Here is a 495079-nt window from a genome sequence, read left to right on the forward strand (position 1 = left end):
TCCTTACGTTAGTTTCCAGGATAAATGGCGAGGATTCCAGCAAGACAAGTTTATCCACCATCTCAGGGAAGATACAGGAAAACTATAATGTGACACAAAAGGGGAAAGATGAAGGGGAGAGTAGGCAGGGAAAGGGACTCACTTTCCTGTGGGGACACCGGTGTTTTAGGCTGGGGAAAGGGTGCTGCCCAAGAGGCCAGCAAGAATCTCCTATCCCTTCAGGGCACCCTTCTCTCCCCTACTCGCAGTCTGCATTCAGCATCAAGCTCCCGACCCTGGGGCTGGACTCCAGGGTTCTCTGTGACGGAGGAGATGGGCACTGTTGGAACACTTAACTCCATCAGGAATGCCCTCACGACAGGGATTATCACGGGGCCTACAAAGGAAGCTGGCACGGTCACTAAAACGCTGCCTGGAACTCCCGATGTGAGGAGGCACTCCCCTCTCCGGGCAAGTTCCCCTTCGTCGTCCTGCTCTCCCCACCCCACCTGGAGCACGAGCAGGGACGGTCACTGTAATCTACTCACCATTCCACCCACAGTGCCACCTGGGGGGACAAAAGAGTAGTTAGCTGATATTCCCCAGCTCTCAAAGTCCTTCTAAAACTCCTTCCCAGGGGTCGAGCCAGCCCCGAGCCAGGGGCCAGGCTCCTGTCCCCCACCAGCAGGCCGGGCTCTGCATTCACTATCAAACTTGAGGCTCCCTCTCTGGGGCCACGGGCTCCCTGCATCAGACATGACCCTGTTTCCCTCGTCAGATCCGGAGACTGCTATCTACGGGGCCACGTGTCCTTGGGGAGCTACCTGAGGCCGGAGGGCATGGTGCCCAAGGGTCAATGTCTGATGAACCCCCTCCATCTCCCCTTGCGGTTCCAGAAATGCAAGGGAAAGATACCTGTGTACCAACTCCCCTCCCTTCCTCACAGCCCCACAGCCCAAGACCAGTCAGGTCTTGGCCAAAGCGTACTCACCAAAACTGTGGCCCAGGAGGGAAAAACGGTTCCATTTCAGGGCTGAAAACACACGGAGCCAGGTCTGGATGGGCCCAGCCTCCCCGCACCCTCTGTCCTGCAGTCGCTGTGCTCTGGAAATCCCTCCCCAGCATCTGGGATGCCCCACTCAGGAAACCCACTTAAAGGAGTCCCAGTTCCACAGCAGGGGTGGAACTCACAGGGAGAAGTGTGCTCTTCTTGCCAGCTCTCTCCAGCTTTCCCAAAGTCACCCATGAATTCCTGGCAGAACTGGGGCCAGACCTCAAGTCACGCCCAAGCCAGCGTTGCTTCCTGGCCACCACAACCAACTCCAAGGATGAGGGCATGTCCCAGAGCACCCCCACACACACAAACACCCACAACACACAGAGATGAACATACATGCTCTGTCTCTTACTCACCTGCTGCGACCCTTCGGACCTCACTCACAAAGTTTTGGTGGTCATACGGGAAACCTGGGCTATAATGGGATGACAGCCCATGACCCCCGAAATCCATGGCAACGTAATAAAAGTCTGAGACAGAGGGAAAGCGTAGGGGAAGGCGTCTAGGTCAGCCACCTCCCCTTCCTGATTCTCCTGCAGTCCCACTGCCTCACCCCTTGGCTTCCATTCAGCCTCACGCCCACCTTTTGGGAGAAGAGGGATGAGTCTGTCAAAGGAGTTGGCATTGTCCAGCCACCCGTGAAGGCAGAGAACTGGGGGGCTCTTATGGGAGCCCCAGGCTTTGGCAGCAATGTGGCCCCAGGGCATAGCGAGCTTCAGCTCTGAGATTAGACCTGAAACACAGAGCGACCATTCATGGAGCCTGCACTTCCGGAGCCCCTCATCCACACCCAGTGTGTCCAGAGCATTGGCACTACCCAGGGGGCTCAGCTGCCTGCGCTGCCCCCGGGGGTTATGGGGAGAGAGCCAGATGAGGAAAGCTAAGCTGGGTCCACTGGGTGAGGAAAACCTTGGGAGGGCTTCACAGCAGAACTTTCTAGAATAGGTTGGGGGGTTAGCTAGGCCTGGGCTCTGCCACTTGCTGGCTGTGTGACCTTGAGCAAGTTAGTAAAACCTCTCAACCCTCAGTTTCCTTTTCTGTCCCTTCGCAAACCCAGAAACTGAGGCACAGGGAGGTGCAGGCCATTCTCCAGGTCACACAGAGAGAATGGGGCGGAGCGAGGATTTAGCGCGGGCGGCACGACCCCAGGCCCCAGTCCCGACCACCGGGCACTACACTGTCTCCGGCCTGCTCAAGTCAGGGCTGCTTCCTCCGTCGCCCAGGGCTAACATTTTCACCCTTCAGGCTCTCCCGGCCGGGCCTGAGACCTGCCTACCCCCAGACGCCCGCGAATTTGCCTCTCTGACCTGGGGCTCCCGGAACCCTGGGAGGTCAAGTGAGGCCAGGTCCCCGCCCCCCCAGTCCCCCCGCGCCCCCCACCGCCGGTGTGGCTCGGCCTGCTCCAGAGGCTGCGGACGCAGGACTTGCTACCGCCAGGAGGGCGGCGAGCCCCTCCCCCCCGCGGTCCCAAGTAAGTGGGTGGGCGGATGGAAGCGCCCACGTGGCCTCCCCCATCACACTCCGGTCTCGGGGGCCCCTTCACCCATCGCTCGCGTCCCGCGGTCTCAAGGCGGCTGTCTCTCCATCCAGCTAAGACGCGCCGGAGCCTAGGGACGCCAGAGTTCCGGGTTCCGCCCTTCAGCGGCCAGACCCCCGCCCCGCCCCGCCCGCAGGACTTCCGGCGGGCTGGCTGGATCCCGAAGGTGGTCGGATTTGACCTTCAGCTCCCGCCGCCGCCGCGCGGGGAAAGCCGTCCCCGCCCGCCCGGCGCAGGCTGTGAGCCGAGTGGCTGGGGAACCCGGGGGCTGTGGCCAAACGACCTTCAAAATCTCGGGCTACACCCGGGGCCGCGTCGCAGGGAGCGGAGCCGGCCCTGCTTGACACGTGGGTGGTGGAACCGCGACCCTTGGACAGTCCACATGGCCACCCCTGCCCCTGCGCGGGACCAGGAGCTGGCGAAGGCCCAGGAGCTGCCCCAGCGAGCGGGGCACCCCGTGGGTCCTCACTGACCAGTACCGTAGGCCTAAAGGTGGGGTGACTCTTTATTTAGTGGTTTAATGTCCTCCTGGAAGGAGGGGTTGCGTCCACCGTGTTCTCACTGTGTCCTGGGGTCCTCACCCTGCCTGGCATGAGCCAGCCTTAATAGTTGTTGTATGGGTGAAGGAATGAATGTATAAATTGGGAACATGAGGAACCCCCCAGGTGAGGAAGGATTATAGACGATGACATTGAGCCTGGAGAGGATCAAGTACCCCAAGGGGATGTTTGGGGTGCTAAATCCTATAATAAAGGCACTGTAGTGTGCATCCTTTGAGTCTCTGAAAGTGGCTAGTCTAGGACAAGTAAGGGAAAATATTTCCTATTCACTCAGCACCATTTGCTAGTTGGAAGGCCTAGGAGAGAATCCATGTGGTCCCTGAGGGGTCACAGTCCAGCAGAGCTCCTAACTGGAACCAGAATCCAGCCGGCTGAGGGCTGAAGAGAGAGCTGTACAGTAAATTCTCCCTGGGGTGTGTGTGTGCCGGGGGGGTGGGGGAGGTGATCAGAGACCCTGGTCCTGAAGACGGCTGGTGGACATGCTGGGAGGCGGGTCACAATGCAGGGAAAGTTGGTGGCTGGAAAATGTGGATAAGGGTGGGGATGGGTCTGAGTGTGGAGCTAAGGAGTTTGGACCTTACTGAGTGGTGGGGGTCTGGGGAGGCTGGGAGCTGGGGTTGACGAGACCATCTCTAGGTGGTTACATGCACAGTGGTGTCCATGAGTTCCAGAAATGCTTTGGCTTCCTTGACAAGTTATGCAGGGGGTCACAGATCCTGAGGTGACAGAAGTGATCAATGGAATATTGACCGCCGTATCAGTGAACAAAGGATGTCACAGTTCATCAGCAGTTGCAGCCACAGCCAGTGGTGAGCTGGCGAGTCCTAAGCGGACTTAGGAAGGAAAGAACACCTGCCATCTAGCAGCCATCAGACTGCAGCCACTCCCTACGGTGAGCCCTGAGGAAACTCAGGATGTGAAAACACGGGATACTGGCCCCAGATAGCTGAGGTTGTGTATCAAAGGAATAATTTCAGTGAGCCCAGACTCTTGCATCTTCCCATACACAGAAAAGTACTGAATTCCTTAACTTGAGATATCTGGTTTTATTTTTTATTTTATTTTTTTTTAATATTTATGTATTTATTTGGCTGCACTGCGTCTTAGTTGCAGCACGAGGGATCTTCGTTGCCACATGCAGGATCTTCCTTGCAGCATGCGGGATCTAGTTCCCCGACCTGGGATCAAACCCGGGCCCCCTGCATTGGGAGCGTGGAGCCCTAGCCACTGGAACACCAGGGAAGTCCCTGGTTTTCTTTAATTAACAATAATCTTTTGATGTTCAGACTACCTGCCCTTTGTTGCAAAACTCCCATCTATCCTGGGTCCCCCCACCCCTCACCTCCTCGGAGCAGTTCTCTCAGGGTTACTTGAGATGCTGCCTCCCAGGCTTGAAGTCCTAAAAATTCCCACCGAATAAAACATAACTCTCATCTTTTAGGTTGTGAATATATTTTTTTAGCTGACGGAAGTAATGGGGACATGGCCCCTGTGAAGAGGCTCCTTCCTCCTCTGCCCTGGGGACACACTGCCACCTCTTCATGGACGATGCCACATTTACACCTGGCACCAGGCTCCAGCCTGACCTCTGAGTGGGGACTTCTAGCACATTTGACCTCAAATTCCCTCAGCCCAACCGGCCCCTTCAGCACAGACCATATCCGCTGCCTCAGCTCTGTCCCTCAGGCTCGCCTCAGTCACCCACCTCCGCCTCCTTCCTCATCCTCACATTCACATCCTGACCGTGATCCCACCGCGGCCTTTCCCTGCCTGCCTCTGCCCCCTTCCATTCCAGTGACCCCCCTGGGCTGGGTGCCCATCACCCCAGGAAGACAAGAGAAATCCCTTCCCCCAGGCCCCCTGCTCCACCCCACGTATCCCATTGCCACCAGCTCACCCTACAGCATGGGTGCAGCTCTGACCTTTGGCATCACTACCCTCTGGAGGGAGGTGGATCTCCCGCCCAGCACTGGAGGCCCTCCCTGAAGTCAGTCTCCCTCCTTTTAACACACATATCCAGCACCAGGAATCCCGGGCTACTGGTTCTCTGCATGTGCCCACATTTTCACGCTGCTGCACCTTTGCTTACACCATTTCTTCGGTCCAGAATTCCGTTCCCCTTTGCCAACCCTTGAAACCCTACCCTTCTTTCAAGGCATGGTTCGAAAGTCACCTGCTCCAGGAAGCCCTCTTCAGTCCTCTCAGGTGGGATGCATCTCCCCATCTCTTGTTTTTGCTGCTGGTATGCTGCCTCTGACCCCCTGTCTGGTGTTGTATTCAACTGGGTCCACTTCCTGGGTGGGTCAGCTCCTAAAATTAGGAAAAGGTCTTACTCAACTCTGTTTTCCCCCTTAGCATCTACCAGAGTACCTTGCACACAGCTGAGGCTCAATCAACTTCTGCCGATTGAATTGGCTGAGAATTACAAAGAACATTCCCTCCCAGCCTGTCCCTCTGGGCTCACCGAAGCAGCAGCACACAGTGCGGGAAGTCAGGGAGTAAGTCTTAAGGTCTTACGTCCTTACTACCTTGCTATGTTCCTCAGGTTAAAATAGTGACCACATCCAGAGAGGTGGGAAGGGATTAATAAGTGAGAGCCAGAAATGTGCCCAGGAGTTCCTCCTTCATCAGCAAGAGGAAAGTCCCTCGGCTAAGTTTATGAAATAAAAGCAATCCTTGATACTAAATGCAGTGTGGTATCCTGGATTGGATCCTGGAACAGGAAAGGGACATTCTTGGAAAAATCTAAAATCTAGAGTTTAGTTCACAGTAATGTACCAATGTTAATTTCTAGCTTTGTATCATGGTTATGCAAGGCATTAACATCACAGGAAACTAGGTGAAGGGCATAGAGGAAATTCTGTAGTACCTCTGCAACTTTTTCTGTGAGTTAAAATTATACCAAAACTTAAGAGTTTCATTAAAAAAAAAACAACCCTGACAAGAAACTTGACTTATAGTTTAATTTGATTAAATATAATATAGCCTGTGTGTTGCACTGTGAAATGTACAGCCATTATTAACAAGCCTGTTTTGCTCTGTTCCAACTTTCTTTAACTAAAAAAAAAAAGTTTCCCCCTTGTATCCTATTCAATGTATTTAAAGCTTTAAACTTCTAAAGACGATTTTAGCTGTGTCCCATATAACTCGACATGGTATATTTCCTTCTCATTGAGTTATGCATATTTAATTTTTTAAAGAGATAACACACTCATGTAGTTCAAAGAAGAAACACACAAGAAGGTGTGCAGTGGGGTATCTTGTTTTCACCCCATCCCTGGCCAACCCACTCACTTCAGGAAACTTCTATTAATTTCTTAGTATTCTTCGTGGGGTTTTTTTGTTTTGTTTTTTTGCGGTACGCGGGCCTCTCACTGTTGTGGCCTCTCCTGTTGCGGAGCACAGGCTCCGGACGCGCAGGCTCCGCAGCATGTGGGATCTTCCCGGACCGGGGCACGAACCCATGTCCCCTGCATCGGCAGGCGGACTCTCAACCACTGTGCCACCAGGGAAGCCCCGTGGGGTTGTTTTTTGTTTATAATGTACGTGTGGGCAAATTTTCCCACTTTTCTGGCACTAGGAATAGCTTGCTATACTCACTATTCTGTGCCTTAGCAGTATATCCTTGAGCTTTGTCCACATTCATTAAAAAAAAAACGTGTTTCCTCATGCTATTTTTATACTTATGTAGTCTTCAACTGTGTGAATAAGCCACAGTTTTATTTATCTGTCCCTTACGGAGAGAAAATTGACTCTCAAAAGAAATGTTTCCCATTTTTTTGCTTCACAGCAATGCTGCATAGTATACCACGGTCAGGGATCACTGTAAGTTAATTTCCCAGAGGAGGGAGAGCTAGAGCAAAGGCTAACACAACCGTGATGTTGCTGGATGCTTCCACATCGCCAGACTGTCTCATTCTGCCCTCTACCTGTGCTGGACAAGCCTGCCTACTCCCCTGTGGCCTTGACAGAGGGGGGCCAGTATCCAGCTTTTGAATTTATGTCAGTCTGATAGATGAGAAATTGTATCACAGGGTACTTATAATTAGAAGTTCTCTTTTTGGGTTAATGGGCTTGATCTCTTTATGAACTTAAGGGCCAATTTTGTTTTTAGAATGTGCTGTCTCTATTTTTGCTATTCCCACCCCCCCATTTCTTAGAACTCTTAATTATTTGAGAGATTAGTTCTTTTTTTGTGATATGAGCTGCATATTTTTTTCCTAAATGCTTGTCATTTGAATCTATTGCCACACAGAAGTTTTTAAATTTTTATGTAGTCAAATCAGCCATCTTTTCTTATTTCACTTGTAGATTTGAGTCATCCGCAGAAAGGCCTTTGTCATTAAGTCTTGGGTGGATGGTTACACAGCAGTAGGTTTACTGGAACAGCTATGGCACATGAAAGGAGCTTGGAAGTTTGTTTGTTAAATGAATTAATAAATGAAAGAATAAGGAATGATACATAACCTTGGAAAACCAGTGCACCTCAAAAATTGTATTTTTCTTTTTAGTTCCTTAGAGTGCCCGGAGAGTGGGCCTCTGGTCTCCAGTTTTGTGGGTCAGTCTCTGTGCGGGACGTTGCGCATATCTCATTTTCAGTCCCCTGTGGGTCAGGTAGTTTCACACCGTTAGAAAAAAACGTTAGGGAGTTCCCTACTCTACACAAATACACACCCTGTCACGGGGGCCCTGACAGAGGGTGACCCTCATGGGCTCAGGGCAGTTCCCCCCTCCACCCCCTGAAGACGGGGCTCTGCGTGGAGGGAGCGCCCGCACACTCCTGAGGCTTCAGGACAGCAGATCCTCTTTGGTTTGGGCACGGATTCAGGGATGCTGGTTGTAACTTAGGGGACATAGGGTATAGCCAGAGCCAACTGAAACAGTGACGGGTGGTGGCCCAACCTGGTCGGACTGAGGGGCTGGTGTGCCCGGGGTCTCGGCGAGGGGTACTTGAATGCCTGAAGGTGGGCATGGACAGAAATGCTGGGTCCCTGTGGTGTGCCTGGCCCTGGGCAAGTAGCTTCAAAGTAAGTGACATAGTCCAGGGCAGCTTGGCAAACCCTCCGGAGCTATTAAAAGCCTTTGCTGAAACCTGAGCTCAGGGCTGGTAATACACTCTGTCACTCCACTACGTGTAGTCACAAGAGCTGCGAAGAGCTGCGTCTGCCCTGCTGTCCTTAGGCTGAGTTGGCTGCCAGCCTGCCCTGTCCTACGGGCCTAAAGCACAGAGGCCTAAGCACCGTCTGCCAAGCCAGCTGTTCCCTCCTCCCCTCCCCTTCCTGCCCTGAGGCAGGGCCTGACCTGTTTCCTTAGAGCCCCAAGGTGATTGATGAGATGGAGGGAATTGACTCTGCTCTGTTTCCTTGCCACAAACAAGGCAAGGAAACTTTTTTTTTTTTTTTGCAGTACGCAGGCCTCTCACTGTTGTGGCCTCTCCCGTTGCGGAGCACAGGCTCCAGACGCGCAGGCTGAGCAGCCATGGCTCACGGGCCCAGCCGCTCCGCGGGATGCGGGACCCTCCCGGACCGGGGCACGAACCCGTGTCCCCTGCATCGGCAGGCGGACTCTCAACCGCTGCGCCACCAGGGAAGCCCTGGTCCGGGACGATCCCACATGCTACGGAGCAACTAAGCCCAAGTCCCTTCTTTGAGGGGCTAAATAGCAAGCCCCTTCTGAGAATACCCACAGCTTCCCTTTTGCCCAGGGAGTCTGGGTTTTCACCTCATTTCATTTAGACTTTAAAAGTCACAAAATGACATATATCCACTACCAAATGTAAAATAGATAGCTAGTGGGAAGCAGCTGCATAGCACAGGGAGATCAGCTCGGTGCTTTGTGACCACCTAGAGGGGTGGGATAGGGAGGGTGGGAGGGAAATGCAAGAGGGAGGAGATATGGGGATATATGTATAGCTGATTCACTTTGTTATACAGCAGAAACTAACACAACATTGTAAAGCAATTATACTCCAATAAAGATGTTAATAAAATAAAATTACAGGGATACAATGTACAGCATGGGGAATATAGTCAGTAATATTGTATTAACTTTGTAAGGTGACACATGGTAACTAAGCTTATTGTAGTGACCACTTCACAGTGTGTACACACGTTGAATCACTATGTTATACACCTGAAACTAAAAATATTATTGAATGTCAGTTATGCCTCTATTAAAACAAAACAAAACAAAAAGTCACAAAAGACACACTGCTGTATTTAAAATAGATAACCAAGGACCTACTGTATAATTAATTAATCAATCAATTAATTAATTTTAAAAGTCACAGAATAGAGTTCACCCAAACCAACAGATCTTGACTCAGTGAAACTAACTCTCCTCCCAGACTCACCCTTCCGGAGTGATGTTCAAATGTTTAAGCACTCGCCAGGCTGGGGTCCACCTTAACCCCTCAGTGCTGGGGAGGTCTGCAGGGCGTCCCTGGAGGGGCTCGCGGAGGCTCCTCACTAGCAGGTGTGAGAACATCTCAGTAGCTCAACAACTGGTCCAGCTGCACCATCAGTGTGGCCACCACTGTCCTCCTGTTGACTCAGGTTAGAAAGGGAAGCCGCTTTCTCTCTTTATCCCAGAATGTCTAACTGGAGGGGATCTTATGGTTCATCTGCCCCCAACCCTTCTGTTTTCAGATCATCAAAGAAACATTTTGTGGGCAGGCAGTTTTCGCCAGACCCAGTGCTGGGAGCTGGAGTAGAGAGATGTGTCAGGAGTCCCTGCAGTCCGCGATGACAGGAGGGAGGAGACAGCCCAGGTTAGAGAGATTTGGAAGGTAGAACAGACAGGGTTTGGGGTGGCTGAGGAGTGGGGAAGAGACTGGAAGAGGAGGGCATCAGGATGGCTCCAAGGATTCTGACCAGGGTGAACGGGGGGATACTGGGATTGAGCCATCGGCTACAAAGAGGTGCTCTCACAAGCTACAGTGAATGTACCAGAAATAGTGAATGTCCTTGCAGAACTGCAGGAACAGCATCATAGGAGGAGCCCCTTCTGTGTTCCCAGAGAATGTCAAGTGCGCCTCTATCAGTTCTGAGCAGCCAGTGTTGGAGGATGTGTCAACCTTCCTCCTGTTGCATCAGCCCTAGGAGCTGTGTCAGCTTCTTGCAATTACTAATCTTGCAATCTTTCTTAGTTTGCCCTTCCTTCTGTATCAACATTTTTGTAAACAATTTCCCTCATTAAATTCCCTCTGTTGAAATACCTAGTTTTCCTGTTGACTTAACTAGACACTGGTTGCTGTGATTACATACCCACCAGATCAGCAAAAAAAAATTTTTTTAATTTTATCAATTTATTTATTTATTTTTGGCTGCGTTGGGTCTTTGTTGCTGCGCGCGGGCTTTCTCTAGTTGCGGCGAGTGGGGGCTACTCTTCGTTGCGGTGTGCGTGCTTCTCAGTGAGGTGGCTTCACTTATTGCAGAGCATGGGCTCTAGGTGCGTGGGCTTTAGTAATTGTGGTGTGAGGGCTCAGTAGCTGTGGCTCGTGGGCTCTAGAGCACAGCCTCAGTAGTTGTGGCACATGGGCTTATTTGCTCCGTGGCATGTGGGATCTTCCCGGGCCAGGGCTCGAACACGTGTCCCCTGCATTGGCAGGCATATTCTTAGCCACTGCACCACCAGGGAAGTCTGGGAACATTTTTAAAGTTTGATAATACCAAGTATTGGGTAGGATGTGGAGCAACTGAAGCTGCTGGTGGCAGGGGTGGGGTGTGTGTGTGTGTGTATAAATTGAGGCACTTTGAAAAACAGTTTGACATCAGCTATTAAAGTTGAAGATTGATACTCTATGACCCAACAGTTTATCTTTTAGGTATAAAACGTACAGAAAATGGTATACATATGCATTAAGATATATGTACAAGTAGTATTGCTTGTGAAAGCCAAAAGATGAATGATCTAAATGTCCATCAACAAAGATGAATAAATTGTGGTATATGAAATTTGATGGACTACAATATAGCAATGACAAAAAAATGAATGAGCGCTACACACATTACCAGACATGGAAGTTACAAACATCATGGTGAGTGAAAGCAGCAGTACACAAAAGAGAATGACAGGGACTTCTCTGGTGGAGCAGTGGTTAAGAATCCGCCTGCCAATGCAGAGGACACGGGTTCGAGCCCTGGTCCAGGAAGATCCCACATGCCGCAGAGCAACTGAGCCTGTACGCCACAACTACTGAGTCCACATGCTGCAACTACTGAAGCCTGCGTGCCTACAGTCCGTGCCCCGCAACGAGAAGCCACCGCAATGAGAAGCCCGCGCACCACAACGAAGAGTAGCACATGCTCGACACAACTAGAGAAAGCCTGCACAGCAACGAAGACCCAACGCAGCCAAAAATAAACTTATTTTTTTAAAAAAAGAGAGAGAATGACAGTGTAATACACTTTACAAGGAGTTCAAGAAGGAGAAAAACTATAAAGTACATTGTAGTAGGCAGAAAAAAGCCTCCCAAAGACGCTCGTGTCCTAATACCTGGAACCTGTGAATGTGTTACTTCACGTGGCAAAAGAGACCTTGCAGATGCAATAATAAGGACCTTGAGATGGGGAGATTAATGTGGATTATCTAAGTGGGCTCAAAGAAATCACAAAGGTCCTTGAAAGCAGAAAAGGGGGCAAAATAGAAAAGTCAGAGCGGAACATGTGATTACAGAAGAAAGGCACAACGATGTGAAATGTTGCTGGCTTAGAAGAAGAAGGAAGCGGTCATGAGCCGAGCAATGTGGGTGGCCTCGAGACGCTGGAAAGGGCCAGCAATGGATTCTCTAGAGCCTCAGAAAGAAACACAGCTCTGTGGACACATCGATTTTCAGCTCAGTGAGACCTGTGTCAGGCTTCTGACCTACAGAACTGTGAGATAATACATTTGTGTTGTTTTTAAGCCACTAAGTTTGTTACAGCAGTGATAGGAAACTAATACATATATATTGTTCAATCTTTTTTCAGATTGGATAATTTTTATTGATCTGTCTTCAGGTTCTTTATTTCTTCTGTCATCTTCAATCTGTAGCTAAGCCCATTCAATGAATTTTAAATTTCAGATATTGTACTTTTCAGTTCTAGAATTTCCATTTGGGTCTTCTTTCTAGCTTCTATTACTCTGCTCAAATTTACTGTCTTTCCAATAGTCATTAGTGTATTTTCTTTTATGTCCTTAAGCACACTTATAACAACTACTTTAAATATCTTTGCTAATTCCAACATCTGGGTTCTCTTGGGGTCAGTTTCCATTGCTTTTTTTTTTTTTTCTCTTGGTCATATTTTCCTGTTTATATGTTGAGTAATTTGGATTCTGTTCTGGTTATTGTGAATAATACATGATATGGAGTCTGGATACAGCTCTTCCACAGAATATTGATTTATCTATTTTAGCAATTAACTTGGCTGAACTCCTTCTGCAAACTTGGTCTCCCTTTTAGCAAAAAGCAGCTCAAATTTCAGTGTTGCTCTTTTAGCCTCAGCTGGGCTTCTTGCAGTCTACCCCATGCCTACATAACTCGGTGGCCAATCAGAGGTCTGGACAGGATATATATGCAGATTTTGGGGCTCCTCAACTCTCCTTCTCTCCTTTGGAACTCCCCTACTTAACTTGCCAGCTTTTGCCACAATCTGTTTTTCAGTTTTCAAACTAGGAAGACTGTGGGGCTCTATTCAGGTTTTAGCTGTCTGTCTACCTCTTTTAGCTGTGAGGATTGGGGCCTGCTTTTAGCCTAAATCTATTTTAAGAAGTGGGAAACTCACTCGGTTCCTTTCTTTTCCAAGTGTCAACCCCCATCCAGTATCTGCTTGTTTCGGTTGCTTTCTGGTGCCTTCAGGTCATTGTTTTTTATCTTTTTCCCCAGAATTTACAATTGTTACCTGTGGAAGCTTGGTTCAATAGAAGTGGAATATCTAAAAATATAGCTTACGGATTAATACATAGTGGTAAACTATAAGGTATAACAAGGGGAGGAATGTTAGTCTTGGGAATGTGATCAGGGAGAGACACATAGGGACCATCTAAAATGATGGCAATGTTCTAGCTCCAAAACTGTTTGGTGGTTATATAAGTGTTTGCCTTATTTTCATAAATCTTCGAAGTGTTACAGATATCTTACATACTCTTCTATATATGACATACAATTTAAAATACAATGTTTAGTGTCTTTAACGACGGAGATATAGAATTGGAACCATGGGCCTACAGCTGGCAGGTGATGCCATGGAGATGAATGAGGTCTACTTGGAGGGCGTGCAGTGCAGGAAGGGGAAAGGTCTGGGAGATCCTGAGGAGCCCTGGCATTTCCTGGACAGGCAAGGGGAGGGGGGCCCACAAAGGGAGTCTTACGCAGTGCAGTCAGACCCTTGGGAGGAGAAGTGGTCTGCCACCCATGGAAGTGTGTGATCTCCGGGAAGCCAAAGGAGGAGACTGTCAAGAAGGGAGTGGTCTAATGTACAGAGCCAAAAAAAAAAAAAAAAAGAAGGGAGTAGTCAACAGAATCAAGCACTGCAGAGAGAACAGCACAAGCTGAAGCTGGAGCTGTGCTAATGGGAGTGTAAGGTTAGGGGATGGTTATCACTCGGTTCACTGGTGAGATGGGGTCAGTATCCTGATACAGTGCATTGAGGAGTGAACAGAAGGTGAGGTGGGAAGGCAACAAGGCCAGGCTCCATCTCAAGGGCAGGACAAGGTACATAGGCACCTGGGAGTATTTGAAAGAAAAGTGTAGTAAAGCTCAAATCAAAACAGTAGAAGAGGAAAGACAAGAGTCACAAAAAAGGGTGAAGTGACATCCCTGCCAACTGAAACTGATTAGGGTTTGTCTAGAGATTGGAATGGAGAAGGAAGAGGAAGCATCTTTGTTGAATTTGTAGACTTGTGTTATAATTATGTATTCATACATCCCGGCCACCTGTCTGGAGTGAGTGCAAAGGCTCAGGGAAAAGTTAGTAAGGCTCGGCCTGGCCTCTGCAGTGGAGAGGACCGCACTCCACAAGGAAAGGCCCGTCCAAGCCTGTCTCCCCATCACTGAAACAACTGAATGCTTCCAGTTCCTCTGCATGTTCCTTCCAGAGGGCTCCTGGGACCACCATGGCACCCATCCCCACCCCAGCATAGGCCCTGGCCCAGGATGGCCTTCCATTTGGGATGCCTCCTCCCCCTTACTGTTGCCTTTAAAGCATCTGAGAAGGAGAAGTGGGTATGGGTGGAGAGGAAATTTGGTGATGGGTTGTACCCAACCCACCTGGGTACAAAAGTACCACCGGGACAAAGTACCACAAACTGGGGGACTTAAACAACAGACATTTATTGTCTCACAGTTCTAGAGGCTAGAAGTCCAAGATCAAGGTGTCAGCAAGGCTGGTCCTGAGGGAGAATCTCTTCAGGCCTCTCTCTCAGCTTTGGGGGTTGCTGGAGATCTCTGGTGTTCCTGGGCTTGTAGATACATCACTCCGATCTCTGCCTCCATCTTCACATGGTGATTTCTGTGTGTGCCTGTCTCTGTGTCCAGATTTCCCCTTTTGATGAGGACACCTGTCATATTGGATTAGGACCCACACTTAGGACTTCATTTTAGCTTGATTATCTCTGTAAAGGCCTTATTTCCAAATAAGGTCACATTCACAGGTGCTGAGGATTAGAATGCCAACATATTTTTTGGGGGGGACACATTTCAACCCATAACATGGGTATATGGGGGTTTGTTATACTCTGTTTATATAGGGGGTGTATGCTCTCTACTTTTGTATACGTTTGAAATTTTCCATAATAAAATGTTAAATAAGCAAAACAAAACAAAACAACCCCCCCAATCCCCTTTCAACTTTGGCCCCATTTCTCGATTCAGCTTCATATCAAAATTCCTTCAGAGATGTCTCCTCCCGCTGACTTGCCCCCTCTCTGCCCAGCTGTCTTGAACCTACTTCAAACAGGCTTTTTTTTTTAAAAAAATTTTATTTTATATTAGAGTATAGCTGATTAGCAATGTTGTGATAGTTTCAGGCGTATAGCAAAAGGACTCGGCCATACATATACATGTATCCATTCTCCCCCAAACTCTCCTCCCATCCAGGCTGCCACATAACATGGAGCAGAGTTCCCTGTGCTATACAGTAGGTCCTTGTTGGTTAACCGTTTTAAATATAGCAATGTAGGGACTTCCCTGGTGGCACAGTGGTTAAGAATCCACCTGCTAATGCAGGGGACACGGGTTCGAGCCCTGGTCCAGGAAGATCCCACGTGCCGTGGAGCAACTAAGCCCATGCGCCACAACTACTGAGCCTGAGCGCTAGAGCCCGCGAGCCACAACTACTGAAGCCCGCATGCCACAACTACTGACGCCTGCGTGCCACAACTACTGAAGCCCATGCGCCTAGAGCCCGTGCTGAGCAACAAGAGAAGCCACCGCAATAAGAAGCCCGCACACCGCAACGAAGAGTAGCCCCCGCTCACCACAACTAGAGAAAGCCCATGCACAGTAACGAAGACCCAACGCAGCCAAAAATAAATAAATAAAGCAGTGTATACACGTCAATCCCAAACTCCCTGACTATCCCTTCCCCTCTGGTAACCATAAGTTTGTTCTCTAAGTCTGTGAGTCAAACAGGGAATTTCTACCAGTATCTATCTGACAGGGTCCAGGCAGGGGGCAAAAATCATACAAGTGATTTGAACAGGGAAAATTTCAATACAAAGAATTATTAACGAGGTAAAAGATGGTTAACTACTGGGTGGAATAAAAGAGAAGGCGTAACTGAGGTAGCAACCCAGCAGAGGCGAGCACCTCTGGGGCTGAGGTAAACGTGAATGAGGAAGGATTGGGAAGCTTAGGGCACGAGGCTCCACAAGGCTGAGGTTCAGATTTCTGACGTGAGGCCCCGGCTGGCACAAGAACACGGTACCCCCGTAAATGAAACAGAGGCGGAAGAATGCTGGGATGAGATTTACTGAATGTTTAAAAGTAAATTAATGACCAAAAATTATACACAACACGATGCATAGGCATCTCTGGTTTTGGAGCCTGGTCACGGACACTTTGGGACAGGATGATAGCCGCGTGGGCCTCTACGGTGAAGTCCACGTGGTGTGAGCCTCCAGAAGGGCTTCCCGTTACCCATCCTGACAATGAACAAGTGCAGAGTGGGTGAGGGTCTGACCCAAACAGAGTCCTTCCACGAGGAAGAGGGGGTGTAGCCAAATGCACCAGAAACATGTTCTGGGTGTTTAAGTAAAACCATGTCATTCACGTCACATACCAGCGACAGACTGCATTACCTATAGACACTGGCTGTTACCCAGAAACACACGCCCCAAAGACCCTTGCGCTTTCCAGGACTAAATGACACAGAGACCCTTGCTGCCTCCCGAACATTACCCATAGACCCTTGCTGCCGCCCGGGCATTACCCAGAGACCCTTGCTGCCTCCCGGGCATTACCCAGAGACCCTTGCTGCCGCCTGGGCATTACCCAGAGACCCTTGCTGCCTCCCGGACATTACCCAGAGACCCTTGCTGCCACCTGGGCATTAGCCATAGACCCTTGAGTTGCCTAGGACTGCATAACCCACAGACCTTTGCTGTTGCCCAGGAAGTACGATCCTGACAGGCAGTCAGAGATTCTCTCACTTTGGGCTTCTCTTTTTTTTCAAAGGTTACAATACAATTAAGGGAACTGCATTCTAGGTTGTCCTTCCTTCCTTAAAATGTCATTACAGCTTGGGCTCACGTATGGTCACACATATGGATAACTGCTTTACCTTTTTAATCACACAATGAATAAATTCTTGTTATAAAAATTCACATAGTATGGATTATCTTTTATTAAATCGATTGTCTTATAAGAGGCAGGGGAAGAGAAGATAAGCAGTCCAGTAGATCCCTAACACCTGATTCATAGGGTAGCCTAGAAAACGCAGAGAAAGCTCCTAGCCCAATGCATGGCACTCGGTCAGCATTCAGTAATAATAGGCAATATCATTATCCTCAAGCCACAGGGGGGAGCTCGGGGAGAGGGACAGGAGTGAGCAGGGCTGACAGATTGTCAATGTAGTTATTGCCAGAGTCAGACAAAGGAGCCCAGGACCCAAATCTTCCCTGAGTTATGAAAGGAGCACAGAACAGGGAGCCCAACTGCATTTAGTTCTTCTGACTCCAAGTCATGTATGCAACACGTTTTCTTGCTGTAAAATGAAGCAGTGTATGGTCTCCGTGTCTCCTAGTTCTAACGTGTTAGCACCCCCCAGTCAGCTTCAGGGAACGTCCTTGCCCTGAATCCTGCATCCTGCCCGCCATGGTCTCTACAGTAAAAGGGGGTGGGTTCTTCCTGGTTTATTAAGCAACCAGAGCAACACAGCCTAGAATTCTTCAACTCCTACCATATAACAGAATAAGTGGGGTTTTCTTTCTTTCTTTTTGCTCAATAACTGTGACAAGGGTCAACTCTGCCTACACTACATTATTTTATTTTTTAAAAGATATTTATTTATTTGGCTGCATCAGGTCTTAGTTGCGGCACACGGGATCTTTCGTTGCAGCGCACAGGCTTCTCTCTAGTTGTGGCGTGAGGGCTCCAGAGTGCACAGGCTCAGTAGTCACGGCACGCGGGCTCAGTTGCCCCGCGGCATGTGGGATCTTAGTTCCCTGACCAGGGATCGAACCCGGGTCCCTAACCAGTTACTGGGGTGGGCAACCTGATCCAAGTTGGGCCAAGTTGTCCCGCAAATCTGGAATTGGGTTTGATATTCCAGCCTTACTCTAGGCCTGTCTTCAGAATGGAACACATTTTTTAAAAAAATTAGGAGCTGTAGTATGACCATCATCTATCCCTGCAACCTAAGCGGTGGGGAAAAAAAAAAAAATCAGATGTGCATAGAGCAGCAGAGAATGAAACAGGATGCCCTCAAGGCGTGGAGGGGGTGCTGTGGTGTGCCAGCCAGATCCTCCGAGGGCCGGGGTGCCATTCCGCCAGCCATCGGCTGTGACAGCTCACAGCTGAGTTCTTCCCTGAGACTTGCCCTTTACTGAAGGGACCAGCCATGACCAAGGATATGACCTCCCTAGCGCAGTCCACCACCAACGACTGGTCCATGCAGGGGTACAAAGGGCTGGCCCCCTACCTTGATTCAGGACAACTCTGAAGGACCATCCCAGCTCCTGAGCTCCCTATGGAATTGGGTCAGGCTCCCAGCTGCATCGAAGTTCAACTTTTGTCCAGTGCAGCTTCCCTGATTTACTCAGAGGCTGCCCAATAAGCTGTCTGCATGCACGAATAAGAGACTCCAGCTTTGTTTCCCAGGGCACCCAACCTAAGATAAGAGGCTTATAGTTGAAAGGGACTGGTGGTATAACTGATGGTTGCTATGACGATGCCGTAGTTCCTCCCAATAAGCATCTCTGCTTCCTTGCTGGCTCTAGTGTTGGGTCTTCCTAGATTAATGTTTACTAAATGGAACATAGTTTGAGGGAGGTCAGGGTGGTAATCATTTCAGCCTGCAGCATAGCAGAGTAGGCCGGGGGAAAACTTTGCAAGGGAGGTAAAGTCTGGCCTTGGCACTTCATCCTTTTTCTGAACCTCCCTCACACAGCCCATCAGGTCCCCCCACCGTCCTAGGGCGGAGATGTGAGGTGCTTCACCCAGCCCAGCCGGCTTCTCTCTTTCAACAAGAACTGAGGGCCCACAAGGTGCGGGGCTCCTTCCTTTACCCATCTCGCCATCACAGTGCCCTGGACCAGGTCCCATCTCTGATCCCTGCAGTAGGCGACACACACGTGCATTAATTCCCACCAGCTGCATTTTTACCACGGTGCTTTCCCTTGGGTTCCTGTTCCTGGTCTCAAGGAATTTCCTCCTCTGGTGAGACAGCAGCTCAGTCCCCATTTAAAATCTGGAAAAGTCTCCAGGCTGAAGGCGGTATAGACGCTCAGAGGCCCTCAGATGGGCTCCAGAAAAAAATTTCATCCAAACCTCTCGTATTGCCACTGAGGAAACAGAAGTATTTTAACCAATCCTGCAGGTCGGGACAGGCGGGTGGGGAAATGTTTTTCCAACGACTGAGAGGTTCGTTTCAATTTGATTCTCTCACCACCCAGCACCAGCCGCCTCCCGCCCTTTGGATGGTTTCCAGGCGTGAATTTGCTTCCAGGTGCGCAAAGGGCGCGGGGAAGGCGGGGCGCGGGCGGGTACCGTGGGGGAGGGGAGCGGGGGCGGGTGGGGGCCAGAGGAGCCGTTTTGGGGCCGGGGGCTGCCTGCGTGGCTGGGAGGTGGGGTGAAGGGGTGCAGGAGGGAGGGAGAGAGCCAGTGTGTGTTTGTGGTCCTCACCGCCCCCCCCCACCCCCGTTCTCCTTCCTTCTAGAACCCCTTCGGGGGCGGGGCGAGTCTCCATCCCGGCCGCGACTTACGCGACACTTTTTTGGAGAAAGAGAGCTTCCTTAATTGAGGGCAGTGGGGTGACAGGCCGAATGGAAGGGGAGAGAGGCGTTTCATCCTTACCGGGACATAGAGTTCGAAGAAGACCCGCCTCCTGCAGACCCGGAATTCGACCTCTCGAGAGCGGCTCGGGCCGCACCGGCACCCGGCCGGTGCGAGGACGCAGGTGGGCGCTGCGGGGTTTAGGGTGAGCGCGAGCAGAAAGGGGGAGGCGCATGAGGGGGCGCTGAACGGTCCACGGAGGCCCCGGCCGCCGCGGGACGCCAAACACGCAGCGCCGCGCGGACCTCGGGCGGTGAGGACCTCGTGCGCGGGTCAACCCCCAGGAAGCCGTGCGGCGCTTCCCGGGCGGGACTGGAGCTCCCCCTGGCGGCCTCCCTCCTTATTGCAGCCCTTGCCCGCGTCCTCCCTGGGCGGACGCGGGGACCCGGGCAGGCGCCGCGAGAGCGTCCAGCAGCTTCCTACCAAGGCCTGTAGTCCCTTCGCGCTTAGGCTGCTACTGATCTGGCCTTAATTTAAAGGGAAAAGGGAGGAAGGGTCTTCCTTCCGACCCCTGTGTGAGAAAATGGAGAGGAATACACATCAACTCCGGTGGGGTTCTCTAGACGTTTTTGGTTCAAGGACCACTTCGGGGTCAAAGATTCTAAAGCACATCTCCTGCTGCCGCCGTACAGAGTCTTAGGGCGCTTTTAATTGGACAGTCACTGAAAAGTTAGATTTGGCACTTGGGAATGGGGTTTCAGATATGTACAGAAAACAGAATAATGTTTTTACAAATTGTTGATTCGTTTGTGATTTGATTCTTTGAACGTTGCTTCTTAAACTGCCGGGAGGACCTTCGGGGTCAACTCAGAACCAGTATTGGAGAATACTTCTGATTCACCAGGCAGGAATTGTAAGGATCGTCAGTTTGTTTTAGGTTGAATCGATGGTACCAGGGACATTCTGGGACCTCGGAGTATTCTAGAACTGTGCCCACGTTGGGCTAGCGGTTGATAGAGTACGGTTTATCAAAGTAGTGTAAGACAGAAAGGGCTTCCGAATGTAACCGATTTAGTGATAAGACCCACCGTACCTGCATCATTTAGAAGAACATACTTATTGGTCCATCGATACAGGGCTAGAAAGAAATAGATTTCACCTTCTTCCTTGGTCTCATAACATTTATTTTTCCGAAGTTCTAACTTAAACACTTTCTGTTACACTTTTAGCACACCATCTCTTGTTGCTTTTGGAAATGGAGGGCAATTTATCATTAACTTCTACATGATAAATTTCCAAATAATTGAAGACAATTATTAATTGTATGCGTTTCAAACTTCTTTCCTCCAGGTTAAATAATGAAAGTCTTTAACCTATCTTCACACCATGTATTTTCTGTCTCTTCTCTCTCTAGCTTTTTTCATCCATCTTCAAACATGAAACTGTACAATGATATATAATAATTATAATAATAATGCTCACAAAGAATATGTAAATTAAGCACCCCAAATGCCATCTTTATACATTGCATATATGTCTTCATATCCTTGGAGACAGTGGGAGACCAGCTCATACTGGAAGAATTCATAGTCCTAAGTTTTAGACCAAGTATATGTGGAAATAGCCACCCAACCACTCCCAGCACCCACTATGCTACCCCCTGCCTTCAACTTGGAAATAGATTGGATATTGTTTATATAGCTGTTTCTCAAAACTGTTTTCAGGTCAAATAATATCTTCAGTTGAAATAAAACTCTGCTTTCCTAACTTGGGATTTTACTAAGACAATGAGGCAAATGCTGTGGGCTTTACCCAAGGGAGCTTTATGCTTTTTTTTTGTTTTTTTGGAGCCTTATGCTTTAGATACATAGTTGGAGAGTAACTGAAGTTTATAACACCAAAAAAAAAAAAAAAAAAAAGCCCTCATCTGTTTGGTTCATCCTGGGAGGTTTGTAGTTCATTACTAATTCATGGGGCAGCACACACCTACTCAGTGTCTAAATCTGCCTTGAGGTCTTTGTGTTTTCCTTTGCCTCTTATCAATCGCTGTCTGTGGAGACAGCTCCAAAGAAGAATGTCTGGGCATCTACCCTTTGCCCCAGAAACTCCCAGTTGGAGGATCCTGAAAGCAAACATGAAAAAAAAAAAAAAGGTATTTAACCTAGCAAATGCCACGCCGCCACCGCCGCCTCCCCCCACTCCCTGCCCCGTTCTAGACGTTTCGCGTTGTCAAGGCACATACAAAACTTTCTTGATACTCTGGCACTTGTCACCCAAGAGTAGAATTTTGTCCTATGAAGTCAAAAAAAAAAGAAAAGAAAATGTATTCATTCAGTTTACCATTATGGAAAGTGCCAGGTGGATAGGGAAGAAGGAGAGTATATAGCTTCCCTTGTCCATAGCATTTGATTATAAAACATTTGGTAGGAAAAGTATAAGAAACTGCTACCTGAACATCTAAAGTTGTAACTCTGGTCCCCAGCTCAGCACCCTGTTTGCTTTCGTCATCCATCCCCGTTTGCAGCTATTTTCTCTTTGTCTTTGGGCTGTTTTGCTGCTCGTCAGTTAGCTCCCCCGGGCAGTCAGCACCTCAGCATCAGTCCTCTGCCTGGCATAGCAGCAGAGCCCTCTCAGAAGCTGTGTTCAGGGTAGGACCAGGTCTCATTTGTTCTTCTGGCAGTCTCTGCACCCTGTCTTCCCTCTTCCACGGATCTCCTCCAATTCCCACAGGGAATGAGTCAGTAGTCTCCAGTCCACATGTAATCTACGTTATGCCATGTGTCCGAAATGGACTATATTTTTTGACAAGCCACCAAATCCTTTCCAAGAATGTTCTGAAATCAAGTACGAAGTGAGAAGTGGCAGTGCAAAAGGGACAAACCTGACCTCGGCTGGGCTCTGCCACGTACTAGATGGGTCACTCTGGACTGAACACAGTGTCCAGATTTGTGGTGGAGCACAATACTCCTTCCCTCGTTAGGAATGATGCGGCATGTGAAGATTAAGTGAGATCATAATGGCCAACATTTATTGAGCACTAGCTATGCCCAGCATGGGTCTTAGAACTTTGTGCACTGAATCATTTAATCAATGAGATAATGCCAGTAGGGTGCCTGGCTCGGCGTCCTACACAAAATAAATGGTAGATAAAAATAGCATGAAAAATTTATTCAGTGAGAAAAGAGACTATAGATAGAAAACTTCTTAATGCTTCTTTAGCCTATTGGAAATGCAATTTATGTACACAGTCAAAACTCTTCTGTTTTACTGTGTGAAAACTGACATATAATGTTCAAAGGTTGCAATTTTAACTGCTTTTTAAGCTTCTTGGTGTGATGTATTTTAAGTTTAAGAATGTGTCAAGTTATTGTAAGCTGCATACATTTCATTTGAATGTTTATATTTTGGCATCACTGATTTAAAATGCGTTAAGTATTTTAAAAAATTGAGCTACATACTTAAAACTTATTGTAGGATTAAAGAAAATACTTTAATTTAACTTTATTTTTATATAAATAATTTTATAAAATATGTAATACTTAGCACAGTTTTGATATAGTATGTGCTCAGTTGCAGCTTAGCTGTTATTATCACTATTACTAGCTGGACCTCTGAAATCATAGTCAAAATAAAAATGTCCATGAGAGAAATAACTTATTTTGCAATATTCTTGAATATTCTTCAGGTACATTCTTTCGGCCGCCTGAGCTTTCTCAGGCAGACATTTTAAGGGGCTTGGGGTTCCCATCCTAGGGACAGCCTTGAGCTGCTGGAAACATGCTAGTGTTTGTTCAAGTCTCTTAGTGTGGGGAGGTGGCTGAAATTGATTGTGCTAAAAGCTGCAGTTCTTACAGGCCAAGGTTGAGGTCTAGTGGAGAAGAGGACTCAGAGGAACCTGACTAAAGTTTGGTGAAGGACAATCTTTGTCACCTTCCGTAGCAACTGTGCAGAGCTGCCTCTGTCCTTTGACGGATGATGGTCCCTATTGGTGGACATTTGAGTACGGTGTGGTGAAGGTTTCATAAACCCAAGCTATTTTCAAGAAAACAAATATTAAATGGAAATTGGTTTTTCAAAAATGATTAATGCAGCATATAGAGAAATGGTATAATAATCAATCTGAGGTTGGGTTGTTTTTTGTTTTTTTAAGGATCCTGAACTATTATCCCTTTCCTAGGACTAACCTTGTAAAAATGTGTGTGACGAACTGTTTATTACCTAAGATGCCATGGCCTGATGCTTGGGTTTCAATCCTGGTTCTGACACTGATAACCTACATGGTTGTGACATGTAAGTTATCAGTGCCAGATGACTCTGTGTCTCTTTGTCTGCATCTGTAAAATGGGATAATAATCTCATAGGGTTGTTGTGAAATTTAAGCTAATGAGTCCATGCAAAGCCCTTAATAACTGTTAACTAGTTTAATCCAACTTTTTCTCACCTCCCACACCCAGGCCTAGAGAAGTCTTGGGAGGGACCAAGGATGACTATGTGCTTTTGTACCTTTAGTGTGCAATGTCTGTCCTATTTCTGTATCTTAAAAAGTTCTCCAGCATTCACTGATGATTTCACAGGTACCTATTCCCTAAACCCCTTGCTGATCCCACTGACTTGCCCTTAGCATCCTATGTGTATTTTCCATTATAGAATTAACTTTAGCTCTCCATTCATTACAGTTTTGGGTTCTTGTCTAATCTTGGCTACTCATCTTTTGACCCCCACCAACTCAGTAAACCTTTAAGCATTTGCTGAGGGTCTCACCTCATGTGGGATACACAAGCGGGGTGAGATGAAGTTTTCTTTCACAGAGAATATACAGTTCCATTATGGCTGCTAGCTTTCCAAGCTCTATCAAGTGCCAAAAGGTCTAGCAGAGGTAATTGCTTTGTTTTTAATACATGTCCTGGAAACCTAGAGGAGTCAGAATCTTCAGGGAAGGAGGAGTGGGCTTGAGGTAAGTCTTCAAGGATGCTTAGAGTTTGATAGGTGGCCTTGGCAGGAGACAGGTGCCTGGGGAGACTGGAGAGCCAGCCTTGCCTATGGGGAGAGAATTCCGATTTGGGGTTGGATGGGTAGGGCGGGACCAAATTATGGTGGACTTTGGAAACTGATCATGTCTTTAGATGTGATAAGAGAGGAAATGGAGAGGCCCTGTGTATCTTTTCTTTTTTAAATTAATTAATTAATTAATTAATTTTTGGCTGCGTTGGGTCTTCGTTGCTGCGCGTGGGCTTTCTCTAGTTGCGGAGAGCGGGGGCTACTCTTCGTTGCGGTGCGCGGGCTTCTCACTGCGGTGGCTTCTCTTGTTGCGGAGTGCGGGCTCTAGGCGTGCGGGCTTCAGTAGTTGTGGTGCGCGGGCTCAGTTGCTCCGTGGCATGTGGGCTCTTCCCCAGCTAGGGCTCCAGCCTGTGTCCCCTGCGTTGGCAGGAGGATTCTTAACCACTGTGCCACCAGGGAAGTCCTAGCCCTGTGTATTTTAAACAAAGTCGTAGGTAAATACGGCCCCTACTAAAAGAGCCTGCGTTAGGATAATAAAATCAGTGGAATCAATACAGCCTGGGAATTTTTCATGAAAAGCAACTTTTAAGTGTTTATTAACATCTCAGTTTTTGTCCTTAATCAGTAGGAATTGTAAGTGGAATTGAACTTGTGACACGTTGTATTCTCTCTCCACCTCATGAAAAAAAATGCTAACCTCCAATCCCAGTGGCACCTGGCATTGATCTTTCTTTCATGGTGACATTCCCTCTGTGAATTAGGAACCCAGTACATTCTCCCTTTCAAGAACACAGCAATGCATTTGTTCACTAAATATTGATATTCTGCTACATGCTGGATACAGTATTAAGGCCTACAAATAAACAGAGAAGTACAATAAATTCTTGTTTTTGTGGGTTTACTGTCTTGTTGAAAATTGACATCTATATAAATACAAAAATAGAGTAGCCCAGGGACTTCCCTGGTGGTCCAGTGGTAAAGAATCTGCCTTCCAATGCAGGGGATGTGGGTTCAATCCCTCGTCGGGGAACTAAGATCCCACATGCCGTGGGGCAACTAAGCCCACACGCCACAACTACTGAGCCCACACACCTCAATGAGAGAGAAGTCCGCGAGCGGCAACAAGAGCCTGCGCGCGGCAACAAGAGCCTGCGCGCTGCAACAAAAGATCCTGCATGCCGCAACTAAGACCTGAGGCAGCCAAAAATTAAAACAAAAAAAAAAAGAGTAGCCCAGGGGTTGGCAAACTTTTTCTATAAAAAGCCAGATAGTAAATATTTTAGACTTTGTGGTCATACAGTCTATTCAACTCTGTCACTGTAGCGTGAAAAGCACCCTTGGACCCTAGCTAACTAAGTACACGAGTGTTGCTGTGTTCCAATCAAATTTACTTATGGACTGAAATTTAAATGTCATATAATTTTCATGTGTCATGAAGTATTCTCCTTTTGATTTTTGCTCACTGCTTAACAATGTAAAAGATACACCTAGTTTGCAGGCCATACAAAAATCAGTGGCGGGCTAGATTTGGCCCACGGGCCCCGTTTCGTTGACTCCTGGAGTCAGCTCCTGGAGCGGGCTATGACAGACCTCGTACGTACAAACTGCTACAGAATACAGAGCAGGCAGGGGTTAACTATTTCTGCAGGACGGAGGTAGGATTGAGAATGCTTCCAGGAGGAGGGGAATTTGACAGAGGCTTTGACAGTTAAGTATTTGCTTGCCTGGGGTCAGTTGAAGGGGGTGGAGGAGAAGGACCAGCGGGGAGCTGATTCCAGGCTCCTTGAGCAAAGGCATAAGGACAACAAGGCCTACAGGGCCTGGCGTATTCGGAACCTTGACCGGTTTGCTGTGGCCTGAGCTTGGGTAACAGGAAGCAGGAGACTGGCCCGAAGCGGGCAGAGAAATTGGGCCAAGTTTTGTGAAGGGCCTTTATTGCCATGCCAGAGCATTTGGGTTTTATTTCATAGGCAGTGGAAACCTTGGAAGTTTCCCAGCAGAGAAGTGATTCAAAGCGTATCAGTGTTTTAGACATTCCAGGGCAGGGGCATGGGGACCAGGTTAGAGAAGGGGGCCCAGGAGCATTTAGTGGTCGGGTTATAGGCAGGCCGGATAGGATCCGGGAGTGTGGGCCATCCCCAGATGGTGGGTTGTGGGCACTGCCAGATGGAAAAGAGGCTTTAATGGAGTCCAGGGAGCGAAGCCAAACGCTGAGAGCCAGAAACAGCCTGGAAGGCACTGCCTGGCAGGACTAGGGGGGCAAGGTATTGGGAGAGATGAGACCGAGAGATGGAGGGGGTGGGAACGGGCAGAGATGGTCCACTAGTTCCTGCAAGAGCCGGACAGGGCCTTTGGGGAAAAGATCTCATTTTTTCTTATAAAAACAACACTTAATAACTGTAAAAAAGTAAAACAGCGCAGAGATCCATACGGTCCTCCCTCTGGACCTCTCTCCTCCCACACCTGGGGGGAGTAACCGTTCACAATGGGGTACGTGTCCGCCCTAGCTCTCTGTTCTGCGCTCAAGCAAACATATAGATCATGTCTTCTTAAATAAAAAGGGAAAGCGTACATATTTTTATGCAATTTACTTTTACTGAAAATATCTATGTTGCAGACATCTCTGCTGTCAGCACGTATATATCTACCACGTTTTTTAACAATTTTGTCAGTTTCTGGAGCATGGATGTACCATAATTTATCTGTGGACGGGCGTTCACGTTGTTGCCGTCCATCTAGGCTTTTAGATAAGGCCACAGCACACACACGGTGAACGCGCGTGAACCCTTGCAGTGGGATCTCGGGCTCGGGTTTGCCTGTACAGTTTGCTCGGCGCTGCTGGGTTAGGGCAGGAGGCCAGTGCGGCCAACAGGGGCTGCCCTGACCACTTACATTTGGGCAGAAAGATGGGCCTTGACTGGAGTGAGGCATATGCAGTAGAACCAGTAGGACCTGGCACGGCAGATAAGGTAGTAGCAGGAAGTTTAAAAATGGGTAAAAGTGTTCTAGTTCATCAGCAAATCCCACTGGCTTTATCTTCAGAATTAATCCAGAGCCGGTCCGTTTCTTCCTCCCCCCACCCCAAAGCCCATCCTGATCTCGACCCCCTCCCGCCCCTGCACTAGGGAAACAGTCCCCAGAGCAAATGGAATGATCCCTTTAAAATGTAAGTGAGACCAGGCTACGCCTCACCTCAGAATCCTTCACCGGTTTCCCAGCCACTCAGAATTAAGTCCAGCTCCCCACCGAGACCTCCAGGGCCGCGAGGGCGCTTGCCCTTATTGCTCCTGCACCATCCCATCTAAACAGCCCCCCAAGGCTTCCCCGGTGGCGCAGTGGTTAAGAATCCGCCTGCCAGTTCAGGGGACACCGGTTTGAGCCCTGGTACCGGAAGATACCACATGCCATGGAACAACTAAGCCCGTGAGCCACGACTACAGAGCCTGCGCTCTAGAGCCCGTGAGCCACAGCTACTGAGCCCGCGAGCCACAACTACTGAAGCTCGCGTGCCTAGAGGCTGTGTTCCGCAACAAGAGAAGCCGCCGCAATGAGAAGCCCGTGCAATGAAGAGAAGCCCCCGCTCGCTGCAACTAGAGAAAGCCCGTGGGCAGCAACAAAGACCCAACGCAGCCAAAAATAAATAAAAATAAAAATAAATTTATATAAAAAAGTAGGCATGGGCTTCCCTGGTGGTGCAGTGGTTGAGAATCTGCCTGCCAATGCAGAGGACACGGGTTCGAGCCCTGGTCTGGGAAGATCCCACATGCCGTGGAGCAACTGGGCCCGTGAGCCACAGCTACTGAGCCTGCGCGTCTGGAGCCTGTGCTCTGTAACAAGAGAGGCCGCGACAGTGAGAGCCCCGCGCACTGCGATGAAGAGTGGCCCCCGCTCGCCGCAACTAGAGAAAGCCCTCGCACAGAAATGAAGACCCAACACAGCCTAAATAAATAAATTAATTAATTAAAAAAAAAGTAGGCATGCATTAAATACTAATAGAAAAAACAAAACAAAAAGACTGGCGAGTATGCACCTAAAGTCACGAGTAGGATTTTGTTCATAACTGTTCCCTCCTCCACTGACAACTCAGAGGGTTGCCATGGGCATTTGGGATCTTGTATACCAATAGAATACGATGTTCATTGCCTTCTGTTGAAAAGTAACAATATCTGTCATTGGTTAGCATTTTACAATTTACACCACATTTCTTCATGCATGGTTTACCAAATATTTACTGAGTGAGTGAATTTTCTCATTGGATCACAGCATCCTTTTGAGACAGGCCAGCAAAACCACATCACCATCTGATGGGGATGAAGGGCTTTTCCAAGGTCACCCTGCTAATGAAGGGCAGATCCGGGACCATAACCCAGGTCTTCTGACTTTTGTGAGGACACATCCCAAATCCAGCTCCTGTGACGCGCCTCCGTGTCTACCAAGTAACCACGTAAGAAATTATAGCCTTTCTTCCCCTTCTAGTTGGGGATCCATTCTAAGATAGCATCCAGCTTTGAGGTGAGTAGGAGAATAGTTCAAAGGTGGAGGCTGCTCTCTCTGGAGTCTTAAAATAGGTCATAGAGGCTTCTTGGCTATTTATATATTCATAAACTAGTATTCCTCAGAGGTAAAAATGGAGGCTAATTTTTAAGGAGAGGGAAATGGGGTCAAGGACACCAATACGAAGGCTTCCTGGAAGCTGAAGGCGTGGCCAGGTCCCAAGTGATTCCTCGCACTTGAAGAAACTCGACAGCAGCTGGTCTCATCTGGTAAAGGGCTCTGGATTACTGCGCAGTAGGACAGGGGATGAATTTTACCCTTTAAAATGTAGAATCTTTTTAGTATGTGCCAAACTGCAATACTGATGGTTGAATTTGGGGTCTTAAGTGAATAGTGGGAGTTTAAGAGCTACTGTCTTGCCCTTGTTTTGTTGCTGCCTTCATGCTTACTTATCTGGGAATGTTTTCTCTTTTCTCTTTATGCTTCCCTTTGCTCCATGTTTTCTGACTCTCCTCAGGTTGATGGGTTTCTCCTTTTTTAATCAAGAAGAGCCATGAGAAGTAGAGTGAGAACTGGGCCTGGAGCCAGAGGGTCTGACTGGAGCCTGGGCAGGTCCTGGAATCCACAGGCTTCACATTCAGAGCCTGGAAGATTGTCAGGCATTCCGTGATCCTCAGCCATCGGGGAGGGTGCTTTCCTAACGCACCTCATGGCTGTTTCCAGCATCAGATCAGATCATGGGTGAAAACTATTAAATGATGCAGCAGTGGCAGTTCTGAAATAAGATACTAGTCACATATTCAGAACCTAATTTTTATCTTAAAATAGATTATATGCACCTTCCCTGATTTGACGTCAAAAAGTTTACAAGCTTTTTAGCCATTTGGAAAGGCCAGCATAATCCTGAGCTGAATAAAATAGACACATAACCCCGACAGTTGACACAACCTAAGATGTCATGTAATGTTTTACGCTTTTAAAAAACCGACAGGAATAGCATCAAGGGAAAGAGGCCCAACAAAGAGCTGCAAGTGTCATCTACTCCACTGTAGCTTGTACTAAATTTATATGTGATAACTTGATTTTCTGTAAAAATCCGAATTAATATACTTAGGATCTTCTGTTTCTTTGAGTGAACATTTATAAATGAACCAGAAATTAATTTTTAAATTTTACCTTTTCTCTCCTTTGGCAGTAATTTCTCATGGCTTTGGTGATGGCTGACAGCTCCCACCTTTCTATCTCTGGCTGGAACCTCTCCTCTCGGGCACCCCGCTGCCTTCTCAGCATCCCTGTGTCCACATCTGTCTCGGGCCATCCCAATCCGCATGTCTCATCTTGCCTTTCAGTCCTGCTCTCTCTGTTGAGTGCAACTCCAGCCTCTGTCACTCAGGCCCAAACCCTTACAATCATCCTTTCTTTCTCTTCTTCTTTCACCCCAGAACCCATCTATCACGAGATGCCGTTGGCTCTGCGTTAAAATAAATGCAGAATCCGTCTCTCCTCACCACCTCTATTGCTGCCAGACAGTTGGAGCCACCCTCATCTCGCATCTGAAATACTGCCAGAGTGCCTCACCCTATATAACCTTTTGTTTCCTAAAATCTGTTCTCAACACAGCAGCCGGAGTGATGCCCTGTCCCTACCTTGCAATGGCTCCTCCTTTCCCTCCGTTAAAGCCAGCATCCTTACAATGGATTCTAAAGTCGCAAGTGGGGACTCCCTTTGTGCCACAGTGGATAAGACTCAGTGCTCCCACTGCAGGGGGCCTGGGTTCGATCCCAGTTCAGGGAACTAGATCCCATATGCATGCCACAACTAACCGGTGGGCTTTAGACAGATTTATTGGCAGGGGAGATAGAGGGGGGAAATAGAAGGAGGCAAGGATGTGTGGGACATTTGGTCTTTTTTTAAAAATAAATTTATTTATTTATTTTTGGCTGCGTTGGGTTTTCGCTGCTGCATGCGGGCTTTCTCTAGTTGCGGCGAGCGGGGGCCACTCTTCGTTGCGGTGCGCGGGCTTCTCATTGCGGTGGCTTCTCTTCGTTGCAGAACACGGGCTCTAGGCACGTGGGCTTCAGTAGTTGTGGCTCGAGGGCTCTAGAGCGCAGGCTCAGCAGTTGTGGCACCGCAGGGGCTTAGCTGTGTCACCAGGGAAGTCTGTGTCAGCAGGCAAGTCCCGACATTTGGTCTTGAAGAAAAAAAGTGATTTATTTTTCCCGACATTTCAGTTATTGGAATTAGTAAATCAAAAAGTCTAAAACTTCAGATAAACAGAAATTCCTTTAGGATCGGGGAGGGGAGCAAGGCGTCTTCCTAATTGGGATCCCATGCACTTTAGATGACCCCACGGACTATGTGAAGTTTTGTGTGTGTGCATCTCGTGCATGTTTGTGGAGAGTGTGCCAGAGCCCTCACCGAAGTCTTGGACACAAAAAGTTAGGGGCCCCTGGCTCAGGGCAGCCCCAAGTGTGTCTGCTGAATGCTACTGACTTCCTGCCACCTGGATGCCTGTGAGAGTTGCTGTTGGCTCTTTCTGCCTCCGGTCCCCCACTTTAAAATGGTGCATGGGACTTCCCTCGTGGTGCAGTGGTTAAGAATCCGCCTGCCAATGCAGGGGACACAGGTTCGAGTCCTGGTCCGGGAAGATCCCACATGCCGCAGAGCAGCTAAGCCCGTGCGCCACAACTACTGAGCCTGTGCTCTAGAGGACGCGAGCCACAACTACTGAGCCCGTGCGCCACAACTACTGAAGCCTGTGCACCCTAGAGCCTGTGCTCCGCAACAGGAGAAGCCACTGCAGTGAGAGGCCCGCGCGCCGCAACGAAGAATGGCCCCTGCTCGCCGCCAACTAGAGAAAGCCCGCGCACAGCAACAAAGACCCAATGCAGCCAAAAATAAATAAATAAATTTATAAAAATAAAAACAAAAAATGGTGCAGTAACTTTCTCAAGACTAATTTTGTGAGGAGGTGCAGCAAAGGGTATGCGCTCAGGCTCAGGAAGCTGATGGCCTGGGTTTGAATACTGGTCCAGGCAGTCCCTGCTGTGTGACTCTGGACTGTTACTTCACCTCTCTGAGCCTCAGTTCCTCATCGCAGAGCGGGGATAAGTCATTGCTGAACAAGGTAATTCACACAAAGGCGCACACTGTTCTATGGCTCATGGTAAGCTTGAATATACAATAGGGCTGTCATCACTAATAATGTGATACTGGGGCAAAATATCCTGTAGAAAGGATTTGTATTTCAACGTGGAAGATAACTGAATATTGCATTGTAGCATGAGGGGTGAAGGGCCTCCTCAGCAGGGTGCGCCTCAGTTCTGGAAACTTTACAATTAATCCTGTTCGTGTCACAGAGGACTGTACTGTGCCAATGTTGTGACTCTGGGAGTTCAGACTTCAGTCAAAATCTGAGTCAGAAGATTTGGTTCCTGAAAGCCTTTTAAAAATTAGGTAGAAATATGTGTAAAATAGGAAGTACAACAAACTTTCCCCCAATGATATAGACAATGTACTTTATACCCTGTTCAGTGATTTTTAGAATGTTTACATTGATCATATCATTGATCAAGAAATACTTTTGGGGACTTCCCTGGTGGTCCAGTGGTTAAGAATCTGCCTTCCAATGCAAGGGATGCGGGTTCGATCCCTGGTTGGGTAACTAAGATCCCACGTGCCGCACCACAACTACTGAGCCTGCACGCCACAACTACTGAGCCTGTGTGCAGCAACTAAGACCCAACGCAGCCAAATAAATAAATAAATATTTTTTAAAAAAACAAATACTTTTGGAATTTTTCTTAAAAAGAACGCTCGGGCTTCCCTGGTGGCACAGTGGTTAAGAATCCACCTGCCAATGCCGGGGACACGGGTTCGAGCCCTGGTCTGGGAAGATCCCACATGCCGTAGAGCAACTAAGCCTGTGCACAACTACTGAGCCTGTGCTCTAGAGCCTGTGAGCCACAACTACTGAAGCCCAAGTGCCCTAGAGCCCGTGCTCCACAAGAGAAGCCACCGCAATGAGAAGCCCACACACCGCAACAAAGAGTAGCTCCCGCTCGACACAACTAGAGAAAGCCCGCGCACAGCAACGAAGACCCAACTCAGCCAAAAAAAAAAAAAGACTCAGTCAGTAGGTATACCTCGTTTTCCTACTACAGACAGCTCCTCGTGTGCCTTTCTTAGACAACCAGAGCAGGTATATACTCGACAGTCTTTGTGGCAAGCGAGATTGGGCTCAGAGTGTCAGTTTCACGATAAACCTTTGGTGTCAGTAGAAGCACACAGAAAGCAGTATGGGTTTTTCACCTCCCACTATTCCTCTCTGTTTCTCCTGGCAAACTCTGCAAGTGAGCCCCAAATAGGATATTACAAAAATATATTAATGCGTAGATAAAAGATGGGAAAGCCGAATTAATTTAAAAGCCCGATAAATGTCCTCTTTAATGACAGTGCTTTATAGGGAGATGGCTGTTCAATTTTCCTCACAACACCGCCATACCGTCGTAATTTGTATGTGTTTTTATAGGGTCATTGATTCATTTAGCAAAAATATGCTGAGCCCTTGTGGAGCAGCCTTGTATTGATAGCTGCGTAGGAGGCCCATGGCATGAGGTGTAGGGCCAGGTCAGAGTCTGGTGTAAGCTGAACCCTGGACCTTGGGGAACAAGAGATTAAGACCTGGAGAAATGAAATGATTTTCCCAGGACCTCCTGACTTCAGCCTGTAGGTTTTTCTTCTAGACTAGGCCCATTGTATTCTTCTTTTTTAAATTAATTAATTTTTTATTTTTGGCTGCATTGGGTCTTCATTGCTGCGTGCGGGCTTTCTCTAATTGCGGCGAGTGGGGGCTACTCTTCGTTGCGGTGCGCAGGCTTCTCATTGCGGTGGCTTCTCTTGTTGCGGAGCACGGGTTCTAGGGCACGCATGCTTCAGTAGTTGTAGCATGTGGGCTCTAGAGCACAGGCTCAGTAGTTGTGGTGCACGGGCTCAGTTGCTCCACGGCATGTGGGATCTTCCTGGCCCAGGGATCGAACCCGTGTCCCCTGCACTGGCAGGTGGATTACTTAACCACTGCACCACCAGGGAAGCCCAGCCATTGTATTCTTGATTTGATTTTTTAAAATTTTGGAGGTAAAGGAAAAAATTTTCATCCTCAAAAAAAATTTTTTTCATCCTCTTAAAACTGGTTGGATTTATATGAAAACACCATTTCCCAAACTATTTCATGGAATAGTAGTTCTATGAGATATTATTATGTATTCCCGATTTAAAAAATTGTTAGCAGTACTTTTTCTAAAATTATAGGTTTAGGGTCCAAACCCTAAAATGCAAGGAAATAGAAACAGCACAAAAGATCACCTGATAAATGAATTGCATGCTGGATCTTGTAGTATGGATCTCACGCATGGGCATCATTTATCATCTCAACACTTTGTATGTCATTTAGGCACCTGTAAACCTGACTTCTGGTTTCTGGATTATATTTTTCATTAAAACCTCAATATATGGTTGATATTCAATATTTATTTTATATTAAACATCAAATCAGATTTTAAAAACTTATTGGAACTGTAGGCAGCCTTTTAAAACAAGTTTGCACTTCAATACTGAATTGTTCAACTCTATGCATCTCTAAAATACTCAGTCCTACAGATAGACAAGTGGGTGGGTGTGGAGCCCTCGAGGACCGTGGCTTCTGGTGGAAGAGGACAGCTCATGTGTCTGTGATCAATTCTGTCACTGGTTCAGTGTGTGGCCTCTGTGCTCCAGTTCTTTTGTCTATAAAGTGGGTGTTGACCAAAGAAGCTTGCAAATAGAAAATAAAAGGGACAAAAAACACACCATGGGGAAGTTAGGTATTGAGGGATGAATTATTCCATAATCTTTATCCAAAATGTCTTAAAAAATTTTTTTTGTTTGTTTGTTTATTTTGACTCCTCTGGGTCTTAGTTGCGGCATGAGGGATCTTTACTTGCAGCATATGGACTTCTTGGTTGTGGCATGTGGACTCTTAGTTGTGGCATGCATGTGGGATCTAGTTCCCTGACTAGGGATGGAACCCAGGCCCCCTGCATTGGGAGTGCGGAGTCTTACCCACTGGACCACCAGGGAAGTCCCCCGAAATGTCTCTTGAAGGTAATAATTTTAAGCCATTTGGCCCACATTTTCTGTAAGCACACAATTATTAGGCACAAGGATTCTGGAAAATGTTTTTTGTGTGTATGAATATGTTTTAAATTAAAAAAACAGAAACATATGCCCCACAGAGGTTGTCTGTGATGCATAGTTTAGTGGACTTAATGATTTTCCCTTATGGGAATTCCCTGCTGGTCTAGTGGTTAGGACTCCGTGCTCTCACTGCCAAGGACCCGGGTTCAGTCCCTCGTGGGGGAAATAAGATTCCACAAGCTGAACAGTGCAGCCAAAAAAATATATTTTTTTCCCTTAAAGGTATTTAATAAATATTTTGCAACTCGAGGGGGGAGTCCAAGCTCAGTCTTGGTCTTAATTCAGGATTTAAATTTTTTTTGAAATTTTTTTGGCCGCCTGGCATGCGGGATCTTAATTCCCCAACTAGGGATCAAACTCGCGCCCCCTGCAGTGGAAGAGCAGAGTCTTAACCACTGGACCGCCAGGGACTTCCCATTAACTCAGAGTTGATTTTTGCCTAGTGAACCTTCCTACAGAACTCTGAATAACACAAGTTAGGTCCAGATCTAAACATTCTTAAAGTCCTAGCTGCAAAGATGGTCAAAGATCATGGTTAAAATGATTTTTCTGGTATTAGGAACCTTATATTCTGGGTAAGGATATGTTGGCTCCTAAATAGCAAATATTGATTTTTTTAAAAAATGATCATTTGGTCATGTTTTTCACAGATATTTTATTATACTTTTATTTAAGTATTGTTGATTTTATTATACTGTTTTATAAGTTTAGTTAACGAAAGAAAAACTTTCTTTACTTGGGTGTCTTGTTTGGTGATAAATACTGAATCTTCATTCCTCCTGGGTAGTGACAAAAGTTGAAATGATTTACTTTGGTCCTCAATTGTATTTACAGCAAGAGTCAAAACATTATTTCATTCAAGTATGACTGATAGGGGCCTGCCCCAAATTTACCTTAATAAACCCTTTCTTTATAGTATGCATGAATAATTTATAAATAAGATTGTAAATCAGTCATTTAAAATGCTTAAATTTTATTACACTTTGTCTAATTCAGAACTTCCACTGATTCGGATTGGCCTTTCCCTCAAGTGGGCCAAATTGGCCACATTGTCACACACCATTGTCACCAGCACCAGGACCAGCATTGATTCCTGACCCAGCAGGTTTGCAGATCAATGGTCAGAAGGACTCTGCTGGTTCAGCAAGACGTTCGGAGCAAGTAATTTGAAGCTCTCCATCTTTGAAGTTCCTGCTGGCTAGAATCTTTGGTGACTTTAAATTTTTTTTTCAAGAGGAATTTTTTAAAGCCTGAGAAATGGGTGTTCCTTTGGGATCGCACGTTGGCGACAGGGTAGGTAGGGATCCATCCCTCAAGCATTAGCGGGGGTCGACGCGCGCCAGGTCCTCTGTTGGGCACCAAACGTACGCGGAGCCTTAAGGGTCTGTCCAGTGGGGACAGAAAAAGAGGAAAACAGCGCTTGGGGACTTTGCAATCGGGGTCGCCCTCTGCAGAAGGCGGTTCAATGGGAATGAACAGAGGCGCCTTCAAAACAGAAAGGGCCGTGAGCCATTGCAGAGAACGACTGCGTTTAGCGAGCGCGTCCCAACTACACGACGGCTGGGAGCCCGCGCTGGCGACCCCGCCCCTGCGACCTCGGGCGGCGGCCACCGACCTTGGGCGGGGGCTGAGCGGAGGGCGCGCAAGTGGCGCCAACCGCGGGGCCTCATTTTCTTTCCTGGGCCGGTGAATTCCCAGAAGGGTTCCGATGCTTTTGCTTGACAGAGCAAGGGGAAAAGACATTTAAAACGTATTCCGTTGTCTTTCCTGGTGACAGAGCGGCCCCCAGCAGCATGTTTCCAAGTGTCTCTTTGTAACCGTGCGAGAGCGGTTACTCCTTTCTCCTCTTAAAGCGCAGCGATAGTGAGTAGGAAGAAAAAGTGCTTGTTGCAAAGCGTCGATTATTCTAGGTCATTGAGCGTTCCGCATCCACCTGCTGAGGAAATCATGGCTTTGCCTGTGGGGGGATTTATTGCGCAGTTCATTTGCATGTTCAGAAAACCTGAAAGATGGGAACCAACTAACGGGGGGTCACTGAACCAGAGCCACCAGAGTGTTTGAAGGGTGAATGCAACAGGGTTTAAATAGCTGGTAAGTTCTTCCTCTTAGTTTCCACTACCCACCCCAGAGGCAGTAATATCCCACGTCCCTTCGGCTGTGGCCCCGTGTGGCACAGTGTAGCTCGCACATTTTCTAGGACCTGAGCTAGCTGGAGGTGGGACCCTTGGCTATTACAAGCACCAAGTGTAGCTGCTGTCATCTTACAAGACCAGTTGGTGGCAAGTCCTTCCAAGGCTTGGATGCCAACAGGTGGGGGATTGGGTAGAGAAGTGGAGGCATGATTCCAGAGCCTTCCTTTTTTTTTTTTTTTAATCTAGACATATTATATTAAAACTTCTGAAAACCAAAGGTAAAGTGAGAATCTTGAAGGCAGCCAGAGAAAAAGATACATTACATTCAGAGGAACAAAGATAAGAATTGCATCTTTAAAGAGCTGAAAGAAAATATTGTCAACTCAAAAGGCTATACCCAGGGACTTCCCTGGTGGTCCAGTGGTTAAGAATCCGCCTTCCAATGCAGGTGACGCGGGTTCGATCCCTGGTTGGGGAACTAAGATCCCGCGTGGTGCAGGGCAACTAAGCCCGCACTGCAGCTACTGAGCCTGTGCGCTGCAACTACAGAGAAGCCCGAGTACTGCAACGAAAGATCCCGCATTCCTCAAGGAAGATCCAGCATGCCACAACTGAGACCTGACGCAGCCAAATAAATAAATAAATAATTTTAAAATATATATTTTTAAAAAGGCTATACCCAGTGAAAATATCTTTCAAAAATTAAGGCAAAAATACAGATGTTTTTAGAAAAACAAAAGCCAAGAGAATGAATTCCCAGCAGGCTTGTGCTAGAAGAAACATCAAGGGAGGTTTTTCAGGTAGAAGGTGTATGATACCAGATAAAAACCTGGATTTACACCAAGAAATGAACAACTCCAGAAATGTAACAATGAAGACAAATACAAAATACTTTTAGAGCTTTCCAGGTACACAGTCATATCACCTGCAAGTGATAGATTTACTCCTTTTCTCCCCAATTCTTGTACCTCTTATTGATTTCTCTTTTCTCACAAGTAGTGAGATGCCTGATGCCTCCAGTACAGTGTTGAATAGTAGAGGGCCTCTTTGGTTTATTGCTGATCTTATGGAAATGCCCTTAGTATTTACCCATTAAGTTAGATTCTAGCTTTAGGAACAAAGTATATATATTTTATCATATTAAGAAACCACTTATCAATTTCACTCCAGAGCCTTTCTTTTATCACATACTTGCTGTGGCTTTGAGGAAGTCCTGTAAACCTCCAAAACCCCAGTTTCCTCCTTTACCAAATGGAGGATGGCTAGTGGCCTCCTTGGGTTCTACGACCATCTGAGTAACAGGATGCAGCAGTGAGTGTCCACTGGGAGATGATGGAGAACAGCATTCTGACTACAGTGTCACTCAGCTCTTCCTTCCCTGAGCCTCTTTGGCACAAGTCTCCTTTGTACTGTGGCCTGAAGTCAGTCAGCAGCTCAGGATAGCTGTAACCATATAGGAGGGTGAGCCTGTATATACTAATTAGTTGATATAAAGAGCAAACTCAGATTCTTCCCAGATTTTCTAAGACAAGCACTTTACAGAGAGAAATGGACCTGAAAGGAGGTATCTGGAGGATTTAAACTGCATTCAGTCTGCTAGGCAACTGCATTGTAAAAAGACTTACTGATAAAAAAAAAAAATAGTTGCGGCTGCAGTCAAAATTGGGGGCAGGGTGATAGGGTATGGAGAGGAGAGGCAACATGTATACAAACCCACAAACAGGAAAAGTCAGTCTGGGGCTTCCCTGGTGGCGCAGTGGTTGAGAGTCCGCCTGCCGATGCCCGGGACACGGGTTCGTGCCCCGGTCTGGGAAGATCCCACATGCCGCGGAGCGGCTGGGCCCGTGAGCCATGGCCGCTGAGCCTGCGCGTCCGGAGCCTGTGCTCCGCAGCGGGAGAGGCCACTATAGTGAGAGGCCCGCGTACCGCAAAAAAAAAAAAAAAAAAGTCAGTCTGATAAGGTAGCTCTGGGCCAGGGCAGCTCAAGGAGAGTGGGTTGGGGTGGCCTGGGGAGATAGTAACAGAGGGCCATATGGAACTGGAGGTGGCCTGGGTTGGACAGTGTCCCTCAAATATTCATGTCTACCTGGAACCTGTGAATGTGACCTTATTTGGAAATAGCATCTTTGCAGATGTAATCCAGTTAAGTTGGGGTCCCACTAGGGTGGGCCCGAATCCAGTGACTGATGTGCTCATAAGAAGAGGAAAATTTGGACATAAAGGCACTGACACAAAGGGAAGATGGCCACGTGATGATGGAGGCAGAGACTGGAGTGCCGCTGCCACAAGCCAAGGGCCACCATGGACTGCCGGTGTCTGTCAGTCCAGGCTGCTCTAATACAATACCGCAGACTGGGTGGCTGAAACAGACATTTATTTCTCATAGTTCTGGAGGTTGGGAAGTTCAGGATCGAGGTGCTGACAGATGTGATGTCTGCTGAAGGCTCTTCTTTTGGTTTGTAGATGGCTGCCTTCTTCCTGTGTTCACACGTGGCAGAGAGAGGAGGAGAGGGATGAGCGAGAGATCTTGTCTTTCTTCTCATAAAGGCACTAATCCCATTATGGGAGCTCCGGCCCCATGATCTAATCTAAACCCGATTACCTCCCGAAGGACTCGTGTCCTAATACCATCACACTGGGGGGTTAGGGTTCCAACATTTGGATCTGGGGGGACATAGGCATTCAGTTCGTAGCAGCCGGGAACCACCAGAAGCTAGAAGAGGCAAGGAAGGATCCTCCTCTAGAGCCTTCAGAGGGAGCGGGGTCCTACTGAAACCTTGATTTCAGACTTCAGGTGTCCAGAACTGTGAGAGAATAAATTATTTTTCTTCTCTTTGAAGGGTAAATCAGTCAGTTCATCAAGTTTAAAAGGTGGCCTTGTCAATGAATAGCAATTATCTGTTTTATACTGTCAGATTGCAAACAACTTCATAGAGCAAACCCACAAGAATCATATTATTAAAATGCAGCTGCCCATGGGCTTCCCTGGTGGCACAGTGGTTAAGAATCCGCCTGCCAATGCAGGGGACATGGGTTCGAGCCCTGGTCCGGGAAGATCCCACATGCCACGGAGCAACTAAGCCCGTGCACCACAACTACTGAGCCTGCTCTCTAGAGCCCATGCTCCACAACAAGAGAAGCCACTGGAATGAGAAACAAACAAGGAGCAGCCCCTGCTCACAAAGAGCAGCCCCCCCTCACTACAACTAGAGAAAGCCCGCATGCAGCAACAAAGACCCAACGCAGCCAAAAATAAATAAATTAAAAAAATTTTTTAAATTTAGAAATATGCAGCTGCCTCACACACAGAACCTACATGACCTAGCCTGGGAGAGAGAAAACCATGGCATCTGCGCTGACTCCTGCCTCCCTCCCCAGCCTCACCTGGGACCACTCTCCTCCTTGCTCGGTATACTGTAGCCTCTCTGGGCGACCTTCTGCTTCTTGATAAGCCAAGCTCTTCTCTGCCCCAGGGTCTTTGCACATGCTACTCCCTCTGCCTGAAAACCTCTTCTGTCTCTTCACACAGGTGGCTCCTCTTTGTCCTTCAGATCTTGCCTTCAATGCCAACTCTTTAGGGAGGCCTTTCCTGACTGCCTTATCCAAAGAAGCATCCCCACTAGGGCAGAATAATGCCCCTCCTGCAAAGGTATCCATGTCCCAATCCCTGGAACCTGTAAATATATTACGTTCCATGCAAAGGGGAATTAAGATTGCAGATGGAATGATGTTTGCTAATCAGCTGATTTAATGAGATTATCCTGGATTATCTGGGTGGGCCCAGTGTAATCCTAAGAGTCCTTAAATTGGGATGAGAAAGGCAGAGGATTCAGAACTGAGAGATGGCATCATGAGAAAGAGCCGACCATCAGGCTTTGAAGATGGAGGCAGGTACCCGGAGCCAAGGAATGTGGGTGACCCCTAGAAGCTAGAAAAGGCAAGGATGCTAATTCTCTCTCGGAGCCTGCAGAAAGGAATGAATCTCTGCCAACACCTTGATTTTAGCTCGTTGAGATGCATCATGGACTTCTAACCCCCAGAACTGTCAGATAATACATCTGTGTTGTTTTGAGCCACTAAGTTTGTAGTACTTTGTTACAGCAGCAACAGGAAACTGATACAGACCTTAACTTCAGGGCCAACCCCTCAGACAAGTCGCCTCTGACCACCGTATCCAAAGTAGCACCCCCACCCTCATCTAGCTACTCTCTCAGGCACCTCTGTGTGCTAAGCAGTGTTTTCGGCACTAGGGATACAGTAGTGAACAAGACATTAAAAATCTCTGCCCTCACAGAGCCTGCACGGGGGGCAGGGAGACACAATAAACAAATAAGAAAAATAAACAGTGTGGTGAGAAGTTCTAGGGAGGAAAAGCACGGTCACGGAATACGACATGTGGGCAAAGACCCGAAGCAGGTGAGGGAAGGCAGCAGCTCTCTGGGGAAGGAGCAGGCCGGGCAGAGGAGAGAAAAAATAGCAAGTGAGCGGCCAGTGCGGCCGTCTAATCCATCATCCAGACCAGGGCCTCTGAGACTGGAAGTGGCACCATTAATAACCGTGTGCGACCAACAGTCATGCACCTGGCCCCTCTCAACGCAGGGTCCCCCGGCAGCAAGGACAGGTGGCTGGATCACAGTGGCTGAAGGAGGGAGCAGGAAGGAGGTCTGAGAGGCAAGGGGCGGGTTTGGGACGGCCTTGCAGGTCACCGTGAGCACGCTGCCTTTCACTCCAGGAGAGGTGGAAAATTATGCGAGAGTTTTGAGCAGAAAACTATGACTGGGTTTATGTTTTAAAAGGATTTTCCTAGCTGACGTGGTGAGAACTGACCCTCAGGGCAAGAGAGCAGAGGCAGGAGGCCAGTAAAGTCTCCTGGAATCCCCAGGGGCCCCTGCAGAGTGGACTTGGGGAGACCAGGTCTGATGATGGAGCTGAGAGGATTGTCTTCAGACGGGAAGTGGGGTGAGGGAAAGGGAAGCCGAGGATGAATGTCCACCTTCAGAGACTTTCCAAGTCTGTGAGCTTCTGATTTGCTATGTGTTTATCATCTTCCTCTGTGTAGATGGACGAGCCGTAAGCTCAGCACCCAGCGTGTACCGTCTGGCACAGAGGAGCCGTTCAACGTGTCGTGAGTGAAATAGTGGAGTGAAATAGCATCTTAATTTTCGTTGCACCAATGTGAAATCTGAAACAAAAGAAATTAAATACATGGTTTGCCCAGATCATTGTTGACTTGGGCAAAACTGTGCATCCGTCCAGGCCGTCCGACTCCACCCCCGCAGCCCGCGTCTGTGGATTCACGGCCTCCTTGCCTCACATCCTTGGTCCATTTCCTTGCCTTTGTGTGAAATTTGGTACCGTAGTGAAGGGAGGGCCTTGGAAGTGCCCAGGCTGGGAAGCGGAGGCACCGATGATCAGGAATTAATTTCACAAGGAAAAGCTCCAAGTGCTCCTGACGTGAGAAAGGGCGCTGACCTGGGCTGGCCCCCAAAGAATCAGGAGAATCACCTCTGTTCCCACCATCAGGACCGACGGGACACCAAGGACGGGTCTCCCGAAGTACCCGCTTCATCCCCACTGCAGAAGGGAGGGTGCTGTTGCCAAGCAGAGTTATTTGTCCTAATAATTCAGGAGGAAAGCATGCATTTTTCTGAATTGCATTACCAAGCTACTTTTTCCTTTCCTTAATTTTCTGTCCTCCATCAGATTTCATCCAGTAGCACTGCCTGGCAAGACGCTGAGGGGGGCCGGGACAGGGAAGGGGGGACGAAGGAGCTGTCTGAAGCTTTCTAAGGAGCTGCCTTGATTTTCTCTCCCAATCTAGGTCATGTACGATTTCCACGCTATTGCCAAACACGAGCTTGGTTCTATGTGTGAGATAGCTGCATTTTGATCACATGTGATTTTTGTGGATTTGTTCAGTGAAGTTGTTTGAGATCTGACAGAATTAAGCGGATTAATTGCTACTCTTTAATAAGGTCACCTTTTAAACTTGCTGAATGGACTGATTTACCCTTCAAAGAGAAGGGATGGACGTATTTGACCCATTCTTACATAATTATCATGAGAGACTGAATATATAAAGACAATGGCTAGACCATATATAAGAATAGAAATTTTACCTACAGCCTGCAGCAACCTGCCTGGGAAACTGACCCCTTCCCAGGAAGCCAGCCCTCTGTAAGTCAGATTTGCAGAGATAGGAAGCCAGATTCCTATCTCTGTGACAATCCAAGAAACTAAGCAACAAATTCTATAACAATTGACCCCAAATGACCAGCTCTAGATTAATAACCAACAGCTTTCTTAATCTATGTCCTCTCTTCCAGTTTAGGACCAATCAGAGAAAGCCAAATCTGTATCCTTAACCAATCACATAGGACATCCGCTTGTAGTCAGCCTGCCTACAGCTTCCCCAGGCCAACAGCCTCCAATCAGGGCACACCTGAGGCCTTCCCTTTTTTCCGCTTTAAAGCTTTCAACTCTGCCTGCCTTTGAGTCTTTGCCAAAACGCAGGCGGCACTGGCCCACTCCTTCACTATAGCAGGTTCAGAGCAAATAGCCTTGTTTTCCTCATTTGCTTAGTCTTCGTTTATTTCCACAGTTAACCAAAGAGACTTAAATACACGTGCACGTATGCATAAAATATGTATGTGTGTATGTACATACAGACTGGCAGCACAGAGTTAAATATCCTTTCAAAAATTAGTTTTAGGGGCTTCCCTGGTGGCGCAGTAGTTAGGAATCCGCCTGCCAATGCAGGGGACACAGGTTCAAGCCCTGGTCCGGGAAGATCCCACATGCCGTGGAGCAACTAAGCCCGTGCACCACAACTACTGAGCCTGCGCTCTAGGGCCCGCGAGCCACAACTACTGAGCCCACGTGCCACAACTACTGAGGCCCACGCGCCTAGAGCCTGTGCTCCACAACAAGAGAAGCCACCGCAATGGGAAGCCTGTGCACCGCAACAAAGAGTAGACCCCGCTTACCGCAACTAGAGAAGAGCCCGCATGCAACAATAAAGACCCAACGGAGCCAAAAATAAAATAAATAAATTTATTAAAAAATAAATTAGTTTTAATTGGCAAATGACTGAATTTTAATTCCAGGATTCTTTGGCAAATATCTAGGTAAAAATGTGTCTAAACAAAATGCAGGCGCTTTCCCAGAAACTACTGTATCCAAAATGTCATGGTTCTAAATTTGCAGAGGGTTACCTTAAAAGTGTAACCTGTGCTGCGTTGGAGAATGGGTGGCCGGCCCTCAGGAGGGGCAGTGTCTGCCTCCTCCAGACCCTCTTTGGCCCTAAGATGGTGAAACTAGGACAGACCCCCCAGCAAACTTCAGGCTGGGGGAAGCCAAAGATTCTGGGCAGGGCAGATCTTTATCTGTTCCTAGAAAGGGACTGTGACAACCAGAAACCACAGGTGGACAGAAACACCAAAGGCTCTGGGTATCACTGGAGGAGAAATGCAGAGAGGGGCCCTGGGGTCAGATGAGGAAGAAGAGAGCTCTGTGGGATCACTGTCACTGTCACAGTGAGGACAGGAGGGACGAATTAATCAGCCTTGCAAATTGAATTGGGCCCCTGTGGACTGAAAGAAATTAAGGTAACCTTCAAATAAATCAGCTATGGCCAAGTATGTAACATTTTTATTAAAAATGTAAATCTAACCCTGGCTTCTAAACCAACCAGACTGAGCATCTTGACTTTCTGTGACTGGCCTTGTGAGACTAGAGTTGGGGTCTGGGGGGGTGTCAGGTGGTGGAGACACAGGCTGCTCCCCTGGTCCTGTCGAGTTGGGGCCTGGGGCAGAGGTGAGGGGTTTGATGCAGGCTGTCAGATGTATCTGTACCACCAGCCGTCTGACCCCATGTCCCTGATCCCAACTGTCCTCCCTGCCCTTCTGCACCACAAAGGGGACGCCCAACCGCACCCAAGCTCTCCAAACTTGGTGCACTGTCACCATCATGCTAATGAGTCAGTGTTTCCTTTTTGCTGGTAAAATCCTTTCTGGCAGCCTAAACACATGTTCAGCTACTGCATTCGAGTTTCCAGCACACCATCTCAGGTGTGACATCTTTTGTTTTATCATTAAATTATCACTTTTTCTGCCTGAGTTCAAATCCTAACTCCATCCCCTGCTCAATCCGTGCCCTCTGTGCCTCTGTTCTCTCATGTGGAAGAAAGCAGTGCTAAGTGCGTACTTGGTTGGGTTGACGAGAGGATTCAATGAGTCAAGTGCTCAGGGGGGTCCCTGGCGCATGGCAGGCACAGCGGACATCCTAGCTCCTCATCACTAATCTGTCAGTGGGGACCGGAATCTAGGCACTCAGTGGCGGGCAGTCGTGGAATGTACTCTCGGGCTTTGAGGGCTGCAGACAGCTCCAAAGGCAGCCATCCCAGGAAGGAGAGAAGGAATGTGGCAGAAATCATGTGCTAGCTGAGAAAATAGTACTTGAAAAGAAGTGAGATATCCCTGGAGACGCTGAGATATTTGGTGGAAAGGGCCTTGGAGATGCTGCTGCCGAGGCCAGAGCCTGGCCTCCGTGTTTCTGAAGCAGTAGCCCTGCTTTGATCGTGTGGTTGGGCGAGCCTACCAAGCAGGGTGATGCCTTTTGAGTTTTGACCATCGAGGTGGTCAAAACTGCTACCTGGTGGGCCAGCTTGGCTGAAGGCCTAAGACCCAGCAGACTTCCTTCTGGTAAAGCTTCCCTGAGGCCAGGACCGGCTGCATGATTTGTGGGACCCAGTGTGCAATGAGAATGCAGGCCTCTTGTCTGAAAAGTAGGAAATGGTGCTGTTAAAGATACTAACAATACACAGCTTTTTCCTTTCTTCTAAGCCTGTCGTGATGCTTTTTATTTGCTACTTAATGTCACGCTCCATCAGGCGTGAGGACAGTGAAGTGAAGGTGCAGACCCTCAGAGGCTGCCAGGATCCCGTTCCCGCCAGCTACTGGACTACAGGGCCCCGGCAGGGGTGGGAAGTCGACCTCCCCTTCCCATGGGCCTGCCACCCAAGCTCATGGTGGAAGGGGAATCCCAAGGGAATGCAGCTTCCGTGCACAGACACACCTGGTGCCTAGATGAGGGGTGGGCCTCCTACAAGTGACCTGCTAAACACGCCACGGCACAGCCAGCCTGGGGCAAGGACGGCTGCCTGCTCTGAGGCTCCTGCTGGGAGCTGAGGGCGCCAGAGACACACTGGCCTCTCGGTCACTCCCCACCACGACCGACATGACCCCGTCACTGGCCTGGGCTGAGGGCAGCAGCAGGCTGGGGTGGGGTGGGCAAGGCCGGGGAGCAGGTCGCTGAGAACCGTCTAGTTCCTGGTCCCAGGAGGCAGTGGGACGCAGGACCCCAAGCCCCCAGCCTTCTATTGCCCCATCAGACTTCTCTTAACAAAACACAAATTCAAAGGTAAAATTATTAAGCATTTCAAGACCACGACCACGGAGCATGAAATCCTTAAGTACGGGGCCCTCCTGAGCCTGGCGCCCTGTGTGACTGCCCTGATGCAAGCCCATGGCCCCCTTGACACCCCCCTCAGCCCTCTGGCTTCTCAGCACCCGGTGCAAGCCTCCCTCATGGGATAAAATCTGCATGCTGTAAGCAAAGGGCCACAGAAATGCAACCGAAAATGGTCTGTAATGGATTCTGTCTCGCTCACAAGTCCCCACTCCTGCTAAGGGCAAAAAAATGAAAAAGAAAAGTTGAACACCGTGAACTTGCTAATCAAAGCTAACTCAGTCTCTTCAGTCTTCAAGAACTCCTTCCGAGTTAACTCAGTCCCATCAAGATAAGAGGAGTTCAAGTACATTCAGGTTGGGGTTTCCCGTCAGGGCTCCTTCTCCCCACGCCTTCCCCGACAGCGTCCTGGCTCCGGCTTCTGCCTCTAAGGCGTGCAGCTAAGGCGGTGCCTGTCCTGGGCCCACTGAGCAGCAGTCGGCCTGGTCCTTGAGCTCTGGCCACAGAACCCTCCGAGACCACCTCCTGGCCTCCCATCTTCTCCAGCCACGCTCACCTTGGGCCTTTCCACTGCTGTTATGACCTGGGGGAGCGAGCCAAGGCCTTTGTATCTGATCTCCTGCCTCTTCCTACCTGATGGGAACTTTCCCAAGTCGTATCCTTTGACCTTGTATCCTGCTTCTGGGTCCAAGTCCACCAGATTCGGTCAGTGTTTCTTAAAGGGGAGCCCTTCGAATTTAGAAAATCCCTTTCTTCTCTGAACCAAGTTCAGTTTCAAGACTATTATCTCATGTGCACTCGAGTTGGTCTTAAGACTCAATGGTTAAAGGGTCTTTTTTTTTCTTCTCTTGTTACATTTCTACTACAAAAATCACAATCCTCCCTGAGACAAACAGGTGCCTCTGGATGAATGAGAGAAGGAAAAGATATTAATATATTAAGATTTTTATTTCTCTTTTACCTCTTAGCATAGCACTTACCACAATTGTGTTGAAATTGTTTCCTTATCTGTCTTTCCAAATAGAGTGTAGTTACTTAAAGGCAGGGGACAAATATCACTCATTTTCTATGTCAAGTACCTAAATATTGTGCCTGGCACTTTAAAGGCCCTCAGAAATGAATGGATGGATGGATGGATGGATGGATGGATGGATGGATAGGTGTGTGGGTGGGTAGGTGAATGGACAGGTGGACAAGTGGATGGGTGAATGAATGAGTGAAAGGATGGGTGGTGGATGAATGGCTGGGTGGATAGATAAAAAAAATCTTCAGGGGCTTCCCTGGTGGCGCAGTGGTTAAGAATCTGCCTGCCAATGCAGGGGACACGGGTTCGAGCCCTGGTCTGGGAACATCCCACATGCCGCGGAGCAACTAAGCCCGTGCGCCACAACTAGTGAACCTGCGCATCTGGAGCCTGTGCTCTGCAACAGGAGAGGCCGCGACAGTGAGAGGCCCGCGCACCGCGATGAAGAGTGGGCCCTGCTCGCCGCAACTGGAGAAAGCCCTCGCACAGAAACGAAGACCCAACACAGCCAAAAAGAAAAAAATCTTCAGGACTTCCCTGGTGGCACAGTGGTTAAGAATCTGCCTGCCAATGCAGGAGACACGGGTTCGAGCCCTGGTCTGGGAAGATCCCACATGCCGTGGAGCAACTAAGCCCGTGCGCCACAACTACTGAGCGGGCGCTCTAGAGCCTTCAAGCCGCAGCTACGGAAGCCCGCGCGCCTAGAGTCTGCTCCGCAACAAGAGAAGCCACTGCACTGAGAAGCCCGTGCACAGCAAGGAAGACCCAATGCAGCCCAAAATCAATCCATCAATAAATAAATAAACTTTAAAAAAAAAATCTTCAAAAAATGTACCTAAAAAAGAAAAATGTACCTAGCAAACTCCTACTTGTGACCAAATGGAGTCCCATTCCACCCTGAGACGTAGAGGAAGCTGGGGCTATAGTATTGTAGTTGTGGTTATTTTAATGGGGCATCTTATTATCCTGAACAAAAATTATCGTTCTATTGGTAAGGAAGAAGGGCAGAGTGGATAATGGGTTTCCAGGAACAGCCAGAGGAGTTGCATTTTAGCCGAACCTTTGCAAGATGTGTGGGAGGGAAAGGGTATTTTGAGCTGAGGAAACAGCCTAACCAAAGGGGTGGAGGCGAGAGAGCCCATGGCAGGTGCAGGGGCTCCTAGTAAGTTCTTTGTAAGTGTTAGCCCATCACTGTTACTATACCCAGGCAGAAGGTTCTGTAGCAAAGATTTGTATTTCAACCTACACTGTAAATAAATATTACGTTATAGAATGGGGTATGAAAGACTGACTTGTAAATGTGGGCTGCCATTATTTTTTGAATCTCTATTCTAGCTGTGCTGTGTCCTTTTTGTTCATTCCTAACATGCCTCGTCCCTTCTCCTTCCTGTTCTCAGCCGCTCCTGCCAGAGAGCTGCCTATCAGTCTTCTCAAAGATCCAGCTGCGGTTTTGTTGATCCTCTTCTTTTTTTCTTTAATTTCTGTTCTTTGTTATTTCCTAATTTCCTTCCTTCTACTTTAATTTTGCTGCTTTATTCTATTCTCTTCCTTCCTTCTAGAGTTGGACACTTATTTGGAGTGTTTCTTCTTCTTCTTTTTTTTCTTTTTGGCTACACCGTGCAGCATGTGGGGTCTTAGTTCCCTGACCAGGGATCGAGCCCACGCCCCTTGCATCGTAAGCGTGGAATCTTAACCACCGGACTGCCAGGGAAACGCTCTTCTTTTCTAATGTGTGGGTTTACGGTTATAACTCTCCCTCTGCATAATCCTGCAGTGGGATTCTTCTAGTTTAGCACATAGTGATCTAATTACCTTTCGGTTCTCAATATTTTCTGATTTCCCTTATGATATCTTCTTTGACCCTTATATTGGGTGATTCGTGAATTTAAATTTTAAAACATATGGGTTAAAAAAAAACAATTTTACCTAAAAATAGAGTTGCCATGTGATCCAGCAATCCCACTCCTGGGCCTATATCCAGAGAAAACTATAATTTGAAAAGATACATGCTCCCCGATGTTCATAGCAGCTCTATTTACAATAGCCAAGACGTAGGAGCAACCTAAGTGTCCATAGACAGATGAATGGACAAAGAAGATGTGGCATATATATATATATATATATATATGTATGTATCCCGCTGTAATTTATTAATGGAGAGACATGTAGTTGCTGTTTATTTATTTTTACTGCTTTATATGACCAAGATATAAGCTATTTATCTTCTCTGCCACCAAAGGATATTTAGCTTATTTCCATCTTTTCTCTATTATACATAATGCTGCTATGAACATTCTTACACATAGCTCTAGTGCTCATACTTTTACGTATGAGAAGCAAAACTAGAAGTGAAACTGTCAGGTCATAGCATCACCAGATAATGTCAAATTGCATGCTAGGTACTTCCCTGGTGGTCCAGTGGTTAAGACTCTGCGCTCCCAATGCAGGGGGCAGGGGTTTGATCCCTGGTCAGGGAATTAGAGCCTGCATGCCGCAGTGAAGATCCTGCATGCCACAACTAAGACCCGGTGCAGACAAATAACTAAATAAATATTTTAAAAATGGCACTCTAAAGTGGTTGTCTATTCTCTGTGTCTCTGTGTCTCTTAATCTCTCTTGAAGTTTTCCCTACATTTTCTGCTCTACTTTGCATTCTGGATTTTTTTTTTTTTGCTGTACGTGGGCCTCTTACCGTTGTGGCCTCTCCCATTGCGGAGCACAGGCTCCAAATGCGCAGCCTCAGCGGCCATGGCTCACGGGCCCAGCCGCTCCGCGGCATGTGGGATGTTCCCGGACCGGGGCACGAACCCGCGTCCCCTGCATCGGCAGGCGGACTCTTAACTACTGCGCCACCAGGAAAGCCCTTGGATATTTTTTAAAAATATCTTCCAGTTCATCAATTCTCTCTTCATCTCTGTCTGATCTGCCATTAACCCTGTCTTGAGCTTTAAATTTCATTTTTTATATTACTCATTTCTAGAAGTTCTATTTGGAGCTTTTAATTTTGTTTGTTTTTAATTTTTATTATGGATATCTCAAATATATAAAATTAGAGTTAATAGAATATGCAACCCCTATGTACTTATGCTTATTCACCTTCCACAAGTGCCAACCCACACAGCTGTCCACTCTGGGATTATTCTGAGGCAATCTCAAATATCATATCATTTCATCTGTAAATATTGTTCAGATCTGCCTATTCTTGTTTTCATGATGTATTGCTATTTTCTTGAGCGTTTGAACCTTTCATTTTGGCCTTGAATCATTATAAGCATTCTTATCGCACAATCTCTTTTGGCCCTGCTGTTGTACTATCTCAGAATCTTAGGGCTCTAATCCTCCTGTTTGTGGCATCTGCTGTGTTCAAGATGACCCCTTTCTTCATGAATACAGGCATACCTTGGAGATGTTGTGGGTTTGCTTCCAGACCACCACAATAAAGCAAATACCAAAATAAAATGCATCACACGAATTCTTTGGTTTCCCAGTGCATATAAATTTATGTTTCCACTATACTATAGTCTGGGAAGTGTGCAATAGCAGTATGTCTATAAAAAACAAGGCACATACCTTAATTAAAAAATACTTTATTGCTAAAAAATGCTAACCATCATCTGAGCCTTCAGCAAGTCATAATAGTAACATCACAGGTCACTGTAACAAATAGAAAAAGAATGAAAAAGTTTGAAATATTGTGAGAATGACCAAAACGTGGCACAGAGACATGAAGTGAGCAAATACTGTTGGAAAATGCTGCTGAAAGACTCGCTTGGCACAGGGTTGCCACAAACCCTCAATCTGTAGAAAATGCGGTATCTGTGAAGCACTTTAAAGCAAGGTGCAATAAAACAAGGGGTGCCGGTACTGGAATTTGATATCGTGAGCTCATCTTTGGAGGAGCTTGTTTTTCCCAGGAGAACTTCTTGCTACCTGCGTTGTAAGAGTGTCCCTCTAAAGCCATTTTGCAGCTGCTCTGCCAGGTGGCCCAGGGTTATCACCAGCCTCGGACCAATTTTTTCCTTTGGCATGAGAATCTCAGACCATGCATACAATACCAATTGGGCCTCAAACCCATTCAAAGCACATAGGTGAGGTTTGGATTTTTCAGAGGATCCTTTTGTAAGTAGCCTGTTCTCGCCTGTGCTGTGATAGACAAACTTCTTGTTATCTCCTCATGCCAGGGGATAGGGTTTTCCTAGCTCTTCACCCCTTCACTGAGAGATCAGCCTTCAGAGGAGCTTGGCTTTTCAGGCAATCAGTTTCACCTGTCCACCTCCTGTCCTCTGAAGATCTTACCTTCCATCTCCACATCTCATCCCAATGTGGAGGCCAAAGCCAAGGCCCCTGGGTTACTGGCTCTGATTGCATCCCTCCCTGAGGCAGCTGTGGGGTCAGATCACATGATTAGTACTCTGGTTTCTCCCTCTTTGTTCTGGCCCCTGGGGCTATCCCTTTCTTGCTTGCTAACTCAGCCTGCGCTTAGGTTTCTTTATGTAGTTATATTTTATCCCGCATTTCTATGTTTTTGTATGGAGAGTTTTTTCACATTACACCGGTCAAGATTTTGTCAGAACTGAGTCCCCTTTATTGTGAAAGCTGGTTTAATTTGTTTCTGCTTTTGTTTCTTACTTGCAATTTAAAAAATAAACCTAGGAACTTCCCTGGTGGCGCAGTGGTTAAGACCCCGTGCTCCCATTGCAGGGGGCCCGGCTTTGACCCCTGGTCAGGGAACTGGATCCCACATGCATGCCGCAACTAAGGAGCCCGCCTGCCGCAACTAAGACCCGGTGCAACCAAATAAATAAATAAATGAACACATATTTAAAAAATAACACACAATTATCATAGCATCATGCTCAGATCAGACCCACCTGCCCCCAAAGCCACTGCAGGGGTGCACCCATTCCCTCTGGTCCTTGCTTTGCTAAGAACTTTGGGTATGAATGGTCTATCTGTACTACACAGAGGCAGTCCTGCTCAAGACTCTGGTTCACGTGACCACACTTCAGTCATCCTACAGAGACTTTGAGGACAGAGTCCCTGCCCTTTTTTTTTTTTTTTTTTTTTTTTGCGGTACGCGGGCCTCTCACTGTTGTGGCCTGTCCCGTTGCGGAGCACAGGCTCCGGACACGCAGGCTCAGTGGCCATGGCTCACGGGCCCAGCCGCTCCACGGCATGTGGGATCCTCCCGGACCAGGGCACGAACCTGTGTCCCCTGCATCGGCAGGCGGACTCTCAACCACTGCGCCACCAGGGAAGCCCTCCCTGCCCGTTTTTGGGGACAGACCAGCTCTGGTTTTTGCTGTATGAAACATACGAATAGTGCTCTGAGCTGCTCCCATTTTGCAGAAACTTCAGAATTCTGGCTTTTGCTGTGATACGGCCTCTGTCTTTTTTCTTTGTAAGTAGGCGACCATCCATCTAAAATACTGATTTGTATCACTACCACTAAATAACCAGCCAGCAAAAACTAGCCTGAGTGTTCATAACCTAGTTCTTTTCCTGTCAAGAAAGAAGAATCTAAGAGATGGAGTAGGTTTTACCTGCCGCTGCCACAAATCTTTAGCCCCTGGGCTCAGTCCCTGCTGTGCTCCTTGCTCATGTTCTGGGTTCGATGAGGGAGGGGCCAGGCTTCCCCCTCCAAACCCCTCTCTGCCCTGCTGCCAACTGATGTGAGGCAGAATTTGGCCAGGCCCGTATCAAAAACCCCACTGAGAAGGTTCCTCTTTGTGATGATGAAAACGTTCCAAAATTAGATTATGGTGATGGGCGTACAACTCTGTAAATATACAGGAATATTACTCTTTAAATATACGAACAAATTTAAAACCATTGAATTGTGCACTTTAAGCAGTAAATTTATGGAATATAAATTAAATCTCAATAAGACTATTTCTTTTAAGGGCATAAAATTACATGGGGAAAAAAACCTGCTTGGGCACCGAAGCCCTGCTGTGACCGTAACCTCCTCCCATGCACCACCCTGTTCCAGGCACCGTGACTCGGCACAGACCGTCTCCTCCACCTGGGATGCCCTTGCTGCTGACCTCCTAGGTATCCTATACAGCTGAGCTGCAGCGTGGCTTCCTCCAGGAAGTTTCTCTGATGCTCTGTGCCTCCCGCAGTATCCCGGCTTACCTCTGCCGCTGCTGTGGTCCCATGGAAACCAGTGTCCCCAGTTTATTTATTGGTTTGCCTCCTGTGACTACATCTTAGTTATCTCGGCACCTCTCGGGTCTGTCTAGGTGCCTGGCCCCTTGAAGATGCTCAGTTGATTTCTTCAACCAGACCCAGCTGGCTTCCCGGGTCTCCCTACTGAGTACTGAGCCCTCTGCAGTGGTAGGTACTGTAGCGGTGAGCCTGCAGGCGGTTAAAACTCCTGTGGAACTACCGAAATGCCTGGTTACCCCCCTCCTTGCACTCCTTTTTAGCTTTTTCTTAACCTCTGATTTAGCAATTACCAATTAGCAGTTTTGCAAGAAACACCTTCCTTGTCTTGCTGGAATGCTTCTCTACTAAGGTGCTTTTCCCTTGGGGAGTGGAAAAAAACTAGGGGACTGCATGTATTAACTGAATGAAAGAGCGGAGAAAGGCCAATTAACATTCAGCTAAGAGAGGAACTGATTTCTCCCATCAGCAATAAAAAGTGACAGCTCTATCAGAAAATGAGCTGGGGGAGCCGCAGAGCCTGGCCGGGCAGGTGGGGCGGGAAGGAGTCTGCGGGCCTCCTCGCGAGGGGTAGGAATGGCTGAGGGCAGAGAGTGCTGGGAGTCAGGGAGTCGCTCAGGTATCCAGAGGAGCCCTCGGGAGGCGGCCCGCCCACGAGGTCTTCCACCTCGTCCCTCCTTTCTGAGCTGCCCCCCCCCTCCCTCCCCGGCAAGAAGACTAGCTCTGTTCAGGTTTTAGAGCCGGAACTCAGAGCTCTGACTCTCCTAGCGGCTTCTCCCTGTGCACTCGTTTCCTCCGACCTTATCATAAAAGGAAGCCACGTGACGTCTATTTATGGTAGCGGCGTGGTCTGGGGAGAGGAGGCTCACAGTACGTGAATTCCAAGGGCTGATGAAATTGTTCTGGCCCTCCGGATCTCTCCCTGCCATGAATGAATAATCGAGCGCGGGGGCAGGGCGGAAAAATCAAACTCCAGGGTTATCTGACAGACGGGTGCCTGCCTGAGCGCCACGTAGGTAATTTGTTCTAGAAATCAGAGCTTATAAACCAGATAGGAGTCAAAAGCTCCTATCAAATTCAACAGCTTTAATGTGAGAGGAAGTGCAGAGAAAAAAGAGGGGGGAAAGCACCCCCATTTGGCCTGGTGAGGAAGACATTTAGCTTTCAAAAATATAACCACGTTCTATTTTAAATGTAAGTACATTTTTCTGAAAAAGAGGAGGCCAATGAGACAGATACAGCAAACAGCAAATGATACAAAGGAGATCTGAGACTAGAGCAGCTGTTCGTTTCAACTGGAAATACATCAAGAAGCAGTTTGGGGTTGTGTTTTGTAGACGGTTCCGGACCACGTCCTGTCTGATTTACAAAAATGAAACATAAATTCAGGAGAGCGGGTTCAGAGCCTAAGAGCATCAGCTCTTCCCAAGGCATCTATGTGCCCATACCATGGGGACATAGGGAGCAGAAACTGTCTGCTGAGACAGTGCAGGGCTTCTCATTTCTCCAGACAGCTGTCTTCAGCAGACATTCGTGGGGGAAAGGCAGAAGTCTGGAGCAGCACTGTCAGAGATGATAGCTCTGGGGCTTTGGTTTTCTGAATGGCTCCCAAATGCTTTTGAACTGGGATTTCTGATCGGGTCTCTTGTCCAAAATGTTCTACTGTTTTATGTTCTCAGTATAGTAGGTATAACAAGGCAATAAACGGTAAGGCCTTTCATACCCAAGAATTGATTCTGGATGAAATCAATAAGTTCAGGTATATTTATGGATGCCATGCCCTTAACAGGTTATTAAAAGATGTCTTTCAAGTTACACTGCTGATTGTTGAGGTTAACAGCAAGGAAATGCTAGCTGTTGCTAAATAAATCCCAACTATTAAGAGTTTAACACAAAAAGACGTGTGTCTCACCCCTATAACAGACCGATATGAGCGTTCACAGTTGGTGGGAGGTGTTTCTCCATTCAGTGATTCAGGGACCATAGCCTTTCCATCTTTCGGCTCCACTACCCCCTAAGGCTTCATCACCTGCCTCCATCATAGAAAGGGAGAGGATGAAGAAAGAATATTTATTTCTTAACTGCATTGGCTTGGAAGCGGCATACAGCACTTCTCACACTCCATTGGCAAGAACTGTTCATACTGCCTCACTCAGTCCCTGGTTGTGTAGCCACTTCCTGGCAACACATCTATGCCGTTGAGGGGAAGAGCGTGCCTTTTGGTAGATAGCTGCCTTTGTCTCCTCCAAACATCTTGGTGCCGCTTTAAAAAACAATCCTCTACATAGAACTGAAAATGAAAATATGTGTGGGATGCAGGTTAAGTGGAGCTGAAAGGGAATATACAGCATGAAGTGCTGACATTTGAAAGGAGGAATGTCTCAAATCAATAACCTAAATTCCTACCTCAAGAAACGAGAAAAAAGACAAACAAGATACACCCAAAGCAAGCAGAAGGAAAGAAATGATAAAGAGTAGAAATCAATGAAATTGAAAACAATACAGAAAGTCAATGAAACAAAAACGGGTTCTTTGAAAAAAATAATAAACCTCTAGAAAGACTGACAAGGTGAAAAGAGAGAATACACAAATCACCAGTATCAGGAATGACACAAGGGTATCACCACAGATCCTACAGCCATTAAAAGGATAATAAAGGAATACTATAAATAACTTTACACTTATAAATTGATAATTTAGATGAAACAGACCAATTCCTTGAAAACCTCAGACTACCAAAACTCAAGCAAGATGAGATACATAATCTGAAAAGACCTATAACCATTAAAGAAATTGAATTCGTCATTTTAAATCTCCCATAAAAAACCCTCTAGGTCCAGGTGGGTTCAATAGAGAATTCTACCGAACATTTAATGAAAAATTAACGCCAATATTATGATGCAATCTCTTCCTGAAATAGTAGAGAAGAGAATACTTCTCAAATCATTTTATGAGGCCAGTATTGCCCTGATATAAAAACCAAAGGCAGCATGAAAAAAAGAAAACTACAGACCAATATATTTCACAGACATAGAGAAATCCTCATCAAAATGTTAACAAATCAAATTTATAACAAATATAGAAAGAATTATATACCACAATCAAGCGGAACACATTCCACGTATGCAAGTCTGTCTCAATATTCAAAAATCAATTAATGTAACCCACCATATCAATAGGCTAGAGAAGAAAAATTATACGATCATATCAATGAATGCAGAAGAAGCATTTGACAAAATCCAACATCCATTCATGATTTTAAAATAACCCAGGACTTCCCTGGTGGTCCAGTGGTTAAGAATCCGCGTTCCAACACAGGGTACTGGGGTTCGATCCCTGGTCGCGGAACTAAGATTCTACACACCACAGGGCAACTAAGCCCGAGCGCCACCACTACTGAGCCTGCACGCTGCAACTAAGACCCGACACAGCCAAAAACAAACAAATAAATAATTTTAAACAATAAAATAAAATAACCGAAAACTCTTAGCAAACTGGGAATAGACGGGAATTTCTTCAACTTGATAAAGAGCATCTGCAAAATATCTATAGCTAATAGTCCCACAAATTTTGGTTTTGTTTTATTTTTTTTGTTTTTGCGGTACGCGGGCCTCTCACTGTTGTGGCCTCTCTCGTTGTGGAGCACAGGCTCCGGACGCGCAGGCTCAGCGGCCATGGCTCATGGGCCCAGCCGCTCCGCGGCATGTGGGATCCTCCCGGACCGGGGCACGAACCCGTGTCCCCTGCATCAGCAGGCGGATTCTTAACCACTGCGCCACCAGGGAAGCCTATCCTTTTGCTTTTTTAGGGGATTTCTTTCATTTCAATTTAATGTATTTATAATTAAATAAGGCAGTTACATGGTTCCAGAGTCAAAACTACAAAACAAGGTATGTTTCGAGAGGTCCCGTTCTACCCCTATCCTCTCTACACTGTTCCCTCTCTCCCACTTCGTGTGATCCTATTTTTTAGGTTTTCTTTCTTTTTTTTTTTTTTTTAAAGAACTAGCATTTTATTTATTTATGGCTGCGTTGGGTCTTCGTTGCTGCACACGGGCTTTCTCTAGTTGTGGCGAGTGGGGGCTACTCTGTTGCAGTGTGCGGGCTTCTCATTGTGGTGGCTTCTCTTGTTGTAGAGCACGGGCTCTAGGCGCGCGGGCTTCAGTAGTTGTGGCATGTGGGCTCAGTAGTTGTGGCTCGCAGGCTGTAGAGTGCAGGCTCAGTAGTTGTGGTGCATGGGCTTAGTTGCTCTGCGCCATGTGGGATCTTCCCATACCAGGGTTCAAACCAATGTCCCCTGCATTGGCAGGTGGATTCTTAACCACTGCACCACCAGGGAAGTCCTTGGTTGTTTTCTTCTTAAGAAGGAGAAAATCCAGTGTATTTGCAAGTTTGTACACTGATGGAAATGACCCAACAGCAAGCGGGGAATGATGCAGGAGCCAGGGAGAATTTCCAAAGCAGTGGGTTGAGTTGGCAAGAAGGACAGGATACGGCCCCAGGAGAGGTCCCGGGTGGGCGCAGGCAGCGCAGGAGAGCAGAAACTTATTGAGTTCCTGCTATGTGCCAGGCATTGCGACAGTGCTGGGAACTCAGCAGTGGGCAAATGACAACGCACTGGTCTCGTGGAGCTCATGTTCCAGTAAAGGGAGATGGACAGCAAACAAGGTAAAAGAAGATAAAAAAGACACTGCAGTAGTGCCAAAGAAGAACACAGGCAGGGAGGAAGACGCAGCTTGGAGAAGGTGCCATTTTGGATGGGGTGGCCCGGAAAGACCTCCCCAGGAGGGGAGCATTTTAGTGAAGCTGGGGAAACGGTGACAGGAGGGACTGTCACGGATATTGTTGGGGGGCAAGGCTCAAGGCAGAGGGATCAGCAAGTACCAAGGCTCAGAGGGGAGCGAGTTTGGCTGGAGAACCAGCAAGGAGGCCAGTGTGGCGAGTGGGTGAGCCTGAGAGAGAAGGGGAGGAGGTTGGACGGAAAGTAACAGGTGGGGTGGCAGCAGGTCCTAGAGAGCCCGTGAGGGCTCAAGGACACTGGCTTTGACCCCGAGTGACACGAAGGGTGTGCAGGTGTGACGTGACCCGGCTTAGCCCTCTGCTGCTGAGCACAAGCTGGGGAGGGACACGTAGGCAGAGGCGGGCGCTTGGTGGGGAGGCTCCACGGTGAACCGGGTGGGAGACAGGGGCTCGGAGGGGGCCGGTGGCGTGGAGGGGACGTGAGGGGCTGTATTGTGGGGATACTTTCAGGTGGAGGGGTGGGGTGTGAGAGGAGGCGGGGACGTGAGGACGACCCCGAGGTTTTAGTCTGAACAAGCAGAAGGATGGAGGCAAGGGATCTTGAGGGATCCTGAGTTCTTTGCTGGCCGGTTCTCCTTTTCCTCAGGGAAGTACAGCAGGTGGGCGAAGCAGAGAGGGGAGGTGGGGTTGTTCCCCGAGGAGCGGGGGCAGGAACTGGACCAGGTGGCAGTGGGGCCCCTTCGGGGTGGGCGGTTTGGATCGTGAGTGAGAGCGGTCCGTGGGGATGTGTGTTGGCCTCCAGCCACCTTGGGGAGAGTGGGCGTCTGCACAGGTGGGTGGAGGGTGGGATCTAACCAGAGCCGGGCTCTCCCCAGGCAAGTAGGATGAGGATGGAGAGGGGCGTTCCAGGTGTCAGAGTGGCTGTGGTGCTGAGTGAGGATGGGGTGAGGGTAAGATCATGGCTCGTAGGTCCTCAGGTAGCCAAGGATTGTTGGAAGCAGGAATCCGGAAGCAGGAAGTGGATGGTAAGAGGTGGTGACGAAGAAGTGCTGGAGATTGAGGGGCTGAAGGATCTGGGCACAGGTGCAAGGTCCAGAGCGTGCCTTGGGTCCTTGGGCTTCGAGGAGGACAAAGCCATTGGAGGAGAGAAAGTGAAGGACTGAGAGGCCTAAGGACTGTCGACACGGATTCTGGAATCACTGAGAAGACAGGAGCAGTTGGTGGATGGGGCAGGAGGCCATGCGCTAGGATCTTCAAGGACCGGGGGCAGCGTGGCCTGGAGGTCTGGGTACCTGCCGCAAGGAGAGGTAACAGGTGACACGTAAGGAGAGCTGAGGATGGGAGGTGCAGAGGGAGGCTTTGTAAGGAAGAGGGAGGAGAATAGTCCAGAAACAGCCGCGAGAGCAAGGATGGCACAGACCCACCTGCAGGCCCAGTAGCACCAGAACTAAACAGAGCTGCTCCCACCTCCCCACCCCGGAGGGCTGCAGCGGAACATACGGATTATACCACAAAGCTCGGTTTAGTCCCAGGGCCCGTCGCTGGCCACCCTCCTCCCCACCCTGGCCTGGTCGTTCCAAGACAAGGGAAGCAGACCTGGAGGAGGCTGAAGTGACAGCAGTGCTCCTCAGTTGGTTGACCTTTGTCATCCCTGAGCTGCGACAGGGACCCAGATCTTCCCAGACTGTGCTCCTCTCTCCACCCCACCTCTGAGCAGGTCTGACTCAGAGGCCATTAGAAACCTGATGGGAACCTGGAACCCCACTCTCAGGTGTTACCCAAGGGAAATGGAAACTCATGTTCACACGAAAACCCAGACGTGAATGCTTAGAGCAATTTTATTCATAGTCACTGAAATCGGGGAAGAGCTCGCATCCTTCACCTGGAGGGGTCAGCCACTGTGGTCATCCACACAGGAGCACACTCGGCGGGAACCCCTCCTCAATACGGGGGAAGCCGCACGACAGCATGGACGGACCTCAGAAGCGTATGTCCAGTGAAAGAATCCAGACGCGATAGGCCACGTGCTTGCGATTCCACTTCTATGAACCTCTTTTTGGAAGAGACAAAAGGAGAACAGGCCAGTGGTTCCTGAAGGCTGCGGCGGGGGTCTGACCACAAAGGGGCTGCAGGAGGGAATTGGGGAGGTGATGGACTGTTTTTTGTTCTTTTTTTTAAATTATCTATTTATTTTGGCTGCGCTGGGTCTTAGCCGTGGCACGCGGTATCTTCGTTGCGGTGTGCGGGATCCTTTTTTTTAGTCGGGCAGGCGGGCTCCTTAGTTGCGGCATGCATGCGGGATCTAGCTCCCTAACCAGGGATCGAAGCCCGGCCCCCTGCATTGGGAATGCGGAGTCTCAGCCACTGGGCCACCAGGGAAGTTCCTGGAATGTTCTTTATATTGACTATGGTAGTGGTTACACGACTCTATGCACTTGTCAAAACCCAGAGAATTATATACCCAAGAGAGTGAATTTTATTGTATGTAAATTTAAAAATAAATCTTTCTAAAAGTTAAAAAAAAAAACAAAACCTTCATTGTTTCCAAATAAAGGAAGAAGAAAGTTGTGATACATCCACATTTAGGGATTTTAAAATGAACTCAGTCTCATCATTTTGGAGCTTTTTATCAGAGAGGGGGAGGAACCAGTATTCAACAAGCACCTTACTAAGATTTGGTGAGTAGCCAGGCACGTGCTAGGACCTAGTGTGTATTTTCTTGTTTAATTCTAATAAATTTGGGGGGGGGGCGGGATTATTATCCCCACTTTACAGATGAATAAACTGAGGCTCAGAGAAGTGAATTACGTTCAAGTCAAAAGGAAGATGGAGCAGGGATTTGAACCCAGGTCTGTAGACTCCAAAGGGTATCATGGGATAACAGGTAAATGTGCTTTTCTATTTTCCAGACTTTTCATAAGGTTATGTGGCTTTACAATACAAGGTTACCGACTTCTCTCTTACTACTCCTTGTTGTAAAAGGGTTGCTCCCAAGTGGATTCAGAGGTGTTTAAAATCCCTTGCCTGCCTCTTCTTCAGGAGAGTCATCATCCTCCCTAATGACCCCTGCTTGGTTTCTTTATTTGGTGGATTCGTTTCCTGAGGCTGCTGTGACAAAGTACCACGAACTGAGTGGCTTCAGACAACAGACACTTGTTCTGGAGGTAAGTGCTCCAAAGTCGAGATGTCGGCAGGGTCATGCTCCTGCTGAAGGTTCTGGGGGAGAATCCTTCCTTTCCTCTCCCAGCTTCTGGTGGCCCCCAGCATCCCTTGGCTTGTAACTACATCACCCCAGTCTCTGTCTCCATCTTCATGTGGACTTGCTTCCTGTGTCTCTGTGTGTCCCCTCCTCTTCTTACAAGGACACCAGCCACTGGATTTAGGGCCGACCCTAAATCCAAGATGACTTCATCTCAAGATGAAAGGAACTAATGATATCTGCAAAGACCCTATTTCCAAATAAAGTCACATTCACAGGGGGTTAGTCTTTGAACATATCTTTTGGGGAACACAGTTCAACCGACTACATTCAGTAAGACTGTCTCAGAGAGGGCGGAGAGAAGCTGGGGCCCTGGTGCTCGCTGGTGGCCCTGTAGCCTTCGCTGCCCCATGCTGTCATGCCCAGACCTCGGGCTGGGGCTGCGCCTCACTCTCCCCTCTCCTCTGTCCGGCAGGCGGGGGGAGGGCAAGCTAGTGTTGCCGCTTAGCAGCAGAAAATCACAAAGTCACCATTCCTAATAAACCCCATTGCTTCTCCCTCCTTCCTTCTCCCAGCAGTTTCCCCAGTGGTGAAACAAGGCGACCGGGAGAAATGGGGGGGAGGGGAGTCTGGATTAGAAAAGAGCCTGACGAGAACATATCCTTTTATGATGGGGGCGGTTCTGCCAGTTTTTGCTGGGCCTCCCCTGTTCCCCCTGCCGCCCCACCCCACCCTAGGAACAGCCTTGACTGTCCTGTGGGGACTCCTGCCCTCTCCAGGTCAGTCAATCGGGCAGGGCTGTCCCCACCACAGCTGGCTTCTTTCAGTTCCCGGCCCTCTGCCTCTTCCCCCAGGGCCAGTCCCCCCAACCCCACCCCGGGCAGAGCAGATCAACAGATCTTTGCTTTTCTGCAGCCTTGCCTGGCCCTCCCTCCCGATTTAGCTGACCGGCCAGGGGCAGGCTGGAGCAGCCCACACCGGCCTGCCCACCGGCCCGAAGCAGGATGCATTCAGGTGAAAAGGGCGAGGATGGCCCTACCGCAGTAAAAACCAACAAACCCAGTTCCCTGGCTGTGTGTGGCTCTGTGCTTTATTTGTTTGCAGGTCAGAAGAGTGAGGAAGGTTGCAGGTGAGCCTGAGGGTGTAGACCCCTTTGGGGGAGAGGGACTGAGGGGTGGGAGGGCGGGTATGATGAGCTTTGTCTTTATAGATCTTTGATTATTACACTTTCTGAGCTCTGATTTCACTCTGTCCCCCAGCATCCTCACTGGGTCCTTGTTTCTGCCCTGCTCTGTTCTTCCTCCTTCCTCACCCTTGGGATTTCAGAGCTTCCATCCTGAGCCCTGGTCCAAGGTCCACTGCCACCACCCACAACCTTGCCTACCAGGCCCCTGGCTCCCTGCCCTGACGCCCGCAGCTCCCAATCAGGGTACCCCTGGCTTTTCTGTTGCTGGATCAACCTATGAGCATCCTTGACAGTAACTCATGAACTTGCCACAGCTTCTCCGATGCCTGGCTCCCTTCTCTGAAAAGTTGGGGAGCTGCTACCTTACAGGGGTCTGTGCACAAGGGGAAAAAAAAATGGTTGAAAAAGTGCTTTGTAAAACTGGGATTTGCTGTCAAATGAGAAAGCTTATTACTAAAGATGTGAGATGCAGATGCAGAACACTTAACCAGCACTGAAACAATCTTTTTTTTTTTTTTTTTTTTTTTTTTTTTACTGTCACGAAGGCTGAGCAGAGGGGCCGTGGAATCCAGGATGTCAGGACGGAGATGCCACCTTGTTGTATGCTACCCCAACGCCCCTCCCGCCCCACCCCTCCCCTCCCAGCTGACCTGGGGGTGGGGCGGGACAGAGGATCCCCACCCGGTGACGACACGTTCACCGCCTCTCTGACCCTCTGCTAAGCGCATTCAGCTGACCCTCTGTTCCTCACGGTGGCCCTGGCAAAGAGGAGAGAGCCAGGGGCTGTGGGGGCCATGGCGGGGGCCGTGAGGGGATGAAGGGGCCGTCAGAGAGCAGGGCATCTCCAGTATCACCTTTGGGGCTTCATCAATATCTTGCCAGGGTGCAACACGTACAGTTCTGCAAGATTCAGAATAGCCTCAAATCACCACATTTTCGGAAAACGGATGAAAAGCTGATCAAACAGACGTTTGGTGCCAGGATGAAGGGGAGCTGGGTCCTGCACGATCGAGTTGGAGGCAAAGTGCGGGCTGGAGTTCTCTACAGCTGGAGGAGGAGCCGTCAGTCATCCGTCAGGTCTGAAAGGGAAAGGAAACGAGGCGGAGCCTGGCTGCCGAGGTGGCCGGGTGGGCTGGTCAGAGCGCCCCCGTGTGGAGGGCAGGCCGAGGCCAGGGCGGGAGGCTGGCGCCCCGCCTGCTGGGAAACCACAGCCTAGTTGGAACTGGTTCAGAATCCTGATCAGAGACATCACCCCCTTCTCCATGCCTGGGGAGACAGAGGAGCTCCCAGAACTGGGCTCCTGGGCCCCCCTGCAGAGCCCCAGACGGCAGCATCCCCGGACAGAAGTGAACAGCCCCGTGTACGTCCACGGGCTCTCACTCACAGGCACTCCCATTCCTTGTGGCTGTTCTTTTCATCAGCCTCATGGAGGAGGAAGGGGAGGCTCAGAGGACCCTCATGACTTGCCCAAGTTCCCGCAGGTAGGAAGAGGCCGGGCTGGGCCTTGAACCCAGAACTCCTGCCTCCAAGTCCAGACTCAGTTTCCTATAAGGCAGAGAGGCCACCCCTACCTGCAAGGGTTATTTCCAAGGCTGCGCCTTTTGAGAGAGACGGAAAACTAGCAGGAGTTTGGCTGCCGCATCCTCTTTGGGGCACTTTTTCTGGAACAGCCAAGGAGTGGCTTGGTTCCACCTGCCTGGATGTACCTGCTCAGTCAGTGCCATTCAGTCAAAATACAGGCTTTATTTCGGCCACTGAATTGCAATATGTAACTGCATTGCGTCCACATGACCATAGGTTTCTGTAAGGTTTGCAGATGTGAGACATTTCAACCTCAGTTAGTTAAACCTCTTTCCCCTCGATTCCCTTCTCTTCTCTCTTCCAGGCGGCTGGCGCTGGACTGGCCCTGGGTTATGTGGCTCCCAGTTACCTCCACGTGGAGGCCAGTTCTTGGGCCATTGAGGGTCCAGATGGCTTCCAGGAATTCTCCCACCGATGAATGAAGAAGAGGACATCCGATGAACACGATGGAATAAGGTTTAAATCTCCTGGTGATTTGACATGAAATATTGACATCAATGAACATAACTCACAATAGGTCCCTGCAGAGAGGACAGCACAGCCACACTGGGTATGGAGGGTCGTCCATCCAAGGAGCAGGGGAGTCCCCGCGTGAGGAACCTGGACATGCCCTGAATTCTTCCTGCTCATCTATGAAGGAAACTTGGTCGAAGTTTATATTCTCTCGATAGAATATGACGTTCCAGAATCCTTGTCCAACAAAGAGGTGATCAGTGTACAAAATCACAGGGAATGCATTGTAGAGGTGGGCGGACAGTCCATACACAATAGTCTATGTTCCTGGGTTGCTTAATGTTATGGTTCTGTCAGCCTTTTAGAACTTGTAACTTGTGGGTTCTGTTCTCACAAGAAGGGGAAGTTAATATTCACAGTCATACCTAAAGTTGGCTTTGCACTTGTAGGGATTTTTTCCAGTGAAAATCCCCTGGAAATTGTAAGCCTCAGGCCCCAGTTTCCTCTGTGCTGAGAGCAGGCGGTTTACAGAGAAGAGAGGGGCTTGTTCCTACCACTGCCTCGCTCTGGGTCCTGGCTGGCCGGGTTCCCCAGCTCGGTTCTTTATCTGTCAACAGGGGGATCGCGTCCCTCCTGGGGGGCTGTGACATCACGTGTGTGAAGTGCCTGCAGGCCTCCTGCGTCCGTAACAGATGCCAGTTCTTAGCCCCTTCCCTCCGTCTTTCCTGGCGCATGTCTCACAAAGATGGTTTCAGTTCCTCCCATGGGCCCCGCTAAGTGGGTGAGTATCATCTTTGCCTTTGCTCTGAACTTCCGCATAGAGAGCGGATCCCAAGAGCCCGAGAAAGCCTTTTTCTAAATCAAAATGACCTGTGAACAATCTCAGCCAATGATGTGAGGGGTTGGGATCAGCCTGTCGGGATAAAGAGGGGGTCTTCTGCGGCAGTGCCTCTCCCTTCGGGCCGCCCTAATGGGCCCCTTCAGGGAAGGGCAGGCTTTGCCACGGGAGAGGCAGACGTTAGTCAACATCATGAGTTACTTCAAAAGAGGACCCACGTGGGGGGTGGCCTCTGGGGCATAGAGGGGGCACAGCAGAGGGTCGACCAGCAGCTCAGGGGAAACAGGGGACCCAGAAGGAGGTAGGGGATTCTCAGGAGGCATCTGTCCAGAATGTGGGCGGGGCCATGGTCCCATTGACCTCAGCCCTGGTCAGACCCCAGCTGGGCACTAGGGAGATGCAGGCTGGAGGAGCCCTCTATGGGGAAGGGTCTGGAAGTTGGGTGGGGGGAATGATCAGGACCAGGGATGTCCTGGCCTGAAGAGGGGGAGGCAGGGGACCACACCCCCCTGTCCTCACCTGTGAGAAGGAAAGAGACCTGCTCGGGAAATGGAAGAAGAAAGACCTGGAGGTGAAAACTCCGAGGGAAAGGGCTTCCCTGGTGGCGCAGTGGTTAAGAATCCGCCTACCAGTGCAGGGGACATGGGTTCAAGCCCTGGTCTGGGAAGATCCCACATGCTGTGGAGCAGCTAAGCCCATGCGCCACAACTACTGAGCCTGTGCTCTAGAGCCCATGAGCCACAGCTACTGAGCCTGCGTGCCGCAACTGCTGAAGCCCGCGCGCCTAGAGCCTGTGCTCTGCAGCAAGAGAAGGCACTGCAATGAGAAGCCCACGCACCGCAACGAAGAGTAGCCCCCGCTCGCCGCAACTAGAGAAAGCCTGCACGCAGCAATGAAGACCCGACGCAGCCAAAATTAAATAAATTAAAAAAAAAAAAAAAAAAGGAGGACTTGTATCCTTCTTAAAAAAAAAAACAACTCCGAGGGAAAGACATTTCATCCAGGGCAGGGGCGGCTCTGTGAGCCTGAGAGCCTCCTGTCAAGGGAACACGAGCAAAGGGAGGGGTGGGGAGGGGAGGGAGCAAAGCCACAGGGACTCCAGGGAGAGGTGGCAGGAGCCCCAGGCCACCTGCAGACCCCAGGAAGCCCACTGAACCCATCCCCCCTCATCTCCTCCTCCCCCAGTGTGTTCCGCAAACAGCCAAGGCCTCCTGCCGTCACCCCTGCTTCCACCCTTCCCACCTGACCCCAAGCACAGCTGTCCCCTCAGCTGCCCGGACCCCAGCACCATTTGCTAGTCTCCTCCCCTCCCCCTCTGGGGGGGGAGGGGGAAGGATGGTGTCAGAGGGGACCCTTGCCTGGGTCCAGGCCCTGGGCCAGGTGACAATGGGCCTCCTGCCTACTCTGAGGTCAGCTGCATCTGGCAAGGAGCCCAGCCCCGGCCCCATGGGCAGCTCAGGGATGGCCATGGCCTGCGCATGGCTCATCTTCCAGAAGGTGGTGACACAAAGATCAGCAGATAGATTCAGGGAGGGAAGAAAGGAAAAGAAGTGGCCAGCAGGGCGCAGGGATGCGGTGACTCAGGCCCGGGCTCCCAGCCAGGCTGGGCCGCTGCTTAGGAATACTTTCACCCAAGTCCAATGGAAGAAGCCTGAAAATACTTTCCTTTGGGCTCTGTGGGGGTGGGGGAATTTCCTGGGGAGGAGGTTTCTGGGTGAGTGAAATCTTTGGGCTCTCAGGCTGCTGCCCATCTGCTGTGACCTGGTGGAAATTTCACAGTCTAGACTCAGCTGACTTTTCCCCTTTCTTTTTCTACCTGGACGAAGGGCAGACTGTGGTCCTTCTCGATCAGCACGCCCCATGAAGATTTCTGGTCCTAAAAAGCCCACCGCCTCTCCTCAGTGTTGCAGGCGGTTTTGTAAAGAACGGGGTTTTCACTCCAGTGAACGCAGGAAATCTCTTTACTTCCAAATGAGCTGTGTCTTCTGGAGAAAGTCTTTCCACTCAGAAACCGTGTCATAAATGATGCCGGGCTTCCAGGAACAGCCAGGAATCTGCTTAACTCAGAGTGTGGCTGAAAATCTGTACTGTGAAGTGAAAACAGTAGGAATCTATACTAGTTGCAATACCAGTAATTTTTTAATAGAAAAATAAATGGTTTCATTCATCTGATTGTTGACACTGGAGAGAGAAGGTAGCTTCGTCAGAGGATGGGGGAGGAGGGAGTCCGTCCCAGTCTGGCTCCCCTGGACCCCTGTCCTGTCTCAGCTTCTTCGCCTGGACCTGACGTCCCAGCCCCTCCTGCCAGCCCTCTCTCCTCTACTCCTGGAGCATCTTACCAAGACTCTGTGAATGTTGTGGCCTTGGTTTCCATGGCAGGCTCAGCCTGATCTGGGCTTGTGTCCCCTTCACACTGGGTTCCCACTGGGTTGTGACTTAGATGTGTGGGTGTCAAGCTCTGTCCTAGATGGAAAGGGCCCAGGACAGGGCCTGGCTCAGAGCAACGCCCTGGAGATGTTTGCTGAATGAATGAATGAGCGAACCAAAGTTCCTTGTGGGCCATTGGAGGGATTTCTGGACTCCTGTAGGAACTAGAGGTGCTGGCTTGGGTTCTTTGCTGTCTGTGGACCTAAGGCCTTCTGACCTTGACCCAGGTCTCCCCAGGCAGAGGGTATGAGGGAGCGGGCCTAGACACAGTTCGATGGGGAGAGAAGTGAGAGGAAAGGTACCTCTGGGCAGGGAGGAGAGGGGAGAGCAGAGCTTTCCTGAGGGGTCAGCTGGTGGGAGAGTCACCGGATGCTGCCCAGCCCCCTGCACCCTGCTCTGGAACCTACCAGGGGTCCAGCTCGAGGACTCCAGGCTGCCTGGAAGGCCTCCCGTCCCGTTCCCACTCCCCAACCTTCCCGCGTGTCTCCCTGCTGCCCCCAGGCCCGCCCCCCAGGCAGAGTTCCTCATCCATAACCGCACACCCTTGGGGGCTACACCTGCCTCATCTCCTGATGCTGGACGCTTGTTCTCTGCAGAACCTGCTCCCCTCTGAGCCGCCAGCCCACCTCTTGTAAAGAGACCTACTCGAGAGAGGCTCAAAGGCTGAGGCAAAACAGCTACTTTCAATCAACATCTCGTTCTTTGCCAAGCACTCTCACCTGTGTTACCACAACTGTTCCTCATCCAATCTGTGCAAGGTGGGTATTTCACCCCCATACTGTAGGTGAGGAAACTGCCCCCACTGGCTTAGGAGGTAAGGCTGGGATGCAAATGGAGGGGGCTTGTTCCAGTTCCACCACACCGGCCTTCCAAGGGGGAGGGAGAAGGGAGGGAGGACAAGTGGAGGAGAAGGGGGGAGAAGGAAGGAAGGAGGGACAACCCAGCCTCTTTGAAGGGTTCCTGCTGGCCAGTGGCCCCTTCAGAGCAGGCCCCCTGGAGAGCTGCCCATCACCCTACCCACAGCCCCTTGGAAATCTGCCTTGGGAAGCACTTCGGGCAGTTTCTCAAGTGTGACAACCAGCATCTGTTAAAACACAGGTCCTCTGGCCTCCGGAAGGCTTGTGGAGCTGGATCGCTGGTGTGGGACCAGGAATCTTTGTAAGGAGTGGCTGCCGCACAGCCCGCTCTGCCCGCAGGGAGCTGAGGCCCTCTGTCCCAAAGAACCATAAAGCTGTGTGAGGTGCCAGTGCATGAATTAGCCTCGGGGGAGGCTAGTTGCTTCCTTAATTGGCTGAACTCTATGGGGAGCCCTGCTGGGGGCCATGGACTGGTTTTCCTGGCGCCCAATAACTGGCTCCTATGAAGCTTTCCAAGAGGAATTTCTAAGGTGTTCCCAGCCAAAGCAGCTGTTAGGACAGAGTGGGGCGGGCTCTGAAGGAGGCTCCTGTGGGTGCCCAAGGAGGCAGGCGGGCTGGGGCCCTGCAGCCGCATGCCCTGCCCTCTGTTCCCACAGGCCCCCAGCGCATGCCTGGTCCCGCCTGCCCTGTCCACCCCCTGCCCCCTGCGACTTTATCACGTGGCTTCTCAAGTCCTGCTCTGACCTTGCTGAGTAGTGGCCTCTGGGCAGCCCAAGACCCCAGAGAGGGAAGAAGTGACCTGGAGAGGAAGACATCACAGGTGAGAGCCACATGTGCCACCAGGTGGCACCATCAGCACAGGACAACCCAGGGGCTGGCCTCGTGGCTGGAGGGGGTGGCGGCTTGAGTACGGGACCTTCAAGCTCTGGTCCCCGCCGCCCAAGGACCTCCAGTGATTAGCCTCCTGGTCGGTGCTTGTCTCTGCTGGGGACACAACGGTACCAAGAGCCTAATCCTAACAAGGCCTTGGCACGTGGTGAACATGGAATAAAGGTTGAAAACTGATGCCACCTTTGTTTTTCAGATCTTCAGGATTATTTTCAGTGTGGCAGGGGCTGGGGAGGGGGCACTAGCTCCTTGCTGCCTCCCCCCAACAGAGTTAGCAAGGAGAGTCTTATCTAACTCTGAGTATGTGTCCAATAGGAAAACCCTGCACTGTGGTCCCCTCTGGGACCCCCAAGCAGGCCACTTTATTTTTCTCCATCACTAAATGAGGGTTGTAATACGAGCCCCCCCCGGAGAATCAAATGAATTGCAGGAGAGCGTAGTGATTAGAAGTGCAGCCGAGGAGCTCAAGTCCTTGTTCCACTGCTTACTAGCTGTGTGGACTTAGGTTAGGTGGCTTACAGTCTCTGAACTTCAGTTTCCTCATCTGTAAAATGGGGGCAATAATAACACCTACCCACATGAGGTTTCTGTGAGGACTGAAGTATTCAATACACGTAAAGCCTTTAGAATGATGTCTGGCATGAAACAAATATTTCATAAACAGGCCAAAATCGGAGCAGCTTGAACGGAGAAGGGACTTTGGAGATGGGCCAGGTCAGCATTCCAGGCCAGGAAGGCATCTTCCAGCAGCGTGCGGGTGGATGGTTTGCACGGCTACAGCAACAGAGAGCTCGTTCCCTCCTGAGAAAGTTCACAATTAGATGGGTCTCGTTCGACTGAGTTATAGCCAGTTCTCAGGCCCCCTGGGCTTGGTGGTCAGGTCCACTCTCAGACTGAGGTCAGCGGTGGGGGGGTCCGTCAGCACCACCCACCTGCAGGCTGCTACATGGTGCAGAAAGGGGGCCTCCAAGGCGAACCTGAGTATTGCTAGGAGAGGAGGGAGGCTGCCCTCCGCACCGCTCTCTCCAGTGTGGGGGTGCTTGAGGGAGAGGATGGAAGGAAACAAGGAGCCGACCCAGCTGCCCCTGGTACCCCGGGCAGTGGGGACGTAGAGGCCCGACAGAGGGGGACATTTTCCATCTCGACCAGCAGGCCAGTTCAGAGGGCGTTCTCGGGGGCCCCTCCAACTGGTGGGCTCCTCTGGTGCTGGCGTCTATACCGAGGAAGGAAGTGACTTCCTGCAGGTGGGAAAGGGAGGGGAATGGAAACGCAGAGAAGACACAGAAGATCCTGAGCGTCGGAGCCAAGCGCGGCTCCAGGGGCCTCACCTCACTCGATCACTCACCCTCACTCACTTGGGGCAGTTGGAAATCCTGTCTGGGCGTTCTGTTTTCCTCCCTAGACAGGGAGCACCTTAAGGGCAAAAGTAAGATTTATGTTTTGTACTCCCACTGCCTGGCATACAGTAGGCACTTAATATGTGTATGGAGGCCAGCAATTGTGGTCCAGTTTGGAAAGCTTTAGTCTTTGTGTGGACAAGGCACCTTAGGACTTTAGGGGATGTGTGTGCTCCCCCATTTCCTCTTCCTTCACAGCTGCCACCTCCTCCATGAAGTCCTCCTGGGTAGCCCCTCCTCCCTCCACCCCGAGTAGTTCACTTCTTCCCCTGCCTCCCTCTTTGCTCTGTACACACTTCTGCCATTGAGGCGGGCTGGAGCAGTGGTTAGGAGCAGAGGCTGGGTCATTTCCCCTGGACACATTTCTTAGCTGTGTGACCTTGAGCAAATTTTATTTTAACCTCCTTGTGCGTCAGTGTCCTTATCTGTAAAATGGTAGTGATTATAGTGCCTGCCTCATAGAATTGCAGTGAGGATTAAATTGATGTGTAGATTAAAATCATTTTGGATGGTGTATGGCATTGAGTAACTGCTCTGAACTGTGATGTGATTGTATAATTGTGTTGATTATATTATATTATCTGGAGGCCTATATATTAGGCGTCTCTCTCTCTCTCTCTCTCTCTCTCTCTCTCTCTCTCTCTCTCTCTCTCTATATATATATATATATATATATATATATATATATATTATAGTTCTCCCCCTGCCCGGAGACATGGGCTCCTCGAAGCTGGGGTCTTTCACTTCTGCATCCTTCTGTTGAGGCCAGTGCCTGGTGAAGAACAGGTGCTCAGCAAAATGTGAAGGGATGGATGGATGGATGGGTGGACAGGCAGACAGATGACTGGACAAGAGCAGGGGCTGCGTACGCCGGCCCCAGGGCCCTCGCCTGCAGACTCAGCTGTGGAGGCCTGGCCCAAAGGCCGCGAAGCTCCTGGCTGCCCACTGGAGATGCCAACAGAGCCTCATGTCCTCCGCTCTTCCTTTCACCCACTTATTCGAAGCTCCTGCCAAGGGCAGGGGAGAGGAGAAGCCAATGGACCGAAGTCCAGCAAGTTCATTGCTTGGTGGCCACTTCAGTGAGAGGAGGTGGAGAGTCTTGAAGAAAATGAGGTTTCTGGATGTGCTGTGGTTTCTCTTCCATCACCCTTGTTCCTGAGGCCCAGACAGTACAACCTGGGCCCTCTGGCTCCCCACCCAAGGCCCATGCCTGCCTCTCCCCAGGAGACTGGGAGGCTTCAGAACATCTACGCAACTCAACAATGACCCGAGACCCCCAGCCACTTCTTTTCAAGTCACATCTGCCCGGGGAGGGCATGGCCCTCCTCCTGCCCCACCCTGGAGTCCAGCCATCCCACGGGGGCCGGAAGGGAGGCTACTATGAGCCAGGCTCGATGTTAGGCACCCACCTTCAGAGCAAGCCTGGGCGGGAGGCACTTTACCCCCGTCTTATGCTCATTCATGCATCATTCATGCACCAGTATTTATCGAGCACATACTAGGTGCCGGCACTGTGCTAGGCTCGGGGGGGTCAGAGGTAAAGAAGACAAACAGAAGGCCACAGGCAGGCAAGAGGCCGTGGGCTGGACTTGGGCTCAGAGGTGGCAAAGCTCCTGGGGCTCTGAGCGTGCAGATCCGGAGGTGGGCTGCACCGTTAGGGGGCCCAGGGCCTTGTGTTGATGGCCGGGGGAAGGTAGAGCAGCCCCAGAGTGGACAGGCAGGTGTGGAGGCAGAGCCCGGGTCCGTGTTCCGAGGCTGCCTGGCGCTCGGCTGCCTTCCGATGCCGAGTCCTAAAGAGACCCCAGAGGCACAGACTGATGCCTTTACAGTGCTCCCTCCGTGCGTGGAGGCATTAACATGACGTCTATCACCATGGCATCGAGGTGCTTAGACAACCTGCTCCCCCCAGGAGCTCGGAAACAGCGTGAAGCAGATTATCTGTGTCTCGCTGTGACATATGCTATCATGTATCACTGTGATAGATCAACAGTCAATACCACTGGGGTCTCTGCCGCCCCCCAGCCAGTAGGAAATGTCTTGTGTTCATACGTCTTCCTCACCTGGTGGGCGGGCCCTGCTGCTTGCCATCCTCCTGGCATTCCTGGAGTTGGTGGGAAAGGGCTTCTGGTTTTCATTGTTTGCGTGCTAAGTGGCTGAGGGGAAAGCACTCAGACGAAGGGCGGAAACTGGACCCCGTCCTGCCATCCCTGGGGGCCGCGTCAGGGGTGGGGAGAGAGGTTCTGGCTTCACACAGCTGGGCACTGAATGCCCACCCCAGGTACCCACCCTGATCTCGGCAAGTTGCTTTGCCTCTCGGGGGCGTAGTTTGTCAAATTGGGATAAAAACCTTTATCTTGAGGGTTGATGGGCACTAATGGGGAAAGGAGGGGAAGCGCTCAGCTTGCGCTGAAACACATCACCTTCCATTCAGCCCGCCTTCCTCCCGTGCCAGCTGGCTCCTCTCACCACCTCCCCAGACCCCTTCCCTCTGCCACTCCGGACACGCGGCAGACCTCTGTCCCCCCACATTCGGCCCTGCCCGGTGCTGGGCTCCAGAAGGCCAGGCCGAGCGGCTCCCAGTCTGCGGGGGAAAGGGGCCCAGGCGGCAAAGAATTACCTGTGCTGGGGCCTGTGGAGGGGGGACAGGGGCTGCTGTTCTGGCTGGATGGGGAAGAAATTCACGTGTCTCCTGGTGGAGAAGCGGTGGCTTAAGTTTAGGGAAGCTGCAGGGAGGGAAGACATCTCACGTGAGGTCGGTCAGAGGGGAGGCGTTGGCTGGGCCTCTGCGGGGCACCCAGGGTGGCCTTCACTGGACTAATGACGGGCTCTTTGGCCCCGTGGAAAGCTGGGAACTTGTGGCTCCTGCCCTCCCCCTGACGGCCTGCCCCGTCCCATCCCCCCGACCACTTCCACCCCCTGCTCCCACACCCAAAACCCTACTCTTGGAGGAGCACCTTAATCCAACAGGCTCCTGGACTATTTCCGAGGGGAACTTTCTGTGAATGGGGTTGGCTTTTTGTTTTTGTTAAGAGTTTCAGGCGTGAGCAGCTAAACCAGCCCTGGAAATCCCATGGAAATCCTGTGCCCACCTCTGTCACCAGTGTCTTCTGGACAGGCCACTAGCTGGAAAGGGACTGAGGAGGGAGAAGCCCACCCCCCGGGGGGATTGGGAGGCCTAGCCCCTCCCAACTCTTCCCCTGGACAAGATCCTCACCTGGAGGCCGGCCACCTGGCCTGGGGCTGTTCCCACTACTTGAGTGGAAATTCTGGGGTTATTTTTTTTATTTTTATTTTTTTTTGGTACGCGGGCCTTTCACTGTTGTGGCCTCTCCCGTTGCGGAGCACAGGCTCCGGACGCACAGGCTCAGCGGCCATGGCTCACGGGCCCAGCCGCTCCGCGGCATGTGGGATCTTCCCAGACCGGGGCACGAACCTGTGTTCCCTGCATCAGCAGGCGGACTCTCAACCACTGCGCCACCAGGGAAGCCCAATTCTGGGGTTATTGAGAGGACAAGGGGGCCAACTGAGGCCTTGAGGAAGCGGAAGGGCGGCCAGGGAGGAGCTTATTGGCTAAGCCAAGGGGAACTGTGGATGCCAGCAGGCTGTCTCCTCTTGTGAGCTAAAGAGGAAGGACGGACACTGACCCGGGGGCCCCGATGGAGAGCCGGCCTCCTTGGTGGCGGGCCCCACCGGGCCCCATCCCAGCCCCCCGGCTCCTGGGCTTGTTCCTGCTCCCCTGGACCCTGCAGCTCGCAGGCACAGGTACGCCATCCTCCTTCCCACGCGCTCCTCTCTGGCTCGTGTTGCCCCGCGGCTAGTTCCCGGGACCTGTCTCGGGGGATTTGCTGGTTGCGTTTGAACATTGCAGACTTCACAGGGGAAGCCTTCAGGGACCAGGAGATGTTTAGCTAAGGCCTTGCCAAGGTGGCTTTGAAGAGGCGGGGGCAGCGTTCCCCACCCTCGCTGCTGAAACAGCCTCCCTCCCAGCACAGCCTGACCTCCTGGCCCTTCAAAGAGGTGGGTGGGCGTTGCTGCGGCCTGGGGGCATCCAGTTGGGTGGGCAATCCCTGTAAACTCCCAAGGCAGCTTACAGTGGAGCCACCGCCTGGAACCTGCCCAGGTGTGGCCCCTCTTAGCTGGGGGAGGAGGGAGGCAGCTGCTGGCCATGGGAGCACAATGCCTGGGGCCCAGAATTGCCACTGTTGCCAGAAAGGGGGGCACCTCCCACTTCCTGAAATACAACCAGAGGCCACATCATTACTTTCCGGGGGCTGACACTGTGCCCCTTTCCTGGTCCCAGGTTCCCTCAGAAGCTGGGTGGACTGGATCCAAGCCAGGCGCTGGGATGAGTGGCTTTGGGGCGAGTTCATCCAGGCCAGGGAACTCCCAGGAGCGTCCCTGGCCAGGGCTGCCCACCCCGGGGTCCCTGAGGCTCGGTCTCACCTGGGCAGTGCCGTCTCACCTGGGCAGTGCCGACCTTCTTGCAGCCCCAGGAGTCCTCCCCCTGCCCCCCGCGGTGCAGGCTGGGTGCTTTCCTTCCCCTTCCCCTTGACTTTTATGAGCTTTCCAGGAGCTGCTCTCCACCCTCTACTTCATCCTCTGCCTTTCGGTTATACCATAAACAATAACAGCTATTCTTATTATCATGAATTAGCCTCTTTGAGCACATAAGCTGGGCTTCACATGCGTACTCAGGCCCCCTCGAGGCTCCCTTGGGGTGCTGTCCCCACTGGCACCATTCAGGAACCGGGAAATTGAGGCCCAGGGAGGCCAGGTAGCTTGCCCATGGCCTGGAGGGTAAGTAGAGGCCAGGTTCAGCCCCGAGCCAGGACTCTTGGCAGTGGGCTCTGGGGGGTCCTCTTACCTTTCTTTGTAAAGAACATTCTTCACAGAAAGATCTACCCCCCTGGGGAGGCAAGACTTGACTGTGTGGCACCTACTGCAGGCCTCGAGGCCCGGCCCCCTGTGAGGTCATCTCCTTTCATCTGGGCACCTCACACACCCCCCCTCACCCACCCATGGACAGATGCAAAGATGGCCTGAGGAAATGTGGCTTGTGGGTGACAATGTGTTGGAACGCCTACTTTTTCATTTTTAACTTAATTTCCCCCCAATTCCCATCATTTCTCTTTGTGTGGTCCCTCCTCCCCAGAAGGGACCTGGCACATCCTAGTACCTGAGTGGAAGAGGCTTTTCGGGGTGCTGCTGTGAGAAGCATTTCTGTAACTCTCTTGACTGGAAAGAAACAACAGATTTCCCCCCCAGTATTGCAGCAAACATGCAGAAGAGAAACTGCTCTTTCGCAAGAGATGGAAACACCTTGTGGTCTCCTAGAAACTCTCTTAGTTTGGGGCAGCGCCTTGCAGCATGCGGGATCTGGGACCTTAGTTCCTCGACCAGGGACAAAACCCATGCTCCCTGCATTGGGAGCGTGGAGTCTTAACCACTGGAGCACCAGGGAGGTCCCTTCTAGAACCTCTTGGAGCAGCAGACAGCACCCCATTATTCCTGGTCCTTCCCCTGTGGGCACCTGGCTCTGTCTCTCTGCTGTGCCACACCCCTTCCCCACCCTCTTGTCTCTGAGCTTTGAGGGTTTGGTGGAGGGAATCCTACCCCTCCTATGTCCCCCAAACCTCCCCTGACCTCACCCATCAGCCTGGTGCAAACAGCTCCACCACTGCCAGCACCAAGACCCAGCCTGTGGCCTCAACTGTGTCCACCGGGGGCCTTGCGGAGCATATTGTCCATGAAGCTTTGGCTCGATGCACCGTTTCCCTGAACTGCCTGATGCAGCGTTGAGTGCAGGCCAGGGGCGTTTGCAGGCCTGAGTTTGGGTCTGAGCTCTGCAACTCATCCTGGGCCCCTGGGCAGGTTCTTAATGTTGCTGTGCCTCAATGGCCTCATCTGTCAAGTGGGTACGACAGGAGTGCTTGCTGGTGGCCCATCCCCAGACTGAGGTTAGGGCATGTGGTTAGGGCTCAGAGAATGTCAGCCACCTGCCAGCCTAGAGGAGCCAATCGAAATGCAAGGTTCAGTTGGCTGGCTCTACATCTTGGGGAGCCCACGGGTTCCTTGGGGTCACTTCGACTTTTCCAGGGGTCTCCAGCACACCCTCGGATGGCACCTCAGGACCTCTGTTGCTCCCAGCCCTCCTCCTCCTGCTCTCCTCTGGGCTCTTGAGCCCTCGGCAAATTCTACTTTTCTCAAAGGGTTTAGAAGCCACCTCTGGTCTTGTGGACACCTGCTCTCCTCAGAGGTGAATCATCTGAGTCTGAGGCTCAGCTTTCCTGGGAGCAGCTGCACACCTGCTCTAGCCCTGCTTCCACCAAGCCTCAAGTCACCTGCAAGGGCTCTGAGGCCAGACAGACCATGTTCAAGTCCTGCCTTCTTATATTGACTGCTGTGTGACCTCAGGCAAGTTACTTAACCTTTCTGAGCCTCAGTGTCCTCAAAAAAGTCAGTCCTCTTTCTCTCCCTGGCCTTTCCAGAGCTCTGGGCTGTATTTATCTCTCAAATATTCATTGAAGAGGACCAGTTCTAGGCACTGGGGGGACCTGGTGGTGAACAAGCCACAGCCCCCACCCCAAGCCTGGTGGAGTCCGTGAGACTCACCCGCAGAACAAGACCCAAGGCCAGAGTACCGATGCAGGCTTGCCTCCCCTCCCCCGTTTGCTCTGGGCTCAGGGTCACCGCTCCCTTTGTTGTCCACAAGATGCTCGGGAGCCTGCTGCCTCCCTTCCCGCAGCTCTGGGCCTCTGTCAGGACTGGCCTCTGCTTTTCATCTTCGTCTAATCCCAATAAAGAGCTTTCAAGTCTTGGCGGACGAGAAGCACCTCTCTGCTGGAGGTGGGGCAGGGGGAGTGTTGGAAGGGGAGACAGGGAGGAGACAGAGCAGGTGGGTGGGTGGCAGGCACAGCATGAATAAAGGCTGGGAGGTCGGAAGGCAGAGCCAGGGCGAGGGAACGGTGAGAGGTTCAGTCTGACTGGGGAGGAGGGTCTCTTAGCAGAGCTGTGGGATACAACTCCCACTGAGATATGATTCCAGGTGGATTATAAATGCTCGTCAGGTAGGGGTTCAGATGCCATTCCAGTTGGTCCTGTTGTCATTGCTTTCTTTTTTAAAATTGTGAAATAGCATAGATACACAGGAAAGTACAATAGATATTATAGAACAAAATCCTGTGTGTCTACCCCCCAGGTCAAGAAAGAGAACATGCTAGTGCCCCAAAGCCTCTGGACACCCCCAAGACAACCCCTCTCCCCTCAGAGGCACCACGATCCTGAATTTGGGGCAATCGCTTCCTGGCATTTCTTTATACTTGTATCCTTTAGTTTGCATCCCCAAGTAATATAGATTGGTCTGGCTTGTTTTTGAACTTTGTATAATCAAAATGATACTGTGGGTGTTCTTTGCGACCTACATCTTTCACTCAACATTATGTTTTTTTGTTTTGTTTTTTAAAATAATTTTATTTATTTATGTTAATTAATTAATTAATTAGGCTGCTCCAGGTCTTAGTTGCGACACGTGGATCTTCATTGCGGCGTGTGGGATCTTTAGTTGTGGCGTGCGGACTTCCTAGTTGCGGCATGCATGCAGGATCTAGTTCCCTGACCAGGGATCGAACCTGGGCCTGCTGCGTTGGGAGCGTGGAGCCTTAGCCACTGGACCGCCAGTGAAGTCCCTCAACATTATGTTTTTTAAGATATATCCAGTTGACGGTCTATGCCATTTTATGAATCCTATGCCATTATATCATGAAAAATAATACAGACACAGAAAAGTACAATACATATTAAATAGCCCTGTGTGTCTACCACCCAGCTCAAGAGAGAGAACATTCTAGTGTCCCAAAGCCCCTGTACCCCTCAACCCGCACAAGATACCCCCTCTCTTGAGCATCTGTGGATTTTAGTATCCATGATGGGTCCTGGAACCAATGCCCCGTGGATACCGAGTGATGACGGTATCCCCTTTTCCGTGTCCACAAGTAAAGTTTTATTGGAACAGAGCCATGCGTAGCCATTCACGGCTCATCTATGACTGCTTTTGCCCCACAGCAGCAGAGTTGAGTAGCTGTGATAGAGACCATATGGCTCGCAAAGTATATTTAGTACTTGGCCCTTTACAGAACATGTTTGTCAACCTCTGCTGAGGAGCATCCCATTGAATGAATATACTGCGATCTATTTAGTTATGATTGACGTCCCAGGTGTTCCCGTCTGTGGCTGTGAATACTCATGTGTGGTCTCCAGGCACACGTGTATTCGGTACCTCCAGGGGGTATATTCCCATTAAGGCTGCTTCTCTCTGTGCTGTCCGCCTCCCTGTATGGACTGTTAGCTTCGAGAGGGCAGAACACGTGCGGACCTACCTGGCTTCGAATCCTTGACTCCCAGCATGGCGCCTGGCACCCAGAGGATGCCCAGGAGATACTAACAGTAACAGGATGAATTCAACTCGCAGCCAGACAACCCCTGGAGTTCTGAGCAGGGTGGAGGTGTGATGCCACCAGGAGAGGAGTGACAGAACCCTCCTGATCCGTGAATGAGGGGGTGGATGTCGGGGTGCTGGGTAAATGTAAGCCGGGAAACAGGATTTGACCCTCCACCTGATTGCTTGCTTGTTAAGGATCTAGGTGGGGCCTCACGGTAGTGGGAGTGAGGGTGTCAGGCACTGGGGTGGGGGCCAAAGCCAGAGGAAGGGAAGGGGGCGATTGAAATGAGCTTGGAGAGGTGGAGGGAGAGGGAGTAGATGGGCCATTGGCAGGTGGAACAGCTACCTGGCTTCCTGACCTACCTGGGTTTGAGTCCTGGAAGACTTTGGCCGAGTCACCTGACCGCTCTGAGCTCCTATGTCCCTGTCATGGCGCTCAGCACCCTCCTATGCAGGCCTCTTGCCAGTGGCAAGAGGAGGGCACATCCAGGACCACCGATGGCCCCAGGGCTGGCACCTGGGACCCCTCAGGGAAGGTTCGTGGGTCTCCATCGTGGGGACAGGCTGCCTGGAGGAGGGGGTGGGCCTGGTATCTGCTCCCCCGTCAGCACACACAGCCACCCCAAGACTGCGTGGGCTGTGGTGGAGGCAGGGTAGGGCCGGAGCTGGCGCCCTCTTGAGGCTCTAGGCCTGGTCCCTGCTTGCTGCTCACGGGCAGGTTGTGGGGTAGGGGTGGGGGCAGGAAGGAGGCACCAAGTGGGTGCAACCCAAGCTCAAGTGCAGGTTTGGCCTCCTCCCCTCAGGCAGCCCATCCTCAGACAGTCAGGCGAGGCACTTGCTACAGCGTTGGCCATAGGGTCCAAGGGCACGTTTCCGAAGGCAAGTTCATACTTGGCAACACGTACCAAAATTTAAAACATGCATACCCTTTAAATCAGAACCTCCCCTTCTCAGACCTGTCCTATGGAGCTAGGGGCCCAAGAGAGAATGTGTATATATAAGGATGATCACCCCTGGGTCCATGGAGCACAGCTGCAGACAGCCTCACTGCCATCAGCTGGTTCTTGCTGTGGAGACTTTCGGTAGAACCCTCCCCCTCCCCCCCCCCGGCCCTGGGCTACCCTTTCCTCCCAGGTTCCTGCCCCCCTTCCCCACACCCCACTTTGAGCCGTGCTGGTGACTGTCTGCCCCTGAGCTTTCGTTCCTGCTGCTCCCTTGGCCTGGAAGATGTCCTCTCACTTGCCTACCTGGTGACTCCAACCTGTTGGCCAAGGTCAAGCTCTGGTACTTTCTTACTTTCTCTGTGGTGCCCTTTCTGGTCAACTCTCCCAGTCCCTGATGAACCAGCCTTGCTCCCGAGGGTGTTCACCTGTGGTTCTGAATGTGCAGGAGCTCAGAGGTGTGGAGCACGACTGAGCTTACCTGGGGCAGGTGAGGGTACAGACAGCCGAGGAACAAGTACCCAACCTTCGGAGGTGGCTGTGTAAGAAAGAGAGAAGGGGAAGGCTGGAGAGGAAGGGGTCTATGGGGCCAGGGTCAAGGCCAGAAAGAACAGGAGCCACAGCTTAGCCACCAGGGTCTTTGCTGACCTCCTGGGCGGAAAGCATCCGATGTTGGGAGGGGAGGGGATGGGACAAGAGGGAAGGACCAGGCTGGCAGACGGGAGGATGCGGAAGGGGTGGGAGAGGAAGATGGAGGGCAGTCGAGTGATGCTGTGCCCGGAGGGTATAGGATCTTTGGGGAGGGGGAGATTTAAGAGAAGTCAGGATAAAAGTGTGATCTGGTGGAGGCATCCACAGGAAGGAGTTAGTGTGTTGTCAGCCAGAAGCATTTATATTTTAAAAGGAGGCTGGAGGTGGGGGCGCCGCATCCCACAGAACGAGTCACTAACGCGAGGGTTTTGGGCAGCTGAGGAAGGCTGTTTGGAGCTCTCTAGTACTTCTCTTGTCATTTCCCTAACATCAAGTGTGAGCGTGTCACTTCCCGATTTTGAGGCCCACAGAGGCTCCCCAGGTTTCCAGGACAACATTCAACCCCCCACCTCCCTCTGGTCCCGACTCCAACCCTTTCTTTCAACTCCACCACGGCTCTGGAGTCCCCCAACTCCTTGGCCTGGTTCAAGCCTTATAGAAGCTTCGCCCAGGAGCTTTCCTGTGCTTAAACCCCCTCGCGTGGACCCTCCCCCCTAAACCTGGCTGCCTCCGATGACTCTTTCTCCAAAGCTCAGCTCGGTAAAGAGATGGGAAAGAAAGACCAGAATGCTCACAGCTGTGATGTCACGGGGGCGGGGGGTGGGGGGAGAGAACTGCACACAAGCCTGACGCCCTTATGATCCTTCGCTGCGGTTTCTAGAATTTATACAGTGAGCATGTTGCGCTTTCATAATGCGGGGGTGGGGGGGAGGGGTGTGCCCTAAAGAGTTATAATTAAAAAAACAAAGCACCAGCTCCAAGGGTCGCCTCTCCAGGAAGCCCCTGCCCCTTCTGTGTGGGCTGGGTCTCCTCCCCTGGGTTTCTGCCATCCCTGAGACTCCCCTTTATCTCACCACTTGCAGCTTTGTCCGGCAGGTGCCTTCCCAGTGGCAGTGGGACTTTGGGGGGGACACACATTCCTTGCTGAAGGATGCGTCCTGGTGGGGTCTATCCCCCTTGCTCCATTTCTCCCCTTTCAGAGACAAGGAGCAAAACCTCACTCCAGCCGTTGGCTCTATGATGCTTCCAACCACATCCTGACCCCCTACTTTAAGGGTAAAGCCGGTTGTAAAGGGAGAAACAGAGTCCCCAGGCCACACCCTCCAACGAGCTCCAAAGTTTGAGCAACTTGCCTTTCAAAACAGGCCAGGAGGGAGGTGACTGCTATAAAAATACCAATTAACACGGTGAAACTTGTACATTTCTGGGACTAAACATTTGACATTCTGCACTCGGTTTGTGTCCCCGTGTGGTCCCTGTGCACCCAGGGTCCAGAGTCTGGAGGCCTGAGAACAGCATGCAGGCAGGCATGGAAATGCCCTCCCCCCCACCCCCAGGCAAGCCACATCCGTGAGCATCTTTGTCAGTCGGAGGTGTTGAAAGATGTGACAGCCAGTCTGATGGCAGTGTTCCGAGGGCATCAGCGCTAAAAGCTCCAGGATACACACGCTCTGTTCAAAGATTGCCTTCCAACGCCTGCTCTGTGCTTCTCCCTAATCAGCTGCTTGGCCACGCACCGTCATGTTTGATGCATGTGTCCTGAAGGACTCACCTGTTTTTCTGTGGCATCCCGGGATTCAGGCTCAGGCAAATGGCCAGAGCTCTGTGATAAAACCAGCAGCCCCGCATCTGTGTCTTCCTAGCAGCCCATCAGAAGGGCCTTGAAAAAAAGGCATGGCTCTGAGAGATGCCAGAATTAAACTGGAGGGCAAAGCTCCATGCCTAAAATAAAGACCGTGGGAACTGCTCTCTTCTGTAGCTGGACAAAGCGTTTTCATTTAAAATCGACCTAAGTTGGAACGGATACCTTTGATCACCACCTCTGGGCTCTCATACCCTTGGCTCGGTGCCCTGGAAGGGATTGAGTTCCAGGCAGAGGGGGAAGCTGGGGCCAGGGCCTGGCTCTGGGGTTGGATGGCGAGAGGAACAGTGAGTGGCCCAGGACAGCTGGAGAGGCTGGGGAGGGAGGGGCGTGTGGGGGAGAGTGCCAGGTTCTAGGGGTGAGAGGATGTCTGTGCCGCGGTGAGGGAGGGACTCTGGCTGGCCCCGCCACAGCACCAGTCTGTACAGGGCTCATGGGGCCACTGGTTTCTGCTCTGGGAGCCACAGGCTCTCTTGAGCTGGGCAATGGTCTCGGTCCCCCTAATGCTGCAGCGTTACTCACCACCCTCAGACCCCCTTCGGGCTGTCAGATGTGTTTCCCTATTAGATGACCCAAATTTAGGGGAAAGGCCTCTGAATTTTTATCTCCCTTTAAAAAAGAGGGCAGTTCTTTCATTTGAAAAGGTTTTTCTTTTGCTTGCTTTGAGATTTTAACATTGTAGCCCAGAGTAGTGGATAAGAGTGTGGGGTTATCTGCTCGAAGAGACACAGCTTAAAATCCCATTTCCTCCACTAGTAACTACTGTGCTGATTGGGCAAACCTCCTCCCTTCTGTGAGCCTCAGTTTTCTCATCTGCAAAAGGGAACACGCCCAGTGGAGGTTAGTCCTTGTCATCGGAGGCTTGACAGCAAAGACTGAGGGTCTGTGCTCTACGGGCAGGGCCATGCACCCAGGAGTGGCTCAGGGAGGAGGTGAGCGAGTCCTGCAGACTGAGAGGGTGACTCCACAGCCTGGGGAGAGGAGGGGAACAGACGGGCATTCTGAGCAGCTGGAATAGTGTGGGCAAAGGCTCAAGAGCCTGGTAGACTTGGCGTCTGTCGGGGAGCGAGTGAGTGAGGACCGAGGGCAGCTGAGTGGGGCTGCACAGGGCCTGAGGGAATTAACTGGATCCGCCAGGACAAGGACTTAAAAGAAATTTTTTTAACAGTGGCCCAAAGTTAAGGGATGCACGTTCTAGCGTGACCCTGTCTGAATCCAGTTGTAGGAATGTAACAAACCGGAAGGTCACAAACAGCGTCCTTACTACAAAGGAGATGCTCCATGTTCTGTGTTTTTTAATTGCATGTCTTGACCCTGTAAATTGATTTCAGACTCCTTCCTGGGCCTCCTCTGGTGAGGGGTCCAGGCAGGGCCAGGCAGGGCAGGATCAGGATGGCTGGTGGATCCCCCTCGAGGGCAGTGCCCGGCAAGCCTGGCTGGGGAGAAGAGGAGGATGGATGCTGGAGCTGCCAAGGTGGAAGAGGGGGCTGCTGTGCTGGGGATGGAAAGGTCTGATGGCGTGGGCACCCGCCCCACACCCCGTCAAGTTCCTTGATTACAGATCCCTGCCCCAGAGACTCAGCATGGAGTCCCTGGGCTGGAGTGGGGAGTGAGGAACCGACTGCCAGCCAGCTCTCAAACCCACAGTTCAAGCGCCCACAGATTCAAAAGAAGAACCGGAAAAGGGAGGAATCAGGTGCCGGCGGGTGGTAGATAAAGTCTTTCCCAACAGGGGCGGCAGACAAGCAGGCAGGATGGGGGAAGAGCAGCTGGAAGCTGCTGGGGCGGGGAGGGCCTCCCGGCTCAGAACCCCTGCACACACACTGCTCTCCCAGGCAGGCGAGCCTCGAGGGCCAGGCCAGGGTCCACGCCCCACGGTGTCGCCTACCCCTGGTATCCGGCCCAGCACAGGGCCTGAGGTGTTAGACAGGCTTGGGGCAGGAGGCAGGGAGTCCCTGGGGGTCCTGTCATGCCCGGAGGCCACCCTGTGCTGCAGTGCCCTGTGCTGTGGGCTTCTCACTTACGTGGGCAGAAGAGTCAGGCTGGCATTTGCCTTTCCACGTTCACGGTGAGGACTTAGGACTGGTCTGGCTTCCCTGCTTCCTTGTCACTGGGGAAAGGCAGCCTGACCCTGTGGCAGGCATGCTGTGTTCTTGGACCCATTTTTTCTCATGACAACCCTGCAAGTTTGGCATTGTTTTTCTCCCCTTGTTGCAGGGAAGATACCGAGGTTCAGAGAAGTAAAGTCACTTGCCTAAGGTTGCACAGTTTTTAATGGCAGAGCCAGGATCCAAACCCAGGCCTGCTACCTCTGGAAACTGGTCTTCTCCCAGGCACTCCTCCCCCGCCCCCCCGCCCCCCGCCATTTCTGTTCAGGCCGCAGGCTTCCTAGCAGTCCCTGGAGCTGCCAATAAGTGAGGGATGGAGGATGTACCATCCCTGAAAGCACCATCTCCTGCAAAGTAGGAGTGGGCAGGGCTTGGGGTGTAGCCGTGCTGCCCAGTGCAAGCTTCTGGGTGCTTGCAGTTGTGTGGGGCTGGGGTGGTGGCCCTGGGGAGTGGAGCCCTCCCAGACGCCCAGCTGCAACTCTTTCCCAATCCTCTCCTCCGACTCGCCATGGACCTCACCCAACAGTGCTGCACCCCCTCCCGGGTCCCGAACCATCCACACTGACACAGGCTCACAGTTCTCCCATCCAGAAAAACTCCCCCTGGACTCGACCTTCAAATTCTCCCTGCGCCTCCCGCCCCCTCTTGTCCTTTCAGACCTGCATTGGGAAGAACAGCCACCTCCAGCCCCTTCTCCCTTGTGCCACCAATCCGTCCCTCCTGCAGAAAACACGCCAGGCTCCTTGAAGTGCTTTCCTCCCGGTGCCTGTCCGGGCCTGTAGGCTGCACCGGGATGCACAGAATTAGCCAAAAGCAGCTTTGTGGAGCTGCTGCAGCCCAGATCTCTTGGTGCGCGGAGGTTCCTCCGCGCCTGGAGCTGCTGCAGCCATCCTGAGCGCGGCAGGGCCCTGCGGTCATTTACCGTCGCAGATGAGTTCTTCAAGTCTCCAAACCCGAGTTACAGCCAAGATTCAGAACTGACTGACGCCGAACTCATTCCTGGTGCCATGGGGTGAGAGTAAGGGGTGAGGGCCCTCTTCCCTCCTTCTCTGCTCAGATCCCCTCTTCGAGCGTCCCCACGTGTCAACCGGGTGGAGCGGGAAGGAGCGAGAAGCCCTGCCCATCAGGTATTGCGGACACGGGGCCTGTCTCTGGGTGCAGGGTGTGGGGTGGACTCTCTTGGGCACTTTCGTGGCCACTCAGGGGCCCCCAACCGGGCTCCTGTGGTTCTCCCTCAGGAATCCAAGGTCCGCCCCAGTCCTCTTCCCTGGGCCGTTTGCCCCTCTTGACAGCCCATGAATCCAAGAGAATCCCCAGGCTGGCCCACTCGGCCCTGGCCCACCTTGTCCCCCGGGAGACACACTCCCTTTGCTGAACTAGGGCCAAAGCGTGATGCAGCTGATACAGGGCTTGAGACAGGCGCCAGCCAGCGTGCCATCCCTGTGGCGCTCAGGGGGCACACCTCAAGCTCTGTGAGCATCCCAAGGAAGCCCCTCTGCATCTAGGGTGAGAAGCAGGCCCCCGCAGGGCAGGTTGGGTGCCCCAGCAGCTCTGTCCAAGCCCTCTCTTCACCCACACTGTCTGGTCCGTGGTTTCCATGTGATCTTGCAGCCGTGCAGCCACCTGTCAGCCTCCAACTGTGGAAAAGTATGCCTCCTACCAGGCGTCTGACAAAGCCCTCTCTTAGCATCTGATGTCTCCTGTGCTTGGTGCTACCGCGAACGCTCACAGTCTGGCACCGGTCACACTTGGCTGGGTCTGACTCCGCTGCCTGGCCCGAGTGCTGGCTTTTCTTCCTTAAGCACAGTCAGACAAACTTGGGTTCAAATCCCAACTCTACCATTTAGGAACTCTGTGGCTTTGGACCTCTAAGACCTTCTGTTTTCTTTTCTTCAAAATGGGGTTGCAATCGTTGCCTCATAGGATTGTCACGGTGTTTATTTTTATTTTATTTATTTATTTACTTACTTACTTATTGCTGCGTTGGGTCTTCGTTGATGTGCGCAGGCTTTCTCTAGTTGCGGCGAGCAAGGGGCTCCTCTTCGCTGTGTTGTCCAGGCTTCTCATTGTGGTGACTTCTCTCGTTGCGGAGCACAGGCTCTAGGTGCACAGGTCTCAGTAGTTGCAGCACACGGGCTCAGTAGTTGTGGCTCATGGGCGGCATGTGGGATCTTTCCGGACCAGGGTTCGAACCCGTGTCTCCTACATTGGCAGGAGGATTTTTTTTTTTTAATAAATAAATTTATTTATTTATTTATTTATGGCTGCGTTGGATCTTCGTTGCTGCACTTGGGCTTTCTCTAGTTGCGGCGAGTGGGGGCTACTCTTCATTGTGGTGCGCAGGCTTCTCATTGCGGTGGCTTCTCTTGTTGCGGAGCACGGACTCTAGGCATGTGGGCTTCAGTAGTTGTGGCACACGGTCTCAGTAGTTGTGGCCCACAGGCTTAGCTGCTCCGCAGCATGTGGGACCTTCCCGGACCAGGGTTCAAACCTGTGTCCCCTGCATTGGCAGGCAGATTCTGAACCGCTGTGCCACCAGGGAAGTCCTGGCAGGAGGACTCTTAACCCCTGCGCCACCAGGGAAGTCCTGGCAGGAGGATTCTTAACCCCTGCACCACCAGGGAAGTCCTGTCACGGTGTTTAGTTGACATAGAGTCTGTGCCACACGGAGCCAGAATACGTTTTCTATACGTTTTCTTTCCCCTCTGTCCTTGGGCCAGTTCTGGCCTCACTGTACATGTGTGTTCCTGCTTCCAGACCCCCAGGGCATCACCACCCCTTCGCCTCCTCCCTAGTCACAGTTAGTGGTTCCCTCTCCACCAGGCTTCCCACTCCAGGCTCCCTCCCGTCCCTGTTAGACTGGGGACATTGCCAGGGCAGGGAGCCCCTCTGGACCTCAAACAGGGCCTGTGATCTAACTGATACTCTTAAATGTTTGTTGGAGCTGCAAACAACTGGTAGCTGAAAAGCATCTGTGGACTCAGAACTTACTCTGAACCTGTCTGTAGCACGGGGCCTTAACTGGTGGATGCTTCTAGGTGGCCGCCGATTGGAGCAGCCTGGACCCCAGAGGGGCTTCTTGGAGGCACAGGTCCAGGAGAGGAGGTGGGAGCTGGGCTGCCATGGTCCAGGCTCTGGGGTGCTGACACCCAGTAAAAAGAAGGGGCCCTGGAAGCAGTTAGCTACATCATCAGGTCAGAACCCAATCGCCTTTGCTGCAAGAGCAGGCCTCCCGTCCTCCTCCTTGTTTGGGCCTGCTGTCTCCTGACTGACGGACCTTACTGGTCCACAGAGATGGCCTCATCCCTTCACTTTTTGGAGACAGCAGTTTCACCTGAGGTCTGAGGTTCTCTCTGTGGCAGACCTGAGCCAAGACCATACACTTCCACAGTCCTGTCCCTCTGACCTTAAAATAACAAATCCCAGAAGAATACAGAACAATGATCATCTATTTTTATAGATTTCCCCAGAAATGTAAAAGATTGGCTTAATTGCACTAGCAGATTCCTTCATTTTCTAGAAAGACACCTCAAATGGGGATAATTTTTTAAGACAGTTGGATGAACGTCTTCCTGCCAGGACAAACAGGAAGGTGGCCTCGCCGTGCTGACAGCACGTCCAGCCTCCCCGGGCCTGGAGGGGCCTCTTAGATACGGGAGAGGAGGAGCAAGCGGCCCTGGGGGAGGGGGAGAGGCCTCGGCATAGCCACTTTCCCGGTGGTTTTGGTTGGGTTCCAACCTGCCGACCCTCATGAGGAAACACCAGCCTGTTGCTGGCGCTTGGCGGGCTGCCTCGCAGGGTCACCAGGAGAACCAGATGAGGGGAGGTACGGAAGAGTTGGCAAGTGGTTCCTGAGCCGAGTTTGGGGCACCCACTAGGCGTTGGCCAGGTGAGGAGGTGGCGGTCCCAGGCAGAGAGGACGGCGGAGGTGGCTGCAGAAGGGGGCGGTGGCCTGTGCGCAGGAAGGACACAGCATGGGCTGGAGAGCACTGCTCATCTCGCCTCCTGTCCTCTCGGCCCACCTGGGACCCTGGGGGGGGTCATGCACAACCCCTCTCCCGCCGGCTCTGCACCCCTACCCTGCCCCTGCCACGCCTCCAACCTCAGGCCTGAATCAAGGCTCCTTGTTTTATGACAAAATGAATATATCGTTCTAGCTAAACAGCAGCCACTAGCAGCCCAGAGGTCCACGGTGCGGTGTGAAGTCCTCTCTCCGCCGCTCACCAGAGGGGCGCCCCCGGGGCTGGCTCAGTGGCGTCTCCACACGTGAGCATCACACAGGACAAAATCAACCCACTGTGACGTCCAGACACACCAGCCGATTCCCTGGAACTGGCTTGAGTTCTTCGGGGGAGGGGGTGTCTCTTTAGTTGCTCCCCAGGAAGCTCAAAATATCTGTTTGGCCCGAGCTTGGAGGGATTAGCGGGTGTGGAGGACCCTCTCCGCCCCTGCCCCCGAGTCTCCCAGGGGGCCTGGCCTCACCTCCCTTGAGGATCCGGCCCAGGGCTGAGCTGAAAGGACCCAAGAAGAAACCAAAGAAACCGGCCTGGCCTCTCGCCAGAGCCACACGGACCGCAGGTGGGAGGCCCACGCCTCACTTCCCCAGCCACCTAAACCCTGCTGCTCCCCGCGAGTGGCTCCAACGCATCTTCTCCCGATTAGCAACCTGGCCAGCATGTTCTAGGCTGCTCGATGCCGACCTCAGTCTAGAACTGTCTGTCGTTCATCTGCAGGAGAGGGAAGGCGCTGGGGGACAGGGCGTACTGAAGGTGGGCGTGGCTTGTGCAGCTGAAGTCCGGGCGGGGGGGGGCAGGGCATACTGAAGGTGGGCGTGGCTTGTGCAGCTGAAGTCCGGGCGGGGGGAGAGGCGGCAGCTGTGCTGACCCTGCACAGGATCTGACCAGCGCCTCAGAGCCTGCGGGAGGGCGGGCCGCCCAGCCGGGCAGGCTGCTGCTTTGGGGGCTTTCAAATTGTTTTCCTAGGTGCCTCTGATGAGAGGGGGGTGGTACACGGGGGTGGGGGAGAAGACGGCTCCCGGAGAACTGCCTTCGTCATGCTCACGGCCAAATGGCTGCATAAGGAGCACCTCTGTGTTGTTGGAAAACTGCTTCTGGGGCATTGCTTATTATAGTCTATAAAAACTTGACAAATGCTCCAAGCTCAGATTCAGGGAAAGGTGTGTCTCTCCTGATTGTTCCCTGGCATGCCTCCCCCTCAGGCTGGGGAGAGCCCTGGGCAGACCTGCCTCCCTCTGTGCGTCTGTCTATGCCAGGAAGTGCTTCTTCCTGCCAGGAAGGGTTTCATTATTTTGTTTCCTGCCCCTTTCCTCTTTACTTCTCATCCTTCACCAGCTTCCGGTTGTCTCAGACCTGTGATTTTATCCAACGTGGCTTCTTGACCTTTGCGAGGGAGAGTGGTTGGAAGCGTGGGGTCTGGGGTCATCCAGCCCGGGGTCGGGGGGGGGGGTGGCAGCTCTGCTCCATACCTGCAGAGAAACTGAAAGCTAGAGGCTTGACCTCCCTGACCCCAGACTCTTCCTCTCTGTAAAATGGAGCCCTTACACACTTGTGCCTTGGGTGTGTTGGGAAGTATAGAGTCATCACGTGTAAAGCACTTGGACACCACCTGCACACACTGAGGGCGTGGGACGTGTGAGTGTGAGGCACGGTCCTCAAGGGGAAGCAGGGGATCGAAGTTACCACTCTCTCCTTTTCCTTCCCCTGCAGGAGGGCAGTCGGTGACCCACACCGGCCTCCCCATTGTGGTATCTCTGGCCAACAAGGCCGTGTCCTTCGGCTGCAGGATTACCTACCCATACACCCCCACCTTCAAGCACTTCACAGTCAGCTACTTTTACGTGGACCTCCTGGGCCGGACGAGCTCTGAGGAGAAGACCAGCTGCAAACCTGGTCCAGGCAGAGAGAACCAGACCCACACCGAAGAGTGTCAGATCACCCCCAAGCTGCCTGACACAGCTGCCACTGGCACCTACTACTGCTCCGTCCGCTGGTCGGGTTCCAGGGTGACAGGCAATGGCACCTTCATCCTGGTCAGAGGTGAGCTTCCTCCGCGTCTCTTCCCAGGGTGAAGGGCCCGGAGGTTTCAGCCGGCAGACTTTGGGGCACAGGAGCCGAAGTGGGGAACGTTTGCCTCATTGTTCAGCTTTGGCAAAACAGAACAGAGCAGCCTCGGGGAGCCCCTGGCCACACAGGTGTGCCGAGACGCCCATCTTTGTGTGGCAGGGGCAGAGGCCTGGGGTGTGGGTCTGACTACCTCTGGCAGGCCCTTTTCTCAGTGTCCCTTTGGCACTATTAGTTCGGTGAGCACAGAATGGGGCATGTGCACGTGTGTTTGCAGAGACCTGTGAACAAAGACACGGCTCGTGTATATCTTTCTGGGGACAGATTCCTAGTTTTCTTCACGTTCTCAAAAGAGTAATGACTCCAAAAGGTTAAGAACAGCCCATCGCTGAAGTCGCGATTCTCTGAGGCACCTCTGCGACTCCCGCTGGTAGGGGCCAGGGTTACAGAATCCCACGGACCTGAGTTCGGCCCTCAGTCCTGCTGCTTGCCAGGATATCACCTTGGACCTACTCTTCATGGCAATACCCTGCCTGTCAGAGGCTTTTCCTGGGATGAGTGAGAGCCTGAAGGCGAGGGCTGGCGCCCGGTAGCAGGATGTACTAGTTAAATAACAGACGCTCGTGAGCCTGGCATGTGGTTGGCACTCTGCAATTTTGGGCCAACCAGCTGGACAGAGGGGTGGACAGAGGCATGGAAGGAGAAAGTGGTGGATGAAAGGCTGGATGGCTCAAGGGAAGGGGCTAGGCTGTGCTCTCACCTACCCCTGGTGCCGGCAGCACCTGCCAGGCCTTGTGCAAGCCCACCCCCTTCACCCTCACCACTCCTGCCCGTATGATCTCTACTTCACGTGTGGAAAGGAGGAGGCCTCAGGAGGCGAAATGGCTCACCCAGGTCCCATAAGCACCTCTCGGTGGACCCAAGTCACCGAGGCAGGGGCACCTAAGAAGCAAAGGATGTAGTTCTGACTCCTAACAGGAATCAAGGCAGCAAACATAGAAACGTAGCCAAGGCGAGTGTGGGAAGGAGGACCTCAGCAGAGGCAGGGTCTGGGGGTCCTGGTGGGGGAGAGTTGTAAGTAGGGTTGGGGGGTGGGGGGTGTCTCTCCCAGGCAACTAACGTCTCTGCTTCCCTGCCCTGCACCCAGACACAGGCTACCGAGAGCCCCCGCAGGGCCCCCAGGACCTCCTGCTTCTTTGCTTCATCGGCCTCCTGGCTGTCCTTGGCATCCTGGCCACGGCCCTGCTGCTCTGGAAGAAGGTAGGGGCTGCGGGCACACGGCGACGCTGCCCCCACCCCACTCACCGTGGCTTAGGGATGCCACCCCATGAGGGGGTGCCTGGAATAGGTGTTCCTCGTGGCCACTTGCACCAGGGCCCCCTCCCTCGTCCTGCGCTGTGGCTGGGCCTGTGCTGCCAACTCACCACCACCAGGTCCTTTGTGATCTTGTTGCAAGAAATCAGGGCTCTTGAGCCTTTTCCGGGCCACGGGTCCCTCTGAGTGTCTGATGGAAGCCATGAGTCCGCGTGTTTACCATTTCTAGCCCTCCAGATTAGGAAACCTTATCTCAGATTTTCTGGATCCCCGGCAGCCCAGAAGGAAGGAAGACACCTTTCCTCAGGGCCGCTGGGTGCCAGGCACCCTCCCAGGCGTGCTCTGGTTCGCGTCCCAGCGTCACCTGGTGAGAGACTTTTCTTCCCATTTTACAGCTCTGAAAAGTGAGGCTCAGAGAGGCGGTGACTGGCCCTTAATATATTTCCTCCCCACCCTGTTGCTCTTCCAAGGATGGGTACAGGCAGGACAGCTCTTGTTTGCCCTCACCGAGCAGCTCCCAGGCTTCAGCCTGGGTGTGGACACAGTAACTGGGCTTCAGGCAGGGGTGCTGAGGGACTCATACTCCGTCTGTGGACCCCCCCGCCACTTGGCTTACTGTATGACCACACAAACGCCTCCCATGAAGTGTGAAGCACAGCCGGTGAGGGCAGAGCAGAGTCAGGGCAAGACCTTGACCCTGAGCCCTCACTTCAGCCCCTGCTCTGCAAAAAGAGGATTTTTTTTCTTTTTTTTTTTTTTGCGGTACGCAGGCCTCTCACTGTTGTGGCCTCTCCCGTTGCGGAGCACAGGCTCTGGACGCGCAGGCTCAGCGGCCATGGCTCACGGGCCCAGCCGCTCCGCAGCAATGTGGGATCTTCCCAGACCGGGGCACGAACCCGTGTCCCCTGCATCAGCAGGCGGACTCTCAACCACTGTGCCACCAGGGAAGCCCCAAAAAGAGGATTTTAATGACTGGATCTCAGTGTCCTGAGAGGCCAGGGAGACAGTGGTGCAGAGTAGGTGCTCAGTAAAGTCTCGAAGGGAGGATGGGAGAGCGTGAACCTCGAAGCCTCAGCTTGACCTCAGATCCCAGCCCCTCCTCCTGCCACACGGCCTCGGAGACCCTGCCTCCTTCGTCCCTCTCCCTCTCGCCTTCCCTCCTCTCCTTCCAGGAATAGCTGTTGAGTGTCTAGTGTGTGCCAGGCACTGGGCTAATCGTCAGACACAGTGGAAAGCAAGACAGATGCAGCCCCTGTCCTCTTGTCAAGTTTCGACCCTCTCCGAGTGTGTTTTCTCCTCCAGAAATGGGGATAAGGATGGATCCCCACCCTTACCCGAAAAGGGTGGAAGAGACCACATTTGCGAGTCATCAGCTGGTGCCCGACCCCTGGTGGGAGCACAGTGCATGGACACTTCCTGCTGTCCCTCCCTGCACTTGAGGGAGGAGGGGCTGCTGTGAGAACCTGGTCCTGAAGGAGAGAGAACTCAGGAGGCCAGAAGCTGCTGCTGGGTTTGTGTTGCCAGAGAAGTTCCCAGAGCTTCCCGGAGCTGGATCCAAATTCGGACGTGGCCCCTGTAGGTGCTGCCCCAGAACTGGATGGCCAGCGTTTGAACCATGAGCTGAGCGCAGGAGCAAAGCATGCAGTGGGAGCCCCGGCCAGAGACAGGCCCGGCAGCCAGCCACGGGGGCCGGGAGGACAGGGCCGAGGAGGAAGAGGCATGGAGGACGCCAGCAGCACATCTGATAAATGAATCGAAGCCGGAGCCACTGACTCAGAAGACGCAGATGATTCCTGTCCTGAGAGCAGGTTCGAGGGCTCAACCTGGGGTCAAGGTTGGCTCCCCGGAGCAGGCAGCCTCTGATGCTGATCCGTCCTCATCCTCGCAGGGCATCAGACACAGTCTCCCTCCTCCACGGCACACTCCTTCCTTGGTCCTAGGATCCCCCGGTGGCCCTGTGCTGGGTCACCCACATTTTCATGGCCTCTGAACATTGGCACCTCCCAGGCCCCTTCCTCAGAGATCTCCTCATCTGTCTACGCTCCTCCGTGACGGCTCTGCTCCCGGGATTACAGTCCCACCCAATGTGGCTGCCCAGAGCCCCCCAGCCCCCCACCCCGAGCCCCAGATCACGTCCACTCCGTGTGGGCACCCCCGGGCGTCTGCACCCACCTGGTCAGGAACAGCACTCCTTAGTCCCCCCAGGTCGGCCCCAGCTCAGCACATGGTACCAGGCCCCCAGATGCTCGGGCCAGAAGGCTTGCTGCGTGCCCACCCCCTCCCGCCCCCTACGGCTGATCCCTCGGCAAGTCCTGCAGACAGTCTGTCCAGGATCCAGCCCCTTCTCTCCTGCCCCAACCCCAGCCCCGGCTTCCATCACCCCTCGCCCAGAATGTGGGTCTCCCTGCTTCTCGCTTGGTTCTTCTTGCTTTGCTCCCCACACCCTTGCTTCTGTGTCATTACCGTCTCCTCCACCAGAGCATAAGTCCCAGAAAGAAGGGACTTGGTGTCCCCAGTGTCTGGGAGACCCTGACACATAGTGCTTATGGAAGGAGTGATGGAGTAAATGAGAGCTGAGACCTGAAAGATGAGTCAGAGGTGGCCAGGCTGTGAGGTGGGCAAGGTGATGGTATCGCTCCCATTTTACAGAGGGGGAAACAGAGGCTTTACAGGTTTCCTGAGCTGCCGATTGGTTTATTCATTTGAAAATCACAATTGGAAGGGTAAATGCTGATGGTCTGGGACAGGGCACCCAGATGGGGCAAGGCTGGCTCCAAGGAGCATCACCACCCCAGTAATAACACTGCACTGTTTCCATGGCCTGGGACACATCCTCAGACTCCTGTCCTATGTTCAGGGCACAAGCAAACCCTGAGAAGTCTGCCCTAGCCCCTGGTAGACATGGACTCCTCACGAACCCACAGTGGCAGTTACCTCCCTGGCGGCCCCACCAGCCTCAATAGGCATGCCACGAGGCCAGGCCTGGGTGCTGCTCCCCATGGGGTCCAGGGGAGCCCCTGCCCATGAGCCCACACCGCCAGCTTTGGCAGTGAAGTAGGTGGTGCAGGGCAGGGGCACTAGATTTGAGAACAGGGCATCTGGGTTTGATCCAAGGGCAGTCAATGACTAGCTGGACAAACCTGTTTCCCCCTCTGGTAAGTGGGAAGTCCATGCCCACCTCCTTAGGCTACTATGAGAATTAAATGACAAGTCCCAGAGTTCTTTGTAAACTGTGAAGTGCTGCACGGATGCCTGCACCGATCTCTCTGTGAGACCTGCACTTTCAAACAAAACAGGGGAGTGAAAACTCCAGGTACTGTCAGACCAGCATCTTGGTGAATCACACAGACCTGGGTTCCAATCCTGCCCCTGCCACTTCTGGCTGTGTGACCTCGGGCAAGTTGTCAGCCCTCTCTGAGCCTTCACAGCCTCATGGGTGGAACAGGGATGATATGAAGACTGGTCTTGCAGGTTTGTTGAGAGGCACAGGAGATAAGGCAAGTGATGCCTTTAGAGCCCCACCTGGCACCCAGTGAGGCTCCAGGTACTCCCGAGCCATTACTATGCTGCGACTGGGGGTGGCGCTGGCTTCTGCCCGAGTGTTAAGCAGCTCTCGAGAGCTAATCCCAAGTAAATGGTCTGGGGATTGGCAGGCGGCTAGGGTTTTTAATTAGGTCCTGCCCCGAGATGAGGCTGTGTTGCTTCACTGTTGGCAGTGTGGTGTGCCTGAGATGAGGGGGGCATCCGGACAGCCTCCCTCTGACTTGGAAGGAGCTGAGCCCTCACCCTCCCGAAGGCCCACTGCCCTGGCCTCCACGACCATTAGCGCTTCACGCAGCACCCAGCGTGAGCTTTCTGAAACCACTTTCTGATCCTGGCGCCTCCTGGTTAAAGCCCTCAGATGTTTTCCACTGTCCACCCTCTTCTCGAAGCCCAGCATGGCCGTCCTGACCCAACCAGGGCAGGTTCGCCTCTCCGGCCACGCCGACCGTCTTTAAATTCTTCCAGACCTGCTCCCTCTGCCTCTCTTCCCAATGAACATCTCGGCCTTAAACAACTTTCCTCTCAGCCTCCCTGCCAGGCGAGGCGTTTTTTCCCTCCTGTGCGCCAGGGGCTCTGTCCCCGTGGGTCAGCGCATGAACCACACGTGGTAAAACTGCTGGTTCGTTGTCCATTTCCCCACCGGGTCTTAAGCCCCGGGAGGGCAGGGATGGTGTCCCCTTCTTCACACCACCTGGCTAACCAGAGTGTGTGTGGTTGGCCAAGGGCCACATAAGTGGCCCACGAGTGTCAAGAGTGCTTGACTCCCTCATCACCTCCCTGAATCTGTGCAGCAATCTCGCAAAGGAGGTTGATGGCTGGAGAAACTGAGGTCCGGAGAGAGTAAGTGCTTGAGTGAGGCCGCAGAGCCAGTGAGGGGCAGAGAGGGACTGGACACCTGGTCTGGCCTGCGCTGGCTCACTCAGCAATACCCACAGTAATGGGCTGCAGCCAGGGACCCTGTCACACTGCGGGCACTGTGCTCTGGTACTGGGTGGTGGGCAGTTGCCTCGCCGGGATGTTTATCATGTCCGGTGTCCCCGGGCAGATGAGTGGTTTGATGTAGGTCTTGCAGGTATTTGCCCTGTTTCCCTAGAGAGGGTGGATGGAAGGTGCTGAGTGATGCACTTCTGAGTGGCCTCATGACAACCTGCCATCCTTTCCTCTGGTGGGGTCTGGTCGGGGGTGGGAAGAAGGAGAGCCTCTGGTCCCCAGCCCTGACTCCTTTCCCCACAGAGACAGACGCAGGCTCCACGGAAGCACACTGCCCAGAAGGGCCCCAGCGCTGCCAGCAGCCGGGAGCAGCCTCCACCCGAATCCGTCTACACAGTGAGTCCTCCGCCCTCTGAGGCCTGGCTCGGGGTCTGGTTCCCTGGCTTGGCCAGTGTACCAGCTGTGTGACCTCTCTGGGAGCCTCTACTTCCTCACCTGTAAACTGGGGACAAGAATTCCTGCCTGGAGGGATTTCTGTGAAGGTGAACCGAGGTTACAAGTGTGTGGCCCTGGGCCCTGGAAGGAGTGCAGTTGCGAGGTGCCGCTGGGGTCCCCTCCTTGGCGTGCCCCTGCACTTCTGGAATGAGGGCCAGTGAGGGCACAGTTGGTGAGGAATGGAGAAAGTCCCTTCATCTGACCAAGTGACGTTGACCCGCTCACCAACTCCTTCCTGTTTTTATTGCACAAACAGCATCGGAGCCACAGCAACAGGAATCACAAAAAGAGGAAAGAGTCAGGCAGTGTCCCACGCCCTTAACACACAACGATTTTCAATTCTTCACACCCCCCTTCCCCACCACACACACACACACACACACACACACACACACACACACGCACTGTTTTATGTCCTTACAGTCAAGCAGAGACACGGCTGAGATGCTGTGTGCTCCCCCAGCCTGGCTTGCCCATCTGGTCAACACGTGGTCACTCTGCCCGGTGGCTGGGATGGTGACAGACATTCTTTTTTCAGTTACATCTATTTTAGTTGAACAAATAACATATGCTCATTGTGGAGAGAGTGAAGAATAAATGCCACCCAGTGTCAGCTGGGGTCTCAACTCCACGGGGCCTCCAGCCGCCAGGTAGGGGTCTTGACTCAGCACCTGGGAGGTGCACAGTCATGCCTGGGTCCTGCAGGTCCTCCAAGGGCATGTTCCGGGACTCTGCCTGTATGGGCTGTAGCTGTTCCTGTCCCCACCACCCTGACTCATACATGACGCTCAGGTCCTTCCTCGATGTCCATAAAACCCCGCGCAGAGGGTGTTCAGAATATGGTCCGGTTTACTGAGGATGAGGCAGATGGGGACGAGGCAAAGGCAGCATTCCTACAGGGCAGCGCCCATAGCCCCAAACAGAACGTAACACGGCCAGCTCTCATGGGGCCTTCAGCCCCTCCACCCCAGGGAATTTCCAGTAGCCACTGCTTCCCACGTGGCCCCAGACTTCCCCATATTCTCTCTTCTCTCCCAGCAGCTCATCGTGGTATTTTCCCTAGGAGGAGTTCTGGTGTCAACTGTTAAATGAAAACATTTCTCTCTCTCCGTACACACACACACACACACACACACACACACACACACACACACACACGAGATCTTTCTATATATATCAAAAAGAGGAAAATAACCATCATTCTAGGCCTATCTTCTTCCAGTATAAACACTAGTAGCGTTGACCTCTGTACCTTCCAGTCTTTTCTGTAAACACATACAAAGAGACCCATACACACACTCACACATACTTTTTTTTAAAAAAATTGGAGTAGTACAGCTAGTTTTGTTCATGTTACAATATCTCATGAACATCTTTTCACATGAATAAATATCCTTCTCCAAGATTACTTTTAATGGAAGAGACTCACGTTTGCATGGAACGTCTTTCTTGCCCGTGTTTAGACTTCTCTGGAGCGTGAGGAAGAGGCCCAAAGGCCCTGCCAGGTTGCAGGGTGGCTTCAAAAGGTTTTAGGGCTGGAAAGGAGATGTGAAGGGAGGCCGCAGACTCTGCTAGCCCTTGAGACCAGTCCCTAGCTGCTGGGGTTGGGCCTGGGCAGATAAGAATACGTTCACAAGAGTGATGATGATGTCACGAAGTCATTTGTTGAGTACCTACTACGTGCCAGGTACTGTTGTAGGATTTTATACCTGTTATGTCATTAATACTCATAATAGGGCTTCAGGGTACAGGTGTTGTCCCCATTTTAATTTTCTTTTTTTTTAAATTTATTCATTTATTTTGGGCTGTGCTGGGTCTTAGTTGCAGCATGCAGGCTTCTTATTTGCAGCATGTGGACTCCTTAGTTGCGTCGTGACGGCTTATTAGTTGCGGCATGCATGAGAGATCTAGTTCCCCGGCTAGGGATCGAACCTGGGCCCCCTGCATTAGGAGTGCGGAATCTTACCCACTGGACCACCAGGGGAGTCCCTAATTTTATTTTCTAATTGTTTATTGCTGGTATGTAGAAATACGATTGATTTTTGTATATTGACTTTATATAGAGAGTAACCTTGATGAATTCACTAATTAATTCTAATAGTTTCTCTGTAAGTTGCTTTGGATTTTCTATGAACCTAGTCATGTCATCTATGAATAGTGGAAGTTTCATTTCTTCCTTTTTAATCTTCATACCTTTTCTTTCTTTTTTTTGTTTGTTTTATCGCACTGCCTCAGACAGTGATGGTGAACAAGAGTGGTGACAGTGGACAACATCCAGGGAAGGATTTTTTTTTTTTTTTTTTTGTGGTACGCGGGCCTCTTACCGTTGTGGCCTCTCCTGTTGCGGAGCACAGGCTCCGGACGCGCAGGCTCAGCGGCCATGGCTCACGGGCCCAGCCGCTCCGCGGCATGTGGGATCCTCCTGGACCGGGGCACGAACCCGTGTCCCCTGCATCGGCAGGCAGACTCTCAACCATTGCGCCACCAGGGAAGCCCAGGGAAGGATTTTTGTATACTTCTCCTCTACTTTCTTTGGATGGATAGATCACTGGTTTTCAATCTTTCTTTTTTCCTAATTTATGCACTTATGGTTATGAACTTCCCTTTAAGTATGGCTTTAGTTGTATCCCACAAGTTTTGATATGTCATAGTTTTGTTGTCTTTCAGTTTAAATTTCCCACTTGCCCCATGAGTTATTTAAAAGTCTTTTGCTTAATTTTCAAACGTTTGTTTTTTAGTTATCATTCTGTTTTTTGTTTCTCACAAATTCCACTGTGATCAGAGAATACATTCGGTAGGATTTTAATCCTTTGAAGTCTTTTGAGACTCGCTTTATTGTTGGCTTATATTTCGTGTGCATTGTGCATGGCTGAGTGAGTGTTCTATATGTGTCAGTGAGGTCAAGTTTATTGATGGTGTTGCTAAAGTATGCCATATCCTTATTGATTATCTTGTCTATCAAATGTTGAGTGAATTGAGTTAAAATCTGCCCATTTGCTTGTAGATTGTATATTTCTCCTTCTGATTATGTCAATTTTTGCTTTTTATTCATGTGGGAAAATGTTCATGATATATTGTGACAGGAAAAAAAAGCTGTACTACTCCAGTTTTTTTGTGTGTGAAAAGTTGACCTTTTTTTTTTTTTTGCGGTACACGGGCCTCTCACTGTTGTGGCCTCTCCCGTTGCAGAGCACAGGCTCCGGACATGCAGGCTCAGCGGCCATGGCTCACAGGCCTAGTCGCTCCGCGGCATGTGGGATCCTCCCGGACCGGGGCACAAACCCGTGTCCCCTGCATCGGCAGGCGGACTCTCAACCACTGCGCCACCAGGGAAGCCCAAGTTGACCTATTAAGGAGCATGGATTTGGAGTAAGCCAGACAGACTGGGGTTCAAGGCCTAGTTCTTTTGCTCACGGGTTCTGCTACTTAAACTTTCTGAGTCTTGGTTTCATAACCTTTAATATAGAGCTAATGATACAGTATTACATTTCCAGTTTGCAAACATGCTATGATTTCTTCCATCTTAAATTCCTTATCTTGAGCTCACAGCCACCTCCAGGGACCCTGTCCTTTCTCGACGACTCCTTATAACAGATCTGTCAAAATTCCCTGTCTTCAGTTTCTGGCTCTCCTTTCCGACCCACTCAGTCAGGCTTTCTGCACACCTCTCCTTTCTGCCCCCCAAAGCCTTCCTTCTCAAGGTACCCGTTGACCTCCACATTGTTAAACCCCGTGGTCAGTTCCCAGCCTTCCTCTTTCCTGATGAGCAATAGCATGTGACACCAGCAAGCTCTCCCTCCGCCTAGACACACTTTCTTTACTTGCTTCCAGAACATTCCACTCTCTCCTAATGCCCCTCTGACTCACTACCATGCCTCCTCAGCCTGCATCCCTGGTTCCTTCTTAGGAACCAGAGAAATCCTGACCTCTAAGCATTAGAGTCCAGGCCTGGGGCCCTTTCTCTTTGATCTTCACTCTCCTCCTTGGGAGTGAAGCAGCTTCAAGGTTTTGAGACCCTCTACACTCTGACAACTCCCAAATTTATACGTCCAGCCCAGGCCCCTCCTCTGAACACCAGAAGCAACTGCATTTGGACCCCGTATCGGCTTCTCTCTCAGACCAATCTCCAATTCTTTACCCATCGAAGTACCTCTTCCCACAGTCCTCCTCATGCAGTGAATGGTTGCTCCATCCTCCCTGATGCTCAGGCTAAACCTTTTGAAATTGCCCTTTCCTTCTCTCCTTCCATCACTGCTCACATCGGATCCATCAGCACATCTCATTGCAAACATATCCAGCATCTGACCTTCTCACCCCTCCAGGGCTGACGCTGGTGGGAGCCACCACCATTTCGTGCCTGGAGTCCTGCAGTTGGTTTCTAATCAGTTGGCCCGTTATTATCCTTGCCCCACAGTCTGTGCTCCACCCAGGAGCAGCAGAGTGATCCCACCCAAACACAGATCACATCCCGCTCTGCTCAGAGCCCTTGGTGAGTCTAGGTCCCCCGAGAAGCAGACACCAAGACGGGGGTAAATGTGTGATAGTTTTATTAGGGAAACCACCTGTGAGAGAAAATGGAGAAGACTGGGAGAGTTGTCAGACTCTTGCAGATCTCATCCTGGGTAAAGGAAAGGGTGAAGGAAGGCAGAGAGGATGCACCGACCACCGCACCATCTAGGGAAGATTCAGCAGGCCATGGGGAGCCCAGTCAGAGGAGTCCCAGATCTCCCAGAGCGGGAGGCTGTGACGGCATCCCTGCTAAGCTCAGCCATTGGCTGGCGGTAGCCCACGGTGGCGGGGGGGGCCCTCTGTGCACATGTAATGATGGGTTTCAGAGCCCAGCAGCTGGGGCCCCGGGTCGATGCTGATCCCTGGAGTTGGAGGTCTGCGGATCATGTTCTCATGACCACCTCGGCCGTCTAGTGAGATAGATTCTGTCCCACTCAGAGTCAACACCGGAGCCCTGACAGTGGTCTCTGAGAGCTCTGCCCACAGGCCCTCCCACTGTCTCTCCCCTCACTCACTCGCTCCAGGCACACTGGCCTCCTTGATGTTCTCCAGATGCACCAGTCTTGCCCCCCATGCCCACCCCGCAGGGGGGCCTTGGTGCTGGCTGCACCCTCCCCTCCACGGTGTCCTTTCTGGAGCCGTCCAGGGGCTGCTGTCTCACTCCCCAGCTCTCTGCTCAGAGGGCACCTTTGCAGGAGGCCTTTCTGACCTCCCCACCCTCTCCGTGAGCCAACATCCCCATCCTCCTTCTCTGGGTCTCTCCGTGGCCCTTACGGCCACCGATTTCTTTCTGATCGTGGTCTGCCTGGCGCCCTCCCCCGCACCAGCCCAGTGCCTGGCACGTAGTAGGTGCTCAGCGATCAGCTGAGTGGAGGCCTGTGCTTAGCTCCCAGCTGGCTGGGGTTCCCTGGGGTTCGGTGCTGGGTACAGAGTAGGTACTCCATGGCGAATGTGGGGCATCAGCATTGTAGTTTCACGCTCCCCAGAAGCATCTGGACACCGCCCCCCCACCCAGCTGTGTTCCAGCCTCTGCCTGGCCCAGCGCCTCATTCTTGCTGTCAGCCTCCAGCCCTCCCACGCCTCACGGCAGCAGGAGGGGCCTTTCCGACACACCACTGATGCTGTCGCTTCCCACTCAGAAACCTCCAGGGGCTCCCCATTGCCAGCTCCTCAGCCTGGCACGAGAGGCCTTCATTGGAGGCCAAACCCAGCCCTGCCTCACCAGACTCCTGTCACTGCCGTGGGCCGTTTACTTCACACACGCCAGGACCTTGACCTAGAGCAGAGGTGCTCCGTCTCTCCTGAGTACCACTCCTTGCTGAACAAGGCCCCCAGGTCTCAGCCGTCTGCCCCGCAGAGGGCACCATGCAAACCTCAACATGCAGGTGTCTGTGAGACCACAGCTCTCATGTTTCCTTGGTGACAGGGGAGGGTATTACAGGGGGACCAATGTCCCAGACCCTCAGACTAGGTCCTGGCCCAGGGCAGCTGACTTCAGCTCTGGCCTCAGCCCACCTGGACAAAAGCCTTGGCACGGACTTCACGCCTCTGCCAGGGCTGGTGACCACTCGGCCCAGCATCACTGCTCATACTGGGCAGCAGGAGGCAAAGGGCTCAGAGGGCCTGGATCCCAGAGCCGTATCCCAGTACAGCCCAGCCCAGCCCGTTCAGAGGCCTGGCCTTCTCCCCGCGGGCATACCCTGTGGGAGGCAGTCCCCATCACCAGCAAGCAAGGCCGAGGAGGTATCCTGTTGATGAGGCTGCCCTGCATTTCACAGCCTAGTGATGCCGGTCACTCCCTGCACGCAAACGCAGCCCAGCAGGTCAGGGCTTGTCAGAGGCTTCACTCAGCAGCTGCTAATTGGCAGCAACCTCTGCGGCCTCCCCTGCCCTCAGCCCTGCAGCTGCTCCCACCCACAGCATGACCCCTGCAGTGTGGGGCCCAGGCCTGTGGGGTCCCAGGTCAGGATGCTCTTCTCTGGCTGGGAGATCACTTAGCTGTGTGCCCAGGCCAGTGGGAGCACATGGAGCGAAGGGCGGGAGGGGCTGTGTGACCTGAGACATCTCTGGGCCTCTCTGGGCTAATGCGTGGTGGGCAGCCCACGTGGACTGGACACGAGGGAGAAGGGAACCATCTGTGGGACCCGAGATCTGCTCTCCTGCTGACATGTCAGCCAGGAGGCCCTTTTTCTCCCTTCACTCTGTGACCAGAAGCATCCAGCTTGGGGGGCTGTCAGATCTGTGGATCCAGGTCCGGGCGGACAGGCGGTGGAGGCCCAGGGCTGCTGAGGAGCAGATTCCCATCCCGTGTGCCAGGCTTGCCAGCAGTGGTTGGTGCTCTGGGCAGACATGAAAGCCCAACAGGCCAGAGCAGGCCTTGGAAAATGCCTTTCACCGGAATTTGGGCTCCTCCCTGGGACAGCCTTGCCCCCTTCCTTACCCAGAGGCAGGTTGGAAGCACCCCTTCCAAGACCCTCCCTCTTTCTTTTTCTTTTTTTTAAATTTTTATTTATTTTTGGCTGCGTTGGGTCTTCATTGCTGCGCGCAGGCTTTTTCTCTAGTTGCGGCGAGCAGGGGCTACTCTTGGTTGTGGTGTGCGGGCTTCTCGTTGCGGTGGCTTCTCTTGTTGCGGAGCACAGGCTCTAGGCACGCGGGCTCAGTAGTTGTGGTTTGCGGGCTCTAGAGCGCAGGCTCAGTAGTTGTGGCACACGGGCTTAGTTGCTCTGCGGTATGTGGGATCTTCCCGGACCAGGGCTCGAACCCGTGTCCCCTGTACTGGCAGGTGGATTCTTAACCACTGTGCCACCACAGAAGTCCTGACCCTCCCTCTTTCTGACGCAGAGATCCCTAGGCAGCCTTGCCATCCCTGTGTGTGATGCCCTTGAAGTGAGGGTCTCCCAAGTGCCAAATGGTTTATTACACAGGTTTTCATGCCCCGCTACCTCTCGGATCCTCCTTCCCCCCACCCCCCCTCCCCTCCCTTCTCTTGCCTCAGAGCACCACCTGTCTCTGCAGCCTGCCTCGGCAACCCCTGCTTGCCTGTTGCCAGGGAAACCACCTCCTTGGCAAGCAGCCGGCATCCATATGACATGTACACGTGGGAAGGAAAGGTTCCTGCCTCTTGCTTAGGCTGTTAGTAGCTCTGTTCCGACATCCCCCAAGGAGCAGCATCTGCCCCTTGCCTGGGACCCTGGTGCCCATCAGGGTCTGAGGAAGGGTCCAGGCTGTGACCGCAGAGAGGGGAGGGAGGCATCAAGCCTCCCTTGATGACCATTCAACAGTTATTAAGCACCTGGGATTCGCCAGACCCTCTGTTGGGCCCTTTATGTACAATATCTCATTTAATCATCCATTGAGCCTTTGAAAGAGAGATACAATTATTCCCATTTTACAGATGAGGAAACTGAGGCACAGGGAGGTTCCGGGGTTGCCTATAGCTGGCAGGTGTCAGAGCTGAGAGTTGAACCTAGGCTTGTCTGATTTCAAAGCTCCATCTCTTTCTACCATCCTGAGGCCTCTGGTCAGGCTGTTCATTGCTGGGCCAAGAGTGAGTGTGGCCCTAAGACACACATCTAGCTGAGCGAGGAGCCCCGTCATCAGAGCTCATTTGGTGTTGTTCTCCAAGTGTGCCAACCACAGCTACAGTGACCCAGCAACAAACCAAGCACAGCTGTGGGAAAGGAGTGTGACTGCAGTGGGTACCTAGGTCATCTGTGAGCACAGGCTGGGGTGAGGGGTGAAGGGAGACCTACAGGGGTGGATGCGTGGGTGGGACCCTCACAGGGACAGGGCTTTGGCCCAGGGGAGTGAGGGGGGGATGCCAGGAGAGCATCCTATTGAAACCTTGGCCATGGGAGTCACATCTGGGGGCTGCTGGCTGCACCAAAGGACCTAAGGACAGGCAGGGACGGTGGGAGGGGGCCTGGGCCCTTCCTCTTGCCAGCTCCCTGGGGGCCTGGAGAGCCCACCGGGCTGAGCACAGGCTCTGCTAGAGCCTTGAGGTGATGTGAGCGGCTGGCAAGGGGCACAGAGAGGAGTGGCACTGTACTAGCGGGGAAGGGGTAAGATGGCTCCGAGAGGGAACGGCAGGTGCACAGGTGCAGCCCTGTGACCGCGAGTGGCGAGGCTGGGGGTGGTGGGTGTCCCCTCACAGGTCTGCCCGGCCCCTAGGCTCCCTCGGGCGCGGGGAGGTATAGCAGGCCGCTGCGGCCGGGGCCCTGCCCCTCTGTTCACCTTTCTGTGACCTTCCCACGTCTCTTGCAGGACCTGCAGCGCCGAGAGACCGAGGTCTACGACTGCATCCAGAGTGAGGCCAGCAGCCCGCCCTCCAACCAGGACCTGCTCTCCCAGGTATGCAGGGGCTGGGCAGCGAGCCTCGTCTTACTCCATTTGTCCTGTTCCTCGTCTGGGAAACGGGTAAATAGGACCAGAGGAGGGAGCCACCTGCTGCTGAATCAGAGCCCTCTCTGCGAGGCAGCTGGCCTAGTGGTTAGGAGGTCTGGTGGATTTGAACCCCTGCTCCACCCCTTACCAGCTGTGCAGCCCTGGCCAAGGGGCTGCTTCTCCTCGGCTGTAAACTGAGGAGCCTGACAGCACTCACCTCCTAGATTTGCCATGAGGATCAAATGTCGTACTGGGACCCCGTAGGCGCCGTGCAAGATGAGCAATCGTAACTGCCACTGGGCACGGTATAGTGTCTACACTGGCCAGTAAAGCAGGGGTGTTTGGCTTCTAGCTCTCCCCAGGCTGAAGGTGGCTAAAACCGGGAGCTGGAGTCTACACTGATGCCAGCCTGGGAGGGTCTGGACAGGGCTTCGTTATTATCACGATGGGGACTAAGGCATATCACTTGATCATGATTCTCTCTTTCTCTCTCTTTTTTTAATACATTTATTTATTTATTTATGGATGCGATGGGTCTTCGTTGCTGCACACGGGCTTTTCTCTAGTTGCAGCGAGCGCGGGCTACTCTTCATTGCGGTGCGCAGGCTTCTCACTGCGGTGGCTTCTCCTGTTGCGGAGCACGGGCTCCAGGAGCACGGGCTTCAGTAGTTGTGGCTCACGGGCTTAGTTACTCTGCAGCATGTAGGATGTTCCCGGACCAGGGCTCACACCCGTGTCCCCTGCACTGGCCGGCGGGTTTTTAACCGCTGAGCCACCAGGGAAGTCCCGATCATGATTCTCTCTTAAACCTCAGTCTGCTCATCTGTAAAGTGGATGAGTGACATTTTACTGCAAAATCAACTGCCCCTGAATTCAAATGAGTTCCAAGTTAAGTAGCAACGACACCAGAGCTTTGGACACCATCAAGTGCAAGGTTGGATTCAGGAGCTCAAGGGCTGTGGGTAGGCACCTTGGAAAAGCCATCAGGAAGTGAGGGGAGCAAATGCTTGGCCCCGCTGGCCCAGGCTGACTCTGTTTGTTGAATCTCCTATTCTCAAAGCCCTTTGTATACTCATCCCTGAACTAGGCTCTGATTGGAGGCAGGGCTTCCCCAAGGATGTCTGGGCCATCCCAGGCAGTGCCCACCATGTGCCAGGCCCTGAAGTCCTGGCAGGATGACTAGAAATATTCCGGCCCTCCAGGATCCTTGGGTCTGCAGGAACAGGGTCACTGATCTTACAAACACACAGAGACATTTGTAGCCTCCTGTGAAGGGTGGGCTCTGGGGAGGGACTAGGCCAGAGCTGGGAAGGGGGCTCTCGGGGGTACAGAGTGAGGAGGAGGTAGCCAGGGAACAGGTAGGGTGGAGGGAGCATGCCAGGCAGAGGGAAGAGCACCTGAGGAGGCCCAAGGCAGGAAAGAAGAGGTCTGTGGAGTTGGAGGGCAGAGAGCAGGCATGGGCTGGAATGATGGGAGAAGAGGCTGGTGCGGTGGGCTTGGGCGCAAGGACGGTCCTCCCTGTCAAAGTTACTTGGGAAGCCATCTGTTTGTCTGCCTCTGCCTAAAACTAAAGTTGTGCAAGTTTGTTCTTTTCCCTCCCTACTGTTTTTTATTTCTTTTTTTCTTTTTATTTTTTTCCAGGAGAAACAACATGGATCTGAGGGTGATGGTGCATTTAACCTGGTCTATGAAAATCTCTAGGACAAGCTCTGCCTGCCCCTGGGTCTTGCCTGGATCAGAGGCCCTGGGGCAGCCTCTCCCTCCAAAGGACTCGATCTGTACCAGAAGCGAGGCCCCAGGGGTGCCCCATCACCTCACTTGCCCTCTTGCCTTGGCTGGCCCCACCCCACCCCCCCATTCTGCAGCCTGGCCACACCCGCCGAGCGTGCCACATCTCCGGACCTTTGCCCGAGCGGCTCCCTCTGCCAGGCGGGCCCTCCCTCCCTCCCCAAGGGCTCTCCTGAACGCCACCCAGAGCCCTTCTTACCCTCTCTAGACACACGGGCTCTCTTGCACCAGCCTGAACCACCGGGAGGTTCCCGCCAGGGACCCTTGTCAGTACTGTGTGCACAGGGGTCCCAGCGTAGGTGAATAAAGGAGCAACTAGGCAAATGGCCCCCGTCTCCCCGCCCCCCGCCCAACTAGGCCAAAGGCACGAGGCGACCACACAAAGTAGATCAGGGGATGGCGTGGGGGGTATGGGGCGTGGGCAAGAATGAACCATGCAGAGGCTGCGCTGGGCTCAGGAACAGAGCTGGAGGCCGGGGAGGCGGCTCAGTGGGGGCCTGGGACTGCGAGGGTCCGGGCACACGCAGGGAGCTCTCTGCCTCCCCCAGCAAGGACCCCAAGGTTGTTTCCCATCAGCCTGGCCGCCTACGCTCTGTGTGCCAACTGCTTCCTCACCACGCCCTGCTCACCACCACCTCAAACCTTCCCCAGCCTCAGGGCCTCGCTGCTCCTGGTCTACCTACAGCCCAGTTCCCCAGAGCCCCTCCACCTGGCCTATCTCGACCCCTCCCACCTCCTCTGTCTTTGTCTGCCTTATGCCCCAGCCCCGGCCCCTGGGGATCGAGGCCAGCCCGGCCCCTTCCCTCCTTGCCCCGGGCTGGTCCCAGCTGCCTGGAGGCCAGCCCTCTCTGTCGTGGTCCAGCTGCATAGCTCTGTTCTTGGGCCTTCCCCTGGGGTGGGCAGAGGGGTCCCTTTGTGCTGCAGAAGCTCAGGCCCCATGGCCCCTCAGTGTCTGACCCTGAGCCATTTCTGCTGCTCGAGTGTTCACGTTACCCCTCATTTCACCTCACGGCAGCCCCGCACTGTAACCTACCTCACAGGCAGACCAGGGCTAAGGGTGGGCTCACCCAGGCTGTCAGACTCTGAGCCCTCCCTCCCCTGCTGTCCCCCATCCCTCCCTTGCTTTCCACTATTTGGTCATTCGTGCAATGGGCAGGCCAGTCCTCTCTCCACACACGCCCAGTGCTGTCCCCAGAGGTCCCTCAGGTGCCCTCTCACACAAACCCCAATGTGCCCAGGAGGGTGGTGGCCCGAGGCGCAGGCCCCGGCCAGACCCCCGGCTGGTTTGTGGGTAGCACCTTCAATCCTGCAGGTCGGCCCCCCCGCAGGGTAAGGGCTGGGGCCGGCAGGGTGGGCCTGGGCTGACGTCAGGAAGAAGCCCCTGCCCCTCCACTAGGGCTGTGTGTGGCCCCCTTGGGCCTGTGGCACGGTTCACAGCATCTCAGCTTGGTTCTGAGCCTGGCCTTGGAGCACACGGCAAGGAGGGCTCTGAGCGGGAACACGGGGCTGTGGGGAGAGGCCCCCGCTCGCCAGAAGGCAGTTTAACAAACTCCTAGCCTGTTTAGGGAGGCGAAGCTGCCTTCCAGGCCCCTGACTCCGTCAGCCTGAGGCAGAGGCCGGGGCTGGGGGCCGGGTGAGGGAGGCAGGCCGCTCAGCGTGCAGTGGAGCCTCTCCAGGGGAGACCAAAGGCAGCAAGACAGGAGGAGGCTGCCTCGCTGGGCCCCAGAGCGTCCTCAGCCCCTGGCCCCGGACCCTCAGGCTGGGAATCATCCTTTTCCAGTTGGCCCCTGGGGTAGTGCGGGGAGCCTGGAGAGACTGCGCCCCCCGCCCTGGCCCAGCCCCCTGCAGTCCCCTCTCCACGAAGCAAAGGATCCTGGTGAGACCTACACAGGACCATGGCCCTCCCCGTGTGCAAAACCCCCCACTGTTCCCATCTCACTTGGAACAAAATCCCAACTCTTCCCTGCGGCCTGTGAGGCCCTCAGGGGCCAACTCATTGCCCCTCTTGTGGACACAGACGTTGTCAAGTGTGGTGACCGAGCTCAGTTCAGGGCAAGGCTGGGCAGGCGCTGAGGTCTTCAGCGAGCAATGAGAGAGGCAGGGAGGAGGGTCAAGGTGGAAGGGGGGACCCCCAGAGGAGAACGTTCTGGGACGCCCAGTACTGAGCCAAGAAGACTAAGCACCCCTCCTTCCCCAGCCCCCCGGGACTGGGAGCCTGCGGAGATGGGCTGGTGCAGGGGTGAGGGGTGGCAGATGACTGCAGGGGGCGCAGGTGGCCACGAGAGAGGAGGAGGGGGCAGAGGGGGCTCAAACTGAGCTCCTGGAGGGCAGGTTTGCGTGGACTCTGAGTGGGCAGAGGAGAGAAGAGAGAGGAACCGCCCTTGGGGGTCATCTGGGGCTGGGTGGCCGCTGGCCTCTCTCGAATCCCAGCTCCACCTCCCAGAAGCCATGTCCACCTGAGCCTTGGCTTCAGTAACAATCAAGTCGCTGAGTGTTACTCAGAGAGGACAGATGGGGAACTCCCTGCCCTGCAGAGGCTCAGCGGGTGTGTATTTCCTTCTCCACTCATCCTTCAGGAAAAACAGGCTGCCACTGGGCAGTGCGGAGGGAATCTGCTAAATGAGGGGCAGGCCTCCCTGGAGGTGGGGACCCCCTTCTTTGGCCCCCTGCAGGCTGAGGAGCAATAGGTGAGACCCAGGTGAAGGGGAGACTTAGACCAGCAGGGTGGATGGCAGCCATCCTGAGGGTGGACCCCTGGCCCAGGAGCTTGTAGCAGAAGCCCCTGGCAGCCCCTGAGGGCCAGGCCTCGGGCACTGCTTCCTCCTGTCCAGACCCCGCCCCAGCCTCACCACAGGGGGGCGGACATGTATGTCACGGTCTCGGCCTATGCTTCTTTCTGCCTGACCCGCCCCAGCTCTGACCTGGGATTCCCTACCATCTCTAGGTCACACCCCTGCCACCCTCTTCCAGGCCTCTGGGCATCTGAAACATCTCACCCACTGCTGACACCCACAGCCTCCACTGGCCTCTCCAGGGTAGCGGCTTAGAAATGGCCATTCTGCCCCTTCGGGCAGGTTTCAGCCTCCAGCCCTCCCTCCTGCTCCCGCCCCTCTCAGCACTTGGAGAAAATCATCCCTGGAAACCAAACCCAGGAATGCAAAGCGGGTGTGGGAAGCGGTTCCCCCTCCTCGGAAACAATTTCCAAAGGATTCTGCAAAGCAGAGTTTCCATGGGAACACGTGCTGGTTACACTGGAAACCTTGGTGGGGCTGGGGTCCCCTTCACAGCGCATGGCAGGACCTTGGCGTGAGGGCCACGGCCAGACGCAGTCGTTGCATTTTGGCCACCGGGCCTCACTCACCTGAAATCAAGTTACAGGCAAATCTGCCTTTTTTTCCCCATTCGAATTGAAAGGCTACGCTCCGTTCTAAGGATGCCTCTCGGATTTCCAGGATGAATTTTTATGTAGTTCAAGAGTTTTCTTGGCAGAACGCCCAGCCAGGAGAGGCGGGCTGGGGCCTTGGCCCAGCCAGGCTAACAGAGTGCGTCCCTCCCGCACGCCAGGGGATGGCATTGGCCCACCTGAGGGGCTTCCCCAGACCTGAATCCAGACTGTAAGAGCTGCGGACAGTGGCAGGAGGCACTGAGACACCTTCCTTCCTAGGTGCCCTCCTTGACCTGCAGTCAGAATTGTGGCCTCTGGGCCTTGATGGTGCGTGGGTCAGGCTAACCGTTACTATTCTCTGCACTTGGTGTTGGCGTGTGTTTTGTATGTGTGTATCTCTGCAGGGGACACAGGCATGTACTGCAGTAAAACACGTAGACACTACAGCAAAGCGAAATTCTCTTTGATGTTCCTGCCACCTCCCAGCCTCCATCCCAATGCCCTCCCCAGAGGCAACCCTGGGTCATTGGGGCATATTTTCTTCCGGGCTGTTCTTATTGCATCTACGTACATATATGCACATAGACAAACATAAAATATCTAGTGTTTGTGTGGGGTTCTGAAAAGCTTAAATGGAATCATCTGTAGGTGTTATTTGCTCTTGCTTTGTTCATGCAGTCCCACGTGGTGGGGATCTGCCGGTGACAGCACACAGGAACTGCCAGACTCTTTAATTACAGCAAAGAATTCCACGGGACTGATGGATCCTAATTTAATCAGGCCCCTGTTAATGCCCCTTTCAGTTGTTTATGATTTTCTAACCTCACAGAAGGTGCTGCAGGGAACACCCTTGGACGCATCTGCAAAACTTTCTCTGCAGGAAATGGCGAGAAGAAATCGCTGGGGCCCAGGGCGTGGACATTTACTATTTTAACGGACACTGCCAAATCGTTGTGCATGGAGGTTGCACTGGTTTCTGTTGTTCAGACTCTTTATCTACAAGATCTCATTTAATCCTGAAAACACACTGCGAAGTGTGTGTGTGGGGGCGGGGGGGGGGCTTGTCTCTGCATTTTACCAAAGCAGAGACTGCGATTCAGGAAAGCTGACCGGCTAAAGGTCATTGTAGCACAGAAGGGGCAGCGCTGGGCTGGTTCCAACTGTGTGCAGGCAAAGGGCAGCGGGGGGGAGGCAGAAAGAGCCATGGAGGGACTCTGTGCCCCCCCGGCTGGAGGCCCATGAAGGGACAAATTTCCTTAAGAATATTGCTCAGAATTGTGGGGACCCGGGGGTGTCCTCTTGCCCGTCAGTGGTCTATTTCCTTGGGGAAATGAAGGCAGGTCAGTAGGAGTGACGGGGCCAGGCCTGCCCAGCTGCCCACAACCGCTGTGGGGCCTGGCCTCAGGCAGCCTGGATGTTTAGATCCCCAGCCTCCCCTGGAAATTTCCAGGCACAGCAGGCCTGGAGGTGTGAGCTGCTTCTTAGAAGCTTTATAATCTGGGGTAACGCTGCTGTAATTGGCATTGTTTTGCATTTACAATCCTCTCGTTACCTGAAAACCTACTCGCATTGGCATATCTAGAGAGGGTTTAATTTTCCCACTCTGGGACATTGAGGGGCTGAGGAGCACAGGCTTTTTCTCTGTCACCCCCTTACCCGCCCCATCCCACTTCCCCAGTGAGTGCCACAGGCCCCTCCGCAGGTCACATTCCGGCACAGCCCTGTACCTGGCTCCCCACCATGCGCCCCTGCTGATCTGGGGACTGCTTTTCTCCCTAGTTCCCCCTTCCTTCCTCCCTCGAGCCCACCCATCTAGTCTCCAACCCCTCCTCTTTCCGCCCTTCCCAGTTTCTGCCACCAAACTGATCTTCCTATAGCACAGATCTGACCATGTTACTCCCCTCTCAAAACCCTGCAGTAGTTTTACATTTATGGTCAATTCGTTTCAATAAACAGGCCAAGATAATTCAATGGGGAAAAACAGTCTTTTCAACTAATAGCGCTGGGAGAAATGGACATCCACATGCAAAAGGATGAAGCAGGACCCCTACCTTACAACCTGTACAAAACCTCATAGTGGCTTCCACTGTCCACAGGTTGGAGGCTTGACCCCTCAGACCTGTATACAGGGCTCTTACAATCCCTTCATTCTTTCAACATTTGTTCAGCTCCGACTATGTGCCAGGCCCCGTGCTGGGGCTGGGATAAGAGACAGACAGTTCTGTCCTCATGGAGTCCATCAGCCTCCTTTCTGACCAGCTCCCACTGGCCCAGAGTCACCCCAAGTCCTGTCCATGCTCCAATCATGGCTGCTGTTCCCCCTGGGGCCAAACTCCCCACCTCTGAACCTGAGCAGGAATTCCTGCTCAAATGCCACCTCCTCCACGAAGCCTTCCCTAAAACTCCCTCCCCCCACCAAGCAGTTTCTTCATCTCTCTGACTGCTCTGACCTCCTTGCATTGAATCGGTTCACACACATCCCCAGGAGGGTCTGAGCTCTCTGAGCATGGCAGATACCTTACTCGCCTCTCTTTCTGTCTGACTCATAGCAGGGACCCAAGAGCCATTTGTTTAAAGAATAAATTCAGCTATTCCTTTGCTGGTGATTTAGTGCTGGTTCTTGCTGAAAAAGGGAGAATGATTTTTCTCCCAGATTTCCAGAAAGCGATCTCTAATTAGTAGGTGACCCATTTTACGTATGTGAAAATTGAGGAAGACGTGTAGCTGCATCCGCACCACCAGGATAGGCAGGGCCATGAAAGTGCACGTGGTGAAAAGGTAGCCCCCTGTCGCCTGATGGGAAGGGGCAAGCTCCGTGCTGGATTGTTGGAGGCCAAGCCCAGGCGCATCAGACAGGCCAGCGGCGGCCCCTCGCTTCACCTCCGGGCCGTGGAGGCTGTTAGGGGCTCCGATCAGTCGATGATGCTGCTGCGTGCCTGTGGAGCACACATCAGGGGCCGTGAGCCCTGTTAGGGTGGTCCTGCTAACTGATCCCAGAAGCCTCTGTCACTGCCAGGGGGGTGTCTCAGCCGACTCAGCAATGTTCTGCCTCAGGGGCTTGTAGGCCAGGCCAGACAGCCCTGACCATGCGGGGCCTGGGACCTTCCAAGCAGCCAGCAGGACTGAGCCCAGTGGGGAGTGCGGGGTGGGAACACTGACAAAGCCCTGTGGGTCCCTAGTGTCCAGGCTAGCTCACAATCACCCTGAGAGCGGCTGGCTTGGTAAGGAAGGCTCAGGGTGCTCAGGCCTTTAGAAGGTCCCCTACTCTGGCTTCCTGGGAACCAGTCAAGACCCAGCTTCAAATGCCCGCCACCTTCCTCCTGCAGCCCCACAGCCTACTGCTTCCTATGGCGGGGGGGTGCCTTTTGGGGGGCGGGGCCAAGATTGCTGGTGGCCCCCTTGGATCTGTTAGAACAAGTCTGTGCAGTGAGTCCCCAGGGGAGGGAGGTTCTGGAGCCGAGTGCCCAGGTCCAGAAAGAAAAATGGTAACTGTAGCGATACAAGGCAAGCCCTGAGCTCCCATGCCTCAGCCTCCCTCAGCCTGTGCCCGCGGGTAAGCCCAGCTTCTCTGGATAAGGGCAGGATGCTGGGAGGGGCCGAGGAGGGAGTTGACCCCAGGTTTAATCTGGCCCCTTGGCCTGCACTCCTACCCCACATCTCAGTGTTTCAGGACGCTGTTGTCTTCTTTCTCTCTCGCTCTCTCTCCCTCCTCCCTGGGACATGGCCCGGCTCCACCCTCATTCCTCCACCCCAGCCTGCCCTGCCTTGTTCCCTTTCCTGTCCTTCGTCCCTTCTTTCTACAGAAGGGCCCTTCCGGGGTCTCTCTTAACCTCCAGGCCCTGGCACATGCAGCTCCCTCAGCCCAACAGATACTTAAATGCCTACTGAATTCTTGTCTGGAGCTAGGCACTGTTCCCATTTTATAGACGAGGAAACAGTATCAGAGATGTAGCAACTTGCCCAAAGCCAGGAAGCTGGCAAATGGTGCCGCTGAGTTCAAGCCCCCAGAAATGGCTTCAGAGTCAGTGATCTGAACCTCTTCGCTTGATTGCCTTCTGTGATAGGCTGAATAATGCCCCCCCACAAGATGTCCACCTCCTAATTCCTGGAACCTGTGAATATTACCTTATATGGCAAAGACTTTGTACTTGTGATTAAGGATTTTAAAATGGGGAGATTATCCTGGATTATTACAATCACAAGTGTCTTTATAAGAGGGATGCAGAGGGAGATTACAGACAGAAGGCGGAAGGCAATGTGATGATGGAAGGAGAGAAAGAGATTTGAAGATGCTACCTTGCAGGCTTTGAAGCTGGACGTAGGGGCCCTGAGCCAAGGAATGCAGCTCTAGAAGCTGGAAAGGGCAACAAAACAGGCTCTCCTCAAAGCCTCTGCAGTGGCATGGCCCTGCAGACGCCCTGAAACTGATTTTGGATTTCTGGCCTCCAGAACTGTAAGAGGAAAAGTGGATATTGTTTTGAGCCACCAAGCTTGTGGCAACTGGTTATAGCAATCTAGGAGTCAGATATACTTTTCCTCCTGGAAGAGCCGATTCAGCCTCCTAGTCACCCCCACCCCCACCCCCGGTCAGTGGCTCACTCCCACTCTGTGCTCCTTGTGATGCCTCCTCACGGCTCTGACCCTGGAGGTTGCTGCAGCCACAGCTCCTTCGCTCACCCCAGCCTTGGCCTGTCCTCTCACTCCCAGCACTGACCTTGCCAGGTTGGCGTCATCCTCCAGTTGTCCAAGGACATGCACCAGCTCTAGGGCATGGCAGAGAAGGAAACTGAGGCTCAGAGAGGGGCAGTGAATGCCTGAGGTCACTTAGCTGGCAAGGGGCAAAGCCGGATTTGAATTTGGGCCTGTCTGATAGCGGGGCTCGTGCTCCCAACAACTCTCCTGGTGGACACTTGGTAAATGTCCCTGAGTGAGTGACAAGACAGGCAGACACAGTAACCCACGGAAAACACATCATGGGAAGGTCTATGGGATCTTCAAGGAGGGTGGTAACCGTGCCTGAGCAAACCAAGGAAGGCTTCCTGGAAGAGGTGCCCTTGAAGGATGAGGGCACTCCAGGTAGAGAATATTATGAGCAAAGGCCTGAAGATGGAAGGAGTGAGATGGCAGGAAAGGGGAAGCACTGGGAGGAGCCTGGAGAGATGACACCAGGCCCAGGTCATGAAGGGCCTTGGATACCAGGCTGAGGAGCCCACAGAGCTTGGGCAACAGGAGAGCGAAATCCCCTACATCATTCTTTAGGAGGCAACTCGACTGAGTGGCTCTGGGGAGGGTGGCCTGTTCCATTTGGAGGCTGCTGCCTCCAAAAGCAAAAGCTTTGGGGCTGGGACTGAGACCGAGGAGGTAGCGGTTGGGGCAGGGAAGCAGACTCTAGAGCCACTTTGGAGAGGGGACAACAAGACCTGGTGACCTACTGGCCTCAAGGCATAAGGGTGAAGGGATGTCCATGCCCCCATCCAGTGGACAGAGGCTGGTCTCAGTAAACAGAACCAGATGTACAGGAGTAGAGAGGCAACGTGGGGGGAAATCCAGGTGGCAACCAGGGGGAGGTGTCCCGAAGGCAGCCGAGAGAATGGGTCAGGACTCAGGAGATAGGTTGAGCCTGCAGACAGAGGATGGGGAGAAACTGGGGAGGCTGTGGTGGCCACAGCGGCAGGAGGAATGAGGTAATCAGGGAAGGTGTGCTGAGAGGCGACCAGGGCACCCGTGGTGAAAGGCTCTTAAGGAAAGGTCTCTTTCCCTCCTCAGCTGCTGCTGCTGCCCCTGGGTGCCAACCCCAGCACTCATCTGGGTCCATATGGAATTGGACCTTTCCTGGTGGGCTCCACTTTAGGGAAACCTGATAGCAAATTCCAAACCAATAAGCGCAAATAAATGAGGGGTGATTACTGACAATAGGAGAGGGTACACCACGGGGTGCCTCCAAATAGCATCTCCTCCAGTATGTTTTAAGTGCTTTATAGGTCATTAACTACTTGACAGAGACAGCCTGACACTTAAAGCAAAGAATTCTGCGCCTCTGCCAGGGAAAATCAATCAGAAATGAAGATAGAGCATCACTTGCGTTAAGATGTACAGGGTGGGCAAACGGGATTTGATTTACACATAATTTTAAGGTCCTCTCCATTGTGTAAACTGAGGCAATGTGTATTTGAGGACATTTATAAATCCCAAACTGGAGTTTAGAAATATTTAACTTCCTCGTGGCCTTTTTTTTTTTTTTTTTTTTTTGGTTGTTGTTAATGAAATATTTCAAAGATGGGAAAGTACGGAGACAGGCTTAAACATCTAAGCCCATCACCTGATTCTGTCAAATAAAACCATAGCTATATAGCTAAGACTGAAGCTTTTAAATGTTACTTGTTTTTTAAAATGTTGTTTGTTTATTCTTCCTGGCTTTTCAAATTCTATCTTCTGTCCCCACCTCTTCAGGGAGACCTGAATGCTGACCACCCACCCCTGCCTAAGACATCACTCCTTCCTCTGAAATCCGGGAGTAATTACTGCCTCTTTAATTAACTTGGCAATTAATCACCACCTGCTGGTGAAACAGCTTTTATTGTCCTTGTCCATCTTGCATGTGGGATGCAGGTGGGGGTGGGGGTGGGGGCCAGGCAGGCAGGGGGAGGAGGGAAGGCAGGCTGGGCTCTCCTCAGGGTCCCAGGCTGAGCAGGGTCTGCTGGAAGGAGAGGCTTGATATCCAGGGGGTCAGCTCCCTCCTGGCTCTGTTTAGGTAGCTGCCAGGTACCAGGAACTGAGATGAGCTGGAGAGAAGTCCCAAAAGAGCAGTGGGCAGCTAGGAGGGTAACCTACCCTGTACAGCTTCAGGGCCCCTGCTCTGCTTCCCTCTGACCAGAATGGTCTTTCCATATTGGGTCTGGTTGTGGGTTGCATTGTGACCCCAAAAAAGATATGTTGGAACCGTAACCACCAGTACCTGTGAATGTAACCTGATTTGGAAATAGGGTCTTTGCTGATGTAATGACTTTAAGATGAGGTCATACTGGATTAGAGTATAAATACTCTAATAAATCCAATGACTGGCATAAATCCAATGACTGGCATCCTGTGAGAAGGGCATGTGAAGACAGAGACACAGGGAGAACTCACTGTGCCACCAAGCTGGCTCCTCTGCACACCTGGATCTGACTGCCCAGGATCTCAGCATTTCTTTAGTCGATTAACCCTCCCCCACCCAACTCCAGGAGCAGCTCCTACATCCTCCTCTGTCAGAGGAAGCTCTCTCCCCTATCCCATATCAGAGACCACCCTGCAATCAAAACGACTCTCTTGGGAGGTGGAGGTTCCCAAGTACTGCCCTCCCCCCAGAACAGCGGGCCTGCTCAAGTCAGTTTGCTTAATGATAACCCCTGTGGCTCCCCCAGGAAAATCCTCCCACATGCCCGCAAACCCCTCAGAAGCGGGCAAGGTACACTGGTTTGAGCAGAGTGCTTTTAACTTCCGCTGTGATTGGGGGGGAGGGGGTGGTCAGAGAGGGAGAGGGCGCTGCAGGCTACCAGGATTTTAACACGAAGGCAGGGCCGTCTCACTCGTACTGCCAAACACAGCGCTCGGTGCAGCCTGTTCATTGAAACGATTCACCTTCTAACCCATCTGATCTAATCCACTCCCTTTTGATAGATGGGAAACTCAGGCCCGGACACTCCACAGGGCATCGCTGTGTAGGGATCTGAGGTCCAGTGATGTAAGCATGTCCCAAGTGACAGCGTTTCTCTGCACCTCAGTCTCCCCATTCTAGAAGGAGAATAGTAATACCACCCTCTAGGGATGTTACCAGCCTTAAAGACAGCTCTAAAAACCTGTATGTACATTTTCCATGAATTCAATCAACATGTTCTGAGCACTTCCTGGGTGCCAGGTCCTGGGGATACAGCGGTGAGCGGCACAAACCCGGTGTCCTGACTTCAAGGTGCTACCTATTTTGTAGAAAAAGACAAAGAAACGCATTGCCCTCGAGGTAGTTAAGTGTTATGATGGGGTGTACAGAAGCAGTGAGGAAAAGGATACAGATCTCAGGAGGACCCAAAAGAGTAGTGGCGGACACAGGGGAAAAGAAAAGGCAAAGAATGGATCCCGCAACCCCACACCCCCACTGTCTGCACCCCTTCTTTGCCTTAGCCAATCAGGCGCCAGCATCGCCGGCCTGCCGACTAATCAGGAGCCGGAACAGGAGCTCGAGTCGCAGACCAAGGCTTCCCCAGGGAGGGCGGCCGGAGCCCGCGTGCCCCGCCCCGCCCGGCCCCGCCCACTCCCCGCCCACTCCCCGCCTAAGGCCCGCCCCGCCGCGGTCAGCCGCGCCTGCCCGGAGTTCCCTGGCCGGCGGCCGGCCGCTGGGGCCCAGTATTGTCTTAAGGGCCGAAAAAAGAGGAAAGGGGGGAGGGTGGGGAACTGCCAAGTGACCGGCAGAGGATATACAACATTTTCTTTCACCATCGACAATCTTGCACCAATGTATGAAAGAGGCGGTATCGCCTGGACAGGAGCGTGAGGCCGCGGGCAAGGTAAGCAGCCCCCCACGGGCGTCTCCGGGCGTGGGGGGCGCCCGGAGAAGATCGGGGCACCACCTCCCACGCTGAGTGGCTGTCGCGGGGTCTGTGTCCCGGTCCGCGCTCTGAAGGGTCTCGTGAGGCTTGAGCAGTGTGGACGCGGCCGCAGAGATGAGGCATCTCCGAGGCGGTGTGGACGCGGCCTCTGAGCTGAGACGTGTTCAGTGACCTGGGGGCTGCCGAGGCGGTGTAGACGAGCGCAGGTGAGCGGGCTGAGGCACCCCCGAAATCCCGAGGTAGTGGAGACTGATCCCGAAGGCTGGGGTTGACGGTCCTCATAACTCGCGGCGGGTGAGCCTGGAGACTCGGACTATGACTGAGGCACCTTCCAGCGACCCGGGGGCAGGTGAGGCTGTGTGGACCCGCGCCGCAGAACCACGAGCATGTGTACACGCGGGCGGGTGGCAGACGCGGAAAGTTTGCAAGAGCGCGCGGTGCGGACGGAGGGTCCGCGTGCCGACGGAGGCGCCGCGCTGGGGCTGGGACCCCGCTCGCCGCCGCCGGCCTCAGCCGCTTCCCCGGGCTAGAGGCGCCCTGGGGGAAGCCCAAACCCCAGCCTCAGCTTCTGCAGCTGAGGTGGCAAAGGGAGTTGGGGAGGCAGTAACTGAACTGAGCCCTAGAGGAAAACCAGAGGTCGATTTCGAGCCTCTCAGGCAGGTCCGCCCAGCACCTGCTCTGTCCCCGCTGAAGCCTGGGGCATCTCCATTTCACCTGTGAGGGGCAGAGCCAGCTTGGTGTCCAGACACGCGCTGGTCATCAACTGAGGGGACTCCAACCCGGTCTGGTCCAAGCCCGGAGCCCTGCTCCTTCTCTCCTTCCACTTCTGCCTCAGGGAGGAGGAAGGGCGCCAGGATGGTGGGGGGGGGCGGAGCGCAGATGAAACCTGGGGGTGGGGTGTCAGGAGGCCCTGGATCGGGACCCCCGGATCTGCCTCCCCCTGCCCCTTTGTGGCTCCCAGTGGCCTCACAGCATCAGGCAAGGGAATGAATGGAGGAGGGAAGGCGGTGGGGGGGGGAGAGTATGGGACAGGTGAATCTAGTGCTCACCTACCTCGACCCAGGGGAGCTGTGTCTGGCGCAGATCAAGTGGGGCAGGGTAGCTATGTGACACTCTTCTGTAGGAGAAGAAAGACACCCAACCCCAGTCTCTGCCACAGGGGAAAGGCAGAAGGGGGCCCAGAGGCTGGAGGGACACCTACAGGTCCAGGGTGCTTCTCAGGGTGGCCCCACCTCTCTGTGCCTTTTGGCCCCGTTCTTACTTTCACACACCCTCCTAGTCTCTGTGATTCCTCACAGGTCCTTTGCACATGTTATTTATGTTTTTGATCAACAAGTAGTCATCAAACAACGACTGTGTCCCAGGCACAGGCAACTCGGTGGTGAACAAGACAAACCCCGTCTCTGCCCTCACAGGACTTCAGACCAGTGCAGGGACATAGCTGGTGAACAACAGTCAGGAAAGGAATGGGGACAGGAGGCAACCTTGAGTGGGCATGAGGAAAGGCTTCTCTGCAGAGGCGACAGTGAGTCAGAAGGGCTAATGCCTCATCATCAGTTCTTCCTCCTCCAGGAAGCCTTCCCTGACCTCCCTGACCTGACACTTTCCCTATGCCAGGCTCTCATAGCCCGGGAACCACTCCCTCCGTGGACATTCTTATGTCATTATTGGGTTGATGTTTGTCTCCTCCCATCAACTGTAAGAGGCATGAGGGCAGGACCTGAATCCCTTCTGGGTAGATGGTAGGCCAAGCGAATAAAGGATGAGTAGAATTTCCCCAGAAAAACAGGAGCTGCTCAGCCAGGTCAGGCATCCTGACGGCAGAAATTTTTCTTTCCCCGTCCCCGGCCTGAGTCCTGGGCTCCACACCCCATTTGCTGTTCAGAGATACAAAGTAAAAGAAACCAGCAGGCCCGGTGAGGAAGAGAGCAGGAAAAGGCTTGGCACAGATGGCCCACTGGAGCGCCGAGCCCGGCCCTCAGGAAGGGAAGAGACCCTTCTGGGGGGAGGCCTGGGGACAGGTGACTGTGCTGTTCTCTGAGTTCAGATCAGTCTACTCCTCATTTTTCTGTCCCAGCTCTGGGAGGCTTGGTTTCCTTCAAATGCTACTCTGGGAGAAGGTGGTGGCCAGCAGGGTCCCCAGGATGGCCAGGGTACAGGGCCACAGTAACTCCCCTCCTCCCCCCACATCTTGGACAGACAGGACCCTGGGCAGTGCCTCTCTGATCCGGAGTCAGGCCTCTGGGCCACAAATAGCAGCCCAGGTGATCTACAGTTCATTTAAACTCCTGGCTGGAAAGTAGGAATCAGGCTTAGAGGGGCAACTCTTATTTTCATTTCTCATCGTTTCTACGCTCAGTGAATTCCTCCCTCCCCTGGCTCTGACAGACCTGTGCGCCTGGCAGCTTTCCTGTGGCAGATTATGCTCTCACAGACGCCTGACAAAGCTTTTAGGGCCCCCCCATCCTCCCCACTTCAGGGGACTGAGCGGCCTCCACGCACAGCTAGAGAGTCTGCATGCTTTATTCAGGCCCTGGCAGCGAAGGAATAAAAACGGGCTCCCCACCCAGCCGCCCAGCCAGCCCTCCTGACTGGAATTGCTTTAAAAAATTAACTCGCAGATATGGAGATATGTGTATATGTATAGCTGATCACTATGTTATAAAGCAGAAACTAACACACCATTGTAAAGCAATTATACTACAATAAAGATGTTAAAAAATTAAAAAAATAATAATTTGCAATGATTTACTCCCTTTTGTTCTATGGGGATCACCAGCATTTTAAAGATGTATTTAGGGGCTTCCCTGGTGGCGCAGTGGTTGAGAGTCCGCCTGCCGATGCAGGGGACGCGGGTTCGTGCCCCGGTCCGGGAACATCCCACATGCCGCGGAGCAGCTGGGCCCGTGAGCCATGGCCACTGAGCCTGTGCGTCCGGAGCCTGTGCTCCGCAACGGGAGAGGCCACAGCAGTGAGAGGCCCGCGTACCGCAAAAAAAAAAACCAAATAAAAAAAAAGATGTATTTAAATCAGATTCACTGCTGCCAGTTAAACCTTAACTGCCTACCCCTGACCCAGCAGAAAGAGCACTGGATTTGGAGTCGGGCAGCGACTCAGCAGTTCACGCCAAGTTCTGCTAATGACGAGCTGTGTGACCTTGGGCAAATTACTTAACCTCTCTGCGCCTCCATTGGCTCCTCTGGTAACTGAGGTTAATGATAATCCTTCCCTCACAGGGTGTTGTGAGGATTAAATTAGATAACGTTCAGGGAAGAGGCATGCAATGCCACGCCTGTGTTTTCTGTTCCCCAGTACTGGCTGTCCCTCTAATTAGCCTGGTGACCTTGGGTGGGCCACTCAGCCACTCTCGGCCCTCAATTTCTGCATCTGAAAAGCACAGGGGTTGTTCTAGGAGATGATGCCACTGAGCCCCCCACCTCCAGCCCTGAGCCCCCACTCACCTCCTCCTGCCCTCTGCCAGACACCTTCCCTTGGCCACCCCTTTCCTCTTTATCCAAGCACTCATCTCTAATTGGAGGTGGTCCCCTCCCCAGCTGCCTCTCCTCCTGGCTCCCTGTGAAGTCTGCAGGGTTGGGCCCCAGGGGCCTGCCGTTCTTGGCTCGTTTTCAGGAGCAATTAGCTACAGGCCTTGGAGGTGGCCTCAGTGGGCGTGTGGCCAGGCCACTGGAAGCCAGGACTCTGCTCCGTCTGTGGCCTGCGGGGCTCCCCCAGGCCCGGGGGTCCCCATTGCCAGTGGTGGGGAGGCAGATTCCCAGGCAAAGCCATTTCCATTTCTGTACTTTATGACTCCTCGAAGCCCCGAGTCTGAGTGTAAATTAGTTCTACCCTGTGCTTTTGTTGGCAACTGTCTGTTCCTTGGAAGCGAGGGGCTTTGTCAGGAAGAACAAAGCTGTTTGGTGTTTTTCTGATTTGGGGGAAGCGTGCTCCTGTGGGAGGGCTCATCGCTTCTCAGTGTCAGTTCCGAGTCCTTGGTTCTCAGACTTGCTGGTTTTGTTTTGGGTTTTTAACTCCTATGGCTTAAGAGTCACATATGTTTGTGTGTGTGTTGGCTGAGGGATTTTTTTTTCCCCTCCTTTTTGGCTTGCATAGTGTATTCCGTGGAAGCTAATTCCAGGGACTGAACTTTTCAAATCACTGCTTCAACAGCTTTTAAAAATCTGGACGTAGTTACTCCTGTCATCCATGTGTAAAGATTTAGAAAAAATTCCCAACCCGAGGGTGGGCAGCCTCAAGGATGCACAGCTCCTGGCAGCCCGCACTCGCTGGAGACCTGAGGTCAAAGCCGAAATGTCGAGCTCCTCTTGGGACGGGAGGGGGCGGGAGGAGTGCGGTCTGCTCGGTGCCAGACATCTGGATATTTAGAAAACATCTGGGTGGCTGGATTTTTCAGGTTTCTGCCTGACATTTAATATCACAAACATTGAGCCTGCCTCCCGTCGTCCCCCGCCTCCCAAACACACCCAGCCCCTTCCCTCCCCTTCCTGACGGGTAAGAAACATCCATTCTTTCCAATTCCCCAGCGTTTCCCCCCTACCGGAAATCTGATGGGCTTATGACATCATGGCTGGCTGCTGAGCGATGAAGTGGATGCCACAAAGAAATCCGACATTATCAGATGGATTCTGAAATCAGTTTCCCTCTGGCTGTAGTAACAGGCGTGGAGTCAGGAGAATATGAGCTTTGTTTAAAAAAACAAAAAATAAAACTAGGACCTGACCTGTATTAAATACAATTTCTTAAAGCAAACAGACCTTTTGGACATCATCCTATTTTAATAGAAAGTGCTGGGTTTTATGAAACGAAAGCGGCTAATAAATCAGTCCTGAAGCTGCCTGTGAACATTCCATTTCTGTTGAGTTTTGTGTGTCCTTATTCACTAATAAAGGAGGAACTGGGAATGGTTTCTCTCCCTTCATTATTCAAATGGGATAGCTTTTTTTTTTTTTTTGAGCCAATAAAATTCATTGGGTAAATCGCTGGTTTATGTTTTTCTAGGAATCCATTTTTATGGAGTGACCTTGGACCTGACCCGGTCTGCAAACATTGTATTTCCCTCTGCTGGTTTTTCTGGCTGTGAAACTGTTAAGAGGATGCAGTTAAGCCTGATTTTCAGTCTCCTCTCTGCAGGGCAGGGCCGGGACCTGGTGAGCCAGGTCGGTTCTTGGGATGAAAAACCACTTTGAAAGGATAAAGGAGGGGAACAGACAGTGAAGGGGCCTGTGACACGAGCCCCAGGGCAGCCTGGGAGGACGGATCCACTGTCTTCCCCATCCTCCCAAAGGGGAGCGAGGACCTCAGAAATAGCTCCAGGCTGAGGGAGCTCACCCCTGATGCAGGCTCAGGTTAGAGGAAGCTCTGGGTTCCAGGTGTTGTGCCTGCCAGGTCCCTAGTGCGGGCATGTGGAGTCTAAGGGACTGGGATTGGAGTCCTAGCTCCTCCATGGACAAGCTGTGGGGCCCTTCACCTTGCAGCCTCTGCCCCTGGGAGTGGGCATAACGACCCCACCTTGCCTGCTGGGAGAAACTTGGTGCTGGGTGCTCCACACGATGCCCGGCCACTTCAAAGGGCTCTGGGGTCTGTCTCAGAGCCGGGAGAGGCTGGGGGAGATTCTGGAGCTGAGTCCACTGCCTCGGTTTGTTCGTGTCCCGGCTCTGCCAGCCACCATCTGCGTGACGACATTGACCTGTGTGACGTTCTCTGTGCCTTGGTTTTCTCATTCGTCAAACCATAATAATAATCGGACAAACCTCGTACCCGGGGCAGTTGAGAGAACTAATGTAGTTAAGAGCTCACCAGGCGTTAGCTCTTACGTGAGACGTGCCCCTGAGCCCAGCAGGTGGGTTGCTGGGTGGGACTGTTGGGCCTGGGATGGGAGTGGGTGCGTCAAGCTGAGCACAGGTAGAGGATAATCGAGGACTAAATAGAGCACCGCTCCTCTCTCTGCACAGAACATTCCGTGGCTCCCCATTACCTAAAGGGAATAAAGTTCCCCTCCTTAACTGGGCCCCAGGTACGTCACACTTGGGCCTCATGCACTGTTCTCTCCCCTCATTTCTCTCTCGTTCTCCCAGCTGGAGCACACCGCCTTCTCTGGACTCAGTACTAATGGGTAGGTCACATTTTCGAGAACCTGCCATCACTTTATTCTGGGAACTTTACATGGATTAACTCATTTGATCCTCACACCAACCCATGCAGGGGATATGGTTATCATTCCTATTTTAGGGGAAAAGACGAGACTTCAGGGGTTAAGTATCTTGCCTCAGGTACCAGAGCGTGGATTGGAGCCAGGGGTTGGGCTCCTGCACCATCCACTTAACCCCAGCCCCACTGGCTCCATTGGGCCTTCCCCCTCCTGTTTCCCACCTCATCCCTAAAGCCAGAGCCCCTGCCTTCTCAGAATGCCCGCCCCATCTCTGTCTGCCAAGATTCTTATGCCACCTTGGCCAAGAGGCCTTCCCAGACCACCCTCCAGCCATGTTATCCGAGGAATGCTGGCGGGGCCCATTGTGCCCCCCTCAGGATGCGGCTCTCCGTGGTTGGCCCGCGGGGCCCTGGTCCACCTTACCTACAGGTCAGGAGCTGTGCTATGGCCAGCTTTGTGTCCCTCACAAGGCACTCACTGACGACCTACTATGTGCAAGACGTGGGGACTCATACGGCAGGTGCCCACACCCAGCCTGGTCTTCTCTCCCAAACTCCAGGCCTGTCCAACTGATGCCTTTTGCCTGCCACAGCTCCATTTGGATGGCCAGGGGGCAGCTTCACCTCAGCAATCACAAACCGAGCTCTTGAAATTCATCTCCACAACCTTCCCCACCTCAGGTAACGGCACCTTCATTTTCCACTCAGTTCCTCCGGCCAAAAAACCTTGGGATCATCTTTGACTCCTGTCTCCCTCTCTTTTCATAATCTCAAGCTCTCTTTCTCTCCACCCCACCCTTACCCCCCATTCACCATCAGCAAATACTGTTGGTTCTACTTTCAAAATATACCAGCAGTTTGACCCCTTTTCCACCTGAACTGCCCACCTGTATGAGTGTATGAGTGCAGCAGCCTCCTCATGGTTCTCCTGCTTCCCCCTCGGCCCCCTGGAATCCATTCTCTATGCAGCAGCCAGAGTGACCCTGCTGGAACTTAGGCCAGATCCTGCACTTCTCTGCCCAAAACCCAGCAATGGCTCCCAGTTCATTCAGGGTCAAAGCAGAGTCCTGCCTGGGGCCCCCGCTTGCTCCCTCTCTGCCCTCAGCTCCTGCCACCCCCCATCTTGCCCACTGACCTCCATCATACCATGTGTATTCCCACCTCAGGACCTTTGCACTTGCTGTTCCTTCTCCCCAGTATCTACTTCCTTCTGGTATTTACATCGATCAAATGTCACCTGCTCAGAGAGACTTTCCCTTACCTCCCCGCCCCATCCTCTCCCCACTGGGTTGTTCTTTCCCTGCTCTGTTGCTCCTCAGCAACTATTCCCACATGACCTTATGTTATACATGTATGTGTCTGTTACTAGAACGTAACCCGCACTAGGGCAGAGCCCCGCCTGTCTTCTCACTGCAGTATCCCTGATGCTCAATAAACATTTGTGGAATGAAAAGCTAGATGGATGGATTCCATGAAGGGACAGCAAATACTAAACACCTGGTCTGTATCAGGTTCTGTGCTGGGTGCTGGCGACACATGTGAACAGGACCTCCTGTGCCACCCACAGTGCCCTAGTCTGAGGAGGGAGACAGACGCCAAGCCAGAAATCACGAAGCAGGTGGAATGGGGTGGTGTCCGGGAATGAGCTCAGAGGAGGAATTGGTCCAGCCGGTCCGAGGGAGCTTCCTGAAGGAGGGGGCATACTCAGGGCCACCTGGGAGGTGAATAGAAATTGGGCAGGGAGGAGGGTCAGGCAGACAGGTAGGCAGTGTGCTCCAGGGGCTGAGGACTGGCCTGGTGGGCAGGTAACCTCATATTAAAGTCAATAGGGGTCAGGTGGCTGGAGAGAAGGGCAAGTTTTCCAGGTTGGGGTCACCATGTGGGGAAAGGCCCCGAGGTGGGAATGAGTGTGGGCGGCGTGGCTGGCGGAGATGGACTGAGGAGGGGCTTAAGTGCTGCCTGGAGACGCGTTAGGCGGAGCGGCAGAGCCTGGGCTGGATCCTGGCTCTTCCCCTCCAGTGGTGTGATGCTGGATGCATCACTTCTCTTTTCAGCAGCTCAGTTTCCCCATCAGTGGACTCCTGACTATGTGCCTTTTCTGCTGCGTGTCCTGCCTCACAGAGAGGGTGAGACTTAAACCTGGAGGGAGGGATCCAGGGAAGAGAGGAGAATGCCAGGAAGAGCATGGTGAGCAGGGGGAACAGAATATGCAAAGACATGGGGCTTTTCTTCTGGATGTGTTTCTCCAGTCGCTCCCTCAGGGAGCAGCGAGGCAGGGAAGACAATGAAAGGGGCAGCCTGGCTGTCCCCAGCGGAGGCCAGCCCTGGAGCATGCCTGGTTCTCCACTTGAGGGGCCACCCAACGTTGGCCTCACACTCAGCTGAGCACCACAGCCCTGAGACAGGCCCGCGAAGCTGGAGAAGCCAAGGCTCAGAGCAGAGAGGTGACTGGCAGCCACATTACCACATGGCTGGTAAGTGGCAGACAAGGGACTTGAATCCAGACCTACCTGTCCCCACTCCCTGCTGTCCTTTCACAAGACTGAGCCACCTGTGGGTGGGCCAGGTCTCGGGGAGCCAGGATCGCACAGGTCCATCGCACAGGTGTGATGAACCTGCTCATGCCAGGCTCTGAGACTGAGTCCCATGCCCCCACCGCAGGGCTGCCGTGATCAAGGCCACTTCCTCCTTTGGGGGAGGTGAGTCAGTCCTCTGGAAACCCTCTAAGCCTCTCCCCTTGGCTGGAACTTCTCTGAAGACTCTGGAAGCTCCTGGAATATTCCAGGTTTATTGACTCCCTGGAGCCTCCCAAACCACCCCTCAAACAGGGGCTGTTGTTATCCCCATTTGACAGGTTGGGAGACAGGCTCGGAGAGGAGCAGTTACCCAGGGGAGACACACAGGTTAAATGGGGAGGTCCTGCTGGGTTCATTCTCTGAGGCTGCTTTAGGGACAGAGGGCCTAGGCCATGTACAGCTGAGAGCTGGTGCTGGGGCCTGAAGCGGGAGTTTCACGGGGCTAATTTCAGCCTACACTAAGAACTTTCTTCCAGGTATGCCCAAGATGGACACTTTGCAGGAGTTTCAACAACCTCTGCAAGTGGAGGGAGGGGAGATTAAAGTCGTGTTGGATTGAGCAGTCCAAGTTTCTTTGACCTCTCCAAGCTTCAGTTTCCTTATCTGTGAAATGGGGATATTAATACCTAGCTGTCAGAGGCATTAGGAGTCAAGGAGCCCACAAAAGGTGCCCAGTAAGCGCCACTGTCCCCTCCTGGGGCCCCCAAGCTTCCCCTATAACAGCCAAGCTTAGAGGGTAGAGTGGCAAAGGGGCCACCTCCAACAGCCCTGTGCCTGTGGAGCAGCCCCGCAGGCCCCGCTGCCTCCCTCACATGGGGAGCTGCGGGGGTAGGTCAGGCTAGGGGTTCCAGACAGCTGCCTCCTGGTCTCAGCTGGGCCGTGGGGTACCTTGAGTAACGGGGAGGCCCCACAATGACTTCTTTCTTTTTTTCTTCTTTTTCACTGCACTGCGCAGCTTAGTTCCCCGGACAGGGATGGAACCTGGGCCCCCTGCGGTGGAAGCGTGGAGTCCTAACCACTGGACTGCCAGGGAAGTCCCCTCGCATGATGACTTTTTGAAAAGCACAGCTTTGAGGGCAGACACAGGCCTCTTGCCACCACTGACACTGGCCTCCAGGAGGCAGGGCTCACATGTCATCTTCGTAATAACCTCACTGCTCTGAATCGCAGCCCCACCCAGGCTTAGCCCAGAGCCTCCCTGCCCTCCAGAGCTTCCTGGCTCCCTGGTTAGGAAATGGCTCAATGCCAGGACCCAGAGAGCTGGGGAAATCTCACTCCAATGGGCTCTGTCACGGTGCTCCAGGCAGTTGGTATTTATAGAGCACCTACTCTGTGCTAGAGACTTTCCTTACCTTTGCTCAAATAATTCTTGAGGTGGGCCTACCATCTCATGTCACAAGAGAGAAAGCCAAGGCTCAGGGAGAAGCAGCATCTGGGCTGAACAACATTGGAGCTGGGGTTCTATCCCCAGGGGTGAGCGTCCCCTGCATCCTGCGTCCTCCGGGCAGGGCAGTGGAAGGAGCATTGGCTTTGCAGCCCTGGAGTTTGGTGGGTGGTGGTGGGGACTCTGGGCTTTGCAGGAGGACAGATCCAGGCCCAGTCCTGACTCTGCCCTCGTGTTTTTGCACATTCTGTTCCCTCTGCTCACTATGCTCTTCCTGGCAGACTCCTCTCTACCCTGGGTCTCTCTTGGCTTAAGTCTCACCCTTTCTGTGAGGCAGGGCAGTGTAGCCAGGGATCCACAGGCTTGTTTCAAATCCTGCCCCCGCCGAGCTTGGAAGGGAGAAGAATAAGGGACACAGCATGCAAACAGCGAACAGCACGGGCAGAGGCAAGAGGTTGTGAGTAGGCCCTTGAGAGCCGCATCAGCCGGGAGGGTGGAGCCAGGCAGAAGGGAGGAGGCCTGGGTTGGGCTGCCCTGTCACCATTCTGGGCCTTTGCCCAGGCTGCCTTCCCTGCCTGGCCTACCCTTCCCCTTCTCCTGTCCAAGTCGTCATGCCTTTAAGTCCCTGTGCAGTGGAGTTCCCTGTCCGTCTCTTCCTGAGCCACCCCTCTTCACATCCTCCTTCCCCAGTGTTCCCACGGCCCCAGGTGCCGCCTTGATGTGAGCAGTCGGTGTCTCAGGTCACGCAGGTTCGTGTCCTGCCTGTGCGTGGTGGGAAGGTCCTTGACTCAAATCTTGGCTCTGCCCCTCGCCCGTTGGGTGACCAGGGACAAGCTACTTCACTTCTCTGTTTTCTCCTCTGTAGGATGACAGCAGCTGCCCCCAACTCATAGGGTTCTCCAGGGGATTAAATGAGGTTGTGCTTGTAGAGCAGCAAACCACACCGCCTCCGACAGTCAGCCGGCTGGGACATACACGTTCGTGCACGTCATTATTAGTATCTGTGAGTCTCTTGAGGGTAGGGCCTTGTGTCTGGTGTCCTGCTCACTGCAAGGCAGAAGCAGGGGGCTTGGCGACAGCTTCCAGAACAAATGGGCAGCCTGTTCTCCTGTGCAAATGCGAGATCTAATAAAACTACCAGTAACCTACATAGTTATCGTGTATTGAATGCCTACTTCGTCTTGTTTAATCCTGACTAACCTTCAACGTGGGAATTGTTAGACCCAGTTGGCAGATGGTATAATTGAGGCTTAGAGAGCTTAGGCCTGGAATGCAGAGGATAAGCAGCTGAGTCGGGTTTTGCACCTGCGTCGGGCTGTGCGTTGGTTAGGACTCTGTCCTGTTATGCCCTTTGCCGGGTAGTCCAGATGCCCCCTTCTTTCCCTCCTGGGTGCCCTTCCCCATCGCCAGGCCACCCCTTGGAGTCACTGGGGCGAGGGGATGTAGACTTCGGGACCCATGGTGATCTGTGTGTTCATGGGTCCTGTACCCTGTGTCACACGCACACACGTGTGCATGCAGAGCACATACATGCGCACACACACACTTGACCTCCGTGGCCAACAAGCTCCCCTCACCGGTCTCCAGAGCCACGTCTCCGCCACGTCTCTGCAACCGCCACGTCTCTGCAACCGCAACGGCGTGAAGTCTGTGTGAAACGTTTGAGTCGAGCTGTCACTGCTCATCGATTTGTTGGCCTCAGTCCCCAAGCTGATTTCACCGGAGATCCTGTCAGCTCATCGTGCATGGGCCCCACCACCCAGCTCACTGTCCCCAGTGCAGCGGGGGTGGCGAGGGAGGAGCCAGCACCCTCTATCCAGTCGCATCCGGCCCAGCACCTGGGAAGCCCGGGACCTTGCTGGGGGCCCTGGGCAGCTCACGTGACCTCTCTGAGCTCCAGTTTCAGTGACCCCATCCACTCTGTCTACCCGGTCAGGCGAGGATTAAAGGGGGAAGAACAGGAGAATGTAAGGTGGTGGCGGGGGTGGTATTCAGGGGAGTCCCAGCTGCTGGGGTCCACCTGGGCCCGCTGGGGAAGGTGCTGCATAAACCATAAGTGGTTCTGAACCAAGTGGGGCGTGGGCCAGCCCTGGATCATCTTCCCTTGAACTCAGCTCTGGGAGCCACCGGTACCTGCACCCATCCCAGCAGCCTCTGAGAGGGTGTGGGCAGCCCTCAGGCAGGGGAGGGGCTTTGGGACTCTTCAAAGTAGCCGCATGGTGGGCCAGAGCTGCCAGTGGCCAGGGGATAAAGGCAGTGATGGGGCTGGGAGGACCTGCATGGGCGTTGAGCCTAGGGCAGGCCAGCTCAGGGAGGAGAAAGCCTGGACCCTGGAGAGGTTCACTCATTCCTTCCTTCATTCTGCACGTGTTTGTTGAGCACCTCATTTGTGCCATGCAGACCCCATGCTCAGTATTGGGTACAGGGCAGTGGACAAGACCCCTGCCCTCCTGGAGATCACTTCCTGATGGAGGAACACAGACAAAAAACATAATAAGGAAGTAAAATATATTGTGGTCCAGAGTGATAAGTGCTAAGAAGAAAAATAAAACAGGGAAGGGAAACAAGGGGTGGATGGTTTTTTTTTTTTTCATTTATAAATAAGGTGTCCAAGGAAGGTCTAATTGAGAAAGTGACATTTGAGCAAAGACGGCAAGGAGGTGAGGGGCTGAGTCAGATGGCTCTCTGGGGGAAGAGTATTCCAGCCCGAGGGATCAGCCAGGGCAATGGCCTGGAGCAGGGAGCGGGGAGCAGGGAGCGTGCCTCACACGGTCAAGGAATAGAAAGGAGGCCCGCATGGCTGGAGGGGAGTGAGGGAGGGGGAGGCAGTAGCAGATGAGCTCAGAGAGGAAATGGGGGCCAGATGGTGAGGCCTCCTGGACTCACCATTTAAAAGGATCCCTCTGGCTGCTGAGTGGAGAAGAAACTGGGGGAGGGGCAAGGGCAGCACCAGGGAGACGGATAGGAGGCTGCTGAAAATAATCTAACAGGATTTGCTGATGGATTGGATGTGGGAGAGAGAGAGAGAGAGAGAGAGAGAGAGAGAGAGAGAGAGACAGGGAGCGCATGAGCAAGCAGAGGTGTCAAGGATGGCTCCAGAGAGTTCTGGTCAAACTGCTGGGAAGGCTGGCTGAGCCCAGAGGCTCAGCAGAGACCCTAAGGGAGGCCAGGGATGCTGTGAAGGGTGGGGGGCGGCTGAGCCCCAAACAAGCAGATGCCATGGCCAAGCGGGATCTCCAGCTTGGCAGCCCCTGGTGGATTAGAAAGCTGGGGCTTTCTGTGCCCATGGGGGCTACACGGATCCCAGCCCAGCCCCGGGAAGGGTCACTCTCTCTGTGCTCTGGACTGGGGGCTGGGCTTAAAGTGGTCCATGGCCCATATGAATCCTCTCCACACATCCTTCCTACCCGTCTACTCATCCATCCACTTACCCACCCACCCACCACCCTTCCTCCCACCCATCCAGCCCCACCTCAGCACCCCAACTACCCGGTGCTGTCCCAGACACTGGGCCTGTGTCCATGAACTCAGCAGACAAATCTCTGCTCTCGTGGACTGACATCTCATGTCCAGGCCTGAAGCAACTTCACGGGGCAGAATACGACCAAAGGATAGTCTTACTTCTTTCCAGTTTAAGGTCACTCAACAAGTTTGTGACTACATGTGATCTCATTGTTGAACATTTCTAAGTCGTTTCAAGCAAAGTCTCCATCACTAAAGCTCTTTGGTCAGGTCATGTCACTGGTTTGGGTTCCAGGAAAGACTGACAGAATTGAGGGCCCCGTGCTGCCAAGACTCAGGGAGGCAGGGATGGGGAGGTCCCGAGGAGGTGGTCTTTAGACCCGACACAGAGGGAGAGAGAGCGTTTGGGGTGGAAGCATGGCATACCCAAAGGCACAGGGTGCATGGGGGTGAGGGGATTCTGCAAAGCCAGGTGGGCTGACCACGGAGGGTCTCATAGGCCCTGATGGATCATCTGGCCTTTGTTCTGAGGGCAGTGGGAAGCCATTGAAGGTTTCTGAGCTGGGGGATGGCCCACCCTGTGCTGGCAGCACCACGGAGGACGAATGAGAAAAGGCAAATTGTTTTGAGACGGTAGACCAGTGAGGAGGCTGTGGCCTTGAGCAGTAGGGATGCTGAGACCTGACCCAGGAGGATGAGGGGACAAGGGGGATGGATATGGGATCGGGGGTAGATCTGGTAAGTGGGGTGCGGGTACCACTTGCTGAGTTCCCACAATTGGCCACTTCGGATAACCTCACACCAGACGTGGTCCTACTGCAGCGCATCTAACTTGGAAATGTCCCTATCCACACCTGGCCCTCTGCACCACCAGTACCTGGCGTCATCCTGGACCCCGTCTCCCCTCCATTGGTGCCGTCTCCAAGTCACTTTGATTTTGGCTCCCGGATTCTTCCCCGTGTATCCCTCCTCTGTGTCTGTACAGTCACAGGCTGGGCCCTGCTCCTCCAGGCTTGGACTAAGGCCATGGCCTCCCCCTGGCCTTATGCCTCCAGCCTTGTACTGCTACTCCATCCCCTGCAGAACAGCCAAAGAGATCTGTCTTGAACCTGAGTCTGGCACGCCACCCTCCTCATTCTCATGGTGTCCCATTGCCCTGAGGAGAGCCCACTCCGCACAGGCCCTCCTCGGCCTGCCTACTCCCCTCTGCAGCCCGTGCTTCCCAACACGTTCAGCCTCAGACTGAACTTCTTGTTCCTGCTTCACTCGTTTGGCTACGGTTTATTGTGCGTGTACTCCGTGCTCGCACCATGCTTGCGTCGAAGGTTGGGAACTGTGTGAGAGTAGAGAGACTGGGTCACGGGGTCTGGGAACAGGTAAGGCCTTTCTAAGGACCAGACATCTGAGCTGAGATCCAGAGGACGAGCAGGAGGTGGTGAGGGGGAGAGTGTTTCAGGAAGAAGGACTAGCTGGAGCAAAAGGCCTGAGGCAGACACTGGTGGGACTCATGGGAGGAAGCAGGGTGCTGTGCACATAGCAAGGCCTCCACTACCTGGTACCCCCCCTTTGTCCAAAGTTGGCAGCTTGGGAGCAGCAGGGGCCAAGCCTGGGCAGGTGGCAGGGCCAACTCCTGGGGGCCTGTGGGGTAGACTGAAGTATGGGAAATTTTCTCATTGAAAAATTAGCTTCATTGAGATATTTATCATTTTTTTAAAAAAAGCTTTATTGCGATATAACTCACATACCATAAAATTCATCCTTTTAAAGTGTATAATTCGGGCTTCCCTGGTGGCGCAGTGGTTAAGAATATGCCTGCCAATGCAGGAGACACGGGTTCGAGCCCTGGTCCGGGAAGATCCCACATACCGCAGAGCAACTAAGCCCGTGAGCCACAACTACTGAGCCTGTGCCCTAGAGCCTTCGAGCCACAGCTACTGAAGCCCGCGCACCTAGAGCCCGTGCTCCACGACAAGAGAAGCCACCGCAACGAGAAGCCCACGCACCGCAACGAAGACCCAACGCCGCCAAAAATAAATATATATATATTTTTAAGTGTATAATTCACTAGTTTTTAGCATATTTATAGAGTTGTGCAACCATTACCACTATCTGATTCTAGAGCACCTTCATCATCCCCCAAAGAAACTCTGTACCCATTAGTAATCCCTCCTCATTTCTCCCTACTCCCAGGGCTGAGTAACCACTAATCTACTTTCTGTCCCTATGGATTTGCCAATTCTGGACATTTCACATAAATGGAATCAGACAATATGTGACCTTTCTTGTCTGGCTTCTTTCACTTAGCATAATTTTTTTTTTTTAAGATTCATTCATGTTGTATCATGAATCAGTACGTTATTCCTCTTTATGGCCAAATAATATTCCATTGAATGGATAGACCACATTTCCACAATTTATTCATCCATTCATTAGATGGGTTTTTTCCATTTGGGACCTATCGTGAATAACGCTGCTACAAACATTCCGTACAAATTGTTGTATGGATGTGTGTTTTCATTTCTCTTGAGTGGATACCTAGAGGTGGAATTGCTGGGTTATATAGTAACTCTTTTTTTTTTTTTTTTAAACTTTCTGGCTGTGTCGCACGGCATGTGGGATCTTAGTTCCCCGACCAGGGATCGAACCCGTGGCCCCTGCAGTGGAAGTGCAGAGTTTTAACCACTGGACCGCCAGGGAAGTCCCTGTGTAGTAACTCTTTGTTTAACCTTTCGACACGTGGCTAGACTGTTTTGCACAGTGGCTGCACCATTTTACATTCCTACCAGCTGTGTATGAGGGTCCCAGTTTCTCCACATCCTCTCAGCAACACTTGTTATTGCCTGTCTTTTGACTGCAGCCATCCCAGTGAGTGAGAAATGGTATCTCATTGTGGTTTTGGCTAATGACTGATGACGTCGGGCACCTTTTCATGTGCTTCTTGGCCATTTACACATCTTCTTTAGAGAATGTCTGTTCATATTCCTTGCCCATTTCAAAATTGGGTTATTTGTCCTTTTATTGTTTTTTTTTTTGTTTGTTTTGTTTGTTTGTTTTTTGGCTGCGCCACGCGGCTTGCAGGATCTTAGTTCCCCAGCCAGGGACTGAACCCAGACCACGTGAGTGAAAGTGCCGAGTCCAGACCACTGGACCGACAGGGAATTCCTGTCCTTTTATTGTTGGGTTGTAAGAGGTCTTTATATTTCTGGATACAAATCCCTCATCAGGGAAAAGGAGTTGAGACACCAGGCTGAGGAGCCAGGCCCTGGGCTTCCCTGAGCTCCGCACTCCCAGTCCCGGCTGCCGTCTCCGAGGCCTCAGAGAGGGACTCCGGCGTCACCTTCCGCCTCCAGCTCCCTCGCGTCCACTGCCTTGACCCACTTGAGACACCGCACGATGAACACTTCACAGGAACTACGGTGTCTCCGCCCACCGGGGCCCGGGCCCAGCAGCTGGTTTTCATATCAAGGAGAAGGGAAAACGCCAATCCTTTCAGAGGTGACCGCAGAGAAGCTGCCACCTGTTCCACGCCCTCTGCAACACAGCCACAATCTCAGCTGCGACAGATCGGCTGCCTCTGCATCCCAGAGGTCAAGCCCGTAGCTTGCCCGGGCACCCGCCTGACAGGCAGGCAGCAGGGGCAAGACACAGGCTTGTCTGCGAGAGGGACGCCTGCCAGGGCAGCCACAGGCCCCTCGGGCCAGGCCCTCCCTCTCCCTGCTTATTTAAACTTTCCTGAACCTTCCACAGTTTGTAAGCTGAGCTCCTATAACTTTGAGAATCAAGGCAAATGGTAAAAAAAACAAAACCCAACCACGGCTGCTGGCTGACTTGGCTCAGACGTTGGGGAGTTCTTTTTCGGTGGCTGCCTGGAGCTGGGCGCTGGGCTGAAAACACAGGAGCAGTGCTGGCTGGGCCTGTCATGTGGGGGTCTCACCTCCCTCTACAACCATCTGGTCTGGGGTGTTTGGCCAGCCAGCAGCCCCCAGCCTCGTGCCATTGCTTGTGACTCAGTGTGTATCGGGGGGAAGTGGGGGTGGGGAGGGAGGTTGGCTCTGGACCACTGCAAAGCTGCTGCCCTCAGGGGCACAAGGTACAAAGAGGGAAAGGGGCCTGACAATTCAAGGAGAGGGGTCCCAGGCACAGCTGAGGCCTGAGGTGCAGCCTCCGGAAGCTAGGGAGGGATCTACAGGTGGGAGAGTTCTGAACTGTCCTTCAAGGAGGGTTAGGATGTCAAAAAGGCAGTAAAGGCATTCAGGCAGAGGACAGCAAGCACGAAGGCCTGGCACACTGGGGGACTAACTGGTCGGGGCTGTTATCTCGGGGGTGGACAGAAGCAGGTGAAAAGCCAGATGAGGCTGCCTGTCCCTGGGCCCCTGGTGCCTCGCCATGGGCCCACCTGCCCCGCGAAGCTCCTAAGCGCTAAGGAACCCTCCTGTCCCCGTCCCTAACTTTTGCCCCACCCCTCAGTCTGGTTCCCAGACCTCTCCCCTCCAGCCCTGCTGGCTGCTCTCCCAGACAGCGTTTTTCTTCTTTGCAGGATTGGGCCTCGGGCTTGCTCCTCGCTCCCGCAGCGCCCCAGCTGGGCCTGCCACCCACCACCTGCTACCCGCCCACGTGGAACCCCCTCTGCCCCTGCTGGTGTCGGCTTTGGCAGGCTCTGGGCCCTGAGGCCCCTCTGCTTGCTGATTGCTGATTACGCAGCAGCCGGTGGGCTTGGGAGCCAGAGCGAGAGATTTATTGTGGTTTTTAGGGGGCGTTTAGGAGCCGATGTGATAATGTCTGTGAACGCACTTTGTAAACTGTAATGGGGGAGTGCCATGCACACGTGAGGGGACTGTGGCTGGGGAGGGGGTGGTAGCCCAGCCCCCAAATGACATCCTGGGACTCAGCCTGGAAACCCCTCCAGTTCCGGGGGTGGAGAAGCCCTGCCGGGCTCTAGGGCAGGAGTCCCAGGCTGCATCTGCTGGAACGGGGCCTTCCTGAGCCTGTGGGCCCGTCTGTGTCACCAGGCAGCTCTGAAATGAGTTGTGAGCCAGAAAGTTGCCTGGGTCCCTCCCTCACCCAAGAGGCCCAGTTGCACTGCAGTGATAGTGACATGCTTCCTGGCTGCAGAGTGGCTAGGACTCTGGCCCCCCGACCCCCGCTGTGGGGGACTGAGCTAACAAAGGGGCAGCAGCTGGACTGGGTTGTCTTCTGGGAAGGGGAGCTCTGCCATCCCACCCGTCTGGCTAAATGTTATCATCTGATTTTCTAGTGGCAAATGTTTGTTGAGCACCTACTATGTGCTTGGCTCTGACTCAGATATGACAAGGATCAAGACAGACAAAAATTTCTGTCCTCACAGAGGAGGGAGGGCAAAGACAGACAGACCATCCACAGGAGAATAAAGATGATTTAAAATACTGATCGTTACTACAGAGACAGTAAAAGATGGGACAATCGGGAAGTACTGAAGTTAGGGGGTCAGGAAAGGCCTCTGTAAGGGTCCCTCGCTCCTCTGTCCAGGTGGGCCTCTCTCTGGACAGGACTGCCTCCAGGACAATCCTGGACCCTGAGGGACTCAGCTAGTCCTCCCTCCCCACTGCCTGTCACTGCTACCAAGGCCTCTAGGCTGGGCAGCCTTGGGGCTCCCCGGCCTGTGGTCAAGGGACTGTCCTGGGTCCTTGAGCTTGGGACTGGCTGCCCTTACTAATCTTGAGAGTAACGAGCAGTGAGCTAATGCTGTCTACGTGTTCCTGGTGCCAGGCGCTGTTCTAAACATCGGACCTGAGTTGTCTAATTTAATCTACAGCACCACCAGATGGTGTGGGAACTGTCGTTAATATTCCTATTTTAAAGACAAGGAAACTGAGGCCCAGCAAGTTTGTGTAACTTGCCTAAGCCCACACAGCTGGTTCAGTAGAGCTAGGATGTGAACCCTCCAGGGCCCATGCTTTTCACTATTGCTGGTCAAGGTCATAAGCCTTGAACCTTATGACTGCCAGGCTGTGCTGAGTGGTTCTACACGCACGGTCCCACATCAGCCTCATTACAGTCTCTGAAGTCAGTTGATCGTCTTACGATCTGCTCCTACACTTTTTACAGAGAAGGAAACTGAGGCCCCAAGTGGGTGAGTCACAGCTGAGAGGTTGGGAAGTCAGGATTCAAACTCAGACCAGCTCAGGGGGTATAGATCAGGGGTAGAGCATTTGACTGCGAACTCAGAGCAGCTCACCTCAGAACCTAAGCACTTAACCTCCTGACTCTCCCTCCTCCTTATCTGCTGTCGTGTTTGTGCCCCCGAAAGCCCATAGAGGCTGGGTTGTTCCCCCATGTTGCGGATGGGCACACCAAAGCCCAGGAAGGTGTTTTTGACTTGTTCAGGGTTGCTGGCTGTTGAGCCAGGCCTGCTTCCTGGCCCCGCACTGAAAGGGCACCTGGTTGGGCCACCGTGGCCAGGGGGTGGTTGAGGAGATGGGGACAGGGTTCTGAGGCGTTGGCTCAGGTGTGCAAGGCTCTGCGAGGGAGGCCTGCCCAGAACCAGCGCTGCGATCGAGGTGCCTGCATCTCCTCCATTACAGACCAGTCCCACCTCCTAGACTTAGCTTTGGATACAGCCCTGAGGGGGTCTCACTTTGCTATGGGGCAGGGACACTCTGGAGGGCCACAGAGGCTCCTGGCTTAGTGCCCTACAGTCTGTGACCTTAGCAAGGTCACCCTCTCTGAACTTGTTTCTTCTCTGTAAGATGGGATCCTGGTATCTGGCTGGATTTGTGACACAGCTTTTTAGAAAACTCTGTGGTGTACCTGGTAGCTGGAGAGGGGTGGCTGTTGCCTGGCACCCACTTGTCTTCTGCTCAGGAAGCAGTAGGATGAAGGGGTACCAGAGACACTTGCCCAGGGGAGTCATCACAGCTGCACCAGCCCAGGAGGGCTCTCTGGGCTACTCTGTTCCCCCCATGGGCACTGGCCAGCTTCTGACCTCAGATCTGTGGCCCTGAAGCCTGCTGTGACCTCACAAGGGTGAGGGAGGCACAGTTATGCCCTCCCTGAGCCTCCTGGACACTCCCCAGGTGGACTGCACCTTCAGGGAGGGATTTGATGCCAGTCTGAGGGCAGCAGCAGCAGAGGCCCTGAAACCTTGGCAGTGGGATTAAGGTGGAGAAAAATGAAGCGTGGAAATCATTAGTTTCCTTGGTTGGCAAGAGCCGCCCGGAATGAACATTTGGGGCTTTTAAAATGAACATCAGCTGCAGGGACTCGTGCCCTGTGCCCGCCATGGCCCAGGCCGCCTTGTGGAATCCCAGTCCGGCTGTTCCTCTTTGGTTACCGCTCAGCCAGCACTTACTGAGTGCCTACTGTGGGCCAGGCCCAGAGCCAGGATGCGAAGGAGAATCCAGCCAGAGAGCAGCAGCGCCGTGGTGAGGGCGCAGCCGCAGAGGCCACAGTGCCAGCCAGCAAGGAATCAGGCAGGACAGGGCAGGCGCCACCACCTCCTGGGGGGCTGTGAGAGCAGGGAGGGGCTGGGTGGCCACCGGTTGTGGGTGTGGAGGTGGCAGAGGCTTCCCAGGAGAGGGCCTCAAGGGGTGGGGGTGGGTATCCTATGGAAAGGGACTTGCAAAGGCACGGGAAGGGGCCGGTGTGTGCAAGGCCAGGTGCCAGTGTGACAAGGCACAGGCCTCCAGGGCGAGGCAGGCAGGCCTGGTGGAGACTGGGGCGAGCTGCAGGCCAGTGCTCTGGTAAGGCTGCTGCCAAGCAGCGATGCAAGGGGAGAGGCTTCCGCCTGAGCCTCCTCTTTTCCGAACTAAGCTGGAAATGGAGATTTGTCTGTGAAAACTACCGATTTTTAAATGATGGGAATTAATTTTAATTCAAAATAAAAATTACTATGAGGTCAAAGCAAGCACGGCTTTGGCTGGATCGGGCCCGTGGGCCAAGAGTTTCTGACCTCCAGTGGTGGTGGTGATGGGCAGGGGGCGCGGAGGTGGAGCCGGCTGCTTAGAAGTTGGGGGGGATGTGAAGGGCTGGGCCGGTTGGACGGTGGGGGATTTGTGAATGGGGAGGTTGGGGTGAGGTGGGCCGGTTGAGTTGGGGGCTGGCGCAACCCCACCAGCGGCGCCAGTCCTTGCGGGGAACTGGGCGCGGGTGGGCTGGGGCTGCAGGCAAGGCCCCCCCACCCCCCCCCCGCCGGGCGCGCCGCGGCCGCCCGCCGCCTCCATCCGGGCCTCTCCCCACCTCCCGCCCGCCCCCGCCCGCGCCCCTCCCCCGCCGGCGCGCACGCCTCCCGCCGCCCCTCCTCCGCCCGCCCGCCCTCCGCGCGCTCTCCCCGGCTCCCTCCCGGTCTCTCTTAAGTGCCATCGAGGGGCGCCGGGAATTGCAGCCAGTAAATCGCGTCCCACCACTCAGCAGCGGGGCCACCGCAGCGGCGCCGCCCGCGCCCGCCGGGAACCCGCGCCGCCCGGGCGCCTCTCCAGGGCCCGCGAGGCCCGCCCCCACCCGGCGCGGCGCTGCGCAGGGCCTGCCCCCGGGCCGGCCGGGGCGCGCGGGGCCCGCGCTGGAGGCGAGGACGCGGCGGCCGCGGGGCGCACGGCCCGGAGCGCGCGGCCCGCGCCCCCGCGCGCCCTGCCCGCGCCCGCGCCCTGCGCTCCGGAGCCCGGCCCCGCTGCCCGGGCTCTCCTGCGGGACCGATGCCGGCCCTCCGGCCGCCAGGGTAAGCGGGCAGCGCGGACGCGGCGGGGTGAGGCAGGAGGGTGGGTGGGCGCCCGCCCGGGGGACCGGGTGCCCGCCCAGCACCAGCGTCTGGCACGTGGGGGCGTCTCAAGTTCCCTCTGGAGGCCGGGCAGGTGGCGAGAAGGCGGGGGAGTGATGCTCTAAGGCTGGCACTTACTGCGTGCCTACTGTGTGCCGGGTGTGACCGGCTCGTCTGAAGTAGCGTTTTTTTTGTCCCCATTGTACAGATGAGAAAGCAGAGGCTAGGAGAGGGCAAATAGCTTGTTCAGGGTCCCCAGCTAGGAAGTGGCCAAGCCAGGATTTGACCCCCGCCCCCCCCCTCACCCGGCTGTTTGACGCCAAAGCTGGAGCTCTCCCCACTAGGGCACGCACAACCACAGAGTGCGGGTATGAATATTTCATTGTAGAAGAGAAGGAAAAAATCAGCCATTGTCCCACCACCATAATGCATCCACTGTAAGCGTTGAGGTTCTTTATTTCAGCCTTGTTCTTTTTTCCCCCTTTCTTTAAGAATGTGTGCTTTGGGGTCATTTAGACCCTGGTTCTAGCACCTGAAAGCTGAGAGGCTTTGAGCAGATCCCTTAGCTCTCTGGGCCTGGGTCTCCAGCCTAGGAAAATGGAAGACACTCCCAGGGTTGCTGAGGGGATTAGATGAGACCTGGTGGGTTGCCTTGGGTGGGGGTGGGGTGGGGAGGGGCCAGGGCGTGAAAGAAAGGGGAGTCCCTTCAGCAGGGACTCATGGAGCACCTATTAAGTGCAGAACCAGCACTGGGCTCTGGCACTGGGGGAGGTGGGGGCAGCCTGGCCCATATATGCTTCTTGTAGGAGGGCTCTGTCCAGCACTTGGGACTGACTGCCTGGCTTCACCGTCTTCCTTTGCCCGGCCTCTGCTTCCTCCTGGAGTGTCTGGGAGGGGGGATTAGTCCCCTGGCTTCACCTTTGCCAAGGAAATGAATTGCATCGGGCGGAGTCCAGCGCTGCTCAGAATTTTGCCCCCCAGGGCCAACATTTGGGTCCTGGCTTCTCCCAAGCCCAGGCCTGGGTTTTTGCTCCTTCTGGCACCTTCCAGACTCATACGTTTAGCATCAGGCCCAATTCCTTATCCTCCTGCCCCAGACCAATGACATCGCCTCCATCTGCACCCAAAGTGGAGACCCCCAGGCCTGTGACCTCCCGGACACTTTTACCTGTCCATCCATCTAATCAACCACAGGGTTCCATTGGTTCCACCCCACAAGCATCTCTCCCTCCTTTTACCCTCTGACCGGGACATTCCCACCTCTCTTCCCCAGCCTCCACCATTGCTCTGGGACACCATAGCCGAAGCTGTCTTTCTAAAAGCAGCTCTGAGCTTCTGAACTCCTCAGCTGTCCACAGACCTAAACTAGGCCAAACTCCTGAGCTGTCTCTTGAGGCTGGGCTTCTCTGTGGTCTGCCCTGCCCCCCTCTGCAGCCTCACTCCTGTGAGCCGGATGTCCTTTGGTTGCAGGGCCCCTGAGCACTGGGTCACCCGTGAGACTGAGATGGCCTCATCCCCAAACAGCCCCTCCTCCGTGTCTCCTGGCCTGTTGAACTCTCACTCATCCTCAGGGCCTAGCTGTGTCCTCTCCTCCCCGTGGTCCTCCCAGACCCCGACCTCTCTCGGGTGGGTGCAGTCAGTGCTCCTTCTCCTGGGCACCCCCAGCTCTTGGTGAGTCCCTCCATATGGCTCTCGGCACGGTTCGGCCGGGGCAACGTGCTTCCACGTCGGCCTCTCCCACCAGCCTGGAAGCTCTGGCCAGCTCAGTGATCTCTGAGGAATGAACGCCGGGGGGTCTGTCAGAAGCAGATGAACTGTAGCTCCTTAGAGGGGCTTTCATAACCCCATGGGAATATGTGAGGAGTGGGAAATCCCAAGCCTCCTGCGTCCTTGGGGTCTCCTGCTGGTGAGCAGGGTTCCCTGGCTTGAAGTGCTGAGGACCAGATTTGCTCCCGGGTACCTGCAGGCCTTGTCCCTCAGCCATTAAGTTCAGGGGCCAAGGTCCCACCTGGATTTGTTGGGGCAGTGATGGTGGACACTCAAGTGGAGGGGCCTCCCTACCCTGTCCCTGGGGCCCCTAGCCCCCTCTGCCCCATCAAGCCCACCCCCACCGTCCTCCTGGGGAACAGGGAGAGTTATGTCAGGCCCTCTGGCCAAGTGCCAGGTCTCCCCATGGAACTATAAATTGACCTGTCGGGAGAGGGAAGAGATTAATGTCGGCCATCTTCATTAGCGTGTCCCCCGGGGGTGACGGCGTCTGCCCTGAGCTGGCTGATTGGAGAGGGTGTGAGTGAGTGAGGGGATTGGGGGCTTTGCACTCCCCGCAGAAAGGCAAGGTGCAGGGGCCAGGGCCTGCCAGAGAGCCGTGGCCTCCTCCTACTGTTAGAAGGGCCGTCCCTCTGGCCTCTGCTCCTGGCAGCAGGCGTGCGCTTTGATGGAGGACCTGTGTGCTAATTGGGAGCAGAGATGCGCGCCCTGCAGCTCCGCGGGGCTCCCAGGCTGACACCACCAGCTCAGCAGCATCCGTGGGGCCTTCATTAGAGGCCTTTCCCCTGACCAGAAAGGAGCCCGCTGGGGGGGGCGGGGGGACCTTCCCGCCTCCCCCCCTCCCCCTCCCCTTCTCCTTCTTTACTGTGTTGGTGATGGGCAAAGAGGCGGCTTTGGAGTGTGGAATGGATGATGAGAATGGGAAGATCAGAGGGATTTGAGACCTGTGCAACCTAATGAACATGTGACCTTGGGTTAGGCCCTCTACGGCTCTGCACCCGAGTGTCCTCATCCCTGGGGTGGGCACGGCCGTGTCCCCTGGGGTGGGTGGGGTCAGACGAGGGAGCATGTGTGGATTTGCCTTTAGAAACGAGGACGAGTCAGAGCCTGCGGCTGAGGCACAGACTGAAGTCCAGGTTTCTGGGTCCTAACCCTTGTGCTCCCGCCTCCCGTGAGGCCCTGGGCTCTCCGAACCTCATTTCCCTTGTCTGGCAATGGTTGAGGGCCAGGGCTGGTCTCGTGAGGCGGGAGTCCTTTTGTGCGGACAGAAACAGCCTCCTCACTGGGTGGGGGCTGCTGGGGGAAGTGACTGCAGTGGCAGGTCAGGAGGCAGGGGCTTGTTCCGTCATTCATTCACTTACTCGTTCATTCATTCATTCAGGACACGCCTCCTGCACTGCCGTCTTGTACTCACAGGGGGGTTGAGAAGTGGCTTCACCCTCCGGAGGCCTCCCTGGGGAAACAAACCCAGGAGCAGATGAGCTGCTAGAACCCCTAGAAAGGAGTCTCCCCAAGCCTGGGGATATCTGGAAGGCTCCAAGGGGACACCTGTGAGGTAGAGATGGTGCAGTCTTTCCCTGCAGGCCTCGTCTGCACTAGACCCTGATAGGGGGCATCCAGCTAGGCACCAAGTTCCTGGTCTCCTGAGTACCCCAACCAGGCTGTTGACCAGCGTGGGAGCAGGGGGTGCTTTGCTCAGTGTACAGGGACCTCTCTTCACACCCACTCCTGTCGCCCAGCCTTTCCTGTGCATCTAGGGGTGGGGGGGGTGGGCCCGACTTGGTTCCTCGTATCACTGGCCTCCAGTCTGTATCTGGGACTGGGTTCCGTGAGCAGCTGGCTGGGTAAGTGCCTGCTTGAGGCTGGGGGTAGGCAGCAGTTGGGTCAGGGCTACCCCATGGAATTGTTGAATGGTTCGGTCTGTGTCACTTACCAGCTGGGGGTCACTGTGTAAAGCATTTGACTTCACTTCTCCAAGCCTCAGTTTCCTCATCTGTACAGTGGGGATAGCACTTTGCTGTGTGCTGGGTGCACGCCTGGCTCAGAGTGGAGCGCACTGAGTGCGGTTGTGTGGTCATTTCTGCCTTAGGCAACTGCCCCAGCTTCTGTTTGCTCCCCAGAGAACCCTGATTAAGTGGAGTGTGGGCTTCTCTGCGGCCCCAAATCTCTCTGTCAACTGCCCAGGGGGTACCAAGTACCCACTGTGTACCATGGAATGTTTGAACAAGAAGCAGATGGTTTTGGAGTCAAAAACCCCAGCTCTGAGTCTTTGCTCTGTAGCCAACCAGCTGTGAGGACTTGGGCACATCACTTAACCTCTCTGTGCCTGCGTTTTCTCACCTGGAGCTGAAATGAGATGTAAACTGAAAACCACAGGGCAGATTGCATTGCTAAATAAGCGCCCACCTAGTGCGGAGGATGGAGCGCTGGACCGAGAGCCTGAGCCCGGGGTGGTGCTCTGGCCTCTTGGCCTTGCATTGTGACTTTGGGCAAGACTCTTGGACACATCTGTTAAGGGGAGCTGTGGCATCTGCCTGCGTCATAGAGCTCTTCTGAGAATGAAAAGCCGAGTGGGGTCTGGGCAAAGGGGCTGCTCACAGGAGGGCTAAAAGGGCTGGATGCTTTCTTGGAATGACCCTGTTTCCCCAGAGGTGGATGACCTCCTGGGGCCCTCATTTCCTGTCTGGAAAATGGGAGCAGGCACCCTGCTCACCGTGGTCCTTAGATCTCTGTGATGCTGTGTTTAATCACAATTTTAGCCATTCTGTTTGTAATGGATCTGCATGGGCTCCAGCCCGATGTCATATGAGATGTGTTGAAATATACTGTCATCCGACTTCAGTATATTAAGATTGCCCTTTGAAAGTCGCATGTTGAGAGGCAGATGATGAAGAGGTGCCTATTGTTGCCGCCTCGCCGTGCCCAGCCCGTCCCGCCTGGCAGACTCAGTCGCGGGAGCTGGCAACATGGCTGTCTGCCTCCGCCTTCCCAAGCAGGCAGGAATCACTAACGCGTTAGCAGTTTCATTAAGCCTCTCTCCAGCCTCCCCGCCTCCCTCCCGGGCCTCCTCGGTAATTATTTTCCCAGCCCTTCCACTCGCAGCCCCTTAGCGAGCTCTTCGGGATTGGCCGAGTGGCCGCCGCAGGCTGGGCTGCTGGGACTGGGCTCCACAGGGCACCCCCGCCACCCCCGCTGTGGGCACCCCCCTTCAGACCTTCTGCATTGCCATTTAAAGCTTTGTGTCCCCCTGAGGCCTCCGTGAAAATGCAGATCTGCTGCCTGCCAGGGGTGACGGTTAACCCATTATTACACACCCGGCACGTGTAGACTCCTCTGTGCAGCAGACCTCCGTCCACTCAGGCAAAAAGTTTCTCAGGCTGCCCTCTGGGGCTGTCACTGAGTAGGCAGCAGGGAACCAGCTGTGAGGGAGATAGGATTCCTTGTCCTGCGAAGCTGTGAGCGTCCAGGGCCCTGGCTGGGTAGACAGAACCCACAGCACAGGGATGCATGGAGACTGAGGGGGAGGTGTGTCCAGAGTGGGACCGGGGCCTGAGAGGCTTGTCTTCATGGCACCCACAGGTCCTGGGACCCACAGCCTTCCATCGCCCAGGGTGAGCCCAACACCCCATCCTCCTGGTCACGATGATTGGTTGAGAAATGAGCATATGGCCCATCTGAGCCTATCAGAGGCTTTCCTGGAACTTTGACTTAGAGCCTGTGGGGGAGATTGATTTGGCTACGGTTGCTGAACCCAGAGGGTGTGCATGTGGGACCTCTGGCTGCCCTCTTGCATGACCATATCTAGGGTGGGGACTCTCCAATAAGGTCATCACATGGAGGGAAGGAAAGCTGAGATGAAAGTATATATTACTTCATTTGGGCTTCTGGATTCAGCTATGCCTGAAACCACCCCTGGAGTTTTCAGTTACATAAATAGATGTGTCCCCTTTTTGGCTCAAGCTCTCTTGAGTTGATTTCTTTCTCTTACAACCAAAAGAATCCTGATGGATGGGAAAAAACAGGCAGGATTTTACAAAAGAGGTGACATTTTGAGTTGGGTCTTGAAGGATGAGTAGGAGTTTGTGCAGCAGAGAAGAGCACTTAGGCCGAGGGAACAGCAGGGGTCAAAGGCTTGGAGATGTGAAAGTGCAGGATGTGGGGGACGCTAAGTACTGCCTGTGGCACCAGGGCTTGTAAGCACAAAGGACAGGAAAGGAGGTGAGGGATGGAAGCTGATGCGAGGCAGTGAATGAGGAGGGGTGTGGACTGAAGGTGCTGAGGACTGTGGAGGAGACATCAGGAGCAGGAGGCATGGGCTTGGGCAGGTCAGAGAAGGTGCTGTGGAGAGGATAAGTAGGACTTTGCTGGCAGAGAAGGGTCAGGGAGGGCATCCTGGCACAGTGTGAGTCTGGGAATCAGAGTGAGAGGAGGAACCCCAGAGTCAAGGCTAGAGAATTAGGCAAAGGCCAGATCACGGCGGCCTTGGACACGAGGCTGCAGCATCCAGAGGGTCCCGGGATCCCCTGATGTGGTTAGGTCCAGCTGTACCATGGAGACTGACAGCTGATGGACTAATTTGTTGAACAGAGGTATGGAGTACCTGCTCTATGCCAGGCTCTGAGGACACAGCAAGTGACCATTCAGACACAGCCACAGAGTCAAGCACCTCCCAGGCTGATGGGGAGACAGACAATGAGCCAGGAAGTAGGTACATGAGAATGTGAAAGAGTGAAGTGATGGTGACTGGAGTGTGGGTACCATTGGCCAGGGTGCTCTGGGGGAGGCCTCTCTAAGAAGAGACATTTGAGCTGAGACCTGAAGGACGAGGAGGGCCAGTCATGGGGAGATCAGGGGGAAGAGCATCCCAGGCAGAGGCAGGTGCAAAGGCCCTGTGGCGGGTCTGAGTTTGGCCTTTCAAGGGGCAGAAAGGAAGGGGCTTGGGCTTTGTTCTCCCTGTGATTGGGAATCTTTAGAGGGTCTCAGGAGCCGGGCTGGAGGCAGAGACAGAGGAAGGAGGGAGATGGCAGCGGGGCTGGAGGTGAGAGAGTCCATGTGGTTTGAGGATGTGGGAGAGAGGAGGCCAGGAGAAGGCATCAGTTTCTGGACTGAATACCTGGGGGCAGGGGTGGAGATTTGCGGAGATGAGATGCCTGGAACAGGACTGAGTTGGGGAACATCTAGGTGAAGGGGTCCAGGGGCAGCTAGAGCTGGTGGTGGTTAAAGATGAAGTTGTCCGAGGGGAGGGGAGGTGGGCGCCAAGGCCTGGCCTGGGCCTGGAGAGAGGGAGGGCGTCTGGAGTGGCTTTTCGCACGTGACCACCCTGCCGTGCCAGGGTGTGCTGGTATGGGATGTGAGAGCTGTCTGCTGGCCTGAACACAGCCAGTTCTTGCTGCCACCACTGCCACCACCACCTGCCCGCCTCCCGTAGGTGCTGGCTGCAACACATGAGTGACATAGCCTGCTGTCCATAGCTGTGCCACCCTCTGCAGTGAGAAGCTCACCCAAGCTGCTCTGTCGCTTAGTGCCAACTCGTTTGCTCTGCTGGAGGAGGCCATGGTAATGGGGCCACAGGCTGCAGCCTGCACGGGTGGTCGACGGCTCCCTGACCCAGAGGCGGGCGCCCAGGACTGTGCTCCTGGTGCCTGTGGGCTGGGGTGTCAGGCTGGCCTAGGCAGGGCTGGTACGTGATCTGGGTGGTGGGAGACCCCTGCCCCAGAGCTGGAGCCCTGCAAAGAGCCCCCTGGCACCCTCTCCGGGACCCTGATGGCCTCCCCGTCTCACACTCTGTTCCTCTCACGCTCAGTGAGTGCGCCTGGAGATCCCCAGAGCCCAGGTCTTTCTTGCCGTCAGGCTCTTGCCTTTGCTATGCCTTCTGCCCGAAACACTTCCCCATTCCCTCCTCCCCCCACTCAGATCGGGGGTAACATGCCCCTGCTGTGTTCTCACAACCCCTGGGCTTTTCCCTCTGCAACATTTATTCAGCAAATTGATTCACTTAATAAGGATATTGAGGCCGTACTATGCACAAGATACTGCGTTGAGGGGTGAGGTGTGGGGAGTGATGCACTTGTGAACAAAACAGACCAGGTCCCCACCCTCACAATATGGCAGGAAAGAGAGTCACCTAGTAAACAAGCTAAAACATGTCTGGTGCCAGATTGTGGGCAGAGCTATGTAGGAGAGCTGAGGGATGCTGGGGAGGCTGTGTGGGGGGCGGGGGAGGGCACTAATGGAGGCAGAGGGGTCAGGGAGGCTTTTATCCGAGACCTCAGGGAAGAGAAGTGGCCAGCCATGGGAGGTGTAGGGGGAGAGCATTCCAGGCAGGGCTCTCTGCTTTTCTGTGTCTCCCTTACTCCACATGCTTCATGGGAGCCAGCGCAGAGCCGTGGTCTTCACTGGGGCTAAGCTGATTTCCGTAGGGTTCCCGGGGTCAGGGGTGGTGTGTGGTAGGTCTGGGAGCGTGCAGCTGGGTTGTGCACCCAGCCAGGGCCTGAGTGTGAGCACAGGCATGGACTCCTGTGAAATAATGCCTGTGAAGGGCTTGACAGACAGACAGGAATGAGGAGCCTGCAAGCCCGGGGTTAGATGCTTGCTCCCCTTAGAGGCTGTGAGACCAGCCTTAGGCAATCACTGAATTTGAGCCTCCGCATCCTCATCTGTAGAATGGGCATGACAATGCCGCCTCCTTCATGAGGCTGTGGATTAAATTAGATAATATTTAGTGCAGCACTTGGCACAGGACAGGTACTGGGTGTATTGCCCTTACCACTGTGCTTATTCTTGGCATTTGCCGAGTGAGTAACAGACAGAGCTGTTGTTAATTTGGAATCTGTGTTGCAGCAGCTTTGCTCAGCATTCTACCTCCAGCTCCTAGAGCAGTGCCTGTGACACACAGTGGGTTCTTTGTTGGTGTTTGTTGACTGACTGCCTGACTGAATGAAATAGCCATGAGTGAGCAGCCCCCAGGTGGCGGGGAAGACAGGGCACAAACTACACTGGCTTCCCCTTCTGGGAGCTTGGGCTGTGCCTGGTAGGCTGACCACTGGGATCCTGGGCACCCGGATAGTCCTGGAACACCACACCTCTCCAAGCCTCAGTTTCCTCCTCTGAGAAATGGAGCTGAAGGTGATCCTGAACCCTATGACCCATCCTCGGTTGTTGGCAGACTCATGAGAAAATGATACTAAAAGGGCCCTGAGGATAGCTGAGCCCGCAGGAAAGTTGGCAATGACACCATCTGATTTCCCAAGGCTGCCCAAGGTCTCTGGGGGGCCAGTGAGACGTTCAAACTCCAGACAGGGAGCCAGGCCTCTCCCTACCTCCAGAGGCCCCTCTGGTGTCAAGGGTGATGCTACATTGAATCAGCCTTGTTCAGGGCCTCACAGAGCCCATTCCACAGGAGTCTGTCCTAAGCTCCAGCTCCAGGCAGGGGCCCGCCCCTCAGCCTGGGTTCCCACTGCCCCCGTGCCCATTGTCCTGAATCCTAGTGGGCCCTGGAGGGGCCACCATGGTGGGCTGGCGTTCCTGCTGGAGGGGAGACCCCGGGCTGGGCCTGGCACGTTGAAAGTAGGTGCCCAGGAAGAGCCTACTCTGTGCCTGTAAGGGTGGGTAACTGGAGGCCTGGGCTTGGCCTCAGTCCTGCTGTGTGTGGCCTTGGGTACTAGGTTGCTGGTTCAGTACCTACTGTGTGCAGAGCTGGCAGAGACGCCTGAGAACCATGGGTGCCACCCTCTGAATTATTCTTAGGCTTGTGGCTGGGAGGAGGGGGACTCAAAGGTGCCTGGGTATGAGGGTTTTTACTCCTTTTTCTCTGTTGCCCCTGAGCCAGATGGAGATACTGGCCCCTTGCAGATGGGGAAACTGAGGCCCTCAGAGGGCCAAGGTGTAGGGGAAGCCTGATGTGTCTCTGCTTGGGCGTGCCCTGCATTCTTGGTGCACTGGCTGTCGGCTTGCCAGGCTTGCGCACAGCCGAGGTACACACCATCCTCTTCAACCCTCTGTGCAGCGAGGCAGGTCCTGTCACTGTCCCTGTTTCACAGAGGCAGAAACAGACTGAGAGAGGCAGAGCGGCAGAGCCAGGATTTGTTCTTATTTACTTTGTTTTTGGAGGTATAACTTAATACAGGAAAGTGCACCAGTCTAGGTGTACAGAGAGATAGATTTTCACATATACGTGTAGCCTTGTAACCCCCATCCAGGTCCAGACCTAGAAGTTTCCCAGCACCCCAGGAGGCTCCTTCGCACCCCTTCCAGTCATCGTTCACCTGCCACCAACATTCGCCCACCTGGTGTTAACCGTAGAGGCTGGCTTTGTCCGTCTCTGCTCTTCACGTAGACAGAATCGCACGGTGTGCCCCCCTCTGGTGTCTGCCTCTTTGGTTCAGCGTGACGTCTGGGCGAGTTGTCCGTGCTGTTGATCTAGCAGAAGTTGGCAGAACTGGGATTTGAACCCTCCCAGTGACTCTGCCCACGGCACCGAGAGAACACTCCTGCTCACAGCCCTCCAGTGGCTCGCATCACCCTTGGAAGAAAGACCCAAATCCTCCCCCAGGCCTTGCTCCTGTCAGCTCCTGCCCCTGTCACTGCTCCCCAGGCTCATAGACGGGTGGGCCTTTCGTCCTCAAAAACCCTAAGCTCCTTCCTATCTCAGGGCCTTTTCACATGCTGTTCCTTCCTCCTGTCCACCCTCAGCTTCCTTCCAGTGGCCACCTGGAGTGTCACCTCCTCCAGCTTGCCTGCCTGGACTTCCCCTGACCAGGCTGGGCCCTCCTGCTGGATGTCACGAGGCTAGTTCAGCTTTTTCTTCGCTGCCCATGTCATTTGTAATTAATTGTCTGTTAAGCACCTGCTTCCCCCACTAGACAGTAAACTCCAGGAGGCAGGGATGGTGTCTGTTGGGTTCACGGCTGCGTCCCCGGCGCCATTCATTGATTCATTCACCTATCCTTCTCATCATCTGTTCATTCAGCAGGTACGGAGTGCCTGCCATGCTGCAGCCTCTTAGCTAGTATTTGTTGAATGAGTGAATGGGTGGATGAATGAATGAATGAATATCCATCTGCCTCCAAAGCCCATACTCTTTCCACTACACTCCATCATCTCTGTTACTGCCTCTGTGGGGCTCAGTTTCCCCTGTTGTCAGGTGAAGCCCTGACAGCCACGTCCTGATTTTGAGGCTGTAGGACAGATGGGCTGGCTTTGGTTGGCAGATGCCCAGGGGAAGCCCAGCTGAGCAGGGAGGTGATTGCAGGCTAGAGGACAGATTCTGCCCCAGACAGCAATGCCTGCTCAAGTGCTGGCCCCAGCGCTTGGCGGGGTGCCTTCCACACCTGTGTCACCAGAGCCTGTGATGGCCCTCCTGGGGCTCAGGGCTCAAGGCTCAGGGCCATCAAGGGGCTTTTCAAGTCCATGTGGCCAACCCACCCTCTGAGCTCCAGGCTTGGCCTGCTAGGCCTGGAAGGGAAGGAAAAAGTAGGGTTGGCTGGGCATGGGAGGCAGTGGGAACAAGAGTGATGGGGGCCTGGGTCTGAGCGTGGCTGCACCCCCTTATAGCTGGGTGGCTTCCCTTCATGAGCTCAGTTTCCCCAGCTGTAAGAAATGGGAGTGACCATCACAGTTGTCCCACCCTGATGGGGCCTCTGAGGTTCGCAAGATCTTGGGGAGCATAGGGTAGGTCTCTGTGAGGCTGGCCTTCTCCAGGGCCCGCCGGACCGGGCCTCGGCTGGGAGCCGTGTGGGAGGTGTGCAGCGCGAGGTGGCGCAGCGGCTGAGCGGCTTGTCAGCCAGGCGGGCGGGTGTCCTGGGGCCGGCTTTGATTAGTTCAGGTTGACAGTCGCGCTCCGCGGCGCTGCCAGGAGGGGAGCCCGTGATTACCCTAATGAAGCTTGAACGCAGTTTGTCATCCAAACAGCTGGTTCGGAGCTGCGCTGCTGCCAGCTGCCCAACTCAGCCGTGCAAACGCAAGCCCAGCGCCACGCGAGCCCCGAGTGGCCCTGCCACCGAGGTGACCAGGAGAGGAGGCAGTGGCCCTGGGCGGGCTGTGGAGCAGTCCCAGGGCGGGTGCGATGGGCCACCCAGGGGTGGGGGACTGTCAGAGCCTTGGACAGTTGATTTTTGGAGCAGGGCAGCTTCTCAGGACACTTAGAGGGCAGCCCCCTGACTCTAGACCTCAGTTTCCCCATCTGTGAAGTGGGTGTTCCTTGCAGCTTTAAGTATCGAGAGTTCAGACTGATGAGTCACGTCCTCTGGGAATTCTTCTCAGACCCTGCAGGCTGAGTCAGAGGCCTTGACAGGTACCCACAGCCCTCAAGACAGGCCCCGTGGGACTTCCCTGGTGGCGCAGTGGATAAGACTCCACGCTCGCAATGCAGGGGGCCCGGGTTCGATCCCTGGTCAGGGAGCTAGATTCCACATGCATGCCGCAACTAAGAGTTCACATGCTGCAACTAAGGAGCCTGCGAGGTGCAACTAAGGAGCCCACCTGCTGCTACTAAAACCTGGTGCAACCAAAATAAATAAATATTTTAAAAAAGACAGTCCCATCACCCCTGTGGCCCTGTGTTGTCACTGAAGATCTGGACGGTTGTCCTTGTGTCTCATTCATTCATTCAACAAATATTTATGAGAACACACATCCGTGGGCAAGCCAATCACCATCCTGCCTTCATGGAGTTTGCATTCTAGTGGGAGAGACTCATGGGACCTGGACCTCATCTGGGGAGCCAGGGAGGCCTTCCCGGAGGAGGTGGCAACTGAGCCCGGAACAACCAGAGGAGAGAGCGACACAGGGAAGAGTGTTCCAGGCAGAGGAATAGCATGTGCAAAGGCCCTGAGGTAGAAGGGAGAGAGTGTGGTGCTGGGGAGGAATGTGAGTCATCTGGAAACATGCTGAGGGTGTCAGTGCTTCCCAGGGGAAAGGACTTAGTTCATGTCCTGTGCTGGGCAAGTTCACCTTTCATTTAATCTTTCTGACAGCCCTGGAAGGAAGGATCATGGTCCTATGCTGCATATGGGGTAACTGAGGCCCACAGCATGGGAGTGTGTTACCCTGCAGGCCTCTGTAGACTCAGGTCTACTTGGGGCCCCCCTGAGAGGCCCCAGACCAGGATTTGTCAGCTCAGTGTGGGTTAGAGTCCACATGGGCACTCAGATGAGGAGGGGGCTGAGCTGGGGCTTGGGACCCTGTTCAGGGTTAAGCCTTGCACAGCAGAGGAGGGCAGGGAGATGGACCAGCAGGCAGCCTGGGGCCTCAACTGAATGGTGAGTGGGTCTCCTGCTACTCTGGGCCAGGCCCTGTATGCACCTAGTGTCTCCTGAGCCCACACTTTCTCTATCACCCATGGAGCTCTTCCAAGCAGCTTGAGGCCACCCTTTGCTGAGGGCTTGGCTTGGACCTTGGATCAGGGAAGGCTGGGGGAATGGTGTGAGTGGGGGAGGGTACCGGCCTCCCCATGGCCAGCCCTCGGCTGCTTCCCAGTTTTCTCTGCTGGCATCTACAGCCAGGCCTTATCTCTACCCTCCTGTATCCCTGCAGTAGTCTCCTGGGTGGCTTTCCAGCATGTGTCCGCTGTGCCCATCCTGTCCCCACTTTCTGTCCTGACACTGTCTGCCCCCCATACTGTCCATGGCTCCCTGCTGCCACAGCATGAAGCCCACGTTCTGGCCCAGCATTTATGGCCTCCCAGCCCCCTCCCCCGTTCCTCTCCTTACTTAGCCCCCTTGCTCTCCTTGTTCTGCTCTCCTTGTTCAGCCTCTTCCTCCTGGAGAGGGGAGTGTGGGGCCCTGGGTCCTGCGAGGCCATCTGTCCTGTGTGTGCCACTCTCGGAGCAGGTGTGTGCCAGGCTTGACAGGCCCTCACCTCCACTGCAGGGCAGACGTGAGCAACCCTCGGCAGCCTGAGAGCTGGGATGAGGGACGGGTTTATGGCCTCACTGCAGGGAGGGAGGAATTCCCACCACTCTGCTCCCTCCTTATCACTGCTGCGTGGTGTGACTGCTGCCATTGCTGCTGCCTGTCTGGGGAGGTGGTGGCTCTGGAAGAGCACTAGTTTATGAGATTCACCTGCCTCTCGCCTCTGGAAGACCCCACCAGCTTTCTGCACTGGCTCAGAGAGAGATGGAGGGAGGTGAGGCTGCCAAAGGGGGGATGTGGAGTGAGCCCAGGGTGGGGGATGGCTGGTGGGATGCAGGTGTGGACGGAGCGGACCCCAGCTTTCCCTGGGCTGGAGGTCAAGTGCTACAGGCGTCTCAGGCCTCACGAACGGTGGGCAGGGAGGCGTGGGCTGGCAAAGAGCACCGGAAAACTAGTGATTCCTTGTCCCCGAGCCTGTGCTCGTGTTCTGTCTCCCACCTGCTCTGCCCTTCCCTGGCTGAGGCCCGTGTCAGGTGCTTCCTCCGGGTTCTCGAACAGGGCACAGCAAATGAATTCAGCGAGAATGAACAGTGATGCTCCCAGAGGTGTGTCAGGCCCTTGCCATGTGCTGGGCCCACGTTAAGCGTTTCACATATATCATACCCTTGACCCCAGCCCACAGCCAGGTAAGGGAGTAGGGTCCCTCTCCCCATTTTACACATGAGGAAACAGGCCCAGAGAGGTTAAGTGACTTGCCCAGGGTCACACAGCCAGGGGGTAAGCTGGGTTTCATCCTGGGCAGTCTGAAGCTAAGGACTGGGCTTGTAACCAAAAGACCGGGGGTGAGTAAGGGGGCTGGACAGGTGATCAGGCTCAGGGTGGGTTGTAGCACGGGAGCTGTGCTTGAGAACGGGCCTGAGCCCTGTGGGTTGAGTGCTCCTGGGGTCTTGGGACCGAGTTGCCTCCACACACACCCTTGGTGAGGGCTGGACTGCAGGGCATCAGGCACCTGGATCCTGAAGGCACCTGTTCTGTCTCAGAAGCCCTCCACGTCACCCCTCAGGGAGGCCAGGGCTTCAGGATACCTTGGTAATTTGCTGTTTATCAGCAAATTACCAGGTTCTGGAGAGATGGGCTCTGCAGGCGGGTTCTTCAGCCTGGCTGGAGGGAACAGGTGGGCAGAGCAGGCAGAGAGGTGCGGAGATGTGGTCTTACTGCGGAGAGAGCAGCTCACAACCTCTCCAGGCCAGGCCAGGGAGGGTGGGTGGAGAGGATGCATCAGTTCATCCTCTAATCTAAGAGAAGATAGAGCATGACCCAACAACAGTAATGGCAGGTTAGATGCTCTCAGCTACAAAGAGAACACTGCAGCAGAGACAAGGGCTGCAAGGACTGAGGGAGATCAGGGAGGCTTCCTGGAGCAGGGGGCCCAGAGCTGTGATGGGAGAGAGAGGAATTAAATGGGTAGAAGCAGGGGCCAGTGTGTCAAGCTGAGGGAAATCCTGTGCAAAGGCCCTGTGGTAGGCAGTACCATATATCCAAGGACGTGAAAGGTATGTGTGGCAGGAACAAGAAAATCTAGGGGCAGGGATGTGGTGCCTTATGGAGCAGGACCCCCAGGGGGTTGGTTTAGGCTGAGGAGTGATCAAATCAGATGTCACACATGCACCTTTAGATTCTGTGGATCCAGGGAATCTTCATAGCTCCAAGCCTGGAAATCTCAGGGTTCGTGGCCCAGCTCCGCCATTTCCTCAGTGTGTTTTCATTTTGTTTTGGTTTTTTTAAAATAAAGTTATTTTATTTTTATTTTTATTTGGCTGTGTTGGGTCTTTGTTGCTGCGCGCGGACTTTCTCTAGCTGCAGCGAGCGGGGGCTACTCTTTGTTGTAGTGCGCGGGCTTCTCACTGCAGTGGCTTCTCTTGTTGCGGAGCACGGGCTCTAGGCGCACTGGCTTCAGTAGTTGTGGCGTGCGGGCTCAGTAGTTGTGGCGCACGGGCTTAGTTGCTCTGCGGCATGTGGGATCTTCTCCAACCAGGGCTCGAACCCATGTCCCTTGCATCGGCAGGTGGATTCTTAACCACTGCGTGACCAGGGAAGCCCTGTGTGTTTTCTTGGGTAAGGAGAGTACCTCTGTTTCCCCATCTATAACATGGGCTCACTGCCCCCATCAAAGCCTAGATGTGAGGACTCCGTATGGGAAGGTGTGTGAAATGCCCGTGTGAGGTGCCCTCACCCCAGCCTTGAAGGTACCACCCAGGAAATGAGCGAGCCCTCCTCCCTCCCCCATTTCCCAGGATTCCCACTCACCCTCTGAAGGTTGGTGGGGAGGCCTGTGCCCCCCGCCTTTGGCTTCCGTGTCATTGGCAGGTTGGGAAAGGATGAGTTCATGGCCAAGGTCAGAGGTTCCCTCCCTCGGGATGGGTCTTCGGAGGGCCGTGGTAGGTGCCCACCACTCCCCACTTCTGTTCCTTTGGCACAAGGCGTCTCTGTACCTGGAGACGTCAGGAGAGGTTGCGTCCAGCAGTGTTCTCATTCGCTGTGCCCCCAGCTTCCCTGCGGCCCCACCGCAGCAGTGCCGACCCTGGAGGCAGATGTGGGGTGAACCCTGGCTTGGCTCTGTGACCGCTCTGTCCCTCCTCCCCTCCCCGCTAAGTTGAGATAGTGCCACTTGCCTCATGCAGCTGTCATGAGGGTTTGAGTCCCTTGGGGACATGCCTGGCATACAGTAGTCATTTAATACACATTAATTTCTTTCCCCTTCCTGATATGAGGCCACGGGGATTCGTTTCAGGCAGTGGAGAAAGGTGTGCACTTTCCTCACCAGAAAAGACGCTTGGTAAGTGCTCGTTAAAGGACGGACTGAATGGCTGCGTGGCCACTAGTAGAACAGGGCCGGCTGTGCCCGGAGCTGCAGTTCTGGGGTCCCCTGGCTGTGTGATGTTGGGCAAGTCACGTGCTTTCTCTGGGCTCCTCTGAGGAAGGTGAGCAAGGTTGACAAGGTCTGGTAAAGCCACCGGAGAGGGTGAATGTGGTAGTTCTCTGCCAACTTAAAAGCTTGGTCCCGACCACAGTGGTGGTCTCACAGATGAGGAAACTGGGGCCCACAGGGGTGAAGTGCTGGCCTGGGGCAGCCCAGCTGAGGATGCTGCCTGCTCCATGAGGCCCTGAATCCACTGCTCCTTCACCGCACTGTGCTGGGGGTGCTCTCGGTGATGTCCCCTCTCCTCACCCAGAACCTGGCATTGGCCAGCAGGGCATCAGCACACATCCCAACTGAGAGCGGTGCGTTTGATGTGCGTCACGAGGTCTGTCCCAAGTGAGGCTGCAGAATAACCTGTGGCAAAGGTGCCGTGTTTCACGTCCGCTGGGAATTGGCTGCGTGGCCTTGGGCCCCGGTGAGGTGGGAGGGGATGTTGTCACGGTTTGGCTTCACCAGAAGCAGACTCCAGGGTATCCGCGCGGGAGGCTTACCGGGGAGCGCTCTTGCAACAGTGCTGGTTGGGGGCATGGGATGCATTTGGGCTGCGATGCAGTCACAACAGAGACCTCAGGACCCCATGCACACTCCAGGGCCGGGGTGGTCCTGCAGGGCTGCATTGACTGATCACTGGTGCAGCTGTCCCCAGGGAGAGGGCATGCCTCGTTGTGGGGGCCTCCCTTCTAATGAGGGACATGGCTGTGAGTCCCTGGCAACCAACATCCCTGGCAGCTGGGGAAGCCCACACATTGGCGCTAAAGGGAGTCTGGGTGGTGCACTACGACAGGCGTCCTGTGGCATCACCAACCAGGCACCAAGCGGCCTAATCTCCTCGAGGACGGCAGTAACAGCCCCTGGCCTTTCTGTGCCTCTGACCCCAGGAACCCTGCGAGGTAGGACTCCTGATCGCCACTTTCAACCTGAGAGACCGAAGCCTACAGAGGTGCACAGTTCCCCCCAGGCAGTAAGTGGCAGAATTCGGGCTCTGAACATGGCACCCTGCACCCCACGGCCTCCACTTCCCAGCACACCACACGCCGTCAGACTCCGGCCTGGGCTCCTGCCGTCCCTTCTGCCAGGAGTGCCCTCTTCTCTCTCTGTTCAAGGCTGTCTCGGCTCCGCCACAGCTTCTCCTCGAAGCCCTGGCAGGTGAACGTTCTCGGTCCTTCTAGCTTTGAGGCCCTTTCCTCTGGTGCAAGCCCTCGCTGAGGTCACTCGTGCCCAGCTTTGACCCTGGTCTGGAGTCTGAGCTCCCTGAGGGCAAGACCGTGGTGTCCTGCCCACCCAAGACTCCTGGCGCAATGCCCAGGCCCGTGGCGCTGCACAAACACCAGCAGAGCTGCATGAAATCTTGAGGCCCCCTTTGGCACCCCCCAGCCCAGCCAGCGTGACTTGCTGCCACGAATGGTCAAGCTAGTGCCAGCCCCTGTCTCGTCTCTTGGTGGTGCCCAGGGAGGGGAGGCAGGGTTTGCTGGGTAGGAAACAGTGGTGTTGCTGGGACAGGCAGGCAGCCTGGCCCCAGGGGCCCCGTTTGGTGAGGTGAGAGAGAGGAGTTTGACGAGAGGCCAGTAGGCAGGAGGGGACACCTTGGGGGCCTTTTTCCCTCCCAAGGCCAGCCCGGGAGTGGCTGCTGCTCTCCTGGGCTCCTGGGGGAAGAACATCCCGTTGCCTGGTTGTGTCCCCGGAACAGCCAGGGGAACCCAGTGATGGGGGATACTGTCCCTGGTACCTTCTGGTGGCTTTGTTGAGGTGTCCTTGTGCCCGGTGGGAAGAAGAAGCAGAACTCTGGTCAGGGAGGGCCAGCTGAGAGGCCTGAAAGCTGGGAGAAGTGCCTGGAACAGGGCCTGCCAGTGTGAGATCTGATTCGTGTTTGCTTGACATTGTTCATTCATTCATTCACTCATTCATTCAGCAGTTGTTCCTGCGCCCAGCCCTGTGCAGAGCGTGGGGCAAAGGACCAGGCTGGGATTCGTCTGGTCTCACCTTGTCCACAGACATGCTGGTGACCTTGAACCAGCCTTTTGGCCTCTCTAGACCTTGGTGTCCTCACCTGAAAAATGGGGACGATAGTACTCTCTGGGTGGCCGGGAGACCACACAAGCCAATGGCTGTGAAAGGACATTAGCAAACCATACAATTCAGAACAAATGGTGATTATTTTCTCAATTGTAGATTATTTTCTGTTATCACTAATGTCTCCCAGCTTCCATTTTTCTCAGCTCCTTATCAGGCCTAGTGAAATTAATTAATGTTTACTTGTTATTGTTGCTGGCTAATTTGTCCTCCTCCCTCCTATGTCCTCATTTCCCTTGGTCCCTGCCCCTTCATATAATAATAATAATAACAGCACCTCCCGCAGCGTCTGCTCTGGAGCACATTGACTCAGTCCTCACGCCAGCCTCCTGAAGTTGGTACAGTTCTCATCCCCATTTTACAGATGAGGAAACCGAGGCTCAGAGCTGGATTTAAACCCAGACCCTGGCTCCAGGGTCTGTGCTCTGAACCATGGTGCCCGCTGTTTTTCAGCTTCGCCCGCGTTCCTGCCTCAATGAAGAAAACGTGGCTGCCCTTGGCCGGTCGGCTGGAGCAGGAGACCTGGTGCTGGTCTCGCGCCCTGCTCACCTCACCTGCCTCTCTCCTGTTTCTCCGTCCTGTCGGGCTTGTCCCTGCCTTTGGTCTTTGTGCTCGCAGGATCCCCTGCCTGGAAGGCTCTCACTCCCGATCTGTGCATGGTTCAGCTCAGCTGTCACCTCCTCAGGTCACCCCTGACTGACCAAGCGTCCTCAGAACCCAGCGGCTCTTGTCTGAGTGGCCCGCTGTGTGCGGGCCCCCTCCTCTCCTGGCTGTGGGAGGGGCTGCCACCCCAGCCTTCCATGACGCTCCCGTACTTGGGTCCTGGGACTCAAATGTCCTTGGTTGGGTTGTCCAGTGGGGGCCTCAGCCTCTGAACTAGAGGCCAGAGAAAACTGAGCTGGATGAGTGATCCGAACCTGGACTCATTCACCTGCATTCACTCATTCGTTCACCCATTCATTTATTCACCCATTCATTCATTCACTCCACACTAACATATTAGGAATCTTTCTGCTGCCCCACATGCTCTGTGCTGAATGAATGCTTCTCCAGTGAAGGAATGAATGTCCGTCCTTACCTCTCCCCAGCCTTTCCTGTCTCTTCCACTGGAAGTCCCTCCCCGCGTCCTCCCCAGGGAGACCCTGGACCCTCCCTGCTGACGTTTGATGTCGTGATCAAGCACACGGCTTGCTGTCACTCTGATGTCTTCCAGCGCCCCTCTTCCTCCCTCTGTGTGATAGATGCTGGGGCGCCCGAGCCAGATCTGCAGCAGCCTCTGGTGTTGGGACTCACTTCCCCCAGGGTCATCTCGTTTATCTTCCGAGTGTTCACAGCTGCCCCTCAGTGCCCAGAATGTGGCCCGACACACACTTAGCCCTCAATCAGTCTTTTTTTTTTTTTTTTTTGAAGTAGAGTTGATTTACAATGCTGTGCCAATCTCTGCTGTACAGCAAAGTGACTCAGTTACACACATAGAGACATTCTTTTTTTTATATACATTTCCTTTACGGTTTAATCCCAGGATATTGTATATAGTTCCCTGTGCTATCCAGTAGGACCTTGTTGTTTAATCCATCCTATATATAATAGTTTACATCTGCTAATCCCGAACTCCTGGTCCATCCCTCTCCCTACCCCTCTTCCCCCTTGGCAACCACAAGTCTCTTCTCTATGTCTGTGAGTCTGTTTCTGTTTTGTAGATAGGTTCATTTGTGCCATATTTTAGATTCCACGTGTAAGTGATATCATATGGTATTTGTCTTTCTGTTTCTGACCTACTTCACCTAGTATGATAATCTCTAGTTGCATCCACGTTGCTGCAAATGGCATTATTTCATTCTTTTTCTATGGCTGAGTAGTATTCCACTGTATGTACGTACCACATCTTCTTTATGCATTCATCTGTCGATGGACATTTAGGTTGTTTCCATGTCTTGGCTATTGTGAATAGTGCTGCTGTGAACATAGGGGCACATGTATCTTTTTGAATTATAGTTGTGTCCAGGTATATGCCCAGGAGTGGGATTGCTGGATCATATGGTAATTCTATTTTTAGTTTTCTGAGGAACCTCCACAGTTTTCCATAGTGGCTGCACTGAATCAGTCTTCACTAAGTGGATGAATGAATTCTTTACTCCATTTCCCTCACTTCGGTGCCGCTGTCTGTGTTTTGCAATTCCTCAGATTCTTTTTGAATTGGAAAGGAAAACGATAAGATAGCAATAATAATTGCTTATATTACCGAGCACTTGCTACATGCTGGCCATTGTTCTGAATATTTTATGTGTGTGAATTCATCCAGTTGTCCCAGTCCTGTGAGGCAGGTATTAGTGCCCCATTTACATGAGGTAGCAGGTACACAGAGCCAGCCACTTGCCCACGGTCACAGGGCTCCGAAGTAGGGGGCTGGGATGTAAACCCAGCAGGGCCCCAGAGCCTGTTTTCTTGAGTCAGTCATTACAGGCAGGGATCTGTTTTGCTGAAGAGGGCGCAGGAGGCCTGGGAAGCTGCCCTGGGGCACTTGCCTCTGCAGACAGAGAGGACGAGAGTGTCAGGCTGCATGTGGGTCCTGAGTCCTGACTTAGAGTGAGCTGGTCTTAGAAGCCGGGGCGGGGGATGCGGGTGCATCAGAGATGGGGGAGATGGGGAGCCCGGCTCATAGGACCGTGGCGTCTTCCTTTCAGCCCCTGCTGGTGCCTCCCTTCATCCCCAAAGGGGCCGTGTCCAGTGAGCCACGTGGCCTGAGTTGCATGTCCCCGGTGCCCGGTGCTCCCTTGTGCCCTGAAGAACCATCTGTCTGAAGCCTGTGTCCATCACCTTCAGGTCAGGGCACAGCAGCCCCCGGGACTGCCTCTGAACGAGAAGGCCTTAAATCCATTCCCAGCCCTCACTCCTGAATTGCTTGTGCGGTTTTTACAGTTGCTTGGGGAACTGTAAGTCTGCGTTGTCTGACTCCTGTGTATTTAAATTCTCAGCCATAATGTTATATTAACTGATTTTTTGCAGTTTCCCGGGAGGCCGTGTGTACATTCCTGGGGCGGTGGGGGAGTGGGAACGGCCATGCACGTGGACAAACGCAGCCGTGAGTGTGCCTGGTCCTGGGGGCTGAGCGGGGGCGAGGGGACGGGCGCCTCTGTGAGCGCCCACAAGAGGCGTTCTCTGCCAGCCAGGTGCTCACAGTTGAGTCCACCCTGAAGCTGCGGGTGCCGCCGTGTGGCTGGTGAACTCAGGATCCCGGTTAGGGATCACTCCGGAGCTCCGGTGAGGATGTGGGTCACGTGTTCATCATTCTTTATGTCCAAGTGTGTCCATCCCCTCATCCATCCCCAGACACATGCTGAGCAGCTGTTGTGCGCCCAGCCTGGAGACACAGCACGCACAGAGCTGACCGTCCTGTCTTCCCGAGATGGTGTTCTGGGCAATGGATATTGACCTGACAGACGATGGTGCCGGGGACTGGGACGGCCTTGAGAGGGAAGGAGAGCTGGGTAGGGGGATGGGAGTAGGGCCTGAGGTGGGGGGAGGTCAGTTGGGAGCCTGGGGAGAAAGGCAGAGACGCGAAGGAGGTCGGGAACCAGCCGAGTGGCTCTAAGGTGGTCGTGGTAGCAGTAGCTGATTGTGCCTGACCAAGGCCCTGCTCTGCACGTGTTAACTCATCCAACCTGCACAACAAGGCCATGGGGGTCATCGTGCCCATTTTGCAGACGGTGCCCAAGGTCAACAACTGCTAAGTGGCAAGGCTGGCATCAGGCATAGGCTTTCTGGCTCCATCATCCGTGTTCTCACTGCTCTGTTCCACAGCTCTCTGGGGAAAAAAAGGCCTTTCAAATGTGTGGAATAGTACATGCAAAGGCCCAGGGGCCAGAACGTGGTTGGTGAATTTGAGGAACAGTCAGAAGGCTAGTGTGGCTGGAACAGAGTGACTGGGGGTGAGAGTGGAAGAAGGAAGGGTGGAGAAGTTGAGGGGCTTGATCTTGAGGAACTGGGGGCTCACTGTGCTCCCTTTTTTGACTCTTGAATCAAGGCAGCAGTGGGGCAGAGCAGGGATGGTAAGCAGAAGAGGGCAGAGCTGTGCGGTAGGGCAGGATCTAGGGGTTCCTGTGGGGCAGGACGAGCAGCAGGGAAATTCCTGGAAGGAGCAGGGCTGGGAAAGCCCAGGGGCTGGGGTGGGAGGCAGAGGGAGGCTTCCTGGGAAAGACCCATTTGGGGGATCCCCGTTGCTCAGCCGCAGGGACTTCCCTGGTGGTCCCGTGGTTAAGACTTTGCCTTCCAATGCAGGGGGTGCGGGTTCCATCCCTGGTTGGGGAGCTAAGATCCCACATGCCTCATGGCCAAAGAACGAAAACATAAAACAGAAGCAATATTGTAACAAATTCAATAAAGACGTAAAAAAGAAAAAAAAAACGGGACTTCTCAGCAGGCTCCCTTGCCTGCCCACGGGGAAACATAGGCCTCTGCCTGGTGTGAGAAAGGGCCCTCAGAGCTCAGCCCTGATGCTTTATTTCATTGTCCACTCCCTGCCTCAGTTTCTTCATCCAGAAAATGGGAATCCTGATACTCGTGAGAATTAGATACAATGGTTGTAATGTTCTGGTACTGCTTATTGACCACCTGCTGTCTCATTCGGTTCTCTGGGCTCAAATAATGACCCCATTTTTTGTGTGTGTGAGTCTGTTTCTTTTTTGTTATATTCACTAGTTTGTTTATCTTTTAGATTCCACATATAAGTGATATCACACAGTATTTGTCTTTCTCTGACTTATTTCACTAAGCATAATACCCTCCAAGTTCATCCATGTTGTTGCAAATGGCAAAATTTCATTCTTTTTTTATGGCTGAGTAGTATTCCATTGTGTATATATACCATGTCTTCTTTATCCACTCATCTGTCGGTGGACACTTAGGTTGCATCCTTATCTTGGCATTGGGAATAATGCTGCTGTGAGCAATTGGGGTGCATGAAGTTTCCCCATTTTATGGGGAGGAAACTGAAGGTCAGAAAGGGAGTGGCTTGCTCAGAGCCCCTCTGGGTCCTAATGTGGCCAGGCCCAAAGGGCTATGGAGTGTGGAGGAGAGAGAAAGACCTGGAATTAGGGCCCTGTGTCTCCCTCCACACATGTACAGTGAGGCCCCCATGGCTTTCCATGTCTGCCCAGGCAGGAGCGGTCTGGGGTAACTCGAGCTTGGAGCACTGCAGGTGGGCGCAGCCCTCAGGTCTCCCTGCCTGTGGGACACAAGGGCAGGACCATAGGAGCACCTGTGATGGTCTTCATTCATGCTGTCCTTGCTGCCTGGAATGCACTCCCCCCCCGCCCCCCAGCCAAGTCCTCACTCTTTTAAGTCTTAGCTCAGGCCAGCACCTCCTCCAGGAAACCTTCTCTGACTTTGTCCCCAAAGGTCACACACCACCTTGGTGCCCCCATAGCCCTGTGCTCATGTCACTCAGCGTAGACCTTGTTGGTGCTAGGATCTGTCCTCCTCCGCCCAGCCTGGGGCGTCCCTGCTTGTGGGGCTGTGTCCCAGCCCTCCCGCACCCCCAGTGTCCCTCACAGGGCATGGCATGGAGCTGATGTCAGTGAATGCCTGTAGAACAGAGCTGGCTGGACCTCAGGCCAGGGGAATGGAAGGGCCCTAAACCCTGTTGGGCAAGTGTCACCCCGGCCGACTTTGTGGCACCAGGCCCCAGCTGGCTTGGCAATGGATTGGGGGTATCCTGCACACCCAGGCCTGGAGGTGGCCAGTGCCCCTTTCTCGGGATAGCTTCTGAACAGCAGGCCCTGGCAACACCCGAGATAGCAGTGCACTCCCAAGCCCTGGGGTCTCACAGAGTGAAGCTGGTCACCTGCAGCCTGATGGTTCAGCCTGGAGTCATTCCTCACTGGAGGCCCCTGATGAAAGCTTGGCCAAGCAGTGCTGGGGTCGCTGGGTAGAGGCCCCATCCTGCCCCCTTCACCAGGGCTGAGCCCGCTCTCTGGAATCATCCCTAAATGCCAGCCTCTGTTTTTCCTCTTAATGAGGAAAGCATTTCTCTCCTCTCTGCCATCCCCGCTTCTTCCAGAGTGGATTTACCGTTCTGCTGTGCCGCATGGCCCCCTCCTCCTTCCCTTTCCTCTCCCCTCACAGGCCAAGGAAAGTGGAGGGTGTTATTGTATATTTTAGCCGATTGTTCCCTGTACGCCCCAGTCTCTTTGGGGTGGGGCTGGGGGGATGGGGGAGTAAGTAAATTATATATTGAACTCCTAACTGGAGCTGAGGCCTTGTGGTTTCCATGGCAACCAGGCTGGAAATAGCTCTGCGTGACATCAGCACGGTACAGGTATAGCCGGATCCAGCCGTTCCCCAAACAAGCTGGCAAGGGGAGCAAGGGATGTGCAGCTAATTAGCATATGCAAATAAGGCCTGGTGAGCAGGGTGGGGCCTGGGCTGCCCCAGCAGGGCCTGTGGCCATGGCCTGGGCCTCTGGCAGGTAAGCGGGCTGGAGCTGGTGGTGGGGTCAAGGCCCAAGCCCCCCCCCCCCCCGGCACATCCCTGTGCGGGGCCGGTAGGGGCCTTCAGTGTGGGGCCCAGGCTGCCCGGGCCTGCCTGCCCCGTGGGGCTCTGGGAGCATGGCCAACGGGGCTGCCAGGGGATGGGCGGGCGCGCATGGCGTGGAGCCGGGATGGTTCCCTGCCCGGGCGCTAGTGGAATCTGGCTCCTCTTGGCTTATGGGTGTCTTTGAAGCCAGACACTTAATTGGGCCCCGCTGGCTTGCTGCCGTTTTTCTCTTCAGGTCTGTGAGGGAGGGGTCACCCCGTGCCCACCTTGGCTCGCCCCTCCCCCTCCAGGCCGTGGGAAAGGCCCGCAGACTCCCACCCAGGGGCTCCACTGCTGTATCCAACACGCCCTTTCCTGCCTAGACCCAACAGTGAGGAGAGAGCAGAGCCTTTCATTTGTGGCTTCACGCTACCCACTGGTCTCTTGGCCTCTCTGAGCCTCAGTTTCCACCTCAGTGAAATGGGGGTATTGTTTCCCTGCCCACCTACCTCACAGGGTGGTGAGGGGCTAATGAGGTGACACTGGGGAAGGGCCTGGGTGAGCTTGATGGGCCGGACACATTTGGAGGAGGAGGAGATTTTCTGTCATCTCAGTTTAAATTGAAGCTCGGTCACCCGGCACTGCCCCCTCCCCCCAACACACACACACACACACACACACACACACACGCACACACGCACACACGCACGCACATTCTGGTGAGACTTGAGAATTTACAGTAAATTTCTGGGCGAGGTGAAATACTGCCACCTTCGTTGTGGTGATTTCCACACGAGGGCTCTTGGCCGAACTGCCAGCGTTTGAGCTGGGCGTGCTCTGTGGCTAAATGAGATAATTCATTCATTTCAGCAAACGCTGAGGGTGTGCCAGTGAGGGAGGGGTGGGTCAGGTCGGGCCAGGCATGAGGAGCGCTCTGTGGGCTCAGGAGACAGACAGATGGTCTCGCCGGTGCTCCCTGAGACTGGGGGCATCTGGGAAGATGGTTGAGGGGTGAGACCTTTGATGCCTTAAGGGTGAGTCAGAGTCCCCTTGGCAGTGAAGGTGGGGGGGGGGCGGGGGACATTCCAGGGAGAGAAGCGGGTGGGAAAGGACACCCAGCATTTGGGGGAGGGGCGACACTTGGCTGTGACTGGGAGAGTGATGGAGATGCCACTAGCAAGTTCAGGTCCCAGCCCCAGAGGGGCTGGAAGCCAAGGAGTTGGGACGCGGTCCTGGAGGCAGTGGGAGCCATCAATGGCACTTGAGCAGGGGACCGATGTGATCAGATCCTGGTTTCAGAAAGAAAAGATGGGCTGAAGAGGGCTGAGTGTGAGGCGGAAATAGTCATGGATGGTTCCAGTCCCTCTGGGAGCCCCTGTAAGCCAAGAGTTGCTGTTTCCATGGGCAAAGGACCGGGAAAGATGATCTGTCTTCGGGCCTCAGTTTCCTCATCTGACCATTGGGGGCAATGCGTACTAGGCTCTGGAGCCCGTGTTAGCCCAGCAGATGTGAGCATTTGTTCTCCTGGGCCCCGGGATCAGTGGGGAGTAGTGGAAGGGAAAGGCCACTGCCCCAGATATTCTGGAAGGAGGGGACAGCAGAGATGGGCAGGGTTGCTGACTTCGTGCTGGGACCGAGGTTTTCACGGGTTGTGTTCGGGCCGTGGCACAGGTGCGGCTTTGTGTATTTGGCGGGAGGGAATTCTGCCTGGGCCGCCCCTGAGGCTGCTGGCAGCCAGTGAAGAGGATTCCCGGGCAAGGGGGACCCTGTGCTCATCACCTCTCCCTGCTGTTTCAGAGCCCCTGCTAGGTGTCAGGGTTGGACAGGGCCCTGGGCACCTGTGATGGCCAGATGTGGGGCTCACCAGTGGAGCTGGAGGTGTACAGATGAATAATGACCCCACCCAGGGGATCAATGCTGGGGTGGGCTCAGCACCGACGGCCAGAGGAGGCTGGCACCCAGCCCTGGGGTCAAGGGAGGCTTCTTGGAAAAGGGGACGTTTGGGCGACTTGAGGGAAGAGTTGCCCAGACAGGAAGAGACGCCATTCCAGGCAGAGGGCACAGCTGCAGCAAAGGCACCGATCGGGGAGCAGGTGTGGTTTGGCTGGACCAGGGCACAGGTGGGGAGCCTCTGATTGCCTCACCCTTCCAGGCTCCTCTGATCCTCCTGGCACCAACAGGTTAATCTGTGGGTCAGTCTGTGTTTACTGAGTGGCTGCAGTGTCCCCCGGCTGGGAGATGGCCCTGGGGGTGGGTGAAATGCAGGCCCCATGAGTCCAGAGGTCTGAGCTGAGGTGAGACTCGCCACACTCGTGCACTTCTGGGTGTCACATTTTCACAGGGTCAGCATTTGGGAGCCTCCTCGGGGCACCTCGTCACCACCCTGACCCTAGAAACATGCATGTCACTTTGCAGCCTCTGTCCTATTTCTACTCCATGACCTTTCTGGTCTAGCATGCGAATGTGGCCTGGTCACTTCCATCCCAGAACCTGCCCCGGTCCCCTGCTACTCGGATAAATGATAAAGTCTGAGCCCCTCTCTTTATGCGATCTCTTGTCTTCATATTTTTGCTTGCATGGTTCCCTCTGCCTGGACACCGTTACTGTCTCCTCTGTCTGGACACCTCTGGTATGAGCTGCAGACTTTGTGTCGGGAGGGCTGGGAGGTGGGTTCTGGCCCAGGGTAGACTGTGATGGGGGTCTCCTTCTGTTGTTTCCTGCCATGCAGTCTCTCCCTCCCTCACTGGGTCCGTGCGTGGATGGGCAGGCACCGGGTGGCCAGACTCCCATGCCCTTTGCTCTCCTTGTCAATTGGCAAATCTCTTCTCTAGATGCTGGTGTGCTATCCTCTGAAGCTTTTTAGAATTGTCATTTATTTGCTCATTAATTCAACAAGCATTCTCTGGGTGCTTGCACTGTGCCAGGCTCTGCACTGGGCTTGGATGTACAGAGTGAATTAAAAGGGGTACGGGCAGGAGCCCACACTCTCATCGCGGGGAGGCAGGGCTCCCTGGGTGCGGGCCTCCCGGGTGTGGGCCCTGCCGGCTCCTCTTCTCGCCTGAGAACTGCGGGCTCCCAGGCCCTGGGAAACAGCTGGGCCAGGTGCAGGCGCCTGTCTGGCTGCCTGCCTGGCCGCCCGCCCACCCGCCCCGGGAGGCATCACTGCCTGGGATTTGAGTTCCTCCTAGGCCTTGCGTCGGGCCACGGGGAAATCATTTTCTGACAACGGTCATCAATTTTGCTGAGAGCCCATCGGCGCTCCAGCAGCCTGTCCCCGGCAACGGCAGCTGGTCTGTGTCAAGCCCCTCTGTGTCCTGATGACAGAAACAATTCACATTAGGCGTCTGCCCCAGAGCACGCAGGCAGAGGGATGGGTTCCGGCCAGTTTCAGATACGTACCACGTCACCTCCAAGTCTGTCTTTACGCCCTTGGATTAGTGGACAGGTCTCCCCCTATGTTGGGGTGGCCCTCGGTGGAACCAGCCCCAGCAGGAGCCTGGGGCCCTTCAGGAGTAGAACATCCCTGCTTCCCTGTATCCACCTCGCTGCAGACACTGTTCTAGGTGCAAAGGGTACAGCTTTGCACACAACAGACAGAGCCCCTGCTTTTGCCTGGGAGAGTGACATTTTAGCTGAGAGGTAAAGGTCAGGAAGGAGACTGCCACGTGTAGGTCTCGGGGACGAGCATTTCAGGAAGAGGGAACAGCATGTGGAAAGGCCCTGGGGTGAGACTAAGCTTGCTGTGTTTACAGAACAGAATTCTGTTTAGGCTGCTGTGAATCTCAGGTGCCCAGGAATTATCCAGGGTTAGAGCCAGGGTCCTAACAGTGCCCTGGAGGTGTCCCAAGGAGGCAAGAAGAATTCTGGCGGATGATCAAGAAGACCCCTGGAGGGGATGGTGTTGGGCGTAAGCCATGAAGGGCAGCAGGATTTGGCCGGGTGGGGTTAGATATGAGGAGGGGCCTTGCGGGAGGCAGGAGCATGACTGAGTCCCAGACGGTGAGGAGGAGGATGCCTGCTGGGCAGGGCTCTGTTTGCAGCTGTGGGCTCCTCTCTGACCTGGGGAGATGATGCCATATTGGACTGGGTGATTGCGGGCCACCTCGGGCTCTCAGAAGCCTTGGTAAGCGCACCTGGTCAGCCGCATACCATCGGCCCCAGGGGCTCGGCAGCAGTGGGGTTGGAGTCGGGCCACGCACCAGGAAGCCCACCCCCATCCCAGCAGCCACCTCTAGTCATTGCAGACCTACCAAGTGCCAGGCACCGAAGATGCTCTGGACCCCACCCACAGGGGGGCATTATCACCTGCGCTCCCAGGTGGGGAAGCTGAGGCCCAGAGAAGTTAAGAGGCTTGTCCAGGGGCCATATGTGGTGGTGGTGTGAGCCAGGCAGGGGAGCCAGGAAGTTTGCAGGAACCTGGTTTTCCTGAACATTCCTGGACAGGGACTGATGACCCACACCTGACACCTGTCCCCAAATCCAGCTGTCCTCCGGGCACCTTTCGCCTGAGCTATGTGGACATGTGCTCGGAGGCCCGGGCGTTGGGATGTGGGGCAGGGGTATGGGGAGGTTGGAGGCCAGGAGCTAGGCACCCCATACCCTCACGTTCTGCTCAGACATGGGGAGGGGAAGGAGATGCTCCGTGAGCTTCCGGCGATCTGTGGCCTCCTGGCTTTTCATGGCCGGGGTGACTGTTTACATCTTTCACACGAGGAGCCCGAGGCTCAGAGCAGGGATGGGAGGAGTGGGGCTTCACAGCAATGGTGGCTGAGCCAGGGCAGCCATGGGCGGTCTGTCCCCATGGTGTACAGTGGGGGATGGTAATGAGGATGGTGGTGGCCGTGAACGTGGGCTGTCATCTTGGGCTTCGGCCTTGACACTTGTTTTGCCAGGGCAAGGAGAGAGGATTCCAGAATTGAAGGTCCCTCAACCCCGGGTCCCCTGCGCCCACCTTCACGGCTCCCTTCATGGATTCTTCTAAGGCCTGGGGCCCCACTTGGCCTGGCTTTGTCAGACCCCCATTTATAAGGTCAGATCCAGCCAAGGGATTCGCCTCTTCTGCGCCCATTAGGATCCCATTCCCAGCAAGTTTGGCCAGAGCAGGTGGGGCCGTGGCTGAGTGTGCTGTCCTGGTGCCAGACAGGCAGCCTACTGACCAGCAGGAAACAGCCAGTGCTGGAGTCCTTGATCCTTTAAGCCCCAGTCACCTGCTTCTTCATTCATTCTTGATGGGCACCTCCTAGATATCTGAGATTCTCCATTTTCTCTACGGCCCCTGTGCCTGGTATATTGCCAGCCATACAGTGCATACCCTGTAAATTACTGCCCATCTCTACAAGGTGATTTCAAAATCCTAGGAAGGTCTTTCCCCAACCTTCAGTGTCTTCCTCCCTTGTCTCTGCCAGTTGGCAGAAATTTTACCGTTGATGAGTCATCCCTTGGGCGTAACTATTGCCCTGTCCAAGTTCCTCTTCTAAAATGCAAAGCCTCAGTACCCACTTCAGGGAGGAGACCCTTTTTGAGTCCCAGTTTCTGGGTAACCCACGTGCCTAGGAGGCTAACACCGTCTTGACTGTACAGGGCTGCGGCTCAGGGGGTTACAAGAGAAACGGGGAAAAGAGGCAGAGTCAGGAGGACAGGTGGCAGGTTCTGTGCACCTGCACTGTGCCTGGGATTACATCTCCTTGCTCTTACCTGACACCACAGCCCTGGGCTGAAGGTGTTTTTGTTCCTGTTTTGCAGGGGAGGAGGCTGAGGCCCCCCGCAGGTTCCTCAGCTGGACTTGGGTCCGTGTGGCTCCCCTCCACGCCCTTTACTGCGCCTCCCTCCTGCCCAAGACATTGTGGGGCACTGGCAGGGCACCACGGGCAGCTCCTCTGGGCTCGCAGCTGCCGAAGGAGGGCCCGATCCTCCTGGCCTCGTAGTGAAAGGCAGTCACTCCAGAATCTGGTTTGAGCCTTGCAGCCACCCTCTGAGGCAGAAACATTCCCATTTGTCTGATGAGGAAACAGGCACGCAGAGGCCCGGGACCTCAGGCATGGCCCTCCAGCGATGGGGTGTGAGAGCCAGAGCACCCATTCGTACACAGCACCACCCGCTGCCTCCCCCTGCCCCCTGCATCGGGGGGTGAGGGGCTCAGGGCTGGTGTTGGTGCCAGGAGATGAAGCATTCAGACAGACCCCTTCGGTCTCCCTGACCACAGGCCCAGTTGCTGTCCCTGCGGGGCCTCCGGCGTGGCGCCAACTACAGGTCGGGGAGCCGGCCTGCTGGTTCTGGAGCGGCAGCACAGCCCGACCACCTTCCCCGCTGCTCCCCGTCTTCTCGCCCTCCGTGTCCACCGTCCTGAGGGGAGCGGACGCTGCTCTGGCCGGCCCTTGGTCAGCTGTGCAGCTCCTAACTGGTCCACCCTCCAGGCTGTATTTCCTCAAGTACTGATGAGCCACTGTCACCCAAGACACAGCCGGAGCTGAGCTAAACTCCAGACGGAGCGGGTCTCCACCCCATCAATCTGCCCGTGGCCACTCTGCTGGGGAGGAGAGGACGGGCCTGTGGGCTGGGTGGTGGGAGGTTCCGGGCTCCCGGTGTGGGAGTGTCTCAAACCACAAATCTACCTGTTGGGGCTGACTCATTGCTCCCTGTCCAGGAATTTGCAGGGTAACCAGGACCTGGCAATCTCCCATTCTCAGGCTCCCAGCCTGGCTACCCATTGCCTGAGGGATAAAATCCAAACTGCTCACCTCAGCCCCCAGGCCCTGCCCCTCCGGACCCCATTGCCACCCGGTGCCGCATTGTCATGTTCCAGCCATGCAGGCACCACTTCCTCCCGCAGGCCACACTCCTTCCCACCCCAGGACCTTGCCCATGCTGTTCAGTCTGCCTAGGATGTTGTCTTCACGCTCTGTCTGCTAACGCCCTGTTGTTAAGGTCTGGCTGAAACACCACTTCCTCAGAGCTCCCACCTACACCAGGCTGGATTCCTGTTATTGTCAGTGGTCTCATAGCACCACTTACCTCTCCAGCTGAACCCTCCAGACAGCTGGAATCAATGAATTATTTATGAGAATCCCTGTTACTGTCTTGTCTTCCTCCACTGGAACATCAGCTCTGTGGCCCCAGGACCACATTCGTCTTGTTTTCCGAAGTATCCCCAGTACCTGGCACGTAGTAAGCCCTCAGCAAATGTTTCGTGAATGAATATCAGGTGACTGCCATAGCCCTACTTAAAAAATTTGTTTCCTACGGCCGCTAGGATAAAGTCCACACTCCTCAGTGTGGCATTTGAGGCCTGTGGGCTCCAACTGAAGCAGTTCTCTCTGCCTGGAGATTTCTCCTTGTCTGTGCCCTTCTTGGAAAACTCCTATGCATCCTTCAGAACCTCAGTAGGTACTGTTTTTTCTGTGAAGCCTTCCTGGCTGCTCCAGGCAGAGTTGTTCTGCCCTTTGATCCAGCAGCAGCTGGGCACAGGTCCTGTGCAGGGCACTGGGGAGACAGGGTTGGGAGGGATGGAGATTAGGATCAGTGAGGAGTTAGCTCTATGGACTGCAGCCTCAGAGCATCCTGATGGTGATAAAAGCCAGCCACTATTCCAAGCAATCGTCTTATGCTTTTCTTATTTCATCTTCACCACCACACTGTGAGGTGCCAGTATTACCCCATTTTACAGATGAGGACAGCAAGGCTCAGAGAGGTGACGGAACTTGCAGCTAATTCATGAAAAGTTGGACTTGAACTCAAAGCTGCATTCCTTGTCACTTGCTGCTCTGCTTCCGCTGAGGGGAATGTGAAGGGCTGTAAGAATGTAGAGGAGCCCCCTCCTCCCTTGTCTGTGGGCCAGGGGTGGGGTCACACAGAAGGTTTCACAGAGGAAAAACTGTCTGTGGTGAGAGTAGAAGGAAGAGCACATGTTCTTCCAGGCAAAGAGGGTACTGCGGGCAAAGGTGTAGAGGGACGGGTAGGGTTAGGGTTGTACCGGAGGTGTAGGGGTGGGAACTCCTGAACGTGGGGAGGCCCGGGAGCCTGGGGGCTGCTGGGAGCAGGGAGAAGGGGAATGATAAGGAAGGAGGCTAGGGAAGTGGGCAGGCCAGAGCAGGGAGGACCAGGACACGGGTGCTTGCAGAGGGCCTGGGTGATGGATTGGAGCTCCTGGCATGTGGTCTGTTGCTGTGGTCCTGGCATGTGGCCACTGTGGGCTCTGGTTTCTGGCAGCTTCCAGGCTCACAGTCCTTTGTTTCTGCTTGTCCAGCCTCTACCCTGTTCCCTCCAGGCTGACAGGGCAGGTGGGGGCCCCTGGGGATTGTTTGCTGTCTATACATCCTTGAGAGAGAACAGGAGAAGGAGCCAGTGACTGTCACGCAGCATGTGCTGGGTCCCACTTTACCTGTCTTCTCATTTACGTAATGGTCATGGGCTACCTGCTCCCCCCAGTCCAGTCTTGGGCCACCTCTCTGAGGTCCATGGTCCATGCTTCTGACATGGCCTCCCACGCCAGTGGTCTGGGCCACCTGGCCTCTCCAGTGTGTCCTGTCACTCCTCTACCCAGGCTGCAGGCACCAGTGTCCACCCTGGGTACAAGTGGGCAGCCCCAGCCCATTTCATCCTCACCTCTGCCCAGCAAGGCAGGTGTTATCGTCCCCATTTTCACAGAGCTGGAAACTGAGGCTCAGAGAGGTTAAGTAACAGTGTGTGATCACCCAGCCAGTGAGGTGGAGCCAGGATTTGGACCCAGGTCTGACTGACTTCACGGTCCTGCTTCTTCCCGAGTGGCCCTGCCCAGGGGAGCCCTCCCCCAGCCCCACCTCATCTCTGCTCACCCAAATCCAACCATCCTTCAAGGCCTTGCTTGGAAGGACCAGACTCAGGTCTGGCCTGTGGCCGGGGTTCAGTGTTCTTCCCTCCATTCTCTCCTTCATTCATTCCTGGATGCTATGTGCCCGCCCTCCACTTCAGGCACCCTCTGGGCACTGGGGGTCCTATATAGAGGTCAAAGCCCAGACTCTGTGGTTAGATTTCATGGCTTCGTTTTGGGACCTCTAATAAATCACCCCTCTGAACATCAGTTTCTTCATCTGTGAAATGGGGGTGACATTAGTTCTCACCCCCTAGGTTGTTGGTAGGATTGAGTCTCTGTGTGTAAAGTGCTGAGAACAGTACCTGGCACAGAGCAGGCCCTCTGTCCATGTTGCTATCTCCAATCCCAGTTTTCATGGGCCCCCTCCTCCAGGAAGCATCCCTATATCCTCCAGGTTGGTGAGCACCTCCCTCCTTTGAGCTCTGGCTCACTTGCTTCCTGTCCCAGTTGAGATGAGATCTGAGGGTCAGGTGGGTCCCCTGCTTGACTGTAGGCACCTTGGGGGCTGGGGCTGCCTGCACCATAGCCCCCTCACCCCACCCCAGCTACCAGACCAGGGTTCTGCACATAATAGACACTTAATACATGTTTATGGAATTGAATTAACGATAAAACGAGATAATGGCCTGGAAGGAGCCTGAGTTGTTAGGAGGGAATACACAGCATAAAAACCGGGCATATTTTTTTAAGCAGATTAATCTGGTCTTAACTCATTCTAATAGCCTGCACCCCTATTGGCCAAGGCCATTATAATAATATACGGCCAGGGCCATGGAGCTGGGAGATAGTGCCTCAAAGTTTGCCTTCTGAAGGATATCACAGCAGGCTGCCTCCTGGCTCTCAGAGCTGGAGCCCAGGGAGGCTGAGTGACTTGCCTGGAGTCACACGGTTGGAGAGGGGAGGATGAGAGGAGACTCAGGCTCAGAGAGGTCATGGGGCTTACCCTAAGATGTACAGCCAAAGAGGATGAGCTGGCAGAGGAGGCCTGGTCTTCCTCTGGGGTGGTTGCATTCTGTTGTGTTTGATGCTTGGTGCCAGGAGTGGAGCTCCCAGGTTCTTAGGGGGCTCTTCACCCGTGTGAACCATCATCCTCACAGTTAGGAAGTCAAGTTTAGTGCCTCCAAATGCATAAACCCTAGAGGAGGGGAGATGAAGCTCGTATCAGTCATTCACACCTTAGTCTGAATTCATATGCTGATGAGGGCTGAGATCTGAGGGAGATCTGTGGGCTGTTGGAAGGGAGAAATGGTCTGGCTCCTGTCAGATTAGGTGGGGCAGTGGGACCTAGACCAGTGGCTCTGAAGTCATCCTTCTGAGTTGTCCACTGCCCTAGCCCTGGATACAGAAAGCAGGCCAGGATCAGGGAACTTGGCTTGATTATGGAAGAAGGTTGGGGTGGTGACCAGGCAGGGAGGGAGGACGGCCGTGATTTGACAATTCCGTGCCACTCGTCCGATGCAAGTCGTGGCTACTGCAGTGGGTGTCCTGTCCAACTGTCCTCCCTCAGCTCATCTCAGGAGCTGCCCTCTGCTGTCAGCAGAGTCCCACTGTTGCCACCAAATGGCTTGGGTTGGCACCCAGCCCTGGCTCTCCCTCATCCTCAGCCTCGGACAAGTGTTGGTCTCTGAGCCTCCGTTTCCTGGTCTGTGAAATGGCCACAGTGGCTTCATCCCAGTGGCATTACGGACTCAGTAGGTAGAGACACCCAGCACAGCCCCAGGCGTGGGTGAAGCCCCATCAGCGCCATTTCCCTAATTCTCCCACTGGCCTACGAAGAACCCAGCACCCGGGGGTGGAGAGGGGGGTGTACTTTTAATCCATGGGGCTCCATGGGTCACAACGGAGGCCCACCGACTGCCTGTTGATAAAGGGGGCAAGGAAGTTTCTCTCAGCTGGAGGTTTCCTCAGTTGGGAGGTTCCCAGGGGGTGCTGTATAAGCTTGGGGTCCCCTAGCAATCCACCCCCCATTGCTTCCCACCTGCCTTCTAGCAGGCAGACAAGGTCCTCAGCTGCTGGCCCAGCCGGGCAGGGCGGCTGCTGCTTTAATCAGCCATTGCGCCACTTTCCTTGGAAGGAGAAATTGCAGGTGGCAACTCGTAATTTCCCAGGCTTCTCCCTTTCATTAATTTCTCCCTGCAAAATGGAGGCTTTCCGCTGAGCCGGGGAATTGGCGGCCGTGCGCAGCATCTCCTGGCCAGCCGAGCTCTCTGCTCGAGGTGGGTGGGGGTGGCTGTAGGGACCAAAGCAGCCACTGTGTTCACGTTGTTCGCTCTGCCGCCTCGCAGAGGCCAGAGGTTGGTCCCCTGTTCAGATTGTCTTGCTGAGCCCCACTAGGTCTGGAAAATTGCTTGGTTCGCCCTGCACTTGCTGCTCCATCGCCAGTGGGGAAGGGGGGTGGAGGCCGGGATCTGAGGGATCTGAGTGGACCATGAGGGGGCAGAGGCCCCTGAGCCCCCAGGGGCACCCCTGCCTCTGCGTTTGATTTCTGATGGGATGAGTGTGGGGCAGCCAGTGCCTCGAGCATCCCTCCTGAGAGGCTCTTCCTGCCTTCCAGCATTTGAGCGCCTCTGAGGTCCAGGCCCCATGTGGGGTGGACGTGGGGAGGCAGATGAAGGGCAGACATCACCTGGTCCTCAGAGAGCTCCGGCCATGGGGAGGCAGATGACATGCCAGCGATGACACCTGGCCAAGGGTCATTGTCAGACCAAAGGGATGAAGACCAGAGAATGGGGAGGCCAAGGTCTGGAAGGATGGATGGGAGGGGCGCGGGGACAGGACAGAGATTCCCCAGCTCTGGAACAACATGTGCCGAGGAACTGGGCTTCGTCCATCCTTTCATCCCACAGATGTCAGTTAAACAGCTGCTGGGGAAATAATGACATGGACTTGAGGGCAAGCCAGGTGTCCATCCCGGGCAAGGAGTTTGGTCTCTCCTGGGAGCTGGAGGAGGCTTGGTTTGATGTACAGTGTAGAGAGACTGATGGGATGGCCAGTGTGGAGAGTGTCCGGGAGGGGGACATAGGAAGACCAGGGAGAATGCTGTGGGTTGAGGGGGTGGGGTGTCCCAGGTAGATGACAGTGCCGTTTCTTTCTTTCTTTTTTTTTTTTTTTTAATAAATCTATTCATTTGTTTATTTATTTTTGGCTGTGTTGGGTCTTTGTTGCTGCGCGCGGGCTTTCTCTAGTTGCAGCGAGCGGTGGCTACTCTTCGTTGCGGTGCGTGGACTTCTCATTGCGGTGGCTTCTCTTGTTGTGGAGCACGGGCTCTAGGCGCGTGGGCTCAGTAGTTGTGGCTTGCGGGCTCTAGACCGCAGGCGCCGTAGTTGTGGCGCACGGGCTTAGTTGCTCCACAGCATGTGGGATCTTCCCGGACCAGGGCTCAAACCCGTGTCCCCTGCATTGGCAGGCGGATTCTTAACCACTGCACCACCAGGGAAGTCCTGACAGTGCCATTTCTTGAGAAGGAGGCAGGGAGATACAGGAGAGGGAGGAGGGGTGTGGTCCTCATCAGGGGGAAGGGGTCAGCCACTACCTAGTATGAATTAGGGAATTGGCCCAGCTCATTAACTAAAACTCACCAACAGCCTTAGGGCCCAGGAGACAGCGCTGGAGGAGCAGGGCTGATATTTGCTCTGGTTGTGTTTTAGGACCCAGAGGGTGTGCAGTAAAGGTCCTGCTCTCTCTCCCTCCATACTGGGCGACCAGGGAAAGGGTTTATTGTGTGCCCAGAGCTCCCCAGGGGCTGTGCATCATCTGTAGGTCTCTGGGCCTCTCTGAACTTATTTCCTTGGTTTGGAGAGGGCACAAGCCATGGAGACAAACCCTAGGGCATGGGGCCGCTGGTAGAAGCTATACAGGTTAGCTGGAGACTCCGGGGACTCAGCCTGGAAGAGGGTCCAGTGCCTGCCCGCACTGTATAGGACATGGTGTCAGCTTCTCTGGGGAGACTGACACCTGGTTCACATTCCACCAAGACCACCCTGAAGCGAGGGTGTTCCGCAGTGGAAATCTTGTGCCTCGCTATGGAAGAATGGACACTGGGCAGCCCCAACGTGCAGCTGCTTGCCACCCTGGGCAAGTCACCCAAGTCCTGTGCCTCAGTTTCCCCAGCTGTGAGATGCTTCTGCCCATCTCACAGTCTTGCTATGACACTGAAATGTTCATCCAAGTGCCTACCTGGCATAGGCCTGGGCCGCAGCCAGCCTGAGCTGTGATGTGCTGATTACAGTAGATACAGTAGATACGGGTTGACAGTAGATACGGGCTGTCCCTCGCCCCCAGCGCTTGCAGTGGGGCCAGGGGAGATCTCAGAGGGCATCATGGACATAAAGGCAACCAGCTTTGTGAGCCAAGGGGGCGGTGAGAAGGGAGGGCTCGGGGGAGCACTGTGGGTGGTGCTGGCCAGGTAGGCACCCAGGACCCAGGGTGAGATGTGACCCTCCCCCCCCCCCCACAAAGTCCAGGGCTCTCTCCCCGCCAAGCTCCTGAGCCAGCCACCCCAGCACCCACCTGGAAGCCTGCTGCCACCTGCCCCTGCCCAGCCTCCCCAGGTTCTGGAGGCATCACTGCGTTGGACTCTACCTGCCTCTCCCCCAGCCTGTGTTCTGGTTACGGAATTCCTGGGCGGGAATCTAGCACAGCTTTGATCTTTTCCGAGGGAGGGAGGAATGGGCGGCTGAGGCCAGCGGGAGCTGACTGTATATTTTCTTCCGTAATGGGGTATTAAGTAGACAATCCAGATGGGGATCTTGGGCAGGAGGGGGTGGCTGCAGCCTGCTTTTTATCAGCCTGAAATATGGCCCCATCTCTGCCAAACCTCAAAGGACGCTACCTTGGGGCTGGCCGGGAACCAGCTTTGATGTTCTAGCGGCAGGGGGACCGGGCAGATCTTCCTTGGCACAGAGGGGGCTGGGGCCTTGGTCCCCATTGGGCTGGAATGTGGCCCCTGAGGGAGAGGGGCCCCCTCTTCACATTCTTCTCCCTTCCTTCCCTCCCCCTCTGCTTCCCCTTTGTCCTTTCCCCCTCCCCCTCCCCCCTTTTCCCTTCTCCTGCCTCTCCCTCCCCCTCTGCTTTCCCTCACGCCCTCCTCCCCCTCCTCTTCCTCCTCCTTTGGCCTGAGCCAGTTCGGAGCTGTGCACACCTCCCATCCACAGGCCAACCCCCTGGCATCCGTGAGGGTCCCCTCAGTGACTTTGTGGAAATGGCACAGGCCTGGGAGACCAGCCAGGGTGCGAGTCCCGCTTCCTCCCTCACCAGGAGGCTGATAAGGGGAGAAGGTGGTTAAAGGTGTAGACTGGGGCCACACAGCATGGGATTGAATCCCAGTGCCCTTGCTTGTCAGGCAAGTAAGTTACCTAAATTCTCTGTGCATCCAGGTCCCCGTCTGGAAAATGGGGACACAGTAATAGCTGCCTAAGGGGTTGTGGTGAAAGTGACGTGAGTCAAAATGCAAGGTGCTCGGGTCTCTGCTGTGTGTTGGCTGTAAGTCACTGCTTCTCTGTGACTGAGGGGAGTGGCTGGACCTCTCTGGGCCTCAGTTTCCTCCTCTGTACAATGGTATGAATAACATACTCCCCACCCACTCCCTCATGGGATGGGGTGGTGAGGAGAAAAAGGATCATGTGTTACAGGACTTAGCACATGGGGGTTTCCATGAATAATTCACCCCAGTGTTTAGGAACCTCCTACTGTGTGCAGGGCTGGAGGCTGCGGTTAAGCCAGGTGGGGCCTCAGCGCTGGAGCAGGAGGGCTTCTACCCAGTGAAGAAGTCATTCCGGAGCTGCCAGGCAGGAGGGGGCTGTGTGCTCCGTAGGCTGAGGATGGTGGAGAGGTGCCCTGGGAGAGGCTGTCTGGGCCAGGACCACCAGCAGTGCCAATTTCTTTCCTTTTCCCTTTTCTTCCTTTCCTTCTTCACGCTCCCACCCCCAGCGTGAGACATCCAGGAATCCCACTAATGAAGGATCAGGGTACAGAGGGTTGGCACCTGGCTCTGCCTCTCATTGGCTGGTGACCTTGGTAAAGCATCCTCTCCTTGCCTTGTTTTCTTCATCTGTAAAAGGGGGGTCGTTGGTGGCTGGCAGGTGGGGTGGGAGCTCTTTGAGTATAGAGATTGGTCTCCTGAGCTCCGCCTTCCCCGGGGCTGGGCACATGTCAGCGCCCACTCCCAGCCGTCCGTGGATTGTCCAGGATTGAGGAGAAAGCCGCCCACCCTCTGGATGCTCTCTTAGGCTTTGTCCCAGGGCAGCCCCTCTGCTGGGGCCCTTCTGCCCTGTCCTTGTCCCTTCCGGAGACCCTGACTGTGGTCTCTGCCAGCCGCAGTGCCTGTCCTAAATCTGGTGTGGGAGCCCCGCCTCAGTTTCCCCATTTGGAGAACAGGGCTCATAACACCTTGTAGTGTTGTTATTGGTGGCATCAAGGCTCCTGCTCAGTGAGGGCTACCCTCCAACTCCCCCCAAGCACTGACCCCGTTCCCCACTGTCCCCTTAGCTGCCCCTGGATGCCGGCTCCGGGGTCAGGGGCCAGTGCCATGCTAGGTCTATTGTAGGGGTTCTCTCGAGCCCCCCAGTAGCTCCTCTCCTGGAGCTCAGGTTGAGGGACCCGCAGAGGTCATCCAGCTGTCTGGGCCCGGACTTTGAGCCCGTCAGTCTGAGTCCTGCTCACACCAGCCCGTGTGGCTGCCCAGCCAAAAGGCTCTGTGCACTAGAAAGTTTTCTTAACTGGAAATGAAGTCTGTCCGCAGGAACAGTTGCCCATCTGCTTGGGTTCTACAGATAGAAACCCCGTGATGGCCTTCAGGGGGCCAAGGCATGCGGCCAGGTCCCCTCACCCTGCAAGCATCAGTTGTCCTGCTCCCTCCCGCACCACCCCCCCCATTGCCCTTGGGATAAAGTCAGGAAGCTGTGTCACCTCAGCCTGCTGAGCCACGTCTACTACTGACACTTGGAAAAGCCCTGCTTCGTCTCCTCCCTGGGTCTGTGCACCTGCCGCTCCCTCGGCCCTCTCCTTGCAGGTGGGCTCCTATGCCAGGTGGGCTCCGAGTCGCCTGCCCGCCCAGTCCAGGCCTCACCACAGCCCTCTCACCCTGCAGTGGTGTCTGTGGTGTTCACGCGGCTTCCCCCACCTCCTGAGGGCCGGCACCCGTTTGACTGCCTCTCCTCCGTCTGTCTGCCTGGGGCCTGGCGCAGAGTCAGTGTGCAGTGAATACTTGTGGAAGGAACAAGTGGAGGAACGAAGGACTTCTGTGGCAGCGAGGATCTAAGTTAACCTCCCTGCTGCTGAGACACCTCCAGAGGCTCCCAGTGTCCTCAAGAGAGATCTCCTGAGCTCCTGAGTGTGGTTTCTGAGGCTCCCACATCCACCTCCCACCCAGCCTTACCTCTAGACGCCAGCAGCCCTTTACACTCAGCCACCATCACCTTCTGCCTGGAGTTCTTAGTCGCCTGCCCTGGACCTTCCTTTGGAGAGACCCCCCCCACCCCAGTCACCACTCCACAGAGGTAGCTGCTGCCTCCTTGGAAGCCCAGCCTCTCCGTCCCAACCATAGTCCCCCGTCCTGGCCTTATTTGTGGGGTGGGAGTGGACAGCAGAATGAATAACTGAGTGAATTAATAACAGTGCAGCTGAGCCTGGGGCCTTAGGGAGTGAAGGAGTTGGCCAATGGGTCAGGACGGAATGTGAGAAGTGGGCAGGGAGAGCAGGCCGAGTGGAGGCCAAGGGGCAGGTCTGGGGGAGATGAGTGGTGGGCGCATTGGGCCCCGGCTGGACGCGGACGGGGGGTGGGGTTCTGACACCATCCCCTGCCCAAGGCTTTCCCTATCAGCCACAGCCCTGCGCGCCCCTCGGGCTCCGGGACCCTCGCCTGTCTGCCTGACCTGGAGGCTCCAGCCTGACCTCGACAAGCCCCTTCTTCTCTCTGGGCCTCAGGTGTCCTCACCTGGGATACAAGTGGTTTGGAGCCCAGCAGACTGGGGTCATGAACCCCGGTCAGCACTTGCCCTATTTGGCCCACGTGGTGTTCGTTTTTTCTTTCTCTTTCTTTCTCTCTCTCTCTCCAATATTAAAAAGAGGAAGCCTTCACCTAAAAAATCCGGATTTCCGGCTTCTCTGGATAACTGGGCTGGCCCTGCCACCGGCCTCCCACCAGCGGGCTCGGCGTCGCTGGGTGGCCCTGGCCCTCGGCCACCTGCCCAGCGGCTGACCAGAGGCCCCTTCTGCCCCGACAGCCTCCTTGGAGGGAAAGGTTTCAAAACCTGCTTTGAGACAAAGCTCTCGGACTGCACCCCCCACCCCCCAATATTCCAGGCAATCTGCCTCGTTTTAAAATTCCTTCAGCAGCCCCAGGCCCGGCGGCTTCTCCCAGCGAAGGAACGAGAGGAACGAGGCCGAGCACGTGACTGAGCTCTGCGGCTGGGAAGGCTTTGATGTTGCGGGATTTCAGACGCCCCTCCCCCCTCCCCCTCCCCCCTCCCCGTCCCTCCCCTCCTCCTCCTGGCCCCTTCCCCTCCTTCCCCTCCTTCCCCTCCTTTCTCTCCTCCCCTCCCCCTTCACTTTTCCCTCCTACCCCTTTCTCTCCTCTCCCCTACCCCCTCCTCCCCTACTTCCTCCCCGCCTTTCTCTACTCCCCTTCCTCCCTTCCTCTCCCTCCTCCCCATTCCCCTCCACTTCCTCTCCTCTACGTTCTCTCTTCCCCACTCCTCCCCCTCCAGGTGCCTGCTAATTGCTTTCCTTTCCTGACATTACAGACCTGGCCAGTCACCCCAGAGGTTGAAGTTTTGGGGAGGGGGCTGCCTTGCCAGGGAGAGGTGCAGCGGGGTTGGAGAGTTGCTGGCTGGGGAAAGGGAGAAGAACCCCTGACCAATGAGGGTAGTGTCCACTGTGGAGGAGTGACCCCCCCCCCCCCGTCCTGTGCCCCAGTCCTACCTGTCCCTGAGTGACCCACCACTGCCAGCATCTTTTATTCACGAGGTCTTGAGGCCAAGACTGCCCAGTTCAGGGCTGCAGCCTTTTTGTCCTGGCGGGAAACTGGGGCCTGGGGCATCGGAGGCCCGCTGTCAGGACGGAGGGGAGAGGGGAGAGAGTGGATTGGCAGGGAGTGATTTGGGCGGGGGGGAAATAAGCAATATAGGAGTGCGCAGTGCAGAGAGCAGACGGGGTGCAGGTGGGAGGCGGGTGTGAGAGGCAATCAGGGAAGGCTGTGAACGCCCAGAGGGGGCTGGAGGGAGGGGAGGGGCAGAGCCCTCCGTCCCCTCCTGCCTGCCCTCTCCTGCCCAGTGGATGCTCTCTGGGATCCCCAGTTGGTTGCCATCTGCCCACCACCCTTCCTGTCTCCCCAAGCCTTCTAAAGGCTGACTCCCCAGGGCCCATATCCAGATTTGTCTGGTGGCCTCATAGAGCCCCCTCCATTTTTCTCCCCGTCCCCAGAGGGCAGGGGTGGCTGCGATTCCCCCCCACCCCAACCTGGGTTATTCACTGCCCAGTGCACTGGGCCGCGGTCACAGGCTGAGGACGCAGGAGCGGGGGCCTCCTCTAGGCCGACTGGCAACTGGGATGAAGTCCAGGGTGCTGGGCTAGCTGCTTCCAGACTGGCCTGAGGAGGGTGATCTGTGCTGGGGGGAGGGACATCCACCAGCCGGCCCCCAGGCTTTGGCCTGTCCCTGCTCCACTTTCTGTGGTTAAATTTGTCCTCCTGGCAGGCGTGTCCGTTAAAGGCAAGTGCAGAGACGAAGCAATTAGGGCAAAAACTGTAATTGAGCTAGCAGGCCGGTAGGCCTACTGTGTGCCCAGTGCGCCCCAGGGGCAGTGAGGGGGTCGTGTGTCCTGCTTCACCACGGCACAGTTGAGGAGCCCAGGCTCAGAGAGGTGCCAAGACTTGCACAGTCACACAGCCGAGCCGGAGACCAGACCCTCGTCTGCCATCCCCACCCCCACCCCGGATCAGGGTGCCTTCTGCTGCCCGGGTGTCTGGCAGGAGGGCACAGAGCAGGCTTCTGTGATGCCACTGGGACTTTGGGCATTTCTCACCAGCTCTCCCATTGTGGAGTCACCAGGAGTGCTCCTGGCATCTGCCGGGTTTCCCTCCTCGAAGCCTCAGTCAGTGACACTGGGGCTGGCTCCTGCCTCTGGGTGCCCACTGGGTGCCCCCGGCCACAGTCAGCTTGTCAGGCTGACTGCCCGTGTGCCGATCCTTACCTACCCTCTCTCCAGAGGACCTCTGCCCACCCAGAGGGTCATCCTTCGCAGTCCTTCCTCTGCTCCCCTCAGCCTCTCGGAGGAGTTGCTCTGGGAGCTGAGCAGTGGCTCTGAGCGGAAGGGCGTGGCCCTCCCTGGGTTAGGGTATCTGGTGATAGGTGTGCCAGGTTTGCACCCTGATTAGCTGTGTGGCCTAGGGTAAGGCACTGTCCCTCTCTGGGCATGTGGGAAACGGGGACGATGGCAATATCGTCTTTCCCATGGGCTTGTTTTGAATTGAACGAGAAGAGAGATGGTAAAAAAAAAAAAAAAAAAAGCCCCCAGCACTTTGTACAGATGTGAGCAGCTGGGCTGAGTGGTTGCCTTTGCACCCTCAGTGCCCAGCCCTGAACCTGGCACACACTCACCACTGACTGCTCTGTGCCCTTTCTATGAGACCTTGAACCAGGAATGGTGGGCCCTACTTGATGGTCCCCAGCTGCTGGGGGGACAGAGGATCTGGGCCGAGAGACCAGAGAGATCACACAAGACGTGTCTGCACATGTTTGTCTAAATCCGTTAGCCTGTTATCCTCTGGCCACTTTTTCCCGAGTTTACCCTCTTGGGGTGGGGAGAGGCTGATCCTCAGGGCCCTGGCTTGGTGGACTTCCACCGTTGGCCCTGGGAACTGCCCCTCCCCAGCGTCCATTCCCTCTAGCCAGCCGTGGCCGTGGAGGGTGCCCTGGAGGCTGGGAGGGGGAGGTGGAGGCAGGTTGTCAGAGATTCCGATGAGATGGGTTTCCTCATCCCGGGGCTCACTCCTCCTCGTTTTGCTGCTCGATGGACCTGACCATCCCCCAGGCTGTACTTAGGGAACACATCCTCTGCCCAGTCCTGATTTTCTGTCTTCAGCCCCTGGTCAGCTGTACAGAGTGGTCCCCTCTCTGATGGTGCCCATTTCACAGATGGGTGGCTTCCTTGCCAAAGGTCACCCAGCTGGACAGTCCAGTGTGGGCACCTAGGCCTGCCTGAGCCAGTGGAGTGGAGGGGTTGGGGCATGGGTTCTGGAGCCTGAGTTCAAATTCCGAGTACACCCCCAGCTTGCTGTGTGGTTCTGGGTGAGTTGCTGCACCTCTCTGAGTTCAGTTGCCACGTCGGCGGAGGGGATAATAATAGCATCTCCCTTTGGGAGGAGTCAGTGCAGTCACACATAAAACACCTGGCACAGAGTAAGTGCTTGCTAAATGTCAGCTGTAGTTGTTGCTGTTTTTATTATTATTTGACTTGAAAATTCCCTCTGCTCCACGTGCTACTTCCACAATAGTGAAAAGCTGAGCTGAGTAAATGCAAACGAGTCCTCTTGGGTCCCCACCCGGCGACATTACGTCCCGAGCCCTGCTTGGGGCTGGCAGCCACAGGGCCCCCTTGTAGCTGTAGCAGTGAGAAGCTTGGCCCTGTCCCGGTAGCCTGGCCAGGGCCCCGTTCAGGGGCGGGGGTCTCGGCCCTGCCTGGCCTGCCTCCTGGCTGACAGCTCGGGTACTGTGAGCTGGATGCCAGCCAAGCTGCCTCCTCTCCCGGCTGGCTGGCGGCCCGGGCCTGATGCCAGGGGGCCGGCTGGTGGGCAGCAGCTCGAACGCCGCAGCGCTGTGATCCCAGCCAGGAGGCTCCAGGCAGGGCTGGGTGTTGGGTCCTCCAGCCACCGCACACAGCCCTTGGGAGCCAGGCACAGCTGCGGCGGCTCTCAGCACCGCCCCCGAAGTTGGTGCCTCCGAAGAGCTGAGAAGAGCCGATTCACAGAAGCAGCAGCGAAAAGAGCACAGCCGGGCAATGGGTTCACAGAACAGCGGCAAGCCTCTCTGGCAACCTCCGTTTCGTCATCTAGAAAAAGGAGCCAGTTGCACCTCCATGGCCTGTCTCACAGGGTCAGTCAGCTAACAAGCACTCGCCGATGTGCACACGTCTAGGGCTTGTGCCGGGGCCAAAGGATGCAGCATCCAGTTAGCTGAGGCCTGGCGGGGAGAGGATGGGCTGATGGTGATGGTGACGATGGTTCTAGGCAACACCACGCACTCACCAGGCACTTACCTCTACAAATAGAGGACTTACCCCTTTTATAGATGAGGGAACAGATTCAGAGACGTTCATACAGCTAATAAGTGACCGAAGTGGGATTTGAACCCCAGCAAGAGGGCTTCAGAGTCACCCTCTCAAGGATGCCTAGGGTCTGAGTGTGGAGGGAGGCCTGTACCGTGTGGGGAGCTGGTCACTCTGCCTGGGTCACGGGAAGGCTGCCCAGAGGAGGGGATAGACGTGGGGCTGGGGCCGGAGGCTGCACACCATTTCTTTCGGCAGGTGCTCAGGGCCTTTGACAGAGAGGGACGAGGTAGGGAGTTCAAGGAAGGTTTATCCGAGACGGGGACCTTTGGGCTGTGACCTGAATGACATGAGGCAGTTGTGTAAAAATGTAAGGGGGGACCGTCCCAGGGAGAGGGAACAGTGAGGTGGGAACAGGCTCGGCAAGTCGGAAGGCGTAGAAGGAAGGCCCCTGGCTTGGGAGTGTGGAGTGGGCAGGAGCCGCAGAGGGCGGGGCAGGGCGGGCTTTGGGGTTGTGCTGGGACAGAGGCAGCCATGCAAGTCCCTTCAGGTGTTATTATCCGAGAGGGAGTGCTCAGGCCAGGGGTGGGAGGCTTGGCTTGGGTACTAGGCTGTGCCACACCCTCGCCTTTCCCTCTCTTCATCGTCTCCCTCGGTGGCAGCGGGGGTTCCTCGTGGGGGTCCCTGAGCCCCCTTGCCCCGTAACTGGTGATGTTCTTCTCCCGCCTTTAGGTCCTGCATGGGTCCCCCTGGGCAGCCTCTAGCCAGCCAGCTCCTGGCTTTGCTGTGTCCATGGCCCAGCCCACCTTACTGCACAGAAGCCACTGCGCACCGTTCGACCTTTCCTAGGGATCATCCCTCTGCCCCCAGCCCCTCCGGCCACTCCCCTGGCTTGTGTTTCCTTCTGCAGGCCGCCAGACACTCTGCCTGTCACCAAGTATAGCTGGACAGTCCGGGCTTGGCTGTGTGACCTTGTGGTTGGCTGTGAGGCTTAAGCGAGATAATCTTTGTCAGGTCCCTGCCAGGAAACTAGCCTTGCCTCCATCAGTGGCCGCTGTTGCAGAGAGATGAATCCTAAATCCTTGTGGCCGCCAGACCCAGCACCCTGGACAGCTGCCCTCTCCCTGGGTTGGAAGGGAAGCTGCTTCCCTGCCTCCGCCTCTCCGACCTCCATCAGCCTCCCCTGGCCTCCCTCCCGCTCCCGGAGTCTTTAGTCTTCGGCACAGTCTGGTAATTAAAAACCTTCAAGGGGGACTTTATTGAGTTAGCATTAGTTATTTTGTCAGGCTGGGAGAGCGAGAGAATTATCTGCCCTCCGGGAGAGGGGGCTGGGGCGGGGGCCGTGGGCTGAGATTGGCAGGTGCCTGCCTGTGCCGTGAGCACAGTGCATGTGCTCCCTTAATGCGCTGCACTGCAGGCTCTGCGTGCAGGAGGCTAGCAGGGGTGATTCCCCACCAGGAGGCTCATCCTGCGGGGATGTTCCCACTTCCCAGCCCCTTCCTCACTTCCACGCTAGAGCTGATAAGCTCCTGGCTTTCAGAACAAGCCCCCGCCAGAGCCCGGGATGGCTGCAGGCTTGGGGATGCAGGCGGTGCGGGCTCTTTTCTTCCTGAGCTGGGGTTTGGGGCCAAGCTAAGCCTTTTGCCTCCCTAGCCTGGCCCTCAGGCTGGGGTTGGCCAGTGGGCTGGGTTTTGGCGCCTCAGGCCTCCCTGCCACCCCTTTGCAAAGCCTGAACGCGCCCACTTAGAGAATCAGGCAAGGAACACCTGGGACTTGGAGCTCCGTGACGTTGGGCAAGCCCCCTCACCTGCCTGCCCTCAGTTTCCCACCTGTAAAATTAGAATAGTAGTTCCTCCCTCTCCAGGCTGTCACGAACCATAAAGGAGGTCAATGTGAATTCCCTTGTCCAGGAGAGGACCTGTTTTTATTTCTCTGGGTCTCTTTAAATGCCCAGCCCTAGGGAAGCAGCCGACATTTACCCCCTCTATTTGTCATTCACTTTCAAACAACTAATCACTCGGAATCTTCACTATAACTTCGCAAGATAGGTGTGGCCGGTCCATGTTCCAGATGCACAAACTAAGGCTTAGAGCCAAGAGGTGGTTTGCTCAGTCTCAGCCAGGAGTGGGGAAGGCTGGGCCTGGACCCGGGTCTTTCCCTGGTTGGAGGAGCCGGGAGCCAACACTTGATACTGTTGAATCTCTTGGGGGTTGGTACCCAGGAAGGACACCTGTCAGCCTCCTCCAGGGACTTGGGCCTGACCAGGAGGCCTCCTGTGAGGGGACTGGGCCCCTGGTTCACCCAGGCTTCATGCCCTATCCCCTGCCTTGCTTTAGAGCTGAATCTAGGGAGAGCCCAGAGCCTGACTCCCTGGTCCATCTGCCCTGCCTGCAGGGGCCCAGCACCTGAGACCCAGGCCCTGCCACTCATAGTGGTCAGTGCCACATGGGACGTGGTATGTGGGACTGGAGCCCAGGGGCATGCCAAGCACATGTCTGTCATTCCGTTGGACTTTCCTGGGATTGGGCCTTCACTGGGTTTGGCCAGGCATAAGGTACCCTGGAGGCAGGAGATAGGGGTGCAGAGAATGGGGAGGGGCTGGCCTGGAATGGGCCTGGGAGGGAGGTGAGGGCTGAGAGTTGAACCTGAACCCAGTCTCCCACGAAGTCATGGGGCCCTGTGTCTCACGTGTATGGAGCTTTGGAGCTCACACAGGCTTCCTTGCCCTCTAGGCTGCTGCCAAATGCCCCCTTCTCCAGGCAGCTTTCTGGGATTTTCCCAGGGTAACTTGCTGCCCACCTTCCTGGGGTCCCATGGTCCACCTTGGTTACAGTTAACAGGCTGGGATGTTACCTCCTTGAGGGCAGGGCTGGGACCTGGCTTGCCCCCAAGTCTCGGAGTATCTACTGGGTCCCAGCTAAGTCCCAGCCCTGCCTTGGATTTCTCAAAAGTGAGTCCAAGGCATGGGACTGGTGCTTCGGGACTGTAAGCGCAGGAGCTGGGCAGGAAGCTGTCATTCTACAGCAACCTGGCCTCTGTGTGCATGTTCTGATCGGGAAAGCGGGGCCTGGGGGACAGGACAGTGCACACACAGGCCCACACGTAAGAACCATAAAAAGCTGCCTTCTGCTGCCTGTGGGACCTGAGTGAGCTCCCTCCTTGTAATCCCACCCTGTGAGATTATGGGCAGAGAGCCCGGCATGTAGGAGGGCCCTGAGTGTTCATTTCCATCCGTGCTTTCTCTCCCAGCCTCGTTTCCTTATCTGAGAAATGGGTGAGAGACCCCTTGGTTCTCTAATGCTCATGAGGCTTATGTGAGGGGTAGTGTGTGAGGGGTGCCGGGCACCTGCTCAGGTCAGACACCTCGTGTTCACAGGGGAATGGGGGGTGACTGGTGGCCCTCAGGCTGGACAGGAGCTGGCTGCTGTGGGGGAGGCCCGGGGCTTGGACTCCATCCCTCACCTCTGTGTTTTTCTCTTTTGTTTTTAATATTTATTTATTTATTCTTTGGCCACACCATGTGGCCTACAGGATCCTAGCTCCCTGACCAGGGATTGAACCTGGGTGTGGAGTCCCAACCACTGGACTACCAGGGAATTCCCACCTCTGTGGTTCAAACCTTGATTCTCTTAACCTGTCTGTGCCAGAAAGGAGTTGGATTAAGCCCCAAACCCTCACGTAGGCCCCTTTTGCTCACTTCGTTAGGCTGGACCCACCTTTTTGGGTATTCTTACAGGCCCTGCCTCCCAGTCAGATCACTGGACCAGGAGTCAGGAGACCCGGCTTCAAGAGGCCCCCTCCTCAGCCCTCCGTGGCCCAGGGCCCTGCCCTTGCCTGGCCTGGGCCAGCCTAGACAACCTAGTAGGTACTGGCTCAGCCCACCTGGATCCACGCCAGGCCTGGGGCCCTGCCCAGCCCAGTACACCATCCCACTGACAGCCACACCCCTCCTGCTCTCATCTGACTCCTCACACACAGACCGCCTTCACTGTACCACTCACAGAAACCACTCTCAGCCCGATCTGTCCACTCTGGTCCAGACTCCAGTGCAGGGATCCCTTCCCCACCCACTTTCTCCTCAATGATTGCCTCCTCTGGGAAGCCCTCTCTAACTCCAAGGCCATGGGGGAAGGCCCCTTCCCCCGCGGTTCAGACTGGAGTGTGGTCACTGGTTTACTTTTCTTTCCTCCCACCAGACTGTGTAACTCCTTAAGCAACACAACCTTGTGCATTTCTGGATCCTTGGGCCTGGTATAGAGTAGGTGCTCAATAAATGCTTTTGCTTGTTGGCCAGGATGTGGGAGCAGGAAGGACCCTAAAGGTCATTTCAGAAAAGAGGAGATGGAGCCCTGGAGAGGGGAGGGACGGGGGTGTGGAGTGAGGCTGTGCCCTGGAGAGGAGAGGGCACTGGCTTTGAATTCTGACAGCCTGGGGACCCATCTGGCTGGGCCACTGACTTCACCTCTCCGTGCCTCAGGTTCCTTAGTTGTGAACTGGAGTATTAAAGTTGCTTCCCATGGTTGTACTGAGTTTGAACCAGGATAAGGTAAGAGGGGTGTTTTGCAAAGCCCCTGAGGATGCGACTCTTCCCAGCGGTGTTCTAGGGGTCAGGGTGGGCAGGAGGCGTGCTCCCAGGGCCTGTGTGCAGGGGAGCTCTTGTTTTTCTTGAATTGCTGGGCGCTCCCTGAAGACAGGCCAGTGTCTCTGTCCCCAGACCCAGCAGCATACGCTTCGACCAGAGCCAGTGGGCTCGGGACAGAGGTGTGATCCGTCTCCTCAGGGACCCTCCAGAAGCTAGACACTGTCCCCGCCAGCCTTTCCTGGGCCCCTCTTATTAGTGGCCACACTATGGGGAGAGGGTCCCCTCCTTGTGCTAGGCAAGGGTCAGGTGTTGCCGGCAGCGGAGGCCTGCCCCTTCCAGGCCGGGACAGGCCCACAGCAGAGCCCAACTTCCTTCACCTGAGTCCCTTCCACACCCACGGTTTTATATTTTGAGCAGATGAAAGACTTTCATTCCTTTTTTTGTGTGTTCTTTTTTTTTTTTGGCTGGGATTAGCTGGTCCCTAGCTGCCCGTTTCCTCAAAGCTCTGTTGTGTTGAGAGGACATCAGAGGACTCATGCTTTGTGGCTTCTCAGGGGACCTGAGCCTCCTGCAGGTCCTGGGGCAGGGGGCTTGGGGGCAAAACTGGGAGAAAAGACAGGGTGAGCGGGGCGACCCTCACTGCAGGCATGAGCCACCTCCAGCCCTGCGGTGGCGCAGGTTAAAATGTAAGCCAGGCCTTGGGGCCACCGCTTACCACCGGGCAGCCCCCAGCCCCCGGGGAGGGTTTCTGACCTGGGCACTGCCTCCTGCCGGCCCCTTGTCCCCCTGCCCGGCCCCCTGATCCCCGAACAGCAGCCGGCCATGCAGGGGGCGCATGCGTGCGGCGAGAGTGAGCCGGCGGTGGAGAATTAATATTCCTGGAACATCGCCCCGGCCGCCTGCACACGCCGAGGAGAATATTATGGCGATTAGCGGTGGGAGTTCGGCCTGCACGCAGTATCTGGATGGAGAATTTGGTGTGATTAATCTGGCGCTAAGTAGCAGCCTCCGGGGTCCGCGGGGCTCTGGCATGTTTGGAATGGGAAAAAAGCTCGGGAGTGCAGAGATTCTTTGGGGGACTCTCTGGGGGTCTGCCAGGGTGGCAGTTGTGCCCAGGGCAGGCTGCAGGCCCCTCATGGCCCGCGGGGGGGACAAATCACCCTTCATTTGTGGCCATCAGCAGACTGCCGGCAGATAAAAGTGTGCTTGGTTCAGAATCTCAGGCCACCCCAGACGTTTCTTTCCTTTCAGCCTCCTGCGTTGTGTCACAGACCCATGTTCGAGTTGTGGCTTCAGTGCACTTCACACCACCTTTCTGGGCCTCGGTTTCTTCATCTGCAAAATGGGATGCGTGATTCTTGTCCTGCCATCTCAGGGAAGAATAATCACTATTATTCCCGTTTTATGGAAGAGGAAACTGAGGCTGGGAGCCTTTGCACAGCCAGGACATGGCTATTATGCAGATGTTGGGGAGTATTATTAATAATTCTACTAATAACCTGATTTCAGTAGCCACCCAGTTCCTCTCGCTTTGTCTCTGCTTTGGGGCAATGGCGGATGATGTTCAGAAAGTCTCAATGTGTTGGGGGAGGAGTGGCGGGGAGAGAGTACTTCCCTTACAGATTTGCCTCTATACCCCATCTGTAGAATGGGTATTAAAATACCTCACCTCCCTGAAGTGGATTTCTGTTTTAAGATATGTCGTTCTGGGGCTGTTTAGTGGAGGTGAGATGAAGATGGTGGTGGTGGTGTGGGTTGGGGGAACGCCTGCCGGCCCTTCGCCCTGTCCTTGGCACCAATCTTGCAGCCTTGTCAGATGGAAGCACCGAATGCCAGGGCTGGAAGGGAGCTCCTGCTCTTGCTTCTCAGTGTTTTCACTTCAAGGAAGAGGAAACTGGAGGCTCAGAGAAGGCACAAGGCCTGCCCAAGGCTGCACTGAAGTGGCCATGTTGAGGGTGGACCACAGTCTTTGGAACCAGCCAGGCCTGGTTTGTGTTGACTTTGGGAAAGTCTTCCTTCTTCTGTTTCCTCCTCTGGGGAGTGGGACAGTCATGCCAGCCTTTGGGTTAGAACAGTGTAGTGGGCCTGGAGCAGAGCAGGCAGTCTATTAGCAGGAGAAGGTCTGGGTCTTCTGGGAGCCCCGAAGGCTATCCGAAAGGGTACCCAGTGCATGCGACTGGGCTGCGTCCTCCTTGCCCAGGGGGCTGGACTTGTGGAAAGCTCTTGTGGTGGCAAAACTCAACCATTAAACTTTTTTGCTCGACTGCTTCAAGCCCCGTGTACTATTTCCAAATCTGATTTGCAGGATCTTTTTTTTTTTTTTTCCCCTGGGCCAGTGAGGCCTCGGACATCCATGCAATTCACCATTCTACCCAGAAATTGATACTGGATCAATCGTCTTCACTCCCACTTTCCTAAGCAAACGACATAATGGCTTTTAAAAGGGGGGTTGGTTTGTGGTTTCCCAGCAATAGAGCGGTCTGTGGTCTTGAGCAGCTAAATTTGAGACCAGGCTTTTCAGGAGGACGGTTTTTAGTGAGCTCTGAGATGGCTGGGCACAGTACAAGGCAGCGTGGGTCACAGAGAGGCGGGCAGGGCTCCGTGGGGTTGGCTGTGCATTCACTGCTGATTCTTGAGTGCCTGCAACAGTAGGAGCTCAAATAAATACTGCTTGAATGAACGCATGCATGCCTGATTGGGTGGATGGGTGCACGCATGCACGATGGGACGGATGCATGCTATGAGAGCAGTCGGATGTATTGGTTAAGTGCCCAGATTCTGGGGCTGGATACCCTGGGGTTGAATCCTGGCTCTGTTCTTTATTGGCGGTGTGATTTTGGGCAACTCAGTTGAGTTCCCTAGGCCTCAGTTTGCTCCTCTGTAAAATGGGGGGGTAATGGTAGACCCTTACCAGAGGGTTGTCGTGGGGCTCAAATGAGTTCATCTTCCTAAGAAGCTAAGACACAGGTGCACACAATAAGCACTACGTAAGTACCATTAACTTGTCTTTGCCGTTACCATTAAAAGAATTCTGACCTAGGGGTTATGAGACTAAGCGTAGGCAGGTAGGTCCCTGCCACTGACCTACATGTGACCTTGGTCAAGTCCCTTCTTCTCTCTGGGCCTCAGTTTCCCCATCTGTAGAGCGATTGGGGCAGATGATTCCAGCATCCCACCCAGCTCAGTTATTCTGGTCTCTGTGTTGTTGGCCTGTATCCATGACAACATGCCCAGCACAGAGGCTTGGTGCTCATGGAGCCCTCCAGCTCAGCCGCTGTGCTACCAAAACCCCATGTTCCCAAACAGAGGCGACAGTGCCCCCTCTACCTTCTGAGTTGCTGTGTTGAAATGTGCTTTGCCTTTGGGGGGTTGGGTGCCCCAACTCTTCTGTCCATGCACTTACTCCTTCCTCCCTTCCCCTGAACCTTCCTGACCCAGCTCACACACCTCCTCCTCCAGGAAGCCTTTCCTGGTGCCTCCCCCAGCTGCCATCCCTTCTAAGCCTCTTCTCTGCATCTGTTGCTCCCTACTTGGTGATCCTACCTCATCCATGTTGAGATATTTGTGAAAAGTTACTGAATAACTGTCCATGTGTGTCCATAGTTTGAGGGGACTGAAGGGAACCCGTATTTATTCTGTATCTACTAAGTGCCCGGTAGGCTCACTCATATTCCTTGTCTGCAGTTTGCCACTCAAAAACTCAGCGAAATAAGGAGCGTTAGTTACATTCCTTCAAGAGTGGGAAGTTGAGGCTCACTGAGGTTGTGTCGGAGCCCAGTCTGTGTTCTTCCAAAGTCCACTTCCTTCCCACTTCCACCACGTCTCTCTCAGACTCCCCTCTGTTGTCTGTGGCACCTCTCAGGCCCAGATCACATAAGGTAATAATGATGGCATCTAACACGGATCTGGCCCCTGCTACGAGTCTGCACTGGTCTAAGCATTTTGCATCCCTTCTCTCATGTAACCTCACAACAACCTTATAAGGCAGGTTCTGTTCTTATACCCATTTTACAGGTGGAGCATAAGAGCCTCAGAGAAGTTAAGTAACTTGCCCACAGTCACACAGGAAGGAAGTGGTGAAGCCAAGATTTAAAACCAGGTGCCTGCCGAACTGAATTAAAGTTCTCCAATCCACTGTGCCAACCAACCTTGCCTGGTTTCCTCGGTGCATATTTCTTGAATGCCCACTGTGTGCAGGCACTGTGCCAGGGGTCAGAAGACAAAGCAGGCCCATCTCCTTGGCTGGTTTAGCAGCCTGGCTGGGGAGGCAGGCAGGTGAACAGGCAGGCACAGTTCTGCTGGATCTGGTGAGGGTCTGCACTGTGCTGAGACCCTCTCAATAGCACTGCTGTTGTTGCCCACATTTCACAAAGGAGGAAACAGACTTAGAGGGGTCGGGTGGCTTGTCCAGGGTCACACGGTGAGTGAGTTGGGAAGCCGGGATTGGAACCCGAGCAGTCTGCCTTGGAGCCCCCATCCCTTTCCACCACTTCCTGCTGCCTCCCGGGACACTCAGTAGGAGCTGTGATGGGGGATAAACATGGAAAGCCGCATCTCACTTGGACCTGGGGGTCAGGAGATGCTTCTCGGAGGAAGTGATGTTTCAGTCGAGACCCTCATGTAGCCAGGGAACGGGTGACAGTAGGGTGAGGTGTTCCGAGCAGCGGAACGGCAGGTGCGAAGGCCTGGAGACCAGAGGGAGCGTGGTTTGTTTAGGGAACTGAATGGAGGTGTTTCTTCTGGGCTTCCTCGCTGGTGTTTGCGCCTGTGCGCACATCTTTTGTGCCTAGGGTCAGTTTACTACAAAGCTTTACTGAGTGCCTGGTGTGGATTTTGCACCATGTCAGGTCCTGGTGGGGGAAGGACCGGTGCAAAGCATGGCCGGAGTCCTGAGAACTGAGGTGGGAACGTTAGCTCCAGGCTTTGGGGAAAGCCTGGGAGAAAGGGAAGTACTTTCCAGACCCTGGGAGCAGCCCGGTCTCCTGGCCTCTAACCCTGACATCCTGGACGTGGGAAGGGTGAAATGAGCTGGAGTCTGGCGCTTAGTAGACCCTCGCCCAATGCCAGGCCCAGGAGCTCAGATGAAGTTGTGAGCCGAATTAGGGGCAGCCTGTGTTCAGCAGCCCAGGTGCTCCGTGGTGCCAGGGAAGAGGGTGCTGCGGTGGGATTGCCACACCGGGGCCTGGCGGGGCCTGGGCTGGGCTGGGGTCTTGAGCTAAAGGGAACACAGTAGAGCGGGTTGTGTGGTGTCTCATCTGAGGGCAGAGGCTAGACTACGCATGGTTTACTTAAAGCAAGTGGGCATCGGGGCTGGTCTGTGCAGCTGTAGAGTAGGAGGCTCAGGCCGAGGGCACTGCAGGGCCAAGGATCTGGCCGTGGTCTGGAGTCCAGGCACTGGACACCTGGGTCTCTGTTTCGTCCCACCATGTATTGGGCCTCAGTTTCCCCACCTTGACACGGGGCTTTGGTGCCTACCTCTTAGGCATTGCCACGGAGTAAGAGGGGGAGCATGAATGCCCGGTGCTGGGACTGCACGTAGTAGTAGGTGCTCAGCCCACCGAACTGGTGCTGCTAGCCACATGCTCAGGGCAGGCTGCCTGCTGCTGCCACCCCTGGAGATGGGACTTGGGGTGATGGGGACTGCTGCATTCTGCCTACCCCTACTGAAGCCCAACTTTGCTGGGGGGTGGCCTAGGCTGAGTAATCAAATCCAAGGCCTTGATCCTGCAGCCGGTGAAAGGCTTCAAAAAGTCCCGAAGCTGCCTGGCTGGCCCTTCAGGCTCTGGGCCCCCTTGCTGGCTGTGACTGGCCCTATCCCACCCTCTTTGCCACTTGCCTCAAATCCCAGCGCATTTTCCTTCTGCACCGCCTTGGGGAGGCCCTTCCTTCGCTGAGCCACACCAGGTGTTTGCAATCACCGCCCAAGACGCTGGATGCGAATTCCCGCACACAGTAGGCGCTCCGCGACCCGTCACACTGGCCTTGACCCACTGGGCTCCAGGAACAGCAGTGAGCTGTGATTCTTGCCTGTGGTGGGCGTTCGGCCCTTTTAAGCCATTCACTCGGGGGCCAATTATAGACACATAATCGCCCCTATCTATAGAGATAAAACATATTCTTCAGAGATGAGCCACCCGCCCCTCCCCTGCCCCCCCCACGCTGGCACGCGCTCTCTGCATTTGAGGGCGATGGAGGAATCTGTGCTCCCCTCCTTCCTCCATCCATCCCCTCCTCCCCGCTGCTCCTCCATCTCCGCCCTGCAGAGGTGAGATCTGGCAGGGGCCGTGATGTCAGAGGCTCGGCTGATGTCACCGCCCCGGCCCTGTGACTTCACTTGCCGGCTCGGGCAGGAGGAGCCGCGAGGAGGCTGAGAGACGAGAAACTGCCCCCTTTCCTTTTCCTTCTCCTTTTTCCCTTTCCCCTCCTCCCTAGCCTCACTCGGGAGTTGTTTTCCTCCGGCCGGTCGCCCTGGGCTGTTGGAGGGGTCTGGAGCAAGTGCCAGGAAGGATGCTGCTGCAAAGGTAACGCAGCATGCGCCGTGTCTCTCCCTCCGGTCACGAAAGTTTGCTCTGGCGTGCGAGGCGTGCCGGCTGGGCGCTCCGCCGTGCCACGCTGCCTGGCCCGAGGCTCCCGGGGAGGGGCGGGCGGGGGCGGGCGGGGGCCTCCCGGGCGGCCTTCACTGCCGTGTCCCCATCAAAGGCCGCAGCTGCTCGAGCGGCGGCTGCAGCTTTGAAACTGCCATAAAGAGCGATGGAGGGAGGGGAGCGCGGGGGATGTTCAGAGCGGTGCCCGGGAGGGTGGCCGGGAGAGGAGGGGGGAGAGACGGCTGCTCTGGGAGCGCGGCGGCCGGGGCGTGAAGGGCAGGGCCCCGGGTCAGAGTCCCAGGGGCTGAGTCACTCTCGCTGCCCCCCGTCCCCTGAGGTCCAGCCAGCTTCCGTGGCTGGGACCCTGGCAGTGAGGGTGCAGAGGCGGCCGGGGGTGGCCAGGGGCTGGCTTCTCCCCCCACCATTATTTCCAGGCTTATTCTTCCACCTCCAGCAGGCCATTTGTCAGCGGAGATTCGGGACAAAGGAGGGGGCAGTGGGTGGTCTGCTGCAAGTTGGGCGAGGGGCACGGAGCGCGGGCCAGAGAGAAACGCCAGCAATTAAGAGGCAGATCGAGGGCTTTGCTCATTCAGGCTGTCGAGGGAGCCGTCATTTTGTGTTAGCGTGCGTGTCTGAGGTGGGAGGAGGAAGAGAGGGGAGAGTGACAGGAGAAGGATTATGACATTGTGTTGTCTCTGTTTGTGGTAAATGCAAATTTGGCACCAGCAGCTTCCCGGGAAAAGCAGCAGCAAGTAACCCAGGCCAAGGCCTTGGCCCAAACCCGCTGAGGGAGCCCATGTGGGGCGGCTTGGGGTTTTGTTTTTTTTCCTCCCTTTTTTCTGTCTGGTGTGTGCTTTTTCCATTTATTTTTACAGTGAAGTGCTGGAGACAGACAGGCCAGCATGGCGGGGAGAAGCTGGTCCTCCCTCCTCTCTGGCACACCAGCCCCCTCCTCACTCTGCAGGAAGCCCAGGCTGCTCTCCTGACCCCCAGCCATTGCCCCATCTTGGCTGCCTCCCTGCAAGGTCTCTCCATCCCCAGCCAGGGTCACTGTCCTGTCATTCTCTTAGCCTGGGCGGCCTGAGGTCTCAGAAGGCTACTTCTGCCCACAGCTGCTTCCCAAGGGTAACCAGAGACAGAGAGCCAGGGACTGAGGCTCAGATGGGGTTCGAAGATACAAGGCCAGAGATGGGCCTGCCCCCAGCTGCAGGAGGGTGGCAACGGGTTCTGTGGCCGGGCTGGTATTGGCAAGGTGTCCCGGGACCTTGTCTCCTCTGACGGGCACATGAGGGCAGAGAGCTTGAGCCTGACCTGGGCTGGGAAGCAACCACAGCTCTAGGCTCTGGGCTGCAGCAGGGCTCAGGCAGGAGCAGTGGCATGTACAGAGGTGGTCAGTCTCTAGAGGAAGTCTCCAGAGAACACAGAGAGTGGGGCTTTAGTAGGGCCAGGCCATAGCTCAGGCCCCAGCAGGGATGGAGACATCCGAGCTGAGAAGCCGAGGCAGGAGCCCACCTCAGATGGAGGGTCAGGGGAAGGCCCTCTGGGTCCAGCCTGTCACACACTAGGCCTCAGGCTGTAGCCCTCATTCTAGCCCTCCTTCCGCAGGAGCTGGTTCCTTACCTGGACCTCACCGCCTCCTTTGCCTGGTCAAGTCCTTTTGGATTCAGTTAGCCTTCTCCAGGAAGCCTTCCCTGCCCTCAACCTGGATGGTCTGGGGGCCTGCACCCTGCCCATCCCCATGTCCCCTCTCACAGTGCTGTGAGAGGTGTGGTCACTGTCAGGCTCTTGGGTACAGGATTTTTAAGGCATCCTTCTCGGTGTTCCCAGCACCCGCCCAGAGCTGAGTATAGTAGAGGGAGTGTGTGCCTGGAAGCTAGGGGAGCAGATCCAGACCCACTGATACCCCAGGAAGATGGGCCACCAGGATGGAACAGTCACCCTGCCTCACACCCTGGAAGGGGTGATGGGCTCACTTCCTTTGGGCAAACCCACCGGAAGGGGAATTTTCCCCCACGAAGCCTGACATGTAGGGACAAGCCACAGCTATGCCTGTGACCGGGACATCTGCCCCAAGCAGGAGAGCCTCATGTGGCTAATGTCCCTTTGGAAACTGCTGGCGGGCTCGCTCATCTACCCCAGCATTTCCTTCAGGTCCTGGGCCCACAAGCCAACCTTCATAGAGGAGCCAGGGAGCTGTGTGTGAGGAGCACCTGGCCTTCGCCTGCGGGGCTCTGGTGCCCCATGGAGCCTCCTTCATCAGATGGAAAAGGAAGGAACAGTGGATAGACCCTCCTCAAGGCCAAGATGCTGGGTCCATTCCAGGCCTGGGCTTGAGACCCTTCTCTCAGAGGTGTTGGGAGTACCAGTCGAGGTTCCAACTGGCCGGTCAGCTCATTTCACCCAGCCCAGGCTCACAGAGCCTGCCCACTTGGAGCCGTGTGCCCACCCTCTTGGCATACATAGATGGAAGAAGCACAGCAAGCCCCTTCCCTCTGTATGCCCCCAATTTGATGGACCCCAGGAGCTTTGGAGTCAGCCCTCAGTTGCAGTCTTCCCTGGCCACTTTCTAGCTATATGACCTTAGGCAAGTTACTTAATCTCTCAGGGATGCAGTTCTAAAAGGCAGTGACCTGGTAGTAGTAAACTCTATCTGCAGGCTTGTTGTAGGGACTAAGGAGACTGCAGGTGCAGCACCTGTATACAGCAGGTGCTCAATTAATGGCAGCTGTGGTTATGAGGGAGCTGGCTATGCCAGCACCGTAGAGGCACAACAAAAAATGTTTTCCCTGGGGTACTCTTGTGAATTCTGACAGGTCAATCAAGAGGGGCTTCAGAGAGGAGGTGGCATTTGAACGTCTTGGAGGATGAGTAGAAGTTTGCCAGGCTAAGGCAGGGGAGGGTGTACCACCAGAAGGAAGGATAAGAGCAGAGAGCTGCAGGTGTAACAGGCCAGTCACCTTGAGTGGCTGAAGCCCAGGAAGGGGAAAGGGGAGAGGGAACACTTTCTCTCGGCAGTGGGAGCCAGTTCTGGAAGAAGGGAGGGCCTGACTTGATGAGAGTGGGCAGGTTGCACACAAAGCTGGCTTGTTCTAGCTCCTCTCAGGGTGGCCTTGTGCTGTTGGGATTCCTGAACAGCCGGGGAATTTAAGAACCAGCCTGGGTCTCCTTTTAATTTGGAGTCTCAGGACTTCTGGCATCCAGGGCCAGCCCAGGCCCCACTCTGAGACGGGGCCAACATTGCTGGGGAATCAGAGTAGATGCCTGGTCCCCAACTTGGGTGAGGGTTCCTGGAGCAGCTTCTCTTGCCTGGGACCCTGACGTGACTGGAAGCTCCTGCAAGAGATGAGGGCCGCTACTTCCCCCAGTTCATAGCGGGAGCCAGGCTGCCTGGGTTCAACCCTGGCTGTGCCATTTACCAGCTGTGTTGCCTCAGGCAACTCACCTGCCCTCTCTGAGCCTTGGTTTCCTGGGGTACTAATGGTACCTAAGTCACAGGGCTGTGGTGAAGATGAGGCGAGATAACTCTCACAAAGCAGTCGGCCCAGAGCCTGGCTCCCGGAGAGCACTCAACAACTGTTAGCTCAAAGAAGTCAGTGCAGGAGAGTGAAGGCTCTAGCATCTAGTGTCTGTGGGCCAGGATAATCACACCTAGTAATAATAGCTAACATTGGGAACTCCCTGGCGGTCCAGTGGCTAGGAGTCTGTGCTTTCACTGCCGAGGGCCCCGGGTTCGATCCCTGGTTGAGGAATGAAGATCCCACAAGACGCCTGGCGCGGCCAAAAAAAAAAACTGACATTTATGAGCACTTACTGCGAGTCAGGCAGGCTCCGTTCTAATTGCACAACTATGTAGTAGCTTATTGAGTACAGTCTCCCCTCACTCTGCCTAACGTGTGAGGGTGGGGGGTGGGGGGTAGGGCACCCCAGAAGCCAAAAGCATGCAGGGAAGAGCCTCAGATATTTGGTGTTTTCTGCGCGAGGCTAAACGGACACCCTTGGTAATGTGGGCAAGACAGAGGGAATTGGACGACGGCTGGGCTGTGAGGCATGAGGACCACAAGGGCCCGCCCACCACTGCAAATGGGCCACCTGGGACTGGACACCCCTCACACGTGGCAGAGCCTCAGACGTACCGTGGGTCCCTGGACCAGTCACGGCCCCACCCTGGGCCTCAGTTTTCCTATCTGTTTGATGGGGGATTGGGCTCGCTCACCTCTCTCAGCTGCTATAAGGGGTGGCAATTCTCTCGTCTCTTTGATTTTCTTGGATGGCTTCCGTGTAGGTTGTGACTTGGGCGGTCACATCTGTCCATTGATTTTTCCAGAAAGGATGCTTTCTTCCCTTTTATTCTGCAGTCAGCCCACAGTTGAACAACTTCGATGTCTGGCCTTCCCACTGTTCCTCCTGTCCCCACCAGCACACCTCACCTGGGCTGGGGAAGGGGGCCGAGAGGGTCCAGCAAGATAGTGCTGGACCCCCCAACACCACTCGATGTGCACCATTTGGGGAGAGCCTTGGGTGTGGGCGGATACAGGACTCGGTAGCCAAATCCAGCCCACACCTGGCAGTGTGACGCTGAGTTGCGTGGAAGACCCAAACGTTTCATTTACCCTCCCTTCTCTCCTCCACTCATGCTTCAGAGTCAGACAGACCGCTCATTCCTTGTTCCACTGTGCTGTGCTGGGTGATCGATGCTGGGTGACCGTGGGCACCGTATTTCCCTGAGCCTGCCTGCTCACAGGACGAGTGATTCCCCCTCAAGGGGTATCTGAGGCCAGAATAATTGGAACCAGCACTTAGGTGTGAGGTCATGGATTAAGCACTTGGGTGGATGCAGCCCTCCGTGGCGGGCGATGTTAATGTCCCCATTCTGCAGGTGAAAAGGCTGAGGCTCCAGAGCTTACAGAGCCTTCTCAAGGTAGCATCGCCCTCTGCCCTCCTTTTTTTTTTTTTTTTTTTTTTTTTTTGCGGTATGCAGGCCTCTCACCGTTGTGGCCTCTCCTGTTGCGGAGCACAGGCTCCGGATGCGCAGGCTCAGCGGCCATGGCTCACGGGCCCAGCCGCTCCGTGGCATGTGGGATCTTCCCGGACTGGGGCATGAACCCTCGTCCCCTGCATTGGCAGGCGGACTCTCAACCACTGCGCCACCAGGGAAGCCCCCTCCCTTTCTTTTGTACACCCTACCTACTACCAAAAAGGAGCTGGGGCGGGAGCCCATAGGTGGCAGGATAGGTAAAGGGAGCCCAGAGACCACGGGGTGAGGGCAGGGGAGGCTGGGGAGATGGGGTAGTTACCATGCCAGCTTGTCACTGCTCGCCCACACAGGATATATGGGGAATGGGAATAGCGGTCATCAAGTGTGCGCAGGAGGGGCACCCCACATGGTCGCGGTCCTTGAGAATGCACAGGTTTCTGCCCACCTTCACTCAGCCAGGGCATGGGGTTGCTTAAAGGCTTCAAATCCCAGCTCTGCCACTCACTGGCTCTGTGATCCCAGGCTAATTAGCTATTGCTCTGAGCCTCAGTTTCCACACATATAAATAGGGATCATTGGCGTACTCACCTCATAGCCTTGTTGTGAGGATGACCTGAGTTAATGCGGGTAACTCACTTAGCATGGTTCCTGGCACATGTGGGAGCCGTAGGAGTGTTCTCTATTGTTATCCCTCGAATCAGCTCAGGTTCCCCTGGAGAACAGAGTCTCCTGAGCACCTGCTTTGTGCCAGCACCAAGCCCAGGGAGCCAAGGATTCATCACTCAGGCCCCTCCCGTGCCCTGGGCTAAGCCACCAGCCTCAGGGCCTGGGGCTGAGTGTGCAGATTTGACATGCAGGGGGAACGGCCTGTGAGAAGTGGTGTGTTGGCTCCCACTGCTGGCTGACAGACATCCTGATGAAATATGTCACTTTAAAACATTTTTAAAAGAAATTTCCGGAAAGCTCTCTCAACCCCACGGGAGCCATAAGTAACCTGAACTGTTGTCAGGTTCTAGTCTTGGCTTTGAGATGACTTGCCAGAGACCCGCCCTTGTCTGGGCCTCAGTTTCCTCATCTGTAAAACAGGGCAGCAACTGTATCCACCCGAGAGGGTTGACCCTGTGTGAGGCTGCTTGTGAAATGTGCTTTGTAAACTCGAAAGCACCTTAACAGCTGTTGGGATTTTTTGGTTCTGTTTCTGGTCATTCAGGACACGGTCACGGGCAGATGCCTGTGCGGTGTCATGCTGGCCCTGGGCGCGGGCATCCATGGGATGCCGGCTCTACTATCAAGGGCTCCCTGAGTCGTGACCTCACTAAAACCCTTGAATTTTGTGATTTCCAGAGAACGTGGAAGGCCCCCCAGGCAGCCTGGCCTCTTCCGGGGGAAATGCTGGTAAGTGTCTTGTCTTATCTGTTAGTTCGTTCCACAAATGTTTCTGGAGCAGCTCCACGTGCTGAGGATGACGCGGGAGAACCGGAGGTCAGCCCTGCCCTCGAGAGCTCAGTCCAGGAGGAGGGGTTTGAAAACTTCACCCCCAAACAACCAGACAGCCAAGGTTCAGGGGTGGCTGGACGCAAAGCCTAGGCTTTTCAGAAGACAGCCACGGGCCAGGATCATTTATAAATGAATATTGACTATTTTCTCTGCTCAGAATCCTTCAGTGGTTCCCCCTTTTGCCTTTGGGATAAAGTCCCCAAGCCTTTCGTGGTCTGCACTGTCTCACTCCAACTGCATCTCCAGCTTACTCATTTCATTGAAATCGCACTGGCCTCCTTTCCATTCCTGGAAATCTACTCGCTCCCTCCTGCCTTAGGGCTGTTGCCTGTGCTGTGCCCACTGCCTGGAGCTCTCTTCCAACCTCATCACGTGGCAACTTCCTATCTGTCCTTCAGGTCTCAGCTCAAATGTCCTGGATCCCCAAGACCCAGGGTCCCATTATACACCCTCTGGGCACCTGCCCACTTGCTTACTAATGTGTTTCATGGCTGTTACCAAATGATTATTTATGTGATCATTTGTTTGCTCTAATGGTTCTATGGCACTGTAAGCTCCATGATAACAGGGACCCTTGGGCTCAATGCCTGGCATATGGTAGGGGCTCAATCAATGTTTGTGGAGTGAATTTATGATGAGTATTAAGGTAAGGCTTCGTGGAGGCGGTGGCATTTGAGTAAGACTTGAAAGAGGGTGTAATTTCACGCCGTAGGGAAGAGAGAAGGGCTTCCTGCTTTGGGTAGCAGACAGGCACATGATAGGGACACAGCCCATTTGGTTTGGCAAAGAAGCAGAAAGGGACGTGTGAGAGAAGCTTGGAGAGGTGGCTGGGGCCAGGCGAGGGCTTTGTGTTCCAGGTGGATGAGAATTAACTTGACTGAAGCTCCTTGGGGCCCACCAACAACCTCTGAGCCAGGGTCGTAGGGTCAAAGCTGGCTTCTGGAAACTGTAATGAGTTTGCTGCAGGGATGGGTGGGCCGGGAGAAGAGGCTGCAATCAACAAGACCAGTTGGGAGTTGGAGAATCCATTGACTCTGCTGCTTTCTGTTTCCCCGGAATCACACATGGGCCTTGGAGTTATCCTGTGAGCTCCCGGGGAGATGCAGGGCAGTGATGAGGAACCTCACAGGGCATGACTGCTTCCAGAAGACAATCACCTTGGTGGCAGGGGAGCCATTCTTGAATCCCTGGAGGGAGAGATGGAGTGGAGGGGACATTGATGTCCACACTTGTCACACCTGTGTCCTGGTGCTTTCCCTGCGGCCCAGGAATTGTGACACTGAGGCGCCAGCCTGTGGCAGACGATGAGCAGCAGCATTTCCCTCAAAGCCCAGCAAACAAGACCCACCTCCGCGCATCCCACGGGGGTGCAGCTGTTGTGGTCAGAAGAGCCAGAATTCTCAAGAAGGACCTGGGGACGAGTCTCAGATCTACCACTTAGCAGCTGTGTGCCTCTGGGCATCTTGTTAGCAATTCTGGGCTTCAGTTTCTTTAGCTGTGAAGTGGGGGCTACTTGGGTGTTGTGAAGGTTAAGTGTGAGGACACACACGGAGCCCCAAGCTCAGGGAACACTGGAGGCGCAGGAAGTAGTGGCTGTATTATGGCCACATTTTTCTCCACGGTTTGAATTCTTCACAGGAAGCTGGGGTTTCAGGCTTAAAATGAAGAGCATGTCAACAAAGCAGGACGGAACAAAGTCTTTTCCCAGCATGCCTCAGCATGCAGCACTGCCTTCCCGTGGAGCCCAACAGTGATGGGGCTAAAAGTCTTGAGCTTTCAAGCAGAAATAATCCCAATGGAAAGGAGCCTCCCTATTGTTCTCTTGTGAGAAAGCGATGCAGGGGCTCTGCAGCCTGACCTGCCTGGTTGCAGATTCCAACTCTGCCTAGCTGTTCGGTGACTCAGTTTCCTCATCTGCAGAATGAGGTAATAATAGGACCCACCTCGGAGAGCTGTTATAAGGACTAAGCAAGTTAGAGCAGGTGAAGTGCTTAGACATGGCTTTGTCACTGCTATTGTTAGATCGTTCCATCTTCACTTGAACACTCTGCAGTGCTGTAAGTGACTCAGTGGGGGCTCGGGGGCCAGAAGCCTGAGTTCAAACCAGCTCCGCTGCTTGCTCGCTGTGTGACCTCCGGCAAGTCTCTTAACCTCTCTGTGTGTCCATTTCCTGCTCTGCACAATGAAGATGACAATCCCTGCCTCCCACTGTTGTTGGGAGCAGTGGATGGGGTCAGCCAGGTAAGGGACCCGACTTCCTGGAGGCAGGCAGACCACTCGGCCCCTCCTCCCACGCATTCCAATTTCCAGATGAAGAAATTGAGACTCAGAGCCATTGGATGATTTGCTAAGGGACACAGATCAGTGAGGCCAGGCTACACTCCCAGCTCCGTGACCTGTGCTGGGCCACCATGCCAGGGACTTCCCAGGGAGACTTGAGGCACTAGTGGCAGGAGTGTTGAGTGGGCCGAAGGGTGAGCTTCTGTGAGGCCAGGCAGCAGGGGCCTCCTGTTGCTCAGCTGCAACTCCTCCAGTGTCCCGAGTGTGCTGATGCGTCCTGCTGCTGTCGGTTAGGCCTGGGTCTTCCAGGCATGGGGTCTGCAGGTCCAACGCCTGCAAACTGCCCAGTCTCCAGGGCTTCACCATGTTACCTGTGGGGAGAGACTGGTGCCGACCCTGCTGTCCCCTCAAGTCTGTTTCCCTATCCACCTGCAAACTTTGGGACCCACCAACTGTCTGTGTCCATCCATCTTTCCAGTGTTTACCCAGTGCTGGGAAACTTGGTGGTTAAGAGTGCAACCTCTAAAGACCTGGGTTCAAATCCCAGCTTGGCCTCTTCTATGCTGTGTGACTTGGGACAAGTTGTTCAACTCTCTGCCCCTTAGTCGTCCCGTTTGTAAAGTGGGGATGAGAACAGTACCAACCTCATGATGTCGCTACAGACACACAGTGCCTGTTCCCAGTAAGCTTGGATTCCTCTGGGCTGTATAGTCATTATTCATGTTATCATGTTTATGGTTATGGTGCCTTACCCTGCAGAGGATGCCAGAGACCCGAGGGAAGCAGGGGTGTCTGCCCTGTGAATACTCACGGTCCTGTGGGAGAGGCAGACACAGGCACAGGCAGCCCAGTGTGACCAGTGAGGGCTGAGGAGGAGGGAGCCACGACTTGGGGCCTGGAGGAATGAGGTGGAAGGCAGGGTTGAGGGGCAGATCTCCTGAGCAGAGGTCACTGTGAGACCCTGTGGAACCAGTTCATGCCAAGTGGGTCACAGATACAAGGCCCTGTAGGACCCCACCCCTGCCCACCTCTGCAGCCTCATCTCTCGTTCCCCTAGCCCTGCGCTGCACACAGCCCTCCTGGGACCTGCAGTGGCTGTCCCCACGTGGCTAAGGCTTGGTATTCCCGGACTCTCTATTTGGAGGCTTCCCCACCCCCTTAGCCTTAGAGCCTGTCCTGCCCTTGCCCCAGAAAGACTTATTCTGAGGCCCTGTGTTCCCTCCATCAGGGTTTACAGCCCAGCACACAGCAGGTGCTCTGTGTGGAATGAAGGCCACCCTTAGGTTTGTGCTTTGCGTGGGAAAAGTGCCTGGCTTGGGACAGGCTCTGCCGGACGCTTTGGGGGGTTCCCCACTCTGTTAAGCAGAGGCTTTTTCTGGTAAGTTGTCTCCTGGAGGATTGTGAGCACGAGTTCAGGAGGCCTCCCTCCTGGCGTGCTAGAGTTAGCAGGAGGCCCCTCCTACGAGGAAGGAGAGCTGGGGCCACTGAAGGATAAAGGTGAGGGCGGTACTTGTGCTCAAGAGAGCCAGCGAGTGAGAGGAAGGACATCCGCCTGCCGCTGAAGGCACCGACAGCCCAGCTCACTTCGCACAAGTCACTGATCTGCCGAGCAGGGCCAGTCTCCTCAATCAATCCATGCTGACAGATGGTAGCGGAATCAGTGACCTAGAGGCAGAAGGCTCCATTTGTAATCCCGGAGTGGCCCAGGCGCCTGGAGGAGGGCAGAGGAGTTTGTAATAAAGGGAGTGACACAGGGTTTCCAAAAGCCATCTCGGAGCTGGAGGAGGAGGGAAAGGATTAATTTTGCTTCTGGAATTGAAAACACTGATCAATTCAATATGTATTTTTTGAGTGGACTGGACTAGAAGAGAGAGAGAGAAGAAAAACAAAAACAAAAAAACCCCCAACTAATCTACTGTCCTTTCCTTAAACTGTGGTAGGAAAAACAGGATTCTCTTGGGATTGACATATATACACTAATATGTATAAAATGGATAACTAATAAGAACCTGCTGTATTAAAAAATAAAATTGTAAAATTCAAAAAAAAAAAGAAAAACAGGATTCTCACAGATGAGACAGTGAGAGAACAATAGAAGACACTAATGTGATCAAAGAGGAGGGAGCTCCCAGCTATTGTGCTCTGGCCATTATGGGATCTTGAGCAGTGACTTAACCTCTCTGAACCTCAGTCTGTTTGTATGTCCACATCATAGAACTGTAGCTATTGCTAATGTGTGCCTGGTACTGTACTGACTTTTTTATACATTTCTCTTTAGATTCCCAAAATACCTTATGAGTGAGGTCATATTATCCCCATTTTACAGCTGAGGAAACCAAGTTTCAGAGAGGTGAAGTGACTAGTCCAGGGCCACACAGCCCAAGCGTAACTCAAATCTATTTGTTGGTCATAATGCCCACACATGTTCTTTTTCCAAATGGTACTGAAAGGGAAAGTGGCTGTTAGGGCTGAAGAGGTCCAGGCTGGCCTGGCCCTAGGACTGGGGAGGTTTCCAGGTGGAGGTTAACTAGCCATTGTTCCGGCAGGGTCCAAAGGGGTGGGGAGGGGGCGATAGGGTCAGTCTCAGGACAGGAGGCAGGAACAAACAAGAGCCTGGACTTCAGTTATCTGTCTGCATTCCTTCCCTTCTGCATGAGGCTTTGCATGGCTTGTCACCATCCATTTGAGGTTCTGGTCCCCTAGTCTGAGACCCGAATAAGCTGAGGAAGAAGGGAAAGGAAGGGAAGAACGATGGGGCAGGAGACTCTAAGGAAATGGGCTTCCCTTTTCTTCCTGAAGTCTCTCAAGAAATTGAGGGTGCTCCCAACACCAAGTGGAAGCTCTCATGCATCTTTCTGTGTTTGTCCAGAAAACATGGGTCTGTGCTGAGAGTTCCCTCTTTCCCTCTGTAGCTCTAACTCAAGCAGAAGCCAGCACTGGCCTTTTGGGTCTTGGTGCCAAAGAATTTGAAAATGAAACTCATAGAACAATGGGAACAGCCAGAGGGCAGGGCTTGGCGGCGTGTTCAGCTCTGCCCCGGAAGAGACCAGAAGAGACCGGCACCCTGCCTGGCATGCAGGAGGTGCTGGGGAATCAAGTCTCCAGGAATAGCCCTGACCCACATTGGAGCCGGCCCCCACTTTGTGTGATTGGACAGAAGCCAGGAGAAACCACTGCCTTCCCCCGCCACATCCTCCTGGGGTGCCAGAACCAACTCAGGCCTTACCTTAGATCCCTTTGCTGGGGGCAGGTGCTACCACAGCCAGGACCCTCTTTGCATGGCCCAAGGCAAGGCAAAGCGTTAATGTCTCTGTCTAGGTGGGGTGAGAGGTGAAAGGGTAGAGCCAGGCCTTGGGGAGCTATGGACCTCAGATATACTGAAACTGGGCCCCCAGGCCACACCTGGTTCCTATCAGCCTCCACCTGCTACCCTCTTCTTCCAATTCCAATTTACTTTCAAGTTGGGTTGCTTCAGGAAAGGAAACCACATACTCCCTTAACATCTAGGGCAGATGGGGTCTAATTTAGAATCAGCAATTTTAGTCAACGTCAGGGACATCCAGTCCACACTCTTCTCCTTCCCATTGTACCAACGGTAAACTGAGGCCCGGAGTGGGGAGAGAATTTGGCCAGGGCTCTGGGTGAGCCAGAGGGAGGATCACAGACACTCCAAGTACAACCTAGCCTCACTGGTCTTCTCACTTTTGATAGCAGTGGGTCAGGCCGCACAAACATCTCTGGTTGTTTTACAACCGAGATTTTCTTTAAAAAAAAAAAAAAGAAAAAAAATGTCAACCATTCCTTTGCTCCATAAAACATACATGAGATTTGCAAAAGAAGGCTGGGAACGGCCCGAGGCCTTGGCACCGCAAATCCTCCACCTTATCTCCAAATTAATTCTGGACCCTGGGTCCAGTCAGCCAGGCATGGCAGCTTTTTAATGCCGCCTCAGGCGAAGGCGGCTGGCGTTTGGTGAGCGTCTGTTTTACACGTGAGGTTGGTGGGCCTCCCCACTCCTCGCTTGTATTGCGGAGGAAACTGAGTCCCAAGAGGGCCCAAGTCATTCATCCAAGGACACGGGGCGCCAAGGGGCGGAGGCGTTGAGGGCACTAGGCCTGAGGGCCGGGTGGGCGTTAGGCGGGCAGGAGCCGGCACCACTAAGCGGGTTACGGGGAGGAGAGTGGGCCCTCGCCCGCGGGCTCCCCAAGGCTGACAGAGATGCGATTCTGGCTTTGGCGGCTCCAGGGAACTCTAGAAATCCCAAGGAGAGATTCCGGGCCACCAACTCCCCAGAAAGTTGGCTCGCGGCCACTCCCAGGACGGCCGGGAGCTGCGGGCCAAGATGGCACTGATCGAGCGGCGAGACGCGCGCGACATCCCCCCCCGGCCGCCGAGGGGACACCCGCGCGACCCCGGCCGCGGGGCGGATGTCTCCTGCGGCCCGGCGTGCACAGGCCTCGGCGCCGCCGCACGCGGGTGGGCACGCGCGCGCCCGCCGGCCCCGCCCCCTGCCGCCCCGCCCCCGCCCGCCCGCGCGCCGCGGCCCGGAGCTTCTCGATTGGCCGCGAACCGTCACCTGACGCTCTGTTATTTCCTGTGTGTTGGGAGAATGGAGAGAAAAAACCCCGAGCCGAGCCGCTTTCGGCCCCTGCGAGGCGGCCGCGGCCTCCGCCAGGAGAGCCCGCCCTGAGGCGCGCCTGACCAGGGAGCGAGCGCGCGGGCCGGAGCGAGCCTCCAGGGGCCGCGGCCCCGGCCCGCCCCGCCGCCGGCCCCGGCGCCCGAGCTGGAGGCGGCGGAGGCTCCCCCACCCCCACCCCGCGCAGCGCCGTCCGCCGCCGCTCCCTCCCCTCCCGCCCCCGGCCGAGGCCGAGGGACCGGGCGGGGGGCTCCCACAGGTAACCGCTGCCCGGGCCTGAGGGGGAGGGGCAGAGGTCAGGGTTGAGGAGCTAGGGCCAGGCCGGGTGTCTGGCCTCTGGGGCTGGGGGCAGAGGTCTTTGCCCGGCCCGACCTGGGAGTGCTGAGCCCCAGGACTCCGAGGCCGGGACTCGGGTTGCTGAGGCGACTGTCCCTGCCCGGCCCGACCCGGGAGTGCAGAGAGGAGCGGCCTGCCCTGGCCTCGGGGCGTTGAGGGGAAAGGGTCCGGCCTGGCACCAGGGCGCTGAGGGGTCTCGGGCCGGCCTGGGAATCTGGCCGGGCTTGGGCACCGGTCCTGGCCTGAGGGTGCCGGGGGAAGGTACCTGCTCGTCGCGGCCTCGGGTGCAAAGGCGGCGGATGTGAGCGGGCGGTGCCCGCCCCGGGGTCCCTGGCAGCCCCGGGTATCCCGCGGCTCTCGCCGCTTCGCAGGGCGCGAGGCGGGCGCGCTGAGGGCCGGGCTTGGGGAGGGGCCGGGCGGGCTAGCGGGCGCGAGCGGAGCTGGGGCGCCGGAGCGCGCCCCTGCCACGGGAGGGCCGGGGGCCCGTTTATTGCCATGTGAACACCTGAAGCCATGTGGACGCGGCTGCTTCTCGCCTGTTGGGGGCGGAGGGCAGGTACCGGCTGGCAGGGCGCAAGGTCCCGGCCCTGGGGGCGGGGAGTGGAGCGCGGGACACACTTCCTGCGTGGGGTTTTCTCCCCCTCCCCCGCCGCGGTGAGCAGGGCGGGGTGTTTGATCCGGTGGTCCCCGTGTGCGAGCAAACGCTCTTTTGGGGGCCCGGTGGTGCTCTAGGCTTCTGGTCTTTTTTGGGGTGGGGGAAAGTGGTGGTGGAAGGAGAGTGGCCAATGCGGCCCAGCCCGCTCTGTCAGCGGCGGGAGGTGGAACATCTCTCGTGCGCCTGGATGGGAGTGGAATTTACTGAGTTGCGGGGGGCGGGCGGTGCAGAGGAGGGGCCAACTTCCTGGGCCCGTGGGTGGGGATTATTGCCTGTTTTTGTGGTTGTGGATACTAGCACTGTCTGCAACCCTTTAGTTTGCCCTTAGGGGACAGATAGAAATTGGGATTTTTTCCCCCCTTTCTTCTTTGCTTTTTTTCCCCCTCGAAGATTAGATGACTCTGATAAATGCTGTAAAATGGATGGAATTTTCGAGCTATTATCTAACAGACAGATCTTTGAATGATAATTGGCCCCTTATGTTAACTGCCTCAGTGAGGAGTTTTATAAAACGTCTTAAATGGGGTGGCAGCTTGGTGAAGTGGGAAACTGCACTGAAGTTCGACTTGGAGGTCCAGGAATCTACTTCCAGCTTTACCACCAAATAAACTGTAACCTTGGCCAAGTTACCTACCTCCCCAAGGCTCCAGTTTTTTCATCCATTCAGTGAAGACTCTCCTTCAGGTCAAACATTACAGGGGTTTTAGGTAGTCCCCCCCACCCCCCCGCCCACCCCCATCTGTGCTTTTGTTTTAGTCATAGGCGACTTCCTGAGAAATGCAGGCTGTCCCTTACCTGGCTTTTAAAAGCCTGTCTCACTTTTTAGTTTTCAGCGTGTTCCTTCTCCAACAGAGTGTAAGACTTGGTCGGTGTGCAGTTTTTCCTCAAATCCCAGATGTTGGTTTGTGCTTCTCAGAAATATTCTGGCCTATGCTGAATGTGCCTTGTATTTTTTCTCTTTGCAAGAAGAGTTATCAGGAAAAAGGTTTTTCAGAGAACATCGGACTCCTTGGAGTTGTGGCTAATGTGTGTTTGGGTCTGTGTGTGTTGGTTGGCTCCTAGGAGTTCCAAGATCTTTCTCTGCAGGGTGCTGTGGAGGGATCTTATTTAAAGTTCTTTCAAGGGATGTTTGGTGTTAGGCTAACTTCTGAAGTTTCCAGCTTTAGTATTCTCAGAGTAGGGACAAAGTGGAATTCCATAATCTTGTCTGTGAAGTGGTGTGCTAGTGGAGTTAACTGTCACCTCAGGGTGCGCTAATTATTTGCATCCCCATCCCCAGTTTATTCCTTAATGGGAGCTGGACGTTTCCTCTCAGATGCTGAAGAGCCCCAGTCAGTTTCACTGATTTTATGGTGTGTGAGGGCCTTAGGCCCTGCGTTTGACTGGTTAGTCCTTCTGGACCGACCTCAGATGTTGGTCTTGCTTGTCTTAAATTTCTAGTACTGGGATGCTTGAAGGACATGTGCCTAATGTGGTGTAATATGTCTTTCTTGGACCTCTTTTTTATTCATTCAGTGCAAACAGTTTCAAAAAGGGTCACAGCATTGGGAGGTATGCTCATAATGCTGACTTTGGAGACACCTTGGTAGACTTTTTCTTGTATGTTAACATCAGGCCTGTCACATAGGTAGACACTTTTATATGACTATAAAGATTGAGTATTTGGAATTTCCAAAACTAAACAATTTATTCTATGTTGGTATTTGAATTATGACCTTGTGTTTTACGTGGCCTTTTTAAAACCTTATAGTTACTTAAATTGTGAACAGTTACCACACGTTAATTTACATTTTTGTTGTAACTTATGTGAGGAAAAAGTTTATAAAACTCTTACAGAGGTAAAAGTTTGTTTGTTTACGTATGTGAGATAAGGTTGCCAAGGTGGTAAGATGTCAGGAGATGTGGGTTTTAGGTTCTGCAACCTTTTTTTTTTTTTTTAACCTTCATAAAATGTAATGAATGTAGACCAAGAAATTAGATTTGGACTTCTGGTGAGTTCAACCTTCTCTTCAGAAAGAGAGGAAAGGTTACTAACATTCGTTTTAAAAAACAAAACCAGAAACACCTCAGAATGCTAGGTTCTGTCTGAGGTATTTTAACTTATCTTGCAAAATCCACCCAGCAGACCTGAGAGATATATCACCTCTCCTTTTCCTGAGAGGTCATAGAGCTAATGAGAGTCAGGGTTTGATTGTGACCGTCCTCCCCTTGGCTCCAGAGTCTTTACTAGGTCTGTTATAGCTCACTGCCAGCTCAAGACACAAATCAGCCAGTGGTAGGTTGGCTTTGGAATACAAATTTCCTGCTGTGTCCCCCTTCTTTTTTTTTTTAAGTTATAATGAATCTGAAATCTGGACTCGGGCAAAATACTGGAAAGGATGGTTTTTGTGACTGTGCGATATAGTTTAGTGACCCCTGGCAGTTTTCTAAAATTTCACTTTCCCTGTACCTGGCCAATTTTGCCAGTGCACCTGAGATTTAATCTAAAAACTTCTCTTTCATACCCAATTCTGTCGTTCTATCTTGAGCTGAAAACTTCTATCAGATCAAAGAGTGATACGATATGTAAGGGGCTATCTCTTTTCCTGTCTGTGTTACTACTGGTTTACAATGCACAGGAATCATTATCTGGTGCCTGCTCTCAGTTTGACCAGATGGGACTCAAAAGATATATTTACAAAAGACAACCCTTTCCCCAGTATGCCTTAAGCTCTCTTCCTCATGGGGGCTTATGTTCAAGGCACCTTAGTGTTCGTTAGATCTGTCTGGGGCTTCTGACTCGGCTGCCTTCATTTTCTTTTTGTGGAGGTAAGAGTAACAAAATAAAGCAAAACAATAAAACCCTATTTATATTGGAGCAATACTGTATATAAAAATCATACATTTGAAATATAGTGAAGTCAAGGCTTTTATAGAGCATGATTTGGTCACATTGCACTTAGACTGAATACTTTTTTTATATTATTAGGTAGCTTTGAAAGTTCTCTTAATACCTATGGTACATGCAGTATGGATGGAAAGATTCTCTTGGCAACAAACACAATCAGTACTTTCTGCATTAGAGCTGTGTTTGCTTTGTACGTAATGTGCATGACCCAGCAGGAAGAAGAACTATAAAGTGACTTATTGGTGTATCTGTGGCTTGTTATCTGATGCTTCATTGTGGGGAAGAAAGAGAAAACATTAGCTACAGGGGAAAATATCCTTGTTGCAGTCTGCATATGTAAGCTGTTCTGTGGGAAAGGGTGGAAGTTCACTGGAACACTTGAACATCATCCTGATTGGAAGGTGGTTACCATGTTTGAACATCACATCCGTAAACATGGATTAAGGTCCTCTGTGTTCTAATTTTCATTAACAAGCTTTTGTAGGCACTGTTCTAAACATGGTAGATGCAGTGGTGAGCAAGGTAGAGAAGGAGCCTGCTCTGGAGAGGGATTGTAGACAGTCAGTAAGAGTGTCTGGCGGTGATAATAGCTATGAAGAGAATAAGAAGACAATATGATAGTGACTCGAGGGATACTGCTTCAGAGTGGTCATGAAGATGTACCCTCTTATGAAGTGTTTTCTGCCAGCAGGGCAGTCAAACTTGATCTGTGGGATGGATGAAAATGGCGTTAAACAAAGTAAATAATTTGCTTTAGTCCTGAGCATCTTGAGAAGTTAATCCAAAGAGTAGAAGTGGGTTGGTTGAAGTCTTCCCTCTGTTTATATCTATGCTTTGTGAATGGGGACCTGGCTCAAAAGAACTTAAGAGGGGTCATTAGTGGTACCTTATAAAGGATAAGAAAAAGGAACGTGTCTGCTTTATTAAAATTGTTCTCATAAAAAAGAGATGTGTAGGGAATTCCCTGGCGGTCCAGTGGTTAGGACTCCATGCTTCTACTGCAGGGGGCACCGGTTCAATCCCTGGTTGGAGAACTATGATCCCACAAGCCATGCGTGGGGCCAACAAAAAAAAAAGCCAGAGATCTGTTATTGAGTTGATGAGTGCTAGGCATTATTAGAAACATAGTTTCATTATGTTTATGTTTCTTTGTTGAGGAGTTGGATTGGGGTGTTACAATCATTGTACTTTGTTAAAGCTTCAAATGAAGCCAGCAAAAGTTAGTGATATCTGTATGCAGGACACTCTGCTAGGTATTGCTTCAGATGGAGGATCCCAGGTGACTTTGGGTTGGGGAGGGAGTTGTTGGGGGGAGCCCCGGTGGCTGAGAGTGGGGGCTCTGGCAGGAGAGGAAACAGCGCAGGGCAGACAGGCTTCGTCATCCACAGCCAGGAGGGTTCGTCCTCCGCACTTTTCCCAGCCGGCCAGTGGCATCCTACATACCTTCAACCACCCTTTCTGTGCTCTCTGGTAGAGTTATATAGAGAACTGAAAGAAACCTAGTCTGGCACTTTACACTTCTTTTACAACTCAGGAAAGATGCCAAGAAGGTGGTGACCTGCCCAGAGTTATGCGGCTTTACACTGACAGTGAGTCAAGGCTAGGACCCTGTTCTTTGCCAGCGAGGCTAGTGTTCTTTCCACCGTAGCCCGTGCTCTGACCAGAGGGTTGATAGTTAACAGTTGCTCCTGAATAGAAAAAGAAAGGAAGCCTCTGGGTGCTAATGTATGCATTTAGGAAACCTGTGTAGTTGCAATCTTAAGAAGTCAGGGGAAAGACAGTACATCAATCTTGAAAGCAGAGTACTACTGTTAACTTTTCACAAAGTTATGTAATATTGGTTTCTTTGGACCCCCTGAGATACAGTCTCACCCTGATTATATCTTGGTCCACAGTGGACGACATGGAGAAGCTCTTTGCCACATTCAGAATTAGTTGTGAAGTTCAAATTAGGCCCTTTAGATGTAGGGAGAAATTTCTGGTATGTGGCTAAAATTGAGTTCTAGAACTGAAAAGAGGTAAGGCCCTAGCAGTCCTAAGTTTTTCACCTCTAGACCTCAAGTTTCAGGGAAGGTTTCACTTCTACATTTAGAAGCGTCCTAAGATAAAGCATTACTTTGGGAGTCCGGAGATTATTCACTGTGCCTGACAAGAGTAGGGATTCTTGGGGCTTCCCTGGTGGCGCAGTGGTTGGCAGTCCGCCTGCCGATGCAGGGGACACGGGTTCGTGCCCCGGTCCGGGAGGATCCCACATGCCACGGAGCGGCTGGGCCCGTGAGCCATGGCCACTGGGCCTGCGCATCCAGAGCCTGTGCTCTGCAACGGGAGAGGCCACAACAGTGAGAGGCCTGCGTACTGCAAAAAAAAAAAAAATAGTAGGGATTCTTGAGCAGGACTACTTCCCTGGACATTTTCCTGACTTAGTACTCTGGTGGGTCAGTTACCTGGGGACAGGTTTGTATCCCTGTGGCAGTAATATGAGAGGACATTCTTGCAATAAAAAGTCCATGTGATGGGAAGTTTATGGAGACAGCAGAGCATATGAAGGAGGATGTGTGGCCTCAGTCTGGCTCCATCACTTATTAGCAGTGAGTGACCTTGGGCATTTTGCTTGAGCCACAGTTTCCTTGTCTGTAAAATGGAGATATATCTTCCTCAGGGCTGGTGAGAAAAGGAACTAAAATAGGAAAAGTATATAGTGGAGTGCACCACCTATAGGTGACACTCAGTGAATGTTAGTGTAGTTGTCCATTAAACAAACATTCCACATTGTACCGTGTACCAATACACTGTCTAGAGCGGGGCTGGTTCCTGACAATCCTGTTGATTTTACATCCTCCAGTATCTGCTCAGCAGAGAAGGGCAACTAAACAGGGCTATTGAAAGTGCTCTGATGGGGGGAGTACATGGTGCTGTACCAAGATAGGTCCTCCTGACTTGAAAGGTCACAGGAGGCTTCTCAAGAGAGGACCATTCGCTTCCTCATCCAGGCGCTTGTCTTGTCTCAGCAATCTCTTCCCACCTCTATGGCTCGTTCCTCCCTTCTTCTGCTTAACCGTTGGCATTCTCTGGACCCTCTTATTTCATTGCCCTTGCTCCCTGGGTGCTCTCGGATATCCCTAGGCTTTGATGATTGCCGGTAAGCTGATGACCCGCATGTTGATACCTTCAGCCAGACCTTCCCTAGCCCCTCCAACTCCTGCTTGACGCTGCCATTTGGGTATCTCACCAGTAACTTGAGCTTCGTAAGTCCAGAACTAACACATATTCCTCAAACTCTCCTCCATTTGCCCCCTTCTCCATAAGTGGCTTTACCATTTACCCACTCTCTCAAATCACATTCCTCCTTTTCTCTCACTACCCTCCATATCTAATCCATCACCATGTTACTGTCAGTGCTGTTTCCATAGTACGACTTGAATCTGTCCACTCTACTGCCACAACCACTGAGCCACCATCCTCTCCTACCTGGAACATTGTGATTGCCTCTTAACACAGCCTCCCCATTTCTACCCGTCTGTCTGTCTCTATTCCAGTGTGCCCAGAGCAGCCAAAGAGTCACCTGTCTTTCCTCCCTTAAAATCGTTTAATGGTTTCTCATAGCACTTAATAGAAAATCCAAACTCCTTCCCATTTCTCCCAAGGCTCTGAGTCCCCTGGCCCCTACCCACCTCTCTGGCCACCTCTCTGCTGCTTTTGCTTGCCGTCCTTCAGATACGTGGACTTTCTCTGTGTCCTCTGAAGGCTCCAAGCTCTTTCCCATCTCAGGGATTTCGTTATATGCTGCTGCTTCTGCTCAGAACACTGTGGCCAACCCAGCCTTTTCTCATCTTTCAGGATATTTGTTGAATGAAAATAAATAGCATGAGACAGGCAATAAATGGGATGGGGTAAGGAGGAAAAGTGTCCTTGGAGCGCATCTACAAAGGTCTTAAAAAAAAGAAAAAGAAATACAGAGAGAAATGTTTGAAGAGCTAAAAGAGTGTCATTTTGGCTGTGGTGTAGGTAGTTATTCAAGCGAAACACCTGGGAGTCAGGCAGCAAGAACCCACCCAAGTACACTGCTGATGAGGCTATAAAATGATGCCACCACTTTGGAAAACTATTTTGGAAGTTTCTTAAAAAGTTGAACGTTATGTCTACCCTGTGACCCAGCAGTTCCATTTCTAGGTATTAATCCAAGAGAAATGAAAACATATGTCCACAAATAAGCCTCGTACAAGAATCTTCTTAGGAGCTTTTTTCATGATAGACGAAAACTAGAAACAGTCCAGACGTCCATCCAGTGGGAGAATGGATAAACAAAACGGTATGTTCATACAGTGGAAGACCACTCAGCAATGAAAAGAAACAAACTACTACAAACTACTACAAGGAAGAAGGAAGAATTTCACACAAATTATGCAGAGTGAAAAGCCAGACACAAAAAAGTACGTAGTGGATGATCCCATTTATAAGACACTCTAGAATAGGCAAAAGTAGTCTGTGATACCAAAAATCAGATCAGTGGTTGGGTGGAAGGGGGTTCACTGGGAAGGGGACATGAGGGAACTTTCTAGAGTGATGGAAATGTTCTGTGTCTTGGTAGGCATTCATCACATCTTATTGAATCATATACTGCATGTAATTTTGCTGTATGTAAATTATACCTAAAAACAACCTACAAATTGTCCTAGATTTCTTTTTCCCCTCTCACTTTCAGCATTTAATCTCCCAGCAAGTTTTTTTCATTTTATGTCCAAAATACATCGTAAACTCGTTCCTTCCCATCTCAAGCACCATCCCCTCTTATCCGGACAACTGTATTATTAGCTTCCTGACTGGTTTTGCAACTCCCAATTTTTTTTGCCCTCCCAAACCATTTTTTTCTGCTTTTCAGCTAAAGTGATCTTTAAAAATTCAAATTGGGTTATGTCAGTTGTCTTCCTACAACCCTCTAGTAGCTTTCCATTGCTTTCATGGTGGCCGACAAGGGTCTCTCTGACCCCTGCCTCCCTCTGAGCCCATCTGACCTGGCCTCCTTGCTCCCTTAAGTTCCAGCCTCTTTGACCTTCCTTCTGTTTCTTGATCACCTCAAGGTCAAAAGCTCATTTCTACCTTAGGAACTTTGCCCTCGGCCCTTCCCTCTGCCTCCTGGAACACTCTGCTTCCCAAATCTGTGTGAGACTTGTTTCTGTTTGTCATTCTGGTTCAGTTTATCTTTTTTTTTTTTCTTTTGGGCCACACTGTGGCACGCAGCATGGAGGATCTTAGTTCCTGGACCAGGGATTGAATCCATGCCCCGTGCATCGGAAGCACGGAGTCTTAACCACTGAACCACCAGGGAAGTCCCCAGGTTCAATTTAAATATTTCTTTCTCTGTGAGGTTTTCTCTAGCCCTCACAGCCTAAAGTAGTGCTCCGTCACATCAGCCTGCTTTATTTTATTCATAACTTTTATCACCATCTGAATTTGTCTCATCCTTTTATTTGTTTGCCTGTCTCCTCCCTCTAGGATTAAGCTTGGCTTGTTCACTGCTGTACACTCAGCGTCAGCAGCAGTAGTGACACATAGTAGGCCATATGTATTGACTAAGTGAAGATCTTGAGGCTGGTGATGACGAGATGAGAGCAAGCCTACTAGGAGGTAGATCTCTGAGGGAGAAGGAGGAACCAAGGAGAGTCAAGACTTCTGGCTTGGAAATTAGGTGGTGGTGATACCATTCATTGAAATAGAAAACAGTGGAGAACAAGAAGATTGGGGTGGGGTAAAAGTGATGAATTTAATTTTGGACTTAAGTTTGAGATGCCTGTAAGGAAGGCATCAAGTGTTTGAGACACAGAACTGATATTTAGGAGAAGGAACTGGGCTGTGAAGTAAGACTTAGAGGTTAGCGTGTATGTTCCAGCCTGGGAGTAGATGAGATTGCTCTCAGGGCTAAACAGGGAATGTCAGTATGTGGAGAAGTGGTTCCTTCCTTTTTTCCTGCCTGAGTGATGGGCGTCTCCCACCAGTAACAGGGACTTTACAGACCTCAGCCCCTAGAAGGTTTTGTAGTTTTAGACACTCCCCACCCTCCAAGCCCATGCCCCAGTTATGTTATTGTTGCTAATAATGACAAGTGCTCAGAGGTCCAGACAAAATTCTGAGGAATGTGAACATTTAAGGGAGCAGGGCAGTGTTTAAAGAGCAGACAGGATGCAACCAGACAGGTTAGGAGGAAAACCCAGAGAGCATGGCATGGGGAAAGAAAGTGTCTCAAGTCAGAGGCAGTAGCTGAGGTTATTGAAAAGGGTCAGTTGGGAGGAGGGGATAACTAAAGCCAGGTGGTTGTGTATTGATGAGAAAGTGAGGTGAAGAAGTGGAGACAAGTTTGGAGTCAAACCTTCCTAAAATTTGGCTGTTGAGGAAAGTAAAAAGTAGCTATAGGGAAAATCTCAGGTCAAGCGAAGACTTTTTTAAATATAAGAGAACCTTAAGCATGTGTAAATTGAGGTGGGAAGGAGCCAGCCCAGGGCCGTGCTGAAGATGTAGGAGAGTGTTGGGTTGAGGACCTTCCAGTAGAACTCAGGGCCCAGTGTGATCCAGGCGATTGGCTTTGGGTAGTAAGAATACCTGCTTCCAGGGGAAAGCAAGGTGTGTGGGCAGGAAACAGATGCGCATGGGGGCAGGAAGGTAAGGAGTGCTTTTCTGTGAGTTCTGTGAAGGTCCTCTTTGGAGGGGCAAGAGCGAGGTGGAGAGTTGGAAGCTTGAAGAATACAGGAAAGGTCTGAAGAAACTGCTGCGGCAAGCAGATAGAGCCGGCTAAGGAAACAAGAACTGCAGGGCGATGTAAAAAGTAGTTAAGACGAGCTTTCTGCCTCCAGGATTTTAGAGAAATTGGTCAGACCTTTACAGTTGTTTGTCTAGATTTGGATTCCAGTGATTTAGACTCAGCTTTTCCTGCCTGGTGTCCCCATAAGCTTCTGCCATTCCCATTCATTAGACCAGTGACTTATACATTATTCCAGAGCTCTCATGCTTTATTTAACCAGTGCTTATGAAGCGCTCACTGTGTTAGGTAGGTGGCAGTGTTCTCAGTGTTGTATCAAAACAGGAAAGGTGGGGGATACTCATCCCCTTGGACCTGAGGTACCCCAGGTGGCCTGGCTGTAGTGGAAGAAGTAAGTCATCCTCTTCCCAACGCCAGAGCTAGAGCAACTCTCACCGTCTCTCTCTTCTTATCTTGGGTATCTGTGGAAGACTTTTGCTGGAAAAACTGCAAAGTATTTTCGAATACCACTGCACTAGGCTCTAAGGTCCTTGTGGTCAAGGCTGTGTTTTATTTTATAGTCCCAGAAGCTGGCACATTGCCTATCAATGCATTGAGAGTGAATGCACCATTTTGCTTCTGAGCCCCTGCCTGGAATGCCCTATCTTTCTCCTCTATCTTTATCCATATATTACCGTGATGTATGTCATATGTTACAGTTACTATGGAATGTGTCTGTTTCACCACAAGATTGTATTCTTAGATGGTCACCATGCCTTGTTAATCTTTATTTCTTTATGTCCCCTTCACATAGTATGTATTAAAGTAATGTTAAATTTGGATTTGTTGTAAAAAAACTTGTAAAGCATCTTTAAGAGTAACTAAAATAGTTGAAGAATAGGGGGAAAATTCAGAGAAAATATCAGCCAAAGAAACGAGTTAATTTAGCCTGATAAAGTATCCTAAGCAATGAGTTAATGAGGGTCTTAGGGTATGTTAAAGAGTGATGGCCTGCTGTTCCTCAACTCTGAGAAGGAAAACAGCAGCAGATGAGGTCAGAGGGAGTGCTAGTGGCTTGGGTGGACAAACCAAAGAACTCCCTGCCCTGTGAGGAACTCTGGGAATTTCTCCTAGAGAGTTTTAGGCAGTAGAATAGACTCATTTATGTGCAATAATTCCTACTTGATGGCAGAGGCATGGCGAACATGCCTCCAAGATTCCAGCCAAATGACTCCTACACCCTCAACATACACAGTGTAAATCAACCTAAAGACTTACAGGCACCTGTACATTAGTGAACAGACATAAGCAAAAAAGTACACGTTGCGTTGAATTTAGTGCTGCTGTTCTGTTTTGCTTTTACCTAGTGGATATGTGAGTTTAAACATAACGGGAGTAGAATTTTCATCTTTTAGTTAAGAAGTCTTTGTGGAAGTGGGGTTAAGTTCTAACATATTGAATAAGAGAGGTTTGAGTTGGAGTGAAGGACGTTGCAGCCTGTGTCACTTATTAAATTTTTTTTTTTAACTGAAATTTTGCTACATTGGTTAGCAAAGTGCTAAAAGTTGGCTATCACTAAAGATGAGAGACAGAGGCCAAGTGAAGCCTGTGGGAATGAAACATCAGAGGAAATACAAGAAAAAGAAAATTTCTATTTCGATTCAGCCCAGATTGCTAAATCTATACCATGCTAGGCACAAAAAATGCAAAAGTAAATAAAACGTCTTCCCATTCCCCGGAGTTCAGTGTCTGTGGGAGAGTCAGACATGGAAAATTAACATTCATAAAATCTATATAGGATCTGCAAGACTATAATAGTGGCGCAGCCAGAGTTCTAGGGAAGAGGTTTACCCCTGATTAAGAATGGGAAGAATATCGGAGAAGACTGAGGGGAGGGGACCTGTGAGCAGGATCTGCAAGGATCGGTAGGAGAGAGCATTCCAAGGGAAGGTCCTTCAAGAAGCAAGGCTTGGAAGTATGTGGCATGTTATATATATATAGCAAAGTGCAGGCTCTTAGGGGGGCCTGGAGATTGCAGGGAAGGGACTGTCAGAAGGAAGTATGGGCCAAGGGTGAAGTGGGAATAGCTTGATGATGGGCCTTGAATCTGGGCTAGAGCACTTTATTCTTACTAATGAAACAAGGTTTTGTGAAGAGAGTTGTGATATGTGGTTGAGAGACTTGTCGATTGTGAGGAGAGGTGGAGGTGGGAAGGAGATGGGAGGGCTGGAAGCAAATGATGAATTGATCATCTTTTCCTGTTCCTGTTCCGGAGGTTTTCCCATGGCCAAATCCCTAGTCTGCATGAGAAGGAACTAAAGCTGGTTTAAACAACATGGACTTATAGGAAATGTTGGCATCAACCCACATTAATTCCAACAGATGGGCAAGGATATTTTATTTATGAAAAACTTTGAATAAATAATAAAATAAATAATTATGTAATTAAACACTTGAAAATATTAACCCACTTAATTCTTATAAAAATCCTATGAGGGTATACTATTATCTCCATTTTTTCAGGTGAGGAAACTGTAACGGAGAGGTTGAGTGCTTTGCCCAAGGTCCCGTCTAAAAAGTAGCAGAGCCAGGATTTAGAATCAGGCATCCTAACTCCCCATTCTGTGCCCTTAACTTGTGCACTGTGCGATTCTGTGCTTAATTTGATGAACTGGAAAATAACCCTTGCAGAATAAATTTGTGACACCTTTGAAGGGAAGAGTTTGGGTTTGGATTTAGGGGAAAAAAAAAATAGAGTGGAGTCCAGAGTTGCCATTTTGGGCCTACTTGTTAGAACAACATCTGTGTGAGGGCAGTTCCCCATCATATCCTTGGCACCTAGAATAGTGCTTGGTGTGTAGTTAGTGCTCAGCAAATAGTTTTTGTGTGAATTAATAAATGAAGTAGAATTTTCCTGCCAGCTTTCAAAGGAATGTGCCATGGAAGCTTCAGTTTCTTTTTCCCCTTTCTGAATTAATGAGTTCCATGCGTTTACTACCTGTTTTTATGGAACTTATCTTACTCAGCTTTCAAAGGATGCCAGCCCAGTCTACTGTTCTCTAGATTAAAAAAAATCAGCAACTTATTTTCAAAATCAAAATATTAGGTTTTAAGATTTCGGCAGAAATCTTTTTATATAAACAAGATTTCTTTTGTTGATGCTTTTTGCTTATATTTAAGATGTAAACCTCGGAAATGTTATTAAGAATTGAAATTGACTTCTAATTATAGTAGTTGATTATATGTTTATTGAATATTTTCTTAGCAGACCAAGTGTTATCTCTACTTCCCCTTTTTTGCCAATTCACATATTCTTAGTATTCGATACCGGTCCTTCTGTATCTGCTAAAGAACCTTCCTCAGTGAATTATTTGTTAGGAAATCTCTTCCAGGAACCCAGTGATAATACTACTCAAGAGGTGTCTGCTAATGTAAAGTCACAACACTATGTATAAGTCACATATCTGATTTCATTAGCAAATTAATAGGTAATATAGGTTCTGAGGGGGAGAGACATGTTTTCTCTCTGCTTTAGTTCATTCTAAATTAAATCATTTGGGATAGGAAAATGGGAAATTTTGTCTTTCCATCTAGAGATACATAAAGACTTGGTTCCATAAGCCAATATATTGTTTTTCTTGTTGACTTGATTCAGATTATTAATACTGTATTAAGAGATATATTTCATAATATTTTATTTCCTTTTAAGAATAAGATTTAACTCTACTAAATTAAAAATTTGAAAAAAATCCTACTACTCTTAACAGTATTTTTGTTCTGAGTTAAAATGGTCATATGAAAATAGTTACTTTTGTTGAAATAGTTATACATGGAAATAATTACATATGTTAAAGAAAAAATGTCAAGAATGTTAGCATAGTGTTTTAGTTGAAACAACTTTTAGAACTTTTTTTTCTTGAAATGTATCCTTTTATTATAAAATTAGTACATGCTCTTGTTGTAAAATTCAAACAATACATAGGTGTATAACTTTACTCTCCAGAGATAACTATTGTTTACAGTTTAGTGCATATCCCGTACTTTAAAAAAAATAGGCTTTATTTTTTAGGGCAGTTTTAGATTCACAGCAAAATTAAGAGGAAGGTACAGAGATTTGCTACATACCCTCTGCCCCTGCACATGCACAGCCTCCCCCATTATCAACGTCTCCCACCAATGTGGTACCTTTGTTACAATTGATGAACCTACCTTGACACATTTTCACCCAAAGTCCATAGTTTATGCTACAGTTCACTCTTGGTGTTATATTGTATATTCTGTGGTTGGGAGAAATTTATGACCTGTATCCATCATTATAGTATCATACAGAGTAGTTTCACTGCCCTAAAAATCCTCTGTGCTCTACCTATTCATCTCTCCCTCCCCCTAATCCCTAGCAACCACAGTTTTTTTTACTGTCTCCATAGTTTTGACTCTCAGAATATGATATAGTTGGAATCATACAGTATGTAGCTTTTTCAGATTGGCTTCTTTCACTTAGTAATATGCATAAGTTTCTTCCATGTCTTTTGATGGCTTGATAGCTCACTTTTTAGCACTGAATAACAGAACTGTCTTTTTATTTGTAGATGAAGGTGGTTCTTAATACTGTTTTACAAAATATTCTGAGGTTTTCTGTTTGTAGGTGGTTCATCTCCTGAAGACTTCTTTTTTTTTAAGATTTTTAATTAATTAATTTGTTTATTTATTTATGGCTGCATTGGGTCTTCGTTGCTGCGCGGGCTTCAGTAGTTGTGGCTCGCAGGCTCCAGAGCGCAGGTTCAGCAGCTGTGGCTCACGGGTTCAGTTACTCCGTGGCATGTGGGATCCTCCTGGACCAGGGCTTGAACCCGTGTCCCCTTCACTGGCAGGTGGACTCCTAACCACTGTGCCACCAGGGAAGTCCCTCCTGACGAGTTCTTAAGTATTTGTTTCAGACAGTTGATGCTAAATTATTACCTAGTTTTTAAATACTGCAGTGCAAAATTTTTTTCTTTGTATATTAAACCACTGATTTAATGACTAACATTTATACATCCTTTACCAAGTGCCAGGCACAGTGCACAGTATTTATTTTCATTATTTTATTTAATTCTGATGAAACATAGCTGGAACCCAACTCTGTGTGGCTCAAAACCTTTTTCTCCCTTTTAATATAAAGTGTGTACCTTGTAAAAATACATACTGTATCACTGCTTCCTTCCCCCGATCTGAGCTTAGAAGCCCCCCCACACACACACAGGTTTTCTCTCCCTGCGCCCCACTCTTTCTCCTCACAGCATTTAAACGACATTTTTGTCTTTTATCTTTTTTTTCCCCCACTAAATGTAAATTCCATGGTTAAAAAATGTGCTTCCTTCACCTTTGCATCTCTGTTGCCTAGAGCAGTACATGGCACCCAATAAGAGCCCACATATTTGTTATGAAGAATATGTACCATAGGCTATATCAGTCTGTAAGATTTGCTTTTAATTACTTTTATGGACAAACTATTAAATTATTTTCTTTTTGTATAGTGATTTAAGTGAGGGAGTTGAAGGAGGGGTCTCTTGAAAAGATGCTGAGGAGCCAGTTGAGTAGGAGACAAGGCTGTTGTGGAAGTGGGGACTAGAAGTGGTTTGGACGAGCGTAGTGGGAGACCTGCCTGAGCTCTGTCAGAGGCTCTTTTTTTTAAATTTATTTTATTTATTTATTTCTGGCTGTGCTGGGTCTTCGTAGCTGCGCGGTCTTTCTCTAGTTGCGGCGTGCGGGGAGTAGTCTTCATTGCGGTGCACGGTCTTCTTATTGCAGTGGCTTCTCTTGTTGCACAGCATGTGCTCTAGGCACACGAGCTTCAGTAGTTGTGGCACGTGGGCTCAGTAGTTGTGGCGCACGGGCTTAGTTGCTCCGTGGCATGTGGGAATCTTCCCGGACCAGGGCTCGAACCCTTGTCCCCTGCATTGGCAAACGGATTCTTGACCACTGTGCCACCAGGGAAGCCCTGTCAGAGCCTCTTGAATAGTAACTCTTCTTCCCTGGGCCGTGGTTCAGTCTCTTCCTAACAACTGCCAGAAAATCTTTTAAAATACACCTTTTGGGCTTCCCTGGTGGCGCAGTGGTTAAAAATCCACCTGCCAATGCAGGGGACATGGGTTCAAGCCCTGGTCCGGGAAGATCCCACATGCCGTGGAGCAACTAAGGCTGTGCGCCACCAATACTGAGCCTGTGCTCTAGAGCCCGCGAGCCACAACTACTGAAGCCCACGCGCCTAGAGCCCGTGCTCTACAATAAGAGAAGCTACCGCAATGAGAAGCCCGCACACGGCAATGAAAAGTAGACCCCGCTCACCGCAACTAGAGAAAGCCCGCACACAGCAGTGAGGACCCAATGCAGCCAAAAATAAAATATATAAAAATAAATAAATTAATTAAAGAAATAAAAATAAAATACACCTCTTGTGTGCTGAAGTAAATGTAGATGCCTTGCTTTGTTATCCGCAGTAGGACCCTTTCCTGCCTTTCCAGCCCCATCTCCCAGTTTCCCTACACGTATTCTCTAGTGCAGCTTCTGTGTTCCCATTTCCATGCATACATCTGTACCCTCTTTTCCCATTCTCTATCATCTATTGGGATCACCATCTTTCAAGGCCTTTCTTAAATGCTCTTTCTTCCATGAAGCCTAACCTTCCCTTACCTGGGTGTTTCTCTCGTGGCATTTTGTAATTTTCTTGTGTACATTTAATCTTCACTTTTTTATTATACCCTTCTAAACATGTTCTTGCCTCCTTTCCTAGTCCTCCTTGAGGCCAAGGATTGTGGTTGTCAACACTCCTTATATTTTCTGCAGTGCATTGAATATGAGAGCAGACTGTGAATAGTTTTTCAAGTAGAGAAGAACAAAAGTAGGCAAAGCACAGAATTGGTGGTACAGTTGTCCCCCAGTATCTGCTGGGGATTGGTTCCAGGAGACACCACCCCACCCACCCCCACCAGGGATAGCAAAATCTGTGGATGCTCAAGACCTTTATATGCAATGGCATAGGTTTTGCATATAAGTTATGCACATCCTCCCATATATTTTAAATCATCTCTAAGTTACTTATAATACCTAATACAGTGTAAATGCTAGTTAATAGTTGCCAGAGTGCAGCAAATTCAAGTTTTACTTTTTGGAACTTTCTGGAATCTTTTTTTTTCCTCCCAAATATTTTCAGTCTACGGTTGGTTGGATCCGTGGATACAGAGGGCCAACTGTATTTACTTTGGGCACAGGGAAGACTTGTCCATATCTAAGGATTGTTTTGGTGGTTAGGAACCTTTTGGAAAAGAAGTCAGGATGGAGGTAGGTAAAGAATGAAGTGTAGCAGGTCTTGCACGTTAGAATAGACGACAGGAAGTCAGAAATGACTGGATGAGCAGCAGCAGTTGTTTTTCAGAGTTCTGGGATGAGTCCCAGCCAGCACTTGTCCTCAGGGTGTTCAGCAGTATAGTGAGGGAAGCAAACAGGTAGATCAGTGATTATACATTATAAAAAATTTGGCCGTAGAGAAGAGAAGGTGCTAGAAAACATTTGTTGATTCTAGAGAAGTGAGAGCAGTAAGAGCCAGCAAGCTTAGCAAGATTGTGGTCCTGAACAGGTGGGCAGAAAGGTTGGCATCATGCGGCAGGAGGCAGTCTTAGGGTCAAGACATCCATTGTCCTGTCCCCCTTAAATGAGCATCGCAGAAGGTATCACAGAGATATTTTAGAACAATGTTGGTGAAAGGTTAGCTTTTAGTGTTTGTGCTCAGATCTTAAGGGAGAAGTAGGTTAGTATTAAAAGAAACAATGGTGAATTTAGTGTTTGAAACCCATTTAGCAGCTTGTTCTTCAGTACTTCACGTGTTTGCAGGACTGGCGATTGAAAGTCACAGGAGTGAGCCAGGATTGAGGGAGATGAGTAAGGGTGGGGGGCACCAAGTAATGAGATTACTCACTCTTGGGTGTCCTAGGTTCAAGATACCTCCTTTGGGTTTTTTTTTTTTAATTTTATTTATCAATTTATTTATTTATGGCTGTGTTGGCACTTCGTTTCTGTGCGAGGGCTTTCTCTAGTTGTGGCAAGCGGGGGCCTCTCACTATTGCGGCCTCTCTTGTTGCGGAGCACAGGCTCCAGACGCGCAGGCTCAGTAATTGTGGCTCACGGGGCTAGTTGCTCCGCGGCATGTGGGATCTTCCCAGACCAGGGCTCGAACCCGTGTTCCCTGCATTGGCAGGCAGATTCTCAACCACTGTGCCACCAGGGAAACCCTGGGTTTGGTTTTGTTTCCTTTTTTTAATTGATGTGAAACTCACGCAATATAAAATGAACCATTTTTAATATAATACATTATTATTAACTATACTAATCATGCTGTAAATTAAATCTCTAGAATTTATTCATTTTACACCTGAAAGTTTGTACCCTTTGACCAAAATTAACTATTTTTAAGTGAACAGTTCAACGATTCAGTGGTGTTCAGTATATTCACAACATTATGCACCCACAACCTCAATCTAGTTCCAAAATATTTTCATCACTTCCGAAAGAAAACCCCCATACTCCTTAAGCAGATGGTTCAGTTTTCCACTTCCCCCAGCCCCTGGCAACTACCAATCTGCTTTCTGTCTATGGATTTACCTATTTTGATTATTTCGTATAAATGGAATTATACAGTATGTGACCTTTTGTGCCTGGCTTCTTTCACTTAGCATGTTTTTAGGTTCATCCACATTGTAGTATGTATCATTACTTCTTTCCTTTTTTGGCTGAATAATACTCCAGTGTATGTATATATCACAATTTGTTTATCCATTTACCTATTGAAGGACATTTCTGTTGCTTACAATTTTTGGCAGTTTACTAAGTTGTTGTAAACATTAATGTGCAAGTTTTTGTGTTTATATAAATTTCAGTTCATTTGGGTAAATAGCTAGGAACCTGGCTGCTGGATTGTATAAGAGTATTTTAACTTTGTAAGGAACTGCCAAACTATTTTCCAAAATGGCTGCACGTGGGACTTCCCTGCTGGTCCAGTGGTTAAGACTCCACACTTACATTGCAGGGGACACAGTTTCGACCCCTCGTTGGGGAGCTAAGATCCTGTATGCCACACGGAATGGCCAAAAAAATAAAATGGCTGCACGTTAACTTCTCTTTTTTTTATTTTGGTAAAAAAAAAAGTATATGACAAAGTTGCCATTTTAACCATCTTAATTTACTCTCTGTCTCTTTGAATTTGCCTGTTCTAGATATTTCATAAATGGAATCGTACAATATTTGCCCTCTGTGTCTGGCATATTTCATATAGCTTAATGTTCTTAAGGTTTGTCCATGTTGTGGTACATATCAGAACGTCATTCCTTCTTATGGCTGAATAATATTTCATTGTATGTATATGCCACATTTTGTTTATCCATTCATCTGTTGATGGACACTTGGGTTGTTTCCACCTTTTAACTGTTTTGAATAGTGCTGCAGTGAACATTGGCATACAGGCATCTGTTTGTGTCTCTGTTTTCAGTTCTTTTGGGTATATACAGGAGTGGAATTGCTGGGTCATATAGTAACTGTATATAATCTTTTTTTTTTTTTTGTATATAATCTTTTGAGGAACTGCGGAACTGTTTTCCAAAGTGGCTGTACCATTTCACATTCCCACCAGCAATATATGAGGGTTCCAGTTTCTCTACATCCTGCCCAACACTTGTAATTTTCCCTTGTTTGATTATAGCCATCCAAGCGGGTAGGTGGTATCTCATTGTGGTGTTGATTTGCATTTCCCTAATAATGTTGAGCATCTTTTCATGTACTTGTTTGCCATTTGTATATCTTTGGAGAAATGTCTATGAAAGTCCTTTGCTTATTTTTTAATTGGGTTGTTGTCTTTATATTGTTGAGTTGTAAGAGTTCTTTGTATATTCTAGATACTAGACTCTGATCAGATATCAGATATGTGATTTACATTGTCTGAGAATTTGGGATTCTTTTTTGCTAGTAACATTTGAACAAGTTAGTTTAGACACATTGTCTTAGTTCCCTGACCAGGGATTGAACCTGGGACCTGGCAGTGAAAGCTCTGAGTCCTAACCACTGGACCACTGGAATTCCTAAGACACATTGGTTTATTTTTATTTTTTTGACACATTGGTTTAGATATGAATAAGCCTGTATGCACATTTGAACAGTACTTGAATCCCAGAAACAGAAGAAATTTTGAATGATTTTGAAGATTGTTTGATGTCTGTATATTTATTTAGTCATTGTATTTTTTCCTGATCTCTTTGAAGCCTGTACAGCTCAGAAGACTCATGAGATCTGGAGAAACCAAGCTTTGAGAGGCAGACCTAGTATGCGTAAAATATTGTAAGCCACTTTATTCCTAAGACAGAGACATTTACAGTTACGTATTGAATCATGTCTTTGTGTTTTAGTCTGAAGATCATATTCCAAACACAGAATCACAGGAGCGCTCCCAAGTGATGGACAGCCTATCCTGAAACTTCAGTAGCATTAGGCTTCAGAAAGGGTTTGTCTTATTTCATCAACACATTGCTCAGTGTCACCTGCTTCTTTGCATGTTAGCTTTCTGACTTGGGAGCAGGGTTGATGCATTAATGCCAGCTCCTCTCCCACTTGATTCCCAATACGGGGATGTACATGCTACAGAAGCTTGAGGGAAGGGCAACAACAGAAGCTGTTTCCCTCCCTGTGTTTTATCTCCTTGGATTGGAGGGTTCCCTTAGCAGTTTGAGTTTTCTAGAAGGCAGAGATCCTTGGGCTTTTTACAAGATTGATTTTCATATAACTTGAGGATTCCATGAATTACATTTTCACATTATACTACCTGTAGTATACTTCACTACAGGTAGTCTCTGTTCCCAAATGACTGCTCTTCACTCAGCTCCTGGTGGAACTCTCCTTCCTCTACCTGAACTTCCAAGAGCCAGCTTCTCCACGTTGTCTCAAGTAATAGAGGAACAGATGCTCATTAGAATTATTTATGTCACCATGAATAGAGCCAAGAGCTAAGTCAGAATTGTCTGTTTAGATTTAACTTTATTTTATTTTATTTTATTTTATTTTATTTATTTATTTATTTATGGCTGTGTTGGGTCTTCGTTTCTGTGCGAGGGCTTTCTCTAGCTGCAGCAAGTGGGGGCCACTCTTCATCGCGGTGCGCGGGCCTCTCACTATCGCGGTCTCTCTTGTTGCGGAGCACGGGCTCCAGATGCGCAGGCTCAGTAATTGTGGCTCACGGGCCCAGTTGCTCCGTGGCATGTGGGATCTTCCCAGACCAGGGCTCGAACCCGTGTCCCCTGCATTGGCTGGCAGATTCTCAACCACTGCGCCACCAGGGAAGCCCCTAGATTTAACATTTAAAAAAAATTTTAATTAGGTAGATTGGGGAGAAGGTATGAAGAAAAGATTCTTCTTTGAATTTCTCATGCCAAGGACTTTGAGTTTAGATTGTGAGGTATGCTTAATTAGCACAGTGAACGGAATGGAAATAGCATCTAGGCCTGGATCTTGGCTAACATTGGAGTGTCCTTACTTTTACTCCTGCAAGCACCTTTTCGTTTATTGCCTTTAAGCTTAACCCATTTTCCTTTTAAATACTTCTCTCTAGCATTTTTTTCTGCCTTTTCCTTTTCTTTTCTTCCCCCCCTTCTTTTCAGTAGTGCAAAGGTAGAGAGAGTATTATATTATTGTGATTTTACATATCTCTTCTAAGTGATTGACTTTGAGCTCTTCACATGCTGGGAGCATGCGTCTTTACATTCTCTATGTCTGGCCCCTAGTTAATTAGTTGTGGCACTAAACTTACAGAACAGGCCATGTTATTTCTAGAAGACGTTCTAGGATAATAAAGATCACTGATTTTGTATTCACCAGGCTTCTTGAATCTGTGGCTTGATTTTTCTCATCTGTTCTGGAGGATTCCCAGCAAGTCTCTCCACATACTGCTTTGTCCCCATTCTTTTCTTGTTCTGCGACTCCAGTTATATGGGTATGTTAGACTTTCTCACTGTTTCCTTTTGATCACTTATCCCTTCTCCTATATTTTTTATCCTCTTTATTTTTCATTTTGGGTGGTTTCTTTTGACCTGTATTCCATTTAACCAGTTCTCTCTTTGACTAATCTGCGTTTAATTGAAATTAAGAACTCAGTGGATAGGTTTATTGTATTGAAAAATACAATAAAAACTGAAAAGTTTGGGTCCTTTCAAATTTGCTATGTTGTTTTTTATGGATTCCTGTTCCCTGCTAAATTTTTCAAGCTTGGCTTTTATTTCCTAAAACAGAGTGAATATAGTTGTTTCATAATCTCCTTTTCTCAGTTCATTTATCTGGAGTCCCTTTGGGTCTTTGACTGTTTATGATGGTTCTAACTCATGGTATTTTGTCTGTTCATGTGTTTGTGTGCTAGATGTAGTATTTGCAACATTATTTATAGAAATAATTAGAGGCCTTCATGTCTTTTTCCAAGGAAGATTTTCATTTGCTTTTTCCAGGTGTCTGAGGGCACTAGCGAACTAGGATTACTTTAATCTGGGTTGAGAGTTTGAGATCTTCTCCTGGTGATTTGAAGCTGAGTCCATGAGAAGACTGGTTTACTTCTAGTTCACTCTTACTCCTAGGATGCAGCCCTTTAGGGCCTCAGTCCCCTGGTTTGGGGCTGGGCCGAGGTTACCGAGTGTCTCCCTATGCAGGGCCTAGAAGGGCAGGCATGCCACTGGGCCCCTTGACCACCTCTGGCAGATCAGCAGTCTTATTACATCTTTGGGTTTCCATTCCTTCTAGGATATTAACTTTGTAATTCCTCATTATCCTGTTAGCTTCTTGTTACTTTTTAAAAGATGTATATATATATATTTCATTCAGTTTTTTTCCCAAATTATTTTATTGAATGCAGAAAATGAGACCTTATTTTCAGGGGCTCATGTTATTTTAACATTCACCTTGAAACAAGTGACCATAACGTGAGAGACACCACACTGTAGTCTTGGTTACATCTCAGTGTGACACTGAGTACAAGGTGGCACACTGGTCAGGAAAACCAAGCAGTGTTGGTCAGAGGATTCTCCAAGAATCAGTATCTAGAGATGGTCTCCAAAGCCAGTTACCCGATTTTTGAACCCCAGCTCTGCCACTTACTAACAGTGTGACCTTAAGCAAATAACTATTCTGTGCCTCTGTTTTCTTGTCTAAAAAATGAAAATATGAATTGTACTTACCTGTGGTCGTGCTGATTAAATTTGTTAATAACTAAAGCTTTTAGAATATTGCCTGACTCATAGTAATCACCAGATAAAGTTTAGTTACTGTTATAACCACCTAGAAAGTTTGGAAATTGCTGATTTTTCAGAAGATGTTTATGTTGTTTTGACTTTTATTTTCAAAATTAGGGATTGCAAGTGGTAATGCCTTTTCATCAGCCACCTGTTCTCTATGGGCTTATTTCAAAATAACTAAAGTTGGTGTTTGCTAATTCCATGCCAGTGGTCAGGGAAGGAAGAGACGCTCCCCTGCTTGTCAGAGACCAGCTGCCTCCAAGTGGGTCTTGACAGTCAAGCCGCTGTCCCTCAGTGGGGAAGGTGGGGATTTGTCTTGTGGCTTGCGGCTCCTGCCTATAGAATGAGAATGTGCTCCGTTGGCATTTTGATTGTGAATTATGAGCACTGATGAAGATTTAAATTTAACCCTGCTGTGATTTTTATGAATGGACTATAGACCCTAGGGTATGGGAGCTTTCTTAATTAGAGAATGACACAGAAATTAACTGTCACAGAGTGGTTTTCTATCAGTCATTTGTTATTTTGTTTTTTAGGGTTTTGTTGTATTTTGTTTGTTTGATTGATTAATAGATAACTTCTCCCAGTTTTTTTCCTTGTTGCTTGTCTCTTGCCTGTTTTGTCATTGGTTCAGATTTTTACCTGGGAAAGTGAGAGATGACGGTAGTACTGATAATGATCACTTTAATTTATGTGGTACTTAGCAGTTTACAGATTTATTGTTGAGCATTCCTGTGAGGCAACAAGGTAGGTAATTTGCAAATGAAGAAAGTGGGACTTTCAGGTTAAGTAATTTGCCCAAGTCACAGAACAAGTGCGGCAAAACTAGTATTTAAATATAGTTTTCCTGATTCTAAATGTAGTATTTTTTCCAATGCATCACTCAGGAGAATCTATTGAAAACAGGTTTAATAGGGAAAGCAATTGTACCTTGCAAAAATAAAGTTGTATTTTTGCTCATTTGGGTTACTAAAATAAAATTCTATTTCCAGAAGTTTTTTTAAACATGTTTTTCTTGGTCTCTTTCTTCAAGACATTTGGTTTGACTCCTAGGTGAGAAAGCAAGGCTTGGTGCTCTCACTGTCCCGTAAGGGGAGAAATGGTTGTGTGCTGATTGGGCGGGGGCAGTCAAGGAGGGCTTTATGGTTATTGCTTTGCAAATCTCTCTTTTTTTAAAAAAATTTATTTATTTATTTATTTTTGGCTGCGTTGGGTCTTTGTTACTGCATGCAGGCTTTCTCTCTAGTTGCCGCCAGACCACGGGGGCTACTCTTCATTGCAGTGCGCGGGTTTCTCATTGCCTTGGTTTTTCTTGTTGTGGAGCCGGGCTCTAGGTGTACGGGCTTTAGTAGTTGTAGCACGGTCATTCAGTAGTTGTGGCTCGCGGGTTCTAGAGCGCAGTTTCAGTAATTGCGGCGCACGGGTTTAGTTGCTCCACGGCATGTGGGATCTTCCTGGACCAGGGCTCAAACACGTGTCCCCTGCATTGGCAGGCGGATTCTTAACCACTGCGCCACCAGGGAAATCCCATTTTGCAAATCTCTAGAGAAAGACAGCAAACAGTTGTCAGGAGTAGTTTCTTTTGTCTCTCAGTGCCTGTTATTTGTACACTTGGCACTCTCCTTGTTATGGTTCTGGCTTGCCCTTTTTTTTTTTTTTTCCTTTTTGAAATGAAATGAGAACATAAAATACAGTCGAGAGCTAAAGCCATTCACGAAGATCCTACGCTGCTGAAATGATCTGTCTTTTTATTTCTTTAAAATCCTCCAACTCCAGATCAATTTGCTAATTCTTGAGGCTCTTCTTGGAGACTCAAAGTTGACTCTTTCTCTTTAGTTTGGAGCTGGAGTTTAGAAGTTTGTTACATGTTTGAAACGATTCTTCCAGCTGTTTATAGGTGTGGAATTTTTGTGGGGTTTTTTGTTTTGTTTTTTGTTTCTCTCTTTTTAAGTGGGAAGCTCAGTAATCTTTAGAAGGACACTTAGCTTATACATGCATTTAACAGGAACCAAAGTGTTGTCTCTCAGTATTTTCAAGTTGTGGTGAGTTTGAGGCAATGGTGCAAGTTGTAGAGTGTGTCCACTTGGCTCACCTCAGCTCCTCCTAATTCCTGTGCTCTTTCACAGGAATCAGTCATCCAGACAGTATTCCTCCCATGCCTGCATCCCCAGCCATACGGAGAGGACCCCATAAACTGTAAAAAGGTCCATTGGCTTTTATCTGGAGTGGACTGCACCCATAGAGCTCAGTTCTGCCTTTGCTTCATTTGGCAGGTTGACCAGTGGTCTTGGTACCTCCAGTAAAATCAAGTCTTAATGCTTCAGTTGACTGCATTTCCCATCGCTTTACCCAGGAAGCTAAGAACACGTTAAAATCTGTTCATCCCATCCTGTATTTCCTTTCTAAGATTGCTGGGGCAGTGCTTTTGTTTTACAGTGTGTTGTTCGTTTGGCCTCAACTTCTGCTCATAAATTCAGATGTGGTCAGATGGTGCTAAAAGAGCTTTTTGCATTTTAAGCATGTCTGATTGACTAGCTGTCGTCTCTTCGTGTTTATGGGTATGTATAGTATCTTTTAATATTTTTACATTTCTTTGTGCTAAACTTAAAAAATACTTTTCTGCAAAGGTCAGAGCCTTTGGAAAAAGGTAACCAATTTTCAAAACTATTTAAGATGTCTTAAAAAAAACCTTTTGATTTACACTATTTACATTTTTAAATAAGTTACGTGGTTTTTGTTCATCAGAAGTGGCGATCTGTAATGTTCAGCTTTTGTGGAAGAGGTGCAGAGAGGTGAGGCTGAAAGCGGGGAATGAGGGAGGGATCATAGAAACTCATTCTCAAGATTAACTTCCCTCACAGATGAAAGCTTTTGGTCTCCATCTGTTATCTTTGCTTTTGTCAGAAGGAGAATTTACATTGTCAACTTAATTCACCCAGCCTTTGAATGCTTGCTACATGTATGGCAGTAGGCGAGCCAAAGCACTAGCTGTTGGGGAAATAGAGGGTTTAATTACTCTCAGGTAATGTTGGTAAACTCCTCTAGGGAGGAGTTAGGGGAAAAGCAGAATTTGCACTAGTCCTTAAAGGTGAATGGCATGTCAGCAAAGCTAACATTATTCAGGCAGAGGAACCAGCTAGAACAAAGGAAGGACTGCTGAGGTGTATGTGGGGGCACTGGGGAATGCACCGAACAAGAATAAGGACAGGAGAGGTTAAGGGCACATTCTTTTTAGACCTGGGTTTAAATCCCAGCATCTCTTCTTCACTGACTAGCTAACTAACCTTGTGAGAGTTACTTCAACTTTCTGAGCCTCAGTCTCTCCATCTGCAGAATGGCTAATAACTACATCATAGACTTGTTAACATTAAATGAGACTATAATATATTGCCTAGCACATAGTGTAAGGACTCAGTAAAAATAGCTGCAGTCATTAAATTTCTTTGCTTTTTAAATTTTATTTGTTTTAAAGTTAACATGTTCATTAAACCAGTTCCTGGAAGGTGACTGTCCCCTGCAGTCTCACTCCAAAGACAGCTGTTGTCAACAGTTTGATGAATGTCTCCTTTTTAATTTCATGTCTATACATCTTTTTTCTTTATATTTGTTTTGATTGCCATTGTTCCAGCTTTAGAGTGTTCGGGAGGCAGGGAAGAGGAACGCTGTATGGCGTTCCTAGAAGACAAGACTGAGTTGTCTGTGTGTTGTACTAATGATTAGGAGCCAGGGAAGGTTTTAGAGGTCAGGGAGTGACATGATCAGATCTGTTTTAGTAATAATGCTGAAATGTATTTAAATTGGGTTGTGGGGAAGCAAGTCTTTGTTTGGCTGTTAGAATGCCAGGCAGATGTCAAAGAGGTTTGTTACATGCTTTCAACCATGTAACCCTAGTTGGGGAAATGAGGCACTCAGCTGAGGTAGGGAAGTGAGGACCAGGCAGGGACCAGGCACTGGATAGAGGTGTGTGGACAAGAAATGCTGTAGCTCTTCAGGGAAGGCAGGATCACTGAGTGTTTCCTGAAGGCTTCAGTGAGGAGGTCAGATGTGAGCCAAGCCCTGAAGAATGACACAGATTTGGGAAACATTTTTGGGAGGGGCAAAGCACAAGTCAAGAGGTAGGAGTACAGGTATTGACACTTGGTCTGGATGGAATGGTGGACTTGACTTGGCCAGCAGTGAGCAGTGTGGTTGGAAAGAATTGCCCGTGCCCTCGTCAGATCTGTTACATGCTCTGCCTTGTGGCACTGATCTGTTTGCAGTTTTCTCCTTTCCAGAGTGTAAGCTTTTTCAAAAGGGCAGAATAGTTTTAGTCATCCCTGTATTCCCAGGCCTGGTAAAGAGCCCAGCACATAGTAGGTGCTATGAAAAAAAAAAAATTGAACGACTGAATATTTGCTGTTTATGGAAATTATAGACTGGATATCCTGTTGTCCCCTCAAAGTCAGGATCTAAAAATCCTAATCTCATTTCTCTCCCCCTCCCCTTTTCATTCTGCCCTCAGCTGTGAGGCCTTAAACAGGTCACCCACCCCTGTGCTTCCACAGCACCGTGTGCTTACCTCTCCATCCCATAATCATTTGTGTACACCTGTTTGGAATCACACTGCACAACCCTCACCAGCACATCTGGAGTCCAGCATGTCACACTCCCTCAGCTCCGGGGATCCCACATTGCCTTTCTTCCTCAGTAGCTGTTTCTTCTCTTCACTCTCCTTTTCTGGCTTCTTTTCCTCTTTCCCAGCCTCTAAATGTTGGAGTGATTAAGGGATCAATCCTACACAAATCCCTAGACCAGTGGCTTTAAACCTTTTTTTGACCAAACTACACACCAACCTGGTATACGCACACTACATTCACTTATGCACCTAGACACTCATGCCTGAAGCAGAAGTTTCATAAGAAAGTTCTCATACTTCATCTTACTCTGAGCCATGGACTGTTATTTTCCATTCTGTTCTATTTCATTTTTTTTAAGTACCGTTCATGACCCACTAAATTGATTTCACAACCTTCAGTTTGAAAAACTGCTGTGGGTGATCTCATCCACTCCTTTGGCTTTAAATACTATCTCTGTGCTGATGACCTTCCCATTTATATCTCCATCCCCACCTTTCCCCTGAGATCCAGACATGCCAGCTGTCTACCTGACATCTCCACTTGGACGCCACTAGGAATCTCAAAGTTAACATGTCCAGCAAAGCACTGTTGGTTTCCTTCAGTCCCTCCCCCTGCCTGCCTTGTCCCTCTCCATAAACGGTGCAGTGGTCACAGTTGCTCAGTAAGGGACGGTGCTGGAGTATAAGCTCCCTGGACCTGGCACTGCCGCCTGATGGGCTTTGAGGCCTTGGGCAGTTGCTGAACCTCTCTCTGCCTCACTGTCTTCATTTTAATAAAGTGCGGTTTTCAACTATACCTTCCTCCTGGGACTGTTGTGCAGACCGAATGGACTTTTACCTGTAAAGGACATAGAGCAGTGATTGGCACATGGCTGCTGCTGTTTGTCATCATTGTTGGGTCCCTCACATCCAGTTCTGATCCATTAGCAATTTCCATTAGCTCTGACTTGAAAATATATCCTCTCTTTGACCACACATCACCACCTCCAGCAACACCACATCCATCTCTGCGGCCAACATCTCTTACCCAGGCAACCAAAATAGCTTCGTAACTAACTCCCCGCTTCTGCCCTTGCACCTCCCAAAGTCTGTTTTTCAAAAAACAGCCAGAGTTGCCATTTGAGAATTGAAACCAGAGTATGTTGCTCTCTAGCTCAAAGCCTTCTAATAAAATCCAACATCCTTATGTGGCTTAAAAGGCCTTTCATCTGTACTTCTCAGACTTTCGCATGTATGTGACTCACTGTTGAGCGTGTTAACATGCGGATTCTGATTCTGTACATTCACGAGGCCTGAGACTCTACATCTCCAACAAGAACCCAGACGGCAGTGCTGCTGGTCTGCAGACCCCATGATAACAAGGCCTGTGTGCTCAGGGTCCTTTCCTCTGGCTGCGCCTCCCTCTGTTGTCCCTGCACTTTGGCCACGTCGGCCACTTTGTTGATTCTTTCACCAAGCCCTTTCCTGCCTCACCTCTGTGCTCCTTTCCACAGGTCTCTGCACAGCCTATCCCCTCACCTCCTTCCAGTCACACATCACCTCCTCAGGGAGGCTTGTCTTCCTGTGTAAACCATCCCGTTTAAATCCCATCCTTTCCCCTACACCCTTCTCTCTGTCCCCTTAGGCTCCCTTACTTCTCCCTAAGCATTTCTTAGTTCCTGGAGTGTATTTATTTGTAATTGTTTTGTCTTTATTTGCTGTTTTCATGGAAGGTTGGGACTTGAGACTTGTTCATAGCTGTATCTCCAGAACCTAGAATCAGTGCCTGGAACGTGATAATTTGCTCAAATGTGTATTGAAAGATGAATATACATATGTGTAAATGTTTCTCCTGTTAGACATGGGCCCCTTGAGGGAAGGCACCTTCCTTACTCCTTTTTGCATTTTAGGTGTTTAGCCTGAATCCTCATTCTGGTCCTCTCATACCCCTCCTCACCCTCATAGCATCAGTCTTCAGTGATTGTTAAGCTACTGTTTGCCAGACCGTTCTGGGGGGCTTTCAATAACCTTTTTTGTCTCATAACCAAACTTTTTTTATATAAGTAACACATGACTTTAGTCTTACTAAAAAAAAAAAAAAATCAAACAAGTAAAAAGTTATTCCTCCCCTAGTTAATGTTTTGGTATGTATCCTTCTCAGCCATTTTCTAGACTTATTATTTTGAAATTTATCAATAATAAAGGAAAAGATGGGACTTGCTTCCAGTATCAGGAGAAGTCTTCTTAGTGGAATAGTGCATTGTATCTTTAACCTTATCAAGGGCAAACTCCAGGGCAGTTCTGTTCTACAGTTGAAGAAACCGAAGCTTAAGGAGTGAGTAATGTGCTCAAGATCTCACTAACGGTATGATGCAAAACCAGTTCAGAATCTGACTGTGTCCGGGTTCAGAGTCCATGCATGCCCTTTCTGCTACCTCATGCTGCCAGGAGCTGTGGGGACAGAGACAGGAGTGGTTGACTCACTGGAAGGAGGCTCCCGAGGAAGGGATGTTTGAGCAGGTCTTCACAGAAGCGTCTGCGTTAATCAGATGGTAGAAGTGGACAGAGAACTAGCATTCTAGACATGGTAACAGCTTGGGCAAAGACCTGAGGTCTGAAGCACCTTTGGGGTATGGAGAGAAGTTCGGTGTCACTGGAGTAGGAGGTGTGAAATGAGGTCATGAAAAGCGGAGCTGGAAATTCTGTTGGTGTCAGAAGCTGAAGAATCTTAAATTCCATGCTGTGAACTCTGTGGTGTTTCCTCAGACCGGTTAAGTGGGAAACCAGAATCTTGTTTATTTGCAAAATGTGTCAAACAAACAGAAAAGCACAGAGTCTAATGGCACCTGTGTACCCATCACCCAGATTTAACAGATGTCACAGTTGGATCCTCCTGAGTACCTCCCTCCCTTCACTTAGAACCATATTCCCAAACACCAGGCCTTTTTCGTATGTATCATTTCTAAAATTTATCCATGTTCATACGTACAGAGCTAGAGAACTAGTTTGGAATTTTTCCATTGTTAATTCATCTAATATAGTAAAAGGAATAAAAGCTTGATCCTACAAAATCACAAGTACCCCCTCAGGCTGGTTTGACATGTCTCCATTCGGCTGAAAGTATATCCTGGCTTTCTGGCACGGTTGAAGTTATTATAGGCTTATACCTTGTACTTTGCCCCTTGGAGGATCAGCCATTTTTCTAAGAAGGCTGGGTTCCATTTAGTGAGGAATGGCATTTATAAACTCAAAACTGAATGTCAGCTTGGTTCCCTAGGATTATTAGCGTTTTCTTCTAAAATTACAATGCCTGTGTGTGTGTGTGTGTGTGTGTGTAATGTTTAGCTTTCTAATTCACCTGGAGTTTATTTTTATGGTTATCATGAGATGGGATCTAACACAATTATTTTTCTCGCTGAAAAATTCCAGAAATGTAGCATGTTATCCCAATACCCTTTAATTTATTTTAATTATAATTTAGAAAAAGTTATGATACATGGTAGGACAAATATCTTCTGACTTTTCAGTTTCCCAAATTTTCTTGACTAGCTTCACATGTTTTCTTTAATTGAGCTTTAGAATTCATTTATCAAAGCCTCACAGAGACAGTGGAGAGTCCTCTGGTTGAGGGGGTGATGGTGAGGAGACTTGAAGAATGAGGCTTCAGAGCTTGGGAGATGAGTTATGTTGAGCAAAGTAAGTAAATTGATTAAGCAAGTATGTAAGTATATATTGAGGATAATGGGAGCCAGGTGTCTTAACTATCTGAGGAGGGAATTACAAACATGGAAAGATGGAAGGTTGGAAAGATCCTTGAGGGTTTTGGGTTGGAATTGGAGGTGTCAGGATGAACGTGTGGTTCTTAAACGTATATACAACTGTAGATATAGAAGTACTTATAGGTGTGGGTGTTCGTGTACATGCATAATATTTTCTAGCTAGAAACAGTGACATCCCAATAGCAATGAACAATCCTAGCACTCAGATCCTTTGAATCAAGTGTCCTTGGAGAAATGGCTAGTTCCAGGGGTGGGGGTGGGGAAAGTAAATGATGAGCCTAAAACATCTTGTGCCAGGAAGTAAGGGAATGCTCAAGGAACGGAACATGTCAAAAGGATACAGGGGCCAGTTTGAAGAGGTCTCCACTCGCCAAATGTGGATAGTTTGAGAATCAAATAGATGAATGAATACATGGGTGAGGAGGGAAAGTTCTGCCTGCTAATGATGGATAGAGAATCACCATTTGGCAACCATCCTAGAGGTGGTTGATTCACATGGGAGTCATCAATGAGTGGATGTTTGACGAAGAACAAGATGTTGGCATAATCTCAGGATTCTCCCATGAGATACTCAACCGGTTACAAAGGTAAAGTGGTAGCTTTACAGTGGAGAAGCCTGGCAGAGATGGGCTTGACCAGGTGAATGAGATTGACATCACCACCAGTGGAGGGATGGCTTGCCATCCATCCCTGATGTGATACACTGAAAAGAGCACAGCATCACGTCTCTGATACTACTGCCAAGATAGCGGGACCTGAGCCTGGACATGCAGGTTGAGGACCATGCTACAGAATGAAAGGGCTATGCTCTGTTAAGGACATGGAAGTCAGGAAAACATTGGGGAACTATTTCAGATTGGTGAGACACTGGTGAGACATGACAACTTGTATTCCTGGATGGGATCCTGGGCCAGAAAGGAAAAAGAAACATTGTTGGGACAGTTAACAAAATTTGAATGGACTCCGTGGATTGGATTGGTGGTGTAGTATGAATGTTGATTTCCTGGTGTGGAGGGTTTTATGCTGGTTATGCAGTTGAATGTTCCTTTTTTTGGAAATGTACACTGGACTATTTAGGGGTGATGGGGCTTCATGTCTTCAGCTTACTCTCAAAGAGGTCAGGAAGAAGCTAATTTTTATACAGGCTGTATAATATTTATACAGGCTGTATATAGTCATCCCTCAGTATCTGCAGGGGAGTGGTTCCAGGACCCCCTCAGACACCAAACTCTGTGGATGCTCAAGTCCCTTATATAAAATGGCATAGTATTTGCATATAAACTATGTACATCCTTCCATACATCATCTCTAGATTACTTACAATACCTAATACAATGTAAATGCTACATTACATACACATAGTTATAAACTCAGTGTGAGTACTATATATTATAAATAGTTGCTAGGCAAGCAGCAGATTCAAGCTGTGCTTTTTGTAACTTTCTGGAATTTTTCCCCCCTAATATATTTGATCTGTGGTTGGTTGAATCTACAGATGCAGAGCCCATAGATAACAGAGGGTTGACTGTATAGGTAATGAATATGTATAGGTAGTGGAACAAATGATATGAAATATTAACTAAAAAGTAAAATGATATTATCAGTTGGGGAACCTTGTTGCTTTCCTGTACATGTGAAATTATTTCAAAATAAATTATTTTTTAAGACCCTACTGAGATTTTGACCAGAATGTTATTAGTTTTATAAACTGATCTGTGGAGACTTGACCTCTTTATGATACTGTGTCTTTTCATCTAGATACGTTATGTGTTTCCCTGGTGGGTTGGTTTATTTTGTTTTGTTTTTGAGCTCTTCTTTGGAGTCCTTTGGTAAAGTTTATTTCGACATGTAGCTTTTGCCTACTCCTACTTTGGATTAGTCCTCTGGTATCTTTTAAATTTTGTTGCTGTTATAAAATGAAGCCATTTTTGCCTATAAGTGGCAACACTGATTGCTTTCTGTTATCCTTTTTGCCTGTGAAGGTTTAGAAATTATGTACTCATACAACCTTTAAGTGAGGAAAAAAAATTAATAACATCTCAGAAGCCCTCAGGGTCAACAGTTAGGAAAAAACCCACAGGGAGCCCCAGCTAGCTCCAGAGATACCACCAGCTCTACGCCTTTTCCAAAACTATTGGCCATCCTGCCCACAGTTGAGTTCATCTAGATTGATCTTGTGAATATGAGACAGGCAGCTATCTAATGGGAATGGGATTGAGCCCCTTTGGCCTGTCCAGGAGAAGTTTATGGCGTTTCCATGCAGTTACAGAAACATGTGGTGATAGGATGCTGTGGTCTCTTAGCTATTTGAGATTATGTCTAAAAATAGGGCTGCCCACTCTGGGGTGGAATTCAGCTGTTTTTAGGTCTAATTCTGAAAAATAGCTCAGAGAGCCGGTGTTTTCTGTGTACACACTCACTTGGGCACCACAGTGTATGTGTGGTGTTGGTGCCAGGTTTTCTAGAGCGAGGATTCCTGCCTGACATTGCCCATTTCTCCCCCACCTGCCCCTGGGCTTGTAGGGTCTCCTCTGCCTTCCTTTTTCCCTTCTCAGTCAGGAAAGTGCTTTGCTGTCAGCAGAACAAAGATATTTTTGAGATAGTGGGAGAGGTATATTTTTAAAATAAGGTTAATGAAATTTTAAGTGATTATTTTCTATGCAAGTATTAATGTCTATAGAAATGAAAATGCATCCACAATCCTGCCTCCCTGAATAATAGAAGGGTTTTCACTATTCCGTACTGTTTGGCCCTGGACCAAATGACTTCCAGATAGTTGTAACCATAGCACAGATATGGTTACTTTTCTTCATCTTAGTATGTAAAACAGGCATTTCCTATGGTGCTAGAATCTTCACAGTTGTTTTCAATGAATATGTACTATTTCATTGAGTGAAAATACCATAATGTGTTTAATCATTTTCAAATGCTAAAAAGTTAGATTCTTGCCCATCTTTTCTGCTTATAGGTATCACTGGAGTGAATACGTTGGTACCGTGGTTTTTGCTTGGTTGTTTTGAGATTTCCTTAGGATAGAAATCTAGTAAATATTGATAGAATTACTGGGTCAAAAGATGTTAATATTTTTATTACCAAATAGCTTTTCCAAAGGGTTGTAATAATTTATGCTGCTTTTGCTATTGTTTGTACCAGCTTCACCCCAACCTCACCAGGTGTCATATCATCTCTGCTTTTTTTCTTTTTTTAATTTAATAGCTATGAATTTGTGCTCCCACTTTTTGCCAGCAATGTATTTGATCGTGGTTGAAGGTGGATGTGTTTTATAGCTTGCATGGTTAATACAAAACAGATTTTGACCCTCAGAGCAAACTTCTTACATCTGTAGCACTCCGGTGGGTGTCTTTTCCTCTAGACGACAGACTTGCGAATTCTGAGTTGGTTCCTTAAGCTGCTTTCTGGGCTCCCAAGCCAGGGACAGGCCAGCACCATCAGCACATTATCTTACTCTTAAGGCCTAATTGTACTGAGACACCTGTCAGCCACCAAGAAAGGTCTAAGCTCTGTTCATCTGCAAATATGATATAGAATATGAAATATCAAATCAAAACCTTGAGCAAATCTTTTTGCCTGATCTACTTAGGAAGATTCCATGTTTGCACATACATAGAGCAAACAACATAGAACTACCCAGGTATAGAAAGTCAACTCAACTCTGGAAAATTTCAAGATTTCCTTCTAAAATAACTCCCAATCTGTCAAAGTCTTGCTGCTGTTTCATGGAAGGCTTCTGTCAGAAGTACAGGTTGGGTTCTGGGGTGGGCATTCCATATCCCACCTGTCTGTTTACTATGAATGTTTTGCTTGTTTAACTTCTCTGAGCCTCCACTTTACAGAAAGGAGCACTAATACTTGTTAGAGCATGGTGAGGATTAAATACATTAATATTTATGTAAAGTGCCTGGTACAGTGTGTGGCTTGTGTTAGAGATGCAGGAAATAGGTGATAGCTACAGTTATTGTCTAAGTGTTAGGATTTTTTTTTTTTTTTTTTTTTTTCTGGCTGTGCTGCTAGGCATGTGGGATCTTTGTTCCCTGACCAGGGATCAAACCTGTGCCCCCTGCAGTGGAAGCGTGGAGTCTTAACCACTGGACCGCCAGGGAAGACCCAAAGTGTTAGGAATATTTAAAACCTGGATTTAAGTGCTCCTTGCTCAATTTGTGGTACAGTGAAAGAAGAGAAAGTGGGTTTTAGAACCAAAAGAATTTGAGTTATAGGATATCAGCTTCAGTTTATCCTAGAAGAGTGACTTTTGGCAAATTACATAATTTATCTGGTTTTTTTTTTCCCACCTATAAGTTGAAATATATGTAAAACTACCCAGTGCCTGACACACAGAATAAATGGTAGCTATTATCATCAATAGTGCATACCTTTAGATAGTGGTTAAAGGCAAATGCACTTCACTAAGTTTGTTTTTACTAACAGAGAAAAGCTAACAAATGACCTGCTTCAAGGAAGACTTGTGGAAAAGGTCACATTTCAGGAGCTCTTAAGGTTCTGGGAACCATATGACCTGACTCAGTAGGAAGGAATTTGTGGACCTAGGGATGTTTCAGAGATGGCTTCAAGGTGAGGGCAGGACGATGGCCCAGAGCGGATGGAGCAGGTTTGATTGAGAGGGTGGAGATGAGCAGAAATTGGGTTGGGAAGATGCCAGAGGGCTTCAAGGCATGTGGGGAGGCAATGCTGTCAAAACAGCAGGTGAAGAAAAGCTGTTCCAGGTGATTGGTTCTGGGAAAGAGACCTTTAGAGATGTTATTCTAGTCCAAGAAAGATGAGAATGGCAGTGACAAGGCTGGAGAGGTAAAGGGCAAATCCAAGAGGTGGAAAAGTCACAGGATTAGGTAACACCATAAATACAAAGAGTTCAAGGAAGAGATGAGTTTGAGGTTGTTCTCAAGCATCTTGCCTAGGGATGTCTAAGAGGTGATCGTGGTTCTCCTTGGGGATAGGAAGTTGGGTCAATTGAGGAAAGAACATTTTTGTCCTTGAGAATGAGTTGGTGACTGCCTAAAAATGTATTTTGTCATCTTTATGGAAATTAATCCAGCCACAAGTGACACTGCCTAGAGTCTTTACATGCAAAAGTGACTGTTCTGTCTCCCCACCACCACCAAAAGAGGGCTGGAGGCCTTGTCATTAAAACCATTACCATATGGTTAGTAAGTCCTGCATACCTGACCCACCCCATCCCTGGCGGTCAGAGTCCCAACCAATTTTGAATCCTGGGCATTTCTTTCCTCCTTGCAGCTTGGCTGTGCATTTTGTCTGACATTTATAGGTGTTTTGTTATGGGAGGATTTTTAGACCCTCTGGTATGTTGCATGAAATAGAAGTCTCTCCCTTCCCAAGTGATAATATTCTACTCTGAAATCCTAGGAATGAGAGAAGAACGATATTAGTCAGGGTCCTGGTGGGAAACAGATGGCACACTCAAACTGGGTAATTTAAGGAGCATTTAATTGTTTCATTCAGGCAAAAGGAAGCTTTCTATTCCAGGTATGAAGAGTTTTGATAGAGGAATTAAGGATTTACCCAACCATTGGAAGAACTGGGATTGGGAAGGTCAGGGAAGCTGCTACCGATCATCTCACACTGAAACACCACAGTGAGTGGTTCTTGTGAGCTCATGGGGAAGCCGCTTAGGAATCCACGTCTGCTGCAGCCACCTCCGGGAGTATTACCGTCTCCTTTTCTTCTGCCTTTCAAATCTTTCTTGTGCTCCTCTTTGTAAACTCTAACCCAGATTATGCTGGAAAAAGGGTTCTGAAAAGGTAGCTCCCAGGTTCTGGTCTGCAGAGGAGAACTTAGAAAGAGGGTGGTCACAATGCTGCTGAGTTGTCCACAGTGCAGAACTGGGACTATTTACAAAGGGCGAGCAGGGACTGGGGACACCAGTGGAGAAAGTGGAGTCTCCTGGGCTAGCAGTAGCAGGAGGTGTTAGTATCCCTGGGCCTGGAAGGCAAGAGGAGGAAGCCATTCCTCGAGCCTGGAGACGGTGGCTGCTGAGGTTGCCCACCCGGGGCTTGGCCATTGGTGGGTCATCTCAGCCAGTCTCAGCCACTGCAGGGTGGGAGCCAGGAGGGTAAATTCCTCCTCCTCACCCTCCTCCTGCCTCTTCCAGGCAACTGGACCAGAAGCCAGAGGGGCAGTGGAGCCTCTTGACGGTCCCTATGGTGCCCCCTCCCAGAGACAGTAGGATGGAGGTGGGTGAGGAGTAAGGTTGGAGGGAAAGCAGAATAATCCACCAGACAAGGGCCATAACTACAAGTATTTGTGTTGTTAACATCTTGAAGATTAAAGCATTTTTTCAAGGTAAGGGAGGACAATAAGCAGAAAATCAAAGGTTAAACCTGAATAAAAGAGGAGGCAGGTACTGGAAAAGATCTCTCAAGGAAACTGTCTTGAAGACAGTTTGGAAAACTTCGTGGAGAAGAGAATGGTTTGGGGAGTGGGATGATATCGGACACGAGGAGGAAGAAGGACAAAGAAGGCTAATGTTGGTTTTCTACAAGATGGCAAGGTCGTTGGCCCTGGGGTAGGGTGGAGAGTGCGGCTGCAGGGGGAAGCAGTGCTTGTAGTGAGGTCAGTGTGGACTCTGGATCATGAACCATGGAACACATAAGGCACTACGTTCTGGACTTCACCAGTGCGCCTCCATAGCCCTCCCGAAACCATTCAGAAGTTTAGGAAAATGGGAGAGAACCAGGAAGGGGAGAGTTGGGGAGGGAGGCGAGTTGGTAAACCTTTTTCATATTAGGTATAGAAATTCCTTATGGGTGACTTTGCTTCCTTTTAGAGTGTCATATTTTCTTTACTGCATCTGTACTCATTCAAACGAGGAAATTCAGGCATTTGCCACTATTAATCATGAAACTATAAAACTGATTACACTGATGCTCTACTTTTCTTAAATGATGGGACAGTATTGGAATTATCTATTAGTAGCTTATTTTATACACTGCTGCTAAAATTAGTACTTTGGGTTTACATTTTCAATTGCTGGTATACTTGGTTTTCCTAATTGCTTTACTTGGAAATACTAAAAAATGAACTTGCGCCCACTTTCTGGTGATCAGATACTTCATGTGTACCGAGAGTGTTTAACTTGACTAATACCCTGCAGGAGATACCTGGCTGTGGTTTTTTTTTTTCTCTAGTCTTTTTTCATCTAGTCCATAAACCAGAACAATAACAATAGGGAAGAGGATGACATCATACAGGACAGGAAACCTCTGAGAAGGGCTGAGAGCACACCTCCGAAGGAACTGTACCTAAATCTGTCTCCCACTCTGGAGATGGGATTCTCTGAGGAGCCAGGCAGCCGGAGGCGGAGGCGGGAAGTGCTGATGTTACAGTGTTCTTTACTTCTTAGCAGCTCTTGCTGAGGAAAAATTTGGAGCAAGTGGCAACATTGTTTATATACTCATTTTTCAGAAGACTGATTTTATTTACAGAAGGATTAATTAAACAACATGTAAGATGTTTATTTATGGAGAGATGATCTCTCAAGGAAGGTTTTCATTAAACTGCCAGATTTAGTAGCTGCCTTTTATCATGTAGAGAAAGCCATTGGCATTAAGAGCTAGGGTAGGACACCACAAAGAGGAAAAATACCTGTGTGGACAGAATTGGTCCTGACAGTCTTAGTTCCTAAGGTGCTTACGAACTTACCCTAAGTGGCTTAGTGGGGAGGTCCTTGTGAGAGGGGAATAGAGAAGCACATAACTTCAAAGTATTGTTGGTGGGGTCATCCACTTTCAAGGCTGACCTCTGACAGGATAAGTGGCAGTTGTCACTGACTCATATTAGATCCTCTGGGTACTATAGTGTTAAGAACGTGGCCTGAAGGTGCAGACTGCCAGGCCAGCCTTGTGAACTCTGTGCTTCAGTTTCCTCATCTGGAAGATGAGGATGCTGATTTTGTGAGGATTCAGTGAGTCAGTGCTTGTAAAGTGCTGGTACAGTATCAAGCACTACAGTAAGCACTCCAATAGGAGTTATCTGTTGCCCAGCAGATGCAGTGGAACACAGAAGATAGCTGTCTGTTGCAAAGGCATTTTGAAGAGGATGAGAAGAGGTTTCCTTTAGATTCTGAGATTATTTGTACTTGAATGTTTAAAGGTGACTTTGGGTCATGTGATTATATAATCAAACTTAGTATCCAAGTAGTAGACTCTTGTCTAGCTATTTAGACTTAAGATACTTCAGGAAGAAGTAGGTCAAGCTTTCAGAGTTTAGAGTTGCTGACCATCTTCAGCTGTGGTCCATGTTTAATTTCTGCAGTCTCCTCACAGCTCTCATATGGACTTAAGTGGGGGTTTTTCCCTCTGGAACTGGATAATTTTACAGGTAGGATCTCAGGCATCATCTAGCTCTGCTTTCAGATCAGTCATATTCTATTTTCTCTTCCTGCTCTTCTCTCATCTCACTGCCACACCACCACCTCTGAGTATGGAAGTTCTCGCCTGGTTCTCTGAAGCTTACTTCTTGTGCATTTACTGGTTTATAGAATGCCTGCTGTGTGCTCCTTACTGTTTTAATGACAGGAGGATTACAGCAAGGCACCAAGTCTCTGCCCTTGGAAGTTTACATTCTAGTGGGGGCTGGGGACAGATAGTATAGAAGTAGCGCATATGTACCTGTTGGGAATAAATACAAGGAAACAAGGCAGGGGAATCAGGAAGGCCCAGGTGAGGGTGTGGAGTTAGCTGTTTTTTTAATAGGATGGCCAGGGGAAAGCCAAACTGGTTCCTGGAAGGAAGTAAAGGGGCAAGCCGTGTGCCTCTGGAGGAGGAGCATCGCCAGCAAGAGCAAAGTTCCTGTGTAGAAATGCTGGTGGCCCGGCCCAGAGGCAAGGAGACAACAGAACTAGGGCAGAGAGTGGCAGAGGAGGACGTCAGAGAAGTTAGGAGGTGGAGGGTGGGCCTCCCAGACCAGCTTCACTTGGGATGAAATGGGGAGCCACTGCAGGGCTTGGAGATACGGAATCCAGCTTACCAACTCACCTTTTAAAAGAATCACTGACTTTCCTGCCCGCAACTTCTTTTTCAGCTCCCCTGAGAGAGAATTAAGAAAGTAGATTCATAAGCCATTGTAGGAAAACTTTGTCTTAACTTACCCTAGCCCATGTGTGTTTTGTAATTTCTTTTTTGAATAATTGATTCTAAAGTCATTTGGAGCAGTTTGACCTTGTCTTATTCATCTCTGACTCTGAGGAGACAGGCCCAGGCAAAAGGTGTAAAATAGAGAGCTAGTGGAAACCTGCGGTACAGCACAGGGGGCTCAGCCCGGTGCTCTGTGACGACCTAGATGGGTGGGATGGGGGGGTTGGGGTGGGAGGGAAGACCTAGAGGTAGGGGATATATGTATACATATAGCTGATTCACTTCACTGTACAGCAGAAAATAACACAACATTGTAAAGCAATTATACTCCAATTAAAAAAACAGCTCTTGATTAATTGTTTAAGAGGAGTATTATATTACGTGAGAATTACATTAGCAAATGTAATGCAAAGTGTTGACCCAATCAGATGACTTTGGAAAGAGTCTAGGTCCTAGGCTTGGTGAATTCTAATTTTCCTCTATATCTTTTGCTGTTCTCCTGTGTGACTGAATTCTCTCTTTCATAGGAATGGCCAATAATAACTTTGTGAATACTAGATTGGCAAGTCAAAAACTACATGGGGGTCAGAGATGCTAAAACTTCTTGCAAACCTCCGGAAAGAATCTGGACAAATAATCACTGCTACTTTGGCTTATGATGCCTAGCCCTTTGAACCTGGGAGTTGAGGATGGGGGCGGGTGGTGGGGCTTGGACATACTTATGTGTCAAGAAGAGGTTAACCCCTAAGATTGTATAGCTGACTGAAGCAATAAGGAATCCATGCAGTGTTAAGAGTTGAGTGTCCCGGGGTCACCCACCATCACAGGTTGTTGGTAATTATAGTAAACCTGCAGTCACATGCATTAGGATATAAGGAGCTGACTTCTGTTCTCAGGCCAGTTCTATTTCTCAGAGTCGGGGAGGGGAGTAACTGCCTCATCATTTTTTTTTTTTTTTTACATCTTTATTGGGGTATAATTGCTTTACAATGGTGTGTTAGTTTCTGCTTTATAACAAAGTGAATCAGTCATACATAAACATATGTTCCCATATGTCTTCCCTGTTGCGTCTCCCTCCCTCCCATGCCTCATCATTAAGTGAGACTCTCAGTTCAATAATCAGTCTAATAATACATGAAACAAACTATATGAAAGTGTTTTTTTCTCACCCCTCCCCCACCATAACTGGAAGACTTTTTAAAAATTGTTGGATTTTTTATTGATAATAATAATATAGCCCCATATTTTGGGGGCTCATTTATCTAATAGTGAGGTTTTTACTGTATTGAATTTGTATTTACCCAGAATGTTTCTTTTCATACTATCGTAGACTTCTGCCTCACTCTTATGGATGTTTCTTTGCTTATTTGCAGCTTCAGAAATGGATAGGATAAGAAATAAAGGAGATGAAATTCAAACCAGTTAATTTCATCTGGGCATCTGAATTTTCACGTCCCCTCCATCTCTAAACTTGATTTTATTTGTACTGAGGAGATGCATGTCTAATACTCGTTTTTTTTTTCTTCCATTTCCAGGAGGGCTGTTGGCCTGCTGCAGTGCTGCTGAACAGTATGCAGTCCTTCCGGGAGCAAAGCAGTTACCACGGAAACCAGCAGAGCTACCCACAGGAGGTACACGGCTCATCCCGGATAGAAGAGTTCAGCCCTCGCCAGGCCCAGATGTTCCAGAATTTTGGGGGTGCAGGTGGCAGTAGTGGTGGCAGTGGCAGCAGCAGTGGTGGTGGACGACGAGGAACAGCGGCTGCTGCTGCAGCAGCGGCAATGGCTAGCGAAACCTCCGGCCATCAGGGCTACCAGGGTTTCAGGAAAGAGGCTGGAGACTTTTACTACATGGCAGGCAGCAAAGACCCCGTGGCAGCCGGAACCCCGCAGCCTGCTCAGCGAAGGCCTTCTGGGCCTGTGCAGAGCTATGGACCCCCCCAGGGGAGCAGCTTTGGCAATCAGTATGGGAGTGAGGGTCATGTGGGCCAGTTTCAAGCACAGCACTCTGCCCTTGGTGGCGTGTCTCATTATCAGCAGGATTACACGGGACCTTTCTCTCCAGGGAGCGCTCAGTACCAGCAGCAGCCTTCCAGCCAACAGCAGCAGCAAGTGCAGCAGTTGAGACAGCAGCTTTACCAGTCCCATCAGCCTCTGCCGCAGGCCACTGGCCAGCCAGCGTCCGGCTCATCCCACATGCAGCCGATGCAGCGGCCCTCAACTCTGCCAGCCTCTGCCACTGGTTACCAGTTAAGAGTGGGTCAGTTTGGCCAACACTACCAGTCTTCTGCCACGACCTCCTCCTCCTTCCCTTCACCACAACGCTTCAGCCAGTCTGGACAGAGCTATGACGGCAGTTACAGTGTGAATGCTGGATCCCAGTACGAAGGACATAATGTGGGTTCTAATGCACAGGCTTACGGAACACAATCGAATTACAGCTATCAGCCTCAATCTATGAAGAATTTTGAACAGACGAAGATTCCACAAGGGACCCAGCAGGGGCAGCAGCAGCAGCAGCAGCAGCAGCAGCAGCAGCAGCAGCAGCAGCATCCGCAGCATGTGATGCAGTATACCAACACTGCCACCAAGCTGCCGCTGCAAAGCCAGGTGGGGCAGTACAGCCAGCCCGAGGTTCCTGTGAGGTCCCCCATGCAGTTTCACCAGAACTTCAGCCCCATTTCTAACCCTTCCCCGGCTGCCTCTGTGGTTCAGTCTCCAAGCTGTAGCTCTACCCCATCTCCTCTTATGCAGAGTGGGGAGAATCTCCAGTGTGGGCAAGGCAATGTGCCGATGGGTTCCAGAAACAGAATTCTACAGTTAATGCCTCAACTCAGCCCAACCCCATCAATGATGCCCAGTCCTAATTCTCATGCTGCAGGCTTCAAAGGGTTTGGACTAGAAGGGGTGCCAGAAAAGCGGCTGACAGATCCTGGGTTGAGTAGTTTGAGTGCCCTGAGTACGCAAGTGGCCAACCTTCCTAATACTGTTCAACACATGCTACTTTCCGATGCACTGACACCTCAGAAGAAGACCTCCAAGAGGCCTTCTTCATCTTCTAAGAAAGCAGACAGCTGCACAAACTCCGAAGGCTCCTCACAGGCTGAAGAACAACTGAAGTCCCCTATGGCAGAGTCGCTGGATGGAGGCTGCTCCAGCAGTTCCGAGGATCAAGGTGAGAGGGTGAGGCAGCTAAGTGGCCAGAGCACCAGTTCTGACACCACCTACAAGGGTGGAGCCTCAGAGAAAGCAGGCTCCTCACCAGCACAAGTCACTCAGAATGAAGCCCCCAGACTCAGTGCCAGTCCTGTAGCCAGAGAAGAGACCGCCTCACCAGGTGCTAAGGACATGCCATTGTCATCCGAGGGCAACCCAAAAGTCAGTGAGAAGACAGTTGGGGTGATTGTCTCCCGGGAAGCTATGACAAGTCGGGTAGAAAAACCTGGTGGGCAAGAAAAAGGCTCCCAAGAGGATGATCCTGCAGCCACTCAGAGGCCACCCAGCACTGGCGGGGGAAAGGAAACCAGTCATGCGTCACTTCCACAGCCAGAGCCTCCGGGAGGAGGAAATAAAGGAAACAAAAATGGAGATAATAACTCCAACCACAATGGAGAAGGAAACGGCCAGAGCGGGCACTCCACAGGGGGCTCTGGTTTTATAGGCAGAACTGAGCCTAGCAAATCTCCTGGAAGCTTGCGCTATAGTTACAAGGATAGCTTTGGGCCAGCCGTGCCAAGAAATGTCAGTGGCTTTCCTCAATTTCCTACAGGACAAGATAAGGGGGACTTCACTGGCCATGGGGAGCGAAAGGGTAGGAATGAAAAGTTCCCTAGCCTCCTGCAGGAAGTGCTTCAGGGTTACCACCACCACCCTGACAGGAGATATTCTAGGAGTACTCAGGAGCACCAGGGCATGGCTGGTGGCCTAGAAGGAGCCACAAGGCCTAATGTGTTAGTTAGTCAAACGAATGAATTAGCTAGCAGGGGCCTTTTGAACAAAAGCATTGGTTCCCTATTAGAAAATCCCCACTGGGGCCCCTGGGAAAGGAAATCAAGTGGCTCGGCTCCTGAAATGAAACAGATCAATTTGGCTGACTATCCAATTCCCAGAAAGTTTGAAATAGAGCCTCAGTCATCAGCCCATGAGCCCGGGGGTTCCCTTTCTGAAAGAAGATCAGTGATCTGTGATATTTCTCCACTAAGACAGATTGTCAGAGACCCGGGGGCTCACTCACTGGGACACATGGGTGCCGACACCAGACTTGGGAGGAATGAACGTCTCAATCCAAGTTTAAGTCAGTCGGTCATTCTTCCAGGTGGGTTGGTGTCCATGGAAACAAAGCTGAAATCGCAGAGTGGGCAGATAAAAGAGGAAGACTTTGAACAATCCAAGCCCCAAGCTAGTTTCAACAACAAGAAATCTGGAGACCACTGCCACCCTGCTAGCATCAAGCATGAGTCTTACCGAGGCAACGCCAGCCCTGGAGCAGCTACCCATGATTCCATCTCAGACTATGGCCCACAGGACGGCAGACCCACGCCAATGCGGCGAGTCCCTGGCCGAGTTGGTGGTCGGGAGGGCATGAGGGGTCGTTCCCCTTCTCAGTATCATGACTTTTCAGAAAAATTGAAGATGTCCCCTGGGAGGAGCAGAGGCCCAGGGGGAGACCCTCATCACATAAACCCACATATGACCTTTTCAGAGAGGGCCAACAGGAGTTCTTTGCACACTCCCTTTTCTCCCAACTCAGAAAGCCTGGCCTCTGCTTATCACACAAACACTCGCGCTCATGCTTATGGGGACCCCAATGCAGGTTTGAATTCTCAGCTCCATTACAAGAGACAGATGTACCAACAGCAACAAGAGGAATATAAGGACTGGAGCAGCAGTTCTGCTCAGGGAGTGATCGCTGCGGCTCAGCACAGGCAGGAAGGACCCCGCAAGAGTCCAAGGCAGCAGCAGTTTCTTGACCGAGTACGGAGCCCCCTGAAGAATGACAAAGATGGCATGATGTATGGCCCACCGATGGGGACTTACCATGACCCCAGCGGTCAGGATGGTGGGCGCTGCCTCATGTCTAGTGATGGTCTTTCTAACAAAGGCATCGAATTGAAGCACGGCTCCCAGAAGTTACAACAAGAATCTTGTTGGGATCTTTCTCGGCAAACTTCTCCAGCCAAAAGCAGCGGTCCTCCAGGAATGTCCAGTCAGAAAAGGTATGGACCACCCCATGAGACCGACGGACATGGGCTAGCTGAGTCTACACAGTCATCCAAACCTAGTAATGTTATGCTAAGGCTTCCAGGTCAAGAGGATCATTCTTCTCAAAACCCCTTAATCATGAGGAGGCGTGTCCGTTCTTTTATCTCTCCCATTCCCAGTAAGAGACAGTCACAAGATGTGAAGAACAGTAACGCTGAAGATAAAGGGCGCCTCCTTCACCCATCAAAAGAAGGTGCTGATAAAGCCTTCAATTCCTATGCCCATCTTTCTCACAGCCAGGAGATCAAGTCCATCCCTAAGAGAGAATCCTCCAAGGACCTTCCAAGTCCAGATGGTAGAAACTGCCCTGCTGTTACCCTCACAAGTCCTGCTAAGACCAAAATACTGCCCCCACGGAAAGGACGGGGGTTGAAATTGGAAGCTATCGTTCAGAAGATCACATCCCCAAACATTAGGAGGAGTGCATCCTCGAACAGTGCGGAGGCTGGGGGAGACACGGTTACTCTGGATGACATCCTGTCTTTGAAGAGCGGCCCTCCCGAAGGCGGGAGTGGTGCTGTTCAGGATGCCGAGATGGAGAAAAGAAAAGGTGAGGTGGTGTCTGACCTAGTCTGTCCAACAAACCAGGAGTTGAGCGTAGAAAAGCCTCTTGCACGATCTTCGGAGGAGTGGCGTGGCAGTGGGGATGACAAAGTGAAGACCGAGACACACCCAGACACGGCCACTGCTGGAAAGGAACCCCCTGGTGCCATGACATCCGCAACCTCACAGAAGCCTGGGAGTAACCAAGGGAGACCAGATGGTTCCCTGGGCGGGACAGCACCTTTAATCTTTCCTGACTCAAAGAATGTACCTCCAGCGGGCTCATTGGCTCCTGAGGCAAACCCCAAGGCTGAAGAGAAAGAGAACGATACAGTGACCATTTCCCCCAAACAGGAGGGTTTCCCCCCAAAGGGTTATTTCCCATCAGGAAAGAAGAAGGGGAGACCCATTGGTAGTGTGAATAAGCAAAAGAAACAACAGCAGCCACCACCTCCACCCCCTCAGCCCCCCCAGATACCAGAAGGTTCTGCAGATGGAGAGCCAAAGCCAAAAAAGCAGAGGCAAAGGAGGGAGAGAAGGAAGCCTGGGGCGCAGCCAAGGAAGCGGAAAACCAAACAAGCAGTTCCCATCGTAGAGCCCCAAGAACCTGAGATCAAGCTGAAGTATGCCACTCAGCCACTGGATAAAACTGATGCCAAGAACAAGTCTTTTTTCCCTTATATCCATGTAGTAAACAAGTGTGAACTTGGAGCCGTTTGTACAATCATTAATGCTGAGGAAGAAGAACAGACCAAATTGGTGAGGGGTCGGAAGGGTCAGAGGTCCCTGACCCCTCCACCCAGCAGCACTGAAAGCAAGGTGCTCCCAGCTTCATCCTTTATGCTGCAGGGACCTGTCGTGACAGAGTCTTCTGTTATGGGGCACCTGGTGTGCTGTCTGTGTGGCAAGTGGGCCAGTTACCGCAACATGGGCGACCTCTTTGGACCCTTTTATCCCCAAGATTATGCAGCCACTCTCCCCAAGAATCCGCCTCCTAAGAGGGCCACGGAAATGCAGAGCAAAGTTAAGGTACGGCACAAAAGCGCTTCAAATGGCTCCAAGACGGACACTGAGGAGGAGGAAGAGCAGCAGCAGCAGAAGGAGCAGAGGAGCCTGGCCGCCCACCCCAGGTTTAAGCGGCGACACCGCTCGGAAGACTGTGGCGGAGGCCCCCGGTCCCTGTCCAGGGGGCTCCCTTGTAAAAAAGCAACCACCGAGGGCAGCAGCGAAAAGACTGTTTTGGACTCAAAGCCCTCCGTGCCCACCACTTCAGAAGGTGGCCCCGAGTTGGAGTTACAAATCCCTGAACTACCTCTTGACAGCAATGAATTTTGGGTCCATGAGGGTTGTATTCTCTGGGCCAATGGAATCTACCTGGTCTGCGGCAGGCTCTATGGCCTGCAGGAAGCGCTGGAAATAGCCAGAGAGATGGTGAGTACGAGAAATCGCTTACCAGTTGCTCTTTTTGTTACTTCTTTTTGATTCCTTTTCTTCCACCTTCACTTGTTTCAGCCGTATTTTTTATTCTTTCACATCACATGATGATTCCTCCAAATTAAAGCCCCTAAGCTCATGTACAACACAGGGAATTATAGCCAGTGCTTTATAATAACCATAAATGGAGTATAACATTTAAAAATTGTGAATCACTATGTTGTACACCTGTAACTTACACAATATGGTACATCAACTATACTTCAATTAAAAAATAATAATAAAGCTCCTAGACCCAAATAACAGACAGAAAATTAAGTAATTTGGACATTTGTTTCACTTTTTACTTTTATCAGCAATATGTGTTCACAGGTTCCAGGGCCATGCTAGTGTCCTCCAGCTCATTAAAACAAACATCCCTGTTTCACCCGTTCTCAAACCTGATTCCTCTGCCAGTTTCCTGTGTTTCTAAACGATAAGTTTTTACTGCTACTTGTGTTATCTATGGATCTTTTTCCCCATTTTTCAACATCTGACTCTGTAATACTTACGAAATATATACTGTGGATATAACTTCTTTCTTTTAAAACTTTTCACTTCTCTAGAATTATTAATTCATGTTTTTATTTGCTTTTTATTTTCTTGGACCACATCTTTCCAATCCAAACGGCTCCTTCCAAGGGGGTTTTTGTTCTTCAGGTCTTTTTTTTTTTTTTTTTTAATTGGGGTATGGTTGTTTTACAATGTTGTGTTAGTTTCTGCTGTACAGCGAAGTGAAGTAGAGTTCCCTGTGCTATACAGCAGGTTCTCATTAGTTATCTACTTTATACATATTAGTGTATATGTGTCAGTTCTCTCATAACTTTTCCTGGGGCGTTCATCATCACAGTCATCATCATTTACTTCTTCCCTCTGTGGAATGCTGTTACCTTACCCATGTCTTTACCTTACTTAGTCTGGGTCCTCATTTAATGAAGTGCATCATCCTTTAGTATTTTCCCGAGAAAAAGGATGCTTGGGAGGTAAATACATTGAGATCTTATGTATCTGGACGTCTTTATCCCATCCTCACGTTTGATGGAGGGTTGGTTGGGTATAGAATCTAGTTGCCTCTCACGATCTTGGAGTCATGCTTCCTGACCTGTCCTCTGCCTCCTAGTGTTGCAGTCGACAGTACTGGAACCACTCTGATATTCAGGCCCTAATATGTGTGTTGAGTCTTTCTCCTCTGGAAGTTTAAGGATCTTCTCATTTCCCTAGAGTTCTGAAATCTCAAATGATAGGCCTTGAGGTTGGCCTTTTCTTGCCATCTGTAACTCATGGCTGTTAGATCAGGAAGTTTATGTGTTACTTCTTTGATAATTTCCTTCCCTCTGTTTTCTCTATTCTCTCCTTCTGGAATTCCCATTAATTAGGAATTGTACCTCCTGGATTGATCTTCTGGCTTTGTCTTTTCTTTCCTATTCTGTGTTCTTTCTCTCTTTTTGTTCTGATTTCTCCATGCTTTCTACAACTTTATCATCTAATCAACCTTTTATTTATTTATTTTCATTTCTGATATTTTCAACAACTTTCTCTTCTCTGAGTATCCCTCTGTGGGGACAGTTACATGGTTAAACTGGGTTGAGTAAGGGACCTAACTCCTCATACAGGCTTTGAGCTAATCTTCTGGTTTCCAGCCCCACCTTGTACCCCCCACTTTCTGAGACACCTGTGCTTCCCAGGCTCTGTGCCACAAGGTGGCTGGCTTTCTAGCGGCTCCTCCCCTGCACTCTCCCCTCTTCTTCCCTTCAGTCTGCTGAAGCACTTGCTCTGTTTTATTTCCGGTTTCCAGAATTTGGACATCTCCTGTGTGTTGTTTGTTTCCCCTCCCATTCTTCAGGTCCTCATGAATTTATAAGTTTATCCCTTTATTTTGTGGAAAGGAAACAGGTGTGTAAATGTATGTTCAGTCTGTGATGTTTAATCAGATGAGAGTTTTTTGTATTGATTTGTATTTGAAACTTTCCATGCTTGACAGATGTACAGGTGACTTTCAGTCATACTTAATAAGGGTTTTATCAGCCAGGATCATAGTATTCTTGGACACTTCATACTGTCCTCTCTTTCCCCACTACATCTTCCCCACAAAGCACTGTATTTTATCATTGCATTATCCCCAGAATTTATAACAGTGTCTGATGTAAAGGAAGTGCTTGTAAACTATAGTCAAAAAATGTAATTAATGTGAAATTTACATATATTTTAAATTAGAACATTCTAATTCAGCCACACAAGGAGTTTGCTTTTCCCTCCAAGACATTGTCCCCACCCCCCCACTTCCCCACAGGATCTTTTTTCTCCCTCCTTCCCCCTCTGCACCATCATTGTCACCCCTAAAGCCCCAAGTTTGAAATAGATTTGCTTGTTAGACACAGTGGCTTTTTTTTTTTTTTTTTTTTTTTTTTTAACCACACTGCTTGGCTTGCAGGATCTCAGTTCCCCGACCAGGGATTGAACCCAGGCCACGGCATTGAAAGCCCAGAATCCTAACCACTAGGCCACCAGGGAAGTCCCCCACAGTGGCGTCTTAAAATGCAGAAGTCCTAAAGGGACATAACATTTAAGACTCTAAAGTAAGCACAAAATTCTTTAGTCAGTTCTGAGAGCTCAGTAATCCATTAATCATCATTTTGCCCCAGTTGATGGCCTGCTTGCCAACTTTACTCTGATGGTTACAGTATTTGGTGGGTTGGTTTGTTTTATTTGTTACTTTTTGGTGTGTGTCCCTATCTGCCCATGTTTTCTTTATTTCAACATAGAACATTATTAACATCTCTCAGAGTAATTTTTATGTGTAAAGTTTTGAACATTCTCTAGTAATAACTGGTAACCAGTAATCAGCAGGCTAAATCCTTCTCAGCAAACCACTAGATCCCATGTCTCAATTCAAGTCTAGTTTATAGAAAGTAGAAAGCACCCTATAATGATGCGACCACCCTAAATCACAGCTCCCTCCATCCTCAAAAGGTCCAAACAGCAGGCCTGCCTTTTAAAACTCCTAGTCAGGAATCATGTCTTCAGAAAGTGACAATTTAGTCTTCTACTTGTCAGCTTTGATCCCAAAATAAAATCTGGAATGTTATAATTGGAACAAATACACTGAACATGATAAATCAGTCTCTTTAACCCATCCCTCATAGCTTTCATTGACTAAATGGTTAAAATAACATGAAGCACATTAGGTAGAGAACATTGAAAGTAGTTTTTGATTTTTAAAATATTAATTGCACCCTCAACTGTTTAAGTTGGAAAGTTTCATTTAAAGGGAGAAGGCATAAAAACAGGTATTTTTGTCCCTACACTTCTTCTATATAGTAGAGGCTGTAAACTTAGATCTTGGGGTTCTGTGATGGCACCATCAGGGCTGCAGATTCCACTCTCCTTTAGTAACAGGTTTCAGAACACTTGACCACCTTTTTTTAAAAAATTGAGATGTAATTGACATATAACATTATATTAGTTTCATGACCAATTTTAAATTAAATCTCATACTGCAGCTTTAAGCTTATTTTCTTATATTGTACTCATTCACTATACCAGTGCCCTTTAAGAATATTACCTTTCTCTTCCCTTGATCCCATTCTATTTTTTTTACATCCCTCTTTTAGAAAAGAATGCTAGCTTTGTATATTGAATTTTTTAGTACACTGCACATCTGTTTTATTCTCACAAGCCACTCAGTGAGATAGGAAGAGAGAAGATACCATTCCATTACCCTCAGAATAAAGGATGGCTTGGCTTTTGTGACACATGCTCAGGTAGTATAGCCCAGTGATGTGTTGATTTTTAAAATGGTTTAAAAAGTTATGCTTCTTGGCTCTTGGAGCTGATGTTGTGCTGTGACTGCAAGATCCTTTTCAGTTTTATTTGCCTAGCTTTTATTCTCCTTTTCTTAATGTACTCAAGAACAAATTACACTAACTTGCCTTCTTTTATTTAATTTGATGGATGCTGTTTCAATTTGTCAAGGTCACTTTGAGTCTAGTTTTATCTTGGGTTTTAACAGATGCCTTCGATTTTGGTCTGCTTAATAAGCGTGCTCTCAATCCTGTCGTGTTGAGATAAGGCCACATATATTTGATTAAAGATCCATTTTGGCCTATGTATTTATCAGGTGTTTTGACAAGCACGATATTATAACAGAATAATACAAAGTCTTTGACAAACAATAGCTCCTCTCCCTGTAAGCTTCACACTAATCTAAAAATAGCTGAAATCTAGAACATTCCTGTACAAACGGCCTTCACCGTCTTTACTTTTCTGAGTGTCCTCTTTGGTTTTGTCTAACTATGACCTCTGATTATTTACCTTGATGTAATTATATATGTGAATCCTCTGACATGGATGGTATGACAGAAGTAATTGCCTCTAAATAGACATACAAATAATTTGTTACATAAAAACCTGTTCAATACGTTTAGGAATGGGAAGGCTTTCAGGGATCTGGTGGCCATGGATCTCTGGTGTGTCCCTTGAGACTGCACATCTCAGCTTTGCCGGCCTGTGCTTGTTCCCCTCCCCTCCTCCACTACCTAGGCTGGTGGCACCCCTTCCAAATAGATTGTTTTCAATCTTGAAAAGTATATTAAAGATTATATTTAAAGGTTATTTAAAGTATTTAAAGTTTATTTTTATTACAAGTTTAAATAATGGGCAATAATAATTTGCCTTTATACAGCTAACAGGCTAACATCCTCCTTAATTTACTTTAAACTGTGACAAAAAACATAATTTGACAAGTATAAAAGTACTAATACGTTGATTATGTTGTGAAAGTGTGACTACGTGTTCAAATGTCAAAAACAGGTTAGTTAGTTTCTCCGGTTATTTGTAAAATAAAGGCATTGTCCCATATTCTCACTGAATTCCCATCTATGTGCTCCTTAAGTTAGCAGCCTGGCACGGATGCTGCCGCCAGCCCAGGTCCTGCGGAAGCCTTCCGTAGACTCCTGGTCTCTGCTCTTAGCTCCAGTATCCCTCTTCCCCCCATTGACTCTTTCCTTTCCCTCCCCTCATCCCTGTACCCCCAGCTCATCACCCCTGTATGCTCCTCTACTCTGCCCCTCCCTCTCTCACATTCCCACACTCTCTCTCATTCTCCTCTTCCGTCTTCCTCACACTCCCTCCCTCCCTCCCCAGCCCCCATCACTTGGTCTTTGTCATCACAACGCTCATTTCTGTCACAGCCTGTCCACATTACACATTAAGGCACCGAGGCCTATTCATCTCTCTATTCCCATGACTTTTATCATACAGCAGAAAGTTGTGTAATTATCTTATTTCCTATTTTTCTTAACATTTACCTGTGTGATAGATATCTCTTTTTATAACACTACATGATGACCTTGAGACTGAACCTACAGAGAAAGGGTTAATTTTCTTTCAGAATTTGGTTTTTCTGAATTCTAGGGAATCTCCTGTGAAATTTGAAGCTTAGAATTTTATTGTTTATATTACCTTACAAATGGAAAGACTTAGTGTTCCTACAATCTATTTATTTCTTTTAGGGATGAGAGAAGCATTACACCTGATTTTTAAATAAAATTTATAAGGGGCACACTCTTCTTTGAAAATGCTGAAGGACCATAAATAAGAATATTGACAAGTCACTGTATATTAGGCCAGATAATTCATCCCTGAGATGTTAAGCGAGTTATTGCTGATATGTTAAAAGAGCTCACATGATCAAATAGTATGTAAAAGTAAGTATTCATTTCAATTCAACAAATATCTGAGTCCTTGTTAGAAAACCAGTAGAAATCTGAAGTTAGAATGCTGTGAGGGACCTTTGTCACTTCACAGGTGAGTGAGCCTCAGCCCCGGGCCCCAGGGCTGGTGCCTGAAGAGAAGCCCTGTGTGAGGGCTCCTGGACCTTGTCAGGAAGGTTCGCGCGCTTCCTGCAGAAAGCAGTGCCTTGCCCCACACAGCTCCTGCACGAGGGAGGCACAGCTTCCTTTACCCAGCTTTGTTAGAAAAATGGAGCTTCCGCCCCCTCATCCCAAGCCAAGGCCAGTTTTGAAGGCACCTGAAGGCCACAGCCGAGACCAGTTTCTTCCCATCTTCCCATGTATTGGAAAGAAGTCTAATAAGGGAAAGTCCAGTCAGCTTAATGGTTGCCCTCAAAGATCTTCCTCAACTTTCTGCCTTTGCCGTTCTGCTCAGCAACTGTGTGTGTGTGTGTGTGTGTGTGTGCCGTTCTGCTCAGCACCTGGGGCTAGGTCAAAGACCTGGAATCACGTTGCTTCCTGTGAATTTCCTAGCTGGTCACTTGCTCAAGTCACTAACCTCTGTACTTCACCTTCCTCATCTGTAAAATATGGAAGCTAATGGCACCTGCTGTGAAGAGGGTTGTCCTGAGCATTAAATGAGTTACTCTTTGGAAAGTACATAGAGAAATGCTTGGCATGTACTGTGGGCTGGTTTCTGCCCTAGAATGGCATCCTCACGTGTTGTTTTGGCGAAGATGTGTTCCTGTTATAAGCTCGCTCAGTAAGCTGTGGTTTATATCATTCCATCCTAGCACAGTTAGTGATTCGTCCCAGGAGTGTCCAGAACGTATCCTCCTGGATAGCAAAATTGCCCTGCATATGAAACAAACAGTTTCTCCTCATTTTTATTACTCTGGTGGGAAACTCAAGTTTGTGGGGAGCGGGGAGCGTGGTGTTTAAGGTGTAATTTTTTTTTTGCGGTACGCGGGCCTCTCACTCTTGTGGCCTCTCCCGTTGCGGAGCACAGGCTCTGGACGCGCAGGCTCAGCGGCCATGGCTCACGGGCCCAGCCGCTCCGCGGCATGTGGGATCTTCCCAGACCGGGGCACGAACCCGTGTCCCCTGCATCGGGAGGCGGACTCTCAACCACTGCACCACCAGGGAAGCCCTAAGGTGTAATATTAATTACTGTCTCATGAAATAGCATTAGCCCACGTGAACACTATCAGGAATTAGAGTCCTCAAGGAGAGGAGGCAAAAGGAAGAGAATAAAATCTGTCTTCACATTAAGTAAAGACATTAATATTCTTGTGAGTTGGTAAATTTCTGATAATGATTATCTAAGGCCACAGTAAAGAGTCTACCTAGTAATGAAGTTTTTTAAATAAACATTTTTGACAGGTCAGCACCATAAAGGAGATCCAAAATAATTAAGAATTCATGGAATGATTCGAGACAACCACACTCCACCTCCCACCAAAAATAGTTAATATGTGTAGTATATATGGACCACAGAGGGCTGTATTGCAGTCTTGGGATTGAGCCTTTATAATTTATGGGCAGTGCGAAACCACCAGCAATTGGTGGGTTCCAGACTATGCCTGGAGGCTTTTGAGTTGTGGTTTTTAGATGAAATAAGTACTGTGGGCTGATGTTAGTCCTAGAAGGTGTCCTCACATGTCATTTTAGTAAAAATGTGTTCCTGTCATTAAGCTTATTGGATAGAAGTCAAACCAAAGAGAAAATTCAGCCCTATATGACCCTGTCCCACTAATCCAGGTACAGTGGAGTGATTCTGGCTATGTGTGCTTATGACTGACACTTGATTTGAATATATTGGCAGCATACTGCTGTCAAGTAATGTGCCTTGTGAGAACAGAATTAAAGAGCTGCCACATAAGCAGACGCATGAGACCAAGGCCAACAAAATAACAAACTTAAGTCTGAAGTAGTGCAGGCCCCTTCTGATGGGAGTGAGACCCAGCTGCAGTGGCATCAACTTCTCTTTTTTAATTTTATTGGAGTATAGTTGATTTACAATGTTGTGTTATTTTCAGGTGTACACCAAAGTGAACCAGTTAAACATATACATATATCCACTCTTTTTTAGATTCTTTTCCCATATAGGCCATTACAGAGTATTGAGTAGAGTTCCCTGTGCTATACAGTAGGTCCTTATTAGTTATCTATTTTATATATAGTAGTGTGTATATTGTCAATCCCAATCTCCAATTTATCCCCCACCCCTTACCCCCTGGTAACTGTAAGTTTGTTTTCTACATGTGTAACTCTGTTTCTGTTCTGTAGATAAGTTCACTCGTACCGTTTTTTTAGACTCCACATATAAGCGTATCATATAATATTTGCCTTTGTCTGACTTCATTCAGTGTGCCAATCTCTAGGTGCATCCATGTTGCTGCGAATGGCATTATTTCGTTCTTTTTTATATGGCTGAGTAATATTCCATTGTATATATGTACCACATCTTCTTTATCCATCTGTCGATGGACATTTGGGTTGTTTCCATGTCCTGGCTATTGTAAATAGTGCTGCAGTGAACATTGGGGTGCATGTACCTTTTCGAATAATGGTTTTCTTCGAATATATGCCCAGGGGTGGGATTGCTGGATCATATGGTAGTTCTATTTTTAGTTTTTTAAGGAACCTCCATGCTTTTCTCCATAGTGGCTGTACCAGTTTACATTCCCACCAACAGTGTAGGAAGGTTCCCTTTTGTCCTGTGACATCACCTTTGAAGGCATTTTATTTCTCACCTGTTTCACTAAGCAGCTAGTAGAAGAGTTTCTAGTAAAACGTATGCTCATTTAACAACTCTCAGGCGTACTCATTGTGACTGGCTCTGTGGAGATGCCAGGTGGTTCCAGACTTCGAAAATAGTGTCTATGAAATTTAAATCTTGGTTCAGACAGATATCAGATGTAGGTCCTTTGTTTGCTTGAGAGTTACTTTTTTTTTTTCATTCAAAAACTACTTAAAACTGGTTAAGATAAGCAATAGGGTAATTGCCAGATGGTTCTCTTTGCTTATTTCTAGGTAGAGTTGTCTCTGGAAAGAATCAAAATATATTAATGCTTTGAAAAGGCAGCCCCTCAAAATATATTTGTTTGCTGACACAAGACCTTGCACCTCCCAACAGGCCTGGGCATTTTAATCCACTGTTGTTCATGAAAAGCACATGGATTTTAAAAAACCAACTCACCTGTCACCTGGTTCCCCAAGCAGCAGGTCCCCAGCACTCCCATTATACCTGTTGCGCTACTTAGCACCGTGTACTGTGACTGTCTTCCTCACCAGATTGGTTCCCCAGGGGCTAGGTCAGTCCTGGGGCCGCTGTAGAGAATGACACAGGGCTGATCAGCACAGCGTGAACCTGTGACTTAAGAAAGACATGTAATGAGCAACGTAATATCTGGTGGAGGAAGGTGGGCCTTTGGATGTCATTTAAAGTATCTTTCGAAGCATGTAATAATTGAAGAGAAATGTTAAAATGTGTTTTGGTAATGAGACTGAGTGACAGTTTTTTCCATATGGCACTTTATAGTTTCAGCAAAAAAATTAATGGTTGAGAGATAGTCAACCATGGTAGTGTTAATTGCTCATCCCAGTAGTTCTTTGTGAGGCACAGTATACAAGGCACTCACCAAAGGTTTTGTTGTTTGTGTGTTTTATTGTGTGCCCTTTGAGACAAAAACGTGAGATCCAGAGGTCAGTCACCCAGAGCCCTAACACTGTTTTATTGTCCTAGACTGACAACCTAGAGGAGAGATTCGACTCAGAAGGGAGAGGAACAGTCCCTGTATGAGAATATGACCTAATGACACTCAAAACTCATGTTCCAGATCTGTCTATTAAGCTGCCCACTGGCCTCACTCAAAACCAGCATATGTGTGTCCCCTGCCTAGTTCTGTGCTCTCCTCTGCCCCAGCCAAAACCCTTGGAGCCGTCATAGACTCCTTCCCTTGTTTCCTATTGAGACATTCATTGTTCTTGTTTCCTAGAGAACTCAAGTCTCTCATATCTTCATTGAAACACCCCAGACCCCCCAACCATCATCTTTTCAATTAGGTACCATCTTAATCAGTCTCTCTACTCTTTAGTTTGACCCCCTTCCATTTTCCACTCTAAAGAGATCCTTCTAAAACCCAAGTGTGGCCATGCCGTTGCTTACAACCTTGGTTTACTTACACCCTTTACTAGTTGGCATCTGATAGGTGCCAGGAACAGATTGGTGCACACAATTAAAAGAAGACAATGTGGTAGAAAGTAACCAGGTAGCTGCTTTAGATTGGGAGCCCAGGGGAAGTTCCTGGAGGTGCTGAGGTGGCAGTGGTATAACGAGCCAGCCTTTGAGACCAGAGAGGTACAGAGGGTACAGGGGCTGCAGGGAGGAATGGAGCTTGGTGGCTTTGAGGATCAGGAAGAAAGCCAGTGTGGTGAGGCAGTAGCAGAAAAGCGGAGAGGGTAATGAGGTTGGAGAGGTCGGCAGGAGCTAATCCCCATGGCCTGTGTGGGCAGGAGTGGAAACAGCAACTGGGTGAGTGCGGTGCCATTTCTTTAAACAGGAAGGCCTGGAGGAGGAACAAGTTTTGGTGGGGAGATCAGGAGGTGTATCACGTCCATGTTAAGTCTAAGATGCCTCCCTTTTAGACATCCAAGTGACCATTTACGAATTAATGAATTTCTGATGGATAGTTCCTTGCAGCTAAGAGCAGCTCTAGATAAGCTTAGATCAGCACGTGTGTAAGGACTGTGAGGGTGTGGGGTCTGTGTAAACACCGAAAAGCTGCACCTAACTTGGGCGAGGGGAAAGGTGAGTCAGGAAGGCTCCAGAGGCCCGACCTGCCCAGAGTTACTGTGCGCTCAGACCAGCCCAAAGCTCAGAGTGAGTGGTGGGAAAAATAGGCCCACGTCACGATCCACACCTTCCCGCTTTCCCAAACCCTTCCATCAAGCCCTCTGAAACTCACAGTCCGCCAGGAGCACACTCTTAATTCTCTTCTCTGAACACTGATTTTCTCAGTGTCACTACCTCTGTCCCCTTACCCCTCACAGGTGGACACAAACAGTCATTAATATTTGCACCTTCACTCTGGTCCAGGTACTCTCCAAGAGCAACATGTCAGCCCAGGGCTATAAGCAAAGCACCCTCAGTAGAAACTGCGGAACAACATGCAAAGCTACCACGCGGTTGTGGGTGGCATCCCTATAAATTGCTGCTGCTGCCTCCTGGCAGGCGAGGCTTTGCAGTGCTGCAGACCTTTTCCTCATTAAAGCCAGTCACCTCCAAGGATGCTACCTCTCCAGCAAGGGAATTCCGTTCTCCCATACCATCTACCCCGCCCACACTTTGCAAAAAAGAGAATTCCATTTAAGTTGCATATGCCAACAAGATCTCATTGCTCAGCTCTGGAAGACTCTCCACTCAAAACCTTCCAAATTAACTTTCAGAAGCCCAGGAAATGATCCAGCCACACATACACACACACACTGAGACCACCAGCAAACACCAGTTGTTGCCTTCAGCTCCTTAATTTGACTTGGGAATTATGAAACCCCATCTTCTGTTGCTTCTTTGTAATCTCACTCATGAAAGAAAACCCACATATATGGTGGACCCACCTTCCATCACATACATGCTGTGTCCTGACCAGGCTGCCCAGAGAACAGGTACCAGAAGGAGAGCAAAAGAGGCTCTTGGATTTACCCCACAAATGGTCTCCGAAGACACTAGAAGAGATTGTTGGGGAGGAGTGATGATTACAGAACGTTATAGATCTCATTTTTTCCTTCATCCAAATATTGGTAGGGATTGACTCCTTGGAAAATTGTAATGGTAGACAAGTCACTTCAGCCTCTTCCAACCTAATTTCTTAACTTGTGAAGTGGAGATAATAACTGATCTACCCTGTCAGGTTGTAAGGAGTAAAATGAGATATGTCGAACAGTCACTTGACATTAAAAAATTGAAGGTTGGGGAAGTAGTTGTTGAATTTAATTAATTCTGATCTTGGTCATATTATTTCCGCGTTCCCATTTTCTCCATCTGTTGAAGTAAGGATTGGCCTCTTGCTGAGTATCTTCCTGCTCTTGAAATGAAGAAGAAAGTGTCCCCATCCACGAAGGTGGATTGAGTCAGTAGCTGTTAGACTTTCTTGGGGGTAAGAAACACCTGGAATGCTGCATGTTCAGTCTTTCTGGGTGGCGGCCACGACGCTTCTGGTGATGCCAGGACAAGTGACAGACTGAAATCAACTCTGAAAACTCAGTGTTTAGCCAGTCAACTAACTTTGGTACCAAAGTTTCCATTCTAGGTTTGGACCAAGTTTTTATTTTCCAGTGCAGGGTTTCTGGGAAGTCAAGGTATGGAAGGACCTGAAATGCCCTGTGAGGTGTCTCACACATTATCACCTCATTAAGTGGCCCCATAAAGCCTGCTGAGAGGGTTAGCGGGATCTGGCTCTAGGGTGTAGGGACCAGTGACCCTATGGATAGTTGAATTGGCATGGCAGTAGCTTAAATATATCAAGATGTCCTCATTTTTTAAAGTTCCTTTCTGCTGGGACTATGCCCCCATATAAAAGTGCCTCTGCTGTCTGTCCCTTTTTAGGCTGCCCCTGCCCTTAAAGAACCTGCCACTTCCAGGAATAGGGTGGCTTTGCCTGACAAGATCTTGACTTGCAATACTCAGTTGTTCTGTTGGGAAGATGGGGATGGGTGAGGTGGAAGCAGATCTGGTCAAGAAAGTATAAAACAAATGCAAGTAGGAAGAGAGGCAGTGAAAATAAGGAAAAAGATCTCCAAGAGTTTGGAACTTCTTTGGAGCTTTAGGTTCCAGTATAAGCTGCACAAATTTGAAATCTTGCTAAAGGAGGCCTGTTGTGGCAGCAGGTTCATCATTTCTGTCACTGAAATTGTAAACAGTTGAATATAAGCGCCTTTCTGGATGCATAGACCCGGCTCGGCGTTGGATGATCAGTGGAGAGGAGCAGGATTATACTGAGAGTCACTTTCCTGGCAGGTAATTTCTTTTAAAAAATGCCTTTTTAAGGCAGACGTAGAGAATGGACTTGAGGACATGGGGAGGGGGAAGGGTAAGCTGGGACGAGGTGAGAGAGTGGCATGGACATACATATGCTACCAAATGTAAAACAGATAGCTAGTGGGAAGCAGCCGCGTAGCGCAGGGAGATCAGCTCCGTGCTTTGTGACCACGTAGAGGGGTGGGATAGGGAGGGAGGGAGGGAGACGCAAGAGGGAGGAGATATGGGGATATATGTATATGTATAGCTGATTCACTTTGTTATAAAGCAGAAACTAACACACTATTGTAAAGCAATTATACTCCAATAAAGATGTTTAAAAAAAAAGATGCCTTTTTAGATTCAGAAAGCGCAAAAGGCAATCATATCTCCTTGTAGGCTAATCCACTGTTTGAGCAAAGGGTAAAAAAATTAAACTAGTATGTAGTCTTGTACAACTTAAATTTCAGTGTTTTAAACTCTGTCTATAAGCATTTATCTGTACACTTAGAGAAAGCTGTTCTCTTTCTTCTCACAGGGCTGCCACAGGGCTCCTCCTCCTGCTGAGCTAGCCTTTCTCAGGTTCTCAGCTGCTATTCAGAGCAAACATGCTAATTACTGCCTTAAACCTCCTTTCTAACTTCTTAAAGGGCACACATCCCTTTTCTTCCTACCATGTGGAAACTCCCCTCAGACAAGATATATAATGTTCTCGACAGAGTTACAGCTTTCTTCTCCAGCTGTAAAAGAAAACCTCTGATTACAGTTGTTTAAATGGAATATATGTACCTGTGAGTTAGATAAAATGCAAACTGTTTCAGGAAAAAACCAAAGTCTGGTTAAGCCAAAGAAACATCATTAGTGAGGCCTGTGTTGACTTTCTTGTAAGTGGAATTATGAAGAATATGTATTTACATAGCAATGTACATTTTAAGATCAAGAGAAAAATGATTAAGTCTTCTTTTATAATGCTTTAATATTTTAGAAGGGGGGCAGGGATGAAGACTGGTTTTAACGTAATTGTGGCAGGTAGATACATTTTATCTGGGATATTGCTTTGTATTGCTTTGGTTTTGCCTCTGTAAATTTGTTATTGCTGAATCTGAAGACTGTTAACCCAGGAGAATGAGAATTAGACCAGGAATTACAGGATATTTAAAACCCACAGTGAATGGCCAGCATCTGTGCCCACCATATCCATGTTTGAAGTTCATTCCATATGTGATCATTAAAACTTTAAGCTTTGTGAGCACCTTGGTAGAAATAATGACTAGTACCTGTACTAATACATGTTTAGAGAACATTATCATCATTTTTAAAAAGTCATTAAATACTGTGCCTGTCCTATTAAAAAAATGCTGTTGTATTAAAAAGATAAATGTTCAAAACAAGTGCATGAAAGTGGCGACATTGCTGGGTGTAAGCATTAGTAGTGGATTGTTTTACAAGCTAGCTCCTCCTGGATGCCTGCACTGCCATCCCCAGCTTCCTGTGTCCTTGCAGATAAGCCCAAAGGTCTCTGCTGTTCAGGAGGCCATCCTGGGATTGCTGCTAGGCCCTCATTTTCCCTACTTCTTTTTTTAATCTTTTTTTTTTTTTTTCCTGGCCACGTGGCATGTGGGATCTTAGTTCCCCAACCAGGGATTGAACCCATGCCCCCTGCAGTGGAAGTACAGAGTCTTAACCACAGGACTGCCAAGGAAGTCCCATCCCTTCTGTTTTTATACAGAGTGTCTTAGGAATACCCTACACGTCATTTAAAAAATACTCTTCTCCTTCACAGTCGAGCACATTCTGGGTTGATTGGGGGGATTTTTGGTTTGTTTTCCTCATTGATTTTCTTAAAAGATTCTCCACCCTCCTCCTTTTTTCCCATCTGGGTACTGTTCCCAGTTTACTGTTGAGACGAAATTGAGGCTGAAATTAATTAACTGGCCCAGGCTGGTCTAGCGGAGGAGGCAGGGCCGGACGCTGGTCTCCTGTCTCCTGTGGAGCCCCTGCTGCTGGTCCACCTCCACTGCCACTTCCCTGGACAGCTCCACCCCAGGAAGGAACCCAGAGCCTCCTCTCCAACCCAGCTGTCTCTCCATTTTTCTCTTTTTGTGTCTTTGTCTCTTTTTAGGCTGCCTATATTTGAGGCAGGAACCAAGAAAAAGAGCCCACTGAATATAAGGCAGGCAAATCCAGGAGATGTCAACAACGACTGGAACATGTCTTTAACTGGATTGTTTTCTCCCCTCCACTTTAGGATAAACAAGAAAATAATAAGGAAAAAAGCTTGATAGCAGAGATTTATTTTGAAAAGCAAGTTTTAAGTTATACCTCCAAGTCACTTTGATTTAAAAAAAAAAAAAGCCTAGTCTCTACCTAGTATCTTACAAGAGTATTCCTAATAATAGAATCATCACTCTGAGGCAATAGAGAATAATCAGTTCAATTCAAAATAGTGTAGACTCATGTGTTCCAGAAAGGGTTTCTAGTTTTGCCTTCAGTTACCCAGAAAATGTCATTTGAAATTAAACCCTTTCCTCATCATTCCAGTTGAGATATTGCTCAAAGTCCACAACATTGTGTTCTTAAATGGAATTTTTCTAAGAGTAAGTAGCTTTTAGAGCAGGGGCCACTTGTGTCCTCTCCTCATCAGAGTCCTGCTGCACAGATGCTGGAAGGGCTCCCCTTCCACTGTGCCTGCCAAGTGAGGGTCCCGCCACTTACGCCACACACACCTAGGGCTCACGAGACACATCTCAGACCCCCGTGGCTGTAGCTTATCACCAAGTCCTATTGGTTTTATCTCCAGATCTCTAAGTGCAGCCTCTTGTATGCACTTCCACCCCCAAACCCCTGTACCCAAACTCTTCCGTGACATGCCTCACCCAACAACAGGCCATCTTTGACCCCACATTCCTGCTCACCAGCTCTCTGCGCCTTCAGAATCCTGCCCCACTGTGTCAGCTCTCCACACCCTGAGTGCTTGTTCCTGCAAGGCAGTTTGTTCCTTCTGCCCTGACATCTGAATGCTTTCCTGACCTGCCTCACTAGGTCAGGGATACTACCTCTAAGCTCTAAAGTACTATTTACCTCTTAACACATCACAGTTTTGGTGTCTTACCTACAGACCATTCCATAAGTTCCCCAGTGGCAGACTTTTGATCTTCAGTTCAGCCCCCTTGCCTGGCACATAGGCAGGTAAAATTGGTTGAATGAATAAGAAGGAAAGATGATTACGTTTCTGAAGTTGATACCATTTAAGAAAACTTAAATATCAAGGCAAAGACCACCGAGAATCAAAGGCACTTTGATCGTATGGTCTCTTACAACCTTTAGAGAAACCAGGATATTAGAGGGAAAGATAAGGAATAGAGAAAACTTGAGCTGACACAGACCAAACTAATTGGGTTCTTATTAATTTTCTTCTAGCCCATGTCTCCATTTTCTCGACTTTGCAGTTCTATGCTGTAGACTCAGAATTGACGTGTTAATAAGGCAAATTAAAAGTCCCAAGAACAGCTCATTAGGAAGTCAAAATCCTTTCTTCATTTTCAGTAGGATAACTTGTATTTCATGATTCTGTAAAGAAGCACCAGCCTGGCTTTTTACTGTTAACCAGTGGTTACTCACCTTCACCTATCATGGAGGCACAACAGATGCCTTACTTCCAGTGCACCTAACGTGTGAAAGTCCAGATTTGTAAAATAGCAACAACAAAAAAAGAGATGGGATAGAACCTTCTAGAGAAAAGACACCCTTCCCCAGCTGCATCTTAGACCTAATAAGTTTTCATTATTTGTTTGCTGAATGGTAAAGTGAACAAATCCATCGTAGAAAGGCATGTGCACTCTAAATGTATTCTTCATGTGCTCAAGGTTGTGGGTAAATTCTGGCCTCCTCTGTTTGGCAGACGAAGTACAGAAAAACAAGAAAGGACATTGTTAATGAAGAAAAAAAGTCCTTTAATCCCAAACCTTGTAGCCTAATTCAAAGCATCAAAACTTCAGTGTAAACCCATCTGCAAGTACAAAGACAGTAGGAAGGGAATTCAGGGAACAGGCTTTTTCCTCGTGGATCGAAACAGAGGCCAGGGATGCAGCTGGGAGACGCTGCCAGAACAGCCGCACTTAGATTTTGACCTTGGTCATGCTGTCATGCGTTTTGTTCCACTTCCAGGGCCAGTCACCCCTCAACTCCCACTGAGCCACAAAGACATTTTTTATATGTTTATAATGTAGTTTGAAAAGCTTTTCCAAAGAAGCTAATATTTTTCAGGGTCAGCAGCAGAACCACTTTTTGACTGGGGTTTTTATGGGAGGAAAATGGGAATCTAAATGAGTAATTTTATCCCAGATTTTTATATCTAAAAGATGACAGTTGGATTAAAGAAAGTTGTGCATGTGTGTTTCCTCTCCTGGTTTTGAGGGGAAGCAGATGACTCTATCCTGGAGGCAGAGAAGATGAGCCGCTAGGCTCTGGGTGTGTTGTGAGGAACCGTGCCACCGGCTGGGTCTCGGCCCCTCATCGTGAGGGGTCCAGAAGCAGAGGTGGAAATTATTGTAGATTATCCTAACGTGAGTGAGGGGTTGCATAACAAGGGTGGGGACAGGCTGGGAGAACTGTGGCTAGGAGCACGTGGCAGGTGACACTGGTGCAGACAGCCTGAGTCAGCGTCATCACACAGGCAGGGGCAGTACCTACAGGGCACAGCAGGCCAGCAGCCCGCAGGGCCCTTTTCCTCTGGTTTTGCTCAGCTTTGGACGCTTTTGACCCCCTGCTAGTGTTTAATTTGTACTCGATTGTTTTTATTCCTTGTTTGTTTGTTTGTTAAATTTTATTATTATTTATTTTTTGGCTGTGTTGGGTCTTTCTTGCTGTGCGCAGGCTTTCTCTAGTTGCAGAGAGCGGGGGTTACTCTTCACTGCAGTGCGCGGGCTTCTCATTGCGGTGGCTTCTCTTGTTGCGGAGCACGGGCTCTAGGCCTGTGGGCTTCAGTAGTTGTGGTTCACGGGCTCTGGAGCGCAGGCTCAGTAGTTGTGGCGCACGGGCTTAGTTGCTCTGCGGCATGTGGGATCTTCCCAGACCTGGGCTTGAACCCCGTGTCCCCTGCATTGGCAGGTGGATTCTTAACCACTGTGCCTCCAGGGAAGCCTCTCCTTGTTTATTTAAAACCTTTCCTTCCAATGCAAAAGTGCTTCACAAAACATTAAAAATACTTCCCATTAATCTGTATTGTTCAAGGATAGAATTAGGAGGGGAAATAAAATGAAAGTAATAGTGAATAGTAGCTAAGAGATGCAGTGTTCAGAGATTTGGCCAAGAGTTGTCCATACACTCCCTCAGAGGTGAAATACTGTTGAAACACACACAGCAACTCAAATTACAAAAAGACTGACAGCAGATGCTCAGGACCACCCAGGGTCTGCTTGTTTCAGCCAGTATTCTAAAGGAAAAAAATTAGTTCCAAAAAACAATTTTTAAACTTAGTTTGTCTTAATTTAATAGAATCTACTTGGTATGTGTTTTCTAATTTTGACATCAGTAACTGCCAAAAATATGACACATTATAGGGACTTCCCTGGCAGTCCAGTGGTTAAGATTCTGTGTGCTTACACTGCAGGGGGGCACGGGTTTGATCCCTGGTCATGGACCTAAGATTCTGCTTCCCGCACGGTGTGGCCAAAAAAAAAAAAAAAAAAAAAAGACATGTAAGCCCTAACAATTATATAACTCTTTCTAGTTTATAAAACACTCTCACAGTTATTTCGAACAACTTTATGAGGAAGGAAAACAAAGTTGACCCTTGAACAGCATGGGGATTAATCCGAGTATAACTGATAGTCAGCTCTCCATACCCTTGGTTCCTCCACTTTTGCAGATTCGACCAACCACGGACTGTGTACTACTGTAGTGTTTACTATTGAAAAGCATCCACGTATAAGACCCAGCAGTTCAAACCTGAGTTGTTCAAGGGTCAGCTGTATTGTTAGCCCCATTTTGCAGATGATAAAATTGATGTGACTTTTTTGGCTTTCATGCAAGAGCTGACACCCTCAGGTTCTCTTTCCATTGGCCCCTGTGCTGCTTCACACGAGCGTAGTATTTACATTAGACCATCCATGTTTATTCTGAAAAGCCAGTCAGACCGGGAGCTTTTGTCTTGAGGCACAGTTAGCCGTTAGCCAGTGAATGCTGCTGACACGACTGATGGCATTTAAACTAGTATCATCATAATTTTTTAAGATTTAATGGTTTTGCTGGAACAGCTATGGGACATAGATGCTACTCGTAGCACTTCTCGTAGCACTGAGTAAATGGATGTGGAAGGACTGACTGGGTGTCTCTCCCCGCTGAGGGGGTCTCCGAAGCCTTAGTGGTGCTCTGGGCTGTGGTGTGGGCTCCAGAGGCTGGTGCCAATCCCTTCTTCCAGGTCTTGAGAATGGCAAACAGCAGCAGAACTTTCCAGCTGGTCTCATGAGCTTTCAGGGGACATAAAGAGATTAACTCTAAGGAAGCAAGAACCCAAAACATAGAGGGTTTTATATGTATTGCTTTGGCCAACACCTTGAAGTGCTCTTGAAAGAAAATCGACAGGGTGCGGAGTTGCCTCAAAGAAAGCTGCTCCCAGGGCAGCTCTACCTGTAAAGAGGGCAGCTCTTTACAGGTAGACTGTGTCGCTGCCACGTGGCTGGAGTAGACCGCTCGGGCGGCAGAGGCTTCTGTCCTAGATATGGAAGGCATAATTAAAAGGAAAAGGAAGATCTTGCTGGTGGCCAAAAATTAACACATACCTTGTTCCACATGTTCCATGCTCTACTAGCACCAGCTTTTAAACTCATGTTGAAGAGTATTCTCGTTAGTTATCTCCACGTTCTCAAGTGTGTCAGGCATCGCGTTCATTCCATCAGCCCACATTTACAGTTCCTACAGTGTGCCGGGCCCTGAGGATACAAGAATGAGTCTCGCAGTTTGGGGGGTGTGGAGGGTGGACAGACATGAAAAAGTTAATACTGTAAGCACGAGCAGAAGTGTGTGCAGTGCTGGCTAAAAGCCATCTTAGGCACAGTAGTGGCAACGTCTGTGATCTTTAAAGCTAACGGAACTGATCATCATCAACACTAACAATACCCTGACCCAAATGCTTCAGCGCACTGAGGCTGCTCAGAGATGCTCGTTAAGCAGAGCGACTATTCAGGTCGCCGTTACATCTCATAGGAAAGACATTCCTGTAAATGAAGAGGCATGCAAAATTCTCCCTCAGAGCTTCCTTTGGATATGAACTAAACTGCTTTTAGGTGATTCGGCTCCAGCAATTTGCCACCTCCAGTATTTCCCAAGATTTACAGTATCAAGAAATGCACAGTGGCTTAAAAATAACTTTTATTCCCCCCTAAATAAACGAAAGATTCACTGTTGAGATGATTGGACCGTTGCTTGTTGTAAAAAGTACTTTGATTTAGAAACCATGATTGAAAAGTCCCACTGTGTGTCTCACTTGTGTGGGGAACAGTATTGTGTGGACTTATCTCTCCTGGAGATAAATATCATTAAACTTGTAACAACAGTGGCGTCAAAAACAAAGGACATTTAGCTGTACAGTGACTTTATTAAATTATTTGCACTATGGGAGAGTGGTAGTATACATAGTTTCTTCAGGTAAAAACTAAAGAACAAAAAATCCAGTTGGAAATGGTACTGGGCTGGGTATTGATTTTAGGATAGAAGGGGCGAATAGAAACAGAAGCTATTATCCAGGTAAGTTTTTATATTGTCTTTGGCACCTGGCATGTAGGAAGTACTTTTCAAATGTTGGATAGTTGAGTAAATGAAGGGGACTAGAAGGCAGCACAGTGTGGTATAAAGAATGGTTGAACCTTGGGGTTCAGAAGAAAAGAGGCTTTAGTTCTAAGTTCTGGTACTTCTAGTTATGGGATCTTCAGCAGGTCACCTTGCTTCTAGCCTCTTTTTGAACCAGAAAAAAAAAAAAATGTGTTGAAGACAGACCCAGTGTCCCTTCCAGTTGCAGTGTCACTGATCTGATGCCAGACAAGCCTTGATGCCTAATAAAGAGTGAGTGAAATTGTGGGGGTTTCCATGAGGGAGAAGCTTGTTACACTGAGGGATGTAACAGGAAAATGAACGGTCCCTTCTCTTACTGTGAGATTCTCAGGAAATCCCCACTTACTAGATTTCTATCACTGCTGTAACATATTACCACAAACTCAGTGGCTGAAAACACACACTTGTTATCTTACAGTTTAGATTAAGGCATCAGCAGGGCTGTGTTCCTTTCTGGAGGCTCTAGGGAAGAATTTTTCTTGTCTTTTCCAACTTCTACATTCTTGGCTCATGGCCTCTTCCTCCATCTTCAAATCCAGCAGTGTTGCATCTCTCTGACCCTGCTTTCATCATTACATCTCCCTAAAGCCTGCAGCTCTGATACTTCTGGGAGAGGTTCTTTACTTTATGGAACCGTGTGATTAGATTGGGGCCACCTGATAATCCAGCTTACCCTCCCCATCTGCACAGTCCCATTGCTGTGAGGCAAAGATTCTGAGGATGAAGTTGGACATCTTTGACATCTTTGAGAGTCAGTTCTGCCTATCATACCCCACTGTCTACATTAGTCTGCCGGGGACAGAAGTATAATGGCAAAAGCACTAAATGGCTCCCAGGAATTCTGAAATCCTACCTCAGCCAGTCATAGCATCTCTCTGGGTCTTTGTTTTTCCTCATCTAAAAAGTTGGGGAGTTGACGGGACTTCCCTGGTGGTCCAGTGGTTAAGTCTCTGCGCTCCCAATGCAGGGGGCCAGGGTTCGATGACTGGTTCGGGAACTAAGTTCCCACATACCGCAACTAAGCCCGCACACTGCACTAGAGAAGCCCGCACGCCACGATGAAGAACCAGTGCAGCCAAAATAAAATTAATTAATTTTTAAAAGTTGGGGGGTTGAAATTGGACCAGTGGTTCTCAAACTGTATTGGAGCATCAGAATTGCCTGGAGATTTGTTGCACATTGACATGGGGCTTGAGAATTTGGATTTCTTTATCTTTTAAATTCTTTTATTGTGCTGAAATACACTTAACATAAAATTTACCATCTTAACTGTTTTTTGTTTGTTTGTTTTTTTGTGGTACACGGGCCTGTCACTGTTGTGGCCTCTCCTGTTGCAGAGCACAGGCTCCAGACGCGCAGGTTCAGCAGCCATGGCTCATGGGCCCAGCCGCTCCGCGGCATGTGGGATCTTCCCAGACCAGGGCACGAACCTGCGTCCCCTGCATCAGCAGGCGGTCTCTCAACCACTGTGCCACCAGGGAAGCCCCTTAACTGTTTTTTTGTTGTTTGTTTTTTTATTGAAGTATAGTTGATTTACAATATCATGTTAGTTTCAGGTGTACAGCACCGTGATTCAGTTATACATACATATATATATATATATATATATATTCTTTTCCAGATTTTTTTCCCTTATAGATTATTACAAAATATTGAGTATAGTTCCCTGTGCTATACAGTAGATCCTCGTTGTTTATCTATTTTGTATATAGTATGTGTATATGTTAATCTCAACGTCCTTTTTTATCCCTCCCCACCCCCCCTTTCCCCTTTGGTAACTGTGAGTTTTGGAAATAAGTTCACTTTTATCTTCTTTTTTTTTTTTCTTTGAAGATTCTACATATAAGTGATATCATATGATATTTGTCTGTCTCTGTCTGGTTCACTTCACTTAGTATGGTAATGTCTAGGTCCGTCCATGTTGCTGCAAATGGCATTATTTCATTATTTTCTATGCCTGAGAATATTCCATTGTGTATACATACCACATCTTTATCAAGTCATCTGTTGATGAGCATTTAGGTTGCTTCCATGTCTTGGCTATTGTAAATAGTGCTGCAGTGAACATTGGGGTGCATGTATCTTTTTGAATTATAGTTTTCTCCAGATATATGCCCAGGAGTGGGATTGCAGGATCATATGGTAACTCTGTTTTTAGCTTTTTAAGGAACCTCCATACCGTTCTCCATAGTGACTGTATCAATATATATTCCCACCAGCAGTACAAGAGGGTTCTTTTTTCTCCACACCCTCTCCAGCATTTATTATTTATAGACTTTTTTATGATGGCCATTCTGGCCAGAGTGAGGTGGTACCTCAGTGTAGTTTTGATTTGCATTTCTCTAATAATGATGTTGAGCATCTTTTCATGTACCTGTTGACCATCTATATGTCTTCTTTGGAGAAATGTCTATTTAGATCTTCTGCCCATTTTTTGATTGGGTTGTTTGGTTTTTTGATATTGAGCTGTATGAGCTGTTTGTATATTTTGGAAATCCCTTGTCAGTCACATTGTTCGCAAATATTTTCTCCCATTCTGTAGGTTGTCTTTTCATTTTGTTTATGGTCTCCTTTGCTGTGTAAAAGCTTTTAAGTTTAACTTGGTCCCATTTGTTTATTTTTGTTTTTATTTCCATTACTCTAGGAGGCAGATCCAAAAAGATAGTGCTGTGATTTATGTCAAAGAGTGTTCTGCCTATGTTTTCCTCTAGTGTAGTTTTATAGTATCCAGTCTTACATTTAGGTCTTTAATCCAGTTTGAGTTTATTCTTGTATATGGTGTTAGAGAATGTTCTAATTTCATTCTTCTACATGGTAGCTGTCCAGTTTTCCCAGCACCACTTACTGAAGAGACTGTCTTTTTTCCATTCTATATTCTTGCCTCCTTTGTCGTAGATTAATTGACCATAGGTACATGGGTTTATTTCTGGGCTTTCTATCCTGTTCCATTGATCTATATGTCTGTTTTTGGTCCAGTACAGTACTGTTTTGATTACTGTAGCTTTGTAGTATAGTCTGAAGTCAGGGAGCCTGATTCCTCCAGCTCCATTTTTCTTTCTCAAGATTGCTTTGGCTGTTCAGGCTATTTGTATTTCCATACAAATTTAAAATTTTTTTGTTCTAGTTTTTTGTAAAATGCCATTGGTAATTGGATAGGGATTGCATTGACTCTGTAGGCTGACTTGGATAGTATAGTCATTTTAGCAATATTGATTATTCCAATCCGAGAAAGCAGTATATCTTACCATCTCTTTGTGTCGTCTTCAATATCTTTCATAAGCATCTTACAGTTTTCAGAGTACAGGTCTTTTGCCTCCTTAGGTAGGCTTTTTCCTAGGTATTTTGTTCTTTTTCTTTTTTTTTTTGGCTGTGCCATGAAGCATGTGAGATTTTATAGTTCCTTGACCAGGGATCAAACCCGTGCCCCTGAGGTGGAAGCGTGGCGTCCTAACCACTGGACCGCCAGGGAATTCCCTATTTTATTCTTTTTGATGAGATGATAAATGAGATTGCTTCCTTAATTTCTCTTTCTGATCTTTTGTTATCAATGTATAGAAATGCAGTAGATTTCCGTGTATTAATTTTGTATCCTGCAGCTTTACTGAATTCATTGATGGGCTCTCGTAGTTTTCTGTTAGCATCTTTAGATTTTCTATGTATAGTATATCATCTGCAAACAGTGACAGTTTTACTTTTCCAGTTTGGATTCCTTCTGTTTCTTTTTCTTCTTTGATTGCTGTGGCTAGGACTTCCAAAACTATGTTGAATAAAAGTGGCAAGAGTGGGCATCCTTGTCTTGTTCCTGATCTTAGAGGAAATGCTTTCAGCTTTTCACCATTGAGTATGATGTTAGTAGCTGTAGGTTTAACCGTTTTTAAGTATTGAGTTGGCCAAAAGGTTTGTTTGTTTCCGTAAGATGGCTCTAGTAGCGCTTGGTTGTCTTTAACTTCATTCGAAACAGTTTTGTTAGATTGTATCATGACAGCTATTGCATCAGAATGGATTTAAAAAATGACATCAAAATTGGTGAATTTTTGTGTAGCCATTTTAATATTGAAGATGGAAGAAAACAACATTTTGGGCATATTATGCTTTGTTATTTCAAGAAAGGTAAAAACCCAACTGAAACGCAAAAAAAGATCTGTGCAGTGTTTGGAGAGGGTGCTGTGACTGATCGAACGTGTCAAAAGTGGTCTGCAAAGTTTCGTGCTGGAGATTTCTCACAAGATGATGCTCCAGGGTCAGGTAGACCAGTTGAAGTTGATAGCAATCAAATTGAGACTTTAATTTTGAACAATCAACATTATACCACGCGGGAGATAGCCAACATACTCAAAATATCCAAATCAAGCATTGAAAATCATTTGCACCAGCTTGATTATGTTAATTGCTTTGATGTTTGGGTTCCACATAAGTTAAGCGAAAAAAACCTTCTTGACCATATTTCCACATGCGATTTTCTATTTAAATGTAATGAAAACATTCTATTTTTAAAACAAATTGTGACAGGCGATGAAAAGTAGATACTGTACAATAATGTGGAATGGAAGAGATCGTGGGGCAAGCGAAATGAACCACCACCAACCACACCAAAGAAGTTGTATATGGTGGGATTGGAAGGGAGTCCTCTATTATGAGCTCCTGCCGGAAAACCAAACAATTAATTCCAACAAGTACTGCTCCTAATTAGACCAACTGAAAGCAGCACTCGACGAAAAGCATCCGGAATTAGTCAACAGAAAATGCATAATCTTCCATCAGGATAGCGCAAGACCGCATGTTTCTTTGCTGACCAGGCAAAAACTGTTACAGCTTGGCTGGGAAGTTCTGATTCATCCACTGTATTCACCAGACATTGCACCTTCGGATTTCCATTTATTTCCGTCTTTACAAAATTCTCTTAATGGAAAAAATTTCAGTTTCCTGGAAGACTGTAAAAGGCACCTGGAACAGTTCTTTGCTCAAAAAGATAAAAAGTTTTGGGAAGATGGAATTACAAAGTTGCCTGAATAATGGCAGAAGATAGTGGAACAAAAGGGTGCATATGTTGTTCGATAAAGTTCTTGGTGAAAATGAAAAATGTGTCTTTTATTTTTACTTAAAAACCGAAGGCACTTTTTTGCCAACCCAATACATAGTTTTTAATTACATAGTGGTATTAAATACCTTCACATTGTTGTGTAACCATCACCACCATACATCCCTATAACTATTTTCATCTTGTAAAACTGAAACTCTAGGGCTTCCCTAGTGGCACAGTGGTTAAGAATCCGCCTGCCAATGCAGGGGACACGGGTTCCAGCCCTGGTCTGGGAAGATCCCACACGCCGCGGAGCAACTAAGCCCGTGGGCCACAACTACTGAGCCTGCACTCTAGAGCCCGGGAGCCACAAATACTGAGTCCGTGTGCTACAACTACTGAAGCCTGCACGCCTAGAGCCTGTGCTCTGCAACAAGAGAAGCCACCACAATGAGAAGCCCTCGCACCGCAACAAAAAGTAGCCCCCACTCGCCGCAACTAGAGAAAGCCCGCGCACAGCAATGAAGACCCAACGCAGCCAAAAATAAATAAATAAGTTAATATAAAAAAAAATCTGTGTGCAGGTTTAAAAAAAAACCGAAACTCTATACCCATTAAATAAGACTCCACACTTTCTCCTCCCTCCATACCATGGCAGCCACCATTATACTATGATTAAATTATTCTAGATACCTCATATAAGTTGAGTCATATAGTATTTGTTTTTTGCTAACTAGCTTATTTCACTTAGCACAGTGTCCTCAAGGTTGTAGCATGTGTCAGAATTTCCTTCCTTTTTAAGAGTGAAAAATATTCCATTGTATGCATATACCGTATTTCACTTAGCCGTTCATCCATCGATGGACACTTGAGTTGCTTCCACATATTAGCTGTTGTGGATAATGCTGCTGTGAACATGGGTGTACAAATATTTTTCATACTCTGCTTTCATGTTGGTGGGATATATATGCAAAAGTGGACTTGCTGGATTATATGATAATTCTATTTTTAATTTTTTGAAGAACTGCCATACTGTTTTCCATAGTGTTTGTACCATTTTACATTCCCACCAGTAGTGCCCAAGTGTTCCAGTTTCTCCCCATCCTCACCAACACTGTTCTTTTCTGTTTGATAGTAGTTATTTTAATGGGTGTGAAGTGGTATCTCATTTTCGTTTTGATTTGCATTTCCCTAATGATGAGTGATGTTGAGCATTTTTTCCTTTGTTTATTGGCCATTTGTATATCTCCTTTGGAGAAGTGTCTATTCAAGTCCTTTGCCCATTGTTGAAATGGGTTGGGTTTTTTGTTTTGGTTGGGGTTTTTGTTGTTGTTGTTGTTACTTGGTGGAGTTTTAGGAGTTCTCTGTATATTCTGGATATTAATCCCTTATCAGATATATGATTTTCAAATAGTTTCTCCCATCCTGTATGTTATCTTTTTACTCTGTTGCTAGTGTATTTTGATGCGCAACATTTTAAAGTTTCATGAAGTCCAATTTGTCTACTTTTTGTTATGTGGGCCTTTTGGTGTCATAACCAAAAAATCATTGCCAAATCCAATGTCATGAAACTTTTGTTTCTTGTTTTCTTCTAAGAGTTTTTATTGTTTTAGGTCTTACATTTAGGTCGTTGGTCCTTTGTTAGTTGATTTTTATATATGCTGTTAGGTAAGGGTCCAACTTCATTCTTTTGCATGTGGATATCCAGTTTTCCCTGCACCATTTGTTGAAAAGACTGTCCTTTCCCCATTGGATGATCTTGGCACCCTTTTCAAAAATCATTTAACCATATACAGAAGGGTTTATTTCTGGGCTCTCTGTTCTATTCCATTGGTCTATATCTCTGTATTTATGTCAGTGCTACACTGTTGACTACTGTAGCTTTGTAGTAAGCTTTGAAATCAGAAGTATGGGTCCTCCGGCATTGTTCTTTTTCAAGATTGTTTTGGCTATTCAGGTTCCCTTAATATTCCACATGGGAATTACCTGCCAGTCTAGAGGTTAGGACTCTGTGCTTTTACTGCCAAGGGCCTGGGTTCGATCCCTAGTTGGGGAACTAAGATCCTGCAAGCTGTGCGGCACAACCAAAAAAAAAAAAAAGATTCCATATAAATTTTAGGATAGGTTTTTCTATTTTTGCAAAAAACATCATTGGGATTTGATAGATTGCATTGACTCTGTAAGGTCACCCTGTAGATCACTTTGTAAACATTTTAATAACACTAAGTTTTCTAATCCATGAGCATGGGATGTGTTGCCATTTATTCATGTCTTCTTTAATTTCTTTCAGCAGTGTTTTGTAGTTTTCATTGTACAAGTCTTTCACTTCCTTAGTTAATTCATAAGTATTTTATTCTTTTTGATGCTACTGAGAATCAGAAATGCAACTGATTTTTCTGTGTTGACTTTGTATCCTGCTACTTTGCTGAATTCATTTATTAGTTCTAGCAAGGTATTTGTTTTTTGTTTTTTTTGTGATCTCTAGAGTTTTCTACATATAAGATCATATCTTCAAACAGAGATAATTTTACCTTTTTCTTTCCAGTTTGGACCCCTTTTATTTCTTTTTTTTTCTTAATTGTTATGGCTAGAATTTCCAGTACTATGGTGAATAGAAGTGGTGAAAGCAAGTGTCCTTGTTTGTTCCTCATCTTAAAAGAAACACCACTGGTCTTTCACCATTGAGTATGATAATCCTTGTTGGTTTTTCATATACGTCTTTTGTTTCCTAGTTTGTTGAGTGTTTTTATCATAAAAGGTGTTAAATTTTGTCAAGTGTTTTTTCTGCATATAATGAGGTGATCATGCATGTAGTTATTTCCCTCATGCTGTTGACATAACATATTACATTGATTTCTGTGTGTTGTACCATCCTTGCATTCCAGGAATGAATCCCACTTGGTCATGGTGTATAACCCTTTTAATGTGCTGTTGGATTCTGTTTGCTAGTGTTTTGTTGGGGATTTTTGCATCAATGTTCATAAAGGATATTGGTCTGTAGGGTTTTTGTGTCTGTGTATGTGTGTGTGTGTGTGTGTGTGCACACACCATTTTCTGGCTTTGGTATCGGGTGATGCTGGCCTCAGTAGAATGATTTTGAAAATGTCCCCTTCTCTTCAATTTTTGGGAAAAGTTTCCCAAGGACTGGTATTAGTTCATTCTTAAATGTTTAGTAGAATTTACCAGTGAAGCCATCATCAGGTCCAAGGCTTTTCTTTTTCGGGAGCTTTTTGACTACTGATTCAAACTCCTTACTAATTATAGATCTATTCAAATCTTTATTTCTTTGTGATTTAATCTTGGTAGGTTTTGTGTTGCTGGAAATTTGTACATTTCATCTAGATTATCCAATTTGCTAGTGTACAGTTGCTCATAGTACTCTCTTATAATCCTTCTTATTTCTGTAGAATCAATAGTAATGTCCCCACTTGGGTTTTTCTCTACTATTCTCTGTCTGTTCTCTGTTTCATTTATTTTTGTTCTAATCCTTATTATTTCCTTCCTTCTGCTAGCTTTGGGTTTAGTTTGTTCTTCTTTTCGTAGTTCCTTAACTTGTATAGTTAGGTTGCCTGCCACTTGGCTGGGAGTGGGAGATGGGCAGAATTAACTGCTGTTTACCACCCACATCTCCCCTGGAAGTTGCAGGTCTTCAACAGACTCCAGAGCTCCAGAGCAGTTACATCAGACAGATTCTGCCAGTGCAGTTATTTTCCAGGTGTGGGGACAGATTCCCAGTGCTACTACTCTACAGTCTTCCCAGAATCCCAAAATTTGCATTTCGAACAAGTTCCCAGCTGATGCTGCTGGTCCAGGGACCACACTTTGAGAACCACTGACCTAAACTCTTTAAGGTCCTTTCTCTAAGGCCCTACCTAATAGGTCATGCAGGGTCTTTCTCCTCTGGAAGTAATATAGTAAGTTAGTTGTGCTTTTTTAATTGAAAGAAGCATGCATCATTTTAGTGATGCTATTTCCTGGGGAGGGATGGGTTTGCTTTCTTGATGAGAAAAATGGGGCCTGTGGGCTGGTTCAGGGCAAGAAGCTTTGAGAAGCCCTCCCGGGGGCAGAGGGGTGTGTGTTGAGGTAGGAAGGAAATGGACAGTGTTTGGATCCGAGGGTGATGACAGGCCTGCTCCACAGGTGGCTGTTCGTCAGTCTGTGTCGTGTGTCTGGCACATGGTCATCTTGGGTGACATTTACGGAGCGCTTTTGATCCAGCCACTGTTGTAAGCCTGGATTAACACATTTAACCCTCACAGTATCTCTGTGAGGTAGATCGTATTACCAGGTCCACGTTTGCAGCTTCAAGGAACAAAGTTTAGGACTTTGGCCAAGAACAACACAAAGATGGTCAGTGGTGGAATCACTTACCAGGGAGTTATTTAGGTTCCAGAGCCCACATCCTTAACCTTATACAGCAGGGCCTCAAGTACTAGGTCCCTTTCTGTATCAGTCAGGATATTTTGACTGCAAGTTACAAAATTAAACTAAAAAGTAATTTTTTTTTTTTTTTTAAGAAAAGTGTCCTCCCCCTTAACAAGTCTGGAGATGGGATGGTCCTGGGGTTGGTTACTTTAGTGCTTAATCATGTCACAGAAATCCAGGTTCTCTCCATCCTGTCACTCTGCAGCCTTCAGCAGGTTGGGCTCTGTCTTCAGAGCTGTCCCCTTGTGGTGACGAGATGGTTGCTACAGATCTCACCATCCCCTTCTCACAGAGGTCGAGCGAGAAGATGACCTGTTCCTGCCTTTCTGTCTTGTGTCCTTGTTAAGAGAGCAAAACTTTCCCAGAAGTCCCTTTCCCTGCAGACTTCACTACCAGAAATGCTTGACACACCCATTCCTAAATGGCCACCACTGAGATTCACCCCCCAGGGGCGTGGGGAGGGCCTGGAGCATGAGTCCTCCGGATGGCTGACCGTTCGGGGCTCCTTTAGGAAGAAGGGGTGTAATGGGAATGGCTGTGGGTGACCACTGAGAAATTAGCCATGTTCATTCCCTCTGGTTGATGGTGAGACCTTTGTACTGAAGGTGCCCTGTGGCACTGATAAAAGCAGATAAAGTCTAGGGCTGCCCGAGAAGCTGCCAACTGTCCTTGGTTTACTCTGGGCCAAGTAGTCTTTTGTTTCTTGGCAAGGGTATGAGGGCACATGATAAACATTTACTGGTTGTCGGCACCCAGAAGAATGTTGGTCTTCTAGGGCTGTCTTACAGCCCCGTTCCTGCTGCATTTGCCTCTGGAGGATGCCAGGCGTGGTCAGCTGGGATCAGCTCTGACCTGGAGCAGGTTACTTCCCCTTACGGTGCTTTAGGAACCTCATCTGTAGAGTGGGGATGTCACAGGGTAGTTATGAGGACCAAATGAGCCGCATCATTCGGGTGATGCCTGACGCATGATTCAGGGTGCGCATTGGGCTGTGCTGTTGCTGGCATCTGTGTGGTTTTCCATCAGCATCAGCATTAGGGAAGCTTGATCCAGCTCCCTGTCATCCTGCTCCTGCTGCTGTGAGTTGGAGGTGTTCATTCCATGGCACCGTCCAGGTGGGCCTCACTTCACTAGGTGAGGCATTCCTGACTGCTGCAGGCCTGCAAGCCACACAGACCCTGATAGGCTGACATCCCAGGCAAAAGAGAAAAGAGGGAAGGGTGCCCTTTGGTCACTTTGCCCCAGGAAGGGTGTGTAGTATGTGTTGGGGAGCCATTTTCCACAAGTGTAACGGCTTATGGAGCACTTTTATTTTCCCTAGAATCAGGAATCTGATTCCCTAGAATCAGAATCTGTATCATTCAGGTAGCCTTAGCTGTGTGTCCTCGGCCACCAGAAGGGTCTGCATCTTTCCTCAGTAGGGCCAATGTGGTTTTTCCAAGTACGATTATTGTTGACAGGACACAGGACTGAGCGATCATGGCAGCCACATCACATGATAGAGATGTGCCCCACTTTACGAAAACCTGACCAAAGAAGGAGGAGCATCTCAATTACAGAATAATGTCTCAGCCAGAAATTCATGGCAGGTTTCCTAGTGCCTTTAAAATAGGATTTGTGTGTAAAAATACCGTTTGCACACAGGAGCCCATATTTTCTGAAAAGAGAAATATACTTGTATTGGGCATTTGGGATAAGCAGAATAAAAATAAAATCTTCTTACGAAAATAAAAACTAGAAACCAAATTCCACTTTTAATTCTAAAAGGTTTATATATAACTCTACTATCGTACCCTCTTCTCCTACCCCAGACTTCCACAACAGAAATAGATGGGCAAGATCTGTAGGCAGTTCACCATAGTGGTGAGGACTGAGGAAAGGACAGGCAGGCTCACAGGCGGGTGGACAGTGGGCACACCAAGGGCAGGGCTGGGTGCCTGTGTTGTGCTGTTTGATTTATTTGTGAACATTTGTAAGGCCTGGCCTAAAACATGACTGCTGGATCCCTTGCATGGTGTGGTCAGTGAGTGGTGGTTAGAAATTGACAGCCTGTCCTGCTGCCAGACTTCTGTAACCGCAGAGACATGCGCTGAGGTCTGACCCACGGGGTCTGGGGAGGGCCTGGGGGAGAGGGGTGAGGTTGGGATGGTGACACGCCTGACTTCTTCCTTCCTTTCCAGAAATGTTCCCACTGCCAGGAGGCAGGCGCCACCTTGGGCTGCTACAACAAAGGCTGCTCCTTCCGTTACCATTACCCGTGTGCCATTGACGCAGGTAAGATGGGACCACAGACCCTTGTTCAGAGCATCCGAAGGGTAGGAAATAACATTTTGATTCTCTCTCCTTCATAGTTCTTTTTGTCTCTTCTGACCTTGTTCTGTTTGTAAATTCTGAAGGAATGCAGAGAAGATAATAAAAAGGAATTAAATGGGGTGATATTTTTTATAAATTTTATAATTCATAAAAGATTTACCTATTTAAGTGCACAATTAAATGATTTTTACCATTATATTCACAGAGTTGTGCAAGCACAATCACAATTAATTTTAGAGCATTTTCATCACGTCTTAAACTACTACCTTTTGGTGGTCTCTCTCCCTCACCCCCAGCCCCTGGCAACTACTAATCTACTTTCTATCTCTGTGGATTTGCCTTTTCTGGCCATTTCATGTAAATGGAATCACACAATATGTGGTCTTCGTGATGCGTTTCGTGTGACTTAGCTTCCTGTTTCTCTGGTTTATCCACATCGCAGCATGTGTCAGTACTTCATTGGTTTTATTTTCTAACAATATTTTATTGTAAGGATATACCATATTTTATCATTCTTCAGTTGATGCACGTTTAGGTTTTCCACTTTTGTATTATTATACAATAATAATACAAAATAATGCTGCTGTGAACATTCACAAACAAGTCCTTGTGTGGACTAAATGTTTTCATTTCTCTTGGGTATAAACCTAGGAGTGGAATTACTGGGTCATATGGTAACTCTATGTTTAACTGTTTGAGGAACTGTCACACTGTCTTCCAAAGTGGCTGCACCATTTTACATCCCTCCAGCAGTGTGTGAGGGTTCCAGTTTCTCCACATCATCACCAACACTTGTTTTTATGTCTTTTTTATTATGGCCATCCCAGTGGGCAAGAAGTGGTATCTCATTGTGATTTGGGTTTGCACTTCCCTGACAGCTAATGATATTGAGCATCTTTGGTGAAGTTCAGTTTATCTGTTTTTCTTTTGCCACTTATGCTCTTTGTTGCTTGTTGCTTTTCTTATATTTAAGAAGCCATTGCATAATCCAAAATCACAAAGATTTATGCCTATGCTTTCTCCTAAGAGTTTTATAGTTTTAGCCCTTACACAGGTCTTTGATCCGTTTTGAGTTAATTTTTGTATGTGGTGTGAAGTAGGGGTCCAGTTCATTTCTTTCCATGTGGATTCCAGTTGTCCCAGCACCATTTGTAGAAAAGACTACTCTTTTCTCATTCAATGACCTTTGTCGAAAACCAGTTGACCATAGGTGTATGGACCTATTTCTGGACTCTCTCCAGTACCACACCGTCTTGTTTACTGTAGCTTTGTGGTAGATTTTGAAATTGGAAAGTGTGAATCCTCCGACTTCGTTCCTTTTTTTCAAGATTGTTTTGGGTATTCTGGGTCCTTTGCTGTTCTATATGATTTTTAGGATCAGCTTATCCATTTCTGAGGGGGGGCGGGATTGCATTGAATCTGCAGATCAGGTTAGGGGTTGTCACCATCTTATAAAAAAAAAATAGTGTGTCCTCCAACCCATGATCATGGGGTGTCTGTCTTGCCATTTACTTCAGTTTTTAATTTCTTTCAACGGTGTTTTGTAATTTTCAGAGTACACATTTTGCATCTTTTTTGTTAAATTTATTCCTAAGTATTTTATTATTTTTGGTGTGGTTATAAATGGAATTGTTTTCTTAATTCCATTTTCAGATTGTTCACTGTGACTGTATAGAAATATAATTGATTTTGGTGTATTGATCTTGTATCCTGGAACTTTGCTCCACTCACTGATTAGTTCTAATAGTTTTTTAGTGGATTTCTATATACAAGATGTGTCATCTGTGAGTAGATTGTTTTACTTCTTCCTTTCCAATCAGATGCCTTTTCTTTTCTTTGCCTAGTTGCCTGGCTAGACCTTCTAGATAATGTTGGATAGAAGTGGCAAGAGCTGGGACTTCCCTGGCAGTCCAGCGGTTAAGACTTCGCCTTCCAGTGCAGGGGGTGCGGTTCGATCCCTGATTGGGGAACTAGGATCCCACATACCTCGAGGCCAGAAAAACAAAACATAAAACAGAAGCAATATTGTAACAAATTCAATAAAGACTTTAAAAATGGTCCACAGCCAAAAAAAAAAAGAAGTGGCACGAGCTGACATCCTTGTCTTGTTTCTGATCTATCATGATGATAGCTGTGGGCTTTTCATAGATGTTCTTGACGCAACTGAAGAGGTTCCTTTCTATTCCTAGTTTGTTGTGTGTTTTTATCGTGAACTGGTGTGGGGTTTTGTCAAACCTTTTTTCCAGGTCTCTGGAGATAATCAGAGCAGTGTTTTGCAGTGTAATAACTGTTGAAAGAAGGACACCTTTTGTCTGAGAAGTGCCATCCAATGAGCAATGCAGAAGACTGGAGTTCTGACTCAGAGCTTCAAGCAGCCTGGGAAATCCTCTTTCTTCCTCCTGACTTTTGGCTTTTTGTTGACTGTTTTCACCAGTTACTTTTTGAGCATCAGATGGGTCTGAGACCTTCACCTAGCAGGTTCTCATGCTTTCAGTCAGGATGGAGGAAGAGAAAATGGGAAGACAAACAAGAGTGCTCAAATGGCCTGGTGGCTGACCAGGTGATGGGAGCAGGTACAGAGGCATAAAGCACATGGAGTCGGATCCGACAGGCGTGGGAGGAATCTGAGTTCCTCTTGACCACCCTTCCTCCCAGCGCTCCTGACGTTTGCTTAAGTGTGTCCCCCTGCCTTTCACATCCTTCTCGTTGCCCCTCCTTTCCTCTTCCCTCTTTTCTTTCCAGGTTTCTGTAGGGGGTGCAGCTAAAAAGAACAAGAAAGGGAATTCCCTGGTGGTCCAGTGGTTAGGATTCCGGGCTTTCACTGCTGGGGGCCTGGATTTGATCCCTGGTCAGGAACTAAGATCCTGCCAAGCGACACAGTGTGACGAAAAAAAAAGAAAGGTACAGAAAGATAACGCTTATGCCAAAGTTAGATTCTCATGAAAGTTTGTTTGCATGTGCTGAAGGGCAGCTGGTGGCCAGGGTGCCGTGTGACCAGAGGGATAAGTGGGCAGTAAGAAGAGAGCCTTGAGGGCTTCCCTGGTGGTGCAGTGGTTAAGAATCCGCCTGCCAGTGCAGGGGACACGGGTTCGAGCCATGGTCCGGGAAGAACCCACATGCCACGGAGCAACTAAGCCTGTGCGCCACAACTACTGAGCCTGTGCTCTAGAGCCCGTGAGCCACAATTACTGAGTCCGCATGATACAACTACTGAAGCACAACTGCTGAAGCCCAAGTGCCTAGAGCCCGTGCTCCGCAACAAGAGAAACCACCACAATGAGAAGCCCGCGCACCCCAACGAAGAGTAGCCTCCGCTCACCGCAACTAGAGAAAGCCCGCATGCAACAACGAAGACCCAACACAGCCATAAATAAATAAATAAATAAATTTATTACATAAAAAAAGAAGAGAGCCTTGAAATGTCAGTTCAGGGAGTTTGGGTTTCAGTCTGTCCCTTCCATCCTCTGTCCTCCTCTACATGTTTACTTGTTGAGTCTGAGCAGTAATTCACCCTGGGTCGTGGTCTGGCATGTTCTATAGGACAGCCATTAAATCCTTCTCTCTCAGAAGCCCAACCACTGCCTTTTCTCATTTTCATGATACCGCCCAGGGTTACCTCAGAACGTTTTGTTTCTTTTTCTAGTTTAAGCTTCGTGATTTTTAATGAAGATGGTCAGGTTCTGGGTTTTCGGCAGTTGTGTGTAAGTCTTTTGTGGGGAATGCTGCAAGCATTGGCTTTCCCCGTCGGTGGGCAGTGAGAGGTGGTCTCCTGCATGGAGGCTCTGCCCAGCAGCCTGAGGTGAGCAGCAGGCAGGTGCCTCGTCCCCCCTGCGAGCGTGCTCCCTGTGTGCACACGGGGCACCTGCCTCCAGGTACAGTTTCTCCAGGGGTTGAGTGGAGTCGCTCGGTAGAACTTGCTGCAGTGAGGGAATGTTCTAGATCTGTACTCTCCAATACAGTAGCCACAAGCCATGTGTGACCATTGAGCGCTTGGAAGGTGGCTAGTGGGAATGAGGGACTGAGCTTTTTCTTTCGTTTAGACTCCCATGGCCGTGTGCAGCTGGTGGCTGGAACGCCCTGCTCTAGCCCAGGCTCTGGGGGTTCTTCGGGACAGGTACTGGGCTCTCCTCCCTCAAGTGGAGGCCCTCTAGCACGCACCGCCAGCAGGGAAGCAGGGCCTGCTCTACCAGCTGAGTGTTAGGAAGCAAAGGACTTTCTTGTCACTCTGTTTGAACCTGCCTTGCATGGCCTGCCCAGATAAGTTGGTAACGTCTCTGTTTGGCAGAAGTTGGTGGCCGAGTATCCAGGGAGAGGAAGGCTGTCTGGGTCGGGGCCTTGGCCCTCTGGCTTTGCTGTCCCAGCTGCTGCAAACTGCTCCTCCATGCGGAGCTGGGACCAAAGAAGCAGCTTAACAAGGTGACCGTGTCTTTGTTGGTCTCTTGGATGACCTGAGTCACAGTGACCCAAAGCCTGCACTGCTCTTTGTAGCTTGATGCTTGTATTTATCCCACACAGTCTTCTCAGGAATTCTGTTCTATATGTAATGGATCTTTGTATCCAGGAAAGGCATTCATTGATTGACTTTCTTTCTAGTTACAATAAAAGTAAGTCCCTGAGTTTGAGTCCCCCATCTCTGTATGGAGTAAGGAACAGTTTGGCATTTTCATCTCTGCCTTACTGTCAGCTGCCCAAACCTTAAAGAGCTGTTCATAACGAAGGGAAAACTTTTATCACCAGGGACATCTCCATGGAAACATGAGGATCTGTGGCTCCTGCAGCGTTTCCCCTTCCTAATAGTGATTGCACATTTGTGACATCACAGTTTGCTCTGTTGTGCTGCTTGTTATGTCACAGGCATAGGATTTGTCTCCAGGTGGGAGAGTGCAGTAATAAGAACATGAGTGCTGTTTAAAAAAAAAAAAAAAGATTTAATGTATTTAATGCAATAAGCCACAACAATTAATACCAAAGGAAAAAAGAGCTGTGGTGGCTCATTTATGATCCCACTGTGCGTACAGAATCTTGCCTGGAGGGGCTTTTTCTTTTACCCTGACGAGGAAGCACAGCTGGGAATTTCACTTCCGTAGCCACCCTTCCAGCGGCATTTTAAAGCTGCTCTCTCCGCTGCTGACTTTGATCTTGCAGCAGTGGGTTCAGAGCCCCAGATGGGTCCTACGAAAGAACTGGTGGTCTGGCCTCTCCCTGGAGAGGAGCTCTCTGCATCCCAGGGCCTTGCTCCCGCCTTCTTATTCCCCTCCTTCGGCCCCAGGAGCTGAGGCTGCCTCTCAGCGAGGTTGGGTGAGGCTGGTGGGTCCCTGAGTCCCAGCCTGGGTTTTGCCATTATGAGTACTAAGCGTAGCTCTGAGGAGATTGTAGCTGAGTTGGAGACTGTCGGGGCCTGGCAGATCCAAAGGACGCTAGACATCCTTTCGTTTTCTCCCTTCCCGGGCTCACCATCCTCAGCATGGGGTATATACGGGTGCATGTGGGTATCTGAAGCTCCACATAGCTTGTTATGAGGAGCTCAGCAGAGTCCTCTGCCTTTAAGCCCAAAGAGAGGACTCAAAGTGGAACACTGTTCTGGGGTGCTGCTGTTTGTGTCTGGAAGCCACCCTGCCGACTAGACAACCTGGTGAGTCTCTTCCAGCCTGCGTGATGATCCAGCCATTGACTCTGACCTCACTGTGGGGAAGTGCTGACCAGGCCCTCTGCACAGTGCGGGGTGTTGCCAGGGGCTTAAAGGAATCAAACGAGAGGCTGGCGGGCCGGCAGTGTGGGACCAGGCGCCTGTCCAGAGCCCTCAGGAGAGTTTTTACTGCACTTCCTGCCACTCTTGGCTCTTCCCCAGCAGAGCCTGGCTGGAGGCAGCCCAGGAGAGGCTCGCCGGCCCCTTGCAGGTGTCTAAGCCCTCCAGCTGTGGTTCTCACCCTGCCAGGAACAGGAAGTGCAGTTCCTGATGGCCGGTGGACATGACGAGAATGGGGACAGCCGCTGCCTGTTCGGGAGGCCTAGCCAAAAGGTGCACCCCGTCTTGTAGATTCGTTTCGGAGACTTCCATTCCCAGAGGTACCTGGCATTAGTTCCAAGTTGCCTTTAGTGTTTACTTACATTGTTTTATTTCTTCTTTTTAACTTTGAGGGAACATGTTTCCTAACTTTAAGCATGTTTTACTAATGGTCCATCACAGCTGGTCACTGTTTCGTGGCAGTGAGGGGACCTGAGCCACCTCTGCCTTTCTGATGGCATCTTTTCCAGCTAACACGGCCCCCCTCCTTATTTCTGTAAACCCCTGTGGTGTAAGGGTGGCCTTGCCCCACCGCGTGGCCTGTGCTGTTTCTCTTTGGCCCAAACTAAAGACTCTGCCAGCATGCGCTGCTGCCACAGCCCAGGTAAGGAGAAGGTGCTTCCCTGGAGCTCCAGCTGTCCGTCTCCCGCTGTTCGTGAGCTCTCTGGCAGATTGGAGCAGCAGGAGCCTCGGTCACACCATGTACTTGTGGGTTTTAAATTAACACATTTCATTAACTGCCGCGCTCTTTGCTTGGAGGGGGGAGGGGATAGGGATGCAAAGGTTAGCAGGACTTGCTGTTTCTCGTGCCCCGAGGCTTGCCCCGGGAACTGTGAAGACCAAACCCGTCTGACCCTAGAGATTCTAGGACTCCAGAAGGGGAGGTGGCTTAGCCGAATTATGAAAGGGTCTTTATTTATTTAAGATTATAGAGGACCTCAAAAGTTTCCATTTGTGTGCTCCGTTGCTTACTACTGTTTCACTTGAAATCTGTGGGTACACAGGCCGCTAATCTGGACCTCACTTTAAACCTGAGTTAAATTGTAAATTTAACAAGGCTAAGTACCACGGCCGCCTCCCGCCTTGGTGCCTGGGCGCTCTCTGAGAATGTGTGATTAATATTTATTAACATTTGGCCACTGCGTCTCGCACCAGTGACCTGGCTGTTGGTCTTCAGGAGCTGTGGTGTGCAGAGTGAGCTCGTTAAGTCGCTTTCCTCGCCCTGCTCCGCGCACGACGCTTGTGCCGCAGAGCACAACGCCCCTGGAGGCAGGTGCGCGTCCTTGCCGTCATGGAGGATGTGTCACCACCGTGTTAACAGTTGGAATGAGTGATTTCCCTCCAAGGATTAATCGCCCCCTCGTGGGATTTCACATTTGTCTGAAGCATTTAGCAGGGATTATGGACCTTCTGCAGTGTGTCCGTGGGTTGTGTGTGGGGCAAGGGTGGCAGCGGGGCTCACGGGCCTGGCCTCCTTGCTGTCTCTGACCTGTGGCTCTCCACAGAGGAGAAAAGATGCCTCCAGATTCAAAGTGTTTTCACAAGGAAGCTTTGGCGTGGGCCTGTGGAATGGCCTTAGCCTAAGATAAGGAATTTTAAAAATAACACTTACTAGAGATTGTTTCTGATGATTAGAATAATAGGATATGATCATGGAAATACAAAAAAAATAAAGAAATTAAAATCACCTATAATATTACTATCCAAAGAGAATCACTGTCATATTTTGGTAGATTTCCTTTGTCCTTTTTTATGCATATAAAATATTTTGGTAAAATTGGGATTGTACTTGTACATTTATGTATCCTGGTTTTTTGAGCAATTTGCATCGTGTTCACTATTCTGAAACGTTTCATGTTGGACTGACATTCCACCATGTTGAGGTGCCATAGCTTATTTGGGGGTGTCTTGCGTGGTTTCCTATTAGAAATCATAGTGTGGAGACCTCTTATCGCCATGTGTGACCCTGTCTGCCCTGGCCAGCGTGGCCCCACGCCCCTCAGGCTGTGCCGCACGCCAGGCTCCTGCTGACTGTCCCCTTCTCTCTTGCAGATTGTTTGCTCCACGAGGAGAACTTCTCGGTGAGGTGCCCCAAGCACAAGGTGAGTCAGAGCCTGCAGAGCCTGTGCTCCCCTCCCCGCAGGACTTGGGGGTGGCGGCGGGGCTCCTCCTGAAAGACCTGGAGACCAGACATTGCAGGGTCACGGCCACACCACCAGGGCCCGGGCTGCTGAGCACTCCTGGCCCCGGGAGGGCCGAGATGCAAATGGGAGGGAGCCCTGTGGCGTGGGGTCAGCACCCATGGGGTGGCGCAGCTGGGGAGAAAGGTGTTTGTTAAGAGAAATTGGAAGAGAAACACACAAAACTCCTGGTTTCCCCCGCAGTTGAGTGGAACCCCAGATCACAGATTGGCGTGAGGTGAGATTGGTTGTAGGTCTAGGTACATAAGCAGAGGTGTCTTCCCAGACTAAAGAGAGTTGACTCCAGGCTTTTGGGGAAACTCACAGTCTCCTCCAGGTTTTACTTCAGCCGAAGCAGCCAGTGGTGCCTGCAGCTGATTGAGGAGGTGGTCTCTTGGTCACCTCTTAAATTTAGGAAAGGAACGAAGATGGGGGCGGGGGTGTGTGTGAATGGCCTGTTTCCAAGACACCACATGCGTGTGTGGAGACGGGAGGGCGTGGAGAAAGGGACCCCAGGGAAGGACTGGGATGGTGGAGACCCACCACCTGGCAGTCCCTGCAGCGGCGGCTCTCCTCCGGCTGAGGTCACACTGACCCCTGGTGGCCACTGGTGCTCACGGTCTTCAGTCTCTAAGTGGGGCCAGAAAGTACTAGAAAGAGGTCGCCCTGACAGGTCTGCCCTAAAAGTGCTTCTGAAAGATGCTTACTTATGCTTTTCTTTAACAATTATTTTCCAATATGGATCATAGGATCTTACAATTTTCTCTCCCATTTTTTACTTAATTTACATGTTTTTATTTTTAAAAACTTCTCTTTTTTAATGGTCACAGTTTACCTCAGAAGACCCTGTCTGAGTATCTCCTGTTTGTCACTCAGCACTGACTCTGCTTTTTCTTTCCTTTTCCATGTGCGTTCCTCTCCTCACCTCCGCCTGCCCTGACCCCCACGCTCGTTCTCTGTCCCTCCTGTCCTGTCTCCTTGGCTTTGCCGGCGTCAGCCTCCCCTCCCGTGCCCTCTCCCCGCCTTGCAGAACAAGACAGCGAAAGGCAGCCTCAGCACAGAGCAGTCGGAGCGGGGGTGAGGGGGGCAGTGTGCTCGTGGGAATGGAAAGTACAGCAAGCACAGGTGAGTCGGGGCCGCCACCCCTGCCAGACGGCAAAGGGGTGTCGGGCCGCTGCCTCCTGCTCGCCCCAGGCCAGGCTGCCCCACCAGCATTTAATCGCGTGGACTGCCAGCGCCAGGTGGATACCATGTCTTTCCATCTGTTGCTCAGCTCCCCAGAATACGTGTGGAAAGGTGGCGTGGGGCTTTAAATTGGTCCCATCCTCCGCCGGGGTTCAGGCCTTGTGTGTGGAGTCCCCAGGGGCAGAACGCAGCTGGCTTCGGGACAGAGCCTCTGGGGGGGTGGCTCTCCTGCTGGCAGCCCTCACTCTTGCCCTGTCTCAGAAAGGCTTCTTGCCAGAGGCCTCTTCTTAATTTATTTAACATCTCTAAAGCTTATGATGGGTTCTCCTTTGAAAAACAAAAAATACCCCAAGTTTTGTTTTTTGAAATCTTTTTTTTCCCCCCAGGTCTATGAAGGATTCCTTTTCCTAGAAGTACAAAGGGAAGGAAAATCCCCTCAACGATTTAGTAGACTTTAGCATCCCGTTTAACTTTACTTTTAAAAATCTCAGGAGGTTGAGTTGTGCTTTTTGTGAGTGTGTCTGGGGGCTCGTGGTCTGGGCTGGCAGCGTGTGCCTGTGAGGGCAGGATTATGGGACTTGGGTCTCTAGAAGCAGCAGGCCTGCAGTGCTCCCATTGCCTTCCTCACCCGCCCCGTCCTCACTGAGCAAAACAGATCATGAGAAGAAAAAACAAAATGTAACTTGGGGCACTTGCTTCTACAGGATGGGGTGGGGGGCTAGTTATCTCAGAACTGTTCGTTAAGGGATTATTTCTCTGCGAGTGAGGGCGTCTGTGTTTACTCCAGACGGCTGAGACCCACACGGGTGTGCTAGGCCTGGCTCTCTGGGACAGCAAGCCCATGTGCCTGAGTCTCTGTGGAATGTTCCCTCCCCCTTGTTACAAGTCGGGGTGGGGGGTGTCTGCCTTTCTCTGGAATGCCTAACAGTACTTTGAGGAAGAAACAGAATTCACCTCAGAATGTGGCAGTTTTCATCTGGGAAGTCGTCTGTTTCTTAGGTGGGTCCCGGTACTGACCTCCAGAGAAGGCCCCTGTGCTGAGTGCTGAGTGTCTGGGGCCGGTGGGGGTTACAGTGCTTCCTGAGGGGCTGTCGAGTGAGGACTTTGCACTCACACTTTTCTGTCTTGCTCTTCCAGGGAGTAGGGCTGGGAGTGGAGGGAGCGGAGCAGGGCGGGAGGGTGGGTCATCACACGGAGCCCCGTGCACTTCTAGAACCCGCGGGGTCCACTGACCCTCAGGGCAAGCAGCAGTCTGGGTGGTTTTCAAGAATGTTTCTGTTGGCCCTTCTACTGTGTCTAGGGGGCTCTGCCACCTTCCTGGCCCCGGTGGTTAGGGCTGGGTTATATAGGAGGCCACGTGGAATGTTCCTGGAAGTGTCCAGGAAGAGCCAGTTAGGGAGAGAACCATTGGTTACTCAGTGCCTTTTGTTCCTGTCCCGGAATCCCAGCCCATGTTTGAGAAAAAGAAGAACTCTGGGCCCTGGGCCTGGTGGGCAAATCTCCTCTTGGAAGTTTTAATTTTGTTCATCATCGCTTTTCTCTCTGCTCATTCTTGGGCTCTGCCAGCTGACAGAGCCCTTGGCTCTCGTGGGACAGTAAGCTTCGTAGTTCATTCCTCAGAAGGTTGGTGTTATCATTCCTGTTTACACAGAAGAAATGAGGCGCTGAGTGAGTGAGTGGCGTGTCCCTCGGCTTGGGGTCATTTCGAGTCTGTTGAGGGCAGACCTTCACCTCTTGGAGGGAAGGAACGAACATGCGCCTCTGGCCTCGTCCACCTGAACTGCTTGTCATCGAGTGCTTCCCCGCGAGGCTGGACCCGTCGTCCTGGGTTCGCGGTTCAGCAGTCACATTGCGGGCCTTCGCTGTCAGCCCTCTGCAGACTGTGCGGAAGCCCCAGTGATTGGGGACAGAGACGCAGCCCCCCACCTCAAGGAGCATTCATTTCAGTATCCGTGCTGAGGACACAGAGCCACCATCGTTGGGTCTCCCGACAAGGCGGGGAAGGGACAGTGATGGTACATGTGAGTTCCGGTTCGTGGCGCCCCACTTTCTCACCCAGAGCAGTGTGGAAAGTGCTGTGTGACCAGGCTCAGGCCACTTAATGTCTCTGTGCTTCAGTTTTCCTTCTGTAAAAAGAGGGATAGCAGTGGCCAACCTTGTGAGGATTCAGTTAAGAAATGCCTCCACCATGCCCAGCGCAGCCTGGCCTGGGGTGCGGTGTCAGCAAATGCTGGGTGCAACTGCCCTCAGCCATGCCCGGGAGGAGCAGGAGGTTCAGAGCTGCAAACCAGACCCTACAGCTGCCCTGTCTGGCAGAAAACCCCAGGGCTGGGGCAAGGAGACGTGAGTTCTAATCTCCTGCCACCACGTGAGATACCTGGTGCTTGTCCCTCACCAGGCCAGCAGTGCCACAGAGGACAGGTCCTCGGGCAGCTGTCAGTGGGCCCCCTCCTCCCGGCTCTGTGGATGATGGAGCCGTGTGGCCGGCCTATGCTGCCCTCTCCCCGTGCTGAAGCCTCCCTGGCTCAGGGCAGCGAGTGGGCAGGGCTCTGACCGCGGAACATCCCCCCTGCCATCTTCCGTTCTCATCTGAGTAAACAAGGAGACCCCACCCCCCAGGTCTCCCGAGCCAGTGGGCAGGAAGCAGTACCCTCCATCCATCTGCTGCCTTGTCCTGGGTGCCAGCTGCACACAGCAGCCTCCCTGCCCTGGAGCTGGGCCTTCCCGAGCAGCTTCTGTGGTCGGAATGTCACACAGCCGGCCTGCGTGTGAACAGCGTCATGTCCCGGGGCTCCCCTTCCCTCCCACCCCAGCCCCGGCAGCCCCTCACTGCCTCCCACAACTGCAGCTTCAGAGGTTCCCATCCCTGGTAGGATTAAGTCCAGACTGCCCAGCACGCCTCTGAGGGCCCCTGGAGTCTCCGGCGAGGCTCCTTCGGCTCCTCTGAGCTTCCTCCCGCGGAGCTTTGTGCTCGCGCTTAGCTCCCTGCGCTGGAGCACTGTGCCTCCGTCTCTTCTCTGGGTCTCAGCTTCAGTGGCACTTCCTCACGGCAGCCTTCCAAGTCCCCTTGTCCCCACTCTGCAGCCTTCCTGGCATCACCACAATCTCAAGTCATTTGTGTGTTCACGTATTGTCTGCATCTCCACTAGACTGCCTGCCCAGTCCGCAGGGACCGCTGTCTCTATCCCGTCGTGCACTGGCCCGAGGGGGCACACGGCAGTCCCTCTCCTCGCAGGGCGGACAGCCGTGTTGAATAGAGGAGCACCTGCAGCCCAGGGAGGAGAGTGCTGACCTGACGGCGCCCGGGTGGGTACAGGTTGAGGACGAGGCTGCCCTCCACACCCTGGCCAGGTCCCGTGGGGCTGAGGGGGTGCCGCCAAGCCGCAGGTGGAGAGGGCAGCTTGGTGTCAGACGCGGGAGGATTTGGAGGACAGACTGACCCGGCCCAGGTTTAGGCCACGGAGGTGAAGCTGAAGGGCAGCAGGAAGGAGGGTGACGAGGGCAGGGGTGTTGGAAGGCTTTGGCCCAGCATGAAGTCCCGATCGCCGGCAGCTGAACGTGCAGTTGCCTTTTTACGGAGAAGCGTTCAGGTCCTCAGCACAGAGGGCCGCCCGCTCGCTCACTGGCGCAGCAGCTCCGCGCCTGCTCCGTGGCCCTGCCTGGGGTGCTGCCTTCTCAGCCATGTCCTGTGCATTTGGATGGGGCCCACAACAATGGAGGCTCGAAGGCAGAGTCCCTGGGGCCCAAGCAGAGGAGCTTTGCTGGATGTGAGCCCCAGTCCCACTTCTAACCAGCCACGTGGCCTTGGGCCACATGTGTCACCTCCCTCAGCTGCCTCATCTCCAAGATATGGGGGTCAGGCCTCTCATTGTTACTGTGAAATAATGTCTGTAAAGCTCCTAGCATAGTGCCTGGCCCCTACTCGGTGCTTAAAGAATTTTCTTCCCATTCTCCCTACTGAAGGAACAGTTTTGAGGAGCAACTGAGAAGTTAGGGTCCTATTACATTCAGGGTATCATGTGTTTGGGCCAGTCTAGTATCAGACCCTGGGGAAGGTCCCTGCTGGGAAGGCTGGAAGGCAAAGCCCCAGGCGGGAGGTGCGGAAGGGCTGAGGCTGCCTGGACCACCAGGTCCCCCTGCGGCACCAGGGGAGGAGCCCAGGGTCAGCAGCGTGCACAGCCCACCGGCCGGGCAGACCCTGGTGCTGAGACAGCCTTCATTCTGAAGATGGGCGCTGGGCTGGGGCCTGCTGTTGTGAGTAATGAGCAGGATAGGGGTGCAGGCCCAAGACTGTGCCAAGCACTGGGGAGAGGGCACACCCTGCCCTGTCCCTCCCTCCACCAGCAGAGCTTTGCAGGATATGCATGGCACCTGTCCTCTGTCCTCACCTGAGAAGGCTGCTTGCTTCTCCCCACCTTCCTGGCAGCCTTAGCCTCAGGAAACCAGAGTGAGGAGTGGAGAGTGTCCGTGCTGGGGGAGGGGGAAGCATGGACCACATAGGTGGGGCCAGAGCCACCATCAGTGCCGGGGAAGCCACACTGCGGCCGGGGACGTCCTGAGGATGGCTCAGCCACTGGCCCACGTCCCCAGGGCCTCCAGCTGGATTCCCGGGGTTTGCTTTTACCTGAGGGTGGCGACATTGTCCTGCTGTCTCTGTGAGTCTCTTCCTGTTTATTCATGTTTTCTGTCAAGCAGTTAGGAATCTCTTTATGGCTCATGCACACAGAGCAGTCTTAACTAGTTGGCATATTAGTAAGTTTTATGGAAACAGAAAAGGGGATAGTGGTGTCTGGGTTTTCTTGAGGTTTATTGGTTGGAGGAGGGACATACACACACACACACACACACACACACACACACACACACACGGTTTCCAAGAGTGCTGTGATTGGCAGAAAGGTGAGGGCACACACACACACACACACACACACACACACACACACACGGTTTCCAAGAGTGTTGTGATTGGCAGAAAGGTGAGGGCACACACACACACACACACACACACACACACACACACACACACACACACACACGGTTTCCAAGAGTGCTGTGATTGGCAGAAAGGTGAGGGTGCCACCACTCTTGGCTTCTGGTGTAATTTTTCTGGACTGAATTCTTTGAAAACTGCTGTGTCTCTCTGAGATCTTTGCACATGTAATGAATGACCCGCGAAGCATTCTGAGGAGGCCCTTGATACAACCCCATGTACCCCATGTGATCACCAGGATAGTCTTCCTGAGCCTGGAGCCTGGGCTGGAAGGAGAGACGCCAGTGACAGGGCCTGGGGAGCCTCAGAGGATGAGCTGAGACCTGCCTTCCGTCAGAGCTCTTGGGTGGAGTGTTCGCTGTTAGATGTAAAGAGCTGCCTGTGACTGGAGGCAGCCTTCATGTGGTCCTGAGCCGGTTCTTCCACAGACTGGCTGGGTACTCAGCCACCTCTGTGAGGACTGGTCCCTGCCACCAAGTGCCAAGCCCAGCCCAGCTGCAGGCCCCAGATGGTGGGGTCCTAAGCAAGGGGTCGCCCTGAGAGCCACTCTACTCCAGGCAGCCCCACCTGGCGGGTCAGAGAACTCTCTCCTGGTCTCGGTTCCTTCCACACACCCGGGACAGGGCACTCAGAGTCCGTTCCTGGCGCAGCTGGCCGGGTCATTGCTGCCTTTACCCTGTTTCAGGCCCAGAGCCACACGACTGGCTCCGCCATTGGTCTTGGGTGTCTGCAGTGTGAGCAGTGTGTTCACAGGGGTTCTGCAGCTGCTGGACCCTGCAGAGTCCCCCTACCCCGGTGCCGCCGCGGAGCAGGGGCTGTTGGCTACAGCACCACACGGGGTTTCCCAGCACCCAGTGTCTGCTTGTCTTGCAGGTGAGACTGTGGAGATGAGAAGGTGGTGGACCCCTGTGATGGAATGGACGTGGTCCTCCTGTGCAGCCACACCCCACCCGCCCCCCCCGCGTGCCTGCCCGTGGCAGCACTTCCTTCCTCAGCTCCTGCAGCACTCCAGCTGGTGACACCACAGGAAAGAAAGGCCCGAGAAGTTGGAATGGCTGTTTCCATGGACACAATCTCCATAGTGACAATGTGGGGGGTGGGGGGAGGGGGGATGATGGGAAAGGGTGGGGGGAATTAAAAGAGGGAGGGATAAAAATATATATATATAAATCTATTTTTAGTCTGGAAAGACTGTTTAAATGAAAGGTGCGCTATCCCTTTTGATTCTATTTTAAAATTATCTAGCTTAAGAATTCCAAATTTGTTCCAATAACAGTGAAATTTAAATGTGAAATTGAACTGAACAAACTCTCATCTCACAAGGACAGGGCTGACTTAGATCCTTAGCCCAACTTACACAATTCAGAGATTCTAGACCCGGGGTTGGAAGAGCAAACAAACCACACCGAACTATTCTATTGTCAGTAATTTGTCTCAAAGTGGGAAGGTCAAGGGGGAGGGAAGCGGGGATGGTCCGTGTTTTCAAGAGTGGGAGAATGATGTTTAAACACAAAAATAAATTTTTTCATTTCCAGAAACACTATTTATTTATTATTTTTAAGATTTTTATCTTTTGGGGGGGGTGAAATTGGCACAAGCTCCAAGGTCACAGCTGCGTCCTGGGTCACTGTGGCCGGTGAGAGCCCCAAGCATCCCACTAAGTGGCTCAGCCGGCAGGGTCAAGGGATGGCCGCCTCTGGGCATGTTTCAGGCAGCTGTGCCCTGACCCCCAGGACAGACGGGACGGAAACCTAAGCTGTAGGAGCGGACACAGGGAGGGACAGTGTCAGGTATGATCATGTGAGGTAAGCTGACCAGGAACACCCACTCCACCCTTTTTTCTTTTGCTTTCATTTTTATAAAGGAAAAGGGGGCCTGTCGGTTGAGCAGCCCCATGCTACATGATTCTTTATGTTGTATTGTTTTGTTTTGTAAATTGTACAGTTTTTAAATATCTGAGTTTTAAAAAAAGAAAAAAGTACAAAAAAAATCTTGTTAAGGCCTTAAGAAGGGGTTAGTGCATCTTTCAGGGGTCACTCTGCCGTGGGGATAAAATAGCTGTTTCACAAACAGTTTTATTTAAAAAACAAAACAAAAAAAATCAAAAAAAATAATAAACTTCATTTTAACCTTGTTTCCTTTTTTGTTTAAAGCAAACGCGTCTCTTTTCTCCTCCCATCCCAGTCCCCAGGGTGGCTCTGGTTCTGCTGCAGGGGCGGCTGCCAGCTCACTGGTCCAGCCGTCCTGGCCTCCTGCAGGCCTTGCAGCAGAGCCTGGCATGAAACAAACCGAGGACTCCTGCCACTCACCCTCGAGGGTGGAACTCAGCCACGTATGGGGATGGCCAGATTGCTTAAGTTGATATGAGGGCATATTTCCAATCAACATTAATTTTAAAGGTTATTAAAAAATAATACAATGTTAACGGACTTTATTTTTAGAGAACAGTAATACTGGAAGGAATGTTGTGAAGTAGAAATAAGCAATTATAAATGAGTTCTTGTGTGCTCATCAATTTGAGGCTGCAGAAATGGCAGATTAATTTTGTTATAATAGCTACATCAAGCAGTGCGGTCCATTTATAATTTTGCTCGGCCAGGATGGAGCTGTGTGGGTGGGTGTGCTGTGTCGGCCACGGAACCTGCATAGAAATGACAGCTTTTTGAGCTCCTTGGCTTCCCATCTGGTCTTGACTTGGCATTAACACAGTTCAAATCAAATTGATAGATTTCAGGTGTTGAGAACTAAGCCACAAAACTTGGAAGATATGCATCTTCAGGAAAATATTTTCCTGACAGCAAATGGTTCTTCATCATTTTGCCTTTTGTTCTGTCCTCTTTTGACTTGCTGATGATACTCTGAGTAAGGCACTTTTGATGGTTCCTCAAACTGGCTACTGAAATGACCGTTAACTGGGGAGTGGCCCTGTTCCAGGCTCCACTCCTGACTCTAGCTTTCCCAGTTCTGCAGGAAGCCTCAGCTGTTCATGTGCATTTCAACTCCTGCCACTTTTGAGCTCTATGTATTTTTTAACAGACTTTATTTTCTAGAGTAGCTCGAGGTTCATAGTGTAAAGCAAAAGGTACGGCGGTTTCCCTCGTATGCTCTGCCCCCACACAGGTGCACAGCCTCCCCCCAGTATCAGTGTTACCCACCAAAGCGGTGCTTTTTCTTTATGACTGGTGAGAACTTCCATTGACATATCATTGTCACCCAGAGCCCATAGTTTACGTTAGGGTCCACTCTTGGTGGTGTACATTCTGTGGGTTTGGACCAACGTTTAGTGACATGTATCCACCATTATAGTATCATGCAGAGTAGTTTCACTGCCCTAAAAATTCTCTGTGCTCCCCCTCTTCATCCCTCCCTCCCCTGAGCCCTGGCAACCACTGATTGTTTACTGCCTCCATAGTTTTTGCCTTTTCCAGAATGTCATATAGTTGGAGTTACACAGTATGTAGCCTTTTCAGATTGGTTTCTTTCATTTGGTAATAGGCCTTTAAGGTTCCTCCTCCATGCAAGGTTCCTCTTTACATGGCTTGACAGCTCATTTCTTTTTTAGTGCTGAAGAATATTCTGTTGCCTGGACATACCACAGTTTATCCATTCACCTACTGAAAGACATCTTGGTTTCTCCAAGTTTTGGCAATTATGAATAAAACTGCTGTAAACGTCAGTGTACAGGTACAGGTGTTTTTGTAAGGAACGGCCCAACTGTCTTCCACAGTGGCCGTACCATCTTACATTCTCTCCCCTGCAGTGAATGAGACTTCCTGCTGCTCCACATCCTGGTCAGCATTCGGTGTTCTCAGTGTTCTGGATATTGACCACTCTAATCGGTGTGCAGTGGTGATGTATTATTTTAAAGTAATTTTTACGCCGTGGTTTAAAAACACAGCAAAACTACCATCTTAACCGGTAAGTGTACTGTTCGGTAGTGTGAGGCATATTCATATTGTTGCGCAGCCGAGCTCCGGAACTTTTTCATCTTGTCCAGCCGAAGCCCTGTTCCCGGAAAACTACGGGAGGGGCCGGCCATTACCCCCCCCCCAAGACCGCTGGCTCGCTCGCTCGCCCGTGGCGCTCCCCGGCCACGTCCCCCCTGCCGGCGGCTGCCGGGCCCGCCCTCCACCTGGATCCCAGCGGGGCCCGGGAGGGCAGTACCGCGAGTCAGATGCCAGCTCCCACTTCTGTCCCCCGGGAGGAGCGGGAATTGAGGGGTTTCTTCCGCGGGCTTGGCCTTGCCGTGGGGGGTGGGGGGGGGAGCAAAATGCCACCAACTTTACAGCGCCCTCTCTGGGCGCTGCAGCTCCCTACTTGCTTTCTAGAGCTCTCTCCAAGGGGCTTGCTCCGCATCGCGTTGGGGTCCCACGGCTGGGTCTCCGTGCTTGGGGGCCCCAGGGCCTGGCGATTTCTGGTCCGTCATCTTGCGGACGTCACCCAGGACTCAGTCTCAGGTTGCAGTGTCCAGTTGGGCCTTCCCTGCGCGGGCGAACACGTATGACACGGAGATTGGGGGAGGGGAGGGAATGGGGGGGTCTCATCCCTCTAGCACCAGCAGCTTCACCAGAGCAGAAACCAGCAAGGGCAGGCTGAGTATGTTTCTAAAATAATAAATTTCAGTAACTTAAATGCTGGCCCTCATAGAAGTCCACTGTAGAGCAGTGGCTGAGAGCATGAGTTTTGAGATAGACCATAATGGTGCTCTGTGACTTTGACCCCGTGATCCCTGAGACTCCAGTGCCTTGGGGACCATAAAGCCACCTACCTTACAGGGTGTGGGGAGGATGGGGAGTGAACAGCAGTGTCCGGCATGTGAGTGTGCACAATGATTGAAAAAGGCCGTTGGCCTCACGATCACAGGTTTTCCTCAAGGCCTGTCCTGGACAATAGGCGCCCAGTAACGGGAGGGCACTGCCTGAATTACAGGCATGTCTGTCACTGCCCTTCGTATGTCCATTAGAGTGACTGTTTTGGGAGGGCGTGACACATCCAAAACAAAAGGGAGATGCAATTTATCGAGGGCCACTGTGACAAACCTGTGATAGACCATCCTGCCAGCCCGACTAACACCACCTGATTCTCTGGCTGAGCCCCAATGAAAGACCACTGGCTGGATCTGAGAAGACCCCAGGGTGCCCATGGGTCTTACCCTCTCAGTCTTTTGAGTGGCCTCAAAACTGGTCTCCCCGCCTCTTTGAGGCCCAGGAACCCCGGTTTCCCACAATCCAGTCCTCTGCCGGACCTTGCAAAGCCCCAGCCTTAAATTGCCCCCGTCCTGCTGTTTTGCATTGGTGCTTTAGTCCCGCTGCCAGGTCACCTTGGCTTGCAGAGCCAAGCCAGCCAAAGTCCTCTGGGAAGTTTTCCCGGAAAGTGTGCTCCAGCCTGGGGCAATGTCCCCACAACCCTCAACGCAATCCCTGCACTGCTGGCCTGATGGTTAGCTCTCTGGCTCCCACTCCTCTTGGTCATGAGCACCTTGAAGCAGGGGCCCACCGTCACTTTCCCGCCATGCTGCCAGTGCCGTGCCCAGCCCAGCACCCAGCACAGGGTGCATCCAGACAGGGTGGGACAGAACCCAAGCCTTGGTCAAGGCAAGATGCAGGAAAGGCCAGATAAACTGAGGAAGGCCCAGTCGGGCCCCAGCCAGCTAGACCCTCAGGCCCTGGGCCTGGCAGGAGGGTGGAGATGTGGGAATTTGGAAGGGGAGGAGCAGCTTTCACAGACCAAGCAGGGATTGCAAATGTTGAAAGCCAATACCTGAAGGCCACAGCACTCTGTGTTGTCCTGCACCTGAGAAGAACCTGGTCCTCCCCCCGCTGGGGAGTGAGATGGGAAGGAGGGAATGGGGGTGTCGGGGTATGGGAGTGGGGACAGCTGTTTTCAGAAAGAGAGGTTGCCTCATATACCCCTGGGATGGGTGAGGGGGCTTCACCCCTACCAAGGAAATGCCACAATTCCAGCCTGGAGGTGGCACACACTGGTGCAGGGTGGTACCAAGGTTTGCACATTTCGTCGAGGACTGGAGCCACTGAAGGGGACCAGAGAGTCAGGATTGGAAGGTGTGGGGCTGGAGCCAGGGTGGACTGGACCCATGGAGAGGGAGGAGGCTGGCAAAGGGACCTGAGAATCCATTCTTTGTGGTCCTCAGCAGGCCTGTGAGGGTGTAAAGAAATTACATCCCCATCTGGTATCCATGCCTTTGTCTTCTAGAGTTTGAACAGCTGATGTTCAAGGACAAATCAAGGAGGAGGAAGCAGGCCCACTCCTCTGAGGACAGTCACAGCCTATGCTAAGCCACTCTAGTACCCTGAGCTTACTGGCAGTCCAGTCAACAAGGTAAAGTGCCCACCTCACATGTCTCCAAGTTAGGAAATGGGCACAGACACAAAGAAGATTGATTCATCACCTGGGTGGCCACAAGAGCTAGAAGGTCCAAGGACCAGTTTGTAACAAACTTAGGAAAGGGTCTCTGGGCCATCAGACCAGCTGGTCATGTGACTAGGGAGCTCTGAAGACAATCCTGCTGCCTCCCCATCCTCAGATTCAAACTTGTCATGGCCATAACCAGGCGGAAACGGGCAGAAACCAAGGAAGCTGAGCCAGCGGCCAGCCAGGTGAAGGTCCCCAGCATCACTGCAAGCAGCCTCGAGGTGCGAGGAGGTGGGTTGGGTCCAGGCAACCACTGAGAACTCCGAGGACTTGGTGCTGGGTCTCTGTGCAAGCATGTAAGTGGTACATATGTGTTAATGTGTCTGGCTTTGTGGGTGTGTACATATGCATGTGAGTAGGCAGTATGTGAATGTGTGTAAGTGTGGTTTTTGAGTGTGTGACTGTGTGTGTGTGTTGAGTATACTAGTGTGAAGTGAGGGGACACCAAGAACTTTATCCCCCTACAGTGGTCCCTCTGGTCATTAGGACCTCCCTCCAGCGCTGGGCAAGGGCCAGTAACAAACTTGGGAGGTGAAGGCCACTCAGGAGGAGGCAGGTGATACATGGGAGGACAAGGACATGTTCTGGGGATGAGGCTGTGAGCACATTAGAGAGTGTGAGACTAAAGTGACAGATGGGTGGCAGGATCAAGTCTGAAGACCCCTGATTCTTCCTCGGAATCTTTACAGAGCTGGGGAGTCAGGCTAGGGGAAGGGGAGGACTTCTTGTGTCCTCCCCCTACCCTCTGTAAGCACGTGGAGAGGGCAGGAGGCACAGTGGCCATCTGTGCACCTGACTTTCCCCGACCCCTCCCTGCACCCTCTGGCAGCACACTCTCCCTGGCAGGTTGGCTCAGGGCAGAGGGCAAAGGCCAGTCTCAGCTCCTGTCATAAAGAAGACCCAGACTGGTTGAGCCCTGGAGGTGCAGTTGAGAGTGCCCTGCCTGGGCTAGTCCTAGGTGTCTGATGTGTTGAGGAGCCCAGTGCACACTGAGGCAGCCATGCTGCTGACTGGGGATACACTGGCGACCCTGGCCGTGGCCGTGGCCGTCTTCCTGCTCTTGGTGCACCAGATGCACCAGCACTCACGTTGGGCCGCACGCTACCCACCAGGTCCTATGCCACTGCCTGGGCTGGGTAACCTGCTGAAGGTGAACTTCCAGGACCCACTTCTCAGCTTTAGCCAGGTAAGGAGGGTGGGGGTGGGAAGTGGGCAGCGGAGGTCCTAGGGACCCCACCTAGCAGCAGACAGCGGGTGGTGGGTGAAGTCACAGGCTGGAAAAGGAACTGGGCCAAGAGGAGGAGGCAGATTTGAGAGGCTTCCTGAGGGAGGGCATTTGTTCAGGGCCCGAGAACAGTTGGATTTTCCCAACAGAGGTCCAAGAGGGTAAAGGCCAGCGGGTGGGGGAGTACGACTTGGCAACAGGCTGGGGATTCAGCTGGCCAGCTCTTACATTACGTGAGCCTGAGTCCCTTATGATTACATCAGGAGGAAAGGTCTCGAGAATGGGGGAGAGGAGTCTGGTCTTGAGCCCTATTTAAATCAGGTAGTCGAGGTTGAGAGAGGTACAGTGATCTGGTTCAAATCTTTTGCCACCGTGAGACCTTGGACCTCACGCTTACCTCTATGAATCTGTTTCTTCACCTGTAAAATGGGATGCTAACTTGGTCTATTGACAACTTTGGTGACCTCTGCACAGTCATAGCTGGGTGGTCTGATCCAACTTGAGGTCCTCGACTGTGGTGGATGTAATTAACCCCCAGGCTCACAAGACTGGATAAAATCTTTGCACCCCCTCGCTCCTGGTAGGGGCCTAGGGTTCCCGCAGGGCTCACGCCATGAGGCTGGGCCCGCAGCCTGGCGGGGCCTGGGCTTGACAAACGCCCTCGACCTTCGGCCTGCAGCTGCGGCGCCGCTTCGGGGACGTGTTCAGCCTGCAGCAGGTCTGGACTCCCGTCGTCGTGCTCAACCGGCTGGCGCCTGTGCGAGAGGCGCTGGTGTACCGCAGCCAGGACAACTCCGACCGCCCACCTGCGACAGTTTACGAGCACCTGGGTTACGGGCCGCGCTCGGAAGGCAAGCGGAGGAGGGGGCAGACCGCGTCCCGGCGGGGACTGGGTCAGCAGTGACCCGATACCGGCAGGGCCAAGGGGAGGCAGGGTCGCGGACATTCGGTGCAGGGAAGAGCCAGCGAATTTGAAGGGGCAGCAAGAGGAGAAAGGAGTCTGTGCCAAGGGTCCGGGGAGCAAGAATGCGGGCGAGGCAGGGGGCGGGGCCTTACGGAGAGAGGGCGGCCCAGGGCCATCGCGGGCACGAAGGGGAGGTCAGGGTGGGCAGGAATGAGGACAAAGTCAGAGCGGGCGGGGTAGGGCCGGGCCAGGACCTTCCCCGAAGAGGAAAGGGGGTCCCGGTGGGCAAAGTAAAAATTGGAGTCAAGACCTGACCCTAGCAGGGGAGAGTAGGCGAGCAATGCGGGCGGGCAAAGAGTGGGACCGGTCCCCAGCTGGAAGGGGGAGTCAAAGTGGGCGGGAGGGTGAGGTTGGTGTGGGCGGAGCGGAGGGGCGAGGCCTGCCCCAAAGGGGGCGGGGTTGTGTGAGCAGAGCACCGGGAAGGGCGGGCCGAGGAGGATCGGCGAGCCCGCCAGCGCCAGCGCTGTGGGCGAGCAGAAGGTGGGGCCGGGACACACCCGAGCCACGCCCACGTGCCCGCTCCGCCCCCGGGAGTGATCCTGGCGCTCTAAGGGAAAGCCTGGCGCGAGGAGCGGCGCTTCTCCTCGTCCACCCTGCGCAACTTCGGCCTGGGCAAGAAGTCGTTGGAGCAGTGGGTGACCGAGGAGGCCTCGTGCCTCTGTGCCGCCTTCGCCGATCAGGCCGGTGGGTGCTGAGGGACAGGGAACAGGTTTGGAGAGGCTGGGGAAGAGGAAATGAAGGCGACGCCCTGACGTGCACCGTTCCCTCCCAGGACGCCCCTTTAGCCCCAACGCCTCCTGAATAAAGCGGTGAGCAACGTGATCGCCTCCTTGACCTTCGGGAGCCGCTTTGAGTACAACGACCTTCGCATCCTCAAGCTGTTGGACATATTGGAGGGTAGACTGAAGGAGGAGGTTAGCTTCGTGCGCCAGGTGAGGGAAGGGAGCTTCATAGAGGAGGCCTCCGTCCTGCAAAGGGCCTCCCCGGAGGAGGATTTGCATAGAGGGTCAGAGGAGGAAAGGGCATCCCGGGAGAGGAACCTGCAAGGGAAAAGGCCTGGAAGTGGGGAAATGACAGACAACACAGATGGGAGAGGCGGGGTGAGGGTCAGCGGGCTTAGGGGAGGAAGGGTTCCTTCATTGGAAGGCACCGGCACCCATGAGATGTAGACATTAGGTTTATCTTTCTGCGCCCAGGGCCAGGAGAGAGGGGCGAGGCCTGCACTTAGGGAGGAACAAGGTCAATGGTGGGGACATCCTGGAGGAGGCTAGGACCTGACTGGTCCAGGTGAAAGCCTGAGCACCACAAGGTCCCAGGGCCCCAAAGCTGTGACCCCCCACAGGTGCTGGAAGCAATCCCCGTGCTCCTGTGTATCCCAGGGCTGGCTGCCAAGGTCTTCCCGGGGCAGAGAGCCTTCATGGTCCTGATTGATGAGCTGGTCATCGAGCACAGGGTGACCCGGGACTGGGCCCAGCCACCCTGCGACCTGACTGACGCCTTCTTGGATGAGGTGGAGGTGAGGTGGGTTGAAGGTTGAAGGCCCCGTGAGGCAAGCGCAGGCCTGTGTATCACCCCGTGACCAGACACCTGGGCTGACTGGAGCAGAGTGGAAGGCCATTTGGAGGCTTCCTCCCTCTGTCCCTGCGCTTACCTTCCCTGCGTGGCCCAGGCCAAGGGGAACCCCGAGAGCAGCTTCACGCCTGGTGGTGTCTGACCTCTTCTCTGCCGGGGTGATCACCACCTCGGCCACGCTGGCCTGGGCCCTCCTCCTCATGATCCTGCACCCAGATGTGCAGCGAGAGCCTAGCCCAAGGGGCCAGGTGGGATGGGGGAGGGAGGAAAGGGACAGCCTGAGGCCCCTGAGCTTGGTGGGTTTGGCCACCAGTAGCAGCTCTGTGCAGAGGTCACAGTGACCTCCCCCTCCGAGTGAGCACAGCCCTACACAGGAGTCAGGAGGAGGTCAGGGCCCAGCCCTTGGGTCTGACCACTATGAGGATGCTTGTTTTTCCAGGACATGTCCAACAGGAAGTCGATGAGGTGATAGGGCAGGTGAGGCAACCAGAGATGGAGGATCAGGCCCTCATACCCTTCACCATGGCCGTGGTCCATGAGGTACAGCGGTTTGGGGACATCATCGCACTGGGCCTGCCCCACATGACATCCCGTGACATCGAAGTTCAGGGCTCCCTCATCCCAAAGGTAGGCCTGCGGCTCTCCTCACCCCAGCTCGGCACCATCTGCCACCTGGTAGCCCCAATGTGGGCATTGCCAGGTGGGGTCAGGACTGCAATCCAAGCCACCCAATCCTCATTTCCACAGGCACTGAATGTCCCAGGCTGGGTGGGTGTGAGGATGAGAGCAGAGGCAGGGCTGGCCCTGTCCATTCAGAGCCCGTAGTCGGGTAGGGAAGACAAACTAAAGCGTGTCACAGAGTGTTGGAGGAGCCCGTTCACCAAGGGACAGGTGGCAGTAAGGGCACCCATGGGAGGCAAGTCACTTACCCTGCCATGGGAACAGGGAGGGTGCCGAGAAGCTTCTTGGGCTGAGGGTTACTTGAAGAGTCCAGGTGTGTGCCAGGCAGAGGGTGTGTGCCCATGTGTGTTTGGTCGCAGGGGTCCAGGCATCCCCCAGTCCAGACCCCACCCATGACAGATATTTCCTGCCAGGGGACGACACTCATCACCAACCTGTCATCAGTGCTTAAGGACGAGACCATCTGGAAGAAGCCCTCCCACTTCCACCCGGAGCACTTCCTGGATGCCCAGGGCCGCTTCGTCAAGCAGGAGGCCTTCATACCCTTCTCAGCAGGTACCTGTGGGGTGCCCGGTTTGCTTACCTGTCCTGAGGGAGTCTTGAAGGGGAGGAGCCCAGGCCCCCAGGCTCAGAGAGCCCCCATGCCCGCCCACAGGCCGCCGCTAGTGCCTTGGGAGCCCCTCGCCCGCATGGAGCGCTTCCTCTTCTTCACCAGCCTCCTGCAGCACTTGAGCTTCTCAGTGCCCACTGGGCAGCCCCACCCCAGTGGCCACGGTGTCTTTGCCTTCCTGGTGACCCCATCCCCCTACCAGCTCTGTGCTCTGCCCTGCTAGAGGTGGGCACCAAGCCCCCAGCCCACTCCTCAGCAGTAGCCCTGATGTACAATAAACCAGTCTGGTGGCTCCAACCTGGCTTGAGTCCCACCCAGGGCCCCTGACTGGCCCCTTGGCGCTCATGGGGCCTCAGCAGCCTCCCCAGATCCAGCCCCTACCCCTGCCTGATCCATCCTTACCTGGCATTTGACCCCATTTGAGAGATGGGTATACCGAGGCTCAGAAGGTGACACCTTACCCCCTAGTCGCCCTTGGAGACCCAATACTGGTTACTTGGGTTAGTGACAAAGTCTATAAATAGGTCCTGGCTTCTGCTGGAAGGAACTAGAATAGGCTGGTGAGAGATTTCAGGCCCCAGTGGGGATGAGGAGGGCCCCACTCAACCTGGATGCCCACATTTCAGGCCCAGCCACCCTCAGTTTGCACCACAGGCCAGCAGCTCAGCCAGTACCATCAAGTCTGCTGCCCCCAAAGCTGGCGAACTCAGGGATGGCTGGGAAGCAATAGGCCAGGTTAGCACCCACAGCTCAGTCTTCAGATGCCAGAGCTCTCCCTGGGAAGCCTGATGGCAGCCCAGGAGTGCGCCACCTCCCTGGGACTCTCAGTCACCCCAAGATAGGATGGGCCCCCTTTCCCTGCCCCTTAGGGATGCTCATTTCCCAGCCCCTGCCCAATAGTAGTTGCCACTCACGGCCACGCTCGAGTGGGAGGACACTCATCTAGGCTCCAACCCGGGCTCTGTTCTCTGAGTGGCCAGGTCAGGCCGGGCGCTCAGGAGGCTTGGCAGGGGCCGGGAATGAGCCCCTGTGGGCCGCAGGCATGCCCTAGGGAAGGGGTCAACCTTGGACCCATGTGACAATGGGGTGGCCAGAGCAGAAGAAGGCCATGTGGGGAGCTGGGAGGAGGACACCCTGGCTCTAGTCCTTGCTCTGCTGCGACACTGTGTGACCTCAGGCTTCTATTCCCCTTCAGCCAATGAGAAGTTTGCACCAGATGGCTGCTGGGGCCTGTCTTCCTGCTCTGACTCTGGAGCTGGGACCTCATTAGCCTGGAGCCCTAGCTGAGGGTGGGGACTGCCACCGTCTACCTGTGCCCACCACCCCGACAGTTTGTTCTGGCCTCTAAGCACGCACAGGCACCACCCAAGGGCTTCTAATGACTATCTGCTTACCTGAGTCATAAGCAGACTTCCTGGTGCATTTAGGTTAACAGCTTGGGGACCACAGACACTCAAGGCAGAAGCACCGCCCCCAGCCAGGCCACTTTTGCCTTCATGACAGTGAGCTCCACAGCTCTTAGCATTCAGGGAACTTGGCCTCTCCCTTGGCACTGAGTCAGAAGACCAGCCAGGGCCCCGTTCAGTCTCCAGCTTATCCCCTGTCGTGGGCTTAGTGGCAGGAGGTGGTGTTTCTGCAGCTTATTGGAACAGGGAGCGTGGATGAAACCACACTGAGTTTGTGGAAACTTGAGGCCCCTGAAAGGAGGCAGCCAGGCCTGCAGAAGCGGCAACTCTGGATTTATTGGATGTTTTGTCATTCGTGGCTCTGAGTCTTGGGGATGTCAGAGGCTGGGGACCAGCCCAGCCAGAGCTTCCTCAGGAGCTGGGGGACCCAGCCCCCAGGCCTCTCCTCCATTAGGTCCACCTCAGAAGCCTCTAAAAAGCACAAACAGATATGCCCTGTGGGTTCCTTGCTGGGAGGAACCTTTCCCCAGGGCCAGGGTACCCTCTGGTGCCAGGGAAGCAGGTCAGCGTTGATATAAGGCTAGGCATTCCTCCACCCCACGCGCAGTGGCCTCAAGTCCTGCCAACCCAAGAAGGAAGCAGGAGGCAGGGGGTGCTCATCAGGAAAGACAGGGCATCCGGCTACCTGGGTTTCTTCCCTTCCCTCCCTGGGGCAGGAGGGTCAGGGAGGAGCTCGGCTGTCTGTGGCCTCTGCAGGGTCACCGAGCTTAGAGAGGAGAGCAGCCCTGCTACAGCAGATGGGGCCAGTTGTCTTACCAGAAGTATATGCAGCAATCTCCTTTTGGACCTTTTTATTTTCCTGGGAAGGAAGAAAGGGGACAGTGGTGGGATGAGACAGGCTCTGCACTGTGCAGATGGGGAAACAGGCCTCACTTCACAAGGAGTCAGGGGAGGCCAGGATTCAGATCTCCTCTGCTCAGGCCATGTCTACTCCTCTCAGCTCCTCACAGAGCTGTTGCTCGACTGAGATGGCAGTTTGGCTCAGTCATCTTGGGGGTGCCCCCGCCCCCCATTGCCCTCCTTCCACAGGGCCTCTCCACTCCACCCTGCAGAGCCCTGGGGCTCCTCAGTAGGACCTATGCTGGGATGTTCCAGTTGAGGCTTCCTTACCTCCCAGCCTGGGGTCCCTGCCGCCTCCTCCTCCTTAGGTACCTCCTTCCCAGCAGGAATGGAGGAAGGAATGGGGCTGCCTGCTTCCTCTCCTGGGGACCTCATCTCCCCCTCGTCCGAAGACAAGATATCAGCCTCCTCCTTGGGGGCAGCATCATTCGGTCCTCCTGTTGCCTTCGGGGTCATGGCCTGCAGGGAAGGACAAGAGCGCAGAATATGGGCAGAAAGGCCCCCTGATCCCCCAACCCCTCTCCCTGTTCTCCACACCTGGAGTGTGTGTAGTTCTTCGTTTTTCCAGGGAAGCCCCTCCCTTCTCAGCTCACGCTGTGGGAGGGTTGTAGGTTTCCTAGAGGGGCCCTGCCACTCTCCCTGGGACCCCTGGCCATGAGCTGGGGCATCCCTGAGCCTCAGGGAGCTCTGACAGGAGACAGCCCCAGCCCCGGGCCCTTCCAGGGCAGGCCTCACTTACCTCAGAGTCTTGCTTCTCCCCACTCTTGACTCTGCGTCTCTGCAGAGGGAAACAGGGGAAGTGACATTCAGCTGTGAGTGTCTGGGAGTCCTTCCCTGCCTGGCCCATCCTCTTATGGTGTGCGCCTACCGAGGGTGCCCAGAACAGCCATCCTACCCCAGGGGGAGAGGGGTCCCCAGCCCTGACCCACCTGAGCGGTCACAGGGTAGCATTTATCCATCAGTCCCCACACTGGCCTTAAGGTCTCCCCTAAGGGCTGCATGACAAGGAGAAAGAGAGAGAGAAGGAGGGCTGAGGTGACATATTAAGGGCTCAGCTATGTACTAGTCCACTGTCAGCGCCTGCTGCGAAGACACCTAAAGACTACCAAGGATTTAAGGAAAACTTCACACAAACAATAATTGATGGCTTTAGAAAGATAAACTTTGCATTTACAAAACAAGTATGGGCGTTAAAATGGAAATGTTCAAACAACAATCTCTAATTCTTCAAAAACAAATATGATATTATAATAGGAATTAAAAATTAAAAATCCAATCAAATTTTAGAAGGTAAAGAATAGAGAGAAGAGAGCGGGAGGTCCAACAACTAAATCATAGATCTTTCTGAAAGAGGGAAAAGAGACAACAAACTGGGGTGGCAGGGAGAGATATCAAATAAATATGTTCATTTTTTACCAAGACAATTTCCCAAAGATGAGCGACATGAGTTTCCAGAAGAGAAGGAATCGCCAAGTGTCCAGGACAATGGATGAAGGAGACTCACCCCAGATTATGCCATCAATAAATTTCAAAACACTGAGGATGAAGAGAACCTAAAAACTTCCAGAGATATGAAGAAAAAAGTCTGTTTTAGGAATTCAACTTTCATCAGACTTTTCAACACCAACCCTTTGAAGCCAGAAGAAAATGAGGAGCTTCAAAATCTGTCAGAAAATTATTTCTAGTCTAGAATTCTATACCTAGCCAAACTTAGTTAAATATGAATTAAGACCTTTTCAGATATGTAGTATCTCGAGACTACCCCTCAGGAAGCAACTGGAGGCTGTGCTCCCCCCAAATAAAGAGTAACATCAGCTCCCACATGTGAAAGAAGTGAAGCACTCCCCACAATGACGGTGAAGGGAGGTCCCAGGACAGCTGAGCAGCAGGCCTCAAGGACGTCCCGTCCAGATGGAAAGAGGAGGATGGAGGGCTCCATGAGATATGTCTCCAGGGAAACGATCATACAGATAAAACACCTAATTTATCTAAGTGTATTGCAAGGAGATTAATATTTTTGGTAGAGATTTTGGATGAATTAACTATAGGTACAGAGAAAACAAATTTTTAAAAAAGAGGAAGAAACAAAATTATACACAAAGAGTAGTGACAGTACACTACGTGACTCAGGAATACTATTTACATAGTTTTAAAATGTAAACCCTCAGGCTTCCCTGGTGGCGCAGTGGTTAAGAATCCGCCTGCCAATGCAGGGGACACGGGTTCGAGCCCTGGTCCGGGAAGATCCCACATGCCGCAGAGCAGCTAGGCCCGTGCGCCACAACTACTGAGCCTGCGCTCTAGAGCCCGTGAGCCACAACTACTGAAGCCCGTGCGCCTAGAGCCCGTGGTCTGCTCTAGAGAAGCCACTGCAGTGAGAAGCCCCCGCATTGCAACAAAGAGTAGCGCCCGCTCGCCGCAACTAGAGAAAGCCCGTGCGCAGCAACAAAGACCCAATGCAGCCAAAAATTAATTAATAAAAAATAAACACAATGTAAATCCTCAATATTGATCTAAATAAAATTACAATACAAGCCTATTAGAATGACTAAAAAAAGGTAAATGTTGGAAATGATATGGAACAAATGGACCCTCTCATTCATTGCCAGTGAGAATGCAAAATGGGTGCCAGCCATTTTGGAAAGGTTTTACAGTTTCCTACAAAACTAAATCTACGCTTGCCGCATGACCCCACAATCCCACTGCTAGGTATTTACCTAAGTAAAAGGAAAACCTATGTTCACACAAAACTTGTACATGAACATTTATAGTGGTTTTATCTGTAACTGCCAAAAAACTAGAAACAATCCACATGTTTCTTACTTGGTGAATGGACAAACTGTGGTACATCCATGCAATGGACAGCTACTCAGCAATAAGAAGGAACAAACACTGCTACACACAACTGGGTGGACCTCAAATGCCTTTTGTTAAGTGAAAGAAACCAGGCTCAAAAGACTACATACTGGGGAATTCCCTGGAGGTCCAGTGGTTAGGACTCTGTGCTTCCACTGCAGGGGGCCCAGGTTCAATCCCTGGTCAGGGAACTAAGATCCCACAATCCTGCTGCACAGCCAAATAAATAAATAAAAGACTACATACTGGATGTTTTTTTGTTGTTGTTGTTTATTTATTTATTTATTTTACTTTTGGCTGCGCTGGGTCTTTGTCGCAGCGCACAGGCTCAGTACTTGCCCCATGGCATGTGGAATCTTAGTTCCCCGACCAGGATCGAACCCGCGTCCCCTGCATTGGAAGGCGGATTCTTAACCACTGGACCACCAGGGAAGTCCCTGGATGTTTCCATTTATATGACCATCTTGCAAAGGCAAAACTATGGGACCAGAAAACTGCTCACTGGATGCCAGGGGCTAGGAGTGGGGAAAAGGTTGACTATAAATGAGTATGGGGGAATTTTTTGAAATGATGAAACTGTTCTGTATCCTGGTTGTGGTGGCAATTATACAATTGCATACATTTGTCAAAACTCACAGAACTGCACACTAAAAGGGATGGATTTCACTCTGTATAAATAATACCTTAATTTTTTAAAAATGAGTGAAAAGAGCCCACTGTGTGGGAGAGGGACTTAAAAGCCAAAATGAGGACTTCCCTGGTGGTCCGGTGGTTAAGAATCCACCTGCCAATGCAGGTGACACGGGTTCGAGCCCTGGTCCGGGAAGATCCCACATGCCACGGAGCAACTAGACCGCGTGCCACAACTACTGAAGCCCACGTGCCTGGAGCCCATGCTCGGCAACAAGAGAAGCCACCGCAATGAGACGCCCGCGCACTGCACGAAGAGTAGCCCCTGCTCGCCGCAACTAGACAAAGCCAGCGCGCAGCAACGAAGACCCAATACAACCAAAAATAAATAAATAAATAAATAAATTAATTATTTTAAAAAAGCCAAAATAATATAAAAGTCAGCAAAAAAGCAAAACTGATACTTAAAATTTTTTAACAACTGAAGATGTCATTACTCAGAATAAAACATTTACAATGCAAAAAACTAGGATATAACTATACTGGAAGACTAGAGAAAGGTGAGATGTATGTTGGAGGTGGCAGTAAGTGTGCAGCTGTTACAAGAGCTAAATCCTCATCTTTTGTTGTAGGAATTCATTCGATAATGTTTAAATCTGAAAAATTAAGACAAAGCAGGATAAGCTTTCTATTTAGAACCATGGAGGCAAAATCAAAGGCTTCAGCTAGAAAATTGGAAGCTGGAAAGACTCCCACCCTGGGTTGTGGGAATCATGGGTGAAGAGGATGGGTGAAGGGACAAAAGACAGCTAGTTTTTTGTTTCAAGTCTTAAAACTTTGACTCCTCGAACTATGTATATGCATATCTTTGATGACAATAAAACTTTTTAAAATGAAAATTTGGTTAATTTAAAAAAAAAAAAGGAAGCAACATAGGACTCTGTCTCTAAGGCACCTGCCAACATGGGCCTTATTAGGGGCTCTCCAACCTCTGAATAGTCCCTCCCTAAATATGTAGCACACACTTCTCCGTGTTGCTGGGTCACAGATAAGCTTATTCCCACGAAAATCCTCTCTTCCCAATAGCACTAGATGGAGAGCAGGAAGCCTCCAGAGACCAGGTATGTGGCTCTGTCCTGTCACCTGGGGCAGCCTGGGTCTAGTCACTGTTCTTCTGGGAGCCTACGTTTCCTCCTCTATAAAGTGGGAGCTGCTGGGTTGCTGCGAGGTTTCAATAGATGGGCAACACCTAATCCAGCACGTGGCCCTCAGTGGGCATCCAGTGTCCATTTGTGTTTTCCTGACAGAGGGCTGAGAGGAGGGGCTTCTGCCATAGGTTCCTGGACCTGGGACATTAAAGAGGGTATGTAACCCCAGGCAGGTGTCCTGCTCACTACCACCCAATTCACATATGAGTGTCGAACCATATTCCAGGGCTACTCACATGCATTAGGGGTCACCTGTTCCTTTAGGTTTGTCTAGGTCACTGCTACGGAGCTCTGAGGTGAGCTTACAGCCATGGGGCCTCTGTTTGACACTTTGCCAGGAACACAGGGAATTTCTCCAGAGCCCTCACATTCTCACACACACACACACACACACACACACACACACACACACACACACACACACACACACACACACACACACACACACACACACACACACACACACACACACAGTTGGTTGACCATTTGAGATCAAGGAGTATGACCTCTGTTTTTGCTACAGTGAGACAGTCCCTCTAAACTCTGACAGAGGTCCCTACCTGTGATGATTCCCCAGCAATCTCATGGTCAGGAGCTGTTTTCCCCACACACCCCTGAAAATAGTAGTACACCACTCCTGCAGGTAGATGAAGAAAGACTAGTTAAAACGTTTAAAAGAGTGATGTAATTATTTTTAAATGTCAGTATTTACAATATGCCAGAAATTATATCCTTTTCAACTATTTTAATGTGTGATGAAAGATATTAGATATTAACTTACAATGTGTGAAGGGATAGTTTTTCAAAAGGTATGCAAGCAAAAATTTGAAGATCACTTCTGTAGGACATTATTTGGTTGTATGCGTTTTTTGGTTTGTTTGCCGGTTTTGTGGGGTATGCATGGATTTTAGAGTGAGATATGGGTTCAAATCCCAGACTCACCATGAAGGTGCAGAGGGAAGAAAGGGGGAAAGAAGACCAGCCTTGGCTCTGAGCAGTGTGACCAGCCCTGGGGAGCCAGGTACATGGCAGTCTCAGGAGGGGGCCTCTGGGAATCCCAGTGAGTAGCTGGAGACTCGGGTCCTGCCATCATCCCCCAATTACCCCAGCACCCAGACCCTTACCTGCAAGAATGAAGATGTGTACTACATACAGCAACTTGTATAGCCTGGAAGGAAAGCAGAGCTCAGTGTGAGGCTGGGGCCTCATGCCCTCACCAGTGGGTGCTGGTTTTCCTCCCCAGTCCAAGCCACAGGACCTATTCCACCAGCACTCGTCCAATCAATACTTGTGGATGAATGAATCCATCAGCAGTAACAGGGCTCAGCCTGGGCTCCCTGCTGACTGGCCGGCATGCTCTGTGCCTCTGCCTACTGCTGAGAAAGCCAGACTTGGTGCCTGGAACCCACAAGGATCCCCTGACCCACTCCCTTCTCCTTTCCTTCTTTACTTGTTTACACAGGTCCATCTTGCCTCTCCAGCCAGAAGGCAGGGACTTAGCCTTGGCTGGACACTCATAGTTATTCATTCAAGTGCTGGATTAGCTCTTCCCCCCAAAGCCCTCCAAAGCCCTCCCTACTCTGGACTGACAGATCCCACAACCTGGATTAGAAATAATATCTCATTGTCCATCCTCCTCTTCTAGGACCCCTCCCTTGGGACAAACAGAGCATCTTTTTTTTTAATTAATTTTTTTTTTTTTGGCTGTGCTGCACTGCATGCAGGATGGTTCCTCGACCCGGGCCTCCACAGTGAAAGCACCAAATCCTAACCACTAGGCAACCAGGGAACTCCCTCAAACAGAGCATCTCGGCACTGCCAGGATGATGGCTCCCTGCCTACACACACACAGGCATGTCCCACCTGTCAGTACCAGGCCCTCCACTCTGACCCTGAGTCCCAGAGACACTATAACAGTCAGGGAAAAGGGAATATAGAACCCTATTTTCCCATCCTTGTGGCACCAAGTGAGGGGTCCCCTTTCCTGGTCTTTTGGGGCATGGTAACAGGGCCCACCTAAACTTTACCTCTCTCTCTGGCAGCACAGACCAAACACCATTTTCAGTCTAAGAAGAAAAGATGGCAACAGTCAATGCATCACATAGACCCAGGGTCCTGGTGTTCCTTTACTCTGTGGCTTGCAGGGATTGCAATGGGCTAGAGGCAGTTGGGGGAATGGCAGGACCTCCACAAGCAGGGTTCATCCAGGGGAGAGCCTGCTGGTCACAGCTGGAGGCTAAACTCAGGATGGAGTGGGCTAGCACTAGGAGCTTGGAAAATGCTCAGGAATTTCTCCCAAGACCTCAGAGCCCCAAACAAAAGCTGGTTTCAACGTCCTCAGAGCTGGAAAGGTAGGTCCCAGGGAATCAGGATGGGAATAGCGGGGTTGGGAGAGGATTAAAGAAAAAGGTATAGCTCTGTTAAACATTTTGTGTAAAATGACCCCAGGTGTAGGTGGCTAATTATAATAGTAAATAAAAAGGATTAAAAACTACGAACAGTTTAAAGTATTTTCTGTGTTATACAGCATTTTGGGAATAATCTTGGGAGTTCTGGGGGAGATTCCCTAGCTGCCTCAGAAATTCCCTGTCTAGAATCCCACCTTCAGTGTCAAACTGCATATAAACTGACACTGGTACAGTCAATGTCTCCAGGGTGAGGTGGACCTCAGTGTGGCCTGGTGAGCCTCTGTTTCCCAAGTGAGTTCCCCATTCTCCACAGGGACTATTTCGGTTTTTTTTCATTTTATTTTTTTAGATGTACGTGGGCCTCTCACTGTTGTGGCCTCTCCTGTTGCGGAGCACAGGCTCCAGACGCGCAGGCTCAGCGGCCATGGCTCACAGGCCTAGCCGCTCTGGGGCATGTGGGATCTTCCCGGACTGGGGCACGAACCCGTGTCCCCTACATCGGCAGGCGGACTCTCAACCACTGCACCACCAGGGAAGCCCCACAGGGACTATTTCGGAATCTCTCTTTAAACCTCCAGCCCCTCCTCTGCCTTCCTCACCTTCACCAGGGAACACACGCGCTACCAGATGGGTGTTCCCTAGACTTTCTGCCACCAAACTCACCCATCCTCTGCTTCTCACAGGTCATTTCCTCTTCAGGGGAGGAGGCTGCGCCCCCCTCTCTGGGGCTAGCCCCCTCTCGTACTCCATTCACCTGGTCTTCTCATAACCTGGGTGTTTGGAGGTCCCCTCTCTCACTTGCATATTCATCCTTTCCTTTTCTGGCTCCTTCCCATCAGTATTTATCACTCATCTCTTCCACTAAAAAAAGAAAGGCCTTCTCCCTTGAACCCATATCCCTTCTCCAGATACAGTCCTTATTGTCCCCTACCCTTCACACCAGTCTCCTTGAGAGAGCTGACTGCAGTACGTATCTTCACCCCTCTTCACCTCTCCCTCACTCCACAGCCCACTGCAATCTGTTTCTGTCCCCATCAACCTCTGAAGCCTCTCTCACCAAAGTCACCAATATGCTCCTAGTCACCAAATCCAGTGGGCCTTTTTCGGGCCTCAGCTCACTTCATCTCTCTGCAGGGAACTACAGCACCTCCCTTCATACTGAATTTCCTTCTCTGAGAATACTGCTAGCAGTATACTCAACAGTAAGCTTTTTAGTTATTTATAACTTGGTGTGAGCAAAGTTATCAGGCTTTTTCTGAGGGAAGGTTTGGAAGAGAGAAAATGAGTCCTGAGTGAGAGAAGAAGAGGGGGAAAGGGGGAACGTCAAGTAGAAAGGGATGCAGGACAGGCAGGCTAGGAGTCGTAAAGACAATTTTCACCTGCTTGGGTGGTTTATTGAGCGCAACCTTTTGAAACTGCTTACCAAATCTACCAACCCTGATGACGTTAGTGATTTGCAGCGTACCCTTTGACCATATCAGTGTACAGGCAACCTATTCACCTCCCCTCAGGCTCCAGGACTGAGACTGAGAGGGGCACCGGAGCTCAGCTAAGTCTGGCAGTCCAGTGCACAGCCCCTCCCTTTCACAGGACAGCACTGTCTGTGTGTGACATCATGTCTTAGGGGGCTTTATGACAGGACAACCTCTCCAACCTTGGCCAGAGTAGCTTGTCATTGCCTCAGGGTGGCTTTAAATCCCAACCAGTCAGAGAAAGCACCTTTGTAGGTATCTCTTTTGTTCCATTCAATGCCATCAATGCTGCCTGAGCTCCTGCAATGTGCCAAGCTGTATGCAAAGCCCTGTAGAGACACAAAGACACAAAGGTGTATAAGACTCAGTCTTGTCACATAACACAATAATCTTGTTTTTAAAATAACCATTTAAAATGACCATTTCTAAGTGTAATCCATTTATTCAACCAGTGTCTGCTGAGCTTTCATTCTGGTCCAGGAATAATGCTCAGGGGATAGAAATGTAAACAGGACACACAGACTGCCCTCAGGGTGCTTGAAGAAGTCAAATAGACATCTTCTGATTCAAGACAATAGCTTTTATACCCTCCCCAAATTACTATAAATGTAACTAAATAATAATTACAAAACTATGGTGGTTAAAACTGAAGAATGCCTTAGTTTCACATACACATGAAATATTTACCAAGAAAGATCACATTCTCAACCATGAAACAAGCCTCTATAATTTAAAAGATTTAAGTAATTTCAAGTACATTCTCTGACCACATGGAATTAAATTATAAATTAGTAACAGAAAGATCCTAGAAAAATCCCCAAATAATTGGATACTAAACAACACACCTTTAAATAATATATGTGTATCAGATGTAGAGAACAAACGTATGGACACCAAGGGGGGAAAGTGGCAGGGGAAGTGAGGTGGTGGTGTGATGAATTGGGAGATTGGGATTAACATGTATACACTAATATGTATAAAATGGATAACTAATAAGAACCTGCTGTATAAAAAAAATAAATAAAATAAAATTCAAAAATAAATAAATACATAAATAATATATGTGTGAAATAGGGAATTCCCTGGCAGTCTAATGGTTAGAACTCTGTGCTCACTGCCAAGGGCCTGGGTTCAATCCCTGGTCAGGCAACTAAGATCCCACAGGATTTGCAGTGCAGCTAAAATATATATGTGTGTGTGTGTGTGTGTGTGTGTGTGTATACATATATATATATGTATATATATGAAATAAAAAATCAAAAGGAAAGTTAGAAAGCATTTTGAACTGAAAGAAAAGAAAAAATATCAAAATTTGTGGGATGCAGCTAAAGTAGTACATGGAGGGAAATTTATAGCACTAAAAACACCTATATTAGAAAATAAGAAATGTCTCTAGAAAATAAGCTTATGGTTACCAAAGGGGAAAGAGGGTGGGGGAGGGATAAATTAGGAGTTTGGGGTTAGCAGATACAAACCACTATATATAAAATAGATAAACATGGGACTTCCCTGGCAGTCCAGTGGTTAAGGCTCCGCACTTTCACTGCAGGGGGCGTGGGTTTCACTGCAGGGGGCATGGGGGCGTCAGGGAACTAAGATCCTGCATGCCACGTGGCACAGCCAAAAAGTAAAAAAAAATTAAAAAATAAAAAACAAGGTTCTACTGTATAGCACAGGGAACTATAATTCAACATCCTGTAATAAACTGTAATGGAAAAGAATATAAAAGAGAATATGTATAACTAAATCACTTTGCTCTACACCAGAAATTAACACAACATTGTAAATCAACTATACTTCAATAAATAATTAATTAAAAAAGAAAATAAGAAATGTCTCAAATCAATGACCTCAGTTTCTACTTTAAGAAACTAGAAATGGAAGAGCAAATAAAAGCCAACGTAAGCACAAGAAATTTTAAAAATCAGAGTGAAAAGAAATGAAATAGAAAACAGACAAAGAAAAGAAAAAAGTCAATAAAACCAAAAGCTCAACAAAGTGTACAATCCTCTAGATAGACTAGATCAGGAAAAAATGAATAAGATGCGAATTATCAATATCAAGAATGATAAAGGTGACTGATGCAGATTCTATAGATACTAAAATAAGGGAACATTATGAACAATGCTATGCGGATAAGTTTGACAACGTAGATGACATGGACAAAATCTTTAAAAGACACAAAGTACCAAAGCTCATGCAAGAAGAAATATATAACCTGAATAACTCTATATCTATTAAAGACATTGAATTTATTTAACTTTCCCACAAAGAAAACTTCAGGTCCACATGGCTTTACTAGTAAATTCTATCAAACTTCTGAGGAAGAAATAATACCAATTCTACACAAACTCTTCCAGAAAAAAAGGAGGAAATACTTCCCATCTTGTTTTATGAGTGCAGCATTATCTGATATCAAAACCAGACAAAGATGACATGAGAAAACTACAAAACAACATCCCTCATAAACACTGATGCAAATATTATTTACAAAATCTTAGCAAATTGAAAACAACAACATATAAAAAGATAATACATCATTACCAAAGGAGTTTACCCTCGGGAATGCAAGTTGATTCAACATTCAAAAACCAATCAATATAATTCACCATATTAATAGACTAAAAAACAAAAATCATATGATTATCTCAACAGATGCATAAAAAACATTTGACAAAATCAACATCTGTTCCTGAAAAAAATCTCCCAGCAAACTAGGAGTAGTTAGAACATCCTCAACCTGATGAAGGACATCTATGAAAAACTTAGAGCTGACAATATACCCGATGGTAAAATACTGAAGGTTTTCCCCTTAAATTCAGGAATAAGGCAAGGATGTTTGCCCTCATTGCTTCTATGCAACATTGTACTGGAAGTTTTAGACAGTGAACTAAGTTAAGAAATAGAAGTAATTATCCCTTACACCATCAGTAAACCTACCACACTCCTGAATGGGGCAACGATGTCAAAGAAGAAGCATAATATCAGACTTCCCTTACCATGCTTAATCTAGTCCAGTAACCAACCTAAAATCTGATTTATTATCACTTGTTGATTTTTTTCCTGAAGTCAAATTGTATACTTTTAGTAACAGATTTCTAGAGTCAGAACCTCATGACTGCGATGATTCAGCCCTTTACATGTATAACTTACAAAACTACTTGTGTTAACATTCCCTCATCAATTTATGCTGCAAATTGCAAATGAGACAAAAACCTCTCACTTGCATCTATATCATAATTTTGCTCATTGATTATACTAATGTTTTTCGGATTTGATACAATCAGCCATTAAATGATGATCACCTCTTTCAATGAACTACAAAGATTAAAATTAAAAAATAAAAGAGAGAAGTAAAAGGTAACCAGATTGGAAAGGAATAAATAAAACTGCCTTTATTTTGCAGACAACATGATTGTGTATAAAATCCTGTGGGATCATCCAAAAAGCTACCAGAGTTTAGCAAAGTGAAGGATATAAGGTCAATATGTAAAAACGAATTGTATTTGTTGTGAACCTAAAAGTGCTCTTAAACAAATGTATTAAAAGTCAGTTGTTCATAGCACTGAACAATTGGGAATTGAAATTTTAAAAATATCATTTATTATAGCATCAAAAATATGAAATACTCTGACAAAAAATATGTGGAAGATCTGTACACTAAAAACTACAAAACATTATTGAAAGAAATTAAAGACCTAAATAAATGAAGAGATAAACCAAGGTCGTGAATCAGAAGATTCAAAACTATTAAAATGTGAATTCCACACTCAAATTGATCTATAGATTCAGTGTAATCTCAATTAAATTTTCAGCAAACTTTTTTGGTAGTTGAAATTGATATGCTGTTCCTAAAGTCCATATGGAAGTGCCAACAACCTAGAATTTTGAAAAAGTAAAGTTGGACAGTGATCAAGACAGTATAAGATTGCTGATGTCAAGACAGATGGAACAGAATAGAGTCTAGATATAGACCCATATATTGTCAGTTGATTTTAGACAAAGGTGCAAATGCAATTCCTTGAAGTGAAGGAAGCCTTGACCCTTAAATCATATAATTTTAAATTGACTTAATGAGGCAAAAGTAACACCAAGCTTTCCATATGTATACATACCCTGGTTAAGATTTTTGAACGTAAAGAACAAGAAAACATTAAGGCAGGGAAAAAAAAAAAGGTTACCTAAAAAGAAAAAAGAATCAGAAATCAGAATGGCATAAGAATTACCACATGAAATACTAAATGTTAAAGGACAGTGTAGTCATGTTCTACAGAGTTTTGAGGGAAAATGATTGTGACTCAAGAATTCTATGCTGAGCCAAGTCAGCTTTCGGTGTCAAGACAACAGAAAGGTTCTCAGGAGCCACTAAGACCAGACATCAGACTGCCATCTGTGTACGGTGCCTCTCTCTCCTACCTCAAACAACAGAAGTAAAAGAAAGTAGATCTTTAAATAAATCCATAATAGCGCTGGAAAGCAAAATGTGGTACCCTGTTGAACCAGAAGCCATAAGGTATCTCTCAGAAATGGAAGGCAGGCAGGATGCGGTTGACAGAGGAAACCAAAGAACAAAATACAGGCAGGAGAACATCACTGTGAGAGGCAGAGAGTCCCTGGGAGTCTCTGTCCGTCAGAGTGACAGATCTGGGGAGCAGGAGAGAAACTTATTGGGATGATTGGTTTGGGGATTCATGTGAAGCAAAAAGATGACTGACTTCCTCTCTTTCCCCACCTGTGGCAAGCAGACAAAAACAGATGCATCAACCACCAGGTGAGAGCAATGATTGTGAGGCCCCTTGCTGGATGGCTGGTAACACCCAGCAGGACTGGGGACCCCCATTATCCCAAAGTCTAACCACAAGTGTACCCTGCCTAGCAATGTCTTATCCTGACTCCACAGAGACTAATGCCACTTCACAGTAAATAAAACCATTCAAAGAGAATCCATCAGAGAATCTCAAAGACAGACTTGAGCACTTAGCCAGAACTCGCCAAATATTTGAAGAAAACCAACAGTAGAAAAGAGAGGCACAATGCTATACAAACAAAAAAAACCTAATGACTAAGGAAAAGAGTTAATAGAGAAAATCAAAAGAGACTTTAAAGTAAATATTAAAATCCTCAAAAAGATAAGAGAGGATATGGCACCCATAAAAGTGAATTGTCTATTAGGGAAAAGAAACAGCACAGTGGAAATAAAAATAGAGCTGGTGTGGGCTTCCCTGGTGGCGTGGTGGTTGGGGGTCCGCCTGCTGATGCAGGTTCGTGCCCCGGTCCGGGAGGATCCCACATGCCGCGGAGCGGCTGGGCCCGTGAGCCATGGCCGCTGAGCCTGCGTGTCCGGAGCCCGTGCTCCGCAGCGAGAGAGGCCACAACAGTGAGAGGCCCACGTACCAAAAAAAAAATAAAAATAGAGCTGGTGAAATATCGGCTTCCCACTAAGGCTTTTCAAAGACTTAAAAGTTTCAGCCGTGAGGGAGTGGCTGGTATTAGATTTACCTTTGCACAATAAACAAACATAAAAGGGGACAAAATACATTCAACTACTTTTAGGCATGGAGAGCAACCAATGCAGATTTTCTCCTGAGGGTACTTCCCTAAGTGTGACCTGGAGTGGTCGAGCCAAGACAGGGAGCAGAATTCTTACTGGGTATAAGAGGCAGAGCCTGGGGTTTAGGGCTGCTAGTGTCACAGAATTTGAGGGTCAGGGAAGTGAAGTGGAGGTAACCATAGGCAAAGAGCCTGAAAGGTCTGAGTATAGATGTTCGAGTCCTTGGCCAACTGCTAGGCTGAGCAGATAAGACAGCGTAGCATACAACTTCGGGGAGCTGAGAGCACATGGGGAAATTCAGAGTCACATAGTGCTGGATGACATTGGAGACTGGGCCTGGCCAAAGTGAAGAGATTTTGGTGCATACTCTAGGCATTCAGTTAAGACTCCAGAAAAGCATCCCCTAGGAATAAGGACTGCATCTACAACTATGGGCAAAACTAAAATACTTCCAAACAACTGAAACCTAAATTCAAGCCTCAAAGCCTGCCAAAACAAAACTTGATGTTCCTTTTTTATTTTTTTGTGGTTTTAAAAAAACGTTTATTTTATATTGGAGTATAGTTGACTTACAATGTTGTGTTAGTTTCAGGTGTACAGCAAAGTGATTCAGTTATACATATACATGTATCTATTATTTTTCTTGATATTCCTTTAGAGAAAAATTAACATAATCTACAACATATCCATGATGTCCAGCTAACAATAAAAGTTACTAAACTTTGGGACTTCCCTAGTGGCACAGTGGTTAAGACTGCGCTCCTAATGCAGAGGGCCTGGGTTCAATCCCTAGTCAGGGAACTAGATCCCACATGCATGTCACAACTAAGGAGCCCACGTGCTGCAACTAAGGAGCTGATGAGCCACAACTAAGGAGCCCGCCTGCCACAATTAAGGAGCCAGCAAGCCGCAACTAAGACCCAGTGCAACCAAATAAATAAATATTTTTGTTAAAAGTTACTAAACTTATAAAGAAGGAGGAAAAATTAACTGATAATTAAGAGATAAACAGTCAAAGAAGTTGACCCAGGGATAATCTAGATATTGGAGTTAGCAGATAGGGACTTTTAAAAATGGCTATGATTAGCATGTTAAAGAAAATAAGACAAAAAGATAGACAAAACAGATGAAGAGCTAGAGTAATTCAACAGAGAATTCAAATCAGTAAAAAATCAAATAGACACTGTGGTAGGACAGCCTCTAAGATAGTCACTAATAATCTCCACTTCCTAGTATTCATTTGAGTGTGGTCTGGATTTATTGAATAAATTTGGTAGAAGTGAGATGTCACTTCCAAAATAAGTTTACAAAAAAAGACTGTGGCTTCCATCTTGAACACTGTACTCACTCTCACTCTCTGAACACTTGCTATGGGGGAAAACAGTTGCCTTATAATGAGGCAGCCCTGTGGAGAGCCCCAAGTGATGAGGGCCCAAGGCCTGCCAACAACCACGAAGTGGATGCCACCTCACACTCTCTTCCCCAGCCCAGGTGAGCCCTCAGTGCCAGCTGACTGATGACCACCTCATGAGGGACCTTGAGCCAGAGGCACACAGCTAAGCCTCACCTGGATTCCTGGTCCCTAGGAAACCATGAGATAATAAATGTTTGTTGTTTTAGCTGATAAGTTTTGAGGTAATTTGTTCATAGCAATAGATAGCATAGACATTCTAGAACAAAATACAATATCTGACATTAAGAACTCACTGGACCAAATGGGTTAACAGCAGACACAGCAGAAAATAGAATTAGTGTGGGGAACAGGTACAAGATGCTTTGTGAGCAACAAATGCTCTGTTCCCTGATCCCCATCCAAAGGTCTTGAGTTTCTCTTAGGGTCTGAATATACATACACATACTATGTGTAAAGCATTCTATGTTCCCTGTTAGGAAAACTCAGCAGTATAAAGATGTCATTTTTTTCGGGGGGGCCACACCCACAGCTTGTGGGATCTTAGTCCCCCACCAGGGATTGAACCCACACCCTCAGCAGTGAAAGCACAGAGTCCTAACCACTGGACAGCCAGGGAATTTCCAAGATGTCATTTCTATATTCAATTATAATCCATATACAATGCAATCTCAATCAAAATCCTGATGATATTATATTATTTTTTTGTTTAGTTTTTTGTTTCCAGTTTTACTGAGAAATTGACATACATCACTGTAAAATTTTAACACATACAGCATGATGGTTTTATTTATATATATTGTGAAATAATTACCACAGTAGGTTCAGCTAACATCCATCTTCTCATATAGATACAATAAAAAGAAAAAAAATTTCTCCTTATGATGAGAACTCTTAGGATTTACTCTTAAGGACTTCCCTATGTATCATAGAGCAGTGTAAGCTATAGTCATGTTGTGTATTACATCCCTAGTACTCATTTATCTTAAAACTGGAAATTTGTAAAATCTCCTTTCTCTAATTCCCCCTCTCTCTACCCTCTGCCTCTGTGACTTGGGGGGGTTTTTTTTTTGTTTTTAGATTCCACATGTAAGTGAGATCATACAGTATTTTTCTTTCTCTGTATGACTTATTTCACTTAGCATAATGCCTTCAAGGTCCATCCATGCTGTTGCAAATGGTAGGATTTCCTGTTTTTTCATGTCTGAATAATATTCCATTGTATATTTAGACCACAACTTCTTTATCCGTTCATCCATCATCAGTGGACACTTATGTTGCTTCCATGTCTTGTCTATTATAAATAATGCTGCTATGAACGTGGGGATGCAGATATCTTTTCAAGTTGGTGTTTTCATCTCCTTTGGCTACATTCCCAGAAATGGAATAGCTGGATTATATGGTAATTCTAATTCTTAATTTTTTAAGGATCCTCCATAGTGTGTTTCATAGTGGCTGTGCCAATTTACAATCCCACCAACAGGGTTTCCTTTTCCTTTCACAACCGTGCCATGATTTGTTATCTCTTGTTTTTTTGATGATGGCCATTCTAACAGGCATGAGGTGATATCTCATTGTGGTTTTAATTTGCATTTTCTCAATGACTAGTGATGTTGAGCATCTTTTCACGTACCTGTTGGCCTTTCATATATCTTCTTTGGAGAAATGTCTATTCAGGTCCTTCACCCATTTTTTAATTGGGTTATTTGGTTTCTCTGTTCGTTTGTTTTGCTACTGATTCTTTACATACTTTGGATATTATAACTAAAATAAAGGAGAAACCTTGAGAGTAGCCAGAGAAAAACAAATCTAGGACCTATATGAGAAAAATCAATTTGAATGACAGCTAATTTCTCATTAGAGGCCACAGAGGCCAGAAGGAAGTGACACAATACTTTTCAAGTGTTGAAATGTCAATCCAGAATCCCATATCCATTGAAAATATCCTTCAGGAATGCTGGGGGAAATCAGGAAATTCTCAGATGAAGGAAAACCAAGAGAATTTGTCACCAACTGATAGGCTCAACTGACTTTTTTTTTGGAGGTAAAATTGGTATATTACATTTTATGAGTTTCAGTTGTACAACATTATAATCTGATATCTGTATACGCTACAAAGTGATCACCACCAAAAGTCTAGTTACCATCCATCACCATACAATTGACCCTCTTCACCCATTTCGCCTACCCTCCAGCTCCCTTCTGCTCTGATAATCACCAATCTGTTCTCTGTATCTATGAGTTTGTTTTTGTTTTATTTGCTCATTGTTTTTTGCTTGCTTTTTTTTGTTTTGTTTTGTTTTTTAGATTCTACATATGAGTGAAATCATATGGTATTTGTCTTTCTTGAGATCCATCCATGTTGTCACAAATGTCAAGATTTTCTTCTTTTCATTCTTTTCCTGTTTTGTTGATCTGTCCGTTTTTTATGCCAATACCATACTGTTTTGATTATTGTAGCTTTTAACTGAATTTTGATAAGGGTGCAAAAGCAATTCAGTGGAGGAAAGCTGGCTTTTCAACAAATGGTTCTGGAGTAATCAGACATCCATAGGCAAAAACAAAACAAAACAAAACCCCTCAATCTAAATCTAACAGCTTATATGAAAATTAACTCAAAATGGGCCATGTACTTAAATGTAAAACATAAAACTCTTAGGAAAACAATCATAGAAAATCTTCTGGACCTAGGGCTAGGGTTCTTAAATTTGACACCAAAAGCACAGTCCACAAAAGGAAAAAAAATTATAAATTGGCTTTCATCAAAATTAAACACTCCTGCTCTGTGAAAGACCGTGCGGAAAAGATGAAAAATCAAGCTACAGAGTGGTAGAAAATGTTTGCAAACCATGTATCTGACAAAGAACTAGCACCTAGAACATATAAAGAACTCTCAAAACTCAACAGGTAAACAATTTAATTAGAATATGGGCAAAAGACATGAAAAGCCATTTCACTAGAGAAAATATAAGATGGGAAATAAGCACATGAAAGGATGTCAACATCACTAGCCATAAGTGAAATGCAAATTAAAACAATAATGAGCTATTCCTACACATCTATCAAATGGCTAAAATTAAAAAGTTCCTTCACCAAAAGCAGAACAGGAACTGGGTCACTCATATATTGCTAATCAGAATGCAAAATGGTACAGCTGCTCTGGAAAACAATTTAATAGTTTCTTACACAATTAAATATGCAACAAACACATAACCCAGCAATTGCACTCCTGGGCATTTATACTAAAGAAATGAAGGCTTGTGTTAACACAAAAGCTGTACACAAATACGTACAGTTTTACTTATAATAGCCCAAAACTGGAAACAACCCAGATGTCCTTTAAGGGGCGAATGGTTAAACTGTGGTAAATCCATACCATGGAATACTACTCAGAAATAAGAAGGAATAAACCACTGATACATATATCAACCTGGATGAATCTCAAGAGAATTATGCTGAGTGAAAAAAAAAAAAGCCCATCCAAAAGGCTGCATACTGTATGATTCCATTTATAAAACATTCTTCAAATAACAAAATTATAAAAATGGAGTCCCTTTATTAGGGAGGGACTAAGGAAGGAAAAGGATGACATGAGGGATCCTTGTGGTGATGGAAATGTTCTGTATCTTGATTATATCAATGTCAGTATCCTTGTTGCGATATAGTACTATTGTTTTACAATATGTTACCATTGGGAAAAACTTGGTAAAGGGTACATCTGACTTTTCTGTGTTATTTCTTATACATGTGAATCTATAATTATCTTAAAAGTTTAATTTAAAATGTGTAGCATAATACAGGGAAAATTATAAAAGCTGCTTTCCCTTCCCTACAGGGGCCAGAAAGAAAAGGCTGAGTATAAGGCATGTGGCTGTATATCTTGGCCCTGATGGATCAATTCCTGATGCCTCCCCGTTGCTTTTGCTTCCATCTTGGGACCCCATGATCCCATATACCACTGGAACCCAAAACACCCTCTGCTCAAATCTCTGACTCTAAGGTGGTGGTCTCAGGAAGAAGGATGCAACCATTTTAGATAGAAAAGCTTTAAATCAAGGCCAAAAGCGGGGTGAGAGGAGGGATGGAGTAGAAGAACAACACCGAACCCACGTAAAAAATTCTGGGAGCTGGGACTTCCCTGGAAGTCCAGTGGTTAAGACTTTGCCTTCCAGTGCAGGGGGTGTGGGTTCGATCCCTATTCGGGGAGCTAAGATGCCACATGGCTCGAGGCCAAAAAACCAAAACATAAAACGGAAGCAATATTGTAACAAATTCAATGAAGACTTTAAAATGGTCCACATCAAAAAAATCTTAAAAAAACAATTCTGGGATCTAGTTCTCACTCCACTACCAACAGCACAAGTATCTTAAATGCTGAGGTCTTCAATTCAACCCAATTTAACATTCACTGGGCACCAACGACAGTGGCGAGAGGTGGCTAGGGATAGTGGTTAGTCCTTAACCTATATGTACATCAATGTCCCCTACCAAAAAAAAGTAATATTCTTTTCTACAGAAAATTGAAAAATTTGGGTTAAATTGAAAATCTTGGGTTAAATGTTCATAAAATCACCTTTAGAAATCTCTATTTTTATTAATCCATAACATATAATGTAAGTAAAAAATGGGGGCTTAAGATGCAAACACAGCATCTAGGCAATGCCCTGGGTGCATTCCAACCCTCCCACCTCAACAAGACTACCACCCTCCACTGGTTCTTGGTCACTAGAATATACTCTGTAAATGTGTTGTAGGGATTGAGGCTAAAGAAAGTTAACGGGATTCTCATAATCTGATTAGTAGGCAAAGGAAAGAAAACTGACATTTATCAAACATCTGTGTGAAGCAGACACTCTTCCAGGCGCTTCATAGTATATACATTTTCTCATTTAATCCTCTCAACCCTGTGTGGTAGCCATTGTTATGCCCGTTTTACAGATGCAGAAACCAACGTTCATGGAGGAAAGGTAACATGCAGCTTGTAACTGGTATCAGGGACTGACAATAAATTTTTTTCACTATATGCTACATTGCCTCTAATTTTACAGAGGATATTTATTTTCTGTACTGTGCCATCCTGTCCAATTTTCTAAAATAATTGTTTTTAATAAGGACAAATAGGGTTTTTTCCTTTTTTAAGGTGATGAAAGGAAGAAGGCATTATTAAGACACACTGGAGTTTACACATTTGAAAAATCATCAGACCTTTTTTTTTTTGGCTGCGCTGTGTGGCATGTGAGATCTTAGTTCCCTGACGAGGGATCGAACCCGCGCCCCCTGCATTGGAAGTGCGGAGTCTTAACCACTGGACCGCCAGGGAAGTCCTGAGACCATTTTTTTCCAACAGCTTCATTGAGATACAATTTTCATACCATAAAATTCATTCTTCACCCATTTTAAGTGTACAATTCAATAAATTTTAGTATATTTACAAAGTTGTACACTATCACCATGAACTAATTTTAGGGCATTTCCATCAGCCTAAACAGAAACCTTATGCTACACATTTACTCCTCATTTCTACTCAGCTCACTAATCTACTTTCTGTCTCTATAGATTTGCCTTTCCTGAACCCTTCATACAAATGGTATCATACTGTATTGTTGTGTGTCTATCTTCTTTCTCTGAGCATAATGTTTTCAAGGTTCATCCTGGCTGAAGAGTTTTCTATTGTATGGATGTACCATATTTTGTTTATCCACTTAAAAAATTTTTTTTTGGTATATCCAGTTGATAGACTTTGCGGCTGTTTCTACTTTTTAGCTATTGTGACTAATGCTGCTATAACAATTCACATACAAGTCTTTGTGTGGACAAACCTTTTCATTTCTCCTGGGTAGATACTAGGATTGGAATTGCTGGATCATATAGTAAGTCCATGTTTACCTTTTTAAGAAACTGCCAGACTGTTTTCCAAAGTAGCTGTACCATTTTACATTCCCATCAGCAACGTACAAGGGTTCCAATTTCTCCATGTCCCCACTAACACTGACTGTTGTCTGTTTTCTATTTTAGGAATTCTAGTGGGTGAGAAATGGTATCTTACAGTTTTGATTTGCATTTACCTAATGAACGCTGAGTGTCTTTTCATGTATTATTGGTCATTTGTATCACTTCTTGAGAAAAACAGCTATTCAAAGCCTTTGCCCATTTAAAAAAAAAAGGCTATTTTTTTAAGAGCAGTTTTAAGTTCACAGAAAAACTAAGTGCAAAGTACAGAGTTTCCATCTACCCCTTGCCCTGCCCACCCTCCAGCCTCCCCCACTACCAACATGCCCCATCAGAGTGCTATATTTGTTGCAATGGAAGAACCTAGATTGACACATCATTGCCATCCAAAGTCCACAGTTTACATTCGGGTTCACTCTGTGGGTTGGGACAAGTTTATAATGACATGTATTCACCATTATAGCATCATTCAGAATGGTTTCTGACCTAAAAACCCTCTGTGTTGTACCTATTCATCCCTCTTTCTACCCTAGTCCCTAACAACCAATGATCTTTTCATTGGCTCCATAGTTTTGCCTTTTTCTAGTATGTCATATAGCTAGAATCATACAGTATGTAGCCTTTTCAGATTGGCTTCTTTTACTTAGTAATATCCATTAAAGTTTCCTCCATGTCTTTTCATGACTCATTTCTTTCTAATGCTCCAGAATATTCCACTGTCTGCATGTACCACAGTTTATTTGTTCACCTCCTGAAGGCCTTCTTTGTGGCTTCCAACTTTTGACAATCATGAATAAAACTGTTATAAACATCCATGTGCAGGTTTTTGTGTGGACATAAGTTTTCAACTCATCTGGGTAAATACCAAGGTGTGTGATTACTGGATTATATGGTAAGAGTATGCTAGTTTTTTTGTTTGTTCGTTTTGGGTTTTTTTTGGCTGCCCCTCACAGCATGTGGGATCTTAGCTCCTGGACCAGGGATCGAACCCAAGCCCCCTGTGGTGAAAGCATGGAGTTTTAACCACTGGACTGCCAGGGAAGTACAGAGTATGCTAGTTTTGCAAGAAACTGCCAAACTGTCTTCCGAACTGTCTTCCAAACTAGCTGTATTCGCACCAGCAATGAGAGTTCCTGCTGCTCTACATCCTCATTAGCATTTGGTGTTGTCAGCTTTGCTTATTTTTAAATTGGGCTATTTTTTTTGAGTTGTGTCTTTTATATATTCCAGATACAAGTCCTTTATGGAATACACCATTTGCAAATATTTTCCCCCAGTTGTGAGTTGTTTTAGAGACCTTTTTTTTTTCAATGAATAAGAATATTAAACACTAAACTCATGACAGTGGTTACTCCTAGAGGAGGCAGGAGCATGAACCAGGTCAGAACTACACAAGTGGGTATCAGAGGTAGAGTGCAGACTCTGGAGTCAGCTACCTGGGTCTCAACCCAGTACTGTCAAGTAACTTAGCCTCTGTGTTTCAGTTTCCTCATCTGTAGAATGGGTATAACAGCACCTATCTCACAGGTGTGTTTCAAGGCTTAAACAAGTTAATGTGCCTGAAGAATGTAAAACAGTGGTTACCAGGAGCATGGTACACAATACATAAATGTTAACTGTACTACAACTTCTTGAGGTGGGTACTGAAGTTCAAAAGTTCCAATTCTACCATGCTTTATCACTTACATATGTTACATGCTTTTTTAACTTTTGGGGAAGGCTTTTATTCTTGGTTCCTATTTCTTTCCACTACCCCATCTCACAGTTACCACATTTTTATATTTCCAAAGTTCTTTCTTAACTAATATCTAGTAGATGCCTTTAACAGCAGGCTATAGATACACTGTCTCATTTTGTTTTATCACCTCAGCTCTTTTTTTTTAACATGTTTATTGGAGTATAATTGCTTTACAATGGTGTGTTAGTTTCTGCTTTATAACAGAGTAAATCAGCTATACATATACGTATCTCCATATCTCCTCCCTCTTGCATCTCCCTCCCACCCTCCCTATCCCACCCCTCTAGGTAGTCACAATGTTACAAGCTTTCTTTTCATACATAATTCATTTAAATGTACAAATACATTTTAAAAAATAATACAGGGAAAAAATCCAATTTTTTACCCTTTAAAATGGGTAAGACTGGGCTAGATGCAGGGCCATCCCCCATGCTGGCTGGGGTTCCAGAGCTAAGCTCAGCCCTGACCCCTGCTGCTTCCCCAAAACTCACAAAGTATCTATCAACTGCATTTTCAGAAATGACCAGTGGACTCCAGGCAGGAGTCTGTCTGGGGCAGAACCTAAAATGGCAAGTGACCTAGGCTGCACCAACTCACTTTCTTCACCTGTAAAATGGGGATGCTAACAGTACCCACCTGATCTATGAGATTAACTAAGACTAAGTAGAAAATCTACGCACGGCCTGACATGTTGTTAGCTGTTATTTTTCCCTTTACCCTTCCAGGCTCCCCTTGATGTTCAGAGATATCCTCAGTAGAAAAATGCTAGGAAAGGGACTTCCCTGCTGGTCCAGTGCTTAAGACTCTGTGCTTCCACTGCAAGGGGCGCGGGTTCAATCCCTGGTGGGGGAACTAAGATCTCTCATGCCCTGCAGCAAGGCCAAAAAAAAGAAAAGAAAAAAAAAATGCCAGGAAAGAGAGAGGTACCCAGAATGGACGACCTAAGGTTCCTTCCAGCTCCAAAACTCTGGGCTGTTTTTCATAGAGATCCAGAGTTTGGGATGAAAACGTCCCCGTCTAAAATGGGGCTGATGATATAACCCACCTCCCTGGGCTGTGGAGAAGGGCCGAGAAGCTCAGAAGCTCAAGGCCAGGAGAGCACTTTCACGTCTCTACCTCGCTTCAAAAGAGCTGGTTTACAGGGGGGAAAAAGTTATTGCGGAAAAGCCGCAGAGGTGCCAGGCCAACGCCACAGCAGCCCAGGCGCCATTACTTGCCTCAGCAGGGCCCACGGCCCAAGCGCGGAAGATCCACGACGTGCGTGTGGATGGGCGCTACCACAGTAGCGCCCGGGGCAGTTCGCGGGCGTGACGCAGTGGACGCCAGACAGCAGGCACGCGCCAACTCGCGGCACAACGGCTGGCCTGGGCCCGAGCGGCCCTGGCGGCGCGGTCGGGCGACCGTTAGGACGTTCCACGGCCGAGCGTAAGATTCCGCAGGTGAGCCTGCGCAGCCTCCACCTGCCTCTCTCACACAGAGAGGGAGAGAGAGGGAGAGAGAGGGAGAGAGAGGGGGAGAGAGGGGGAGAGAGGGGGAGAGAGGGGGAGAGAGGGAGAGAGAGGGGAGAGAGAGGGAGAGAGAGGGGAGAGGGAGAGGGAGAGGGGGAGAGGGGGAGGGGGGGAGAGAGAGAGAGAGAGAGAGAGAGAGAGAGAGAGAGAGAGAGAGAGAGAGAGAGAGAGAGAGAGAGAGAGAGAGAGAGAGAGAGAGAGAGAGAGAGAGAGAGAGAGAGAGAGAGAGAGAGAGAGAGAGAGAGAGCGAGCGAGAGAGAGAGAGGCTTCTCAGCCAATCAGAGAGCCCCATAGCCGTTCTCCCGCCCACCAGTAGTTTAGGGGCGGGACTTTAAGTTTTAGCCAATGAGAAAAAAGATTTGTCCCTCGGCCAGACTTACGGGTTGAAACGGGGTGAAGTTGGGAGGTGGTTTCTTTCGCAAGATGGCGGCAAGCGGCCTCCGCCGCGCTGCTGCGGCCAACACCTTGGTGAAGCCCATTTTCAGTCGGGACATGAACGAGGCCAAGCGGAGGGTGCGCGAGCTCTACCGCGCCTGGTATCGGGAGGTGCCGAACACTGGTGAGAGGCAGCGGCGCACGCGGGGCCCCGGAGGCAGCCGCCCAAGGTCGCCGCCGTCCCGGCCTCCCATTTCTGCCGGGCCGAGCCGAGGTCACCAGCTTGGGCAGAGGTGATCCCGAGCGCTTCAGGGGAGGAGGGCCACACGAGCCTTGGTGGACCTGACCTGGCGGCGGCGGCGCCAGGGTCAGACCAGTTGTGCTCTGCGTCGGAACCGCGCTGCTAGGGCGCCCTTGCCCTTTTGTACCCCGTAATTCTTCCCGAACCCCTGGGAGGGAGAGCAAGGACTGTCAGTGACACACTCACTTTATAGATGAGGCAGCGGAAGCACCTAGAGACGAAGTGATCCGCGCAAGGCCCAGAGCCAGCCCCTGGTGGATCTGGAACCCAGAGTCAACTAGAGTTCGTGAATGTGTTTACAGACATCCATTAGGTTATATAAACAAAGGGGCGGTGGGATTTGAGCGATCATCTGGTTCCCACATCCCCCACAGAGAAAGAAGCAGAACCGGAGCAGGGAAGTGACTTTTCCAAGGTCATCCAATCAGACAGTGGTGTCTTTTCCAGCCCCTCCGGGTGAGGTGCCTCCCTCCCCAGTCTCCAAAGTCTTTTTACCTAGTGCCACAGACCCCTAGTATTCCTTAGGAACTCCTTCCCCTGCCCCCCCAGAACCCCTGTCTTCGCTTGGATGTCAGAGAACCACTGTGTTCACCCGAAGGATTAGAATATAAGCTCCCCGCGTTCAGAGACTTTTTTCATCTTGGCATGCCCCTCAGCGCTGCCCCGTGTACCCGATGAAAGAAAACTTGGGGAAAATCCCATCTGAACTGTCAAGGGCAGTACAGATGTCAGGGACTGTCGATATTTGGTAATTTTGTTGATTTGATTTAGTGTGTTTTATCGTGTTTTTAAGTGAGCTGGAGCGCCATAGCACCCCTTAGGGTGCCACTTCCTTGCCTGTGTGTGAGAAGCAGTAGAATGTGGTGGTTACATGGACTTGCCTCCACTTTCCCCTTAGTAGCTGTGTGACCCTGAGCAAGTTGTTTCATCTCACTATGCCTCAGTTTCCTCATCTGTAAAATGATAATATATAGTACCTTCTTCAGAGAGTTGCTCTGTTGAACAGGATAGTGTCTGACACTTAGACACTCATTAAGTGCTGGTTGCTACTGCTGTCTTGTTATTATTGTTACTGTTATGTGTAGGGCTTACACTCTGTGCAGAACCCAGCTCTTTAATGTATGGGAGCTGTGTCTGCTCCAGTGTCACTTGTCCTCAAGCTGACTTTCTGAGAGGTTGCCCATGACCATAACTTAGACCCACAGGATACAAGGGAGGGAGAAACCGGAGTGATCCGGGCGGTTCAGGGACTACAAATTTACATGCCTTCAGGGGACAGATGGGGAACAAGACCCAGATGGCAGAAAGAATAGTTGGCAAACGGTAAAAATCAGTGACTGAGTTGAGGATAGAACCCAGGTATCTAGCTCGTTCAAAATCAACACCCTCCAAGACTTTCCCTCAAATACTGTTTGAGAAGATAAGCCCACAGTCAGAACGGTCCTGAGAAGAGGAGAAGGCAGGGGGTTATAGGAGCCTGTAGAGCAGGGGGAGGTTGGCGGGGGGTCAGTGGGGAGGATCAGTGATCTGTAGCTTGTCGTTTTCTCAGGCCTGTGTGTACACTGGTGTCATGACATCCATCATTGGGGATTCCAGCTGAGGATCCAAACTAAGGACTGGGAATAAGTAAAAGTATTGATAATAACTAACATTCATTGAAATGCATACATATGGCCCAGCACTATGCTAAATGCTTTACATTGCCTCATTTTAGGGTGGGTTCTAATCATTTCCCTGTCTTACAGATGAGAAAACTGAGGCACATAAACTTGTCTCACTCACACCATTAGTAAGTGGAAGAGCCAGACTTCAGACCCTGATTGTCCAGCTGTTACACTTGGCTCAGCTTCTGCTGTAGTTTTCCCTGAATCTCACGGGACCCAGTTATGCTGCGCTTATGGAACAGAGTGCCATTTGCCTGGGTGGTTGCCTCCGCATGGGAGCACAGAACGAAACTGCCTTGGATTCCCTCCTTTGAAGAAATACTACATGCTGCTTGCTGGTTACAGCACAACAGGAGACCTTCTGTAGAAACTATTCATTTGTTTAATTTCCATTTCATTGGGTACCTCTTGTACTACAGGGTCAGTACTGGGTGCCTAGAGAGATATGAAAGTGACTAAAACACAACCCTGCCTTCCAGGGTCTTATGGTCTAGTCAGGAAGATAGGCATATATAACCAGATCATTAAAACCCAAAATGTAACAGAGGTATGGGAAGTAAGTGCTGAAATTTTTAATAGTTAACATCAGTATCGATGGTTTACTGTTTATAGGATGTTGTCACTTGATTTTCGCCACATTCCCGTAAAGGAGTTAGGTAAGAGGTTATTGTCTTCCCTACGTTGTAGATGAAGAAATAGACTGAGGAGGCTGTACCCCAGGCAAGGTCCTAGTTCATGATGGTGTGGAGACCTTACCCAGCTTGTTTGACCCCAGATCCCATGTTCTTTTTTCATCACACCATGCTGCCTTCCCATCTAAGGATCTCCCGGCACTTGGTATGAATGCTACCAAAATGAATTGGAGCAGACGGCTGAGAACCATCAGTGTCATCCTTCCTAACCTGCCAGAGCCTCCCTGACTCAGAAAAGCCTTAACAATAACTTGAGGAAAACACACAGACTATGGAAGTCACCTTCATCCAAAAGGGGCACTTCCATATCTTCTTTTTGTGCCTCTCAAATTTTTTCAAATCGAAATTAAAATATGCAGGATTCGAAGATTAAGCCAGGAGTCTGTGAGTTGAGAAAGAACAGTTGGAAATGATTTACTCCAGGGCTTCTCAGCAGTGACATTTGTGCTGGATAATTCTTGGTTGTGGAGACTGTCCTGTGCATTGTGGGATGTTTAGCAACATCCCTGGCCTCTACCCAGTGATGCCATTAGCATTCTCCCCCCTAGTTGTGATAATCAAAAACGCCTCCAGATGTTGCCAGATGTCCTGGTGGGCAAAAATCGTTACTGGTTTGACAACCACTGATTTAGACCAAAGAACAGTTGAGTGGGCTATAGCTTAGGCTGTTCCTGTTTGCCTTCCTGCAGCCTTTCTCACTGGTGGAGGGGGTGTGTTCAGGGGGTTGAGGTGGGAGAAGGATGACTAGGACAAAGCTATGAATTTGCCTCTTTAGAGACAAGGATTCTTAACCTGGGAAGATGGGCATTCAGGGATCCGTGAACTGACACTGTAGGCAAAACTTTGCATTTGTGCCTGTGAATGTTTTCCTGAGGAGAAGATTCATACACCCAGTGCGCTGGTGTGTGGTTCAGGAGATCTTGTGGAATGGGAGTAGGTGGACACCAGCTCCCCCAGTATGCACAGAGGCACCTCACTTTTCTCTCCCAAGGTTGGGCAGGATTCTAATATGAAAACGCAGGAAAGGTAAACACTGATAGCAGGGGAAGATTCCTCATACTCCTTTCCTTAAAAGAGCACAAAATTGTAAATTAAAAACCAATAAGCAACCTGGATTCTAGGCCCATGTTTGCCAGGGACCAGTAGTCTGACTTAAGGCAAGTCCCCACAGTCCTCTAGTGGTAAGATTCTACATTCCAGCATCCATATTAGTTTGCATTAATTTGTGTCTCTGTCTTCTTATGGTCCCTTTGTTTGCTCTTTTCTAAAATTCCACATGTGATACTGTGGTGTTTAACAGCTAACTCTCCGTCAGGAAATCTAGATTTATAGTGTTTACCGTTTTCAATGATGTAAATACTCCCACCACGGTTGATTTTAAGCTATCAAAGTGAAGTCAGTGACGGCCGACTTGGGAAGAGATGTGTATAATTGGCTCACCATGGCAGCCTGCTCCAGCACACCACTGGATACTGAGTTCTTTCTCATGTGATCCTCTGTCTTCTCTGTTAACACTTACCTACAAAGCTGGGATGCAGTTTCTCCCACTAGATTTCTGCTATTGCTTATTCTTTGGTTGAATCAGCCTGGCATGATCTCTTCCTCAGCAGAAGCTTTATTTTTCTATTGCCATCACTAAGTTATGAGTATAATTAAAGATTCAAACTTTGTTGTTGATTAATTCAGTCACTAGATAGCCCTCATGGTTTTCAGAGCTGGTTGTGATAGTTCCATAGACGAGAGTGGACATGTCACCGGAATGGCCACACCACAGGATCTCCTCACCAAATGAGCCCACTGCTCTGCTCAACCACAGTGCTCATTCTAGCCTGTGAGCCTTGGTTATGCTGTCCCCTGAGCCTCGTGTGCCCCTCTTCTGTCCTTATTCCACCTACCACACAAGGCCCTGTTCATGTCCTTGCCATCAGCAAATCCACTGAAGTCCAACTGCCAGAGGATGAGAATAAAAACACCTGATTTTCAAAGGACATCTATATGCCTTGTCAAACTCCCAGGTCACTGAGTCTGTGCCACTATTTTAGCACTTAATCAGGGATTGCTGAATATTGTGATTTTAATATTTGCACTCATGGATTGAAGACCTAGAGAGCAGGAGCTACATCTTAAACTCCTCTCTTTCTTCCAGGTAACCTAATATGGTAGTAATCGTTTGCTGGATTGATGCCTTTCCCTACCTGCACACTCAGCAGTCTCCCTCAACTCTTAAGTTTGCATGGTGCACAAACCTACACCATATCACTGTACATTAATTTCAGCCATGTCATCTTCTGTCAGTTGTTCCATGTAATAATAATGCTAACATTTATTGAGAGCTTATTCCATGCCAGGCACCGTTCTCTCATAGAATCTTCACAACAGCTCTGTAGTTGTATGTGCTGTTGTCGTCCTTATTTCACTCACAAATAAATACACTCAGGCATAGAGAAGTGAACATACACAGAATCATATAGCTGATAAGTGACAGAGCTGGGATTTGAACCCAGGTTGTTCATACTCTTGAACTGTGCTATACTGCCTCTTCAAATGCAGTGGGCTTATCTCCCCAAACAAATACGCTCTTTGAGAGCAAGTGCCATATCTCACGCTTCTTCACATCCTCAAGCACCTAGCTTAAGGTCAGGCTAGTATTTGGTGAATGGAATGAATGGGCAACCTATGTATTCAATGACTAGCCGTTGACTCAGTTTTTTAAAAAACATGTTTTAACCATCTCTACCCTGAATCATGTTTTTTCTTTAGTGCATTTATTCAAGCTAGACATCTCTGTGAAACAGGGACGGGATAAAGTCCGAGAAATGTTTATGAAGAATGCCCACGTCACAGACCCCAGGGCGGTTGATCTTCTGGTCATTAAGGTAACTAACTCTCCCTGACTGATTTTAAAGAGCAGCCAATTTGTCCAGAGCTTCTCAGCCTTCTCAGATGAACATTTTATCTCCAAGTTTAAAAGCAACTACTAGGTCAGCAACTGTTACATAGTGTTTCAAAGGAATAGTTCAACTTGGAGGTTCTCACCTGGTTAAATAGATTATAAGATTATTCAAGGGAAAATCCACTGGGGCTTACATTTTAAAACTAAAAACAGACAGAGGAAAGTTTGAACTCTTCTTGAACCTCATCCCTGGAAGTTACTGCTTCACCTGGTTGCCAGTTTTCAGCTGGAAGAGCAGGCCATGGAGTCAGATCCTGGGCCTGATTCTGTCTCTCTGGTCCATCTCATTGGCATCAGTGGCAACTTCAGCATATGGGCCAGTAAATAACACGGAAAGAATGTTAAGCAGGAATGTAAATTAAGCCAGTCAGGTTAGGCAGTCGGGGCAGAGGCCTGGTGACGTAAAGTCTCCTCTTGGAACCAGTCAGCCAGAGAGTTAAGGAGTATTTGAAAGGTCTCAGAATTACTTAGTCCAACCACCTCATTTTCCAGATGCAGAAAGTATGGTCTAGATGCAGTATGTTACTTGCCCAAGGTCACTCAGCAAGTCAGTGCCAGAGCAGAGAATCGAGTCCTGGCCTTCAGTGTTGTATTCCTTCCACTCAACCACTCTGACTGAAGACCTCTCCCCTCACTTGTGCAGGGAAAGATGGAACTGGAAGAAACAATTAAAGTGTGGAAGCAGCGGACACACGTTATGCGGTTTTTCCATGAAACAGAAGCACCAAGGCCAAAGGATTTCCTGTCCAAGTTCTATGTTGGGCACGACCCGTGAAATCACTCAATGGAAAAGTGCGTGTTGATATTTAAATATTTTAGAGCTCAAATAAACTCAGTATATGATGGTCATTTCATGATAGAATTCCATTGGTGAACCAATGAGAAGCTCTACTTCTGCAGTCTCACTTTTTGTCTGAACAAGTTGAACACACCACCTGTTCTTTCCCGTCTCCTGAAGTGTGGTGTTTCCAGTAAATTAGATTCTCTTTTCTCAGAGCCTTGCATGTTGGTAAACAGGAATGGTGAGGCCATCTGCTCAGAAACTGCCGTTCTGGGTGTGATGCTGGATGGCTTTGTTAACTTAGCTGTGTTTCTACAGCCCCCAGGATTGGATATTTTGGTGTAATGGCACAGATTATCCAAAATTAGCCAGCTCTTGCTACCGGAGGATCCGAGCAGCACGAAGAGGCCCAGAAGTAGAGCTGACAAGCTGGGCTGTTTTTCCCTGGGTTCTGAAGAAAATGGCTGCTCAGAGGCCTAACCCCCTGTCCGCAACAAGCACTGGTCCTAAAGATGAAATGAAATTGTCAATCAGGCATCCTGCTAGGGGACACAGCTGTTCAGTGCACGCACGGAAGTATTCCCTTTGCAAATGGAGTGTGGCTCTATCGATGAGAATAAATCTTGACCCAGGTTAAAGACCTGATCTGTTTGCTTTGGATGGTAGTCTTCTCTGTTCCTTCCCTGGACAGTCTAAATGCTGGAGAAAGGGGTTCAGTATCTATAGGTACAGTCACCCCGATGATTCCTAAATTTTTCAGCACCAGCAACCCCTTTAGTATATTTTTTGTTTTTTTTAACATCTTTATTGGAGTATAATTGCTTTACAATGTTGTGTTAGTTTCTGCTGTATAACAAAGTGAATCAGCTATACATATACATATATCCCCATATCTCCTCCCTCTTGCATTTCCCTCCCACCCTCCCTATCCCACCCCTCTAGGTGGTCACAAAGCACCGAGCTGATCTCCCTGTGCTATGCGGCCGCTTCCCGCTAGCTGTTTTACGTTTGGTAGTGTATATATGTCCATGCCACTCTCACTTTGTCCCAGCTTACCCTTCCCCCTCCCCCTATTCTCAAGTCTGTTCTCTAGTAGGTCTGTGTCTTTATTCCCGTCTTGCCCCTAGGTTCTTCATGACCTTTTTTTTTTTTTAGAGTCCATGTATATGTGTTAGCATACGGTATTTGGTTTTCTCTTGCCCTTTATTATTTTTTCATCTAAGGAATCCAAGTTTTGAAAGAATTCTAAAAAGTGGTATTTCTCAAGAAGTTTTAAACAATCAAAGCTTCTTCTGATTGCATGGGATAACTAGTGAGTGTTACTCAGCACAAAAGCTGAGCCTTTAGTTAGCCTGTGCAGCCATTGGGCTTTCGTAAACAACGAAGATTGGTCCCAGGTCCCCATGATCATCTTGTGGATCCATAGGGGCCTGGAGGCCCTGGGTTGTAAATCAAAGACCTATTTGTTCAGCTGATACAGATAGGACAGCAGGGTGAAGAAACTGCAACTAGAGCCTACTTGTATTACGAAACTTCAGCCATCACTCAGTCATACAGAGCTGTTTATTATGTTTATTCACAATTTGATTATGCTCAGTGGATAGCACATCTCCAGGAACCTCCCGGAGCCTGGGGATCTGAGCTATGGTCACAGACCATGCAGGAGGCTTCACTGGGGTTGGGAGGCTGAGGGCTTTCCCTGGGCCCATCTGCTGATAGGGAAGGAGGAGAGGCTGCGAGCATCACCATTTCTTAAGTTAGGGCTTTCTCCTTTCTATACTTCTCCACGCCCTGCAAGAAAGGAAAGCAGCAGTCAATTGGGTGACAGAGCCGTCCTCTTACCATATACTGAAAATTCCATACAGTGGTTCTACCAAACATGGCAGGAGATAGGCAGTTTTGAGTACATTCAATTATTCATTCATATATATACTGAACATTCACCAGAGACCGGGCACTGGGGGCCTAAAGGTATAAAAAGACATGTTCCAGGGCTTCCCTGGTGGCGCAGTGGTTGAGGGTCCGCCTGCTGATGCAGGGGACACGGGTTCGTGTCCCGGTTTGGGAAGATCCCACATGCCGCGGAGCCGGTAGGCCCGTGAGCCGTGGCCGCTGGGCCTGCGCGTCCGGAGCCTGTGCTCCGCAACGGGAGAGGCCACAACAGTGAGAGGCCTGCGTACCACACACACAAAAAAAGACATGTTCCCTGCAGCAAGAATATGGTCAAGTAGAGTTTAGGGTATATCTTAAGCATATAATACCGACTGTCACAAGAGGTACTGGTCAGTTAGGGGACGGAGCAGTCACTTTCAAATGAAGGAAAGACTTCATCAAAGGTAATGAAGAATTGGTGGAAATGAGAGCAGTGGGAAATAATCTTTCAATTGGGAGGAAAAATGGGCCACTGGGAGTGGGCAAGAGAGTGAGTAACTCAAGAGATAGTGAATATTGGGGATAGGTATGTGGTTGGGAATATGGAAGATAAGGCTGGAAGAACAGGTGTGACCAGATCATCGCAAGCCTTAAATGCCAGACTAAAGAGTCAGGAGGGTCCTTGTTTATAACGGTAATGCAGCCATTAGGGCTGCATTAGGGCACAGGAAGTCAGCACAAGACAGCTGGATGGAACTGGCACAGGGGAAGGGTTTGTGAGCAGTGTATGAACCAGGCGGCAGTGCCCGTGTACAGGCTGTGCTGGCGCAGAGCTTGGTAACCAGAGCTCACTGATGAGGGCCTGCAGTTTCTAAATTTCAATGTGGAGCTGGTGAAATGAAGTTGTTTGTGGTGGGTGTGTAAGGCATATTAAATTGTCAAGAATATTTGTGGGTTGAGAAAATTGAGTGTACATAAAAGGGCAAATAGAAAAGGCTGGCTGGGATCCAACCTGGTTGGAAGAGACGCCAGTGAATCTGTAAGTCAATAAGATAGTTTCCTTCATCCAGCATAGGGAAAAGGTGACATAAAAACATTAGTCACCAAGAGTCAATGCATTAAAAGTCTGTGCTTCTGCTTCGAATGTTCAGATTCTGCTACCAGGCCAAACTGCATCACAGTTGCATCAAAAGCAAGTCTTACCTATTAGTCGTCATCATCATCATCCTCTGGAACAAAAATATCATGCTCCTCAAGTAGAGCAGCAAAGTTCTTGCTAATTAGCGTCCCGACATAGAGAAAGGGGATCACAATGGAGAACACACGGAGAAGGCCGAAGGACATCTGCAGAGGGTCAAAGTGGTGGCTGTGAGCGCCAGAGCCCACTCCAGTAGGACCACAGAAGGCCTGGCCCTCTCAGGAGCATTCCCTCCTGTGGACCTGAGATCCATGATAAGCAACTTGATTTTAAAGTCCTTGGAAAAGTTCAGAGCAAGAAAAAAAAATCACAAGAAGAGATAAAGTGATTTTATGGCCATCAAACTGTGCACTTGTAAGAAAAGTACAAGGCATTCGTGGACATCTAAAAGTTAGGGCACAACCTGTTAATTACTTGCAGATACTCATAAACAGGTGAGAAAGTACTACGAGCTGGACTAGGGAATAGAGTTCAGCTCTCCTTGAATAAACTACTAAATACATGAAAACAGATTACAAAAAAATTAACATGTACAGTGAAGGGATATTCTATACAGTTCTTTAACTGGTTCCCTGATGCCTGAGAAATTTGATTTCACTACATTAAATTTTAGAAATATGTTTTGAAAATCGAGCATGTCTTTATATTAAAAGACTAGCTATTTAAATGCACTGGCGGAGTTTCAGTAAAATTTTAACATTTCCTCTCATATCTTCCTACGGAGTTTCAAAAAAAAGTTGTTTTTCGCTTCAGTTGTGCCTCTTTAAAGGCAGCTCTTCCCCAACATGACCGTGCTTCCTGCTGTGAAACAGCCCTGAACTCACCTTGTGTGAGCTTGCAGTCGGCCAGACTAGCTTTAAAACAATGTTTTGTAAGTCTCACACAGCGCTGGAGTCAAAAAGCAAACTTACTTGGCATAAGGGACTGTTCCTATTTTAGTGAGAAAACTCCAAGGGTACTGAGGGCATATGATAACACAGTGGTGGGAAAAAATAGGATCTGGTGGGAGTTGTACCAGCAGGAAATCTGAGTTCCGGAACCTAAGTCAGCTGCTAGCTTTGGACACTGGCTTCACTAGTCTGGCCCCAGATTCTTCATTTGTAAAAACACTGATGGTAATAATTCTCTGCACACCCAATCACATGAAATTAAATACTAGGTCAAAACTCGCAAAAAGATAAGGTCTGTCCCACTTACCCTTTATTTACAAAATCATTCCACAATTCGTTTTTCATCCCATCAACTCTATGGTGGAGAGGTTACATGACTTGTCTATACTGGATGCATAAAGCGGAGTCTTGTGGCTCCGGCGAGCCAGGGCACCGCACTCCTCACGATGAGCTAGTGCTAAGTGCCGTCTTTCTCCGCTCTTGCCCCCCATCTGTCTCCACGCACCCCGCTCAACTCCCGGATCTAACCCGACCATTTCTTCCCATTTGTCAAAATTAGCAGCGCATCAGCGCAAAACTTTGTCCTTGATCCGTCTTCCGGTCTAAGGCGGTCGTTCGACTGGCCTTTGCTCCTATCAATCAGCGTGAGCCCGCACACACTCCCCACAATGACTGTCCTCGGCCCCTTCGCCCCGCCTCCAGGCAGACACTCACTTTCACCGGTTTGGGCAAAATGGCGCCGCTGCGAGTAACGATGACTGACCTCGATGGTACCAGACTCCGAACTAAGCCGCCCCGTCCGGCGGAGACATCGCCACCTTTCCCCAGGCTCAGCCCGCTCCGGAAAGCCCCAAATCCGACGGGTGCCAACGCCAGCCAGCGACTCGCTCCGGACGCCATCTCCCAGCTCCCCCCCCTTGTCCGGGCACCTGCACCCCACCACCCGGCGCCCGAAGCCTCGCGAGGCTTTAGGGATCAGACGAGAGGTGCAGCTCACAGACTTGCGCAATGCGCCTAGTTCCTGTAGCGGCCCCACATGGTGACGTCAGGAGGATGACGCCAAGGGCCCGGTACAGCCCTCATTCCGGGCCTGGTGGGCGGGGCCACCTGACTGGAGTTGTCCTTGTGAAGCCTTCAGATTTCTGTCATTGTTGCCGCACCCAGGACCGCCAGGGCGTGGCAGAGCAGGGGGTTGTTGAAATGAGAAACCACTTTAATTGAACTTCAAACTATTGTATTTTTTAAAACAATGTAAAAATACAAATTTGTTACTTGTGCTACTTGAATGATTTTGGAATTTTATTTCATGCCAGGGTATATGTTATGTATAGCTAAATGGAAAATATATCTGAAAAGGGGAAAAATGGGGGCTTTCACACAAACTGTCTAGGTGATTGCTAAAGTAAACTTGAGCCAAAATAAGTAATAAAAAAATCATAATGTTTTAATCGTATAAAAAGCACTGTAACAATAAGCAAGATAACAAAAAGCCCGTAGTGTCTGTGTATAAAACAAGACGCATCGGGGCTGTGGGGCTCCCATACAGGGCTGGGGAGGTGGCCCCTATTCTTGGGAAACAGGCCTGGCTTCCTAGGAACTGGTCCAGGACCCTGGACGGCATGTCAGCCTCCTGGACTTAAGAGGCTCTGAGCCGAAGCCTCTAGCTAAGGCTGCCCAAGGCCCCAATAAGGGAGAGAGGCTAAGAAGGGGGAGATTGTGTATATCGGAGGAGAGGGATGACTGGACCAGGCTCTGCATCTTCCATCCAGCCACTGCCACCACACCCCTAGGCTATCAGGCTGATCTGGCCTCTGGCTCTGTCCAACCAGCCACTTTTCCTCTCAGAACAATCGATAAAGCAAATGCTTGGCACCATGCTGGTGAGAGTAGGAACAAGAGGATCTTGGCAGGCACACACTGGGTGCCAAGCAAGACTATGCACGAGTTCCTAGGGGGTTTCAGGATGAGGAGCATCTCTCTGGGGGTCCAGCCAAGAGAGAAGAGTTTATCACAGCATGCCAGGAAGCCTGTGCCCAAGCTCCTAGAGGCCCAGGACTGAACACCAAAGTAAGAAACTGGCTTTCCCAGGGATCCTCACTGCCTCCCCACTTCAGCTTCCCACTTGGCAGCTGAGGACACAGTACAGGACGGATTTCTGCTGACATATAAAAGCTACTGGCCCTCCTGGGGCAATGACCAAGCACCATCTGTTGACAGGGCAGCCAGGGAAAGAAGATGGGGTCCTAACGCTTTCGGAGCAGGATAAATCCCTCTTGACTGGCCAAGTGCCCTCTCCCTCCAAAGAGTCCTGTCCAAATTGCAGCGTGGGGGTCCCATGCCCAATCTTCTCATCACTCAGGATGAGCCGGGCTCCAGAAAGCCCCATAACACAGTAAATCCACTTTTTCTGACAATATCAGTCCCTCAAGCCAACACTGCAGCCAACTTCTGGTATTTATACAAGATTCCCCATGTTGGAAATTGTGTCTGTAGAATCGTGTGTAGGTGAAAGGCAGAGCGGCCTGTGGTCATGTAATATTCCCCACTTCCTCCATTTCATTAATATCCGCTAAGAGAGGGGCAGTCACGAGACCTAGGTCTGTGGCTGCTGAGCAAGCCACCTCTCCTCTCTGGCCCTCAGGAAATAAAGGGGTTGAAAGTTAATGATTGCTCAGTCCCCTCTAGGCGTGAGGGTGGATTTGGAACCTGGAGCAAGCCTAAAAATAGGAAGGGGAGAACTCACATCCAACAGCAACTTCAGAAACCAGTAAACATTAAACTCTTGAAAAAGCACTGGCCCTGGTGTCCTGACCAGCAGGACAAGGGCTGAACCCGAAGGGCCCAGGCTCAGGGCCTATCCCGTTCCTCACATTCTGGATGGCTCCCCTGGGCACTCTGCAGCCACACCCGCCTCAGCTCCATGATCTCCTGGCCATACCAGTCATGTAGAGTAGAGAAGCAGGAAGTCTCAGGGGACACGGGGCTCTGCCCCCTGCCTAGGAGGAGGCTGGCAGGGCCCTGCAACTCCCACTCGGCCAAGCCCCGCCCTGCTGGCCTGCTGCCCCCTTCTTCCACCAAGGCCATAGGGCTGCAATCTCTGGAGAGGGAGTAACCATTCTCCAGGCCAGGAGACCAGTAGTCAGAAGCTTGGGGCTTACAGCGGCTGGGAATGGCCTTCCAGGATGAGTGGCGATGCAGGTCCAGGCTGTGGCGGGCATCACGCAACTGGCTCTCCAGCTCACGCACCACCAGGCGCATGTAGCCAAAGCTTGCCCTGGACAGTGCCTTCACCCAGGCCTCCTGGGCAGCTGGCCCATCTGCCGCGAGCAGGTGTGGGCGCACTCCAGGGGCGTCGAAGCGGATGGCAAAGGCAAACTCTTCAGGCACGGGAGCCTCAGCCAACTCCACTGTGCAGCCCTCCAGCACCACTAGGCTCATTGGGGCCCGGCCCTCTCGACTCTCAAAGGAGAACAGCAGGTTGCCTTTAAGGACAAACCAGCACCTTCGGCCAGTGCCACTGGGGGTGGGTGGAGTCCCTGCGCCCCCCCAAGTGCGCAGGAAGCCTGCGTGGTCTGCTGGGGAGTCGCTCAGGGCGTAGTGGGCCACACTCCTCTCGTTCAGCTTCATGGCTCGCATAAGAACTGTGAGGTGAGAGAGGTAGACACAGATCAGAGGGAGGCAGCCCTTGTGTCCCTGTGGGAAAAAGAGCACTGGCTCTGGAGAGACCTGGGCCCCAGGCCTGTGGGCTCTTCTCACTTGCTGTGCCCTGAGGCTCTCAGTGTTTCATCTGTGAAATGGGCTAGTCTCCCCTGCCTTTTCTCTCAAAGGGCTATTGTGAGGATCATGCAAAAAACTGGACATCAGAGGACTCAGAGAAAAGGATAATGTGATTGTATCAGACCAGGAGGTATGGCAGGGCTTTGACAGAGCTGTTTAAAACCCAAAGGAAAAGGCATCAGCTGAGCTGAAATGGACCCCAAACTCATAAAAACCATTGTGCTTAAACCATCCCCTAATCTGAGGGCCCCTTAGCTCCAACCCTGAAGCCAAACATCCAGGGTTTCTGTGAGCCCTGTGGACCCCTGCTGGCCTCTCATTTGTTAATGGCACAGCTGTCCTTTATTAGCCTTCGGGGCCAGATAGGGCTGGGGTGGGGCAGGCCTCCCTCATTCCTCCATCATTGTGGATTCAGACAGGGACCAGCTCAGTAAATAAGAGCGAAGTACAAACACAGGGCACGGCTGAGTAGGATCAACCTCAACCACTGAACGTTGGTGCCCCACAGGTCACAAGTGGCATCTCATCCAACTGTCCTCCTGACTCAGAAAACTGAGGTCAGGACAGTGAAGGTGAACTGCCCATGGTCACACGGCCAGTGAGAAGCGGAGCTTGGTCTCCTGATTCACTCCCACCCTTTGGGAGCAAGTCTTGGCAATGACCCACTTACCAGCAGAGCTCACTGGGCAAAGGCAGGGGCCTCTCTTGTCTGGCCACACGGCTCAGCCCTTTGACCACGTGGTTTCTGGGACACCTGCAAAAGAATTCTCAAAGCCAGTCAACCCATCCTAAAGGATGAAAACTCCTACTCAGGCTTTGGGGCCAAATGAAACCACCACCTCCTCCAGGAAGCCTTCCCTGAACCCTGATAATCACCCCCCCAACCACCACGGGACCACCCAGGCCCTGAACTTACGGGCAATTTAAGGAGCTGAGTCCCATTGTCCTGACCATCACTGTTCAGACCTCACTGCCCTGCCCTCTAATGCTAGGTCAGAGTTAAATGCCCTCATGGCTTCTTGCTTTTCCCTTCTAGCACTTGTCACAGTTTATTTGTGGTCTTCAAGTAAGCTAATCTGAGAGGCCTGTCCTGATCACTATGTCTAAGGTGGTACTGATCACGAAGGTGCTCTGATCTAAGGTGACCCAACCAGCAACCCCCTCACTTCTGTTTTCATCCCGCAATGATTTCCCTTGTGTTTACACCGCTGTCCCCAGCCCCAGAATGTCTCCCAGTGTAACCCCCAATATCCAGCCCCTTTGCAGGGCTTGGGAAGGCCCTCTGAAACTATTTGTTAAAATAACTGTGACTACAACAGTGGACAAAACAAAGTCCCTCCCTCCTGGAGCCTACATTTCAGCGGGGGAGACACGCTGTAAAAAAAAGACAAAAATAAATAATTAGTGAATTTTTAAATTAATTAAATAATAAATAACGTAAGGACCGGTCTTGACAAAGGGCTATGGAGAGAAGCAAGCAGGGTCCTGAGATGGGGAAGGGCCATTCTCCGATGGTGGTCGAGGAGAAGCGGGGGTGGGGTGGGGGGAGAACACAGATGTTTCCTCGAGGAGTGGCCTCAGCTCCGGGGCGCGGAGAGGGGATCCGGAGCCCACCGAACTGTCTCCGCACCCCCTCACGGGGACAGGCGTCTTCCACCCACCTCCCCACTCCAGGGATGCGAGGCCCGGACTTCAACCCCGGCGGGAAGCCGGTGCACCGCGTTTTTCTGAATTCTTTTGTTAGAGGAGCGGCGGGCTGGGGCGTGGGACTCCCTGGCCGGTGGCCACCGCTGGGAGCCCCTAACCCGCTGTCGCCCTGAAACAGGGTCGCCTCACCGGGAACTCCCCGGCGAGCACCGCAGACTCCGGGTGCGGCGGCCGCCTCGGTTTCCCTATCGCGCACGGAGCTGTCCCGCCACGTCCCCGCGGGCCACGCCCTCCCGGAGGCCGCCGCTTCCCGAGCCCGCCGGGCCCGCTCTCACCTCCGCGCCCCCGAAGCCCAGGAGGACGACCCGTGGGGTGGGTTGCGGCCGCGGCCAGGGGCGATTCCGGCTCGGGACCCCACGCCTCCGCCCGGGCCGCTAACTTGGCCACGGGAGCCGAAAGACCCCGCTTGGGCGGCTCGAGTTACCGCCCCCGCCCCTCCCCGCCCACGACTCACTAGGCCTCGCGATCCGCGAAGCCGTCCCGCGATTCATGCCCGAGGGAAACTGAGGCCCGACAGGCCGTGACCCGCCTGAGCCACAGTGCTGGTCAGTGGCGGGAAGCCTCGAACGCAGAGTCCCACCTCAGGCCGTCCGGGGGCCTTGGACCCGGTCCACCTCCCAGAGAACTCGGAGACCTTCCCTTTCCCCCTCTAGTCCCCCTCTCCCCGCCCGGCCCACTTCTCCCGCAGAGCCAAGCCTGGGACGGCCTCGGCCCAGACGCCTCCTCTGGGCGGGCTCCTATCCAGCCCGCGAGGCCCGGCCCAGCTTCCCAGCCACCCAACCCGGCACCTGGCGTCGCCCGGACCTCTGCTTCTGGGGATTATCCATTTCTGCTTCCGCCACTCCCGCCGGCCTGAAACGCAACTTCAGCGCCCAGACTCTGCCTGGAGTCAGTCGACAGCTAGGCCTGCAGTGAAGGTTGCAGGAGTGCACAACCAAACGCAGGAGGCTAGGGTTTCCCAGCAGCCCTGGAAGCCGGTGAGCTCAGAACACCTGCCCATGAATTTGCTGGTCCCCACGTCAGAGTTCTGCCCTTGCAGTTCCTGCAGCCTAGAATGCGCTTCCTTCTCAAGCCTGCCCCTTGGCTCTAACTTCTCAGGGCTCCTTCACATCATTTAGGTCTCAGCTCAAATGTCCCCTCCCTGACCTTGAGAAAGTAGCCTACCTGCAGGTCTCTGTCACATCCCTGGGTTGTATTTTCATTATAGCACTAACCACTTATAAGAAAAGCTTCCCCACGCTCAGGCTTTTATTTCCTGTTTATTATGTCTCCCCCATTAACTTTTATTCAGTTAATAATAGAAACCATGGGCTTCCCTGGTGGCGCAGTGGTTAAGAATCCACCTGCCAATGCAGGAGACATGGGTTTGAGCCCTGGTCGGGGAAGATCCCACATGCCTCAGAGCAACTAAGCCAGTGTGCCACAACTACTGAGCCCGCGAGCCACAACTATTGAAGCCTGCGTGCCTAGAGCCCATGCTCTGCAGCAAGAGAAGCCACCGAAATGAGAAGCCCGTGCACCACAATGAAGAGTAGCCCCCGCTCGACACAACTAGAGAAAGCCTGCCCACAGCAAGGAAGACCCAAGGCAGCCGAAAAATAAAATAAATAAATTTTTAAAAAGTAATAGCACCCATAATAAATGTGTTAGAAGGCAATAAATTTTGTGGAAAATATAGAGCAGGGGGAAGGAGACTGGGAGTTGGGGCAGTAGGGCGGTTGCAATTTTCAAAAGAATGGTCAAGGTAGGGCTCACTGAGAAGGTGACATTTGGGAAATACTTGAAGGAAATGAGGGAGCCAGTCGTGCGAAAATCTGGAGGAAGAGTATTCCAGGCAGATGGAACAGCTAGTGCAACGGCCCAGAGGCCTGTTGTGTTTGAGGAACTGCAAGGGTGGGGGGGGGAGGGGGGCAGGGAGGAGCAGCAGGAGGTGGGGTCAGAATGTGTGGCCTGGGGCTCTGTAAACCTATGAGGGCTGTTACTCCAGGCTGAAATGAACACGGTCTTGAGTTATGTTTTAAAGCAGCGGTCCCCAACCTTTTTGTCACCAGGGACCAGTTTCGTGGAAGACAATTTATCCACGGAAGTGGGGAGCGGGGGCGGTGGGGGGGCTGGTCAGGCGGTGATGCGAGCGACGGGGAGCGGGGAGCGGCAGATGAAGCCTCATGCTTGACCGCCGCTCACCTCCTGCTGTGCGTCCTGGTTCCTAACAGCCCGTAGACCGATACTGGTCCGCGGCCCGAGGGTTGAGGACCCCTGTTTTAAAGGATTTCTCTGGCTGCTAAGGAGAGAATAAATGTGGGTGGAAGCAGACCGGTGAGGAGGCTGCTGGAGTAATACAGGCAAGATGTGATGGGGGCTGGGAGAGTAGAGAGAGGTGGCCAGATTCAGGATGGGTTTTGAAGGTAGAGAGTGCAAGGTTTGCAGAGAGGTTGGATGTAGGGAGTGAGGGAAAGAGGAGGCAAGGAGGACTCCAGCGTTTTGGCCTGAGCACCTGGAAGGAGAGTTGCCATTACCTGAAACATGGAAGTGGCAGGTGTCTGGGGCCAGTTATGTTTGAGATGCCCAGTGATGAACCAAGTGAAGGTACCAAGAATAAAGTGCTTGGTACCTAGCGGTTGCTCAATAAGTATTTGATGAATGAAAGAGGAAGGAATATGCAAAGTGCCTGGATAAGAATAATGGGTGGTCCAAGTGTCAGGTAAGGAAGGAGAGTCTCCTGGCTTTGAAACCTCCACCTGGTTTGCTTTCTCCCACCCATCCTCCTCGTGGTGCCTATTCATCTGCCACTACTGTTTTTGAGCGGCTTACTACGGGCCCTGCTTCAGGGCATTCTCCCATTTTTCTTTAAAAAAGCCCCCAGCAGGTATTCACGCCACAGCTCTTTATTGAGCATCATCTATGCACTATCCTCGCCTTCAGGGAACCCAGCAGAGGTGAAAGGACTAGCTTCACGTGAAGCCGCAGTTGGCTCGTGCCTGCCTCGGGGGCGCGCAGAGCCGGAGATCGAAGGAGGTGGGGCTTGGGGAGGTTCCGAGGGCTTACTGGGCCGGTAGAGGGCGGGGCAGGACGTTTGCTAGGGGGATTCTGTTAGGTTCCTCCGGGGAAGGTTAGGCGCAGTGAGGCCCCGCCCCTGTGGAACGCCGGAAGCGAATCAGGTGACTGCGGTGGTGGCTGGTTCCGGAGACCGAAGCAGGCGGCTTGGAAGGGGTGAGTGTCAAATGTGGACGACTCTGGTTGGGGTCCCCGTGGTGGGCCGCTGGGCCTGCGGTCTTTGGGGACGGGGGGCGGCAACCCAGACCTGGAGAGAATACGGAGCCTGGTCCCGGCCCGCCGCTTCCGTTCTTCCTGGCCATCCTTGAGCCTGTCGCTGCCTCTTTGACCCCAGTCTGGCAGAGGGCCGCCCTTGGGCGCTCGGGGTTCCCAGCAGTGCAGAAGGGGTGCGGTCTAACGTCCAAGATACCTTGTTTACTATTTCCTCAGGAAGAACCCAGGCTCGGGGAAGTGATGGCTGGGGTAGAGGGGGGGGAGCGGTGAGAGGGCTTGGGGACCCAGTGGGGGATCCACACCCAAGGTTAAGGGCGGCAGGGCTAGCCAGGCAGTAGTGACGCCAGTGCTTTTCTAACGTTTCTTAGCTTCCAGAGCCCAACATATAGAGCTGGTAAAAGCAGAGCAGGTCTGGTCAGGTCCCGAGACGCTGAGTCCAGAGCGATGTTGCTGAAGACAGGTACCTACACGGATGGGGGTGGCTTTGGGAGGGTAGGTGACCAGTTGGGGGTGGGAGCTACCTGGAGGAAGTTCCAGTCCTGTGGCGTCTGGGCCTCCTTCCCTGATGTGGGTATGTGGGGAGACATGTTCCTCTCATTCTTGGAAGTGGGCCAGGAAAGGAGGAGGTGCTCCCCACCTAGGAATCAGTTCCCCTCCAAAGAGGCCTCTTCCTTGCTCACCGCCTCTACCCCAAAGCACAGAGGCCCTATCTTATTAACATCAACATGTAATAAGAACAGCCCTGTAAAGTCAGTACAGTGATTCCATCTTGCAGATAAAGAAACTGAGGCCCTAGAGGGAAAGTGAGCTGGCTGGGTGCAGGTCCAACCGGCTGGCCTCTTAAGCCCTTCTGAAGCCTCTTGGGTGTCTGTGGAGAACAAAGAGCCCTGGATGGGACTCAGGAGACCTGGAGTCTGGCTACCCTGTACTGTCAAGTTCTGTGTGAATGGAGTGGGGGGAGCTGGTCAGGGTGTAGAAGGGATATGACCTCAGGGTGTTACTTTTTGATAATTCCAGCACTGCTGTGGTAACAGCAAAGTGGGAATCCGGGCCTCAAACACGTTGCCCCACCCCAGGCACCGTCCACCCACTCACAGCACTCCTGGAGCCAGGAGTTGCAGGAAGAGCCCATTCCACCTTAAGCGTGAGAGTCTAGTTCCCCTAATGTGCAGGCCAGCAGCCTCTGCAGGGCTGGGCAGCACGTGGGTGGGGTGGGGTGAGGGCTGGAGCTATAGGAGCCACTCACAGTTATCCTTCCAACCCCCTGCAGTGCTCTTGCTGGCCTTGGTGGCCCAGGTGCTGGTTCTGGAGAACGGGCTCCTGCGGAAGCCACCCATGGGCTGGCTGGCCTGGGAACGCTTCCGCTGCAACACTGACTGTAACGAGGACCCAAAGAACTGCATCAGGTGAGTAAGGTCGGCACCACCCAACAGGCTTGCCTAGGGCCCTCACAGAGTGGGAGCAGCGAGTGGGGGTCAGCTAGGAAAGAGGGCAGGGTTAGAGCCCCCCATCCCAGAGAGAAAGCAACCAGAGGTGACTTTTGAGACCTCTGACACTCAGCTTCATGACCAGCTTGGGGCCTCTGTGGTGACCTCAGGCCTGTGGGGCAGGGACCCTGTGGTGGACGCAGCCGCTGAGATAATGGAAAGAAGGTAACAGTTAAGGGCCAGGCCGGACCCCGCGTGCTTCCCATTGGCCCGGTTCTGCTTCTTGGCTTGGGGGCCCCGTCACTCCTCTTGCTCCACCCTGCTCATGGCTCATGACATAATCCTTGGTACCCCTCACACTTGTTACCTGGCTTAGTCCTCGGCTGACAGCAAGGCCATGGTATTTGTAGGCTGGATTCACACTCAGAGCATCTAAGAAGTTTGAAAAGCTCTGAGGAACAGGGGGTGGGGTTAAGGTTAGGCCAGTGCTGGGCCACTGAGCAGCCCTGTCCCCTACCCCTCGCCAGTGAGCGGCTCTTCATGGAGATGGCTGACCGGCTGGCACAGGATGGATGGCGGGACCTGGGCTACGAATACCTTAACATCGATGACTGCTGGATTGGTGGACGTGATGCCAAAGGCAACCTGGTGCCTGATCCCAAGCGCTTCCCCAACGGCATGGCCTTCCTGGCTGACTACGTGAGCCCCACCCCAGCCCTGCCACTTGGCCTGTGGGCCAGACCGCTCTTTCCACCCCATCCTACTTAGGGCTCATTTCTGTAATCCCTGCTTGAGAACTCACAGTCTGGTGGAGGAAATAGATACATGGACAGGTAGTTTTGACCCACTGTAGTGGGTGAGAGCAAGGAAGGACATCTTACTCAGCCTGGGATTTCAGGAAGGTTCTCCGGAGGAAGCAATTCTTGAGCTGATACTGGAGAGATGGCATTCAAGGCAGAGGGAATGGCAGAAGCAAATGCCTAGAGGCCAGAAACAGCCCATGCAAGGTGTATGTGTTGGAGGGAGGGGAAGTATCATGGTTGGCAGAGGCCAGGCCAGCAAACTGAGACCCTTTCCTTTGGGCTTTAGGAAGTCATTGAAGGTTTTTATTTATTTATTTATTTATTTATTTATTATATCTTTAAAATTAATTAATTTATTTTTGGCTGCGTTGGGTCTTCGTTGCTGTGCGCAGGCTTTCTCTAGTTGTAGTGAGCGGGGGCTACTCTTTGTTGGGTGCGCAGGCTTCTCATTGTGGTGGCTTCTCTTGTTGCAGAGCACGGGCTCTAGGCTCATGAGCTTCAGTAGTTGTGGCATGCGGGCTCAGTAGTTGTGGCGCATGGGCTTAGTTGCTCCGTGGCATGTGGGATCTTCCCGGACCAGGGCTCGAACCTGTGTCCCCTGCATTGGCAGGCAGATTCTCAACCATTGCGTCACCAGGGAAGTCCCATCATTGAAGGTTTTAATGGGGCCTGGTCAGATGTGCCTGGGAGGTGGCTCCTTGAGGTCCTGCCTGAGCCCAGTGTGTTGTCAACCCCCCACAGGCTCATTCCCTGGGCCTGAAACTGGGCATCTACGCAGACATGGGCAACTTCACCTGCATGGGTTACCCAGGCACCACGCTAGACAAGGTGGTCCAGGATGCTCAAACCTTCGCGAAGTGGAAGGTGGACATGCTGAAGCTGGATGGCTGCTTCTCAACCCCCGAGGAACGGGCCGAGGGTGGGTCCCACAGCTGGCTGGGGGCCATTAGGTAGACAGGGAGGGGTGGCCATGGAAGGCCCCACAGTGCCCATCTGTCTGTATGGCCCCTAGGGGGTAGCATTTCCCAATTCCCCTCACCCAGGGCCTAGGGGGATCTTGGCTCCCAGGCTCCCTAAAGATGGGCACTACCTGGGAAGTGTTTGCAGCTCTGGGTACAGTGGAAGCACCTCCTTGAACCGTAGTTTCCTCCCATTTGGTGGGAGGTTTGGGCTGAGGCCCCAGATTTCATCTTGTGTCTCTTCATCCTAAAATGTGAGAGTTGGACTTCTCCAGGGTACCCCAAGATGGCTGCTGCCCTGAACGCCACAGGCCGCCCCATCGCCTTCTCCTGCAGTTGGCCAGCCTACGAAGGGGGCCTCCCCCCAAAGGTAAGCCATTCTGTGAACCCACCTGGCAGTGCTCCTCATACCCAGGCCTCCTTGCCTTCTATGCAGTCAGGGCTCCTCTCATCATAGTTGCTCACATGCTGATTTGTAGGTCTAGGAAAGGGTCATAAGTACCTGAGGGGGCCTGAGCTAGCCCAGGGTCTTAGAGGAGACACTTGTCAGGTGGGCTGAAGGGATGGGTATCCAAGGCATGGGAACCATATGTTACGTGCTGACACAGCACCCAACAAGCAGTCAGAATCCTGGGTTTTGCCGAGTGGGCTAGGAGATCCAGAAGGCTGGTGAGGCCAGGCAGGTGGGGCCTGGCCTCTGAAAGGCCTTGTGGGCATCTCACCAGGGACCCTTCAGCATGTAGGGTGCTAGAAAGGGTGGAATCAGACTTGCAGACCCGAGGGAGAACCCTGGCAGAGGGTGGGACTCACTGAGAGAACACGGGGGTGGGTGTGTGGTAGGGAAGGTTATGGTATGCCAGCCTGGGTCCATACCCTGGGCTTGGCCCCAGCTGGCGTGAGAGGGAGGGGTCGGCTCCTGGCACTAGCGCGCATGGAGGAGAGGCCGGGCAGCCCCAGAGCAGGGCCACTCCCTCTGAGGCCTTCCTCATCCTGAACACGCTCAAGGTCTGTTCTCTTCCCCCTTCCCTACGTTCTATGTCTCCTGCTGAGGCTCCCCAGCCCCTGTGCAGGGCTCTAGGCAGCAGAGTGTGACTCTGGTGTTGGACTCTGCCTTCCCCCCAAATCCAGGTGAACTACACTCTGCTGGCGGACATCTGCAACCTCTGGCGCAACTATGACGACATCCAGGACTCCTGGAGCAGCGTGCTCTCCATCCTGGACTGGTTTGTGACCCACCAGGACATTCTGCAGCCGGTGGCAGGCCCTGGGCACTGGAACGACCCAGACATGGTACCAGCATGGAGGGGGATGGCCCAAGGCCCACTGCCCTATGCTGTCTTCCTGGACGCTGATTGCCAGGTTCTAGACCAGCATATCAGAAACGTGTCCTTGAACCAGCCGTGCTGGACTTGCCTTGGGGGCTTACAGTTCTGTTCCCAGGGCCCCACCCCACCTCTCGGATCAGAATGTTCAGAGAGGGCCTGGGAATGCCCATTGTTAAGTCTTCCCAGGCGGTTCTGATGTGTCTTGAAACTTGAGAACTTGATCTGTAGTGACTCTTGTGTGAGACCTTATTCCTCCATAGGGTGAAGATCACAGATAGTCCACACTCTCTTGCCACCCTTCCCTAGACTCTTTGCCAGGTCTGCCTCTGACCCCTCTCTCAATGCTCTGTATTGTTACCCTCCACAGGCAGAACTGGCCTCTCATACCTACCTCACTCATAGCCCTGATCACTTAAATTTCTTTGCAATTTATCTTACAGTTTTATAGCTATCTCTTTAGTCAACGAGTATTTACCGTCAGTGATGATTTTAATAATTACAAATACTAGGCCAGATGGAGAGGTGCCTGGAGAAACAGCAATTGACCTGCTTTAGAGTTCCAGCTCCAGCTCTGCCACTTACCTTGGGCACGTGACTTAATTTTTTCTGTGACTCAGCTTTGTCAATTGGAAAATGGAAATAATAATAGTAGCTGCTATATATATAGGGTTGTTTTGAGGGTTAAAAGGATGACCCTTTTTTGTTGTTTTATTTTTTTTTTAGGCCAGCACATGGCTGATGTTGCAAACAGGACTCAGCTCCCTGGGGCTGGAGGGGAGCTGACCTTCGTTCACCTATTAGGCACCAGGCCCAGAGCCAAGTCCTTTTTTAAAAATTATTTTATTTTGTTTTTTGGCCATGCCACATGGCATGCAGGATCTTAGTTCCCTGACCAGGGATCAAACCCACTCCCCCTGCAGTGGGAGCGAGGAGTCCTAACTGCTGGACCACCAGGGAAGTCCCCAGAAGGATGACCCTTTAAATGTTTGGCATGGTTTGGCACATATACAGTGCTTAGTTAAATTGGTGTCACTAAGTACACAAGAGTGTTGAGTTAGCAGTAATCGTTTGTGTCCTGTTGGTGTATTGGTTGCGCTGAGGACAGGAGTGCCCGTTCGTGTAGTCAGCTGTCGTTAGGGCAGGTGGGTGGCTAGTGGCAGGAGCAGAGACTCTGTCCGGGTCTGGTTTACTACCATCCTGGCTGTATTTCTTGACTTGCATATTCCAGTTTATAAACACTTTTGGCAACAGGATCCATTGGATCCTCTGAACAACCTGTGACATGGTCAGAGCATATTATCACCCCCATATTCTTGATGGAAGAAAAAACCTGAGGCTCTGAAAAGTGACTTGACCCACCCTAAGGCCACGCTGCTGGGGAATGGTGTTTGCAGAACCAGGGCCCACACCTGGCCATCCTCCCCCATCTCTGTCTTCTTTTGCTACAAGTTTAGGGTTGGTCCCCACGCCCACCGCCCTGAAGAGGGCAGAGCTTAGCAATCCTCTTTTCTGCTCCCAGTTGCTCATTGGGAACTTTGGCCTCAGCTTCGAGCAAGCCCGGGCCCAGATGGCCCTGTGGACGGTGCTGGCGGCCCCCCTCTTCATGTCCACGGACCTGCGTACCATCTCTGCCCAGAACATGGACATTCTGCAGAATCCACTCATGATCAAAATCAACCAGGATCCCTTAGGCATCCAAGGACGCAGGATTCTCAAGGTACTGGGGGTGTGGGAGCAAGGAAGGGAGGCTGAGAGACTGGGCTCCCCTGGAAACAAGTCTGCAGGCCAGAGGTTCAGGGGTCGGGACTGGGCCTCTGAAATCCACTCAATCCCTCCTAGTTGCATTCAGTCGAAGTCTCTACTGGGAGCTGCTTCGACTGTTCCTCACTTGCCTGGGTAAGAGCAGGGCCAGAGCAGGACAGCTAGTGGGATTTGGGGAAGGGAGACATCACCAGACATGCACACAGGATCAGTGTGGCCCCTCGGTTTGGAACTACAAAACTTCTGCACAAGTCTATGATGGCTGGCAGAGAAATAGGGCTTGCCTTCAGAGTTTAGGAGTTGTTTGAGCCGTGGAGTACAACTACTACTAGTACTAGTGTAGACTAGTTGTTGAGCACCTACTGTGTGCTAGACATTCTAGATACATTTTCTCAGAAGGTCGATGCTCCTTCCCTGTTTTACAAATGAGGAAACTTAGACTTGAAGAGTCTCAGTAACTTTATACCAAGGCCACACAATTGGTAAGTGGTACAACCGGACTAGATGCCGATAGTGTCACCTCAAAGCTTGTGCTCGTTGCCCAGATCCTTGCCTCTCTAGTAAAAGGAAATCTACACCAATATAGAAAGCACCTGCTGAACTGGTGATGCCCAGAGGCGATAACTAATCCTGCCAGAGGGGTGGATGGTGGAGCCAGGCCCAGGGGCCTTCTGGAGGCTGTGGCTTCACCCTCCTGGCTGCTCAGGGCAGAGCTCATCGTTCTAACTGGACGGTGCCCTCCAGTCCAGTGCCAGGGGCTGTCCATGTCTGTCTCTCCCGTTATCCTGTAAGCTCTCTGAGGCGGGACCTCATGCAGCATTTATCTGTGTCCTGGCGTGGGGCCTGGCACAGAGTAAGTATCGGGGAGCGTCTGCTGAGTCAGGGAAGGAAGGACGGAAGGTGGAGTTAAGACGAGTTGCGTGCTGGAGGGCTGTGGTTTCCCCTCCAAGCTTCTGTCTGACATGGAACTGTGGGCTGGCGAGACCCAGAGCTCAAGGGCGGGTTGGGAAGGGAGCTTCAGGGCCTGCTGAGCAGGGACCCCAGCCAGTAGCCATGTTCTGCGCCAGGAGAAATCCCACATTGAAGTGTACATGCGGCCCCTGGCCAGTGAGGCCAGTGCTATAGTCTTCTTCAGCCGCAGGACAGATATGCCGTATCCCTACCGGACCTCCCTCGCCCGGCTGAACTTCACCAGCTCCAAGGTGTATGAGGTGAGTGCCCTGCTACCTGCAGCGCTTTGGGTTTCCCTGAGGGTGTTGCTGGGTCCTACTCACACGGGGGCCCCTTCACTCACACACCGTCCCCTAAGCCGTGGGCCTTGGGTCCTCTGGCTGGTGCTGTGCTCTGCACTGGTGTTTTCAAGCTACACAAACGAACTACCGTGTGTAAATGAGTCCCGAGGCCGCGTGTTTCCCCTCTGCAGTCTTGCTGGCACATGTCTCAGGTTCTTGGTGGGCTGGGCCCTCACCACTGCCAGTACTTGGGCATCTGTTGGCTTTGCCAGAGGGCAAGTCATGGGGGCTCAGGCTCCCACTTCTGTAGGGCATACTGGAGGCTCAACACAGGCCAAAGTGCAGGCTCTTACATCCCCTGGAGTGGGGGGCGGGGGGGGTTTGTCCCTGTGCAGCCATTCTTAGGGTGGCATAGCGCTGTCCTCCCCCCTGCAGGCCCAGAACGTCTACACGGGTGACATCATCAGTGGCCTCTGCGATAAAACCAACTTCACATTGATCATCAACCCTTCCGGGGTGGTGATGTGGTACCTGTATCCTATCAGGAAGCTGGGGATGCCCCACCAGTGAGGAGCTGGGACGTGTGACAGGCTGTGGCAGCACCACTGAGCCCAGACCACGGAGGTTCCATGTGCTGAGGGCCAGTAGGTGGGGTCGTCTTCTACCCGTCAGACCCAAAGTGCAATCTCAGGGCCGGGTTCTACGCCCTGCACAAGTGTGAAGTCTCTTGGAAACTTGTCTTGGGAGACTTCCTGTGGCCTCTCTGGCCTCTACCTCATCTGTTCAGCCCCATGGATGTTGCTGAACAACTCGGCCAGCCTCCTCAGCCCCCATAGGCAGAGGCACCGATACTTGTCAGGATTCTAGCCTCTGACCTTCTTCTTACTGACTCTGAAATCAGGATTTGGAATTTTCTTAAAATTAGGAGTGGAGCTCTGACCTCTTGTCGGGAAGTCCCATGAATTATTATGTGATCAACTTTCCTGCCCGGAGAAGGCCTTACAGGCTGACACTGCCTGGGAGTGACCTTGGTTCCTTCGGGTCACCAATAAAGCTGTTCTTTAGTCAAGTAGTTGTAATATGGACCTGGGGCCAGGGGCTGATCAGGTGGGGACTCTGGGTGGCACTACACAAGGTGCTGGTTTCAGATTTCACCTCGCATGGAAGATGTATGGCCTCTTCTGGCTCCTCATTCCACCGCGACCTGCAGACTGTACTTCTGGCCATGCCAGGCTTGCCTCCCGCCCCAGTCATCCCTGCTGTGCCTAGCATCATGGTGGTGGTAACGGCACAGTGAGGCGGACTAGTGATGGTCCCAGGCCCTCTTCCCCACCGCATTCAGACGTTACAGGGTCTGCCAGCCACTACCCGCACTCAGCAGCCCCTCTGCTGCACAGTGAAAGGCCCTTGACCTGCTAAGGAACGTTGCGTTACTGTCTTCAGCCTCTTTCAGCTCCTCTCCCCGTTCCTGACAGGGCTTCACTCACTGACGCTCCTGGGCTGGGTGCAGCCGAGGGCAGTCAACTCTGCCTTTCTCCCACAGGGCTTGTGTATCTTGTCCTCTGCCCACCAGTGCCCCTAGCTCCTCCCTTAGTTTCTCCTCTCCTAACCTGGCTGCAGAGGAGTTTCAGATCCCTCAGCTATGTGCAAAGAAAGGTCCAGGGGCTCTTTGTGTCTTACAATATATATCCTGCCCCTCCTCGTAGGGAAAAGGGTATTAAAGAATGGCAGGTTCTTGACTGCCTGCCTTTGGTTCCTGTTTCCCAAGCCCTCTTTTTAGCTAAGGCCTCAGGGCACCTGTCTTCCCTAGTGGCTCTTGTTCCCCTCTGGAAAGCTGGCAGCAGACCAGGCTAGGTACGTTCTCCTTGTGCTTTGAATGTGGGAGCACCCAGTGCCTCAGGCTTTGCATGGTCCTGCCCTGTGGGAACTCTTCTGGGTGGATCTCCCATGTTCCCTCCCTCAGGGTTTAAGGTCATTGTATTTGGAGTATGTTATAAAGAACTCACAAACATACATTTTATAGTGTAATTTAAGATTTCTGGAGCTTCCCTTATTGAGTCTGGGGTCATCAGAGGAAGCTCCCTTTTCCCAGTTGGTGTCTTGAGGCTGTGGGTCACTTAGGAGGACAGAAGCCTACCTCATCCCAGGCCTCTGCCCTTTGAGGTCTGTCACCCTATGCATAGCTCCAGCTTCGGGTCTTGGTCATAGTGCTGGGCAAGCCAAGCAGAATGGTTTTGGGCAGAAACACTTCTTTCACTAGCCCCAGGAAAGAAATCTTTTCCACCCCCATGGGATGTGGTGGAGACCACCAGACTTGGGAGTTGGGGCCAAGGACCAGCATGGATTTGACCAGTCAGTTCCTTTGCCTTCCAGACACAGAGATAGTTACATGTCTTTACTTGCTGTATAACTTTATCCTGAGGGTACCTGACTGGTTCTATCACGTTAGCCTTTATTCTCTTAAGGCACACTCTATCTTCCAGGACACTGTTTTACTCCCTTCCGCCCAAGGCCAGTATGGGACTAAATTAATTTTTCCCAGTTCAAGGCAGCCTTGTCTGGACCCAAGGGTACCCCTTCTGTTTTTTAAAAAAAAATTTTATTATAGAAATTTTTGAACATTAAAATGGTAAGTGAACTTCCATGTACCCATCACCCAGATCCAACAACCATCAACATGTGCCATTATTTCATATCTCTCGTCCCACACATACTTTTGCACGTAAGCTGGAGTATTTGAGAGCAAATCAAAGAAAACTCTAACCACCACTATGTAGCTCTAACAGGCAATAGGGTCTTGAATATACAATTTTCTTATCCAACAAAATAAAAGTTTTAATCTGATAACCAGGCTGTGTTCAGTTTTTGCCAGGTGTGTTGGGTTTTTGTTTGTTTCTGTTTTGTTTGTTGTTTTGTTTGTTTGTTTGGCTGCACCCTACAGCTTGCGGGATCTCAGTTCTCAGACCAGGGACTGAACCCAGGCCACAGCAGTGAAAGTCTGGAATCCTCACCCATGTGGCCACATGGTGGGGACACACATATGTCCCCACAACAACTGGTGGGGACTCGCACCAGTTGTCTCAAAAATATTTTTCCATAGTTTATTTGAATGAAAGTCCAAGCAAAGGGTCAACAAAAATGGTCCCGTAAGAACCACCGAAAGTTCGCTCTCTCTAAGACCAATGAAAAGTCTGCCATATATAATCAGAATCGACTTTAAACTCTGGAAATTAACCAAAGGCTTTCAGTAACCCAGAGAGTGTTCAGTCAAGAAAGACAGTAGAATCTTGGTAAGAACAGAAAGCTTTTTAGAGTTTTTAACTTACCCTAGTACCAGATTTTAAGTCAGCTATTTAAAATACGTTCAAAGAGCTAAAGGAAACCATGTCTAAAGCACTAGAGGAGAAAAAAAAAAACTAGAGGAGGTAAGAATGGTGTCTCACCAGATAGAGAATATCAGTAAAGAGACAACTTATAGAAAGGAACCAAATAGAAATTCTAGAGTTGAAAAGTACAATAACTGAGAGAAAAATTTCACTAGAGGGGCTCAGCAGACATGACCAAGGAGAAAAAAATCAGCAAATTTGAAGATAGGTCTGTTGAAATTAACCTATCCAAGGAATAGAAAGGAAAATGAAGAAAAATTAACAGAGGCTCAGAGACCTATGACACACCGTGCAGCATAGACATAAGGGGACGAGAAAGGGCAGAAAGAATATTTGAAGAAATGATGGCTCAAAACTTTGCATATTTGATGACAAATACTAATCTATACATCAATAAAGCTCAACAAACTACCAGTAGGATAAAGTCAAAGAGATCTATACCTAGACACATCATAATCAAACTCTCAGAAGACAAAGGGAGAATTTTGAAAGCAAGACACAAGTGAGTCATCACATACAAGGGAATATACTTTGAGATGAATGAAAACAAGTACACAACACCAAAAATACTAAAACAGAACATACCAAAACTTACGGAGTCAAAGTAGTGACCAGAGGGAAATTAATAGCTGTGATTTGCCTATATTAAAAAGAGTGAAAAGACAGCCCTCACAATGGGAGAAAATATCTGCAACTCATGTATCTGATAAGGGACTTGTATTTAAAATACACAAATAACTCGTAACTCAGTAAAAAGACAACCTAACTTCAAACTGGGCAAAGGATCTGAATAGACATTTTTCCAAGGAAGATATGCAAATGGCCAATGCTCAACATCACTAACCATTAGGGAAATGCAAATAAAAACAACTGAGATACCACTTCACACCCAAAAGGGTGGCTAGAAGAGTCAGATAATAATAAGTGTTAGCAAGGATGTGGAGAAATTGGAACACTCATATACTCATGCTGCTGGCAGGAATGTAAAACTGGAGCAGCTCCTGTGGGAAATGGTCTGGCAATTCCTCAAATGGTTAAGCAGAGTTACCACATGACCCAGCCGTTCCACATCTAGGTATGTACCCCAAAAAAGTTAAAACGTGTCTACACAAAACCTTATATACAGATGTTGATCGCAGCGTTGTTCATCACAGTCAAAAAGTGGAAACAACCTAAATGTCCTCCAACTGATGAATGAATAAACAGAATGTGGTTAACCATACAATGGAATATTATTCAGCCACAAAAGTAAAGAACTGACACATGAGGATATTAGGCTAAGTGAAATAAGCCAGTCACAAAAAGACAAATACTGTATGACTCCATTTATAGGAGGCACCTAAAGTAGTCTATAGAGACAGAAAGTGGGATGATAGTTGGCAGGGGTTTGGGGGAGGGGGAAGTGGGAGTTCAATGGGTATAGTGCAGTTTTGCGAAATGAAAATGTTCTAGAGATCCATTGCACAACAATGTGAGTATAGTTAACAGTACTGCAGTGTACACTTAAAAATGGTTAAGAAGATAAACTGGTTTTTTTTTACTATATGTATATATGTATATATATATAGTAAAAACTATATATCTATATCTATATATCTCCATCCCTGAGAGTGAACCAGAAGATGCCCAGCATTTTAGGGATGGTGGCCGTGAATAAGTCCAGGTCAATAAGAGTCCAACATAGCTAGAATACAGTACATGAGCTCGTGGAGAATACGCTCAGTCTGGATTACAGACAGCAGCATTCCTCAGGAAAGCAACAGTATACACAAAAGGGGAATCCCATCCAGACGTGCACATCTTCCAGCTCTGGGATGCCCAAGAGAAGGAATGAAGAAGGATGGAATTGGGTGTCATTAGGAATGGACATCTTCTCTACCACTACTGGTGATTGTGTGTATCAGACATATCAGAGTCAGATGTCAGCTTCCCATTAATGATTCTTGCTCTATTTCCTTCTTTTTCCAGACTCCTGGTAAAATGCAGTACAATCTTGTAATATTCCCTTTCTCCCATTCAATGTTATCCAAACTTTTCTGCCGTCTTTACCCCATCAGATGGCTCCAGGAATAGAGCCATCCTCGCTCTTTCCCAGATCATTCCCATCCATGAAAGGGTGAACAAGAGAGGGGAGAAGAATATCATCTGTCAGCTGGATATTCAGGGTAAAGAGTAAGAATTTTTCAAGTGGGGTGACATCAGCAACATGGCTGAATAAGACAGCCCTCACATATCCCTGCACTCAACAACAATTTGGCATCCATCCACAGACAGAAGTGCCTTGTAGCACCTGTGGGATCCAGCACCATGTACCAAGAGAACCAGGAGAAGTCTTACCCACCTGTGCATCAGGTAATAGGCATGCGGACCTCGGTCCTGGCTGTAGACCCTGCAGTGGCCTGCGAACCGGCTCCAGCCCCTCTCAGCCACAGTGTGGGAGACCCTGGAGAACAATGTCTTAGACAATCACCTACAGATGAACAAGCCTTTGTGGAAGTCCAGGTTTCCAGTGGAGAAGTTCCAGCACACCACTGGAGAAAGAAAATAGAGGTTGGGACACATTGGAGAGGAAAAGAGGAAGAGTTTGATTTTACCCACATCACCCCTCCCTCGAGGCAGCACAGCTCAGTACCGGGTGAGACGTTCTTGGCCGTTGATTTCTCCCACAGGGGAAAGTGAAGCATGCCAGTGCGCACCTGACTTCCCCAGCTGTGTGGGACATTGCCAAAGAGGCACATTCCTCTTTCACGCCATCCAGAGTACAGAGTCGTGAGCCGGCTGATGCCGGGGTGGGAAAAGGCTGGGAGAGTGGCAGATAGGACACTTGGAGGGCATTAAAGGATGCAGATCCTACTAACTGTGCTGCAGACTCCAAGGAGCCTGCCCAGGAGCTGCTGGGGACACCTTGCTTGCAGATCCCCCACTTGGCCTGTAGGCACCTCCAGTGCTCTGTGTGCCTCACCCACTCACACCCCTACCCGTGGCCAGCTCTCTGTGCACACTCCTGATGGTGGTGAGAGTGAGCTTTGGCAAATGGCTTGTAGAAAGCCAGCCTGAGTCTGCAGGCGAGGGAGAGACCACACACTTGAGCTTTAGCTCAGCCCTTGGGAAAACAAAAGGGAGGCTGTCAGCACCTGGCCTGGTGCGTTGCAGGATCAAGAGAAGGCAAACAAGCTTAAGAATTCTGCCACAAGAGGGAGCAAGAAGCATGGTGGAGGTGTATCCATAGATGGTCTGAGAAAGCCTCAGAGTCTCTAGCAGGACTGATGGTAGGGATTTCTCTCCCAAAGTCAGTTAGTGAAAATTGGAGAAGGTGCCCGCTACTGCAAGTGTGAAGACAAAAATGTGAGACTCCAAGGAACGTGAAAAACCAAGGAAACATGACACTACCAAAGGATAACAATAATCTTCTAGTAACTGACCTCAAAGACATGGAGATCTGCAGTTTACCTGATAAAGAATTCAAAACAGCTGTTTTAAGGAAGCTCAACGAGCTACAAGAAAACACAGAAAGGCAATTCAACAAAATCAGGAAAATTATACATAAATAAAATGAGAAGTTTAACAAAGAGATAAATCATTTAAAAAAAGAACCACACAGAAATTTTGGAGCTGAAGAATACAATGAATGAAATGAAAAATGCAATAGAGAGTATCAATGACCAGCAGAATGGAGCAATCAGGGGAAAAAAATCTGTGAATTCCAAAACAGGAACTTTAAAATTACCCAGTTAGAGGGTAACAAAGGAAAAAGAATAAGAATTAAGACTACAGTAATCAAGACAATATGGTACTGGCACAAAAACAGAAATACAGATCAATGGAACAGGATAGAAAGCCCAGAGGTAAACCCACGCACCTATGGTCAACTAATCTATGACAAAGGAGGCAAGAACATACAATGGAGAAAAGACAGTCTCTTCAATAAATGGTGCTGGGAAAACTGGACAGCTACACGTAAAAGAATGAAATTAGAACACTACCTAACATTATGCACAAAAATAAACTAAAAATGGATTAAAGACCTAAATGTAAGACTGGACACTGTAAAACTCTTAGAGGAAAACATTGGCAGAACACTCCATGACATAAATCACAGCAACATCTTTTTTGACTCACCTCCTAAAGTAATGAAAATTAAAACAAAAATAAACAAAACTTAAAAGCTTTTGCAAAGCAAAGGAAACTATAAACAAGATGAAAAGACAACCCTCAGAATGGGAGAAAATATTTGCAAATGAATCAACAGACAAAGGATTAATCTCCAAAATATATAAACAGCTCATGCAGCTCAATATTAGAAAAACAAACAACTCAATCCAAAAATGGGCAGAAAACCTAAACAGACATTTCTCCAAAGAAGATATACAGATGGCCAAGAGGTACGTGAAAAGCTGCTCAACATCACTAATTATTAGAGAAATGCAAATCAGAACTACAATGAGGTATCACCTCACACCAGTTAGAATGGGCATCATCAGAAAATCTACAAACAACAAATGCTGGAGAGGGTGTGGAGAAAAGGGAACCCTCTTGCACTGCTGGTGGGAATGTAAATTGATACAGCCACTGTGGAGAACAGTATGGAGGTTCCTTAAAAAACTAAAAATAGAATTACCATATGACCCAGCAATTCCAACTACTGGGCATATACCCAGAGAAAACCATAATTCAAAAAGACACATGCACCCCAATGTTCATTGCAGCACTATTTACAATAGCCAGGTCATGGAAGCAACCTAAATGCCCACCGACAGATGAATGGATAAAGAAGATGTGGTACATATATACAATGGAATATTACTCAGCCATAAAAAGGAACGAAATTGGGTCATTTGTAGAGACATGGATGGACCTAGAGACTGTCATAGATTGAAGTAAGTCAGAAAGAGAAAAACAAATATCGTATATTAACACATATATGTGGAATCTAGAAAAATGGTACAGATGAACCAGTTTGCAAGACAGAAATAGAGATACAGACATAGAGAACAAATGTATGGACACCAAGGGGGGAAAGCTGGCGGCGGGGGAGGTGGTGGTGGGATGAACTGGGAGATTGGGATTGACATATATACACTAATATATATATATAATAGATAACTAATAAGAACCTGCTATATAAAAAAAAATTCAAAAAAAAAGAATTAAGAAAGCCTATATGATCTATAGGATACCATCAAAAGAAGCAACCTGCAAATTACTGGAGTCCCAGAAGGAGAACAGAGGGAGAAGGCAGAAATAACGGCTGAGAATTCCCAAATCTGGGGAGAGATATCGGTATCCAAGTTCATGAAGCTTGTAAGTCACTAAGCAAACCCAACTTCAAGAGATCTTCTCCAAGATACATTATGATAAAAAGTGTCAAAAATCAAAGACAAAGAAAGACTCTTAGAGGCAGCAAGAGAAAAGAAGCTTGTAACTTACCAGGGAATCCCCATAAGGATATCAGTGGATTTGTCCACAGAAAGCTTATAGGGCAGGAGAGAATGGGATGATATATTAAAAGTGCTAAAAGGGGCTTCCCTGGTGGCGCAGTGGTTGGGAGTCCGCCTGCCGATGCAGCGGACGCGGGTTCGTGCCCCGGTCCGGGAGGATTCCCCATGCCGCGGAGCGGCTGGGCCCGTGAGCCATGGCCGCTGAGCCTGCGCGTCCGGAGCCTGTGCTCCGCAACGGAAGAGGCTGCGGCAGTGAGAGGCCCGCATACCAAAAAAAAAAAAAAAAAAAAAAAAAATAGTGCTAAAAGAATAAAACTGCCAACGAAGAATACTTTATCTGGCAAAGCTGTCCTTCAAAAATGAAGAAGAGATAAAGATCACCCCAGACAGAAGCTGAGGGAGTTCATTACCACTAGATGTGCCTTACAAGAAATGCTGAAAGGAGCGCTTCAAGCTGAAATGAAAGTATGCTAATTGGCGACATGAAAACATAGGAAAATACATAACACACTGGTAAAGGTAAGTATATAGTCAAATCCAGAATACTCTGATACTGTAATACAGTAAGTCCCCTATATGTGAAACTTCAAGTTGTGAACTTTCAAAGATGCGAACGTGCGTTCCCATGTCCAGTCACGCAAGTTAGTTCATGTGTCTGGCGTACATTGTCACATGCATGCATCCTCTATAAGTGGTTGTGCTTTTGTGTACTTTACTGTACAGTACTGTATAGAGTACAGTGGTACAGTATCATTATTTCAAGCCCAGGATGTCTGGAAGCAAGCATAAATGCAGTGGTGATGTAGCTGGTACTGCTAAGAAGCACCAACTGATAACGATGGAGACAAAAATGAAAATAATTGAGAGAGTGGAGCGACAAGAGGAAGAAGTAACTGAAGAACCGAAGAGATTCACGATGCAGGAAATAGCAAGGGGATTTTGTTTATTTGAGGAGGCACTGTTAGTTTTTGAGGCACAGGACCCGAATGTAGAACAGTACACGAAGGTTGCAGCAACTGTTCAGAATGCAATTCAGTGCTACCATGTCATCTATGACGAGAAAAAAAAAGAGCTACTACCCAGGCATAACTGGATTAGCTTTTCAGGAGGGTAGACAGAATTGAATCCAGCAAGGAACCAGAACCTGCGCCATCAACATCAGGCGTGAGTGAAATGGCAGCTTGCCCTCCGTCTCCTATGGCTGACGATCCTTCAGCTCTACCATCTCCCACCTCCTCTCCCTCCTCCAGTCAGTAACTCTTCTTGCCTGTTCACTCGATGCCAGCCCCTGTATGCCAGCTGTTGTACTGTACTACTGTACTTTTCAAAGTACCGTACTGTAAGATTAAAACTGTTTATTTTTTGTGTTTGTTTGCTTTTTATGTATTACTTGTGTGAAAAGTATTATAAACCTATTACTGTACAGTACTATATAGCCGATTGTGTTGGTTGGGTACCTAGGCTAACTTTGTTGGACTTATGAACAAATTGGACTTATGAATGTGCTCTGGAACAGAACTTGTTCATATGTAGGGGACTTACTGTATGGTGGTGTGTTAACCACTTAACTCTAGTATAAAAGCTAAAGAACAAAAGTATTAAAAAATAATTATAGCTACAATAATTTGTTAATGAATCCACAATATAAAAAGAGGTGAATTGTGACATTAAAAACATAAAGGGAGAGAGTAAAAAGGTAGAGTTTTTGTATGCAATAGAGTGAAGTTGTTATCAGCATTAAATAAACTGTTGTATCTAGAAGGTCTTTATGTAAACCTCATGGTAACCACAAAGCAAAAACCTACAGTGATACACGAAAGATAAAGAAGAGAGAAACAGCGCATACCACTAAAGAAAATCATCAATTCGCAAAGGAAGGCAGCAAGAGAGGGAGAAAGGAACGAGGGAACTATAAAACCACCAGAAAACAAAAAGATGGCATTAGTAAGTCCTTACCTATCAATAATTACTCTTGTTTTTTGGCTAAGCCATGCAGCATGCGGGATCTTAGTTCCCCAACCAGGGATCAAACCTACTCCCCCTGCAAAGGAAGCATGGAGTCTTTTTTTTAAAAAATAAATTTATTTTATTTTATTTATTTGTTTTTGGTTGTGTTGGGTCTTTGTTGCTGCGCACGGGCTTTTGTCTGGTTGCAGCAAGCAGGGGCTACTCTTCGTTGCAGTGTGCAGGCTTCTCATTGCGGTGGCTTCTCTTGTTGCGGAGCTCTAGGCACGCAGCCTTCAGTAGTTGTGGCACGTGGGCTTAGTTGCTCCGTGGCATGTGGGATCTTCCCAGACCAGGGCTCGAACCTGTGTCCCCTGCCTTGGCAGGCGGATTCTTAACCACTGTGCTACCAGGAAAGCCCGAAGCATGGAGTCTTAACCACTGGACGGCCAGGGAACTCTCTCAATAATTACTCTTGATGTAAATGGATTAAATTCTCTAATCAAAAGCTAGTTGGATAAAAAAACAAGAGCCAACTGTATACTGCCTACAAGAGACTCACTTCAGCTTTAAGAACACATATAGGCTCAAAATGAAGGGATGGAGGGACTTCCCTGTTAGTCCAGTGGTAAAGAATCCTCCTTCAAATGCAGGAGATGCGGGTTCAATCCCTGGCTGGGGAACTAAGATCCCACATGCTGTGGGGCAACTAATCCTGGGCGCCACACTACTGAGCTCATGTGCCTCAACGAAGGAGCCCGCATGCTGCAAACTACAGAGCCCACCGCTCTGGAGCCCGTGCCACAACTAGAGAGAGAAAACCCACACACCACAACTAGAGAGAAGCCCGTGTGCCATACCACCTATACGGTATATCCATACTGTATGTGCTACAACATGGATGGACCTTGAAAATGTTATGCAAAGGGAAGAAAGCCAGACACAAAAGAGCTTATTGTATGATTCCATTTATATGAAATGTCTAGAATTGGCAAATCCATAGACACAGGAAGTAGATAAGTGGTTGACAAGAGGGAATGGGGGGCTTCCCTGGTGGTGCAGTGGTAAAGAATCCGCCTGCCAATGCAGGGGACGCGGGTTTGAGCCCTGGTCCGGGAAGATCCCACGTGCCTCGGAACAACTAAGCCTGTGCGCCACCTGTGCTCTAGAGCCCACGAGCTACAACTACTGAAGCCTGTGCGCCTAGGGCCCGTGCTCTGCAACAAGAGAAGCCACTGCAATGAGAAGCCCGCGCACCACAACGAAGAGTAGCCCCTGCTCACTGCAACTAGAGAAAGCCCATGCGCAGCAACAAAGACCCAACACAGCCAAAAATAAATAAAATAAAATAAAATATTTTTTAAAAAGCTTTAAGAAAAAAAAGAGGGAATGGGTAGTGACTGTTAGTGAGTATGGGTTTTTTGCGGGGGTGGGTGATGAAAATGTTCTGAAGTTAGATAGTGCTTATGGTTGCACAACTATCTCTCTGTTCAAATAAATGATGTGGTTTCTGTCTCCTGGCTGGACCCTGACAGGTACATAGGGAGCCTGGAATCAGCTGTGCAAGGGTCCAGATGAGAGACAGGGAGACAGGGACAGGGGGTGATTATAGTGAAGATGAAGAAGAGGGACTGGCCAGACCCCCATGACTGAGCGTTAGTGGGAAGGGGACCACTGAGGGGATGTGCACAGCCAAACACATTGGTGGTAAATAAAGACAGAAGTGTTAGAAGCTGGTTGAAAAGTACCTATTCCACAACACTGTCTCCCGCAACAGTCTAACATTTCTAGACTCCCCTGATAAAAACAGTCTAACATTCTAGACTCCCCTGGATTCCTATTTAAAGAAACTCAACCAGTTTTCAGAAACTATTCCCCCAGACAGTCCCTGGATAGGGTGTTTGTGGGAGGGGGTCCTACAAAGACTGACCTCTCAGCTGAAAGAGACCCCATACCTCCCCAGGTTGGAACAGAGGTATTTGTACTGACTCAGGATGTGCAAGTATAATAAATTGGGGTGATTTCCCTCATTAAAATAGACTGCCCAGTTTATAGAATGAGAAAAAAGTTGCCTGTGGTGATTTAGTTACGTGTTCTAATATCTAGATTTAAATCTTGGCTTAACTTGCAGCAATTTTGAACAAGTTACTAAATATCTCTGTGCTTCTACTTCCTCCCCTGTAAAGTGCGGACGTTAATAGTTCCTACCGCATAGGATTGTTGCTAGAGGATTAAATGAGATAGTATATGTAAAGCACTTAGAATGGCACCTGAATAAGGAATTATTCAGACCCAGACTTTTCCACATTGTGGTTTTTGCCACTAAGCCCAGAAGCCCTCTATAGGAAGCATGGGAAGTAACAGGCTCTCCCGCTTAATGCGCTTCCCAGTCCTCCTGTCTCCCCCCAACCCCCTTTTTTAAAAGAACAGTTTTAGGTTTACTGTAAAATTGAGAAGAATGTGGAATTTCTATACCCCCTTTCTTCCCCCCAGGCCTCCTTCAGTGTCTCCACTGTTATCATCTTGCATTAGTGTAGTACATTTGTTGTGACTGATGACAATATTGATATTTATAATTAGCTAAAGTCCGTAAGGGAATTCCCTGGTGGCCCAGTGTTAGGACTCTGCGCTTTCACTGCCGGGGCCCAAGTTCCATCCCTGGTGGGGGAACTAAGATCTCGAAAGCCGCATGGTGCGGCCAAATTTAAAAATAAATAAATAAAAAATAAAGTCCATAATTTACATTAGGGTTCACTCTTTGTGTTGTATATTCTATAGGTTTTGACCAATGTGTGACTTGTGTCCACCATTACAGTCCAGCACACAAGTTTCACTGCCCTAAAATCCTCTGTGCTCCACTTACTCATCCCTCCCTACCCCCACCTCAACCCCTGAAACCACCAATTTTTTCAGTCTTCATAGTTTTTCCTTTTCCAGAACATCAGAGGGTTGGAATTATACAGTATGTAGCCTTTTCAGATTGGCTTCTCTCACTTGGCAATTTGCATTTAAGGTATACTTTCATGAACTGATAACTCATTTCTTTTTATCGCTGAAAATATTCCATTGTATGGATGTACCACTGTTTATCCACGCAGCTATTGAAGAACAATATCTGGTTGCCTCCATATCTTGGCAATTATGAATAAAGCTGCTATAAACATTCACGTGCAGAGTTTTGTGAGGACATAGATTTTCAACTCATTTGGATAAATACCAAGGAGCTCAATTGCTGGACCATGTGGTAAGAGTATGTTTAGTTTTTTGTTTGTTTGTTTGGCCAAGCCGTGCAGCCTTTGGGATCTTATTTTTCCGACCAGGGATCAAATCCCCACCTCCTGCAGTGGAAGTGCGGGGTCTTAACAACTGGACCTCCAGGGAAGTCCTGAGTATGTTTAGTTTTATAAGAAACTACCAAACTATATTCCAAGTGGCTGTACCATTTTATATTTCCACCGGCAAGTGAATGAGACTTCCTGTTGCTTCACAACCTTGCTAGAATTTGTTGTGGACAGTGTTTTGAATTTTAGCCATTCTAATAGGTGTGTAGTGGTAGCTCATTGTTTTAATTTGCAATTCCCTAATGACATATGATGCAGAGCATCTTTTTATATGCTTATTTGCCATCTGTATATCTTCTTTGGTGAGGTGTCTGTTCAGATCTTTTGCCCATTTTTAACTGGGTCGTTTTTCTTCTTATTGTTCACTTGTGGGAGTTCTTTGTATATTTTCGATACTAGTCCTTTACCATATGTGTCTTTTGCAAATATTTTCTCCAAGTCTGTGGCTTGTCTTTTCATTTTCTTAACAGTGTCCGTCACAGAGCAGACTTTTTAATTTTAATGAAGTCCAGCTTATCAATTTTTTCTTTCATGGATAGTGCTTTTTGGTGTTGTTTCTAAAAACTCATCAAAAAGCCAAGGTCATTAGTTTTTCTCCTATGTTATCTTCTAGGATTTTTATAGCTTAGCATTTACATTAGGTCTCTGATGCTTATTGAGTTAATTTTGTAAAATATCTGTGTCTAGATTTTTTTGTTTGCATGTCCATGTCCAGTTGTTCCAGTGCCATTCATTGAAAAGACTATTCTTTCTCCACTGAATTGTCTTTCTTTTTCAAAGATCAGTTGATTACATTTGTGTGGTCTGTTTCTGGGCTCTCTATTCTGTTTCACTGCTCTATTTGTCTATTCTTTCACCAACACCACACTGTCTTGTTTACTCTATCTTTATATAAAGTCTTGAGGTTGGATAGGGACAGTCTTCCAACTTTGTTGTTGTTCTTCAGTATTGTGTTGGCTATTATTGGTCTTTTGCTTCCCCATATAAAATGTAGGATCAGTTTGTTGATATCCACAAAATAACTTGCTAGAATTTTGATTAGGATTACATTGAATAGACCGAATTGGGAAGAACTGACATCTTGACAATATTGATTCTTGCTATCCCTGTACATGGAATTCTTGCTAACCCATTTATTTAGAATTCTTGCTATCCCATTTATTTAGAATTTCTTTCATCAGAGTTTCATAGGTTTACCCCACATAGACCTTGTACATATTTTGTTGCATTTATACCTAAGTATTTCTTTTTATTTTATTTTAATTTTATTTTGGTAAATAGTATTGTGTTTTAGTTTCAAATTCCAATTGTTCATTGCTGGTAAACAACTGACTTTGTATATTAACCTTGTATTCTGCCACCTTGCTATAATTCCTTATTAGTTTCAGAGGTTTTTTGTTTTTTGTCGATTCTTTGGGATTTTCTACCTAGATAATCATAAAAATCATGATAAAAAAGGAAATAAAATGTATACAGACTTGGAAAAAAGTAAAACTGATTTTTTTTTTTTTTGGTCTTATTGCATTAGCTAGGACTTCCAGCACAGCATTGAATAGGAGTTGTAAGAGGGGATGTCTTTTCCTTGTTCCTGATCTTAGGAGGAAAGCATCTAGTTGCTCACCATTGAGTTTAATGTTAGCTATAGAGTTTTTTTGGTACATGCTCTTTATCAAATTGAGGAAATTCTCTCTATTCCTAGTTTACTGACAGTTTTTATCATGAATGTGTGTTGGATTTTGTCAAATGTTTTTCTGCATGTTGATATGATCATATGATTTTTCTTTAGCCTGTTGATACAATGCATTATATTAATTGATTTTTGAATGTTAAACCAGTCTTGCATACCTGGAATAAATTCCACTTAGTCATGGTGTATAACTCTTTTTATATATTGTTGAATTCAATTTACTAGTTTTTTGAGGATTTTGCCTTTTTGTTCATGAGAGATGTTGATTTGCAGTTTTCTTTCTTTTCTTATCTGGTTTTGGTATGAGGATAATGCTGGTTGCCTAGAATGATTTAGGAAGTATTCCCTCTGCTTCTATTTTCTGGAAGATGTTGTACAGAACTGGTATCATTTCTTCCCTAAATGTTTTGTACCAGTTAACCCATCTGGGCCTAGTGCTTTCTTTTTTGGAAGGTTATTAGTTTTGAATTCAACTTATTTAATAGAGATAGGCTTATTCAGATTATCTATTTTTCTTTGTGTGAGTTTTGGTAGATTGTGTCTTTCAAGGAGCATTGGTAACTTTTGATTGTTTCTTAGAGTTTCCATCTCTCTGCTTACATTATCCATCTTTTCTTGCATGCTGTCCACTTTTTCGATTAGAGCTCTTAATAATCAGTTGTTTTAAATTCCCAGTCTGATAATCCCAACATTTTTGCTATGTCTGAGTCTGGTTCTGATTCTCGCCCTGTCCAAGCTGTGTTTTTTGTCTTCTAGTATGCCTTGTAGTTTTATGCTAAAAGCCAGACATGATATACTATGTAAAAGGAACTGAGTTAAATAGGCCTGTAGTGTAAAGCCTTATGTTTATCTGGCTTGCAATTAGGCTGTGTTTATTATTTGCTGTATCTGCAGGTGTGAGAGACTAAAATTTCCTCTGGTGTCCACGTTTTTGTCTCCTCTGTTGTCTTTGTGTTTCCCTAGAGACTGCTTAAATAAGGTCTGTGATGTGCAGTTCTTTCAGTTGTAATCCCCTGTTGTTAGGCAGGGGCCCTGTGGATGTGGTGGTACGGTGCTAGGGGAAAGGAAGAATTCTATAGTCCTATGATTAGGTGTCAAACTTTTAGTGACTTCTGCCCCTGGGCTTTGACCTTCACAAGTGTATCCCAGTTGTTGGATTCCACCCCCCTTAGTGGAGGCAGAATGACTAATTAGGGCTGGACTTGGACATTTCCCTTCCTCTGCATGAAAGGTTACAGTGGACTGGAGTTGGGTATTCTCCCTCCCTGGGTCAGTTAGGCTCTGGTAAAACCCCAGTCAATTAGACCCTGGTTAAATGATTTCTCTTGAGAATAGGCCATGTTAAGGGAATAAAAGGCTTTGGGTGTAATTTCAAAATAGCTACTATTCCATTACCCCTGCTGGAAGTACAAAGGGTTTTTCTTTTCTCCACTCTTTACTGTGGGGAGCTGGTAGGGCTCCTAGAGGTAGAACTCACAGAAATGTTGGACTCCTCCCAAGGACTGGACCCCTGAAATTTTTAACTCTCAAGCTTGCCTACAAGCTTGAATTGCCTCCAGCAATTCGTCAACTGCAGTTTAAGTTTTCCTACCCTGATGCTGGCTCCATGGGTGGGGTTTCCTTTCTTGAGTTTTGTTTTCGGTGACGTGGTTCTCTGTATCCACCTGTCTCCCCAGTTTTGCAGACAGCAGTTTGCCCTGAGGACTTCAATTCTCTGATGGATCTAAGAAGAGTAACTGATTTTCAATTTATTCAGCTTTTTTTTCTTGTGAGGATGGGAATGTTGACTTCCAAGCCCCTTACCTGCTCTTCTCCTTTTTAGGAATCAGTCTGTGAAGGGAGCAGAAGGATGTGCAGGCACAGGGGACAACCGGTCTCCTTACTAAGCTGGACCACATGCCCAGACCAAAGGCCTTCCTGGTTGGGGCATCAAAACAACGCAGACAGCCCCTTCTCCAGGAAGCCTACAGAACCAACTTGGGCTGGCCAGAACCGCTCCTCTGAACCCTGTGCTGACCTCTATCACTGCACTTATGTAAGGAATTAGGAGTGTCTCTCTCATTGGTCATCAGGTAAAAGCCAGAAGTCTAATGCCATAATTGGGTCCAAGGGAAAAACCCAAGCCTGAGCAGAAATATTTCTAAATTAGTTCCTTTATTTACTTATTTATGGCAGTGCCTCGAGGCATGTGGGATCTTAGTTCCCCGACCAGGAATAGAACCCATGCCCCCTGCAATGGAAGCATGGAAGCTCAGAGTCTTAACCACTAGATCGCCAGGGAAGTTCCTTTCCAGCTTTATTTATTTATTTATATCTATTTATTTTTGCCCATATTGAGGTATGCCAAGGCCATATCAGAGGTCTGATGACCAGAGAAGATAAGACCAGCAGAGCAAGCCAACAGGAGGAGGTCTAGACAACCTCCCTGCAGGGACCACACAGAGGGTGTGGTACTTATCTGCTTCCATCTTATATTTTAGGGATGGGTGGAGTCCAAGACAAGGTGGACACTTGGAAAATGTAATGAAATTGTCTATCTCTGGGGTAGTCTGTTTACTCCTCGAGATCAGGGCATATCAGATTCCTCAGAGCACAGGACTGGCTCAGAGCAGCCTCAGTAAGTACTTAACCTGAACTGATCCTTAGGAAGCCCAGGGCACAATATTGGGCAGTACGACAGACAAGTGGTCGTCCCACAAGCTCTCACATCAATTTATTCTGGCCCTCCTCTCCATGGAGAGTCAGAGAATGGGCTTCCCTGACTTAGGCAAGTGCTCCATCAAGGGGATTCAGAGACTTCAGCTGAGAAGATCCATCTCTCTTGGAACCAGACAATGAACAGTTGAAGCAGGACAAGTGCAGCACCCAGCCTGAAGCTGAGAGCCTAGGTGCATCCAAGCTGCCCTACTGGGAGGCCCCAAGGGAACAGCGCCAGGAAATGCATATCACAGATGCCCTCAGAAACAGAGAGACCCAAGGCCAAGGAGCGGTATGCAACAGCAAGCAGGCTTTAATCAGGGGTGAAAACCAGGGTGACCCTAGCTTCTTCGGTTACACTGACTTCTCTTTTATCCTCAGGACATAGACAGGAAGGAGGCCTGTTTTCTAACGACAACCTTTTTAGGAATCAGTCTGGAAAGGGAGCAGAAATCAGTCTCCATCCCCAAACTGTTTTACTTGCTGGTTCGGATCTCTCTCACTCTGGTTGGCTTGCGGTCTGTTTTCAAGCATTTTCCTTCCTTGAGAACAGGAGTCTTCTCGCATTCATCTGTGTTTTGAGGCACTGGGTATAAGGGAAGAAACCTGGGAATTAAGCTGCCTTTACACTAGCTGTTCCCTCTGCCTAGAGCGCTCTTCCCCAGATATCCGCGTGGCTACTCCCTCATCTCCTTTACCCTTCAAATCGTTCCTCAAATATTACCTTCTCAACAAGGCTGTATTACAATCTGCTCCCTCTGCCAATCTTCCAGTTTTCCCAATCTCCCTTACTTTGCTCTATATTTTTTCATAGCTCTTAATAACTTCTGTCTTTGCTTTTCCAGCAGTATGAATATGATACGCCTAGTTATATCATAACATTTTATATATATATATATATATATTAAAAATATATTGACTGTGTCTTCGTATTAGTAGAATGTAAGCTCCATAAGAGCAGGAATTTTTGTTTGTTTTGTTGACTGATAAAGTGCATAGAAATGGCACACAAAAGGCACTCAACAAATGAGTGTCTGAATGAAAAGGGAAACCTAGGTTTGGATCTCGCCCTGTCGCTTTCCAGCCAGCTGTGCGCCTTTGACAATTTGCTCCTCCCTCGGGCCCAGTTTCTTCATCTATGAGATTGGAGTCCAAGCACCCACCTCACTGGATTATGCATGTGAAGTGCCTGGCAGGGTGCTGGGCACGAATAGATAGTTAATAAACGGGCCGGTCAATTGACCTAATTACTGCCCCTCTCAAACTCTTCACCTTCCCATCTGTTATAAGTACCCTTTACTCGGAGCCATCGCTAAGGCAATTAAGACCTTTAGGTCTGGGGCTGTGATGGGAGATGAGGGCATAAGGCCATGAAAAACCCAAAGATCTCAAGATTCTCTCTTTCCGGTGCCAGTTGAGCTGACTCAAGGGCAGCTGACCTCAGGCTCTCAGCAAGCCCTGCACCCCAATTACATGGCAGCAGAAGATCTGGAACCAATCTACTGGTCCTGTGAGAAATCTGAGCCCTCCTCTGACCTGCTAAACCACGTTTGACACAGTTGATTTTCTAAGCCCTCTGATCACCAGGGATCAAGCCTGCAGCAGGAAAAGAGACTCAGAGCTCACCAGGACCTCACGGGTGTGTGGAGAGGATCAGGCCGCTACGTGCACAGGGAACGCCTCCTACGCTTGGCACCTGTGGGATGAAGAGAGGATGCTCAGGAGCAGAGGTGAGGGTCCATGTCCTGCCTCCACCTCAACAGCTGTGGATTCTTTCATTTCCTAAGGTTGCCAAGCTTCAGTGTGCTTAGCTGTAACATGAAGATATTAATAGATTTTCATCCTCACTGGATTGCTATGGTGAGATACGCCTCTGAAGTGCTTTAGCACTTGCCTGGCACCTAGCTGTAGTAATAGCCATTAGGTCATTTTCAAAGGCCTTTAAACACCAGATGAGTTCTATGGGACCCCCTTGCCCGTGGTGGCTTTGGCCAGTAAGAACCATACAAACTGTGGCTGTGAGGTAGGAAGAGGTGAAATATAACCATGCCTCCAGGGCTGTTCAACTCAATCGGCCAGAGAAGAGACAGCTTTCTCCAAAATCCAAAAAAAAAATTTTTTATGTCAATCTATTTATTTATTTTTATTGGGGTAAAGTTGATTTATAATATTATATAAGTTTCAGGGGTACAACATAGTGATTCACAATTTTTAAAGATTATACTCCATTTATAGTTATGATAAAATATTGGCTATATTCCCTGTACTGTACAATATACCCTTGTAGCTTATTTATTTTATATGTAGTAGTTTGAACCCTACCCCTATCCTGCCCCTCCTCCCTGCCCTCTCCCCACTGGTAACCACTAGTTTGTTCTCTGTATCTGTGAGTCTGTTTCTTTTTCTGTTATATTCACTAGTTTGTTTTATCTTTTAGATTCCACATGTAAGTGATATCACACAGTATTTGTCTTTCTCTGTCTGACTTATTTCACTTAGCATAATGCCCTCCAGGTCCATGCATGGTGTTGCAAATGGCAAAATTTCATTCTTTTTCTTAATGCCTGAGTAGTATTCCATTTTGTGTGCATGTGCGTGCGTGTGTGTGTGTGTGTGTACACACACCACATCTTCTTTATTCATGCATCTGTTGATGGACACTTAGGTTGCTTCCATATCGTGGCTATTGCAAATAATGCTGCTATGAACACTGGAGTGTATATATCTTTTCAAATTAGTGTTTTCATTTTCTTTGGCTATATACCCAGGAGTGGAATTGCTGGATCATATGGTAATTCTAATTTTAGTTTTGTGAGGACACTCCATACTGTTTTCCACAGTGGCTGCACCAATTTGCATTCCCATCAACAGTGTACAAGGGTTCCCTTTTCTCCACATCCTCACCAATATTTGTTATAAAGTCTGAAATTTTAATTTCTAATCCTTTCTGTCTGCCAAACAAAACCAATTCTGCAAATTATAATCTTTAGTTGGTGGCCAGAACTCAGGGGTGTATGAATGTGTTGTATGTGTATAGGTATGTGTATATCATAAATCAAGAAACACAATTTACTCGTGCTGTAGAGTGAATAAACACAATTTATTCACTCTACAAATGTTTACTAGACACCCACTCTATGCGGTGCCTTCTGCTAGGCGCCCCTGCAATGAGATACAGGCTCTGCTCTCAAGGAGCTCACGGGTTGTGGAGGAGATGAGCACACAGACAGTCCCAATAGGACTGGCACAGTATTTCACCAGAAACACTCCAAGGTACCATACAAGCTCAGTAGAAGGGCAATTATCCTAGAAGGGGAGTTCAGAAAAAGCTTCTTAGAAGAAAGGACTTCTGGGCTGTTTTGAAAGATGAGTAGAACACGTGGAGAGGAAGGTACAGAGGCAAAGGTCATGCTCAGCTGGGTCACTTGGCTGGAGAGGTCACTGGAAGGGCCAGACCTTGCAGAGCCTTGAATACTAACGAGCATAATGTGCCAGGACTGGGCATACAGGCAGTCCCGTGTGCTACTGACACTGCAGTTTCGTAGACCCATGCATGACTCAATGCCAGTAACTAAGAGGGAGCAGCAGCTAGCTGCTCTCTATATTATCATATAGCTTCTTTAAGAAGATCTCCTGTTCTCTGTAAACTGGACATGAAACTCTTTTTCTCGGAATGGGAGGAAGAATGATCTTTGACTTGCCTCATTGTTGGAAAAAGCTTTGAAGTCCATTTTAATTCTAATATCCCAGAAAGTGTTTCCCAAACTTTGTTCCACTGAACCATAGTTTTTCCAAAGTGTTTAGTGAATTAAATAGTCTAAGGTCAAATAATTTTGAAAAAAGGTGTATAATTGAAAATCTCTCCCTCTTGGAAATTTATGATGTTCATTATAGGTGCTGAGAAGTCATGAAGAAATCAGTTTACCTAGCTTTTTCAAATATATATGACTCAATAACCCCTTTTTTCACATAACACCCTTAAATAACACCCCCCTGACTTCCTTGGGAAAGGCTGTCCTTGGCAATATAGAAGATCTGGTTTCCTAATTATTACAATGAGAGTCAATCAATAACTCTAATCTGTTTTAAGGAAATGACACCCCCCTCAAATTTTTAAAGCTCTACATAACAGAGAAGTTAACAATGCTGTTAGTAATAGCAAAAACCTGCAAACAAATCAAATATCTTAAATAGGGATCAAGAAAATATGTAATGGTGTAACCATGTCAGAATATTATGTAGCCACTAATGATATTTATGAAGAACTTTTTAAGGGAATTCCCTGGTGGTCCAGTGGTTAGAACTCGGTGCTTTCACTGCTGAGGGCCTGGGTTCCATCCCTAGTGTGGCCAAAAAAAAAACCTATAAAATTCATCAAATATATATGTTTTTAATATATCAATTATATCTCAATAAAGTTATTTTTTAAAAAAAACCTATAAACTTGTTTGTAAAATAGTTGAAACACTATATATATATAGCATGTTCTCAACTACATATAAATATGCATAGAAAAAATGTTTTGGTTTAAATGTCTTCTATGTCTAGTAATATTGTGGACTGGAGCCCCTGAAACCCTTCTGCTATACAATATCTAAAAAGAATTAAATTTTTAATGCCTCACTTTCATGTGGCTTAACAAATAAATTAAACCTGCAAGAAAGTAATGAAAGGCCAACGAAATTAGGAACTTGGACAGAGTGAGAGAACAGTGAGCTCTTAAGAGGCTGAAAACCTTTGAGTAGTCTAGAATACTCTAGAATGGTGGTTCTCAGCAGGGATGGCATTACCCCTGAAGGAGCGATTAGGAAATAAGTGGGGATATTTTTGGTTATCATAACTGGAGGCCACTGGTGGTACTTAAAGATGCTAGACATTCTGAAAGGCATAGGGCAGTTCCTCACAACAAAAAATCATCCTATACCCGCTCATGACTTTCAGATGAATCCCTGGCCATTGATGTAGGTGAAATACATGCTTATAATCATTTGAGCCTAGAGCTCAAATGATTTTAATATAGACAGAACTTTTCAGGAATTCAACCACTGTGGAAATCGAGGGAAAATTAAACTTCGTTTTATTTGGAAATTTGTCAAGAAATGTTTATCATTTTGGAAAACAATATTGCCAATGGCAATGCCACCATGATATTCAAGTCACCAATAGGCATACATATATCACTTTACAACTAAAGTGAATCTACACATGGTGAGTGAGCACTTGATTACTTCTTTGTGTCTTCTAGTACGGTGGAATCTGAGCATTTATATGTATATTAAAATACTTAAAACTTTACACCCAAACTACTCTTCTATTCTTCTTTATATCACATTTATGGCCTTGGGTTGATTTTGGTTGAAATAGTGCAGAATCGTGCAATTGTCTACGAATTTCATTCCAATGAAGTAAAGGAGACATTACAAAATATTTTTTCTAAAAGGGGGCATTCAGTCTGATGGAATTAAAAATTACTGTAGCATAAAACTTGTTTTTCTCATTTAACAATAAGGTATAGAAATTTTTGCATATGTAGCATGCAAGTTCCATAGTTTAAATATTTACTATTAATGGACATATAGGATATTTCTAATTTGGTGCTGTTAGAAACAATGAATGTAATGAAATCGTCCCACGTTGTTGTGCACACGTGCAAGTATTTCTTAGGAATGGATATTGAGAAGTGAAGCTGCTAAATCAAGAGTAGAAATATTTTGGGCTTCCCTGGTAGTGCACTGGTTGAGAGTCCGCCTGCTAATGCAGGGGACTCCGGGAAGATCCCACATGCCGCAGAGCAGCTGGGCCCGTGAGCCATGGCCGCTGAGCCTACGCGTCCGGAGCATGTGCTCCGCAACGGGAGAGGCCACAACAGTGAGAGGCCCGCGTACCGCAAAAAAACAAAAACAAAAACAAACAAACAAAAAGACTAGAAATATTTTAACTTTTAAAAGGTACTTGGGGAATGCCCTGGCAGTCCAGGGGTTAGAACTTGGTGCTTTCACTGATGAGGGCCTGGGTTCAATTCCTGGTCAGGGAAGTAAGATCCCACAAGCTCCATGGTGCATCCAAAAAAAAAAAAAAAGGTACTGCCAAATTTCTTTCTAAAAAGGGATACCATTGGGAGATTGGGACTGACATATATACACTAATACGTATAAAATAGATAACTAATAAGAAGCTGCTGTATAAATAAATAAATAAATAAAAATTTTAAAAATGAATAATTAATTAAAAGTAAATAAAAAGGCATGCCAAGTTATGCTCCCACCAATAGTGTATAAAAAATAATCTTTTCCCCACATTCTTCCCAACACTTGAGTTTTTTGGTCTTTTCTTAAATTTTATATTGGAGTATAGTTGACTTACAATCCAGAATATGTTTTTTTAAAAATCCTTATACAACTTAATAGAAAAGCAAACAAACAATCCAATTAAAAAATGGGGGCTTCCCTGGTGGCGCAGTGGTCGAGAGTCCGCCTGCCAATGCAGGGGACGCGGGTTCATGCCCCGGTCCAGGAAGATCCCACATGCCACGGAGCGGCTGGGCCCATGAGCCATGGCCGCTGAGACTGCGCGTCCAGAGCCTGTGCTCCGCAACGGGAGAGGCCACAACAGTGAGAGGCCCACGTACCGCAAAAAAAAAAAAAAAAAAAAAAAAATCGGGAGAGGCTCCGAATAGACATTTTTCCAAAGAAGACATACAAATGGCCAACAGGCACAGGAAAAGGTGCCCAACATCACCAGTCATCAGGGAAATGCAAATCAAAACCACAATAAAATATCACCTCACACCTGTAAGAATGGCCACTACCAAAAAGACAAGAAATAACAAGTGTTGGCAAGGACGTAGAGAAAAGGGAACCCTTATGTACTGCTGGAGGGAATGCAAAGTAGTGCAGCCACTACAGAAAACAGCATGGAGGTTCCTCAAAAAATCAAAGCTAGAACTACCATATAACCCAGCAGATCCACTTCCTGGCCTTCATCCTGTCAAATACAAATTGGCACTTGCCATCTACCTCTACAAGGATTAAATAATGTGCTGCTGCATCTGCTGACTTTCAACACCCCCTGAAAGGATTTCAGGGTGGAGAGCAGACATGAGGTTCTCTGTGCTCTGGGAAAACTGGCAGAACAGGTCTTCAGATAGTTAGGTATTTTCAGGAGCTGATTTTATGAGCCCAATTCTTATATCTCCTCATATCTAGTAAAGCACTAAAATCCTTCAGGGTGATGTCTGCTCCTCGTGACTAGCAGTAACCTTCTGCAAAAAAAATATGTACTTGATTGCATGTACTCCCCCTTCACCAAAATCACATATATACTGACCTCTCCCACTACCTCTTTGGAGCAGTTTCTCAGAGCTATCTGAAATGCTGTCTCCCAGGCTATAGTCCTCATTTTGCCCCAAATAAAATTTAACTCACAACTCTCATGTTGTACATTTTTTCTTAAGTCAACAATCCAAAAGAAACAAAATCACTATCTTGAAAATATATCTGGGGCTTCCCTGGTGGCGCAGTGGTTGAGAATCCACCTGCCAATGCAGGTGACACGGGTTCGAGCCCTGATCTGGGAAGATCCCACATGCCACGGAGCAACTAAGCCCATACGCCACAACTACTGAGCCTGTGCTCTAGAGCCCACGAGCCACAACTACTGAGCCCGCGTGCCACAACTATTAAGCTCATGTGCCTAGAGCCCGTGCTCCACAACAAGAGAAGCCACCACAATGAGAAGCCCGTGCACCACAATAAAGAGTAGCCCCGCTCGCCGCAATTAGAGAAAGCCCGTGTGCAGCAACGAAGACCCAACACAGACAAAAATAAATAAATAAATTTATTAAAAATAAAAATAAAAGAAAATATATCTGCACCCCAGTGTTCAAGGCAGCGCCATCTGCAATAGCCAAGACAAGGAAACAACAAGAGTTCATCACGAGATGAATGGATTTTTTTTAAATGTGGCACATATACCATCAAACATTAGTTGTAAAAAGAAGGAAATCCTGCCATTTGAGACAACATGGATGGATCTCGAGGGCATCACACTAAGTGAAGTCAGACAGAGAAAGACAAATACCAATACTGTATGATCTCATAGGTGAAATTTTTTTAAAAAATCAAAAACAAAAAAATGAAACTGAAGCCATAGATACAGAGAACAGATTGATGGTCGCCAGAGGCAGTGGGTGAAATGGGTGAAGGTGGTCAAAAGCTACAAATTTCCAATTATAAAATAAATAAGTCACGGGTGTGTAATGTACAGCATGGTGAGTATAGTTAATAATACTGTATTACATACTTGAAAGTTGCTAAGAGAGACCTTTTTTTTTTTTTTTTTAACCAGTCATCTTTTCTTGGGTGTTAATTCTGCATCAGGATATGAAAGGATTCAGGGGTGCCGGGCAAAAGTCATAGTCAGGAATGCAGAGTGTGCCCTCTTCAGAGGTACTCACTTGGCTGCTCATGTTTAAGTTCCTTGTAAGAACTGCAGTAGCTGAAAAGCACATAAGCTGCCAGCAACATAGAAAGCCCTACAATGCTCCCTTTCTTCATGTTGAAATACTTGTAATACCAGTAATAACCTCTTTGAAACGCTCCAGCAGTTCCTTTAAGGATGAAATCCCGCATTAGTATCCAGCTTGCCAGCTCCCTTAGTTTGACATTCAGGAGCTTCTTCTTCAGTGGTACAACTGATTCCATCTTGGAGTCCTGGCTGTCTGCCCCAATATCAACTTTTCCATGTTGAACAAAGTCTGAGGCATCACTAAAGGCCTTCCGATTTTCTTCATCTTCATAGGGTTTCTCACCACTATGAATTCTCTGATGCAGAAGAAGAGATGAATGTTTTCCAGGTATAAACGTTTTTCTATCACTGATTATTTTATAACTTGAATCCAAACCTGTACTCCAGTTTCTTGTTTCTTCCCTCACAACCATCCAGGGTTCTTTTCCTTGCTCCAATAACACAATTATGTCTGGCTTAGAAATGGAATGGCCCAGTGAGACCAAGTTACTATAGTTCTCCATCATCACATTGCAGTACAACTTCTTCTGAACAAGGTCGAGAATTCCCACTCATGCTGAAAGAACGCTATGGCCACATACTTGAATGTTATTGGTCCATGGGCCATGATTTTAGACCTGCAAGAGCTGATCAGTCCTCAGGGTTCCTTTACCAGAAAAACAGAGTCCAGAAAACCCAGACCATCCCTTGCCAGCTTGGGGCTACCTCTGCACAGTCATTTTGCAGCAACCTATGCTAGTTTCTCGCTTGGATGGATGCCACTTACAGGCAGCTCCCAACAAGGAACATAGAAAAAGGCCCGAGGTGGAAGTCACCTTGTCAATTGTCTCAATCATTTTCTTTTTTTAGTATTTATTTATTTATTTGGCTGTGCCAGGTCTTAGTTTTGGCATGCAGGATCTTTAGTTGTGGCATACGGGATCTTTTTAGTTGTGGCATGCGGGATCTAGTTCCCTGACCAGGGATCGAACCCAGGTCCCCTGCCTTGGGAGCGCGGAGTCTTAGCTGCTGGACCACCAGAGAAGTCCCTGTCTCAATCTTTTTAATGTTTGTAAATCTTTAGAGATAAAAATTCTCATTTCAAGTTACATTTAGCTAACACTAATCAGGTTGAACAAACATCTTTTCAAATGATTCTTGGTCATGCTATTGCCTCAGTTAATTGAGAATTCACATGTTTTGTCCATTTTTTATTTTGGGTTGATTTGCAGAAGTACATATATTCTGACTACAAACTATTTGTTTGTTTAATATATATGTTGGAAATCAGTTTCTCCTAGTCTCTTGCCTATCTTTTAACTTTGGTCATATAGAAGTTTCAAATTTTGTTATAGTCAAATTTATCACTGGTTTCCTTTATTTCTTCATTGTTTTTGGTCTTCTTATAGAAGGCTTCCCCTACCTCTAGATATCATTTTCAATGGCTGCATAATATTTCATTGTATGGATATACCATAACTTGTGAAATTCTCTCTCACTACTGAAAATTTAAGTTGTCCCATCCATTCACTAATATAAATAATGCTATGAAAAACAACAAAGTGTTCAAGTTGATATTTTTAAATATATATCTTAGTTCCTAGCAAAATGAGCATAATAAATGTTTCTTGAATGAGGGAGGGGAAAATGCAGGACATTTTTTCCACACTCACTCAAGGCATGTTAAAAAAAATGCAGCCCAATGTACACCAAATTATTGGAGAATTAGCTCTACAATTCTACTTCTCCTTTAGCCCATCTAATCAAGAGTTGACTCTGCCTCTAAAATCTAGGCATGGAAGTAAAGCTTCATCTTCCCTCTAAGGTTGCCTTTCCAAAGGGTGTGACAGCTATCTGAGACAGGCCTTTAACCACATACCTGAGTCATCCTTGTTATTGTGACTTCAGTTTTAGGGTGCCCTTTGCTTGGTGAGTCTTCAATGTTTACTTCTTAGAAGCTGGTAAATGAGCCTGAGAAGATGAGGTAGATGGAAGAGAAGCCTCCGGCTGGGCTGCCACAGATTTGTGAGAGGCAGCTCTATTTCCAGCAGGTGGAGCTTCATATGCTGGAGGTGGGGCTTCATTTCCAGCTGGTGGGGCTCCATACCCTGCAGGGAGGGCTTCATATGTCACTGGTGGGGTTCCATATCCCGCAGGTGGGGCTCCATATCCCGCAGGTGATGCTCCATATCCTGGTGGTGGGGGTCTGTAGACCACAACTGGGTATGCTGAGAAGGAAAAATATCAGTTAGTCATTTTTTAGAGTAGACAAGGAATAAGTAAGAAGGAGGTAGAAGATAAAAAATAATACTGGGGCTTCCCTGGTGGCGCAGTGGTTAAGAATCCACCTGCGGGCTTCCCTGGTGGTGCAGTGGTTGAGAGTCCGCCTGCCGATGCAGGGGACACGGGTTCGTGCCCCGGTACGGGAAGATTCCACGTGCCGCAGAGCGGCTGGGCCCATGAGCCATGGCCTCTGAGCCTGCGCGTCCGGAGCCTGTGCTCCGCGGTGGGAGAGCCCACAACAGTGAGAGGCCCGCGTACTGAAAAAAAAGAATCCGCCTGCCAATGCAGGGGACACGGGTTCAAGCCCTGGTCCGGGAAGATCCCACATGCTGCGGAGCAACTAAGCCCGTGAGCCACAACTACTGAGCCTGTGCTCTAGAGCCTGTGAGCCACAACTACTGAGCCCACGTGCCACAACTACTGAAGCCCATGCGCCTAGGGCCTGTGCCCTGCAACAAGAGAAGCCACCGCAATGAGAAGCCCCTGCACTGCACGAAGAGTAGTCCCTGCTCGCTGCAACTAGAGAAAAGCCCTTGCGTGGCAATGAAGACCCAATGCAGCCAAAAATAAATAAATAATTAAAATTAAAAATAATAATAATAATAATACTGAAGCAAACTGACACAGGAAGAGAATTCAGGCAGAACAATGCAGAAGCCATATTCTTCAGCCATCACCAGCTGAAGGCTTTATCATTTCTTGTTGTGGAAGAATTCAAATCAACATGAAAACAACCCTATAGTTATATCTCTACATTACTTATAGTTGTACCCAGATACATACTTAATAAAGTTTGTTTTGATGATACAAAAGTAATAAATGCTCAATGAGGAATATGTATTTGGGAAATAGAGAAGAGATAAAATTTTAAAAGTCATCTATAATTCCATAATCAAACACAAAAACTTAATATTTTGGTGCATTTATTGGTAGGATCTCTGTTAATCTTTTTTATACGATCATGATTATAACAACCATACAATTTTTTAAAAATCTGGCTCTTTTTACTTGACATTATGAGAAAGTTCTTTATATTATTAATGTATTTCATAAATTAAAAGCTGGACTATATTTTATCATGCTGATAAGTGCTACTTATGATAAGTGCTCCCTGGTTGTTGGAGAGCATGTTGCTTCCAAATTTCCAATTAATATTATAATAAACATGAGTTTTATTTATTTCCTTGGCTACATTCCCTAAGTGATTTGACTGTATCAGTGTGAATGGACTGTCAAGTTACTTTTCCATAATCCATATTTATGTTTAAGCTATGTAGAAAACACATTAAAAGAACTGTCTTAAAGATGCTCAAAGAACTAAAGGAAAATGTGGAGAAAGTCAAGAAAATTGTATATGAACAAAATACAAGTATCAATAAAGAGATAGAAAACCTAACAAGAAAAGAAACAAACAAAAAATTCTGGAGCTAAAAAGTACAATAACTGAAATGAAAAATTCACTAGAGGAATTTACATTCAGATTTGAATAGGCAAAAGAAAGAATCGGTAAACCTGACTACAGGACAATAAAAATTGTTGATACTGAGGAACAGAAAGAAAAAGACTGAAGAAAAGTGATCAGAGCCCAAGGGACCAGTGGGACACTACCAAGCAGACCAACATACACATTGTGGAAGTTCCAGAAAAAGAAGAGAGAGAAAAAGATGTAGAGAAAATATTTGAAGAAATAATGGCTGAAGACTTCCCAAATCTGATGAAAGACATGAATATAAACATCAAAGAAGCTCAATAAACTCCAAGTAAGATGAACTCAAAGAGATCCACACTGAGACACATTATAATCAAACTTTCAAAAGCCAAAGATAAAGAGAGAATCTTGACAGCAGCAAGAGAGAAGTGAATAATCTCATACAAGAGATCCTCAATAAGAAAGTCAGCAGATTTCTCACCAGAAACGTTGGAGGCTAGAAATAAACTGTCCAACAAGAATCCTATATCTGGCCAAACTCCTGTGAGAGTGAGAAAGAAATTAAGATGTTTCCAGATAAACAAAAGCTGAGGGAGTTCATTACTACTAGACTTGCCCTGCAAGAAATGCTTAAGGGAGTCCTACAAGGTGAAATGAAAGGACACTAGACAGTAATCTGAAACCAAATGAAGAAATAAAGATTTCAATAAAGGTAAATCATTGAGCAATTATAAAAGCTAATATTATTATAACAATGGTTTGTAATTCCATTTTTGTTTTCTACATAACTAAAGAGACTAATGCATTTAAAAGAATTATTAGGTTATGTTTTGGGGGGCACAATGTATAAAGATGAATTTTGTGACATCAACTGAAAGGGGTGAAGACAGAGGGGCTGTAAAGGTACAGAGTATTTGTATGTTACTAAAGTTAAGACAGTAAAAATTCAAATTAGTGTTATAACTTTAGGATGCTAGATGTAACCCCCATGGTAGCCACACACACACACACACACACACACACACACACACACACACACACACACACACAGAGAACAGCTATGAAATATAAACAAAAGGAAATGAGAGTAGTGGGAGTCAAGATGGCCATGTGGGAAGACATGGAGTTAGTGTCTCCCCACAACTAGGGCACCTGCCAGCCTCTGGTGGGGGACTCTGATGCCCAAGGAGACAGAAGGAACCCCAAAGTGAACCAGTTGGTCATAGGGGACTGAGGGGGGAGGAGAAGTGGAGGCCAGACAGGATCAGCGCCCCTGAGGCTGGGGAGATCAGGAGAAGCAGCTGGGAGGGACTCTCTGGGAAGAGCAGGAGAGGAGTGGAGGGTGATTGCCTGGCCCACTCAGGCCGGGGAGCCTGCTGAGCTCCCAGACCGGTACCCACCCCATCCAGGCCGCGTGGGTCCTGGGGGCATAGAAGGGAGGTCAGAGAGATCAGGAGTCAAAATCAACTAAACACAAAAGAAGACAGTAATGCAGGAAATGAGGGTCAAAAAAGCTATAACGCATATAGAAACCAAATAGTGAAATGACAGAAGTAAGGCCCCCATCATCAGTAATTACTTTAAATGTAAGTGGATTAAATTCCCCAATCAAAAGACAGAGATTGGTAGAATGAATAAAAATTCATGATTCAACTGCATGCTGTGTGTATGAGACTTATTCTAGATACAAAGACATAAATAAATCGAAAGTAAAAGGTTGGAAAAAGATATTCCACGTAAATAGTAACCAAAAGAGAGCAAAAGTGGCTATACTAATATCTGACTAAATAGACTTTACATCAAAAAGATTATGAGATAAAGAAGGAAATTACATATTAATAAAATGTTCAGTACAGCAAAAGGATATAACAATTATAAACATTTACACACCTAATGACAGACCATCACGTATATGAAGCAAAAACTGACAGAATTGAAGGAAGAAATAGACAGTACTACAATAATAGTTGTAGACTTCAATATCCTTCACTCACAATGATGGCTAGAACAACCAGACAGAAGATAAATAAGGAAATAGAGGACATAAAAAATACAACAAACCAACTGGATCTAACAGACAAATATATGACACTCTACCCAACAACAATAGAATACACATTCCTCTCAAGTATACATGGTACATTTTTCAGAATAGAACATATATTAGGCAACAAAGTAAGTCTGGATAGATTTTAAAAGATAGATGTCATACAAAGTAGCTTCTCTGACCACAAAGGGATGAATTTACAAATCAACAACAGAAGTAAAACTGGAAAAATTACAAATTTGTGGAAATTAAACACCGCACTCTTAAACCACAAATGGATCAAAGAAGAACTCACAAGGGAGGTTATAAAATACTTAGAGATGAATGAAAATGAAAACACAACATACCGGGACTTCCCTGGTGGTCCAGTGGCTAAGACTCGGTGTTCCCAATGCAGGGGACCCGGGTTTGATCCCTGGTCAGGGAATTAGATACCACATGCCACAACTAAGAGTTTGCATGCCACAACTAAAAGATCCCACATGCCACAACCAAGACCTGCTGAAGCCAAATAAATAAATAAATTTTTTGAGCTTTTTTTTGTTTTTAATTATTTTTTTTTTTTAATTTTTATTTTTTGCAGTACGTGGGCCTCTCACTGTTGTGGCCTCTCCTATTGCGGAGCACAGGCTCCGGACACGCAGGCCCAGCGGCCATGGCTCACAGGCCCAGCTGCTCCGTGGCATGTGGGATCTTCCCGGACCGGGGCACAAACCTGCATCCCCTGCATCGGCAGGCGGACTCTCAACCGCTGTACCACCAGGGAAGCCCCTAATTTATATTTTTATACAGCAGGTTTTATTAGTTATCTATTTTATACATATTTGTGTATATATGTCAATCCCAATCTCCCAATTCATCCCACCACCACCCCACATAATAAATAAATATTTAAAACAAACAAACAAAAAACACCATATACCAAAGCTCAAAGGATGCAGCAAAAGCAACGCTAAGGGGGAAATTTATAGCTAAAATCACAGTAAAAAACAAAAAAGATCCTAAGTCAACAACCTAACTTAAAGAACTAAGAAAAGAAGAACAAACTAAATCCAAAGCTAGCAGAAGGAAGGAAATAATAACAATTAGAACATAGATAAATGAAAAAGAGAATAGAAAAACAATAGAGAAAATCAGTGCAGCCAAAAGCTGGTTCTTTGAAAAGATCAACAAAATTGAGAAACCTTTAGCTAGACTGACCAAGAAAAAAAGAGAAGATTCAAATTATTAAAATTAGAAATGGAAGTGGGTACATTACTACTGATTCTACAGAGATAAGAAGGATTATAATACGCTACTATGAACAACTGTATGTTAGCAAATTGGATAGCCTAGAAGAAATGGATAAATTCCTAGAAGCCTAAAACCGATAACACTAAATCATGAAGGAATAGAAAATCTGTATAGACCTAGTAAGGAGACTGAATAATAATTTAAAAAATCTCCCAACAAAGAAAACACCTGGACCTGACTGTGTCACTGCTGAATTCTACTAAACACATAAAGAACTAATACCAATCCTTCTCAAACTTTTCCAAAAAATTGAAGATGAGGGAACACTTCCTAACTCATTTTATTACCTATTGTGAATAATGCTTCTATGAACATGGTGTACAAATGTCTCTTAGACCCTGCTTTCTATTCTTTTGGTATATACCCAGAAGTGGAATTGCTGGGTCATTAAAAATGTTTTTAGGAACCTCCATACTATTTTTCACAGTGGCTGTCCCACCAACAGTATATAAGCATTCCAATTTCTCCACATACTTGCCAACATTTGTTGTTTACTGGTTTTTTTTTGATAGCAGCCATCCTAATGGGCAAGAAATGAAAACTTATGTTCTCACAAAAACCTGTACCAAAACCTGCAACCAATCCAGATATACTTGAGCTGCTGAATGGTTAAACAAACTGTTGTACATCTATACCATGAACTATTACTCAACAAAAAGAAGGAACAAATTATTGATACATGCAACAACCTGGGTGAATCTTGAGGAATAATGCTGAGTGAAAAAAGTCTATCCCAAAAGCTTACATACTACATGATTCCATTTATATAACAATCTTGAAATGTCAAAATTATAGAAATGGAGAACAGATTAGTGGTTGCCATGCGTTAAAGAGGAGGGGGAGGAAGGGAAGTAGGTGTAGCTATAAAAAGACAAACAGAAGTGATCCTTGTGGTAATGTAAATGTTCTGCATTTTTATTGTATCCATGTCAATACCCTGGTTGTGATATTATACTATAGTTCTGCAAAATGTTACCAGTGGGAGAAACTAGGTAAAAGGTATAAAGAATATCTCAGTATTATTTCCAAAAATGTATGGGAATTTACAATTATCTCAAAATAAAAAGTTTAATTAAAAAACCATAATTATAGCAATAGACAATCCAAAAAGGAAATTAAGAAAACAATTACATTTACAATATTATCCAAAAGAATAAAATACCTAGGAATAAATGTAACCAAGGAGGTAAAAGACTTGTGCTTTGGGACTTCTCTGGTGGTGCATTGAGAAGACTCCACGCTCCCAATGCAGGAGGCCCAGCTTCGATCCCTGGTCAGGGAACTAGATCCCACATGTGTACCGCAACTAAGAGTTCGCATGCCACAACTAAGGATCCTGCATGCTGCAACTAACACCCAGTGCAACCAAATAAATAAATAAATATTTTTTAAAAAAGACTTGTGCATTGAAAACTACAAAACGTTACTGAGATAAATTAAAGAAGACCTACATAAATAAAAAGAGTTCCTATGTTCATGGGTTAGAAGACAATATTAAATTAAGATAGCAATTCCCCCAAAACTGATCTACAAATTAAATGCAATCCCTATCAAAATTCTAATGGTCTTTTTGCAGAAATGTAAAAGTTGATTCTCAAATTCATATGGAGCTATAAGGGACCATGGATGGCCAAAACAATATTGAAAAAGAAATACAAAATAGGAGGACTCACACTTCCCTATTTTGAAACTTACTACAAAGTTACAGTAATCAAAATAATGTGGTACTGGCATAGGCTAGACTCATATACCAATGGGAATAGAACTGAGAGTCCAGAAATAAACCCAAACATCTATTACCAATTGATTTTCAACAAGGGTGCCAAGACCACCCAGTGGGGAAAGAATAGTGTCTTCAACAAATGATTCCTGGACAACTGGATAAGCACATGCAAAAGAACAGAGCTGGACCCTAACCTTACTCCATATACAAAAATTAACTCATAGAGACTTCCCTGGTGGTCCAGTGGTTAAGACTCCATGCTCCCAACGCAGGGGGCCCGGGTCCAATCCCTGGTCAGGGAACTAGATCCTGCATGCCGCAACTAAAAGATCTTGCATGCCGCAATGAAGATCTTGCATGCAGCAACAAAGATCCCATGTGCCACAACTAAGACCCGGTGCAGCCAAATAAATAAATATTCTTTAAAATTAAAAAAAAAATAACTCATAATGAATCAATAACTGAAATATAAGAGCCAAAATTATAAAACTCTTAGATAAAACATAGGGGTAGATCTTCATGACATTGGACTTGGCAATGGATTCTTAATTTGATACCAAAAGCACAACTAACAAGAGAAAAAAATAGATAAATTCATCAAAAATTAAAACTTTTGTGCATCAAAGGATATTCTCAAGAATGTAAAAGATGACCTACAGAATGGGCAACATATTTGCAAGTCCCATATCTGATAAGGATATCCAGAATATATAAAGAACTCTTACAACTCAAACAATGAAAAGACAAACTACCCAAGTTAAAAATGGGCAAGGACTAGAATAGATATATCTCCAAAGAAGATATGCAAATGGCCAAGAAGCACATGAAAAGATGTTCAATATCATTTATCATCAAGGAAATGCATATTAAAATTATAATGAGATATCTCCTCACAATCACTAGGATGGCTTTAATATAAACAACAAGCAAAAAAAAGTTAAGTAACAAGCATTGGCAAGGATGTGGAGAAATAGGAAATTGTACATTGCTGGTGAGAATACAAAACAGTGCAGTTGCTGTGGAAAATAGTTTGGTGGTTCCTCAAAAAAGTTAAACATTAAATTACCATATGACCCAATAATTCCAAATGTAGGTATATACCCAAGAGAAATGAAAACTTATGTCCACCTGGAAACCTATATACAAATGTTTGTAGGAGATATTATTCATAACAACCAAAAGGTGGAAACAAGCCAAATGTTAATCAGTGGATGAATGGATAACAAACTATGATACATGCAATGGAATATTAGTCAGTCACAAAAAATGAATAAAGTACTGATAATGCTACAACTTGGATGAACCTTGAAAATATTATGCTAAGTGAGATAAGCCAAACACAAAGGTCACATGTTGCTTGACTCCTTTTATGTGATATACACAGAATACGCAAAGCAGATTAGAGGAAACCAAGAGATGTGGGGAGGGGACAATGGGGAATGATTACTTAGTGGGTATGGAGTATTCTTATGGAGTGATGAAAAAGTTTTGTTTTGTTTTTTTGGCCTCGCCACGCAGCATGCGGGATCTTAGTTCCCCGACCAGGGATCAAACCTGCGTCCCCTGCAGTGGAAGCGTGGTCTTAACCACTGGACTGCCAGGGAAGTCCTGAAAAACTTTTGAAACTAGAGAGAGCTGGCGGTTGCACAACATTGTGAATACGCTAAATACCACTGAATTGTACATTTTAAAATGGTTAATTGTACGTTATGTGAATTTCAACTCAAAAACGTTTTTATAAAACTTTAGCAACACTTACTTTTAGATCTTGAATATTAGATTTTAGTAACCCTTAAAAACTAAGGTAACTATTAAGACTATAGATAACTATCCTTCAGCTGTATACAAAACTAAATAAGCCGATGGACATGTACGTCATGCTCCAAGGAGAACCCAAGAGACAGCCTGCATTTGGGGGTCTGTTGGTAACCTGTTAGGAGACTTTTTGTGGTCCACCAACAGACTGTGGACCGTAGTTGAGAATCACTGATCTATGTCTCCTGGGAACATGACTCAGCAGCTATGGACAGGCACGACTGTTAAAGGAAAGTGTACAGGGCATAAAGCCGAGGACTGGAGTCCTCGGTGAGGTTGAAGGGCATGGCACAAGCATGATGGCTATGCTTGTGTGAAAGGGGAAGGGGGAAGTTGGCAAGAGCACATGTTTCTGCTCAGGCTGTAAGCAGGAAGTGGCTGTTCCCACTGATGGGAGTTGCCCAGGTATGCTCCATATTTGTACATTATAGTTAAAAGTAAACCTGAAATGGAAGCCTGTCATTTACTGACTTGCCACTGAGTTTTAGTCTGGAAATGAAGTCATGGACTCAACCATTTTCCAGCCCCCCAAACCTCTGCTGCTTCTTCTGCAGCAGAATTGGAGGCAAGGTAGCAGTGAATAGATCTTTGAGCCCCTGGCGTACATTTCCACCTCCCAGGAAGAACCTCCATGCCATATCTTACCTGGACAAGGCGTCTGTTGGGTGCACATCATGCCCCCTGGTGCAGTAATTATATAGGGTCCTGAAGTGCCGAACCAGTAATTTACACTTCCAAGTGGAATTCCTCTGGCAGCTGAGAAGACAAGTTTGGCAAAATAGGGACTCTTTAATTCTTTTAAGTCAGATGTACAGCAGCTAGCAACCAAATAATTAACAGAGTATTAACCATCACCTTACATGTGTGTCCAACAATGTCCCCAGGATACAAGATTAAAAATATACATTGCCCTTGTCCTCAACTGTATGCTTCTTGAAGGCAGTGATTGTGTATATTTGCCTGTGCTTATTGAAGGCCTAGCATAACACCCACCATGATAGGTATTCAGAAAAAATTTCCAAGTGAGAATTCTATCAAGTTGGCAAGTCCATTAAAGGCCAATGTAATGGCAGTACTAAAGAAAGCACTTCTGTTTGTCTCCCTCTGCCTCTCTCTTAAAAGGACACTTTTGATGGTATTTGAGGTCCACTTGAATAATCCAGAGTAATCCCCTCATCTCAAGATCCTTAATTATATCTGAGAAGGCTTTTTTTTTTTTTTTTACAAACAAGGTAACATTCACAGATTCTGAGGATTAGGACACAGATTATATCTTTGGGAGCCATTATCAGCCTGCCACACTAATTTCTGGCCTATGGCATATGACCAGAAGTAATGCTTCCAGGCCTGACCCATGAAAACTTCCCAGGTGAGATCTTTACTCTCTTCCCCTCTCTGCTCGCTACCCAAAGAGGTCTTGGAAGCCATGTGTTAACGATGGCAGAGACTCTATTACCCTGGGTCCCTGAAGGGCTATGTGGAACAGAGCCCCCTTTCACCCCTGCTGATTGGCCTTTATATAAGCAGTAATATCCATTATCTTAAGCCATTGATAATTTGGGGTTTATCTGTTTCAATAGCTAGCATTATCTTAACTAATTCACTCTGAATCTAAAGTTGTCATCCTTCCCTGTTACCCTCCCTTTCAATATTCTATTAGTATCCCCTTTCAGAATAAGTCATTATTTTATTCACTTACATGTTCGCTTATTTCTTATATGACTCTCACTAGACTGTAAGTTTAACAAAAGCAGGGACTATGTACTTATGTCTCGTTCACTGTTGTGTTCCCAATTGTCGCTTCTAGTGTTTGGCACACAATAGGTACTCAATACATGTTTGCTAAAAACTTAAATCAAAGAGCCCTGACAAAGCAACTCTGCTGAGGCGAAAGGAATCTTTCCTGGTCATATAATCAGCTCATGATGCATGATGGGTGTTTAATTCCAAAGGCCTCAAGGAAGCCCATTCACAAGACCTGACTCTTGCCAGGGGAGTAGGCATAGGCTTCCACACCTAAACCATGACATAATCAGACCCAGAGCAGTTTCAGACATTGGGCCAAGTTCATATAAGTTGCCTAAATCCTTTCCAAGTGGCTGTGCAATGGCTGAGACACTGACCTACCTTTGCAGGCGAAGAAGCAGAACTTAATGAGAGCACGAAGAGAATCCCCTGAAGTTGCCTGACCCTTATCTCATAATCCTAAAAATAAGCCCCCTCAGTACTGTGAGGCCAAAAATAAGAGTGAATTCAAGACCCAGAATGCAATTGTCCCGAGTTCCCCAGACATCTGTAGCAAAGGGGAACTGGATTTCCAAGTGTCCCCTGACCCGGATTCTTCATAGCTACACTCCCTCTGTCTGTAGGACACTCTGTTATCCAATGTCAGGCTTCCAGATGCTGTCTGCCCTCTGGACCATGAAGAGCTGCCAGTTGGGTACAGCTTGTGAACTCCTTGGCCTTTATATATTTGCACTGTATTTTTAACAGTAACTGCAACAAATTTTCTTACTCCTCAATTTTCTCTAACATCGTTCTTCATCACCCCTCTTCTCCAGCAGTTCACTGAAATCTCTTGATAATTCTGCCAAAAACCTCAAATTTCCTCATGCAATGCACATTTTTCAGTCTTCATTTTACCAAACATCTCTCCAGCAGCTGACAGATGACTACCCAGTAATGCTTGAACCTTTCTCCTCCCTTGACTTCCAGGATAATGAACTCACTTGATTCTTCTCTCACCTCTCAGTCAGCCCCTTCTCAATCTCCATTGAAGGTCACCCCTCCCTACCTATCCTTTAAATGTTGAGGACCCTTGGCATACCATCCTTAATTCACTGAATGAGCCCATCATTCACATGGCTTCAGAGATGACCGATGTGCTGAGGATTTCCAAATCAGTGTCTTGATACAGTGCATCTTTGGAGCTCCAAGCTGCATGTCTACTGCCTCTAGCAGCTTGTGTACCTCACACTTAATATGGTGCAGGGGTTAAGAGTGTAGGCTCAAAAGGACACAACATCTTTTATACAGTATTCCTGCCAAAATACATGACCTGAATATAATCATGAGGAAACAGACAAACAGAAATTAAGGGATATTCTACGAAACAATAAGGCTGTATTCTTTTTAAAATGTCAGGGTCATGAAAGACAAAAAGAAAGGCTGAGCGCAGACTAAAGGAGACCAAAGAAATAGGACAACTGAATTCAATATGTGATCTGGGATTAGATCCTGGATTGGAAAAAAAAAATGCTATTAGAATTAGGAATAGTAATGGTCAATCATTTGAATTTGAATAATCAATAGTATTGTTTCAATGTTAAATTTTCTGATTTGATAAGCACACTGAGGTTAGATGAGAGAATGCCCTTGTTCTTAGGAGATACACACTGAAATATTTAGAAATGAAGGAAATGATCTTTGTGACTTACTCCCAAATAGTTCAAACAAAAGCAGGAAAAAAAAAGAATAACATAAAGCAAACGTGGGGACTTCTCTGCTGGCGCAGTGGTTAAGAATCCGCCTGCCAACGCAGGGGACATGGGTTCGAGCCCTGGTATGGGAAGATCCCACATGCCGCGGAGCAACTAAGCCCACGCGCCACAACTACTGAGCCCGCGCACCTAGAGCCCGTGTTCTGCAACAAGAGAAGCCACCGCAATGAGAAGCCCGTGCACCACAATGAAGTGTAGCCCCCACTCACCGCAACTAGAGAAAGCCTGCGTGCAGCACTGAAGACCCAACACAGCCAAAAATAAATAAACAAATAAATTTATTATTTTTAAAAAAGCAAATGTAGGAAAATGTTAATAATGGGTTAATCTAGATGAAGGTCCATGTGAGTTCACTGTAATATTCTTAAAACTTTCTATAGATCTTATTTTTTTTCAAAATGAAAAGTTTAAAGAGAGAGAGTATGTTTAAGGTTCAAATTCCAGCTCCACCACTTGCTAACTGTATAGCCTTGAGAAATTATATAACCATCACTGACTCAGTTTCCCTAGCTATACATTGGGGATAATGATAGAACCTACATCATAAGTTTTTGTGAGGATTAAATAAATTAACACATGTAAAGGCCTTGGAACACTGCCCAGTATATGATAAGCATTCAATAAATGTTAGCTAGTATTAATTACTATGTCTAAAGTTGAACTCAATTCCTCTCCAATTTAGACTATCGCTTATACTCATTTTTTTTTTTTTTCGGCCATGTGGCTAGCAGGATCTTAGCTCCCTGACTAGGGATGGAACCCGGGCCAATCCCCAACCACTGAAAGCATCGAGTCCTAACCACGGGACCGCCAGGGAATTCCCTAGACTATCTCTTATACACTTGACTATGGTCTATAGCATCATGATCCAGTCAGTCTTCTAAGGTAGAAAATTCACTACATTCGTCTGTATGTCCCCAGAACTTTGCCCATGCCTCTATTACAGCACATGTCATAAGACAGGATAATGTATTTGCATATGTCTATCTCTACTGGACTGTGTTTGTCTCAACTAGACTGGAGTTGGGAGTGGAGAAGGCAAGGGAGAAAGGGGAAGAGCATTCCAGACAGAGCAAATAGCATGAAGGCTCAGAGGTGGGAGGGCAAGGCACAAAGAAACCCAGTTGGATTGGAGTACAAAAGGTGAGAGAATGAGGGATATAAAGTGAGGCTAGATTGAATTAAAATATAACATAAAAAGATTATTTGTATCCTCTGGTACATCCATTAGATCAGTGCTGCAGGGCTTGATGGTACCTCTTCCCATGCTTTAGTCCCATGGAAGATGGGAATTAAACCTAAGAGAAGCAAAGGCAAAGTCAGAAAGGAGAGAAGACAAAAAGCCATGCCAGAGGAAGAAGAGCCAAGGCCACGCTACCGAAAACAAGACTACTCAGTGATACATGAGACCGGCACTTAAATGGACAGAAGACTATCAGGTATAATTAGCTGTTCAGGTGTCTGACGGTAAGCTCCCATTAGACTGCAAACTCCTTCAGGACAGGGAGGGACTAAATCTTGTGTTCCTAGCACGTAGTATGTTACTTGGCACATAGTCAGTAGGCTCAGGAAATGCCCGCTGAATACATGTGCAAATATCAACCGCCTGACCACAGAGGCCAGAAGTCTTCACTAGCTAACAGTCTTACTTCAATTACACAGGCCCCCAAACCCCAAAGCGCTTGATAATTTTATAAGCATCGCTCACCAGCAGAGGCAGCTTTCATCAGCAGCTGGGCAAATTCAATGGCACCTCCTTTTCTGAAGGATAATTTAAAAATAGCCTGTCCTTCCCAGCCACCTGGAGGAAGAAACGGCACACACTCACTAAGAGGCTGGCATGCTGTTACAGAAGGACTGCCACAAACAATAAGAGAAGCACTACCCAATGAAGCAGGGGCCAAGTCTGAATCTTAAACCTTCTGGAAGCTTTTGAGAAAAAATACACTTCTGAGGGGGGACACTTACCATCTGGAGCTGCCTGAATGGTTCCTTTAATGTAGTTGGGGGCAAAGATTGGTTGTTGAATGGTGCAATTACTCATCAGACCAAATGGCATCATAAAAGAAAGCATGGGGTCATTGACTAAGTGTGAAGTCACGAAGATCACCTAAGAGAGAAAAGAAACTTTGGAAAAGGAATGCAATTTATCCATGGATTGAGACATATAAGAGCAATTCTGAAGTTAAGGCTGCTTTGGCATTCTGGCCTAATTGAGAAGCATGACCAATTTTCTTCCATTACACTTCAACATGGAAAATTTCAAAGGAGAAATGGTTTAAAATACTTTGAAAGTCAATGTTTAACCTCTCTCCATTTTAAGGAAAAATGTAGAGTTAATCAGATCAAAGTAGAAGTAGAAATTACCCGGTATGAAGTGAGAAACAATGTTCCTCTTTTTGTACCATTAAAGAGATCATATCCCACTGGTTGCTGTAGGAAGGAGAGGTCCACATCCTGACTCTGCTTCAAGACACTGCAGAAAAGACAGGGCAGACAGCACACAATTTAGAATCTATATAAAATTATACAAACAGAGCTCGTAGCATAGTTTCTAGCCTGGAGGGAGATTTTAATAAAAGTTACTTGCTGCTGCTACTGCTACTACTATTTTATTAAAATAGAAAGGAATTTAAATGATCTTATTCTCTGACAATTCACACTTCTTCTTCTTTATCATTGGGTTCTTTTTTTAAAAAAAATTAGTTCCCCCACTCTTTTATTAATTAATTTATTATTTTTGGCTGCGTTGGGTCTTAGTTGTGGCACTCGTTATCTTTCATTGTGGCTCACAGGCTCTTCACTGCGGCACGAGGGCTCTCTAGTTGAGGCTCATGGACTTAGTTGCCCCACAGCATGTGGGATCTTAGTTTCCCAACCAGGGATCGAACCCACCTTCACCTTCATTGGAAGGCAGATTCTTTACCACTGGACCACCAGGGAAGTCCCATTGGGTTCTTCTTTCTTATCAAACCTAATTCTATTCTTAATGTATATTCATTAATTTTTCTACTTCTTGTGCAGTTGGTATAAAGCACTCTGTTAACGGAAATGTTTCTTGGACTCTGGTAAAGAACGTTAGGCACACGCAGAGTGCTCCCGAACGCTCTGACATGTTCCCTCTGTCTGTCATGTTCTCCCTGCACTCCTAACCTGAAAAACTTGGGCTCATCCTATTCTTACTCACAGAATCCTACTGGGTTTTTTCCCTTTCTTAGCAATTTATATATATAAATTATAAATATATAAGTGGGTGCTACTAAATATTAAAAGAATGAGTGAATGAAAACATGAATATAGGTAATAATGCAAGAAATATATGACATACATCACATAAATGGAACAAAAATATCATGGCAGTTTGGTGGAAGGAGAGATTAGCTCTTGGTTGAAGTAATTAGGAATGACTTTACAGAAAGGTTGACATTTGAGCTGATTCTTTTTTTTTTTAGGCCATGCCATGCAGCATGCAGGATCTTAGCTTCCCAACCAGGGATCCCCTGCATTGGGAGTACAGAGTCTTAACCACTGGACCACCAGGGAAGTCCCACTGAGCCAATTCTTAAGAGATGAATAGTGTTTCAGTAGGCAGAAGTGAGGGTAGGGGAAAATCCTGATGGGGAGCAAACAGCATTAATGGAGGTATGCAGTGGAAAGAAAACTGTGTACTTGGGAGCAGCCTACCTATGTGGATTCATCAAAACAGCATGGAAGTGAGACCGGGAGGAATAGTGAGATAAAGCTGGAATCATGCTGGGACTAGAGCTTGGAGACATCATTCAATAGGCAAGGCAGAACTGTGACTTACAGCTGTCTCAGCAAGGAAGTCACATGATCAAGGAAGTGGTGGTATGTCAGAGGGATCCATTTAAGAGTTCCTAAAAATGTTGCGATATGAGGTAATAAGAACTGGAACTAGGATGGTGGTGTATGGATAAAAAGGGCTTTTTAAGAGACTATGAAAAAATAGGATGTCAGCAAAAATGGTGGAATAAGGAACTCTAAAGGTCAGCCTAGAACTCTAGAATCTAATCAAAAGTTTATAGCAACTAGGGGAATGTTTAATCAAGAAAAAAATAGTTGAATGTCAATAAGGGAGTTTTGTGCACTTTAACTTACCCTAGTACTATCCTCCACTTCCCAGTTTGGCAACAGCCTTGACAACAACAACCCATATTCTCAGTATAGGTGCCCACTCCTGGGCGGAGGAGAACAGACCTTATTGTGGTTTGACCTGTCCAGTGGCTTCCTGGAGGACTAGCTCTAAGGGCATGTGCCTAACTCAGAACTCTCTTAGGACTTAGGCAGCTACCTAGGGCACATCTGTCAAAAACATTTCAAGGCAAATGTGTTAGAGCTGCTATCTGGGGCAAAGAATGACATTTTGGGCAAACAATAAAAAAACTGAAAAGTGAGGAAGGAAAGACTGGGAAATGAGATACTTTGAGGAACAAAGGCTTTGAAAACCTCTGACATGTTCATGGGAATCTAGAAAGCACCACACATACATTTTCAGGGCTGAGTTCATGCTCAGAAGAATCCTGAGAAGGCCCCAAAACTGTTACCTCTGGTTGACAGTGAGGCTCTGCTCAAGCAGGCAGTGAAAGCTAAGACAGAGTTTTAAACTGCCTAGCTGAGTGATAAAGACAGGCTCCAACACACACACACACACACACACACACACACACACACACAGGCCATCTGCAAAGGCTGGGATTTTGTTGTTGTTGTTCCAAACATACAAGTAAACTGTCAAATCACTAGCTAGCCTCTAAATTAACATAAAAGAGGCCACACATGTCATTAGCCACACATAACAAAGAATATAGACTTTACAAAATTAGTTCAGGGGTCTTCCCTGGTGGCGCAGTGATTGAGAGTCCGCCTGCCAATGCAGGGGACACGGGTTCGTGCCCCAGTCTGGGAAGATCCCACATGCCGCGGAGTGGCTGGGCCTGTGAGCCATGGCCGCTGAGCCTGCGCATCCGGAGCCTGTGCTCCGCAACGGGAGAGGCCACAACAGTGAGAGGCCCGCGTACCGCAAAAAAAAAAAAAAAAATTAGTTCAGAAAAATCACTAAACAATAACTACAACATGCAGCAACAACACCCTGTGGAAGAGGGAGAGTCTGATTTCCAGAGTTGCCACATTATAATTTTTAAAAATGTCCAGTTTTCAACAAAAGAAAAACATGAAGCATGCAAAGAAACAAGAAAGTATGGGACTTCCCTAGTGGTGCAGTGGTTAAGAATCTGCCTGCCAATGCAGGGGACGTGGGTTCGAGCCCTGGTCCGGGAAGATCCTACATGCCACAGAGCAACTAAGCCCGTGCGCCACAACTACTGAGCAGGCACTCTAGAGCCCACGAGCCACAACTACTGAAGCCCGTGAGCCACAACTACTGAAGCCCACGTGCCTAGAGCCCATGCTCCGCAACAAGAGAAGCCACTGAAATGAGAAGCCTGCACGCTGCAACGAACAGTAGCCCCTGCTCGCCTCAACTAAAGAAAGCCGGCACGCAGCAATGAAGACCCAAAGCAGCCATAAATAAATAAATAAATAAATTTATTTCAAAAAACTAATTGCCCCTTAGGAAGCCAAGAAATTAGATTCACTAGACAAAGACTCTAAATAAACTATTTAAATATATTCAAAAAGTTAAAAGAAACAATGACTTAATAACTTAAGGAAAAGGATGAAAACAATGTCTCATCATGTAGAGAATACAAAAATAAAGATAGAAATTATAAAAAGGAACCAAATAGAAATTCTGGAGTTGAAGACTATAATAACTGATATAAAAAGTTCAGTAGTGGGGGACTTAATGGCATATTTCAGCAGGCAGAAGAATCAGTGAACTTGAAGATAGGTCAATTGAGATGAATAGTTACTACCTGAGTAACACAAAGAAAAAAGAATAAAGAAAAAGGAACAGAGTCTAACAGACCTGTGGAACACAATCAAACATATCAACATATGTATTATGCGACTGGCAGAAGGAGAGGAGAGGAAAAAAGGGGGAATAAAGAATTTTTGAACAAATAATGTCCACAATTTTCCCAAATTTAATGAAATACATGAATCTACACATCCAAGCTCAACAAACTCCAAGTAGGATAAACTCAAAGAGATCCACACTGAGACACATTGCAATCAAACTGTTGAAAGCCAAATACAGAGAATCTTGAAAGCAGCAAGAGAAGAAAATTATCATGCACAAGGAATCCTCAATAAGACAAACAGCTAACTTCTCACCAGAAAATATGGAGGTAATGGGATGAAATATTCAAAGTGCTAAAAGGAAAAAAAAATTGTCAACCAAGAATTCTAAATCTGGCCAAACTATCCTTCAAAAATTAAGGAAAAAATAAAACATTACCAAGTGAACAAAAACTGACAGAGTTTATCACTACTAGATCTGAACTATAAGAAATGTTAAAGGAAGTCCTTCTGCCTGAAATAAAAAGACACTGGACAGTAAATGAAATCAACACAAAGAAATAAAGAACACTGGGAAAGATAATTACATAGGTAAATTAAAAATCAATATTAATGAATTTTGGGTTTGTTCATTTCATTTCATCCTATATGATTTAAAACACAATTGCATAAAACAATAATTATAAATCTATAATGATGAGCACACAATGTATAAAGATGTAATTTGTGACAATCACAATATAAGAGGGCAGAGCTATGTAGGAGTAAAGTTTTTGCATATAATTAAAACTAAGTTGGTATTAATTTGAACTAGATTGTTATAAATTAAGATGTTAAACATAATCTATGGGGCAACCACAAAGAAGATAACTAAAATACGTGCAGCAAAGGAAATGAAGAGAGATAAAGATGGTACACTAAGAAATATCTGTTAAACACAAAAAAACACTCATGGAGGAATTGAGGAACAAAAATGATATAAGAAATATAGAAAACAAATAGCAAAAGAGCAGAAGTTAAATTCTTCCTTATTATTACATTAAATTAAATGGATTAAAGTCTCCAATTAAAAGGCAGAGAATGGTAGAATATATTTTTTAAAAAACATATTACTGCTATAGACTGTCTACAAAAACTCACTTGAGATCTAAAGACACAAATAGGTTGAAAGTAAAAGGATGGAAAAAGATACTCCATGAAACAGTAACCAAAAGAGAGCTGAAGTGGCTATACTAATATCAGAAAAACATAAGCTTATTTATCTCTTGTAAAAATAAAATACAGTGTGTGTGAAAAAAAGTTATTACAAGACAAAGAGGAATCTTCTGTAATACTAAAAGCGTTAATCATCAAAAAGATACAACAAAAAAAACAAAAAAAAAACAAACAGAAAACAAACAACAACAACAAAAAAAGATACAACAATGATAAGCATGGATACATCTAACAAAATTCAACTAGACCTAACATATAAGGACACTCCCTCCACAAAGGTAGAATACACATTCTTCTCAAGTGCACATGGAACAGTCTCTAGGATAGACCATATGTTGGGCCACAAAACAAGTCTCACAAAATTTATGAAGACTGCAATCATACAAAGTATCTTTTGACTACAATGGAATGAAATTAGAAAACAATAACTGAAGGATATCTGACAAAGTAACAAATATATGGAAATTAAACATCACATTCTTCTTCTTCTTTTTTTTTTTTTTTTGCAGTATGCGGGCCTCTCACTGTTGTGGCCTCTCCTGTTGCGGAGCACAGGCTCCAGACGCGCAGGCTCAGCAGCCATAGCTCACAGGCCCAGCCACTCCGTGGCATGTGGGATCTTCCTGGACCGGGGCACGAACCTGTGTCCCCTGCATCGGCAGGCGGACTCTCAACCATGAGCCACCAGGGAAGCCCTAAACATCACATTCTTAAACAACCAATGGGTCAAAGAAGAAATCATAAGTGAAATTAGAAAATACTTCGATCTAAATGAAAGCAAAAGCATACATACCAAAATTATTTAGATGCAGCAAAAGCAGTGCTTAAGAGTGAAATTTATAGCTTGTAATGCCTACATTTTTTAAAAGAGAGATTTCATATTAATAATCTAACTTTCCACCTTAGGGACCTAGAAAAACAAAAGCAAATGAAACCCAAAGCTAGCAGTAGGGAGGAAATAATAAAGATTACAATGGAGATAAATGAAATAAAGAATAGAAAAATAGAATCAATGAAACCAAAGTTATTTCATTGTGAAGATCAACAAAATGTACCAATCTTTAGCTAAACTGACCAAGGAAAAAAGAAAATTCAAATGACTAAAACTATGGATGAAAGTGGGGATGTTGGGCTTCCCTGGTAGCGCAGTGGTTAAGAATCCACCTGCCAGGGCTTCCGTGGTGGCGCAGTGGTTGAGAGTTCGCCTGCCGATGCAGGGGACACGGGTTTGTGCCCCGGTCCGGGAGGATCCCGCATGCCGCAGAGTGGCTGGGCCCGTGGGCCATGGCCGCTGGGCCTGCGCGTCCGGAGCCTGTGCTCTGCAGTGGGAGAGGCCACAACAGTGAGAGGCCCGCGTACCGCAAAAAAAAAAGAAAAGAAAAGAAAAGAAAAGAATCCACCTGCCAATGCAGGGGACATGGGTTCAAGCCCTGGTCCAGGAAGATCCCACATGCCGCGGAGCAACTAAGCCTGTGCGCCACAACTACTGAGCCTGCAAGCCACACTACTGAAGCCCACTTGCCTAGAGCCCGTGCTCTTCCACAAGAGAAGCCACTGCAATGAGAAGCCTGAGCACCTCAACAAAGAGCAGCCCCCACTCGCTGCAACTAGAGAAAGCCTGCGTGCAGCAACAAAGACCCAATACAGCCAAATATAAATAAATAAATAAATAACATTTTAAAAAAAGCAAGAAAGTGGGGATGTTATCACAGACCTTACAGAGATTTAAAATAAGATTATAAGAGAATATATGAACAATTGTATGGCAACAAATTAGATAACATAGATAAAATGGGTAAATTCCTAGAAAAAAACGACTGAAATTGACTAAAGGAAGAAAATTGGAATAGACCTATAACAGGTAGAGATTGAATCAGTAGTCAAAAAACTTCCAATAAGAAAAAAACAGAAAAATACTCATGTAAAAAATCCTCAAAAAAAAAAATACTAGTAAACTGAATATAACAACACATTAAGAGGATTATACACCATGACCAACTGGGATTTATCCCTGGAATGCAAAGATAGTTTAAGATATGAAAGTCAATCAATAAAATAAAAATAGAACTACCTTATGATCCAGCAATCCCACTTCTGGGTATATATCCAAAGGAAATGAAAATAGGATAGCAAACAAGTATCTGTACTCCCATGTTCACTGAAGCATTATTGATAATAGCCAAGATATGGAAACCATGTAAGTGTCCATCAATGAATGAACAGATAAAGAAGATGTGAGATAGATAGATATGTATGGACAGAGAGAGAGAGAGAGAGAGAGAGAGAGAGAGAGAGAGAGAGAGAGAGAGCCACACAGAGAAAGACAATACTGCGTGGAATCTTTAAAAAGTCAAACTCAAAGAAACAGAGAAGTAGGGTGTTGCCAGAGGCAAGGGGCCAGGGTGGGGGGCTGTGGAGAGAATAGGGACAGGTTAGGAAAAGGATCAAACTTAATATAATTTTTTTTAAAAATAGAGATTTTTTTAAAGAAAATCAATCAATGTAATATACCACATTGACAAAATGAAGGACAAAAAACCACACGATCATCTCAATTGATGCAGAAAAAGCATTTGACAAAATTTTACACTCTTTGATGATAAACACACTCAACAAACTAGGAATCATAGGAAACTACCCCAAAATAATAAAAGCCATTTATGAAAAGCCCACAGCTAACATCATACTCAATGGTGAGAGATGAAAGCATTTCTTCTAAGATCTGGAAAAAGGTAAGGATGCCCACTCTCACCACTTCTATGGTAAAATGATCTTCAACAAGGGTGCCATGACCACTCAATGGGGAAAGAACAGTCTCTTCAACAAATGATGTTGGAAAAACTAGATATCCACATGCAAAAGAATGAAGTTGGACCTTTAACTTACACCATCTTAAAAATTCGACTCAAAATGGATTAAAGAACCAAACATAATCTCTAACACTACAAAACTTCTGGAAGAAAACATAGGTGGAAATTTTCATGACACTGGACTTGGCAACAATTTCTTGCATGTGACACCAAAAGCACAGGCAACAAAAGCAAAAATAGACAAATGGGACTATATCAAACTTGAAAACTTTTGTGCATCAAAGAACACAATCAACAGAGTGAAATGTCAACCTATAGAATGGGGGAAAATATTTGCAAACCATAAGAGGTTAATATCCAGAATATGTAAAGAACTCCTACAACTCAACAACACCAAAAAAAACCCAAACCGATTTAAAAATGGACAAAGGACTTAAATAAACATTTCTCCAAAGATGATATATAAATGGCTAAAAAATATGAAAAGATGTTCAACATTATTAATCATCAGAGGAATGCAAATCAAAACCATGAATGAGATATCACCTCACACCTATTAGGATGGCTACTATTGAAAAAAGAAAAGTGTTGCCTAGGATGTCGATAAATTGGAACTCTTGTGCACTCTTGGTGGGATTGTAAAATGGTGCGACAACTATGGAACAGTATGGAGTCTCCTCAAAAATTAAAAATAGAACTACTCCATAATCCAGCAATCCCACTTCTGGGTATATATCGAAAAGAATTGAAAGCAGGGTCTCAAAGAGATATTTGCACACTCACGTTCATAGCAGCACTATTCATAATAGCCAAGAGGTGGAAGCAACATAAAAGTCTATCAATGAATGAATGGAGAAACAAAATGTGTTATATGAGTGAAATGGAATATTATTCAGCCTTAAAAAGGAAGGAAATCTTGTCACATGTTACAACATGGGTGAATCTTGAGGACATTATGCCAAGTGAAATAACCCAGACAAAGACAAATACTATATGATCTCACCTACATGTGGAATCTAAAAAAAAAATTCAAATTCACAGAAGCAGAGAGTAGAACAGTGGTTATTGGGGGCTGATGGGATGGGGGAAATGGAGAGATGTTAAGCAAGGTTACAAAATTTACAGTTAAGTAGGATGAATAAGTCTAGAGATCGAATATATAGGCATGAAGACTATATTGTACTTAATACTATATTGAACACTGGAAATACGCTAAGAGAGTAAAAAAATGATCATTATGTGAGATGACACGTTAATTAACTTGACTGTAGGAATCATTTCACTATGTATATTACATCAAATTACCATGTTGTATACTTAAATATATACAATTTTTATGTTTTTAGTGGCTAAGATGGTAAATTTTGTTATGTGCTTTTTACCACACAAAAAATGAACAACTTTGGGATTTCCCCGGTGGCGCAGTGGTTAAGAATCTGCCTGCCAATGCAGGGGACACGAGTTCCATCCCTGGTCCAAGAACATCCCACATGCCGTGGAGCAACTAAGCCCATGGGCCACAACTACTGAGCCCACGTGCCACAACTACTGAAGCCCGCACACATAGAGCCCGTGCTCTGCAACAAGAGAAGCCACCGCAATGAGAAGGCTGAACACTGCAACGAAGAGTAGCCCCTGCTCGCCACAACCAGAGAAAGCCCGCGAGCAGAAACAAAGACCCAACACAGCCAAAAATAAATAAATAAATACATAAATAAATATATTTATTAAAAAATGAACAATTTAGCAAAAAAATGGAGAACATTTATGAACCAAGAAAATTTACCAAATACATATAGTCAATAACCATAAGACAAAAATAATTTCACTAGCAATTAAGCTTTAAAAAAAGATATCAGTATTCAGATTCCATGATCAGACTGAGAGAGCTATCAAAGATTAACACAGGGTGTTGGCATTGGGCACTCAAAGTATTAAAAGGAATGTAATTTGATATAATTCTGTAGGGTAATTTTGCAATAAATATATTTCTGTGTATAAATATATTAAATATAAAATATTTTTAATATTTTGACAAGATCTTTCATATTAAAAATATATTTTTTAAATATTTTTTTAAAAGTCTGTGTCCTCTGATCCCACAATTCCACTTTCAGGAATATATCTGAAAGAAACATTCTGACAGGTAGGCAAAGATAAATCTTTAAAAAGTTCACTGCAGCAATGTTTATAGCAATGACAAATTAAAATCAGACTATCTGGGACTTCCCTGGTGGCGCACTGGTTAAGAATCCGCCTGCCAATGCAGGGGACACAGGTTCCAGCCCTGGTCTAGAAGATCCCACATGCTGTGGAACAACCAAGCCCATGCACCACAACTACTGAACCTGCATTCTACAGCCTGCGAGCCACAACTACTGAGCCTGCGTGCCACAACTACTGAAGCCTGCATGCCTAGAGCCCATGTTCCACAACAAGAGAAACCACTGCAATGAGAAGCCTGCGCACTGCAACGAAGAGTAGCCCCCACTCGCCGCAACTAGAGAAAGCCTGTGCGCAGCAACGAAGACCCAACGCAGCCAAAAAAAAAAGGAAAGAATATATCCTTCTTTAAAAAAAAAAAAAAATCAGACTATCCCAGATATGGGCTGGAGCAAATATGTATGCATACTGGAGTACAAGACATTGAAAACAATGATGTAGGTACCGACACTGGAAAGCATCCCCTATACATTGGTAAATGAGAAAAACAAGTTACAAAGCAGTCTGACAGGGGAAGGTGCGTATATTTCCACAGGGGAAAGTACAGAAGGATACATACCAAAATGTAAAAAGCACTGGATGTAGGAATTTGGGGTAATTTAAAATTTTTCCCAAGTTTTCTACATGGTTTTACCTGCACACATTTTTGAATATGGATTTTAAAAAAAACAAAACTCAATGTCTTCCCTTTTTACCAGTAGAGTCTGGCCCACACATTTATGACTTTTCAGCTGGGATCAGAAAAAAACCTCCACACAACACAGCCAAGCTGTGATGAATTTCTCAACTGTGTATTGTGAATAGTCCAGAGAAGTCAAAATACAACCAATCTTCTCCCTCTCAAGCTATTTCTTTAAAGTGTTTTTTATCCAGGAAGCCAGAGCACCTACAGTGACTTCTTTGCTGAGAAGAAAGAAGAGAAGCAGTCCTTTTCCTTTTAGAGGGGCAGCCAGAGTAGAGAAGTGAATGCATAGTGCCTAAGTTCAGAGCTCTCCCACATGCACTGGCCATGTGATTTTAAGCAAATTACTTCTCTTTCAGTTTTCCCACCTGTGAAACGAGGAAACTAGTACTGATCCTTATTGCAGATAGAGCAGTTATAACTATAAAGCCCTTGCACAGTGCTCGGCTATGGTTAACCATTCAAGAGCACACCAGGGACCCCACAAAGGTAATCAAAGGACCATAAAATCAGTATATGTTACAATTTTTTAAAACCATGCGTCATTCCCTGCCTCCAGCACACAAACAGAAAAGCAGACAGACAGACTCGTAGCCTGAATGAGAAGACACCCGAACACCAGATTAGAAGTGGCTTCAAGGCACAGAGCCACAGGCACACAGGGCAGCGTTCTCTAGGCCAGTGTGCACGCGGTCAGAATGGTGGGCAATCATCTCCTACTACAAAACTGAACAAACAGCAGCGGTCCTTCAGGGGCAAGGGAGAACCTACCGCCTTGACGGCGCGTATAAATCTGTCAAGAAAATATTCTGGGGAAGGAAGCATAGAAAAAAGATCTGGACATCAGCGTTTGGTACTGACTTAAATGGTCTTCCTGACAGATGCATTCAAAGCGACCTAGGTGTGCTCTGCCTCACCTGAGCACAGCCCTGGGCTTCAGAGTCTCACTGCTAGGCGAGCGCAAAGGAAAACGAGGGCAAACCGGAGCAGAGAGGAGCACCTTTAAGAAGTGCCGGGGGCTGGGGCAGACCTCTGGAAAAATGGGGGCGGGGGATGAAGGAGGGGAGCGGAGCAGAGTCGAGGTGTTAGGTGGGGAAGTGAAAATGGGTGGTTCCGGGCTGAGCCTGACAGAGGCGAGAGGAGAGGGGCGAGCGGTGGTCACCGCTAGCACCACACAGAGCGATCGGTGCGAACCCCAAGGCCGCCATGGGAGGCAAGAGAGCGTCATTCTTCCTAGACGCGTCTTCTTCCGGTCCTGATCTTTAGAAAAAAGTAAGACCAGTCATCTCCTTGGTTGGGGCGAAGACGAGAGAGGGCTTTTCGAAGTTCTGAGAGTGAGGAGAGGCCCCTGACAGTTCGGGATCCTTCCAGAAAGATTCCAAAGACACTCATGCCTCTTCTACCTCCCAGAAGCCTGGCACCTTGTTCCCGTCACTCTACAAAGGTAGCGCACTAACAGCAGCCGCAAGCGACCCGGAGGGTCGGTGCGACTCCCCACTCCCACCACTGCACTTCCACCTTTCTTCTGAGGCAGCACGCGCCCTTCACACGTGCAACGGCCCCCGCTGCCGCCTTCCCATTCCGAACACCCGTGAGGCAGCAAGCGCCCTAGCGTCGGGGCGGAGCCACGCCCGCTGCGCACGCGGAAAAGGCGGGAAAGTCTGATGCGCTGAGAGTTTGCGAGCCGCCAGTTCCCCGTGCATCTGCTGCCTCCTCTGACAGCTCCGCAGGCTTCCTTTCACGCACCTTTCGCCGAAGGGGATGAGGGCCCAGCGACGGTTCTCGGTGTGGCTCCGGTTCACTGCCATCCTGCCCTAGGGCCGCTCCTGCCGCCCCTCAGATGGGAAGGGGCGGGGCCTGCGCCAAGCTGTTGGGTGGGGCTCTGAAAGGGAGGGCGGAGATTATGGCGTAAGGGACTGAGGCGGCTGGTCACGTGAGGGGCCTTGGTCAGAGGACCAGACTGAGTCAAGGTCGAGACAGCCCTGATGGGGAAGGGGGAGGGTCCAGGGAGTTGACTCCACCTCCGGAGCGCAGAGGAGTGAGTGATGAGTGGCCTCCTCGACGGTGATTCGCCGTCTTGGCCCCTATGTGGCTGCCCCGCTGCCCACGGGTATGAACTTGAATTGGTCCTGTTGGGAATCAAAATTAAAAGTGGAATTTTCCTACGCCCTCCCTGGCCTGAGTCAGGAAGCTGTTGCCCTTTGGAGAAAGGGTCCAGAACGATTCCTCACCTCTCCTAAGGCGAGCAGAACTTTCTTCCACCAAAGAAAGCCTGGGATCAGAGCCGATTTCTTGTGAGGCAGCATCCAGGAAAGGGTGCGTTGCTGGGTCAGGAAATCAAAGGGGGAATTTCGACCCTGTGTGAGTCTGTTCCAGCTCCAAGATGGAGAGAGACTTTTGTCTCTGTGGCACGCATCATACCTGCCCTGCCTCCTCCAAAGGGTGACTGTGAAGATCAGGTGGGATACGTTATACCAGAATTGCTTTTAAAACTAAAATGTTGTATGTATTCTTATTTCCTTTAAACTTCACCAATAGCACCAGAGGGCTTCAAACAGAAGGATGTTAACATCTTCTGGACCACCTACCATATTTCATCAAATTTAAGATGTTGTCAGTTGTAAAATGCACTATTTTAAAGTGTAACTTGAAGGAAAAAAAGTTGCCAAATAAACGGACATCTGTTGTAAGATGTATGCTGATTTCAGAAATATATGTATTTTTTTTAAATCTTTTTTTTTAGGGTGCACCAAGCATAATGCAAGATCTTCCCATGACCAGGGATCGAACCCATGTCCCCTGCATTGGGAATGTGGAGTCTTAACCACTGGACCACCAGATATATATATACTTTTAAAGCACGACTACAATAGGAATGGCGTGAAGCAGGGGAACAAGCACTGAGGTCTAGGCCCTGTTCTGCCTTGGTAACTAAGTGTACAACCTTGGGCAAGACAGTTATGCTTTCTAGACTTGTTTCCATATCTGTTTGAAGGAAGAACGAGAAGAACTCTTAGGTTTCTTTCAGCTGTGATATTTTATGATTCCCACACTGCTCTGTCACTCAAATCTTCTCACTTCCCTCCATCTTGGTGTGGCCTTGCCGTTCTAGTTCCAGTCATCATTTTACTTGAATGACTCCAAGGGCCTGCTGACCTCTCTTCCTCTCGTCTTGACTCCCCACCATTCATCTATACCTTGTGCTCACCCTACAGAATGTTGAGGACCCAAACACAGTTGCACATGATTGTCACATTCAAATTCAGAGAGATAATATACAGGTAGAGTTGTGTTATTTGCTGGCTATAGAAGACAGTGTGAACCTCACGAGAGGAAGGATTGGTTTAAGTTTGAAAAAGACAATACAAGCTAGTGCTTTAAGTTTAGCTCTTAAAAGTCTTCACTGCAAAAAAGGCAGGTCTCAGGCTTCCCTGGTGGCGCAGTGGTTGGGAGTTCGCCTGCCGATGCAGGGGACACGGGTTCGTACCCCAGTCCGGGAGGATCCCACATGCCGTGGAGCGGCTAGGCCCGTGAGCCACGGCCACTGAGCCTGCGCGTCCGGAGCCTGTGCTCTGCAGCGGGAGAGGCCACAACAGTGAGAGGCCCGCGTACCGCAAAAAAAAAAAAAAAAAAAAAAAAAAAGGCAGGTCTCTAGGCAAGATAGGTCCACTCCTTTCCTAGATTTGGTTTTATGCCTTCTGGAAAAAGGAGGGTGAAAGCTAGGAAATTAATTGAATGAAAATAGACATTGTTTCCATTAGAGGAGACAGGCTATGCAGAGCATAGCATCCCTCAAGGTAAAGTGTGATAGCTCCATCACTCACTTTGGATACAAAACTCCAGGGAATAATGACAGGGGTCCAACTTCATGCCCACTGAAGATGAACTGACCTCACAAAAACTTTTCCATCTCTAATTTCTGTGTCTACTTCTTACCAAGATGATCCCTGTCTCACCCTCCACACATGGGTGAGATGATGTAATGGCTAATTTGGCCAAGGATTGAGGAGCAAAAATAAAACACAGTTCAGTTATTGTTCAAACAGCAATGTTTAGTTGTACAACACATAAAGTCTAGCAACATTTACACAACCAGTTTGAGTGTCTGTTTGCTTACTTTCAACTGGGAAAATTAATCATAATGTCACCAAAAGGTTGCCTGGGACTGGTAACATTTAAGAAATGGGTCGTTCTTGCATCCCCTAGGCTTGGGCCTCTTGCTCCATCAGGACTTGGTTGTAGATGAATGGCCCACAAGTCACCAGCCTTTGAGCAAGTTGTGTCCAGGTGGAAATGGTGGGGCAGTGGGCAAGGGGTATTCCATAAAGACATAGTGTGTGGGGCGGTGGCAGCCGACATTCGCAAACATTCATGCATCTGATGCGGGGCTGTACCCTCCACTGGGGATTTTCCACTAGCCTACAGTGACCAACTGTGGCCAGGCTGATTCATTACTCACGTTAATGGAGTGGGGGAGGGGGTGGGGTGGAGTAGTCAGGGTGGGTGGGAAGAGATTCCCTCTTATTGCTAAGTGGACAGAAGGGTGCTTTTTTCCTCCTAGAGTTCACATCCTGTGACTTTCTGGAGTTTTGTGTGTGCATTTAGTTCTTATTTAAAGTTTGAGGATAAGGAAGTCAACTCCAGGAATGTCTCAGGAAAGCCACGCTCCCTAAGTGGCTGCATTATGGGGCAGGGAGGGTGTGTGACTACCCTCCGGGCCAGCCACAAGCAGTGATTTTTTTAAAAAGTGATCCTAGCCCTTGCTCCCCCAGATCTGTAGTGACCCACCCTTATAAATAAGCTTTGAGCAATGAAGGAGGCACCCTCGTCCCACCTTGGGGCTCACACAGCTGACGTCAACAAATCCGACAAGGAGAAAAGTTGCTTTCTTGACCCTCTGAGGAAGCCAAGAGTAGCTCATGCAGATGAATGGACAGGGAACAATGCCATTTCCCTTGGAGATGGTTACAAGTAGCCAGTATGGGTTTGCAAGGGCAGAAGGAGCTCTTGGTGAGCTCTTTCACCCTACAGATGGGCTAGGACCAGCTGACACAGATGATGGAGGAGGGCAGTGCTGGCGAGAACTCCATTCCACTGGGAGGAGAGGGGTGGTTTGGATGAATGGAAGAAGCAACTGTCCTAAAGGGGCAGCCGGCCCCTCCCACCGGCTGAGGGCTGAGGCTGAGAGGGGCCGTGGTGTTGGCTGGACACACACAGCACTAAAAAGGGCGTGGCCCTGCAGCAATAACAGCTGAGAGGAATGGAGGGAGGAGCGGTGCTTGAAATGGCCTTCATTCTGCAGTGGGACAGGGGGTGGCTGGCACAGGTGGAAGGACAATGCCCAGGAGGCCTTCTCCCTGCGGGGGGGTTGAGAACGGTTGAGGGTGTGGAGACCAGCAGCTGGCAGCAGACATATAAAACAGCTTCTCCAGGGAGGCTGAGATCATGATTTAGGGGCGCCAAGCATCAGTCTCCTACTCAGCCTCTCCAATACCCCCCCCTCACCCCTAGACCTTCCCCGCTAGGCCGAGGTGTCTAGTCCCACGTCTCCATATAAGCTAGGGATCCCTCTTCTGTTGAAATGTAGCAACCTCTGGGCTCTAACCCTGCCGCTCTTCTATCCTGCCTCGAATAACTTTGTGGGTGAGGGAAGATGTGGGTTGGACTGGTAAGGTGCTTCCAGGAAAGACTGTGACCATGAGTTTTGGGCCACTGGCAACAGATCACCTGCCTCTTTCTCCTGGTCCACTGAATCTTGGTCTTAAGTCTATGTGTTCTCCTAGCACCTGAGTGATAAGGGACTATCAACGCTGGGATCTGCAGGGGACCAGTAAAACACCTAGGGTTAGACCAGGAGATGGAACAGGAGGTTGTAAGAGGTTACTGTAAACTGTATCACTTGTTTTCCCTTGCCTAAGGCTAAACTGTTTCCCCAGCCCCAAATTTCAGCCACCTTACAGACTATAGGAGAAAGAGTAACTTGTTTGTAAAACAACAGGGGAAATATATGCATTAATAAATACAGGGCTGAAGGGAAAGGCAAGAAAAGGCTACATGTATGATTGTGGCTATCACTGGGAATGTCTACAGGGGTCAGGAAGAGGAACTGGGGAAAAGCAGAGAAAGACAGACAAAAATGCGATTAGCTTCAACATGAGAGAGACAGTGAGACAGAGAGAGAATAGAAGAGAAATAAAGGGCGGGGGGTCAAGTATACACAAGAAGAAGAGAAAAACAGAAGCCAGCTTTAAGGAGGAAGAATCCTGATGGAGAGAAGGGAGGTGTGGTTTAAAATTGCCAAACTACCAAGGAAGACAAACACTGTATATTGTTCTTGATACTTTAGACTCAGTTCTTCTAGAACTTAATGCCTAAAACAGGTTGTCTCACTTGACCAGCACATGTGCTTCTTTAACCAGTGGGCACCGCATAACTCGCTGTGTCTCCTCCTTTGCTGGGCTGCCCACAAGCTCGGGGCCATTTTCAGCGCTCGACCGCAGAAACTTTCTTTCCCATGCCTCTCTATAAATCCAATTTCTCTTGAAATCTCAGTTTGTACTGTCCTGTGATTTAAGCGATGATTTTATTTTAAGTGGCCTAAAGTCGTTTTGGGAAGTAGACTGGGCATCAATCCTAAATATAGAAATGAAGCTAAAGGGGATTAGGGTAAAAAGAAGTGAAAAGTCAGAGGGGGTAGAATGAAGGAAGGAGGGAAAGGGGGGAAAAGAGAGAAAGTGGAAGCCGAGGGGAGCGAGGCAAGGGGAGTGCGGAAAGCAAGCAGTCTTTGGTGGTGACAGGTAGTAGCTTTCGGACAATGAACGCGACACGGACCAAAGGGTGGAGCTCTCTCCTCCACTTCTAGGTACTACTTCTTTCTGCAGGAGCCCAGCTCTGGGCTACTTCTCTGCTCTCCCCTGACCTTTCTTTTCCCAAATAGTCCTAGCCTTACCCCAGACCAACCCGGACTTACAGAGAGGGTTAAGTCATCAACTCCCCGTCCCCTCCCAGGTCTAGCTCCACAGACTGTCCTTGGAGAATCTCTGCAGTCCCTGTTTGCAGGTGGGTTTCAGAGGTAAGAAAGCATTAACTGTGGCTCACCTGCTCCCATCATTTTTAAATGAAACCTCCCCCAGACCACTTGAGTGAGGCACACGGCTTTGTTCTGGGACACAAGGAAAGGAGACAGATAATGGACAGCCATGGAGGAACCAAACTTACAAGGGACTTTCCAGGGAGGGCAGTAAAAATACCTCACCCCTGCACAGGCGCACACACATACACACACACAATCTCACACACACACTCTCTCTCACACACACACACACACACACACACACACTGTAGACAAGATGCTCCACAATTACCAGATAGGCCTGTGGGACAGGAGAGAAAGGAAGAAGGTGGTTGGTGGTGGTTTGGGGATGTGTGTGCATGGAGAAGTGGGTATGTGTGATGATACAGAGAAAGGGTCGTCATGGGTTACTGTCGTGGCTTTCCTCTGTGTCCACGCTCACCGGGGGGAGGCCTCCATTGTCATTGAGCCGCTTGGCCCTGTAGGTCTCATAGTGGATGTTGTGTGTCACTTCCTTGAGGTCCTGGAGGTGGGTCCTGAAGGACACAGGGTGAGAAGAGAGAGGGATGTGATTAGCGGCGGCAGGAGGAAGAGGGGACCCACGTCTGAGGTCCACACATCGCGTCCATGGCCTGGACCCACTCCAGAGAGCCCATGATACCTCTTGAGCCCCTTTTCCTTTGAGACGCGAGCCGGGACTGGAGCAGAAAGCTCTGTCAGAGAGACCTGGGGACTGAGGAAGTCGATCTGAACAGACGGCCTCCAGACCCCAAATAATTAAACCTGCCATCTGACGGGAGGGGTGCATCTTACCTGATGACAAAGTCTCGAAGCAGGGCAAACTCACAGTGGTTGAGGTTTTCCACTGTGAACAACAACAACAACAAAAAAAAACAGGTGGTCATTTCACTAATGCTGCAACACCAGCCGGTGAATTTCTGTTCAGGTCATGGAGGCATTTAGGAGGGAGCCACGGGTCAGGCTATGGTCACCCTTTCAGAGGTGTGCTCATCTTGGCACTTCAGTGCATTGGATTTCACTCATTGAACAAGTATTCATTAAGTAGCTACAGGGGCACAATACTACTCTAGACTCTGTGGAATAAGCACTATTATATCGCCCATTTTATAGAAAAGGAAACTAATACACAGGGAGTCTAAGAAACCTGTCAAAGGCCTAAGACACAACTCCTATCTTTGAGGAGCTCATAATCTGATTGGAAGACAGTAACACACATAGAAAATAACGACGCCATCTTAAAAAGGTCACGATGGCTTTTGATAAATTTAATTCAACATAGACTGAGTGCCTACGATTTGCAAATCACTTGCCAAAGACTGTGGAAGCAGAAGAGGATTAAGCCACAAACCCTCTTGTCTCACAATCTAATGGGTAGGGCAGATATTCTCATGATTCAAGGCAGATGATGAGAAAAAGCTATTTTTAAAAAAATCCCCACAAAGGGTCATAGAAAAATGAGAGACATAATGGGATGAGAGATATAATGGGATGAACCTGGTTTTGGAATCAAAGTATCTGGGTCTAAAATCCAAGGTTCACCACTAACAAGTCATGTCATCTTGGACAGGACACTTAACCTGTCTGAGACTCAAGTGCCTCAGGACGGATGTTCTGAGAACGGCCACGCCTACCCTGCTCCCCTCCGAGGGGTATCATAATGAATGTGATCAACTGAAGTGATTCTCTGAGAACTTTCAGAATCATTGTGACCTTCTCAAGGTCACACCGTTCCTCATAAAATGAAAATGGCAACATCTGAACAACCCTTCAAGGGTTTTTCAGATCATGCCTCCTTTCATGTGAAAACCTTTCTCTGGTTATTCCGATCCGTATAATCTCTCCATGTTCTGAACTCCTTTGACCCTCGAGCTAGTGCCTCCCGGTCAGGTGCTAAATCCATCTTTTATTGCTTCCTGCCTGTGAGCCTCATCTTCCCAATTAGACTGTAAGCCCCTTACGGCAGGGTCTGGCTGACATTCATCTTATATCTTACATCCTAGGACTGTGCCTTGACCTATAGATGCTTAATAAATAAGCAAAATTGACCAGCAGCCAGTTCTTCAAGAAGATGCACTGAATTACCTTCAATGATCCCCCAGGGAGTTTTTCTGCCGAGGACCCGCTTGCCATTCACTTGGTACTCCTTGTCACTTCCCACCACAGCGAAAGGCATGCTCTCCTGCTGACAAACCAGACACACGTGCATGTCATCCTCCTACCATCTGGGCCTCCAAGGGCAGGATGGAGTACGGTCCCGGGCCTCTAGCCTTGAACTGCACATTTCTGAAGCTCATTCAGTGATCCCATTGATGGCAAGGGCAAGGCTCTTGTCTCTTAAAAAGAGCACTGGACTGGGAGTCCGAAGGCCTGGGTCCAACCCCGATTGCTCCCCATGCCTAGCAGGTTAACCTCAGTAAGTCAGCTTCCCTACAATTGGAGAACGCTGCACGCTCCTCAGCGCTTGATCAGGTTTGGTTTGATTTGCAACAACCCTGTGAGATAGCCAGGAAAGACAGACCTCTTAAACGACACCTACACGACTGACTGCCAAAGTAACTGAAGCTTTACACTGTCTCCCCCACTGGCAGAGGCCCACACCCGCTGAGCTTCCAGAGCTCAAAGGCTGCTTTCTGATGTGCGTAGGCCCCTCTGCTCCACCAGGTATCTGTTCCCAAATCTTTTTGCCTGGTGTGTACTTGTTGTTGCAATTGGATAAATTAACTGTTATATAAGCTGAGGACATATCAGTGTGGAGAGTTGTTTCTCTGAAACTTAAGTTGAATGTTTCAGAAAGACTTGATAAAGGTGAGCTGCTTTTGCATTCAGAGCGGACTTACCTTCAAAGAAGAGGCCTTGTCTCTCTATGAAAAGAATGTTTAATGAATGTATTAAAACACTTTTTATAAACATTTAAGATAAATAGGTTTCATTTTTAAAATAACTTCTTCACTTCAATTGATTTTTTCAATTAACTGACCAACTACCTGTCTCAACTACATCAGGTAAGGGGCTTCTACCAGGTTACCACACTTGATGATGGAGACTCAAGACCAAAGCAAATGAGTGATTGGTCCCAGGTTACAGTGGTTAATGGAAAAGCTCAGACTAGAACTCAGGATTCTGATGTAGAATCATGGAATAGTAGAAGTTTAGAATTGAGAGGGATCTTAGAAATCACATAGGTCAGTGGTTTTCAAGCCAGGTTTCATGAAACCTTAAGATTCCCAGGAGAGGGACTTCCCTGGTGGCGCAGTGGTTAAGAATCCGACTGCCAATGCAGGGGACACAGGTTTGATCACTGGTCCGGAAGGATCCCACATGCCACAGAGCAACTAAGCCCATGTGCCACTAGAGCCCGCGCACCACAACTACTGAAGCCCGTGCGCCTAGAGCCCGTGCTCCGCAACAAGAGAAGCCACCGCAATGAGAAGCCCACGTACTGCAACAAAGAGCAGTCCCCGCTCGCCACAACTAGAGAAAGCCCACGTGCAGCAACGAAGACCCAACGCAGCCAGAAAAAAAAAAAAAAATCCCAGGAGATACCCCAGGGGCTGCTCAGAAGGTAGGGCTGTGCCTGTGTCACTTAGCCAAAGCAGCTCTGTTTTTGTGTTTTACATATTGGAGTCTGTCTGACATTTAATTTTTTTAAGGGTTCTTCTAGGGGAAAAAAAAAAAAGCCTATAAGCCTCTGAATTTTATAGAAGGGGAAACTGGCAAGCAGAGCTCTGGTAGAGTATAGATACTTTGGACCCCAGGCTGAAGCTTTTCCTGCCTGTGCCCTTCCATCACCCCATACCTTGGTTTCACTTGGCCCTGTGGGGGAAGGAGAGGCTTTCGTGTGGTCTGGGGATGGACGGAGCACTGGCTTCCTGGGTGCAGCGTTCACAGTCCTGTCCAGCGCCCCAAGTCCTCAACCTCTCCCCTGACACTTCTGGTCTGGGTCAGGCAAGGTGGGGCAGGGAGTATGGAAAGGGAAAAGCAGGTTGCAAAGCAGAAGTGGTACGTGACCCACATCCCAGGGGGACTGAGGCGGGCATCCGGGTGATGAACAGAGTCCCAGGCACCTACCCGGATTTTGTCATTCTCTGTCTTGTCCTCCAAATCCTCATCAAATTCCTTCTGGGGGTAGAACTCAATGCCATTTACTTCAAGCTCCTTTCGAACCTAGAGGTGGGGAGGAGAAGCATGGTAAGGGGAGAGAGGGCTATGTGTGCGTGTGCATGCGTGTGCAAGTGTGTGCATGCTGAAGGCAGAGGGATGAATGCAGTCTTTGATAATCCAGTTATCTCTGAACTCTGAGGCCCTGGGCAGCAGCAGGATCCTGAACATATGGGAGCCCCAACCCTACAATTACCATAGCCCACCCCAGCCTGCAATGAGGAAGAGTCTGGGGGTCTAGCTTGTTCACCTTAGGGTAAGATTAGGATTCAGACAAGCAGTACAGCTGGGAACAGATTCCACATGGGCAGTGCTCATGCCATACTTGTTATATTCCTGTTTGCAGGGAAGAGAGGTGCATCGCCCCCACCCCCAGCCTCTCTGTTTATCCTCTTTCAAAGCTCGGCTTAAGTCTCCTCCTCCAGGAAGCCACCCAGCATCTTTTCAGTAATCTACTTGATTGTAAGTTTCTTAAAGGCAGCAACTGTCTTTATACTTCTTCTGCGTCTCCCCAACCCCGTCGCCTGTGTGTCCGACACAGGCTAGAGCTTATGGAAAATAACAATAAGGACAAGCAGGCAGTTGGTTAATTAGTCCTTCAAGCAGCCTAACAGTGAGGAGTGGTTTCTCATGCTCATGGTGATTTGTGTTCAGAGGTCTTTGCAGGTAAGTTTGGAGGGCAGCAAGAAGGCTGGAGCTGCACTAACTTCTCTTCACTGTTGGTCCCCAGATACCACCAGTCCAGCCTCTTTAATGGTTGAGTAGGGGCTGGGTGGGAAGCGGGGTAGAGGGTGGATATAATAATGAAGGATAGGAGAGGGCTTGGACCAGAAGAGGGGAAGGCAAGGATGGGGACAGGAAAAGGAGGAGGGGGCCTTCTCACCCTTTGCTTGAATTCAGACTTCTCCTCCAGGGTCATGGTGTCAGCCTTAGCAATGACAGGGATGATGTTCACAACTTTGCTGAGGTGTTTCATGAACTCCAGATCGAGAGGTCGCAAGCTGGGGCCCAGAGAAGGTGGAGTGTCAGAGCCACCGTGCCCTCCCCCACGCAGCCACTGCCACCATTCCAGGGGCACCCTTGCGACAGGAGGACTGGGCTGGGAACTGGCTGAGGCCAAGAGGCTGCTCCCTTTCCTATCCGACACACATCCACCATCTCAATGTGCAGAAGAGACCCCGACTCTCCACCCACACGTGGTCCACCACCTCTCTTTCTCCTCCCCGGTTCCCATGCAAATCCTGCCTTCTTTAAGCCCCACTCAAACCACGCCTTCATGACATCTTTTCTGACCTGAGCTTTCTTTCTCCTGGGGACAGCTGTGGACTGCTGTCCCTACCCACACGTCCTTGTGTCACGGTTACATGTGTGTGTCTATTCTGCCTACAAGACAGCACTTTTTGACAGGTCTCCTCCCAGCCCCCAGTTAGTCCTGCAGGGCTCCATCTGGGGGCCTGATCCCTCCCCCATCTGCGGGGCCAGCTTCCTCTGGACTCTGGGGCCCCCATCTGGCTCTAGTTTGCAGTCTAGGGGACTCATTCAGTCAGGCCATCTGCTGGCTTGCTCTGACCTTGGGTCCAGGTTCTAGGGAGGGATAACGCAAACTTTTTGTTGAGTTCCTGAGCTCCTCCATTGAAACCCTGATGAATATCTGATTCCTCCAACACTGGGGGCCTGCCTTGCTTGTGCCATCTTCTCAAGAACTGAACTAAGCTGGGCTTAGTGATAAATCACGAGACCCCCGCCCTCTGCTCGCCTACTTGGATTGCTCCGTTCTCTCCTGGTACTCCCTAGCATGGAGCCCCGCCTGATACTCAACAACCAGACTTCCCAGCATGCCCTGCTTATTGCCAGTCTTCATCTCTAGACACCTGGCTCCTCATGCTGGGCTGGCCGCCCTCCAAATGCCTACAGCTGGGTACCTCCCCCCGCAAACACCAGCCCCAATCCGGTAGCCCAGCCCCTCCCCATTTCACCCTTCTTACTGCCCCTGACCCCAGGCTTGTGCAAAGCAGGTAGCTCTTGAACAAATGAGGAGCATCTGGGGCACAGAAGCCAACCTCTGTCCGCCGGCACAGTCGTGCTACGATGCCAGAACACCAATGGGCGGCGTAGGGGCTGGCGGCCGGCTTCACTCTCCTGGCAAGAAACTCTGGGGAGTCACCGGACTGTGCCTACACTGGGGCCCATCTGGCCCTCCCCAGCCGAGTCCAGGTAACGGTTACCCACTACAGGTTGGGCACAGATGATGCAAACTAAAGCCAGGCCCAGCAATGGGGGTGGGACTGGTACATACGAGTGTCCCGTCGGGGAGATGAAGTAGAGGCAGCAGTGGACACGAGTGTCAGGGATGCGTTTCTTCCTGGCTATGTTCACCTCCTCCTTCAGGAATTTCTCATATTGTTCATTGATGTATTTCTCAATGGGCTCCCAGCTGGGGGGTGGGAAGAAAGCAGATGGATGTCCCAGAAGGACAGGACCTGGGAGCTCACCTTAGACATGGTCAGGAAGCAGTCCCCCTCACATCCATCTCATTTCCTACCTCCCCTGGTGGGTCTAGGTTACCTGCTGACTATTATCCCTCGGCCTCCCACGGATGGCTTTCCCTGTGATCAAGGGCAGAGCTCCCCTGGGGACCTAGCTCTCTGACTGGGCTAAGGGACCCTGCAGAACCCCATCCCACTCCCGACAGCAGCGCACACTTTCCCCACATCCATTACTTATTAGCTGGGCAGCTCTGGGGAAATCTCTGCCCCTCTCTGAAGCTGTTTTCTCCTAAGTAAAAAGAGAGTAACAATAGGTGCCTGGAGAGATTCATAGAAGAATCAGAAAGAACAGGTATAGTACTTAACAGAGCAATGGCACGTAGAAAGTACTCAGTCATGGCAACAATTCATTGATAACAATGAATAATAACCCTTCTCTGTCCAGAAGTGTGTGTATAGCCAGAAAAGAAGGCAACCAGCCACTTCTCTAAGATCAATACAGCCAGTTCCTAGGTGTGCTGCTGAGTGGTCCTGTCTGTCTGGGGCAGACTCCAGCTCCCTCACAGAGGCACAACTGTCACCATCCCTGTCTGGGAGCAAACTTCTGCCTGGAACCTTCTGTAAAGTGGGGAATGTCACTTGCCATCTGGTTCTACAAGGATTAAGTCATTAGTCACTGCAGTCGCTGACCTACAATATACCCTGAAAGGAATTCAGGACAAATAACAGGATAAGCCTTCTCTGCACTTTGGGAAAACAGGCCCTCAGATAGGTCTATTTCAGAAAAAAAAAAATTTTATGGACCCAAATCCTTACACCTTCCCCTACTTAGAAAAACACTAAAATCTTAACTGAGATATCTGATCCTCGTGACGAGCCTTTTGCTGAGCTGTTTGCTTGACTCTCCGTATCCCCCAGCCAGAAATCACACATATATTGCCTCTCGCCCACCTCTTCAGAGCAGGTCCTCAGAAGCATCTGAGAGTCTGTCTCCCGGGCTACAGTCCTCAGTGAGACAGTGAATGAAACCCAACTCACAGCTCTTACGTTGTGCTTTTTTTTCACAGTCGACCCTTCCGTCTATGCCTGGGCAGTGTATTTCACCCCTTCTTGGCTGGACGCTGACTGCAGCTTTGCTCTGTGGATTCCCAGAGGCAAAGGTTCTCCATGGAAACTCCCCTTCCTCCTGTTTTCCACCCATCCTCTCTTTGTCCAGGGCTACCACATCTGGCTCTCAGGTCAAGCTCCCTGCCATAGCCTTCAGCCTGGATTTGCACCCCAGTTCCCCTTGCTCTGCCTCTCCTGCCTATTATGACAGACCCACTCCCATCTCCAGGTAATCCCTCAGCTGACATTCCCTCTGTACTGTCCCCTTCCATCCCCATGCCTGGGCCCCATGAGGACCTCTTCCCTCACCTCCTGACAAAGCCCCTCCGCTCTTTCAGCAAGCCTTCCCGCTTAACCCCTCAGCAGGGAGGGCGCAGACGGCTCTCAGTGTGAATGAATCTGCGCCACATTCAGTATCTGCCTTGCAGAGTCTTTAGGGTGGAAATCTCACAGGCAGACATACCAGTTTTCATTGTTGATCTGGTCTCCAAAGCCTGGCGTGTCGATGACAGTCAGCTTCATTTTGACACCGCCTTCCTCTATCACTGAGGAGTGAACAGAAAAAGCACCAGGATGCCACAGAGCAACTAAGCCCGTGCGTCACAACTACTGAGCCCACATGCCACAACTACTGAAGCCCGCGTGCTTAGAGCCCGTGCTCTGCAACAAGAGAGGCCACCACAAGAAGCCCGCGCACCGCAACGAAGAGTAGCCCCCGCTCGCCGCAACTACAGAAAGCCCGTGTGCAGCAACAAAGACCCAACGCAGCCAAAAATAAATAAATAAATAAATAAATTTCTTAAAAAAAGGCACCAGGGAGATCACTCCTCCAGCTGACACCAGGTGCCCCTACCAGCCCGGGGGGACCTGGGCTCCTTCCTTCTGCAGGACTGATTATTGGAAAAGTCGAGTTCAGGGTCTTCAACACCTTTGTCCATGCTGTTCCCTGCGCCTGAAATGCCCTCCTTACCCCTTCTGCCTGTCTAAATCCACCCAGCCTTTGTCATCCAGCTCAAATCCTACTTCATTCCTTTCTAATTCCCTCACCCCCTTTCCTGGACTTACAGTCTAAGGAGTTGGCTCCCTCGTGTTTAGGGCTTAATTCTATTCTGTCTTGAGGTTGCCTTTCATCTGTCTCATTCTCCAAGAAGCCCCATTCTTTCCCTTTTCTGCCAGAGGCTCCTCTGAACAATGCCCATCGGGGTCCCTGCCTGGTCCTCACCGTGCCCGATAGCTTTGATCTCCACTGTCTTGGGAATCTTCTCTTCCCGGTTCCAGCTGGAGGCCTTGCGGCTCACTTGGGATTTGAAGAGCGTGTTGACTAGTGTTGACTTGCCCAGTCCACTCTGACCTGCAGCAAGACAGGAGGAGGATGAGAAGGCAGGGAGACCCCATGCCCACCCGCCGAGCCTAGTACCTCTCCCCTGAGCTTACAGAATTCTAGAGCTGTGATCCAGGCCCTTGACTGACGGCTCACTGGGGAGGCAAGGGGCTGAGTAGGGAGAGCAGGTGGGTGGCAACGGTTTCCTACTTACTGGTGAAGGACCTGGGGGAATGTTAGTTGGATTCCACATTCTCTCCTTCTGGAGCCCCAGGACCACTGGGAAAGGAACAACCTCTGCATTTGTCTCATGTAGTGGTTTTTGGTTTGGTTTTGTTTTTGCTTGACCTAAGTTTTTAATATTTAATCATACTAAAAGTAAAGACAGAATTACTTTGCATACTGACACTGCAGTTCAGCAGAAGATTTCATTCCAAGGGAGAGCTCCACACTAAAAAATATTTGAAAACCACTGGTCTGAGCAGTGTTTCTCAAACATGCACCAGAATCACACCGGCAAGGCTGGCAACTAATGAGTGGCACTTGGCATCACCTGGGTGCTTGTAGGAAATGAGGTACCCCAGGCCCCACCCCAGTCCTATGAATCAGAATCTGCATTTTAACAGGACTTCAGATGAATCAAATGGGCAATAAAGTCTGAGGTGTGCTGGTCTAGAGCATTCCTGTCATATATTAGGAAATGGGCCCGGCAGGGGGCTGGAGCCTAAGGTTCTAGACTCAACTGTGCTTCTTCCCTGAAGCCTTGGACCAGCCATGTTTGCTCCTCTGGGCCTTAGTTTCTCTTTACTGATAGGACGGTGGGGAGGGAGGGAACTGGATGAGACCAGGGATGGCAAATAAGGTCCATTTCTCAATCCAACTGATCAACTGGCAGTAGCCACGTGCCTAATATGTTTAAAAGGCTACCTCTGGGCTCGGTACTGACTGCGCGCAGTGACTGACCCGTGACGAATGCCACAGGCACTGCCGGGGAGAGAAGAGGCCCACCTTGCTAGAACGGGCGGTAGAGTGGTGAACAAGACATCATCCTCACCCTCAAGGAGCCATTGGGTGCGAGGGAGACAAAACATAAGCGGACAATGCCCAAGGGAACCTAATCCAGTCTCTCTGGGATCAAGGAGGACTTCTACGAAGAAGCAATAACTAAGCTAAAACCTAAGAATGACTTCAAATGACCCATGAGAAGCTGGGAGGGCAGGTTCTAGAGAGCAAACAGCATACACAAAGGCTAAGAGGTAGGAAAGAGCATGTTAAGTCCAGGAGAACTGTTCCCTGTAAGGGAGGAGTCGAATGCTACATGGGAAGTGGTAAGAGAGCAGTGGAGAGGTAGTGCCAGGCCAGGCTAGGAATTTAAACCCGTAAACTTACGAAAGATTTTAAGTAGGGTGTGTGACTTGAGTTTTGCAGGTTGGAAAAATTATTCAGTCACTGGTGGACAATGGATTGAAGGAGACAGGAGACAGAGAATCGGGAGAAAAAGAAGTTTGCACCAGAAAGTAAATCAACTTATGTCACCAAGCACAATGTTTAGTTTAGCCGATGTTTTTTATAGCAAGACTTCCCAGACGATTTACACTCTGGCCTAGCTCCTTATGTTTACGCAGCACTGAGTCAGGTGGCCCTGGTAATCCAGGGGAGAGAGCCACTCGGCCTAGGGTGGTGGCAGTGGAGACGGAGAGAGGTGGACAGACTTGAGAGATATTTACCAGGTAAAACTGACCGTATTTGATGATTGACGGGATTGGGGGATAAAGGAGGAGGAAAGAAGGATGATGCCCAGATACCAGTTTCGGCAACAGAGAGAATATCTCACTGAGGTCAGGCAAAGGCCCCCCCTCTGCTCTTACATTCTGTGACCCAGTGACCCTACTTAGTGACCAGTGTCCTGGAAATTCTCTCTAAGCTTGAAAGCACACAAAAGATCAGAAAGAAGACCACCTTTCATCCGATCCTCCCCCAGCTCCTGAAGTTAGGGGAGGACACTGGTGATGCCCCCCGTGTGCCACACACACGACGGCAACTTGAGCACAGCCAGGTGTTGGTGGGGCCACAATGACCACCCACCCACAGCTCCCACCCTTGGATCAGCCAGCCTGTGGGGAGAAAGGGCTCAGGCCTTTGTGATCTGCACAGCGAGACCTTTCCTCCGAGAAAGAGCTCCTTCTAGAGAAGCCAGGGCTGAGGCCGTCCTCGAGAAAGAATCGGGATCCTGGGTGCTGCCTGCCACCAGGGCCTCCAGGGAACCCACGGCCTCCATACCAACGACCATGATGTTGAAGTCGAAACCAGTCTTCATGGTCTTCTTGCGCATCTGCTCGATGATGGTGTCGATGCCAATGTAGCCCAGCAGGTTGGGGTTGATGCTGACGGGCTTCATGGGCACTGCCGGCTTAGGCCTGGGCTCAGGCACCAGCTCTGACATGGCTGCGTCCGTCCTGGTCTCCGGGAGCCCTGAAAAGCCAAGGTGGGAGGGGTGGGCTAGAGGAAAGCAGAGGTCACGTGGAAGGCACAGTCTTATTCTCTGGATACAGAAGCATACAGGGTTGGGCCTGGAAGGGACCTTACATGTCATCCAGTACAGGTCTCTCATCTCACAGATGAGGAGACTGACGCCTGGGGGGGAGGGGCTTGCCAGGAACACAGCAAGTCAGATGCAAAATCTGGACCAGTACCCAGACCCTCCAGTCGCTGGGGCACTTTCTTATGCACCTCGCTGCTCCTAAGAACCACATCTGTGTCTCTAACCCAGGGGTTTCTCCACCTTGGCACTATTGACATTTTAGGCCAAATAATTATTGCAGGGAGCTGTCCTGTGCATTGTACGATGTTTAGTGACATCCCTGGCCTCTACTAGATGCAGGTAGTAGCCCCCCCCAGTTTAATGACCAAAAATATTTCCAGACAGTGACAAATGTCTCCTGGGGACAACAGTGCCCCAGCTGAGAACCACTGATCTGAGAGATGTCTGGGGTTATTCTGACCTGAGTTCCTGCTTCCCCCAGAAAAACGGCAAAGACCTTTTAGGATACTGGACCTAACATCTGTTGACTGCCTGTCACTGATCCAGTTGCTTGTCTTTTAGAAGCACATGGGGAGACTTCCCTGGTGGTCCAGTGGCTAAGACTCTGTGCTCCCATTGCAGGGGTCCCAGGTTCGATCCCCGGTCAGGAAACTAGATCCCACAGGCCACAACTAAGTGTTCACATGCCGCAACTAAAGATCCCACACACCGCAACTAAGACCTGGCAGCCAAGTAAATATATAAATAAATATTTAAAAAAAAAAAAAAGAGGAAGCACATATAGGGCTACCCCATCTCTGCAGAGTGAGCATCACTCCTGTCTCCCAGCCTCCGTGTCCCCTCTGTTCCACAAGCACTGCTGCAAAGTAAGGAGGTCTGCGCCCTGAGGTGCCCCCAGACACCCTCCGAGCCTTAGTTTTGAGTCTGAGGGGGAATAAGTCTCCCCTTTTGACTGCTGGGGAGAGGATGAGACCCAAGTAGGGGCCATCACTGACCTAAGATGACATGACACAACGTGTTCTTGGGATGGTGGGTAGCAAAAGAAAGGCGAGGCTGAAATCACAGCCCTTCCCCAGTGGAGAAAGGCAAACATCCCTCTGTGTCTGGCAGATCATGGGTATATTCACATACAAGAGAAATCTGTGTGTTTCCTCATCAGGCCACTGTCCACCAGGGTGGGTTTCAGGATACAGCAACTCCATTTCCCTCCCCGTAAAATGGGGGTGTGTGGTGATGTGGAAAGAGCCTGGCTCTGCTGCTTGCCAGCTTTGTGGACTTGGGCAAACCACCCCCCCTTTCCACGCGCCTGCTTCCTCCTCTGTACTCTGTAAACCGGTTAGGATCGTGAGTAAGGCTGTAGTGAGCACTGCACACGAGGTATATGCCTAGAAGCGCCTGCACAGCGCCTCACTGTTCCAGACCCTGTTGCTCCTGTCCCTTTCAACTTCACAGCCTGTCAGGAGGGGAAATGAAGTGGTGCATGTGAAAGCACTCGTTAGAGGGAGGTGCCCCAGATACTAATTACACAGCACAGTTACTGGACTCCACGCTCTCCAAAGGCCCTCTTCCAGCTCTGCCATTCTAGAATCCTACGGTTCACGGTTACCACCCTGCAGAGTCTCAGGCTCACAGAGAGAACTGATGGAGCAGCAGATGGGAAAGAGGGTGAGGGGACAGGAGTACCTCCCTCCTCCACCCCCAAACCCAGCCAGGAGTCTGTTCTTGTACCCCTACCACCTGGTCCTTCCACTGGTCCTGGCAAGACTCTCTCTCTCTCTCTCTCTCAATTGGAAACCATTCTTTCCTTGTCACTCCCAGGCACAGCCAAACCTGACAAAGTCTCAGGACCTCCCCAGGGCCTGGCATGGCTCCCTCCTGCTTCCTAGGAAGCTGTTGCCAGCCAGGCAGCCCCAGAAGGCAGCAAGATTGGCTCAGCCCTGCAGCAGCTGACTCTCAGCAGCCTGGCCATCACATCCACTCTGCACGTGGCTCCCAGACCCAACTCAGCACACCTGCACTGGGGGCCAATGCCCCGTTTTCCCTGCCCAGCTGCTCATCTCCCTCATGCCTCTACAGCCAGCCCATTTGGTCTCCACAACCTGTGTTGTGAGAGAGATCCATCGGTGTGTATGTGTGTTTCGGGCAGGCAGGGTCTTACCTCATTTTACAGACCTGGAAAGTGAGTCTAGTATTTATTTATGGGAGTTTTTGTAAGTATTTTTATAAAGTGTGTGTCCTCACCATGGCCAGCTCAGCCCTGGTCTGTCAACTGCAGCATCTTCAAAGATCATTCCCAAAAAGACAGACCCTGGTTACAAGAAGGGGGCGGCCTACCAGATTCCCAGGCAACAGCAGGCCTGCTGCAGGTCCAGAACGGGAGCAGATCTCACCTTCATTCTTCTATCAAGCACCTATGAGCACCCATAGAGCTCCTGCTGGCAAGCTGCCCCTCCCAACCGCATGGCAATTACAACCACCCATCAGCCACAATTACTGCAAACCTGTGGTGGGTCACTGTGTCACAGCCTTTGCTGGAAGACCCTTCGCCCACTCCAGCCCCTGGCTAACTCGTCCTCTTTTTTCACCATTCAGCCCAAGGGCTACCCCTCAGGAAACCTTCTGCTTTCCCATCTCGTGTGGATGCCTCTCTTCTGTGCTGCCTCAGCCCCCGACTAACTTCCTAGTCATCACATTCATTCACTCACTCCATCCCATCCCTCCCATCCAGGCCTTCCCACAGGCTGTCAAATGGGAGCCTACTCCAGCCAAACTTTAGACTAAATGCCAAGGACACTTTTGGACCCCAGACAAGGTCCTTGCCCCCAAGGGCCCACTGTTTGGTGAGGGTGCCTGACAAGTGCATAAAGCCCTCCAGGGCACAGGACAAATGCAGCTCTGGAGCTGAATTCTGTAGCTCCATCCTCTGCCCTTACAGCTCCCCTGGTCCCGCCATGCCAACTCCAGATGGCCCATACTTGACTCCCAGCTGGATGACCCCTGTGAGCCTCAGTGTTCTCCTCAGGAAAATAGGTACAGTACCTACCTTGCTGGGTTGCTATGAAGCTTATACAAAAGCATGGACATCAATGACCTGGCACAGAACATATGCCAGTTCCCACCCTTCTTCAGGGCAGGAGCCACGTCTTATTGATTTCTGTGCCCCAGTGAACCTAGTATAACAAGACACTCAGCAATGAATGAATGAAGGCAGATGTTACTTCAGAGCCATCACTTTTCTCTTCCCTCAGATGCTGCTCCCTTGGCAGAGCAGCTGACCTCCACCCAGCAGATGGCTCTTGTGTGGGCCACGGTCACGGAGGTAGACTCTGTTACGAGACTTTCTCCTTCCCCTGCAACAGGGATTGGAGGGGGGCTCCCCAAGGGGGGGCAAGAGCTCAGGATGGGGTCACGGCAGGATGTAGCTCAAATATGCCATCCCGCCTAAGTGGTTCTGGGGGCTCCTCCTAAACTCCCAGCTCTCTCAGGGCCCCTGGAGAGGAGGGGATCTGTCTGCAGCACCCCCTGCCGGGAGCCACCTGCCCATCAGTGCTCCAGGAAGAGACATTGTCCACCCCACTCAGCTCTAGCTTAGTCCCCACAGAAACAGCACCTCCCCCCATCCCCATGCCAAGCAAGGGCCCTGGTGCTTTCTTTTACAGGCAAATGAATGGCTTTGTCTTTGTCTGGCCCAGGGACCCCACCCCTCTGTTGGGAAGGTGGCAGCAGGGGGAGGGGACCTTTCCAGAATAGCACCTTCCTCCCTGGCTTAGTGGGGATCCAGGGGGTGGGGAGGCTCTTCCATGGGGAGCTGCAGGTCTTCCTCAGCCCCCAGCCGCCTTCAAAACAGCGCCCCCACCCGCAGAGGCAATTCCAGTCCACCCCAGCTCCAGCCCCCGGCTCTCAGAAAAGGAATCACAAAAGATATCTTAGTACTTTCCCATTCACAGAAGCAAAGGGCCCTGGGATACCCCTGCCTCCATCCCAGTCCTCTGGAGGCCAACGAGTTCCCTTGGAGACCACCAGCTGGTGCCCGTCTCAGTGTGCGCCTATGTGTGGGGGAAGGGGTCTACGTGTCAGCGCACAGGTCTCTTGTCTGGCTGTAGGTGGTCCTGATACCTGCGCGTGGTGTGCATATGTGTGCACTTCTTGGTGTGCTCCAGTGTGGAGCTCTCTGTGCGCATCTGGGGGCCTCCTCGCTTCTTCGGGGCTCTCTGTATCTCTCCGCGTTTCCATATGTGCATTTCTCCGGGCTTGTACATCTTGGGATGTGTGCCACCGTGTGTGCGTGTGTCCGTGCGTATGTCACCGCGCATGGGTTCCTCAGCGCATCAACCCTCCCCGGGTAGCATCTCCAGCCGGGCTTTGGGGGCCGCAGCCTCCTCTCGGCGCGCGCCGGTGGCGCCGCCGGCCTTCCTACCTTTGGACATGAATCCTCCTTTGTCTCCGTTCCTCCGGGAAGATGCTCAGGGCGCGGGGCTGCAAGGCTGAGCTGGACGCGGGCTCCTCCTGGGCCGAGCAGACCCTGCAGCCGGGCCTCGCCCCTCTGCGTTCTCCGCCCACCCGCCCGGCCCGCGGCCCGGCAGCGTCGTCCCCGCGCCCCGCGCTGCCGCGCCAGCCCGGGACTTCGACTCGGCAGGCTCGGCGCAGCGCTGCCCCTGCCCGCTTGCACCGATGCCGCCGCCGCCGCCGCCGCCGCCGCCGCCGCTGCCACCCGCACCACGTGACCCGCCCGCCCCGCCGGGGGCCCTCCCCTCCCCCTCCCTCGGCGTCCTCGCCCGCACCGGCTCCCCTCCCGTCCGCACACGGGAGCGGGTACCCAGGGCCGGTTGCGGGCCGCCGGGGAGGCGCGCGGGGGCGCTGTGCCTGCAGGCTCGAGGTTCCGGGTGGGGCATGGTTCCCGCATCCCAGTCCCGGTCCCTCCCCCTCGATCCTGCTCCCGGCCTGTTACCCTCTAGGCTGGGGCGGGGCGGGGAGCGCAGGGGACCTGTGGGAGCTGCGGGAGGCGGTGCGCGCGCGAGAGTCACGCGGTGGCTGGGATGCTGGGCTGGTTCAACGCGGTTCTGCCCAGACGCGGGTGCCTGTAGAACCCTGACTGATTCAGGAGCCCGGGTTCCAGGCCTGGCTCTGGGATAATGAGCCCTGTGACCTTGAGCTAGTCAGGAACTTTCCTGAGCCTCAATTTACCCTTCAGAAAAATCATCCTTGCATTCAGTCCACTTGAATGGACAGCATATTGCCAGGCCTTGAGGGGACAGGAATGAGGGTCACCATTTCTGTCCTCAAAGAGCTCTGGGTCTGGTGGGTCAAGACAGAAAGCTGGCCTGTCCTAACGGAGGGGGTGGGGTATGCACAGGGTACTGTGAGTGCAGGGTGGTGGGCACCCACCGGGTACTGTGGGTGCAGGTGTGAGGGCCCTTGGTGAGGGCCAAGATGGAAAGGCAAATATAGGTGCGAGGGAAGAAGGGAAAGCAGTCTATGGAGAGACCCAGAGGCGAGAGCTGCATGGTGCTGGGGACAACAGAGCTCCCGGGTGCACCAAAGCAGGGAAAAGTCCAGACAGGGATATAGAGTTAAGAGGCTGGAGAAGTCCAAAGCCTTGGAAACCAGGCTAAGGAGCTGGACTTATCAAAGAAGGTAACAGCGGGTCACCAACAGCTGTTAAGCAGGAAGTGCTGCCATGAAATATACGAGTCCCTGTGGCAGCTGTGTGGAGGGGCAGGGGGTGGCCTCACAGGGACAGAGGGATGGAGAGGAGGGGACAGACAGCCAAGGACTGAGGAGATTGATCAACAGAGTTGGAATTAGACTGGGTGGGATGAAGGAGAGAGAAAGATGAGGAAGACGAGGATACCCAGGTTTCTGGTATGGTGCCTGCAGCTGAGGGAGTGAGATCAGGGAGGGCAGAAGTCAGGAAGAAAGGGGCTGCCTCTAGACATGCCCGGGAGTTGTCTGGGTAGAGGGGTCCGGCAGGCCACTGGGTGTCTACACCTGCATTTTGAGAGAGAGGGCTGGGCTGAAGATGGAGGGAGAGCTGAGGTCCCATAGGGAGGAGGGAAGACCAGAGCCTGGGTGGGCTTCCCCAGGCTGAGTGTGCAGAGGGCGATGAGAAGGGGGCTGACAACCCCCAACGCCAGTTAAGCCACTGGACTGGATGCTTTCCAAGCATCTGCCAGACCCAGAATCTCTGAGCCTTTGAAATGTTGGGAATGAGACTGCCCAAAGTAGAATCCCAAGATCTGGGTTCCCATCGGCTTACTGCCATCAACAGCTGTGCGACTTTAGGCGTGTCACAGCCTCTCTAAGACCAAATGAACTTCTAGCCCTTGTGTTGACCTGTTTTTTCTTCTATGTAGGACTTCCAACCTACAAGTCCCCAACTCACCTTTCAGGACTAAAGGGCTGGGGGTAAGGGACCGAGAAAAAATTCCAGGTGAGGCACCTTTTAAGCAACAACCATCTTCCTGAAAGGCCGACTGGGGATGATTTAGAAGGTCTCGGGTGAGATCACTATTCACATCTAGAGGAGCCTGGCAGTGTCCACTGTTAGACAAATCACCACTTACTGAAGTGCTGGTCTGTATTTTCGTGTAGGTGGTTTGCTTTTCAAGCTGGACTCACCTATAGATCACCTAATTATTTCAGCTCTTCAGGGAACAAAGAAACAATCATGGAAGATGCTAAAGGACAGACTCAGCATAATTGCTCTCCCACAAATTACCCCTGTAAACCCCCTTCTGATGGCTTCCCTCAACCTGACCTCTGACTGGCAGAGTGGGACCCAGTTCAGGGTGCACCCCCTGTGTTCTGCCACTCAACCCCATTCCCTTTTCTCCCAGCTCATTCAACTCTGACTTTAAAGTCCCCCAGATCTATCCAAGCGTAATCCAGCTCCAGGCTCATACACCCCAGTAGTCCAGCGCATCCCCAGCCCAGCCCTTTGCATTTACCTTTGGTTTCTCTGGCCAGGTCCAGCATGGTGAGCGCTGTGACCCAGTCTGTGGCAGCATCTGCCGTAGCATGGTCCAGGGCTGCATCTGTGCTTCTGCTTGGCATTGATGGGTAGGTGACAGTGTCTGATCTCGTCAGCTTAATGACACTGTCCAGTGTGGTCTCACCAGTGACTGGGTCTGGGGTGACCGGCACAACTGAATGCATGGCTGTGCCCAGCCTGCTTGTATCCAACACAAGAGAATGCGTAGTCATGTCCAGCTTGGTTCTGTTCGCCCCGGCCAACACCAGGGCTGTGTCCAGCTTGCCTGGATCTGGTGCTGCCACTTCCCTGGCTGTACCCTCCGTGGTTGTATCTGGCTTGGCTGTGCCCGCTGTAGCGATGGCTTTGCCCAGCTTTTCTGGGTCTGGGGTCACCGCGTCCGTGACCGCGCGTGGCTTGGTTGTGCCTGCTTTAGCCAAGTCCATGGCAGAGCCCAGTTTGCTATCCAGAGGAGGGAACTCAGTGCTTGTGTCCAGTCTAGATGTGTTTGGTGTAGCCAAGTGGACAGCCAAGCCAGGCCTATTGGTGGCCATCGTGGATAAATGTCCGGATGTGCCTGGCCTTGTTGTATCCAGGGCAGCCAAATGCATGGCCGTCGCAGGCCCCGTGGCAGGGATGGCCCTTTGGAGATGCAGCCGGGGTCTCTGAATACCCCTGGGCCGGGGCTTGCCTCTTCCTGGAGAAGCTCTGGTAGGCACATGGGCGGTCATTGGGACAGGGTGCCTCTGACCCACCAAGCCTGGCCCTGCAGGACCTGGTGGACCCTGAGCTAACCGGGACTGGAAAGGCAGGGTCAGGCATGAGCTCACCAGGGGCTTCTCCACCGCAGGCACCCTGCTGGGCTTGGCCAGACCTGGGTGACCTGGGCCCTCGGAGTGGACCCTGTCCCCTGGCACTAGGGTCACAGGTGGTGAGTCAGGAGAAGGCAGCCTCCCTCCTCTGTGGGTGGCAGCCTCCCTGCCCGGGGTAGACACCTGTTCCCAGTGAGAAGGCAGGGGGCCCAAGCGCCATGCCTGGCTGTGCTGGCGGACTGTTAGGGAGATGGAGCTGAGCTTCCTGGGTGCCAGGCTCTTGCCAGTCTCCTGTGGGGGCACACTCCACGCCCTAGCTCCAAGGCCTGGTCGGCCGGAAGCCTGTGGGATGTGGCTCTGGGGGAAAGCATCCAGATGGATGGTCTTCTTGAGCACAGGGATGAGAGGCGACACCCCTCCAGGGAGCTTTGAGGGGCGGGCAGGGCGCCCCGGTAGGTGGCTGCGGGAGAAGGAGGTTCCAGCACCTGGGGCTCCGTGAGGCTGCATCGCAAAGTCGTGGTCCATCCAGGTCTTTCGTCTTCCCCTGATCGACAGAGAAAAGGGGCCGAGCGGGGGTGAGGTGCTCGAGCCTGCAGGTGCTGGCCCTCCCCGTCCTGACTAGCAGCTAGCACTCCTCTGAAGGGGCCTTGTTTGGGAGACTGTCAAGTCCTCAGTGGAGTACACCTGTCCCTTCCTACAGCCCTCCTACAGCTCCCACCTGCTACGTGCCTACACACCTCACACACATGGGCCCTCACACACACACACCTACCAAGATACCAGGTGAATGTGGAAGAATGTTCCAGCAATGGGTGGAACCCAATGAGCAGGCTGCCCCGGCATGAGGAAACCTCTCCCTTTGCAGGCCTGAGTGTGGCCCCTCTCTGGCCAACTCCATGGAGGTCCCATATACCTTTTCAGGAGCCCCAGTGGAGGGCAGTGGTTATTGGAAGCTTATCTGCTTCTTCCAAAAGGGGCCAGAGGACTCTGAGTTCCCACACACAGCAGCCAGAATAGGAGTTCAGGCGTCCAGGTAGGAGACCAAGAGGTGACCAGTTTGGCTTGGGAAGAGGGTCTGCACCTGGGGCTCCTGCCTGGAACCAGGAAAGAGCCCTGGGCTGGCCTGCTGCTGGAGCTGAAATCGGAGCCAGAACTGGAGCTGAAGAGGGCCCTGGACGAGGTGAGGCTTGGGAAGTAGAGAAGTAATGAGCATTCACAGGGTACTTATCCAGTGAACAAGCCACAGTATCTGCCCTGGGGAGACCGGCCATCCCCAGGGGCACCGGACAGTGAAGCAGGCAGAGCTATGCTGGAGGTGAGCCTTGTGGGGGAAGCATTAGCTCAGCCTTTGGGGTTAAAGGAGGGAGGCTGGGCCTGGGGCTGGGGGAAGTCACACGGAAGGCCCAAAGGTGAGGAAATGTGGCATCTTTCTGGAAATCCTCCATGGGGCTCCCAGGCTGTATTGTGGGGGAGGGGTGAGACAAGGTTGCAGGGGCGCTGGGGCCCAGGCCAGGCCGCAGTGATGCTCAGGCCCTGGAAGATGACCTGGTCAGATCTGCAGGTGGCCACTCCAGGACTGTGTGACGGCAAGATCAGGGGGGAAGAGAAGTGGAGGCAAGGAGGGAGTTCCCTGGTTGCCTAGTGGTTAGAATACCAGGCTTTCACTGCCGTGGCCCCGGTTCAATCCCTGGTCCGGGAACTGAGATCCTGTAAGCCTCGCAGCAAGGAGAGCAGCGAGTTGAAACACTCTGTGAGCTGGGGGTGGGGCTGGAGAAGGCTGAATAGCACAGAGGAAGCAGCAGCAGGACTGCCAGGACATGGTGAGTCAGGGAGGGGGCGTCCAGGACTGGCTGGTGGTCTGCGTGGATGAGCCATCCCCTGACGGGGGCTCCACAGCTCCCAGACGGCCAGCTGGGGCACACTCTGGGCTCCATATAACCCACCCTCTGGAGCAAAGTCGTTTCTGTTGCTTTCAGCACAGCAGGTGGGGCCATGATACCGCTGAGGGGGACTGGCAGCAGGGGCTTATGGCGGGGAGTGTGATTTTATGGCTAGGGCCCTAAAGTTCGGAGCAGGGGCGGGGAAGACAGGACACTGGAGGGGTCTTTGTCGTCTTTCACGGTGGCACCCCAGCCCCTCATCCCCATCCAGTCACATATTTGTACCCAAGGCTGTCCCTGCCTTATCACCTCCCCACTTGGCCTATCCCTGCAGCCCTGCTTTGGGGCCCTTCCTCACAACCACACATACCTGGGTACATGCATGTTTACCCTGCACTTAACTACAAACATCTACCCTCAGTGCGTGTACACACACACACACACACAGCTGGCCAGAGGACAGAATTTCTGAGATCTATTTGTTCTAACATCCCCAGATCCCTTCCCCTCACTGAGCATCCACCCGCCATCAATCACTTGGTACTATCCTCCCCCCACCCACAAATACTCACCTACCTTGATCAGAGAACAAGAAAGGTCTAGTGTTCTTCAGTCTGGGACGCTAACTCTAGTGCAGGGCCCTCACCTCCTCCGTGCCCAGATTCTGGCTCTGATGACCAGCTCACGGATCTCATCTCTCTGATCCCCTCAGTCTCCAGGCTGTAGTCCCCAGGCCTAGGGCCCAGCCTTCTCCTGACCTGTACCACCAGCTCCATCCACAGCTGGGCTGGGCTGTGGGGCAGGGAGGGGCCGGCTTCTCAGCAGTGGGCGTCAGTGAATGGCTGCTCTGAGCCTCTGGAATCCCAAAGGGCCATGGGAGGCTCGTAACAGCCAGGCTTGGCTGCCCTGGACTCAAGGACACGTGGGGTGTGGTGCCCTGCTGCCTGCCCTCCCCAAATCTGCTCTGTCTCCCACAGACTCTGACCCTGGAGAGATGTCTGCCATAAGAATAGGGAGACTCCAAACATGGCCACGCTCCAGTGGTCCCAGAGCCGACCTCACTTCTGCTTTCCCTGTGCATTGCCCCACACCCTGTTTAGTTCTGTGACCCTCAGACCACCTTGGCCACCCATCTGAGGTCTTTCCTGGAGCAAGATGGAGTTCCTGGAGACTAAAGCAGGGGCTTTCTGCTTCAACAACTATCCCCTGAGCCCATGCTCCCTCCAGCTGGACCCTGTACTAAGTCCCTGAGCCTGCGAAGATGACCCTCCCCTGGACCTGAGGAGACCCAGGAGGCCTCCCAGCCTGGCTCTGGCATTGTGGGCTGTCAGCAGACCCTGGCCCTTGGGCTGGGCTGGGTCCCCTCTTCTGCCTCTATCATAAGAATAGTAATAATAATGAAGGTGATAATAATAGCTACCATTTACTGAACACTGACTATGTGCCAGGCACTACGTCAGGGCTGGGAAGGAGCCCGCTTCTGCTCAGGAAGATGGGAACGTAAATAGATCCTTACAGTAACTATAATACAGCAGTGACGGTGGACATCCTCCGAGCACTCACCCTGAGCCAGGAACTAGGCTAAGCGTTCTCCTGGCATCTCCTTTAATCTTCGCCTCATCACAGGGACCAAGCAACTGAATTTTTAATTTTATTTAAATTTAATTTGTGGCTATGATATTGGACAGCACAGTTCTGAAGGGCCTGGATGTTATTCGTCTCTGGGTCCCAGGTCCTGGTAAGAATTACCCTCATAAGTTTCTGTAGAATGAATGAATAAAAGGAAAAAATGATTGAATGAATGGTGAATATGTGGACCTAGGAACTTCCCCTCTTCTTATTCATTCTCTCCCCTGCAAGCTTTAGGTTCTCAAACTTGGCTGTGCTCTGGTTACCAGGACAACCTGGTGGAAGTCCTAGTGGGTGGGGGAGGGGATCTGTCTGGAGTTCTTCCCCTTCTCTCCTTGCTTTGAGGCCTGAGGACCAGCCTGATTCTAGGAAGAAAAGAGGTGGCTGGGGGAGGGGATAGCACAGCTCTCCCTGGACAGATTGAGTTGGGGGAGCCTTTACCGCCCACCCCCACTGGATTGCATTATCTTTGAGATGCAGAAACCCTGAGCTGAAGTCAGGGGTCCTTACTCGTGGGCTTCTCTCCTCTCTTTGGCCAGTGACTCATTGTGCAAGTTCTATCAGATCTCTTGCCCCTCTGGGCCTCAGTTGCCTTTTTAAATAGGGACCAGATGCCTTCATGTGGCCTCTTGAAGGTCTAGAATTCCTCCATCTTGCTCCCTGCCAGGCTGTTAGGGCCTTGAGAGCAAGGAATGGGTCTTGTTCATCTCAGTATTCCTGAGGCTCACCTGCCCGTCTCTCTCCTCCAGTGTTGGGGGCCTGGACGAAACTGCCTGCCTGTTAAATACGCGCTTGGGTTCAGCTGCCCTCTAGTGGCCCAAAGTGGCAATGACCTCCTTGTGTCTGTACACAAGTTTTTTTCCCACCAAAGGAAAGGTTGACAGGCCTGAAAGTGGCCTCAAAGGACAGACCTCCACCCAAGCAAAAAATCATTGTGGTGGCCTCCCAGACAAGTGGCACAAGCTCTAGAGTCTCAAATCTGGGTTTGTGACAGCTGTGCGATTTTGAATAAGTCACTTAATCTCTGTGAGCTCCAGTTTCTTCATCTGTGAAGTGGGAATTATATCAGTCAAGATGGGTTAAATTATGTTTCAGTAACAAACAATTCCAAAATCCCAGTGACTTATAATAACAACTATTTATTTCTGATTCATGCCTCATGTCCACTGTGGTCTGGGTCCACTGAGGCTCTGTTCCATGTCTCCTTCGCTCTGGAACCCCGGCTGATGGAGCGACCGCCTCCTGGAGCCGTGTTGGTCTTTGTGGCAGAGGAAGGAGAGAGTGGTGAATCATATGGTAGCTATTAAATGCTTTGGCCTGGACTTTTCTGATCACAACTCATTGGCAAGAACTAGTTGCAGGAAGGTTAACCCTACCATGTGCAAGAGCTGAAGAGACAGACATATTTGGTTAGCAGCACTGCTGGCCCGCTCACGCGGCTGTAAGGATGCAGTGAGATGTGCCGTTGCACTATCCCTCATGCAATGAATTCAATCAACCTTAGTCACTGAAATTACTGCCTTGTAATTCTGATTTCCCCTTTTATCTACCCTCGTGATTTTCTGTGACTTCCACATCAATACCAACTGTTTACAGCTGCAGATACAGAGAGGGAAATGGACTTGCCCAGTTTCACACAATGAACCCGTAGCTGGACACCCACATCTCCAGGCTCCAAATTCTGAGCTTCCCGCCCCCCACCTGACGTGGTGGAGGAGAAGGGGCTTTGCCCTCCCAGGGTTCTTTGTAAAGGTGTTGACTGACAGTGTGACAGTCTTTTGAGGGAGCCTGGAGCCACTGCCTCCCTCCCAAAGCTGGTCTCTCAAGCCTTCCCAAGCCCTGCCCGCTCAGCCAGAGTGGAGAGCCGAGGGGGTAGAACAATGAGAAGCCTGTGCCGCCCTCCAGGGCCAGAGTCCGAACATCGCAGCCACTCCTACGCAGGGACCCTACACATTCCCACCTCCTGTTTCCCTGTCCTGGGCCCAGCCCAGACATACCCACCCTATCCTGACAGCAACCAGATGGTGGGAAAGGAAAGCTCCCAGGACTCTTCAAAACCTCCCAAAGCATTTTAAAAACCTGCACAAAACCTGACCCCCAGAAATCCTCCTAGCCTCTCTAAAATCTTCGTCTCTAAGTAGATGGGTGGCCCCTGGCAAGACAAAGAGACAGGCCCCACTCATCCGACAGCGTGCTTTCAGGGAGGCCCTGCCCAGTGCCATGGAGGCTGCAGGCTGAGATAAGAAGATGCCGTCGCTGCTCTCCACAGACATGTGAAAAAAAATCACAGCACAAGACTAGGGCTGTAATGGGGAAAGCTGCTGGTGGGGTCAGGGAAGCCTTCCTGGAGGACATGGCAATTAGCAGGTCATCAGGTTCTCTCCCTGGACCTAGCCTTACTTGAAACACAGCTTTCTGGTTGTTCATGCCCCTCTCCCACCACTTACTTGCCAGTATTCTGTGCTGCAATCACAGGACACCACTCACAATTCTCAGAAAGGTCTGCGTCCTCCGTAGCCTCCACGGCTTTGCACTTGCTGGCTCCTCTTCCCTTTATAGGGAAAACTCTTATTCAGCCTTCAAAACCCAGATCAGTAGTCATATCCTCCTTGATAAACCCCTTCCCTGGGATTCAGTTCTATTTTCAGTTTCTCACACATACTTCTCTCGTTAGGACAGTTGTAATTTGTTTACATATCCGTCTGCCCCTCCAGTTTGTGAGTTCCTTTGATTCAGGGACTATATTGTCGTTGTCTTTGCATTCTTGGTGCCAGACCTAGTGCCTGGGGTAGAGCAGGTATGTGACATGCCTCTGCAGGGTTCTGGAGAATAGCTGTATTATGCATGGGATTTATACAGTGCTTTCCTGCCAACTACCTCCTTCGACATTTACCCTAACCCAGCGAGGCAGGCAGAGCAGGAGTGATATAAAAACAACCAGCTCTCTACGAGAATCTGACATGAGCTGAGCGCAATGCCAGGCACTGACAGAGGACACTTATCTGGGCTTTAATCATCTGTGGTTCTCAGTGCCTGGCACACAGAAATGCTTGGTGAACTCAGTTGTGTGTCAGAGCAAGAAACTCGCCCCCCAAAATGCAACGTATTGTTATTTTTTTTAATATTTATTTATGTATTTATTTATTTGGCTGCACCGGGTCTTAGCTGGCGCACAGGATCTTCGTGGCCGTGTGTGGGATCTTCCTTATGGCGTGATGGATCCTTTTTTTTTTTTTTTTGTGGCATGTGGGATCTTTAGTTGCAGCATGTGAACTCTTAGTTGCAGCATGTGGGATATTTTAGTTGTGGCCTGTGGGATCTAGTTCCCTGACCAGTGATTGAACCCAGGCCCCCTGCATTGGGAGCGTGGAGTCTTAGCCACTGAACCACCAGGGAAGTCCCAAAAAATGCAATATTTTAAAATTTTTATTTTATTTATTTTTGGCTGCATTGGGTCTTCATTGCTGTGCGCATGCTTTCTCTAGTTGCGGACAGCAGGGGCTACTCTTTGTTGTGGTGCGCCGGCTTCTCATAGCTATGGCTTCTCTTGTTGTGGAGCACAGGCTCTAGGCGCACGGGCTTCAGTAGTTGTGGCGTGCGGACCCAGTAGTTGTGGCTTGTGGGCTCTAGAGCACAGGCTCAGTAGTTGTGGCACATGGGCTTAGTTGCTCTGTGGCATATGGGACCTTCCCAGACCAGGGCTCGAATCCGTGTCCCCTGCATTGGCAGGCAGATTCTTAACCACTGCGCCACCAGGGAAATCCCCCCAAAATGCAATTTAAATGGACAGTTTTATAGGATTTACTATTGCCAGGCCCTGACCTCAAGTTGCTCCCAGTACAGTCCTCTGGCATGCCCTGGCAGATGGAAAAATCTGGTTCCATGGGCACTGGCCTGTTTCTGTAGGCTCTGCTGTCTGGGTCAACCGTGCCCCTTGTAAAAAGTGCTGAGGGCACAGTCTACTGTGTTGCTCTTAACACTGAGACATTTCTTTTTAGTATTTGGAACCAGAAAACTTGTCTTTCATTAACAGTCAATTTCTCCTGCTATCATCTAACAGGAATAAAATGATCTCTTTGTGTTTCCCCTTTCCCTGTGGCTGCCAGGAAGCTCAGAGACAAGTAATAGTATTACTGTAGGAGTCAGAGTCAGAATATTTCCTTTCCACCCCCATGTATGTGGCTCCTTCAGCTAAAACCTTCTTGGGTCCTTTATAGGAGGAGCATGTATAAGTAAACATTTATGTAATAAGCCCTGGGGAGAGCACAGGGAAAGGATCCAGGTTTAAGAGCAGAAGGCTTGGGTGAATCCCTTACCGTCTCTGAGCCTCAGGCTCCTCCTTGGAAGCCTGGGGTAGGAGACCCTGCTGCAGCTTTTGGACATTGCCAGCTTTCCTGCGATGAAGACTGGCCACTGCCCAGGCCTCAGGTAGGGTCATGGTCAACGTCCTCCCTGCTGAGGCTGTGAAGCCTGTAACCTTGAACACCTTCACACTTTAGACCCAGTACGGCCAGAATTTTTATTTTTAAAGAGGAATCAGAAAAAAGATTTTTATGTGAAATCTCCTGATTTATAAATGTTGCCAATTAATTTGCATTTTTTCAGGAATTCCCTGGCGGTCCAGTGTTTTGGGCTCGGTGTTTTCACTCCCAGGACCTGGATTCGATCCCTGGTCAGGGAACTAAGATCCTGCCGGCTGCATGGTGCAGGAAAAAAAAAAAATTGCATCTTTTCAAAGCACTGTGTTGGACATACCAAACTTGGCTGCTGGCCAGATCTAGTCTGAGGCCTTCAGTTAAGCTGAATACATCTCCAATAGGGGCTGTCTGGTGTGTTCAAGCTAGGGGTGGGGGAGCAGTTTTCATCATTTCTTCTGAACCCTGCCTTCCTGAGGTAATATCCCAAGAGACCTGACAGTAGGACTCGGCGTCAGATTCTGAGATGACCTGTGCTCAGGTCATGTTGACTGGTCCAGATGGGCCTTGACCCAAGCTGGACCACACACAGGACCCTGCCCCAGCCTTGGGTGATGAGTTTAAAATGGGCGCCTGACCTAGGATGAGCCATGAATCCCACCCCTGAGATATTTGTGCTTGCAGCCAGAGAGAGGGACAGGGTAACTCTCTCTCCACTGGCTGGAGCTGTAAGACAAAATTTGCCAGAAGTTGGCTGCTACATTTTCCATGATGGGGGGCATCGGGATTGGTTAGTGAAGTAGGTATACAGAAGCAGGAATAAAAAATAGTTTGAGGGGCCTTCCCTGGCTGTCCAGTGGTTAAGATTCCACGCTTCCACTGCAGGGGGCACGTGTTTGATCCCTGGTCAGGGAACTAGGATCTCACGGGACACTGGTGCGGCCAAAAAAAAAAAAAAAAGCATCTGAGAAAGAATTCTAAGGGGGTCTGAGTGGCTGCTTCTGGTTGTCCTGAGTCCCTGCTACTTTCCTGTCCTACAGGACCGGAACACTCCAGAGTCTTTGTGATAACTTCCCCTTCTCACCCAAGCTAGTGGAGGTGGGGCTTCTGTCCTTCACTGCCATCAGTCCTAACTCATGCACATGGTTCTGCTTGGGCTCTTCCAGTTTCCTGATGAGTAACAGCAGCACGGGGCTCCCAGTCCTGGCCTCCCAGCCACCACCACCCCCACCGCCACGCCTGACACCTCTACTCACTTGGATTAGCACTGAAGGAACTCGTGAAATCCAGAGCCTCATAATGAAAGAAGTTCATCCCCTCAGGGAAGGCAGCTCAGAATACAGTGGGGCTGGCACTGCCAGAGAAACTGAGGCAGTGTGGGACTGGCTACCCAGTGGGTGGTGCTGGTTACCCCCATTCTTGTGTGGGGTGATCTGTAAGGCACTGGAAGGGCCCTGCCCTCCAATGGGTCCTACCTCCGCCACGCCCTGCCTGCCCTGGAAGTCCATACCCAGAGCACCGATTCACATGCTCACCAAATTCTGAGGGTTCCTGCCCACCCTCCCCACCCCAGACTCCCAGTCCCAAACCCAGGCACTAGTAACCCCCTGGGTCACCCCGGGTGGGTCGTTTCCCTCCGTGCTTGTTTCCTCTTCCGTAAAGCAGTGTCCTCAGTCCTTCTTGGTTTTGCCCAGCATCCCTTCCCCTCCTTTAAGTAACAGCTGCAACCTACCCCCACCCCCTCAGACCATGTGATCGGTAGAGCCAACTCCACCCCTAGATGCCGGGGTGGGTGCCAGAGCTGCCTGGTAATCAAGGCACCCCCATCCCCTAAGCTCGTAAGCCTTGGGGGCTGACAGGAGCCCACCCCCTGAGGTTGTGCAGGAACAGATGCGTGCTCTCACCTGAAATCAAGGCACAAGGGCTGCATGAGCCTGGGGCTGCCAGGGCACCTTTGTACCACATGGAGAAAATCCACCTGAAGGAAGCCCACAGGGCTTAACAAGATGGAGAGAGAGAAGGATGGAGAGCTGGAGTGACCCAGTGACATCCTTGAGCCCCAGGGTCCAGCTGAGCCTGAGTCCAGAACCAAACCCTATTATTGCAGCTGTTTTCAGTTTGGTCTCTTGTGCCTGCAAGAGTCCTGGGCGGTAGTGTGGTGGGGAAGCTGCCTGGTGTGGGGGCGGGCGTGGGGGGAATCCCTGTGAGCTGCAAAATGCTCTGCTGGGTCAGAGGTCAGGGCTGTGAGACTCAGAAACAGCAGGGCTGGGCCTAGGGTGAGGCAAGAGAGGTGCTGAGAATTGAATGAGGGGGCCCTCTTGCCTCACTCTAACCTGGCTCTGCAACACAGCCCCCTGCAATTGCTGGGTTGCCCCAGGGAGGAAGGGCAGCCTCACCCCTCGAGATGAGAGAAGGCAGCTTTTGCTCTCGCTGACTCCTAAGATGGGGCGTGTGCAAGAGCGAGCCCGGGTCTGGGGTCAGGAGGTCTGGTTCAAATCTCAGCGTGTTGTCCTGTTGCCTTGGCAAGTCCCTATGAAAATGGAATGGCAGCTGCCTCTGTGTGTCCTCCCCTTTTCAAGGAGGGGGACTTTTTTCTTTTTCTTTTTTTTTTAATATCTTTATTGGAGTACAGTTGCTTTGCAATGTTGTGTTAGTTTCTGCTGTACAACAAAGTGAATCAGCTATATGTAAGGAGGGGGACTTTTTAAATGGACACACAGCCACCCAGCTCTTCCCAGCCTCCCTTGCAGCTAGGAGTAGCCACGTGACTATGTATTGACTGGTGAGGTGTAAAGGGATGTAAGAGGTCCAACCAGCAGGAGTGTCCCTCAAAGGGGCAAGTGGCCCCTTCTACCCTCCCTCCACCCTGCTCCTCGGGATGCCGAAGAGCCCCCCTCGGGTGGCACCAACCAGGACAACAGCCCTGCAGCAAGAGAGGAGCAACTCCGGTCCCCGAACACTGCATGGAACTGTCCACCAGATCAGCTCTGGACAACCTCCCTATGAACTGTACCGTAAGAAAGAAAAACGTTCTACTTGGTTTAAGGCCCTGCCGTTTTGCATCTCTGTGCCTGAATTTATATCCTAACTGGTTCTCTACCCCAGGGAATCCAGTTAGTTAGGGGGGAGGGCACAAGTGCTACTGGTTTCTAGTGGGTAGAACCCAGAGATGCTCATCACCCTACCACACACAGGACAGCCCCCCTACAAAGAATGATCTGGTCCCAAAAGTCAATAGTGCCACTGCTGAGAAACTGCTCTTTCCTCTTGGAGATTCAGTGTTCCCATCCCCCAAATGGGGGGGGCTGAACTATCAAAAATCATGAACTATCATGATTTTTATGAGGGCCCAGTGAGATGATAGACATGATCCTAGTCTTAGGAAAGGAGACAGTCCTGCAAAGATAGTCATGGAGTCTTTATTATTGAGATAAATTAAGATGGACGCCCCAAAGGAGGGGAGTGAGCAGGTTGCCAATCTATGTCCAAAAAGGAGGCAGTGGTGCTCCACAGAGAAGGAGAGGCTCCAGGGTGGGCTTGGGGCCCCTGGTGCAGTGCAGGACCCGGAGCGGAGGGCAGGGGCTCCTGCCAGTGGCCTCAGCCTTGGGAAAGGGAAGGGATAGGGAAGTCCAGCCGAGGGAGGGGAGTGGGAACTGCTGGTGGTCCCCACACTGCCCACAAAGCTCACCCCATCCCCACCACCTCGCATCCTGCCTGGGGGCCACCCCCCTCACACAAACATGCTTCTCCTCCCCTCCGCACGCCTGACCCCAAACGTTCTCTCTCTCTATCACACACACACACACACACACCTCCTTCCTCTATGGCCTTGCCCCTTGCACATCCCACCACAAACACTCGTCCATGCCAAGCCCGGGTCCAGAGTGGTAGGACTGGGCTGGACTCAGCTGACATCCCTCCAAAGGGGGCCCTTTCCTTGGGTCAGCTTTGAAGCCTGGCCCATGAAGCTGTAGGGTCGATACCATTGGCTGGAGTGGGGAGCTGAGTGTCACCGAGGATCTGGTAGGGAAGTGGGAGATCTGAAGGCTCAGGACAGGCAGGGGCAGCCATGCCTGACGCCGGGTGGAGGGGCAGGAGTGCTGGGCAGCACAAAGGCACTGGGGGGCCGTGGGGCGTCCCCGGAGCTGGGGAGGGCAGGTGTGGGATAAGCTGGCTTGACCTGGAGAGCAAGCCCTGGGCCATCAGCAGCGACATCTCAAGGCACCCAGGTGCCCCACAGCCAGGGTCCTCCCAGAGCCCCTCCTCCTGGGAGGAGCCAGGCTGCGAGGGAGAGCCTGGACGACCAGGGATTCTCCTCCGTCTGCCCTGGGGTCTCCAGGCCGGGCGGGACGGGAGAGGGCACCCGGTGCCCGCCCCCCACCGCCAACAGAGCCGGTCAACTCAGACCTCGGGGCCCCCGAAGGCCAGGTTGTCGCGAACCATCATTGTCTTGCGGAGGTCACGGTCCACCAGGGGGCGCTGCATGCGCCACTTGTGCGCCTCCTGCAAACCGGGCTCGAAGTAGTAGATGCAGGCGCCGAAGCCCACCAGAATGAGGACAGAGATGAACAGGTAAACAGGCACGAACCAGTCCAGGAAGTGCGGCATCGCGGAGGCCTTGGCTGCTGAGACGCGGTCGGTGAGAACCAGCAGAGAGGCTGCTTATCCCACCCACCCTCCCAGAGGGGGACCCGCAGGCTTCACAGAGCCAGGAGGTCGGAGCTTCACCTTACGGCTGGGAAGACGGAGACCCTGGAGAGTGGAGAGCAGTGACTCAGCAGCCCCGGCCCCCTGACCAAGCACACAGCTGCCCCCACCCCAGGGGCCCACCCAGCTCCTACTCACCCTTCTACAAGGAAGCTTATAGCTGAGGGCTGGCCCTGGCTCAGTCCCTCAACAGTATGTGTGCCCTCAGGCAGGTTGCTTAACCTCTCTGGGCCTCAGCATTGTCCCCTGCAGAAGGGGACGCTACCAGAGCCTTGTGGGGATTCAGTGAGGTGACTGACCCCTCAGAGCACTCAGAAAAGGACAGCTGGGGCCATGCCTCCTCTGAGCTGTCCCTCCCGGCTCTGACTGTGCATTTGCAGAGGCTGCCACTTACTAGGCCCCTCACAGATGAGTGGGTCCCCAGCCACCCGTGCATCCTGGCTAGGTGTGGCTTAGTGAAAGCATGGTGAACAACTGCCCATCCCTAGGGGACCTGGTTGATATCAACAGGCTCTGCACAGGCTCCCGAATTCCGGCCCATTTTATAATTATAAGAGTATGGACACAGTGCCAGCCCCAAAAGACTTGGACATTGGTTTCCACATCCGTAAGATGGGAGTGAAAACAGTATCTAGGTCATAGGGCTGTTGTGACTGTTAAAAGAGTTAATTTACATAAAATGCTCAGAACCAGTGCCTGGCGCTTACCAAGTGCTACATAGTAGTTTGTTCTTAATTCCCTGGGCCTCAGTTTCCTTATCTGGAAAATGGGCATAGAAGTAGGACCCACTTCTTAGGGTCTCTGTGAATGTTTAACAAGCCAATGCCTAAGGAGCACTTAGCATCACGCTGCTTGGTGCAGAATCGGCACCCAGTGAATATCAGCTATTGTTATTTCCAGTGCACCAGAGGTGGGGAACGCAGGAAAGTGGAAGCTAGCAGGTTTAAGGTGCTTCACAAGTTTTATATACACCCAGACTCTTTAGAATGGCCCAGAGATGCCCAGATCTGCTCTCTGCCAACCTTGCCAGCCTCATCTCCCACACTACGTGCCATCACAGGGAACCACTTGTCAGTCACCTATGTGCATCTGCATGTTATACAGTCTACATCTTTGCATATGCTTTCATTTTCCTTGGAATGTCCTTTGCATTCATGTTCATGTGGCAAACTCCTATACATACTTCAAAAGCCCCACCACAGGTTATCTCCTCCAGAAATGGAATAAATCAGGGCCCATTTAACCCACCCTCAGCCCCTTCCTGAGGTGTGAGAAAGGGGTAAGGTGAGAAGCCCCACTTCTGCCTGTCAGGCAGGGAGACCACAGTCAGAATGCAGTCACAGACCTTACAGAAGGCCTATGGAGTAGGTGTTACTGTGCACATTTTACAGATGAAGAAACTGAGGCCCAGAGAAGTTCACTAACTTGCCCTGAGTTACCCAATTGAGAAGTGACAGAGCTGGACTCCAAGTCTCCAGCGAAGTCCTGAGGTTTGATGGGGAAAATACCTGAACGGAATGAAATGAGCAAAGGCCCACCTTGTCTTCTAGGGAGGGAAGAAAGGGGATGCATGGAATGACCTCCAGGGCAGGCTGAAGAGAAGCTCCAGCTTTTCAGACCTCTGTCTCCAAGCTCCAGCTCCTCTTGTCCCTCTACTGCCAGGTGGGTCTACGAGGTGGGCTGTGAGGCCAGGGGAGGGAGAGATGCTGCTTCCCAGTCCTGCGTCCACCCAGAGCCCCTCCCCTGCCCGCCAGGGTCCCCACTGGCTGTTCTGAAACACAGTGTCTCAAGGTGCCCTATTCTCCTCATGGAGAAATAAAATGAAGAGTGTGCTAATGGCCCAAAGTCAGGGTTAGAGCAGTGTCCTCCTAACCATCTGTCCTTCCGTAGAGCCAAAGAGAGGGTTCAGAATTGCTTGGTGTGGCCTGGGTTTAGGGGGAGGTGGAGAAGGGGACCTACAAGCAGAAAGGCTGCTCCAAACTAGCCTGACTGAGGCCAAGTGATTCGTGCCCCCTCCCCTGGCCCCGCCCAGGACCCCAGCCTCCTCTGAGCTTAAACATGAGAATGGGGGACTCGGGCAGATCAGAAGCCATTTCAGCTGCAATGCTGTGGGCCTGTGAAGCAGTGTTCAGGGTCTCCCAACCTCTCCAGCCCTGTGAACAAAATCCCAGGCATTCTGGGGCAACTGAGGACCCCAGACCTTCTCCTGGCTTCTCAGAGGACTGGCTTAGCTGAAACAAAACATTCACTGGCCTTCTGTGTGACCTTGGGCCCCTCCTCACCCTCTCTGAACTTCCAGGGTTCCCTGCACAGTGATGGGGTGGGGGCGGGGGCTATCAGATGATCTATAAGGAATTTTCTAGCCCCCATTCCAGCTAAAGTCCCATCCAGGACAGTGTGAGGGTTGCAGAGCCCCTCTCCCTGCCTCCCAAGCACCACTCAATCCTCCACCCCAACCCCCGTGCCCGCACACCCACCTGCAGATGCCCTGCAGATGCCTGTTCCGAGGGCTCCGGGCTGAGCGCACAGCCTCGGCCTAAGCAGCTCAGCGTCGGCCCGTGGACTCAGTCGCAGCTGCCGTCCCCAGAGATGCTGCCATCTGCAGCCGCCCCGGGTGCTGGAAGCAGAGAAAGGGCGAGGCCAACGCCCCCTACGGGAGACAGAGTTTCTCAGGCCCAGGGGGGTCTGACTGGGCCAGGAGGGGGCAGTCCTGGGCTAGCTCTGGCAGCCTGTACCTCTCCCTGCCCGTTGGAGACCCTTCTCTCTGCCCCCCACCCTCAGAATAGCGGGAGGTGGGACCTGCCTTAGCCAATCAGCAGCCTGGCAGAGCAAGGGCTTTATCCTCTGTTGCCCTGGCAACCAGCCTTCTCTTCAGGATCCCTTGCACTGTGCACATGGTACAGAGATGACAGGCAGAGCAGGGTTGGATAAATTCGGGACAGGTGGGAGCCACCCAGCAGGCTGCTGGACCCCACGGCTATTAGACCTAGAGAGGAAGTGGCCCCTACCAAGATAACTAGGAGGATTTGGCCACTTGTCATTTGAGGGTAGGGAGGGATTGGGGTCCCTGGCACGTGGGCAGGACACGGAAGCAATGACCAGTAGAGCCAATGAGGGTCATGTGTTATAGAGGGAAGAACCAAGACTGAGATTCTGGACACATTGGTCCAATGTAACATTTACCATATGCCAGACACTGCTTTCAGTGCTTTCCATATTTATGTTAACTCATTTCTTGGTCATCCAAGGTCACATGGCAAAAGTCTCAGTGGAAGGGTCGGAGCCCTAGCCTGGGCTGCAGGCCCGCTCGCAGGGGCTGCCCTCCTCGTTCTGCCTCACCAGCCCCGGAGACCCCCTGGCTGGGATACAGCCTGAGATGGTCGTGGCTCCCAGCCACGGAGCCCTCCCCGCCAGGCCAGGACTGGGCCCCACATCACTTCATCTGGTCCTCCAGCTGGTTAGTTGTTGAAGCCCACTTTGGGGTTGAGGCAGCTTCGGCTCAGAGACGTGAAGCTGCTTACCCTCTCCTTCTTCAAGGTCACGCAGCTTCTCAGTGACAAAGCCAGGGCGTGTGGGGGGGTGGGCTGGAGGTGAGGGTCTACCTCCCAAGCCTGGGTCCTCCCTCCTATGCTAGAGACAGAGTGTTTGCAAAGTTTCAGAGGCCCAGTGAGCATTCCATAAACAGCAGTGGTTGTCGTCTCAGGAGGAGAGAGCAGCCCCGGAGGCCCACGGGATGGGGAAGAGTCTTCGAGGAACCATCTCCCTGGAGAATCCATTCCCAGAAACTGAGAACGGGCAGGTGGCAAAGGCTATGGGTCAAATGGCTTTGGGTCTCTGGGTCCCCCACCCTACAGACACCCTGCCATCTGTGGGACCATCTGGGAGTCCTGCAAGTGTCCTCTCCAGCATATGTGGGCCAAGGGGAGTGAGTTTGAGTTTCCAGAGAGATTTTTATTGAGATCTAAGGTACATACAGTAAAATACAAACCTTAAGTGATGAATGTTTACCTGTGTATACACCTTTGCAGTTGCCACCCAGACCATGTCTAGGATATTTTCATCATCCCAGGCAGTTCCCTCCCGTCTCTTGCCAGTCAGTACCGCCTTCCCAAAGGCACACACTGATATGATTTCTGTCACCATAGATTAGTTTTTCCTGTATTTGTATTGCACCTGAATGGAATCTTATGGTATATGCTCCTTTGTGTCTGACTTCTGTTGCTGAGCACAATGCTTTTCTCTGCACTGACGATGTTGCCTTACCAATGTACCACAGCTTATCTGTTCACCACTGAAGGACATTTGGGGCATTTCCAGTATTGAACTATGATGAGCAAAGCTGGCAAAGTGCCGTTGAACAGTTTGGAGTGGGAGGGCAGAGAGGAGGTGGAGGAGGATGAAAGGGGCACAGAGAAACTTCTGGAGGTAATGGATACGTTCATTATAAATTGATTGTGGTGATGGCTTCCTGGGTGTATATTTATATCAAAACTTACCAAACTGTACACCTTAAATATGTGTGGCTTATTACGTGTCAATTACACCTTAATAAATCTGTTTTTAAAAGTGATAAACAGGGGACTTCCCTGGTGGCGCAGTGGTTAAGAATCTGCCTGTCTGGGCTTCCCTGGTGGCGCAGTGGTTGAGAGTCCGCCTGCCGATGCAGGGGACACGGGTTCGTGCCCCGGTCTGGGAAGATCCCACATGCCGCGGAGCGGCTGGGCCCGTGAGCCATGGCCGCTGGGCCTGCGCGTCCGGAGCATGTGCTCCGCAACGGGAGAGGCCACGGCAGTGAGAGGCCCGCGTACCGCAAAAAAAAAAAAAGAATGCCTGTCAGTGCAGGGGACATGGGTTCGATCCCTGGTCCTGGAAGATCCCACATGCCGAGGAGCAACTAAGCCCATGCGCCACAACTACTGAGCCTACGCTCTAGAGCCCTCGAACCACAACTACTGGGCCCGTGTGCCACAACTACTGAAGCCCGCGCACCTAGAGCCTGTGCTCTGCAACAAGAGAAGCCACCGCAATGAGAAGCCTGCGCACTGCAACGAAGAATAGCCCCCGCTCGCTGCAACTAGAGAAAGCCCTCATGCAGCAACGAAGACCCAACGCAGCCAAAAATAAATAAATACATTTATTGAAAAAAGTGATCAGCAGCCCTTAGATATTGTTTTAGCCACGTGATTCTTTATTCACAAAAAAGTTTATAGGAAGCTCAATATGTAACAGAGATGAAGCCAGAGCTGCTTCTGTTAACTGGTGGGGTGGGGTTTCTGGGCCCTACGTACTCAGCTTCTCCCCTGCCCCTCCCGGTGCCCCTGAGGCATCTCCCCAGGGTTTCGCAGAAGTCAGTTTGAAAAACACTGGCCCAGAGGGTCTCTGATGGCCCTGCAGGTTCTGGGTGTTGATGATACAAGAACCTCCAGGCCTGGGTCTGGGCTTCCTGCCAGTCTCTACACTTCATCACAGTATGGGTCTTACACACAACTATGTTCTATTGCACTACCTATGCGACAAGCACCCACTCACCTGACCCCTCAGCCAACAGTCACCTCCCCAGCAAAGTGTAATGGGGGCCCCCAGGGAGCCTTAATGCACCTTCATCTGGGCTCCAGCTGCTTCCCATGCTGGCTCTCACCCACTGTGCTGCCTTTGGCTGTTGTTATCTGTCCATCCACCACTGAAACCTCTGTGCCTGGGTCACAGTGTCCAGCACCAGGCCTGGCCCAAGGCAGGCACTCAGCACAGGTTGATTGAACGGGCCTCAGCTCAGCCCCTCCTGGACCATGCTGAGCAGGGTCCAATGTCTTTCCTTGACTCTCTAAGGGCCTCAGTCACCTGGCCCTCGATCAGCTCTCTAGCTTCATCTCCTTCGCTCCTCATCCCACCTGCTTCAGCCACTGGCCTCCTTGCTGCTCCTCAGAAGTGTCAGGAATGCTCCCCACTTGGGGTCTTATCACTTGCTGCTCCTTCTGCCTGAATCCTCTTCTTCACTATATTTATTTAGCATTTTTCTTTTTTTCCATTTTATTATTTTTTTAACATCTTTATTGGAGTATAATTGCTTTACAATGGTGTGTTAGTGTCTGCTGTATAACAAAGTGAATCAGCTGTATGTATACATATATCCCCATAACCCCTCCCTCTTGCGTCTCCTCCCACCCTCCCTTCTTCACTATGTTTAATTGGCTCCTCTCTCACCGCATGCAGACATCTGCCCAAACATCACCTTCTTAGCTAGGCCTCCCCTGACCTAAAGTACCTCCTCCTACCCATCACGTTCTATCCCCTAGCCCACCTTACTTTATTTTCCTAGTACTTACTACTACCTGACTGTCAGGGAGTCCCCTCCGTGCCCCGTGCCATGGGGAATCAAAGCACCATCTGTGCTGGGGCAGGGGCTCCCTGAAGCCACGTACTTCCTGCTCTTTCTAAGCAAGGTATAACTAGTTTGGTTCGCAGTGAGAAGGATTTAGGTTAGACAGGAATATGCCTCTTTTCTCCCACATGTCACAGTAATGAACACACTGTGAGATCACGGTCCTACTCCCCCATCACACTGAGTTGGTCAGTAACATCTGATTCATCTGTGTTCCCAGGGTGGGGCATTGGGTCTTCCCTAGGAAATGAATGAATGAATCACTGCTGAGAATAAACAAATGGATGTAAATCGATTCATTCATTCATCAAATATTTCTTGAGCAACTACTATGTACCAGACATTTTTTAAAGTGCTGGACATACAAACTGACAAAATTTTGCCCTCATGTATCTTATGCTCTAGTTGGAGAGACAGACAATGAGCAGATATTATATAACTGTTGGGAGAAGCAATCTGCTGTGGGCTCTGAGTCCCTGCAGGTTCTTGCTGGGCATGCCAAGAAAGCAAGGCTCTGAAAGCTCTTTACCCAGGCCATTTCTAAGGGTTTGTTTTTGCAGCAAGCAACCTTGAGGGTTGGGAAAAGAACAGGAAAAACAAGCAACCGGAAAAAGGACAGGCATGCCTACCACTCACTGTTTTACAGTGTTTGAATTTCTAACCTCTGTGTTCCTCTCCTATAAGGCCATCCACGAGGTGTACAGGCAAACATGATGGGTGGGTCCTTTGCAGGGCTTGCGGGACGTGGGGAAAATGACACAAACAAAGGTAAAGCCACAGCTGCTGCTTTTACCTTGAGTAATAATGTCCTTTGTCCCTTACCCAGGAGTTTCATGTCTTCTGCAGCATCCATGAAAAGGTAACAGACTATTACTAAACAGTAATAAAGAGTAACAGTTTATTAGTTTGTAAAATCTCAGGTGCTGCCCAGTTCTAGTCAATATGTGAAGTGCTATTGAGAAAACTGAGCAGAAAAGGGGAGAGAGGGATTATGGGAGGGCTTGCTTTTTTAGATAGGGTCGTTAAGAAAGCCCCCTCTGATGAGGTGACATTGCAGCAGAAACCTGAATAAAGTGAGGAAACAAGCCATGTGACTATTTGGGAGGAGAGCATTTCAGCCAGAGGGAACCACAGGGACAGGGGTCCTACAGCCGTTGTTAGAGGGAGAAGGGCAGAAGATGAGGCCAGAGAGACTGTCCGGGGCCAGAACCCACAGAGCCTCAAAGGCCCCGTAAGGCATTTGCAATGTACCTGAGCGAGAGGAGAACTATTGATGGGTTTTGACCAGAGAAGGGGCCTGCTCTGATTTCTCTTTTTAAAGGATGACTCCGATTGCTGTGTGGAGAATCGCCAGTAGCCCTGGAGACCAGGGTGGAAGCAGGGAGCCAGTGAGAAAGCTCTTACAGTAGACCTGGTGAAAGAGGAGAGTGGCTTCTCCTGGTGGTGGGGTGGAGGTGGTGAGAAATGGTCGGCTTCTTGCATTTTAAGAATAGAACCCACAGGCTTGCTTACGGATTGATTGTGAGGTGCGGGGAAGAGGAGTCAAGAATACCCAAGATTTTGTTCTGAGCAGCTGCAAGGACGGAGTCAACTGAGATGGAGAAGATGTGTGAGGGACAGGTTCGGAAGGAATCAATAGCACCTTGAATGAGCACGAATGAATGAAAATGAATAACTGAATCACTGAATATCTTCTTTCTCCCAGTCGTGAAATAAAAGTCTTGTGCCTCAGGCAGCACCCTATGTGCCTAGAGCCAGCGGTGGAACCTCCCCTCGGAAAAGGCGGTAGTGGTTCCTTTAAGAAGGTCCTGCCCCGCCCCCCACGAGGTCCTGCCCAAGCACTATCACGTGACCCGCGATTACGCACACGGGGTGGGCCACTGGGTGGTTTGAAAGCCCGGCGCTCACCGCACGAGCGGCGGTTCGGCCTGTCCCTGGGATGTCGGTGTTGCGGCCGCTGGACAAACTGCCTGGCCTGAACACGGCCACCATCTTGGTAGGCGTCAGCAGCCCAGATTATCCCGCCCGCCTTTCCTCCCAGGCTGTGCCTCAGCCGCCAGGTCCCCCGCGCTCTCTGAGGTGCTGGCGTGGGCTATTCTGGCTGGGGTGTGGTGGGCCGGAGAGCCACACTCTGAACCAATCGGAGTAGCCGCCCTTCTGAGGCTGAGGGACGTCCCCACCAATAAGTGCGCAGTTTCTGATTGATGGGGCGGCTGGGCGGGGCGACCGCGCGCAGGGCGGGGTGCCGGGTGTCCAAAACTCGGTTTTCCCGCGTAGAGGGATCGGACCTCCGGGAGAGACGAGGCCTTTCCAGGAAGGGTCCGGGGAGGTAGTGAGTGCTTTCCGGACAGGACCGGAGAGGGTGCAAACCTCGGGCCCTCTGCCGGAGTCCTCTCGGTAAAAGGGTGCCTCGCGCGCTGGAGCCAGAATCTTGGGTTCGCGGCAGTCCGGGCCCTCCAGCGGGACTGCTGTGTCCAGGTATCAGTCGGTCGCCTTCTCTCTCTGGGCAGCTGGTGGGCACGGAGGATGCTCTTCTGCAGCAGCTGGCCGAAGCGATGCTCAAGGAGGATTGCACATCGGAGCTGAAGGTGTAAGTAGCCTTATGCTGGGGGTGTCCGATCGCTGGCCTGGGCTCAAGGAAGAGCGGGGTTGGCTGTAGGGGGACCACCAGAGAGGCGGGCACAGGTGGAGCCGGTTGACCAACCCCTCAGAGACTCCGTCCTAACGCGTGATCTGTCCCCGTCCAAAGGCCTCCTCCATCACTGTCACACAGTTTTTCTGTTTTCCTCTAGCACTTGTCACTATAAGAAGTTGCCATGTTTCTTTACTTGTTTCCAGTCTGCCACCCCTAGGGACCAAGGTCAGCCCCTTGAGGGCAGGGACTTTGACTTTTGCTCATTGGTGAATCCCCAGTGCCTTGAGCAATACTTGGCACAGAGTACATGCTCAGATAACCCCCAAATTTGGAGAAAAAGTAACTAAAGTATATTTTGTTTTCCTTTTTCTAACTGAGAGGGAGTAGAAACAGCTGCTGGCAGGAGTCAAGTGACTGAATACGTGTGGGTGTCATTCTCCCTGATAAAGATTATGTTCCCTTATTCTACCTAGTATGGGGCATTTCCAATTCCCACAGAGGAAATACCCTCTGGATTTGGATCATTCTCCTTCAACGTAATCTTTCCCTCAAAATAAAGATTGTTCATATGTCCATCTGTGCTCTACCTATGTTGCCAGGCTCTTTGGCTATAGAACACCAAGCACAATAACCAATAATCTCAAACCCATAGCTCAGAAATTGGAAAGGATAAAAAAAAAATTAATTTGGGACTTCCCTGGTGGTCCAGTGGTTGGGACTTTGCGCTTCCGCTGCAGGGGGCACGGGTTTGATCCCTGGTCCAGGAACTAAGATCCCGAATGCCATGGGGCAAGGCCAAAAAAAGAAAAAGTCAAAAAAATTAATTTAAATAGCATCAGAGTAAATGGAAAATGTGGACAAAATTGCCTACATTCAGCAAGATGGAAACCATTGGCAAAAAAGAGTCACATGACATGCAAAAAATCTGATGAAGAACCCACTCTGGGGAAAGGGGAAGAAAGCTCCTTTTTGAGTGCTCTGTGCCATTGAGCAATTTAATAGGAACATGAATTTTTTAAAGAAGTGTTCAAAGACCAAATAATAACACAACAGAATGAGAGGAAAAGGGAGGTTGCAGAGCTAAGGACAAAAAAGGTGAAAAATAATACCATATGAGATCTATCTAATAAATACATAGAAACAGCAAGGATCAGAGTAGATGTGGTTAAAGACTTAATTATTTACAAAGAAGAAAGATTTGAGAAAATTACAGCAAAAGTATTTGAAGTGTAGTAGAAGACTTCCCTGGAATGAGTGAAGAGTTGAATTTGTCCATTAAAAAGGGTACAATTTTACTTCTGAAGTAAATAATTCTTCAGACTTTTAGGTAGGGGAAGCAAATCACCCATATGGTCATCTGTTCATTCTGTTGTCAAGTATTTTCGGCTCTCTGCATTTGTAGTATTTGGCAGGAACTAGGTTTGACCTTTTGTGGTTATGTGGAGCCACATGACTAGTTCTGGCCAATGAGTTGTGAGCAAAAATGATTGTCTCTTTATTGCTGAAGCATTTAGTTGCCAGTGAGAGACCTTCCTCAGTACGCTTTGTCTCTCTCATGTTCTAGAGTGGCAACTTCATTAGCTGAGGTCCGAAGTTGTGGTTAGAGCAAAATATAAATGTATATAATAATACCATTAATAATAGCAATATAAATTACATTTGTAAGTTTTGTCCAAATGGTAAGGTAGATTATAAGAATGCTAATTTTCTCACTTTTCTTAATAATAGAGAATCAATCCCATATAGGTAGAATGAAAACTGTTAAAAATGATACCAACTTACTCATTTATTCCATAATCTTTTTTTAATTGGGTTCTTTGAGGAAATAACTTCTTGTGATTAAAAAATAATTTATCCAAAGTTCATCTTTTTTTTCAGTTCTACTTTAGTTATTTTGCTTCCACTAAATTCAGATAAAATTAATACTATTATCCTATTTTTATTTATTTTTATTTTTTGGCCGCACCATGCCCCTTGCGGGTTCTTAGTTCCCCGACCAGGGATTGAACCTGGGCCACGGCAGTGAAAGCGCTACATCCTAACCACTGGACTTCCAGGGAACTCCCTCCTATTTTTCGATTACATCTACTGTATTCTGGTGTCTGAATGTGTATACATTGTGTACATGGAGAGATGTTTAGAAAAATGTTCTAATGTTAATAGTAGTTATTTCTAGGTAACTGAACTTTTAGGAGTATGTGTTTCTTTTTTAACTTTTGTGTTTTGTATACTTTTTGGTATTCTTAAATTATAAGCTGAGGGGTGGGGGGCAGATGAGTAATAGTCATATGTGGAAATGGGCAGAAGTAGAGGATTCAAAAAAACCCTTCAGGTGGGTATTTGACAATCTGAGACTAAGTCCAGACAAGAATGATGAGGGTGACTTACCCAAGGTCACATAGCTTATAATTGGCAGACCTGGGATTTGGGGCCACTTCTGTCTTACTCCAAAGAGCTTCAATCTTAACACCTGAACTTCACAGTCCAACACCCTCCGCCGCTTCTGAGCCTGGTCTCCCTCTCAGCATGCAGTGTAGATGTCTAGCCTCATGCCATCTTATATCCAAAACTCCCTCTTGCCAAGGCAGTTACTAAACTTTCTGGCAGGGAGAGTAGAGCAGGAGTCATCTGGATAGGACCAGCTCTGCCCTGCCCCTGTGCTCACCTGAAAAGTCTTGCTTCAGGTGAATAGGAGAGGAGCTCTTGACAGCCTCTTCCCCGTGACGGGCGGCATGTGAACAGTCATTGTGATGTGGGTACGTATTTAGTCCTGCAATTTCTTGTTTTTCAGCCACTTGGCAAAGTCCCTCCCTCTGCCCTCCAATGTGAATCGGCCCCGAATTGACTTGATTGTGTTCGTGGTCAACCTTCACAGCAAACACAGGTGAGAGCCAGAGGATGGGGGCTGCCGGGCTCAGGTAGACCTGGCGCGGGGATGTGCTGGGACAGTGGCCTCACTTGTGATGGGAAGGAGAGGAGACAGGGAGAGGCTGCCTGGGGTTAACTTAGACGGTGAGGAGGGGGGAGCCAGTGGCCAATGCAAGATGTTTAAAAGACACTGATAAAGGCCAGCAGTGTCATCTGTCATTTGGCTCTCTAAGGCCTACTGTGTATCCCCGACAGCAGGCACAGACATGAATGAAACAGACCCTGTCCTCAAGGTCCATTAGGGGAGGAGGCTAGACTTTTGAACAGACAGTTACAGTACCTGCGATGGGTACTGTAAAAGGAAGGAAGCATGGGGCTGTGAGAGCCCAAACAAGACCTCTGACTCTCAGGACTGAGGTCAGGCTAGACTTCCCGGTGGAGGTGACATTTAAGTAGACACCTGAGAGATGGTGAGAAATTAGCCAGGGAAAGATGAAAGTGAGCAGAATGTTCCAGGTGGAGGGTTAATGCAAAGGGCAGGAGGCGTGTGTGTGTTCGGAGGACTGTTGAGGCCTGTGCAGCATCAGAGCCAGTCTAGCGTGGGGCCGTGGCAGTGGCAGCATGGGGGTTGCTGATGCTGGTGGCCTGATCCGGTCTCCCTATGGTGCTGGCAACCCTGGGGACAGGACTGCAGCCAGCCTAGGGAGTACAGAAGAAAAGTCTGCCCTCTCCCTCCTGGGTGACAGCAGGCTAAGAGCAGGACACAGGGTCCAGCACAGAAACCAAGGCAGATACCTGGGCCTGTGGTAGGGATCAAGGGAAGGATGTGGTGGAAACACCTGGTCCGGGAGGATTCCACGTGCTGCGGAGCGGCTGGGCCCGTGAGCCATGGCCGCTGAGCCTGCGCGTCCGGAGCCTGTGCTCCGCAACGGGAGAGGCCGCAACAGTGAGGGGTCCGCGTACCGCAAAAAAAAAAAAAAAAAAAGATATGAAAGGACAAAGTATTCCTCTAGGGCTGTTTCCTGTCACCCTCCTCTCGTTCTCTGGCCTCTCTGGGAGCAGAGGCGGGGCGGGTTCTGCTTTCTCTGTTGTGAGGTTTGTCCTCTGCTTTGTCCTCTCGCCCTGGCCACTGCAGCCTCCGGAATGTTGAGGAGTCCCTGCGCCATGTGGACGCCACCTTCTTCCTGGGGAAGGTGAGCTTCCTCGCCACAGGCGGTAAGTGCATCCCTCCCCCGCCGCTCACCCCCTCCCTCGCCAACCCAGGGCAGGCTGCAGCTGGGCCTGTGGTGGACTCCTTGCAAAGGCAGCCTGGGTGATGGAAAACACATGCATTTTGGAATCTGATGTTGTCAGTCTTTATAAAGCAAATCTGAGCTGATCCGTCTGCCAAGTTAATTCCGCTGAGATAACGGCTTAGAGGTGCCTAGTGGCTCTCTGTGGCTTTCAGAGTAAAATCCAAACTCCTGTAAAGGCACAAAGTATTTTGCAGTTTGGCCCCTGCTTCCTGTCTTATCTCCTATTACTCTTCCCCTCTTTGGCTCAGCTTACAGTTCTCTGAAACTTGGTAATATTAACAGTGGAAATAATAATAGCTACCCTATATTGATCACTCACAATAGACCAGACACTGTCCTAAGTGCTTTGTTTCTATATTACTTAATCTTCACGACAGGTACTACTGTAGTAGGTACTATTTTCTCTGTTTTGCAGCAGAGGAAACTGTGGTCACGAGGTTAGGTAACTTGCCCAAGGCCCCGCAGCTGAGCAGTGGTAGAGCAGAGATTCACACGTAGAGAGTCATATTCCAGAGCCCATGCCTTTAGTGATTGTACCATGTGGCTTCTCTCAAATACTTTTTCCTCTTCTTTATCTCGCTAACCCCTATTTTCTGCCTCCTGGGGGACCTGACCAGCCCTGCAGTCTGGGCCCTCAGGGTATGCATCCCACACATGCCTCTGTCAGAGACTCCTAACCCTTCCACCTACACTGACGGTGAGCCTGCCCGGCCAGCTGCACTGCGAGCTCCTTGCAGGAAGGGCCTGGCGCAGATCATTCTCAGTAAGCACTGGTGGATAAATGGACACCAGGTCACTTCTGTGTGTTCATTCATTGAATCTCGATAGTAACTCAGCAGGGTAGGGGTCGTTACTATCCTCATTTCACAGATGAGGAAATTCGTGTTTTTACTGAGGACTCTCTCCAAGCCCCTTCAGCCTATTTTCTGATTTGATGATCTTGACTGCCCTGAAGAGAAGGTAGAACAGGCTTGTCACCCCACTGACTAGTAAGAAACGGAGGCCCAGAGAGGGGAAATGAACTACTTGGCCCAGTGCTTCCTAGATCACAGTCATGAAGGTAGAGATTACAGGCCGTGGCTTCTTTGCAGCTGGGCGGGAGAGCCACTGCAGCATTCACCGGAACACCGTCATGAAGCTGGCCCACACCTACCGGAGCCCCCTGCTCTTCTGCGACCTGGAGGTGAGGACCCCAAGCACGCGGGTTGAGGGGTGGGGCAGTCAGCACACAGTGGCCATGGCAGGGATGCTCCTTGGAGGCTCGCTGAGTACCCTGGTGAAGGGGGTCCTGATATGGAGACAAGATCCTCATTTGAATCCTGGCTCTTCTGCTCGCCGTCCTTGGGTGGGTCACCGTAAGCCTTGGGTGGGTCACTGAAAGCCTTGGGTTCGCACATGTAAAGTAGGGTGATGCTCCGTGTACATCTTGAGCTCTGCTCATACACCAGGCGCCATCACCTCTTGCTTTTGCGTCGTTCTCTCTACTCGTAACTAAGTCTTGTGTGTGTACCTGTGGGTCCATGTTAATATCTCACTTCCCTGCTGGGGTTAAGTGCTGTGAGGCCAGGCATCTTGTCTGCCTCATTAACCAGCAGTGAAGGTGCCCAGTGTCCCCCTTACATCCCTGGATTGCAGACCTTGTCTGGTCCCAGCCTGGGGCAGGGGGTCTAGCAGGCAGCAGAAGGGGAGGCTGGGTAGGTGGGCAGGTGCTTGGATGGATACATGTGATATTAGTTCTGCCCTGACTTGCTTGTGTGGGTGTTTCTCACGAGGTGAATGCTCATTGTGGGGTCAGCACAGCAGATTTCTATTTTGCTGTTGAATTTTGCTCTTCAGCCTCTCTTTGTGTGGTACGGAACCTGATGACTTTTTGCTAAAGGGTCCTCAGCAGGAGTTGATGCTGCTGCCTCTGGGCTCCCAGGGCCTGGGCTGCCCCACCCGCACACCAGGCCTGCTCAGTTGGTTTTGAGATTCGTTTTAAAGATTTGTGTTTCTGCTCTGTTCTGGGTCTTGCACCTGTTCCCAAAAGCAAAGTGATGTCGTAAGAGGGAACTGAGTCAGTATGTGGTCCCTCATCACCAAGGGTTCTTACTCTGGGGTCTGTGGACCCCTCTGGTCGGAAGGGAGAACAATTCAGGGGATTTGCAGACCTGGACGAGGAAAAAAAATTACTTCTTGTTTTCACTAACCTCTAAAAGAAATTTATCATTGTGAATGTAGGCAAGAGATGTCAGTAGTATTAGCAGAACCTGTGACTGTTAGCAGTAGAAGCGGCAGACGTTGCCATGTCCCATGGGGATTGGGGCAGGTCTCATTACTACTCCGACACTGCAGAAGTCATTAGACCTGCCCTAGATCTCATTCGGCGCATCAGTTAAGATGTACAAATTTGTGTTTCACATTTGATGACTATTTTAAGAACCCCGACTAGACCGATGCTCTGATCTCACAGGTAGGACCTGAGGCCCGGGGCACCGCTGAGGAGCCTGTCCCTGCAGGCTTTCCTCACAACAGGAGAGGCGAGACGTGCTCACAGTCACACAGCTAGGAAGTCAGCGAAGAGCCAGGTTGGCGTGCAGCTGCCCCTTTCCTGTCTTAGCGGGCTGACTGTGTGGCTTTGAACAAGTCGACCCACCCCAACACACGCACACACACGCACACGCACACACACGCACACGCACACAGCCTGCCCTCTCTTGGCTCTGAAGGGGAATCGCCATCTTTGCTCCACAGCAGAGGTGCGCGTGGTGCTGCAGTTCTGTGTGTGGCCATGAGGTGGCAGGCTGTAGCAGGTCCTGGGTTGTCCTCTAGCCTGAGAACTTCTCTCAAAAAAAGGTCTGGGGAAAAAAAAAAAAAAAAAAGGTCTGGGGCCGACTTTCTATTTCCAGCCAGCAGCAGCCCTGCTGAGAACCTAGACCTGGCATTCTCTCACACAAAGCACCCAGTGTCTGGACGGTCAACACTCCTCGTACCGCTGTCGTCCCGTTCGGGGCACCCTCCTCCGCTTAATCGACTTGGAGCCTCACCACATTCTGAGGCCTTTGCGTGGCAGGAATTATTAGCCCCGTTTTACATATGAGGAAACACCCAGGGAGGTGTGGGATTCGCCCAGTGAAATTATTTCCCAGCTCCGCTGATCGGGCCCTGTGCTGGTCCCTGAGAACACAAATGCCTCAGATATTGGCCCTGCCTCTCAGAGTCAAGCAAAATAGAACGACATGTAACATACGCAGCAGGAGAAGGATTTGCAGAGCTTTGGAAGCCTGGCAGTGGAATTCAGCCATTCCTTCCTGTAGGTGACGGGGCGTCATGATAGGGTCAGAAGTGGGATTTGCGGGCCACGTCTCTGAAGTATGATGTGTGGATGGGAGGAGGCCTGGCCACAGGCAGGAGGCCTTGGGACGAGGCTGCTGCGGGAAGTGGACTGTGGAGTCCAAGTGAGAGCAGCAGCAGTTTGGAGGGACAGTTCAGAGGCAGAGGCCACAGAGCTCAGAGGACTTATTCAGCAAGTATTTCCGGACTTCCCTGGTGGCGCAGTGGTTAAGACTCTGCCTGCCAATGCAGGGGACACAGGTTCGAGCCCTGGTCCGGGAGGATCCCACATGCCACAGAGCAACTAAGCCCATGTGCCACAACTACTGAGCCTGCGCTCTAGAGCCTGCGAGCCACAACTACTGAAGCCCGCGTGCCACAACTACTGAAGCCCACGAGCCACAACTACTGAAGCCCACGTGCCTAGAGCCCATGCTTTGCAACAAGAGAAGCCACCGCAATGAGAAGCCCACGCACCGCAACGAAGAGTAGCCCCCGCTCGCCACAACTAGAGAAAGCCCACGCGCAGCAACGAAGACCCAATGCAGGCAAAATAAATACACTAATTAAAAAATAAATAAAACAAGTATTTCGTACATAACCTACAGTGCGCCGAGCATTGTTCTAGGCACTAGGGAAGCAGCATAGAGCCAGAACAGTTTTAAAACTCCCAGTTCTGTTCTCGTGGAGGAAACAAAGTGAGGAAGTAGAACGTATGGCGTGTTAGAGAATGGATGTGACCTGTCAGGTGGTGGTAAAGTGGCAAGATTTACATAGGGGTTGAAGGGGCTCACTAAAAAAAATGACCTGTAAGTAAAGACTTGAAGGAAGGCACCGTGGAGTCTCCTGGTGGAAAGGCCCACTAGGTTGGAGAAACAGCAAGTGCAAAGGCCCTGAGTTTGGAACTTGCCTGCTGTGTTCAAGGTCCACAGGGAGGCATGGGTGGCTGGAGCAGAGCTGTGAGAGACGAGTCAGAGTGACCGTGGGGCTTTGTGGGTCGTAGGACAGGTGGTGGCTTTCACTCTGAGTTAGACTGGAGCAATGGAAAGTGTGGGGCTGGGCGGGGGGAACACAGCCTGACTCGGGTTTTAAGTGGGTCCCTGCAACTGTTGGGAGGAGAGTGGACTGAAGGGAGACAGGGGCAGAAAGAAGGAGATGGGCCTGGGGACTGTGTCTGGAAGAGTTAAGAGTGGCCTGGGCTCAGTGGTGTCTGGGGAAGAGGGAGATGAGATGGTCTGTGATGCTGGGTGTTTCCAGGGCGGGGCCGACAGATGTGCTGATGGCCTGGATGTGAGACAGGAGAGGAAGAAGAGTCAAGGTCGACTCTGGAGTTTTCAGCCTGAGCAACTGGAAGGATGGGGTTGCCTGTGGCTGAGATGGGGGGCGACTGCAGTTTGGGGGGACTCCCAGGAACTCCGTCTTAGACACACTAAGACTGAGGAGTCTGTTAGATGTCTACACAGAAACCAAGCAGGCAGCGGCACGTGTGTGTCTAACATTCAGAGGAAAGGTCTGGAGATGCAGTTTGGGAATCCTCAGCAATTAGATGGTTTGAAGGTCACAGAGCTGGATGAGATCACCTGGGGACCGAGTGTGGGGGAAAGAGATGCAAAGGCCAAGCCCTGGGACCCCCAGCAGTTAGATGTCACACAGAGGAGGGAGCGGCCTGTGGGGTGAGAGGAGAAGCCGCGGAGGGTGGGGTCCTGGGAGCCAGGTGGAAAAGACTTGTCAAGGGGAGGGAGCAGCTGCGTCAGATTCTGCTGAGAGGAGACTCAGTGCGGATGAGGCCATGTGATGACGTCGCCTCTGGATTTAAAACCCAGGATGTCGTGGGTGGCAAATGGTGGAGGACGTGGGGATGCCTGATCACTAGCTTGGGTGACTGGGTGGATGGTGGCGCCCCTTCCCCAGTTAGAGAGGGAACAGGGGAAGGGGGAGATGCTTCTGAGGCCACCTGTTGGTCAGGGGAGAACATCTGAGCATCACTGTTTATTCCTCAACATTTCTAATGAGCACCTCATCTGCCCGCGCCATCTGATGCCAGGCCCTAGGACAGTCTTGTCACCCCTGCCTAATCCCACGGCTCCTCTGGGCCCGCCAGCCCTTCAGAGGCCCTGATATAGGAACCGTCTGTTGACAGTGCCTCCCTGTCCTCAGAAAGGGCCACTCTCTACCCACCCCTCCTTTCTACCCCTGTGAGCGTCTTTCTCAGACAGATCCCAGGTTGGGAAGCCTTTGGGGCCTACTGTACCCCAGCGTTGGTTGGGACTAGCCCTGGTTCAGATGCCAGCTCTGCAGGCACTAACTGTGTGCCTCTGGACAGTTGGCCTAACCTCGCCAGCCCAGCTTGCGGGGCCTTCATTTCTTCTGGAGCAAGGGTCATCGTCTCTGGTATCCCTGGAGGGTGTTTGAAGGATTCAGTAAACTAAGGTGGTTGGAAACGGCTCAGCGAGGTGTGGCGCGGACAAGGGCGTGGCCATGCTGGGCAGCGGTGCCCTGAGCTGTCCCCACATCTCAGCACCCCGCTCCCCTGGGCAGCCCGCGGAGCTGCTCCACGTGAGAGGAGCAGGCTCCTCACTGCTGTTCTCTGCTCTACCTCTGCAGATAGAAGACTTTCGAGCCACCATGGCGCAGCGCCTGGTCCGCATGCTGCAGATCTGCGCCGGCCATGTGCCCAGCGTCTCGGCCCTGAACCTGCTGTCCCTGCTGCAGAGCTCTGAGAACCCCTCCCTGGAGGACCTGTGAGGGCCACCAGCCCCCGGGCTGCCCCTCCCCAGGGCTTGGTGCCCGGCTCAGTAAACAGTCACTGTTGCCGGGGCTTGACAGGCCGGGGTCAGCAGGCAGTTGCCTCAGGGCCCAAAGTCCTCGAGCTCCAGCAGCACGTGCTGGGGGCAGGGGGTGGGGAGGGAGCCCAGCTGGTGGGACTGCAGCCCCCCTCCCCCTCCCACGCTCACTCCAGCAGAGCCCCAGGTCTTCGTCCATCTGACGTGTTCTCTTTCCACTTAAGACTTCAACCGAACAAAGGGTCCGTGGCTAAAAAAAGATTGAAAATCACTAGTCTCGTCCACCACTCTGATTTTGCAGATGAGCAAACTGACTCAGAACAATTAGGAGTCGGGTAGGGGGAGCTTGGACTCTGTGAGCCCAGTCTGACTCTGCATCCTGGCCTTGCCGTGCCTGGTTATAGGACCTGGTTGTTGCCTCTTGGGGCCTCAGTTTTCCCAGGTGTGAAATGGAGATTGTTCTACCTACCCTGTTGCGTTGTGAGGACTGTGTGACGTGGTGGAGGTGAAGTGCTTGAGGCTGTATGACTCTTGCGCTTGTCTGAGCGCCTGCTGTATTTCATAATAAACGTGTTGATGCTTACACAGTGCCAGGTGAGCACTCAGTGAACAGTTATTTGAACAATTATTTGAAATCACACAGAGCTAAGTTCAAAACCTGGTGCACATCCAGGAATTACACTGTGAAGTCTTAAGGTTGTGAGAATTCAGTGAGAGAATCTGAGGGCTGCTTTCTGGGTTGGCAGCAAGAGATTGTGCCATGACCATTGCTTTCCTTCTCCTTTGGGTCTCATTAGAATTTGTGGAAGTGCCGGGATTAGAATCCAGAAACCCTGGCAGCCAGATCTGGGCTCCGGCTGCTTCCCCGTGGCCGGCTGGGCACGCATGTGAGAGCTTGGGGGTGAAGAGGAGGCCTGGGGGGAGAGGCCTCAGGAGGAGAGCCAGGTCCTGGCTACCTTGGAGCGTGACAGCGCCCTCCCAACCCCGCCCCCCTGCTCGTGCCCGGCCTGTCCTCCATCCTCAGGCCTCAGGACCGACCGGCCCTGCTTGATGCCTTGGACAGTGCCAGCACTGCAGGGCCTCTGCTTTGACGTCACCATGGCAGCCGCAGCTCACGCTCTCCACCGAAGGATGGGCCAACCTGAAACTCAGTGCAGGCGTCATAAGGGTAGGGCCCGCCTTTCTCCTCTCCTTGGGTTCCTTCCAGACCTGGCCCAGCGCCCGACCCCTCGTGCGTGCTCGGTAAGGTTTGCAGATGCCTGGCTGTCTTCCAGGGAGCCCCCTCAGCCCACCGCGAACCTCAGCTGCCAGCTGTGGAGACTCGGTTCAGGTCCCAGACGTCACCCACCCGACGTCGCAGAGCTTCACACTTCACAGAGCCCTTCTCACACAGTCGCTCCTGCCACCCTCCCCGCAGACCTGTGAGGTTGACAGTGTTTCCCCATTTCAGTTAATGAAACTGAGACTGTTGTCATCAGAGGCTTATCCACAGTCGCACAGCTAATCGGAGGCAGAGACAACCTCTGGCCCCAATTCTCTGCTTTTTCTCTCTGGTTGTTCTCTTAGGCACCTAATCGTTGAACAAAGGTTTGGGCATCTCTGCTGGGCAGGCCCTGAGCTGAGAACACAGAAATGGTGGACACACAGGCCTTGAGCCAGAGAAAGCAGCCGTTTGGAAGGGCAGTCTCCTATTAGCACAGGGGGAGGCTTCACAGAGGGGAGGGCGGAGAGCAGGCCAGGGGCCCAGCCCACCGCAGGAGGAGGATGGTGCAAGCCTCGGGCTCCAGCAGGCCTGGGACACAAGGATCGCCCAAGGACTCGCAGCATCTGGGAAGGGAAGCCAGCTTCTGTGCTGAGGTTGGAGTGGGTCTGGCTTGAAGGAAGAGGCTGGCAGTAAAGGTGGGCAGTGAATCCGCGGGGATGGGCTGGATCAGCAGAGGTCCAGGAGGCCAGCCTTCCAGAAGGACCCTCGGCTCCTAGAAAACCGGCATTGTCTTCAGCCCCTCAGGAGCCTGGGCCACAAAGGGCAGGGCTTTGCAGGGCTGCGGTGGGTGGAGGGGGCGGGGGGCGGGGAGGAGGCCTTTGGGGGATGGAGGCCTTTGGGGGATGGAGGCCTTTGGGGGATGGAGCGTGGTGTCCAAGCAGGAGAGTACAGCGGTGTGGGCACAGTCTGCCTGCCTCTTCTGGGCTAGTCATTTTGCCTGGAGACAGGTGGGGTCCTCCCCATACACCCGCCCCCACCCCCAGCCAGCATGAGGCACTCTCTCGCTCTCTGGTCCCTATGCCACGTTTTCTTCGCCACCTGGTACCATTTAATGAGAAATGGCGTGGCATCACGTTCTCCAGCCGAGGATCTGGGAGCCTTCCAAGTGCTGGGGGAGCGTGACGCTGTCACTGCTGTCAGCTCCAGCGAGCTTGGCGTGGGGCCCTGGAACCCAGAGGCCGCCTCTGCCTCACAGCAGAGCTGACCAACCCCTAAACGGCTGCTGGCCACCCTCAGGCCCGCTGCCCCCAGCCGGGGAGTAGGGGCCAGCAACATTGTCCAGGAGACAGTTTGACTGAGGGAGGTGACGGAAGACCAGTCTTAACGCCCCCGTGGTGCCCAGAATTGGCGCTTGGTGCTGTGGAGGGAGACGGGAGAGGCTGCACTTGGCTTCTTACTGATCTCCCCATCTCAGGCAGGTCACTTATCCTCGATGTGCCTCAGTTTCCTCATCTGTAGAATGGGGTCAGGCTAATTGATGCCTTTCTTCCAGCCGGTTGTGAGGACTGAGAATCAGAAGCTGTTATCTTAAACATAAAACTCCAAGCAAATGGAAAACTTCTGGGGCTGGCCATGGTCACAGGGTGATCACGTTTGAGGCAGTTATTGAGGGTTGGCATGGACCCCTGGGCAGCAGGTCCGAGTGGGTGGGCAGCCCAAGGCTCCCGGAAGGGATGCCCTTCTGCTGGGCCTGGGAGCTGCCCGGTCCAGGCTCTCTGAGAGCACAGAGGAGGGAGTGAGATGTTTGGCCCCTGCCGTGTGGATGAGGCATCCAGGCTGTCAGAGGGGCTGGGCTTGTTCAGGGTCACAGGTTCTTTTGTGTCCTCAGGCCACCTGGTTGTGGGCAGCCCTGGAGCCCAGGCCCAAGGAGTTCACATTCTCCGTAGGAGGCAGCCCAGACCCAAGCATTCAGGCCCGGGTCTGCCCAGGAGGCAGGGCCTCCCTGCAGGGAGGGGGCTCCGCAGCATGGCACCTGTGTCTCCACCCCTCAGCGAGCAGAGGCAGGGGCAGCCTGGCCACAGAGAGGAAGTGATGCAGTGGGAAAGGACCTGGCCTCTGAGTCCCATTGACTTGGGGTCTGCGGCCAGCCTGCAGTGTGACCTGGGGTGGCTTACTTCCCATCCCTGAGCCCCACGGCCTGCTGAGGTTCTCCTGAGCTCAGAGAAACCGAAGTGCCTGACCCCGCAGCTGCCGCATGCTCACCCTCCAGGCCCTCCACAGAAGGTGGCCCCGCGGGTTGGGTGGTTGGGTGCAGGGATGCGGTGGGCAAGGTGAGCGCAGGAGGTTCTTGAGGTCAAGGCCCCCTCACACCTGGTGCCAGGCCAGCACAAAGGGACCCTTTCCAGAAGGTGCCTGCTGACTGAAACACTGCCCCCACCCCAGCCTGCCATCCTTCAGTCTCCCCTGGGGCTATGCAGAGAATCATTGTGAAAGGACTTCTCACAGACACTTGGAGAGGCTGAGGGAGACAGTGTGGTGGGCTCTGCACATCCCAAATCTGTGAGTCCTGATTGAGTGTGACCCTATGGACGGGGGGGGGGGGGTCCCTGACCGGCTCTAGGAGGGAGAGGGGGTGGGCAATGCCCAGGGCCCCTGGCCTGGGCAGGAGGCAGCCTTCCCTGGGGGGTTCTGGGAGCTAGCATTTGGTGGAGGCTTGGTCTGACTGCATAACAGCCCTGCCAGGCCAGGCTCAGAGGGGTTGCCCAGCACTTGGTCCTCTTCTGTGCCGGACCTGACCCCACCCCCGCAGTGTCATCGACCCCCAGATGTTGTATCGTGGGAGCGGCGGTGGGAGAGCTCAGGGGCCGAGGGGCTGCCTGGCTCATCCCTTTTCCTTCTGAGCTTGCTCTGTTCTTTGCAAAGTAAGAATCACAATTCCACCTCCCCCCACAGGATTGAGGCAAGGGATTCAGGTGACACGCAGGGCACAGGGCCAAGCAGGTGGTGAGCGTGCACGCTGCCGGTCCCTGGGCCTTGCCTGCTCCTCCCCAGACATCTTCCGGGGTCACTCGCACCTCTGTCCCCCTGTTCCGAGGTCTCACCAGGCCTTTCCCAAGTCTCTGGCCCTCCCTGCCACCCTTCAGTCCTGAAGTTTTCTCCCCAGCACTTCTCACCTCCTCATCCACTGTATGGTTTTACTGTTGGCGTTTTGTCTCTGTGGTTCCCTGCTGTCTCCCCAGAACCTAGAACAGTGCCTGACTCGTAGCAGGTCTCAGTAAGTACCTGGTGTCTGCACGCGGAGTTGGCCTGTGCGTCACACAGGGGCCAAAAGCCCCCAGGAGGCCCCGAACCAGCGGCCTTGTCCCTCCTGTGTGGTGTCCCGAATGGTGCCTGCGGAGGGATGACCGCTGGGGAGTTCCCTGCTCCTCTCCCCCCCCACCCTAGCCTCACCGCCTCTGTCCACCTTACACACCTGCAGGCCTGGCCCCAGGAGGTGGGGACTCTCTTCCCTGTGGCCGTGAGGCTAAAGGGCCGGGTCTCCTTTCTGACCTCCCATGGAGGGCCCGCGTCCCCGAGCCTAGGGCCAGGCTGAGAGAACTGCTGGGGCTGCTCTGGCCAGGAACCCCTGGACTGCGTGTGTGTGCGTGTGTGTGTGTGTGTTTGTGTGCAGGGAGGCTGGGGGCTTGAGGCTAGACAGAGAGGGCCTGGAAGAGCCTGGGCAAGGATTTTCTAACTGCTTCATGGACAGGCATGACCTGCCCTTGTATAACGGGTTCAGGGGGAGAGGGGCCCCAGGGTCTCTCTGGCCTCACCAGGACTTTGTACTGATCTCCCTGCCTCTCCCACCCTCTCCCAGTGTCCAGAGGCCCAACATCGCACTTTGTTGGGCCTCTGTGAGGGGCACTTTCTGGCAGTGTGCTGTATGTCAGAGCTAATACATGAGAAAGGCAAAGGGAATCACCACTCTGGGGGCTCCAGCCGCTGTGACAAAATAAGACGGAGCGAGCGGGACTTCCCTGACAGTCCAGTGGTTAGGGCTCTGCGGTCTCACCACCAAGGGCCCGGGTCCATCCAAGAAAAAAAAAAAAAGATGGAGCAAGAGAGCCAGCACAGCGCTCAGGACAAGCCCAGGGATGGGAAAGGCCAACAGAACCATCCACACCACGTGGCCGTCTATGAAACACAAGACCTGGTTTCCTCTATGCACGTACACGAGAATTTAAAGGCATAAAAATCAGACTGGGATGAAAGGCTCCAAACTGAAAACAGACTCCCTCTGGGGGCAGCAGGGAAATGCCCCTTCTTACTCATAGGCTTCTGTATTGTTTGAGGGTTTTTTCATGAGACTGTGTTCAGATATTACTCACAAAATGACAAATAAAACTAATTTTTAAGTACAGAATACACGCATCCCGGGTCTCAGAGCACTTTCACATCCAGATCTGGGGGGCTGGGTCTCTCTGCCCCTGGGGACTGCCCCCACCATGACACTGAGCTTGTCCAACAGGCAGAGTTCCCTCACTTCCCCAGTCCTGTCCTTGAGGCACGAAAGGCACAGGCTACACTTCGTAGTCGGCTGGACACAGACCCCACCCAGGCCACCTCGAACGTGCTGGGTCATCCCTTTGCCCCTCAGAGCCCTTATTTCCCCATCTGAAATACTTTCATGATGATAACACCTGTGTCAGAACCATGGGGAGGGTGTTTTGGGGGGCATTTCAGGGATACAGATCAAGGGAGACTCCCTTTTCCCTGACAGACTCAAACTAATCGTCTTTTTAAAAAAAACTCGTCATTGAATGAAAACTTGAGAACACGATAGATTCCATCCGAAGGGTTTTTCAGCAACAAAGTCCCTCGTTTTCTGCTTCAACATGCATTGAGGTGATGATACCAAATTATTTAAAGTAAAAACTATCGAAAGAACAAGGGAACTTTGCTTGAACCACGTTGATTTTTAGAAAGTTTAACTCTTCTCTCTTGCTCACATCTCATAGTTAAAAAGTGACGTAGAAGACGAATTTTAAAAATTAATTGACTTAAGAGCTATGTGAGAAAAAAAAAAAAGAATACGTTGAGGAATAACTTTTTACTACGTTGGTCTGATGGTGAAATTTCTCTTCTTAACTCCTAAGTCGTCCAGAGATTCGAGGCCTCCCGCTTCCCTGTTTAAGAGGCGCAAGTGAAAAGGTTTGTTCTGAGCCAGGTGCCCGCACGCTCCATCGACACGTGTCCTGTTGTCTGCTCCGTCCTCAGCGCCTGGCTGTTCAGGCACATGGGAGGCACCCAGGAAACCTTTGTGTCAAACCTTGAGTGTCTCCGCTTCTCCCTCAAGATGGCCTGCGCCAGGGTCCACGACCAGCAGCGCCACAACCCTCCCCCAGAGTCAGAGCAGCCACGGTGAGATGAGACAGAGGCCGGGGCAGCCCCTGCAGTGATGGCTCCAGTAAATGATCCCAGACCTGGCTCCACCCTCACCCAGGAATAGCTTCCCCCTCCAGGCTCCCGACACCCAGCCCCCTCCACTGGGGTTAAAAGAGATGCCTGATGCAAGTCAGGGCCCTGGGGTAACAGGTAATAACAGCTTCCGTAGCGATGGCGATGGGGCGGGGCTTGGGGCGCAGTCTTCCAGCCTCGCCGCCGCCCCTCTGCCCCATAGGAGGGCCTTCCCTGCCCTGACTCCTCTCCAGCTCTGGGCTCCCCACCCCCTCACCACACACCCACTCTCACACCCACACCCACCACCGCAGACCCACTTCTCCTTTGCAGTTGCCCCACCGCCCACACCTTCCTGCCACGGAGTTGCTGGCCCGTAGGTAGGGGACGGAGAGGCAGTGGGCCAGGGCTCCCCAAGGCTGGCCAACTCAGGGTTCTGTGTGAGTCCTAGGGTCCCCGGAGCCAGAAACCTGGGGGCCGGCCTTGCTCCCCTCACTCCATGGCATCCCTCTTTCCTCCTAAACAGCTGCTGGCTCGTCCCCTGGCCCTAGGCTGTGGTGCCAGCTCTGCTTACTTTGTCCAGTCTCCGACTCCACAGCAGCCGGGGAGAGGGTCCCTTCTAAGGCACAGCTCAGAGAATCTCTCCCCCACTCAGACACCTCCTGGGGCCCCTCACTGCCCCAGGCCTGCGGCTTGAGGCCTGGCCCTGCCCATCTGCAGCCTCCCCCTGAGGCAGTGGCCATGCCTGTTCCCAGAGCAAGCTTCCCCTTGCCCTTCTCTGTGCTTCTGCCCTTGCCCATCCCCTCTCTCTGCCTTGAAGGTTTCCCTCCCCCTTGAACAGCTAAAGATCTACTCCTACCCCTAAGCCCCCTCCCTGCCCCCGGGACAGTTACTCTTTCCTCTGTGCACCTCCAGCCCTGACTGCTTAGGGGTCTGGTATGGCCCACCATGAGGCTCTAAGTCCGTGCTCCATGCTGAGGCTCTCTGCCAGCCCCTGCCCCCAGGGAGGGGGCAGCATATGTCCAGGAAGGTCGAGGGGGCTTGTGTGTCTGTCTGAGACTCAGTCTGAGAGACACAGGTGAGAGACAGGTGGGTCTGCCCCAAACACCAGGGAGTAGAGACAGACAGGAGGGGCCTCGGTGAGACACAGAGGCGAGAAAGCCTGGACACACACAGCGCTGAGAAAAAGGAGTCGGGTGGGTGAGCTGCCTCCTGCCTACTGGGCCTTGGTCTGTTCGTCTGTCTGTTCATCTGTGGATCTGAGTGTCCCTCCTGCTTAGGATCTGGAGACCGAGCTGTCCCTGAACCTACCCCGTCTGTGCCCTCTACTCCAGCCAGTGGTTCCTCGCTAACCATAGTCAGGCAAATCTGACTATGACACGCCTTGCTTAAAGCCCTTCATGGCTCCCCAGTGCCTTTCCAGCCGGAGTCCCAGCTTCTCTCAGTCAAGGGCCTCTGGTCCCAGTACTCCCTGGCCTTCATATTTAGGCCCTTGCTCACACTGGGCGCTCCCCTAGACCTCACTCCACTAGCAAACACCTTCTCATCATCTCCACAAAGCTTTCCTGTCCCCTCCGTGGTGATCATCTTCATTGATGCCGCTGCCGTGAGGCATTGTCTCCCCCATCACCACCTCCAGGGTGGGAGTTGTCTGGGGCCTGGTACAGTATGGCCACTCAGGATGTGTTTGATGAACTGAGCAGCTCTGCCTGAGAAAGACAGGAGGGCTCCCCGGAGGAGGCAGGTGGGGGGGAGAT

At 50.0% G+C, this 495079-nt stretch overlaps 14 protein-coding genes and 4 long non-coding RNA genes across 37 annotated transcripts in view; 8 read left to right on the forward strand and 10 right to left on the reverse strand.

Annotated features, from left to right (window-relative positions):
- The window catches only part of SERHL2 (serine hydrolase like 2), a 16115-nt gene extending 13418 nt beyond the window's left edge, over positions 1-2697 (reverse strand). Inside the window, exons 1-6 of the mRNA XM_060166420.1 lie at positions 2580-2697; positions 1620-1769; positions 1393-1506; positions 971-1012; positions 528-547; positions 8-82 (exon numbers count right to left, since the gene is read on the reverse strand). Of these exons, the coding sequence (XP_060022403.1) occupies positions 8-82; positions 528-547; positions 971-1012; positions 1393-1506; positions 1620-1769; positions 2580-2583 (405 nt within the window). The 5' untranslated portion in view covers positions 2584-2697. The remainder of the gene's footprint in view (positions 1-7; positions 83-527; positions 548-970; positions 1013-1392; positions 1507-1619; positions 1770-2579) is intronic.
- Positions 2698-14620: 11923 nt separating this feature from the next.
- Positions 14621-19891, reverse strand: LOC132528713 (uncharacterized). The gene is made up of 3 exons (XR_009543276.1): positions 19626-19891; positions 18839-18884; positions 14621-14671 (listed from the first exon to the last, which is right to left on the reverse strand). It is a non-coding gene; the product is annotated as an uncharacterized LOC132528713 (long non-coding RNA).
- Positions 19892-60359: 40468 nt separating this feature from the next.
- LOC132528694 (uncharacterized) lies at positions 60360-70968 on the forward strand. Of its 4 annotated transcripts, none has more exons than XR_009543271.1 (10): positions 60360-60885; positions 61360-61479; positions 61577-63129; positions 63732-63870; positions 64069-64263; positions 65072-65317; positions 65838-66001; positions 69082-69243; positions 69999-70162; positions 70895-70968. It is a non-coding gene; the product is annotated as an uncharacterized LOC132528694 (long non-coding RNA). The 4 variants fall into 4 exon arrangements; XR_009543272.1 differs by lacking the exon at positions 70895-70968 and having other exon boundaries at positions 61577-61965; positions 62916-63129; positions 69999-70382; XR_009543270.1 differs by lacking the exon at positions 70895-70968 and having other exon boundaries at positions 69999-70382.
- Positions 70969-75283: 4315 nt separating this feature from the next.
- On the forward strand, positions 75284-108862 carry NFAM1 (NFAT activating protein with ITAM motif 1). Its single transcript, XM_060165560.1, has 6 exons — positions 75284-75389; positions 91232-91561; positions 92733-92845; positions 97676-97768; positions 106640-106726; positions 108401-108862. Exons 1-6 carry the CDS (start codon positions 75284-75286, stop codon positions 108458-108460), a joined length of 789 nt encoding a protein of 262 aa, XP_060021543.1. The 3' UTR covers positions 108461-108862.
- Positions 108863-120249: 11387 nt separating this feature from the next.
- On the forward strand, positions 120250-131787 carry LOC132528743 (uncharacterized). The gene is made up of 3 exons (XR_009543284.1): positions 120250-120472; positions 127240-127360; positions 131505-131787. It is a non-coding gene; the product is annotated as an uncharacterized LOC132528743 (long non-coding RNA).
- An 80752-nt stretch (positions 131788-212539) lies between these two features.
- LOC132529739 (uncharacterized) lies at positions 212540-214326 on the reverse strand. Its single transcript, XR_009543557.1, has 2 exons — positions 214273-214326; positions 212540-212797 (listed from the first exon to the last, which is right to left on the reverse strand). It is a non-coding gene; the product is annotated as an uncharacterized LOC132529739 (long non-coding RNA).
- TCF20 (transcription factor 20) lies at positions 213844-311274 on the forward strand. Of its 3 annotated transcripts, none has more exons than XM_060166621.1 (5): positions 213844-213930; positions 256608-262307; positions 294555-294648; positions 302525-302574; positions 311012-311274. In XM_060166621.1, the coding sequence occupies exons 2-5, from the start codon at positions 256644-256646 to the stop codon at positions 311192-311194; spliced, it is 5991 nt and encodes a 1996-aa protein (XP_060022604.1). In that variant the 5' UTR covers positions 213844-213930; positions 256608-256643; the 3' UTR covers positions 311195-311274. The 3 variants fall into 3 exon arrangements, with proteins under 3 accessions (XP_060022604.1, XP_060022605.1, XP_060022606.1); XM_060166622.1 differs by lacking the exons at positions 213844-213930; positions 311012-311274 and adding exons at positions 303650-303777; positions 309701-309913; XM_060166623.1 differs by lacking the exons at positions 213844-213930; positions 311012-311274 and adding an exon at positions 309701-309913.
- Positions 311275-315303: 4029 nt separating this feature from the next.
- LOC132529738 (cytochrome P450 2D14) lies at positions 315304-320785 on the forward strand. The gene is given in 12 exon segments (XM_060166629.1): positions 315304-316445; positions 317164-317333; positions 317978-318132; positions 318221-318238; positions 318241-318380; positions 318791-318964; positions 319118-319143; positions 319145-319268; positions 319420-319647; positions 320115-320256; positions 320357-320374; positions 320377-320785. Coding segments are annotated over 12 exon segments (1539 nt in total). The 5' UTR covers positions 315304-316259; the 3' UTR covers positions 320535-320785.
- Positions 320786-322029: 1244 nt separating this feature from the next.
- LOC132529737 (uncharacterized) lies at positions 322030-347273 on the reverse strand. Of its 4 annotated transcripts, none has more exons than XM_060166627.1 (10): positions 347058-347273; positions 331439-331520; positions 329339-329377; positions 328436-328479; positions 327872-327948; positions 323547-323612; positions 323357-323395; positions 322930-323076; positions 322534-322576; positions 322030-322188 (listed from the first exon to the last, which is right to left on the reverse strand). In XM_060166627.1, the coding sequence occupies exons 2-10, from the start codon at positions 331462-331464 to the stop codon at positions 322067-322069; spliced, it is 603 nt and encodes a 200-aa protein (XP_060022610.1). In that variant the 5' UTR covers positions 331465-331520; positions 347058-347273; the 3' UTR covers positions 322030-322066. The 4 variants fall into 4 exon arrangements, with proteins under 4 accessions (XP_060022610.1, XP_060022607.1, XP_060022609.1 ...); XM_060166624.1 differs by having other exon boundaries at positions 322888-323076; XM_060166626.1 differs by lacking the exon at positions 329339-329377 and having other exon boundaries at positions 322888-323076.
- A 469-nt stretch (positions 347274-347742) lies between these two features.
- On the forward strand, positions 347743-354182 carry NDUFA6 (NADH:ubiquinone oxidoreductase subunit A6). Its single transcript, XM_060165279.1, has 3 exons — positions 347743-347907; positions 353141-353256; positions 353977-354182. Exons 1-3 carry the CDS (start codon positions 347772-347774, stop codon positions 354106-354108), a joined length of 384 nt encoding a protein of 127 aa, XP_060021262.1. The 5' UTR covers positions 347743-347771; the 3' UTR covers positions 354109-354182.
- Positions 354183-355674: 1492 nt separating this feature from the next.
- SMDT1 (single-pass membrane protein with aspartate rich tail 1) lies at positions 355675-359021 on the reverse strand. 2 transcript variants are annotated; one of them, XM_060165013.1, is made up of 3 exons: positions 358789-359021; positions 357190-357330; positions 355675-355905 (listed from the first exon to the last, which is right to left on the reverse strand). In XM_060165013.1, the coding sequence occupies exons 1-2, from the start codon at positions 358972-358974 to the stop codon at positions 357193-357195; spliced, it is 324 nt and encodes a 107-aa protein (XP_060020996.1). In that variant the 5' UTR covers positions 358975-359021; the 3' UTR covers positions 355675-355905; positions 357190-357192. The 2 variants fall into 2 exon arrangements, 1 of the variants encoding a protein (XP_060020996.1); XR_009543316.1 differs by lacking the exon at positions 355675-355905 and having other exon boundaries at positions 358838-358978.
- Positions 359022-359496: 475 nt separating this feature from the next.
- PHETA2 (PH domain containing endocytic trafficking adaptor 2) lies at positions 359497-380073 on the reverse strand. 4 transcript variants are annotated; one of them, XM_060165009.1, is made up of 4 exons: positions 364013-364202; positions 362768-363225; positions 362522-362605; positions 359497-361715 (listed from the first exon to the last, which is right to left on the reverse strand). In XM_060165009.1, the coding sequence occupies exon 4, from the start codon at positions 361708-361710 to the stop codon at positions 360922-360924; it is 789 nt and encodes a 262-aa protein (XP_060020992.1). In that variant the 5' UTR covers positions 361711-361715; positions 362522-362605; positions 362768-363225; positions 364013-364202; the 3' UTR covers positions 359497-360921. The 4 variants fall into 4 exon arrangements, with proteins under 4 accessions (XP_060020992.1, XP_060020995.1, XP_060020993.1 ...); XM_060165012.1 differs by lacking the exons at positions 362768-363225; positions 364013-364202 and adding an exon at positions 380060-380073; XM_060165010.1 differs by lacking the exon at positions 362768-363225.
- Positions 366643-375401, forward strand: NAGA (alpha-N-acetylgalactosaminidase). Of its 3 annotated transcripts, none has more exons than XM_060165197.1 (10): positions 366643-366768; positions 367194-367285; positions 368096-368231; positions 368780-368951; positions 369797-369974; positions 370290-370384; positions 371143-371304; positions 372859-373056; positions 374168-374311; positions 374768-375401. In XM_060165197.1, the coding sequence occupies exons 2-10, from the start codon at positions 367270-367272 to the stop codon at positions 374900-374902; spliced, it is 1236 nt and encodes a 411-aa protein (XP_060021180.1). In that variant the 5' UTR covers positions 366643-366768; positions 367194-367269; the 3' UTR covers positions 374903-375401. The 3 variants fall into 3 exon arrangements, with proteins under 3 accessions (XP_060021180.1, XP_060021183.1, XP_060021181.1); XM_060165200.1 differs by having other exon boundaries at positions 374878-375401; XM_060165198.1 differs by having other exon boundaries at positions 366718-366768; positions 367201-367285.
- A 21166-nt stretch (positions 380074-401239) lies between the features above and the next one.
- On the reverse strand, positions 401240-401574 carry LOC132529148 (ATP synthase subunit f, mitochondrial-like). Its single transcript, XM_060165460.1, has one exon. The coding sequence runs from the start codon at positions 401525-401527 to the stop codon at positions 401267-401269; it is 261 nt and encodes an 86-aa protein (XP_060021443.1). The 5' UTR covers positions 401528-401574; the 3' UTR covers positions 401240-401266.
- Positions 401575-403071: 1497 nt separating this feature from the next.
- Positions 403072-430098, reverse strand: WBP2NL (WBP2 N-terminal like). Its single transcript, XM_060165539.1, has 6 exons — positions 430037-430098; positions 417788-417896; positions 417389-417530; positions 417129-417221; positions 412566-412676; positions 403072-403558 (listed from the first exon to the last, which is right to left on the reverse strand). The coding sequence occupies exons 1-6, from the start codon at positions 430096-430098 to the stop codon at positions 403275-403277; spliced, it is 801 nt and encodes a 266-aa protein (XP_060021522.1). The 3' UTR covers positions 403072-403274.
- Positions 430099-432356: 2258 nt separating this feature from the next.
- SEPTIN3 (septin 3) lies at positions 432357-455304 on the reverse strand. Of its 5 annotated transcripts, none has more exons than XM_060164569.1 (11): positions 453945-455304; positions 446736-446927; positions 444357-444485; positions 443598-443679; positions 441838-441975; positions 440425-440542; positions 439452-439547; positions 437466-437565; positions 436176-436227; positions 435805-435898; positions 432357-433647 (listed from the first exon to the last, which is right to left on the reverse strand). In XM_060164569.1, the coding sequence occupies exons 1-11, from the start codon at positions 455302-455304 to the stop codon at positions 433582-433584; spliced, it is 2427 nt and encodes an 808-aa protein (XP_060020552.1). In that variant the 3' UTR covers positions 432357-433581. The 5 variants fall into 5 exon arrangements, with proteins under 5 accessions (XP_060020552.1, XP_060020556.1, XP_060020554.1 ...); XM_060164573.1 differs by lacking the exon at positions 453945-455304 and adding an exon at positions 451415-451549; XM_060164571.1 differs by lacking the exon at positions 446736-446927.
- Positions 455305-467104: 11800 nt separating this feature from the next.
- On the reverse strand, positions 467105-467311 carry SMIM45 (small integral membrane protein 45). The gene has a single exon (XM_060165466.1). The coding sequence runs from the start codon at positions 467309-467311 to the stop codon at positions 467105-467107; it is 207 nt and encodes a 68-aa protein (XP_060021449.1).
- An 8362-nt stretch (positions 467312-475673) lies between these two features.
- CENPM (centromere protein M) lies at positions 475674-487272 on the forward strand. Of its 2 annotated transcripts, none has more exons than XM_060165286.1 (6): positions 475674-475785; positions 476300-476379; positions 479216-479308; positions 480428-480507; positions 481679-481770; positions 486504-487272. In XM_060165286.1, exons 1-6 carry the CDS (start codon positions 475729-475731, stop codon positions 486642-486644), a joined length of 543 nt encoding a protein of 180 aa, XP_060021269.1. In that variant the 5' UTR covers positions 475674-475728; the 3' UTR covers positions 486645-487272. The 2 variants fall into 2 exon arrangements, with proteins under 2 accessions (XP_060021269.1, XP_060021270.1); XM_060165287.1 differs by lacking the exon at positions 486504-487272 and adding an exon at positions 484152-486497.
- The last annotated feature ends 7807 nt before the right edge of the window (positions 487273-495079 follow it).

Source organism: Lagenorhynchus albirostris, chromosome 11, assembly GCF_949774975.1.
Source record: "Lagenorhynchus albirostris chromosome 11, mLagAlb1.1, whole genome shotgun sequence".
NCBI lineage: Eukaryota > Metazoa > Chordata > Mammalia > Artiodactyla > Delphinidae > Lagenorhynchus > Lagenorhynchus albirostris.

Coding starts and splice junctions, on each gene's coding strand:
- NFAM1 (XM_060165560.1), top strand. CDS start 75,284: ATGGAGAGCCGGCCTCCTTGGTGGCGGGCCCCACCGGGCCCCATCCCA. Junction 91,562..92,732: donor CACCTTCATCCTGGTCAGAG/GTGAGCTTCCTC, acceptor CCCTGCACCCAG/ACACAGGCTACCGAGAGCCC. Junction 97,769..106,639: donor CACCCGAATCCGTCTACACA/GTGAGTCCTCCG, acceptor CGTCTCTTGCAG/GACCTGCAGCGCCGAGAGAC.
- TCF20 (XM_060166621.1), top strand. CDS start 256,644: ATGCAGTCCTTCCGGGAGCAAAGCAGTTACCACGGAAACCAGCAGAGC. Junction 262,308..294,554: donor TGGAAATAGCCAGAGAGATG/GTGAGTACGAGA, acceptor CTTCCTTTCCAG/AAATGTTCCCACTGCCAGGA. Junction 294,649..302,524: donor CCCGTGTGCCATTGACGCAG/GTAAGATGGGAC, acceptor TCTCTCTTGCAG/ATTGTTTGCTCCACGAGGAG.
- LOC132529737 (XM_060166624.1), bottom strand. CDS start 331,464: ATGGAACAAAAGAGATACCTACAAAG. Junction 329,378..331,438: donor CAAAAGAGATACCTACAAAG/GTGCTTTCTCTG, acceptor TTTTCTTCTTAG/ACTGAAAATGGTGTTTGGTC. Junction 323,613..327,871: donor TTGCTGGGGAATCATCACAG/GTAGGGACCTCT, acceptor CTTGTCATGCAG/CCCTTAGGGGAGACCTTAAG.
- NDUFA6 (XM_060165279.1), top strand. CDS start 347,772: ATGGCGGCAAGCGGCCTCCGCCGCGCTGCTGCGGCCAACACCTTGGTG. Junction 347,908..353,140: donor TCGGGAGGTGCCGAACACTG/GTGAGAGGCAGC, acceptor TTTTTTCTTTAG/TGCATTTATTCAAGCTAGAC. Junction 353,257..353,976: donor TTGATCTTCTGGTCATTAAG/GTAACTAACTCT, acceptor TCACTTGTGCAG/GGAAAGATGGAACTGGAAGA.
- SMDT1 (XM_060165013.1), bottom strand. CDS start 358,974: ATGGCGTCCGGAGCGAGTCGCTGGCTGGCGTTGGCACCCGTCGGATTT. Junction 357,331..358,788: donor TTTTGCCCAAACCGGTGAAA/GTGAGTGTCTGC, acceptor GACCCTCTGCAG/ATGTCCTTCGGCCTTCTCCG.
- PHETA2 (XM_060165012.1), bottom strand. CDS start 361,710: ATGCGAGCCATGAAGCTGAACGAGAGGAGTGTGGCCCACTACGCCCTG.
- NAGA (XM_060165197.1), top strand. Junction 368,952..369,796: donor TGGCCTTCCTGGCTGACTAC/GTGAGCCCCACC, acceptor AACCCCCCACAG/GCTCATTCCCTGGGCCTGAA. Junction 374,312..374,767: donor CCAGCTCCAAGGTGTATGAG/GTGAGTGCCCTG, acceptor TCCCCCCTGCAG/GCCCAGAACGTCTACACGGG.
- LOC132529148 (XM_060165460.1), bottom strand. CDS start 401,527: ATGGAATCAGTTGTACCACTGAAGAAGAAGCTCCTGAATGTCAAACTA.
- WBP2NL (XM_060165539.1), bottom strand. CDS start 430,098: ATGGCAGTGAACCGGAGCCACACCGAGAACCGTCGCTGGGCCCTCATC. Junction 417,897..430,036: donor CTCATCCCCTTCGGCGAAAG/GTGCGTGAAAGG, acceptor TCTTTTCTGCAG/TGTCTTGAAGCAGAGTCAGG. Junction 417,531..417,787: donor TGTTTCTCACTTCATACCGG/GTAATTTCTACT, acceptor TTTCTCTCTTAG/GTGATCTTCGTGACTTCACA.
- SEPTIN3 (XM_060164569.1), bottom strand. CDS start 455,304: ATGGACCACGACTTTGCGATGCAGCCTCACGGAGCCCCAGGTGCTGGA. Junction 440,543..441,837: donor ATCTCCCCGACGGGACACTC/GTATGTACCAGT, acceptor TCTGGGCCCCAG/CTTGCGACCTCTCGATCTGG. Junction 436,228..437,465: donor TCCCTGGGGGATCATTGAAG/GTAATTCAGTGC, acceptor TGTTGTTCACAG/TGGAAAACCTCAACCACTGT.
- SMIM45 (XM_060165466.1), bottom strand. CDS start 467,311: ATGCCGCACTTCCTGGACTGGTTCGTGCCTGTTTACCTGTTCATCTCT.
- CENPM (XM_060165286.1), top strand. CDS start 475,729: ATGTCGGTGTTGCGGCCGCTGGACAAACTGCCTGGCCTGAACACGGCC. Junction 475,786..476,299: donor TGAACACGGCCACCATCTTG/GTAGGCGTCAGC, acceptor CTCTCTGGGCAG/CTGGTGGGCACGGAGGATGC. Junction 476,380..479,215: donor TGCACATCGGAGCTGAAGGT/GTAAGTAGCCTT, acceptor CTTGTTTTTCAG/CCACTTGGCAAAGTCCCTCC.